Below are 576,716 nucleotides of genomic sequence, written 5' to 3'. Positions count from 1 at the left end.
CTCAATCATGTTGTTGTTGTTGTTGTTGTATATTTAGCTATCCTCTGTCTTCAGCTACACAGGGTGCAGGAACAATTTCTTCTTTCTGGGAGTCTCTGCTCTTTGTCTAAGCCAGCGGGAGCTTGGTGAATTTGTGGGCTAAGAGGAGATGGACAGAGGGTCACCAAGCAACAGGGGCTTCTATAGGTATCCTGGGAACAGCTCTGGAAACTCAACTCTAATTACTAGGCATTTTTGAAACAGCAAACTCATAAAAATAGAGGGTTTATATAATCGTAGAGTTAGACCAGACAACAGAGATCTGGTTTTAGTCCTATTTGATATATAGGGAACCTGAGGTCTATGAAAATTAGGTAACTGATAGTCAAGGTCACACACAAAGTTGATGGCAGGAAGAATATCGCAGCATAGGAAATAGATGCAAGAATGATCACCATGGATTATCTACCTAATATGGACCACACTTTCTATACAAATTATCTAATCTAGTTCACATAATGAGGTAGATTTTTACCCACTTTTTATGGATGTGGAGACTGAGGTATTGACAAGCTATTTAACTTGCCCTGGCTCATACAACTATAAAGCAACAGAGCCAGTTTTTGAACTCAGATGCATTTCAACACCAGATCTACTGTCTTCTGGTCCATTACATAATATTTACAGGTTTTACTGAGAATGTATTATGTGGTAGGTACTTTATGTGCATTTTAATAATCATCCCAGAAATTATCTGTAGCAAATAATGTATATCCATTTTTAAAATGCAGCAACTTAGAGAAAGCAGTAACTTGCTTATGTTTGCTTAGCAAGTCAGTGGTGGAGCTGAAATTTAAACACTGGTCTTTTTGACTCAAGATCTTCAACTCTTTGCCACTGACACATATGCTGGAAGACCTATACCCTGAGAGAGAACAAGACGTAGGACCACTGTGAGATCCCACAAATACTTTGTTTGCTTTGGCTTGTGATAATGACCAGAGGAGCATGGTCCTGTCATCACTCCAAGTCGCTTCCTAACTGCTGGTAGTTTCCTCTGAATGTGGACTTCTGTACTGACACTTCCCAATACAGTACACACACCTTTGCATCTCTTACAAGTTTGAAAATAGACAACAGAAGGTCACATTTGTCAAGAACAACCTCCTTGAGAGCCAGCTGGAGAAATGTCAGTTCCAATTAGGTAATTTTGAGGGGGAAATTATAGGCCTATAAACAAGAGCAGTCACAGCAATGTTTTACATGCAATCTTTATAAAGGATCCCAAGAATCATCATTAGGAACATTGTCTCACCCCTTTCTCTGGTGCTGTTAAGCTCTAAGTACTTCCGCAAAATAAACTCATGAAGTCTTCCAACATCCAATAATGTTAAAGGGAAGGAGACAGTGACTTAGCAGAAGGAAGTATAGTTAAGGTCAAGGGGGAAACTTAAGAAAATAATCTAGATCCAGTCCCAGAGCAAGGATGGTTAGATCCATTGCATAGGTGACCCAAAGGCAAAACGCCACATTCCATCTGTGACTGACCAATTTCATTTCCCTCTATTAGAAAAAAATATATTAAAAGAAGCGTTAATAAAAAAAGAAACCAGGGAAAGGAAATTTCCATCTCTACTTTTTCTTTTTTGAAAACAACAGCCTTTTCTGTCCCAGTCATTGTTTTGAAAAATTTCTTTTGCATTTTTCTTCATGTGCTTTTTAAAATATTTTTGGTCATTTATTTGTGGTCATTGTAGGTAATTCGAGTCAACTTTCTCCTTTTTCACCATTTAATTCAGGTTCCTGTTTATTTGGACTCTTTCTACCTACTCCCTCCAAATGTCTCATTCCATCTCTTCTCTATCTTTTTAATTGGAGTAGTTTCTTCAAGTTCTAAGAAAATTCACTCTCTTGTTTTTTCTTCACTCTTTCCCTTTCAGCTGCTTCCCTGAATTGCTATTGCACCAATTCTGTTTTACTGACCACAATTGGTGCAGCTGGGATGGAGAAGCAGCAACTGAAAGGGAAATGCTAATCAGACCTTTTTATAGAGTATAGTAAACACACACACACACACACACACACACACACACACACACACGGAAGGGCTCTGATTGAAGGAGAAAAATTACTTTTCTCAGGATTCCACACTTAGAGGATGGTTGAGTTTCTGAGATTCCTCCAAATTATGCTTCCTGCAGTGACCTGGGAAGACCAGGTGAGAGCACAGGGCTTATCTCCTCCACATTTCCTCTTTAACTGAGCAGTTCAGACTGAGCTCAAACATTCAGGGTGGGAAAGCGCACTGAGACTTGAAGACACATTTACCAGGTCAATGTCTGGTAGAGATTACCACTAGAAATAGAAGTGGGTGTGTTGGGGAGGCCCTCGAGGTAGAAATGGGGCAGTGAGGTCTTGTATTTCAGTTAGAGCAAGGAGAACACAGAGGAAGCTGTCAGACCTTTGCCCTAAGACCAGAGGCAACCACATCTGGTATCAGGATTTGGGGTGGTTGTTGGTTTTTGTTTTGTTTTTAGCATGGGAGGCAGGAGGAACAAGTGGCACTGATACTCTGATCCCATGGGGCCTGAAGTAAGGGGGCTTCGTTAGATTTCTTTGAGGATGTTCTTTAACCCCTAGCTAGGGAACACAGCCAAAAAAGGAGGAAAACTGAAAGAGAAAATGAGCAAACTGGACGAAGCTTGTTGGAAAAGAAAGAGCCCAGACTTGCAAACAAGATCCAGTGCTTGTAGGGTGGGACACCTCGTTTTCGCTCTGGGCTTTGGTGTTCCATCTGTAAAAGTAGGTCTAAATTGATTAATCTCAAAGTGACTTTCCAGCTCTCAATGTTCATACTATTGAATAGTAGAAATAAAATAATTCCCCTTTGTCTACTTTGTTATGGGATGATAAAAACTAGTCACAAAGTGTGACTGAATTTATTTCAGTCACTGTCTCCACTGAGCCAAAAAGAACTAACTTTGAGAAAGAGGAAAAGTCCTGTTCATTTAAAATCTAACTCAACATCAAAGCAATTCCTCATCGCCAGCCCAAGCTTACTCTTCTCCAGAGGCCCGAGTGAGGCCCCTTTAAGGTTGGGTGTGTGTGTGCGCAAGAAACAGGCAAATTCACATGTGAGCCCTGCGCTCTCTCTCCTCATCTGACATGGCAAGCGATGAGGATAGGGGCCAGGCAGGGGGAGAGGAGAGGTGGAGATGGGAATTTTCTAACGATCTTCTTTAGTTAATAGGCACAAGTTGTTAGCTTGATCTGAGAAGGCCTCTTTCCTCGTGTGCCAATTCCACCCCCTCCTTTTTGTAATGGGTTTAGTTCCCACAGCTAATGTACTGCGTAATGAGGCCGGAGGGAAGCAGAATGCTCTGGAGGAATGATACGGAGCTTCCCAGGCCCTGACAAAGGACAGAGAGAGCCTGGCTGGAAGGTCTCAATGGCAGGGTCCAGGCTAATTTCAGTTCCAGTGAGTAGAAGCCTCCTGCCAGGGCTTGTGCTCAGCAAGTGTCACTGTCCAGGCCCTGGTGTGAAACCCCAAGAGGGCCTGGTACTAGACAAATCCAGGCCAGGCCAAGCTCATTTCTTTTTCTAAGACCTGACCCAACCTTCCTTCCCCTCCTGGTCGTCCAGCCACGGGTTCAGAGGCCTCTTACTCTCAGGGTAGGGTACACTTTTCCCCATATGACCCATTTCCCGCAGGGTAAGAAAACTCCCTTGCCCCATTCTGTCCCATTTACCGGGCTGCAGGTAAGGACAGAGAGTCACACTTTTTGCAGGCAAATGCCCAGTTTGCAAAGTAGCAACATTGAGAAGGTGACTTTAATCCTCTTGGTCATTGTTGGTTGCTCATTCCTGTGTCCACAGCACTTTGCTCTAGTGCAGTGGTTCTCAACCTTCCTAATGCCGCGACCCTTTAATACAGTTCCTCATGTTGTGGTGACCCCCAACCATAAAATTATTTTCATTGCTACTTCATAACTGTAATTTTGCTACTGTTATGAATCGTAATGTAAATATCTGATATGCAGGATGTATTTTCATTGTTACAAATTGAACATAATTAAAGCATAGTGATGAATCACAAAAACAATATGTAATTATATATATGTTTTCCGATGGTCTTAGGTGACCCCTGTGAAAGGGTCGTTTGACCCCCAAAGGGGTCGAGACCCACAGGTTGGCAACCCACAGGTTGAGAACCACTGCTCTAGTGGAATGTCTGACCCCCTTTTACACGGTACCGCCATCACGTGTGCATCCATTACTCCCACCTGCCCTGTGCTCCCTGACTGCTCCTATTCACCTTCCCATTCCTTGTGGTCTCGTTACAATACACAACACACACAGGAGCCCATTCTATGTGTCCTGAGTTGAAATTATTTGAATGATAGGGAAATGGGTTCAAATATTATGGCCTGGGGGAAACCCTGTGATCATTATAAAGTATTCCCTGAAGCCATCAACCCAATGGGCTCTAGAGTTCCCCCAAGGGCAAAGGAGAAGACGAGTAAAGAAAAGATGTCAGAACCAATGGGAAAAAGATTTAGTCTTTGGACAAATCCAACGTTCACTTGTCCATAAAAAAAAAAAATGAAACTACACAGTTGGAAAAGTTCAGCAAGAGACACTGGGAATGATCAGGAGGAGGTTGGTGGGAGAAGGTTCTGGTATGCCTACACCCTCAATGTACACTTTAGAGATTACAAAGTGCATATCAGATTGACTTAGTCTTCCTAACATCTTTGACAGTGCCCTTTAGAATGCAGGAATGTAGTCTGGCACTTTCAGATGAGAACCTAACGAGAGGTTAGGTTACAAGGTGGCACTTACAGCTAGTAAATGTTAGAGTCAGTGCCCCCAGCCCAGGGCTCTTCTCACTATGTCACAGATAGATGAGAATTCATCAGTGTTAGAGGGAAGGCTGAAAACAAAGTTTGGAAAGTCACACAGGACCAGAACCAGTGAAAGGGGCTTGCTCAATGCCTCCACCAACCTATAACCTGCAGTTATTCTGGGATCTTTTTATTTATTTTTTTTTAATTAAATCTTTATTGTTCAGATTATTACATTAGTTACTCTTTTTTCCCACCATAACTCCCCTCCACCCAGTTCCAACCCCACCCTCTGCCCTCACTCCCCACCCACTGTCCTCATCCATAGGTGCACGATTGTTGTCTAATCTCTTCACTCACCCCCACACCCCTTTCTCTCCCCCCCCCCCAAGAATAGTCAGTCCATTCCCTTTCTATGTCCCTGATTCTATTACAATCACCAGTTCATCAGATTATTTATTCACTTGATTTTTAGATTCACTTGTTGATAGATGTGTATTTGTTGTTCATAATTTGTATCTTTACCTTTTTCTTCTTCTTCCTCTTCTTACAGGATACCTTTCAGCATTTCATATAATACTGGTTTGGTGGTGATGAACTCCTTTAGCTTTTTCTTATCTGTGAAGCTCTTTATCTGGCCTTCACTTCTGAATGATAGCTTTGCTGGATAAAGTAGTCTTGGTTGTAGGTTCTTGGTATTCATCACTTTGAATATTTCTTGCCATTCCCTTCTGGCCTGCAAAGTTTCTGTTGAGAAATCAGCTGACAGTCGTATGGGTACTCCCTTGTAGGTAACTGATTTTCTTTCTCTTGCTGCTTTTAGGATTCTCTCTTTGTCTTTTGCTCTTGGCATTTTAATTATGATGTGTCTTGGTGTGGTCCTCTTTGGATTCCTTTTGTTTGGGGTTCTCTGCGCTTCCTGGACTTGGAAGTCTATTCCTTTCACCAGGTAGGGGAAGTTTTCTGTCATTATTTCTTCAAATAGGTTTTCAATATCTTGCTCTCTCTCATCTTCTGGCACCCCTATAATTCGGATGTTGGTACGCTTGAAGCTGTCCCAGAGGCTCCTTACACTATCTTCATATTTTCGGATTCTTTTTTCATTTTGCTTTTCCGGTTGGGTGTTTTTTGCTTCTTCGTATTTCAAATCTTTGACTTGATCCTTGCGACCCTCTGGTCTGCTGTTGGGAGTCTGTATAATATTCTTTATTTCAGTCAGTGTATGCTTAATTTCTAGTTGGTCCTTTATCACAACATCGAGGGTCTCATTATATTTCTTGAGGATCTCACTACATTTATCGGCGGTCTTACCAGTCTTTTCGAGGGCTTCTAAACAGTTCTTTAAAGACCTTAAAAGTGTGGTTTTGAACTCTATATCCAACAGTTTGCTTTCCTCCAATTCTGTCGTTTGTGTCCTGTTTCTTTGTCTCGGCATTTTTTTATGCTTCGCTGTGTCGATAGAGTGCCTTTCTGTGCTAAGTGTCCCAATTACCTAAGGTAGACACTCTTGGTGCACCCCCTTGTGGGCTTTGTACACAGTCTTGTTGTGGTTAAGCCTTGATTGTTGTAGTTATCACTGTGAGGAATTGACCTCCAGGTCAATTGGCTGTGAGAATCAGCTGTGTCTGCGGTGGGAGAACTTCTGTGCTGGAGACACCCCTCTGGGGCTAGACTTGCTTCGATGGGGCTTTGGTGCTCACTCAATTCTGGGATCTTGATGAGATAAAATGTGGAACAAATAAAAAGGCGGATCTTTTATGAGGTGAATAGTAAACTTGTGGTGTTTATTGAATAGCGTATAGCAGGGCTCATCCAGTCTGATTATGTGTTAAGCTCTGTGCTTGTTTTCCATGGGAATTCTATGAATTAGACATGTTCCTTGCCCTTATCAGTCTACTTTAAGAGACACTGCTATTGAGAAATATAAATATCTTTAAAGGCAACTGGGAAAATCTGTATCTGATGATCTCAAATAGGTTAGTGTGGAAAGTAAGGAGTTTGGGGAGTTTTCTAGTTCTCTGAGACTGATATTGTGTTTGCACTCCCCCTCCCTGCATCAAATATGCCATAATAGGCCTTTGGCACTGGACAATAATAGAGTCCTAGACTGGTCCAGAGCCACATGGCTCTATGTTCTATCTCATTCAAGGTGCCATTTCTCATACTCTCATTCCAAGTTACAGGTTGTCTTCAGGGCCTCTTCTCTTCACTTTGAAGGTTCTAAGATGCATGGTTCCTCTGGACTCCTTCTTCATGATTAGCCTTATCCTGAGTGGCTGGAGAAGGCCTATTTAGAAGTTCTCCAGAGAAGTGACTCTATATAGTAAATCCTCCACTGTTTTTCATTCAGGCAGAAATAGAACATATATCTTCAGATAGGAACCAATACTTGCCAGATACATGGTTTCCTTGGTGGTCCACCTTAGATCTTTTCCCTCTACTTGTAATCTATCTGCCCCCACTCTCACCCCCACTGTTTCACATGATCGCTCCCCGCCCATTCAGATTCTACTCAAGTGTCACCTCCTCAGGGAGACACTCCCTCATCTAGAATAGTTATCCCTCCAATCATTCTGTATCCTCTTGCCTTGATTTACTTTTTACATAATTCTTATCACTACTTAAAAATATATCTATTTCCTTGTTTGTTTATTACATTCACTGCAATGTAATCAAGAATATTGCTTTTGCCCTAACCGGTTTGGCTCAGTGGATAGAGCGTCGGCCTGCGGACTGAAAGGTCCCAGGTTCGATTTCGGTCAAGGACATGTACCTTGGTTGCGGGCAACATCCCCAGTAGGGGATGTGCAGGAGGCAGCTGATTGATGTTTCTCTCTCATCGATGTTTCTAACTCTCTATCCCTCTCCCTTCCTCTCTGTAAAAATAAGTAAAATATATATATATTTTAAAAAAGAATATTGCTTTTGTTGACCAATATGTCTCCAGTTTCTAGGAAAGTGGCTGGCATATAGTAGGCCCACAATAACTGTCCAATGAATAAAGACCACAGAGACTTCCTATTCTTCAGCTCACTTGCAATAAAAACCAAAGCCAACTAAAAGGCTAGGTCCCAGAACTTTTTCTTTTACCTGGCCTCATTTCACCTATTAAGTCTAGAGTAGTTATTGTCATCACTGCCATTACCATCACTTTTATTATTTCCTTATTAGAATAACAGTTAAGGTTTTTACAATTATTCATTAGATTAATATGATCTTAATAATTAAGTGCCTATATCTAACAGGAGTGCACCTGGCTTATAGCAATGACTAGACAGTATAGACTCTATTAGCCAAGTAACTCATAACCATAATGGAGGAGATATGACTACTCATCAGTACTTGTTAGGCACAGTGCGTATTGTCACATATATCTTCTTACTTACTTCTTTCAAGAGCCCCAAGAGGTAGGTATTCTTATACTTCAAAGTCACAGTTAGTAACCAGGGTACTGGTATTCCAACTTAAGTCTGTTTGATTCCAAACCCCATGCTTCCCCCCCACCCAAACTCTACTGCTGTGCTAAGAATGTCCTATACTAGAAAAAGTCTTACTTAGTTAGTTACTCCTGGAGTAAGTAAGCCCTGGTTTAGTCACCTGTGAAATAAAAGGACTGGTCAAGGAGGTTTTAAGATACTTGCAATTCAAAGTTCCATGATTTTATGTCCTCTGTCTCAGTGGGAGCCGAATCATCCCATGCTCACATCATGCTCATACCATCTACCTCTATCTCTGCAAGATCTAATTCCTTTGAAAGACCCTCAGATAACCTGTCTCCTCAGTTTATACCCCTACTTGTCAGAGCCTTTCCCTTCTCGAGCATCCCCCTTCATGAAAAGCCCTCCCGCAAGGCTCTGCTCCTCTGGCATGCACCCCCTCATTAGAAACCAGTGACATCCTATTTCAGTTGGCCTCATCATGTTCCTCTTGGTTTCGCCCAGAACTGCTGCCAAGACTTCACACCTTGACTGTCTGGCAAGCATAACTCCTCTATGCGAGGGCTCATTATCAGAAATAAAATGAGACACATTTTCATTGACAACCCCTAAGTCAGTCAAGCCCAAGAGGTTGAGCCAGCTTCTTTATCACTTATCTGAGTAAGAGAATTAGGACCCGTGCCAGCCTCCAGAACCCCAAACACCAGCAGTCACTAGCAGAATGATGCTCCCACTTGGTTTGGAGAAATGTTTCTGGCATTCTAAGCTGTAAGCACTAACACACTGTGAGGACTTACTGGTTGAGAGAACAGAGGGGGTTTATGAACCGCTGAAAAAATGTGTGTAAGGAAATCAGGGATTCACCACCTGTTTCCCCTTCCACTGATATTTATGACAGCTGAGGAATCCTACTCTCCACAAAAACGTCGGCTCTGTGCCCAAACTTTCTAGCCCATTCTTTCCACTTACATGAACATTTTCATAGGAAAGCATAAATCTCACCTTGTCCTCAGAAAGGAGTTCTCCCTGGGATGAAGAGAGGAGCATTTTTCTACAGCTCTTCATAGCTCAGTTCCAACCGCTGGTTCGGAGCCTGAGATTGATGCACTGCTGTCTATGTTCTTTTCCAAATTTGGGGCCATGAAGGCTTTCAGCAATTCCTTAGGAATGGAGGTGAAGATCGGAGTGCACAGCGGGCATGCCAACAAGAGGTGGTATTGGAAGGAAAACCAATCCCTTCTGCCTCTTTTCAGTGCCTCTTACTCCTAAAGTACCACCAGCTTTCTCTTGGAAAGTGGCTGGCTCTGATGAATCTATCAATAGATACTTGAGTCCTCCTTACTCACCACCCTCTACCCCCACCTTCAAGGACCAGAGTCTGGCCAGATACTCTGGAAACACTGTAGACTAGCTTCTCCCTTCCTCTGAGGAGCTTACAATCTTTTCTGAAGGAGGCACCACTGTGATAGTAGAAAATTCAGAGCTGGAGGTACCCTTCAAGGTTATCTGATTTAAAATTCCTGCTTGAATAAACATGAAAACTAAGGCCTGGAGAAGCAACGTGAAATATGGATGGCAGACAAGGACTCAACTAGAGCTTCTATCTTCTGATCTAGTGTGCTTTTCATTATGTCATCAGAATCACTATAAAAAATAATTTATTTAGCATCTGTCTTTGGAATGAGCTGCTAAATAAAACACATTTAATAGACATGGTCTAGGCTCTTTGCCCAAAGCTTAGTGTGAGAACAGAGAACTGACCACATCAATGAAGACAGCTCTATTACAAAGGACACCATGGTAAGCGCACCTAAACTGAACCAAGGGAAAATTTAAATAAACCATGGACTTCATTGCAAAGGTTCTTGGTGGAATGACAAAGTTATAGTGAATCCTGTACGTTTTGTCAAAAACTGAAAGCTGGAAGCGCATGTGTGGATTGGTGGGAGGAGACGAAGAGCCAGGAGACAGTCTATTGAGAAAAACTGGATTAAGATGATAGTCTTAACACACCCCAACATCATCTTCTCACTCCAAACTCCTGGACATGATGTACTTTAAAAATTCACAAAATTCTGGGAAACAAGAAACCTAAGGAGAGTCTAGAAAGACTGGCCTGAGAAGGACATCCCCAGAGGCCAGCTAATCCATCCATGTGTACCTGCAGGCTTCCAAAAAGACTTGTCCACACTTTCTTAAAATCTAGAGAGAAGAGAATGCTACAGCCTCCCAGGTGACACTTTCCAATGCTGTCTCAATCCTCACAGTTAGGAGCCTAAGTTCATTGTGCTTCATACAGTGGCCACTCCCTTCTGCTGGGGAGGCAGTGGAAGTTGAAACCTAGCTGCATTTGTCATGACTGCACAATCTCTCCATTGGGTTGGACTATATTGGCTATGCCCTCTGTAACCCTCTCTGCCCTCTCTACCTATTTCTTCTGCAGATTATAAAAACACAGCTTTCCAAACTTGATGATCCTCCCCTTGCTTCACCTTCTCTAACAAGCCCAGAAACAGTTTCTAAGTTCAGCCCGGCCACCCTCTTGTAGTATACTCTGGATCTTGTGGATAGATTTTCTGATTGTCTCTGGAGTGAGGGTAATGAATTAGCCTATCTCATGGATGACCCTATGATTAAGCCAATAATTGTTAAGCATCCTACATAATAAAAGCCTAATATGCAAATTGTCCCCTCCACTGGGAGTTCAACCAGGAGTTTGACCACTTGCTATGACATGTGCTGACCACCACGGGGCGTCGTGGGACATGGCGGGTGTTGGCAGCAGGTGGCATTGGAGGCACTGGCGGCCCGATGGGCCCTGATGAGAGCGGGACTGTGGCGGGATGGTGGAATAGGTGAGCGAGAAGCGCCAGGCCAAGGCAGATGTGAGCAGGACCCAATCACCCTGCCGATTGCCCTGCAGAGAGCAACCAGCATTCACTACAGAGAAAGGGCAAATAGCAATATTAAAATATTTCTTCTAATTATGTTCCTTTCGATGTGCACGAATCCGTGCACCAGGCCATTAGTCATAATATAATAAAGTCAACAGCTCATTTTATAGGAAATCTATTTCTCAAGAGTCCAATGTACTTTCTAAGGGTTATACTGCTGCATCACCTTACTGCACCAAATGCCAAAGTGATTGTATCTAAAATCTCAGCCAAAATGTCTGCCTCGTCCTAACTTAGCTTTCTTTCCCCTTATGAGATTCCCTGACGTCCACTGAAGCCAGCACTACAGCTTCAGCCTGTAGAATCAGTGGTTCTCAACCTGTGGGTCGGGACCATCGGAAAACACATATAGCGTATCAGATATTTACATTACGATTAATAACAGTACCAAAATTACAGTTATGAAGTAGCAACGAAAATAATTTTATGGTTGGGGGTCACCACAACATGAGAAACTGTATTAAAGGGTCGCAGCATTAGGAAGGTTGAGAGCCACTGCAACTGATGGTTAATTCTCAGTCATCCACGCTTAGAATAGCTATTTTATGGGTCTTTATTTGCTGTGGGCTGTGGTGTAACATGGACTTACAGAAGACAGACCATTCCATGAAACCTGTACCGAGGAAAGCAGACTTCTACACAATTGAGAGCTCTACACAGAAACAGAATGGTAGGGCTCTGGACACTTGGCCAAACCAGGGACCAGGTAATGACTGGTCAGCATCTTGTGCACCAGGGAGAGGAAGCTCTTCTGCTCTTCTGAGAAAGCTTAGTTCTGGGTGATGATCGGCATCCCCTGTGTGCTTAGCAGGATGCTGTACATGCTTGTTGATGAACAGGCATCATTAGTTAATCCATTGCAGGCTCTAAACACCCACAAGGGATTTGAATTCCGCACTACTGAAGCAGCAGCAGAGGCAGCAGCTGTCACTCAGCACCTGCCACAGGGGAACTGGCCAGATTTCAGAAAGGGTCCTCTAAGGCCAAAGACTGTAAGGGGAGATTCGAGGGGTATTGGGGGTGACAGCTGGGGTTGGAGGGGAAAGTGCAGAGAGGAGCCCAAGGAGGAAAAAAGGGAGGATGTGCAAAAAGCAAGAAACCCTCCATAGAAATAGGAAGAAAGAGGTTAAATGGCAGAGGAGTAACCTCAGAATGGAGCAGCAATCACTAAGGGATGTTCTGGCAGGAAACCTCAAACTGCCTTTCCCAAGGACACCTTCCTGCTATTTTGGCCACCAGAGGGCTCCTCTATTCCAAAAATATTATGGAAAAGTGACAAATGTCTCCAATATTTTCCACTCTAAGCATACACCTGTGAAATTAGTAATTTTTGTTTATGTGCACAAAAAATTGTCTTTGAGAGCTGAAGATTAAATTCTGGTTTGAACAGCGTGTCCCTGAGTCAATATGGAAAGAAACTATCAACCTCGCTGAGGTTTCTCTAGCTGCAAAAATGGAGAGGCTGCCCATATCTTGCTACAAAGTCTAAGCCAGAATCAGATGGGGGAGAAGCAGAGGGAGAAAAGGGCCCTAGCAAAAGTCAGACTTGAGGTTGCAGAGATACAGACCACCTCTTCTCCATGTTCATATTTAATTAAGGATGAGGAAACCTGTATCTTGGATGTTATGTACAATCCTTGCCCTGGTGAAATTCATATATCAAAGAAAAAATAATGCACATGTCTTTGGTAAAAGGCTCAGGTTAATAGACCAGTTCTGTCAATTTCTAACTTTCTGACCTTGGCCTAAACACCTAACCTCATAAGCTATGTTTTTCTCCTCTAAAGAATAGAAAGTGTTCTTATCTCAGAGACTGGACACAGAATTGAATGAGATAATGCCTTTGAAGAGAGTTGGCAGATAGTAAAAGCTCATTATTCATTCACTTACACAGTTCGCCCTACATGTGGGATGACATCACCAAGAGTGCCAACACAATTGGAAAACTGGCACAAACTGGGCATGCTCAGCCTGAGGAAGAGAAGGCATATCTGCCTTCAAATATTTGAAGGACTGTCATATGGAAGAGGGAGTCGAAATTCTGCCGTTCTAAGGAGTAGAAATAGGACACGTATCAGGGAATCAGATCAAGCTTGCTAGAGAATATGAACTGCCTAATGTTAAAGCTTTCCAAAAATGGGGTGAGCAGTCCATGTAAAATAGCAGGTTAGCTCATTTCTGGGGGATGTCCAAGGAGAAGTTGAATGAGCAATGTAAAGGAAGTTGTAGTGCAGGTTCCCGCATCAGGTGGGAAGGCCTGGATTATGTGACCCACAGGAGCCTTTCCCACTCAGGGAATTCTGTGAGTCTTTGTTCCCAAGTAAAGGGGAAAAAGAGAAAGCATTGTTATGTCAGGCTGGCCAAGAGGATGGTCTGTTTTCCAACTTGGCAGTTGTGGACATATACACTTCCCCCATATTACATGCTCCCTACACATCTGGCCAACACTGGTCATAGCATGGCTGGTTCCCAAGCCTTGGATAATTACTTCATGCCAAGAATAGTGTTATTCACATCAAAGATGGTTGGTATACTAGTAGATCCACTCCAGTGCTTGTGGAATGACTGGTTGCTGTTTATGACACAATAGTGGGTGCCCAACAGAAGGGAGGGATGGAGGGCAAAGCTAGGAATAAGAAATGAATAAGTGATGAAGAAAGGGGTGTAAGGTGGGTATAGTGGAGCACACAGTTGGCTCATAGTTCAAGCCTCTTTGATCAAGCACTGTATAATTGGGCACTTTCCTTCCCTCTCTTCCTCTATCTGACACAGAGAACAACCCCTTTTCTTATAGCCAAGGAACTCTGTAAGAGGCAGGGGTCTGGACATACGACTTTTGGAAACAGTTCTATATGAGACCCACTACAAAACTAAATTTCATTCAGACCTTCTCTCTAAAGGGATTAAGCGGGTTTTCATGGAGTTCCTAAGATAGAATGGGATGAGAGAAGGTATTCCTAGCTCTTGTGGACCAGGGGTCAAAGCATGGGTTACAATCTAGAGAAACTTGGTTTTGAATCACAACTTGACCATTAACTAGATGTGAACATTTCATACAATATCAAAGTCTCACTTTCTTTATCTATAAAAGAGAGAATAATATCTCTTGGAATTTTGCTGAAAATATAAAGTGCCCAGTATGGGGCTTGGCACCCCATGGTTGGTGTTCAGATCATGATAGGTTGCTCTTGCTATTATGGATCAGGTATCAGTCAGGAACAAGGGACAAAGGAACTGGAAAAACCTCAGCTCAGATAGGAAGGATATACAAATGTATGGAGTCTGAAGAGAGGTGTGGGCATGTTTGCCCTGAAGGTGTAACCAAGAGGATGTGAGTCTCGAGCTATGTAAATGAACTGGTATCTGCGCCATAGCATAGGGTTGGGTTTGGGTAAGGAGAGAATGATACGGGTGTGCACAATATGTAAGGCAGTGTTGGTCACCTTAAAAAGGAACAGTTTGGATCATGTTGTATTACAGCAAGGGAGCAACATTCTCACCATGGCTAGACTCTGGAAAGTAAATGGGCTGCAGTCTTATGTAAGGATGCCTGAGGTAGGGCAAACATGGGCAAACTCTTAGAACCAATCTTGAAATAATGGGTCTGTTGTGGGGCAGAGGGTGACCATCAGCTCTGAGGCCAGCAGAAGGGGAGATGTGCATAAGTTGGGAAGTATATTGTCCCTAACAGGCTTCCCTACACTCTGTCTATTAAGACACTGGTATTACTAACCATAGGATGTTATGAAAGTCTTAAGTGCTTTAAATATATATAAGGCCATTGTTCATGTATGGGGGATGATGTCTCCCATGTTCACTGAACTGATACCTGGATACCAGTCATATGATATCAGGTAATTATTGTACACATCTGCTGGCCCCAAATACAGATGATAGTAAGTGTACAATGTTTCATTGGAAGAATAGAAAAATAGCCTGATTTGTACAGGACCATGTGGGTCTGTGGCAGAGACTGGAAGGAACCAAATTCCAACTCTTAGCCTTGTTAGTGAACAGGATACCAAATACTAGATAGCCCTCCTCCCCCCATTACTCTGCAGGGCAAATATAATCACTTTTCCTCTGTGGAGGAGGCCTTGGAAGAGATCAGTTAACTCTTTTCAAAACTTAAGCAATTTCCTTCTCAAGAACTTGAAGAAAGAAGGAATGCAAGTCACCTGTCCTGTTTGCAAAAACATCCTGTTCCCCCTCCCCTGCCAGCCCACCATCCTTGATACAGCCTGAGGGTTCTGCAAATCCAACAAATTTCAGACTTTAAAAACCAGCACCCATAGTAATAAGTACATTGTATACCATGACCCAGCACACACACACACACACACACACACACACACACACACAAATATTTCATGAAACAATATTTACTGCATGCATGGACTTTAATAGTTTCTATTCCATTCTATACTCATCCATTCCATTTTGTAATGCTGTTAATGACCTGAATTTCACTACTGATCTCTCCTACCTATTTAAAAGTCTGCCCCAGCCAGCATGGCTCAGTGGTTGAACGTCGACCTATGAACAAGGAGGTCACAGTTCAATTCTCAGTCAGGGCACATGCCCAGGTTGGGGGCCAATCAATGATTCGCTCTCATCATTGATGTTTCTATCTCTCTCTCCGTCTTCATTCCTCTCTGAAATCAATAAAAATATAAAATAAAAAATTGAAGTCTGCAATTGCTCTCCATTTTTGTGGCAAATAAAGTTAAATTCCTTAACATGACAGATAAGACCATTTAGAATGGTCTTCATCTTCCATCTTCACCCAAGCATCCTACGCTCCCAAAACCCCAGGCACCGGACCCTCCTAGGAGACCCAAGCCCACTAAGCACTCTCCCACCAATCTGTATTGTTCATGCCCTATCCTCAGCCTAGACCAGGGGTGGGCAAACTTTTTGACTCGAGGGCCACAATGGGTTCTTAAACTGGACCGGAGGGCCGGAACAAAAGCATGGATGGAGTGTTTGTGTGAACTAATATAAATTCAAAGTAAACATCATTACATAAAAGGGTACGGTCTTTTTTTTTTTTTTTTTTTAGTTTTATTCATTTCAAATGGGCCGGATCCGGCCCTCGGGGCCATAGTTTGCCCACGGCTGGCCTAGACACACTTCTCACTGCAGGAAACATTTCTCTCCATCCTTAACAAGTTTCCCAGATACCATCTCCTCTGAAGACTACCCAAACTCTCCACTAGGCTCCTAGTCTTTAGGAATTCTCCTTTTGCACAGCGTACATGATCATCAGATCCTCCTTATCATAGCTGAGATGTCCTTCTCTATTTTTGAATTGATATAAATAATTTGAAAATAAAACCAACCTTTTGTCTTTTCCTTTCCTTTATGATTGGCCATGGCCTTCTTCAACCTATTTTGACCCCACCCTCACCCCTCTATCTCCTTAAAGCTCAGAACTCCCAGGAGAATAGGCAGATCAGATTAGGAAAAAGGGACACAATCAAAATTAGTGGGGGCAGACCAACCTGGTTCTAGTTTTTCTTCCTCCAGGCTGGCAGTTCTGTTTCCAAGGGATGCAAGCTTGGCAGAGGCACAACACAATTCATCTGAATCATGGGAGGCTGAAAAACGCAAGGAGAGGTGGAGAAACCAAGGCAGAGTGAGAACCTGTGGCTGGCTCATTTTGTAAAATCAGGAGCTGACAATAGGAACAAAATTTAAAAATACTACTTCACAGGCCACAGGGAAACCCTGTTCTCAAACAAATGCCCTGCTGCAGTCTCAGACTGTAGGCAGTGAATGACCTGATTTACAACCAAAGAACTTAATGAACTCCCAGGTCACCTTTATCCACACACACTCATGCACACACACATACACACACACACCACAAAAAACACAAACCAACAAAAAACCCCACAAACAACAACAACAAAAAGACCCCCAGGGCTCTGTAGCTTTCAAAGCAATTGGGGACAGTTACTGCATTTAATTATGGAATGTCAGAGCTGGAGGAGACCTTAAGAGGTCAATTAGTCTAATCCCTCATCCTGCAGCAATTGAAAAGGAGGGTGTGAACAGGCAAGTGACTTACCCAGGGTCACACTTCTGAGATAGCAAAAGAGAGCAGTGCTCCTTTTATCAAATCACGCTTTTTGCACACAAAAGCTCTAGTGCTCCCATGTATTTCAAAGCCCCTCCAATGAAGCAGTGTGGTGCCTACCTTATTTTTAAAAGATTTCCAGGCAGACTCTACAGCCTCTCTCTAGTCAACCCTTCCTATAATTTGCTGCCACATGAGCTAATCTTATCCCTATTACCAAAAGTGCCTAAGCTATTAACTCATCAGTCACAGGTGCCAAATTGCCTCTTCTTCTGCACAAGATGTTCATTTAAAATCAAATTGCCCATAAATCCCTCCAGTCTCTGCTCATTTCCCTCAGCCCCTGGCCTTTTTTGGTCTAATTTGCTCCCAATCCTGTCTGCTGAGAGTCTCTGAAATGACATGTGGGGAGAGAAAGCTGGGCAGACTAGGGGAATACCTATGGAGTTGTGCTGTGCAAGCTGGTGAGGATGGATTACAGGGGTGGCCTGGTTGAACCACACTCAGAGAACTGGAAGGCCCCTTAAGAATTCTTCTAGAACAACTCCCTCATCTTGCAGATGTGGACACTGAGGCTGGAAGTTCTAAGAGACTTGCTTCAGCAATTAGGGAAACCAAGCTGGAACAACATCCCGTTTCCACACTTCCAGATCAGTTAGTTCACTTCCTCCGCTGTCTGCCTTTGACTTTGCCAATGAGCAAACTGAAGCTGAAAGAGAAATTCTCCAGGATTACACGGCTAAGTGTGGGGTCCAAGACCAGAATCACGTGCGATGGCAGAGAGGCAGCTAAGGGGAGAAAGGGAAGCAGCCCACCAAGCATTTCCCAGGTCAAGGCAGGGATGCTGCACAACGCCAGGGGGCACTATTCCTACTGCACTATATGCGCCCTCTGGCACTTGTGTGGCCTGCTGAAGATGGGGGAGCAGGGAAGACAGGGCAGATGCCCTGGCCCTCCTGAAACCAGCTCCGAGGGCCCTGCCAACTCGGGGGGCGCCCACCCCAGAGTTGAGGTGCTTGGTCCCCAAGCACTGCCCGCGGCCCCTTCTCCGGGGAGCCAGGGACAAGGTCCGAATGCCTTCCCCCATTCAGTGGGATTATCCCTTTTGAATTGTTAAAAAAAAAAAAAAAAAAAGAGCTGCAGCCAGCGAACCCTGCCTGACAACACCGAGGAATTTTTCCCAGGGATCGGCCGAAAGCTGACTCACATTTAAAGACTTGCCCAAAGTGGTCATGCCCCTCTGAGCAAATACCACAGGCATGTAAAACCTCGCTCCCCACGGCCTCCCGGCGGCGAGGACTCCCGGGCGGCGGCCGGCCTGGCCCCGATTGGAGGAGCGCCGCGCCGCTGGGCCGGGGCGCAGCCAATCAGAGCGCCGCCTGGCCGCGTTGCTACCCGGGCCGCGCTGGGGTCCGAAAGGGAGGCGCGGGCGGGGAGCTGTCACTGCTTGTTTCCTGTCCTGGGGGCGGGGGTGAAACGGGTGGGAGGCTGGAGCTGTTTGTTTAGGCAGGTAAGGCCTGGGAGGGAAGTAAAAAGAAAGGACTGAGCCGCCACCTACACTGCGAGCTGCCGCGCCAAATTTTCATTCCAGAATGTGAGCCGCTGCTAGCTGGCTGCGACAGAGGCTCCCCACCCGGCCTCGCAGACCGCTCTTGCTTTTGCTCTCGCTGGGCCCGGCTCGGGGGCGCATTCCTGTGAGCCCCAGGACAGTCTGTTTCAGGCTGCCTCAGAACGCCAGTCCCCATGAGTCATTTCTCATGTACCCCCAATTGCAGAAGGCAGAAAGAGCCACAGACCATCAATAGAGCAAGAGATGTTGAAGATCAGAGTTCTCATCCTGTTCACAGTTCAGTTAACGTGTGGCTACTCTCTTTACAACTGTAGTTCTTGTTTTTTTCTCATCTTTACAATGAGAAGTTTGGCCCGATCATCTGTAAAGTCCTTGGCCCTAGGATTCTGCAGCACCGAGTAACATTGAGATTTGGTTCTTGTTCCTCAGTCCCAAACAATTTTCCACCCAGCAGCCCAAGTACTTTTCTTTGCATGAGAATGGAATCATGTCATTCACCTCCTTAAGAGTAGCATCCGCCTCCTTCCCCATCCCTCCTCCTGTTATTTCCACCCTTAAATCTTTGCACTTGCTGTTCCTTTATCTACAGCCTCAGTTTCTCCCTTGGCTAAGTCCTAACTCATCTTTCAGGTCTCAGCATAAATGGCAACTTCTTAGACCAGCCGTAGGCAAACTACGGCCCGCGGACCGGATCCGGCCCATTTGAAATGAATAAAACTAAAAAAAAAAAAGACCGTGCCCTTTTATGTAATGATGTTTACTTTGAATTTATATTAGTTCACACAAACACTCCATCCATGCTTTTGTTCCGGCCCTCTGGTCCAGTTTAAGAACCCATTGTGGCCCTCGAGTCAAAAAGTTTGCCCACCAATGTCTTAGACCCTCCCTGCAGCCTGATCTGAATTGGGTCCCATTGCTAAGTTCTCTTATGACACCCGTGGTTTTCAATCATATCACATGTCCAAAACGGTAATTTATAAGTTTGTATTTATTTGCTTAATGTCTTCTCTACTAGAAAAGACAGAGGCCACTTCTGTTTGGTTTTGTACCACATCCCCAGTGCCTAGAACAGTGCCCCAAACTCAATAAATAGTAGTTTGAATTCATTCAAAAACGATCTTCAGGAGTGTAAACAGTCATTGTACCCATTTAACGGATGAGGCTGTGGAAGCTCAGACAAGTCAGATACCTTACCTACATTCAGATAGCCTACAGGTGTCAAGCCTGCCTCTGGTCTTCTGTTTCCATTAGGCAACTGTGTAAAATAATAGACCTTCCAAGAGGGAGCAAATGGATGTTAGCCCAGGTGGTGTTGGGTGCTGTGGTTTTGCTTCTGCCACCCAGGACTCCTGCTAGACCAAGGAAAATTCCATTCACTCCTCAGTCAACAGGTATTTATGGAGCACCTATTAACGAGCCCAGCAGCGTAATGGTAAACAAGAGAGTTCCCTTCCGGAGCTTACTGGTAAGCATGAACCTAAAATCACAAGCTACAGCCTTGTCTACCAACAAGAAATGTGTCCATTTAGTAAAAAAATTTGGTCATGTATTCTGATATTTTGTTGATTTCTGTTCTCATATATGGTAGGCATTCCCACACTTGGCAGAACTTTTTTTTTTTTTAAATTAGACTGCTTTTTGTTTTTTAGTTTTGTTTTTTGGATTAGCAGTGAGGTCTGGGAGGCAACCATGGTATTTCTAAAGAAGAAAAATGCTGAAGCAGGGAAGCATTACACATGGCAAGAGACTTCTCTGGATACCATTCCCTTAGCTGTGATCTAGAAGCTGGCCCTGCCATCAGCACTACCATACACAAACTACCACCACCACCACTAGGTGGCTGAGTCAAAATGACAAAAGGGAGAGGACTCAGGACCAAGCCAAGCACTCCCTTGATAGCTAAGCCATGTGATCTCAGGCAAATCACTGCCTTTCCAAGCTCCAGGATCCTCATCTGACCCAAAAGGCTCTCCAACAACGAAGCACCTATGAAATGAAGAACTATCTCCATTTCTCTATTTTATCACTCATTGAGCAAACATTTGTTAATCATCTGCTATGCACCAATCTGTCCAGCATAGGGACACAACAGGAAACAAAACTATCTGTGGTCTCTGTCCTGAGGAGCTTCCAGTCCAATGGGAGGAAGTCTGATATAACCATCAAACAACCCAATTAATCATGCATCAAACAATCACCATACACATAGAATTACCAATTGAAATGAGTGCTAAAGGGTGATCACATCAGTGTGCAAAAATTCTGGGGCAGGAAGGTTCTACACATTCAAAGAACCAGAGAAAGCCAGCATGACTTGAGGAGAGAAGAGGCAGAGGGCCAAGATCCTTTTGGGCCTTGTAGAACAAGTTAGAGATGTCAGTCTTAGTTCTAAAAGCAATGGGGAGCCACTGGAGGGTTTTAAGATGAGGATTATATGTTCCAGTTTTTACTTGTAAAATATTACCAGCTGAGGCATGGGGCATGAGTTAACGGAGGTAGGGAGGAGGGGAGGCCGAGTGGTAGTAAGAAGCCATGTTAGGAGGTGAGAGATATTGAGAACTTAGATTATGATGATGGTGGTGCAGAAGTCAGACTGGAAAGAACCCATCAATAATGATCTATTTTCAAAGCTATTTTCTCACCCCTCATTTTTATCCCAGTAAAAAGTGCATGTCAGATTGTAAAACCGAGCTCTTTTCATACGTAGTAACACTGCACCAGACTTGATTTATACTTGCTTGCACTCATTCTCATTCACTCTGGAAGGTGGACATATGATATGGAGCTTAGGGCTGTAAGTCTTGTAAGTGTATCTATATCTTATCTCACTCGCCTTTCAGTGATCATGTGTCCTCACATCCGTGGACCATCTTTTGGAGGGTGTCTTGGCCTTTCCATTGAACTGCCTTGCAGGGCAGGGACTGCTCCTAGTCCTTTGACTTCCCTTGTGGCTAACACTGGAGGTTCAGAGCCTGCAGTGTGGATTCTGAGGGCAGAGCTGATAGGCAAGGGTGTGGTGAACAGGCCAGTTTCCATTTCTATGCAAGGCCCCTTCATGTACAGACCTATTTTACTTGAGTCCTGCCAGTCTTGCCTCCTCCTGCGTATTATTCTTGTGAGCCCTAGAAATGCCCTTGGCCTGTTTCACTTTTGATTTCCTGGTACTCACACACTGCCTCGGGCTGCGGTGTTTCTACTGAAGAGGGAATGCTTCACCTGCTCCTTGTGGTTACATTCGAAATGAACCTTGTCTACATGAGAAAATGTGTGCATTTTTGAATATTTTGCAGAGCTGCCCTGCTTTACAATACCTAGCATTTTCATCGTACCCTTCCACTGACCTCTGAGGGGAGGTGTTTCCACCTGAAAAAGGCCAAGTGTTGTGTGAGTAGCTCTGGGCCACAGAACTTCTTTGGCTGGCTCTCCCCATAGGAATCTCAGAGATTCCTCAGGGTGCTGTCTCAGAAACCAGTGGGCTTCACACTAAGAACATCCCAAATCCCCAGCCTTCTGTCTCTCACAGCCCCTGGCAGTCTTTGGTCCCAAGAGAGTCCAGGTGAGAGAATGAATAACTCCTGGGCATCCAGTCATTACTCTGGGAACCTCTACCCCTGGAGTGTGTGTAGCAGGGCGGTGAGTCGTCTGCTCTGTGAAAGAGAGCACTAATGCAGAGCTCTGAGCCCCGGACAGCAGCCCCTACCACCACTCAATGTGGGCAGAGCTCAGGCCTGGTGCCAGGGAGAAAGCAAGGTGTCTGAGGGCCTATCTCTGTGCTATCTACCAGTTCATAAAACTATTAGCAGAATGGTCTGGCCCTTTCCAGTTTCCATTCATTCTTTCTTTTTTTTTTATTCATTCACCAGACTAAGAAGAGTTACGCAAGGGCAGGGATCATATGGTATTCATCAGTGTATTCCCACCTCTTAGCACAGAGCCTCTTCAGTGAATGAACCCAGTCAGAGACCATTCACAGAGTGCTGGGCAAGGCCCTGGAGGACACAAACAGGTATGGGACGTAGCTCCTTGCCTTCCAGTAACTTACACTCTAGTGGGGACACAGTTGTGCCACAGTGATTTAGTGAGCTTTAACTATGGGCCCGGGCTGGAGTAGGCACTACTGAAAAATGAGAAACAGGCCCGCAAACCAAAAACAGGACTCTATCCCTCCAAGATACACTCCCACTCCTAGCATTGATTTATTTTTCTACTATCATCAGTCAAGGGCTCAGTCCTCCTTCGTACCAGCTCCTGACTTCATAGCTTTGACCACTCCTCCACTTCTCTGGGATCTGATGGCCCACCTCGGCGTGTCGGTCTTCAGCACAAGAGGAGAAGCAGGTTATGTGGCGTAGTAGACTGGCACAGTCTGACAGGTTTGAGTTGGAGTCCAGTTTTCATCACCTCCATGCTGTCTAAAGTTGCACATGTTTTTAAGGCTTTCTGAGCCTCAGTTTCTTAATCTACAAAGTTGACAGCAAACATCCACAAGGCTTTTACGCTGTGCCAGGCATTTTTTAAAATACAGTTTTTTAAAAATTTTATTTCAGAGAGAGGAAGGGAGAGGGAGAGAGAGAGAGAGATAGAAACATCAATGATGAGAGAGAATCATTGATCGGCTTCCTCTTGCACATCCCCTACTGGGGAACAAGCCTGCAACCCTGGGGTGCCTCGACAGGAATTGAACGGTGACCTCCTAGTTCATGGGTTGGTGCTCAACCACTGAGCCACATTGGGTGGGCTGTGTTAGGCTTTTTCACTTTTTCGGTCCTCTCAGCATCAGTGATCTCCATTTTACAGATAAGAAAGTGAGGCACAGAGAGAAATCAACTGTCTACAGGGCCAAGAACAGAATTTAAACCCAGGGAAGCTGCTCTCAGGGTAGCCCCCGTAACCAAGCCAGGCTTTGGCCCATCACCTTCTCTTTTCAAGCCTTCTCATTCTCCACTTTACATGCCAGATGCACCCAAGCAGAGCATGTCTCCTGGTTTCACTGCCCTTACAGAAACACAGATCCTTCCATCTATTTCTCCAGACTTTCACCTCAAGTCCAAGCCCAGACTCCAGACACACTCTGAACCTCCACTCCCCCTGGGCTGCCACTCAGAGAAATTTCCTTGAACTCACCCTTCTCTTCCCTGGGCACACAGCCTCAGGTCAGCGGTCAGCGGGTCAGGTCCTCTGACCCGGCTCCTCCAGCACTCCCCTTTTCCCAGCCTGCCCCAGCAGGCTTTCAGCCTCAATCGACTCCTGCTGTTTTCTCATCTCCAGGCTCTCTCACACTGCTTCCTTTACCCCTTTCATCCCTGCCCCCCACTCGGCTCCCACATCCTGCCCTGGGGCCCTCTCCCCGGCCCCAAGAAGTCTGTCTCAGTATTGTTCTCCACTTCCAACATTAGCATTCTCAAAACCCACATTTGCATTTTGATGGCTCCTGTCCCAGCTAGACAGGGGTACACTTTGATGCATATATATTTTGGAGAGGAGAGCTTTCCCCTGCACAGTGTCTAATTTTCCACTTTGGTTCAAGTGCATTCTTTGGTCCTGGCCTAATTTACTCGGGGCCAAGACAGACTTTAGCCAGCACCTTCAGGCCACGCTGAGGCCTATAAGATAACGGAAAGGCTCTGCCTTGTGGGAGCTCCAGGCAACAGAAGTCTTGCTTCCCACGCCTCCCAATCCTGCTCGGAACATCAAAGCTTCTTGCAAGCGTGCATCTGCAGCTAGCGGTCTCCCCTCCCAGGCTCAAGGGCCTTGGCATTTCCTAGCACAACTGCTGGGACACCCACCTGAGATATGAACAATCTCAGGCCTTGAATCTAGGAAAAGCCCCTAGAAGTAGGCAAGGAGGATGGGCTACTCCGGAAGCCACTCCAGAGAGCCTGATTACCCTGTATTTCCCTATTTATAACCTGAAGACCCATAGGATTTTAATGAAGGGATAAAGTGACATGGGCCCAGACTGTATTCTCATCTACAGCATGAGTGTTGGAGCTGTTAGTTTTTATGTGCCTCTGGGCTGCTGGGGTTCAGCCAGAATTAGAATAGCCAAGTGCCAAGCAACAGAGAGAAAGGAATCTCCTGCCAGGTCTCCAGGGGTTTCAGGGCTACTTTTTACAGAGGTTTCGGGAACTGTGGTTTGCATGGCATGGCTTCCTAGGGTTTTATCCCCACTACAGAGTGATTTATGATTCCTCTTCCATTGAGAATCTCTCAACATTCATTTTCGCATACAGCTGAGTTCTGTCACCCAAGGACCCTACGTAACATATGTGTGGCATGGAGGTGGATAGTGAGGCATTTTGGGGTTGGGAAACAGAGGCAGACAGAAAGGGTTGGGGTTGCCATCTTGGAGGCTTCTGACTCGACGGTGACAGGGGGCTCAGCTGGACAGGGCAGCAGCAAAGGAGACAAGAGGAAATCTTGAGTCCTCCTGTGTAGTCAAGATTCAACTAACATTGCTTGAAAGAGTTCCATATTCCCAACTCTATGCTGGTGATTAAAGTTGATACAAAAACACGTACAACTTGGCTAGCCTAAATTTCAAGACATTTATGTTCTAGCGGGAAATATTAAATGTATTGTAACATTAGTTACCACTATGTAAGGTGTTTTTACATGTATTATTTTTAACTTTCACAAGGTTATACCCTGCTGCTTATTTTACAGATGGGAGAAAAAAAGGCTCATATTAAAGGGTCCAAGGTCACACTGCCAGGAAGTTACTGAGCCAGAATTCACACTTCATTTGAACTTCATGGCCCAAGCTCCTTCCCTAACACCAAAGTCCAAGGCAAAGACAAACCCAAATACCCACAGATGTGAAATAACCAAGTGCTATGGGAATTCAAGGAGGGAGAGCCCTCATCTATCTGTGAGAATCAGAACCAGCTCCATATGAAACACCTGCTCTAGCTGTTTCTTGAAGGGAGGTAGTGATGCAGGCATTCTGAGGGTCTGAGGACCTGAGGGTCCAGGATCCACTGTGGTTGCTTGGCTTCATGCAGGAAAGAATCAGATTTGAATCAGCATAGAATTTAAAGTGAAAATGAGTTATTAGTGAAACAGTGAGACAGAGAAAGAGCTACTCCACTGACAGAGCAGACCCCTTTACCAGAATTTATTTCCTTTATTAAGGTTCATTTAATTGTGGTGTGTGTGTGGCGGGGGGGGGGGGGGGGGGGGGGGCGCGCTGAGCATTCAATAAGGGGGAGGTATATTCAGGATCTTCCCGGAAAAGAGGTGGAGATTTTTCAGAGGAGCTCTGCTAGCCATTTTGTGTCCTTATATAGGCTTTCTGTTTCTGGGTGTGTCATATAGGATGCTAATGTATTACAATGAGTGTATAATGAGGCCAGGGGTTACTGTTAGGTGAAATTAGTCCTCATGTTGGATAGAGTTGGTGTCTGCCAGTTTTAAACCATAAACCCGGTTCCTTCTGCTTGACACTTCCTGTAGCTTTATCGGTTGCCACTGTCCTACCACATGCCCTCTATCTCAGGAGAGATGTCCAGGAAGGCACAGGGGGCAGATCACTGATTTGCATGGGGAAAATAGTTTATCATCCCTGGATACAGGATTTGAGAAGAAGATGGCACCAGAACACAGAGAGCTCTGTAGGCATCTAGACATATTCTATATGTGTTAGGGGACCACGGAAGAGTTTTGAGTAAGATAGTGATGTAAGAAAAGAAATATTTAGTAAAAAAATCCTAAGAAGACACAGCTAACTAGTCCTGGATTAGGAAGAGGATAAAATGACACAAGAGTTTCAGGCCATTGAAATCCAAGCAAAGGGCAAAGAGAACCTTAAAAAGGTAGCCCGAGAATGGCAAAGCGGTATTAAGTATCTGATATGGTTTGGAGATAGAATGGGGATCAGGAGCATGAAGTGAGGTGTGAGCTACAGGGTTGGAAACTGCAAGTAGAATGGTGATGATTGAAACTCCAGGAATGGATTTGAGAAACAAGGGATAACAGAAGACAAGAGAGGTAGGGATCAAATCTAGACTCAAAGGTCAGAGGGGAAAGGTAAAAAGCAAAGAAGATAGAAAAGAAGCAGTTGTGGGGCTGGGGTAAGAGGAGAAGCAACTTAGGACACCAAGTGAAGAGAAAATTAAATTCCCAGGTGGCTAATGGTGTCAAATATGTGTTCTCCTCTGTGCCTGAGTCACACCTAGCAGATGGGGGTGTGACCCCAGGCCTGCCACCTAGCCTTGCACTCTTTGAGCATCAGTGTCCTCTTTTGTAAAATGGGGATGATAGTGTGAGCCTACGCCATTGCTGTGAGAAAGAGCATATCATAGGTGCTCAATAAATGGTAGCTCTCATTGTTATAATGGTCACTTATTTAAGTTATTCTTTCCCAAGTTTAGGAACTGAGATCAGGGACCAGGTCTTTGTATTTACCCCATTCATCTGCAGGACACCTTCCAGTAACTCTTAAAATAATTGTTGACTAGCTGGGGAAATGGAACAGGTGAAGATCTGTTTGTTGCCTTCTTCGTCACTGCCCTGGCCATTAGCCCTTGTTGGCATTTTATTACTGTTAGCTATTAGTCAAGAAGAAGTGTGAGTCAAGAACAAGGACTTTTAGAGATTCTAAAAACCAGCTGTCTCCTACTCTCTGTTTCAGTTTCTCTATGTAGAATATCAACCTCCAATTTCCATTTAGGTGCAGCGGGCAAAGACATGGGGGCCAAGACAGCAGCCCAATGATTGGTTCCAGGGCTGGGTTCAGAGTGGGGACCAATGGCAGCCAACTGCATTCTTCCAAACAACAGTTGTGGGAAGGACACACTGCTTTCTAGACTTATACGATCTCAGTTGGTGAGGGATGGGTGAGAGAAGCCTGGAGAAGCAAAGGTAGCCGAGGTCACATGGGCAGCTACCTACAGTCTCTTAGTGAGGTGAAGGGTGGGAAGGCAGAGTTTGGGCAGGACCAAGCTCAGAATGGCTTAGCTGCACCTCAAACCTGAATACGAAGTGCCTTTCTCTCAGCCTTGAGATAAGGGTAGAGAAGTCCGTTCCATGGGTCTGGTCAAAGGACTTTCAGAAGAAATTATTCCCTCTCCCAGCACATCTTGGTGTGTTCTCACTGAAGCTGGCTCAAAGAGTCTGCCCTGGGAGCCATCTGCTAAAATGGCCTTTCACTAATGATAACATTTTTGCTTGTGTTTTGGGGTAAGGAGTGGGGTGGGGGGTGGGGGAGGTGTGGAAGAGTTGTAAGGGCCCAGAACTGTTTGAAAGCCCAGCCTCCCCCACTGTCTTGGCTGTCCCAGGCTTTGATAATGCCAGAGGCTGAGATAGCTACTGAACTGTCAGACCTGCCTCTCCCAGAGCTGGCGGCTCAACTTTCATCTCTGTTTGTGGCCAAGGACAGGGACATGGGAGCCAGCACCCAGGCTGGCTAATGAGTAATTGAGAGCCTTGTCTGGGCTCAATCCTGGTACATGCACTCAGGTGACCTTGAGGTTGCTGGGGCAGGCCTCATTCATCCTGAAACCTGGGCCAAGGCCAGGAGGCTATTTCCCCTTTGTCACCTCTGCTACTACCCTCCAGTGGAGTCAGGGTTGTATCCCCCCAATCCCACCCCCAACACCACCTTCACTTAAATGCCCTGGTTCGGGTTATTTATGAGTTATTCCAAAGGCGTTTCCTTGTTCATTCTCTTTTGATTACAAAGAAGAGTACTGCGGTGCAACTCTGGCTTCCATTTCAATCACCAAATTGTACTCACTCTAGTTACTTCCTTCCTCACTAACTCTGAGGATATGTACAAATTACCCTCCATAGATGGTGAAAAAAACCAGTGAGTGGTCAGAAATGCACCATTGTGAATAGATACGCCATCTTGATCTTCCTTCCTCGGGTCAGATAATTTCCTTTCTAGACAAGGGCCTTGAATGGCTGTCCAAACAGGAGACCTCTGTGCTCTTGCAGATGCTTCCAACAGACTTTCCACCCAGATGTCTTGGCTTCCTCTTTCTCTTCCTCAGTATACTCGTCACATGCCTGTTTTGTGTGAGAATTCCTTCCAATGTGTCTGTCATTTGCTTGCAGCTATGGGGCCCTGGTACAGTTACCAGAACTCTGTTTTTTCTCATCTGTACAAAGGTGCCTACAGCACCCCTCAAAGGGCTACAGGGAAATTGCTGCAAAATGGCAGGTGTCAAGTGCTAGACAATGAAAAGATAGTAATTCTCTGCACTGGAGCCATTACTAGTATCTATCCTCTCCCCCATCAGTGACTGCTCTCCCGGCCAGAGTGAACTCAGTAGCATGAAATACTTGAAATGTTTTCCAAATGAATGAATGAATAAATGAATAAATGCATTGCTAATGGCAGCAAATATATGTGGGCATCTGTTCTCAGAGAATAAATCAGTTCAATGATTATGGAATGTCACAGTGGGGTGAGGAGTTGAACCAGGCACATGCAAACCATGCCCTAAGACTATTGAATTGGGCCTTGAAAGTATCAAGATTTTCTTGTTTTATTTGGGATTAGTTTTTAGGGAAATTAATATTTAAGAAAGAGCTCTAGCCACTGATAAAACTTAATTTGATTGTAGCAGCTGTGTTATGTTAGGTGTTTGATAAAATTCTGCGGAATAAAGAAATGGATGAATGATTCAGAAAAATTAGCCATCAGCAATGGGAACAATGCCCATCTGAGCTGTTGGGGGCTTGGATGTCTTTCAGGGATCTGAGAACCAGCTTGCTGTGTGGTCTTTGCTATGCCTCTTACCTTTGCTGCCTCCATCCCCCCGTCTCTGAGCCCTAAGGCCACATGATCCCCAATCTCTGCATCTTCTTTCAGGAGTGCTAGAAGGTAAATACAACTAGGGACACAGGCCTTCAGGCAACCTCCTAGGCTGGTCTCATGAGAATATGATCACATATCTTTCTGGGGTTTTTAGAGCAAGCAGAGTTGAGGGAGGGGCAAAGGAGAGGAGAGAGGGGAAAAAATGAACTAGACAAGTCATTCCAGGGCAGTGAGGCCCAAGAAAGCCCCTTTATCTTCATTCCTGCCATGCTTCATTGACTTCATTATTGTCCTGTCTCCAGGACAGAGTCCATTCTCCCTTACTGCACAGCTAGGCTGTCTCCCAGAGGCTGGGCCTGGCAACACAGAGGAAAGGTAAGCAAAATATGAGTGGATTCACTTGCAAAGGTATTCCTCTCCCTCCGACCTCCCACCCCACTCCCCACTTTAAAGCAGATGTTCACTCAGGAAATTCTGACAGGCCCCTCAGAATCATGGCTGAGGACCACGGCTGGCAGGGCTTTGGGCTGGCTGGGTCCAAGGGTGTTGTCACTCAGCTGGGAGTCAGAACTTTGAGATGGATCCTGTAAGGAGGTCCAGGAGGGTTCAGTGTTGGCTCTGGAGCTCAGAACAGCTGCTTGGTAATGAGAGAAGCTCAGATTCTACTTCCTCCAGTAAGCCTTCTGAGATTACCCCAGCTAGATGCTCCCTTCCCAAGTCCCATAGAGTTTTCTTGTTCCTTTTGGAAGAATTAATACTCTCTCTCTCTTTTTAAAAAAAATATATTTTATTGATTTTTTACAGAGAGGAAGGAGAGGGATAGAGAGTTAGAAACTTTGATGAGAGAGAAACATCGATCAGCTGCCTCCTGCACGCCTCCTACTGGGGATGTGCCCGCAACCAAGGTACATGCCCTTGACCGGAATTGAACCTGGGACCCTTCAGTCCTCAGTCCAATGCTCTATCCACTGAGCCAAACAGGTTAGGGCAATACTCTCTCTTTTGTATTCCCATTACTGTGTATCTGGTTCCTTTCTTACTAGTCTAGGAGCTGCTGATGGGAAGGATCTTGGTCTAATTTACTTTGGTCATTTGAGTGCCTAGTTGGCCAGTCCTGCAGGGAGGTACTTATAAAATACTTAATGACTCATTGAAGAGATACGTGCCCATGTTGCACGTGCTAGTCTTCTCACCTCTTCAAGTTATTTCTTTGTGTTCCTCCTCTTTGTACCTTCTGTGTTAGAAAGGACACCAGGAGAATGGAGATAAAGGTTGAAGCACCTCAAATACCTGTTTTGGCCACGTGTGTGAGAAATCTCAGGGAGGGTGAGAGGGCAGTGCCCTAGTAGACTGAAGTCCAGGAAGTAAAATAATCAGAGGACCATTTAGCCGAGTGGAGTACACATGGTGCTAACCCTGGGGCCCCCATTTCTAGGTTTGGGGCCTGTCCTGTGTGTAAGGTCACACTGCTCTGTGAAATACTAGCTTGAATGAACCTGCTTTCTACAGCTCCATTTTGAGCTTCAAAGAGTGAGACCCTTATTACCTTCAAAGAGGCAGTTTAATAAGGTGAATAGGATAACAGGTTCTAGAACCAGACTTCTGCTATTTAGCCTGGTCACCACTAAATCAATGTGGAAATTTAAGCAAGTTACTTAATCTCTCTGTGCATATGCAAGTGAGGAAAAAGAAGCTACGTCATAGAACAGTGAGGATTAAAGGACTGAGTCCACTGAAGGCTCTTAGAACAGTCCCTGGCATTGCTCGCAGGTCCATGATGAAAGCATCTAAATCCTTGAGCTCAGAACTACAATCTTATGATCCTAAGTAACTGAGGGCTTGACTCCCATCAGCCCATGCTGATATGCCTGTTAATAGAGTAACTTTTCCTGTCTCTTCACTGATTGCAAAATGCACTGGAAATCAACCCCCTCCACTATCCCCAACCTCTGACCTTTATTTCCAGTGACCTCTGACCCTGAGTAAAAATGTACAGGCTCAGCCCAGAGAGAAGACTGGCTGTATTCAGCCCAGGTATGCCTGACCCTGGGTCAACCTAGACAAACAACTGCCTTCCGGTGAGGAAAGGTGATAACATTCCTGAGGCTTGAGTGGGCTACACTGTGTGTTGGCAGCAATCCATTCTGCTCACTGCCTAAAACCATTCATCAGCCGACCAGAGTCATTTAGCAAACTTCCCACGGCCCCTACCTTGGTTAGAAGAGCTTCAGGAACTTTAGTGTGCAAACTCTCACGCCTGTAGTTAAATCGCCTGCCTGGCTGTGTTAAATGCCAGGTCTAGTTCTAATATCTCCCTGTCAGAGAATGGGTGAAGCAAAGGGAGCTCAAAGTCTGGGGTAAGGTGAGTCAGTGGTCAGTGCCTTACACTCTTCTTTAAAAGTATGTCGTTTAGGAGCCTACGCATAGAACTATTTCCACAGGAAATCCAGTGGAGCTATTGACAAAGACGTCAAACACTAGATAGGGAGAAAACCAGCATTTATTTCATTCAGGGCACGTGTTAGGTGCTGTGCACAACCCTATGAGGTGCATTTGAGGAAACCTGAGGCTCAAAGAGGTGGAATGACGTGCCTATAATAATCATATAACTTGTAAATAGAGGAGTTTTGAACCCAAGTCTCCTGACTTCTGGCTGAGTTGACTATTCACTTCTGTTCATTCCAGAAGGGACCCTGGAGCTGATCTTGCCAAGCCTCAGCCAATTGAGTTTTTCAGAACATTAACTTCATGAGATGCCTCCCAAAATAGGGTTCTGTACAAGCCATCCCCCTAGTGGAGATTCATGATGCATGTTAAAGGCTCCGAGAAGTCTGCAGCAGAGATCCATTTAACCTAGTGTTTCTGAAACGCAGTAACTACAAGAGTGCCTTTGTTCCTGTAACAATCATTAACTACTTGAGGAACTGTTCTTTGGAACATGCCTTGGGAAATATTAATCTAGTCTGATGCATTCACTTATTGATGGGGAAATTGAAGCACAAAGTTGAGGAAGTGACTTGCTTGGGGACAGCCAGCGAGTTAGTGGTAGAGTTGAGACTGAAACCCAGTATTTCTGACTCTCAGCCAGATTTTTTTTTTCTGACTGACAATGTTCATTAACTTGGTATTGATCCAATGGGGACCCAGAGTCAGGAGAAGACATAGATTTTACCTGTGGAGAGGGCCTGAAAGGGTCTTAAGACCATTGATAGCCAACATTATCAGCAAAAACACATCTTCAACGGCAACAGGATATGCAGCTGCTGAAGAGGGGTAAGATCAAAGGAAGGGTTACAAGTAGGACTGAATGATTCTAGGAAGGATTTCTGAAAGAGGTAAGTGTGGAGAAAGATTTGAGAGGCCTAGTTACTTTTATTTTTAAAAAAATATATTTTATTGATTTTTTACAGAGAGGAAGGGAGAGGGATAGAGAGTTAGAAACATCGACCAGCTGCCTCCTGCACACCCCCCACTGGGGATGTGCCCGCAACCAAGGTACATGCCCTTGACTGGAATCAAACCTGGGACCTTTGAGTCCGCAGGCTGATGTTCTATCCACTGAGCCAAACCGGTTAAGGCGTTAAAGGAAAAATAATTAAATGTGCAAATCTTACTTGGTGCATTTAGGAAAGTGATTTTGATCCACCTCCTGATGTGTCATACAGAATGTTGAGGAGTTTTGGCTCCTATGCACTTGGGAAAGATTAGCGAATCCTCCAGATGTGCTAACTGAGTATCTTACATGGACCTCCATAAGCCACCATGACCACCATGATGTCCTTTGCTCCAGTGTGAGGCAAGAAGAATTCAGGGACAAGAGCAATCAATGCATTTGGAATGAGGAAAATTCATGTTTGAGTCCTGGCTCTTTGGTTTTGGGTCCTTCCATTTATTTATCTTTCTGGGTCTTAGTTTTCTCCATTGAAAAAGAGAGGCTTAGACCCAAATGTGGGCCCACAGACAATCAGCATCATAATCACCTGGGTTAATTAAAAGGACAGATTCCTGGGCCCTGCCCAAGAACTTACTGAAGCAGAATTTCCAGCCACCTGTGATTTTAACAAAGGCACTAAGTATTTCTGATGTGGAATGAGGCTTAGGAACTGCTGGACTAGATTATTTTTGAACCCCTTGTAGTTCTCAAATGAGATATTTAAGCTTCCCGAATGCAGTAAATAATCTTCTCATAAGGGAAAACATTAATATTCACCTCTAAGTAGTATATTTTATCAGCATATTGAGGACTTTGCAAACTCTAAAACTGCCCACAAATGCACAATATCAATATTCTGATTAAGAAACAATTTTGAGCCTTGGCTGGTTTTGCTGGTTAGAGCATTAACTTGCACATAGAAGGGTCGCAGGTTCAATTACTGGTCAAGGGCACATACCTTGGCTGCCGGTTTGATCCCCCGCCCCAGTCAGGGTATGTGCGGGAGGCAACCAATCGACGTGTCTTAGTCCATGTTTCTTTCTCTCTCTTTCCTACTTCCTTCCACTCTCTCTAAAAATCAATGGGAAAAAAATCCTCAAGTGAGGATTAACAAGAACAAAGGAACAATTTTGGTGTTTAAAATCTCGCTTCATAAGGAAAATATAGGAAGCTTACACCCAAGTCTTGGAATTTTTCTACATAGTATTACATGAAACTTTAAAATTTAGCTGGTTCCAAGCATAAAAATGAAATAGAAGAAGCTTTTACTTAATAATATTTTTTAACCTTTTGGAACTTTTCAGCTCCCTTAATCTTCCCTTACTTTTCCTAGTTACCCAGAGGAAACACTACTAAAATAGTTTACACAAAGTCACTATTTCCCAAAATATGTCCTGTGGAATACTAACACGTGTTAGGAGTAAAAATGGGGGAGGTTTCAGGATCAACTACTGTTTGGGAAATGCTGTGCTAACCAGGTTTTATTAAGAATTCTGAGAGCTTCCCTAGCCAGTTTGGCTCAGTGAATAGAAGGGCCACAGGTTTGATTCCGGTCAAGGGCATGTACCTGGATCCCCGGCCTGTGCAGGAGGCAACCAGTTAATATGTCTCTCTTACATCGATGTTTCTCTCTCTGTGTCTCTCCCCTTTCCTTCCACTCTCTAAAAATTAGTGGAAAACTATCCTCGGGTGAGGATTAACAACAACAAAAGAATTCTGAGGAACTTTACTGTGCTAATATGAACTGTGAGTCTACAAGAAGGCAAAAGTTGTGATTAGCATTGATGAGCACATGTGATCAGGAAACCCTTTTACTGAGGGCTGTCTCAGAACTAGGAAAATTTTGCATTATGATTTCAGCCATTCTGTGCTGAAGGTATCCCTCCTTTACAAATTATGACATCTGGGATGGCGAGGCTCAAGGTAAAGCAGTAGTTCTAACACCCGGCTGTGCATCACCTGGGATGCTTTTCATAAATGAGTCCCTGGGTCCTACCCAGGCATACTGCTATGCAATCAGCCCCAGGTCATCTTTGGGCTGGTTATTGGGGATCCGCCAAAGAATGAGTCACTGCAGGCATCTAAGTCGGAGGAATTCTTTTGGCTGAAGGGGGTAAAGAGGGAGAAAGGGCGGTCCTCCGGCATTCTTCACATTGCACCAGGCTGTCAGGCAGAAGCTATCTCTTGGGTGACTGAATTCTTTTCAGAGGATAGGAGGAGGCTCAGACAACCTCAAACATACCTGAAATCCAGAGACTTAGATTGTGGTTCACATTTGATCATAGCCTCCTTTGTGCGACCATGGATCAGGGAGCTGAGCAAATTGGTAGGACTTATGTATACTTTGGGCCCTTTATAGAGACATGAGGCAACACAGGAGCCGGTGGACAGGGCTTGTTTCTGACTTTTCCAAAGAGCACTGCTGGTGAGGTTATTATGATTATTGTTCTTGGTTTTACTTCTATTTCAAACCAGCATTTGACTAAGAAACACAACCATTCTCTTTTCTTCAAAGTATCTTTGAGCTACCATCATACAGTCTGCAATATATAGTGAATCAACATGTTATTTTTAAAAATATATATATTATCTAAAGAATCTGTGAAACAACTAGGTCTGCAGTGGGCAAGATGAGGCAGAGACCTGAAACAACTGTCCCAATCAGTCAGACGAGGCATTACCCGATTTGGGGTGGGGATTATCTGGAAAATTGCCTCAGCTGTCCATTTCATTTTTGGTGCTTGCTCAATGAACCATTGTTTGAAAATTTTTCAAAACCTTCTAGCCTGCCACTAGTATTGGAGGTTGTGATAGTCCACAGAGTTGGAAGTGTGGAAAGAATTCCAATTTCTTTTAAATGCATGAAGTCCACTGGATTAAACTAATTGGGGCAAGAAAATGCCTTTCTCAACAACAACAACAAGAAAAGACAAGAAAAGAAAGAAATAAAAAGGTTTAAAACTACTATTTACCAAATACCCATCATGCACCAGCTATAAACCTAGCTGCTTTTGTAGTGTTATCTCATTTAGTCCTCAGAACCACTTTGTAAGGTCAACTTAATTACTTTTTTATTTTTTAAAAAAATATATTTTATTGATTTTTTACAGAGAAGAAGGGAGAGAGATAGAGAGTTAGAAACATCAATGAGAGAGAATGGAATTGAACCTGGGACCTTTCAGTCCGCAGGCTGACGCTCTATCCACTGAGCCAAGCCGGTTTCGGCATCTTAATTACTTTAAAGTAAGAAACTGACATCTGGAGACACTAAAAAAAAAAAAAAAGGAACCTAACCAAGGACCACAGTTGATCAGTTGATAAATAGAAGAGCCAGGATTTGAAGACCATGCTCTTTCCATTGCATGTTGCTACTTTAATTCCTAGCCTTAGTCTTCCAAAATTTGAATCTTTTAAACTTAGAAATTTCAGGGAGGAATAAGATTCATTTCCCACTCGTCTTTCATATGAAGACAATGCAAAACAGGGAAAGTTTTTTTTTAATTGAAGCGTAATTGACATACAATATTAGTTTCAGGTATACTACCTAGTGTTTCAACATTTGTATACATTGTGAAATTATCAATTAATCTGGTTACCATCTGTTACCATACAGAGTTAATACACTATTATTGACTATATTCCCCATGATGTACATTACATCCCCATGACATTTTTTTTTATATCTGGAAGTTTGTACCTCTTGATCCTGTTTATCCATTTCACTACCTCCCCAGTCCACCTCACCTCCAATGGCCACCAATCTGTTTTCTGTATCTATGTCTCACTTACTTTGTTTGTTGGATTCCACATATAAGTAAAATCATACGGTATTTGTCTTTCTCTGTCTGACTTGTTTCACTTAGCATTATACCCTCAAGGCCTATCCATGTTGTCACAAATGGCAAGGTTTCATTGTTTTTTATAGCTAAGTAATATTTTATTGAACATACATACCATATCTTCTTTATTCATTTATCCACTGATGGACACTCAGGTTGTTTCTGTATCTTGGCTGTTGTAAATAATGCTGCAACGAACATAGGGGTGCATTTATCTTTTTGAATTTGTGTTTTTGTTTTTTTAGATAGATAGCCAGAAGTGGAATTCTGGATCATATAGTAGTTTTTTGAGGCACCTCCATACTGTTTTCTATAGTGGCTGCACCAATTTACATTCTCACCAACAGTGCTTAGGGTTCCCTCATCTTTGCACACTCACCAACACGTTATTTCTTGTCTTTTTGAAAATAGCCAGTCTGGCAATTGTGATGCGATATCTCATGGTTTTGATTTGCATTTCCCTGATGATTAGTGACATTGAGCATCTTTTCATGTGCCTATTGGCCATCTGTATGTCTTATTTGGAAAAATGTCTATTCAGATCCTCTGGCCACTTTTGAATTGGATTAGTTGTTTTTTGTTGTTGTTGTTGTTGCTCAGTTGTATGAGTTTGTTTTTTAAAATATATTTTGGAATTAACCCCTTATAGGATATATGATTTGCAAATATCTTCTCCCATGCAGTAGATTTCTTTTTGCTTTATTGATGGTTTCCTTCGCTATACAGAGACTTCTTATTGTGATGTAGTCCCATTTGTTTATTTTTGCTTTTGTTGCCTGGAAAGTTCTTAATGAAGGTTTAATTGTGCAAGAAGAGCGGGACCCAGTTGTCCTAATGTCAACCAATAATGGTCTTTCTATTGTATCTTGTTTTCTTAAAACCAAAAGAGAGACTCTGTCATGCCATGATCCCGAGTGGTCTGTTTCTCGGTGGAGCCTGACTGGTATCGCACTCAGGACACCCTTAGGCAGAGCTGCTTCTCTCTGTCTGATTTTGCCTGTCTGGTAAGAAAGATCATGCAGCCATCTTTCAGCCTGCTGACATCTCGGACGCAGGCTGGGAACATTCTCATGTTCTCTGGGTATTATTTTGCAGGAACTCAGGCCTGTGGTCCTCAACCATACCCTGGAGAAGGTCTCCTCTGCAGCCACTGGGCGAGTTCCCACTTACCCTCCTTGTTGGGGCGGCCTCTTCCCGAACTCCTTGGTTTTGGGTGTGAAGAAGCCTGTAAGAGAGAACAGTGGGTAAAGGTTGCACTGAACCTATTCTTGGAGGATTCTTTCAGAAGAGAAAGGAGAAGAAAAAACTGTATCTGGTGCAAAGTTGGTGCCCTCAAACCTGTTTCTTTCTCCAGGCCTGTCACTTTGTAGGGGAAAGAGGATGTTACATGCCCTGCGGGCCAGGAGGACGTGTCCCAGACTGGCAGCGCTGTTTTCTTTGGGGAGAAGAGTGAGGAGCAGGACTTGGAGGCAGGGGGGTGGGGAGGGATCAGAGGAGACTTTTGACTTATAGGTGAATATTTACTTTTTTAGAAAGGACATTTTCATGAAGAACAAGATGGAAAGGAAGGGGAGAAGGAAGAGAAAGATAACCTTGTTTGACAATAAAAAAGCTTAGCTTGCTTGGCCAGTGTGGCTCAGTGGTTGAACATCAATCCATGATCAGGAAGTCATGGTTCAATTCCCAGTCAGAGCATATACGGGTTGTGGGCTTGATCCCTAGTAGGGGATGTGCAGGAGGCAGTCAATCAATGATTCTCTCTCATCATTGATGTTTCTCTCTCCCTTCCCTCTGAAATCAATAAAAAAATAAAAATAAAAAAGCTAGCTTAACTGGCATTAAGGGTTAATTCTCCAACTCCGGGCTTTCTGAAACATAATAATAATAAGAAGGAGACTCGAACATTGCAAACCCAGCAATAGGGCTGGACTGACAGTGGCACCAGCCACCCCTTTGGAGAGGGTATATGACCTGCACAAGAATATATAGATTGAATGGCAAATTATACACCATGCTAATGGTTGGGCTTCAGTGGCCTCATGTGTGAAAGGGAAATAAGAATAACTTATTGTCTAAAGACAGGAAGTGGTCATCCCACCCATGGGAGGGAGAACACACTTCTGCAGGATGGATACCTACAGAGCGTCTATTTGCCTCATTTGAACAGGCACCACCCTGTTCTCCAGAAAGGTACCTCAGTCAGGACAGTTTCTTTCTAACCTTGTAGGTCCACTTCACTCTGAATAGAACCCAGGTACCCTTCTAGCCCAAAACAATCCCATCCTTGCCCTGTCCCAGTCTCCCCAGGATTCTACAACCCTATGTGTATAAAATGTTTCAAAGCTGGAGCCCCCCCCCCCCGCCCCCCCACTCTGTGGGATGTTCAGAGGACCCGGCACCTGGGGAGAGGAGGCAGGCAAACTGCCAGCCCAAATACTTTCTGAGGCCTGTGGAGGAGACAACACCTGTGGGAGGGCAGGTCCCTCTGAGGTAGGCAGCATCAGAGCTGGAGGGCCTGGGCCAGATTCAGGATGATAATAGGAAAGTGTGCATGTAGCTACCAGCCCAGGCAGACGCATCTGCCTGGAAACCCAGGGCCCCCACTGATGGGTGCAGCCATGTGGTTTGCCTCTTGTGGTCCCAACCTACCTGCCAAGTGGTGGGAGACTGCATGCCTCCTGAGGGGGATTGGCTGGTTCAGGTGCTACAATTCTTGCCCTGAGAGGAGGGTGGTGCATTCAGGCAAGATGGCTCCAGCAAGGCCTGCTGCAGTCCACGTGCTGTTCCTTAAATGAGCACCCTGGGACCCAATGCCACCAGGCACAGATTTCTTATCTACGTCTTCCTGAGGTTGCTCTTGGCCAAGACTCCCACACCTCTCCTGATCCTGACATTCATCAGCTGCTTCTCTATGTCTGATTTGTGCTCTGTGCGCTGACAGCCTGTGCTCCTGACTTAGACCCTACTAAGCTTCCTAAAGAGGTGATTCTTGTGGAACTGGAAGGTCAGGACCACTGTCTTGGCGTCATTAGCTGTATGTTTTGAGAAAGTCACCTGACCTGCTATGCCTTGAATTCCCCCAGCCCCATTTAAATTCCTGGTTTATGAAGAACAAAGAGACCTATAGATTCTGCCTATTCCGACCACTTAGAAATGAGAAAAGTAGCCTCTCAAGGAGGGAAAAATTAATTTTTCAGGACGGAAAGTGAAGCTGAGTCTGCTGATTGTCCCCAGTAGCTATTATCCCCTTCGTCCTTAGAAACAGAATCCTAAATGTTAGGATTTACAACCTATGTAGAAGAAAGGTGACACTTATCCACTTCCCTCGTGGCCAGCAAGATAGAGGGGAAGTGTCCTAGGAAAGTTCCAGGAACTGTCTTTAAAGGGAAGAATTGTGTTCTTCCTCGCTTGTTTCTGCTGGTGGCCAGCTGGCATGGCAGCTGGGGCTTGTAGCCATCTTGAACCATGAGATCAGAGCCAGATTCTGAGAACGGCAGACCAGAGAGAAGGATCCTGCATCACTAATGACTATAAGAAGCTCTCCTATCACCTCTGCACTACCTCTTCTGGATTCTATGAGATGGAAAAATATTTCCATCTTGTCTAAGCCAAAAATATTGTGGGTTTCTATCACTTGCAGTCAATGCTAAAACTAATTGTTAGAAGAAGACAGTATATGATGCATTTAAATATATATTTTATTGATTTTTTACAGCGAGGAAGGGAGAGGGATAGAGAGTTAGAAACATCAATGAGAGAGAAGCATCGATCAGCTGCCTCCTGCACACCCCCTACTAGGGATGTGCCTGCAACCAAGGTACATGCCCTTGACCGGAATCGAACCTGGGACCCTTCAGTCCCCAGGCTGACGCTCTATCCAGTGAGCCAAACCAACTAGGGCAATGCATTTAGAATGAATTGCCAGATCTAGAGGTGTGCTAGATTAGGGTAGATTTAATTTGTAAGGAAGACTGGATCAAGTAATCTTGGAAGAGGAGTCTCTTGACTAAAGCTTCAAGGATGGAGTCCAGAAACTTAAGCTAAGATCTCAAAAAGTGATCTCTAACTTTATTGATTGAGAAAATAAAAGAAATGTCTTTTTGGGAAAGTCCCTGCCCCAAGGAGCTGCTTAGGAGCATTAACCTTCATATACCACTTAGAAGGCAGCAGGAAAAGAGGAAGATCAAATATGAGATGGATTAATTCCATAAAAGAAGCTATAGGAATGAGACTATAGGAGCTGAGCCTGAGCAGGGACAGGACATTGGAGGACACGACATTGGAGACCTCGCTCATTCATAGAGTTGCCAAGAATCGGAGTTGACTCAACTGTAGGTAAACACAAACAGTAACTTATGCTTGGGAAGGTGGGGAGGGAGGCCTTACAGAACATAAATCAGCAGGTAGGTATGAAATAGCACCTCTCTGTGGCAGGCAGGGATAAGAGCCTTTTAAGATGTGGAAGGAGAAAGTGGATGGAAATCGTCCAGATAACGTAGTTGCAGATATCCCATGGCATGATAGTCATTTATTCCTTTAACCTAGTTTATTAAGCAGCTATTATGTTCAAGGCAAAAGAGGTTACAATGATCAGACATAGACTCTGTCCTCATGTAGTTTATAAAGTCTAGTAGGGAAGGTAAGATGTAACTGACGTGTGAATATGATATAAAATGGTACATACCTGGAGAAAGTTTAGAATAAGGTGTTGTAGGTCTACAAAGGGAGAAGAGGTTCCTGCCAGGTGTGTTTCAGGGAAGCTTTGTTTGTGGTCTTACAGGATGGGTAAGATTTGGACATGCAAGACTGGTGAGACAGAGAATGATGGTGGGTCCCTCTTTCTCCAAACCACTGTTAAGGCGTCCCCAAGAATATGGATACTATGGTTGTTTGCTAAAGGCAGTAGTGTATTCTATATGAAATGCAGGTGCTTGGAGGACTGTTGTTATGGTCCGAAACTGAAGGATGAAAGACAGAGGAAGCCCCTGGTTTCTGAGTTAGCAAACTAAGATCTGTATCTTAGCTCAGTTCCTTGAGCTCCTGCTTAGAAGGCCCATTGAGAATGTCCAGCTGGCTGTGGCCATGCTCCAGAAGCAGGACTTAGAAGTCATAGGGAGGTGGTTGTAAAGGGGACTAGGAGACGTCCTTTGAACTCCATTATTCCATTTCTAATGCTCTACAGCAGTGGTTCTCAACCTTCTGGCCCTTTAAATACAGTTCCTCATGTTGTGATCCAACCATAAAATAATTTTCGTTGCTACTTCATAACTGTAATGTTGCTACTGTTATGAATCATAATGTAAATATCTGATATGCAGGATGGTCTTAGGCGACCCCTATGAAAGGGTCATTTGACCGCCAAAGGGGTCGTGACCCACAGGTTGAGAACCACTGCTCTACAACAGTGTCATGGTATAGGAGGTGGCTTTTAAGCTTAGTGACATGGGAAACACCAGAAATAGATAAAAGTGCCTGGGGGATAGGTTATAAGAAGGCCTGTTGACCAGCAGCCTGGTGGTTGTTGGAAATTAATGATCAGGCTGTTGGGGATACTGGAGCCAAACTCTGAGAGGGCCCCTGGCACTCTGAGCTTCTTGGTAAATAGATGTGTTGACTGGTGGAGGCATGGCTTTCCACAGTTCAACTTTTTTTTCCTTTGAGGATGATTCAGTATAGACCCATGATTATTCATTATCCCATGGCTAATACCCATATGTAAATACCTAGGTGCCATGCTCAGACGTAACTATGCCAAGGGGTGCTAGAGTTCTTTCTCTGTCTAAGTTTATGGGTAAGTTGGAGGCAGAAAGATGTGTGTGTGTGTGTGTGTGTGTGTGTGTGTGTGTGTGTGTTGATCAGTAAGGAAAACAGAGATATTTTGCCTCTCTTTGCAAGAACACTGAAAGAAAAAAATTAGACCTCAATTTGTAAGGCATTTGTTGCTCTGGGGAAGAGCATGTCTGGAGAGCAGAGGAGTGAGGGAACATTTTACTGTTCTTCTTTTAAACCTTTGCCCGGAAACAGGAAGTTTGTTTGGCCCACTTTACCTGCTGGGGCCACTCGCTATCTACCTTGGGGCACAATCTGCTGTTTGTAATATCATAGTCAGTTGCCGTGGAGACTATGACGTGAACGCATCAGCCTTCTGGCTGTAGGAAGGGAACAGTCTCAGGAGATGGGCTCCGTGCACTAATAAATGCATTCCAAAGCAACAGGTGAGCCTCAGAAGAGCCAGTTCTCTGGTTTCTACTGAAATGTTTCTACCATTAAACAAACATTGGAGGAAAGGCAAACATCTGTCTAGAAGCAAAGCCTGGAGGTCATGAATTCCAGGGCTGTGCCAGGGCCCCTGCATCTGATTTCCTGTGTGGACTAAGACAATTGGCTTCACCTCTCTGTGTCTTAGGTGAACTGGCTCTCTTTTCTTCCTGGCTTCCATGCTCAGCCTTGCCTCTTGGTGGGTTTAGGAGGGCAGATGCAATTGGAAAGTAGAAGGAAGTGTCTCATTCCACAGTGACACTGGGCAGAAGTGGGCAGGAGAGATGTTTACCCTGCCAAGGCTCATAAAACCATCTCTATCAGCAAACTACCACCATGATTAACCCCTTCTCATCTCTAGTCATTTTGCTACACTAATGCAGGAGAAAGTTCAGAGACAAGGTGTCTTTTAGTATGACCTGTGTCGTAAGGGCAAAAATTCACTCTTGTTGGGAAATTTGGCATGTGAGACAGTTCATTGAGCCTATACATTTGGTTTCACTATGTTTTATGTGCCACTAAATATACAGTTTAGCTATTGTACAAGATATACTCTGTAAGCTTATGAATAGCTGGAATTAATGGGGAACTCAGCATTTTCTGCTAGCTCAAGTCACTGATAACCAGCCTACATTTCCAACCCTCTTTTTGGTGCATACAGACTGATATACCAACATATGTGGTTTGGTTTACATTGAAAGTCAAATATGCATCTGGTTTGTGCTCGCCTTTAAACCATTATTGAGCACTGCCATTGCTTTGTATATAATAGGCCTTCAATAACTACTTAATGACTTAATTAGCATTAACATTCATAATGTGGATGCAGTGTTCTCTATGTGTGTGCATGCATGTGAACACAGAGGGATATTTAATCCTAACATTTTAGAGTTAGAAGGGACCTTAGAATAATTTGCTCAAATACCATATTCTACACAGGGCAAACCTGAGACTCGGAGAGATGAAGTGACTGGCGCCAGGTGACAGCTGGAAAGCACAGTCAGGCCTGGACTCCAGGACCATGGGTTCCCGTCCACTGCTTTCCCTCTTATTTTTCTCTGTACTCCTCTACTGCCCCCAGCCTGACCATTCCTTCCCTCTTCCTAATGCTCCAATGAAGAGGGACCAAGCAAGCCAATTCATTTTCAGGAATTTCTTACATGAGAGTTGGGATACCCAGTCAACTATGGCCTAAAATGTTTCTAAAACACCTTTAGGACAGAGATAGGCAACAGCCACTTACAAATATATCGACTCCACCCACCTTTGCAGTGGCTTCCCTCCCCCCACTCACACCTCCCCTTCTAGCTCCCAGGTTACCATAAGCAGATGCTTCCAGGAATAATCCTATAGGCTCCCAATAATGACTGTTGGTAAAGACAATGTAACACCAAGGAGAGGAGAGGTATTCTTTATTATTGGGGGTAGGGGTCGGAGGGCAGTAGGTGGTACTTGTTTTGGACCCTATCCCCCTTTCCGTGGTGTCTTCCAGGCTCAGTACACAGAGGGTTGTAATTATTTGCGATGCTTGAGTAAAGTGAGCCCCACACCACAGGGCCTTTTGTCTGTTCTTCTGAAAAGCAAGACGACAGCTTCTTCCCCCTCTGTTCTCCCGCTCAGCTCTGTAGCAGCATAGGCTTACAGCTAGCGAGCACCCTCCCGCCCACAGTGTGGAGGGTGGCAGGGTGCCCTTGGGGGCCTCCCACCCCTGAAGACCTTGCCCAAATCTTCAAACTGAGCTTTCTGCCATCTCTCGTGAAACCTGGGAACCTTGTTTGTTTCCACAAGTGCTTTCTACCCATTTATTCCAGGAGAACTGGCTCTAAAATAAGCCAAGTGTATTGCCTACCCTGTATTTGCACCAATTTCATCTTTAAAATGGGGCTGACCCGCTCTAGTCTACATCATAATCCAGTCTGAGGTTGTAGTGAGGTACTGGACATGGGAGCACTTTGTAAGTAGTTACCCAAATGTAAAGGATGAGTTTTATGTAGACACTGCAGCACTTCTCCCTTTCCTTCCTGACACCTACTCATGCCCTCATTATATTCCCTACAACACTCCGACCATGAGGCCTGCCCCGACTTTACATACACCTGACTTTCTGGACTTAGTCATCTGTCTGAGTGGGTCCCCACTTGCATTCTTCCAGGTACCACGGGACTTGCCAGTGTGTTGATCTGTGCCCTTCAGACACATGACACCAAGAATTTTGGCCCTTATATTCGCACCTGGGGCCTTGCACACACTTCGTCAGGTTTGGAAATGGCAAACTGGTGAATCCAGCTTTGCCATTTATCAGACACAATAACTGAAGCCCACAAAAGCCCAGGGTTGAAGGGCTGTCCCAAGATCTGTGTGTGGAGGACACAGTTTTACTCTAGAGTAGAAAGCCTCGTTTCCCTGAGTTTGGAGGAGAGGAATGCAGGGGAAACAATCTCATCTAGTGCTGATTTGAATGCAGTAGGTTGGAAATGAGAGGCCCAAGGGAATGACAAGTCCTCATGGTAAGAACTATGCCGGCTAATTATCAGTCTGACTTGCTTCTCTCACCCCACACAAGTGCTCGGCAGCTGCTTCTTTGTACCCTGAAATATTTGAGCGGCCTACAATCGTGGCCCAGTGCTTGTTGCTGCCTGCGCCCTCCACCCGGAAAGAGCCCAGGTCTTGCAGAGGCTCCCCTCATTCCACGATTAGATATGGTGCCTGTCAGGAGATAAAGAGGGGTCAGAGGCCCTAAGGGGAAGAGGGAAGGAGGCGGTGTCTTCTTTTCCCAGAAAACAATCCCCACCGTTTCTGAATGTTATTAAGAAGGTATTAATGTGGAATTCAAGTTCATTCCAGCACCCAGTGGGTTTGCCAAGTGGAGCCAAGAGGGCTTTATGGGTCAAACACTATGACCTCTCTGTCCATCACTGAGGAATATGTATTGACAGAAGGACCTTGACAGAAGCAGCAGGAAGAAGCTAACTTTGGAAAGAAGGAATAGAGAAATATGTGTGCCACACACACACACACACACACACACACACACACACACACCTCTTATTTATTGATAAAGGCACCACTGCCCTCTACTGGCAGCTGCACCATCTCTTTCCAGTGTCAGAAACTGCCTGGAGCCTTCCTTGCTTCAGAAAATAATTTGAGTACATAGTGCAAATAATTTTTCGAACAACTTCAAATAAAATTTAGTCATAGGTTTTTAATAATTAATTAATTCACTCAACAAGCAGTAACTGAAATGGGTAGGATATATATATGTCGTTGCTCTCCGGGAAGTTATAGTACCATATTTTTAAAAGGTGAAGAGAAATGCTAATTTAATGAGAACAATTTATTTCACCTTCCCCAGTTTTAGTATCCACGTCACAAACCCCCTGAACCACAGTGTGTGGCTTCAGACCCACCTCTGCGTACCCTCGGTTGGGACTCAGCAACACAGCTCGAGAAAGAAACTTCTCACTGCCAAGGAGCGTCTAGACTGGAGTAAATATAATGGAGTCATGGGTCTGAGAGGTAAGTGAAAATTCACAGAAACCAGTGTGCGATTTCCCAGATGGAAACCATTCTAACCATTCTTACAGTCGAACATGGCCTTCAGGTGACGGAAGCCTGTTTCCTCTGCCTCTCAACTCAGGCACCATCGGCTTCTTTGGATTCTTGGGAACCATGATAAAGTGTCCCCTTCGCCGAGCCTCCTTTCCATGACTTTAAGCTCTTTGTTCGTACTGGGGTTCTTCCAGTCAACTTAAACAGGCATAATTCAATGTTCTGATCCTGCTTTTCCTTCTTGTGTTATTCTTTCATTAAATTAGGCAAACTAATACCCCCTCTTCCCCCCACAACAGTTTTTTTGGATAAGCGATGCAATTCATATGGTCCCCAAATCAAAACAATAAAAAAGCTTATGTTAAATTTCAGTTCACCATGTTACCAGTTTACCATTTTGCCCCTCTTTCTTCTCTCCTCTGTCCTTGGGGAACTTGTTATTCATTTCATGTGTATTCTTTCAGGAACGCTGCAAGCAAGTGCAAATACATGAAAACACACATGATTGTTGCCCTTGCCCTTTAGATGGAAGGGAAGCACATCTGTTCACATTTGGAGCCTTTTAAAAAAATACATGATAGTACTTATTAGGTGACTTTCCATATCGATATATTTTTAAAACTTTTTCATTATTTTACATAGCTGTTATTATTCCATTGTATGATAATCTTGTGGTTTATATAACTGGTCTCCTATTGAAGAAATGTAGGTTTGTTTAGAATAAGTACTCTTGTACTCATACTAGTAAAATACTTTTGCTTCCTTCTTCTGTCACACCTTAGCCACTATTGAATACTGTTTAAGTAGCGTCACCAACATAATGTCAATTATACCTCAATTAGAAAAAACAAGAAAATAATGTTACTGAACCATCAGAGGTTTACCTGCCTGATATATACCCCAGCGATTCCTGGAGGAATCTCTCCTGAGCCTGAGAGGCACAGTAAATACACGGTGGGTGTCCTAGAGTTGCCCAATGCAGGACTGAGCTTACTAGGGCCCCGGACAGAACGCTGCATCTTGAGACAAGATCTGATAAGACCCTGGCAGCTGACTGGTAAAGAGAGCTTTTACTCCAAAACTTCTTTGAGAAGAACAATGGGATTCTCTGAGGAGATGGATGAAGATGGCGACTATGGTGATGAGCTAAAAAGTCACTTGCAGGTCATTGAAACTGTATGGAGCTTGGATAGGCACACAAGGATTAAAGGAAACATCAGGAAGTGGGCTTAAAAGAAATGTGATAGACTCCCATGTCCTTTCCACCAAAGCTGCACCATAGCATTCCAACAGCATCCTGATCCCCTCTACACATGTCCTCACAGCTGGGTGATGCCTTCAGCATAGAGGATGGGAGCGGTTATATTGGTGGTTTGCAGCCCATGCAGCAATCAGGTGATAGACTGACTTTTTAAACAAGTTTCAATGACTCATGGACTCAGCATATCCCTATGCATTTTTTTGTAGGGAGTCCCCAGCTTGTCACCCAGACAAGAGCTAAACAAGATGACCAAAGAAGTGATGGCTTCCACGGTATTGGGCCACATGCATGGTCACAAAAGACAACGTTTCAATTCATCTATTGCTGCATAACAAACTACCCCCAAACTTTGTTGCTTAAAACAATAACAATTTATTATTTTTTATAATTCTGTGGGTCAGGAATTTAGGCAGGACACAGCAGGGCAGTTCAGTTGACCATGAGGCATCATCTGGGGTCATTCACTTGGCTGCATTCTACTGACCTCTGGGCTGGCCTAACAGTCCGAGAATATCCGAGTCAGATGCCTGGTGCCTCCAGCTCCTCCACGAGGCCTCGCCATGTGGCCACCTTGGTTATAGCTGGGAGCCTAGGCTGGCGGCACTTCTTATCTCCCTGCTGGCTTCCAGAGAGAGGAGACACAGAAGCTACCATTTCTCTGAAGACCTGGCCTTAGAAGTTCCAGAGGTTCCTTTTGCCAAATTCTATGGGTCAAAGTACGTCCAAGGACAGCCCAAATCAAGGGGCAGGAAAAGAGACTCTGTCTCCCCTCCTGATGGCAGGAACTTATGCAAGTACAGGGAGGGGAAGAATGGTTGGGGGCCAACTTTAGAGACTCACTACCACAAACAGTGGACTGAGAATTGTGGGTAAAAGATGCCCACAGAATTTGGGGACATTTTGAATAATACCCATGGGCTGTCCCTATAATTTTTGGTATTATTAATTAATTGACTAATTAAATAATATTTTTGCATAGTGAGAAGGAAATGGTTCAACAAATGTTTTCTCTCCACTGGAAAATCACTCATCTCAATGTCATGCAAAGGCTGAGCCCTGGGTACGCTTGCTGCAGACACAGCAGGAGAGGGAGGAAGCCTCCTTGGAGAAAGGAGAGACTGGCTTTGGAGAGATGGGTAGGGCTTGAGCATTAGGGATAGTATGTTCTTCTAGGGACATCTCCATTTGATTCTTTCTCTGTCAAATTCAGAGGTTGCAGCTTAAATGTTTCCATTTTCCATCACCCATGGCAGACGTCTCTCCCAGTGTCAATACTCTTCCCTTAGGACCCAGATTTGGGCTTGGAATTCTTGTTAACACAGAACCTGGGTAGACAGTGCAGATGGATCTGAATGGGCACACATAAACTAGTACAGGCTATTCATGTTAGAAGACATGAAGGAGGCCTCCTCGTCCCCTACTAAGAGATAAAGTCCAGCTGTACCTAGAACTGGGCAAAGTCAGGTCATGAACAGGCACTCAGAGCAAGAGAGAATAGAGGAGGGTGGGAGGGAGAAAGGTGAGCTTGTGACAAGTGCTTTCCTGGGTGTCACAGGGAGAACAGCCCTCTTGTGGTTTGTTGCGAACTGTGCTCAGACATCCTTGGAAGCAGAGTTGTGGGTCCAACAGGCAGAAGAGGAAGGAACACGGCTCAGGGAGCTTGAGACCTGGTTCTATTTCAGGCTTTCCCTTAACTAGTAAGAGAACAGGTCACTTAACAGGGGAAGCGGGTGAGGTGATTGGACACCCAAAGTGATACTGGGCCCAGGGTTCTCAGTTTCATTATCTGTAAAGTAATGTCATGGCGCTTGTTTTTATGATCTTATCCAGCTCTGAAGTGTTATGGTCATAGAACTAGATGACCTTTGGAGGTTTTCCCTGTGTCAAGAGATTGGTAACTTTTCAAGGCAGGTGAAGGGAATGTGATCCTAATATCCTTGCTTCAGACACGGTGAAACAGGCCAAGAGGCAAGAACACTTGACCAATTGTACCTGGGCAGCAGCTAAGGAAGCAGTATTTTAGAATCAAAGACTTCTCCAGGTGGACATGAAGGTGTAGGGATTTTTTTACAATTTGCCTTTTATGGTAAGAGTCCAAGGGAGGTCCACACTGTGGCCATTGGCGTGTATCACCAACACCAGCCAGAGGTTGGGTTCTTGACAAAGGGAGCCCCTTTCATTGGGTGGCGTTTGGGAACACCCATTACAATCCATTTCCATCCCCTCAGCTTCTTCGTCTTTCCCCCTTTTTTGAGCCTTGCACCTGGTGTCCTTGCCTTTGCCAGAGAGGCTTAAACCTTGTCGGCTTCTCGACAATGACAAATCCCACCCGCTCACTCGTTCCCCCACCCCAGTTGCCTGATTAGGCTTCAGGAAGGAGCTTCAAAATCCTCAAAGTTTTTCATCAGAACTTCCAAATCCCTAAAATAAGGGGGAAATACAAGTTGAATTGGGCTCTTGAACAAATCCAGATGGGGTGGGATCCTGCTGAATGAGCCAGACTGCAAGAGGGAGAGAGAAAAAGAGAAAGACCAGAAAAAAAGAAAAAGAAAAGGCGAGGAAAGAGATCCAGGGAGAGCTGTGCACACCTGGAGACTTGAAAGGTGAGGCTTCTCACTCTTGGGTGGCGGCCGCTGCTGAGGCCCCGGGTAGCAGGGCCATGATTAGGGGCAGAGGCAGCCTCTGCTTTCCCTGAGAATGCAGGGAGATGCGGGGCCCAGCGGCAGGGGCAGCCTCTGAGGGTTGTGGCATTGATGCTGTCTCCAAGGCCTGCTGGGGCAGGGACAGGCCTCCCCACACAGACTCCTCAGCTCGCCTCGGCAGCATGCAGCCCTGCTCCGAATTTCACACCATGTCTAATCCAATCACCGGCAGATTGCAAGCTCTCTGCCTACCTCCCAGATTGAGAATTCTTGGCTGGCTCAAGCGATAGGCCCCTTCCCAGCCCAGCCGGCTGTCCTCCTGCTCATCCATGTAAACCGTTCTGCAGCTCTCCCGCTGCCCCCACCTCCCCTTCTGGGCCCACAGAGTTAATCCTGTTTGCCTGGTCTGTCAATTTAAACAGCTTCAAATGTGCCTCACGAGGTCTGGGTGGCAGAACCCTGATGCTTAAAAACAGAGGCCTTGCATCAAAGGGGGCTGAGGTAAGAGGGGCCAAAAGGGTGTCATTCAGAGACACAAAATCAACCCCTTGTTACAAAACAAAGAAGCCATCCAAATGAGTCACACAGAGAAAATACATGGCCACCCAACAAAATGAAGTTCGCTGTATGTACTAAGTGCAAAAAGGGGTCCAAAGTGGGGTGATGTTGGGGATGAAGCCGGCAGGGCCATAGGTACGTGGATAGGAAGGGCTCCTCCTGTGTGAGCAAAGCAGATGGACCAACCACCTTCAGGAATACTGCCCGCCTCCTTCAAAGTCAAAGCGCGGGGTTGGATCGCCAGGATGATCCTGGAGCTGAGAGTGTGAGGTGTAGGAACAGATTTAGACACTTTGACATATAACACTTTGCTCTGGGTTGACATTCTTACTCCAAAGCTCACAGTGAATAATGGAGAATAAACTCCAGAACAGTGTTTTTCAAATTTTAATGTATAGTAGTCCCCCCATTAGCCCCAGGGGATATGTTCCAAGACCCCCAGGTAGTAACTGCAGGTAGTAACGAACCCTAAATATACACTGTTTTTTCCTATATATACATACATACATATGATAAAGTTTAATTCACAACTTAGGCACAGTAAGAGATAGACAACAATAACTAATAATAAAATAGAACAATTATAAAAATATGCTGTTATAAAAGTTATGTGAATGTATATTCTCTCTTTCAGCATATCTTATTCTGTACTAACCCTTCTTGTGATGATATGAGATGACATGATGCCTAAGTGATGAGCTGAAGTGAGGTGAGTGATGGAGGTTTTGATGTAGCGTTAGGCTTCTAAAAGGTTTGCTTAAACACAATTACAATATATTCTGATAACCGAGTTGGTTACTAAGTGACTAACATGTGGGAAGCATATATAGTACGAAGATGTGGGACAAAGGGATGATTCATGTCTTGGGCTGGACAGAGCAGGATGGCGTGAGATTTCATTCCACTACTCAGAGCAGCATGAAATGTAAAACTTACAAATTGTTTATTTCTGCAGTTTTCCACTTAATAGTTTCAGACTGAGCTTGACTGTGGGTAACTGAAACCACAGAAACAAAACCATAGAGAAGGAAGACAACTGTACAAATGAGTCACTTGGAGATCTTGATAAAAATACAGAAGCTGATTCAGTAGGTCTAGAGTGGGCCCGAGATTCTGCATTTTTACTGAGTTCCCAGGTAAAGCTCATGATGCTGGTCCATGGACCACACCTTGGATAGCAAGCATTTAAACAGAGCCAATGCCCTCAGTCTTGGACTCAGTTGTCTTGGCTTCAACTTCTATTCCTCCCCGTGGTCCTCCAGCTGCCTAAAGTCTTTTCTATTCCCTTCTCCAAAATGAATAAGACAAGATAAATTGGTCTTGCGATAGAGCATATGATATCTAATCCAGATCTCAAAAAGGTGTTCCCTTCCTCTCTCACGTTCATGGAATTGCCCTTTTGGAATGCCAGTGAATGGGCAGGGGCTGCTTCAGGGCAGGGCAGATAGCCAAGGCTCTGTCTGTAGAGGTGTACATAGCTGGAGGCAGGTGAATGCGTGAAATGAACCTTAAGGAGGCTTCCCAACCCAAGATTCTCTTATCATAAGTCATGAGAGGGGAAGAGCATCTATTCTCCCTCCATCCAGGCAGAGCAGTGACCCAGAATGCCAGCTAGAACCCAGTATTTGTGAAGGACTTGGGCCACAAGCAAAGCAGTGGAGGACCTTGCAAAACACAGGACAGAAAAAGGCTATTTGCTCTTAGTTTTCTAAGTTTTGTTTCAACTTCTAGAGAGAAGAGCAATCTTACGTCCCATGATTGCTAAAAAACAGAGACTTCTAAAGTTAGTGGCACCAAGCTTGCCTTTTATCATACTCCTTCCACTCACACCTTTCCCAAGCTCCACCCTGTCACCCAACATCATCATCTCAAAAAAAAAAGGACAAGGCCAGTGCAGTCCTTTTAAAATCTGATTTTCCTTTTGATTACTCTCACCTGTCCAGTTGTTGCCCCCAATACATAGTTTCAGAGGTATTAATCCTTATCTCAGGAATACATCTCTCCAGTCCAATCTGCTCAGACAGTGAAAGGCAGAGTTTGGATATGAACGGCAGAGACCATGAGTACAACATGCAATGCCAGGAAGACAAAGCAGGACAGATTCTAGGAAAGGCCAAGTGGTGGATGCTCCAGGAAGACAGGAAAGGGAGCTTCAGCAGGACAGCGTGCTGGGGGGGTGACCTCAACCACAGCCTGGCTCAAGGCAGCAGCCACACTGAGGGCTCAATAATGGTGGCCAAATGGAGGTGGATGAGTGTGGGGGAGGCTTAGAAAAAGTCAGAGAGGCTGGTGTGAGTGTAAATTTTTATCAAAGATAGAGTCCAAACCAAAACCACATAAAAAAGGAATCAAATGATAAATGGAACCCCATGCATTCAGTTAAGATATTTACCTCTTCCCCTGGAACGGCACCTCAAGCATACAAAGTTCTCCCCTGGAGGCAAGCAAAGTGCCCAGGTGCAAGATTAAAGGAGACACTTGCTTGGGAGTCATGCAGGTATGCCTCTTGCCCACCCTAGGGGCACACCTGCATGATGATGACATCTCCCCACCCTCTTGGGTCCTGAGCTGGCTTCCAGAAAGAAGAGAGACAGATGTTGACCCAGAGGGAGTGTGTCTGTTCTGAGTCGGGTGATAAATATGTTCCCTGCTACTCCATTTTGGCCAGAAGTGGAAGTCACACATTATTTCCCTAGTCTTTGATGTCTTCATCTGTAAAATAAGATTGTTGGATTAGAAGTGGTTTATAAATTTCGATTATTCTACACTTTCCCCTCCAAACTGTTAGCCATTCAATAATTAGTTCTTTGAATGTCATCAATCAGTAGAAGACTCAGAGTATGCTCTACCCTACATCTATACTTTTCTGCTAATCAAAAGGAGATTCCTCAGTAATTACTGCCTCCCTTCCCCCAAGTCTCTGTCTAGATCATGTCTGAATAAGAGGTGTGATCTGCCTGTAATCTGACAGCTGGTGAGTCAAGAGTAGCCCTCCTTGCCCCTTTCTTCTTCCCTCTCTTCCTCCTCCCCTCCCTGCCATACTCCCTTCCAGCACACATTGAGTGCCTACTCTGTGCCTACTCTGTGCCTGACACTGTGCTAGACTTGGTGATGACATCTCCCTGTCCTGGGGAAACAGCTGCATGAAATATAATTTACAACATCCCAGGAGTGACCTGAAGACCATACCTATGTGAGCGTTGGCCCACCTATCACCCACAAGCAATGAATAGAAATTCTATCTCCTTTGATCACCTTACTTAGTCTTAACCTTCCTGAGATAATTCAACTACCAAGGCAAAAGGAAAAGGGTTAACAAAAAAAAATTGCAGGGAAAGTCTAATAGTAATTTGCTAACTCTCCTTAAAAAGAATTTTGCTTTTTCATTCTCTAGAAAACTTTGATGTGAAACTTCCTATTTAGAATACATTGCCTTTATTTTTCTTCTCTAGGAAAGGTTTTTAGGTTTAGATTACTAGAACCTTTTCTTGCTAATTTTAAAATGCCTAATCCTTTGCTGACTTGGAGGCATGATGGGACTCTTACCAAGGTGTTTCCCACCTTCTCTATCTCTGCCCCAGAGTGGTGTCTGAGTCCATTGTTCATATCTTTCTGATTAGGTAGGGAAAAGGCATGCATTCTCTTGGCTAATTTCTAGCCACTCTCTTGGACATTTGTGTGTGTGAGTGTGTGTGCACATACTTTTCCCATTCTTTACGGCACCCCACCCACCTTGTGTGCAATTTTGGTGGGATTATTCCTTGTCTGCCCCTAATTAAGTGATAGTTACATGAACTAAAATAAGCCAATCAGAGTCTCTCTCTCAATTCTGATGACCTTCAGCAGAGTACTAGAAGGATTTAAAACAACAACAGCAACAACAAAGATTGGAGTAGAGTAATTCCCAGGGCAGTGGCCACAACTGGTGTCCAGAAGGTCTTTTGATGCCAGTTCAGGTCCCTCTTGTGTATCTATGCCTGTTTTGTACTTCCTATCCATTTGTGACCTCTCTTTTATCCCATCAGTAGATTAAGGGAGCCAAAATTGGTTTCCGTGGCCAGCTACCAAGAAACCCGAGGTGAAACAGTCACCTCCAGTGTGTGGTACTCACATGATGGGAATCTCTCCTCCTCCAACTCAGTGAAAGTCTGCTGTGTGTGCTGTAACAACTTCCCGAGCCCACCTTCAGGATGAAACACTCGTTCTCCCATCTGCTGGAAGTATAGATGGCGTGTCCATCTCTAGGAATTGTCTTCTGCTGAAGAGAGCCACTTACTCAAGGTCACATACTGCGGAGGAGGAAGCCTACATGTGATGACAGGTGGATGGAGGGATATACAGGCCTGGTGCTCTTTCCTCAGGGCAGGATAACTCTTCAAAACCACCTCATCCCATAACTCCCCATAAGATCATCTGAGGCTGCTGGAACTGTCCTACTTCTTTTACTTCCCCATAAATACTTTCCCCACAATCACTCCCCAATAAACTGTCTGTAATCCTGTATCCCAGGGTGTCTCCTGAAGAGCTGACCTAAGACCCCACCAAGGGCACTGATCCACAAGAAGGAGTGGTCTCTGCTGGCACTGACTCTTTTTCATATGACTTGTGGTTTTAGCAAGCCTCAGATAAACTCAAAGAGATGGCTTCTGAGGTATTAGCATCATTCATTTAGTCAACAAATTTACTGAGCAACTCCTATGTACCAAACCTTGTTCTGAGTACTTGGGTAATAGCAAGGAACACAAAGCTAAAAAATAAAAAAAATCCTTGCCCTTGTGGAGTGTACAGAATAGCATGGGGTTTAGAGGTGTTTTCAAGGGCAGGAGTACAGTACTTCTTCAAAGAGGATGGTCCTGTACTAAGCTGTCCAGCTTCACATTTCTGGAGGTAACCCTTCCCCTCAGGGATGCAGGTGCTACTTTCCAGTTTCATTGCTTTTATGAAATAGTAATTCACCTTTTAAAGTCTGATTTATCTTCGGATTACTCTTACCCTGTCCAGTTGTTGCTCCCAATACACGATTTGAGGGGTAGTAATCCTCATCTCAGAAATACATCTCTCTCTGAGGATATTTTTCTTTCCTTTGTTTCAAAACAGAGGTGTGAGCCCTGTTTGGCATGGTGCAGTGGTTAGAGCATTGACCCACACACTGAAGGATTGCAGGTTTGATCCCCAGCCTGGTCGGGAAGCAACCAATCCAGGTGTCTCTCTCACAGTGATGCTACTCTTTCTCTCTCTTCCTCCTTCATTCTCTCCCTTTCATTTTCTCTAAAAATCAATGGAAAAATATCCTCGGGTGAGGATTAACAACAGAGGTGTGCTAGGCTCCCCACATCTGAGAAGCACAGCTCCAACAGAACTGTAGTGAGAGCTCTGCACAGGCACTTCTTCAGGAGTGTCTTTTGAAAGCAACGTGATTGCAGCTGGCCCTCAGGGCTAGTCATGTCCTAGTGCATAACAAATAGCCTGACCTTCATAAAGGCAAATGAGAGCAGCAGATTTGTTGGACTGAAGTTAAGGGAGGGAGGGTGGGCAAACAGGAAGAGATGAGAACAGGAAAAGAAATGGGCATGCCAAATTGTGACTTAAAACAAATCATAAATGCCATCAGTTATATAACTAAAGGGATCCATTTATGGGTTCTCCCAGACTCATTCCTGGCCACCATACAATCAATTAATACAGAAAGCAATTCTCCCATTAGGGACTATGTCATGTTCAGCTTGGCCCATAACAGACATTAAATAGAAACAAATCCTCTTGGTTTCTTATGGGTTTCTTTCATGGAAGGAGAAAATGAAGTTGTATAATATCTGTGAATTGCCCTTGTCATTTTACCCATTCCTTCCTCCTGCACCTGCCTCTGCTATAGACCCTCAAAAGTTGACCAAATATAGTAGCAGAGATGACAAAAGTCATGCTGCCAGTTTGCAACTTAAAGGTCATGGTATCTAATAATTTAGAGGAAACCTAAAGTTCAACCAGTCGCTCCACTGTTAGATGAGAAAACTGAGGTCAGAGAGGTCCGTGGCTTGTTGAAGGTCACACAAGTGAGCTGATGAGAGAGCTGGTGTTCATGACTCCTCAACCAGCAGTCATCACCCTCTTTGTCATGCTGTGATATTCACCATCCTTCAAAAGGTTGGGGGTTACAAAGCAAGCCTTGTAGAAATGAATGAATTCTTCCTGGCATCTCTGTGAGCATGGGGATTTGCCACCTCCAAGAACACTGATGCATGCTCAGAGCTTGAGAGGACTCAAATTTTTTCTACAGGTGAAGGTAACTTTAAAAAGTAGGATTGGCTCTTCAGTGAATTTTCTATAAAAATGTTATTCTTTATTAAATTCATAACACTCATTTAAATTACTCTAATTTCTACTTGTACAACTTAGATCAACGTTCATCTATATATATAAAAGCCTAAGCAACCATCCGACCAGTAGCAGTGACGAGAAATGACCACCAGGGGCAGACGCTCAACACAGGAGCTGCAGTGACTTGGCAGTTGCGGTTCTCTGGTGACTCACCCGGAACCAGAGAGAAGGGAGTTTGGTTCCAGGGTGTGTCACCCGAGAACCACCCTCTAGCAATCTAGGACCCCTCAGGGATGTTGGAGAGCTGGTTTCGGCCTGATCCCTGCAGGCCAGGCCGAGGGACCCCCACTGGTGCACAAATTCATGCACTGGGCTTCTGGTAATAACATAATGTGCAGGAAAACATTAAGTATCTTGGTATTTAATTCTCATTCATCGAACAGCTCTGAATAAAATTTTTACTGACTGGTGGGATCCAGATTTATTTTTAACAGCTGCTAACTAGCTTTTCTATTTTGTTGTGGTTGTTTTCAGGGTTAATGAGTCCTTAACACTTTTAACCCTCTGCTCTATATTTTGCTGCCATAAGAATAATCTTTTAATGTTCAACAGAGCAATACACCCTGCTTACCTCGCTGGGCTTAGCTGTCACCTGGCCCCATCTGCGTCTACATTCTAGAAAATGAAGTTACGTCATGTCTTTGTGATGGTTTTTCTCTAAAGGCATTTCAGCTTTATTTTACAACCAGTTAAGTTCCCTTTAACTTATTGCCAAAGATTGTTTTAAAACAAGCAAGCCGATTTCATTAGAAGAGCATCGTAAACATTAGGCAGCATCGCTTGTCATTAATCACTAAACAATAGTGTGCAAGTATGTAAGCTTTAAAGAATATAAGAGTTGTGACATTTTTCACTGATAACCATGTCTAACTCATAAGAATGGGCACTCTTTTATCTTTTCATTAATATTTAGGAAAAAACCTAGTAGGCAAATATTTTCATAATCCCAATTTATAGATCATGAAACCAAGGTACAGGACAGTTAAGCAACTTGTCCAGGGTCACACTTTGTTAGTGGTGGGACTCAGATTTGAACCAGGCGGTCTAACTCTGAGTGTCACCTCCACTACCTGCTGCTTCACCCCACACTTCTCTAATCTCACTTTGGAACCTTCTTAAGGGAGCCTGAGACCTCCCCGTGTCCAAGAATATTAAAAACCCCACATAAACAGAAGAGTGGCAATTAAACCAAGTTATTAAGTAATTTTGTAATAAATAATAGAATACACACTAATACTTAGATAGCATGAAATTTTTCTTGACTTTGGAAATGATCTTATATTATTACCCTTTGTGCAAAAGCTGCTGGGACTATAACTTTCCCCCAAGGCTCAGCAAAGTTTTTTGTCAAGGGCCAGAAAGTTAATCTTTTAGGCTTTGTCAGCCATGTGGTCTCTGTTGCAACTACTCAACTCTGCCACTTCAGGGCAAAAGCAGCCATGGACTAAGTGAATGGGCAGGCCTGTGTTCCCACTACACTTTATCTATGGGCACTGAAATTTAAATTTCAGAAAATTTTCGCATTCCACAACATATAATTCCTCTTTTGATATTTAAAAAGCCAAATAAAAAGGTGAAAAATTATTGTTAGCTTACGGGCTTACAAAACCAGGCAGTGGGCCACTGGTTGGCCCTGCCAACCCCTGCTCTAGTTAGCTGATTCTTCCACCTCAGCACGAGGCCAGAGGCCATATCAGAGTCAGCTTGGCACCTTACAGGTGCTCAGTAGAAGTTGCTGGATTGAAGTAAATTGAACTTGGAAAGGAGGAGTAGAAGGGAGCATATTCAGAACCGCCATCCTGTCTCAAGCTCAGACAGGATCTAAACTCAAACGCGTGGGGGACATTCTTGCTCTCCTCACACCTCCCCTTGGATTGCACTGGTACCTGGCTTGCCCAGGTCTCCCCAGGAGCTTTATCTCTCCAACGATCTCTATCTGGCAGGATTCAGACGGCAGTGTGCAGATAGAGATCTCCAAGGAGAGAAGAAGAAGCTAACAGCCTCCTCTGCAGGGCTCCCTGCCAAGCTAGCCCCTTGGCACTGGGAGCGAGGGGGACCTTCCAGGGGATTTAGTGGTTCCTCATTTGGCTGCATAGCAAAGCAGAATGCTCTTTCTGATTTCTGCTGCTGATAGCATGGCACCCAGATCAAAGGAAGAAGTGCTCCAAATAGTACCGAAACCTTCTGCCCCCAGAGGCTCAACAACTATTTGTAAAATGTGAATCGAGGTTTGTAGCTTAGCGAAGAGGAGAGGCCACCTCACTGAGGTTCTCTGAAAATGTGTGAATTACAGACCCCTGTGATCCTGGGACTTTTTAAAATTAGGGGAAATTCCAACCATCTTGTAATAGAGACAGACTGTATGACCTCTGAAGCTTTCTCCCAGTTGGGGAACTCGGTCACTAGAAACAAAAGCCTCATCCTCATCTCCAGGAAGTGACAGGTGAGCCTGAAGTCTCTACAGCCAATCAGGTTAAGGAGGTGCAAAGCCGATTACTGGATGTTATAAGGGTTTGGGGCTTTCCAGTGGGTGTCCCTCTTCCCTGTGCCTTCCATCCCTGGAGTTTGGTTCTTGGCAGGGCAGAGTGAGAAAAATGAAAATTTTCAGTTGGGTGGGATATTTTCCAGCTGAGCGTGAGAATCCCCCCCTGCCCCCCTTATTCCCCAATAAAATCTGCTCTGAACAATGAACTCCACAAGGCAGGTTAGATAGACACTATGTTTTTCCCCTTTTCAAAGAGCTCTCTGGTTAAGGAGGGATTTTCCCGTCAGTGTTGAAATGTATTTCTCTCTTTAGAGGATGCACTTCCAGCCAGTTTCTTTGCTTTTTTCACTGAAATAATTGGCATGCTTTTTTGCTTTTCCCTCCCACTCTTACTGTATATTTTTTCAGAGCTTGTCCCTGACTCTAGAATTATGCACACACGATGTAGGGGTTTCCTACACTAGAGACCCGTAGAGACCCCAACGGTTTTCCCCAGAGTTTCCTGATATACTATGTGACCCACTTTTGGGGGTTTGACCCTTTATTTTAATTATTAAAAATCAAAACAAAAATGAACTAATAAAAACCCAACAAATAACCATGGGTATTCCTGAAAGGTTGGAGCTTAAACTTGACCTCTTAATCTCACTTTTCTACTAGGTAATAGTGGTAACCTGTCACAGAACAGTGAATATGATGGGAAAGGCCCAGGGTTCTCCCTGATATGTTACAAAGGAGGCTTCAAAGTAGATGGCGCTTAGTCTAAGGTCAAGAACACCAAAGTTCTGGGAATTTTCAGTTAAGAAAGCAACTAATGGCTTCCCACTGCACTTTGACCAAAACTCCAAACTCCTCACCACAGCCCACAAAGACCTTGTGTGATTTGGCCTCTGCCGACCGAATTTCAACCTGCATCATGCTCCCCTTTTTCATTGTTCTTCAGCCATAACATCTTTTTCTTTCCCAAACACATCAAGCTCATTCTCACTTCAAGGCCTTCACAAATGTTGTTCCCTCTGTCCAGAATGTTCTTCCTCCAGATGTTTGCATGACTACTTCCTTCTTGTCTTTCAGGTCTCCATTTAAATACCACTTCCTGGTATTCATCTTAAAGATGCCCACAGATACTCTCCATCACATTGTCTTATATAAATTTTATAGTGGTTATTACTCTGAAGCTATCTTGTTTTTTAATGTGCTTATTTCTTTTTTAAAAAATATATTTTTATTTGATTTCAGAGAGGAAGAGCGAGGGAGGGATCAAAACATCAATGATGAGAGAGAATCATTGATCATCTGCCTCCTGCAGGCTCCACACTGGGGATCAGGCCTGCAATCCAGGCATGTGCACTGACCAGTAATCAAACCATGACTTCCTGGTTCACAGGTTGACTGCTCAACCATGGAGCTATGCCGGCTGGGCTAATGTGCTTATGTCTTGTGGTTGACTTTCATTAGACTGTAAGCCTCATGGGAGAAAAAACCTTCTCACTTTATTTATTAAATAAATGAATAAAAAATGAAGTCAGATCTCCCAATAGGAACTAAAAGCAAACAGACAGGAAGTTTAAGTGGGAGTTTAAGGGCAAGTAATTGCTGTGCGTTGGAGGTCATAGACAGCAGACCAAGTCAATGCCGGGAGTGGTAGACCATGGTTGTCCTTAGGGTGGAGAGTGGGATCATCCATGTGGAGGTCTCTGAGAAGGCTCAATAAATAACACTCCTCTTTCCCATCCTGAATCAGGATTATTAGAGAACTAAGACAAAGGAGGAAGTGATAGGGGCTAAATTATCACTTTTGTTATTGGTAAATTGGAGGATGTGGCTTATATCTATGGGTAAGAGGACTAACTGATATGAAACACCCATACTGGGCAGACTACTCACTGAGTCACAGCAGCGTGGCCATGCTGCCTTCTCGGGGGGGGGGGGGGGGGGGGGGCGGGCGGTGGAGGGGCAGGCCTCATATAAACTGAGGACCCAGAGGAGCAGGGCAGAAAGCAAGCTTGTGTGGGCAGCTGGCTCCCAAGAGAAAAAGGGAGGAGGAATGGGATGTCCAGTTTTTCCTTCCAAACTTGCCAATCAAATACTCCACTCCACTTCCCTTGCGATAGAGGCATGAGGCTATTAAGAGGTCTGCGGTCAGGATGCCCAGGACAGCTCCAGGTAGAGGTGCTCTCACATGGAAGGGACATCAGAGGTGGGGAAGACTGGCTCTCAGCTGCCATCCCCAGCTCCTTTCAGAGGTGGGACTGGATACACCAGGGCAGTGGGTCACTATCAGACAGGAGAACATCTAAGGACTTTTACTACTTGACTATACCTGGCACTGGCTGAATCTCCCCCTAACCTTGGCCCTTTCACTCATTCTTTATTTATTATTTGAAAATTTGCTCCACAGACAGTGTAGAGACCATACAGGCTAGAAATGAACAGGACCTACTGCCCCCTTGGGTGGTCCCAGCCTAGTGGAGGAGACAGACCTGGCCTAGCTCTCCTACTTCTCTCTCTTCTCCCAGCTGTTCTCGCCACACTAGGGCTTTGGCTTTCTTTGGCCCCATGTGTGTAGAGCTCCCTCCTCTGTCAGCTCTGCGCTCCTGCTGTTTCCTCTGCTGGAATCTCTTCTCACTATTCTTTAGCTCTGGAGTGACTGCTCATTCTTTAGAAATCAACTCATCCATTGCTTCATCTGAGAAAACCTTCCCTGTCCCTACCAGGTGCTCTTATTGCACCATCCATCTCTCTTTCCAAATACTTGCCTTGGATGTAATTTTGTACTTAGTTGTGTGATCCTTTTATTTACTTAAAAAAACACACCCCTTTTTATGGAAAATTACAAGCATTTGCAAAAGTAGAGAGTAGTAAAAACAACTCCATATATCCGCCACCCAGTTTTAACGATGATCAACTCATGACCAATCTTATTGATTCTTTTATCGCCTATTAATTCTCTTGAACAGATTTAAGCTCCAAGAAGGCAAAAGGAGTATTTGTTTTTCTCACCCCTGTATCCTGAATGCCTAGCACAGCACCTGGATCATGTGAGGCACACAATTTTGAATGAGAAATGGATTGAACGGGTGAATGATTTATTATGTGAAAGGAGAGCCCAGGTTGCTATGAGAGCACAAAAGAGCAGCATCTAGCCTTGACTGAGGCGTTCTCACATGTCAGTCTGCTTGGCTCTGACCCTGAAGCTTTTTGAGGACAGAGGGGAGGGTGTGCAGGACGGGGAAGACAGGGGAGGGGATGGAGGAGGCAGAGGGTCCAAAAAACCCAGGAGAGGGCAACGCAGATCTGCTCAGGCATCCTGGCTAGCAGCAGGCTGGTCCACCTGTCTTGCCTGAATGGCTTATTGATCAAGCACCAGAATTGATGCTTTGTCCCTAGTGGCCTCAAAAAGAAGTTTCCAAGGAACAGTACTCTAGATTAAGCATGTCAAACTCGCGGCCCATGGGCTACATGCCTAGCTTATATGGCCCGTGTTGGCCTTTGAGTTTGACATGCTTGCTCTAGAGTGCTGCTTCGTGAAAAGGGGACTATTGGTCTAATATGGTTGGGAATGCTGCCTACTCTACCCTCTTCTTGGGTCCTGCAGTTTTGTTTTAAGTTTTAATTTTGTCTAAGTCAGCTCTTTCCAGATTTATTCATGGTGGAACCCATCACCACCACCACCACACAGCTATTAACAGCAGGGAAACCAGAGCCTGTGGAACATGTTTGGGGACCCATTATAAAGACACTTCCTTCATGATTGGCCTTTTCCAGAAACAAAAACAACGTTAAGTTGGTTCTTCTTCTTTTTTTTAAAACTTTTTATTATATAATTAACACATGGTTGATAAAGAAGAAACAGAAAGTAAAAATAAAATAAAGGAGAAATAAAAGCTTCTTATGATTCAATTACATAGAAAAAATCACCTTACTATTTTTTGATGCATCCATTTCTGGACTTTAAAAAAATGCATAATTGCTACACATATTTCTTAAAAGATGTGTTTTTTTTCAATGACCTTTGACATTAATATCCAGTGACAATGACAAAATAGTCTCAAAAGGTGAGTGCATTCCCTGACAACTTAAGTATGGGGTTCTTCCTCAGGAATGCCAATGTGCCCTTTTACCTTTTGTTCCTTTGTTTTATTGTGAGTGCATTCCAGTTGCTTTCCTCTGCCTGACATCCCCCCAGGCTGGAGTTAGTCCAATTTAACAGACAGATTGCTGGTTCAGGGCAGGTGGGACACTAGACTTTCCATCACAGTTCGGTGCAGGGAAATAAAGCAAACTACCTCACTTCTTGATATAAAATGACTTGAAAACTTCCTTAATCTTTTATAGGTGGAGGAGGGTATCTCTCCTCTACCCATTGTCAGACCTGCTCCAGATGGGACCAGGAGAGATTTGTCTTTGTGGAACTACTAAACAGGGTTTTCAATTTACATGGCCGGCTTTTCCTTGGAAGCTGTGTAACCCAGCATTTTTTTTTATTTTTTTCAATGCTTGCCATGCCCTTCCTACTCTCCTCTGAAAATATTACATGGCATATATCAAGTTGCATTTGAAATTAAAGTCATTCGGAAAATTTTGAAAAGAATATCATGCTACCCTTTGAACTGATTGGAAGCCTATTTTGAGGGTTGGAAGATGACTTGGGGGCATCTTTCTCTTACATTTTTACACCCCGGTAGGTTGATCGCTGGCCCCAGGTCTTCACACCCTGCAGTGATGCCATGACCCTCTGCCCCGGCTGTGGCCTCGTGGTGGGCAGGACATATTTGCCTGCCCTGGATTTGGAGCATGGCCATACGTCTTTCTTTGGCCAACATGTAAGAAGACATTACATGAGCAAAGACTGACATATGCTTAGATGGTTGGTCTGGTCCTCTTGGACACCTGTCTACCTGAGATGAGTTTACCCTGGGGAACCACTGGCCCAAGGAGAACGAGAGGCATGTGGAGGAGGCCCAATCAAAGTGAGCCCTGCCGAGCTCATCGAGGTCAGCAGAGCTCTAGCTGATCCACAGACATCTGCACAAGAAGCAAATGCTTATAGATGCATGCCACGGGATTTCAGGGTGTTCTTGCATAGCATATTTGCTGTAGCAAACATGCACACAGGATAGTTCAGTGCATGTGGAAAGCCTGGTAAAAGAGACGGAAGGCTTGACACGACACCAATTAATAAGCACTAGATAGCATATGCTTAGCAGGTCTAGTATTGCAGTAACATTGTCTTGAGTTTTTCTGGGAGCTGGTTGCAAATATGTGGCCCCATTTCCCTCCTGAGGGACACTCTCATCCAGGTATAAGTGGCTTGGGGAACATGGATACTATTATTCCATAATGTCTGACACTGCTGTATAGGGGACATTACAGAGGACACACAAAAGAATAAAGAATGGTTGGCAGAGATAAAAGAGCACAGACTTTGGAGTCAGAAAGATGTCATTTTTAATCACTTTTTTTTTTTGCTACTTACTAGCTATGGAACCAGTGGCAAGTCATGTAACATCTCTTAGATGCAGTACACAACACAGAAAGAACAGTATGTAGTATTTCCTGCCTTGCAGAATTTAAGAGTGTAGCAGAATGCTGATACATAGGAGGCACCCAGTGAAATAGTCACTCTAATAATTATTATTGTTAATCTAGTGTCTCAAGTGGCTTAAGGCCATCTCACCTGCAGAAGCATCTTGCAGAGCATCAGACAGGATATGGAAGGTGCCCCTGAATAGGAATGTTGGCTATAATGGAGGGATCCATGAGGAGTTAAGAGAAAGAGGACAGAAAGGTAACTGTGAGCCAAAGGGGATCATTCAAGATGCTAACGAGGATTCAGCTTCATCCCCCTCACTGCCATGGACCTCTTCCAAGACTCTGGCAAAGTCCCCTGCTGTTTTGTATTCTTTTCTTAAAGAAGACCCCACAATCTATATCAGTGATGGCGAACCTATGACACGCGTGTCAGAGGTGACACGCGAACTCACTTTTTTGTTGATTTTTCTTTGTTAAGTGGCATTTAAATATATAAAATAAATACCAAAAACATAAATCTTTGTTTTACTATGGTTGCAAATATCAAAAAATTTCTATATGTGACACGGCACCAGAGTTAAGTTAGGGTTTTTCAAAATGCTGACACGCCGAGCTCAAAAGGTTCGCCATCACTGATCTATATGTTTTAGAAACCCACCGATATACAGCTTCAGGTATGTCATACTGTCAGAGCCTCATGGACCAGGCCAAGCAGTTCAGATTTCTCCTGTAAGCCCTGGAGAGCTGTTCAATGGGGCGGAAGTGGCAATGTTTGTGCTCCTGGCTGCCCGGGTGCCTGGCATCTGGGGACTCTGCTCAGCTCCTCTCTTTTGGTAAAGAAGCCTCACAGAGCATGCCCAGATCAGTAGACTGAGAGAAAACTCTGGACTCAATCCCCCTCCCTTGGGCAAGCCAGCGCAGGCCCTTCTGTTTGTGTGGGATCTGCAGTGGCTCACCCACCACCTCTAACAATTTGGGGAATCTAAAGCATGGGCTGCTTTCCTTCAGGCTCCAAGCCGGCTGACACCACCATCCGGCTAAGGAGATTAGCCGGGCTGTATTTACAGATGCCTTCTAGTGACGGCAGCACCTACCACACCCAGGTAGAGCTGGGAAGAATGAGAGCACATTCTTTTCATGTTCACCGCTGAGTGCCAGAGCAAAGGCTACATCCGACAGAGATTGTCTGCAACGGTACTGAGGAGCCCTGGCTGCAGACTGCCCTGGCAGACTGCCAGTCAGCATCCTGGAAAGACCCACTCTGTGCAGGGTCTCGAGTGGCGAGTGCAGAGACCCGGTCTATGTCCAGGGAGGCCTGTTACACTGCATCGAGCACAGAACAGGAAAGGGACTCAATGAACACCTGCCGAATGAATGAATGAATGATTGAGAATGACAATGACCAAACCCATTGCCTCCGTGTCTTACTCTTTCCCCAGTCTTCATTTCTGAAAGAATTTTTCAAAATAATAAGCATTCTATAAACACAAGTATTAATACAAAGTTGTTATATTAATGGAATGATCTTGGGCAAGTTATTTAACCTTTCTGAGCCTCAATTGTCTTATCTGTGCACCTGGGTGGGTCCCTCAGCCCGGCCTATGCCCTCTCGAAGTCTGGGACCCCTTGGAGGATGTCCACCTTCTGGCTTAGGCTTGCTCCCTGGGGGATCGGGCCCAAGCTGGCAGTCAGACATCCCTCTGGCAGCCCGGCAGCCCTTGGGGGATGTCCACTTGCCAGCGGGAAGCAGGCCTAAGCTGCAATCGGACATCCTTAGCGCTGCTGAGGAGGTAGGAGAGGCTCCCACCACCACCGCTGTAATGGCAGCCATCAGCCTGGCTTGTGGCTGAGCAGCGCTCCCCCATGTGGGTGCTCACTGACCGCCAAAGGGCAACTCCTGCATTGAGCGTCTGCTCCCTGGTGGTCAGTGTGTGTCATAGTGACCAGTCATTCCCAGTCTTTCTGCTGTTAGGGTCAGTTTGCATATTACCCTTTTATTATATAGGATAGAGGCCTGGTGCATGGGTGGGGGCTGGCTGGTTTGCCCTGAAGGGTGTCCAGGATCAGAGTGGGGGTCCCACTGGGGTGCCTGGCCAGCCTGGGTGAGAGGCTGATGGCTGTTAGCAGGCTGGTCAAGCCGCCCCCCAGTGGGGACCCTCACCCCATGGAGGTTTGGCCAGCCTGGATGAGGGGCTGATGGCTGTTTTCAGGTTGGCCACACCCCCTTTATGGTGGGGGGTCCCCACTGGGGTGCCTGGCCAGTCTGGGTGAGGGGCTGAGGGCCATTTTCAGGCTGGCCAAGCCCCCTGGCGATGGAAGCTCCCAGCCTCTCCTTTTTTTCTTTTTCTTTTTATTCTGGGATTTATTTACCTTCTATAATTGAAACTTTGTTGCTTTGAGTGGAGCTCAGAGCCCGCCGCGGCAAGCGGGAAGCTTGGCTTCCTCCATCATTGGGGCAACCAAGCCTCCTGCTTGCTCCAGCTCCATGGTTGCCGGCCGCCATCTTGGTTGGGTTAATTTGCATATAGTCGCTCTGATTGGCTGGTGAGCGTGGCTTAAGGCATAGCAAAGGTATGGTCAATTTGCATGTTTGCCTTTTATTAGTGTAGATGGAATGATGATACCAACTTCATAGGGTTTGTTATGAAGATCAATGACCATAGTGGTATAAAGTGTCATAAGAAATGTGAAGGGTTATTGCTACCTACAGAGCAGCCTGGAATGAGATGACTGTTTTGCTTTCGCTCTCCCTGGCATTCAGTTGGAGATAGGAAAGGAACATGCATTAATTCAGACCCTGTACAGACAGGGCTTGGTAGATGATGCGGTCACTGGAAATATTGTTTTTAATGTTTTTATTTATTTCAGAGAGAGAGGACTCTGGGAGAGGGAGAGGGAGAGGGAGAGGGTGATAGAAACATCAAAGATGAGAGCAAATCACTGGTAGGCTGCCTCCTGCATACCCGCTCCTGGGGATGGAGCCCACAACCCAAGCATGTGCCCTTTCTGGAAACGAACCATGACCTCCTAGTTCATGGGTCAGCACTCAATCACTGAGCCACACTGGGTGGGCACTGGAAATATTTCTGCAGATTAAGTTGCTAAATCTTCAAGGAGAAACCAGTGAGAGGCCCGGGGAAGACTTCCTGGAGGAAGTGATTTTGAAAAACACCTGGGATGCCTGATCTCTTTGCACTTAACTCCACTTTTTAAAAGACAAATACCTCAGTTTTCTCTGACCCTTATAAAGATGCTAGTACTAAATCGTGGCTTGTGTTTCTGATTTCTACTCCAAGATCCATGTTTTCGTAGGTTTCTCCCTATCCATGTTATTTGTTGATTTTTCTACTGTAAGCTGTGTAGCCAGTAGTTCTCTTTGTGATGGTCCAGCAAAATCCTTTTTTTTTTTTTAAATATATTTTATTGATTTTTTACAGAGAGGAAGGGAGAGAGATAGAGAGTTAGAAACATCGATGAGAGAGAAACATCGATCAGCTGCCTCATGCACATCTCCTACTGGGGATGCGCCCGCAACCCAGGTACATGCCCTTGACCGGAATCGAACCTGGGACCTTTCAGTCCGCAGGCCGACGCTCTATCCACTGAGCCAAACCGGTTTCGGCAAAATCCTTTTTAGTTATTGTATTAATCAGCTTGGGTGGCTATCAGAAATGCCATCAACTGGTGGCTTAAACAACAAACATTTATTTCTCACAGTTCTAGAGGCTGGAATATTCAGTTCCTGGTGAGAGCCCTCTTCCTGGCTACAGACAGGGGTCTTCTTGCTAGGCCTTCACTGTGGTGGGGTAGGGCGCAGAGAGCATAGTCTCTTCTTCTAATAAGGACACTAAGCTTATCATGGGGCTCTTCTCTCATGACCTCATCTAAACCTAATACTTTACAAAGGCTCCATCTCTAAATGCAATCGTATTTAGGGTTAGTTCTTCAACATATGAATTTAGGGGGATGCAGTTTAGTCTATAATATTCTGCCTCTTGCTCCCCCGAATCCTGTTTTTCTTGCATACAAAATACATGCATTCCATCCTAATAGCCTCCAAAGTCTTAACTCATTTCAGTATCAACTCTAATGTCTAAAGTCCAGGTCTCACCTAAATCAGATAAGAATGAGATGATATGAACTATTATTTATCCTGAGGCAAAATTCCTCTCTAACTGTGAACATGCAAAACCAAATAAAATATGTGCTTTCAAATATGATGGTGTGAGGACAGACATTCTTATTCCAAAAGAGAGAAATAGGAAAGAAAGAAGGGGTGACAGGTCCCAAGCAAATCCAAGATCTAGGAAGGCAAATTCCAAGAGATCTTTGGGCTTGGGAATAATCCTCTTTGGCTCAATGCTTTACCCTCCAGGCTCCCTGGGGTGGCAATGTCATCCCTAAGGCTATGTGAGGAGCAGTGGCAGCACTCTAGGGTTTCGGGGTGGGGACGGGATGCCCAGATGCCCAGGATGTGGCTTTCTTTGGGGGGAAGTGGTATTGTCCTTTGAAACAGGTGGAGACAGCCTTGCCCCTCCCATTTCCCTCCAGGCCCCTGGCCTGTGCACTCTGGGCCTATTGTGAGAGAGTGGCAGCCCTGAAGATCTCTGAGTTGCTTTTGAGGCCCTTCTTCCCTTTTCTGGAAAGATGGCTCATATTTATAGCCAAGTAGCTCTATGGTCCCATCTTGTAGAATCCAAGAAGTCCTTTGTTCATTCTCTCCCACTTTCTCTGTCCCCTTTAGTTCAAACTAATGATGGTGTAATCCCATCTCTATTTCCTGACCTCTGCTGACACGGCTGGTTAAGTTTACGAGTAGCGCCCATGATCTCTCTATCATGTGGTTGCTCAGTCACACCGTTAGTGTTCTCTTTAGAACAAACGTGTTTTTTGCTATATAGGTAGGCTGAGACTTTTCCAAACCTCCAAGTTCTGGTCCATTTGGTTTAATGACTTTGACTACAATTTATCTTTCTCCTGTCACATTTTACTATAAGCAGCCAGGAGGAACCAAGCTACTCCTTCAATACTTGGCTTAAAAATCTCCTCCACTAAATATTCAATTTCATCGTTCACAAGCCCTACAAACACAAAGAGCACTAGAACACTAAACAGAACATGAACACAATTTGGCTAGGTTCTTTGTTACTCTATAACAAGGATTGCCTTTCCTCCAGTTTCCAATAACACGCTCATTTCCACCAGAGACCTCACCATAATGCCTTTACCATCCCTATTTCCACTCACACTCTGCTCATAATTATTTATGTATTTTCTAAGAAGATAGAAGCTTCCTCTTCAGCTCTCAGACTAATACAGTCATTATGATGATGAGACCCAGGGGCTTGGTCAAAACTGGGCCCAAGGACATTTTTAGGATTCCTTTTCCTTCAGCTAGCTTACCTCTGAGTTCCCAAACTTCCTTTGATTTCTAGCCATAAATCCTGCTAAACTTGACTTACTGTTTTGATCTTGAATCTCTAGTTTTCAATCCTAGTATCCAAAGGCTGTAGACCATTAGTCTTTCTTTTAAAAAAAATAATACATTTAAAAATATATATATTTTATTGATTTTCCACAGAGAAGAAGGGAGAGCGATAGAGAGTTAGAAATATTGATGAGAGAGAAACATCGATCAGCTGCCTCCTGCACACTCCCCATTGGGGATGTGCCCGCAACCAAGGTACATGCCCTTGACCGGAATCGAACCTGGGACCCTTGAGTCCGCAGGCCGATGCTCTATCCGCTGAGCCAAACCAGTTAGGGCCCATTAGTCTTTCTTATCAAAATAGAGACTTAATGTCTTGATTTGGCATTTTCTCAGTAGCTGGTAAGTCATCAGGATTATTTTATGCTGCAAAGCAGAAATAGACAATAGATCAGTGGTTCTCAACCTTCCATCCCTTTAAATACAGTCCCTCATGTTGTGACCCAATCATAAAATTATTTTCGTTGCTACTTCATAACTGTAATGTTGCTACTGTTATGAATGGTAATGTAAATATCTGATATGCAGGATGGTCTTAGGTGACCCCTGTGAAAGGGTCATTCGACCGCCAAAGGGGTCGCGACCCACAGGTTGAGAACCACTGCAATAGATGGAGGGTTTGGCCTCTCAAGAATTGGTCCAGCTCACCTGGAATATCCTTTAGAGCCTGATATATGGAAAGGGAAGAAGGCCTACATTCTAATCCTGTTTTTGCTACCAAGTAGCTATTCAACCTTGGGTGAGTTGACTCATCTTTCTGATCTTCAATTTGTTTACCTCTTAAATAAAAATTTGGTGCTAGGTACATTAATTCTTGCTCTAAAGTTCTATGCTTCACATATTTTGCAACAGTGGAGGCGGGGAATGAAGCTCCGACCTTTGAATTTCTACAAGGCCTTTTTATAGCCCAGAGAGCCGTGGTTCTATCTAATAATTAGTTTCCTGTTCATGGTCAGCAGATGGGCTCTGCTTGTGGTCATACAGGGATTCAGGCACCTTTCCACTCATGGCTCCACCTTCTCTAGGTCCTCTAAGGGAAAGATATTGGGAGTGGTACAAGGTAGGTTTCCGTGGACCAGGCTGGGAAGAAGTACACATCGATTTGCTCCCCTCTATTGGACATAATTTCATCACATGGTGACATCTCATTTTAAGGGAGGCTAGAACATGTTACCTAAGTATGTGTTCAGGAAGAGGAAGTGAACATGGCTGTGGGTGAGCAGCCCAGTGTGGAGGAATGAGGCACCGGCTTGTCTTGAGGCAGAAGCTGGTGTGGAAAGCCTCTGGGAAGTACCTGGACCTCTGTCTTTCTGCACAGAGGTTTTCACATACTGGTTTGGTCCATTGGGCTTGATTAGCTGCAAAGAAAAATAGGTGATATATTTAATAATGGCCATGCCCACTCAGTCATTTATATGTTCATTTAACAAGTAGTTATTAGCATCACATTTGGAGTAGAAACTACGAATCTACCAAAAACCCCACAACAAAACAAAAACCAAAACATGAAAAAATCAAATAATTCATAGTCCCAGACCTCAAGGATCTCACAGTATAACAGATGAACTAAGACAACTACAAAGTCCACTGTCATACACAGCAGTATGTGGTCCATGGTATAGGAGTAGTATGTTTTATAGGATACCTGGTATGGAGAAAACTCTTCCAGTTATGGAGTTTGGAAAGAAAAGGCAGAGAGTGAGCAGATGGAGTGAGGGAAGAGAGGATCAAACGGTGTGATGTTGGCTAATCACTATGCTATAAACCTGAAACAAATACAACATTAAAAAATAATGCAATAGTAGAACTGGGAAGACAGAAGTCAGCCCCAGGAAGCTCTTAAAGAGTTTGGACTGTGTTTGTTAGAAAATGGGGACACTGACAGTCTGGAACATTTGGGCCGCTTGACTTGAGGAAAAAGAGCTCCCTTGACACATACTACACTCTCCATCCGTGGCCCAGAGCCTTGCCTTGCCAATGCTGCCTGGTCACGAGGGACCAGGGAAAGAATGTAGATAATTTGGACTCCTGGAAAACAAACCCAACCCAAGTCTACCAACAGAGCAGTGTGGGGCAATATGGCTAATCCTGCTATGGACAGGCCCTCTCCTGGGGAGCCCACACTAAGGATAGTAAACATTCCACTGACCTCTAGTGGTCAAAAAGGCACCCAAACAGTCCCACAAACCCTGGTCCACAAGTCTATCCCCAATGATATCTGTTGAGGAAGAAATTGCTTAGACTAAAGTTTCTCTTCTAGCCTCTGCCTTTTTTGCCCTCCATGGTTTCCCCCCTTCATTCAACTAAATCTATCCACTACTCCTTCTCTCAGCAGTGGGGCCTGGCGGGCTGTGGAGCTTCAGGGCGGGAGGAGATGTGACACTGCTCCATGTTGGTCACAGCTGCTGAAGCTATTTTCACCTCACGAAGCCTTCGGGATGCCTGAAGGATATGCATTTACTAAAAGTCAATATCCTACTCACAGTTGAATTTTATTAGACTATGAAGTGGGGTCAAGTGTTCTAACACTAATCACTAATGCTTCAGAAGCAATCTATGTCAGATGCCCTTCTAAGCACTTTAGATATGAAAATTTATCTTTTTTATATAAATCTTCACAATCTTCACAGAGTCTTTACAAAACACCTTACAAATAGAAACTTGTTACTCCTCATTTTAAAGATGAAGAAATTGAGGCACAGAGAGGTTAAATAACTAGCTCAAGATTATGAAGCTACACAGTGATAGAGCAGATACCTGACGCAGACAGCTTAACTGCAGGACCTGTATCCACAGGATATTGCCTCCCAGCATTTCCTGGACTAGCCACATGGTATTTCTGAGGCCCAGAGGCCTCTGCTTCCTCATCTGCCATATGAGAGTATTGGACTAGAGTGGAGGTATTTAGACTTTTCTCAGAAGTGGAATGGGCAGGGCCAACAGATAAGGGAGCATTTGCTGTAGCTAAAGCAGAGGATAAAAACCCACATGCCTTTCTTCTTCTTCCTGTTCCCTTCTCAACCCAAGGGACTCTTAAACTCCTGAGAAAGATCTCAGGACTCCAGGGAACTAGAGGGCCCCAAAGAATTACTTAGCTAGTACTTATTTAGCCCTTACTGTATTAGGTGTTTTAGAAATATTGTACACTTAATCCTCACAACAACCTCTTGGGGTAGCTCTTATGCCCATTTTACAGATAGTAAAACAATTTAAATTAAATAGCCAGCCCAAGGTCATGCAGCTAGTAAGCGGCAAAATTGGAATGGAAGTCCAGTCAGGCTAACACCAAAGCCCATGCCTTTCACAGCAAACTCCACTGTCCCTTTGACCGTGAGACTGTGTCTGGGAATCTGTGAACAGGGATCAGTTTCAAGCCTACTCTTGGGTCACCATGCCGGCTAAGGAGAAGGGGAAGGAGACCCTTCCTGCAGGGCAGTGGGGAAACTGAAGGTAGAGACGAGCTTACAGGAGGAACTCAAATGACACTGGGACATCCCCAGTCCAGTTCAAGTCGCCTCCGGCAGACAGTTAGCTCCCCGGGCCACAGCCTGTTGATATGAATGGAGGCCCTCTCTGCCCCGACAGAAGGTTGAAGTCAAAGGAAACTGTTCTGATATGAGCTCCAACTCTCAGGGTCCCTGTTTAGATTCTGGCTCCCACAGTGGGAGGTAGCAAAAGCAGACACCTTTGCCACCAGCTCAGACATAAGCTGCCTCTAGGAGGAAACTGCAAACCCTGGCTGAGCAGGGCTGTGGGATCAGTCCATGTCACTCAGCCCACTTGATAGTCGCTTATTTCTCGAGTTTGCAGGTGTTGCTATAACTCCAGGGTCTGGAGATAAAAGTGATATCAAAGGGTCCTTGATTCCCTTTCCATTTAAAAAATAACCTGATTTTTAAGCAGTGCAACATAGTAGAAGAGAATCAGAAGACATGCATTCCAGCCCTAGCTCTTCTCTGACTAGCTGTATGAACTTGGGTAAAACTCATTCCCTCTGTGGCCTTAGAGAGGGGAAATAACTGACCAAGTTCAGCTAGCAAGCTAGTGACACAGTCAGGACTTAAAACTAAGTCCCTATTCACTCCTCAAGCTAAGCACACTTTGATTAAAGAGTTCATTGCATCATTAGATTCGTTTACTAACACACAATATTTATTAAGTAGTCCCGTTGTGTCAGGGACTGCGTTAGGAACCAGAAATATCGTGATGAATAGAAAGCACACTCTAAACTAAGGGGAAACAAATAATCAAGTTGTTCATTTTCCATTTAAAGATGAAGACAATGAGGCCAAAAGGGAAAAGAACAGTGACTTGCTCAAGGTCCAGAGAAAGTGACGTGGCTGAATGAGTGTAGTTCAATTTAATATATTTAAATGAATTTTGTGAATGAAGGGACAAAGGAGCTGATAAAGGATGAGAAAGAGGAAAAAGAGCCTTATATGGAAGCCAAGTCAGGCTGAGAGGTCAATGACAAATTAACCCAAGCAGGTGTTTCATTCCCCACTGTGGCTCTTTTTGTCTCTCTCGGGAAATAGTAAGAATGTCTATATTCAGAGGAGTAGCCAATATAACGTGTTATTTTTCTAAGATGAACTAAAGCTGGTCATCAAAGCAAGGAAAATAATACTGGGACAAAGTTTAGGGGAGTTGTTACCCTATAAAGTCCTTGCTCAAATATCAGCCATGTGAGAAAGAGCAAAATGCCTTTGCATGGTTTTCTGATTATCTGAACTTGGCGAATTTAGGGATGAATGTGAGAATGTTGGACAGTAAGCTTCTAGGATATACACAACCTGATGGAGTGTTAGAGCCAAGACTTTATGTGTTGTGATCTAGAGAAACATTTGGCTGGCTGATTTCTGGTGACACTCATTTCTCCTCATGAATGACCTGAGCATTCCAGGTTAAGACTGAGAGTGAGCTGACTTTACCTGAAAGGAATCACACACTGTTTTGAAGCTCACCATTTTAAAATAATCTGTTGTAAACCAAAACATCACACCCTAACTTATGTTTTCAGTAGATGTTGATTTTAATTGTCTTACACCAGCTTATTTTTAGTGTCTGAACTGTTGACGATGACCACAGTTTAAACTCGAAGACAAACCCAAAGAGACATGGAATCAAAGCTGAATTCACTCTGGTTGGGCTGTCTACATAGCAATCATCTTCACTATTTACTTAGTCACCAACAAGAGAACAAAAAAGGAATAAGAAAGGGCCCTCATCTTTGAGGAGTTCACAGTCTAGAGGAGGAAATAGATGTAATGAAGAGAATATTTCCGCACAATGCGATAGATACTCTTAGACAAGTATGCTCAAAGTGTGATAGTAAAGCCATAATTTTTAGAAAAGATGAAGCCCTTCCACTTCCCCATATATAAGCCCTTACAAAAAAAATGTATTTTATGCCAACTTATATGGTGGCAATATGAAGCACACAGCAATTATGCCCATTAGAGCAAGACTTTAGTGCTTCTGATGCCCTAGCCACCACCCCACTCACCTTCCAACAGCTCCAGCCTGGCTCCCCTGAGGAGACCTGTCCAGCTTGTGGTGCAGAAGTCCAGTGCTCCTCTATGGCTTGGGCTTCCAGGAGAGTGATGGGCCTTGGCCCAATTAACTGTGGAGATGGACACTTGCTGAACTTTCCTGACTGAGCCCCTGGAATTTTACCCAATAACTTTTTCTCCTCAGTTTTTGCCTGGGTTCCTCGTTGGAATTCTTCTCCCTTGGACACTAATGTCAGAGAACTGATGTTGGTGTCTTGAAGGGCAAGAGTGCCTGGAAAGCAAGCAGGAGTGTGGAATGAGAAAATAGGGTACCAGAATGAAATGGAGTGAAGAAAAGGGGGGGGGGGGGTCAAGCTGAGGAAGGTGATTTTACAGTTTCTGGGTTTAGTCAGATCCTATCTGATTGGGGTCCAGACCTCATCTGGCTTAAGTCCACCATGAGGGAGGAGTGTGTGTTGGCCCTGAGCATTCATGGTTGAACTGGACCACAGCTGCAGTCTCAGACTGAATCCATCTGTGGAGGTCAGTCCCAGGGTGACCTTGGCCTCTTGCAAAACCTGTTCAGTCACACCAGGCTAAAGGATGGGGTGAATGGCAGGAGGCCAGATGGCAGGAGCTAAAGTGAGGGTGGATGCTGCAGCTGATGGTTCAGGGCCCCTGGCTGGACTTCTATCCCCATCCTCACCAAAACCTCCTGCCTGTGGCTGGCAGGAGGAAGCGGATGGCTGTGGGGAATTAGTAATGAGATATGGAGTCATTCACCTCCAGGTCACTAGTTCAAAACCAGGTCAACAGTGAGTCAAAGTTCCTGACCAAGGAGGACATGATGAGGTTTCATTTGAGTGCCTTAAAGGAAGACATTTGCTCTCTTAGAAGACAACTCAGGCAGGTCAGCCTGGGCCACAGGGCAAGGAGCTCTGTCTCTGGGCACACCCTGTGCAGAACAGAGAGGCTTCCACGTGGGGTTTGTCTTTCTGGCTCCATTCTCTCCAAGACCCCATTTTGCCCCAGGCCAGGTCACATACTCATGTGTGCTCACATAGGGCATGCCGGTCAGAAAGACCCAGGTAGGCAGCATTCGGATCATCTGGTGATAGCTCTGTTTTCTTAGAAATCCTGGCTTTCTGAGGGCAGAGACCACATTGATTACATAACATCTTGATTTAATTTTGATTTTGCCTTATTATTATCTAAACTAGTTTACTTCTTGGTTTATTTGCTTATTGCCTGAACCTTACCACTATTTTCATTCAACTCTTTGAAAGCAGAGACCCATCTATGCCTGTCACTTGTCAAGTGCTTAAGACTTATTTATTGAATGAATGAATACATAAAATAAGGAATGAATCCATGATGCATCACACAGTGTCTGGTTGAGATGTGATCAATGTTATTTGCTGAATAAATGAATGAATAAATAAATGCATGGGTCACAGAATGAAAGTTTAGAGAAATATCAGCTTTTAGAACACCAATGGTGCCATTTTATTGCTAGAGAATTGGCAAGTTTTCCTCAACACCAGACAAAATCTCTAAACTCAAAGCACAGTGCTTAGCTCACAATAGATTCTTGGAAATGTTTCCTGAGTGGATGAATAAGTGGTTGGATGGATGGATGGATGGATGGATAGACAGCAGGATCAAACAAGTAAGGCCAGCAGCATGCGTGAATGAGGCAAGACTGAAAAAGTTTATGTAAATTAATTTTTCCTTTTTATCCAAAATGGCCTTTTGGTTTCCCTTTCTTTCTAACTCTAAATCCCAAACTTTCTCATTCATCCAGTCTCTTCCTAATCAATTCTTTTTCAATCATTCATCCATTCATTTGTTTAGTCAACACTCACTGAGTTTGTTCTCCATACCAGGCACACAAAAAGATAAATAAGACACAATCTAAGCCAGCCGTTGGCAAACTACTGCCCGTGGGCCGGATCCGGCCCATTTGAAATGAATAAAACTAAAAAAAAAAAAAGACCGTACCTTTTTATATAATGATGTTTACTTTGAATTTATATTAGTTCACACAAACACTCCATCCATGTTTTTGTTCCGGCCCTCCGGTCCAGTTTAAGAACCCATTGTGGCCCTCAAGTCAAAAAGTTTGCCCACCCCTGATAAGCCATACATCAAATGGTGGAATCAGACAAGATTTCTAACTTCCTTTGCATACCACTTGGTTAAAGTTTCTTTCTTCTTTCTTACTTTTTAAAAATCACATAAACTCTTGCCTATTCATTTATGTTTACTCATGTGTTTAGTGAGCACTTGTTTCGTGCCAGTCACTAAGCTATGGGGTTAAAACTATGAGTAAGAGAGTCTGGTTGTTTGTCTTTGTCTTGCAGCTATAGGGTCTGTCCTAGATTATAAGTGACTACTCATTCAGATATAGAAGTGGAATTTAGTCATGAATCAGAGCTAACATCTAATAAAAACTACAGGCAGGGGCTGGAATGAGACTGTTTGCTCTGTTTTGTGACTGACCTAGCACCACTGACGATTAGCAGCTATGTGAAGATTTTCAACAATAAGACTGCTTATAAAAAGGCATCATAATTTTAAGAATCAAGTAGTCTCATAATTCAATAAAATTGCTATAACATCTATGAGTGTCTACTATATACCAGATATTATGCTGAGTGTTGGGGATGATGGGTGAAATCTTGCTGTGGCCCTCTCCAAGATCTGAATCTAGTTAAAGACATAAAAATGCTTTGTTCGACGTGATAAGCATTATGAACAAAGTGCAAGTGAATTGGGAACACAGGAGAGAACTTTTAAAAATTGCTTGGAAGTAGGGGTGAGATTTACAGAGGAGCCAATATTTGAGCTTTGCTTTGGCCAAAGAATAGAAGTTTGTGAAATGAAAGATGGACCCTTTGGGAATGAAGTATGGCACAGCCTAAGTCTGACGGCTGTAGATGTGTGAAAGTTTATAAACATATGACTAATAGGAATTTTAGAAAAATAATATTAAGAGAATGAGTAAAGGAAATAACCATAGAAAAAAGCTGAGAATTTCCCAGAATCTATGAAAGAAATGAATCTTCAGAGGCAAGAAATGAGTCCTAAGAAAGATAAAATCTGTATCAAGTAACAACTTAGAAAAACTTTTAAACACCCAAAATAAACAGAAAATCTTAAAACAAGAGAAGCCCTGGCCAGGTACCAGAAATTACATGTTCTTTTTCTATTTTTTTTAGTGGTTTACCCAAAACTTTTGTCCAGCATGTTGGATTCCCAGTCAGGGCACATGCCCAGGTTGTGGGCTTGATCCCAGTAGGAGTATGCAGGAGGCAGCTGATCTCAATGTTTCACCTCTCACATGGTTGTATCTTTCTCTCCCTTCCCCCTTCCCCTCTCTCTCTAAAAATCAATAAAAAATCTTTAACAAATATTTTCTTAGATAGTACAAATAAATCAAATATATTAGAAAAAAATAATAAATGTAAGGGAAGTTGACTCACTAGTCAAAAGACAATTGCCAAGTTCAAGGGGAAAAAATAGAAAGAAAACTTGCTTATGCTATTCTCAACATACATACCTAAAACAGAAGGATTAAAAAAAGTTGAAAGAAAAGGATAAAAAGAGGTATAATAGGCAAATACTGCAGCTATAATGACTATAGCAGAGTAGATATCTTTAAGATAGAAAGATGGTCATCATATAATGATAAAAGCAATTATTCATCAGGAAGATATAACAAATCTAAATTTCTACTTATTTATTATAGACCACAAAATGCATAAAAGCAAAACTGACTGAATTGCAAGGAGGAACTGAAAAATCCTTATAGGAAATTAAAAATATAACTTTCTGGTAATTGATAGATCAAGTGGCATAAAAATTGGCATAAATTTGTAAGATTTAAATGACACAATGGACAAGACTGATCTAACAGACATATACAGAATCATGTGCCCAACAATTAAAGAATGTACTTTTTTTCAAACATATAAGAAATATTTACAAAAATTGACATGGTACTAAGCCACAAAACAAGTCTCAACAATTGTCAAAGATAAACATCTTTGTTTATTAGTCAACTTTCCCTGACCAAAATCTAATTAAGTTACAAATGAACATCAAAAGGTAACTGAAACAACATATGTTTAGAAACCATGATAGAAATGAACAAATACTTGGAACAAAATTTAAAATCCTACTTAATAGCACTTGAGGGATACAGTTAAGAAGTTCTGAGAGCAGTGGTTCTCCACTGGCGACATTTGGCAATACCTGGAGACATTTGTCACAACGAGGGGTAGAGACTAGCATCTAATGGGTAGAGGCTACCCTACATTGCAAAGGATAGCCGCCTATGATAAAGAGTTAGCTGACCCTAAATGTCAATAGTGTTACCTTTGAGAAACCCTGACTCAGAGGGAAAGTTATGGCCCTAAATGGTATAGAAGAAAAGAAGAATGATAACTATGTTGGTAAGGTTGAGGATAGATTAGAAAACAGAGCAGATAGCCAAGAAAGGTAGTAGGCTACTGTGATAATTAAAGTAGACAATAATGGAGACTCAGCCTAAGGCAGTGGCAACAGGAATGGAAAGAGAAAAGGGTCGCATGGTAAAATTGACAGAATTTGGAGGTAGGTGAGGGAAAGAGAGGAGTAGAAAAATAAGATGGCCCAGTAGGGACACTATAAGATAGAACCAAACTGCAAAACTTCACACATTTATTAGTCAATCATGGTAGACTACTGGGGCTGATCTGGAATGAGTATTCACAAGCATTCGGTACCAGGGAACCAGTCAAAGAATCATGACTGGAAAAGGAAATGAGGTCAAGGCCATCTCCTGGTAGGCGAGAAGACTGGAGGACCCAGGCCCAGAGAGAGGAGACGTGGGGAGAAGACATTTTTCCTGAATTATAAGTTATGGGATCACCTGCGCTGGGAGTGAAAATGGGCTGGAAGTCACTAGTCCCCAAGTTCTTTTCTTGTTCACATGGATATGATGCAAAACTACTGAAGAACGGTTTCCAATTCTACCACAGTAGACAAAGAAAGAAACACGACCACATGCACCACAGCTCAGAGTTTTAATGACCACATTTAAGGTGTGCTTCAAACAGCCATGTGCAGTGTGAGCACGCCCCAGACTCAAGTCAGAGTAAACAGAGTTATATTTACCGGCACTACGCCTAAAATAGAAACCCTGCAGCAAGCGCTTCTCTCATTAGCAGTGTCTCTTTGATACCAAAGTGGGAACCCGGAGAAGGGCTGGTGTCAACTGTTAATGCCAGAAACAGTGGCTGGTGGAAAATGCTTTCTCTTTCACATTTTATGGAGAAATTCAAACAGCACCAGACTCATAGTGTGGGACTATCTTTGGTGGAAATGCTCAGATACTTTTCTCTTTGGCTGTAGCTAGTCTCCATGGGTAGATGCTCATTATGGGAAGAGCCCCAGACAGGCCACCGAGGGAACCTATAGGCTCACTGTTTAAAATAACGCTTAAAACAGCCACAAAGTTATCTGCTCTGAGCCTCTTTGAGGGTCCCATGACGGTTCTGTATTAATGAGGGTTTTGTTTTTTTCCATCTAGATAAAAACAATCTACCCGTCAAGGTAGCTGGTATGTTTTATTCACTTGCTTCCCATTAAACTCTGTCTCTGAAGTACACACGGGTATTTATTTGGTTTGTCGGTGTGTGGGAGAGAGATATAGACACAGGGTAAGAGTCACAAAGAAAGACAAAAGTGCCTCGTCTGTTTATGCCGCCTCCTCTTTTAGTTGTCTGCCTATTGAACCGTCTGTCTCTAAAACTGAGTAAATGGTGGCCGTTTTTCTCTGCTCTTAACCAGCAGTTTCTTGGCTCTGGGTCTGTGTGTTCACAAGACACGTCAATGTCACCGAGGATGGACATACCTGGTTTTCTGGGGCTACTGATTTGGGCCCATGAGGTCTGAGGGAAGAGCAGAAGGAATAGATGCTGGCAGCTTCAGGTTCCATTCAAGTGGAGGGGGGGTTGGGGAGAAACAGGGGAGGAGAGAGACCCAGGACATCTTGTCTGATGTGACTGCCTGCCAGGCACTGGCCGGTCACTCCTGTAGTAAGCGTCAGGAAGGGAGATGGGTAGAATTTGTACAGACTGGTTGAAATTTTTGCGGGCTGAGTGGATTGTCAGATTTCGAATTCAAAATGTTAGCCCATTTGAAGTTTCAAAGATTCTTTGCCTAACAAGATGAATTTACTTAGTACCCTTCCAGGAAAAGCAAAGACATTACAGTGAAAAGTTTTCTCTTTTATTCTGTGACAGATTGTAATAGCAATAACCCCCTGCATATCATAGTACCTTATGTTTATTTACCTTCTTTTCCCAGCTGCACTCTCACTTGGTTCTGTAAGGAAGGAAGAGATAGACTGCTGTCTCCTCTTTTTGTTCCAGGACATTCCTCCTTTCTGATAGTAATTATGTGATTGATCATCTCTTATCTTTTTCTTTGGTTACCAGCAAGCTCAAACATCACTTATTCTATTTTTCTTTGGCTTTGAGTTTTGTTTGTATTTCTATTATCCCTGTTTTTTTGTTTTTTCTTTTCTGATTATATTTTGCCTTTTTAATTCTCCTTTGAGTATTGGTTAGAAGTTCATTGCATTAATTAAACAAATATTTATTATCCCCCACACTCCTCTTTCCTCTTTCCTGGTTTTATTTATCTCCCTAGCATCAACACCATCTAACATGCCAGGCATTTTATGTATTTTTGTTTACTATATACACTGAGAGGCCAGATTATTATGACCACCTGACGTTTGTAGGCAAATTAGCTATAATTTTGCGCTGAAGTTGCTAGTGGATCAGATCATTATAAACGTCTGAATAGCACAACATACCTAAGTATCATTGCTGACCAAGTTCATCCTATCATGTTGATGGCATATCCCAATGGAGATGGCTTCTTCCAACAAGACAATGTGCCATGCCACAGTGCTCGTGTTGTGCAGGAGTGGTTTCAAGAACATGAGGGAGACTTTACCTTGCTTAGGTGGCCCCCACAATCACCAGATCTCAATCTAATTGAGCATTTGTGGGACGAAGTTAAAAGAGCCATCAGGCAGCTGGTTCCACAACCATCAAATCTCACAGAACCGGACAGTGCTATTCATCAGGCATGGTGTCAGATTCCTCGCATCACCTTTCAACATCTCGTGGAGTCAATGCCAAGAAGAATCGCCGCAGTATTGAAGGCAAAAGATGGCCCAATGAAGTACTGCTGGGGTGGTCATAATAATCTGGCCGGTCATAATAATCTGGCCACTCAGTGTATATCCCCTGCCTTCCTAACACTGTCAATAGAAATTAAGCTCCCGGAGGGCAAGAGTTTTGTCACTTTTGTTCCATACTATATTTTCAGAGTCTAGAGCAGTGCCTGGCACATTGAAGGCCTTCAGTGAATGCCTATTGAGTGAAAGAATCACCGACTCATGCCACATTCTGTGTTAGGAGGTGGGAATCAGAGCTGGCTTCATGGGAATGTGGCCTCTGCAGGCTCACAGGACCCCACACTTAAACAGGCCCCACACTTGGTTTAATGCTCTGCTGTCACCATCTTGAAATTCCTAATATGTTTTGGACAAAGAGTCCCATGTTTCCATTTTATACTGAACTCTATGAATTCTGTGACCAGTCCTAATAGAATACACCAGTGTCATTACCTGCATGAAGGTTTTGATCTAATGGGATGGGGGAATCATAAAAAAGATACACGCCATAATATTTATTTTAACATAAAAGATAAATATGTATATACACATACACATCTGCATGCATCTTTTGAGGCAGGGACAATGCTTTTTCTTAAGCCTCACCCTTAATGCATCATCTATAATTTCCTGTTTTCATTTCTTTATAGTGGAGGGAGAGGATAAAGGCACACTTGAAAAGAAATTGGACTGCAGAATTCTTCTATAGTTTCATAATCCCCTCCCCTACCTTTTATAATTGTTTCACTCCCAAATAAGCAGCAAGTTTTTGTGCCTCACCTTAATCAAGTCTTTTCAAATTATTCAATTTAGTTTTCATGTGAATGAATACATTTTGTACTCCATTTCATTGGCTTATATAATGCTTAATTTAATTGTGTAAGTTACAATAGCATGTACAACCAGCATGAATCAATTTGGGAACAATATGAATGGCTCTTGATAAACAAAAACTAAACAAGAAAGAGGTAGGAATATGAAGCCCTATTAAAGAGTGGCCTGCCAGCTGCGAGCATTTGGGGTACCTCGGGTATCAATCAGTGTGACTCACAGAGAGGTGGACATGTTGGTGAATCTGGCGAGGGGCCCAGCGGGTGGAAGAGGCAGCGAGCGCAGCGAGCGCCACAGGAAGGGCACCAGGCAGGAGTCCCGCTGACTCCGGAGCTGGCCCCCGTGCAGATAAAGGTGGAGGAAGACTTTGGCTTCAAAGCGGTTGAGGCTCTGGACTCAAGTTGGGTTTCTCGGGGGCCAGACAAGCTGCTGCCCTACCCCACCCTAGCCAGCTCCCCCTTTGACTGACCCCCCAATAAACGGACCCCATGCTCTCCTCGGCAAAAAAAAGCTTATAGAGGCATGCTTATAGGATCAAATAGTATAAATATAGATGTAACAGGACAATAAAAAGAGAACCTGGCTATGATGATTACCTGAACGCTGCCTCTGTGTCATTCCTTCTTCGCCGACTCTGTCCACACCTTTGGGAACCCCTGGACCTGCTGGGCAAGGCCCCAACATTCCTCTTCTTATAAGGACTTCAGTGAAATGGGCTAAGGGTCCCACTGGAACTGCCTCAATTTAATGTAATCCCCTCTATAAAGATCTTATCTCCATATACAGGTACATTCTGAGGTTCTGGGGATTAGGATTTTAACATACATTTTGTTGATTACCCAAATCAGCCCTTAACAACCAACATGTTCCAGAAAGTATATTCCTATAGGGTTATTTACCAAACATTCAGAAGTATTTTTAAAAGAGCTAAGCCCCTCGCCCACTGCGCGGGCCCCTCCCGGTGAAGAGCGAAGGGCTGGGTTCTGGGCACTGGAGAAAAACTGGTGCCAGCAGCCAGGGGAAGGGGCCCCCAAGGGGCCCCAGATTGCGAGAGGGCACAGGCCGGGCTGAGGGACCCACCCGAGTGCACAAATTTTTGTGCACCGGGCCTCTAGTAATTAAATAAATGAAGGGTAACGGTGGCCCAGGTGAAGGGAGGGGAGCATTGCAGGCTGTAGGAAGAGCATGTGCATAGGCCTTGTGGAAGGGGGGGTGGAGGTGGGGGAAAAGGACATGGCATATTCAGAGACTTATGATAATTCAACTTACAATTTTGATTTTATGATGGTGCAAAAGTAATACTCATCCAGAAGAAACTGTGCTTTAAATTTTGATCTTTAAAGTACAGTTTCTACTGGATGAATATCTATACTAATAAAAGGGTAATATACTAATTAGACCAGGTCAACCAGACATCTTCCAGATGTCCGATTTCCTTCTGGACAGTTAGGGGGTGACCAGGCCAGCAGGGGGGCAGTTAAGGGGCATCCAGGCCATCAGGGGACCAGTTAGGGGGGCGATCAGGCCAGCAAGCAGAGGCAGTTAGGGGTGATCAGGTAGGTTGGCAGGGGAGCAGTTTGGGGCAACCAAGCTGGCAGGGGGGCAGTTAGGGAGTGACCAGGCCAGCAGGGGGGCAGTTAAGGGGTGACTAGGCCGGCAGGGGGGAAGTTAGGGGTAGCTAGGCCAGCAGGGGGGCAGTTAAGGGGCAATCAGGCCGGCAAGTAGAGGTAGTTAGGGGAAATCAGGCAGGCAGGTAGAGTGATTAGGGGAGATCAAGCAGGCAGGCGAGCAGTTAGGAGCCAGAGGTCCTGGATTGTGAGAGGGATGACTACTGGCAGTCGGATATCCCCCAAAGGGTCCCAGATTGGAGAGGGTGCAGGCTGGCCTGAGGGATCTTATGGGAAAGGGGCCACATACTAAACCTGAAAAACTCAGAGACCTAAAGAAACCACACAGGATGGTCTGAAATGAAAACTTCATGCTGCCAATGTGTGGTAGGTACTCTGTAATGATGTTGGGCAGTGGCAGTGAGCTGCAGCTCCCAGTCAGCCCTGCAGTCATGAGGGTAAACAACGTTACTTTGCAGTGTATTCATTGTGTTAGATGATTTACATTACTTTGTAGTGTATTCATTGTGTTAGATGATTTTGCCCAACTGAAAGCTAATGTAAATGTTCTGAGCCATTTAAGGTAGGCAAGACTAAACTATGATGTTCAGTAGGCTAGGTATATTAAATGCACTTTCCAACTGTGGACATTAAGAAATGTCCAAACCTGTAAGAATTTTGATGAGTTTATTTGAGCCAAACTGACAATTGCCAGGAAGCAAAATCTCAATGGATTGAAAAATGCTCTGGAAAATGGCAGTTTTACCACTGAGGTTATAGATAAGAATCAAAGATGAAGATGTAAGGGGATTATATGAAATTCATTGGTGATAGATTAGGGAGGTGGGAGAAAGCAAAGCGGAGAAACCCCTGGGATTGGATAAAAAGTAGAACGGATAGACACATATTTCTTTACATTGTGGGTGTAGGATTAACAATTGATACTTACAGAACATAGAAATGGTGTGTGGGAGAACAAGGCAACAATAAGGGTTCTGTGATCTCGAGTTCTGGTAGGAGATTATCCTCTCAGGAGCCTGGCAAAAAGGGATGTTACCGTAGATACAAAAAGACAACAGACAGACTCAGTTAAGGTCAAGACTAACCTTTGTCAAGGAAGATACTGGCCTAGGACATGACTATCTGCCATACTTGATTTTAGTTAGGAAGTTTTCATTTCAGACCATCTTGCGTGGTTACTTTAGATCTCTGAGTTTGCCAAGTTTAGTATGTGGCCCCTTTTCCATTCACATGACTTAGGATAGTTTCCATTTATGACGGTTTTAGCAGGAATTAATACCATCTTAAGTTGAGACCATCTGTATATGATTTGCTGAAAGTGGTACAGAAAACCTGTAGCCAAACTAGTGCTATAGACCAATCCTTCTGACTCATCAGAGGTAGCTGAGAACAGGGAAAGAAGGTTGGAGTTAAGAGCTCTGGCAAATCACTATTTTCTCAGAGCCTCTGTCTCGTCAGCTTTACCTCTTTCTTGTGAGGATGATATGTGATGACCGTGTAAAGAGCTCGACACAAGTAGCATTCAGAGTCAGTTTCCATGTCCTTCCTACCATCCCTCAACCCCCAGTTTCCTTTTTTCATTTTCTCCTTAATCCAAGAAGAGATGGATGACATGAGAGGAGAGAGAGCATATGGATATTTACCTTAAGAAGGGCGATGAGCTGCAAGTTGGGTTACCAGCTGGAGAGATATAGATTAGATCAGTGGTTCCCAATCTTTTTTTTTGACCATGCCCCACCTAAGCATCTCTAAAATCCTGAGCCCCTCCCCCCCATCCCGTGACATATAATTCTTATTATTCAAAAAATGAACTCCTATTCACATGGAGGAAGCCTAAAAGCCATTAACTTGGTCTAAATAAGCTTCTAAAGAACATGGCATCCATGAAAGAGAAAAATAAAAGAATGAAAGGACAGTTGAAGTACTGAGGAAGAAATCACTAAGAAAGTGTTAAAAAATAATAATATGAAGTGATATAAAAAATAAGAAATAAAGTTTCAAAACATATAATAGAGAACTGAAATGCATAAATATGTCACAATATATATTTACATACTGTATATGAGGCCCCTAGAACCATAAGAAATGCAAAAAATTCACTGTTAATAACTCGTTCTCTAATTGCCCCCCTTAAAAATCCAATAACCCCCTGCCCCGTGGGGCTTGTGCCCCAAATTGGGAACCACTGTATTAGATGAAACAAACAATTTATTGGCTGCCAGAGAACTGAGGACGCAGAGGGAAGCGCTAAGTTCTATCTTTTCCTGGACGTCTTTCAACTGAGGCAGCAATTCCTCTCTGGGTACTTCAAGCCATCTGTTTAGTGCTGTTGTCTCTGGCCTTTAGAGGGAGTGATACATTAACAAGTCTGAGAACTTTGTTAGCAATTGTGAAATCAAGTCTTCATTAGCATTTCAGAGGAACAGCTAAATGCCACCACTAAAGTGCAGGCTTCCTTAGCCCCCTCCATGCACGTGTGCAAATTCCTGTGTGTGCCAAGCCATTAAATTGAGTTTCCAAGGGTGACTGAGGGGAAATGGGGCTGCTTTTTCCCATGAGCCTCACCTCTTCATTCTTTCCGGAGAGTCCAGGTGTCTATGACCGATTAGGCGCAAAGATGTTAAACCACTTCAGATGGCTGGGTTTTTGCAGAGGCATTGTTAATTATTTTCAAGTGATTTTTCAGCCACGTTGTTATTACCCTAGTAGTGGGAGCCAGTTTAAGAAGAGCACAGTTTCTTATGGGGCTGAACCAGTCTATGTGTAGACTTACCTAAAGGTTTTGTTTGGAATGAGGGTGGATTTGCTCAGGTTCTGCCCAACATAGGGACATATGGTTTTCAACTCTGTGGATGACGTTTGGGTCCTCCTAACTAGTGAGGTTTTGTTTTACACATAAACCAGCCCCAGAAGTTACAAATGCCATTTCACAAGCTTGAAGAAACTACTTCCAAGTACGCCATTCAGGATCACAGTGACAGTGACAGTCAGTCTCCATTTCCTGCCAATTTGGGAAAGTATGGAGGAATAACACCAACTGAATATAATCAGAGTAAACATGAGAGTGGAAAAGTTGCATGGCTGATCAGACTCAGCCTGTGGAAAAGGTTAAGTAAACAACCTTCAGCTAAGACCTGAGTGAAAGAGGAAACTCAAACCTCCCGTCATATCAGAGAGGTTTCTACAGTTCATGGACTTAGCTTCTCCTCAAGGGTCCCCTCTTCATAGCTGTTTTCTCTCTAACCCACACAAACACTAGGTTCAAAGCATTCAATCCTTTTTTTTTTTTCAATACTTGGATGCTCAACCATGGCATCTCTTTCCCGGGTGAATTTTAGGCAGTCATTCAATATTTGGTTTACAATTTAAATATCACCCTTAAAAAAATCTTTAGTGTTAACAAGCAGAGGCTGTGCAGCCTCCTCTTCTCACAGCATATTAGAGTTAAAGAAGGTCTTAAAGAATCTCGGACAATTTGAGCATCGAATAAATAATAATATTAAGAGAATGTAAGTCATTAATAAGAATCCATCAGTCCCCACTGATATAAATAAATAAATGAATAAATAAATAGGGAGGAAAAGCTCTTCCTTACCATGGAAAGCCAACTAGTAAATGTAGAAGAGATAATGAGATTAGAAAGTCACCAGTTGGCAACCATCGTAATAATAATGGATTTAGGCAAGAAATGTTAATGGATGTTAAAACTAATGATAAATTTTGAGTAGTATTAGAATTTTATACAATCTCAGTGTCTTCCCATAAGACACTAATTAGAAGGAAGGAAAATAGTAATTTTGCAGTGGAGAAACATGGTAGATATCATCTTAAACAGGTCATGTAAGTTGACATCACTAGTAATGGGACAAATTGACATGTGTGTCTCCTGAAATGAAGCACCAAGGAGAACACATCACTTTTGTGGTTTTCCTGCCAAATGTGTATAATCTAACTACCAGGAGCCATTAGACAAACCCAACTTGAAGGACATTCTGCAAAAAAATCGAGCTGTACTCTTCTAAAAGGTCTATGTATGGCATGAAACACTGGGACAGAGAGAGAAACTGCTCCAGATGAAGGGAGACTAAATAGAGACATGATAGATGAGTGCAATAGGAGTCTGGATCTTCTTTTGCACTAAAAGCCATTATTAGGGCAATTGGTGCAATCTTTAAAAGATCTGTAGTTCAGCTAGTATTGTTACAATGCCAGTTTCTTGGTTTCCTTATTTTATTAGTTGTACTATGGTAATAGTGTTAGAGTGTATGACTTATTTTTAGGAAAGACATTTTGAAGTATATAGGGGAGAAGGGGCATAATGTTTGCAATTTACTCTCTCACAGTTCATTCTCACTTGCACACACAGCCAGAGAGAGTGAGACAGAAGGATAAATCAAAAATCAAACAGAAACAGGGTCCTGTTAATCTTTGAGGAATCTAGATGAAGAGCACATATGAATTTTCTGCATTATTTGCACAACTTTTCTATATATTTGAAGTTATATTTTAAAAACTTTTAAAGAAGGCCTTGGAGATCAGCTGTCAAGTCCGCTGGTTTGATGAAAGAGGTCATTCCTAAGGACATCAGAGGCGCCCGTGATGGAGTTCGGCTGGGAGCCTAACTCCGCCTCCTGCCGTACAGCCGGAGGACAGAGGCAGACCCTTTTGCCTTTCAATTCCAACCACTCTGTGGGTTCTCCTTTGAGACTTTCTGGATCCCTCTTGTTCTGGCTTATCCTTGGATAACGTAACCTATGACAAAAGAGGACACTTAGAAGACTTGCTGGGGATTGGCATTGAGAGTGGGTTTTCTCTAATGATTTCTCCCCAGAACCGTCCTTTATCCAACCATTTCTAAGTGCACCCCAGAGCAGTGAACGAATAAATCAATTGTTGAAATGAAGGATTTTTGAGTCCTTTCCCTATCATTGTTCTAGGCACATCTGTGAACTTGGGCAGGACATGGAATCGATGGTTTTCCATTTCAGCTATGCAAAAAGAGCACTTTTCTTTTTGCCCCTCTCAATTTTCCAGGAATGTCTTGATGTGACATTGCTAAGATTTAAAAATTTTTCAGGTTCTTAGAGAAGGACACCTTCTGAAGTGAATGTGGCCTTTGTATTCAATATCTTTAAAGAACTACCCACATATGGTTTTTCTCTATCCATAAAATATCCTGGTTATGTCTATATTTTATTTTCATTTGACTTTGGGTGGAAGAGCAATTGTGAGGGAAAGTGATGGAAACCCATTTTCCCGGGGGACTATGAACTCCATACACATGGCCATTTCTCCTCAGCCCCTCCCGCCTTCCATTAGCAAATCCAAGCTCCTTGACAGGGGTCCACAACCTGTTGCCAACTGTTTTCTTTTCTCAGCGGTTGTGATGAGGAACAAATGAGAATAGAAATAGCACCCTCCTCCCACCTTCTGTAGCAGCCTTTCCCACACTACCCACCGTTCCCCTTCCAATTTGCCACCTATACATTTTTGGTTAAAGTTTACTTTATCCATGGAGACTTCCCAGATTACCGTCACTTTATAATAGCAGCTTCCATCTATTGAGTTCCAACGGGTAACAGGCTTTTAGTGCATCAAATGAGAAAATGTATGCAAAGCATGAAACACTGTGCCTAGCACATAACAAGCATTTAATACATTTTAGCATTTACAGGTCCTCCATCCTTATCCAAAACCCTCAGGGCAGGATGAGTTTTAGAATTTATTTATTTGTTTTGAAGATATTGCAAATGTAATGAAGAGGCTGTATATTAGTCAAACACCCTCAGCTGTGCCTCCACACCATGCTCTAATCCAATGCATTAACATTTCTATGGTGAAATGTATAAATATGCACATTAAGTGGAATAAATAAAGGCATCATTTTACTTTGGGTCAGGCCAGGTTTTGCAACCAAATGACTTTGCACCAAACTTACAACAGAACTTATTTTCACAGCTTCTGGGACTTGGGAATTGTGGGTAAGAGACAGCAGTATATTGGTATTTCTATTTTACAGATTGGAGACTGATGTTCAGGGAGATGAAGATATTCCTACAGCTGGGAACAGGGCTGTGATAGAAACTCAGACTTTTCTGAACCTGGAGCCTCACTCGTACCGAGGAGTTACTCTCTTTCCCTCCATCTCTCTTGGTCTTCTCTCCAACTTTGTGTGTCTCTATCCCCACTCTTCTAACTCTGTAACTCTGTCCAGTGTATTACTCACCTTTCCCTTGTAGGAAGGTTATGAAGTCCTTAGACCAGTCGTTCTCAACCTTCTGGCCCTTTAAATACAGTTCCTCATGTTGTGACCCAACCATAAAATTATTTTCGTTGCTACTTCACAACTGTAATGTTGCTACTGTTATGAATCATAATGTAAACATCTGATATGCAGGATGGTCTTAGGCAACCTCTGTGAAAGGGTCATTCGACCGCCAAAGGGGTTGCAACCTACAGGTTGAGAACCACTGCCTTAGACTATGATCCAGTTCTGCCTCTAATTCTCCCACTCCTTGTCCTTGTCCCTCTCCCTCTCCCTGTCCCCCTCCATCTCCCTGTCCCTGTCCCCCTCCATCTCCCTGTCCCTGTCCCCATCCCTCTCCCTCTCCCTCTCCCTCTCCCTCTCCCTCTCCCTCTCCCTCTCCCTGTCCCTCTCCCTGTCTCTCTCCATCTCCCTGTCCCTGTCCCTGTCTCTCTCCATCTCCCTCTCCCTATCCCTGTCCCTCTATCTGTCCCTTTCCCTGTCCCTGATCCATGACACCCTTCAGGGCAAACCAGCCGGCCCATACCCTTGCACCAGGACTCTATCCTATATAGTAAAAGGGTAATATGCAAACTAACCTTAACAGCAGAACGACTGGTTACTATGACACACACTTTCCCTGTCCCTGTCCCTGTCCCTGTCCCTGTCTCTCTTGCTCTCCCTGTCCCTGTCCCTCTCCCTGTTCCTGTCCCTGTTCCTGTCCCTGTCCCTGTTCCTCTCCCTCTTCAGAATTTTCAAAATTAGTATGTATATTTCTGCAGCGAAATGAAGGGCTTAAAGGGGCTCATCTTTACAAGTTCTTTTCATTTCTTAACATTTAATTGAAAATTTAAAAATTATTAGAAATTCACAACATAATTTTAACCATTTTTAAGTGAACAATTCAGTGACATTTAGTATATTTACAATGTTATGCAGGCTAGTTCCAAAATTATATATATATATGTATTCCTTGTCTCTTGATTGTAGCATTTAATCCATTTACATTTAAGATTATTATTGATAGGTACTTGTTTGTAGCCATTTCTATTCTTTATGCTTGTGTTCCTTCCTCCCTTTCTATTTCTTCTTTTTACAGCATTCCCTTTAGCATTTCTTGCATTGCTGGCTTGGTAGTGACAAATTCCCTTAGCCATTTTTGGTCTGCGAAACTTCTGATTTCCCCTTCAATTTTGATTGATAGCATTACTGGATAGAGCATTTTTGGATTCAGTCCTTTGCTTTGCATTACTTTGTATACTTCATTCCATTCCCTTCTGGCCTGATGTGTTTCAGTTGAGAAATCATTTGATAATCTGATGGGGGATAATTTGTAGGTAACTCTCTGTCTCTCTCTTGCAGCCTTTAAGTTTCTTTCTTTGACTATATTTCCTATGCTACACTTTTATAACTGGCAATTTGTACTTAATCCCTTTACCTTATTCACCCAGTACTGCAATGCTCCTCCCATCTAGCAATCATCAGTTTGTTCTCTGTATCAGTTTGTTTCAATTTTCTTTATTTGTTTTGTTGTTTAGATTCTACATATAAGTGAAGTCATATAGTATTTGCCTTTCTCTGCCTGTCTTATTTCACTTACTATAGTACAGTGGGGCCTTGACTTACGAGTGTCCTGACTTATGAGTTTTTCGAGATACGAGACATCTCTTGGCCGATTTTTTGCTTTGAGTTGCGAGCTAAAATTCGGGTTATGAGCCAGCTTCAGATACCCCACCGCTAGTTGGCGCAGCAAACGTCACAGTGAACGAGACAACATCAGTCCAGCATCACGTGTCTCACTCGTTCACTTTATGATTTGACATACGAGTAATTTGAGTTACGAGCTCTGTCATGAAACAAATTAAACTCGTAAGTCAAGGCCCCACTGTACCTCTAGATCCATTGATGTTGTTGCAAATGGTAAGATTTCATTCTTTTTAAAAATCTTTATTGTTGAGATTATTACAGATGTCTCTCTTTTTCCCCTCCATTGCCCCATCCACGTGGTTCCTGCCCCACCCTATTGTCTGTGTCCATATGCATATAAGATCTTTGTTTAATCTCTTCCCACCCCACCCCCTTCCCTCTGAGAATTGTCAGTCTGTTCCATTTCCATGCCTCTGATTCTGTTTTATTTAGCAGTTTATTCTGTTCATTAGATTTCTTATTCATTTATTTTGATTTTTAGATTCAATTGTTTATAGGTATGTATTTGTTGCCATTTTGTTGTTCATATTTTTTATCTTTCTTTTTCTTCTTCTTCCTCTTCTTAAAGAATACTCTTCAACATTTTATATAATACTGGTTTGTTGGTGATGAACTCTTTTAGCTTTTTCTTGTCTGTGAAGCTCTTTATCTGACCTTCAATTCTAAATGATAGCTTTTCTGGCCTGAGTAATCTTGGTTGTAGGTCCTTGGCATTCATCACTTTGAATATTTCTTGCCAAGTCCTTCTGGACTGCATAAATTTCTGTTGAGATATCAACTGACAGTTATATGAGCATTCCCTTGTAGGTAACTAACTGCTTTTCTCTTGCTGCTTTTAAGATTCTCTTTTTGTCTTTAGCCCTTGGAATTTTAATTATGATGTGTCTTGGTGTGGTTCTCTTTGGGTTCCTCTTGTTTTGGACTCTCTGTGCTTCTTGGACTTGTAAGTCTATTTCTTTCACCATGTAGGAGAAGTTTTCTGTCATTATTTCTTCAAATAGGTTTTCAATATCTTGTTCTCTTTCTTCTGGCACCCCCATAATGTGAATGTTAGTATGTGTGAAGCTGTTCCAGAGGCTCCTTACACTGTCTTCATATTTTTTAATTCTTTTTTCTTTTTGATCTTCTGGTTGGGTGTTTTTTGCTTCCTCATATTTCAAATCATTAAATTGATTGTCAGAATCCTCTACTCTATTGTTGAATCCTTGTATATTATTCTTTATTTCAATCAGTGTATGCTTAATTTCTGACTGGTCCTTTTCCATTTTTTTTGGAGGTTTCTAGAAGATTCTTGAGTAACCTTATAACCATGGTTTTGAACTCTATATCCAGTAGTTTGCTTTCTTTCACTTCTGACATGTTTCTTTGTCTCTGCATTTGGCTGCTTCCCTGTGTTTATTTCTATGTATTGGGTAGAGCTGCTATGACTCCTTGAGTTGGTAGAGTGGCCTTCTGTAGTAGGTGTTCTATAGGGCCCAGTGGCTCAGCCTCCCCAGTCCCCTAGCTGGGAGCTCTAGGTGCACCCCTTTGTTGGCTGTGAGCACAGTCTTTTTTGAAGTTGAGTGTGGGGAAGCACAGGACTTGGTTGGAATGTCTGTAAAAAGTATTCTCCTAAAGGTCAGGGGCATCTGAGGAGACCTTGCCAAAGGCAGCAGCCCCTACCTTGACGTTTCCAAACAAGTCCGACCCCCTGGGGTGTTTTGCTAGAATCTCTATATTTAGTCCTTAAAGACCTGACCTTGTAGAAGCATATACTTTCTCTCAAGGATACTTACCCTGCTGATTGTATCTAGAGGTGCCGGAAGCCGGTCCATCCTTGCTGCTTGACACAGTCGCTGCAGGAAAGAAACATCTACACAGCATATGTTTCAATGGACCTGGCATATATAGCATACTGTTTTTAATATGTTTGTTTCCTTTAGCGCCATGTGTTTTAACCAAGGTCACCTCTCCGAGAAAGGTTGTTTCCCCAGGTGGGGATCTTTCCCTGAGGTTAGGGAGGGGATACAACCCCTTAATTAAGTGCCAGGCGGGTAGTTAAGCTACATGGTCTTTACTCCCTGGAATGGAGATGAGAAACACCTTAACCCTTGTAATAGAAATTGACAGGATTAAAATCGGCTGGTATAAATACGGATGTAATAAGACAATAAACGTCAGATCCTCATCAGTTCCTAACCAGAACTAAGGAGAAAAGGCTATAGCAAAAATAGAACAGGCCATCAATAAACAGCAACTACAGTATCTAGATTATTCCAAATCTTGGGCCTTAATTATTCTAGCCACTAAATATACTCCTACAGGATGTTTATGGCAGGAAGGACCATTAGAATGGATACATTTACCTGTCACTCCTAGGAAGATTGTACCATCCTATCCTTCCCTAGTGGCCACTCTCATTATCAAAGGTAGACGCCGCAGTATCGAACTCTTTGGAAGAGAAGTTACTGAGATAATAATACCTTATAAAAGAGAACAATTAGACACACTATTACAATTTGAAGAAGAGTGGCAAATAGCTATAGGTAACTTCCCAGGACAAATTTTACATCATTTGCCAAGATCACCTATATTGCAATTTCTCTCCCTACATCCATATATATTTCCTATTAAATGTTCAAAAGAGCCATTATCACCTCCTGCCTCCTTAGTATTCACAGATGGCTCCTCTAATGGTAAGGCAGTAACAATCATTGACTCAATAACCCATGTTCAACAAACCCTAGAGACGTCAGCCCAGAGAACAGAGCTTTTGGCAGTCATTTATGCCTTTGAACAATTACAACAGGTTCCCTTTAACTTGTACACTGACTCTCAATATATAGTTAAATTATTTCCTCATATTGAGACCGCCTCTCTCCCACAAGGAAGAACAGCCATTTTCTCTTTGTTAACTCAGCTACAAACTTACATTCATAAACGAGAAAAGGCTTTCTATATTGGACATATTAGAGCTCATTCCTGTCTACCAGGACCCTTAAGCGAAGGAAATTATCAGGCGGATCTACTAACTCGCCCAATAGTTTGTACAGCTCTAGAAGAAGCCCGGCGGACTCATGCCATTCATCATCAAAATGCTTCTGCTCTCCGTCTATATTATCGCATATCTAGAGAAGCTGCTCGAAGTATTGTACGTGACTGCGGCCATTGTCCTACTCATTTTCCTAGCCCTGCTACTGGAGTTAATCCAAGAGGACTTAGGCCCTGTGACTTATGGCAGATGGATATTACTCATGTCCCATCTTTTGGCAAACTTTGCTATGTGCATGTTTGTATTGATACCTTTTCTCATGTTATCCTTGCTTCTGCACGTACAGGAGAAGCCTTTAAAGATGTAAGTCAACATTTATTCCAATGTTTTTCCTACCTAGGAATACCAAGGGCACTTAAAACAGACAATGGGCCTGCCTATACCTCTAGAGCTTTTAAAAACTTATGCTCTACATTCAGCATCGCACATACTACAGAAATACCTTACAATCCTCAAGGCCAAGCAATAGTAGAAAGGGCTCACCAAACTTTAAAAACACAAATTAAAAAATTACAAGAAAATGAGTTTAAATATTCCTCTCCTCATCATGTTCTACAACATACTTTATTTGTAATTAATATACTAAATGTAGATTCTGAGGGAAATTCCCCGATGTACAGGCATTGGAACCCTGATCTAACTAAACCTAAAGTCCTCGTCAAATGGAGAGACTTGCTTACAGGAGCCTGGAAGGGACCTGATGTACTTTTAACCCGGGGGAGAGGATATGCTTGTACATTTCCACAGGACGCAGACTCACCTGTGTGGATTCCAGACCGTCTAGTCTGACCTTATGTCTCACCGCCCTCCATCTCCGCCTCAACCTAGCACACCTGACCAGTGCCCGTCTGCAGCAGATGTGCAGCCCTGAGCTGGAACCACCTGTCCATTGGAAGGATCACATGTGCCTCCTTTTTGTCTGTCCTTATGTTCCAGCTTTGCCCCACATCTCCTATCCTTTTTCTTTTTTTTCTTAATCTGACTACTTGTTTGCTGGTTCTTTGGCTTTTCTCCTTCTCTCCTGAACACAGCCTTTTCTAGAATCTCCCTACCCTACTGTTCCAGGAAGGGCACCTCCCTTTTCTGCCGTGACTAGGGGGTGTCTGGTATATGCCTCATACGTGGAGTTGTCTTGTGCCAAGAGCCTGACATCCTGGGCTGAGAAAGCCCTGTCCCGGGACTCTCCTTTGTCCTATATTGGCCCCTCTTGCCCTTGTGTCAAGAGGGACCCTCTTCTCACAATCCAATTGCCCACAGCTGTTGCCTGAGTTCTCTGTTAATGCTGAGGTCACGGTGGCTGGTACCATGGATCTGTCTCTCGCTCAATGGAGTGAGCTGGGTTCTCTCTGGAGAAGAAACCTGGGTTCCCCAAGATATGTGATCAATGCTGGGACCCCGCCAGCAGGCGAGGGGATCCAAAGGCAGTTGCTGGGCATGGAGGCCAGAGGGACATAGACTACCAAGGAGACAGAACTGAACCTCACATCACCCTGCTTGGCCCCGGAGCATGGCTGGTTAGTCAAAGACGGGTAAGATTCCTCAGGGAGGAACAACCTAAGACAGGCAGAGTCACAGAGGGGCCAGTAGGAGAGAACTTGGGGTTCAACAGAGGTGGGGCACATATCCTCACCCCCCCCCCAATGGTGCAGGGGCTTGAACACTCGCCCCTTCTGAGGAAGGTCTCCTTCCCCCATGGCTGCTTCTCGCTTCCCATGTCCAGCCCAGATAGGGACCCAGATAATGAATAGAGACTTGGCCCAGCTCAGATCGGGAACAGAAAGAGACTTGGTCCAGCTGAGATCAGTACCTAGATAAGAGACCTGGCTGACAGCAGCTTCCCTTTCACTGCAACAGGACTTGTTTCCCATTTCTACCTTGGACCACAGGGAAAGGGGCAGCTGAAAGAAAGGGCTGGAGCAGGATGCTGCCTTCTTCCCTTTCTTCTTCCTCTTTTTTCTAAACACTTCCATGCCTTGTAGTTCTTTTGCTTTCTTTTCTTTTTCTCTCTTCTACCCTCCATCCTCCATAACAGCTGACCCAGAGGACACAGCTTACTCCTCCTTGGACACCGACACCACCATCAAGCACGGCCCTGATGGACCCTTTGATGCAGCCCTTCAACTCGCTGACACGTCGGGAAGCCCGTCGCCAGTGATGCCGCCCGCTAGCCAGACCAACAAGGACAACCAAACCAACAACTTGAGGACAGCTGAAATCTCTTGACTGAAGAGGCCGGCAACCTCCTAAGGAATGGGGCTCCTTGTGCGCTTCATCCACTATGTTTATAGCTATGCTTGTTGTCATTGCTTGCCAGTCTTCTTCCGAGTCTTAAACAGCCCAATCTGAGAGGTGGCCGCTGATTTGCATGCACTATCATTTAAAAAATAAAAAAGGAGGAATTTGCCGGAAGCCGGTCCATCCTTGCTGCTTGACACAGTCGCTGCAGGAAAGAAACATCTACACAGCATATGTTTCAATGGACCTGGCATATATAGCATACTGTTTTTAATATGTTTGTTCCCTTTAGCGCCATGTGTTTTAACCAAGGTCACCTCTCCGAGAAAGGTTGTTTCCCCAGGTGGGGATCTTTCCCTGAGGTTAGGGAGGGGATACAACCCCTTAATTAAGTGCCAGGTGGGTAGTTAAGCTACATGGTCTTTACTCCCTGGAATGGAGATGAGAAACACCTTAACCCTTGTAATAGAAATTGACAGGATTAAAATCGGCTGGTATAAATACGGATGTAATAAGACAATAAACGTCAGATCCTCATCAGTTCCTAACCAGAACTCCGACCAGAACTTTGGCTGGAGATCCTGGCTATAGGTCCTGACTAGGCTGCTGACCAACTGAAGGCTGTCTTCATGTCATTCCTTCTTCGCCGACTCCGTCCACACCTTTGGGGACCCCTGGACCTGCTGGGATTGGACCCCAGCATAGAGGTTAATTTTAGTTCAAGCTATTATGACAATAAAAACCAAAGGAGGCAGGTGAATGGGGCTACTTGGTAGCAATAGCCAAGTAGTCCCTTAGCCGCTTTTTCACAGAAATGCGTGTCAAAGCAATCTGTTCATCCATCGCTCAGGTCTGCCGGTCAGCTCCAGCAAAGTGGTGCCCTGTGTGAGGAGGAACCACGAATGCAACAAAACACAACAGAACCCTCAAACTAAGAATAAGAAAATGAAAGTAACTGCACAGTAATTCATTGGAGCCTACTTGGGATTTCCAAGTTTGAGGGAATTGTTTCTCAGCTAAGGCATTCACTATCTCTGTTATGCTTCTTAAGAAGGTGAGTATGTTTTCCATTAGAAAAATAAGCCTATTTCTAAAAGTAAGGGAAAAAAAAGTTTTTCCTGTATTGTCTAGGAAGCAAAGGTTTTATATATATTATTAAAATAATTATATTATGTTAATCAGGAACTTGATTACTTTAAATGAATAGATTACTTAATACTGTTTAATAATCTATAATAATAAAAAGCATAATATGCTAATTAGACTGGATAGACGAACAACCTTCTGGACATCATTCTGGACGTCCTTCTGAATGAAGCCACAGTGGCGAGGGTCGAGGGGCGATCAGGCAAGCAGACCAGCAGTTAGGGGCAATCAGGCAGGCAGGCGAGCAGTTAGGAGCCAGCGGTCCTGGATTGCAAGAGGGATGTCTGACCACCCACAGGGATTGGACCTAAACCAGCAGTTGGACATCCCCTGAGGGGTACTGGTTTGCAAGAGGGTGCAGGCCAGGCTGAGGTGCCAGGGTTCTTGTTCCAGTATCTAGAAGGGTTCAGTAATCTAGAGAAGGGCTGTGTGTAACTTAATAAAGAGTCCAGAGACAAAATAAAATTTTGAAAGGCATTTGGGGGTCAGAGGAGCCTAGCTAAAGAAACTAAGATCTCCTTTTCTCAGGACCCTATGCTTTTTATTAACACAAATTGTCCTGAGGCGAGGTGGAGATATACACTTCACGGGGTCAGGTTTCCTATACACAGAGTCCATTGTCAGATTGGAAGAATCACCTACTGCTGTTCAGGTGTTTGGCCAGCAGGAGGCAATAATATGTAGATTAAGATGCCTTGAGCTGTCTGGCAGCAAGCAAGCATCCCTTTTCAGGTTTTGGGGAAATGCCTTTACCACTCCAGATGATTCAGCCCTTGCTGTCATGCTGGAATTTTGTGCACCTGGCCTCTAGTAATAATAATAAAATATAATAATATAATGTAATTGACTACTTTCCCAGGGTTTGACTTTTAAGATTTGCTTTCTCTCATTATAAAGGAAGTTTTATACTTAAGGTATATAGGAAGCTCTGTCAAATAAGAAAATGATAATTATATTCTGTTTATATATGCATATTAAATAGATTCTAATTGCTTTCATTTATAACTAATTAGAGGCCCAGTGCATGAATTTGTGCACAGGTGGGATCCAGGCGGCCTGGCCCCAATCGGCGGATCGGGGCCGGTCCTGTCTGGAGGAGGAGACAGCAGGAGGTTGACTAGCCAGCCTGCCCCGATTGGGCCTGATCATGGCCGAATGGGCTGGGGGAAGGGCCGGGGAATGTTGGCTGGCCAGCCCCACCCCCAATTGGTGTGTGTGTGGGGCCATCGGGGGCAAAGCTTGCTGGAGGGAGGGGCCACAGAAGGTTGGCCAGCCGGCCCCACTCCCTGATTGGTTCAGTTCACTGGCCGCAGTGGACATCATAGCGACTGGCTATTCTAGTCATTACGGCATTCTGGTCACTGGCTTTATATATATATATATATATATATATATATATATATATATTTTATAAGTTATAATAATATGGAATATTGTGTTTTGCAAAAAGGACAAGATTCCATGTCATTTGTTTTACTCTATAAAGTATTTAAATTTGTAAAAATACTAGCAAGATAAATCAGGAGAAAAAGAATTTGATTATAGGACTAAATGAACTAAAATAATTACAGTTTTGTTAATTATTATTATCATAGCAATGTGTTTGCATGAATCCAATAAGAATCTGATTTCTTCATAACAAGACATAAGTCAGTTTCCAATTGTAGCTTTATTAACCAAAAGTTTACTGGAATATTGTGTCAGAAAGAGAGGCATGCCAGGAGTCTGGATGTCACCCAAAAGCTCTAAGGAATGCAGATTAACTTTGAAGCTGATAAGCCCCTTAGATAAATATTCTGGTACCTTGCTTGTCACATGGTTCGTGGCAGTCTTTCCAGGTAAGAAACAAAGGTGGCTTTCCTGAGAGATGACATGAAAGAAACCTCAAGACATCTGTAGGGACCTCAACTTGAGGAATACACCCCAATTCTGTAGGTATTGCAGGCAAAGCCTGATGGCAACTGTGTGGCTTGGCTTCTTGACCCTGGTGGTAAACTTTCTCATAAGAGTCCAGCAAAGCATATTTTTAAAAAATAATCTATGTGATCAACTGTTATTCTTGTTGTGTTCATACAAACAATCAGACCAAATTATAACTAGGCTTAATACAGTGAGTAAATTAGTCTTTAATAAAAATGAGGGTGATTTTAGGGAGAAAAATGATTTCAACAGAAAATTATTAGAAACTGTTCTTTTTCCCAATAATACTAAATTTTATAATACAGTCACAGTATGTCTCCACCAGATTACAAGCCTTACTTACAGCTAGGGAATACCACCTCTAGGCACCATTGCCACCTCCTTCTGTGCCCAGGCCTCATTGTCCCTCTGACAGAGAGCAAGGATCTCTTGGTTCTGAGAGAAACCTTTAACCTGCCTCAGCACGAAGCAATTACAGAAGAAATCTGACGTCCCCTTTCCCTAAAAGAATTCAGAGCCAAGATCCTTGAGGGAGATATAGTAGGCAGTTAGACAGACATGAGCAGAGCAAGGACAATAGGCCAACTAGAGGAGAGATAGACTGAAACATACTTCTCACTGCTCCAACTGCTCTAAAGGTAGGAATAAAGAAACCTGTGTAGACCTAACCTTTAATCATAACTAATTAGAAAGAATTTATAGTTTTGTGTAATAGAAGGTATAGAAATAAAGAAAAAAGAAAGAAGACAAACTGAAAGGGTATGTGTAAGTTGCAGAAGGTATATGTGTAAGTTACAGATGGTATATATAAATTGCAGAAGGTATGTGTAAGTTGTAAAAGGTATGTGTAAGTTACAAAGGGTCTGTATAAGTAAAAAAAACTAAAGTTAATGAAGTAAAAATTGTGAGAAGGAATATAAAGAAAGGAATATAACAGGAAGAAAGAAAATTAGAGTAGGAATACTTTGTGAAAGTTATAAGAATGTTTATTATAAAAGTTATAAGAATGTTTATAAAGGTCATAGAAGGGTTATAAAAAGAAATCTTAAAAGGATTTAGAAGTATACTGAATAATAAATCTAATAGAGCACCTGAATTAATCTGAAAAATAATCATATTATTTTAAATCTTAGAGCACATATACTTATATGTGAATAGGGGGTTAAGTTTGTCTTCAAGTTTTATTTTCAAGGCCTATGTGAAGTAATTAGGGAAGTGACTCAGCTATGAATCCAGCAAGCAGAACCAATAAGCATGGTCAGACTGACTCACCAGGAGTCAACATCATCTCATCATCATCTCATCATCTGACAATAGCTGATGTCTACAGACCCCATGCCTACACATAGCTACATCCCTCACCCTAGCCCCTTCCCCTTTATAATTCTGTCCCCTACACCTTGCTAAACGGCAATATTTAATGCTTATAAATACCCTGTCTTCTTAATTAGACTAAACATTGCTGTCATTATAATTCTCTTTGTTTTTCTTATAGTCTACAAAATCAGAACTCTGAGCAGTGAATGCGCTTCGCAGCCCCGACCTTCCAAAGCAGAAAGTTCATTGCCTCCCTCTGTCTTCTACAGCCAGCAAAACAAAAAGGGGGGAGGGGATGTGGGGAAGCACGGGACTTGGTTGGAATGTCTGTAAGGAGGATTCTCCAAAAGGTCAGGGGCCTCTGAGGAGACCTTGCCAAAGGCGGCAGCCCCTACCTTGGCTTTTCCAAACAAGTCTGACCCCCCCCCCCCCCCCCACCGCCCCGGGGTGTTTTGCTAGAATCTCTATGTTTAGTCTTTAAAGACCCGACCTTGTAGAAGCATATAGTTTCTCTAGGATACTTACCCTGCTGATTGTACCTAGAGGTTAATTTTAGTTCAAGCTGTTATCACAATAAAAGCCAAAGGAGGCAGGCAAACAGAGCTACTTGGTGGCAATAGCCAAGTAGTGCCTTAGCCTCTCTTTCACAGAAATGTGTGTTAGAGTAATCATTCATCCGTCATTCAGGATCTGCTGGTCAGCCACAGCAGTTGAGACTTGATTACTGTTGGTGTCACTGGGAGAAATTGACCTCCAGGCCAATTGGCTGTGAGGATCAGCTGCAACTACAGTGGGAGAGCTGCTGTGTAGGAGATACCCCTATGGAGCAGGATTTGCTTCAGTGGGGCTTTGGTGCTCACTGAGTCTGCCCCTTGAGTATGTCGCTTATGGATGTGAAGAGTTGTAATCTGGTATGGTCTGACACTGACCACTGGGTACACTGGCTCTTGGATCTCCAAGGAGGTGCAAAGTCAGCCACTGCCTGGGGCCACCTAGCTGGAGCTACAGAGAGATCTGCAGATCCCTCCTCTTTGTATCAGGTTTGGAAGTGCCCAGAAGAGGCCTACCTATGAAGCAAGGCAGGCTGGTGCTGGTGCCGGTCTTCGGCCTTTTATTGATAGGTTTAGGGCTCCCTGACCCAGCTGCAGCTTGTTTGAGAGATTTTACCCTGAACAAGGAAAGGCCATTTATATGCAAAAGCCACTGCACACAGCTTGGGTGGGGTTGTAAATTGGATGAGGAGAGGTGTTAGGGAATCACCAGGCCAGAGCAAACAGAAATGGCTGCCAGTCAGCCCTGCTACCAGGGAGGTCCCAGCATAGGAACAATGACCCCTGAAAGCACCTCTGCCTGGGAGAAAACCACCCTCAAGTTCCTGCCCTGATGCCAGACAATCCAGTTCTTCCTCATATGTGTCTTGGCTTGTGCTCGCAACCTGGGCATGTGCCATGATTGGGAGTCGGGCTGTGACCTCTTGGTTCATAGGTTGACACTCAATGTGTCTATGAACATTCGCCCCCAGCCCAGCGCCCATCACAGGGCGAACAGGCCAGGCCAGGCCTCCCCACGATCACTTGCAGGGCGAACAGACCAGGCCACGCCTCCCTGCCATCGCTCCAGTGGCGAACAGGACAGGCCACGCCTCCCCACGATGGATCACACGGCGAACAGAACAGGCCAGGCCTCTCCGCGATCCCAGGCGAAGAAGCTGCTCAGCTGACCGGCCTGTGCTATGAACCTGTTCGGTGGGTGGCGCGGAGTCCGGGGCTTCTAGCCTGCAGCCACGGGAAGTCTCCCTCTCCCTATAAGAGCACCAGCCCAGGTCCAAGCAGTGGCCTGGTCCTGACAGCAGGGGTGAGTTCCTGCAGGCTGGGGTTTGATCCCTAGGCATTAGCAGTAGGAGACCAGTGCCTTTGTTATTGCTGTGTGTCCGGGTTTTAATTGGACAAATGCCCAGTGGTCCCAGGCGCCAGCTTAGCAAAATCTTTTAGGAGGAGAATTCTGTCTGGGTTTCCTCAAATTCCCTCAGCCATTACTCACCCCTCTGTAAAGGCGCAGAACAGGTGAGGCCCCTTAAATAAAAATCAGAGGTCTCTCTCATCACAGTCATTTGGACTGGATGGCATTTGAGTATTTATCTAGGCACCATGACAGGGAACACACAAGCTCAAGTCATGATCTCTGTCCTTAAATAATTCACAATCTTATTAGAGTGAGTGGATGATAAAAGCGCAGTAAATGACATCAGAATGTAAGGCAACAATACAGAGAGGAACAGAGGCAATTGCTAGGATGATTTTCCAACAATTAGTACAAAGAGGATGTGCTATGAATTAAATCAAAAATATATGTGTGGAAGTAGCTGCTTCATGAGTATGGGATCCCTTCCTATTTTAAAGGAAACTGAGTTCCATGTGAACTGTGTAATATGCTATGATATCTGAGGCACAGGACAAGGGAGGCCCTAAGTGTACTATGCTTTGATATTTGAGTCATTCTTTATTGTTCAATGTGATTTATTTCTGCCTCAGTTTTGTAATAGTTAAATTACTAGAATAATACATCTTGCTATAAAATATTATTAGAAGAGCAGCCGAAACCGGTTTGGCTCAGTGGATAGAGTGTCGGCCTGCGGACTGGGGGGTCCCAGGTTCGATTCCGGTCAAGGGCATGTACCTGGGTTGCCGGCACATCCCCAGTGGGAGGTGTGCAGGAGGCAGCTGATCGATGTTTCTCTCTCATCGATGTTTCTAACTCTCTATCTCTCTCCCTTCCTCTCTGTAAAAAAAAAAAAAAAAAAAAAATCAATAAAATATATTAAAAAAAAAAAGAAGAGCAAAAGATCAGGTGAAATTTACTGTTATTTTCTATAAAAGAACACAATCTCTGGTATGCTAAAGTGATAGGTGTTATAGAAATACTCAGATAGGGAGACCTACAAGCTTGATTACGAGTAAGGCTTACTATCACAACCCAAATTTATTGCTTAAAAAAAAGCAGGGAGCCAACTAGAAACTGAACCAAATATAAGCCCTTGAAGGGAAAATGTAAATTGGATAAGCTTTGCTATTACAAGAGCAACAAGAAATAATTCAGATGCAAGAATGAGAAGCACATTGCATCCACTCTAAGTTGCTGTTAAAGAAAAAGAATGATATACTATGAAAATACTTAATACAGATTGTAAAGAGATTTGTTCAAAGAGGATTTCCTAGAGTAGGTGGTATTTCAGTTAATTTTTTAAATGTGAAGAGGTTAGCTTGATAAGAAAAAAATGTAGGGGTCCCAAATTACAGAGGGTGCAGGCAGGGCTGAGGGACCCTCCACCCCCGTGCACAAATTTCGTGCACCGGGCCTCTAGTATATTAATATAACAAATCTCTAGTGTTGAACCATTTTTCATTCCAGAAATAAAAATTATAATCTCAGAAATTATTCTTGTATTGAACAACTGAATTTGATTTGCTAATATTTTATTAAGGTTTTTGCATCTAGATCATGTATGTGTGAGGTTGGCTGGTAATTTATTTGTCAGATTTTGTCATTAGGATTACATTACTTTTTAAATGAGTTTTATATCTTTCCATTCTTTTTCTCTTCTCTGAAAAAAATTACATATCATAAGATTATCTGCAACTTTTAGGTTAGGTAGAGTTCACCCATGGATACATCTGGGTCTAATGATTAAAAATTTTTTTGTTTTGTTAATCCGAACTGGAGGATGTTTTTTACATAATTTTTTTTAGAGAGAGTGGAAAGGATGGAGGGGGAGAAGGGGAGAGAGAGAGAGAGAGAGAGAGAGAGAGAGAGAAACATCAATATAAGAGATGTTTCCCTTATATTGATTGGTTGCCTCCCGCATATACCCCTTATGCCCTGATGGGGCCAGGAATCGCACCTGCATGCCTTTGACCATGAATCAAATCTACAACCCTTTGGTGCCTGCCGACACTCTAACCACTGAGATTCACTGGCCAGAGCCTAATGATTTAAATTTAAAAAATTATTTAATTTAGGTGTATCATACACAGAGATAAGTGCTCAGTTTATAAGTATATGGTTTGATGAATTATCCCAAAGTTAACATACTTATATGACCATCATCCAGGCCAAGAAAGAGAGCACTTATACCCAAGAGCCCCCTTTTCTGCCTCCCCCCTACTTACTACCCTCTGCTTTCCTCCCCAGATACCATCACTGCTCTGACTTAATGCCCTGACCTTCCCACACCCACAGACTTGCCATAACTGGCCCTGGGTCCCTCCTACACAAGCATTCACACTTGGAGCATTCTTCCTTCAAGGTTCCAAAGGAAAACAACAAAGGAATCTCCACCTGACCAAAGGAAGGTGACCTGGTTGAGGAAGGGACAATATCAGCCACCATCAGCTCCTCCCCCAAGGAAGAGAGGCAGCATGAAGGGAACTGAGGAGTGTCTGCCCTGTCACCGTTGTGTCTGCTAGCTTGAATTACCTGCCTGGACCCCCTCTCTCTCTCTTGGGCACTGGAATACATAGAATTGTTTTGATTTTAGAGCAAATTGACTGTGAAATGAGAAATCAGAAGTGTTCTGACATAAATATAAAAGCCCTCTGTCTACTCTAAAACACTGTATGATGTTAGCTGTTTATTTTTTCTCTCTCCCTCCTCATAAAAATAACAGCGCTCGCATGCACACACACACACACACACACACACACACACACACACACACCATTTGTTGGTATGGTCACTACTATTATTATTAAGTGTCATGTTGGCAATGACTATGTGTGTGCATGCCTGTTCTGCCTATAATCCTAGAAGAATTATTTTGCATCACTGATCATAAATCAACTGATAGGTCTGAGATGATCAAGACTTGTAGCCTCACAGAAGGAGAAGTCCATGAGGGCTATTGGAGTAGAAGAAAATAGATTCACAGGGTGGATAATTTACCTCTGTGGAGGATTTCCGCTATGGATAAAGGACCTGAGAGAGGTAGTGAGCAAAGTGGTGGACTAATAGTGTGGAGTACTTGTAAGGTAAAGGAAGGGGTTGCAACTATATGCAAATATGAGAGCTTTCAGGAAATCTAGAAGAAAGCTCCAAAAATGATCAAATGAGCAGAACACAGGATTTTGGAAGCAAGGCTCCATAAATGTCTCAGTTCAGAGAAGAGAAAGTTGAGAAGTCTTCAAGGATATGAATGAGCCTATACTCATTGAGCCATGACTGCTGTTCTGGCATCTAATATTATTTTGAGATCCCATCAACAGACATGGAGGTAAGACTTTTATGACCAGAATTGGTGCTTAGACCGTGGCCTGGACTGACCAGGCAACTAACAAGATGATTAACACCTGAGTAATAAGTCATCTTTGCTTAGAAGTAGGGATATGGAGAGGCTACTTTCATAGTAGTTGTTCTAAACTTTATTGAAATAGGATTTCCTGCAGGATGGGCTAGTGGGGAACATAGTTGTAAGAGTGCAAAGGCCCCCAGCATGCAAAGAGTTGCTGATGGTCCTGTCCACTGCCTGACAACCTCTCTCCCCCTTAAACTTTTCTGTGAATATGTATACATATATCAAAATATCAAGATGTATACCTTAATTATAAACAATTTCTGTATGCCAAAAATAGCTCAATAAAGTTTAAAAACTTTTCTGTGGATCTATTGAAGATTCTGAGTAGATAGGATATTGGACAAGTACGTTTTGATGGGTAGGGGATAGGGAAGGTTTCAAGCCAGGGCAATATTGAGGATGGCAAGCCTAGAGGGAAGGGATTCCTGAGGAGACAGGGGACACAAGAGCATTGGGGGTCCACAGTAGTCCATAAAGCTGAGAGACATATCCCAAGAGGAAGGCAGTGGAGCTCACAATACTGTGGATCATCCAAGCCACTGGGAGGAGAGCCCTTGCTGAGCTGCCACTGGGTCATAATTCCAGGGCTAAAACCTTCAGTTGTGGCCATTCAGTTGTGGCCAAAGCCACCTCTTTTATCATTCTTAACTGTCCTATTGTGGACATTTATTTACAATAAAGTCTTAAGTCAATCCTTTCTCAGTTAACAACCAGACCACTTTGCTTTATGTCCTTTGGTCACTGTATTGCTATGACAAACATTTTTGCCTGACTGCTGGGTACAAGAAGGCATGGTTATGTGAATGCATAGTTCACCGTGGGCTAGCTCTGCTCTTAGCTCTGTGTAATAAGGCCATGACACAGGTATGCATCAGGTGCTATGGAAACACAAAAATGAAAAATTGATTTTGGCCTTGAAAACTAGGAAAACATCACAAAGGATTTGGAATGAGTTTTGAAGGGTGAGTAAGAGTTTGTCTGGCAGTGAAGGAAAGAGAGGGGACAGGGTTTTAGGTACAGGACATATATGCAAAATACAGATTCTCTAAAGACCATTATTTGTATGGAGGCTAAAAGCAATTCTGTAGGGTTGTGTCAAAGGCTAATGTAAAAAATTAATAGGCACTAATATTAATTGTGCACTTACTAAGTACCAGGCACTATATAAGTGCTTTCAGTGTATTAACTAAACTAATTCTCATGACAATCATGAATTTTTATTATCCCTATTTTACAGATGAGGAAACTGAGGTACAGAAATGTTCACATGTATGGAAGGAGGGTATAAGCATGGCAGATGCAGCACAACATGAAGTTGGAAATCTTGGGGCCAGATTGTGAAGAACTTTGTGTTTCATGCTAACAAGTTTATATCTTGTCCCTCAGGCCAATGTTTCTCAAGCTCTGTTCAGTGGAGCCCAGGGTCCTTTGGAGACACCTCAGGAGCATTTACTAGTATCAAGAAGTTGGTGGATCCGGCTAAAACTTATCATATTTAATAGGTTGCTGCATATCTACACGAATAAAAGACAAACATGCAAATTAACCGTACCTTTGCTACGCCTTAAACCATGCCCACCAGCCAATCAGAGCGACTATATGCAAATTAACCCAACCAAGATGGCGGCCGGTAGCCACGGAGTTTGAGCAAGCAGGAGGCTTGATTGACCCAATGATGGAGGAAGCCAAGCTTCCTGCCTCCCACGGCCGGCTCTGAGCTCCACTCAAGGCAACAAAGTTTCAATTATAGAAGATAAATAAGCCCCAGATACCTACTTTCAGCAGGCCGTGGCCACAGAGCTGGAGTGAGCAGGAGGCTTTGGTTGCCCCTGGCGATGGAGGAAGCCAAGCTTCCCTCACACCTACCCTGGCTGGCTCTGAGCTCCACTCAAGGCTATAAAGTTTCAATTATAGAAGATAAATAAATCCCAGAATAAAAAGAAAAAGAAAAAAAGGAGAGGCTGGGAGCTTCCGTTGCCGGGGGGCTTGGCCAGCCTGAAAACAGCCCTCAGCCCCTCACTCAGGCTGGCCAGGCACCCAAGCGGGACCCCCACCCTGATCTGGGACACCCTTCAGGGCAAACCAGTCAGCCCCCACCCATGCACCAGGCCTCTATCCTATATAATAAAAGGGTAATATGCAAACTGACCTTAACAGCAGAAAGACTGGGAATGACTGGTCACTATGACACACACTGACTACCAGGGGGCAGATGCTCAATGCAGGAGCTGCCCCTGGTGGTCAGTGTGCTCCCACAGGGGGAGATCTGCTCAGTCACAAGCCAGGCTGACGGCTGCCATTACAGTGGTGGTGGTGGGAGCCTCTCCTGCCTCCTCAGCAGCACTAAGGATGTCTGACTGCAGCTTAGGCCTGCTCCCTGCTGGCAAGTGGACATCCCCCGAGGGCTGCCGGGCTGCCAGAGGGATGTCTGACTGTCAGCTTAGGCCCAATCCCCTGGGGAGCGGGCCTAAGCCAGCAGGTGGTCATCCCCCAAGAGGTCCCAGACTGCAAGAGGGCACAGGCCAGGTGAAGGACCCCCCTGAGTGCACAATATTTGTGCACTGGGCCTCCAGTTATAAATAAACTAGAGGCCCAGTGCATGAAATTCATGCATGAAGGGGGTGTCCCTCACCCTGGCCTACACCCTCTCCATTCTGGGACTCCTTGGAGGATGTTCGACTGACATCCCCCTCACAATCCAGGACTGCTGGCTCCTAACCACTTGCCTGCCTGCCTGCCTGCCTGATTGCCCCTAACTGCCTCTGCCTGTCTGCCTGGTACTCCCTTAACCACTCCCCTGCCAGCCTGATTGCTGCCTAACTGTTCCCTTGCCGGCCTGATTGCCCCCAACTGCCCTCCCCTGCCAACCTGATCACCCCCAACTGCCCTTCCTGCCGGCCTAGTCACCCCTCACTGCCCTCCCTGCCAGCCTATTTGCTCCCAACTGTCCCCCTGCCTACCTGGTCGCCCCTAACTGCCCCCCCTACCAACCTGATTGCCTCTTACTGCCCCCTGTCCCAGGCTGGTCATCCCCAACTGCCCCACTCTGCCAGCCTGGTCGGTCCCAACTTCCCCCCCTGCTGGCCTGGTTGCCCCCAATTGCCCCCCACTGCCAGCCTGGTCACCTCTCACGGCCCACCAACCTGCCTGGTCGCCCCACACAGCCTGCTTATTTAGTCGTTTGGTTGTCCCTCACAAACCCCCTTGCCGGCCTGATCATAGGCAGCCATCTTGTGAGGGCGTGAGGGTTAATTTGCATATTACCTCTTTATTATATAGGATTTTTCCTTAATAGATATAGGCCTATTCAATAGATTGCCTATTTCTTCTTTTGTGAGTTTTCAATGAATAACACATTCTGTCTTTTCAGGAATGACACATTTCATCTAGCTTGTCACGTTTGTGTGCATAAAGTTGTTTATGATATTCCTGTATTCTCTTCTTAATGTTTATAAGGCATGTAGTGATGTCTCTTTCATTTCCTATGTTAGTAATCTGAGTCATCTCTTTTTTTTTCTGAGTTCTGGCTAAAAAGATAAATTTTCTTGATCTTATCAAAGAACCAGCTTTTGGTTTTGCTGATTTTTCTCCTGATTTTCTGTTTCAATTTTATTGATTTTTGCTCTACTTTTCAAGTATTTCTTTTCTTGTTTTCTTTGGATTTAATTGGATCTAGTTTCTAGTTTCTTAAGGTGGAAGCTTAGATTATTGATTTTAGATCTTTATTTTTTTATGATATATGCATTAACTTTTAAATACACAAAAGTAGGATTGCTGGATAATATGGTAGTTCTATTTTTAATTTTAATTTTTTTGGAACTCCATTTAATTTTCCATAGCATTTTTACCATTTTACAATCTGACTAGCAGTACAAAAGGGTTCTAATTTCTCCATATCCTCTGCAACACTTGTTCTTTTCTACTTACAGTAGTTATCCTAATGGGTGTGAGGCAATAGCTATCTCATTGCAATATTTATTTGCATTTCTGTGGTGATTAATTAGTCATGTTGAATATCACTTCATATACCCACTGGCCATTTGTATGCTTTCTTTGAAGAATGCCTATTCAAGTTTTTTGCCCATTTTACTTGTTTTATTTTCACTGAGTTTTAGGAGTATTTATTTATTTATTTATACCTTATCATATATATGATTTACAAATATTTTTCCCATTTCACAGATTGCATTTTAAGTCTGTTGATTATTTCTTTTGTTGTGCAAAAGTTTTCTAGTTTGACATAGTCAAATAGTCTATTTTTGCTTTTGTGCCTGTGTTTTTGATATCATATCTACTGTCTTTTGTGTTTTTAATTGAATATTCTGTATTATTCCACTTTTTCTATTGTTTTGTAGCATATCAATAGCATTTCTTCTTTTAAACTTGTTTAGTAGTTGTCTTAGAGTTTGCAATATATATTTACAATTTATCCAAGTCCACATTCAAATAAAACTATAGTACTTCACATGTAATCCTAAGTACTCCCTCTCATTCCTTATATCATTGCTGTCATTTATTTTACTTAGATATAAGTATGTGTGAGTGTATATAAAAGCATACAAATCTAATGGATTGTTGCTATTATTATTTTAATCCTCACTGAGGATATTTTTCCATTGATTTTCAGAGAGAGTGGAAGGAAGGAAGGAAGGGGAGAGAAAGAGAGGAGAGAGAAACATTGATGTAAGAGAGACACATTGATTGGTTGCCTCCTGCAGGTGCCCCAACAGGACAGGGGATCAATCTTGCAACCCAGGTATGTGCCCTTAACTGGGAATCAAACCCATGACCCTGTGGTATGGTTGGGGGTGACACTCCAATTACTGAACCATGTCAGCCAGGGCTATTATTAGTATTTTTAATCCTCAGTGAAGAATAGATTTATTGATTTGAGAGAGAAAGAGAGAGAGAGAGAGAGAGAGAGAGAGAGATCAGTTGGCTCTCATATGCATCCAGAACCCGCAAACTAGGTATGTACCCTGACCTGGAATGGAACCCTCAGCTTTTTGGTGTTCAGGACGATGCTCCAAACAACTGAGCCACCTGGCAAGGGCTATTATTTTAAACAGTTATCTTTTAGATGAATTAAAAATAATAAAAATACAAGTTTTTATTTTACTTTCACTTACTGCTTCTCTAAAGCTATTTTTTTATTTATGTAGATCCAAGTGCCTGATCTATGTAATTTTTCTTTCTCTGAAGAACTTCTTTTAACATTTCTTCCAAGGCAAATCTACTCAAAATTAATTCCCTTCATGTTTTTCTGAAAAAGTTATTTTTTATCCTTCACTTTTGAAGGATAATCTCACAGGATACAGAATTCTAGATTGATGGGACTTTTTTTTCTGAACACTTGAAATATTTTACTCTAATCTCTTCCTGTTCACATGGTTTCTGAGAAGTTGGATATAATTCTTTGTTTCTTTATAGAGAAGATGTTTTCCCCTCTCTAGCTTCTTTTAAAAGTTTCTTCTTTATATTTGATTTCCCACAGTTTAAATGTGCTATACCTAGATGTAGTTTCTGTGGCATTCAGCCTGATTGCTATTCTATGAGTTTCCCAGACCTGTGGTTTGGTGTTTGACATCAATGTGGGAAAATTATCCGTCATTATTACTTCAAATATTTCTCTGTTCCTTTCTCCTCCTTCCGGTATTCCCATTATATACATGTCATACCTTTTGTAGCTATCCCACGGGTTTTGGATATTATCTCTCTCATTTTTTTAGTCTTTTCCCCACCTTTGGTTTTCTCTTTTAAAAGTTTCTGTTGTGATATCCTCAAGCTCAGAGATTCTTTCCTCAGTTGTGTCCAATCTACTAATGAGCCCATTAAAGGCATCATTCATTTCTGTTACTGCTTTCCTTTTTAAAAATTCTTTCTTAGAATTTTTATCTTTCTGCTTACATTGCTAATCTACTTTACTAATAGAGCCCTTAGAACATCAACTATAGTTGTTCTAAATTCCCAGTCTGATAACTATAACATCACTGCTACATCTGAGTCTGGTTCTGATGCTTGCTCCATCTCTTCAGACTTTGTTCTTTGCCTTTTGGTATGCCTTTTAATTTTTTCTTGTTAGCTGGACATGGCAGCCTGAGTAAAAGGAACTGTAGTACATAGGTCTTTGCTAATGTGGTGGTGTGTGGTGAGGTGTGGGGCAGGGGAAGCCTTCTAAGGTCCTATGATTAGGGCTCCATCTTTCAGAGAGCCTGTGCCTTTGGACTGTGAACTTCACAGGTGCCTCTCTGTCCACCACGCCCATGCCTTAGGTGGAACAGGATGTTTAGAGTGTCTGGAGTTGAGTGTTCTCTTTCTCCCGTGAGGAAGATTAGAGTGGGCTAGAGTGGGCTATGTCTGTTTCCCACATGGAAGGCCAGAGCAGGCCGTAGTTAAATACTTCCCTTCCCTTATTGATTGGTCTCTGATAAGACCCTAGTAAGTTAGACTCTGGTAAATAGTTTCCCCTAAGGGCAGGCCTTGTATGGAAAAAGAGTGCTCTGGCACATTTCAGAATGCTTCTTTTTCCAAATAAACAAACAAACAAAATAGCTATAGAAACAAACACATAGATACAGAAAACAAACTGATGGCTGCCAGATGGGAGGGGGTGGAGGCTGGGTGAAAAAGGTGAAGGAAGTCAGAAGCACAAATTGGTAGTTACAAAATAGTCACAGGGATGGGGGATCACCTCTTACTTCATATAAATGTCTAACCACTATGCTGTACACCTGAGACTAATGTAAAACAATATTAAATATCAACTGTAATTAAAAAAATAAAATTTAAAAAAGGTTTTATTTTCCTCCTCCCTCTGCCAAAAGCATGAGGGAATTTTTTTTCTGATATCACTGTGAGATCCTGGAGGTAAAACTGACAGAGGTGGGGGCACCTCCCTGATTTTTGAACTCTCAGGCTGTCTGTCCTGAGCCTCCAGCAGCTGGTCAGTTACAGTTTGGCTTTCCTACTTCGGTACTGGTTTCCACGGAGGGTTCTGCTGGTATTTCTGCTCCAGTAAGTTGTGATTTTCTGTATTTGCCTGTTTGCCTCTCCAATTTGGGGGGCAGTAGTTTGCCTTGTGACTTCGCTTCTCTTATGATCTAAGATTTGCTGAATTTTCAGTTTGTTCAGGTTTTTACTTGTTGTTAGAAGAATGAATGACTTCCAAGCTCTTTCTGTGCCAGATCAGAAACCAGAAGTCATTGATACCCTCTCCATTCTTGTTCCGCACAAAGATCTGGTTCATGGTCTCTTTTGACCCTTGTTGTGGCAACTGAGCAAAGATCTATTATTTCTGCCATAATATTAAGTAGCAGTTGAAATGAAAGGATCACATGCCCACAGTCCATGGAACTCACCAGATCACTGATCTGTTTGCCTGGAGGAAATGATCTTAGATCAGTGGTAGTTTGCAATGGAGAGAGATTTTGCCCTCCGGGAAACATTCGGAAATGTCACATTTTTGGTGTTACAACTGGAAAAGCTGCTACAGTTATCTAGTAGATAGAGGACCCTAATAACAATCCTACACTGTAGAGGACAGTCTCTCCCCAAATCCCCCAGTACATGCAACCATGAACTACCCAGTCTCAATGTCAATGGCAGAGGTTGAGAAACCCTATTTTACATTAACCTGGAGGTTCTCTTCCCCTAATCCCACCCCACCCGCATCTTCAATACAACCAGCACTGAACCAACTTGATGCCTTGAATGCTATTTTGTAATCTTAAGATTCAATTTTTCTCTTGATTACTTGTTGGTCTTGTCACCATTATTAGGCTGCTAGTCAAGATTCAGCCAGCATTTTACTGAGTATCTATGGCTCACCAGGCAGCATGCTCATTCCTTTACCTTATTATCTTGCTTCATTTATTTCCATTAAATATTAATGGAGCCCTAATAGGTACCAGGTACACTACTTCAATCTGAGGGAGAATTGCTCTCCCTGTTGTTACAGGTGAGGAAGCTGAAGCTCAGAGAGGTTAAGCAATGTATCCTAGGTCACACAGCTCGGAACTGGTTTGTTAGTCAGATACACGTGCTGAGAGAAGCCACATAGCCTTTCTTTCTCCTGGAATTCGTGGGTGCCCAGATACCCTGGCTAACCAAGGCTGGAAAGTTGGAGAAACCCCGGCAGGGTTGAGGAGGTACACACGGTCATGGCAAACAGAGGAATAGAACCCAATGTTCCAAGTCCCCACCCAGGTGCTCTGCGGGCCTCCCAGAGAGTATGAATGGGTTTTGATGGGGTTAATAGTCTCTCTCCAAATACACTCACTGTTAGCCTTTCTTATGGAGCAATTCAGCTTTCAAATGCTCAATACATTAGACCAAAGGATGGGTGTTTTGTCTTCTTTTCCCCCTGCCTTTTTCTTTTTTAGGAAAAGCAATTTGCTCCTTTCTGATTTAGAATGAGATCTGGCAAGTAAGTGCTTGTTCTCCCTCCTTCCCTTGTTCCCCCACTCCCTCCCCACCCTTCAGTTAAAAAAACACTGTGAGAGTAGTGAGGAGGGGGGGATAAGAACACAGGATCCATGCTAAGCAAAACTATTTGCATAAGCTGCACACTTGGTCCTTAGAGCTGGGGCTGATCTAACCTATGACAAATTCCTCCGTCTCGGCTACCTGCCAGCTGCGTTTTCATCGGAGCTGGCAAGACAACTGAAGTCTACATTCTGTACTAATTAACGACCTTCAGGGAGAAGACCACCAATTGCAATGCCAGCACACTTCGCTTGTTAAAGGGGACAGGGGGCCTTGTTAGACAAGGCCCCGGCTTTTTTCTTTAGCGTGGGGGGCGGGTAAGCAGGCCAGGAGGAGTGAGGGGTGGGCTGGTATGGGGGGTGTACAGTAAACATTCCAGAAAGGCAAACTCTAAGTTGTAGTAACAGTTGGGAAGACATCTGCACAGACCACAACCGCGCAGTGAGCCCTGGCTTCTGCAAAGTGACCTTGTTGCAAGTAGGAAAGGAGCCCGGGAGTGAGGGGCTCTCTTTTGGGAACGGGACTCTGGTGACCCCGAGCGTGCAGGCAGAGCCCACACTACAAAGGGCAGCCCTGGCTGAAAACATCAGGGTTGCCTTGCCCATTGGTGCCCACCAGCCACACCCACTGCGTAGACAGTCATCAGCATTGGGAGCATCACCTTTTGGTGCAAGGATCACAGATGTGGCTAGAAGCCACTCAGAGGGAAAACCTCTCCTCCCCCAGGATTCCACCAATTTCATGTTTCTTTACTGTTAGATGGGGGGGGGGGGGGGGGGGGGCGCATAATAGGGGACATTCTTAAAGAACAGTTGAGTGAGGAGAACAACTGTCTGTAATCTCAGCATCTAACCCAGCTGCTCAGTTCATGCTGTGGATGTTGCGCTGCCGTTGCCCACATTCTGTGAACTCCTGGAGCCATCCTTCTTCACCTGGATGGAGATGGCCTCCAACCACAACACGTTAGGAGGTGAGAGAACCCTAAGAGATCATTTCACTGGCCCTCCTGGATGCAAGAATTACCTTTTAGAAACTAACCCTCGTTGGGTGATGACACAGTCAGTTTTTAAGGAATAAAAGGGATCCCCCAGGTTCTGCCTTCCCCACTCATATTGTGGGCCAGTGTAGGGGAAGAGTCTCTTGGTGGGGAGGATATAGGCCATGTGCTCCTGGCTGATACTCCTCCCAGGAGCTCCCTGCCTCCTACCCAGCACAGCCTCTCCTCGAGGAAAACCTAAACCCTCTCTTCTAGCTCATCCCCTCGGCGCTCCAATCTCCAAAGGCTCTGACATGGAGCTAGTTCCATTCCTAGAGGCACATCCATATGAGCTGTGAGGTAAAAGAGGGGCCAATTGTCCTTTCCCTCAAGAAGAGCCTGGAGTAGAAAGATGGGGTGCCCCTCTGCTCACCCCTAGCCCCTGCAGGCTCTCAACACCCCCATATCACCAGCCCATGCTTCATTAAGGGAGCACAATGTGTCCCCGTGGTCGCCTGCCAGCCGGGATGTCCTGTGTGACAGCAGATGCAAAGAGAATGAACAGGCGGCTGAAAGAGCTGGGGACAAAAAAGAGCACATTGTCCAGAGCTCTGAAAGGGCTGCCTGAGAGGGGACATATGCATCTGAAAAAATACCCCAGTGGGTCTCCCCCCTGCTGGCCTCAGCCCCCCTCACCCAAACCTTCAACTGATATTGCACAATGGTGTCCCCAAGCCAAGCAAGGCTAGGCCAGCTCCAGGCTAAGAGCTGGAGGATGACTGTGGAGGTGAGGTCTCAGAGGCTGAGGTTCCCCCTGGGAAATTCTCCACCTGTGTTCCCTGTCTGTCGTGGAACCATAGAAGACTAGAGCTGAGAGAGTCTGTAGAAGTCACCTGGAATGTCCCCTCACATTATAGATAAAAAGGATTGAGTCCTGGGATACATGAGGTGCTACAGCTGGGCAGCGGAGGCAGATGCTGCCGGGGCACCCAGGTCTCCAGCCTCCTGGTCTGGCGCGCTTTGGTGCCCACAGACATCCATTCAGAGGATGACGATGGAACTTCCAAAGGGGCGATATTCTCGCTGAACCTCCCCTCTGCTGCTCTGCCAGGGTCTGGAGCCAAAACTTGGGAAGTGATTGTGTCATACCCATAAGAATCCCAGGGGCCCCCAGAAAAGGGAGAAGGAGTGAAGCTCGCTCACAAACAAGCTGCTGTTTTGTGAGAGATGACTGCACGATTTTGCAAAGGAAAAGTTCATGGTTTTACAAACCAAATACAAACGTCCACGTCCTCAGTTCTGTTTTGTGAACCTGGGCAATCCATGGTCCCTCCGTAAGCTGCAGCTTCAACCTTAGCGGCCAGGGCTGATGCCAATGGCAATGGCAATACCTCTTCATGCCAATTCTGGTGCTAACAGTGTTAGCAGTATCCACCCTGACTTCCCCGAGGGTCACCTGAAGATCGAATGCGATACCATGAGTGAAAGTTCTTTGTGGAGGAGAGAGCACCGTACGAGTTAGAATATTACTTTTACCACAAGAAAGCTTGGGCAAGGCTGCCTCGGCCCAGGACCATATTCCTTTGTAGATGGGAGTCAAGGTTCTTTTAAAAATCAATTGCAAATCAGATAATGCCTTATTTTAACCATGACAGGCAAAGCAAACTCTGCTAGTCAAGGAAGGCGGCTGCAGGATCACTCGCCCTTCAGCCTGTCTCCAGTGAATTTTCTGATGTGAAAAAGTTCCCCCTCCACCTGGGGCCACTTCCTCTTTCCTCCTCAGCTCCTCCCAAGGTGGACTTAAGTGGACCCCACAGACTCAGACTGCATCCCCCGGAGAAATGAGCTCACCGGCTGTATGCTAGCAGATGTGGGGAAGTCTGTGTGGTCTCTCACAACAGCTGTTCAGAATTCTTTCCCTGAAAGTTTCCATTCTGTATATGGGGAGGTGGGCAGGGGGGAAGGGCAAGCCGGCAGGCAAGGAAAGAATGTCAGCTCTCCACCCTGTTTTGGAACTGTTTTGCTTCTTTGAGATCTCAATGTTTCAGAGACATTGTGTATGCTGGAAGGTGTCATAAATGAGTTTGTTTTGTTCCAGATGTATGACACCAGGATCTCTGACTCGGATTATACACATTATGTTGCCATGCTAACACACACACACACACGCACGCACGCACTCACGCACGCACGCTCGTGCACACACACAGCACCCGCACACACGCATGCACTAGTATTCCAAATTGTTCAGCACTGGGGAGGAAACAAGGGGCCTAGGAGAGAACTTTTTTTCCTCTAGAAAGAATTTCCCATTGTGAAGTCAAGTAACATATTCCCGAATCAATTAGAGGCCTGGTAAATGTCACACTGCCCAGAACCCAGAAGAAGGAGAGTTCCCTTAGGAAGGGGCTGGTCAAAAGAGGTTTTGTGGTGAAGGTGTGACTTAGTTGGCTGGGAAGGGGAATATAACTTGGGCAGAAGGCAAGGGCTGGGACACTCTACACAGGGTGAAAGGGTGTGCAAGTGTGTGGAGGTGGGATGAGCTGGTTCCTCTTACCCCCATGCGTCTTACATACGTCCAGCAGTCTACTTAAAGTCTCCTGGAGCTGAGAAGGCCAGTGGAGAGCCAGGTGGTCTATCCCCATCTCCAAGCAGAATCATGATCAAATCAGCCTCTCTTGTTTGTAAACCTAACCCAAGAAAAAAAAGTCCAGAATCTCTGGTAAGATGTTCTGGAATTTTATGACCATAATTGTCGACAAATCTTTCCTCATATTTGCTTTTAATCCCGTTGGCAGCCTTGTGTTCACAACCTGAAAATAAGTCTTAAACATATAGAACACATGGCCCCAAAGGCATACTCGAGGCTAAAAGGGCCTCGCTTGACACTGCTGGACACCTGCAGTGAACCAGGCTAGACGTCAGACCGCAGGCATTCCGAGGCAAGCTAGGACTTACTTTCAATATGCTCGCAGGGAAGTAGAAAGGCTATCATACAGTGCAGGCAAAAAGAATTCACAAGAAAGTTACTAACTCTGCTTTGAGGTGGGAGGACAATAAGGGAAGCTTTGCAGAGGAGGTTACAGTTGTGTTGGACTTTGAAGGATGAATAAGGGTTTGCCAAGGGAGGAACCAGCACTCCAGGCACAGGGATCAGAAGGTGTGAATGCGTAAGGGGTGAATGAGCATCCCCGCTTCCTTCCTCCAGGATCTTACTCCCAAAGTGAATTTGGATCTGTTAAAAGAATCACTAATAAATGAGTGAATGCATAAATAGCCTAGCACTTCACAGAGTTGTCCACGGGATTTGAAAACCTTGTAAACACAAGATATCCAAAGGGTCTTTTATTAATTGGTTGGCACTGTGGACTCTGAGGACTAAGGGCTCCTGGTGACTAACCGGGCTCAAAACACCAGAGCTTAACAGCCATTTCTGCACAGGGGCCTCTCACCCAAACTGCACTCCTAGAAGAAGCCTCTTGCTAACCTACCTACTTGGGCAAGAGTGCCTGCCTGCAGGGTTTCCGCCATGGGAGCCAGCCCTTATAAAGGAGTTCCTGGAGTCCTATTTCAACCAATAGGACTGGGGCTTTCCACAGACAGGCTGTAGTACCCTTGAGCTGTTTGCACTAAATGAAGTTTCCTTCTTCACCACACCCCAAACTGAGGATTCCCATTGAGGCCTGAATTAAATTGGCACAGCGACCATCAGCGGACAGTGCCCATGGCAATGTCTGAGAAAGAGGATGAATGTGAACGTTGCTAGCAGAGTGCCCAGCATGCGGAGGGCACTTGCTCACACACTTCTTCAGGGACCGGCCTGAGGAAAAGGATGCCAGTGTGAGGTTATGAAAGTGTTAGCTAATCCACGGGAGCTGAGATAACAATAGGAGAGAGAATGGGGTCGGTGTGATAAAGGGAGGCATATTTGTCTGCTGTGTGGCCCTTCCTCTTTTCTTAACTGTTTCTGTTCCAAGTCCATTTTCCCTTCCTCATTGGGCTGGAAGAGCAATGCAATGCAGTAACAGTAATGCAATAGCATTAGTAACACTGGAAACCTACCATCAACCAGACCCTGCTCTAAGCACTTCCTATGTTAACTCACTTAGTCCTTATGATTCTGTGAGCGAAGTGCGATTATTAGCCTCCTTTTATGAAAACAACAAGAACAACAACAACAAAAAACCCTACACACAAACACTGAGAAGTAAAATCAAACAATTGGCCCAGGGTCACAAAGCTGGTGATTATAGAGCTGGAGTTGAGCCCGGGTGGAGGGGTCCCAGAGCCTGGGGTCTCGATCAGGACCCTCGTGGTCTTCTCCCAGTGACACAGTGTAAACCAGACCCTTTCCCTACCCCTCAGTGCCCATCTACTGAGCTTCAGTAATAAGAATCATTGTAGTTATTATCAGAGGTTCTTTTCTATCCTTCCATCTTTACTTTTTCCTGATCCCAGTATAGCATGGCTGTGGGGTGGGGTGGGGAAGGAGCAGCATATAGCTGGTAGAGAAAATATGACATCCGAAGGAGGATGGGGTAGTACCCTATACTGTCTGTGATTTGAAAGGAGTTCTGGGCGCCCCATCTCTTATATAGTCTTTTTCTCTTACAGGGGAGATTATAAACTCCCCTTTGACCCTCCACCTCTTCAAACTCGAAAAGAAAGATATCTCATTATGTTAGACAAGAAACTCAGGCAAGGGACAAAGTTTCATGGACCACTCATCAGACCCTGAGAACATGAGGGCATGAGAGTACAGGAACTTCTACTTTATAATCTGATCAACAGCCACACAGCTCCTGGCACCAGCCCAAGATCAGACTAGAAAGATGGCAGCCACCTGGCACGGAGGCCTCCGTTTCCCTGTCACGCTGGACAGACCTCACCAACCCACCCCGCAGTGTTTCCCACTGTTTTGGTGCTGCCTCTGAAGACTTCTTAGAGCAGTGCTTCGTGCAGTCACTGCGTCCTCATTTGATTTGACCTATGAGATAAAACCTCTTGGAACTCCCTGGACCAGTCATTAGCTGTTTGAAGACCTTATTGGGATCTTGAATTCCCTCCTAGATCTATAATCAATGTACCGTCTCCGGGGACTGGATATTTTCTCATTGCAAGGCTTTTGGGCTGACTAGTGTCTCTTCCCTCTTTTATGGGACCAGGGCAGGAGGAGTAACAATCTAATGGCCTTCCATTAGGTTCAATAAACAAACTTTTATTCTGTGCCAGACCCTATTGAACATAAGATCCAACTATCCCCCAGGCCGCTGCTTAGGACTGTGCAGGGTGTGTTTGGACTGAGATGTGAATAGCAGCCAGAGGGCTGAGCATTGCACATCCTGTAAGATGATCTGCTGAGGCCTTCATCCCTCCCTCAAGCAGCTCACAGTCTAGTCAGGAAAATGATGTCTAAACAAGCATCATTCATTCTCATCAGCACTGTCACTGAGGCACGTCCAGGAGCTCTGGAGGAAGCCAATAGCTCTCTACTTGGTAGCTGGGGACACCATCACAGCACAAGAGCCCTCAGAGTTAGGCATTGAGCAATGAATAGGAGTTTCCCAAGCAGAGCAGGAAAGAAAGAGCATTCTGGGCAGAGGGGCCACAATGTGGGACGGTGTAAGTGTGTGCAGGGAGGGGAGGAGGCAGGCCTGGTGGATGTCGCCTGGGTGCCTGCAGTCAGGTCAATCCCATCCTGAGAATCCTCTTGTCTGCCACTGGGGCTGTCTGGGAAGGAGAGGTCCTCAGAGACAAGCATGTCTAATGCAGAGAGGAGATGGAGAGATTTATTTTTTAAAGGCAAAACCCCCAAGCCTCAGCCCCACAGTACATCAGTGTGTAGAAGTGAGAGCCACAATTCATAGCCTGCTTGCACGGGCCAGAAAAGGGAGGCTTTCTGGGAGTGAGGTGAGAGCTAGGCTGTTCCCAAAGTCTCCAGTCTCTGTTTGTGCAGACAGCATGGAATCCTTTCAAGCCATGATGGTGTGGCATCCGCTGCTGGCCTCCAGGAAAATCCATGGCATGGCGAGGAATGGCCAGCTTCGTCTGCCAGAGGAGGGGCAGGCATTCTGGGGCTCTTGCCCACTGTGTGGTCAATCCACTCAAGAGACTGTAGAGGCTCAAGACCTTTTAGCTCAACCTCAAGCTGAATGTAAAGACAATCTCCAGAGTAAAGAGAGGGAAGGGAGAGCGGATTCTTAGGGACCACCCCTTTCTCAAGAAAAACACTCCAAGGACAAAGATATCCATTCCTAAGCTGGGGAAACCCACAGGCACTAGACCACAGAAGAAGGTGTCCAACATCTCTGGCTCAAGTTCTCCTTTCTCCTGCAGCTCGAGGAAAAGTGTAGCAAGGACCAGTTACCTCAAGCCACATGGCACATACCAGCTTCCCATCTGAGCCAACAGTCACATCGAATCAGATTTGGGGTGCATCTCATCACTCCAAAAGCTTCAGATGTTGCTCTTGCCTGTGAGTAGAATCCAAAGTCCTCACTGTGTCTTATTTAGATCCATCACTACCCCCTCCATCTTACTGCAGTTCACCCGCCACACTATTGGCCTCTTTTGCTCCTGGAGAGCTACTCACTATTCCCTGAGCGCCCTGTGTCCCAGTGCTGGGCCTCCAGCTGGCAAAGCCCTCCTCCTCCTTCTTGTCTATTGAAAATGAGGCTCCTGCCAGAGCTCATTCACATATGCCCATTCTAGTGATAGCTCAGTAAGCCACGATTCCTTCTCCTGTTCCTTCACAGGACTGCACTGTTCGTATCTTATCTATAATAATAAAAGTGTAATATGCTAATTAGACCAGACATCCTTCCAGATGACTTTCCAGATGAAGCCAGGGCTGTGAGGGAAGCCTGGGTCCCGGTTGCCAGAGGGAAGCCAGTGCCGGCAGCTGGGGGAGGGAAGGCCTACTCTTGCATGAATTTCGTGCATCTGGCTACTAGTTATTTTAATAAATTAAAAAAGTTTTCAATTACAGTTGACATACAATATTATATTAGTTTCAGGTGTACAACATAGTGAGTAGACATTTATATAATTTAAGGAGTGATCCCCCCAATAAGTCTAGTACCCACCTGGCACCATATATAGTTATGACAATATTATTGACTATGTTCCCTATGCTGTACTTTACATCAACATGATTTTTATAACTGGCAATTTATATAATCCCTTCACCCTTTTTACCCAGTCCCCCAACTGACCTCCCATCTGGCAACCATCAATTTGTTCTCTGTATCTGAGTTTGTTTCTGTTTTGTTTCTAACATAAAATTCAATTTATAAAATAAAGTTATGGGTATTTTTCATCAGATTTTGAACTTCTTAAGGAAAGGAACTGATCTCCCACTGTGCCTTGTATAAGTGTCTCACAGTTAGTTATCATGTGCCCGCTGGAAGAGAAGGAGGGGAGGAGGGAGAAATGAACTCGTGCATTTTTCTGAATACTACTCTGTTAATGAGGTGATTTCTTATTCTTGAAGGCAGACCTCACAAACACTGCCTTCTTGTGTGGATATCATAAAAGTCTGTCTGAAAGAGAAATCCTGTCAGCCAGATGCTTTCACAGAGGTATTTACGTGTGAGGTTGAATTCTATATTTGAATACATGAAGAATGTCAGATACTTTTAATAAAATAAATTTCTCCAGCCCCTATGCAGTGTCAGGCATTACACTGTAAAGCAGTGGTTCTCAACCTATGGGTCACAAACAATGAAAATACATCCTGCATATCAGATATTTACATTACGATTCATAACAGTAGCAAAATTACAGTTATGAAGTAGCAACAGAGGCAGAGCTGCCTCAAACTGATTGTCAAACTGCAGTGGGAAGGCCAGAGAGAGTTGGGGGGCAGGAGGGAGGGGAGTAAGAGATCAACCGAAGGACTTGTATGCATGCATATAAGCATAACTAATGGACATAAGACACTGGGGGGTAAGGGAGGGTAGGGGTTTGTCAAGGGCGGGGGGGAAAAAAGGACACTTATGTAATACCCTTTGTAATACTTTAAGCGAAAAATAAAAATAAAAAAAAATTACAAAAAAAAAAAAATAATTTTATGGTTGGGGGTCACCACAACATGCAGAACTGTATTAAAGGGTCGCGACATTATGAAGGTTGAGAACCACTGCAAAGGGACTCAAACGTGCCCTAACCGGTTTGGCTCAGTGGATAGAGTGTAGGCCTGCGGACTGAAAAGTCCCAGGTTCAATTCCGGTCAAGGGCATGTACCTTGGTTGCGGGCACATCCCCAGTAGGGAGTGTGCAGGAGGCAGCCGGTTGATGTTTCTCTCTCATCGATGTTTCTAACTCTCTATCCCTCTCCCTTCCTCTCTGTAAAAAATCAATTAAAAAAAAAATATATATATATTGACTCAAACGTGCAGCAGAAGTGGGCTCTATCTTCAAGAAGCTAAAAGTCTATCTATACACAAAGAGAAGACATGAGTGAAAGCATCACATGCAAGGTCAAAACCCTTTGGTGTGGTAAGAGATGCGAAGAGGGAGGACTCAGCCCAGTTTGTGGAGATGTGAAAGCAGTGTCTTTCTGCCTTGAAGGTCTGGGGAGGAATTGTAAATCTGTTTGTTTATTGCCGAAGAATGCTTGCCTTGGAAACTAGAGAGTGCCTCAGATTCAGTCCCGGTGATAAAGTGTCTCTAAACTGGGTCAGGGACAAAAACAAAGGGGACGACACCATAAATAAGGAACTTATGGGGCAGAAGGTGTCAGCTCAAGCATTTAGAGGCGCTCTGCCAGGGAGAGGGAACTAGAAATGTAATTATTTGGAAGACTTCAAAACCAGTAAATCAATGAGTTGTTTAGTACAGCACTTCTCGCTCTTTTGTAGCCTATTACAATTACTTCCGAACTGATTTCTCCAGCTTCCATCTCTCCCTGCCTTATTGATCTTCTATTGTATTGCAAGGTGCATCTTCCTGGGATATGGCTTTGATCACGTTACTCCCCTTCTTATACCTTTTATTTGTTCCAAAGAAAAAGAATAAAAGTAATGTTTCAATGGGCATTCGAAGCCATTTTAGCTGCAGTCTGTTTTAACAAGCCCTGATTCTGAGGCCTGAGAGGTTAGTGAATTGTCCCCATATGGCTTATGTCTTCCACCAAGAAAGTATTTTCTCCCGACAAGAGCCTTCCTAATACTATCTTGTAGTCCTCGGCTCAGAGTCTGTCACACAGCAGGCGTTCTAGAAATCGGGGAGAGGTGACCTGTATCCGCTGAGAAAAGGCTGCTTGGCAGGAGGCGTGCTGGTTGCGCTGGGGAAGACAGCAGAAGTAGACATCGCCCAGCGTTTGTTCAGAGTCTATCCGAGGAGACAAAACCAACACAAGTGGCAAATGAGAATGATAGAGCTGCTCTCCAGGCTGCAGCTCCCAGAACCGACACCAGCACAGACAAGGGGAAGAGGCCCAGCGTGGTTGAATTATATGTTTTTATATGTCCATAGAACGGCCTCAATATGGCTGAACTCTCCCTTCATGGTGCTTGGGTTATTTCTTTTCTGTCCAGGAGCAAGTGGCCAGCAAACCAGAGGATAACAATGATGATGAAGATGATGACAACAATAACACGAATGTATTCCTACTTAAGCCAATAATAACTAACATTTATTAAGGTTCCAGTATGTGTCCTGTATCTTCTTAGCATTTTATATATTAACTTATTTAATCCTCATAACAACCCAATGATAGGTATCAGAGAGAGATTAAAGTTGAGGAAATCAATTCGGAAGTTATTGCAATGTGCTAGAAAACCCACTGAGCTAGTGATTCATCAGTTTTACAGAGGTGGAAACTGAGGCACAGAGAAGTTTGGTAAGATTCTATGGATTGGAAGTGACAGAGTCAGGTCTGAATCCCTCTGTGCACTAAGGGAGTTGGGAACGGGCAGCTAGGGTCCTGGCCCCTTGGTGTGATCTGCAAAGTGCAGAATGAGATTTTAGTTCAACAGGGAAATTCTTTTTTTTTTTTTTTTTTTTTTTTTAAGGTGAAAGCAAAACTTTTAATGATGGTCTTGCAAGTCAGGTGTCTAGTATGCAGGCATAACCAGGGCAGTTACAGGAAGCAATTTATCCCTACTGAGCTAGTCCCTCCCCCGGTTCCTCATTGGCTGAGTACTATGGGTGAAGGCTTCCCCCCACCCCCCCACATCATCTAAATTTACTGTTGGGTTATTTAAAAGTGGGCTGTGGGCTTTTTAGTTGTCTCCACCTCCCTTTGTCTCTTTGTGGTGGGAAGGTCTTCCTGGGGTATGTGCTTTCTGACACATATACAGTCTTTTTTTTTTTTAAATTAAATTCTTTATTGTTTAAAGTGTTATGTAAGTCTCCTTCCCCCCCCCGCCCCCCCCCCATTGACCTCTCCCTGGCTGCCCCCACCCCCAGCACGTGCCCTCCCACCCCTCGCCCCACGCCCCGCCTGTCTGTGTCCATTGGTTATTGGCTATGCTCATATGCATGCATACAAATCCTTTGGTTGGTTTCTTACCCCCTCACCCCCCACCTTCCCTCATAGGTTGGACAGTCTGTTTGATGCTTCTATGACTCTGGTTCTATTTTGGTGCTTCAGTTTATGTTGTTCATCATATTCCACAAAAGAGTGAGATCATGTGATATTTATCTTTCTCTGACTGGCTAATTTCGCTTAGCATAAGCTCTCCAGGTCCATCCATGCTGTTGCAAGTGGTAAGAAAACAGGGAAATTCTTGATGTCTTCAGCAATATCCTCCCAGATGGCTGCCGTTCCTTGTTAAGCTTTTCGTCAGCTTTTCCGCTCAGTCATTGGCTTGCTTTCTCACCTGCATGGGAGAGCTTCTTCCTCTTTATCAATTGATTCCCTTTAACATGCTTCCACCATCCTCCTTCCCCTACAGAAATCCCAGATGCCCCTCAGAGCGGGACACGGGTATCCCAGCACCCTCTGCTCCCTCGCTCCTGGCTTGGATGGGCTCTCCTCCACCTTAGAACATTCTTTTCTTTCCCTCTTTTTCTTCATCACATAAGGAAGCGAACAACTGAGTTGACACCTATTTTTACAGATAGATTTTTAAAACAGGAGCACAGGGAGTTACAGTTCAGTGTGATCCCATGGGGACAGTGCTTCGGGGGACTCGAAACAACTAAGTTGTATGCCATCTCTGACTTACTGTGTGACCTTGGGGCCAGCCACTTGCCCTCTCTGTGTCTCAGTCCCCTGGGGTGGGATCATAATATCTACCATCAAGCAGTGCTCCGAGCAAGAATGAATTATTATCCTGAACACCCTCTGAGCTTCTGGGACAAAGGTGCTATGTTAATACACAGTATCCCTCTTCTTCTTCTTCTCATTAGTATTATTCAAACCCAGATGGCATTATTATTGTTGTTGATTGACAGCCCCGCATAGCCCCATTCATGGGTGTCAGAGAGCCAGGCGGTAGTTAACACAAGCAAAAACCATGTTTAAAACAAAGCCCAAGGAACACTCCAATAGTGTGCGGCTTGGGCTGCTATTAAAGCCAGAGCAGCTGCGGTGGCAACACGGAGGGACAGGGCAAGGAAATGCATCCCGGAGCACAAAGAGGGGAAAGTGGGTCTTGACACTGATCATATAATCGTGCTGGGCTTTTATAGACACTGGGAGGCCTCAAACAGAATAAATGCTTGAACTTTATCCACGGTTTACAGGCAGCGGCTGTAAAGGTCTTTGTTGCTGTTGCTGCCATATTAATGACCCAGCTTGGGGCGCTGCAGCCGCCGCCGCCGCCGGCAGCTTCTTCCAAAGAAAACAAATCAAAGTGAGTAACTCGATGTCCGGCAATGAGTTTTCCATTATATAAAAATAAGTATAAATCTTTCCCAGTCGGGCAGCCCCACTGCGACGTCGGAGGCTGGTGAAGGGGTCAAGGTGGCTAGACGCTTTGAACCCCTGAACTAGCGCATCAAAAAGAGGCTCCTTCTCTATGTTAATTGCAAAATAAACAGTTGAAAATAAACCGTGGTGCTCTGGCTCTGTGGACAGTGTTTGCACCAAAGGAGAGAGGATGGGAGGCTGCTGGTAGGGGAATGGTTTCCCTTGATCTGGTTCTCTCTTACCTTTCCCTACTCTGCCTAGGCCGATAAAAACCCCCTGAGTAACTGACCCTCCACAAGCAGGGACATTAATCTTCAGCTCCAGGCCATGCCTTGCAACATTAGAGAAGTCTTCATCAAAGTGGTGTCTTGCACAGATGCAATTTAGTGCCTTGGAGGTTTTAAGAAATGGTTGCCCATTCATATTCTGATTGTCTTAAACAGTGGTTCTCAACCTTCCTAATGCCGCGACCCTTTAATACAGTTCCTCATGTTGTGGTGACCCCCAATTTCATTGTTACTAGTTGAACATAATTAAAGCATAGTGATTAATCACAAAAACAATATGTAATTAATATATGTGTTTTCCGATGGTCTTAGGCGACCCTTGTGAAAGGGTCATTCGACCCCCAAAGGGGTCGCGACCCACAGGTTGAGAACCGCTGTTAAGCGTTAGGAAGCTGAAACGTGGAGGCACAGTGCCCTGGTGGGGGGCTTGGACAAATGGATGAATAATAGCCTGAGCTCCCAGGACATGGCCAAATGGATGACTTTGGGTAGTTGGGCTGGGGAGGGGTGAGCATGTGAAATAAGGTGGGTGGGTGTGAAGGAAGAAAGTGGGACACTGGAGTGGGAGAGGGAGAGCTTGTCCCTGGAAGGGGGTGTGTGTGTGATGGTTTGGGGATGTGGTGAAGGGAATAACAGGGACAGAGTTAGTGGCAAGGGAAAGACATTAGACAGCTGGAGGGGCAGGAGATGGGGCCCTGGAGGGGGAGGCAGGTGATTCCTCCTGATTATAGGGTCTGCAATCCCCATCCCATCCCATCCCCATTCTTCCTTCAGATGCAACAGAAAGAACCCAACATTCTGCTTGGATGTGAAGCTTTTTCTTCCCTAAAATAGCAGATACCCACCCAGCAAAAGTAAATGTGTTTCTTTTATCCAAACACTTTGTTTTCTTTTCTATGTTTTATCATCCTTCTCTTCATCCCCAGGCCTCTTTCCCTACCTGGGTCCTTTCTGACTATCTTTTCTTTGCCACCAGTGACCATTGATCAGTTCATTCATTCAGTCAGTCAACATGGTGGAACACCTTCCACAGTGACTTTCCAGAAACCATGCAAAGCATTCTAGATGCTACTAAGGGAGGGTCTCTGTCCTGAAGCAGTTCTCTTCCCAGCGTCTGAGACCAACTGGTGCTGAGCTAAGTACCAATACAGAAATAAGCACAGAGCCCAGGCCCGCTTCGGGTCGGGGTGAGTGAGAGATTGTGGTATGTGTGTCTGGGTGGTTAGTAAGGAAGGATTCAAGGAGAGAGTGGTTGAGCTGAAACATGAAAACTATATGGGAGTTAGGTGGAGAAGAAGGAGGAAGGACCTGGCGTAAAGAGGAAACAGCATGTTCAAAGCATGGAAGTTGCATTGATGAACGAGAAAATACTGTGAGAGCCAGAACAACAGCAAGGCTCTGGGAATGACAGGCTGCCTGGAGAGGCTGGAGCAGAGAATGGGAGAGAGGTGAGGCCGAGAGGTGGGCAGGGGCCAGATCACAAAAAGCCTGATATGCCACAATGAAGAGTTCAGACTTGATATTGAAGGTACAGGGATCTACTGAAATGTTTGAAGTGTGGGGTGGGTCGGGGACAAGATCAGATTAAAGAGAGATCACTCTGGTTGTAAGATAAATAGACTGGTGGGCAGGGGTGTGAGTAGAGAGACCAGTTAGTTAGAAGGTTATTGTTATCTCCAGGGCAAGAGACAACCTGGCCCAAGCTAAGCAGGACAGGGGCAAAGAATACAGATTATGTAAAAAGGTGAGTCAGCTAAAGAGCAAGGCCTGGGAAAAGCGAGGAGAGGATGCCTCCCAGAATTCTAGCAAGTCTAATAAATCCCTCCTCCTGTTCACTCCTTCATAGCTCCTCTCCTGGAAGGGCACTCCAAACTCCTCTCATTCAAACTCTCTCTCTCCTTGCGTCTCTGGTTTTGTTCAAGTCTCCTCCTCATACCTTCCTCTCACATACATACAGCACCATGGCTCCTGACAACTGCTCTTCTCCAATATCCTAAAGATCCTTCTCCTCCAAATCTCATTTTCACCTTCTTTATTCTTGCTTTTTTCCAATTCTATGCTTTTCCTAGCTTGCACCACAGTCGAGGATGAACTGGTTTCCAGCCTCTTGCCTTAAGGGCTGCTTGGGAGAAAGAATTGAAGGACTTACTGGGAGGCAGGTGAGGGAGATTTGGGTGAATTTAAGGCAGGAATAAAATTAAATTGGTCTGGTTTCTTCCCTGAAATAACAGCCCATTGGTAATAGATTTAATGTGCCCCCTGGACATTTTCACTGCATACTCCTAAATTTGAGATTTTTTTTTTTTTTAGAATGGAAGAGAATCTACTTTTTTGGGCACTTTTATAGTTCAGGAAAGTTTGCTCAAAATTCAATAATTAGATGACCATTTGTATGTGGTCTACGATAAATTGGCATGCCTTCATTTAGCACACACTTGATATCTCCATGCTTGACACTCTGACCTGGATGAGAGGTGATGACTATGGTTCGGTTGTCAAAAGTAGCTATTGGCTTTTGGAAGTTACACAATTCTTTAACCAGCAGTATGTCCATACTCATTAAAAGGTCTTCTCCTGGTGGAGTGAAAACAGCATGGTCCTTTTGACCTAAAACAATGATACTGTCTCCTGGCTCCAGGCTTGGTTCTTGGTCTCCTTCACCACAGAATGTTATCTTGTGGCCACTTTTCATGCCTTCGTCAATATGAACTTCTAGAATCTTCTCTCAAACTATCTTCCTTCCATTGCACCTTTTACATCTACCTTTAGGACAGATTCATTCCTCATGGCCCTGGCACTCCATGCACACAGACTGAACTGGCTGAACCATTCCAGGTCAGATCTGATGAATTCTCATTTGCATTCCAGTACCTCGGCAATTGGGATGGCACTCTACTGCTCCTTTCTTACTACCTCTGCCTTTATATTTGTCATATACCATGTTCATTGGTTCTTTGGCAGAGCTAGTTTTCTTGTTGCACTACTATGTACACCTGCTGAGATTACGGATGAACATTTTTACCCCTCCTTTCTCTCTGCATCCTCCCTTCTCCTCCCAAAGATGTCCATTGGGGGAGCCAAAGCCACCTGCTCCACCATCTTTAATTGCCTGTTTTCTTTTGTCATACAATACCCGCTTCTTTACATCAGAGAGCATTTTGTAAGCTTGAGAAACCTGTTTAAACTTCTCTCCTTCATTTAGAGTCTTATCAGGGTGGTACTTCCGGCCAGCTTCCTGTGAGCCTTTTTCAGTGCTTCCTGGATTTGACCCCCAAAACATCATAGTAAGTGGTTTCTTTCACCATTTTTGACAGGCAGTGAGCAGGCTCAGGCCCGTGTGGAGGAGCAGGAGAGAGCACATTGCTGTGGAGAACATAATTCTTAAGAGAATAAGAGAGAAGCTGCCCTTCCCCCTGCTCCTTCCCAGCCACTGCAGGGAATGGGAGCATGACTCCTGATTCAGACATTTCGGAAAGACAAGTGGAGACTTCGGAGAAAACATAAGGAGTCATTTTTGTGATTTCCATATTAACAAGTTCAAAGCAGCTTATTTATCACATGATAATGTTCTGCTTGGCAATTTCACATCCATCACATTTCCTCTAATCTCACATCAACCTTTGGCGGTAATTATAGGCCCGCTTTAGAGATGAAGAAGCCGCTGGTTACGAAACTGGCCCAGGTCTGTGTGAGTCCTCAGCCTACAGCCTTCCCCACTCTGCCATGCACTCCCTCCATTGTCAAGCTAATGCTGTTTAAAAAATAAAAGTAAAACAATAATAGGCCACATTAGCCTAACATAAATGTAACCTTACACTTTTTCCTCTGTCTCCTAAAATGTTAGAAATGGATATCACTCTCTGTATTTTGTTTGAAACAGAGAATTAAAAATGTTTCTTATAGAATTTTGATACTTTCCTCCAGGTAAAATATTTGATGTCCTGAGAAGTTTTTTGGTTTGTTTATTTATTTGTTTGCTCCCGACAATAGCATCAAATAAAATCTTTCACTAACCCCATCTTTCAGCCCTTTGCCAAGACAGCGCCTCCGGGGAGCCAATCTTGGAAGAAAATCGTTCATCCACTGTGTAATGGAGACCAGACGGGCTTGATGGGCAGTCACAGGAGATGTAAATAGACAAGGAAGTCCAAAGTGGGTGTGAAGGTGAGAGACAAGTTGGGTGCTGCTGTCACAAAACACATTCAGATATGAGAGTGGCTTTGGGACAGTAGAGGACAGAAGCTGGAAGGACCTTGAGAAGATTACTAGTAAAAATTTAAAGGGTCTCAGAGAGACTGTCAGCAGAAGCCGATGTCTTTGAGAAGGCTATCGGTCCAGGATTACAGAGAAGTGAGGAAAACGTTACTGGCAATTAGAGAGAAGAGGTTCCGTTATGCAGTGACAGAAGTTTAGCAACACTTCTGCCTGCAATAATTTGGAAAATAGAAAATGTACCCCATGCAATGGGTGATCTAGCTAAGGAGGTTCCCAGGCAGGGCGACAGGTCACCCTGGCTTGTTTTTCCCGCTGACATTGAAATGGGAAGGGAGAGCAATAAGCTCAAGAAGGAAAAAAAGTTACATATGAAGGAGAGAGAATCTGCTGAGTTTGTACATACCCTGCTTCTCCAGATGGAAAGCAATGTTGCATTAAGAATGGTTTCTGGAGAAAAGTAAAATTTAGGAAAATAAGGAAAACATGGTGTAAAGATGAAACAAATTATGATTAGAAAATTATTTGCTAAGACTGTGGAAAGGTTTAAAGTAATGTCTTAGAGAACTGTTCAGTCAAAACAAAAAAAATCCAGGTCTTTGAAGAATCCTTGGCAGCTTCTGCAGAAGCCCAAGGTAGATGGCGATTTATCATAAAGAGATTTGTAGCCCGGCCACAGTGGCTCAGCTGGTTGAGCGTTGTCATGTGCAAGGAAAGGCTGTGGGTTCATTCCTGGTCAGGGTACATAGCGGGTTGTGGATTTGATCCCCAGGCGGAGTATACAGAAGACAACTGATCAATGTTTTCTCTCTTACATTGATATTTCTCTCTCTCACCCTTCCTCTCTCTAAGCATGTCCTTGGGTGAGGATTAAGAAAAAGAAAGAGATTTATAGATGTGGCTTTTTTTCTTATGGCATGAACCACAGTATGATTCGTAGGAGGCTCTCAAAAGTTTTAAGAGAATGCCCTGGCCCGGTAGCTCAGTTGGTTAGAGCATCGTCCAGATACACCAAGCCTGTGGGTTTGATCCCCAGTCAGGGGACATACGAGAAGCAACCAGTGAATGCATAAATGAGTGGAATAACAAACCAATGATTCTCTTCACTCTCTCTAAAAATCAATTAAAAAAATTTTTAAAGTCTTTGAATTCCCAGACTTTATAGGCTGAAAATAGTCTGAAAAAAATGAACCAGTCACAAATGGCAAATTCAGATGACCTTTTATGGAAAAGGAAGAATGATACAGAGAGTAGAACCCAGAGCCTCCGTGAATAATTCCCAGGGTTTGATCTCTAATCAAAGAACTGACCACATGTGGGCTGTCAAGTTTCAGGATTGCTGTATGCTCCCTGTGATCCCCCTTTTAGAATGGGAGTGTCTATAGCAATTATCCTGTGCCTGTCCCACCATTGCATGTTCAGTGTGTGTGTGTGGTGGGTGGGGAACTAAGGGGTACAGATAGGTTGTCTCTTTAATTCCCAGGTTTTCAAATAGGGACTAACGGTACTGAAGGAATCATGTCTATCACTTTATAGGATGGAGACCCAGCACGCCTTCCTGGCACTTTATACACTCTGTTCCTTCTGCCTAGAATTGTCTTCCCTCACTTCCCTATATGGTTAATTTCTATTCACTTTCTACAATTCAGTTTAAAAATAATCTCCTCCATGACATCTCCCTAGTTGTCATCAGCTCAAGTTAGTGGCTATGTTTTCTGTTTTTCTATAGGTCTTATCATTCTGAGCAAAACAATTTACATACTTGTTTGTCTCCCGCACTGGCCCATGATTTTATCAATGGTGGGGATTATGCTTATCCAGACTCATTGCAAAATGAATACAGGTGCTCAACAAATATCTGATGATAAATAAATGTGAGGCTACAGATGGTATAAAAACCTTGATAAGGGAAAGTTAAAACCTGAATGGTATGCTCAACAACTGAGGGCTGGAGAAGTTTGATAAGGTGACGTGGGGCTGGGGTCCTGTCCTGAAGGTCAGCCTGATTTGGTGTTTAGGAAATCTGAATGCAAAGCAGGTCTTCAAATAATGTCATTTTGTTCAATATTGTTTCTTTATAACATTGATGAAAAAAATAATTAGTTCCTGGCTGGAGCCACTGTCTGCGTGGAGTTTGCACCTTCTCCCCATGTCTGGATAGGTTTTCTCTGAGGACCCTGGTTTCCTCCCACATCCCAAAGATGTGCACGTTAGGTTAACTGGGTGTCTCCATTGTCCCAGTCTGAGTGAGTGTGGGTTTGTGAGTGCCCCTGCCATGGAAAGGAGTCCTGTCCAGGGTGGTCCCTGCCTTGCTCCCTAAGCTCCTGCCACCCGTGAACCTGAACTGGAATAAGTGGGTTGGAAAAGAATTCTCTCATTTTTTTAGTTTTTAGTTCATCTTTCTTAAATGTATTATAGGTCACATTTATTTCCATATTTAATATTAAAAAGTGTTTGGGGCCTTTATTTAGAAGTTTGGTGATGTTTTTGTGACCAGAATTATGCCACGGGAACTTGTCTTATGCTATCAATCAGCCTAGGTAAAATTGGTTTTGTTACACGTGAGCTTGCTTGCAGCCACAGTTTCCAAGAACCTATGGACAATGTGGAGTGAAGACTTACTGTACTGAACAAGCAGTAAGAGAACACAGGAAAGAAATAGCTGCATTTGTGCATGTGGAGATGGGCACTTTGTTCTCCTTTATATATCGTTAGGGAACCTAACTAAACTCTTTAGCATTTAGGAACCTGAATGGGGACCAGGAATGGTGGAACTCGGAACATCAAATACCTGGGGACCACCTCAGACCTTAAACTCTTCTGTTGGGAGAAACTAGCGCGGAGACCCGAGTTAAGCTCTGTGGGACCAGAGACTGGCCAGGCCTTCCTCTGTCACTGCTGGAATGCAGCATGCACCAACGACATTTTTTAGTGGTTGATTGCTATTATCATATGGAAGGAGGAAGAAGGGAAGGGAGAAGGTTAGGGGATAGTTGGGAAGTTTCCCAATGTTGCCTAAAGCATAGGATTTAAGAAAAACAAATGGTGTGAGTTTATCGAGTGGGGGTGATATTGTAAGGCAGGTTTTGTCACCCCAGGATGGTGGTCTCCAAAGGCCACCTCCCTGAGACCTTTCTCCAGAGGCTCCCACATTTGGTTGGGACTGTTCTCCCCTAATTCTCAGTAAGGCTCACATCTGAGAGAGTATGAGACAGACGCCCACAACTTCCGCTGCCACGGAAACTCCAGCTGAATGCCCGGGAACTAGAGTCTTGAGAGGGAGGGAGGTGATCTACATTGAGCCCAAAATAAGATTTATTGACATGATTGATATTTCTTTTCTGTTTCCTTCTGTGAGGATCTCATAGTCAAGACCTAGAAATTATTACAAATACACAAATAGGCACATTCTAGTTCAACGGAACTTATCCAATGACAGTGTTAGAGGCCTCCCTGTAAGACATGTTTTCAGAGGGGCCGACAAGGCCTCTTTTTCTACCACAAGAGCCTTTCAGCACAAAGTTGCCAGTGGCTGTGACAGTGGCTTGGTGAAAATTAGAGAAGTCATTCTTTCCTTCAGGGGACACAGCTCTGTGCCAGGGAGCATAGCTTGGTGCAGAGGGTGCATAGTGGGTTGACAGTTCCGCTCAACCCCTTGGCTTCAAGCTCCAGGTCAGAAACAACCTACACAATCCAGATGAAAGTCCTCTTGAAGTCCAAAATTCTACCATTTGGATTCCATTCTTTACGATTGGATGAAAATATTGTTACTTTTCATAAAGTGCAAGCACTCCTAAATACTGAGTACACATCCAGCTCCTATCAGCCAGCATTTATGACTCTTTACCGATGAGGAGGAATTGTGACAGAGACAGGGGAGGAGCCTCCAGGCAGAGACACCTGAGCATGGAAGCCCCCAGGGAGAAGAGACTGCTTGCGGGAGGCCCTGGAACAAGCATGTCAAACTCCAAGGCTAACACAGGCCTAATAAACAAGGTTTAAGTTTATGTGGGCCGAAAAAAAAAGCTTCAATTTTCATAGAAACGTAGGTTTATTTTGATAGAGACATGCTGAATACCAAGGGCTGAAATAAATGAGTAATCGCTGACATAAAATAATAGAACATTTTAATAAAAATTATTTTTTTCTTGAATATTAATTTACCAGACACTGAATAACTGCATAAATTAATAAGTGTAATGCAAATAAACCTATTTTTCTTGTTTTCCAAAAGCGAAATATTTCCTGTTGCACACCAAACAAGTCAGTCCAAGACTAATGACGTGGCAATGGGCTGCTAAAATATTCGCTGCTAGTATTAGTGGATAGAAATGGTGTGCCTGCGCGTAAGGTGGTGTAAGGTGGTAAGGGAAATGAATGCAATACAATGAGAGCAATCAGTCATTAGCGAATGTTGTAGTTCCTTATTAATAATTATGTATATAGGATATTGTAACAATTAAGTTACGAAATTTTTATTAAAACCTTTCTTACATACTGTTATATTGACTGGGCCGAAAAAATATTCATTGTGGGCCACATGTGGCCTGTGGGTCAGCCACGAGTTTGCCATGCTTGCCCTAGAACCTCAAGGAGGCTAAGGTTCATGGGAGGGGGTGGGAATGGTGGGTGGGGTAGGAGGTCCGAGGGCCAGACCACATTCCATTCACCAATTTCTTTTTAATGGTAATGTGGCTGCTAGAAACTTTAAAATTATATATGTGGCTGCTTTATATTCTATTAGACAGCACTGCTCTAGAACTTCACACAGTATCGAGCACCTAGCAGATGCTCATAGATGTGATTTGAAATGAAATGGAGCTAAATGTACCACAATCGCGTGTCTAAGAGCAACTGATACCTTTTCTTTGTGCAGTACTTCTTTCTCTAACTGGCTATTTTTTGTTTATTTCTTCAAAAATTCACAGTTGCTTAGAATAAAAGATTAATACAATAAGCTAAAATATACTTCCAGATACTTTCTGTAAAACAAATATCCCCATGTCCCTCTCCCTTATTCCCTTCTCTGGAATGTACCACAGTCTCTCAAGTACCGTGTGATGGCTGGTCACACAGGGAGAGAAGACAATTTGTCAACTTTGGGTTCGTTCTGTAGACATTGAAATTGACTCAGAATTCTAAACTGTCTAAACTCTAAATCCTTTATGAGGGCCCACCATGGATTCAAAGTCTATATCTATAGGAAATACAGCAGAGAGCAGAGGACGTAGTTAATGACTTTCTGTTAAATGAATAAATGAAGAAAGCTTTGAGATTGAATTAGGAATATGGAGAAAGATAGAGATTTGGAGAAAAATGTTAGGCTCTTCCCCCCACCTCCCCCCCACCCTCCCGCCCTGAATCACTAGGAAGAAAATAATCTCACAGTTTTAATTCTTTTTAGTTCTCTTACCCGTGTTTTCATATGTGGCTTTTGCCCACCACATCCCCTATGTCGACAGAAGGAGCTCTAAGGTGACCATAGCTGGGTCAGGTGAGTGTGGCTGTGGGAGGAGGTCACACTGGCTTGGCTTTGGGGAGGGGTTCGGCGAGGAAGAGGGTGTAGACAGGCGCCAGAGGAGGCTGTGGTTTTAGGGGATTTTTTTGTTTGTTTGTTTAATTACTTGTTAGGATAGATTTAGTTTCTCTCCCCAGAATAGCTACAGATTTGAGATGAATTTTAGATGTTTTTAGAACAAAAATGCTGCTCAGTTGAATTTCTGTTTCGGCCATAGCCTTGTAACTGAGCTGGGGGATAGAAAGAACAAGTAACTCCCACCAGACTGAATCCCTTTTTGTTTCTTCCATGTCACAAAGCCTGCATTCTGTTCCTGAGGGAGAAATAGTGTCCTGAAGGATTCCCCAAAACTTGGACAATTAGGTAAATATTTTTGCTCAGAAAACATGCCATTTGCTTCTATTTTCCTTGATAAATTATCTTTTCCTTGTCAAAAAGAGGCCAAAAGAAGGAAGCCTTTTCTGAGATAGAATCATAATAAATAAAGAGATCTGATTGGATTTTTATAGATGTTAAAGCACTTAAACATGCTAGAGCTTGAAGTAGTTAAGTGTTTTTTCCATATTTTTAACTTTTCTGAAAAGAAAAAAATAAAGTCCATGGTAACATCTCTTCTGTTTTTAAAAGACTACAATGAAGTTGAGGAAGGAAATGAGACAGTTGTCCCTAATCATTTTGCCTTACTGGTTGTAGAAGCCACACGTTTACAAAAGGCATATTGGGCTATCTTGCTGGCTTCATGCATAGTTAGCTTAATGGCCAAGATATAAGACAAACTTCATGGATAAACTGTGCCCATTGCTTTCCCTTTATTTCTAAATGCACTGAGTAAATATAATACATTGCAGTTGCTCAGAGAAGATACTTAAACAAAAATTGACCATGGAGTCAGTAAACCATAGGTACTGTGTATCTTCTCAATATTGCACACCATATGATTCATTCACTAATCCCCTCAGTTCACATGCATTGAGTGCATTGCACAAAGAAGAAACAAATATCTTAGCCTGTAGAATCTGGAGCCAACTTCCCAACTGACATGATTTTTGATCAAGGTCTTGAAGATTAAAGGTGTGGCAGGAGGTCCAACCTGACAGAAAGAATAGCATATGTACATACACAGCTAATAAGTGATAGGCATAATTCTAAGTGTTGTGAGGGTAGAAATGGGTATAACATAGTTGTTATCTCCAAGGAACTTAAAATGTAGTTGAAGAGAAAGAATATACACATGAGACATTGATTAATAGTTCTTATTAATAGTTTCAAATAGTTATATTTGGAAAATGTATTATTATTTATAATTATGTCTGCCATATCTCCCAGGCATTCTGCAAGGTAATTTGGGTTAATATTGTTAAGGTTTAATTTACAGATGAGAAAACTGAGGTTCAGAATAACGGACATGTATTTGTAGAGCCAGGTGTCTCTATTGAGTTCAGTGCTCTTTCTAGAACCCCGTTTGTTAACCTTCATAAAAATACCAGAGTTATTATTCAGCTATTAAAAGGAATGAAGTATTGCTACATGCTTCAATGTGCATGAACCTAAAATACATCATGGTAAGTGAAAGAAGCCAGACACAAAAGGTCATGGAATATGGAATATTGTATGATTCCATGTACATGGAATATCCAGAATATGCAATTCTATAGAAACAGAAAGCAGATTGGTGGTTGCCAGGGGCTGGGGCCAAGGAGGAATGGGGAGTAACTGCTTGATGGTATGGGATTTTATTTCGGGGTGATGAAAATATTTGGAGCCTTGGCCGGGTGGTTCAGTTGGTGGAAACGTCATTCCATACACCAAAGGTTTGGAGTTTGATTCCTGGTCAGGAATACATACCTGGGTTGAGGTTGGATCCCCAGTAAGGGCATGTGGAAGGCAGCCTATTGTGTTTCTCTCTCTCTCTCTCTCTCTCTCTCTCTCTCTCTCTCTCCTATATATATATAGGAGATATATATATATCTCCTTTGGTGAGCATTTAAGATAATGACATGCACACCACTCTCCTCTCCCCAGCCCCCTCATAACTGGGTTAAGAGTCACTGTGAAGATAATGGGAAGTTAACAATTCTAAACAGGCTGGCATGATGAGAGCTGCATTTTAGAGAGAGCATTAGTAGCAAGAGGATGGGATATGAATGAAAAATAACATGTAGTCCTGCCCTAAAGGATGTAGAAAACCTAGCTGCAGAGACACTAAACACAAACAGTGTAAAGGACAAAGGGCCTTGGGTGGCAGCCCAGGGAAGAGCACATGGGACTCACACCAGGAGAGAGGCAGACTATTGTAGGAAGTGCAGGAAATGAGCCGGAGGACTGGGCTTTGTCACTTTAGCACTGTAGACCTCAATTTTCAACCTTTAAAAGTGAAAAAATGACAATATCTACTTCACAAAGCTGTTACAAGAATTAAATTATAAGGCCTATATGAAAATGTTTTGTTGACTATGTAGTTGTGAGCCAGTACCAAGCACCAAGATGTATATTGTGTCTCTGAGCTACAATTTACTCTAGCAGTAAAATTAATGACATGGACTTCTTTGCTCTTTACCTGCCGTAAATTCTTCATGTGAACAAGGTCAAAGAAGGGCAGCAAATCTTCCCGTTGGAAGGCATCTTTGAGGTTATTATTTCAATCTCCCACTCAGTGGAGGAATCCTCTTTACAAATGCCTGCCCTAGGTGGCCATCCTGTCTCAGCCTGAATGCTTCCCACGGTGGAGGTGCTACTCCCTCGTCGCGCATCTCAGCCATGGTGGACCGCAGGAATCATTATAAATAGCCCTGAAATCAGACTCCCTCCAAGTTCTTTCCATTTGTCTCAGTTCAACCTTCTGGAGGAACACAACACTAATTCACTCCCTTTCCCCTCTGACAGCTCGTCAAGGCTTTGAAAACAGCTATCAGGGCGCTCAGCTGCCTCCCTGGGATAAACAGCCCCAGTGTTTTTAACTGCCCCTCACAACATGATTTCTAAGACCCTTCACTAAACTGGCTGGCCTCCCTGGAAGGCTCACTACTTTGTCAATCTCCCTTTTAAAATCTGATGCCACCTTCCTGCCACCACTTCTAAATGGAAACAACCTAAATATCCGGGGGTCAGTCGATTGAAACAAATTAAGGCATAGCCATATGATAGTAGGTTGTGTAACTATTAAAACTGTGTTTTCAAAGAACATGTAATGAACTGGACAAATAAGTCAGAATATAATGTTGATTTTTTAAAGAGTATAAACTATATAAGCCACATTTTTAATACTTCCCTCTATATGCCTCCATCTCACACGAAAAAGACTTAAAAGAACACATACAAAAATGTAATTTTTGTTTTCTTCTTTTTATTTTGCTATACTTCTAATATTTCTACAATGAACATATTTTGTTTTTATAATTAAAAAAATACAAAGGCCCACAAAGCTTAATATGAAGGAGAAACATGGTGCCTAGAACCAACCTCAATGCCCTGATGCAGGCAGGATGATGGACCCCCACCACCCTCCGTATGACCATTGAGCTTCCCTCCATACTGTCTACCAAACATTAATGCTTTTTTTGTAGCAATGTCAGAATTTTTTACTCACATTGAGCTTTCTGTTAACTAAAAACCTTCAGACTTTTTCACATTGACTATTGTCAGTGGTTTGAATGACTGAGTTGTTTTGTAAGAATCAGAATGAAAAACTTTCACTTTCCCTCATTAAATTCCATTGTGTTTATTTTGGTTCCTTGTTCAGGCAAACCATATCCTGTTTCTGTCAGGCAGCCTATTACTCATACTTCTTCACTTTGTCTCCTGCCACATTTATGTATTGTCAAGTCTTTCATATCATTGAAAGATTTTTAACAGAACAGGTCCCCAGACAAGGACCAGTGGCTTTTTGTTCTGTGTACCTCCCTTGTGTGTCTTGGCTCAGTCATTCAATGTTTTCTGGATACAGTGCTTTTCCCAGCTGTGCCTTTACCCGGAGGTAGATCATCTAGTCCTAATCTATTCATGTTACGATGAGAAACTTTGTTAAAAGCCCTGCTGAAAGATTCCCTACCTCTGGGTCAGTCCGGTCAGTTTTGGTACCCTTTCAAAAGAGAAAAAATGTATAAAATGATGTTTGTATGACGTGGTTTGTTTTACATGAATTTGTGCTGGCTTCTTGAAATTACCACTTCCTTTATGAAGTGATTACAATCTAACTCTTCAATAACTCAAGTTAGAGATTGCTGGAGACCAAAGTTAAACTCAACAGTGCAAACATTCCAGAACCTACCTATTCCCCCTTTGACAACTCGGACAGTTGCCCATCACTAATCCTTTGGCATCACTCCTGAGATTTCTGAGAGACTGCTGACAATGGTCTGTGATTAAATCTACAAGTTCTTTTAGTCCCTAGGATGTAATTTGTCAGGGCCTGGAGACCTGAGCTTATTTAGAGGCAAGTTATTCATTTTCTAAGGAGCTTCAGAACTAGGGCTGCAATTTTCTCTTTACCTTGTTTATACTACCCTTTCCAGTTTGGAGATCCTTCCTGGAGATAGCGAAGATGGAAGCTAGGTAGGAGTTGAATAATTCTGCTTGGCATCTGTCCTCTGCTAGCATTATACCATCTGCCCCACGCACTGGCGCCGGCCCTTCCCTATTCTTCCTGCTCAGAATGTGGTTGCACAAAGCTTTTTTTGCTGTTCCTGAGCACTTGTTGCAAGTCTCAACTCATTCTCTGCCCCAGCCTTGCTAACACTATGACTACATGCCTCTGACAGTCTTTGCTTTTCTTCTCTGGTTCGGGGCCTCTCCTTCCCACTTTCGTGAAGGCTCTTTGAAAACCTGGGAGTGCTGGAGGGCTTCCTCTGCTGGCTCTGGTCTTCCCTTTGCTTCCCAGTCAGAACAGCAGGAAACTGTACTGTTAGAATTTAATTTGGGAAAGAATGTTTCTTTAATAAGCCTCTGTCCTCATATCCTTTAAAAAATAAAACAACAACAACAACAAAAACAGGACAACAAAACCTCTACAGGCATGTTTCCTGTCACAGATGCAAATAAGGTCTGACAAGTAACTGGTACTGTGCATTTAGGCTCAACTGTCCCGGTCAACTGTCCTAGAAAAACATGAGAAATGATTAAAAATGTTGCTTAATTTGTTTCAAGTAAGGATGTAGAGGAGCTGTTTCTTTCCAGTTTATTGTGCAATGAGAAAGAGAGGAGAAGGCAGAGATTAAAGGAAGAAGGGAAATTAATATTGAGTATCAACTACATTATTTCACTTAACCGTCAAGTCAATCCAGGAAACACTTTCCTGATTTTAGAGATGGAAAAAATGAAGCTTAGGTTAAGTAACTTGAAATAATTTTGTTCGTGATCCAAAAGGTAGAGAGCCCAGAGCCGGATTCAGTCAGTATGACTCTTCTCTTCATGCTTTGGTAGGTAAGCTACTCACAAGACTACTCAGCCCAGAGTTGGATTTTTTGGACCAAACAGCATTTAAAAAAATTTGGATATATTGCCAACATTTCAGTTTAGGAGATTTTATATCAAATTTCAGATTTCCAGTTTCTTAAAAAATCTCTGGACCCAACATTTCCCCCCATGGCAACCATTGGCCAAGCTGAGTAAGTGATGATCCCTTTCCATCCCTCTCTAGTTTCCATATCCCCACTTCTTCCTTCCTTTATAGTCTCTGCTTGGTCCTGCTAGCTACTGGAGTTTTCAATGCCCAAGGCCATGCTGCTGCACCATTGTTTTTCCTGGTTTTAGAGAGAACGTCCTCTGCCATATGGAAAAGAAGGGAGCATAGGTTATGAAAAGCATAGATATGTCTCTTACACTCAATTCAGCCTTATTATTCCCATAGAAATGGGGCTCCTAGAAACTCAAGAGGTTCTAAAAAGAATGTGCTTATTTTATTGAGCTTGTCTTACATTCCCGCTAATGTACTCACTTTTTGTACTATGTTTCTTAAACCACAGAGTCTAACAAGAATATAATTTCAGACCTTAAAACCTCTAAGGATGGGCAACAGTGTTTCTTCCTATGACTCTTTGAATAGGAGTCTCAGGCATGATCAAAGCCCATGCTCTCCCAGAATCCCCAGCTAAGCCAGCCATTGTGGCTGGACACTTCTGATAGATCATTAAAAATACATAAAGCTAGATTGACCATAGGCTGGGAATCAGGATACCTGTCTCTTAGTCTTGTTCTGTTACTATAAGGATACTAATGCACAGAATATTATAGTAATACAGACCTGGGGAGGTAAGTCCTAAACCAGGGCCAGTAGTAAGAATGAAGTTAGAGGAGGAATCTAAATGTCATTTTGAAGGGAGGGAGCCATTCATTGAGTCAGTCATTCGATATATACTTATTATGTGTCCACTACATGTCTGACACATTACAATGAGGATTTGAAAGTGAACAAGACAGACAAAAATCCCTGCCATCATAGAGCTTACATTTTAGAGGGGAAAGACAGATGATTAAAAGAAATAATAAGAAAGTAAAAACTTAAAAAAAAAATATATCTATAATAATAAATGCATATTATGCTAATTAGACCGGCCATCCTTCCGTATGACCTTCCGGACAAAAGCTGGGGCTGTGAGGGCCGAGGCAAGCTGCTGTAGCTGTGAGGGCTGTGCCCCTTGCACGAATTTCGTGCACTGGGCCTCTAGTATATAAATAATATAATATTATATATATATATATCTAAGTGACTGAATGACTGGTCAACTGGTCGCTATGATGTACATTGACCACCAGGGGACAGATGCTCAACACACAGGATTTGGCTCCCTCCTATCTGGATCGGGCCTGTGGGGATTGGGCCGAAACCAGCTATCTGACATCCAGAGGGGTCCCGGATTGCAAGAGGGCGCAGGCCAGCCGAGGGACCCCACCAATGCAAGGATCCATGCACTGGGCCTCTAATATATATATATATATATATATATATATATATATATATATAGAGAGAGAGAGAGAGAGAGAGAGAGAGAGAGAGATTTTGGTGGTGATAAGGCTATGGGAAAAAATGTGTCAAGCCAGGTAATCCCTGTTAGGGAGCTTTGAGACTAGAAAAGGATATTTAAATAGAGTAGTTGAAGCCTCTTCACTGGGAAGGTGATATTTACAGACCTGAAGGAAGTGAGGAAGTAAGCCATGTAGATATTTAGGTAAGAGCATTCAGGCAGAGGGAAGAGCAAGTGCAGGCCTTGAGGTGGCACCATGCTTAGCATGTCTGAGATGGAGCAAAGGCCAGCATGGCTGCAGTGGTGTAGGCAAGGGAGAGAACAATTGGAAATGGGGGTGGGACAGGCAATGGAGCCCCAGACCATGGAGGGACATGCAGGCCATTGTAAGCACTTTGATTTTTGCTCTGATTGTCATGGGAGGCAGGGAAGTGACATGATCAGACTTGCACTTAACAGGATCACCCTGAGAGCTCTGTTGAGAACAGACTATAGGCAGCAAGGGTAGAAGCAAGGAGACCAGTTAGGCGGCTATTACATGGTGGTGGACTAAGGAGGTGGCCTTGGAAATGGTGAAATGTGGTTATATTGTGTACATATTTTGAAGGTAAAGAGAACAGGATTTGCAGAAGGATCAAAATAGAGTATGAGAGGAGAGGGAAAGGTAGGACTGTAAGATTCTACCCTGAACAACCAGAAGAATACCATTAACTGAAGTTGGGAAGGCTGTGTGGGAAGAATGGGTTTTGGTATCAAGACTAGGAATTGTCTTGGATACATTCAGATGCTTATTAAACACTGTTACTATAAGGATACCAGAGATTTTGAATAGGCAATTGGTACGTACACATGTAATTATAAGTGAGGCATCATAAGTATATTGATTACACTTAAAACCATAGACTGGATGAGTCACCAAGGAAGAGAGAGTGTTTAGAAACGGGGAGAGGTGCCAGGACTGGGCCCTGGGCATCCTGACATTAAGAAGTGGGGAATAAGATAAAATCAGCAAAGGAAACTGAGAACTGTCCAGGAAGAAAGAAGGAAAATGCAAAGAAGCCAAGTGAAGGAAGTAAATTAAAGAATGAGGTGGTCCAGTCTGTCCAATGCTGCTGAGGGGCCAGTATAATGAGGACTTAGAAATGACCATAGGTTGTAATAAGGAAGAGATCTTTGGTGATCTTGATAAGAACATCTTAGCAGTAGTGGAGGGAATGGGAGGATAGGGTGCTATGAAATCCTAACTAGGGAATGTGGCAAAGAGAGATTGGAGACTGTGAGTATAAACAACTATTTAAAGGAGTTTTGCGGGGGATTCCAGTGGCGCAATCGGTTAGCGCGCGGTACTTATAAAGGAGTTTTGCTGTGTAGGAGAAGAGGAGAAATGGGATAGTAGCTGGAGGAGGAAGTGAGTTTAGAAGAGGTTCTCTCTCTCTCTTCTCTCTCTCTCTCTCTCTCTCTCTCTCTGTATGTGTGTGTATTCTTGCCTCAATAGAGAGGTTAGGATGTCTAAGTGAATTTGATTGATGGGATCTAGTGAAAATATGTAGAGACAGTGGCATTTGTAAGGAGCAGGGCCAGCTCATCCATGGTAATGGTATAAAGGTGAGGTAGGTGGCACATGGAGTGACAGAAACTTATAATTGTAGCAGATCTAATCAGCTAGCTAAAAATGGAGTGGGCAAGAAAGAGAAAATTCAGAGATATAGGTCCAAAGGCCCATAGAGAGGTTGGTAAGGGGTAGATATGGGTAGTTCTAGTAATTGAATCTGAGAGGACACCAAGTGGAGGCACCTTTTATTTTTATTTTTTATATTTTTATTTCAGAGAGGAAGGGAGAGGGAGATAGAAACATCAATGATGAGAGAGAATCATTAATCAGCTGCCTCCTGCACACCCCCTTCTGGAGAATGAGCCCAAAACCCAGGCATGTGCCCTTGACAGAATTGAACCTGGGATCCTTCAGTCTGCAGGCCCATGCTCTATCCACTGAACCAAACCAGCTAGGGCAAGGCACCTTTTAAACAATGAGACAGAGTAGACCTGAGAGCCTCAATTAGAAATAAAGCCTGTGGGAGTTGTCATCACAGCCAGTGCCAAAAAAACACAAGATTGTATTAATTCACTGAGAGAGAGAGAGAGAGAGAGAGAGAGAGAGAGAGAGAGGCAGGCACAGGTCAGGGAGTGGTTCCGCAGGACACCCTAGGAGCATGTGTGCATATGTGTTTTTGGTTGGGTTGGGGAGGAAGCAAAGACGGAAAAAGATCATTGCTTCAATTGTCAGTTCATACCTACTTTCTTGCCCAAAGAAGTAAAGACAACTGAGCATGCACTGGAGAGTATTTCCTGAAGGAAGGAACCATCAGCTAGATCACCAGCTTCATGAAGGCCAAGGGGGTGGGGGAGTGATGGCTTAGTAAAGTCGCCAGATTTAAGAAGGAGGTCACTGGCTTTCTAGGGAACAGTTACAATAGAGGAAGTTGGGCAGATGCCCAGTTGCAGGGGCTTAAGGTGTGATTAAAGAAGTGAAAAACCATATAATACCTCTAAGGACCAAGCAAAACATTTAAGGGAGTTCTAGGATGACATCAGAAGAGGGGCCATGGAGAGGGCGAGAGCCCAGAGAAGCAGGGGCTGTGGTATGGCTCACAGGATTCTCAGCAGATTTCTGCCTACGCTTCCTTGTAGCATACCTGGAAGTTCCAGGGGGCGGTGGAAGGACATTTCAAGACCTTTCACTTGTCCCATAGCCTCCTGGGCAAGATTATACACAATAAGGAAATGGAAAGTGAGATGCATGGTGTCCTAAAAATCCCCCAGATCTGTCTGGGTGGAGCTCCCAAAGCTGGGAGGAGAGAATGTGAAGCAGGACATGTAGATGCTGCTTTCCTCATCCCCTTTCTTATTTACTTTTCCACATGCCTCCAAGTCTGGATGTAAATGTGTGTCTCTGGGGAGTGTTCTAAGAAGGTTCCACTCAACATGAGAAGTCCAAGAGTTTCCTCTTGGAGGAGGAGATTCAGGGCTGGAACCTGCATGTTTGGGGGATAACAAAGCATCACACTTTGGATCCTAACCCATGCTCCTAGTGGCATCCTGCAAAGGCCTTCATGGACACTCAGAGCCCAAAACTTTAGCCACAGGTGAAGAGAATAGACTCATGCCTCCTCTCCTACTATTTGTTCCTCCTGTGCTCTTAGAAAAGGTCTCATTAAGCCTTCAGAGAGAAAGCACCAGTGAAAACTTTTACTCTGGAAAACCTTCTAGGTTTTTTTATATTACAAAGATACATGTCTTTATTAATACATTAAAATTTTATTAATCAATATATCAAAGTGCAGAAATTAAAGTTTAAAGAAACCACCTCTCCACTTAAGGCAAAGTCATTTTTAAAAAAATATATTTTATTGATTTTTTTACAGAGAGGAAGGGAGAGGGATAGAGAGTTAGAAACATCGATGAGAGAGAAACATTGATCAGCTGCCTCTTGCATGCCCCCTACTTGGGATGTGCCCACAACCAAGGTACATGCCCTTGACCGGAATCGAACCCGGGACCCTTGAGTCCGCAGGCCGATGCTCTATCCACTGAGCCAAACCAGTTAGGGCATCATTTTCATATAATAAAGCAGATATTATTGAGTACTTGAAATATGCAGGTCACTGGGCCACATGCTTGATATGTATTATCAGACTTAATCTTCAAAACAAATTGATGAGGAAAGTCTTTACTGTTCCCATTTTATAGATGCAGAAAGGGAAGCTTGAAGACATTCATGGGTCCAAGTCCAGGAGCTGGTAAAGGACAGATCCGGGGTCCCGTTCCCAATCTGCTCCACACAACACATATTTCTACCCTGTTGGAATCCTCTGACGGTATTTGATGAGTATTTTTTTCACATGCCTGCCTAACCTTGACCAACCCCATCTCCCTTCATTGTGGTAAGGGGCTTCCCAGTAGGAAGATCTTTGGGAAATCTTCCACCCCATCGCTTTTCCTCCTGGGCCAATGATGCCCCAGTACCAAGGGAACTTGGACCACCTCCTCATTCCTTAGCGCATGGAGAATCTCTGTGGGTGGAAGGAAGCAGAGATGGAAATGGAGGCCCGGCCTCTTGTGGGTGGGAGGCAGGATGTGTGGACAGCCTTAGAGGCTCACAAATAGCCCCAGGTCACACTTCCTGCTCCAGGTTTGCAGGGGCCCTTATTTGAAGTGTGACCTTGGACAAGTGACTAGACTCCCTAGGCCTCCATTTTCTCAGGTAGAAGGAGGGGGTGTTCTCTCCCTTTTCACTGAGTGTTTCAGCAGGGGAGTGGGGAGGAAAGGAGGTTCCCACCCACTCCCCCTCCCCAACCCTTCCCTCTCATCAGAGAGAGACCAGGCCTGAGGAGGGGAGAAGTTGTCCTGGCAAAGGGCTGGCTGGGAATTTACTACCGGATGAAGGCTGGGGGCAGTGAGGTTGGGGGTCAGGCATTCAGGCATGTGAAGGATAAGGTTGGCTTCACAGGCATTGGATTTCCCAAGGAAAGTACTTCCTTGACTCGAAATAACAAGGTTAGATAGTGCGCTTAGGTGGTGCAATTTCTGGATGACTGTTAGTTCAAAGGACTGGGTGCAGGAGTTTATGTTCTCACGCCAGCAATGCGTGTAGCCGGGCTGTTTCTTTACACACTTCTACTTTTGCTTTCCTGTAGGGAGTTCCAGTGTTATCATTATGCTTAACAGTTATAAACACTCCCATTTATTATGAGCTTACTAAAAGCACTGTCTTTACTTATATCTGCCTGGCAAATTTGTGCTTATCACCCCAATCAGGGCTGTGAAAGAGCTCTATAAACACTGCCTTGGACGCCTGGCAGTGATTTGCTAGTTTGCAACCTTCATAATAACAGTGTGTGATTCGGCCTCTTGGTTCACGGTTTTTTCCTGGTGATCGAAGACTACTCCAAGGCTTTGGCAGTGATCGCTGGAGAAGTTCGTGAGCCTCTTCTCACATGTGTGGGAAGTTTCAGCAGGGTTAGGGGTGAGTGTTTTCGAGGGCTGTGCAGGAACAAAGACAATCACTTCCTTCTCATTTTACTAGGCCCCTGGCCACAGTGGACACACAAATCAATGTTAGAGTACTTCTCATACCACCATTGTCATCTGTTTATTGGGTGGTCTCTCCTCCAAGACCGTGAACTTCTTGTGACCAAAGTCTATGTATCTTTTCTGTCTCCACCTCCCGAACGCCTATGCCCCGAAAAGGGTCTGGTTCACAGAGATCCTCAGTGCATGTTTGCATGCACGAATGCCTCCTTACCTGGGCTCATTTCTGGCATGCTTTGTGAGCTTACAAGTAGCTCATTTGGGGAAAGACTTTATTTTTCTTCTGTTACAAGCTCATCATAAGTCTTTTCTCACGCCTATAGTACTTTCATGGCATTGGTGTGATTCCGAACTATTCTGTTAAGATTACTCATTATAACTTATAACTTACTATGAACAAATGTTTCACAAATGTTGGGGGGAAAGGCCAACTCTCCCTTTCCACGTGCTAACATATTTATACAACCCCTGTTGGCTTGTGCATACCTGCTAGGATGCAGGACAAACATAAGTAGTTTCTCCATCACGAAGAAATGTAACTATGCCATTTATTAGGTAATATATAAACCTGGCCTCCAACCCAAAGCTTTAGGAGGTGTTGGCCAATACAGGAAAGGTTAAATTAGCATGTGATAGGCTTCGTGAGTCACACTTGATCCCGAACCAATTAGTAATGTTGTGCATTTGGCAATTTTTCTCACCTCTCAATTTTTTTTCTCTTTACAAGTCAGAAGATCAGTGTTTTGTTTCTAAAGCTCTGCTGTAATTTCTAGCAGGTGCTGATGGTCACCTGCCACACTTGCATCAGGTTGTCTATGTACCGGGCAAGGAGAGTCTGGCCATCAGCAGACCAGGCCAGAGAGGCACACGGGGGTGGCTCTGCCTTGCTCCTGGTACTGGTAACTTCTTGCTTCAATTCATCTACAATGATCTTGCCCTCTAAGTCACAGATCTTGAATCTGGGGTCTCACATCTCATATCTGTGCTGGCACAGGGAGGAAAGTGAGATAGTTTTGACTTCATTACCAATTATATTCTTGAATTTATTTGTCTTAAAATGAAATGCTTTCTATAAAAAAAAATCAATAAAAATAAATCCCCTGAAAGGGTAAATGGAAGAATGATTTTCATTAATCATAGAGCAGACTGCTATTTCATAGCCACCTTGTTACTTCTAAGGATATTTTAAAAAATAGATTCAGTCTTATTCATATAGACACTGATTTTGTTTATTAAACCATAATTAAAAAACAACAACAAATGCTTTCTAGTATTAAGCTGCCTGTGCTCATCTTTTTGTGACTCCAAAGAAGAAAAACAAACTTGCATGGATTAGACAATTACCTCAACGTTCTGAGTAGGAAAAGCTGATAATGGCTTAGAATTCATTTAACATCCGACCAGAGTTTATTGAGATCCCCTGGACAGACAGTGCTCAACAAGGGGAGGGGAAGAGGGCAGGAGGGAGGTCCCTGGAAGTGTAAATCAGTAACAATACAATGCAAGAACACACCCAATGCCACAGGGATTACTGTGATTAAGTGTCAGACGATCTGCACTGAATGCACCAGAAATTTAGAGAAAGGAGCACAAAGTGTCCGGGAGTGCAAAAGAATGGCAATCTGACTGATGGCAGCTAGGATGACATTCCACCTAGAGCAGGGACCTCAGCAAAAGGACAGAGCAAAATACACATGGGAGAGCGACTAGGTCCCTCTGAAGGGAGAGAAGGTATGTACCTGAGAGGGCCACATAGTGTTTGGATTCTAAACCAAAACATATCTTCAAAATTTTAAAAGGGTAGAACAAATTTTATTGAGAGGAAACTGAAAGCCAAGATAAATGAAAAATGTTAGTAAGAAAATGTTAGATTACTTGAAACATAGACATCGACCTTGAAAGGACCTTCAACTTCATCCGGTCCGAATGCCTTATTTCACAGAAGGGGAAATTTAAGCTAAAATAAAATAAAAACATGCTCATGCTCACTAAGATAGTAAATGGCAAAGCCAGAGCTAGAAACGAGTGTGGTGTCCTTCTCCTCCCCACCCCCCTTAATAAATTCAAATATCCAGACTTAGACAAATCACATCCCAGGTTGCGCAAAAAAGTCCCAGAACCATTGTCAATAATTTCTGAACAAGCATGGAGAATAGAAGAACTGTTGGCAGACAAGAGAAGAACAAAGTTATCCTGATTCTCATGAAGTGGGAAAGGGGCATATTATAAAAACTATAAGCCAGTCAGCTTGACAATTATCCCTGGCAGAATTCTAGAACAGAATTTTAAAAAGCTATTTACTCCACAAACATTATTATAATAATAGAAACGAAGGGGGAAATAACCCACAATTTCACCACTTTAACCCATCAACTGAACAGATTATTAAGTAGACTGTCAGTCTTTAGAAAAGCAAAGATCACTCAGAGCCAACCCGAAATCTCAGAAAACAAGTCTTTATTTATCCCTTTTCTGATAGGGATATTAGACTGGTAAAAAGAAGAGGCACCAAATCCATACTTGCTTTCAGCATGGCTTTTGACAAGACGTATCATAATCACCTCGCGGATAGGACATGAACTGGCTGAGAGCCAGTGGGTACAACCGTGGCTGGGGCAAGAGCAAGACCTACAAAGTGCTGATTAGCTGCAGAACAACTATGATGGTGAACCACGGAGAGCTCTCTTTTACCCCTCCCTAATAGTATTTTTGTTTGTGTCTTAAAGGAGAAGCTTATCAGATTTTCATTCGATGTGGAGAAGGAAGGATAATTAATATGAGGGGATATTATTACTACTAATAATAATGACAGATACTGGTTACTTGCTATGTGCCATGGATTGTGTTAAATATACTTTCCTCACAAAATTATTACATGTAAATTGTAGCTTCCTATAAGGCAGGTAGTATTATTTTCTCAATTTTAGAGATGAGGAAACGGATGTTTTAAGAGATCAAGTAATTTGCTCAAGATGACACAAGTCATAAGGGGAGGAACAAAATTCTAAATCCAGGTATGTCTGGCACCAGAGTCTGAACTAAACAATTCTAAGTAATTTTGACAGAACACAGCTATGAGCTTAAATCCACATGATATCTTAGGGCTTAACACGTGCATTTTAATTCTAAAAATTAATTATATGTACAAAGATTGGGCTGATCTGATATACCCATCCATATGAATGACCTGGGAGTTTCAGTTGACCTAAAGGCTCCAAAGGGAAAATAATGAAGAGAGTTAATAAAATTTTGGCTTTATTAATAGACTCATAGTAATGAAATCAAGATAGCTAAGTTTGCTGGCAGTGCGATCAGAACACATTTTAAGACAAATCAGAAAATGTTATCCAGATAGATCCAGAAACCATGCTATATGAAAAATAGATGAAGAAACAAATACCATTTTAGCCAGAGAAGGCCTAAACCATGACATATTTAAGGAACAGTCATATTTTTAAAAAGGCAGAATGGGGATATGTGAGTGGAAGTTATAAAGAGCTTCCACCTAAGGAAGGACTTTCTAACTATTGGAACTGCCTAGAAATATAATGAGCTGCTTCTGAGTGCTACTACAAGAGTTCAAACAGCGTGCATGAGCCCTTGTTAATGTGAAAGAAATTACCATGCTTGCTAGAAGGCAGGCAGAGGCATGTATGCTCCATTCCAAATCCAAAGATTCGAAAACTTAATTTAGATATGTATTAGCTTATCAGAACCTGGTTAATGGTTGCAGTTCAAACAGTGAATTATTCATCAAATGATATAAAATAATCCTCAAACAGATCTAAATGTGTTAAAACAAAATGGTTTGTGGGGAAGTAGGGGAGCTCCTATTTTAATTTCTAACTAATTTGAAGTTACCTGAATTTACAGCTGCATGATCTAACTAACTGGCAAAGACCCATTCTATATCAGAGTAAGATTCTAAAATGCATCACCTTCGGTTATAGTACCCAGTGAAGTCTCTTGGCCACTCATTTTTGTTTTTTGACACTACATGCTTAAAAGTTACAGTTCATTATAAATACCTTTATTCCTCAATCTTGACCATTTGGTTGATTTAGGGTAAAGGAGTATAATTAGATTATTACTACTCCAGAAAGCTATTCTGACGTGTGCTTGACAAAAACTGATCTTTCCCATCCAGAAACAAAGGAATTCTCTGGCTTATTATTAGATGGTTTGTGCTCACATCTTTTTTTTTTTTTAAATCAGAGCCATGCTTTCCTGTGTGCCAGCGCCATCTAGTGGTGAAATAGGCACATTTTTCCAGTGGGGAAGAAAAACCCAGTTGCGGACAATTAATTAGTGATCACCATTCCTTTCTGCAGGATAATTGGAAGAAACCTTTGAGGGGGAAGGAAATATTTAATATCTTTATATAATCCAACAAGGCCTTTCCCAAGATCCTATCCAGACACATTTTCAGTTGAGTTTCCAGAAAGCATTAATCCAAGAGGCTAGGGCTGAAATTTTCCTAGATTAATGAAAGGAAATCCTCCCAGAACAAATGAAAATAAGTAAATTAAATGGGAGGGATCACAGTGACTTTTCCTTTGTATTTCCTTTCAGTATCAGTTCTAACTCATGGAAGTTTATGACATACAAAGGCATGTGATTAGACACCTGTGGAGATGCTCAGAAATAGCCTTAGGGAGTGGAAATGGCTCTGAAATGAAAGGATGAGATAGAAAAATGCATGAGGGTAAGAACTTAATTTTTTTAGGGCAATGATTTTTGACAAGTCATTGCTAGGCAGATCTTGTGCAACTCCAAGCTGATAATGAGACTTGTCTTAAAATCATTCCATATTCAATCCTGGGCTATGAAGAGGAAGATATTATATGCATTCCTCTTCCAGTTTTAGGATTACTCAGGATTGGGGATAATGTTAAGGATAATAATAGAAAAATATTAGAAGCATGAGACAAGCATCCCAAAGACTAAATGCAGATGGAGGGGGGTGAATTGGATAAGATCCCATTTCTCCTCTAAGAGTTTCTTACTCTGTGATTTGAGGCCATCCACAAGGTCAATAATGACTGCCTCTGTGTCAGGGCGACCGGCCCAAAGGACCCAGGGGTTGGCAGAGTGACAGACTCTTTGTCTCTTTAGTTCCACAGGTGAGTCAAAGCCAGGTGATCTGGACCAGAGGTCTGCTCATTCATTATTCTCAGCTGCTTCCTGTCCCTTGCATTCTTCGGATGGTTTACATATTTACTTCACAATCTTGTCAAGTCTTACATGTGGCTCTCTTTTCAGTCCCCTCCAGTCAATGAAAAGTTCCTCAAAGGCAGGGAATTTATCTTTTGCCTCTTGTATCTCTGGGCATCTTGGCACTGACATATGAGCCCTGCATCTCACTTGTCTCATTATGACACCAAACCCTGGACTGTGAGATCTGGCATTGACCTTGGACATCACCTGGTTCCATTATCTCATCTTTTTGTGTGAAACTGAGGCCTCAAAATGAGATGTGACTTCCTAAATATCACTCAGCTAGTGAGAGCTTGGATCAGCCCGAGTCTCCTGACCGTCCTAGATGTTAGCATGGCATCTCAAGCTTCTCTCCCATAGGGCAGGGCACATGTGCCCCACCCAACCCCTCAGCTGGAAGAAGGCAGCCAGAAGCAAGAAACTTTCTAACAGCATGTGACTACTGCCTTCTCATGTATGTGAATTATTTCCTTCTACGCCATAATATATATATGCTTGTTTTAACATTAAAATGTTAGATTATTTTCCTATTAAGGAAAATCGGTACTAAAGGTATAGTGGGAAAAAGTCATTTATTTTCCTTGGCATAATGCTGTAAGCCTTGGAGTCAAAACAACATTGTAACTTCGGTTGGAGTGCAATGGTGAACATCTTTCTGAGCGTGGGTCTGGGCCCCTGAAGCTTCGAAGAAGGAAAGAGGTCAGAAGGAAGGTAAGCAGGGAGGTGCAAGCCAACATCCTATCTATTTAAAAAATTGTTTTGACAGCTTTGTTAAGATATAATTCACATACCACCCAATTCCTCCATTGAAAGTGCATAATTCCATGGCTTTTAGAATACAAGTCTGTGAGAGAACAGGACACAGAGGGCACAAGAAGACCTGGTGACCATCATGTTACAGACACACCTCCATATAGTGCCTTTTGGGGTAGAAGGAAAGGCAATTATCTAGTTTTAAAATTCAATTGTGCTGTGTCCTCCCTCCTAGACCGAAGCACTGCTCCATTGTCCCCCAGCTTCCCGTCCCAAACTGAACCAAGGCCCCACCCATAGACATTTACTTGGGCAGAAGCAATAGACCCCAGTGATGAACTTGCCATAAAAAGCAGTTCTTGAACTGGCGAGAGAAGGGAGCAAAGGGCCAGGAGGGTGGGGGGTCATAAGTGGTAAAGCAGTGAGCAATACTCATTTTAAAACAAAACAAAACAAAACAAAACATACATTTACCCTAGGAGAGTAATTGAATTCCAATTGCTACTTGGTTCAGAAGTGGAGGGTGGAAGCCACACTGAGATGGCATAGGGGAGTGGTTAGGAGCACCAGCTCTGAAGACAGGCACCTAGGTTTGGATCTTTGCTCTTTGGCCAAGTAGAGGGTAGGTAATAAGAGTACCTACTTTGGGGTTGTGAGAATTACATTTGTTAATATATATAGAGAGAGAGCTTGTAACATTGGAAGGCACATACTTGGTGCCATGTAAGTATTTGTTAATTGCTATATGAGTATATATACATCTGTACCCGTTCAAACTGTACATCTCCTCTGCTCCTCCCTCTCCAAACACACACACACACACACACACACACACACACACTCACACACTCACACACTCACACACACACTAAGTTTGCTCCCTTACCTCCTCCAGATTTTACTTCAAATGTTACCTTCTCAATGAGGACCATCCTGACTACTCTCAATATCCCTTGCCCTGATCTATGTTTTTTCTATAGTTCTTATTACTTAATACCATCTCTATAATGTTTGTTACATTATCTGTTTCCCCCTACTCCCAGCCCAAGGCCTTCCCACCCCCAACCCCAGCACATAAATTCCACAAGGGCAGGAATTTTTCTCTATTTTGTTCACAGATATATCCTAAGAGGCTAGAGATAGTGCCTGGAACATGGAGGGTGCTTGCTAAATATTTGTTGAGTGAAGAATGGAAGAGTAATTCATGTTAGACAATCTGCTGTAATTTCTTGACACCCCCCCTCCCCCCGCCCCGCCATGTGCTCCTAAGGAACAGGGGACAACCCCACACGTCTGGAATGACCTAAGTGCAAACAGTACATCCCCAGGCTGCTCTTTCTACCACCCTGGGCTTTTACTTGCCTCCCTCTCTAATTTTGAAAATGATTTCTTGTGGAAGTGTTTTCCTGATTTCTGCTTTTAGCCTCAAAGCTTTTCTCACTTGTTTCCAAGTCATTTCTGCTATCCTTGTCCACATCACTCCTATCAATTCCCTTTTCACAACGTGATGACCGAAACCCTAATGGGGCATTCCTAGAAGGAAAGCCTGGCCAGGAATGTCACCGCTCCAGAGCCTTTTCAGAATTCTCCATCCCCTAATTAGGATGGCCACACATCTCAGCTGCTGCTTTTGACTGCTGCTGTGAGCTGCATGTTGATGCCCATCATTGTGCCTACATAATTTCCCTGAGCAGCTACAACTAATAATCAGTGGTATTTTCAATACAGCCTTTCCATTTAGTGTGGGTGAGCACTTCATTTTTTTTTTTTTTTTTTTTTTTGGCTGAATTTAGTTCCTTGTCATGTTTCCTAATTAGGAAGATTTACAGGACTCATTTTGATTTTTTGAAAAATTCCTTCCCAGGAATGCTTATCTCGGCTTCAGCAAATGTTTCATCTGCCGATTTCAGCTCTTAATTCCTGCTGGGTTGTTAACATGTCAGACCACGGCAGCAGGGCTGCTCTGGGGCTGCCTCACTGCTGGCTCTGTTTCATACTGAGGCTGGGTCTTTATACTAAAGGCTGATGAGCACACATGGAGCTCCCCCCTTATTCCTGTACCCCATCTCTCCTTTTGCACCTTCTTCTGGTCTCTGGCTCCTCCTTCCTGTCGAATCCAGCCTGTCTTCCATACGCATTCCTAGTGCTTCATTTCTGGCAGTAAATGTGGCCTTTAAAAATCAAAATGATTATGAAAATAACATTGAAATATGTACTAGATCCTGCACCTCACCACTTACTTGGTTCTCTTTTCTCCTTCTGTTGTCTTTATGAGAGATTGCTCTCCCCACCACACAGATTTACTTTGCCATTCAACTACCTGTCTTCTGATTATTTTCATGATTTCCAGTGATCGTTCTCCTCTGCTCCTCGGCTTTCTCCTTTCCCCTGGAGCATTTCCTCCCACCCCTTCTGGCATTCAAAGAGCTCATAAACTCCACCAGGTGGGAGTGGGGTTGGGGTGAGCACGATTTAAGACACTGCCATCCAGAACACACATAGAAAACATGAAAGATAAAGTCAAATGCCTTCCTGAGAAAACCAGTGACCGTGGTCAGTATACATAGTTTCTACTCAGTGGCACTTTGCCAGAACTATGATGCAGAGGGAAGCATTCCCAGTGCCGGACTCTCTACTAGGCAACATTTTGGGCATTACATGCAGAGAGTAATCTATTGATAGACTGAGAGATTGAGACCCAGTGACTGAGCCCACCGTTGAGAAAGGTATGGGAGAGAGCAGTGAAGGTATCTTCTATAAGGATATTTTAGAAGTCCCAGATCCATTACATTTCCTCAGCAAAATAAGAGGTGGGTTATATTTAGTACAACCCCAAATATCTATAGGGCCCAGGTAGGTCATTTAAATGTGGATGAGCAATACTGGCCTGATAACTCAGATAAACCTGACAGCACATTCCCAGTCTAAACGGGTCTGTAGGGTTTGGCCACTTGTTTGGCATATGAGAATACAGTGGCTAAAGCAGTGGTTCCCAACCTTTTCTTAGCCATGCCCCACTTAAACATCTCTAAAATCCTGATGTCCCGCCTGTGACATATAATTCTTATTATTCAAAAAGTAAACTCCTATTCACTATTTTAGGAAGCCTAAAAGGCCATTAACTTGGTCTAAACAAACTTCCAAAGAACATGGCATCCATGAAAGAGAAAAATAAAAGAACGAAAGGACGGTTGAAGTACTGAGGAAGAAATCACTAAGAAATTGTTTAAAAAAATAATATGAAGTGATATAAGAAATAGCAAATAAAATTTCAAAACATATAATAGAGAAGTAAAATGCATAAATATGTCACAATATATATTTATATACTGATATGAGGCCCCTAGAACCATAAGAAATACAAAAAATTCACTGTTAACTCATTCTTGAATTGCCCCCCTTAAAAATCCAATTGCCTCCTGGTGGGGCTTGTGCCCCATGTTGGGAACCACTGGTCTAAAAGAAGCAGGAGATCCATATCATTTAATGTGAAATTTCCCAGTTGTTTTTTTTTTAATTAATACTCTGTGTGCTAAAGCTCATTAGCTAGCAGTTTGTGACCTGAGGCCTAAATGGTCATTAAGGACCTTTCCCACACCTGCTCTCTAAGTGGTTTTAAATAAAGAATAATAAGGAAAAAATTATCTAACATTTCTACAACTATTTTCAGTTTATGAAATATGTTTCCTCTATATTATTTTGGGATACAGCATCTAGCCTATCTAATAATAGACAAACATGGTAATTAATCGTACCTCCAACACGCTTCCCATTGGCTAATCAGGGCGATATGCAAATTAACTGCCAACCAAGATGGCGGCCGGCAGCCAGGAGCTGAAGCGAACAGGAGGCTTGCTTGCTCCAGTGAAGGAGGAAGCCAAGGTTCCCTTCCTGCTGCTGCTGGGCTCTGAGCTTGCAGTATAAGAAACAATGTTGCAAATATAGAAGCTAAACAATCCCCATGCTTTCAGCCAGCTGGCAGAGCTGGAGTTGCAACAGAGTTTCAATTATAGAACCCAAACAAACCAGATACCTGCTTTCAGCAGTCGAGGTCTCAGAGCTGGAGCTGAGCCTCAGAACTAAAGCTGGCTCTCAGTTCCAGTGACAGCCATAGAAGGTAAATAAATCCCAGAATAAAAAAGAAAAAAAGGAGAGGTTGGGAGCTTCAGTCACCCGCCAGCCTGAAAACGGCCCTCAGCCCCTCACCCAGACTGGCCAGGCACCCCAGTGGGGACCCCTACCCTGAAGGGGGTGTGACCAGCTGCAAACAGCCATCATCCCCTCATCCAGGCTGGCCAGGCACCCAAGCGGGACCCCTCACCCTGATCCGGGACACCCTTTAGGGCAAACCAGCCGGCCCCCACCCGTGCACCAGGCCTCTATCCTATATAGTAAAAGGGTAATATGCCTCCCAGCACCGGGATCAGCGGAGCAGCGAGGCCTCACTGCCCCTGTGTCAAGCTGAGCCGCGAGGCCTCCCAACACTGGGATCAGCGGAGCCGTGAGGCCTCCTGGCCCCTGGAGTAGCGTGACAGGGGGCAGCGCCCAAACCCCCTGATCGCCCTGCGGCTCTGTGTGTGACAGGGGGTGGGGTCACAACCTCCCTATCCACCCTGCTCTGTTCGTGACAGGGGAAGGCACCGCAACCCCCAGATCGGCCCTGCTCTGTGTGTGACAGGGTGCGGTGCCCCAACCCCCCCATGGGCCCTGCCCTGTGTGTGACGGGGTGGGGCTGCAACCTCCCCATCGGCCCTGCTCTGTATGTGACAGAGTATGGAGCTCCAACCCCCCTGATGGGCCCTGCTCTGTGTGTGACAGGGGGCAGCGCCCCAACCCCCTGATTGGCCCTGCTCTGTGCATGACAGGGGGTGGCACCGCAACCTCCCCATTGACCCTGCCTTGAGTGTGACAGGGGGCGGCCCCCAACCCCCCAATCGGCCCTACCCTGAGCGTGACTGGGGGTGGCATCGCAACCTCCCGATCCACCCTGCTCTGTGCATGACAGGGGCGGCGCCCCAACTCCCCAATCGGCCCTGCTCTGAGCCCGACCAGGGGCTGCACCTAGGGATTGGGCCTGACCTCTGCCACCTGGGAGCGGGCCTAAGCCAGCAGGTTGTTATCTCCTGAGGGGTCCCAGACTATGAGAGGGCACAAGTGGAGCTGGGGGACCCCCCTCCCCCCCGAGTGCACAAATTTTTGTGCACCGGGCCTCTAGTATATATATAAAAGCCCAGTGACAGAAGGGCGGAACAACCAGAACGACTGGTTGACCAGACACTATGACATGCACTAACCACCAGAAGACAGATGCTCAATGCAGGAGCTGCCCCCTGGTGGTCATTGTGCTCCCATAGTGGGAGCACCGCTTGGCTGACTGGGATGAGCAGCTGCTCCTGGGAGCAGCCCCTAGCAGGTGAGGCCGAGTCTCTGCACCTATCAAATACCTGAGACAATCCAGACTCTGGCCTGACCCCACCAGCGGATGCAGGCCCTCTAAGGTGTGTTCTAGAAAGAGCGCCAGGAGCTGGCATAGGCAAATGGCAAGAGGGGACGTGACTGTGCCCCCACCCCCCTGGAGAGGCTGTCCTGATGGCTGAGGATCCTGGAGCACGGCTGCGGTGAACATCCCTGATGGTGCCACTGATCTGGCATCACACATCAAGGACATTCACTGAGTGGCTTTGGGGTGCAAAGCTCTCTGCCAGGTTCCTCCAGGACACAGAACATGCCTTTACCCAAGACATTACCCTGAAATATCAGCTCAGACTAATTTCCTCATTCAGTAGCGGCTCAGAGGGTGGGTCCACAGCTACAGCGCTGACTGTGATGACTCGCGCTCCCATAGCGGGCCGATTCCCGCAGGCCACGCCCCACACCACTGCATGAATCCATGCACTGGGTCTCTAGTTATGTTATAAAAGGTTATTCACTGGCTACATATCCAAACCAGTTGTGTTCTCTCTATCCCATTCTGTGACTGCCAGTTCAGGTAACCCCAAGGCTTCATGGAAATGAAGCATAGGTCCAACCCCACAAAAAGCTGAGGAACTGGTCCTAATCTTTCTGGTTAAACTTGCTTTGTAAAAATCCACTCCACCTTTGATGAAGCGATAATTCCTAAATTACTTAAACTATTACTGTTCACTTAACAAAACTTGCTAAGACATTCACAAAGAACACCAATTTCATTCATTATAAACTTTAATCCTAAATAAAAAATTAGCCCTGGCTGAGTAGATCAGTTGGTTGGAGCATCATCCCAATATGCTGAGGTTAAGGGTTTGATCTCCAGTCAGGGCACATACAAGAATCAATCAATGAATGTATAAATAAGTGGAACAACAAACCGATGACTGACTGACTCTCTCTCTCTCTCTCTCTCTCCCTCTCTCTCCCTCTCCTCTCAAATAAAAAATAAATAAATAAGAGATTAACAAATTGAACCCAAGAGTGTATTCAAAGAATAACAAATACACAATGAAACAAAGTTTATTTCACGAATAAAAGGATGGGCTCAATATTAGGAAATCTACTAGTATATATTTCATTATATTAATAAGTCAGTAAAAAATGAATATAATAATAGAGTTTATGAGAAAGTTTATTTATCTTTTCCTGTATTCTTCAAAACTTTTCTGAGGTTTTGGCCAATGCAATAGGAAGATAGAAAACTGCATTCTTTGTAGGTGATATTGTTACTGGAAAGGGGATGGCCATGAGCAGGTCTGCCTAGGGCTGGCTGGTAGTGTGTGGGGCAGGATTACACCAGCCTTGGTGCAGGAAAGATTTCACAACACAAATCCAAGTGATTTTGAGGGTATGTTTATTAAAGCTGGGGGCAGTGAGACAAGGAAGGGCCTAGCATAGAAGAAGCAACAGGAGAGACCTAGGTGGGGCTGCTTTGGCCTCTGGAAATGTTATAGGAAAGAAATCAGCCAAAGCAGGGCTGCTCTGGCTCACTGAGAAGTTAGAGAAAAGGGGACATTGGGGACAGGTCCAGGGGGTTAGCCCAGGATGAGCTGCTGCTGTCTATTGCTGGTTGCAAGTCTCATGGGGTCCCTTAGAGTTTAGGAGATGCACACCTGTGGGGCATGAAGAAGAAGGGTGAGGGCATGATCCCTTGAGGGAGAACACATGGTGGGAGCTTTTTTTTGAGGGTTTTTAAAAGCTGGGAGTTTATGGGAAGGTCTTAGGGGAGGATCTCAATAGAATATTCATCAGTTTTATGCTGATGTGCTAAAATGAGATTTATTCCCTTAACTTCACCTGTCCTTGGGTGTGATTGGCACAAACGGCACCACTCTATCTCCCTAAGTAGGGTGATTTGAGCTATTTAACCTCTGGTTAGGGAGGAGAAATGTAAACAATTTGTACTTTAAAAAAAAAAAAAAAATATATATATATATATATATATATATAATCTACACTAATAAAAGAGAAACATGGTAATTAGCATACGACCGCTACGCTTCCCATTGGCTAATCAGCATATCCTTATGCAAATTAACTGTCAGCCAAGATGGCGGCCGGCAGCCATGCACTGAAGTGAACAGGGAGGCTTGCTTGCTCCAGTGACTGTGGACTCCAACTTTCCCCGCCTGACTTGCTGGCCTCTCAGCTGCAACTCTAAGCAACTATGTTGCAAATATAGAAGCTAAACAAAACCCTAGAAACCGGCTTTCAGTCAGCCGGGCTTTAGCCAGCCGGACCGCAACATTGTATCAAATACAGAAGGTAAACAAAAGGCCAGAAACCGGCTTTCAGCAGTGAGGCCTCAGAGCTAAAGCTGGCCCAGAATAGAAAAAAAAAAAAAAAGAAAAAAAGGAGCAGTTGGGAGCTTCAGTCACCCGCCAGCCTGAAAACGGCCCTCAGCCCCTCACCCAGACTGGCCAGGCACCCCAGTGGGGACCCCCAGCCTGATCCAGGACACCCTTCAGGGCAAACCAGCCAGCCCCCACCCATGCACCAGGCCTCTATTCTGTATAGTAAAAGGGTAATATGCCTCCCGGCACCGGGATCAGCGGAGCAGTGAGGCTCCCGGCACCAGGATCAGCGTGACAGGGGGCAGCGTCCAAACCCCCTGATCACCCTGCAGCTCTGTGAGTGACAGGGGGCGGGGCCACAACCTCCCTATCTGCCCTGCTCTGTTCGTGACAGGGGAAGGCGCCCCAACCCCCTGATCAGCCCTGCTCTGTGCCTGATAGGGGGGAGCTCCCCATTCCCCTGATCGCCCTGCGGCTCTGTGTGTGACAGGAGGAGCTCCCCAACCCCCTGATCGGCCCTGCTCTGTGAGTGACAGGGGGCAGCGCCCCAACCCCCTGATTGGCCCTGCTCTGTGAGTGACAGGGGGCAGCGCCCCAACCCCCTGATTGGCCCTGCTCTGTGCGTGACAGAGGGTGGCACCGCAACCTCCCCATAGACCCTGCCTTGAGTGTGACAGGGGCGGCCCCCCAAACCCCCAATCAGCCCTACCCTGAGCATGACTGAGGGTGGCATCACAACCTCCCGATCCGCCATGCTCTGTGCATGACAGGGGCGGCGCCCCAACTCCCCAATCGGCCCTGCTCTGAGCCTGACCAGGGGCTGCACCTAGGGACTGGGCGTGCCCTCTGCCACCCGGGAGCAGGCCTAAGCCAGCAGGTCGTTATCTCCCGAGGGGTCCCAGACTGCGAGAGGGCACAGGCCGAGCTGGGGGACCCCCCTCCCCCCCGAGTGCACAAATTTTTGTGCACGGGGCCTCTAGTATATATAAATAATTTTTTTTTAGAGAAAGAGGGAGAGGGAGAGATAAACATCTATGTGAGAGTGAAACATTGAGCAACTGCCTCCTGCACGCCTCCTACCAGGGATTGAGCTCAGGGATTGAGCATGTGGCCTGAACAGGAATCGAACTGGCAACCTTTGGGTGCATGAGATGACACCGAACCAACTGAGTTATACCAGCCAGGGCTAAACCATTTATTCTTAAGTGTCCTTGATTTAGGGAAGATAGGACTTACTAGATGGCTATAAACTGCTTGGCCATTTAAATATCTGTCTCAGTTTTCCTATTCCACTTGCCAAGGAATTTTTCTAGCTTTTTAGTATCCTGCCTCAATATGATCATTGACATAAAAATTCAGAGACATCAGCTGACAAAGCTATTAGGACTAATAAGACATTTGCACAGGTGGTAGGATACAAGATTACATAAAAACAGTAGTTTTCCTCATTCATAATAACAACAAAGACTATAAAATATCTAAAAACAAACTTCACAAGAATTGTGCAAATCTACCTAAATTTTTGTGTGTAAAGATATAAAATACCAATATACATGAGATGTGTTCCTGAATAAGAAGACTCAGGATTTTGAAAATTTTAAATAAAGAGGGGACTTGCTTTATGAGAGAGGGAATATATTACGAAGTTATAATAAGTATGGCATAGCATAGGAATTAGCATATAGCTAATAGAATAGATGAGAATGTTCAAAAATACGTACCACAAATTTAGTTTTTGATTAATGGTGGCACTTTAAAGTAGTGGAGAAAGAGTAGATTACTTAATAAGTGATATTGGGGCAACTGGTCAACCATTTGGCAAAAAGTAAAGTGAAAAGAAGCAAAGTGAAGATCCCTACCTCAATCCATTTAGAAGTATAAATTAGAGATTGCAAATTTACATACTATTTTTGAGTGTACTTTGGCAATATGTATCAAAATTTGAAATTTTCATAATTTCTTATTGAACAATTCCATTTCTTAGAACTAATTACATGGAGGTACATGGATAAATGTATAGAAATGTCAGTACAAGAATGTTTATTGCTGCATTTTTTGAAATAGTGAAAAATTGAAAACTACTTAAATGTCTGTCACAACAGATGTGTAGCACATACAAACTATGGAATGCCAGGAGCCTTTAAAATGATGATTTTAAAATGATGAAGTAGATTTACATGTATTGTAATAAAGAATATCCACATCTTATTAAGTTAAAATAATACCATGTTTTAAATCTGTAGGTATTCTTTATTTTTTTTAATGTGTGAAGGTATAGAAAAGCCCAGGATCAATAGCAAATTGTTTCTCATTTCCAATAGGTAGAGTCTACTTTTTGACTAGAAAATTCTTCCCCTCTCTTAGCTCTTTACCCAGGTAACTTCAACAGGAGTACATCCTTAAACTTCTTGTGGGGAGGGGAGTGGACACCTATCCTAGGTAAGCTTGCTCTCATAGAACCCTGTACTTGCCATGCTACCTATAAACCATACAGCACCTTCTTATTGATCTAAATTACTTATTTTTTTTTGTTTGTTTTTTTCTTTAGATTCTAATCTAAGCTCCATGAGGTCAATCTTGTTCACTCGACAGCCTTGCACAGTGTCTGGCAAACAACATTCCTTGAGCTCTTGCTGTATGTCATATACCATGCTAGGTACTTTAAATGATATCACTACGCCCTTAGGTAGATACTATTATCATCTCCATTCTGAAGATGAGGAAGCAGAGTCAGGTTGTGAAGCCTGTCCCAAATGCCACTGCTTGCATTGGGATCCATTCCCAGGCCTGTGTGGCTCTCGGCCACTACACTCAGCATACGGCGACCAATAACTATCGGAGAAAATACAACCAACCGTGGCCCGAGGATCTCTTGATGGGGATGTTGCCATGGTGATTTAGCACTAGAAGCCCTTCAAACTTCATTACAATCCAGACACTCCCCAGCTCCTCGCATTACCACCAGCTTGCCGAGCCCGGAAGGGAGAGATAGGGGCGGGGCGGCTTCCGGGGGCGGGGCGGGGTCAGCGCTCCGGGCGGAAGTCGGGAGATTCGGTGGTCCGAAGACGCTGGCTTGTGACACAGAGGGAGAGAAGGAAGGCCTGCTGGAAGGTTGCCTCTCCATCCCTTCAGTCCCGGGCACACTTGGAAAAAAGCCAACACCCGGCCCGTGGCAAGCCCCTTCCCCCAGGCTCTCTCCGCTCGATTTCGCCACCGTTATGTGGGAAGCGAATCCGGTGAGTAGCCGGGCGGGACGGGGCGGACCCAGTGGGCGGGGTTGGTGGGAGGCGGGGGTGGGGGGGTGGGAGGGGGTTTCCGGGAACTGCTCCCCCTCACCCGCTTCAGGCTGGATCTTGAGTTCCGCAGCTCGAAGATCCCGGCCCTTGCGGCTTCCCCAGCACTGCCTTTGAGGGGTGGAAATGGCCTGGTGGGTTCTCCAGCGTGGAATTGCTTTCCCGTTAGTTGCTTATTTTGCTTGCTGTGGTTTCTCCGCTTTCCTCCCTTCATCCTTTGAAACTCAGTTTTGCTTTTTAATTGGAGTCATTGGGCTTCGGACCTGTTACTCAGCCTTTGCCTTAGGTGTACTTGCCAGTCCCACTTACCTAAAGCTGGGGGATTCGACCCTCGGGTCTTCAATGGGCCTAGAAGGAACTGTCACTGCTTCCCTTCTTGGTGAACAGTCATTTAAAACTTGGGGACCGAGGATATGTTCTAAGCCTCTCGAATGCGAAGTTCTTAGATATTTCTTTTTCAGTGGACAGAAGTGATGACCTGGAATGTTTCAGCTGCAAGTTTTGTCTCCCTCGTTTGATTCTGGTATATGCATTATGCCTGCATGTATTTTGGTCTGTTTTGCTTTTATACATTTATTTAATGTGCAGCCCTCAAAGAGTGCAATCTCTTTGCCAAGAATATTCCATTAATCTCTTGTTAGAGTTGAGATTACTTAGTAACATGGCAAATGTACACTGTTTGTGCCTTATGAGTTGACTGGGAAAATGGTAGAATCACATTTCAACAAATTGTTGGACTAAATATGTGAAACTACTCCATATGCAGAGATATCTGCCTAAATTTACTTTATAACCCTGTTTCCATACTTTCAAAAACTTATTTTATGTAATTAATACTTTCCTTTCATTTCCAGAATTTATTTCTAAATAAATTGGAGAGTTTATCATTTAATTCAGTTAGATTTTTAAAAATATGTTTTTATTGATTTTAGAGAGAGGAAGGGAGAGGGGTAGAAAGATAGAAACATCGATAAGGGAGAAATATAGATTGCTGCCTCCTGCACACCCCCTACCAGGGATTGAGCCCACAACCCGGGCATGTGCCCTGACTGGGTATGGAACTAGTGACCTCTTGGCTCATGGTTGGATGCTCAACCACTGAGCCACATCAGCCAGGCTAATTTATTAATTTTTAAATTTTTATTCAACAGAAACTGGTCTGTTAGTATGCGTTTTTTGGTTGCCCACTGTGGTTCTATCCCAGTTCATCATGTAACAGTGGTCATCTGAGATTTATTTATTTATTTTTGGTTCATACTTATAGCCCTCTATTCTAGGCTACATCAGAGAAAGTAGTTGCTGGTATTTGGATTTAGAATAATTTAGAAATATAATTTAGAAAAATAATTTAGAAATACGAGAATGTGCTCTCTCTATATATTCCGTTTCCTGTCAACAATCTTCATTTTGTATCGTGTGTGTGTGTGTGTGTGTGTGTGTGTGTGTGTTCATCAGTTTGTATTGGCAGTCTTCCTTGTCTTGATTTCTCTGTAACAAACCTTTTAGTCACCCAAGTACATGCCTTGCTCAAAGTCACATGTTTTAAATCCTTCACTATATTCTAAGCTCTCTGTGGGCAGGGAGTTTTGTCTGTTTTGTTTATTATGGTATTGTCAGTCTAGAGAATGGAGCCTGGCACACTTAGTAGGCACTCAATAAATATTTGTTGAATTAATAAAGGTGTTTGTGCTAGAGAGAGTCCTTTGCTCCCACTACTCTCCCTCCTCCATCACATATACATCAGCATTTGCTATTGGGTCATTTGTATGTTTGTGAGGATTATAAAGGCATTAATGAGTGTCTCATTTATGTGGTTTGTTATATCATTATCTCATTTCTTTGTAAGAAATGCTGTGAAATCACCCTAACAATTTTGCTTGATTTCAGTAGAGTAGACTGATTTTTGTCAAAAGTACTGACTTTCTGCATGGTACCCCTTGTATGCCATCATAATATTCCTTAATGCTACCGGGTTTGCTTACTTACTGCTGCTGTTTTTCTTCCTATAACCATATGAATGCTGACAACAAAGGCAGTTTAGTTTTTAAAAATACAGTCAACATTCTGCATGTGGATTTCTCTAGTAATTCATTAGTGTCTTTTAATAGAAGAGGCATCTGGATAGTCCAGCTGTGCTTATGGGATGAAATTAATGTTACTGTAAGCCAAACAATTGGGAAGGTTTTTAAAAACACAGTGATCTTAAATGCAAATGACTTTTGCATTACCCATCAGTTTAAATCACGGTTTGTTATTTCTTTCCATTGAATGAGAGAATAAATTCTACTATATGAAGAAAGGGAATTGACTTAATTGAACACTTCTGCCTAGTTTCTCCCCGTGTGTTTTTGTTAGTATCCATGACTTTACTATGCCACCTGTCATCTGCAAATACACCTTCTGTGTGATACTGTGAGGAAATATACCCTGGGTTATGGATAGTTTCACTGTAAACATCTTCGCCTCAGGCATTTTTGTTACAGGCATTTCACAGCAAACATTTTCACCACACAACTAATTGGTAGTAAGGTAGTTTCACCATAAAAGATAAAATAGTTGACAGTTTGGTTTCATTTCTTCATTGATGAGTCATCTACCTCCAACAGACAAATATTTAAGCTAGTTGTCAGTTTGGTTTCATTTCTCCATTAACATGGTTTTTGTAGCACTCCCATTTTTGTATTATGTAGAGCTTAGCCAGATTTCATGCTATACTCCAATTACAAAGTCCTCACAATTCTTCTATTTTTATATTATATAAATCTTAGCCAAGTTGCATACTATACTAGAAAATTATAACATGTCAGTTTTTCATATTTTTCCATGAGCACAGTCATCCCTCCACCTATGAAAACCAAGTTTACCAAGCTAAGGCAAACATAAAAGAGGTGGCTACTAATTCATAGCAGTCTTTAAGAGCATCGTTAATTCTCTAGTTGGAAATTGATACCTCTCTTAAAGAAGGAAGAGATTTTAGTGATAAAAGAAGTGCAATGCTGAATGAGGAGACAGATCAACAAGCAAGCAAAGTGCACTATGAACAAAAGACTTCAAAGACAATGTATTTTCAGTTTTTGCAATAAAGTCTTTAATTTTGTTATTAATTTTTCGTTTTCATTATGTCCTTTTGTAATGTCTCTATTATATTTTGTTTTTTAAAATCTTTTCCAGTGAAATTTTCTCTGGTTAATTAGTTGTGCTGCAAAAATGCTTGTGGCATAGATGTTTACAATGAAACTACCGGCCATGTGTACACTGACCCTGGCCATAGTAATGTTCAGAGGCAGCAGCCCCTTTAGGTGGAAAGTTTCCATTATATGACTTGAGTGTGGAAAATTACCCCTGATCTTGCAGCCTTTTCATGCTTTACCTGCTGGCCACCTTTTTTGGGGGAAAACCCCCAAACAAGATAACCAAGGAGCTACAAAAGTTTTATTTAAGTACACAGTTTTATTTCTCAAGGAAGTCATGAGGTCAGTGGTGATTCTACCGAAGCCTGCCACTGACCAGGCACCTGGAGGTAAACATGGTGTCCCTGCCAAGGCAGCCCAGGTTGACAGAAGCAGCGGGCACACTCAGTTCTGGTACGAGCTCCTGGTGGTTCTCCACCCACCTGGTGAAGGTAGCCCTTGACTAATGTCTGCATTTAGGAAAATGGCAAAATCTCTAGAAAGAAGATGGAAGGGTTGCTATCTACACACCTTGACTTTATCCTGCCTTTCTCTGTCTCCTTGTCATTCGTTGTCTTACCCTCTTTGCTGGGATTGAAATAATTAGACAAGTATCACATATGGGGGAGTTTCAGCTACTCTCTGTCACACTGAGTGAAAATGAAAAACAACAAACATCTGTTCAAGATTACAAACTATCTATTACAATAATACGACCTTACTTTTATTTTTTAGTTGTTCTTATTTATTATTTTTTAAAAATCTTTATTGTTCATATTATTACAGTTGTTCCCCCTTTTTTCCCCCCATAGCTCCCCTCCACCCAGTTCCCACCCCCCCCCCCCCCACTGTCCTCATCCATAGGTGTACGCTTTTTGTCGCCAGGTCAAAGTTCATACACATGGAAAATGTAGCTATTTCCATCTGCAACGTGTCCCTGTGTTCCAAAAGGTCTCTCACTACTTGTTCATGCTCTACTCAGAAAGGGTACGGAGCCATGTAACGGCTTTTTAAAATAATGTGTCCTCTTATGTTTAACATGAGGATTTCGCTACCAAAAGTGAGGAGAAAGCAACACTACAGCTGGTTCGCGGGCCATCGACAAAGCCGTCTGGGCAGCCTGCGCTGCTCCGCCCGCTTCCCAGGGGCGGTCAGCAGGCTTGCAGGGGCCGTCGCAACTTCTCAGGGGCCATTGCAGCCTCACGCAGCCTCACAGGGGCCGTCGCAGCCTCTCAGGGGCCGTTGCAGCCTCACACAGCCTCACAGGGGCCGTCGCAGCCTCGCAGGGGGCGCCGCATCCCATGTTGGGGGTGAAGGTGCGAGACAGAAGCTCCTCTTGCTGTCTCTCCTGCTGTTCCCTTGAGTATCGCCAATGCTGTAAGTTTCTGAGAGCAGTCTGCAGGTGCTGGACATCATACTTTAACTGGTCAACACAAAGTTTGGCATTCTGTTTTTTGTTGGGAGGCTCCTTGCTAGACAAAATCTCCAGGCGTTCTAGCTGGCTGAATATCTGGTATGCTTGCTTGGATTTCGTTTTCTACTAAATGCACAGACTGCTTGTCTTCCGTCTCCTGGCGTCCCATGTGAGATTGGATCTGGTGGACCTGCTTGCGTGTTTGCTGGTACAGCGGCTCCATGTTGCCGGCCCATGGGTCCGGCTCCGGCTTCCCCGAACCTGATTCTGCTTCTTGAGTGTGTCCCTTATGGATGTGAGGAGTTGAAATCTGCAGTTTGTTGGGTTAGGCTGCAAAAGCGCAGGTGGTTCCTTTTGTGCCACTGGCACAGGGTGGGTAGGGATGTAAATTGAGTAGGGCGGGGTCTCAGAGAATCACCAGGGCGGAGCAAACAGCAATGGCATCTCGTGACTCCGTGTCTCCGCGTCCACAAGTGCCCGGCGAGCAGCTCCACGAGAAAGCCACCCTCGCTCTCCGACCCACTGCAAGGCAGTCCCGCCTCTTCCCGTAGGGGTCTGGGATCTCAGAATCCCACCCCAAACAAGCTCAGTGGATTCGAGAGCTTGTATCCCCTTCTGATTGAAAAAACCGTGCATCCAGTTGCAGCCCGCCTGGCGCGTGACTCCATACCTCTGCTCTTGGCGCCTCTGCACCTCCTACTCAGTCTCAATGCACTTTTTTCTTTGCTTCCATTTGTAGAATGTCCACTGGGCCAGCTTTCCCATGGTTCTGAATGATAGCTGTTTTGTCCTATAGTTGGTAGTTTCAATATTGTTGTGGGAGGCAGCACGCACAGGTCTATACCTTATGCCACCATTTTGGTTCTCCACGACCTTACTTTATACAAAGTGATAAGCTCTTCTAAAATCCCTTTGTACTTCTTAACTCGTACTATTAGAATAATCTGATGGGTTAGCTAAGGGAGGGGGAAATGATTTTTCCAAGAACACTCAGGTGAGTAAGCCATAGAATTCTATCAGCTCCCATGTCCTCTTTCACCCCATTTCGTTGTGTGGTGGTTGCAGTGAGGACATTGTATGCCCGAGTCATGCTTTACCTGCTGGCCACCTTTTTATCTGTTCTTTTGTATTCACAGCTGCTTCCAGACTCCCTTGGCACTATGATTCTATCTCCTTTTTCTGTTAAACTTCTTGAAAGAATAGTCTTACATTTTTTTTATCGTTCTTACTCATACCTCAGCTCCTCCAACCCTACTTCTGCTCCTTACTTGCTAGGAGGTCACCAAGTACTTTTGAATCACTACATACAGTGGCAACCTTTACGTCTTCAACCTCTTCTCTTTTTTTTCCTGTAACATTAATGCCATTAGAGGTGTTTCCCATAGCTCCTTTTTTTTTCTTTCCTGAGACTATACTCCTTTGGATTTCTTCTTTTTATGATTTATCATTGAATTATAATCTTGACTTAGCTGTACTGCCTTCTTTTACCCCTGAAATGTTCTACCTTAACCTTTTGTTGTTGTTCCTCTCAGCACATTGTTTTGTTGAGCTCCGTGGCTTCAGCTCTCACTCTGGTGAATACGCCGGCCGAATGTGCACCTATAGTCGCGACCCCTCGAACTGGGGGATGGACAGTACTGGTGGCCCCCCTGACAGTTCAAAGTTAGTATGTGTAAACCAGACTCACTCAGTCAATGATTTATTATTTCACTCAGTCAACAAATGTTTAGTAATGTATCTGGTACATAAAAAAACACCATTCTAAACACTGGGGAGGGAGGTTACAAACATGGATCAAATCAGAGCCTGCCCCTTGGGGGTCTTGTAATAAATATACTTTAGGGGGAAAGTGATACCAGAGGGTACCTGGCGGGGGAGGGGGGGAGAGAGGGGGACTAGGAAGGTTTGCATTTGAGCTAGGTGTTCACCTTATAAAAGTATTTGTATGGGAAGGTCAAAGGAAGCAAAATGACCAAAGCCCATGGAAGTGAAAGAGAATGGCAAGTACAGTTTGGACAAAATGAAGGGAAGTGGAGAAGATGTGTATCTAATGAGTAAAGGCTCAATATTGGTATCTTCAGAGAATGAGGATGGAGGGGTTGTGGGCAGTGGTAACTAGCACCTGTGTAATATCTTCTGAGTCAGCTGGTGTATTTTATAGACATACCCTTAGGCTAGGGGGAGGATATGTGTCTGGAAATGGAAGTTCTATAGAGAACTTAGTGTCTGTGCAGATGTGTTCTTAGTACCAACATACAATCAGGGGCTCACATACTAATACCTTTATCTTCTTGACATTCTTTGTAATTCTTCTAACACTGGAGTTAGTTTGGCTAAGCTGAGAGTAAGTGTGACATGCCAGTGTTTGGTGGCTGGGGGCAGTGCTAAACAAAGTATGCCCAAACTTAGGTCGTCTTACACTTCCGTGAGGTAGGAATTAATAAATTATTAGCCTCCTTTTTTAGTGACAATTCTAAGGGTCAAGTGTTGGTGAACTTTCTGGATAATGACAGAGACAGATTTTTTTTTTTTTTAAATATATTTTTTTATTGATTTTTTACAGAGAGGAAGGGAGAGAGATAGAGAGTTAGAAACATCGATGAGAGAGAAACATCGATCAGCTGCCTCCTGCACATCTCCTACTGGGGATGTGCCTGCAACCTAGGTACATGCCCTTGACCGGAATCGAACCTGGGACCTTTCGGTCCGCAGGCCGATGCTCTATCCACTGAGCCAAACCGGTTTCGGCAACAGAGACAGATTTTAAATTTAGAATTTTCTTGCTCCAAACACATACTCTTTCCAGTCCAACTTAGGATATAAGATTTAAAGTAAGTAAAAAAGGACCTGTGAGGGGAGTCACAGAGAGAGATGAAGGATTCCGAGCCAGAGAAAATCAGGATGTTTTTGTAACACCCATGTTTTTAGAACTTCTTTCTAGTGGCATAACACCTGAGCAGGAGTAGAGAAATAACGTGGCCTTCCCAGGATTGGCATGGCAGCACAGGGCCAAGGAGATAAGTCTGATAGTTTTTGGTATGAGGGAGGAGAACAGTTTGGGTTAAAGCTAGAGGCACATGTTTGCAATAGAGGTTGGAAGGAATGGGATGAGATGGTATGTTCAGTGTGACCCACTGGGCCTAAAATGCTCAAGCAGAATGGTGAGGTGCTGATGCAACTTGCTCTCTAAGAGTTACCTGCTTTTGAAATTGTGTCTGATGGCTCTCATTTGTTTATTGAGCACCTACTACATGCCAGTCACTTCTAAGTCCCAGGGCTTACAGTAGTGAACAGAACAGACTAGACCCCAGCACTCATGGGTTTTCTGTCTGGTGCAGGGAAGCAGACATTAAGTCAATAATTACACAAATAACACTTAACTACAATTGTAGAAGCTTCTAAAAGAACAAAGAGTACCATGGCAATGTATAACGAGAAGAGCTGGTGCTAGGCTGGAAGATCAGGTGAAGCCATTTTTACAGAGATCTGAAGGATTGAACTAGAGTTACCCAGGTAAAGTTTGGATGGGAGGCAAAGAGGGCTATTCCAACAGCAGAAATAGTATGCACAGAAACCCTGAGGCGGAAGGGAGTTTGGTGTTTGAGGAACAGAGAGAAGCTATGTGTGGCTGGAACACAGTGAACCAGGAGACTAGGCCAGTAGTTAGGTAGGAAGTAGGCCATGACTGGCTTTGTGGCATACATTTAGGATTATTCTTAAAGGAGTTGAAAACCATTAAAGGATTTTAAATAGGAAGTGACATGAACATGTTTGTTTTTGAAAAGACCATTCTGGTTGCTGTATAGAAAATGAGTTGTGTATTAGAGAGTGGTAGGCAGGATAATGGTCTCCCTATTCTATTCTAATCCCTGGAAATGGAAATATGTTAGGTTACACAGCAAAGGGGAATTAAGATCTCTAACTAGCTGACCTTAGGATAGGATGGGTATTTTGGACTAATATAAGTGGGCTCAATGTAATCACAAGCGTTCTTACAAGTGGAATATGGAGGCAGATGTGAGTTAGAGGGAGAAGTAACTATGGAAGAAGAGGCAAAGAGACAAGGTTGCTGGCTTTGGAGATGAAGTTGGTGGGGGCGGGGGGTGCATAAGGCAAGAAATATGGGTAGCTTCTAGTAGCTGGAAAAGCCAAGGAAATAGATTCCCCTGTACAACCTCCAGAAAGGAATTTAGCCCATTGAGTCCCATATCAGGTTTCTACAGACCTGTAAGATAATACATTTGTGTTGCTTACGTTTGTTGTCATTTGTTCCAGCAGCAATTGAAAACTTGACAGAAGTGCATCAGAGAGGCTGTTGGAAGACCACTTAAGAAGCTGTAGTATAGTCCTGGGTGGAGATGAAGGTACTTGGACTAGGTAGGTGGAAGTGGAGAGAGAGCAAAGTGAATCAGTTCAAGCTGCACTTTGGTGAGTGTTAGCTTCCTGGCACAGGCCACCAAGAAGGAAATGTTTTCATTGAGATGGGGTGATTGGAAAAAGGGGAGAGATGGTAGAGATAAAAAGCTTGGAGCCTATTATTGGTTTAATGTGCCTATGAGGCATTCAAGTAATAACGTCAGAGAGGCAATTGGATAGGTGAGTGTGGCAGCAGAGGAAGAGGCTAGGGTAGAAATGCAGTTTGGGTCTCAGCCTTTAGAGATGGCTTTTGCAATCATGAGAGTAACTGAGACCCCTAGGACAGTGTTTGTCACACTTTCTGCACTCATTCAGACCTCCGATTTAAACAGTAAAGCAGTATTTTAAAAATTAATGATGTTTGTATTATCATTGAAAAAGGTGATTTTTTTGTAGCCTCTTACAAAGTGTGCAACTAGCTTGAAATATAGATTAGACCCAGCAGTTTGATTTTTTTAACCCAATATTTCTACTAAATTAGGAGACCTCATGCTATAATCAGAGATTGTCAAGATTTGCAACTGGTATTTGCTGGATGTCAGATGTTATAGAATATCAAGATCAAATACAGACTGAGAAATTATGTGCTCTATGAGTTGCCAAATTGACACGCTTATAATATTAAATAAGGTTTCAGCCAGCCTGAATGTTTGTAAGAAAGGAGGAAAGATATTCTTAGTTATTCTTTGATTATTTTAGTCTCTGGAAAATACCTGTTCATATTTTGTTATAACAGGTGGCTGTGTTCTATATATACTTATAATGATAATAATAAAGTCAGTCTCATTCTCTGGTGAGTAAAAAAAACCATCAGATTCTGGGAAGAAATCATGCTCTAGCAGTTGAGCTGTTTGGTGACTTTGAAAAATCTGGTATCTATTAATCAGCATTAAAAATTGGGGTATTTTGACCTTGAAGTAGTAGGTTCAGGTTATTTAAGATGCTGAATATATGTCAGCGATATTTAAGCAGGCCTCTAGAAATCAAGAAAGATTTTATTGGTATTATTGGCATCATGAAGAAATGTTTTTGTCTTCTTCCTCCTTTCAGAAACTTGTCAGCACCTTTTTTCCCTTGACAACCAGTAAACTTGAGTAGGAAGAGTAATTTTGCAAACACTGCCATTTTTTCTTAGAGCTTCTGAGAGCACATACTCTGAGTGTGCTGACACTAATTTTCATTATTTCCTTCAACACACAGTTACAATTAGGAGCATATTATGTACTTCTAACTGTTCCAGGTTTGTAACATTTTTTAGTAATACAACACCTTTTTTGCTATTTGTGTAGCTTGTGCTCAGTTTTGAATGTGTTGCACCTTTTTCAGCCTGTGTCACAGCGCACAAAATATTGTCTAAATGAAAACTGTCATTCCCCACAGTGAGTTCTCACTGATAGGCAGAACAGAGCAATGTTGAGTTCTACCTCATTACATACTATATATACAGGGTGGGGCAAAAGTAAGTTTACAGTTGTTTGTATGGAAAATAATACAATAATTAATAAATAATAATACAAGAATAAACTCTGTGTTTTGCATACTCACAACTGTAAACCTGCTTTTGCTCCACTGTATTTTCTTTGGTGAAGTGTCTACTTAAAAAAAAATTGAGCCATTTATCTTAAAAAAGCAAATAGCAAGATGATAAACCTAACCATATCAATAATTATACCATAATAAATGCTCTAAACACCCCAATTAGAAGGCAGATTGTTAGACTGGATTAAAAAGCAACGCCCAACTATAAGTTGTGTCCAACAAGCACACTTTGAATATAAAGACAAAATAGGATAAAAATAAATGGAAGGAGATGTACAGTGCTAACATTAGTCAAGAGAAGGCTTCAGTGGTATATTAGTGTTAAAGTAGATTTCAGATGTAATGATTTGGGGGTAATGAACACCACTTCCTAATGATAAAGAGGCCAGTGAATTAGTAACAATCCTAAACATTTACACACCTAATAATAGAGCTTCAAAATTCATGAAGTAAAACTAATAGAATTGTAAGAAGCAATAGACTAATTTCATTATGTTGGAGATTTAAATTCTCCATAATTGATAAAATAAGTAGATAGAAATAAGCAAGGATATAGCAAACTATTACACGAATAGCAACAATATTGACCAACTTGACTGAATTGACACTTATAAACCATTACAACCCAACAACAGCTTTTTTTCAACTATGCAGAGAGTATTTAACAAGATAGGCCATATTCTGGGCCATAAAACAAGTCTCAGAAAGTTTAAAAGGGACCAAATCATAAAGTGTACTATCTGACCAAAATGGAATTAAATTAGAAATCAATAGAAGAAAGACCTGTAAAATTCCCAAGATTTGGTAAATAAATAAAACACTTTAAAATAACCCATTGGTCAAAGAAATAAAAAAGGGAAATAGTATGAAACAACATATCAAATTTGTGCTATGCTTCTAAAACAGTACTTGAAATTTATAGCTAAACTAATGCCTACATTGAAAAAGAAAAAGTGTCACAAATCAATGATTACAGCTTCCTCCTTAAGAAAGGACAAAAAGCCCTAACCGGTTTGGCTCAGTGGATAGAGCATCAGCCTGCGGGTGAAGGGTCCCAGGTTTGATTCCAAGTCAAGGGCATGTACTTTGGTTGCGGGCATATCCCCAGTAGGAGGTGTGCAAGAGGCAGCTGATCGATGTTTCTCTCTCATCGATGTTTCTAGCTCTCTATCCCTCTCCCTTCCTCTCTGTAAAAAAAATCAATAAAATATATATTTTTAAAAAGAAAGTAAAAAAAGAAGAGAAAATTAAACTCAGGCAGGAGCAAGAAAATAAAGTTTAGAGTGGAAATTATTATGAAAAATAACAGAGAAAATCAATAAAACCAAAAGCACTTTTTTGTGGGAACATCAGTACTATTGATAAACCAGAGAGATCAGGAGAAAAAGAATACAAATTACCAATATTAAGAATGAGATAGGTGACTCTGGCCAGGTAGCTCAGTTGTTTTAGAGCGTCGTCTCAATATGCCCAGTTGCGGTTTCAATGCCTGGTCAGGGCACACACAAGAAGCAACCATTGAATGCATGAATAAATGGAACAGCAAATCAGTGTTTTTCTCTCTTTTTCCCTCTTTCCCTTCCTTCCCCCTTTCCTCCCTCCCTCTCTCATTCTCTTCCTTCCTCCTTTCCTCTCTCACTCTCTTCCTCTCTCTCACAAGTCAATAAATAAAATTTATTTTTAAAAAGGAATGAGCTCGGGCTGGTGTTTCTCAGTGGTTAGAGTGTTGGCCCACTCACCGAAGGGCATGTACCTGGGTTGGGCTCAATCCACGGCCCTGGTCGGGCACATGTAGGAGACAACCATTCGATGTGTCTCACTCACATCGATGTTTCTCTCTATCTCTCTCCCCTTCCCTCCCTTCCACTCTCTCTAAAAATCAATGGAGAAAATATTCTCAGGTGAGGATTAACAAAAAAAAGCAAGGAAGGAAGGAAGGGAGGGAGGGAGGGAGGAAAAGAATGAGAGAGGTAATATCACTACATTCTATATAATAAAAGCCTAATATGCAAATTGTCCCCTTGACCGGGAGTTCGACTGCTCACTATGACATGCACAGACCACCAGGGGGCGGCACGGAACATGGGCGTCGGTGACGCGGCACTGGCAGTGGAGGTGCTGCCAGCCCCAATGGGCCCTGACGAGAGAGGGACTGCGGCAGGATGGTGGAGCAGGTGAGGGGTGGTGCCAGGTGGCCTAATGGCCCTGTCCATCACCCCGTTGATGGCGACCAGCAACGGTGGCGGGGGGAAGGGCCACTGCCTGGCTCCCAGGTGCTGAGGGAGCTGGGCGGGGGCCTGATCTCCCCACCAATTGCCCCACAGACAGCAACCAGCGACAGCAGCAGGGATCGGGGCTGCCGCCTGGTTCCCAGGCACTGAGGGAGCCGGGCAGGGGCCCAATGACGCAGGCAGAGGGGGGCGCACAGGAGCTAGGAGCCCAGGTGCTGCCCAGGGCCTAGAGGTCAGCTGGGACCTGCCCTTCCATGTCAGATGCTCACGCTTTGATCGCCAGCCAGGCCTAGGGACCGCACCCGTGAACGAATTTCGTGCACCTGACCTCTAGTATTCTATTAACATCCTATATAATAAAAGGCTAATATGAAAATCGACCGAACAGCGAAATGACCGGTCACTATGATGTACACTGACCACCAGGGGACAGACAACACAGGAGCTTTCCCCTGGTAGTCAGTGCACTTCCCCAGGGGGAGCATCACTCAGCCAGAAGCCGGGCTCATGGCTGGCGAGCGCAGTCGCAGTGGCAGGACTGTCTCCCGCCTCCGCAGCAGTGCTAAGGATGTCTGACTGCCCGCTTAGGCCTGCTCCCCGGGGGTGAGGGGCTTAAGCTGGTAGTCAGACATCCCCCAAGGGCTCCTGGACTGTGAGAGGGTGCAGACCAGGCTGAGAGACCCCCCCAACCCCGAGTGCATGAATTTCGTGCACTGTGCCTCTAGTTAAAGGATAATGGAATGTTACGAACAACAATGTCAATCTATATGACAACTTAAAGGAAATGGACATATTGTTTCTAAGACACAAACTATCAAAGCTACCTCAAGAAGAAATAAATAACATGATTATCCCAATATCTATTAAAGATCTTGAATTTGTAAAAAAAAAAAAAAAAAAAAAAAAAGCCCACACACAAAGAAAACTCCGGTTGCAGATGGTTTCACTGGTGAATTCTAACATTTAAGGAAGAAATAAAATCAATTCTGCACAAATGTTTAGAGAATTGAAGTGAAGGTAATATTTTACAACTCATTCTAAAAAGCTGTCATTACCCTGATACCAAAAGAAGTCAAAGATATTAGAGGAAAACTACAGACCAATATCTCTAATGAACATAGATGCAAAAATTCTAAACAATATTTTAGCAAATCAAGTGTAACAACAAATAAGAAGGTTGTTGCATCATTATCAAATGGTGTTTATACAAAAAAATGCAAGGTTGGTTTAATATTTGAACAGCAAATCAATGTCATTCATCATATAAACAAACTAAAATGAAAAACCATATAAGCATTGCAGTGCATGCAGAAAGAAACATTTGACAAAATCCAGGAAAAAAATCTCAAAAACCTGGGTATAGAAGAGAACTTGGTCATCCTGATAAAGGAAAGGGTTAACTCAGCAGTCCTGTGTGGCTCAAAACCTGTACAATCTCAAGAAAGGCCTGTTTCCATGACTGCTCTTTGCCTAGCACCAGGGAACTGAGCTCTTGAAATGGTTTGTCTAATGAGTGTATTTGTATGTTTGACACCTAGAGCCATGCTTTACCAGTTTATTCAGATAGTTTATACCAACAGTGTGATTTGTAGTGAACATCTGCTTTTCCTCTGGAGCTCTGGAACTTCAGCATATGCTCATGTGACTAACTCCCAATAAAAACCCTGTACATCTAGGCTCAGGTGAGCATCCCTGGTTGGCAGCACTTCACACTGGTTGTCATACATGGTTGCTGGAAGAATTAATGTGTCCTATGTGACTGTACTGGGACAAGACACCTGGAAGCTTGTACATGTTTTCCTTTGACATCAGTCCATGTGCTTGTTCCCTTTGCTTATTTCACTCTGTATACTTTCACTGTAATAAACTGAAACCATGAGTAGAACAACATCTGAGTCCTGTGAGTCCTTCTGTGAGCCTGAGGGTGACCTTGGGGACCTCTGACACAAAGGGCATCTACAAAATACCTATGTAAATTAAACTTAGTAGTGAAAGACTTTCTCCTAAGATTAGGAACAAGGAAATGATGTTCATTCTTTATTTAACATTGTACAAGAGATCATATTCAGAGCAATAAGGCCAAAAAATCCCAAAACAAACAAAAAAAAGAATTAATGGGCCATCTGTTAGAAGATATAGATAGATAGATAGATAGATAGATAGATATAGATAAATCTTCATATAGTAATGGTTTCATGTGTGTCAGAACTTACATATCTGTATCACTTATACCTATATCCTATATAATAAAAGCATAATATGCTAAGTGTCCGACCGATCAACCGGTTGACTGCTCAACCAGTCACTATGACACCACTGACCACCAGGGGGCAGACCTTCCGACCAGTAGGTTAGCTTGCCACTGGGGTCTAGCTGATCAGGACTGAGCGAGAGGGCTGGACTTGCCCTGGAGCCCTCCCGTGGTCCCTCCCCAGCCAGCTGGCCCCAATTGGGGCAGCCGGCCAACCTCCTATGGTCCCTCCCTGGCCAGCCGGCCCACATCGTCCTGATCGGGACTGGGTGAGACGGCTAGATAGGCCTGATCACTGGCCAGGCCAAGGGATACCACCCATGCATGAATTCATGGCCTCTAGTATATCTATATGTGTATAGATAAATATATGATGCCTATATAGAAAATCAGGTGGAATGTCCAAAAATGTCCTAGAACTAATAAGTGAGTTTAATAAGGTTGCTGGGTAAGGATCCATATACAAAATCAGTGCATCTCTTTATATTAACAACATTCAGTCAGAAATTGAAATTTTAAATGCAATTTTATTTATAGTATAAGAAATATGAAATACGTAGGCACCAATTTTGTATAATAGGTGTGCAAGATTTGTACACTAAAATCTGTAAAATATTACTAAAAAAAGTTAAGACCTAAATAAGCCAAGAGACATACCTCATTCATGGGTTGGAATACTCCATATTGTTGAGATGCCGATTCTCTTTAGACAGATTGCTAGGCAATCCCAATCAAAACTGTAAGGACCTAGAATAGCTAAAGCAATTCTGAAAAGGAAGGAGAAATTTGGAGTGCTAGCATTACCTGATTTAAAGATTCAGTACGAAGCTATAGTAATCAAAGTAATCAAGCTATGGCATCATGATAGAGAAAACAATTTTTAGAAGAGAATAGCCCAAAAATAGACCCACAAATATATAGTCAACTGATTTTTTTTATAAAGGTAAGATTCAGTGGAGAAATCACAGTTTCAACAAATGGTGCTGGAATAATTGAATATCCATAGGCAAAAAAAGTGAACTTCAATACATACTTGGCACCACATGTACAAGCAAATTTAAAAGTGGATCATAGACCTAAATGCAGCTATAAATTCTGTAAATTTATAGAACAAAGTGTAAGAGAAAACTACATTTCTATAAGAAAACAATAAAAATCTTAAAAAATAATAAGAAAATCTTTGTAACATTGAATGGGCAATGATTTCTTAGCTATGACTCCAGAACCATAATCCATAAAAGAAAAAACTGATAAATTTGACTCCATAAAAATTAAAAACATTTGTGCAGCATAGAAAATATAGTCAATAATTTAATAACTATGTATGGGGCCAGTTGGATACTAGAAATATCAGGGAGAATACTGATATTTAAGTATATGATTGTCTAACTACTATGATGTACTCCTGAAACTAATCCAAACTAACATTGAATGTAAATTAATTGAAAAATAAAATTTAAAATGTTTGCTGTTCAAAGCATACTGTAAAGATAATGAAAATCTAAGCCACAGACTAGAGAAAATTTTTGTAAAAGCATATATCTGAAAAAGGATTTGCATTCAGATATATTAAGAACTCTCAAAACTATAACAAGAAAATAACCCAATAAAAATGAGTTAAGGATTTGAACAGACACTGCACAAAGAAGACAAATAGGTAGAAAGTAAGTACATGAAAAGATGCGCAGCCTCATTATTCATTAGGGAAATGCAAATTAAAACCACAGTGAGGTATCACTACATTTCTATCTATTAGAATGGCTACAATTTAAAAGTCTGACTATACAAAGTCTTGGTGAGGATGTGGGGCAACTAAAACTTAACACACTGTAGATAGGAATGCAAAATGGTACATCACTTTTTAAAAGTTTAGCTATTTCTTAGAATTTTAAGCACATACCTATCATATGAGTTAGCTATTGAACTCCTAGGTATTTACCAAGAGTAAAGAAAGCATATGTTTATACAAAGACTTGTGCATAAAAGTTATAGCAGCTTTATTTGTAATAGTAAAACCTGGAAATAACCCAGGTGTTCATCAACAGATAAAGGGATAAACTGTGACATATCCATATAATGGAATACTGCTCAGCAGTACAAGGGAAGTAACTCTTGATATACACAATAGCATGGATGGATCTCAAAATAATCATGCTGCCCTAGCTGGTTTGGCTCTGGATAGAGCGTTGGCCTGCGGACTAAAGGGTCCTGGATTCGATTCCAGTCAAGGGCACATGCCTGGGTTGCAGGCTTGATCCCCAGTGGGGAGCATGCAGGAAGCAGCCGATCAATGATTCTCATCATTGATGTTTTTATCTCTCCCTTTCTAAAATCAATAAAAATATATTTTAAAAAATAATCATGCTGACTGAAAGAAGCCAGACAAAAAAAGGGTACATACAACATGACTCCATGTATATAACTTTTTAGAAAAGGCCGACTATAGTGACAGAAAGCTGGTTAGTGGATGCAGGGGAGGGGCATGAAAAAATTCTGGGGGTGATATATATGTTTATCATCTTCATATGGTAATGGTTTCATGTGTGTCAGAACTTATGAAATTGTACACCTTAAATGTAGTTTGTTGTTTGTCAATAAAGCTGTAAAAAAATATAGTATTATTTTCTAAGTCTAGAAAGTAAAGCAACACAGTGTGGTCTCAAATGGAGGCACACTGCTGGCAGAATACGAGTAGATGAGGGAGCTTATGAGACTTGACCCTTGTGTGTTCCTAGAGACTTACCTAGCTGTCATCCTGATTTTTTATAATGTATAAAGAAAAGCCTTTCAAGTAATTTATAATTTCTTATGAATTTCCCTTTTGCCCACTAAATCTGTTCAGGCTTCTAACATCTTACAGAATCTCTTGTTTTCTTCAGAATCTATTTGTTCAAAGCATCATTTTAGATTGACTATCGTTTTTAATTTGGCTATAAGAGTCCAATTCTATGTTCTTTAGCTTTTAAAAGGAATATTTTTATTTAGATGTACTTCACATACCATAAAATTCACCCACTTAAAGTGTGTAATTTAATATTTTTAGTAGATTCCCAGGGTTGTGCAACCATTACCACAATTTATTGTTAAAACATTTCATCACCCAAAACAGAAACTCCTACCCATTACCAAGTCATTCCACCTCCTTGTCAACCCTAAGTAATCACTAATGTACTTCTTGTCTTTATAGATTTGCCTACTCTGTACATTTCAGTGAAATCATCCATAATCTGGTCTTTTGCATCTTGCATCTTTCACTTAGAAAAACGTGTTTAAGGTTTGTCCATGTAGTATTTCTTAGTGCTTCATTCATTTTTAAGGCTGAATGATACTCCATTGTATTGTGAAGTTACATGTTTTTTCATTCATTCATCAGTTGATGGGAGTTGAGTTGTTTCACTTTTTGGCCATTATGAATAACTAGAGGCCCAGTGCACAAAATTCGTGCACGGAGGATCAGGAAGGCCCTCAGCCTGGACTGTGCCCTCGGGGGATGTCCGACTGTCCATTTAGGTCTGATCCCAGCAGTCAGACATCCCTCTCGCAATCTGGGATGCTGCATGCACCAGTGACCATACGTTTCATACAGGTGAAAGGCATCTTGCTGTTGTATGGGCAGCTATATTTTTTGCCCTGATTATAAAAAGTAGTACGTAACATGATCCTTCTGAGGCAGTAGTATCATTTTCCCCATCTTATGGGTGGAAAAACTGAAGCAGAGAGAAGTTAAGTAATTGGCTTTGTCACACAGTTATAAGTGTAAGAATCAGGGCTTACCACAAAACGTACAAGCCAGAGTCCACGCATGTCATCACTGCATCATCCTGCTTTTTCAGTGTTAGAGTAGCCTTGCCAGGTTTTAAATCTAAGAGATTGTTACCAATATATAGGGTAGGGTCCCTAGGCCTGGCTGGTGATCAGGGCTAATCTGTGGGACAACTGGTAGGTGGGACAATCAGGGGGTCCCCGCTGGCACCCGCCTTGGCTGGTGGCCTGGCACTGCCTGCTGGCTGGCCCCGTCTTCCCTCCCCTCCCCCCCATCACCACCATAGGTTGCCTCCCTCTCAGGGGTTGGGGGCAGATGCGCATCATAGTAATCGGTCATTCTGCAGGTCATTTCACCATTTGGTCGATTTGCATATTAGGGTTTTATTATATAGGGTTTTATTACTAGTATATAGGATTTTTCTATTAATATTTATATATTTGTATGAATGTATATTTTTGCTCTTAGGTATATACCTTAAGGTGGAATTATTGGGTTATATGTTAACTCTTATGTTTAACTTTTTGGGAACTGCAAACTTCTCCAAAGTAGTTGCACCATTTTACATTCCCACCAGTAACTATCATACAATGGAGTAAGGAACCTATGAAGGTTCCAATTTTTCCACAATCTCAACAACACTTGTTATTGCCTGTCTTTTATTTTATTTTTCAATTACAGTTTACATTCAATGTTGTTTTGTATTAGTTTCAGGTGTAGAGCATAGTGGTTAGATAATCACATCCTTTACAAAGTGTTTCCCTTCATATTTACAGCACCCACCTGGCACCATACATAGTTATCACAATATTATTGGCTAGGTTCCCTCTGCTGTACTTTACATCCCATGACTATTTTGTAACTACCAATTTGTACTTCTTAATCCCTTCACCTTTCTCACCCAGGCCCCCAACCTGCCTTCTCTCTGGCAACCATCAGACTGTAGTCTGTTGCAATTTTTTTGTTCACTTATTTTGTTCTTTAGATTCCACATATAAGTGGAATCATATGGTATTTGTTTTTCTATGACTGACTTATTTCACTTAGCATAATACCCTCTAGGTCCACCCATGCTGTTGATAATGGTAAGATTTCATTCTTTTTTTTTTTTTTAATATATTTTATTGATTTTTTACAGAGAGGAAGGGAGAGAGATAGAGAGTTAGAAACATCGATGAGAGAGAAACATCGATCAGCTGCCTCCTGCACATCTCCTACTGGGGATGTGCCTGCAACCAAGATACATGCCCTTGATCAGAATCGAACCTGGGACCTTTCAGTCCGCAGGCCGACGCTCTAGCCACTGAGCCAAACCGGTTTCGGCAGATTTCATTCTTTTCTAAGGCCAAGTAATATTCCATTTTATATATGTACCACCTATTTTTAATGACTCAGCCACTGATGGACTCTTGGGTTACTTTCATATATTGGCTGTTTTAAATAACCCTGCAATGAATATAGGAGGTACATATATTCTTTGGGCTTCTTTGGATATACACCCAGAAGTGGAATCACTGGGACTGAGGTCACTCCTAAAAAGTCTCAAGGTACACCAAGGTCAGCTGCCACCATCTGGGTGCCCATTGACATTTGTGGAAGGGTAGGGTGTCAGGGATTCCTCATGGTGAGGCCAGCAGAGTTATTGAGGCCCAAACAGACCAAGATTTGGTCATATGAAGGGAGGGCTGTGCGCAGGAATGCTAATGCTGGTTGGTTGTGCGAGCAAAATATGGCCTCATCCTAGAGCCACACAACTCAGTTTCTCCTTTACTCTCCTCTGCAGGTGGAAGCTTGGCAGGGTAGGGTCCCCAGGAGTCGGAAGAGTGGGGCTAGTGCATTCCTCCAGGCTGATTCAGAATGAAGGGGAGTGCTTGACCCAGGAGAGATGGCATCTGTGGACAGTGTGGGAGAGGGACTCAGCACAGGGACTCTGGCAGCTGTCCCTTCAGCTCTCTCACTGGAGCCATACAACCCAGTCTATCCTCACATGACTCCCGTCTGCTCTGATCCAACCTCCCTCTGTGGGAGCTAAGAGTGAGTGAACAAGATTTAGTGTGCTGGCCCTTTCAGAGGGAGTCTGGATTTCTAACAGACTCCCATCTCTCCCTGGCAAACAGAATCCCCTCTGATTTTCATAGCCAGATATTATGTAGACTGCTCTTCCTGGCTCTGGTGTTCTGGGCTGGGGAGTCCAATGTGGGCTTGAGACCCCACACTCCTCAGGGGGGATCTTTGTAGTTGAGATATCTCTACAGATTTTTAACCACCACACACGGGTGCCAGCCCAGCCCTTTTCACCTCTCAGTGCTTCCTATTAGTCTTGATGTGGTTTCTTCTGTAAATTCTTGGTTATAAGACTTGTTCAGCTCCTCTTCAGTTGGTTATTCAGGTTGATTGTTCTATCATTTAATTGTAATTCCAGTTTGGACCTCAGAGAAGATGAATGTAACTTCTACCTACTCTGTTGCCACCTTGGATCTCTATTGTCTATCTTTTTTATTTATGGACACTTTATTAATTGTGAAATGGTATCATGTCCCATTGTGGTTTTGAATGCATTCCCTGATGACTGTTGATATTGAGCATTTTCTTCATGTGCATATTGGTAATTTGTATATCTTCTTTGGAGAAATGTCTATTCAAATTCTTTGTTCTTTTTTGGATTATTTGCCCTTTTTTAAAAATCCTCACCTGAGGATATGTTTTTATTGCTTTTTAGAGAGAGAGGAAGGGGGAGAGAAAAACATTGATCAGTTGCCTCCTATATGTGCTGTGACTCGGATCGAACCTGAAACCTACATATGTGCCCTGACCAGGAATCAAACTGCAACCTTTTGGTGTACGGGATGACTCTCCAACCAACTGAGCCACACGGCCAGTGCTATTTGCCTATTTTTAATTGAGTTGTAAATGTTCTTTATGTATTCTGAATACAAGTCCTTTATCATATATGTTATTAGCAATTATTCTCTTCCTTTTTTGAGTTATCTTTTCATTTTCTTGAAGGTATCTTTTGTAGTACAAAAAATTTTAATTTTGATGTAGTACAATTTATCTGTCTTTTTTCTTTTGTTGCTTGTTCTTTTGGTGTCAAATCTAAGAAACCACTGCCTAACGATTTTTATGTGTGATGTAAGGTAGGGTCCGTCTTCATTCTTTTGCCTGGGGCTATTTAGTTGTCTCAAAACTATTTGTCAAAAACACTTTTCTTTCCTCCATTGAATTGTCTTGGCACCTTTGTTGAAAATCAATTGGCAATAGATGAAAGGGTTTATTTCTGGACTGTCAGTTTTGTTTCATTGATCTATATGTCTGTTTTCATACTAGTCCTCCACATTTTGTTTATTGTAGTTATAAAATCAGGAAGTGAAAACCCTCCAAATTTGTTTTTCTTTTTTTTAAATTCTTTATTATTTAAAGTATTAAATATATTATTACATATGTCTCCTTTTTCCCCCATTCACCTCTCCCCTGCCACCCCCACCCCCAGCATATGCCCTCACCCCCCTCGTGTCTGTGTCCATTGGTTATGCTTATATGATGCATACAAGTCCTTTGGTTGATCTCTTACACCTCCTTTGCCTTCCCTCTGAAATTTGACAGTCTGTTCGATGCTTCTCTGTCTCTGGATCTATTTTTGTTCATCAGTTTATGTTGTTCATTATATTCCACAAATGAGTGAGATCATGTGATATTTATCATTCTCTGACTGGCTTATTTTGCTTAGCATAATGCTGTTGTATATGTAAGACTTCTTTCTTTTTTACAGCAGCATAGTATTCCATTGTGTAGATGTACCACAGTTTTCTAATCCACTCATCTGCTTATGAGCACTTAGGCTGTTTCCAAATTGTAGCTATTGTAAATTGTGCTGCAATGAACATAGGAGTACATATGTCCTTTCTGATTGGTGTTTCTGTTTTCTTGGGATATATTCCTAGAAGTGGGATTACTGGATAAAGTGGGGCTTCCATTTTTAATTTTTTGAGGAAATGCCATACTGTTCTCCACAGTGGCCGCACCAGTCTGCATTCCCATCAACAGTGCATGCAGGTTCCTTTTTCTGCACATCCTCTCCAGCACTTGTCATTTTTAGATTTGTTGATGATAGCCATTCTGACACGTGTGAGATGGTGCCTCATTGTTGTTTTGATTTGCATCTCTTGGATGATTAATGACTGAGCATTAGAAAGAGAGCAACAAGAAAAGCCCAGAGTGAGCAGAAGCAAGGAAATAATAAAGATCAAAGTGAAAATAAATAACATAGAGACAAAAAAAATACAAAACATCAATAAAACCAAGAGCTGGTTCTTTGAAAGGATAAGTAAGATTGATGAACCTCTAGCCAGGCTCACTAAGAAGAAAAGAGAGAGGACCCAAATAAACAAAATCAGAAATGAAAGAGGCGAAATAACAGCAGACCCCACAGAAAGGATTGTAAAAATATACTATGAACAACTCTTTTCCAACAACCTGGTCAACTTAGAAGAAATGGACATATTCCTAGAAAAATACGACCTTCTAAAACTCAATCAGGAAGAATCAAAAAATCTGAATAGGCTGATAACTGTGGAGGAAATGAAAGCAGTAATAAAAAAACTTCCAGCAAACAAAAGCCTAGATGGCTTCACATGGGAGTTTTACCAAACATTCAAAGAAGAAATAAAACCTATCCTCCTCAGACTATTCCAAAAAATTCAAGAGAAGGAACACTTCCAAGCTCTTTCTGTGAAGCCAGCATTACCCTAACCCAAAACCAGATAAAGACACTATAAAGAAAGAGATTTACAGGCCAGTATCTCTGATGAATATACATGCTAAAATCCTCAACAAAATCCTAGCAAATCGGATCCAGCATTGCATTAGAAAGATCATAAACAATGACCAAGTGGGATTTATCCCAGGGATACAAGAATGGTACAATATCCGCAAATCAATAAACATGATACATCACATAAACAAGTTGAAAGATAAAAATCACATAATCATATCAATTGATGCAGAAAAAGCATTTGAAAATCCAACACCCTTTCTTGATAAAAACTCTCAGCAAAGTGGGAATAGAGGGATCATACCTCAAAATAATAAGAGCCTTATATATGACAAACCTACAGCCAACATCATACTCAATGGGCAAAAACTAAAACCATTTTCCCTAAGAACAGGAAAAAGACAGGAATGTCCACTCTCAACACTCCTGTTCACTATGGTACTGGACGTGCTAGCCATAGTGATCAGACAAGAAGAAGAAATAAAAGGCATCCAAATTGAAAAAGAAGAAGTAAAACTGTCATTATTCATAGATGACATGATATTGTACATAGAAAACCCTAAAGACTCCATCAAAAATACTACTAGATATTATAAATGAATTCAGCAATGTAGCAAGATACAAAATTAACACCCAGAAATCTATGGCTTTGTTTATACACCAATAATGAACTCACAGAAAACAAAACAAAACAAAACAAAAAAACAATCCCATTTACCATTGCACCAAAAAAATTAAGATACCTAGGAGGTAAAAGACCTGTACTCAGAAAACTACAGGAAATTGAAAAAAAAAAAAATAGAGGAAAACATAAACAAATGGAAGAATATACCGTGTTCATGGATTGGTAGAATCAACATCATTAAAATGTCCATAGTACCCAAAGCAATCTATAGATTTAATGCAATCCCCATTAAAATACCAGCGGCCTATTTCAGAGACCTGGAACAAACTCTCCAAAAATTCATATGGAATAAAAAAAGACCCCCAAATAGCTGTAGCAATCCTGAGAAAGAACAAAGTAGGAGGGATCACAATACCAGATATCAAGCTGTGTTACAAAGCCATGGTTCTCAAACCCTGCTTTGAACTGGCTCAAGAACAGACATATAGACCAGTGGAACAGAACAAGAATCCAGAAATTCACCCAAGCCATTATGCTCAATTAATATTGGACAAAGGAGGCAAGAGCATACAATGGAGTCAACACAGTCTCTTCAATAAATGGTGTTGGGTAAATTGGACAGATACATGCAAAAAAATGAAACTAGATCACCAACTTATACCATACACAAAAATAAACTCAAAATGGATAAAGGACTTAAATGTAAGATGGAAAAACCACAAAAATCTTAGAATAAGCCATAGGCAGCAAAATATCCGACATATGTTGTAGCAATATCTTTACTGATACGGCTCCAAAGGCAATGGAAACTAAGGAGAAAATTAACAAATGGGACTACATCAAAATAAAAAGCTTCTGCACAGCAAAAGAAACCATCAATAAAACAGCAAGAAAGCCCACTCTCTACTTCATTTTTTTCCTTTCTCCAACCTTTATTATTTCCTTTCTATTTGCTTTGTGTTTAGTTTGCTCTTCTCTTTCTAAACTGAAATGTTAGTTTTTGATTTTTCTTCTTTTTTAATTATAGGCATTTACAACTGCAAGTTTTTCTCTGAGCACTGTTCTAGCTGCATCCATAAATTTTGATAAATTGTGTTTTAATTTTCATTCTTCTCAACATATTTTTAAATTTCCTTTGTGGTTTACTTTTTGACCCATTGGTTATTTAGTAGTGTGTTGCTTAATGTCATATATTTGTGAATTTCCTGTTTTCTTGTTATTGATTTATAATTCCATTTTGGTAGGAAATCATACTTTGTATAATTTTATTCCTTTTAAATTTAGCAAAACTTGTTTTATGGCATAACATATAGAAATGTCCCATGGTTAACTATAATACCAGGAAGCTCTTGGCTATCCCTGGTTCTCTATATTAGATTTCTGCCTTCTCTGCCATTCTTGTATCAGAGCTTCAGGCCCCCGATAAATTGTTTTTATCAAGATTTCCATTTTTTTCAATAATGCTCTTAGGCATGAAGTTTTCTACTTCCTGTTTCAAATAAAGACAATCCCTTCAAGTAGAGATGTAGAGCTCTTTGTCCTTAAGGTGTGCCTTTTCCTTGCAGTAGAACCCGCATGCCACTGTACCTGGAGCTGGGGCTAAGGACCCACTTTTCCCAGGGTGACATCCCAGGCACTTGGTGGGAGGGGTGGTGGCAGCCCCTGGTCTTCTTGACCTACTCCTCCTGGCATGATGAGAAAATTGGGGTGGTAGCAATCAAGGTCCAGTATTCTTTGCCTACTGGGCCTGGAGTAGAGTTTCCACCAAATGAGTGGGGAATGGATGAAGGAATGGAAACCCAGGCTCTGGGTATCTGTCCAGAATAGACCTCTGCACCTCCCTGCTGAAGCTGATGAGAAACACCAGCAGCCTGTCCCTCCCTGGGTGAAACTAGCCCCAGACTGGGAGCTGGGAGGAAATGAAGTCCCTGCCTTCTTGGCTGCATATGCCAGAGGTAGAGCTTCTGTAACAGAGTTTGTGGAGTGGGGGTAATAGAACAGATGTTGGCTCAAATGCCACAAATTCTTGCCTCTTCTCAAATTTAGTAGATTTTCTTGAATAAATGTTTCTCTGTTTGCTATTTGCTGTTAGGACAATTTCCAGAGACTTTAAAAAACAAAACAAAACAATGTTCAGTTAAACTGCAGAGTATGTATGGCATTGTGGCTAAACTAATTCATTCAGCTGACATTTATTAATTGCCTACTCCATGACAGACAACCTTCCTTATATTGCCTATAGATGTGTTCTAACCTAGATCCATAATTACTATGATTATAGTATTTCAAAGTTATTAATTTAAACTTGACTTACCCTATGAGCCTACTTTTGCAGAATAGCCATTCGTTTGGAAGGAAAATTTGTTATAGAAAACTGTAAGATTTAGTCTTATGAAATGAGTATGGAAAGAAAGCCATAGCATCTGTGAAGCAAAGCAATCAAATGAAGCTTTGGCAACAAAAAAAAAAAAGAAGGAACGACTGACCATATGTGAAATGAGGCAGTGAGTGTTGGCAGCCCAGGAGGCCTTGGGTGTTTCTTTGGTCTTCTTTATACTGCTAACTCTAGGGTTCTAGACAAAAGAATTGTATTTCCTCTGCTTCAGGTTTTTCCCAACTTTAACTGAAAAATAATGGCTTCTCCTGCACATTGGGTTATGGAGGGAAACATTAGTGTAAAGCAATAAAGAATGTTAAAAAATTGGAAGCTGGGCACCTGTCTATAGTGCTGCCCTCTCTAAAACAGGGATAAATGTGAGCCTGTCCTAGGTCCTACCCGAAGCTATTGATGGCAGGAAGTTCCGAAAGGACTTTGTTAAAAACACTTTCACTTGTAACCTGGCTTAACGTGATCTTAGGGGCAGTGTGACGAGGCAAAGCATACATGTTGTCTATATGCTGTATACATGCAACATGCTATATTCGTTAAATTTCCTTTTCTAGTAGAGAAAAGAGAAAACTTGTAAGCCAGAGATTTGTCTTAACTATTACTTTCAAATTCATTCTTCCAAATTGTTTTTTATTATTTTCAGAAGGAAAACTGAAGTCAGGTCACGCTTTCTTTCTTTCTCTCTCACAGTAAAATGGCCAAATGACGTGAATGTTAATAGAAGAAGCAGAAGTTGTGAATTGTTAACCTATACAATTGATCCTAAATTTTAAATTACTGCCTTTATTATCTGGTTAAAATATGTAAGGTAAATAGTGGCTCCTAAACCTGAAGCTCTTGATCCTAAGGTCTTCTATTTTTTATTTCTTTTTTAAATATGTTATTTTTATTATTGATTTTAGAGGGAGAGGAAGGAAAAGGGAGAAAGAGAAAAACACCGATGAGAGAAAGAAACATCAATCGACTGCCTCCTGCATACCCCATACCTGGGATCGAGCCCCAAAACCGGGCATGTACCCTAACCAGGAGTCGAACCAGCGACTCTCAACTGCATCGGATGACGTGAACCAACTGAGCCACACCAGCTATTTTTCATTTCTTAGGAGCCAATCAACCTTAAAACATGTAGGAAAAATCCAGAAAATAAGTATAAAGCATTCCTTGGAGATTAAAAACCATGAATAAAAAGTAACAAGCCCCCTTCATAAAGTTCAGCTACTGTACTTGGTACTTTAAGGCATTGTCTCATTACTTTCTAACAACAACTCAATGAGTAAGAAGCCTTTAATCTCCATTTTGTGAAGAAGAAACTGTGGCCTAGAGAACGTAATGGAATCTCATCCTAGGTCACACAGCTTCTGGAGACAGGATGGACATTTAAAATAATGATATTAAAAACAAATATTTTCAAAATTACTCTAGTACATATTCTTTGTAAAATAATTAAATATATAGGAAATAAACATTTTAAAATAAATAATTATATGTTTCTATGTGTGCATATGATCTCATACATACATAGGGAGGGAGGGATGGAAGGAGGGAGAGACAGAGAGAGATAGGGGTTGGGGAGAGAGCTGAAAGGTAAATAGTAAGTTGATAGCATTGGTTAACCCTGGAGAAGGAAGGTGAGAAGGTGCCAGGAATGGAAGTACGGAAGTGATGGTCAGAAAAGTCTTTAGGATTATTTGGTGCAGCATGTTTTCATATATAAGTTGAATAAATTTAAACTAGTAATTTTAAAAATCCTTTTAAAAAAGGACAGAAAGCAACATTCCAGATAAAGTTTTATCATTTTTGACTAATTTATTTGCCCCTTTTCTGGTGACTTCCTCTTTTTCACAATCTCCACCCAAGAATGTTGAAAACGTTTCAAAGGTAATGTGTACATGAGTTAGTTGATATAGTTAAGATTATAAAATCATTGATGATTAAGTATAAGACAGTTTGTCATGGTGGTTAAGAACCTGGGTCCAGACCGCCTGAGTTTGAAACCTGGCTTCCTCTTTGTATGACTTCCCTGTGCCTCAGTTTTCCCATTTCTAAATTTGGGATAATAGTACCTGTCTTATAGGGTTGTTGTGAGGCCTAAAGGAGTTATTATCTGTACAGTACTTAGAGCTTGGCAAGTAGTAAGAGCCATATAAGGCTTATTAGTAGTAGTAGTATTATCCTAACACTCAGAAAAAACTAACCTAAGTTTTAACCCAAGTTTTTGTATATCCGGCCAGACTTTGTATGCATGTGTACATGTACATATACATACATGTACATACACATACATATACACTCATGTGGGTAAATATAGATGTATTTTTTATTAAAATTGGACTATACTATTTTAAAAAATTCTTTATTGTTTAAAGTATTACATAAGTCTCCTTTTTTCCCCCATTGACCTCTACCTGGTCGCCCCCACCCCCCAGCACATGCCCTCACCCCCCTACTGTCTGTGTCCATTGGTTATGCTCATATGCATGCATACAAGTCCTTTGGTTGATACCTTACCCCTCACCCCCTGCCTTCCCTAATAGCTTGGACAGTCTGATGCTTCTATGACTCTGGTTCTATTTCTGTTCATCAGTTTATGTTGTTCATTATATTCCACAAATGAGTGAGATCATGTGATATTTATCTTTCTCTGACTGGCTTATTTCGCTTAGCATAATGCTCTCCAGTTCCATCCATGCTGTTGCAAATGGTAAGAATTCCTTCTTTATTACAGCAGCGTAATATTCCATTATGTAGATGTACCACAGTTTTCTAGTCCACTCATCTGCTGATGGGCACTTAGGCTGTTTCCAAATCTTAGCTATTGTAAATTGTGCTGCTATGAACATAGGGGTGCATATATCCTTTCTGATTGGAGTTTCTGAGTCCTTGGGATATAGTCCTAGAAGTGGGATTAGTGGGTCAAATGGAGTTCCATTGGATTATACTATTTCTATTTATTGTAGCCTTCTTTGTACTGAACACTATATTACAAGCATCTTTCCATGCCATTAAATGAAATAATGAATGTTTAAAACAAAAATCAGATGTATCTGGTCTTAATTAGTTGTGATACCATGCATCCTTTTGACCAAACACAGGAATAAACATATGATCAAACAAAATTTTTGACACTACGCTGACTCTGGAATGCTTATAGATTTGATACAGCTTACTTAAATGGTTGAATGGACATTGATATATCCTACCTAAGTGATATTCAACATTTTACTAAAATGTTCATCTTCAGAGCTAATACACAGCATAGAATGCTACTTTTGAAGTGTCACTGGGGGAAAGACACTTGGAATATAGTTATTTGTAAGAAGAAAAATGACATGCAAAAAGTACATTGGTTAGTAGAAAAAACATTTATTTCTCTGGTTTCTGCCTTTTCAGGAGATGTTTCACAAAGCCGAAGAATTCCTATCCAAAACAACAGGTGGTGAGATGGACGAGATGGACACATCAGATACCCAGTGGGGCTGGTTTTACTTGGCGGAATGTGGAAAGTGGCACATGTTTCAGGTATCTCCTTCCCTTGGATGTAGCAGAATGGATTTAGATTCACTTAGCGTCATCTTGCCGATGGATAAGATGAGTATAAGCAAACCGGAAAGAAATCAAACTCTAAGGAAATCAGATAGCTTAACTGAAAGAAAAATTAGAAATTCCTCTAGTTCTTTTCCTTTTCTTCCCCCACGTTTTCACAATAATTTATTTAGAAGAAACAGTGTGTGTTTGCCGTGTGTACAGAAGGCGATTGTGACTGAGAGTTGCATGATAGCAGTACATCTGAGCAACTCCAAGTTTGATTTGGTGGACAAAGAGAAAGGGGAGAGAACAGCCCATATTAAACACCTTCTGTACACCAAGTATTATGCTAGGTGTTGTACATAGGTTTTCTCCTTAGTCCTCATAACAACGCTGAAGCAGATGTTAACACTCAGTCTTACAGGCAAAGTGAAGCTCATAAATTAATGTATTTTGTCCAGAATCACACAGCTAGTTAATGGTTAAGGTAGTGATTAAAGCTTGTAGTCTTTTTAAACTTACAAAGCCATTTAAAGAAGATTTAATTTTTGAGCCACTTAGGAAGTACAATTATTGTCATAATTTGTGAAAATTGTAATAATTTTGGATAAGGCTTAAACCAGTTTTTTAAGTTTCTTTGCTGGAAATCCTTAAACTATTTTTTAACATGCTGGCTTAGCTGTGATTTTCCCGTTGTTTAGGGGACTAGAACAGATGACGAGTTAAGTGTCCCTTGTTTCACCATTCTCTGTCTCTGTGAGCACAGTACCACCTCTGTGGCCAAGCCATTAAGGTGAACAGCTGTAATTGAAACTTTCTGGTTTGTCTTAAAGCCGGATACCAACATTCAGTGTTCAGTTAGCAGTGAAGATATCGAACAAAGCTTCAAAACAAATCCTTGTGGCTCCATTTCTTTTACTACTTCCAAATTCAGCTACAAGATAGACTTTGCAGGTATGTTGCTTTTTTTCTTAAAGTTGTGTGGTTTTAGTATACGGATATGGTAAAATCTACAGTTCTGAAGATGTATCAAGGATTAGTTGATACATTTGTGAACAGTGAAGTAAATCCTTTTTGTAATAAATACAAGTAAAAATTCAGGATTTAAAATCTTGAGCAACACTGTCTTTTTATAAAGGAGTGTTTATATGTTGAGACTAATGTAATGCTTCTCTTCTAAGGAACACAAACACTCTAAGCTATTGGTTTCCTCATGATCCTATCAGTCTTTTGAAATAGATGGGAACCTTTTATTTTAAGGACCACTCTGAGAGGTGACGTGACAAAGTCTGTGATAGTTTTAAGACTGAAGTTCAGATGAATGACCCACCTCTGGGTGTCTTTGCCAGAAAATTGTTTCTTTAGTGGACATTGCCTTCTGCCCTTTTCTGATTTCATGGGCTCTTTCACAGATTAGCCAGTAATCTGGAAGTCAGCTGCACTTGGGATTTCATTCCTGATTTATGGGCATGATTTGAGGTACTTCCCCTGAAAAACCTGTTGGGTTCAGTCCCTTCACTTTCAAACTGCTACAGTCCCAGCTCTTTGCTGCTTAGAGGCAAACAGGACCTGGTTCGGGAAGCTTCCTTAATAAAAGTGCATTTTGGTTATTTCACAGCTCAATCCTCTAACTGTTCTTCCAAGTGTCTTTATGACAATTAGTAGTGTGTTTCTGTAGGGTAGGGTGGTGAAACCTTAGATTTCCTTGGATGAGCCAAGGCCCAGAAACGGTAAAGGGGATTGTCCAGTAAGAGGTTGATGCAACCAAATCTCTAATGATTATCATCCCCCAAAGCTTTTTTATCGAGTTAAAACCATTAGATTCTTACTCTTGACTCACCATAACTTTTTTTCCACAGTTATTTTCTTTTAACTTTTTATTGATTAAGGTATTACAAATGTGTCTTTATCCCCCCATTGTCCCCTCATCCCCCCGGTCTTGCCCTCACCCTTACCCCTGTTGTCTGCGTCCATTGCTTATGCTTATATGCATGCATACAAGTATTTTTATTGATTTCAGAGAGGAAGGGAGATGGAAGGGAGAGAGAGATAGAAACATCAATGATGAGAGAGAATCAGGGATCAGCTGCCTCCTACATACCTCCATTGGGGATCAAGCCCACGACCCGAGCATGTGTCCTGAACTGGAATCAAACCCAGGACCCTTCAGCCTGCAGGCTGATGCTCTATCCACTGAACCAAACCAGCTAGGGCAACTTAACATTGGATAAATAGGCCATCTGCCTTTAAAGGGCCCTGACATTTATCTTTCTCCTGCAGTCTAGACAACAGGTGTCTGGTAGGCATTTCAGTCTGTGTACCAGGGCCAGTTCTGAAGCCATACTGAGACATAACGATACGCACAGACTCATATAGGAGATGAAGTTTGTTGAAGCAGATGATTCAGCAAGCTACATGTTTCCGGAAGAATATTTTCTAGAAAACGTATTTTTGCGAAACTTTCTCTCAGACAATACAGTTTATTAAAACTTTTTTTAATCATCTAGGAGTCACATGTTATGTTGGGTCAAGTTCCCCAACCCTCAATATAATGACACTGTTTCAGAAGTATACCTGTTAGCACTTCATATATGCCATTTACAAAATTAGTCCCTGTTCTGCCACAAGCCAATTCAAGTTCTCTCTGTAGAAATGGTAAAAAGTGAACTCAAAGGAAGACATTACAGTTTTCACTATGTGAGCTGAGATCTTGCTTTTCCCTGCACCATGGTAACGCCAGTGTGTACAGAGTCTAGGAGAATACAGACAGGGCAGAACATATTTTATATAGCATTTGCTTGATGGGTGAATCCCTTTGTTTTGGAATGGAATAATGCCAATTAGATAAGATAACTGACGAGAATCTCACATTCACATCTTTGTGGGAATGTAGAAGTGGGCTTGGTAAGTACTGCCACTGCTGAGGCATAGATGAAAGAAGAAAACAATACCTTTAATTAATTAGTCCTTTGTCACTAGAATCTGTTATGTAAGTACTAGAGGCCCAGTTCACGAAATTCATGCACTGGGGGTGGGGGGTTCTTCAGCCTGGCCTGCACCCTCTCGCAGTCAGGGAACCTTCGGGGGATGTCCGATTGACAGCTTAGGCCTGATCCCCTGGAGCCTGGCCAGGGGGAAGCTCCTGCATTAAGCATCTGCCCCCTCGTGGTCAGTGTGCGTCATAGCGACCAGTCATTCCACAGTTCAGTTGATTTACATATTAGACTTTTATTATATAGGATGTATGGAGTCTAGCTAGGTTTTCTACGTTTTGGTTTAGGTATACAATTTAAAGAGAAGGCAAGCAATGTACACATTTTTGAAATTCTGTGAATTGTACGTGTTTTATAATGGTAATGTATTTTTAAAAATCATTTCCAAATACTTTGGAAAAATCATATAGTTTCCCCTTAATAAGCATCTAGAATATTCAGTATTATAATTTCTTTCTTTTTCTAGTACTCTTAATTTTCCTAAGTTTAGAACTCTTCTAGTTCAATGTCACTTTAACCTAAGGATTGTATAGAAAAGGATAGACCCTGCCTACTGAGCCACATATGGTATTAGCATTCTTTTGTCTGAGAGTAGATCAAGCAATGAAGCCATCCTCCCTGAATAGCACTTTTATGACATGATAGATAGATAGATAGATAGATAGATAGATAGGTAGGTAGAAAGAAAGAAAGAAAGAAAGAAAGAAAGGAAGGAAGGAAGGAAGGAAGGAAGGAAGGAAGGAAGGAAGAAAGAAAGAAAGAAAGAAAGAAAGAAAGAAAGAAAGAAAGAAAGAAAGAAAGAAAAGTATCTTAATGCACTATGTTTGTCAGTGACTCCCAAAATTCTGTGATTCGTGTAGGGTGGCCATACATCTTCGTGACAATTTATAGCACACTATGTTTCTGTGACTTATCTAACATCTTTGTCTTTGTATACAGAAATGAAGCAAGTGAATCTCACTACTGGAAAACAGCGCTTAATAAAAAGAGCCCCCTTTTCTATCAGTGCTTTCAGGTACAGTAACGAGAATAGGGGTAGAAAGATTGGGCTTTTCCTCTCTCTTCTCTTTCTTAATATTTGATAGAGGAACAAATAGACTGAAAATGTTTTGGTAGGTTACTTAATGATCTTAATATTGATCCTTTCAGTACTGAATGGCACCTTACTTGATGAAAGAGCAATATTATTATTTTATGCCCATGTTTCCTTTCCTCACAGAACCATTCAGTTACTTGGGCTATAAATCCCAAGTAATTACCACTCTTCTCCACTGGGCAACTCCTGGAAGTAATTTCAGAGCTGTAGTGACTAAAGGAGACCTGAGGAAGGTGGGAGTGCAGTGGGACAGCAGCACTGCTACTTGTTCCCACTGCGAGTTGTCTTTTTCTGTCTCTGGATTATATAGCCTGAAAAGAAGCATAAATACCAGAGGAGAATAAATATTTTGTATTGCTGTGAATGGAATCGAAGGGAAAAATCTTACACTGTGTCTCCTATTTTCTGGAACAATTTCTCCAGCAAGTATTGAAATTCTTGCTGTTCAAAGAATTTATAACGAAACAGAAGAAAAAAGAGCTAGCATATGAATTTTAAGGGCTACCCATTTGCTCCTTCTGAGGAGATATTGTGAAAGAATTAGAGTAAAGAATGAAAAATTTTAAGTTTCTATCAGTTTGTTTCACAAGATTTTGGCTTATATTTTACCATCATGATTTAAAAGTTATTTAATTAATGAACGTTCTAGTACTTCTGTGGAATGTAGAGAAAACTATTTTCTTATCAACTATATCATATCCTCATTCTTAAGTATAGGAATTAATTATCTTTAAAGAGTATGTAATCTGGGAGAAAATGAAACTTAATAATGGGAAATGATATTGTAAATTGTAATTGCACATTATTGTATCTGGTATGTTTTGGTGAGGAGAAGCAGCACATGATGGGGTCCAGCACTTTGTTCTCTCACTGACTATACACACCATAGAAAAGAGACAGGAGAGGGAGACAATGCACCAGAATGGAGGATAATAAGATATTAAAAGATGAAGAACAGTTAGGTGGGATACAGAAGAGTGATGAAGGTGAGGTGAATATGTCCTGATATAGAAATGTTTGTTTATTACAGGAAATATTACATGCAAGGTGAATAGTATATATTTTCCATTGGCAAAGATTAGCAGTTAACTAAGGCTATGGGCTATAAACATAAAAACAAAACAAAACGCACACACACACACACAAAACTTTTCCATAGCTTAAAGATACGGCAAAATCTTCTTAAAAACTGGGTAAACTATTGTTACTCATTATCACAGCCTACGGATTTATCTCTGTAGTATATGAAATATTTCTATGAATCTCTAAGTAGAAGACCAACAACCTGTTAAAAAAATGAGCAAAGAATTTGAACAGTTCATACAACTTCACTCATAATAAAAGAAATACAAATTACATCAGACTATTTTTTTACTATCAGGTTGACAAAAATTCAAAAGTTTGATAACACATTTTTTTATGAGGTTGGAAAATAGACATTCTTTATTTTTCTGGTGGGAATGTCAATGAGTACAACCTTCAAGGAAGGCTTTGGTTAGTATCTGTCAAAATCATGAATAAATATATTCTTTAAGAAATTCCATTTCAAAGATGTTATCCTAAAAATTGACTAGTGGACATGTACAATGACAAATGGATGAAATAGTTCTTTGCAACATTCTTAACAGTAGCAAAAAGTTGAAAGAACTGAAGATCTTCAATAGGGGACTTGTTAATTAGATTGTGGTGTCTCCATACCATGGAATTCTGTGCATCTTTGCATGTGCCAGACCCTATGGTAGGGACTGGGAACAAGGGTACTCCCTATCTACTGATGCAGAAAGATATCTAAGAACATAGTAAGTGAAAAATAAAAGCTGCAGAAGACACATGTTTTAAGCTACCATTTGTGTGTGGGGACAGATTGGCTTGTGTTGACCTAAAGAAGTTCTAGAATAATACCCCAAAGACTGAAAACAATATTACTTGGAGTTGAGGCAAGAGGTGAGAATTGGACAGTCTAAGGACTGGAGTGGAAGGGAAACTATTCACTATTCTCTATTTACTCTTTTTATACTTACTAATTTTTAAATCATGTCATTTTATGATCTTTTCAAAGTTGAAATGAGTTTTTAAAAATTAAACTGAAGTTAGGCTTGAAATTTATTTCTTCCAGTGACCTTGAGTCACCACCGAGGGTTAATATGTCACTGTCAGCCTGTTGCCATTGAACTCCCCAAGATTGCTCTCTTTTTCTGTGTTCACATCCAGTGTCTTAAACACGGTAGATAGTTTTTAAAAAGTTGTACTGACTGACTATATTAAGTGTGTTAATGTGAACTGTGTACGAGAATAGTGGGCAATAAACAGAAAAGTTTAGATTTGAGTTAGATCTTGAAGGACATTGAATGTATGGCTGAGGGGTTGGGATTTTATTTCAGAGGGAGAATAAATATCTTAAGGAGTTATATTTTTTGTTTTAAATATATTTTATTGATTTTTTTACAGAGAGGAGGGGAGAGGGATAGAGAGTTAGAAACATCGATGAGAGAGAAACATTGATCAGCTGCCTCCAACACACTTCCTACTGGGGATGTGCCTGCAACCAAGGTACATCCCCTTGACCGGAATTGAACCTGGGACTTTCAGTCTGCAGGCCAATGCTCTATCCACTGAGCCAAACTGGCTAGGGCTTAAGGGGTTCTTTTTAAATCAAGAGTTTTATTTTCTTCTCGGAAATTTCTTTTCTTTAGCTAAAATCTTCCTTACATTTTAAAGAAATTCTGTAAAATTCAGAAAAACAAGACAAAATGAAACAACTCTTCTTGAAATTTTAATGTTATGTAGGGTTGGATGTTTTCCATTGAAGTTCTCAATTCAGCACTTAAAAAGGTAATACACAAGAAGATATTCAATAAATATTTTAAAATAAAGAAAGCAAGGATTACACTTAATTGCATTTATCACAGTATCCCAAACATGAAAATTCAGCATTGAAGAAGTCTAAATCACAGTAATTATAATCAGATTCTAATATTTTGTTTTGTCTTTTGCTACTTAAAGTTATATCTGTGAAAATGAGGCTATCCCCATGCCACCACATTGGGAGAATGTGAATACTGACGTACCCTATCAGGTAAGAGCAGAACTGACTGACTATCCTGTGCTAGAGATGGAACAGGACTTCAATAAAACTATTAAACTTTATTTTCCAGCTTATTCCTTTGCACAATCAAACACATGAATATAATGAAGTCGCTAGTCTCTTTGGGAAAACAATGGATCGCAACAGAATTAAAAGAATTCAGAGAATTCAGAACCTAGACTTGTGGGAGTTCTTTTGCAGGTGAGATAGTTTCTAATCTGAACCCTCTCCTTGGCCTCTGAGACTTTTGTAGTCTTAGAGATGATAGTGAAGCACAAACATTTAATTGTATTAATTTTCACGGCTGCTGTGTTTTCCTCTTGCTTTGTTTTGACCTGGTCTCTCAGCTCTCTTCTTCAGCCTTCTCAGGGAGTAAGAGCGATGCTTTGTAAGTAAATGCAAGGCATTCCTTACAGGGCTCGGGAACGTCCCGCCGGCCGCATAAGGCCCGAGAAATCATTTGTTCTGGCCCTGCCAAGGCATTAGGGGTAAGTTCATTAAATGTTTGACCAAATACGGCAGGCTAATTTTTAAGTTGATAAATTTGTATGGCCCCTGAATGATGTTATAAATACCCAAATGGCCCTTGGCAGAAAAAAGGTTCCCCATCCTTGGCTTACCACATTGTAATGCAGTGGTAGAGGTTAGTCTCCTTGGTACGCTCCTAGAAACTTGCCCCTTTCAAGGTTCTGAGCTTCGCATCTTGGCTTAGTCAGCATTGCAGAGGAATAGGGGAGCTATTTAGTTTTGTTGATATGACTTTGTTCGCTCAGACTTTTATGTTGAACTAGTGGCCTGGTGCACAAAATTTGTGCACCTGGGTGGGGATTGGGGGTCCTCCAGCCTGGCCTGTGCCCTGTCACAGTGAGAGAGCCCTGCGATCCATAGCCCCAAAGAGGTAAGCCCTGCCCACCCAACTGGGGCTCCTCGATGGATTGCCCCAAAGTGGTAGGCCAGAGTTGGAGAAGGCCTGCGGACCTCCAGCCAGGCCCGCGGCGGAGGGCCCTCTCCATGTGCCTGTGGATCCCCGGCGCAGGCATGCAGAGAGGCCTCTCTGCTGTGGCCCTGCCCCCGTCCCCCAACGCTGCAAGTCCCCGCCCACCCATGCCTGCTGCGCACGCAGCCTGCTGATTGGTCGTTACTGTGACGATGTCCTGACCAATTTGCATATTACCCTATTATTAGTATAGATTATAACTCTCTGAATCATTGTTGAATTTCTTTTTAAACAATTACACTATCTTGCCTATAGTCATTTGCTTATTTAGTTTGAAGGACCATTGCAAAACATACCTGGAAATTTTCTGTTTAGCCCAAAGTTTATGTTGTAGATTTAAAAATCTCAATTTATTACTCAACTTAGGTTGGAAATGACCCATAGAATTGCTCTGTGTGCACTTAACCTAAAAGTAAAGCCCACTACAAAACCGGAAGGGTATTCTCCAAATTAATCTGTTTGTTGTGCTGTTTGTTTGTTTTTATTTCTTTCTTTCTTTTTTTTTTACAAATGTATAGTAACAGAAAATACATCAGTATTAGTGAGGATAGAGGGTCAATTGAGAGAGGCAGGATGGAGGGATTACACATAGGAATAAGGAAACTGGGGAAGGTGATAGATATGTTCATTATTTTTACAACAGATTAATGGTTTTTAATTGTAAATATGTGCAGTTTATTGTATGTAATTATATCACAAATTGTGCTGAGGAATGTAAGTGTTTTTAATAACAAATAGTACCTAAAATATGTGATTTTCTGAAATAGTTATTAAATATTAGAGGCCCGATGCATGAAAATTCTTGCACTCGAGGTGGGGGGGTGTCCTTCAGCCCGGCCTGCGCCTCTCGCAGTCTGGGAGTCCTCAGGAGATGTCCGACTGATGGCTTAGGCCTGCTCCTCTGCAGGAGGCAACCAGGCAGGCCCATCAGGTGATGGTGCCAGCCGGCGAGCAACTGGCTCTGCCCACCCGCCCCCCCCCCCCGAATACACCTCCACCTCTGCTGGTTGCTGCCACCCCCAAATAGCCATCCCCTCCCTCTGCCCGCTGTCACTAGCCTTGGCTGGCCTGGCACAGCCTGCTCACTGGCCCCGCCCCCCCAGCCATTCTGCCATTCGGTCTATTTGCATATTATGCTTTTATTATATAGGATGTGTATGAGATTTAGTTTCTAATATATTTTTTTATTATTTTTATTTTATTAATTTTTATTTTATTATTTTGTTTTTTTCTTTTTTTGTTTCTAATATTTCTTAATATAAGCAGACCTTTAGTACTTATTCAGAAAATTTTCAAATAATAGAGTTTACTATAACAAACCTCTAAGTAGCCATCATACTGATTTAACATTTATCAAGATATGCCACATATTATCTATCAATGAAAGCTGCAGTCTCATTAAAGGCAGGCTGACTTTTATTTGTTATTGATACATGGAATTCTTTCATGCTCTGATGCTCATACAAGTTTATATGATAAAATAAGGAGTTTTCAGCTTTATTCTTTATAGTTTTGAGTCTTTGGACCAAGCCAACTTTTATTTCTGACAATACTGAGTTTAGAAGGTTTTATTCAGTTCTTGTTTAGGGTAATTTTTTTTTTTTAGAGGAAGATGGAAGCCTCTCTCCCTTTTATTTTATTCTCTCAGTGAATAAAGTTTTTTCTCAGATGGTCTGATGAAATCTTACTTCATTATGTTTAATCTGGCCTCTGAAGTGGAGTTCATATTAGTCTCCCTTCTAATTTGAGTCTTCAGTTAAATCCTAGTGATAAAATGTACAGTGACTCCCCAACATTTTATATGAAGATTTTATGAAATCAGTTTACTGTCAATGCCCTTTATGATTTTATGTAATGTCAGTGTCTAGAAATCTGTGATGGCAAATGAACCTGCCACCTACTGTGACAGTAGAAAATACGAAGTCTCATTATGAAGACAGCCTGTCATGTTGTCATCTCCCTGAAGAACTAATGTAACCGAGTCGATCTCATTGTCATGTAACCTATGACTCATCACTTGAGTACATCATGCATCAGTTTGCATGTTGTCCAGGCCTTTCTTACTTCCTCCCTTTTTCTAAAAATATGTTTTAACTCCTGCTTTGTGACAGGCTTTATTCTGGGCACTTGGGATATAACAGGGTATAGGACCGTAGCTTAGACAAGGGGCCAGGCTATCGAAACACAAAATGTAGGCGGGAGCACAGGGTATCTTGGAGCACAAGGTGAGGGTATCTATGCACCCTTGCTGACAAAAGTAGGATATGTATTGTGGAGTGGGGAGTATCAAGAAGCACTTCCTAAAGCAGGAATCATTTAAGCTAGACAGGTGGGAGAAGGGAAGGGCATCCCAGACTTCGGGAGCAGCATGGGCCAAAGTTGATTATGAGAGGGAACGTAGAACATTGAGAGAATTTCAAATAGAACAAAAAATAGGATGAATGTTGAAGAAGGGCCTAGAAAGGTACTCCAGAGGTAGAACATGCAGGAGTTTGTAGTAGAGCCACTGAGTGGTTGTGTGATTTTCTTTGGTAGCCTTACTTGAGTTGGACTGACACACTGTTAAGGTAGAGAATTAGCAGGGGCCAGGCCATGCGGGCCTTACAAACCAAACAAAAGGATTTGGATTATTTTCCTGGGACAGTGGAAAGCTGTTGTAGGGTTTTAAGCAAGAAAGAGATGGGTCTGATTTGCATTTTAGAAAAATAATTCATCAGTCTATATCAGGGGTCCTCAAACTTTTTACACAGGGGGCCAGTTCACTGTCCCTCAGACCGTTGGAGGGCCGGACTATAGTTAAAAAAAAACTATGAACAAATTCCTATGCACACTGCACATACCTTATTTTGAAGTAAAAAAAACAAAATGGGAACAAATACAATATTTGTATTTGCATGTGGTCCGCAGGCCATAGTTTGAGGACCCCTGGTCTATATTGTGGAATAGGGGTTTAAAGCAGTTAGGAGTGATTTTGCCCACCAGTGGGTATTGGCAATGACTGGACACATCCTTATTATCCTGCAGTGGGATGGGGATATCCTACTGACATCTACTCAGTAAAGGCCAGGGATGCTAAACATTGTACAGTGCACAAGACAGCCCCCTACAATGAACAAATATCCAGCCCCAAATGTCAGTAGTGCCGAAGCTTAGAAACTGGTTTAAATGGATCAAAGTCAGAAGCAGGGAGGCCATTGTAGGAAATTGTTTCAGTAATTAAACTGAGACAAATTGGGAGGCTTGAACCAAAGTGGATCGAAGGAGTGAAGAGGACAACTTTGAGGTATTAAGAATGTAGAATGATGTTGTTTGGTGCATCATTTAATGTGTGCAATGGGTTGGGTTAGGGAGATGGGAAAGATGACATTGAAGTTTCTGACTTGTTTTAGTTGACTAAGGAAATATGGGTAGGAACAGATTTTGGTCTTGGGAGGATGTGAAGGGAGTAGTACTTGATAAATGGATTGGGAGCTTAGCAGAGTGGTGTAGACTAGAGATAAAGGTTTTGGAGTAGTTAAGAAATGTGGGTAATTGTTGGGGTCCAGCCCCAGCAGGTCCAGGTTTGGAATGGAGATAACAAACGCCCTAATCTTTGAAATAGAATGGATAGGATTAAAATCAAATGGTATAAATACAGATGTAACAGGAAAATAAAAAGAGAACCTGGCTAGAGAACCTGGCTATGCTAATCATTTGAATGCTGTCTCCGTGTCATTCCTTCTTCACTGACTCCGTCCACACCTTTGGAACCCCTGGACCTCCTGGGGCTGGACCCCAACAGGTAATAGAAGCCATAGGAATTGATAAGATGACCAGGGACTTTATGTAGATAGAGAAAATAGGACGGCCAAGTACTGAACTCTAGAAGGGATAGACAGAGGAAGAGAAAACCTAAGGAAGAAGCTGAGAAGTAACAACCAAAAAAAGGTGGAAGAAAATGAGTGGAATGTGATCACAGAAGCCAAAGGAAGAAAGTAGTTTACATAAGTAGATGTCGTCCACGGTCACATAGTGAAGAATAACCAAGTAAGATAAATATTGACAACTAGAGGCCCAGTGCACAAAATTTGTGCACTCAGGGAGGTAGTCCCTCAGCCCAGCCCACGCCCTCTTGCAGTCCGGGAGACCTTGGGGGATGTCCGACTGCCAGCTTAGGCCCACTCCCTGCTGGCAGTCAGACATCCTTAGCGCTGCTGCAGAGGCAGGAGAGGCTTCCACCACCACCACTGCACTCACCAGCCGTGAGCCTGGCTTCTGGCTTAGCAGTGCTCCCCCTGTGGGAGCGCACTGACCATCAGGGGGCAGCTCCTGCACTGAGTGTCTGCCCCCTGGTGGTCAGTGCATGTCATAGCGACCGGTCGTTCCACTGTTTGGTCAATTTGCATATTAGCCTTTTATTATACAGGATATCCTTTGGATTTTGCAACAGAAAGGTCATTGGCACCTTTGATGAGAGCAATGTTGGTAGATGCTATACAGGGTTGGGCAGAAGTAGGCTTACAGTTTTTCAGATGGAAAAATAATACAATAATTAATAAATGATCAGGTATTCACAACTGTAAACCTACTTTTGCCCCACCGTGTATTGTATTTACAGCAAATGTTGACCAGTATTTCAAGAAGCTTGGCAGTGAAGAGAATGAGAGATCTGAGAAGATAGGTAATGTAGAGTTGGGAAGGGTGTTTCTGTTTTATGTTTTTTGAAGTAAAAGATCAGGTAGACATGAGCATGTTTACATTATAATAGGAAAGAGCCTATGGACAGGGCGAGTTTAAAGGACAGGAGAGGCAAGGGTAATTGATGGATTAAGTCTCCTGAAGAGGTGCGATGGGATAGGACGTATGTTAAGAGATAGACAAAGGTGGTCCAGTTACGTTATAAGTAAGGAGAAGTAGGAGATGAGGACAGGAATTAGGTTGGGAGCTCCATCTTGATACTTTCAGTTTCCTTTGTGAAATACGAATTGAGGTTGCCTATAGGTAATGATATTAAGGAGGTGTGGGTAAGAGGGAGAGATAGAGGAAAAGGAGCGATTTGAAATGGCCATTGTGATAATGGGGGAGAAAAAGCTAACTTGGGAACTATAGGATTTCCATCAGTGCTGAAGGCTTAGTGAGAATGTGTGAATTTGTGGAAATCAGAGGGATGTTGTTTGACTTATTTCAGCTGTTTACGAGCAGAGAGAGGTGGTGGTTTAGTTGATCCAGGAAAAGGTGGCAAGGAAAAAAGAACAATGAAAGCTGTTATCTCATTATGAACGTGGGAGAATGTGGATTGAGATCAGAGACCCTCAGCCCTGGCTGCATATCAGAATCACCTGTGGAGCTCCTTAACAAGTAGAGCTATCTATCCCCACCCCTGACTCACCACATCAGAACCTCCAAGTTCTGACATTATCTTTAAAAAGTTCTGCAAGTATCCAGCCAGAATGGAGAACCATTGGTTCAAACCTAGGCAAACATAGTTCAATCCAGAACATGAAGATATCCCTGCTGCTGCTCAGAGTGCATAGCACATCTGATTTAGTCCTTTTGGCATTCCAGTCCCTGAGAGGGTGGGCAAACTTAAAAGATCTTTGAGAGGTGGGTGCTACAATACTTTCAGTAAGTTCAGAAATGACCAACTTGCACCATACACAAAAATAAACTCAAAATGGATGAAGGACTTAAACGTAAGATGGGAAACCATAAAAATCTTAGAAGAATCCATAGGCAGCAAAATAGCAGACATTTGTTGTAGCAATATCTTTACCGATACAGCTCCTAGGGCAATGGAAACTAAGGAGAAAATTAACAAATGGGACTACATCAAAATAAAAAGCTTCTGCACAGCAAAAGAAACCATCAACAGAACAACAAGAAAGCCCACTTCATGGGAGAACATATACGCAATGTTATCTCTGATAAGGGTTTAATCTCCAAAATTTACAGGGAACTCATACAACTTAACAAAAGGAAGATAAACAATCCAATTAAAAAAAATAGGCAAAGGACCTAAATAGACACTTTATGAAAGTGGACATATAGAAGGCCAAGAGACATATGAAAACATGCTCAAAGTCACTAATCATCCGAGAGATGCAAATCAAAACGACAATGAGGTACCATCTCACACCTGTCAGAATGGCTATCAGCAACAAATCAACAAAGGACAAATGTTGGAGAGGATGCAGACAAAAAGGAACACTTGTGCACTGCTGGTGGGAATGCAGACTGGTGCAGCCACTGTGGAAAACAGTACGGCGTTTGCACAAAAAACTAAAACTACAACTCCCATTTGACCCAGTACTACCCCTTCTAGGAATGTATTCCAAGAAATCAGAAACACCAGTCAGAAAGGATATATGCACCCCTATGTTCATAGCAGCACAATTTATAATAGCTAAGATTTGGAAACAGCCTAAGTGCCCATCAGCAGATGAGTGGATTAGTAAACTACAGCTACACAATGGAAAACTACACTGCTATAAAAAAGAAGGAATTCTTACATTTGCAACAGAATGGATGTAACTGGAGAGCATTATGCTAAGCGAAATAAGCCAGTCAGAGAAAGATAAATATCACATGATCTCACTCATTTTTGTAATATAATGAACCTCATAAACTGATGAAGAAAAATAGATACAGAGACAGAGAAGCATCGATCAGACTGTCAAACTTCAGTGGAGGGTTGGGGAGTGGTAAGAGATCAACCAAAGGACTTGTGTGCATAAATATAAGCATAACCAATGGACACAGACACTAGGGAGGTGAGGGCATGTGCCAGGGCGGGGAGGTCGGGGGGAGGTCAATGGGGGAAAAGGAGACATATGTACTACTATTGGTAAGAACTTCCAGTGGCTCTCAACCTTCCTAATGCCACGACCCTTTAATACAGTTTCTCATGTTGTGGTGACCCTCAACCATAAAATTATTTGCGTTGCTACTTCATAACTGTAATTTTGCTACTGTTAAAAATCGTAATGTAAAATATCTGATATGCAGGATGTATTTTCAGGGGTTGCAACCCACAGGTTGAGAACCGCTGCACAATAAAAAAAAAGAATAAATTAACATGGGATTGGGCAAAGTTGGGCAGGATTAGTGTAGTTTGAATCCTATGATTTTCCCCAAAAGTTTAACTGAAGTCCAGGTGACCCTAGAACTCAACACTAACCTTTCTGGAACACCAAGGACATAGTATGAGAGTCTCCACATTTCACAAGTGCCCTAGCGGTAGGCACTAGAATAATCCATGCAGTGGGGATGCAAAGCTTTGACCAGCCCATTCCATTCTGCCTTCAACTGGTGACACTATATTCAATCCAGTGACCGAGCAGGTTTTAATGTCTACACACTTGACTCTTTAATCAACACTTCATTTATCTAAGAGAGACTAGAGTGAATTTTCAAATCAAAATTCATTTTAATCTGTGCCTGAAAAGTAGTGATGTTTGAATATGCTGGTTTTTAGAGTGGATTCTAATCATTATAGACCATGAAGCTTGACCTTAGAGGGATGTATATTAAACAATGTTTACTTAGAAAAAAACAGTGTAGATTTACTAATGCCCAAGTAAGAGGCTCGCCATAGTAGTAGTTGGGTGAGCCCCTCAGTGTAAGTTGATTTCCACAAAGTGGTTGAAAAAGTTCTTATGATGGAGGCAAGATAGAGAAGTGTGTGCCAGGTGAATAAATATAAAGAGAAAAATTAATACCCAGATAAAAGTCTTATGCAAAGGGGAACTTGAATGGCATGCATGCTTTCTTCTTGAGCCCTTCAACATTTTTATCAGAAATTTGGATGAAAATGTGGAAGGCTTGCTTATCATACTTTTGAAAGATTCAAAATTAGAATGGGTAGCTTATTTGCTGTCTGAATGAATCAGGAGTCAGAATGATCTTAGAAGACTGAAACAGTGAGTCAAAACAATATAATTATCTTTTTTTAAAAGAATATTTTTTTCTTAGAAAAGCAACAGATATGCATTATTTAACCCCTAGAGTGCCGGAGAGCGCCATCATGCTCCTCCTGTCTTTGGCCAAAAGTGCCGGGAGCGCTATCGTGCTCCTCCTGCAGTGTCACTATTAGATGCTAGTAGTTCACTCTTTATTGACAGATGGCACCTAAGTGCAGATTACTTATGATGCCGAATGTTTGTAGTTCTAAAATTGACCACTGGCATCTATCTGCCTAATTTTTTACAGGTACTACGATTTTATGAAGTTTACTCAGATTTTGTAGCCCTAAAGCTTCAAAATGGCATCCAGTTCTAAGTCTGCTTTTATTATTTTTTTTCTACTAGTATTTTATAATACAATCAGCAAACAATATATGTCAAAGATGAAAACAAATATACTAAAGGTTTCCTTAAGTTTTTGAATATGTAACTTTATTTACTTGTGATTCATAATTTTTTTCCTAAACTGCTGTAAAATCAGCAAAAATGCCTTGGCAATTTTAGCATAGTTCCTAGGATATTGGTTGGCACTCAAGGGGTTAAAAAGTAAGTACATAAAGTTTAAAAAAAGACATAATTTATTGTTAGTGAAAACATGCTGGCTTTTTCTGCAAAAATATTTGTTTAATGCACATCCTTCTAAGTTATGCTTAATGGTTTGAAAAGACTATCAATAGTAGATCAAAGCATAGACATTAAATTTTGATACATATTGCCAAATGACTCTTGAGAACAACCATATACATTTCCAGTTCTTTCATCATTTAAATTCAAGTATCCCCTTTTCCCCTGCATAATCACTAAGTTGCATATTTGTTTTTAAAATAAATTCTGCATTTTTAAATTGCTATCTATATATATAAAAGCCTAAGCACTGTTACTATGGAACGACTGGAATGACCAGTCGCTATGATGTGCACTGACCACCAAGGGGCAGACACTCAACGCAGGAGCTGCCCTGGGCCCCCAGGCCCCGATTACCGGATGGGGCCTGCCAGCCAACCTCTCGGTCCCTCCCCCCAGCCAGCAGGCCCCCATCGCCCAATCAGGGCCAGGCCCCGGGCTGGGTCGGGGAACTGGAGGTGGGTGGCAGCAGACACGTCCCCTTTCCCCTGGGGGGCCAAGGGCTGGGATCCCACCTTGGGGCTGGCGGCCAACTTCCTGGGTCCCTACCCCCAGCTGGCAGGCCCTGATCGCCTTATTGGGGTGGGGTCCCAGGCTGGGACAGGGAACTGGGAGTGGGTGGCGACAACCAACCTCCCGCAGTGCCTGGGTGGGGGGCTGCGACCTCTCGCTGGCTACCTGGGGGTGGGAGTGATGAGGACAGAGGGTCGGTGAGAATGTGGGCTACCTGCTGAGCTCACTCTCACACCCCCTGCTACCTCCCCTGGGGATGCCAGGTCTCGCGTGTCGGGGAAACCCCGCACTCAGATGCTGGGTGCCAGTGAGGAGCCTGCCCCCCCTCCACCCATGCAGCCTCTTCCAGGTGAGCCAGGTAGCAGCCACCAGGACCACAGGGGCTGGTCGGGCTCCCCATGGGTTCGCACAAGAGCCAGTCTACAAGGCTGGCCCGGCTTTCATGCGGCACCACTGGGCGGCCCAGAGGTCCTCACTGTGCCCCCGCCCGCAGCTCCCGGCTACGCTCACCACATCTCTGCGTGGTGACTTGGGCGTGGTGACGCAGGTGGAGGGGGGACTCAGGGCCCAGAGGTCAGCTGGGACCTGTCCTTCCACGCCAGACCTCACACTTTGGTCACCGGCCAGGCCTAGGGTCCGCACCGTGCATGAATTTAAAAATAAAGCTTAATTGAAATAAATGTAGTTCTGCATTAGGTTTGTAAATCAGTTGTACAAATACAGAAAGCTGAGGGGAGTCTAGTTTGAGAAAGTTCTGGGAGTTTTAATGGACTCAGACTTATCATCAGTGTGGTGCCCCTGCTACAAAATAAATTCAGTGTGTGCTGGTAGAGTCAGTGCTGTCTGAGATATCTGGACTCTGCTTCTAATTCCTACCAACATTATAAACTAGAAGGGATCCAGCAGATTCTCGTCAACTAAGGGCTGTCCAGGATGGAAAAAGAAAGGCTGTGCTGAGTGAGGAATAGCTGATGGGATCCTAATAATAAAGAGCTAATATGCAAATGATCACCATACCCTCACATTGTCATGCCATAACGGCTCAGACACTCAACACTGGGGGGAGAGGAATGGGGACCAGCCAGGCACAAATGAGCTCGCAACAGAGGAGTGGGGACCAGCCAGGCTGCGGCCCAGGAGAGGGACAAGCTGCACATCCCACGGTTCCGGGCGCCAGCGGCTGTGCCTGTGCTTGTGCCTGTGGCCCGGGAGAGGGACAAGCCACCCGCCCCACAGTCCCGGGCTCCTGCGGCTGCGGCCCAGGTGAAGCCACCTGCCCACGGTCCCCTGTGGCTGCGGCCAGCTTGGGTGAAGCCGGCCCAGGTCCTGGGTGTCTGCGGCCAGCCAGAGGGAGGGAAGTCTGGGTCCCGGGTGTGGGGTGAGGCAGAGGTGGTTAGGGGCAATCAGGCCAGTAGGGGAGTAGTTAGGGGCGATCAGGCAGGCAGGCAGAGGTGGTTAGGGGTGATCAGGCAGGCAGGCAGGCGAGTGGTTAGGAGCCAGCAGTCCTGGATTGTGAGAGGCAGTCAGACATCCCCCGCAGGGTCCCAGATTGGAGAGGATGCACCCCCCATGCACGAATTTTGTGTACTGGGCCTCTAGTCTATATATATAAAAGACTAATATGCAAAGTGTCCCCTTGGGAGTTCAACTGGGAGTTTGATCACTCGCTATGATGTGGGCTGACCACCAGGGAGCGACATGGAACAAAGGAAGGCCTTCGGCTGCCTGATCAACCCTGTTCACCAGCCAGGCCTAGGGACCCTACCCGTGCACGAATTTTGTTCACTGGGCCTCTAGTGGTGTCTATTTAACCCTTTGCGGTCGTTTGCTACTCTCAGCCACCAAAGCTTTTTTACCGTTCCGGTCGTATGTCTGCTCTCAGCCACCACAGCAAGGAACCGTACGAATCTTAACTCTATTCATTCATGTATCAGTTCATAATTTCTCTGAAAGCTCTTAAGTGTCTAAGCGACCTTGTCACGAACCAAAACATTGCCCCGACAAATCGGAGATATCGAAACTCAATATAAACAAACGCGGTCGTTCCACACTCGCCATGCAAAACACCGTGGCGAGTCAGTCGCCTTTTGAGAGTGAAGAAATTGACAAGCTTCGGAGATAATTCGAAGAATTTCAAATAAAGCTTTACAAATTACGTTTAACTGTAATTAGGCATTCTCGCTTGTTAAGATATTTCAAAATAATACTCCAAAATGGCAAAAAGAAAGTTACCGAAAGAAGTGTACTGCGAATCTGAAAGTAACGATGAAGAGTTTTATTTTGGCACCTTGAATACTGACTCTGACGTAGAAAGTGATAACGTTTGTAGTGATTCTACTAGTAGTGACGTCGTTCCAAAAAAGAATTAATAAATCTTGTTTATCCTTCATAATCTTGCATGTTAAGTATCACTGCTCTTTCAAATGGAAATTAATTCCCAACCAGTACGACACCCATGTCCAAATTTAATACGACCGCAAAGGGTTAACCTAGAAAAGAAAGCCGAGGTCAGTGTTCATAGTTAATTTTGGATATTTTCAGAGTGGTTTTGTATAAGAATATTTGAATTGTTCTGTGTTCAAAACAGAAAAACTAAGACAAATCAATAGAAGTAATAGGAAGGCAGATTTTGGTTCAGTATTAGGATGGACATACTTTCTAACAATTACAGCTGATTGCAGATAGGTTGTGCTGTGTTGCAAAGCTGTGAGCACTTGACCCTGGTCTGAATTGAAGCAGCTGTTAAATAGCTATTTAGAGATATAATGGGGGAGGGATTCTTTTTCATTTTTAAATGGTTTTTATGAAATGTTTTTAAAATGAAAATGCAGCAGAGAGTTTACAGACACCTGTGTACCTACCAATCAAATTTAACATTTTAATACTTGTCACATTTTCTTCTTCTTTGTAGCAGTTTTGTTTTTCTTTTTAAGATATAAAGCATTACAGATACAGGCGAAGTGTTTACCCCAACCCCATCCTGTTTTCTTTCTTCCTCGTGAGGTTGGTGCGATACCTTCTTGTCCATATCTTTATATTCTTTATTACCTATACATGTATACTTATACAACAAACAGTATTATTTTGAGTCATATGCCTTTTTTTGCAACATTCTTTTTACATTCAACATTATTTTTCAAGAGTTATTTGTTAATACATGTAAGTCTAGTTTATTACTTTTAACTTTCATGTATAAATAAGTAATTATTTACTCATTTTTCTATGAAAGATTTTTAAGCTGTTTTCAGTTTGTTTGTATGTTTTTTACTGTTACAATCAGCCCTACATTGTTAAAAGAGATTTGTCCATTGGGAAGAGGTTGAACTGGATGACTTAATTCAGTTTAATTCAACCAATATTTTCTAATCTCTGAGGATAAAAAGATTAAGGCATAGTCCCTGCTCAAGGAATTCACTGTTTAAAGACTCTGTGAACTTTGTATTATTTAATTGTTTATAGTGCCATTTTTAGGCATCTGTAAAACTTGGCTGGTTTAGGCAATCACCTTTTTAATAATGGGGCATCATCTGACATATCTATAGTTTTGAGTGTAATTTTCAACCTTAAGTCTCAATGTTAACTAATAATTTTTGATGAGATGACTTATGTGTCCAAGAGCATTTGAGATTCTTCTTCAGAGCTGCTTTGTCCATTTATGATTTATGTTAAAGAAGGTTTTCTGGTTCATGTTTTCTACCGAATTTTTCTCCTTGAAAAATTAATAACTGCCACTTATGGAATCTTTCTGTGTATTTTATGTCTGTGTGTATTGTGTTTTTAGGAAAAAGGCTCAACTAAAAAAAAAAAGCGGTGTGCCTCAGATCAATGAACAAATGCTGTTTCATGGTACCAGCAGTGAATTTGTGGAAGCAATTTGCATTCATAACTTTGATTGGAGGATAAACGGTATACATGGTGCTCTCTTTGGAAAAGGTAATTATCAGAATTCCAGGTTCGATTCAGGTCCTAGGAGCAAATCTCCTCTCTTTAGAGATAATTGACTCTTCTGTAATTCAGGGGTTTGACAGTTATTAAGTTAAAAGTTATGTACCAGGTTCCCAGCACACCCTCAGAGGTTCTGAGCTACAGAAAAGCCACCTCCTGCATGTACAAGATAGAAGTAAGACCTTCATGCCCTGCTGGGTTAGATCGCGCCCCGCTCCCATCATTCGCAGGACATCATGTCCATGTTCACTGATTTTTGCGTTATATTTAATTTTCATGGATAAGTCCTTTGCTTGGATAAAACTAAAACTTTTATGTCAGATAAAGAGAGAACTATCAAATAAATTAATGTACATTGTGCACAGGCCTAGGTACTAGTATTTTTTGTTTTTTTTAGAAAAAGATAGGTAAGAATATTAATGAGCAATAAAGAATAATAGGGGAAATCCTCACCTTTTTCCTAATGTCATGAAAGTCCAAGTTCTCCAATTTATGCCCACTACCCAAGCAAAATAAGGAGAGAAATGAGGGGGAAAGGTAAGGGATGAACATTTATTTTGCTGGTTCTTGCTTTGTACCTTACTTCCATCAAGAGAACTGACTACCATTTAGGATTAGGGTGTGCTCTATTTTTAAAAAGTAAATACATTTTTAAAATAACTACCAAAAAGTCCATTTTATTTCTTTAACTGTAAGAGGATCAGAAAAGTGTTACATAAATCCCATCAGTACTGGGTAATACGAGACATTGCAATTACTTTTCAAAAATTTTTAGAGTAAGTGTCCCCATAATGATGTCAGTCCTCCCAAGAGTCAGATGCTTTACTGAGTTTTCCCAAATAGGCAATGAACCAGTGAAATTGTTCTGTTGGGTGGTCGGATGTGAACAGCATTGCACGCTCGGGACATAGAGTTCTATTATTTCCAGACATATCATTGAATTGTTGCTCTGTATCATAGAAATGTGGTACCTGGGTTTTGAAATCATCTCTGTAGACCAGCAGTTTCCACTGTGCTCTCCAGGGCTTCAGTGGCTGCTGTATAGGGAAGCGGGAGAGGAAAGCGGTGGAAGGAAATAGAAATGGGAGGGAGTCCAAACAATTAAAACTCAGGTCCTGCCACACTTGTAATCACAGAAATAGTTTGTATCAGTCTCACATATTGGATTTCTTTGTAAGATTTTTTTTGAAAACAAGTCTGGCACTACTTTTTGGTGCGGAGTGATGGAGTTGGTGGTGGGGACCGGTCCATACTAACAAATCTATCCCTATGGCAGTCTGAATCACAGCCATCCATAACAGATAAACTTCTGTTCTTAAAGATCTACATAGGAGGAAATTTCACATCTATTTCTGTTATACAATTCCATGTGTCTATTCCCCTAAACCGTGGTTGGCAAACTGCGGCTCTCGAGCCACATACCGCTCTTTGGCTCCTTGAGTGTGGCTCTTCCTAAGCCTTAGGAGTACCCTAATTAAGTTAATAACAATGTACCTACCTATATAGTTTAAGTTTAAAAAATTTGGCTCTTAAAAGAAATTTCAATCGTTGTACTGTTGACATTTGGCTCTGTTGACTAATGAGTTTGCCGACCACTGCCCTAACAGAATGTTTTTTTCTTGTGTTTCATGTATTCTTCAGGGTAGTCTTTAATCTTGGCTTTCTTTTTTCTTGGTTCTTTTTTTTAAGGAACCTATTTTGCTAGAGATGCTGCTTACTCCAGTCGCTTCTGCAAAGATGACATAAAACATGGAAACACATTCCAAATTCATGGTGTAAGCCTGCAAAATCGGCATCTATTTAGAACGTATAAATCTATGTTTCTTGCTCGAGTGCTGATTGGAGATTATATAAATGGAGACTCCAAATACATGCGACCTCCTTCCAAAGACGGTAGCTATGTGAACTTATATGACAGCTGTGTGGACGACACCTGGAATCCAAAGATCTTTGTGGTGTTTGATGCCAACCAGATCTATCCTGAGTACTTAATAGACTTTCATTGATCCAACTGACAAATCTCAGTGGTCAAGGAAGTTTATTCTTTCTTGCAGGAAGATTTGCTCTCATGTCATCTAGCCACTAATGTTAATTATCTGACACTTTTGAAACAGATATGAGAGAAAAAGTGGACTCCCTATAAAAAGACATACTGACTTTAAGGTTGGTTTTATTGTTGTTTTGTTTCTGCTAGTTGTTCACCGTCTTGTTTGTTAAAGATGGACACCATTGCCATTTTAACACCTCGCGGTGAAAGATACCACTCAAAACTGAATCAGCGGAGGCTCAGTTAGCATGGTCATTTAGAGTTATTAAAGTTTCTGTGTGTGTTATCAGGATGAACGTTTTCAGGTGAGATAGACTGATTCCTATATATGTTCAGAAAATAAGTTACAGACATAAGCTGGTTCCTTCAGAGGAACTGAACCTTTGTAAGTTGAATTCTGATGTTACTGTCCACCAATCTACATGTTGCTTTGTTGGTCTTCTGAAACCTTGAAGCAGCCTGAGTATTCTTGAGAGAAGTAGGAAATAAGAACATTATTTGCAGTCCTGCCAAACAAGCCAGAAGGAGAAAATCAAGGTAGAGTGCCCTGCTTCTGTCCGCCCAGGATGGCAGGCTGCAGTCTCAGATTGCTCCTGTCACTCCGCTGTCTCCTGCATCTGAACTGACAAGTGCCGCAGCTGTCGTTAGCCTGCAGTTCATCCACCGAGGCTCTGGAATTCTTGTACTGAGACTTGCTGCACAAGGTGTTTATTGCAGCTTTAAAGCAAAACTTTTATTTACTATTTAAAACACATATTTTCCCTTTGTTTTGGGGTTCTGACAATGATTACTTGTAAGATATTTTTATCTGCTTCCCAACTACCACACACACACAGCTATTCAACAGTGATTTACAAAATTCACTTCCGATTTGTATTTCCCCATTTTGAATCATTGGATGCATGGAACAAATCTGGTTTATTCCTTTCAGTAGCAATTGACAATCTGCTAACTCTCTTGAAAAGTTAGACAAAATTCATTATCATGTTTAATGGAAGTTTGTTTCCCTGTTCTTTCTGTCTTGCTATCCGATTCTAGGAGAAGTAATGTTGCAACAGCTTCCTGCCCCTAAAGGTATCCTGGCAGACGCCGGACAACTTGGCAGATATGTGGTATAGGAGTTCAGGTATCAGATCAGGGATTGGCCATACAATTGTTAACAGTTTTTCCAACCTTGATTTTCAATAGTTCTACCTGGAAGAAAGAAAGAAAAAAAAGAACACTTGTATCAATCATTTTCAAGAAAACCTTCAATCTAATACTGAATTGTCTTCATTATCCTCACCCAGTTTTAGCTGAGAGTTAGTGAACACAATTTAACTTCTCAAGAAAAATCCAGTAAATGTTCATGTCTGTGTTGTTCAGTTCAGTCATTTGAATTGGGAAGGCATCTAAGCATAATAAAAATGAAGAGTATGGAGCAAGATTAGGTTGGTGATTCTTTACCTACTATCTCCGCATTTATTATAGCCCAGAACACTCGTATTTGTGAGTCGAAAGTAAGTAGTACACAGGAAATTGCGTGTACTGGTATAATACCAATTAAAAGTAAATGACAGCAAAGATTTCCTGACTCAGATATGCGGACTAGCAGCCACTTTTGATGAAGTGCTATGAATATTTAGAAAGAACATATTTTAGAAACAGTCAGAAATCATCATGGAAATAACTGAGAAAAAGCCCACAGGCTGCCTTGGGAGTGGTAGTACACCATTGCTTCAGCCCTGTTCACAAAGAACTTCTTTAGAGACATTAGGAATTTAGATTTTTGAAAATCTTTTGTGCTATTTATTTTTACACACCAAAATGTTCACATAGTCTCCAACATGGCTGTCTTTTTTTTTTTTCTGATTTAACATGATTTCCTCTCCCATCACTTGACTGGAATAACTATTATAATGTCTGGGGGTTATTTTTCATTTAGGCATGTGCAGATTTCATCTCTGGGTGACTAAGAGCCCAGAGCTGAGATGTGCAAGGCAATCTGTGTGAACTTAATTAGTTGGCTCATCTGCAGGAAGCAGAGTGCACTGCAGTAGGCATTGTAAGAAAGAACTATTTGAGAATCTACTGTTAACTCTCCTTTTACAAGAAAGAGCCAATTGAGATCATTTTTTAATGTGACAGCATTGAGTTGATTGACACTAAAATTCAGTTTCTCTGTATTGATCAGTAGATTGAGTTGAGAATCATGGTGTCAGTATGTTATACATGCTGGTCTGGACCCATCCACTTGTCACCTTTTCTTCTTGGCATCACATAGTAGGGGTGGGCGAGGGAAGAGAAGCCACTCCAGGTTAAAGAATCAGTGATTTAAAATATTCTACATTGAATGAATCCCAGCTGATAGTGACCTTTCTTTTTTACTTTGGTGATATCAGCCTCAGGGTAAAAAAAAAAAAGTGTTTATAAAGAAAGTTTCATAAATCTTGCTGTTATGAGCAGGAAGGTTTTTGTACTAGTGTGACTTTCATCTCTCCACTGTGGCGATGATGGTAAAGAATTTGGAGCCATTTTTGATATGTGAAAATATTGTTTTTACATGTGGTGATTAAAGCTCTCCATCACAGGTCTTGGTTGTCTGTGTATGCCACATATTTGTTTCTGTGATTTCTGTGTCTCATCTCCACCATTCGTTATTTAAGCCTAAATTTTCAGCTCAAATGAAAGGAGTTTATTGCTTGTACCTCTGTGTAACCCACTCGCAGATGGGTAAAGTCTCTTGTTCTCAGTTTGCATTACCTTAACCAGATAACCTGTGAGGAAAATTACTTGTTCTGTGCTGTTGAAAATTTCAAAACAGACCAAGGGCTAATGCGTGTGGCCGCACCTTTCCTCAGCGCGCTCCCTGCGCCATCATCCTGCCTCCTACCAGCCCCTCCCAGCATGTTCACAGTAACTCCTTTTGAAGTGAGTTAGGCATTTCACTTCATCTTTAAGCTTCTATTGGCAAAAAGGAAGGTATCAAAAGATATCTTAATTTTAAAGCTTAGAGAAATGAGAGACAGAATGATCAAGGCTCACCTGTGGTAACAAATCAAGTTTTACATCTAAAATCATGTCCCACTCTGTCTAAATGTTGGGTTATAATTAAGGTTCATTGTTATGAAAATTCAATTGAGCTCTGACTGATGATGTAGAAATGTGACATGTTTATAAGTTTTATTTCTAGCCATTCGGTGTTTGAGGTCCCCTCCCAGGTCACAGGAACAGCACTGGAAACCGTCTCCCGGGTCCTCAGTGTGCTTTGTCCCAGATTGTCCTCCCTCCATGGGAAGGATGTTTGTGTTGTTTTCAATAAACATATTGCTTGAAACAGAGATAGCCCATTTCTAGATGAAATTAGGGGTTTTGTTCTTGTAAAAGAGAAAATTAAAGGGAAATGAAGATTAGCCAGGAAAGGAAAAACAAGCCTTCTAAAAAATTATGTTTGGTTAGAAACTGTGGCAAAGGGATTGTACTTATTTTTAGCCCTTTGTGCTAATATACAGGAAGAGGTTTGGTGAAAAGAGCCGCCCTGCCGCACTTCCTATGAATAATTTTATGATGTTGCTTGAGGCAACGGTGATGGAAGAAATGAATGTTTCAAAGAAATATAAAGTACATGATTCTTTCAAAAAATTTTATTTATTTCAGAGAGGAAGGGAGAGGGAAAGAGAGAGAGAAACATCAATGATGAGAGAATCGTTGATCAGCTGCCTCCTGCACACCCTACAATGGGATCGAGCCCAAAACCCGGGCATGTGCCCTGACTGGGAATCGAACCGTGACCTCCTGGTTCATAGGTTGATGCTCAACCATTGAGCCACGCTGGCCAGGCCAAGTACACGATTCTCTGTGGGCTTCCTGGTTGGTGTGAGTAATAAATATAGGAGAGGTGAGCCCTAAATATTTAGGAAAGACATTCAGAGTTCATCCATTAACCTTCACTTTTTTGCAGAGGTAGTTTACTTCTCATGTTTTTAAAAAACTCCAGGCTTTGGTAGGTTGTGCAGTCTCTCTCTGCCCTGCCCCTTCCTGTACTGAACTATATTTGATAAAAAGATGACTTGTTTAGCTTTGGCTGATGTGGCTCAGTTGGTTGGGCATCATCCCGTGCACTGAAAGGTTGTCGGTTCGATTCCCGGTCAGGGCACATGCCCAGGTTGCTGCAGGCTCAGTGTTTCTCTCCCTCTCACTCTCTCTCTAAAAATCAATAGAAAGTTTAAAAAAAAAATGTCTTATTTATTTCCAGCACCCAGACAAGAACTTCCTTGCTATAACTGAGCTCAGTCTCCTGCTGTAAGACTGTAGAATGCATTTTCTCAGCTCTAATTGCTTGGCTTTCATTCTTTAGCACTGTAGGCTAAGAACCTGGCTTTGATTTGAACTTTCTCGTTGTGTGGCTGTGTATCTAAGAATTTAGCATCAGTCTTACTCATTTTTAAGTGGCTTCTCATGAGATTGGAACATAGGATTATGCCAAAGACATTGGTGTTTTCTGCAGCTGAAAAGCCTTATTGTGCCCTCTCCTGAGAGGTTATACAATATGCTGTTGCTGATTCTGGCTCATGCTAACTTCACTTTGGTAAGCCAGTTTAGGGGAGTCACAATCAGAATTTAATTCAAATTATTTTTGCAGTATCCTATATAATAAAAGCATAGTCTGCAAATTGTCCCCTCGGCCATGAGTTCATCCGGGAGTTTGACCAGGGGGCAGGTCCGGCCGGGGGAAGGGAGGGAGTACCCGGTCAGCAGCCAGCAGCTGCTAGGAACCCTACCAGTGCACGAATTTTGTGCACTGGGCCTCTAATTAATTATAAATACAGATTGCCCTTGTGTTTTCCTGTTCCTTTTTAGAAAATATCCTTTCCTGAAGGGCTCATTTCAGTTTAATGTCTCCTAGATAACATGTAGTATCTGCAGGCATTATAAGTCCACATTTGATTAACATTCTTAGAGAATCAGTATTGAAGTCCATTTCCTCTTATCCTTTTAAGAAGAGCAAGGACCATTTTGGGAGTTGCTGAATTGGAGTTTTCTGGCTTTGCTGTTTGATTTAGTGTGACCTTGGATAACTCACAGGGGGGTAAGGTTTACTTTTCAGAAGGTGAAGTTTATGAAGGACCGACAGACTATTGTTAAAAGAAAAAGACCTGAAAGATTTCTAGGTTTCAACATCTGGTCTGACTGATGACAATTTTTGAGTTTGGGTCAAGAAATACACTAGAGCAAGGATCATGATGCATTTGGAAGCAAGAGTTTGGAACAGGAAGGAAAAGAAATTGACCTGGTTCCCCCCAAATCTCTACCACCCATCAAGGTGGCAACTCTGAGTTCCTGCAGTGTGCCAGTCCAACATGGCCCTGCCCTCATGAACTTGAAGTCTCGCAGGGAGGGGCAGATGCTGAGTTGAACAAGAATGATAGGTTTAACAGTGGGGAAGTTCAGGCCAGTATGAGCGCCTGTGATGAAGGGATCAGCCTATCCTAGGGGATCAGAGAAGGCTTCCCTTGGAAGTGACACGTGGCTATGGAGACCTGAAAGATGAGTGACGGTGAAGGGTTGATTTTAGTCCCCCTGGCTACACCCAGCTAATGCCACACAGGCTTTGGGGAGATGAGAAAAACTAGGTGTGGGGTGGAGGCAGATTGGAGCATTTTTTAATCATTAAAATTAAGGTAGAATCAAAGCCGCCGAAACCGGTTTGGCTCAGTGGATAGAGCGTCGGCCTGCGGATTGAAAGGTCCCAGGTTCGATTCCGGTCAAGGGCATGTACCTGGGTTGCGGGCACATCCCCAGTAGGAGATGTGCAGGAGGCAGCTGATCGATGTTTCTCTCTCATCGATGTTTCTAACTCTCTATCTCTCTCCCTTTCTCTCTGTAAAAAAATCAATAAAAAATATTAAAAAAAAAAAAAAGAATCAAAGCCACCTAAAGAACCAGAGTGCTAACCCTCCTCCTGCACCTGGCCCTTCGGGTCAGTGTTAAGGGAACCAGGACCAGCGCTGAAGGGTATGTGGAGAGAGGAGCATGGATTATGTCGATTTTTATACAATTTACTGAGAGAATCAAGATGCTTGTTACATAGAGGTATCCATCACCCCTGCTGCCTGCCCTCAGAACACAAGCTCACAGACCTCTCACACCTTCCAAGTCCTATTTATCGGAAGCCTGGGCTTGGGAGTCAGATGACCACGTGGCATCCCCGCACCTCCACTTACCAGCTGTCTGCACTTGAGGCTCCTCTCTGTGCTTTAGCTTCTTCGTCTGTAAATGAGGATAATGATAACACCTACCTCCTGTGATGAAATACTGTCTGTGAAAACACGGAGTGAGTCTCAGTAAATGTTAGTAGTCATAAGTAAGACCACTTTTAGGAAGTGTTGTGTAACTAATACAGCCCTCACAGACCTGGGATTCTTATAGAATTCACTCTGCACTGGAGTTAAGAGCATACTCCCCCCTCCCCCCCTTAGCATTTACTTGGTCAATGCCCTTTAGCCAAAGACTACCAGAGCAGCCCTGTAGTTAAGTGGATTTTAGTGAGGGAGAGCACAGTCCGTGGGGAACTATGGAGTATGTTAATAAAGGAGTTAGAACGAACTTCCTATAGGATTTGGGTTAGGGTTAGGTCCGTGGTCAGTAAACTGTGGCTCGAGAGCCACATGCGGCTCTTTGGCCCCTTGAGTGTGGCTCTTCCTAAGCCTTAGGAGTACCCTAATTAAGTTAATAACAATATACCTATCTATATAGATTAAGTTTAAAAAATTAGGCTCTCAAAAGAAATTTCAATCGTTGTACTGTTGATATTTGGCTCTGTTGACTAATGAGTTTGCCGACCACTGGGTTAGGTGATTGGGGAGTATCTAAGGAAATGGGGTTTTGCCTTAGATTGGGAGCTGTCAAAAGCAGGGCAAGTCTCTGATTGGGCATCTCAGTCTGTAGGAAGAAGGACTACCGGAGGAGGAACTGCCCCTTGTAAAGAGGCAGCAGGCACTTGCTTAGGCTGAGCTGGGCTGCTTGGTATTCTGCGGGGGGGCATAGTGAGCTTATTTTTGTCTGTGCTTAGACAAAATTATGAAGTGACCTTGTTTTATCTCATTTTTATCACAGTCTCCAAGTATCTTTATCTGAGGTTGGTATTCTGAGAGTTTATGTTCAGTAGGAGAATAACATGGCTTAGTCTGAATGCCAGGCCAGCTTCTAAATGTCAGAATGCCTTATTTTTCTTTCTCATGGAGTAATTTTTATTTGGGCTAGTTTTCTTCCTTCATGGAAATGGTAAGTGAATATATTCATTCATTCAACAAAACATTGAGTATCTATACCTACTACATACCACCCACTATGTTAAAAATAGGATGCAATGGTAAAAACCCCATGTGCAGGGTGCTCAAAGTCTAGCATAAGAACAGATTTCAAGATTGGTTCAATCAACCATTTTTTGTGTGTCTTTTTTTAAATGCCTTCTTCAACTTTCCTGCAAAGAATTATCCCTAGGCCAGTGATGGCGAACCTATGATATGCGTGTCAGAGGTGACACGCAAACTCATTTTTTTGGTTGATTTTTCTTTGTTAAATGGCATTTAAATATATAAAATAAATATCAAAAATATGTCTTTGTTTTACTATGGTTGCAAATATCAAAAAATTTCTATATGTGACACGGCACCAGATTTAAGTTAGGGTTTTTCAAAATGCTGACATGCTGAACTCAAAAGGTTCACCATCACTGCCCTAGGCTATGCCTGCACACTCTCAGTGACAAGAAACACCTGCCCCCAATTGGCAATACCAGAGATTCAGTGTTAAAAAATCAATCCTTACCCAATCTGTAATCCCCTCCCCCCATATTCTATCACCTGGGCCTGTCTTCCATTCAAAGTGCACACAACAGGTTCTCTGCGTGTTCCCTGAAGTACCTCTGTGTAGTCAGCACATGGAAGATCTGAGTGAACTCTGATTCTCATGTCTCAAGGCTGTACTGACTACTCATATTTTCCTCAAGAGTACCGTATTTTTCTGTGTATAAGATGCCCCCCCCCCCACTGTTCCAATCCAAAATTAAGAAATCAATATTTTAAACATAAAACAGAACACATTTTTATTTAGTAATTACTGCCGGTAATGTTTACATATCAGTACTATGATATTATGCAGCATATCACTTTATTCAGCCTCTGTTGCATCGCTGCTCTCTTCTTCATCACTATTAGTTCCAGACATATCAATTTCTTCAACTTCTGTTGTATCACTGCTGTCTTCTGGGTCACTGTCTATATATGTGAGATCATCCTTGTAAACTGGTGGCATTTTCTGAGCTAACTTTGTTCGTGCTCTCATGGCCAACCCTTCTCTCCTGATGAAACTGAAGCACCATTTGCCTTTCCTATAAGATCAACAATGTTCATTTTGCTTGTAAACATTCTTGCCTGATGTTGAATAAGCTTTGTTGACACACATAAGCCACTCTGGCGCTGCTCCATAATCCAAGTCTTAAGCCTCTGCTCCAAGTTTGCCCATTTTGCTGGTTTTCCTCTTAAGGCCTCCTTCTTTTTTGTCATCTTAGGGAGTTGTTCTTCCTGTTTTCTCCACTGTCTGATCATACACTCAGTAGGAGGAGGTCCAAATGGTCTCTCTGCAGCTCTATTTCCATGTTCTTTTGCATAGCTGATTACATTCAGTTTGCATTTTGCAGAGTAAGACAATTGCTTACCAATATTTATCTTTTTATTTTTTGACACCTTTATGGGCTCAGACGGCTCTGGTCCCTTTGCATCTGCACACTCTCCACACCCCCTTCCAATGACAGCATCAGCTCACGTCAGTAACAATAAGGCTGGTGATTGGAGGAAGCCTGTTTGACAAGGTGTGGGCAGCTACGCACCCATGCAGCTCCCTCCTCGGCTGACTTCTGTGTATAAGACCCCCCTCGATTTTCAGTCTAACAATTTTAGAAGAAAATAATGTCTTATACACGGAAAAATATGGTACTCTGTTCAACAAATACCTTAATGTAAATTCTGTGTGGGTATGCCTTTGCTATTTAGGTCTGAGAGAGACCACGTTATTGGGAGGTGAGAGTAGCAAACACTAGGTGGCAGCATCTGACTTTGGAACTGGCACAGCCAGGTCTGGGAACCAAGTTCATCCTTCCCCATTTTAGAGAGCAGGGTCAGAGGACCAAATGATCCTGTCTGTTTTTGCACCAGACTGGAAATGTCCTGGTCAAAGCCACCTGGGCATTTATGTATCCTATTTGAGATCATTGCTAGGAAAAGTGAGCCCCTTCCCACTAGTTTAGAATCTTGCCTGTCTGAAAGTTCTTCCTAAACAACCCTTTCACATACTATCATTCACTATTATTTTCTTTCCTTTTCTCATATGAAGTTTTATTTAACTCAGTAAATAATTACTGGGTACTTTCTGAATCCATAAACCTTATCTTTTCAGAGACAAGCTAAAAATATGTAACCCTCTAACTTCTGTCTTGCCTTCCTCTCCAGCTCCTTATCTACCGGCGGTGCTATCTCTGTGTGCTCTGTCCTCCTCAAGTTACCAAGACCCAAAGTTCTGCCATCCTTGACACAAATAAGACACTCAGTTTCTTATAGTTGTAAAGGTAGTACTTTAGAACACAATAGGCACATTCTGTACTCTTTACAAAACATGAGTCAGAAAAGATGGACCATAAATTTAGCTTAAAATTGGAATCTGTGATGTATCAACACACGTTTCTGACGCACTTCTCTCAAAATTTGAGGAGCTAAACTTGGTCCATGACAAATGTTTTAAAGGTATAATTTCACACTGTCCCTATGAAACTGCTACCTTGCCACTCAGGAGGACAGGAAGAACTGACCCCGGAGGGTGCACTTCAGTGTGGGAGCTGGCGTGACTTCCGGACCCCAGGCGCGACTTCCAATCCAGTCAGCAATATTTTAATTTACTTTGTTGCAATGTGGCTGTAATTGCCTCATCTTAGCACTGATATCCTTCATTATAAAAATATATGTATTGTAAGATCAATGTTTTAAAAGTATATGTGTCATGAGTTTAGCATTTGGTGTTTGAAAAACAATGTGCTATAATGAAAAACCTAGGTTTTAGAGTCAGACCATCCTAGGTTACAGAACCAGCTTTGCCACTTTGGAGCATGAAGCCTTGGGGAAGTTGCCCAGCTTTTCTGAACAGCTGTTTCCTTGTCTTTAATGTTGTTGTGAGAATTACCTGAGGCTGTGTGAGTAGGAAAAGCACTTAGCACAGTGTCTGACATATGCTAGTTGCTCAACACTTAGATACAATTATTATTATTAATTGAATTGTTCCAAGAGGAGGGGATCTGTAAGGTCATGGTGAAAGGGCCAGATGGTCTAAGGCAGTGGTTCTCAACCTTCTGGCCCTTTAAATACAGTTCCTCATGTTGTGACCCAACCATAAAATTATTTTCGTTGCTACTTCATAACTGTAATGTTGCTACTGTTATGAATCGTAATGCAAATATCTGATATGCAGGATGGTCTTAGGCGACCATCACAGTGTTTTGCAATGTGAAAGGGTCGTTCGACCGCCAAAGGGGTCGCGACCCACAGGTTGAGAACCGCTGGTCTAAAGGAAGACATACTGGAATGATAGTGTGTCAGATCTCAACACAGTTCTTCACCTCTCAGGAATCATAAGAAATGGATGCAGGAGAGACAAGCCAAGGCATAGAAAAGCCAAGCAACATCAATAGAATATGATTTAGATTTGTTACCATCCATCTGCTGGCTTCCAGACAGGTTTGTATTTTGTCCATTCCAGATAGCCCTAGTGGGCTGGGGGCAGAACAGGATTGTGGATAAGGATAATATAATTTTTAATATCCCTTCTAATCTGATGACTTTGTTGAGAATTCTTTGTACATTTTTATAATAAAAAATAGCAACAATGCATACAAGAAGCAACTAAAGAATGCATAAATAAGTGGAACAACAAATCGCTGTTTCTCTCTTCTCTTCCTTCTCTCTCCCCCCCCTCTCTCTCTACTTCCTCTCTATCTCTCAAATCAACATTAAAAACATTTTATTTTATTTTTTAAAATATATTTTATTGATTTTTTACAGAGAGGAAGGGAGAGGGATGGAGAGTCAGAAACATCAATGAGAGAGAAACATCGATCAGCTGCCTCCTGAACACCCTCTACTGGGGATGTGCCCACAACCAAGGTACATGCCCTTGACTGGAATCGAACCTGGGACCCTTCAGTCTGCAGGCTGACTCTCTATCCACTGAGCCAAACCAGTTAGGACAAAAACATTTTAAAAATAGCAACAATAGCACCTAATGCACTGGCTACATCTAGATTATCATGGACTGTAGTTAAGTAACCTGCCATCATTGAGTATCAAGTCCTCAGAGCCAGGTTGAAATTTACTCTTTTCTTCTGGTAGCTCCTAGATCAGTGCCTTGAAAATTCACATTTATATTTGTTGGGTTTACAATTAATTGCATTAGCCTGAACTTAGTTTTGGCTCTTCCACCAACTGAGCAAGTAACTTCCTCCTCCTGGGCTTCAGTTCCACATCTGTAAAATGGGAGGGTGGTCGAAAGGCCTCTGCTAGCTCTCATTTTCTGAAGTACACAGCTTTTACTCCCTCAAAGCTGCCAAAAATGACAATAAGGTAAATCTCCAAAGCAATTTATGTTCATTGTTCTCCCAGCTTGGAGTAGACTTGGACCATAAAATGGATGATAGAGAACTAAATTATAAGCAAAATGCTCTAAAATACAAAAGGATAAAGCAGCAGACATTGAGGGTATTTTCAGTGTAATGAGAGATCCTTTAGAGAGAATTGACCCTCAGATGACGTTTGAGAGTTCAGTCTATTCTTTTTTTTTATTAAATATATTAGGGTGACATTGGTTAATACAATTATGTAAGTTTCAAGTGTACAATTCTATAATACATCTGTATATAGACACAAAGTTTAGTCTCCTTCCATTACTATATATTTGCCCCACTTTATCCTCTTTAATCTACCTCCAACCCCCTTCCCCTCTGGTAACCACCATACTGTTGTCTATGTCTATCAGGTTCTCTTGGTTTGTTTTGTTTGTTCATTTGTTGCTTTCTGTTTTATATCCTACATGTGAGTGAAATCATGTGGTTCTTATATACTTCCCTTTGACTTATTTTGCTTAGCATGATACTCAAGATTCATCCATGTTGTCACAAAGGCAGTATTTCATCTTTTCTTATATATATATATCACATCTTTATCCAATCCTCCATTGTGGGGCACTTAGGTCATTATCGTGTCTTGGCTACTGTGAATAATGCCGCAATGAACATAGGAATTTATATATCTTTATGAATAAAAGTTTTCAATTTTTTGAGTAAATATCCAGAAGACGGATTACTGGGTTATAAGGTAGCTCTATTCTTAATTTTTTAAATATGTTTTTATTGATTTTAGAGAGAGAGGAGAAGGAAGAGGGAGAGAGAGAAACTGATGAGAGAGAAACTGATCAGCTGCCTCCTGAATGCCCACTACTGGGGATCAAGCCTACAACCTGGTATGTGCCCTGGCTGGAAATCGAACTGACAACCACTTTGGGCATAGGGCAACATTCAACCAACTGAGCCACACCTGCCAAAACTCTATTCTTAATTTTTGAGGAATCTCCATGCTGTTTTTTATAGTTTCTGTGCCATTTAAATTCCCATCAGCAGTGTCTGACAGTTCTTTTTTCTCTATATCCTCTCCAACATTTCTTATTTCCTGTTTCTTGATATTAGGTATCCTAAGAGGTGTGAAGTGGTATCTCATTGTGTTTTTTTTTTAAATATATTTTATTGATTTTTTTCAGAGAGGAAGGGAGAGAGATAGAGAGTTAGAAACATCGATGAGAGAGAAACACCGATCAGCTGCCTCCTGCACATCTCCTACTGGGGATGTGCCCGCAACCCAGGTACATGCCCTTGACCGGAATCGAACCTGGGACCTTTCAGTCCGCAGGCCGACGCTCTATCCACTGAGCCAAACCGGTTTCGGCTCATTGTGGTTTTGACTTGAATTTTCCTATAGCTAGTGAAGTTGAGCATCTTTTCGTAAATCTGTTGTCCATTTGTATATCTTCTTGGGAAAAGTGTCTGTTCAGATTCTCTGTTCACTTTTTAATTGTTTTGTGTGTGTTTTTGTTGTCAAGATGTTTGAGTTCTTTATGTATTTGGGATGTTAACTCCTTATTGGAGATATTGTTTGCAAATTGTTTGCCTTCTCTCATTCAGTTGGTTGCTTTTTTTTTTCTGTGCAGAAACTTTTTAGTTTGACATAGTTCCATTTATTTATTTTTACTTCTACTTCCCTTGCCTTTGGGATCAAAATCATAACATCCTCTCTGAGACCAAGGTCCATAAGTTTAGTACCTATGATTTCTTCTATTTTATTGTTTCAGGTGTGAAGTGGTATCTCATTGTGTTTTTTTTTAAAATATATTTAGATCTGACCCATTTGAGTTCATTTTTGTGCATGGGTCAAATAATATTCTAGTTTCTTTCCTTTGCATCTGGCTTTTCAGTTTTCTTAGCACCATTTATTGAAGAGGCTTTCTTTTCTCCATTGTATGTTTTTGTCTCCTTTGTCAAAAGGTAGTTGCCTATATGCATGTGGGGTTTATTTCTGGGCTCTCAATTCTGTTTTATTAGTCCGTGTGTCTGTTTTTCTGTCAATACCATACTGTTTTATTATTGTAGCTTTATAGTATAATTTGAACTCAGTGATTCATTGGGATTTTGATGAAGTTTGCATTAAATCTGTATATTGCTGTGGATAATATGGCCATTTTAACTATGTTGATTCTTCCAATCCATGAACATGGGATATGTTTCCATTTCTTTGTGTCTTCTTCAATTACTTTCAGTTTATAGGTTCTTTCACATTCTTTGTTAACTTTATGTTTAGGTCTTTTCTTCTTTTCTGTTGAAATTGCAATGGAATTGTTTCTTTCATTTCTTTTTCTGAAAATTGATTGTTAATATATAGGAATGCAATGAATTTTTTAACATTGACTTTGTATCCTGCAACTTTACTGTAATTGTTTATTGTTTCTAACAGCCTTTTGGTGGAGTCTTGCAGATGCCAAAATTTCATTCTTTTTTATGGTTGAGTTTATTCCATTATATATATACCACATCTTATTTATCTATTGATGAACTCTTAGGTTGTTTTCATATCTTGACTATTATAAATAATGCTGCAATGAACATAAGGATGCGTATCTTTTCAATTTAGTGTTTTCAGATGAATAACTAGAAGTGGAATTGCTTGGTCCTATTTGTCTCTTGTTATACCCTTTTATTTGAAGTCTATTTTGTCTGTTATAATTATTGCTACCCTAGCTTCTGTTTTTCCATTTTTATGAAATATCTTTTTCCATCCTTTGCTTTCAATCTATGTGTTTCTTTTGACCTGAAGTGAGTCTCTTGTAGACAACATATATAAGGTCTTATTTTCTTATCCACTCAACCACCCTAGGTCTTTTGATTAGAGCATTTAATCCATTTGCATTTAAAGCAATTGCTGATATATATATATGTATTTATTACCATTTTATTATTCATATTTTTTCTCTCTCCTCTTCTTTTTCTTTTTCTTCTTCTTCTTCTTCTTCTTCTTCTTCTTCTTCTTCTCCTCCTCCTCCTCCTCCTCCTCCTCCTTCTTCTCCTTCTTCTCCTTCTCCTTCTCCTTCTCCTTCTCCTTCTCCTTCTCCTTCTCCTTCTCCTTCTCCTTCTCCTTCTCCTTCTCCTCCTCCTTCTCCTTCTCCTTCTCCTTCTCCTTCTCCTTCTCCTTCTCCTTCTCCTTCTCCTTCTCCTTCTCCTTCTCCTTCTCCTTCTCCTTCTCCTTCTCCTCCTCCTCCTCCTCCTCCTTCTCCTTCTCCTTCTCCTTCTCCTTCTCCTTCTCCTTCTCCTTCTCCTTCTCCTTCTCCTTCTCCTTCTTCTTCTTCCTTTTATTCTTCACCCTTGAACATTTTCTGTAATACTGGTTTGGTGGAGATGAACTCCTTTTTTGTTTGGGAGGCTCTTCATACATCCTCTGATTCTAAATGATAGCTTTGCTGGGTAGAGTAATCTTGGTTGTAGGTCCTTGCTTTTCATCACTTTGAATATTCTCTGTCAGTCCCTTCTGGCCTGCAATTTTTTTGTTGAGAAATCAGCTGACAATCTTATGGAAGCTCCTTTATAAGGAACTAACTGCTTTTCTCTTGCTGCTTCTCAGATTCTCTCTTTGTTTTCAATTATGATGTGTCTTGGTGTGGACCTCTTTTGGTTCATCTTGTTTGGGACTTTCTGTGCTTGTCTGTCTATTTCCTTCACCAGGTTAGGAAAGTTTTCCATCATTATTTTTGTCAAATAGGTTTTCTTTTTTTGTTACTCTTAACCCAAAGATATTTTTCTCCATTGCTTTACAGGGAGAGTGGGAGGGAGAGAGGGCAAGAGGGAGAGAGAGAGGAGAGAGAGAGAAACATTGATGTGAGAGAGACACATTGATTGGTTGCCTCCCATACAATGCCTGACCAGGAGCGGGGAGTGAATCCAACCCAGTTATGTACTCTTGACCAGGAATCAAACTCTTGACCCTTCAGTGTATGTGCCAACACTCACCATTGAGCAATACCAGCCAAGGCTCAAATAGGTTTCCAATTGCTTGTTCTCTCTTCTCCTTCTGGCACTCCCATGATGTAAACGTTGGTATGCTTGATGTTGTCCCAGAGGCCTCTTAAACTATTCTCATTTTTTAAAATTCTTTTTTCTTTTTGCTCTTCTGATTTAGTGTTTTTGCTTCCTTATATTCCAAATTGCTGATTCAGTTCTCTGCTTCATCTACTCTACTATTGATTCCCTATAATTTATTCTTCATTTCTGATTGGTTCTTTTTAATGTTTTTTTATCTCTACTTTCATATTTTCTATCCCTTTCTTGAAGTTTCCAGTGAGGTTATTGAGCATCCTTATAACCGGTGTTTTAAACTCTGCATCTGGTAGATTGCTTGTCTCCATTTTGTTTAGTTCTTTTTCTGGAGTTTTGTTCTGTCCTTTCACTTGGGATATGTTTCTTTGTCTCCTCATTTTGGCCACCTCCTTGTGTTTGTTTCTATGTATTAGGCAAAGCAAAACTGCTACATCTCCTGGTCTTGGTAATGTGGCCTTATATATTCAGTGTCCTATAGGGCCCAATGGCACAGCTTTCCCCGTCACCCAGTCTGGGTGCCTTAGGTACACCCCTCCCCCACCCGTGTGGGCTGTGTGCACCCTCCTGTTGTAGTTGAGTCTTGATTGCTGTTGGCAGGTCAATGGGAGGGATTGATCCCAGGCCAATCACCTTTGAGGACTGACCATGACTACAGCAGAGGAGCTGCTGTGCAGGGGATGAAACCCTGGAGCAAGATTTCCTTCAGCAGGGCTTTGGTTCTTGTAAGTCTGCCTCTTGAGGGTGTCACTGGTGGAGGTGGCTGGGTGGTACTTTGGTATGCTCTGAAGCTGTCCACAGGGTACAATGGCTCTGGAACCTCCTGGGCCACCTAGCATGAGCTACAAAGCAATCTTCAGGTGGCTGTTACTTGTGTGGGGCTTGGAGGTTCCTGGAAGAGTCCAAGCTGAACACTGAGGCTGGCTGCTGCTAGTGCCAGGCCTGGGGCCACTTAGTAAGCAGTATGGAGTAGGCCGAGCCCAAATGCTGCTTGTTTAGGGTTTGTGAGTCTTTGAAAGATTTCAGGAAAGTCTGAAACATGAGTCAAGACAGGCCATTTGTATGGAAAAGCCACTGGAAGTGGCTTGTGTGGGCCCACAAGTTGGGTGGGGCAGGCTCTCAGGGAATCACCAGGGCAGGGCAAGCAGTATAGCTAGGTTGATGGAGACTCATATGGTATCCACCTGCACCTGCAGCCCCTCCAGTCCTCATTCCAAAGCCAGACAATTCAGTTTCTCCCAAAGCCAGTTACTTCCCTATGTTCCTGGTGCCTTTTGAGCTGCTGTCCCAGTGCTAGAGCTCAGAGCAAGTAAGTCCATGTAAACACATGCACTGGCTCTTTAAGAGCACCACCTGGAACTCCAACAGCCCTTTCTCTCACTCAACCACAATCTGCACTTGTTTTCACAGCAGAAGTTATGGGGAATTCTCTTCCTGGCACTGAAATCCTGGGATGGTGAGCTGGTGTGGGGCTGGGACTCCTCACTCCTGAGCGGAGACTTCCACAGCCAACATACTCCTTTGGGCTTTTAACTACTACACGTGGGTGGGACAACCCTGTTCCTTGTCTCCATCCTTCCCACCAGCCTCAATGTGGCTTGTTCTGCGTATCCTTAGTTATAGGACTTCTGTTCAGCTAACTTTCAGGTGGTTCTCAATGATGGTTCTGTAGTTTACTTGTAATTTTTATGTAATCGTGGGACGAGGTAAGTACTGTGTTTACCTACTCTGCCATCTTGACTGGAAGCCTCAATAGCATGTTGTGTAAACATATTTGTGGCTTTTCCTGCTTTCTTTTGCCAATTTATTTCCAATTTTAACACATTGTGGCCAGAGACTATGCTTGGTACAATTTTAATATTATTAACTTTGTCAATGCTAGTTTCGTGTTCCAACATATGGTCTATCATTGAGAATGTTTCCTTTGCGCTAGAGTAGAATGCATATTCTGGCATTCTGGGATCAGAAGCTCTGTAAATATCAATTATGTCTATTTGGTCTAATGTATCATTTAAGACTGATATTTCCTTATTGATTTGCTGTTTTGATGATTTAATCACTGCATTGATCTCTAACAATATATTCTTAGAAAAATATATTCAGACTGAAAGGCTCCTAAGAGATCATCTCATTCATCTTTCCATCTTTAGACAGACTTGGGATTATACCTTTTAGGAGGATCCTGATAGCCTAGGGTTCCCATTGGTTGCCTGGAAATCAAAAGTCCTGAATTCAGTTTATGATGCAGTGTATGATTTTGACCAAAAAATGTAACCAAGACTCTTGCTTCCCCTATCTACAAATGGGATTTGCTTTACATGAAGTTCCTTATGTTTGTGTAGTCTCAGGAGACAAGATGTAATTCACACAAGGCACTATTGAATTCAGCTGCTGCAGAAGGATGGTAGGTTAGAACAAAGGCATTACACTATACTGTAGTCTATTAAGTGTGCAATAATGTTATGTCTAAAAAGTAATGTAAATACTTTAATTAAAAATACATGATTGATAAATAATGCTAACCATCACCTGAATCTTCAGCCAGATGTAATCTTTTTGTTGGAAGATCTTGCTTCGATGATGATGGCTGCTAACTGGTCAGGGTTGCTGAAGGTTGAGGTAGCTGTAGCAATTTGTTAAAATAAGAAAATAATGAAGTTTGTTACATCAATTGATTCTTCCCTTCACTAATGATTTTTCTGGAGCATGCAATGCTGTTTGACAGCATTTTACCCACAGTAGAACTTCTTTCGAAATTGGTCTGTTACCTCCTTATACATTTCCATCAGAGCTCTCAGGTGACCAGGTGCATTGTCCCAGATGGCATCTTCTTCCATTATAAGGCTATTTCATCTACATTTAAAGTCAATTGTTTAGAGTAGGTAGCCACCTTCATTAATTATCTTAGCTACATCTTCTGGGTGACTTACTGCAGCTTCTACATCAGCACTTGCTGTTTCACCTGCTACTGCTTTATCAAGTAAGTTTATGTAATATTCTAAATCCATCATTGTAATTTCTACAGTCTTCATAGCATTTTCACCAGGATGTAGATTTGATCTCAAGAAACCGCTTACTTTGGGCATCCATATGAAGCAACTCCTCATCCATTCAAGTTTTATCATGAGTTTGCAGAAATTCAGTCAATTCAGGCTCTATTTCTAATTCTAGTTCTCTTGCTGTTTCCATCACATCTGTAGTTACTTCCTCCACTGAAGTTCTGAACCCCTCAAAGTCATCTATAAGGGTTGGAATAAACTTCTCCAACTCCAATTAATGTTGACATTTTGACCTTTTCCATGAATCACGAAATGTTCTTAATGGCATCTGGAATGATGAATCCTTTCCAGAAGAGTTTCAATTTACTCTGCCCAGATCCATCAGAGGAATGGCTATCTGTGGCAGCTTTAGCCTTACAAAATTTATTTCTTAAATAATAAGACTTGAATCAGAATTACTTCTTGATCCATGGGCTGCCGAAAGGGTGTTGTATTAGCAGGCATGAAAACAACATTTATCTTCTTATACATTTCCATCAGAGCTCTCAGGTGACCAGGTGCATTGTCAATGAGCAGTAAGAGTTTGAAAGAAATCTTTTTTTTTTTTTTAGAAGTAGGTCTCAATAAAGGTTTAAAATATTCAGTGAACCATGCTGTAAACAGATGTGCTGTCATTCAGGCTTTGTTCCTTTTATAGGGCACAGGCACAGTAGATTTAGCATAATTCTTAAGGGTGCTAGGATTTTTGAAATGGTAAATGAGCATTGGTTTCAACTTAAACCCACCAACTGTATTAGCCCCTGACAAGAGAGTCTATCTGTTCTTTAAAGCTTTGAAGCGAGGCATTGACCCTTTCCTTTTTAGCCGTGAAAGTCCTAGATGGCATCTTCTTCCATTATAAGGCTATTTCATCTACATTTAAAGTCAATTGTTTAGAGTAGGTAGCCACCTTCATTAATTATCTTAGCTACATCTTCTGGGTGTAATATTCTGGGTGACTTACTGCAGCTTCTACATCAGCACTTGCTGTTTCACCTTGCACTTTTATGTAATGGAATGGCTTCTTCCTTAAACCTCAGGAACCAACTTTTGCTATTTTCAAACCTTTCTTCTGTAGCTTTCTCACCTTCCTCAGCCTTCATAGAATTGAAGAGAGGCTTTGGCTTAAGGGAATGTTGTGGCTGGGTTGATCTTCTCTCCAAACCACTAACATTTTCTCTATATCAGCAATAAGAGTGTTTCATTTTCTTAACGTTTTTGTGTTCACTGGAGTAGCACTTCCACTTTCCTTCAAGAACTTTCCAGAGGAAATTAACTTTGTTAACTGGTGCAAGAGGCCTAGCTTTGGGCCTATTTCAGCTTTAGAAGCACCTTCCTCACTAAGCTTAATCATTTCTAGATTTTAAAGTGAGAGATGTATGACTCTTCATTTCACTTGAACACTTAGAAGGACATTATAAGGTTACTAATTGGCCTAATTTTCAATATTCTTGTGTCTAGGGATTAGGGAGGCTGAGAAGAAGAAGAGAGACAGAGAGCAGTCAGTGGAGCAGTCAGAACACACACATTTATTGAGCTCACCATCTTATATGGGCAATTTGTGGTGCTCCAAAACAATTACGATAATGACATAAAAATCACTGATCAGCCCTGGCCAGTGTGGCTCAATGATTAGAGTGTCAGCCCACATATGGAAGGGTCTCAGGTTTGATTCCTCAGTCAAGGACTCATACCTGGGTTGCAGGTTCCCTTCCATCCCTAATGGGGGCACATGCAGGAGGCAACCAGTTCATGTGTCTCTCTCATATCTCTCTCTCTCTCTCTCTCTCTCTCTCTCTCTCTCTCTCTCTCTCACTCTCTCTCCCTCCCCTCCACTCTCTCTGAAAAGCAATGGGAAAAAAATCTTCATGTGTGAGGATTTTTTAAAAATTACTGATCACATATCACCACGACAAATGTAATTTTAAAAGTTTCAAATATTGCAAGAATTACCGAAATGTGACACAGAGACATGCAGTGAACAAATGTTGTTGGAAAGAATGGCACCAACTGACTTGCTCAACACAGGGTTGCCACAAACCTTCAATTTGTAAATAATACAGTATTGGCAAAGTGCAATACAGCAAAAAGCAATAAAACCAGATATGTCTGTATTTGCAAAGAACAGTATTTATTAGATTGGAAGCAGTGGGCATGATTACCCCAACAATTTAAAATTACTACCATGTGAGATACATTATTTGAGGATTAAGAAGTAATAAATGGGTGTGTCTTTTTTAAAACAACTAATAGTACATCAAATTAATTAGGATCAAACTAAAACATAATCTTGATTTCTCTCTTTACTTTTCATTTTGCTACTTGGTTCTCCTAAGAAGGTGATTGATGATCTGGATGGAGAGCAAACTTCCCTTGTCTTCTAAAACTGAGGTTTTAAAATGAACTTCTGTGGGTTGTCATAGTGATAAAATGTTTACCCAGGATGCATCATAGTCTATTTATTGTCCCTGGGAGAAGATTCCTGACCACCTTGCGGCTGCTTACCCCAGCGTGTTGTCCATGGCCAAAGGCACCTTGCACTGTCCTCTGTGTCACTAAGTTCTCACAGAAGCCTGTTTGCCAGGAACATGAAGAACAATGTCTGCATCTTGCTTTCTCTGTCAGTCCAAATGGGTAATCGCATCTAGAGCTCAAAAGGAACTTAATAATAGTCCTCAATCCCCTAAAGGGTTTCCATGCAGAAAATGGTGGCCAGCTGCTCTTTATCTTTGCTGAGAACAGGGGAGGGATCGGATTTAAACTACAGAACAAGATCTTTCAGTTAGACATTAAGAAGAATTTCCTGTTACAGTTTTAAGACACAAAGTTGGCGACCAAGGGCAGCTATGAAATTGCTTGCCTTGAAGATCTTTAACAGTAGGAAAGATAGGCAGATGGGCAAGGCAACCTGCCAGGGGAGAGGTTATATAGAGGTCACCATTCATTGATCTCCCTCCAGGCAGACATGGACTTGTCCTTAGGAAAGCTCTTTCATGAGACTTATGACAAGATGGGTCATTTCATATCTACCCTACTGGACTCTAGCAATGTTTAGGGCAATGAGAATGTTTGGCATGGTGCCTTGTGCATAGTAGATACTCAAGGAAGATTTAGTAGTGAATGAATTCAACTCAGATGAAATGTGTCTTTGGAATTCCTCAATCCCTCACCTTCTCTTCTCACCCTCTTCCTCCTTTCAGCACCCTTCCCATCTCAGGTGAATTCCCAAATCCCTTCCAGCTCAGAAGCTTTAGTAGCTGGTTCTGCTCTGTTGTTACAACACCATTGCACCTTTCTTTGGAAACACAGGTCTTATAAACCATCCCTGAATATGAATGCCTTAATAACAGAACAAAGTTTCCAACTATATATACATGTGTTAGTTTACAATTCCATGGCATTATCAACCCCATTTCACAAATAAGCAAGCTAGACCTTAGAGAGATTGCCACATATCCAAGGTCAAATAGCTAATAAGGATGTAAACTCACATCTAAAGCCCAGCACTTAAACACACAGCCATGCAAGTTCTCTTGCCCAGGAATATACAAAATTGAACTGCATAAGGAACTAAATCCCCACCACATTCAAGACCAGTCATGGTATCTGACTGCCCAAGCCTGCCTGGCCCTAGCCCAGCCACCGTTCAGTGCCTGTGAGATGTAGGCAGGGCCCGCTATCTGCTGAGATGGTGGGTATCACAGGTGCCAGAGGCTGTAGTGGGCCCTGATATTTGAGTTTACGTTACTACCTTGCAACCTGGGGACTCTAGCATTTCATCCACCTGCAGAGTGAATATTCGTCCTTCCCTTTCTGGCATCTGAACCACTGGAAATAGGATCTCTCTATCAATAGTGCAGTCTGGTCTGGCAGTTTATTTTTACTCCTTCAGTTGCTTTTTGCTCTCTTCTCGGATCATTAATCCACTCTGGGAGAACTTTTGCTCAGATTTGGATCACAGAGGACCAAGGCTCGGATGTGAGTAGCTGCTCTATCAGAAACAGCAAACACTGAAACCGTGGTGCACACTGCCCACGGCCTTGTGCTTGGAGTTCTTCCACTGAATCTCTTGCTTTTTGACCAAATATGTTGATCTGCCCAGACTCCTTTTAAAGAACGTTACAGATTTCCTCCCTGCAATTATGGTGTGATTCCCTGGGAAAGTGTGGTTTAATTTGTACATGATTTTCCTGGATTGAATACATCATCATAAAGCAATTTTCCATTGAAGCTTTGTTATTACATAGCCAGAGAAAATCATGCGGTTATCACTTAGTGTGGGGACTGGCCTGTGCCACCGTGGGAGCCTGAGCAGGGAGTACAGGCTTCGTTTCCAACAGCTGCTTAAGAAATGATAGGGCAGGAGGAGCTGTGACTTGGAGCCCCCATTTTGAAAGGATAATAAACTAGGAAGACACCCACTAGACTTAAATTTTCCGAGGACAAGGCCTGTGCTACACATTTGTAGTCACTATCCATGTCATAGTGATTAGGAATATAGACTCAGAAGCCAGGCAGCCTGGGTTCAAATTCTGCCAAGATCACCAGCAGGCTGTGTGACATCTCTGTGCTTCAGTTTCCTCGTCAGTAACACAGTACCTATCTCCCAGGGCTGTTGTGATGACTAAATGAGTTCATATACGTAAAGTGCTTAGAACACAGCCTAGAATGAAGTTAGTACAGTATAGCTAACGCAGTACCTGTGCATGATAGGCTCAATAAATGTTTGTGAGTACATAGCAGCAGCATTCCATGCCTGACCTACAATAGTCCCTGCGTGGTACATTACCACTCCATCAAAAAGAAAAATTGTGAATAGTTGGAATGACTGATCAAGGAGGAAGTGAGACATTTTTCCTTGGGGGTTTTATAACGGTATTGACTCTCCTCAGTCAGGGATCCCTGTGTATACTGCATATTTTCAAGGAGTCAAGGCCTGGAGAAAAAAGGGCACAGAGAGTTCTTCAACAAGAGAAACAATTGTTGTCTCACATTACCATATAGTAGTTCATATTGGCCACAAGCCACTGAGTTCCACTAGGGGGTGCACTGAGGTTGACATATTCTGAGCCAATAAATGCTCAAGACCTTCCCAGTGGGTCAGCGAGTGCCACCCACTCCCCGGGAGTCTTCTCACTGGATTTCTCAAGTTCTTGGTCTCTAATGTTTTCTTACATCTTGGTGCCTTACACTACCAGTTTTCCCACTTATCATCCTCCTTTGTCCTCTTTCTTGTGACCCCACCCCCAACACGGTGGTTAAGAATTATATAATTTATCAATTCACAAATTTCGATGTCATGGAAAACACAATTCTGTGATCCATTGGAGGGGAGTTGTTTGGTGATTGTCTAAGCATTATAGCTGTGGCAATTCACTTAGCTTCAGTGTGTCTCTGATATATGTCTGTATGCATGTATTCATGTACCTATATGCACATATGCATGGGATTTATCAGTAATTATACATGCATATACTTCTTATTGATTTGAGAAAGAGAGAGAGAGAGAGAGAGAGAGAGAGAGAGAGATCCATCTGTTGCTCCGTCCATACTTTCACTGGTTGATTCGTGTATTTGCCTTGATGGGGGGATCAAACCTGCAACCTTGGCATATCAGGACAACTCTCTAACCAACTGAGCTACCCGACCAGGGCTATATGCATATACTTTTAAAAATATGTTTGTACTCATATTGGCCTCACCTATAGAATACCTTGCTTCTCCTGCTGCTTGAGGCTCTTACCTTTCTGTGTTCCTTCTACCTTTCCATGATTGTATTCTCCAGAACAGTCACATGACACCACTATGAGATGTAGTTTGATGCCTGGAAGTGAAAGAAAAAAAGGAAAAGGAAAATTTTGTCCCTTCTCATACTTTGAAAGCATGAGAATGCTTTGTATTTTTCAGAAAAAAAGTAACTTTATCAGCAGGTGAATTTGTAATTCCTATAAAGCCCATTAGTTGAGTATGTTTTACACATACCTCAATTTTGACCTTTACTTAGTAGATTGTCCCTTATCTCCACATAAGCCCTGCCTGGACTCCCTATTCTTCAGACTCTGTGCTTCTCAACTTTGTATTCCTGCCTTCCCTAACAGCTCCCAAAATTAATTTGTTAAAGGAGTAGGGATGTTAATCTACTTGATTGACTGATTGTGCATCTGAGTCAATGGCTAAATGAGTTCATATATGTAAAGTGCTTAGAACACAGCCTAAATATTGTGAATTAATAAATTTTATAATTCTTAACCACCGTGTTGGGGGTGGGTCACAAGAAAGAGGACAAAGGAGGATGATAAACGTGAAAACTGGTAGTGTAAGGCACCAGTGTGTGTGTATATATATATATATATATATATAGAGAGAGAGAGAGAGAGAGAGGAGTGTTATTTGCAAGGAGCAAAAACTCACTTCTGCTATCTCAAGAGAAAAAGGGGTTTGTTGTAGGATTGCATGAGAACTGGAACTGGAAAACATATCAGGATTTCAGGAGTTTTAGGACACCTGCCCTCTTTATCTCCGTTTTAACGTCTCTCATGACAAACCTCATCTCTGTATATATGCTCTTCTTCCATTCCGTCTTCATTGGTCCATCTTCTCCATAGTCTCCAGCCTGAATTCTGACTGGCTTGGCTCATTCCCACTACTCTATTGGACAGCACGCCTTTTGCTGCCTGCCTCACCGATGGATGCCCAGTCTCCGACTGAGCTACCTTGGGTAGTCACATACTATGACCTGATCAGTGGCCACTCCCGCCAAAAAGACTGCTTTCCTCCTGCTACTTTGAAGAAGGAAAGGTGGGCTATGGCCACTGTGGCTAAATGGAACAATAAAATGAAACAGGAACATTGCAATCCACAGCAGAGTACCCCTGACTGTCCTGGTACATGTAACAAACAAACAAAAGAATAACTAACTAGTGGGTGTTGCTATGTACCAAGTCTGTTCCATGCCTTTCACACATAACCACTTTTTTGGCCTTTTATGATGTACTCTTAGGGTTGCCAGATTTAGCAAATACAAAACATAGGATGGGTGTTTATGCACTATTTGGGACATTCTTATACTAAGAAATTATGTGTTGTTTATGTTCAAATTTAACTGGGCATATTGTATTTTCTCTGGCAACCCTATTTACCTCCATTTTACAGTGAGGACACAGAGGCACAAGAGACAATTTGTTCAAAGACACACAGCTAGGAAGTGGCAAAGCCATTTTAGCCTCAGTTCCTGTGGTCCTAACCACTGTGATAAACTGTCACTTTAAACCTATAGAAATGTACACACACACACACACACACACACACACACACACACAACAGTCTTTTGTTCTTGCCATGTTTCAAAAAATAAAAATCAACACTAAACATTCTTAGCTGGCTGTCAGTCAGAGCCCAGGTAAGAGACAGAAATCAGCAGAACTTTGAACAGGGAAATTTTCATATAAAGCTTGTTAAACATTCAAGGGTTGTTAACTATTAAAAGAGGTACAAGAGAATGCTAAGGGATAGAGAGGCAAGAACCGCAGAAGGCAGCCACTACACCTAGCACTCGGGGACAGGAACAAGGAAAAGACTTAGAAACTCAGAGAAAAGGGCCCTGAACTGCTGGATTCAGACCTCTGAGAAGAGTTTCCCGTTCTCACAGGAACATGTGGCCTGCAGCACAGTGATGAGGAAACTGCCTGAGGACACCCACCGTTGAACCTCAAAGTGCAGCCTGTGGTCTATAAAACGCTGCTGTGGCACCTGCATACTGATCTGCTCCCCGCTACACTGAAACCAGAAACCAGAAACCATAAGAAGACCCCTCTCCCAGCCTTGCATTGTCCCTCCCACACTCCTATTGTCAAAACCTAACATCAAGCCAGCTGGCAAAAGAGACACACAGCCCGCGGAGTTCAGCTCCAGTATTACGAAGCAAGATAAACAAGGTGGGTTTAGAGCTGAAAGACATTAAATTAATAACTGGCACAGGTGGAGAGTACATCTTTCATCCTAAGGAAGGAAAGAAGCCCAAAACATCGTCACACAAAAGGAAGATAGATCGACTTAAGAGAGACATTTGGGCCTAAAAAGCTGACTGTCTGCATGAAAACATGTCTCAGAGTAGAGCTATAAAATGCAGTCTGCTGCCAAGGTATTGGATAACCAAGACAAGGTGTTTTCAAACCTCTTGTGGAAAAATGTGCAGAATGCAGAGTGTTTTTCAACTGAGCAAATGCCCAGTACAGAGTTATTATAGCTGAGAAATTAATTCTATAAGAAATTGAGTAAAAAAAAATCAATCATTAAAGGATAGATGACTCTTTAGGGAATCTCTATAGTTATTACTTTCAAAAGGATGGTGGTAAACATTTACTATGCAAGCTATCATTTACCTCCCGAACACTTGACATTTCTGGAGAATCTAGGACTGATGTTTGGAGAGGCAGGAGCATAGACTTGATGAACTGTGAAGACCCCATTCCTTGCCAGGAGGAAGCGCGTCTGAGGATGATGAATAGAGACCGTTCTCACAATGTGAAGCAGAGTAAGCCAGGCATTGGGTCTGTTACCTTTACTCGTGAGATAGTAACCACTCTATGCAGTCAGCAGTTACCATTTTTTATAGAACCCCGACTTTCCTGGCTCCATAGCAGCTTCTCTAATTGCAAGGTGTGCTCTCTGATTTGCTCTCCAGACAATTATGTCTGTCTTGCAAAGTGCTGACTCTCAGCCTGGCTGAGCTAATTGAACACATCGCTCTTTGAAGTGCCATGGTGCCAAGGTCAGTCCAAGGGGGCATTCTTCTATATTGGAAGCATGCTTCACCCTCCTGCCTGCACTGGCAGTGGTGTCTTAGTATTTATGGAACATCTACCCCAGCTGCACCTGGCCTGCAGTGATTGAGTCAAGGCCCAAGCCATTCTGTAGGCATGAAGATACCTCCTACTTATAGCTCATGCTTTGCATTCATCCTCTTTAAATTTGGGATCAGGGCTGCATCCTACTCTTTTTTAAAAATATATAAGTGTGCTTTAGAGATTTTTATATTCCTAATACTTTCTTGAGAAGCAATATATTATGATGCTTAAAAGCATGGGCCAGACTTCCAACCTTTACCAGGAATATTAATTTGGGTGACATTTTTAGTTCCTCTATGCCTAGTTTTCTCGCATATAGAATGAGCATAATAATAATATCCACTTCAGAGGGTTATTATGAGAATTAATGTGCGAGAGTATAAGAGACAGAGAGTATAATCAACTACCTTGGGAACTGCCTTCCTGCCCTAAAGAATTAGAAGGAATCGGACAACAGGGAGTACAGAACTCTGAAGAGAAATAAACTGTGAGCCTTATGATTGCCCCAATTTGCTGACTGGAGGCAGTTAACAGGCTGTGATGCAGATCAAGGAAATCCTGCAGTCTCACTTGACCGGAGTGCAGGGAAGCTAGAATTTATGTTGTAGAGAAGCTCCAGACAGCCGCAGAGTGCACGGGGTCTCCTCAGGTCTTTACCTAATTATATACTTTGGTGTGGGACAAAAATACACAAAGCTGAGGAAATAATCACCAGAAATATGTAGGCCAAGAAATTCCCAGAGCTCACACATTCCACTGACCAGAACCGAGAAAAATGATAATACAAAGGACATTGGCAGAGTTCTTAAAAAGGTCATCCTTTATAGTAGAGCTTTGCTTGGACCCACTTTATCAAGTTTTAAAGCAAGTCTTAAAAGAGCAAACATATCTGCTAGTAACTTAGTTACATTCCAGGACAAAAAGCCAACATTCTTGTTTTAAAAATATGTATTTGTATTAATTTCAGAGATGAAGGGAGAGAGAGAGAGAGAGTGAGAAACATCAATGATGAGGAAGAATCATTGATCAGCTGCCTCCTGCATGCCCCCCCCCCCACTGGCATTGAGCCCACAACCCTGGCATGTGCCATGACCGGGAATGGAACCATGACCTCCTAGTTCATAGGTCGATGCTCAACCATAATAGAATAAGCATCATTGCAAAGTGGAGTTTATCCAGAAATAAAATTTTGATTTAATCTTTAAAATCAAGCAATGTAATTCATCACAATAACAGCCAACAAAACCCCCATATGACCATCTTGATAGATGCATAAAAAAGGATTTGAGAAAATTTAAATCCTCAGTCATGATAAAACCTCTCAGCAAAGTAGGAATAGAATGGAATTTCCTCAAACTAATGAATGCAATCTATGAGAAATCAACAGCTAACATCTTATTTATCAGTGAACAACCGTAGCCTCCTCCTTAAGGTTGGGAAGAGACAAGGATGTCTTTTCTCTTCACTTCTAGTCAATGTTATAACCGATCTTTTTGGTAAGGCAATAAGGTAAGAAAAAGAAATAAAATGAAAGGAAGAAATCAATCAGAAAGGAAAAAACAAAATCATTATTTAGAGTTGACTTGATCTTGCATATAGAAAAAAATGAAATCTACAAAAAGTAAATAGAAGTACAAAAAAGAATCTACAAAAATGTGAATAGAACTAATTAGATTTTAGCAAGATTGCACAATACAATTGTATTTCTATAAATTAAAAATGAATCATTGGAAATTGGAATAAAGATAATACAATTTATAATAGTGCCAAACAACATGAAATACTTAACAATAAGTTTACCAAAATAGGTGTAAGACCTTTACACTGAAAACTCTATGCTTATGGATCAGAAACCTTAATATTGTTAAGGTATCAGGTGTCCTCAAATTGTTTAGATTCAACATGATATCAAGCTGATTCTTAAATTTATATGGAAATTCAAAGGTCTTAGAATGATCAAGACAATTTTGAAAAAGAAGAAAATTCGAATGGGCTTTCACTACTTGATTTTAAGACATATTAAAAGCTGCAGTAATCAAGATAGTATGATATTAGAATAAAGATAGATAAGAAGCCCTAGCTGATTTGGCCCAGTGGATAGAGCATTGGCCTGCAGACTAAAGGGTCCAGGGTTCGATTCCAGTCAAGGGCACATACTTGGGTTATGGGCTCGATCCCCCATGCAGGAAACAGGCAATCAAGTATTCTCTCTCATCATTGATGTTTCTATCTCTCCCTCTCCCTTCCTCTCAGAAATCAATAAAAAAATAAATAAAATAATAAATAATAAAAAAGATAGACAAGAAAATCCAGAAATAGACCTTTATATATATTAATTTTGTCAAAGTTAGCAATTCTATGGGAGGAATGGTAGTCTTTTTAATAAATAGCATTGGAATAATTGGATAGCCATAGGAGAAAAAATTAACTTAGACTCTTATGTCACAACATACATAAAAATCTCATAATATTATATACCTAACTGTAGCGGTAAAAATTTAAAACTTCTAGAAGAAACCATAGGAGAAAAATTTTGAACCTTGGGTAGGCATTGCTAGGACACAAAAAGCACAAACCAAAAGTACTGATGAATTAAACTTCAACAAAATTAAAAATGTTTGCTTTTGAAAAGCAGAGTCAAGAAAATAAAAAGGCAAGTCAGACTAGGTAAAATATTTGCAAAACATAAATTGATAAAGGACCTGTATCCACCCAAAAAATAATTCTTAATAATTAAATTGTAAGACGAAAACTCATTCTTTTTTTAAAAAAGAAGTGCAGCCCTGACCGGTTTGGCTCAGTGGATGGACCGTCGGCCTGCAGACTGAAGGGTCTTGGGTTCGATTCCAGTCAAGGGCATGTACCTGGGTTGCGGGCACATCCCCAGCAGGAGGCGTGCAGGAGGCAGCTGATTGATGTTTCTCTCTCATCGATGTTTCTGACTCTCTATCCCTCTCTCTTCCTCTCTGTAAAAAATCAATAAAATATATTTTTTAAAAAAAGAAGTGCAAAAGATTTAAGTAGACATTTCATAAAGAAAATACAGGGTGGGGCAAAAATAGGTTTACAGTTGTGAGTATGCAAAACAGTTTATTTTTAACATTTATTAATTATTGTATTATTTTCCATGCAAACAACTGTAAACCCATTTTGCCCCTACCCTGTATATGAATGGCAAATAAGCACATAAAAAGATGCTCAGCATTCTTTAGTCATTAGGGAAAGGCAAAGTAAAGCCACGGTGAGATATCATACCCAGATTATTATGACCACCTGACATTTGTAGGCATATTAGCTATAATTTCACGCTGAAGTTGCTAGAGGGCCAGACCATTATAAATAGGGAAGCAGGTTGTTTACCACGACAGTAGAAGTGATTTTTTTCCTGAAGATATGGGTAAGCAACGTGACTTAACAGCCTTTGAACGTGGGATATATTTGAACGTGAGTGGCCAGATTATTATGACCACCTGACGTTTGTAGGCAAATTTGTACACTGCATCGTATGGGATATGGAAGCCGAAGGCCTGTTCGAACACCTTTGCTGTCTGCCGTTACCAAGATAAACCGTCTCCAATTCGCACAGGAACACAAGGATTGGAAAGTCGAGCATTGGAAAAAAGTCATGTGGTCCGATGAATCACGTTTCCAGTTGCATCATGCAGATGGCAGAGTGAGAATTTGGCAGAAACAGCATGAAAGCATGCACCCCACATGCATGAGTACAACCTTTCAAGCTGGTGGGGGCAGTGTTATGGTTTGGAGCATGTTTTCCTGGCATGATTTGGGCCCTTTAATTCGTGTGGAACAACATCTGAATAGCACAACATACCTAAGTATCATTGCTGATCAAGTTCATCCTGTCATTGTTGATGGCATATCCCAATGGAGGTGGCTTCTTCCAACAAGACAATGTGCCATGCCATGGTGCTTGTATTACGCAGGAGTGGTTTCAAGAACATGAGGGAGACTTTACCTTGCTTAGGTGGCCCCCACAATCACCAGATCTCAATCTAATTGAGCATTTGTGGGACGAAGTTAAAAGAACCATCAGGCAGCTGGTTCCGCAACCATCAAATATCACAGAACTGGACAGTGCTATTCATCAGGCATGGTGTCAGATTCCTCGCATCACCTTTCAACATTTCGTGGAGTCAATGCCAAGAAGAATCGCCGCAGTATTGAAGGCAAAAGGTGGCCCAATGAAGTACTGATGGGGTGGTCATAATAATCTGGCCACTTAGTGTGTGTATATGTATATATATATATCCCATGTTCAAAGGCTGTTAAATCACGTTGTTTACCCATATCTTCAGAAAAAAGTCACTTCTACTGTCATGGTAAACAACCCGCTTCCCTATTTATAATGGTCTGGCCCTCTAGCAACTTCAGCACGAAATTATAGCTAATTTGCCTACAAACGTCAGGTGGTCATAATAATCTGGCCACTCAGTATATATACCCACTGGAATGGCCAAAATTAAAGAGACTGGCAATATAAAGTGTTGATAAGGATGTGGAGCAGTTGAAACTTTCATACATAGCCGGTGGAATGTGAAAATGATACAGCTGCTTTGGGAAACAGTTTGACAATTTTGTTTTATAGAGTTATATCACTCAGCAATCCCACTCTTACATATATTTGTCTAACAGAAATTAAAACCTATGTTTACAGGAAGACTTAATTGTACCTGAATTTTCTTAGCACCTTTATTCATTACTAAAGGTCTGGTGCATGAAATTCACACATGGGTAGGATCCCTAGGTCTGGCCGTCAATCAGGGCTGATCGGGGCCTTCTGGCTGCCAGCCAGGGCTTCCCTTCCCTGGCTGTCAGCTGATGGCCAGGGCCTTCCTTTGTTCCTCGCCACCCCCTGGTGGTCAGTGCACATCATAGTGAGCAATCAAACTCCCAGTCTCCCGGTCGAACTCCCAAGGGGACACTTCGCATATTAGCCTTATATATAGAGAGAGATAGCTTCAAACTGGAAACATCCCAAGTGTCCATCAGTTATTGAATAAACAAAGTGTGATATATTAATTCATTGGAAGACTACTGATACATGTAACAATGTGTTTGAAGTCAGAAACATTATAGTAAGTAAAAACAGACACAAAAGACTACACAGTGTATGATTCCATTGATATGAAATTCTAGAAAAGGCAAACACCCTATATAATCCTATATAATAAAGAGGTAGCATGCTAATTGACCATCACAACCTCACAAGATGGTGGCACACACAGCCACAAGATGGCAGCACCCAGTCTCCTCAGCCCTGCCAGCAGTGAATTTTCATGCGACCATTACCTTTTTTAAAAAATCCTTACTCAAGGATATGATTATTTCTTTTAGATCATCTGTTCTCAGGGAGCAGGCCTAAGCCAGCAGGTGGGCATCCCCCAAGGGTCCCAGACTGTGAGAGGGTTCAGGCTGGGCTGAGGGACCTCCTGTGTGCATGAATTTTCATGCACCAGGCCTCTAGTATTGTGATAAAAAGAAAAACAAGCAGTGCCTAGGGTCATGGATGTGGGAAGTCCCCAGGGGACTTCTGGGGATAATGGAAATGCTCTATTTTATTTGTGGTGATAGTTACAGGGTATATACATTGTTCAAAACTCATCAAACTACACTCTTAAAATGGAGAATCCTATATAATAAAAGCCTAATATGCTAAGTGTCTGGTTGTCTGGTCATCCATTCAACCAATCAAAGTGTAATATGATAATGATATGCTAAGCTGCTCAACCGCTTGCTATGATATGCACTGATCACCAGGGGGCAGACTCTCTGACCAGTAGGTTAGCTTGCTGCTGGGGTCCAGCTAATCAGGACTGAGTGAGATGGGCCAGACATGCCCAGGAGCTCTCCCATGGTCCCTCCCTGGCTGGCCAACTCCCGCATCCCTCCCTAGCCCTGATTGTGCACTGGTGGGGTCCCTTGGCCTGGCCTGTGCCCTCTCACAATCTGGGACCCCTCAGGTAATGTTGGAGAGCTGGTTTTGGCCCAATCCCCCAGGTCAGGCCGAGGGACCCCACTGGTGTACGAATTTGTGCACCGGGCCTCTAGTGAATAAATAATGGAATATTATTCAGTAACAAAAAGATACAAACAAGTAAAAATTTGGATAAATCTCACAGACATTATGCTGAGTGAAAGAAGCCAGATATACAAGAATACATATTATATTATTCAGTTAATTTGAAATTCTAGAATAGGCAAAAAATCATCTACAGTGAAAAACAATCAGAGATGTGGTTGCATCTGAAGCAGGGCTGGGGAGCACTTATTGGGGAGAGGCCTGAGTGACTTTTGGGGTGGTGGTAATATTCTGTGTTTTGAATGAAGTGTTGGTTACACAGGTATATACATTTGTCAAAACTCACTGAACTGAACATTAAGATCTATGGATTTCATTGTGTGTAAATTAGCCCTCAATAAAATTTTCTTAAAAATAAAAAAATGCTTTTGTGTACATTATTTCATTTGTTCTTCACAACAGCCTGAGAGAGGAATACAGTGAAAATTATCCCCTGTTTCATATTTCAGAAATCCAATGTTCAAAAGAAAAACTGCCTGAGATCATACAGCTGGGATAAAAACTCAGTCTTTTCACTCCTATTCCATTCTTCCTATTACACATGCTGTCTAGTGGTTGTAACTAAACCATGGCACACAGTGTAAGTTGGGTCTTTTATAAGTAAGCAGATGGAATATGACGCTCCACACACAAATCAAACCTGTATGTTTTCTGAAACAATAGGACTCCTAGAAACAAGAACAATAAAAATATTCTCTGCAGTGACATGCCACATGGGGACAGTACAGTGTTTAAATTGTCCTCCATGTCCATCACGTTCTCCTTCCTTTGTTAAACTGTAAAACAAAAACACTCAAATGACAACAGAGCAATTACCGGTTGACATCTTACTATTGATCAGCAGAGCTGCTGGTTGCTGCTGAGATCCACGTGCGTTTGCTGTGAAGTTCAGAGGCCTGTGAAGCTGACACATCAGTCACCAGTTACTGGGAGTGCTAGTGCCCACAGTGAGGGCCCCCCTTGGGGGTCTCCTGAGGTGCAGTCGAGGTGGGAGCAATTGATTTCCCCAGGCCGAGCAGCAGCATTTTATCACTGATGTGATATGTATGATATGAAAGGACCTAAAACCTGCTAGTAAATTCTCAAGGTCCACTGGTATGAAGTCTCAAGTATTTACGGTTTTATTGCCAAAGGGGAATAACAGCTTATACCTTGCTGAGCCCCGACATCAGATGACTCAGTGGTTTTTCGTTCTGATCTGCCCATGAAGAATTGGAGAAATACTCTTTATTGTTAACTGATTTCCAGATATCCTTACTGCTGATTGGCTTCTTTAAAGGTTGCCTAGGTGTAAGTTCCAGCTTTGCCTGGTCAGTGGTTTATATTTCCAGAAAAACTTCAGAATGGGTCTGTTCCTACATCTTTCTACCTCAAGATGGGGCTCTTTTCATTCCACTCCAGATTTCATAGTCTCCAAAAATGCCTGGGAAGATGGCCCAGACAATGTCATGTATTCTTTTTTGAAGGTTGACAAAGACTAATCCTCCCCTTTCCCTCCCTCCCTCCTCCCCCTCCCTCCCTCCCTCCCTTCCTCCCTCCCTTCCTATTTCCCTCCCTTTCTCCTTTCATTCCTGTTGTTCAACAAATATCATTGAGCACCTACTATATGGCAGGCATTGAAAATTCAGAGTTAATAATGGCATAATCCTTCTCTCAGAGTTACAGCTAGTAACAGAGACAGATGTGCACCCAGATAACCATAACACAATTTTAATGTGTTACAATAAAGGGGGGAGCGGGGCAAGGAAGATGACCCCGGAGAGGAAAGTCAGGCCTAGATTGTGAAGGAACTTGCCTATCATCTGAGGGGTTAGATTTTCTTGAAAGGGCACTAGAGGACCTCAGAGTGTTTTAAGCACAGATGAGTCACGATCAGATCTGAATATGGAGAGATCACCCTGACCTCAGTGGGAAGGATGGATGAGGGGAGTGAAGATTAGCGCCTCCTTTGCTGGCTCTCCCTTCTTTTCCTGACCTGTGGATATTGGAGGATCTCAAGGCTCAGTCCTGGGCCTTCTCTTCTCTCCCTTTCTCTTCTCTTTCCTCCTCTAACTATATCCCCCTCCACTACTGTGTCAGCTGATCTCACCTAGTCCCACTGCAATAAACAGGATCTATTCAGGGATGACTACAGCCTGCCCTCTCTCCAGACCCGCACATCCCATAATTAAAAGCCTTCTTGACCTTTACTTGCCTGTGTAAAACCTGTTCTTTCCCTCATGGTTCTCAGGATAGCAAATCATCAGCATCAAGTTAGTTACCTAAGCCACACCCCATTAGACATCCTCTTTTTCCTTTATGCCCTCACACCAATCCATCAAGTCTGGTCTATCACCAAAATATACCCCAGACCCATTCACTTCTCTCCACGTCTCCACCATCACTCCAGCCCAAGCTGCCATCTTCTCTCATTCACACCATTGCAGTTGCTTCCTAACTGAGCCCTCCACTTTTCTCATGTCCCCCTCCAATCCACTGACCACACACTAATCAGAGTAGTTTCCTATAAACACAGTCAGATTATATTATTCTCCTGCTTAAAACCTACCCATTAGTACCCATTCGCAGTTGGAAAAGTTCCCCAACCCCAATCTGTGGACAAAAAGGCTTTCCACGATTTGCTCTATCTTCCTCACCCTGAACCACTCTGTCCCTCAGTCTCTCTTACACGTCGCTTATTCCTCCTGGGAAGCTCCGGGCAAGGCTCGTTTCTTCCTCTTCCCACCTCAGCTCCCCATTTCCTCCCCTCTTCACCCTATCTGTGAGGTCTCTCTCCTCCATTACTCTTTCCCTTTCACTTCTCTCTGTTTATTTTCTTCCTAGAACTTAACATAACTTACAATCATCTTATTTAGTGGTTTTCTTGTCTGGCTCTCCCACTAGAATATAAGCTCCCTGAGCCTAGGGCCTTTCTTTTTCTCACCACAGTGTCATCTGGTCTAAAGGAGAGCCCAGGACAAAAGGCATGCCTCGAATAAATGAACGTGTTTCATGTTGGGGGCTGTGCCACCGCTCAGATGGGCAATTATGAGGCTCGAAGGAAGTCAGCAGAGGTCAGGGTGGGAAACAGGAGGTTTCAATTACTGCACCTGTGGAAGACCAGCTCCGTAGGGCTTGGTGACTGAAAGAGTTTGGGGTGAGGAAAAGGAGTCAATACATATTTCTTGGCTGGGTGGGTAATGATGCCATTAATACGGTGCAAAATCCAGGAGGAGGAGGAGCAGGAATGAGCGAGGCATTCCTGTGGAGGAGCTTAGAGGCTGGAGAGGATTAAGAAAAACAATGACTTGACCTGTAGAATTGGCTATGGCTCTAACTACCTTTACAAGTCAAATTAAACTGCAGATAGTTTCATTTGAAATCCATGCTTTTGCAGTTTAAGTATTTGTTGAGATATTATTTCTAAGTGTACTTCCCTTTTCTACTATTTCTTAAAAGGGCACTAGAGGACCTCTTCTACCTTTAGAAATGGGGTATTTGTGATACAATCAAATAAAATGCCCCAAAATAAATTTATAATGCACATGGACTATAAATCAAGTCAACTTTCTGATCAGTTTTCTGCTTTTTTTTTTTTTTTAATATAAAGGGGTTGTTTTTTTTTGGCTTCAAAATATTTAAAGTCTCCTGAACCATTTGATTTTTTTCAGATTCTTAACAGACATAGTGGGGCAAGAGTAGGTTTACAATTGTTTGTATGGAAAATAATACAGTAATCAATAAATAATAACATAAGAATAAACTGTTTTCATGCATTCACAACTGTAAACCTACCTTTGCCCACCCAGTACTTTGAGCCCAGGTAGTGAAATGGACTGAATCAGAGAGATGGAGAGCTTTGGGGGTAGATGGGATGTCATGCCATTTAATCAGCTGAAGAAAAAGATGCCAAAGTGAAATACAGCTTGTCAAGTGGCTGAGCTAGGAAAAGAACCAGGGAAGTTTAGTTAATTGAATCTACTCAGTCTGAGCTCTGCTCTGATTGCAGCAGAAGGTGTCTTCACAGTCCCGGGGGCATGCTTTGTGCTGCTTTTCCTTGTCTCTACATTAGCTCAGTTCAACTGTCACAGGCAAGCACCTAACCTCATCATTTGCCATTTCAGGGCCATTCCAGATGGTGCTGCTGGATTTGTGAGAAGTTATTGCCTTAGCCAAGTGTGTGTGTGTGTGTGTGTGTGTGTGTGTGTGTGTGTTTAATGACACTATTAACCTCCTCCCACCCTCCTCCCACCTGATCGTTTAAAATGTCTGTCTGACATCACATCTCCCACCTCTCTCTTCTTTCTGAGACACAAATCCCCTCTCTCCCTTTCCCTTCTGCTTCAATCGCAGGACTTCTGGCCTCAGCAGGTGCATTGCATTTATCGCACCAGCCAGCCCAAGTGGTCCAGACTCTAGGGAACAATAGTTGGAGTGAAAGTGAATAAAGATTTTGCACATTTGTCAGTCTTCTCAAACTCTTCTGAAAGTCTGCCTGGGCATCCCTGTTCCTGGGGTGGGGTAGGAGTGGGGGTGGGGATGGGGGTTACTTAAGGATCTTTTTCTACACAGTGGAATTAATAGTGATCAGACAGATCTGAAAGCAGCGCAGGTGCACACCCATGTTTGCCTATCATTATGTCAGCAGTGGTGACCAGCCCACCTGGTATTTGAAACACTAGGGACTGTGTTATGCAAAGGTCATCCTCATTTTCTAAGCTTCCGAAGGGACTGACTTCTGAGCAAACATGCCCTTGGCACCTCTCCAGGAGGCCCTGAGCCACGTGTAGCTCTGCTCACGCAGGGCACCAAAAGGCAGGAGTTCATTTCTGTTCATGGCCTCCCAGAGAGCACCAAGCTCGCAGTTTCAGCCCGGATGGGGCCTAAAGGTCATTTGGTACAACATCCATATTTTTGTGATCATATTGGAAAGTTCTCCAGGTGTAAGTTATGGATCTTGTCAAGTTGGAGCCTGAGTCTGTGTCTCCTTTATTTAAATGCCTTTGGAGTTAAGAGAAGGTTAACATTGCCTGTCTGGAGATGAATCAAAATCTTAACTGGTAGTCAGGGTCCACATGATTTGTCTCCAACTTTATAGACTTACCTGCTACTGCTTACTGCCCTATAATACGAATTTTGTGCTTTAGCAAAGTGATATTGTTTTTTTCCCCAATACTCGTGCTCTCCCATTTCTAAAATCCTCTTCCTCTGGGCACACATCCTTCTTTCTACTTATAATTCCCACCTTCCTTCAGCTCTGCCACTCAAAGTCATATCCAGGGCCCTGATTTCAATAGCAGGCTCTCCATTAAGACTTTCCCAATTGTTCTAGCTAAAAAGCGTCTCCCTTCCTTTGTATCTCTGTCACATGTCACCTAATAGTTCAATTATTTGTGTACACACCTTATCTACCTCTTGCTTTAATTGCATTGTAAATGATCCAGGACAGAGTCATTCATTGTTATCTCTACATCCCCCCTAGCTTGTAAGACACTTTTGCACTTAAAAGGAATTTAATAAACATATGTTGTGAAATGAATGAGAATCTAGAAATGTATAGTTAAGGAAACATGAAATGAGTAGGAATTCTGGAGCCCTGGAACACTCAGCTGCTGACTGGGTCCAGAGTGAAAGAGAAAGGCAACAACAGCAGGGAAAGTACTGTTTGATCTCTCTTTGAGGCAGCCAGCTGTAATCCCAAAGAAATGCTTTCCTTTGAAAAAAAATAAAAGCCAAAACCAGCCAACAAATTGGGAGAGGAAGTGATGATGTCACCCATTCCTTCACAGATATGTTACTCAAGTAAAACTCAAAAGCTCAGATGCTAAATTATTACATATTCACAACCCTCATCTTCCACCTAGGTTTCCTGGCGCACACACACACACACACACACACACACACACACACACTTGTTCCTGGGGGGTAAATATCAAGTATGTTTTAGAAGCTTGGTAGGTATTCCTGCTAGGGTAGAAAGTGTCATCCAGAATATGTTTATGTAAGGTACACTTCAGTTCTTTCGTAAAGGCCAAAGTTGTAGATAAGAATTTATTTTTGTTAGACTTATAATGCACATGGACTATTACTGGTTTCAGAGATATCTCCATATCATGATGCTAAAAAGTACAGAGCAGTGGCAAGCCTGGTGCACTGTCCCAGAAATCCTGGCAGTGAAATCTCAGAGTCCGCAGGGATGATGGACAGCTGAACAGTATTGGCTTTGGCTAAGGCTAGAGTGCATCCAGTCAGTGTAGGTCGGGAGGAGGGAGAGAGAATTTGTCGTAGCAGGATGTCTTTGTCTACACAAATGAGGAGCTGTTATTCTGGTCTTTGATCTTCCAGAGGCCACATCTCCCTTGCTGAATCAATACTGAGCATCAGATGTTCTTTGCTTATTTTAAAATTGATTTTTAGAAAGAGAGGAAGGGAGAAGGATGGAGAGATACAAACATCGATTGGCTGCCTCCTGCACGCCCCCTACTGGGGATTGAGCCCAAAACATGGGCCTTGTGCCCTGACTGGGAATAGAACTGGTAACTTCTTGGTTCATGGGTCAACATTTAGCCACTGAGCCATGCTGGCAGGTGAGATTTTCTTTTATAGACTTATTGAGATATAATTTACAAAGCTTAAAATTCACCCATTGCAAGTGTGCAATTTAATTATTTTTAATAAATGTATAGAGTTGCGCAGTCGTCACCACAATTCAGTCTTAGAATATGGCTATCATCCTGAAATTCTATTAAATTTATTTGCAGTCAATATCCACTCCCACCCCCCACCACAGGTAATCACTGATCTGCTTTCTGTTTTTATAATTTTCCTTTTCTGGACATTTAATATAAATGAGATGATATAATATATATAGTTTTTGCATCTGGCTTCTTTAAGGATTTTTTTTTAGGTCCAGCCATGTCGTAACATGTACAGGTATTTTGTTCCTTCTTATTGCGGAGTAGTATTCCATGCATGGATATACCACATTGGGTTTATCCATTCACCAGCTGGTAGCCATTGGATTACTTCCAATTTGGGGCTACTGTAAATAATGCTGCTATGAACATTTACCTACAAGTCTTTCGTGGGCATGTCTTACTTTCTCTTGGATAGATTCCTTAGAGTAAAATTGCTGGGTTTGGGGTAAGTTTATTTTAATTTAAAGAAACAACCAAATAGTTTTCCAAAGTAAATGTACCATTTTCATTCCTGCCAGGAATGTGTGAGGGCTCTGTTTTTCTGTATCCTCATCAATACTGTGCTTCTGAGTATAGCAGTGAGTATGCAGTGGTATCACATTATGATTTTGATTTGCATTTCCTTACGACTAAATATGTTGAGCACCTTTTCATTGTGTACTAGCTATTCATAAGTCTTCCTTGATGAAATGTTTATTTCAGCCTTTTATCCATTTTTTAATCAAGTTGTCTACCTATTATGGAGTTGGAAAAGTTCTTTTATATTCTAGATACTTTTGCCTCACATTTAAAACCCTTAATCAGATACATGTTTTGTAAATACTTTATCCCAGTCTGTGCTAGTCTTTTTATTGTGTTAATGTTGTTTCTTGAAGCACAAAGGTTTTTATTTTAATAAAGTGCAATTTTATCCATTTTTTATGGCTCCTGTTTTGAAGCCATAAAGATTTCTCAAAGATTTTTCTCCTGTTTTTGTCTAAAAGTTTCATAGTTTTAGCTGTTACACTTAGAGCAATGATCCATTTTGAGTTAATGTTTGTATATGATGTGGGAGAAGAATCTAAAGTTTATTTTATTGCATATGAATATCCCCTATCCTAGCCCCTGTTGTTGCAAAGATTATCATATCTCCATTGAATTGTTTTTTTACTTTGGTTGAAAATCAGTTGGCCATAAATATAAGGTTTTATTTCTGGACCCTCAATTCTGTTTCAATAATATATATGCCCATCTTGATGCTAATATTACATTGCTTTGAGTACTAAAGCTTTTTAGTAAGTTTTACAATCATGTAGTGTAACTCCAACCTCTATCTTCTTTTTAAAAAATTGTCTTGGATTTCCATATACATTTTAGTATCAACTTGTTATTTCTACCAAAAAGCCTGATGTAATAAGTTGATCCTATAAATCAATTTAGTGAGATTTGACATCTTAACAATAGTGAGTTTTCTAATGCATGAACATTTCATCTTTATTAATATCTCGCTTTAAAATTAATTTGTTTTTCTTTTCCTAGGTTCCTAAGGTGAAGACTTAGATTATTGATTTTAGATCTTTTTTCTTTTCTAATATATGCATTCAATGCTATAATTTTTCTCTGAGCATGGCTTTCACTGCATTCCACAAATTTTGATAAGTTGTATTTCATTTAGTTCAAAATATCTTAAAATTTCTCTTCATACTTTTTTCACCCATGTTTTATTTAGAAATGCGATGTTTAATCTGCAACTATTTGGGGATTTTCCAGCTACTGTTAATTAATTTTCCAATCTGTTATTGATTTCTACTTTAATTTCATTGTGGTAAGAACATAATTTGTATCACTTCTATTCTTTTAAATTTGTTAAGGTTTGTTTAATGGTCCAAAATGTGGTAGATCTTGCTAAATATTCCATATGAGTTTGAGAAGAATGTGTATTCTACTTTTGTAGTATTAGAGAATGCCAATTAGATCTAGTTGATTAAGTGTGCTTTTCAGTTAATTATATCCTTGTTGGTTTTCTGCCTATGAATCCATCAATTACTGAAAGAGGAGTTGTAAGTCTCTAACTATAACAGATTTGTCTATTTCTCCTTGCAGTTCTGTAAGTTTTTGCCTCACATTTAATATATATATATATATATATTGATTTCAGATAGAGGAAGGGAGAGGGAGAGACAAAAACATCAATGATGAGAGAGAATCATTGATCAGCTGCCTCCTGCACATACCTCCCCCCTGGGGATTGAGCCCACAACCCGGGCACGTGCCTTGACCAGGAATTGAACCATGACTTCCTAGTTCATGGGTTGACTCTCAATCACTGAGCCACACTGGCTAGACTGCCTCTGTTGTTCAGTTCATACAAGTTAAGGATTGTGTCTTCTTGGGGAATTGAGCCCTTTATCACTATGTAATGTCCTTCTTTATCCCTGATAATTTATCTTGTTCTGCAATCTGCTTTGTCTGAAATTAATATAGCAAAAGAACTACACTTTCTTTTGACTAGTGTTAGCATGGTATCTCTTTCTCTACCCCTTTAATTTAATCTACTGGTGTCTTTATATTTAAAGTGGAATTCTGTTGGACAGCGTATAGTTTGGTCTTGTGTTTTATCCATAGTGCCAATCTCTGTCTTTTAATATCTATATTTGCTATTAACATTTTAAGTGTTTTTATATAGTTGGATTAATACCTACTGTATTTATAAAGTCTTTTTTGTTGCATTTACTCTTTATTTTTAAAAATCTTTTCTGCCTTTTCTAATTTTTATTGAGCATTTTATATGATTCCATTTTATCTCTTAACATCAATTATACTTCTTTTAAAAATATTTTAGTAGTTATTGTAGAGTTTATAATATATACTTATAAATAATTCTAAGTCCACTTTCAAATATATCTATATTTATAATTCTCAATTCCTCCCTCCTGTTTCTTATAATATTGCTGTTATTCACTTATCTATATGCTATAATCATCCAAAACATTGTGACTATTATTACTTTGAACAAATAGTTAACTATTAGATCAATTAAGAATAAGAAAAGCAAAATATTTTACTCTACTTATTACTTCTCTGGTGTTCTTCCTTTGATTATATAGATCCAAGTTTCTCACCTATTACATTTTTAATCTCTCTAAAGAGCGTCTTTTAAAACATTTATTGATGGGCAGGCCTACTGTGATAAATTTTCCCAGGTTTTTTCTTAAAACAGTATTTATTCTTTATTTTTGAAGGAATATTTTGCTGAATGCAGAATTCTAGGTTAGTAGGTTTTTTCTTTCAAAATTTAAATATTTCACTTCACTCTCTTGCTTGCATGGTGTCTGATGATAAGTTCAATGTAATTTTTATCTTTGTTGTTCTGTAGGTAAGATGTCCTTCCTTCACCTTTCTCTAACCTTTTTCAAGAATTCCTCTGCCTTGGTTTTCTGTAGTTTTAGTATGATATGCTTATATACAGATTTTTTGGTATTCTCTGAACTTTCTGTAGTTTGGTGTCAGCCATTCTCAGATTTCTTCTGCTCCTTTTCCTCTTTCTTCTTTTTCTGGAACTCCAAGTACACATATGTTTTACCTTTTGTAATTGTTCCAAAAATTCTTGAATATTCTGTTCTTTTTCTTTGCATTTTAGTTTGGGAAGTTTCTATTGACATATCATCATTCTTGCCTACTCTTTTCTCAGCTGTGTGGATCCAGTCTACTGATGAACCCATTAAAGGCATTCTTCATTTATGCTACTGTATATTTTATTTATAGCATTCCTTTTGATTCTTTCTTAGAATGTTTATCTCTCTGCTTACATTATCTATCTGTTTTTGCATGTCTTTTTTATTAGAGCCCTTAACATATTAATTATAGTTATTTTTTAAAATATTTTTTATTGATTTCTAGAGAAAGAATAAGGGAGAGAGAAATATTGATGTGAGAGAGAAACTTCAATCAGCTACCTCTGCACACCACATACTGGGGGTCTAGTGTGAAATCCAGGCATGTGTCCTATTTGGGAATCCATCTGGCATTGGACGATGCCCAATCAACTGAGCCACATGGGCCAGGGTAGTCATAGTTATTTTTCATTCCCTATCTCAGAATTTCAAAATCTGTGTCATATCTGAGTCTGGTTCTGATGCTTGCTTTGTCTCTTCAGACTGATTTTTTCTTGCATTTTGGTATGCCTTGTACTTTCTTATTAAAGCAGGCATAATGTATTAGTTAATAAGAACTAATAAAATAGGCCTTTAGTGTGAGGTTTTATATTAATCTGGCTGGGAGTTGGGCTGTGTTGAAAATTTATTGTAGCTTAGGTGCCAGAGACTTCAATTACCTCAAGTGACCTCGTGTTTTTCAGCTCTTTCAGTTGTAACATGCTGTTATTCTGCTGGAGCCCTGTTGAGGTGGTGGTGAGGTGCTGGGAAGAGAAGCATTCTATAATCTTATGATTAAATCTCAGAGTTTTAGTGTGCCTGAGTCTCTGGGCTGTAACCTTCAGAAGTTATTTTTATTATTTGTCTCTTTTTTGCATTTAGGTGAGGCAGGAAGGCTATAGGGAGCTGGAATTGGCTAACTGCCCTTCCCCCAAGGTTGATAAGACTATGGTAAAGTTGGCCCCTTGGAGAGAAGGCTTTTGTTATGGAGAATGCTCTGAACATTTATATAAATAGTTACTTTCCCCCTCATCTCTGCCTGAAACATAAGGGAGTTGTTTTTTGTTTTTTTTAAAACATATTTTTATTGACTTCAGAGTGGAAGGGAGAGGGAGAGATATAAATATTAATGATGAGAGAGAATCATTGATTGGCTGCCTCTTGCATGCCCCACACTGGGGATCTAACATGCACCCAGGCATGTGCCCTTGACCGGAATCGAACTCTGGACCCTTCAGTCTGCAGGCCGACACTCTATCCATGGAGCCAAACCGGCTAGAGCCATGAGGGAGTTTTTGTTAGATCCTCACCTTGAGAATCAGGTGGGATTCCTGAATATAAAGCCCATGAAATTGCACCCCCAGGAGTTTCTCACTCTCAAGTTTCCCCACATTGAGCCTCCAGCAATTCATCAAAATTATCATTTAAGTGTTCCTACCATTTTATGGCAGCAGCAGCTTCCTCTCTAGCTAAACAGATAGAGGATGTGATTTCTCTGCATTCACCTGTCTCTCCAGATTTTAGGGTGGTGCTTTGCCCTAGGACATCAGTTTTCTGATGAGTCTAAGAAAAGCCACTTATTTTCAGTTTGTTCGGCTTTTATCATATGAGGATGGAAGTGACGAATGTTATAAGCTCTTTACATGTCATATCTGAAACTGGAATTCCTTCTTTTTTATTTATTTATTTTTTACTTTTAATCTCTATGTTTCTTTGAATCTAAGCTGCTTTTCTTGTCAACAGCATATAGTTTGGTCTTGCTCTTTTTTATTCAGAATGACAATCTGTGCCTTTCAATTTTTGAACAAAAAGGGGCCGCATACTAAACCTGACAAGCCCAGGGAGGCCTGCATGTCAGGGCTTACACACTCAGAGACTGAAAGTAACCACATAGGATGCTCTGAAATTAAAACTTCCTGACTGGCGCTTGAACCTGTCTCAGCTTCTCACCTTCCTCCTTGGACAACATGAGCTTTAGCACCTGCTCCAGCTTCTCCACAAACTACTGGACCCTGGGCTCCGTGCAGTCACCCAGCAGCAGCATGGCCAGCACATATGCAGGCTCTAGGGGCTTGGCCTCCAGATCTCTGAGCCCCACTGCAGCAGTGTGCAGGGCAGCTGGGAATCTGGGGGCCTGGCTGCAAGGATGGCCAGGGGTCTGGCAAGTATAGGGGCATCCAGAGTGAGAAGGAGACTATGCAATGCCTGAATGACCATCTGGCCTCCTACCTGGAGAGGGTGCGAAACCTGGAGGCTGATAATTAGGGACTGGAAAGCAAAATCCAGGAACACTTGGAGGAGAAGGGATCCAGGTCAGAGACTGGGGGTATTATTTCAAGACCATCGAGGACCAGAGGGCTCAGATCTTTGCAAGTCCTGTGGACAATACCTGCATTATTCTGCAGATTGGCAATGCCCATCTTGCTGCTGAAGGCTGGCTGAGTGGAGTATGAGACGGAGCTAGCCATGCACCAGTCTGTGGGGAGTGACACCAATGGGCTCCGAAAGGTCACTGATAACACCAATGTCACTCAGTTTCAGCTGGAGACAGAGATCGAGGCTCTCAAGGAGCAGCTGCTCTTCATGAAGAAGCACGAGGAGGAAGTAAATGGTCTGTAAATTAGACTGCCAAGTCTGGGTTGACTGTGGAGTTGGATGCCCTTGGATCTCACGACATCAGCAAGATCATGGCAGACATCTGGGCCCAGTATGATGCGCTGGCTCGGAAGGACCGAGAGGAGCTAGACAAGTAGTGGTCCCAGTGGATGGAGGAGAGCACCGCAGTGGTCACCTCACAGACCACTGAGAGGAGCTGCTGAGATGACACTCACAGAGCTGAGACATAGGGTCCTGTCCTTGGAGATCGGCCTGGACTTGATGAGAAATCTGAAGGACAGTTTGGAGAACAGTCTGAGGGAGTGGCGATGTGCTATGTCATGCAGATAGAATAGCTCAAAGGCTGGCCCAGACTCGGGCAGAGGGGAAGTGCCAGGTCCAGGAGTAAGAGGCCCTGCTGATTATTAACATCCAGCTGGAGGCTGAGATCACCACCTACCTCCGCCTGCTGGAAGAAGAGGAAGACTTCAATCTTGGCGATGCCCTCGACAACAGCCACTCCATACAATCCATCCAAAAGACCACCAACTGCAGGATTGTGGACAGCGAAGTGATGTCTGAGGTCAACTACACCAAAGTTCTGAGACATGAAGGGCAGCAGAAGTAAGGCACCCTGTTGGGGAGGGGGAGGCAGGAGGCCAATAAAAGTTCAGAGATCATTGAAAAAAACAACTTCCTAATTAAAGGCCAGTCGTGGTGGGTAGTCCTGTCGTAGGCCAGTATCTTCCTTGACAAAGACAGTCTTTACCTGAACTGAGCCTTTTGCATCTAGAATAGCATACCTTTGGAATATCAGAGTAATCCCCTTTGTCAGATCCCTCAGGGCACAGTCTCTCACTAGAACCCCTCAACGTTATCTCCTTCTCCGGCATACCATCTCTATGTGCTGTAAATGTTCATTGTTAACAATGTAAAAGAAATATGGGCCTATCCATTTTACTTTTCATCCAATCCCAGAGATTCCTCTGCTTTTCTTTCTCCCACCTCCCAAATCTATCACCAATGAATTTTATGTGATCCCTCTATGTCTTCCCCTTTGATTCTGATGTATAAAATAAGTGGTAAAACTGCCATTTTCCAGAGCATTTTTTTCAATCCATTGAGATTTTGCTTCCCAGCAATTGTCATAAGTTTGGCTCAAATAAACATAAAAATTCTCTACAGGTTTGGACATTTCTTACATTGACCAAGTGGAATGCTTAGTTACAATCCTCTACCCAATTCCAAAGTGTGGGATTTTTCTCCACATCACCAAGCAATTCTCTAACACCAACTGGGTGTCCTACAATTCAATTCAGTTATGACAATACTGTATACCCAGAGATAGCAACAGGGTAAGTGCTCCAGCCCACAAGACTGCCTTCACTTCAGATGCCAATCACAAATCTAGGTTGTTACCTGTACTTCTGACTGACTGGCTGAAAATCAGAAGTTCCCAGGACACTCTCCTTGGATTCAATTAATTTGCTAGAGCAGGTCACTGAACTCAGGAAACAAATTTACTCACTAGATGAACAGTTTATTACAAAGACTATTAGAGGATACAAATCAACAGATATGTAGGGTGAAGTCCAGAACAAAGGAACTTCTGTACTGTGGAGTTTGGGGCCTGGTGTGGTGGCATGTGGAAGTGTTCTTGTTCCCCAACCTGGAAGTTCAACATGTGGGATTTCCCCCTCTCCTTTTTTTTTTTTTTTTTTTTTGAAGCTTCACTACATAGACATGATTGATTAAAACATTTCCCATTGATGACTAATTCAATCTCCATCCCCTCCATCCTTCTCAGAAATGAGGAGATAAGACTGAAAGTTCTAAACCTCTAATCACGGTTGGTTCCCTTGGCCACCAGCTCCCCCATCTAGGGGATTTACAAAAGCCATCTCATTGACATAAACCCAGATGTGGTGGAAAGGGGATTGTTATGAATAAAGCAATTTCAAGAATGGAGGACAAAAGACCAAATTATATAGCAAAAGATGTTCCAATTGCTCTGATTGCTTAGGAAATTCCAAGGGTTTTGGGAAATGTGACTCAGGAACCCTGGACAAAGGCCAAATAAAATTTTATTATAAATCACAATATCAGAATAGTCCATTTATATTTAGTGTAGTTACTGATATGCTTGGATTTACATATGCTTTTTTGATATGTATTTTCTATGTTCCCTTTTTTAAATTCTTCTTCCCTCTTACTTCTTTTTCTTGTGTTAAATAAAAATTTCTAATGTGTCATTTAATTCCTCTGTTAATTTTGTTGTTATGTTTTTTAGTTATTTTCTTATTGATTGTTCTAGGTATTGCAAAATGCATATCAATTTATCACAGTTTAATTCAGAAAATACTAAATTAATTCTAGAAACTTGCCCAGCCTACATGGCTCAGTTGGTTGAGCATTGTCCCATACACCAGGAGGTCCCAGGTTTGATTCAACCAATTGATGTTTCTCTCTCATTGATATTTTTATCTCTCTCTCCATCTCCCTTCCTCTCTCTGAAATAAAAAAAAAATATTTTAAAAAGTAGAAACTTGGTTCCAATATATTTTCTTTTCTTCTCCCTTACTTTGTTCCATTATTATGATATCTATTTCCATATATACTATATACTCAACAATACAGTGTTACAATTTTTGCTTTATATAATTTGTCTTTTAACAAAAGAGAAAAATGAGAAAATATATTTATAGAGTCTTTTATATTTACACACATATTTGCCATTTCTGGAACTCTTCATTCTTACTCTGGACTTGTATATTATCAGGTATAATTTTCCTTTCAGCCTTAAGGACTTCCTTTAGTATTCCTTATAGGGTATGTTTTCTAGCAAAACATTGCTTTGGTCTTTGATTATCTGGGAATATCTTTAGCTTTATTTGTGAAGGATTGTTTTGCTGGATATAGAATTCTGGGTTGAAAAATCTTTTTCACTACTTTGACTATGTTGTTCCACTGCCTTAGGGCCTCCATTGTTTCGGAATTGATTCATTTGTGTAATTTCCATATTTTTTTAATAAATTTTTATTGTTCAGATTATTACAGTTGTTCCCCTTTTCTCCCCCCATAGTCCCCTCCACCCAGTTCCCACCCCACCCTATGGCCTCCCCCCCCCCCCCCCACTGTCCTCATCCATAGGTATATGCTTTTTGTTGCCGGGTCAAAGGTCATACACATGGAAAATGTAGCTATTTCCATCCGTGACGTGTCCCTGTGTTCGGAAAGGTCTCTCAAGACTTGTTCACGCTCTACTCAGAAAGGGTACGAAGACACATAACGGCTTTTTAAAACAATGTGTCCTCTTATGTTTAAAATGAGGATTTCGTTACCAAAAGTGAGGAGAAAGTACACTACAGCTGCTCTCGCCCCTCTCGCCCTTCGGGTGATAGTTGTGCTTGGGACTGTGCACTGGTTCTCGGGCCGTCGACGAAGCAGTCTGGGCGGCTAGCAAGGTTCTGCTGGCTTCCCAGGGGCCGTCACAGCCTCGCAGGGGCCGTCTCAGCCTCATAGGGACCGTCTCGGCCTCACAGGGACCGTTTCAGTCTCACAGGGACCGTCTCAGCCTCACTGGGGTAATTTCCATATTTTTATTGAGATTTTTAAATTTGTTGAATCATTGTTGTCACAATTTCCTTAAATTTTTGAGTATAGCTGTTTTTTAGTTTCTTAAACATATTTATAATAACTACTTTAAAGACTTAGTCTGATAAATCCAAAATCTTAGGGACACACAGAGATAGTTTCTATTGACTGCTTTATTATCCTTCTGGATGTTGTCATACTTTCTTGTTGCTTTGCCTATCTTATCATTTCTTTGCTGAAAACTGGATTATTTTACATAGTGAATTTTAGCAACTATATATTCTAATTTCCCCCTGAGTGTTATTGTTGTTTTGTGTGTTTTTATGTAATAATTTGCCTAGACTAAACCCATAAGCTCTACCTTCTCTGAAATGTGCATCCACAAACGTTTCTGCTGGTTTGTTTTTCTTACTTTTTGTTCTTAAGCCTTGTTTCCTATAGTCACCCCTGTGTCTGCCTAGATTAGTGTTCAGACTGGCCAGAGGTTGTGTTCATATACTTTGAGCCAGGAAGGCCTCCAGTATCTGCTGATAGATCTGTGAGTGAGTCGAAGAGCACATTCAAATGTCAAGCTTTTGTTTTTAAGTTTGCCCAGGCTTCTATTTTCCAACGAGCCCTTTGTATGTGTAGGTAGGCTCCACTGCCCAGGGATCTGTGGGTGGCTTGGGCTGCTTCTGTCTCTGCAACACATACGCACACTTTAGTCAACCCATGAAATGTGGCCAATGTGGCTCCGTTGGTTTGGTGTTGTCCCGTGTGCCAAAAGGTTGCTGGTTCAATTCCCAGTCAGGGCTCTCAATCCCCGGTAAAAAGGAGTGCAGGATGCAGCTGATCGATGTTCTGCTCTCACATTGATGTCCCCTTCTCTCTCTTTCTCACTAAAAATCAATAAAAAATATTTAAAAGAAATGTGCAGAGTGTATCCATCTTCCCACGGCTGATTCACCCCCTCAATTCCCTATTAAATTTCCAAATAGTCCAAGTTCATTGTTTGCTCTGTAATTTCAGGCTAGCAGAGCTGCTGGCCCTCTCTGTCCACTTGCTTCTGAGATCATCATTTAAACTGATGCTGCTCCAAATTAAGTCAGAACACTCTACCAGTGACAAAAGGCCACTGGCTTTTGTGCGTGTGAATGTGTTTGCTGTTGGTTTGTACAAAGTGCCCCGATTGAACTAGCAAACAGAGTGCTGGGTTGGGGACAGCTCCAGGCAAGCATGCCACATGCTGGTGCTATTTAAAAGTCAATAGTTTTCATGAACAAACACTTCTCAGTACGTTGCATGTCTCCAGCCAATTTCCAGAGTGCTGAACTGGTTGTTTTTGAAGGTTTTGACCAAGCATTATAGTTGCCTTTTGAAAAAAACAAAAACAAAAATGGTTTATCAACCTCTTAACATTCTCATGCTAGAAATTACTCTGTGAGCAACTGGTTTTTATAGTGTCCTTCTCAAGCTTGGAGAAATGATATGCAAGGTAGGTAAGAGCTCTGGGTGGAAAGCTAGTCTGGATTCTGCTACTGACTAGCTCTTGCCCTTTGCAGCTTCCTTAGCAGAAAAAAAAAAATGGCGGTTGGACAGGGTGATTTCCACAGCTCCTTCCATTTAGAAAATGCTAAGTTTCTAATAGAATTCAGAATTCAGCTAATAAATTTACACAGTAGACCTGAACAGATGAATTGCTTTTATCCTTTCTATAATCTTTATGTCAAAATAAAATTTTGTCTTCCATCTAAGATGTGTGTGTCTATCTAAGATGAGGCAATGGTCCTTTGACTCCAGTAGAATAAGAATGTATGGTTTCTCCTCATCTTCCCTCCTCTCTGCCTCTCTCTATTCTCTTCTTTTTTCCCTCCTAGCCTCTCTCCCTCTCTCTTTCTCCTCCTAACATAGTGGGCCCTGACTTAACACCAGGTACTGTACAAAGTATTTTTTTACCTGAATGATCTCATTTACTTCTCACAACAACCTCATCAGGTAGGTCCTGTCCTTAGCTGTATTTTACAGATAAGTGTGAGAAAGAAGAAAAATTCCCCTTTCCCTCCTCTGGTTCTTCTGGCCAAATAGTCAAATCAACAAGAGACAGATTGACAAGAGAAACTCAAATTCAATTTTGTGTGCACGGAAACCCCAAATATATATGAGAGAGTCAGAGACCCTGCATTCATGAGAGATTCCAAGACAGAAAGGAAAAGTGTGGTATATATGCTATTCTGAGCTTGGGATGAGATAAGGCATGTTGGGGCTTCAGAAAGTCATTGCAGGGAGAACATATGTTCAGTAATTAGTAGTTTGCCCTGCCCTATAGATAGGTCAAAAAAGGCTATCTCTGATAACCTCTTAGTATGGGCAAGGCCCCTAATTCAAATTCTTCTAGATAGTTAAAGGGGGTGGGGGGCAGAAGTTTTTCTTGAGCCTGCAGGATCTCAGTTGTTTTTAGCTCAGAATAATCTGCATATTACTAAGGCACATCTCGGGTGGCTGAGCCACTATATAAGAAAACTGAAGATCAGAGAAACTTCCTGGTTTGCTCAAAGCTAAGCAGTTAGTTGGTCTAATTCCCTTCCATTCAACAATACCAACGCCACAAATAAACTGGGTATAGGCAGCATGTGAACATGTCTCTAAGAGAAGTTGTTGGGAGTTGAAAGGAAGCAGCTCTGAGGTGTGAGTGAGGTCTTCCTGTGGAAGGCAGTATCAGAGCCAGATCTTATCCTAGACTTTGGATAGAAATGGCAGGGAGGTCCCTTCAGCCATCAAGACATTGTTGCTAGAAAGTCAATGTGGAGCTCTTTACAGCCTACTTGTGGGTGAGCAGTGAGAGGCAAACTTGGAGGTGGTTTTGGAGGCCAACCTAAGATTTTGGTTTTTATTCAGAAAACACAGAAGGGGTGTCCATGGCAGGTTTTTCTGTGTAGGGAAGGGACACAACTAGAGCCATGCTTTGCATATATCATGCCTGGCAGTAATGTGGAGGGTGCATTGGGTGGAGCGGAGACAAAAAATAGAAGGGCAAGTCAGGAGTCCAGAGAGAGGTGACAAAGCCTGAGCTAAGCTGATGTATCAGGAAAGCAGACGATGGAGGCAAGAGGCACCACAGAAAAGGCCACAGGACTTTTGAATCAGTAGCAAAATTCCAATATAATTCTGATATTTTATTTCTACTTAATTAGCTATTTTCTAGACTCTGGATTGTTTGTCCTAAAAATAATGTTAAGCAGTTGTTTCTTTGATTATTTTTGTTTTCTAATGGGCCAAGAAATGGCTGTGTATTTTTTAAATAGGTCATTTAACTTTTACCTTCTCAACCTCCAAATTGTCAGCTAGTATAATTTTTGTTGTCTAAAATCTATTATTAGTTGACAGCAAACACAAGGTTAGAAAGACCAAAAGATTTTTCCTTTACCAAAACAAAGCATCGTCCCCAAATGGTGATGTTTCTTGACCAATTTTTGATGGTGGAAGAATAAGAAAATATCGAGCCATCCTATAATGTGACAAGCAGCAGCTTGCTTTCGTCCTCACCACTCTCAGGAGCTAGTTGGGTCCCCCTAACTCAAGGCCTGAACACCTTCTTTTGGCTTATAATGCCCTCTCTTTTTTCTTCCTATGTTTCTTGTCTCCTTATTTATTATATTAATAGCCAGGTACTGTGGTTGGGTCTGTGTATATGTGATTACATGCCTGAGGAAGCAAAATTATGATGAAAATGTTTCTCAAACATTTTATAAATAGGAAAATAGTAGATATAAAACATTAATTTCATCATTCCCAGAGAAGCTAACCTCACCTCAATTTTTCTGTACTTTAGGGCAACACATTACTCATTGTAGGATCTTTACTTTTTTTAAACAAAAGTCATGATAAGGCTTCTGCTGTTCTTTAGGAGACATGTTTGATTTTATGATGCTTTTTTCTCTCTGCTCTATAAACATGGGATTCAGAGATTTGTGATCGAAAACACAATAAATATCCCATACAAGGTGGCATCTGGTACTCGGTCTCTCAGAGACCACCTGTAGAGAGGTGGGGATGGAATGAAATCTTGCATTCAAGCCAGGAGTAGTCACATCACTACACCTATCACCTTGGACTATAGTCACCTCATCTGAATATAGGGGATTGGCTCTACAACTTTCAGTCTCTTCCAACTCCATTAACTCTATGACTGCATCTGAATGATGAAGTCCATTCTTGCTGCTAGAGACAGTAGGTCATTGCTCTGCCTTGTCCTGCTTCTGAAGGACTCCAGCTTTGTGAATGCCATAGAGGAAGTACATGGTTTTCATAAATATCCTCAAGGAAGCCTTATTTTTCAATAACAGCTATGAGCCTATAATCGGCCCCTGTAATCTCATTAAAAATGCTTCCTTCCCATCCAAGCCCAGCACATTCAAGAAGGAGAAAGACAACAAGTGTGGATACAGGGCGGTCTCCCTCTGCAGTAGGCCTGCCCTGGTAGAGCGGGCAGCCCTCTAGCCTTCGGGGCTGTTTGATTTGGCCTTTGCTGGTGAGGCTCTGGGAGGTGGGGCAGAGGCTGCCATCTGGACGGAGCCTGGGAGAGTCAATATTGAAAAGCCTGTTTGTTGTTCTTTTTGGCCTCCACCTGTTGGAAACTCTGCAATGGGAGCCACTCAGAAAGGAAGAAGGGACAGCAGAGGAATTCCTGTACCGGAACAGTGAATGTTTTCATTGTTCCTCTGGGGATCACCCAAGAGAAACTGGCCTTTAATTATAGTTGAGGGCAGCATGTGGCAAGAAAACACAGTCAGAAATGGTGCCATGAAGCTTAAAGGGGACTCAGGAAGCACATCTCCTGCAAGGGTCTCTGGGCTCTCCAAGCCCACTTGCTAATTCTCCCCTATTGGGTGGTCCCCACTTCCCACCCCAAAGGAGGCAGCAACTCATGGCACGAGTGTCTAAATGCCACCCACCCCAATGGGCTACCCAGATGCTCCAGCTATTACCTATTTTCCTGTGTCACAGAGAAAACGGGGCCGGTCATCTAGGAAGCCCATCCACTTTCCTCCCTTGCTTGCTCCTCATGCTCACCCATCCGTATCCTCCTTCTCCTGTTTGGAGACTTGGGGGCTTCCTCACACCCTCTTTTGCTCTTCCGGTCCTCTTGCCTTTTATAGAACCAGAGCCTTAGACCCTACTCACTCCCATCCCTTCTCTCTTCATCAGATTCTTGACCTCAGTCTACAAACATCTTCATGGCTCCTCTGTGCTTCTCTTCTTCCTTTAGCTTCCACACTACTGCCTTCCTTCTCCAGTCAGTCTCCTTGAGAGAGGCCCTCCTTACTCCTCCATTCCTTCACTTCCCATTCACCCCTGAACCATTGTGTGGAGGCTTCCGCATTATTCCAAGACAAAAATGAAACACAACAAAATTCCCTGTTCTTGGGCCAGTGAGCTTTGAGTTGCATATTCCAGGCTTCGTCATATGCATTTACCCTTCATACTTAACTATGATGAATTAGATGCCCATTACATGTCAGGCATACAGGACAGGAGAATACAAAAAAGAAAAATCCCTAATAAAGCCCATGCCCTTTGGATGAAGAGCCCATTAGGTTGACTTTATTTACTTTTTCCCGAAGTCAGCTGGGTCTGGGCAGGTACAGGGAACCAAAGGCTAGAAGGAGTCTGGGGTGACATGTGAGGTGTGGGGAGGGGGCATGAGGAAGGCTTAGGGCTCTAATGACACTCATTTCCTGGTATTGCCAGGACCCTGCCAGGTCTTGGGGCTTGCAGCAGCTATTTGGGGCTACAGGCCTTGGTGCCTAACCAAGGCCATTGTCCCAGCACTGTGGCAAGCAGCTGGTGGCAGGGTAGGCTAACAGAGCTGGGGAAGGTGGCCCAAGTGAGCTGAATCCTGGCCATGTTTCTGTCCTGTACTCCCCAGCTACCTGCCTCTGTCACAGTAGTCATCAATTAATTCCCTGGCTGACTCCCCGGAAACCCAAGAGCTCTAGGGAAGACCTAGGTCCAGAACCAGCTGTACAACTTGCAGGGTCCAGTGCAAAATAAAAATGCAGGCCCCCCAGTTCAAAATTATTAAGAATTCAAGGAGGTGACAGCAGAGCATTACACCAAGCAGGAGGCTCTTCTAGTGTCCAACCGCATGGGTCAATGCCCGGGAAACCGGCCCTGCCTAGCTTTTTATTCATCACCTTGTGGTTGCTCAATAAGCACTCTTTAAATGAATGAGTTCGGGTTTCTCCAGCAACTCTGGAGAGGAGTCACTGGGATCCTAGGGAAAGAGGAAGTAAGATCCTCATCCTTCCTAAGCTTCAGGCCGCCACCTAGCCTGGGGCCACCAGTGAGTGCCTGCCCTGCCTCAGTGTCCTGTGTCCATACATGAGAAGAATCATCTTTGTCCGCCTCCTCTTCTCACTCTGAGAGTGAGAGAGGTGCAAGCTGGCCTTTTGGCATGTACATGCAGTGATTCTGTGATTCTGGGAAAGGAAGTGCAAATCAAAGACGTCACCATAAAACCCAAAAGATATGGTTGGTGTTTGTAGTGTGCAATGTCTAGGTGTTCTGAGAGCTTAAAGCAGCAATTTCCAACAGATGTGCCATAAGAATTTTTAAAACATGCCATACCTATTTAGTCAGGGGCACTGACCTCTTTTCCCTTAGATTGTCAGATAAAAGAATGACAACAGCCAACACAATAGCCGTGGGTGTGAATGAATAAAAATTATAGCTATTTTTTTTTGTCAGATCGGCAAAAAAATAGATTTTTGGTATGCTGCAGAACGTTAGTGATTAGCTTATGTGTGCCAGGAGACGGAAACGGTTGAGAATCACAGGCCTAAAGGACCTATGAGTTAGGTGTAGACCCAGAGCGGCGGAGCGTGTTGGGCCCACGATGGGATCCCACAGGAAGCAGGGTCCTGTCAGAGACAAAGTGCATGGAGTTCGGTGAGGAAAGAAGCCCTTTAGATGGGGCCCAGCCTTTCCAACCCTCTTTACCTCACCTGTCAAATAATACAATTAATAATAACAGAAATATCCAAGAACAGCAAACACACTTAGAATATTAGTGTACCAGCTACTGTTCTAAACCCTTTAAAGATACATACTTACTTTGATCCTTAGAGCAACCCTGTGATGCAGGGACTGTGACTATTCACATGCTGCTTAGGAAGAAAAGTTCAGTTACTTGGCAAGGTTGTCGCTGACAGCTTGGAGCACCAAGGTTCAAATCCAGGTCTTTGGCTTCCAAAGTGAGTACTTAACCACAAATATCTTAATCCCTCATGGAACTGAGGGGCAAACTAGTGCCAACATGTGGAATTGCTTTAAAAGAGAAAGGCAATCTAAACCTGGCAGATTAGTAATATTTAACAACAACAGATGGTAGAAGCCTTGGATGCCATTTGATCTCCCCAGCCTCCGTTTTTTCCTCTGTAAAATGGGAGTGGGTAGGTTTTGCAACAGATACTCTCTAAGATCTTTTCCATTTCTCAGGTTCTGATATGAAAAGTGTTCCTTTCCTGATGCAGCATGAGAGAAAGGGAAGCATCCAGTGTAGCCTGTTTTGCTCCCTAGAAAGCCCAGCCCTCAAACTTGTGTGCTTGAGCAACACCAAGGCAATCCACCCTGACCTTGGGGCCTACACAGGCAAACATACCCCAGAACTGGAACGGAAAGACCAATGCATAGGGCTGGGCACAGGTGGAAGGCTGGGGAGGTGGCCCGACATCCTCCTGAAACTCAGTGGGAAGGGGGTCTGGTGCATCCCTCCTCCCGGGGGGGTGGGGTTGGGGGAGGTAGTGGGCTTCAAGGAGAGGAAAGGACACCACAAAGATTTATGACAGCTGCTTAGTGTTTATTTCTGTCCCTCCAGGAATAGGGCCAAGTGTGGAGGGTTGGGGAGAGGAAGAGGGAGAGGAAGGCGGTCTAATATATTCACCAGCATGAGAATGACGGGCTCACCCAGAAGGGGCTGGGCTCCTCTGTGGGGGCCAGTGTCTGGGGAAGGATTCACCGAGGGGACATTTCAGTGGGGCCTGGAAGGATGAGTACTATTTCAACAGGCGGCGAAGAAAGGGGCAGGGTATTCCAGGCAAAGCAAGAACTCCCAGCAGCTGGAGTTGGGGAGCAGCCTGTGTTCCTAGAGCAGGGGTGCGTGTGTTTGGGGGACTCGGGTGAGGCTGAGGAGTTAGTTTGTGGACAGAGAGTGGGCATGGAGGGCCTTGTGCACCAGGCTGAGGGCTATCCTTCAGCCTGACCCCCTTGAGAGGCCTTTGAAGACTTGTTTAAAGCTTTATTAAACATATGTAGTGGATGCTTTTCTTTATACAGCATTCATGCCAACAGAATAACATACAGAAGAGACAGAAAAGTATAAGGACCAGATCCCCAAAGTTAACAGCTGGAGTGGACCTGGCCGCTGCAGGTTTTCAGGGAAGCGTACGCACACTTCTCTCCAGGGTCCCTGGAGGTTCCAGAAGATTCCCCTCCTTTAAAGAAATTCGGGGCTCTGCAACCTGTTACCATTCTGGAATCAGGGCAAAGGGCCTAGTGGGACTCGGGAACAGAGGGGCCCAGGCAGCCCCATCAGTCCCGCAGGCTAAGTCAGCCGCAGCCCCGCCCCCGCCACCCAGGCTCCCTGGCTCTCTGAGGTCTCCTCCTGTGGGCCGAGACCCTAACGCACCGCGCGCAGATTCTGGAGGGCGCCCAGGGGGTGGCGGCCGGCAGCGCGGGCTCCCTGGCGCCGCCTCCAGTTCTGCGCGGCAGGGGACTAGTCCAGCCCGCGCGGTTCTGGGCGGAGAGAGTCAGGGGGAGCAGCCGGCGGAGCAGGCGGCTACCTGACAGCTGTGAGCCCAGCGGTGGCGTCAGCAGCTAGGAGGGAAGCGGCGACTCCCGAGGTAGAGGTACGTGCTGACCGGTCACCAGGTGGGCGTTTCCCAGCCCCTCTGCCTGGTGCAGCCCGGGAGGAAGGTGCTTCCTGCCCGAGGGCCCCGCAGCAGCCAAGTCAGCATGTGTGTGCAGCACACGGGTTCCTGGGAGGGCTGGCTCCGAGGGAACAGCTGAGTGCCCGACCCCTGTTCCCAGGCCTAACCCTGAGGGGACTGGAGGAGGGCCGAGGAGCAGTGGGGCTGAGATCAGGAAGGAACCTCAGGGGTCCTTTTGCCACATCCAGCCTCTTCATTTGTCAGAGTGAAGTGACTGGCCCAGGGTCTCAGTTCCAGAAACCTGAAGTCGTCCTCACTTACAGGGCAGTGCTGCTAGGAGCTCCTGCCGCCTGGCTCAGGACAGCAGCACAGCTGTTGCCACGTGTAGAAACAAAGAACTGGGAGAGACAAAGTCAGAAAGTCAGAAAGAGACAGAAAGAGAGCCTCCCAGCACAAAGGAAGAAGGTCAGGAAATGGACTGCTACTGCTACTGCCACTGGGGCTGTACTTCCTCCCTGGTCGGTTGTGCTGTGGTCTGGAGTGTGACTCAGCCGGCTTGCTGACTCTGGCCCAGGTGTGTGTGAGTGTGTGTGTGTGTGTGTGTGTATGTGTGCATGCGAGTGCATGTGTGTGTGTGCATGCATGCACGGGGATGCGGTGAATCTACCTGAGCATGTGGAAACCCTCTAAAACTGTGGATAGCTGTCCACTTACAATGAACTTGTTGGGAACCAGACCTGTGTTTGGCTCTGAGGAAGATATCAGGAATCCCAAACGAATTAGCTTTGCGTTACTCCAGAGGGCAGAAAGGGCCCATGGGGGAGTCCCTAGGGGAGATCAGAGTTCAAGAGGAAGAACCTGATTCATGAGGTAGCCAGTTCCCTGTCTCTGGAAAAAACCAGCCCATACCAGAGAATTTTCTTATCAAGGAAATGGGCATGGGGATATGAAAGTAGGACAGCTTACTCCACATAGAAGCAGGATTTTAGTTTGAGGGTCCAGGGCTCATGCCCCTTTTTAGGTAACATCACCAAGCATGACCTCATTGGGTGGTGCTTCCTGTAAGAGCTACTCTCTGCGTATTTTTGAGTGACAACTGGGAGACTTCACAGGCGACCTCTGAGGCTCCGTCACCGCTCAGTACTCTACTATAAGAGTGATGAATGCCATGAGTCTAGGGGACTTTGGAGGAGGCAGGGCACTTCTGGAAGGAGTGGATCAGGATGGCATTTTGGAGGTGGCTGTGCCTCGAGGAGGAGGCTGGGTCTGGGCATTTCTGGGGCAGGGACACCTGAGCAGAATCATGGAGGTGGGGGATGTCTGGGGACAAGGGAAGATGTGGTGGGGATGTGGTGAGGAATGTTGGTTGGAGTTTTTGGAATTGTGATGAGGAATGGTGAAAGGCCTGGAGCATTAGGCTATGGAACTTGAACTTCATTCCTAGGCCTGGGGGCTTTTGATGGGAAGGGGAATGGGTTATTGGGCTGGATTCAGAAGAAGTTGGCGCTTGGCAGCAATATTTGGGAAGCACTAACAATGAAGGAAGTGGTGGGAGGAGAACTGGGAAGGAGAAGATTGCAGTGACCATGTGCGGCTGAATAGAGCTGTTGGGAATGGAGAGGATGGGGCTTAACCAGAGACATTGCTAAAAGGGATGTGTATGTGTCACGGAGAAATAGGCCAGGGCCTGTGGTAGGGCATTATCACACATGATCTTACCCAACCCTCCCAACAACCTTGTGAGAAGATTATTATGTGTAGGAATTTTGTAGAGGAGGAGATGGAGAGTCAGAGGTTAAACAACTTGTCCAAGGCCACACAGCAAATAAGTGGTGGGGCAGGGACTTGAACCCAGAGAGAGATGGAATAGACCCAATCTGGTAGCCGAGTAAGTAAATGTCAGAGGCTGAGCAGAGGAGACTTCGACGATGGAGATTGGGGTTCCAGTGCTGGGCAGGGAACCCCAGGAGTGGGTGTGAATGACCCATATCCCGCGTGGTTCAGGATTCAGGCTCTGGAAGAGGGGCCTCATGCAAATGACAGAGACGAGACAAGAAATAATAATTTGGAAATTGGGGGGCCAGGCAGGAGCCCATCCCAAGAGGAAGGACTCCACTTATGCTCAGGCCTTGCCATCCTTTTATTCAGTTTGGGATACACCTATAGCCCTTAGGCAGGCAATTTCCAGTAACAGACAATCTTATCAATAAAGATTTACATGACTATCTGGTGGGGAAGTTGCTTCAGCTTCCATTGTCTGGACTAAACAGTGGGTGCCTAGCCCTGATCTTTGCCAGGGCTTCGAGGGTCACCAGCATTCCGGGCTCCTTGTCCACACCTCACTGCCAGAGAAGACAATAGGTGGTTTCCCACAAGGGGGGTCAGGTTTGGTGGGTGATTGCAGGTATGGGAGCCTGTGATGGCAGCATGCACGGGGATGGGGCTGCAGTGTCCATCTGTTCTGCACCCCCTGACCTGAGGCTCCTTGTTGTGAATTCCCTGAGCGTGCTCTCAGAACCTATAGGCTGCTGGGATGCTGGAAGGTGCTGGGAAAAGCTGTGCTGAGGGAGGTGGTGGGGGATCCCTTGGGATCTGGCAAGTCAGTCACTGAATTCACATCACTCCCTTGCTTTTCTCCCACCCAGAACAATTGTGTGTTCTGTCTCAGTGCACAGGGGACTTGGGCATTTGCCAGGCCTCACTGGTCTAGAATTAGTTCAGGTTATCATGTTGCCCTATTCTTGGTTCCCTCCTATGTTTGACCTCTAACAACGGTTATACAGGTCCCAAAGATGTGGCTGCAGATTATTGTGGAATCCCAAAAGTGCAGCTTCGGGAGCCACATGTCATAGTACCTGGTGATCTAGGGACAAGCCTGCCCTATATTTCAGATGGGGAAACTGAGGTGTCAGAAAATCATGGCCCTTTGCCAATGGCAGAGCGAGTGGCAGAGAGGAGACCAGACCCTTGGGCTCCTGACTCTCAGGCTTTGCTCTCACCACTGCCATGTGGGGAAGCAGCTGCTTGGAGAGCAGCTTCCAGCGTCCCCCATAAAATAGCCCTTGGGGCGATTTTTAAAAATAGGCTTCAGCATTTGATGGACCATTGCAAGCTGTTATTCTCTTTTTCTCCCTTAAAAACACAAAGTCACAAAATGCCACATTATTTCCACTCATCCATCGAGGGGTCAAGTAAGTTCTTTGACATCTCAAATCGTTTCCTTTTTCTGAGAGAACTTTGGTAAGGCACGGTGTAGTTAGAGAGCCAGAAAGTGTCCCTCACGTGTGCAGGGTCAGTGCACGCAAGGTGCCTGTGCGCACTGCTGGCACCTAGGGCACTGACAGGGAAGACCAGAGAGGAGAGGATGGCTGTGGGAGAAGAGGAAGGAGGGGGAGCAGCAAAGTGAAGAGAAAAATGAAAAACTGAGTTGATGGCCCAGACACCTCAGTGGCACGGGCAGATGTCTTGGGGACATACACTTTGGGAACCTGGCTCCCCAATACTCAGACAGGCAGAAAAAAAAAAGAGCTAGTCAGCCTTAGAATTTATTGTGCAACTGTTCACAATAAATTGAGAGAGAAAGGAAGAGTGTTAATAATGATGCTGGGACAGCAGGCACAAGCCAGGATGTCCTGGGCACACTGGTCATCCTCAGGACAACCAATGTACATTAAATGCCAGACAAGAGTTTGCTTGTTTAAGCCTCACTACAACCTAAGCGCGTAAGCACTGCTATCGTTCCCATTTTATAGAAAAATTAATGGAGAAACAGAGAGGCAAATATCATACCCACTAATAAATGGAGGAAGCAGGATACCGCGTAGGCACTGCTATCATTCCCATTTTACAGAAAAATTAATAGAGAAACAGAGAAACAAATATCATGCCCACTAATAAACAGAGGAAGCAGGATTTGAACCCAGGCAGTTTGGCTCTGCCAGTGCCCATGCCTTCAGCATCACGTATGCTGGCCCTCCCCTCAGCTGCCTTCTTTTAAGACTCAACAGTGAGCTTTTGGGTCTTTGTTTCCCACTGGAAGCTGATCTCAGTGGCCAATTTAGCATGGCTGCATCTGCATAAAAGATGAGTTTGTGGTTGAGGCCGAGGTGCTGGGGTGGGCTGGGAGAAGCGCTCTGTAGGTTTTATCCTCTACAGACTGCACCTTGTTCAAACCAGCCTTGACCACAGGTCTGCTTCATTCTTTCCTTGTACCCACTCTGCCCTTTCAGACTAAGTCAATGGACCAATGGACTGGGTTGGACATAAGAAGGCCCTCCTGAAGGCCATTGCTGGGATGGGTTCTGGAAGGCCCTCATCTGCCTGGGTGACTCGAGGGGTCGCTGTCTGGTGGCCAATTTTGCATGCAGGGTCTCTCCTAGCTTGAGGAATACGGGTTTTCTTTTGTGACAGATTCTTCTGGGGACAGTGCATTCCCTTCTTCCGTTTGTTTTGGCTCCCAGCCCGGGCTTTTTCTGAGTGTCAGCAGGGCTCTTTCTTACCCGGCCTGCCTGTTGACACATCCGGGATGGGCAGGCAGAGCCTGACCCTGGGTGATGCTCCAGGCCTTTCTAGGAGATGCAGGGAGGTCGGAGCAGCCAGGCTTTAAAGGCCTCTGTCCCCACTGAACCTGCTCTGAAGATCCCTTATGCCCTTCCCAGGGCTGGGCAGAATGTGTGGCTGGGCCTGAGAACTTGTGGGAGGGTGGGAACTGTGCCGTATGCAAGAGAGCTCCCGTGGGGGGAAAAGGGGGCTGGATTGGCTCAGCACCCAGCCTTCTGCTCTCAGTGCTCCGCTGGGTTTGTGCAGCTCTGTGCTCTGCTGGGCTTAGGAAAGGTGAGAAGGGCGAGACTTTAGCACACATGCCTTGGGTGTGCTAAGACCTTCCTTAACTCCCTTTTAAACTCACAGTAGCACGGGGGAAGTAGGAAGGTGGCTACAGTGGCTCCATTAATTACCAGTTCAGACAAAAGGGATATCTCTTATTACCTGGGCGATTGGTTTATTTTCACTTTATTTACTTTAGTGATTGCTCAGTGTTGAGCTCCAGGATTTGCAACTGGTCTGAGTTTTCCTGGTAAAAGCATGCTGCTTTGCCACAGTGAATCCACATGAACACACACCTCGCCGCTGGTGTGGAAGGTCGGGTCGGCGCTGACGTGGGAGGGAGACCAACTTCCTGCAGCTCCACCCTGATCACACACGGAACCTCAGGGACTCTATTCCCATGGCACCTCGAGGCTGGTGCACAGAATGTACCAGGCACAGCTGAGAACTTGGCACAAACAAACTCAATCCTTAGTACAGCCTTGTGGGACAGGTACTGTTATTATCATTCTCCCAGCTTTGGAGATGAGGTTTCTAGGGCAGGGTCCTTGCTGAAGGTCAACCAGCTATTAAGAGCCTGAGCTGGAATTTGAACTCAGGCAGCCTGGCCCCAGGGCCAAGTCCTCAACCATTCCTCAGCCTGCCCCTCTGAATGCTGAGGTCAGGGCCCAACTCTGTAGCCGTTCATGTGTCCTCAGGATTCACCCTATAAATCTGAGTTTCTTCCTTCTTCATGGAGGTGGGAACCTGCCAGTTCACCTCAGGTGAGCACATGGGTGTGAACAGGCAGGTGTGAAGGTTTACCTGGTCTTGCCGACCTAGGTGGCTTTATCTGTGGAGAGTTTGCTCCTGAGTTCTGTAGTGTGGGGTCCAACTTTCCCTAGTTGGTCCTCGTCAGCATGTCAGTCTTGGACTGGAATTCCCCAGAGGGCCAGGCCAGAGTCTCACCTCATTGTTGCTTACTGTACAGCTCAGGTTCCCAGGGGACCTGGTTTACAAAGAGACGTGTAGTCCCTTCAGCCACCATTTACAGTCCCCTTGGAGGGATGATCTGAAAAGATAACCAATGCAGCTCGAGTTTATTGACAAGCAGAGTCAAGGGTATTTCTTGTGGCTTCACAGAGGAGGTGGGATTTGAACTGGATCCAAGGATGGGCAGACTGGACAGGCAGAGGGCAGAGTGGGAGCACTGAAGGCAGGTGTGTGACAGCACCGAGCACAGCACACAGCGTGCTGGTGGGGCAAGGGGGTCCCTGCTTGGAGGCCCCCCTAGGGGTCTGTGTCCAGCTTCCAGGGGCTCTCAATGACTGGGAAGTGAAGGGACGATCAGCTGGGAAATGCTGTTTGCTGTTGGGCTGCAGTGTGGTCATGCCCAGGCACGGACATTTGCAGCCGCAGTGCCCTGAGGCACAGGCACAGCCCTTTACTCCCTTGGCGTGGAGGTACCAGGTTGGCATGGCCTTCGGGGGACATGGATGAGTCAGAGAGGTCCTGGCGGAGGGGGTTAGAGACACTGGCAGGAGGGACTACACTTGTCTTCAGCCAGGCTTTGTTTTTCTGTGGAGGAGGAGGAGGTGGACTGTCAAAGCCACTCTCTCTATGGTTCTGTGCAGGAGTGAAAGTTAGAGGTTTTCCTCCCGAAGGCAAGGGTTTTCTCAACAGGAGAGCAGCCACCTTCTCTACCTCCTCCCCTCTCCCCCATCCCAGTGGGAACACTGAGGAGGGAGGGGACTTGGTCCTTGGAAGTTTCATCTGAATTGTGGTCAGAAATTAGTATCTGAGGTACCATCAGGAAAGACAAATTGTTCTGCATCAGGATCTCAAGGTCTTTCTCTGGTGTCCCGGTCTGTGGTGGCTTCTGGTTTTCAGGACTTCCGGGGGCTTTGATCAGATGGACGGCCTGGAGAAGGATCAGTCAGCTTGGTGCCATGAGATCTTGACTCAGAGCCTTCGGGGTGGTGTCTGGGTGCACCGACCCTGCCTTCCCTAGAGAACCCCACAGATGGAAGGTGATTCCAACTCCCCTTTACACTATTTTTACTTTAGTGTCTAAAGTGGCCTGAGAATTCAGTTTTAGGGTGTTGTTTGGTGTTTGAATTTTTTTGTAACGGTCTTTTTTCATTGGAGTAAAATATACCTAGTACATGACATAAAAATCTACCATTTCTAAGTGTGCAGTTCAGTGGCATTAAGAACATTCACAGTGTTGTGCAGCCACCACCACCGTCTCCAGAACTTCCTTTTATCCTCCCAGCTGATAGGGTTTGGTGTTCACCCTGGCTCCACGGAGGGCCACCGTCTCGCTGTCTCAGCGCCCTTAGGCACCGTGAGGCTCTCTCCACTTGGGCCATCTTCCTGCTTCTGTTTCTTGTTGCTTTTTGGTTTTTTAATCTCTGCTTCAGCCACAGGAACCTCTGTGAGGCTGCCCTCCTTTGGGCTGGGCTCTGTGCTGAGCACTTTGTCATTTCTCCCAGCAGTCCTGTAGGTGGTTATTACCATCCACCCTTTCCCCGTGAGGAAGCAGCATCAGAAATGTAACAGGCCGCAGCAATTTTAGAGCCCGGGTTGGATTCTGGACTCTCCAATCCTTCCTCCTTCATCTGGATGGGAATGTATAGAATCAAGCACAGCCAACCCTGCCTCACATTGGTGTGTGTGCTAGAAGGTTTCTAGAAACTGCATGGATTTGTGGATGTATTATATGAACCCTCTTCCATTAGGATTCTTAATTGGAACCTTTAGCCAAAAAGGATTTGCTTGAAAATAGCTTAATTACATACCATAGAAAAACAGCTAATGGAATTTGCCAAACTACTAAATTAAGCTTTTCAACTAATTACACATGTACTATAGAAGTGTGTGTTTAGCCTTGACTGTGGGTCCCTCCCCAGGCAAAGAGATGTGAAATGTTCTCTGGCCAGCAGGGGCTTGGTGACCGTGCCAGCTCTTGTTCTTGATGGTGATCACGTGTGCTTTTCTGTCCCTCTTGGAGTCTTGCTGGGGCTTGACCCTGCGTTTTCTCAGGGCAAGGCAGGTTACTCAGAGGGAGTGATTGTCCTGGCTGCAAATAACGCTAAGTGCATTTCTGTTTCTCAGCAGGCTTCTTTCTAGCGTTTATCTCCTGCAGTGTGTCTCTGGCGCATTTCCCGTTGCTCCTCCTTACCCTCTTTACGGACTGCACTAGCCCCTGCTGTGTCCTCTCTACTCAGGTTTTTGGGGTTTGCCTTGGTTTGTGGCTTGGGGTTCCAGCTTCAGTAGATGTGGTTTAACTCTGGGAGTGAATTCAGCACCCAGCAGACTCACATGGCCCCATGCATAATAAGATAATGTATTGAGTCCCACCATGTGCCAGGCAGTTTCTCATCTAGGAGTTAGTATTTCCATTTGACAGACAAGGAAACGGAGGCTCAGGGAGGGTACAGAATTGTCTGAGTTCACACATCTAGTTCTGGTATAGACACCTACATCACAGACATCTCAACATGCTGTTGATCCCGCTGCACCAGACTGGCTCCCTACAAGGGCTGACCCCTCGGGCTGTGGGGTCTGCTGGATAACAGAGCTCTGTTAACACACCTGTGAAATGGGAACAGAATCTCCTGACTCCAACTAGGCGAGCTCCCCAGGCTCAGGCCAGTCGAACGATAGGGGTGGGCCTACTATAATGTAAAAAGTCTGCTATAGAACTTTTTAAGGAATGTAGTTTTAATGCATTGAACCACAGCTTGAATCAGAAACAGATACAAGAAGGAATTGCTAAGTGAAATGAATGTTAATAAAAAATAATTACTAGGCCTTCATTATATATTCACACATTGCAAACAAAAATATTTTTTTAAACACACAAGCTCCATTTACTGGAGTTAGAAATAGAATGAAAAGCTCTACTTTGTACTGGATAGCAATCATATTATACCACATACCACATCTGAATTTCCTGATACTTTAGGGGCCTATCAATGTAGTTTTATTGAATGGTGATGCCAAACAAAGCAAAACAAAAAACCCTCATAAAACAAAATGGATCAACAGATACTTATTGAGATCACTGTTTCTTTCTCAGACTGTATCTACTATCCTATGAAGTCTATCCATACTTTGTCGTTTCAGTTATTTAATTTTTATTTCTAAAAATTCTCTTTGGCCCTGGCCGGTGTGTTTAGTGGTTGGAGCATCGGCCCTTGCACCAATGAGTCTTGGGTTCGATTACCAGTCAAGGGCAGTCACCTTGGCTGCAGGTTCACTCCCTGCCCCTGGTCAGGGCATGTGAGGCAGACAACCAGTCGATGTGTCTCTCTCACATCAATGTTTCTCTCTCTAACCTCCCTCCTTCTCTCCCTTTCACTCTCTTTGAAAAAGCAATGGAAAAAATATCCTCTGGTAAGAATTAACAAAACAAAACAAAAAAAAGAAAAAAAATCCTCTCTGGTTCATTTTTAAAAAATCTTCTTTGTTATTCTTTATGATTTTTTTGTTCCCTGCACATATTTGCAAGCTCGTCTTTTAACTTCTAATTAATATTATATTAAAGTCATTATTATAGTCAGACCTGGACATTCCATTATCTGAAGAGTCCCTGGCCAGCGAATTCCTTTCTCACCAGCTTTTTGAAACATGGTTTTTAAATATTTTATTCAAAATTTGTAGTGTTGTTCAATGGTAGGGTCAATCTAAGTGCTTAGCCTACCATACTGCTGGAAATAAAAGTCTAGCATATTTATTTAAAATTGATAAAATGATGAGAGGGAAAAGTAATGGAGGTTGGCCTTTAGGACCTAGAATTGCCGCTCTGTGCTGAAGGCATTTTATGAAGGCCCCGAACAGTGCATGAGGTGCTTTGCTGAGAAGCCACTCACAGTGCGCTTGCCCACCAGCATGGTGGGGATCCATCTACTCGGCACCCACCCCCAGAGGACGTTAGTGTCCTGCAGGATCCAGCCGTCACTCTTTTCCTCCTACACAGTCTTACTACTGTCTATGGCTTCAACCATCACATTGATGCTGGTGACCCCCAAACCTATGTATCTAGCCCTGACCCAACTCCTGAGCTCCAGGTCCCCCTTTCTCCTTCCATTTTGAAGTGTTTACATCTCTATGTCCCACAGACACCTCAGACTTCACATTTCCCAAGTAGAGCCAAGTGTCTTCCCTGCCAATCTTGTTCCTATCCTACCATTGCCAATCTGGCTAACCAGTTTCACCATGGCCCTCACCTCTGAAGTTAGAAGCCCTGGAGTCATCCCGGATACCTCTGCCAGCTCTGCGTGCCATGTCCAACTGTTACCTCACTCTGTCTCTTGACCATATGCAGGTTTCTCCTTTCTCTGCACTGTCATGCCTCGCGCAGCCCCTGCTGCTGGTCTGAACCATCATCACTCGCCTCTTCCCTGGGCTCCCTCCTTCTGGCCTCTCCCTGCTGGGGTCCAGCTCTAGCATTAACGCTAATCAGGATCTCATCCCAATCGTGCCACATGCTGCCTCACTTCCACCTTTCTCCCCAGTGCCTGTCTACGAAGCCCATCTTCCTTAGATGATATGTAAGGTTCCTCACATCTACCCCATTTGTCTCCTTTGCCCACCATTTATACTCCTCTGAATGTGCCATCTCTTCTTATTGCATGTTTATAGTGCTGAGCAGGGGTTTTCAGACATAAGTGGGCATCAGAATCATGTGCAAGCCTCGTTAGAACACAAAATACTGGACGTCACCCCAGAGGTTTAAATTGGGTAAGTCAGAAATGGGGCCCAAGATCTGAATTTGTAACAAGTCCCAGTGGTGGCTGCTTCTGGCGATGAATATGAGAACCACCAGTGTGGACTGGTAACAGGTGTGAGCCCAGGAGCACTTCACTCCCTGTATCATGTAACCTCTCCATGCCGCGGTTTACTTTTCCATGAGAGAGGATTCAATGAGTTAATAGTCAGAAAGCACTAAACACAGTGCCTGCTTCATCGTAAGTGCTCAGGAAATGTTAGCTGCCAGCATTTTCTATTATTATTTATATCATAATTCACATTCTTGGTGATGGATGTCTGCCCCCTCACTCTTTTCTGCTCACAATCTTCTCCTTTCTTTCAAGAACCAGTTTCTTTGCTGAGGTGCTAAAACACTCTTCTTTGCCACCTCATTTGGCCTCCCTGCTCTCCTCGGCCTCTTCTCCTGCTCACACACTCCAGTGTGCGCACCCTGCCCAAGGTGCTCCCCTCCTTCCCTGGAGTGATTTCCTCCACAGTGCACTCTCCCTGGCTGTCTGGTACATCACAGGGACTCCAAAATGCTAATTAAATGACTGACTGGGCTTCTATTATAGAATTGAATATTGTATTGAAAATATGGTAAAATGTGCTAAATCTGGGCAAAGAACTGAATGCTAAGAAAAGGTAAAGAGAAAAGAATTATGTGGACGTTTGGGAATGTTGTATTCAGGATAGTGGGATTATGCTTCAGGAACATGGGCTTGTCTTCTCAGGAACATCTGAGAGCACATCACTTAGTATAATCTTAACTGCAGGTAGCAACTCCCCCACACAGTGGACATAAGTGATGAGGATACTCTTTGCTGTCATAATAGGACTAGAGGCCTGGTGCACATAATTCGTGCACTGGGTTGGGGGGGATCTCCTCAGCCTGGCCTGTGCCCTCTCGCAGTCCAGGAGCCCTTGGGGGATGTCCGACTGATGGCTTAGGCCAGTGGTCGGCAAACCATGGTTCGAGAGCCACATGTGGCTCTACCCCTTGAGTGTGGCTCTTCCACAAAATACCACGTGTGGGCACACATGTACAGTGCGATTGAAACTTCGTGGCCCATGCACAGAAGTCGGTTTTTGGTCTGGACGAGTCTATTTTGAAGAAGTGGCGTTAGAAGAAGTGGGGGCTGTTGGTCGGTTGGGTTATGGGAGACGCGGTGCAGGTGGGCCGTGGGATATGCAGCGCGGAGGAGGCGCGAGAGATCCATGCACGAGTTGAGGATGAGAGAGTTGGAAGGGGTCGACCTCAGCGAACATACCTCAATCAGATTGAGGATGTTTTTAGCAAAGGCCAGCTTAGGAGTACCCTAATTAAGTTAATAACAATGTACCTACCTATATAGTTTAAGTTTAAAAAATTTGGCTCTCAAAAGAAATTTCAATCGTTGTACTGTTGATATTTGGCTCTGTTGACTGATGAGTTTGCCGACCAGTGGCTTAGCCCCACTCCTGCCACCCCCACTGCGCTTGTCAGCTGTGAGCCCAACTTCTGGCTGAGCAGTGCTCCTCCTGTGGGAGTGCAATGACCACCAGGGGGCAGCTCCTGCATTGAGCGTCTGCCCCCTGGTGGTCAGTGTGCATCATAGCATAGTGACAGGTCCTTCTGCTTTTAGGTTGATTTGTATATTAGCCTTTTATTATATAGGAGGATGCTGGAGAAAGCACAGCACCAGGGTTGTTTATCCAGTGGGTCAATGATATCATCAAAGACCCAGGTGTTTTTTTGTGTGTGTTTTTTTTAAATCTTTCTCTACTCTTTACTTATGCTCCCCTCTCATGGTCACAGTGTGGCTGCAGAAGGTCACAATATGGCTACAGAAAATCAAGTGTGGCTGAACAAGGAGAGGTTCCTGCATCTTCCTTTTTAAGAGCAAGGAAAACATTTCCAAGAAACTCCCCCTCCCCCACCAGCAGGCCCCTCTTCATGTCTCAGTGACTAGAGTTGGGTCAGAACCCACCTCTAACCTACCCCTTTGCAAAGGGCCTGCATTTGCTTTGACTGGATGAGGCCCCTGAGCTGGACATATGGTGGCACCCTGAGTGGTGAACACATTGGAATTCTGTTAGAAAGGAGGAAGGGAGAAATGGATGTTGTGGAGGTGAGCAACAGTGTCAGCCACAAAACCTGACCCACACCCCAGGGGCAAGTTTATTTGAGCAGTCACAGGAATGAAAATTAAATGACTTTAGGAGTCTTTTCTACCTTGAGAATCTAAAAGGAATTACTTGAAGTGAAAATGAGAAGACTTTTCCTCTGTCTGTCCCTGCAGGTCCTGCCCTGACCACAGCTGCCCTTCAGGACACCGGCTCTGAGCCACGGCTGGGCCATCAGGCTGCTGTCAAGGGTGGGGCTCTGGCGACTTGTGCTGTTCCTCATGAGTCCAGCCTGGCGCTCCACCTGGCATCCAGCACGGCCACGTCTCAGGTGAGAGCTACAGAAGGAACCCTGGGGCAGCCGGACCCCAGGACCTGGGGTTCAGAGGGAGAACGAGAACAGGAGAGTTCAGTTCAGGTGTGCCCCCTCCGCACCCCCAGAGGTGTAACTGGACAGGAGGCTTGTTTATGGCTCCTAGAGGCAGGTATAGTGGGAGCTGCCCCCTGCAAGAAGATTGGGCCAAATAAGCAAATATTCTGAAGGACACAGAAAACAGTTTCTCGGTAGGCATCTCTGGTTTTCTGTAGCCCTATTAAAAACTGTTAGTCAACGTACCAAAGTGGACTCCCAAACCACATGGATCGTGTGTTTTCTGCTTGTCAGGTTCGTGGAGAGCTGTGGAATAGGCTCGTTGTCCCTCCAGGGTCTGGCTGTCTGAACAGAAAAAGAAAGCTGGTAAGAAACGGATGAGAAACTTCCACCAAGGGTAGTGGGTAATGATCATGGACAGCAGTAGGTATCCACAGTGGCCAAGAAGTTTGGGTTCCATGTGAGGAGCAGTGGTGACAGCTTCTAGAAATTATGTACTAGCCTGACATTCTAAAATTTGCCCAGCTCTTCTGGACATACATCAAAGGCATTAAGGTGAAATATGTGGGAGCCTGAGTATGAGGCAGTACAGTGGGATTTAGTTATGAGTGACTTCTAGGGTGGGGCAGGAGGCGAAGTAACACTAATTTGGCCATTATATGTGTTGTTATATTTTATGTGCCCATCTTAAATCTTCAATCAAATTGTCAACTCCTTGAGGACAGTAATATTTCATTTCTCTTATATTCTTCACAAGGTCAATACTCAGTAATTATTTATTGGTTGATTTTTCGGTATATACTTAAACAATAAAACTTTATCAGTCAAGGGCCTAGAATTTTCACTCATTTGGGCAGAGTTGTCATCCATATCTATTGAGCACCTCCTGAGATGAACAGTGTCAGAGACCTTAGCCACTTGAACTGGCCGGAGTGTGTTCATTTCTGAGGGCTGTCAAAACAAAATACCACAAGCAGGGTGATTAAAAACAACTGAATGTATAGTCTCACAGATCTGGAGGAGACACGTCGCAAGTCAAGATGTTGGCAGGGCCCTTGCTCCCTCTCCAACCTGTGGGGACCCTTCCCTGTCTTCTAGCTCCTGGTGGTTTGTGCCAGTCTTTGGTGTTTCTTGGCTTGCGGCCGTGGAATACAAGCTCTGCCTTCATTGTCGCATGGCATTCTCTTTACCTGTCTCTATTTTCACATGACTGCTTCTTATAAGGACACCAGTCATATGACCTCATCTTAACTCAAGACATCTACAATGACCCTATGGATAAATAAGATTCCATTCTGAGGTACTGGAGGGTAGGACTCCAACTTGTCTTTATTTGGAGATCACATTCAACCCAGAACACGAAGTGAGCTCATTCACGGGGCCAAGACCAGAACACACAAAGGGCTAGGAGTGAACATGAGCCGTGTCCCCGGTGCTGACAGGAAGAGGCAGGGAGAAGCAGCAGCAGGGGCACTTGTCCAGTTCTCTCGTCACTGTCTGGGGAAGTGTGTTGGGTTGGGGCCCAGTGGACACACTGTGCTACTGTCTGTGCCCCAGAGGAGGAGTTCCATGCTCCTACTGCTCTGCCCTTTCATAGGACAAGTCGGGAAGAGGCCTCAGAGGCTGGGAACACACAGACCATTTGGGTTCCAGGTAACCTTAACTTTGGAGGGAAGTGGAGGAGCCCACCTCATCCTGTGGAAAGTTGCACCCTTTTGCCCTAGGAGAGGAGGAGCTACTGGGCCCAGCCAGCTCATTGCCAGGCTCTCAGAGAGAGTTCTAGATACCAGATATTGAACAACCTGCTTGTCTCTGAGCCTAGTGAAACCTGGACTTCATGCTGCAACTTTCTCCCTCCCCAGTTTGAGATCCTTTAGTGCAAAAGTTGCAAACCAGAGGCCCACAGGCCACTTGCAGCCCGTAGATGTGTTTTGGCTACAGTGGCTGGTGTTCAAAATGTTTTTATATTAGTTTTTGAATAATCAGTATATTTACATAATTCAAAAATCAAATCATTATAGAAAGCTATCTAGTGAAAGCTTATCTTGGCCTCCACCTGCCTGTCCAGCCCCCTCCCCTGTTACCACTTCTATTACTTTCTTATACATTCTTCTAGAGTTTCTTATTGCAAATACAAGTCAGTACAAACTACATTCTGCCTCCATTACTTTCTTTCTCACATAATTGTAGTCCACTACATGCTTTTTCTACCTTGCTTTTGTCACTTATCTTGGCACTCTTTCCCTACTAATATGCTGAGAGCCTTCTCACTCTTTTTTACAGGGGTGTATACATTGTGTGGATGCACAATGTATCACTTATTTAACCAAAATCCTTCTGATGGACACAGGTTGTTTTCAGTCATTCACTGTTTATTACAAGCAAAGCTGCAGTGACTAAAACTGCCACTTTGTACTATGCTTGAACATGTATAACATTTAAAAATTCTGAAATATCTTTGAATTATCAAAAGACTGGAAACACGAGGTTCTAGTAACTGTAGGTTGACCACTGTTTGGATTATTAGCTGTTTCTCAGGGTCCCTAACACTGGGTCCGGCCTGCTCCCCTTCAGCATGTTCCCCACCACCTCTTCCTCCCTCTTTGCTTTGAGGCTGAGTGTTGACTGCATTGAGCACCTCAATTGATTGTGCTCTTTTTCTTATGGTAGATTCAGAAGGAAGGGAAATCGCTCTTGTACCCATGCTCTTTCTACATTCCTTCAAGTAGAAAATGAAAGCTAGGGAGGCTGTCTTTTTCAAGAAGAAAAGGAGAAGACAGATTCCTTTGTGGATGTAATTCTGCTTCTTCTTATGTTCATCTGTGTTACTCGTTTGGGCACTTGATTGTGCAGCCCGGCCTTGTTACGTCCACGCTTTTCTCTCACCTCCGAGCAGAAGGGAAGGACTCTGCTCGCTGGTTGATTTAGCACTGCCAGAGCAGCTGCTTGGAGACCAGCAATAACAATGAACAAGACAGTCAAATGCATCATTCTAACACATGTGCTCTCTCACCAGAACCCCACAAGGATGGGGACGTAATATTCCTGTTTCCATTTCATAGACAAGGAAACAGTAATAGAGTGAAGTCGCTTGACTAAGATTCATAACTTGTACATGGCAGAACTAGTATCTTTTTTAAAAAACATTTTTATTGATTTTCAGAGAGTAAGGAAGAGGGAGAGAGAGATAGAATCAATGAATGAGAGAGAATCATTGATTGGCTGCCTCCTGCATGCCCCCTACTGGGGATCGAGCCCGCAACCCGGGCATGTGCCCTTGACCGGAATCGAACCCGGGACCCTTCAGTCGGCAGGCAGACGTTCTATTCACTGAGCAAAACCAGTTAGGGCGGAGCTAGTATCTGAAACCAAGAACTTCTGGCTCTAGAACCTGCTGTTTTAGCCAACATATTGGCTGCCTCAAACTCTTTTTTTTTCTTTTTAAGGTTGTGGCTAACAGTTATACTTCTCGCCTTTTCAGTTTGTCGTCAGTGGTGGCGTGATGATGACAGTCATGACAAAGATAAGAGGAAACTCTGAAAGTAGGCGAGAGGTGACATGCTGCAGGAAGGCAAATAATGAGAAAGCATTGTTTTTCTAACAGAAGCCAGGCTCAGCTTTACATCTGTCACACTGGATAGAGTGGAATCGGCTCCGTTGCCCCCTTTGCTCTTTCAGTGTCCGAACATTTATTGAGCAACTTCTGAATGCAAGGCACTGTGCCAGGTGGGAGATATGATGAATGGGCCACACCCTGGTCCTCAGAGCTAGGACGTGTCAGCAGACACTGCAGTGCCACCTGGTGAGTGTGGCATTGGAGTGACATGGATGTGTCAGGCTGGGTCCTGAATGTGAGAAAGGAAATAAATTCACTGTGGGGTAACAAGGTGGGTAGTTTGTAGTTGTCTCGGGTCTTCATCTCTGCTGGATGGAGGAAGGAAGCAAGGCCCGGAAGTGAGGCTGTGAGCTAAGGGGTTGAGCCATCTTTCTGCCCACAGGCCAGGGTGGAGGTGACAACGGCTGCACCTCTGGAGCTGTGGCTCTTTGGCAATGGGCTCAGTCAGGGCTGAAGGTGGGCTGAAGGAAACGGCCTCTCCCCTTTCCTGCATCCCATCTCAGCTTTTCTCATTCCTGGGCCTGGGTTTAATGTCCGAGCTGGGCTGCCTCCCGGGGGGCACTTACCCTGGGAGTTAGTATTCTGCTGGAGGGCGAACCCCTGTCCCCGGGTGAAGGACTAAATTTGCCAGGGAAGAGAGGGGGGTGGGGGGCAGGAGGACACAGTTCACAGGTCACCATATTCGACCTTTGACATCACACTTCAGCAGGAGGATCATAGGCCGGCTTCCTGTCACAGGGAGGGAGGCTCCTTGCTTGTCTTTTTATTTGCTGCCTTTCTTCTTTCTTCTCCCCCAGGTTTGCATCCACAGTATCTATCATCTCTGTGGTCATCTTAGAACAACTGGGGGTTTTGCTTTGTACTTATTCTTTCTCTGAGTGTGACACTAACCACAGCCGCCTCCAGGCAAAGGGTGTAGGGCAAGGCCAACTGCTCTTCATTCAGATGCTGTGGTCTTTGGTGCAGCTGATGCTAGTGGTGAAGTTATACAAAACAAAGGTGTTGAAACTCAGTCCAAGCGACTGTTGGGGACCTGCTGCTTGTGCTTCTAGGGATGAGTAACGGGAACTCATTTTTTTCTGGTTAAAAAGGAGAATTCAGAGTCCTGATGGAACACAGACAACAGGCATTGCAGGGCACAGCCGTGCGCTTCTCTGTGCTGGCCTCTGTGTGGACATGCAAGAGACGCACCCACACTCTGTCCTCAGGGACCTATTGACAAGAAGAGGAGAAAAATGTACATTGACCTCCCCTCTTGGGCCCGCTTCCTCATTTGAGAAATGAAAGAGGCTGGGCTTTACCAGTGTTCCTCCCGGGGTCAGAGCTGCCCCGAGGGCAGTGGTTCACGAATGCTCCGTGTGCACATGAACCACTGGGGGTCTTGTTAACATGCACATTCCAGCCCAGGAGGTCTGCCCAAGGCTTTTGATTCAGTGCGTCCAACAGACTCCAGGTACTGAGGCTGGTGCACAGAGCTTTGAGTACTGTGGCTCTGGGGGCACTTGGGAAATCTGTGGGTGGCTTAGAGTTGCCACAACAACAGGGTGAAGCCCCTGGCATTACTGGATGGGGACTAGGCATGCTAGTCATGATTCTGTGTGGGAATGTCATTAGTGAATTGTCACCCATTCTGCCAAACTCAGCCCACTGCACATATAATCGGTAATTACTTCTCATATAGTAATACTGAGAAGTTTTTAAAGAAGTTATGCCAAAAGCCCAGTAATCTAGGAGACCATTGTTCTGGGAAGAGAAGCCTAAATGGTGTAAAGACACAGCCTTGACATGACTGGATAATGTCCCCACTGTGGGCGTCCTGTCTAGATCGGAGCGTTTCCACACACGCTGAGCCGGAAAGCCTGTCCGTGCAGCATGCAGTCACTGCAGAAGCAGGGACGTCACTGCGGATTTGCAACAGGACAACACGTTGCTAAATTAGCAGAAGCACAGGAATACCACCATCTCAGTGAACTTCTGTAGAGAAGCTGTTGTTAAAATAGTTCATGTTCTAATTTATATAATATACTTATATTTGTAGTGCAATGATAAGAAATTTCTTGGAAAAAATAGATAGTACAATGACTTATTTGGGGGTTGCCTTTGTTTTTCATTCTTACTCTGGGAGTCTCCTTAGAGGTCTACCAAACAACTTCTTCCAATGCCTCCTCCTTTCCCCACTGCCTAGACAAAAAGGATATGGTTTCGAAGGCTTTTTTTTTTTAAATTGTCAACTGAGGACAGTTTTTCCATTGGTTTTCCAGGAGAGTGGAGGAGTGGGAAGAGAGAGAAACATCAATGTGAGGAGACACATTGATTGGTTGCCTCCCACATGCACCCCGACGGGACCAGGGATCGAACCCAAAACTGAGATAGCACGCCCTTGACCAGAATTAAACCCTTCGGTCCGTGGGCTGATGTTCTAACCATTGAGCAACTGGCCAGGGCTCCAAGGCTTTTTAATGCCCAAAACGGAATGTGTGCCCCTGCTCCGTGGATGGGATTTTTAGATTACACACATGTTTTCCATGAGGCTCTGTCACTGCCCTGTCCCATGTCTCTGCACAATAAATAGCTACGCCTAGCTCATACAAAAGAATGATACACTTTCTTGTTTTCTCTACTTGCACGTTTGTAATTTTATTCAACATGTTATCTCTACTTCAGGTAAGGTTATTACCTGCTTCCTGTTATCAGATCCAGACAGGAGAGTGGGTTTGCTATTTCTCATCCTAGCATTTTTATTCTGTTGTCCTCTGCTCTTTTATTTCCTTGTAGTCTTTATGAGCAGTTAAATCTAATCTTATCCATTATAAGTAGGTGTAAGCATTGACTTCTTCATTATGCATTCCTGTGCAGTCGTGCGTGAGCACTTACATATTGAAATACTTATTATTTTTATTATAAATTGCATTCCTTTTTTCTCCTTTATATTATAGTTAGAGCTAGATTTTGCATATGGGTTGACTGACTTATCTAGAAGTTTCATTTCAGGTAGTTAAAAGAACATTTCCAAATATTTGTTATAAAAAATGATGCACTGATTGAAGAGGGCAGAGCATCCCTGGATTAAGTGATGTCTTTGACATTCTTTGTGCAACATTTAAAAACAATAGATGTCGGTGTGATTTGTGACCAACTTGAGAGTAACCCTGGATGAGAAAGCAATCATTGAACGTTGGTATTACCTGTAATTTCTGCTTGGATGAGATACTATGAGTCCTCAAGGCTTAAAATAGTGGCTCTCCCTAGGTTGCACTTTAGAAACTAGGAAAGTTAAACACACATTCATGCAAGCATTTACACACACACACACACACACACACACACCTCACACCCTGATCCCAGCCAGAAGCATTTCAAACTGAACATCTGGGATGAGGCCTAGGCGTCTGGAGTCAGAAGACTCCCCAGATGACTCTGGCGCTCTGTGAGGCTGAGAATCACTGCCTGTAGTGGGGTGAATGGTAAAAAGATAGGTCCTGTCCCAACCACCAGAAGCTGTGACTGTGACCCTCTCAGAAAAAGGCTGTGTGCAGGTGATTCAGCGACAGGTCTCCAGCTGAGATCATCCTGGACTATCCCTGGCCCTAACTTCAGTCAGTGTCCTTTCAAGAGGCCCACACAGGAGAGACACGAAGAGAAGGCCAGGGGGAAACAGAGGCAGAGGCTGGAGTTCCAGAGCTACAAGCATGGAAGAAGTAAGGAATGACCTGTCCCCCAGAGCCTTCTGAGGGGGCACAGCTGCCTAAATGTGAAAGGATGCATTTCTGTTGCCTGGTTTTTGTTAATTGTTGCAGCTGTCCTAGGAAACTAATACACTGCCTTAAAGGGTGGATAAAAATGTGGTGAGATGGGAGGAATATAGGAGCTTTTCGGATGGGGAAGCAAATGAGTGAGTGAGAAGGCCTGGCTGAGGAAGAATGGGGGCAGCACACCTAGAAGAAGAAAGAGTGGCTGTACGAGGAGAGGGAGCTATTGGTTGGAGCCCATAGAGAATCCTCGTGTGGAAAGATGCCTTCCTCTGCGCTCTGTCCTGTCCTATTCAGGGAATAGCATTTGCTGCCCCTCCTTAGACCACAAAAGGCCCAAGAAGCCAGGAGAGTAGGTTGGCACTTCATTCCACAAGGGTGGGAGCCGCTGAAGGGTGTGAGGAGGAACAGCGTGGCGAGGTTGTAGGGAGGCCCGCCAGGCCTGGGTCCCGTGTCTGAACACTTGGCGTCTGCATCCTTCCTGCTCTCCACCTCTCCCCACACCCGCGGCCCCATTTTGTGTAGTGGCTTCATGAGTGTGAGCAGGCCATTTGTTTCCAGCTGGAAGTCCAGGGGAAAGTGCGGACTGGTTGGGTGGATCTGCCCCGTCTTGGGAGGTGATCCCTTCTGCAGCTCCTGCAGGAAGTGCAGAGGAGCCATCCATCCTCGCCCGGTGTGTTGGAATGAGAGCAGCCAGCCTGGAAGCACGCACAATGCCAACTGGTCTTCCTTAACAACCAGCCATTACCTGTGGAGGCCCCTCGCAGGCACTGCCTGCCTTCTGCAAGCGTAAGCAAGGGAAGCTCTCATTAACGATAATGCCCGTGGAAGCAGAATCCTCCCTGCCTTGTAGGGCTGGCACGGAGGAACTGAGAGGGTTCGAGTGCTTGTATACAGACTCACTCATCACATTACAGGCCTTGTTTGCTGGGCTCACTCAGAAAGGACTGGCAGTGTGGGAGCAGAGAGGCCACCCCGAGTCTGGTTGCCTGAGGGTGGAGAGGCAATTAGATACACCTGTAAGAACCATCTAGGGACTGCAGCCACTGAGCACTGAGCTGGGGTGGGGTGGGTCCAGACTGGATGCAGATTGTGGAGGAAACAGAGGGGAGCCCAACCCACAGTTATTCTGTTAGTTGTGTGGGGATTTAGCATTACCCATTGTCCCAGAAATGGACAAAGGGCATAGGAACGCCTTCATTTTACTTTCTGGGAGTGAGTGACCTTAAAGGAAGGAGGGCACTTCCTTCCATGGACGGCGCGTCTCACTGCCAGGTGTGTTTGAATGTTGAAGGAGATGCTGCAGGATGCGAGGTGTGGGTCAGAAGGGAGCTGTGGGCCTCAAGGAGTAATTTTGGGATCACCTAGATTGGTCGTGCTGATGGAGGTCATTCTGGGCATCCTTTTGCCTCCTGGAGCCCCAGCACCCGTCCCTGACCATTGTGGGTTGTGATGGAGGAGGGCACCTCAGGTGAGCAGTGGGCTGATGTTAGGAACAGGGATGGAGTCTCTTGAGCTGCCCCTCCCGAGACCTTAATCTCACTGGGACCCTACAGCAGGGGACAGTGACCAGGTGTCCAGTCCAGCAGTAGAGTATTCTGAATGCAAACACACAGTTTCCAGCCTCCATCTCTCCACCTACTTCCAAGAAGACCTAGGGCACTTTCTCAGGGTGGGTGGAGGGGTGGATAAATCTGACACGACCCACAAGCTGAACTGTGGGGACAAACAGTGGATTCCAGACAGCGAGTTTGGTCGCAGAAGCCCAGCCATGGTGAGAGGCCAGGCTGGCTGCTTTCCCACGTGTGGCTTCAGCCCAGAGAAAGCGTTCAGAGACCAGCCACAGATCTGCCCAGCAGACGGGCTGAGTACCGCATGGCGCACCCCAGGAAAGTGCGGGGTTCTGCTGGGAACAAGACAGACAGGCCCTGGCCCAGTGATGGCGAACCTTTTGAGCTCGGCGTGTCAGCATTTTGAAAAACCCTAACTTAACTCTGGTGCCGTGTCACATGTAGAAATTTTTTGATATTTGCAACCATAGTAAAACAAAGACTTATATTTTTGATATTTATTTTATATATTTAAATGCCATTTAACAAAGAAAAATCAACCAAAAAAATGAGTTCGCGTGTCACCTCTGACATGCGTGTCATAGGTTTGCCATCACTGCCCTGGCCTCAGGGATTGTTAACCTGTGTGCTTACTCATTCCAATGGGCATACATGCCGCAAGGGCTCCCAGGCTTTTGCCTGGACAGGCCTCCCCTGTCTCCTCACTGCCCAGTGCTACTGATCCTGCAGGGTCATGATACATGCTCCATCCTCTAGGGCAGCGATTCTCAACCTGTGGGTCGCGACCCCTTTGGGGGTCGAATGACCCTTTCACAGGGGTTGCCTAAGACCATCGGAAAACACATATATAATTACATATTGTTTTTGTGATTAATCACTATGCTTTAATTATGTTCAATTTGTAACAATGAAAATACATCCTGCATATCAGATATTTACATTACGATTCATAACAGTAGCAAAATTACCGTTATGAAGTAGCAACAAAAATAATTTTATGGTTGGGGGTCACCACAACATGAGGAACTGTATAAAGGGTTGCGGCATTAGGGAGGTTGAGAACCACTACTCTAGGGCTAGCACATCAAACTCAACAGCAAACATGGGCCAAATAAACAAGCTTTAAGTTTATCTGGGCCGCAAAAAAATAAAAGCTTCAATTTTCATAGAAACGTAGGTTTATTTTGATAGAGACATGCTGAATGCAAAGGGCTGAAATAAATGAGTAATCGTTAACATAAAATAATAGAACATTTTAATAAAAATTAATATTTTTTTCTTGAACATTAACTTACCAGACACTGAGTAACTGCACAAATTAATAAGCATAAAGCAAATAAACCTATTTTTCCTGTTCTCTGAAAGCGAAATATTTCCTGTTGCATACACAAAACAAGACAGTACAAGACTAATCACGTGGCAATCAGCTGCTAAAATATTCCCTGCTGGTATTAGTGGAGAGAAATGGTGCGCCTGCATGTAAGGCGAGTAAGGGAAATTAATGCAACACAATTATAATAATCAGTCATTAGTGAATGTTGTAGTTTGTTATTAATAGTTATGTATAACAGGATATTGTAAAAATTAAATTTTGAAATTTTTATTAAAACATTTCTTACATACAACGTTATATTGGCTGGGCCATAAAAATATTCATTGTGGGCCACATGCGGCCCAGGGGCCGCAAGTTTGACATGCTTGCTCTATCACCCAAATCATTGTCCTTAAGCATTTGTGATAAAATGTGTTTCTTGAAAACACATTTTATTGTATAAACAATATATGTTTATTGTAAAAAAAAAAAAAATCAGAGAATGTGACATACAGTAAAAAAGAGAGTAAACATGCCCTAGCCGTTTTGCTCAGTGGATAGAGCATAGGCCTGCAGACAGAAAGGTCCAGGGTTTGATTCTGGTCAAGGGCACATGCCTGGGATTCGGGCTCGATCCCCATTGGGGGGCATGCAGGAGGCAGCCGATCAGTGATTCTCTCTCATCATCGATATTTCTATCTCTCTCTCCCTCTCCCTTCCTCTGAAATCAATAATAAAAAAAAAAAAGACATTAAAAGAAGAGAATAAACAGAGATAACCATTGTTAACATTGAGGTATGTTTTCTTCTCATTCTTTTTCAATGCACATTCACACAGATGCACACACGTATACTTTTATCATCGCCTTTCCTCATTCTGCTTTACATTTTCTTTTGTCACATACACCTATCTTCTTTTTAAATTTATTTTTATTGTCAACCCCATTACAAATGTCCCCCATTCCTCCCCCCCTTTGTGCCCCTCCACTCAGACCCCACTGCACCCCAGGCCATCACTGTGAGCTGTTTGAGGGCACAGGCAATGTCTCACTACATGTTATCCCGGTTACTAATACAGCATCTTGCACTAGGAGTCTCTCTGCAAATGTTAGCCAAGGAGAGCCACTCAGCAAATCTGTTTGGCTTTGGAACTCAGCACATAATTATTTTGAGGAAGCAGAAGCAAATTTGCTGTCCTGGCCCTTGATTCTTGCTTAAAATGTGTGTGCATTCCTGAGCACCAGTGTCTGCTGGCCACTCTGCTGGGTGGCTGGGAGGGGACTGGGGATGCACAGTGATTCAACACGTGGCTGAGACACGCACAGAGGGTGACTAATTGTGCTCCGCACCCTGGAGGCGCTGCGTTGAAAAGCAGCTCCACCCTGCTATTCCACTGAGGCTCTGTTCTCACTTTAGAACAACACCGCTGATTCTGGCAAATCTTTCTTTATCCTTTCTGATTAAAAAAATAGTGTTGGCGTTTCACCCGGGGAGGAGTGGGTGAGATTTTCTTCTCTGACAAATCAGTTTAGGCTCTAAAATACTCTTCGCTTAGATTAAAATTCAAGAGGCTCTTGGACTAGGATTGGAAATGGAAATAGCACAGGCTCTTTTCCAAAAAGCTCTGTTGGAGGTTGAGACCATCAGGAGGGGCATGCTCTCAGCAGACCGCAGGTGAGAGCAGAGCGGAGCCCATGAGAGGGTGTCAGCAGAGGAAAAGCAGCAGAAGCTGTTCTCTGAGCATCAGGACTCCTCAGGCACAGGTGGAAACACGAGAGGCTGGTGCATAGATGGCAACAGACAGTACTAGGTGTACCGGTTAATAATGCGGATTTGTAATCACAGAAAACACGATAATTCCAAGAGAAACATCAAAAGTGCTATATTCAAAGTAATGCCCATCGCTAGCTACACATTTCCCCCATCTTTCAGGTAATTCGTGAATACCGTCCAATAGAACTTTTCTTGTTTTGAGGCAAACCATTCAGAGACCCAATTTTCCACTTCTTCATATGTTTTGAAGTGCTGCTCAGAAAGTGCGTGTGCCATCGATCAGAACAAGTGGTAATCTGAAGGAGCAAGGTCTGGTGAATACAGCGAGTGGGTTACCACTTCCCAGGCAAGACGTGTCTTTATCTGGTTTTGAAGTGTGTGATGGTGCATCATCATGAAGCAAAATTACTTTGCTGTGTCTTCTGGAACATTCTGGTCATTTCACGATCAAAGCGTGGTTCAAATTGATTATTTGTTGTTGGTAGCGATCAGTATTAATGGTTTTACCTGGTTTTAGAAGCTCATAATACACCACACCTTCCTGATCCCACCAAACACAGAGCATTTCTTCTTTCTGAAGCGATTTGGCCTTGCAGTCAATGTTGATGGTTGACCTGGATTAACCCATGATTTTGTACATTTGGGATTCTCAAAATAAATCCACTTTTCATCGCCAGTCACAATTCGATGCATAAAAGACTTTATTTCGTGCCATTGAAGCAACATTTTACTGATGACTTTTCAGTTTTCCATTCGTCTTTTGTTCAGTTGATGTGGCACCCATTTTCCTTCCTTTAAAATCTTTCCCATTGCTTGTAGATGATCAGAAATTGTTTACTGAGCAATGTTTAATCTTTCTGCAAGTTGTTTTTGAGTTTGAAGTACATCTTCATCCAATAATGCTTATAATTGTTGGTCTTCAAACTTTTTCAGTTGAACTGGGCTTTTTTTGTCTTTCACACTGAAATCACCACTTTTAAAGCATTTAAACCAGCGTTCACAAGTATCTTGAGATGGAGCATGTTCACCATAAGCTTTCCAAAGTGTTCAGTAGCACTTTTCTTCAAAATAAAGTAATGAATTATAACTTCCCACAAATGCTCTTTTTTTTGGCACAAAATTCGATATTTTTAAGTGGAAAAATATCTATGTTAGCACCTTCAGCAAATTTGACATATGAAGTTTTGAAGGTTGTTGTCAATACAACAAAATGGCATACATATCAAATCGCATATATACCAACATACATGTAACTCCATCTATTGAAAAAAATCCGCATTATTAACGGGTACACCTAGTAAAGGCAGATACAAGGGAGACAAGCCCGCATGCCTCCTGAGCTTTTTAGTTGACTATGATGCGATGTTTGTGATTTAGATGTCTTTCTTTCTTTAAAGAAGATGGCATGGCAGAAACTATTTCTAAAGTTAAATATCTTGGAGGGAACTTCATTACAAGATCAAGGAAAAAGCCTGCAAGATTTTGCTTTTGATGAAAAACATCTAAAACCAAGTAAAATCAAAGAGAAGCCTTAAACAAATTATTGATTTGGGTGATGCCGAGAAATCTCAGCTGGAGCCTCTTTTGGAGCCGAAGAGTGGAGAGGAGAGAGGAAGCACCCAGAGCTCAGCCTTTGACTGCCTTCTGCACACACTGGGGTTCTCTCCGTGCACACACTGGGGTTCTCTCCGTGCACTCACTGGGGTTCTCTCTGTGCACACACTGGGGTTCTCTCCGTGCACACACTGGGATTCTCTCTGTGCACACACTGGTGTTCGCTCTGTGCACACACTGGGGTTCTCTCCGTGCACACACTGGGGTTCTCTCCCTGAACACACTGGGGTTCTCTCCGTGCACACACTGGGGTTCTCTCTGTGCACACACTGGGGTTCTCTCCGTGCACACACTGGGGAAAAGAAATGAGATCCATGGGGTCTGGTGGTTTACACAGTGCAGATGAGGATGTGAGCACCTGAGGCGAGGCCAAGTGACTTTCCCCAAGCTAGGACTTCAGTGGTATTGAGGGAATGTGCTTTAAATATATGTATATATTTTTTTCTTTCTGCAACTCTGCATGCCTGTGGGAGATAACGGGTTTTAGTGGAAAGAACATAGGTTTGGGATGCACTTGATTTGAATCCTGGCTGTTTTGGAGCAAGTTTTAAATATTTTTTCCAACCTCAGTTTACTCATCTGTGCAAAATCCAGGCTGCCCCTAACTTGCCCCAGGGCTACCCCCACCTCCTCAAGCTTGACCTCCCGCTTTTGAAAGCTCTCCTCACACTCTCACTCACTGGCCCATTCGTTCACTCGGGGCCTGTTCTGGGTGCTTGGAACTCAGCAGGGAACCAAAGTGCCAAAGCCTTGGCCTCACTGAGCTCCTGGTCCAAACCAGGCTGTGCAGAAGGAGTATAATGTGAGCCACGCATGTAATTTTCAGTTTTCTAGTAGCCACATCAGAAGAAGAAAATAGGCAAAGTTAACTTTAATATTCTGTTTAACCTAATATACCCCAAATATTATCATTTCAGCATAGTCTCCATCTACAAATTTATTAAGAAGATAATTTACATTTTAAAATTGAAGTATAATTAACATATAATATTACATTAATTTCAGGTATACAACATCATGATTCAATATTTGTATATGTACTGTGAAATGATCACATTATAAGTCTAGTTAACATCTGTTTCCATACATACTTAACAGAATTTTTTTTTTCTTGTGGTGAGAACTTTTAAGATCCATTTCTTAAGCAACTTTCATATATACAGTACAGCGTCATTAACTAGAGTCATCATGCTGTACATTAAACCCCCAGGACTTACTTATTTTATAACCAGGATTTTGTACCATTAGTTTGACCACCTGTGGCAACACTAGTCTGTTGAGCTTGTTTTTGTGTTTGTTTGGATGCCACATGTGAGTGAGATCATATTTGTCTTTCACTGTCTGACTTACTTCACTGAGCACAACGCCCTCAGGACCCATCCCTGTTGTGGTCATTCCTTGTGCTGGAACTAGGTTACTCTCCTAGCAGGTCTCCGTTGGGACTGGCCACATTGTGAGGGCTCAGAGCTTGTGTGGCTGGGGCTGCAGCTGCTGTATTGGACAGTGTGGTTCTAGAGCTCAGGGGTGAGATTCTGCCATTCGCCCCAGTGAGTACAGCTGGGGGAGCGACAGGCCCTGTCGAGGGAGAGTGCTGCCTCCCTGCCAACGGGCCTCTCCCAGGGCCCCCAGTCCACCCTGCCAGAGCACGCAGATTTCACGCAGAAAGAGGGAGAATGCCACACCACAGAGTCCTAGTCTCTGGGTTGAGACAGAGAATGACGTGGAGCTGTCCTCTCTGTAATAATAACAATAATTACAACAACATAGTTAGTATGTATTGAGTGCTAGGTATGGGGGCCAGGCCCTGTGCTAAGTACTTCATTATCTTTACTGCACCTTTACAAGAGAGGTACTATTATTTTAAAGATTCCACCAAAAAACTACTAGAACTAAAAAATAAATTCAGTAAAGTAGTAGGATACAAAATAAATATTCAGAAATGAGTTGCATTTTTATACACCAATGATGAACTATCAGAAAGGGAAACTAAGAAAACAATCCCATTTACAACTGCATAAAAAAATAAAAAAATACCTAGGAATAAATTTAACCAAGGAGGAAAAAGACCTGTACTCAGAAAACTATAAGATGTTGAATAAAGAAACTGAAGATACAAATAATGGAAGCATATACTGGGTTCATGGATAGGAAGAATTAACATCATTAACTGCCCTAAGCAATCTATAGATTGAATGCAATTCCTATCAAAATACCAATGGCATTTTCACAGAATTAGAACCAATAATTCAAAATTTTATATGGAACCCCAAAAGACCTCAAACAGCCATGATAACCTTGAGAAAACAGAATGAAGTTGGAGGTATCACAGCATCTGATATCAAATGATATTACAAGGCCATAATAATCAAAACAGCGTGATACTGGCATAAAAATAGACATATAAAACAAAATAGAGAGCCCAGAAATAAACCCATGCCTATATAGTCAATTAATATTTGATAGAGGAGGCAAAACCATATAATCAGGTAAAGATGTTCTATTCAATAAATGCTGTAGGGAATATTGAACAGATACATGCAAAAAAAAAAAAAGAAAAAGAAACCAGACCACCAACTTACACCATATACAAAAATAAACTCAAAATGGATTAAAGACTTAAATGTAACACTCAAAACCATAAACTTCTAGAAGAAAACATAGATGGTAAAATCTCTGACATTTAGCAATATTTTTTCTGATATATCTTGTTGGGCAAGGGAAACAAAAATAAAAAATAAACAAATGGAACTACATCAAATTAAAGACTTTTTGCACAGCAAGGGAAACAAAATGAAAAGACAACCTACTGAATGGGAGGACATATTCACCAATGATGCATCTGATAAGGGGGTTAATATACAAAATTTATAAAGAACTCATACAATTCAACAACCCCTCTCCCCCAAAAAACACACACACAAAACACACACACACACACACACACACACACACACACACTCCAATTAAAAAGTTGGCAAAGGATCTGAATAGACACTTCTCTGAAGAGGACATACAGATGACCAATAGACATATGAAAAGTCATCAATACTAATCACAGAGAAATGCATAAAACCACAATGAGCTATCACCTCACACTTGTCAGAATGGCTACCATCAATAAATCAACAAACAACAAGTGCTGGTGAGGATGTGGAGAAAAAGGACCCTCGTGCACTGCTGGTGGGAATACAGATTGTTGCAACCACTGTGGAAAACAGTATGGAGTTTCCTCAAAAAATTTAAAATGGAACTGCCTTATAACCCAGAGATTCCACCTTTGGGTACATACCTAAAGAAACCCCAAACACTAATTTGAAAGAATATATGTATCCATATTGTTCATTGCAGCATTATTTACAATAGCCAAGATATGGAAGCAACCTAAGTTTCCATCAATAAATGAGTGAATAAAAAAAGTGGGTGTACATATATACATTGGAATATAACTTGGTCATAAAAGAGAATGAAATCTTACCATTTGTGACAACATGGGTAGACCTAGAGGGTGTTATGCTAAGTGAAATAAATCAGTCAGAGAAAAACAAATATCATCTGATTTCACATATATGTGGAATCTAAAGAACAAAATAAATGTATAAACTAAATAGAAACCTATTCATAGACACAAAGAACAGACTGACGGTTGACAGAGGGGAGAGGTGTTGGAGGACTGGGTGAAAAAGTGAAGGGATTAAGAAGTACAAATTGGTAGTTAAAAAATAGTCACCAGAATGTAAAGTACAGCATAGGGAATATAGTCAATAACATTGTAATAACTATGTATCGTGCCAGGTGGGTTCCTGAAAATATCTGGGGGGACACTTCGTAAAGTATATGATTGTCTAACCACTGTGCTGTACACCTGAAACTAATAAAAATAATATTGAGTTAAACTGTAATTGAAAAAATAAAATTTAAAAAAAGACAGGAGGAAAGTGGCTGAGAGAAATTAGATAACTTGCTGTGGATCGCATGAGTCATAAATGACAGACCTGGGACTTGAACCTAGCGCTGTCTAAACTCAAAACCTTGTGTTCTTCAAACAGAAAGAACAGAGGAGATCCAGGATGAGCACAGGTTTCCTGAGCCTATTCACAGTGCACACTGCCAAGTCAAAACGCTGTGGAGATGAAGGTGTCAGTGAGGGTGATCCATAACTGCCAGCATGTTCTTATCTATATATATATATCAATGCCAAGCAACTAGAATGACCAGAATGACTGGTTGCTATGACGTGCATGTGGCAGCCAACCAGCCTGATCAGGGGCGGGGCCAGTTGGCCAATTTCCCATGTCCCCTCCCCACTGCCAGCCCAGCCCCAGTCGACCCCGATCTGGGCGGGCTGGCCAGACCCCACCGGTGCATGAATTTATGCACTGGGCCTCTAGTTACAAATAAGATATTAACTCATAGGCATAGGTGACAAATATCTTTGTTGATTCTAAAGCACCATATGAAAGTTTGTTGTCATTATTGTATGGTTATTACTATTCAGCTGGTGGTATATCCAGGGAATTCACCGTAGCTCAGATCACTGCAGTGGTGCCTGTGATATCAAATGGCAACTGAGAACATAACCTGACTTGAAATTTCTGTTCATATTAGATCACAACACCTGAAAGTCTTTGAGCTTCGCTTATGGATTTTTTCAGTAAAACCCAATGTGTACATGCACTCATTAGCCAGGTGTTTTCATCATTTGCTAGCTGCCTGGTGCTGAAATCAGACTTTATGTTCAGCCTTGGGTGACCAACAGCCCTCCTGGCTCTTCAGAGCTTAGTTAGAGGGACACTTAGAAACCCCAACACAGACGTAACAGGACCCCAGGCCTCCTCTCTCAAGTCCCAGGCAAGAAGTCGGGAAGCCAGCCTCCTGCGTTCAGGAGAGAAAGGGCCCCGGGCTGTGCTGCAGGCTTCTTGGGCATCCTCGAGGCCGTGCTAAATGGGATTGCCTGGAAGAACATCCAAATCCCTTCACCATCTGAGGCCCGCCTCCTCCACAGAAGCCTTTTCCAGCATGGCAGCCCCTCCAGTCCTCTCCCCCATCTAAGGTCCTATTGTCTTAAATGCTTGTGCCACCCACTCAGACACTGAAGCCCGGTCTTGTGGTGTTAGCTATGCACTTTCTGTATGTCTGTGCCATTTCTTTCCTGGTGACAACCACATGTTGACTTGAGCCAACACTGATGATCGGGTTGGTCAACGTCACCTTGTTTCAGAGAGGGCTTTTAAGTGCCATGATGTCCTTGGTGGACTTCTGTTTTGGTGTTGAGTGCTGCCTCTCTCTCCAGAGTGTATGACCTTTGAGAACTGGTATCTTGTAATCTTGGACTCAACGAGAGTGTGTGCCTGACATACCCTGGGAACTCAGTGACAACGTATTGCTCAGTATCGGGCAAAGGGCTAGTGCCCCATCCAGATCAGCTCCCTCTGGTGCTAGCCATTTGCATAACACCCGTACTTCTCTTCCACTGCAGTAACCATGATTTGTATCATACATTCGTTAATTTGTGAAGACGTTTCCCCAACACTGGGAGACCTTTTTGGTTCTCCCTGTGTCCCCAGCACTCAGTACAATGCCTAGAACCAGGTAGGACCAGGTGAAGACTGGGTCAATAACTATACATCTGAACAAATCAGCTTGGTCCCTGTAGGAGAGGGCAAAGGTGGAGACAGGGGGAGTTAGCACCTGGGTGCTGGCAGTGTCTGAAGGGAGGTCAGCGTCAGGAGGCCACGCGGAATAATGGCAAACACTTTGGCTGAGAAGCCGGGCACCTGGGGGCAGGCATTTTCCTGCACCAAGGTTTATTTTTTTATGTAACCTTGAGATTATCTTGTGAGGGTTGAAGGAGTTATTTTTGTGAAATTGCTTTTGTAAGCCATAAAGTGGCATGGCAAGATGTTATTCATCATCCTAAGATCTGGTCCCTGCCTACCCATCCAAATTTATTCCTTATTAATTTGATTTATCTAGGCCAGTGTTCTCATTTTTTAAAATGTGTTTTTCCCTCATTGCAAAAGCACTACATTGTAATAATAAAACTATTAGGAAATTCAGAAGGAACTCAAAATAAATCATCTCTTAAGACTACCACCTAGAAATAACACTATTAACATCTTATGTAGAGCCAAAATATATTTTCTAAATATGTATAACCTAAGTTTCCCAGGTGTCGGCAGCTGGGGACAGTCAGGGCATCATTGCTCTCCATTCCTCCTGGCTCTGGCTCTGCTGAAGGCTGCTGCCTGGGTGGGGCTTCCACACCTTGGTTGCTTCCAGCAGCAATGCCCCTGAGGGGTAGGTACTGAGAGCTGACTTCTTCCAACACTTTTCATTTTCTGAAAATACTTACTGGGTTTATGTATGTATTGCTTGTCTCTCTCCACTGGAATCTAGGCTCCACAGGTGCAAAGCTTGCTGGATTCGCATTATTGCTGCTTCTCTGGCACCTAGAAAAGTGCCTGCACAGAGCAAACATTCACTGAATGGTTGAATGAACACCTGAGAACTGCATTACCTCATATAGAATACCAGGCACTTGCTTCAGATGAGTTGTGCATGTGAACCCTACAGAGATCAAGGTTGCTGGTAATACACATCTGGTCTGCCAGATCTAGCGATTGTTGGAGATTTGGCCTCAGCAGGGGTACAACAGAGAATCCCAGCCTCCTTTGCAGTCACTACAGCTGCCTGCAATAATTTCAGGCATGCCCTCAGACCATGTTACTTAGCATGAGGCCAAAGCATTCTGCAAAGTTTGTCCCCAGGTTCACAGTGCTAATTAACAGCACCAACTGCCCCAGATCCTGTCCCAGATCCTGTTCCAGCACTGTTTAGGTTGGTGCCCATATGGGGCCCTTAGGTTTTTCTTACTTACTCTACTACTGCAGAGCTTTCTTAGGTAGGGCAGTGATTCTGGCCACAATTCTCTTTCTCCATCTTCAAGGGAAAGCTTCCACAATGGTGCAGACAGTGTTTGTGGATCAGATGCAAAGAGCTGAAAGATCACTGCTGAGAGCTGGGGTTGCTGAAAGGGGCTGTTCAGTTAGCCCCGAGGCTACCCCCTGCTCAGGCACAAGAGTCAGCCCCTGCTGGGCCGGACCCATCTCCAGACTCAGGTTGCTATGCAGACTTCCCACTGTAATCCCTCCATCTCTCCTCATCTCCAAAACCTGGAAAAGGATGGGACGAGGCCTGTTTTCTGGGGGGCATTGCAGCCCTAGCGAGAGGGACATTTCCCCCCATTGCCATAAACCCCTTCCTCTCCGGCGCCTGGGGGAAAGACGGCGTTTTCATCTCTGTGTGTTTCCTAGGCGGGATTCAAACACGGGTCGCAAACGTGCTCTCCAGACCTGAAGCGTTACCCTTGCTCTGAGGAGCCGGGACCTGCCAGGTGAGTGAGAGATCAAAAGGTGGACAAGATACCCCACAGCCCCTGGTCCTTAGGCCTGAAATCTGTGAAGTCTGTGTGGGTGTCTTTGCTGCTGTTTTTAATATTTATGAGAATCATTAGCAGGCGCTTAGCTTCCAGAAACTGAGTTCATCAGATGGCCATTATTTTTCCCAGTCTACTTGAGGACACCGTTTTCTCCCCCCTCTCCTCCCCCTGCCCCAGCTTTATTGAAATATAATTGGCATATGACATTATATAACTTTAAGGTACACATAATGATTTGATATTTGAATATATTGTAGAATGATCACCACAATAAGTCTAGTTAACACCCATCACCACGCATAGTTACAATATTTTTTCCTGTTACAAGAACTTTTAGGATTTGCTCCCTTAGAAAATACAATATTGTTAGCTGTAGTCACCATGCTGTATGTACGTATCACCCCCAGGACATACTCACCTTGTAACTGGAAGTTTGTTCTTTTCTACCACCTTCACCCATTTCTCCCCCCTTTGGCATTGGAAGAAGATATGAGAAGTCATAGGCATATAGGAGAGACTTTATCGCAGACCAAGTAGCCATTGATAACAAGGAGCCATCAGACAAAGCAGTTCTTCAAAGTGGCCCCACAAAGCAGCCGTGTACCTGCTGGCCAGTAACACCGCTTTATACCAACTTAGACAAAAGAGACTTCTTGCCAAATACGGACATCAATATTTGGGTTATAGAGAGGTACAACTGTGCAGTGCGAGCAGTAAAACTGCTATGTCATTGCCTTTGCACATGCGTATGGCAAATTGGCCTTGAACATCCTGTTTAGGTTCCCACCCCCCCCCCCCCCCCACACTCCATCCCAGGTAGTCACCAATCTGTATTTGGTACTTATGAGTTCAGTTTGTTTTTTATTTTGTTTTGAATTCCACATGTGAGATCATATAGTATTTGTCTTTTTTGTCTGATTTATTTAATTTAGGGTAAAGCCTTTCCATCCAGGTTGTCGCAAATAGCATATTTCCTTCTTTTTCATGGCTGAATAATATTCCATTGTGAATATATGCCACCTCTTCTTTATCCATTTATCATTCATGGATACTTAGGCTGTTTTTATATCTTTGCTATTTTGAATAATGCGGCAATGATTCTGAATGCCACAGGGAAGCATGATCAGGCCTGCGTTTCAGGAAGGGCCCCTGGGCAATGCTGTCATGGCCTTGTTTAGCTGTTTTTGTTTTTTAAAGCAGTTTGGTAATATGTATTAAGAACCTTTAACATTTGCATATAAAGTGCTCTTTGGCTCAATAATATTACCCCTGGAAGTAATAAGAGTGATTTCCACCTATGTAGTGCTTATTGTACCAGATATTTTTGATAAGCTATTTTTAAATCTTTGTAACAATTATGCAGAGTGGGAATCATTGGTCATATTTTACAGATAAATAAACTGAGGTTTTAAAGAATCAGGCAAGCTTAGGATTGAGTTCACGCTCTGTCACTAATTAGCTGTCTTCCTAGGTCAATTTGTTTACCCTCTCTGAAGCTGTTTCCTGAGGTAGTACTGCTTTTTAGAAAATGTCAACCAGAATGAAATACCAGCTGCTTTTTTTGGACTCTCCACTCATTTGGAGTATCTCTGCCAGAGCTGACCTCCATTTCCTTAGGCATTTAAGATTGAGTAAACCAGCCAGAATCAAACAGTGCGGAGAGCTGTGGACAGCAGCTTTGCTTTGGGGGAAAATTCTGAGTTGTTTCTCCTACAGTTTTCCTATGTGCATGCACACGGCTCTTCTCATATCCTCTGCCCCCAGGATTTGTGTCTTATGCCCCTGCAAGATTGTAAATTCATTGAGGAAAGGGCTGGTCATAAACGTATCTTTGTATCTCTCCCAGCATCTGCTGGTTCGGTGCCTTCCATGTGCCCAGGGAAAGCTCAAAGGTTAGTTTTTTCAGAAGCAGTTGGGATATCATGATATAAAGGAAAGTAGGTACTTTGAGAGTGAAGAGCTAAGAGGTGGGGGCCTGGGAGTAGACACAGAAAAGATAAATAGGCTTGGAGACTTGGCAGTGAAGACTTGAAACCGAAGAGACCTGGGAGAATGCATTTAGTGGCAAACAAGCAAAATGTCCTCATTAGTGCTAAACCAAGAGAATTGTCTTCGGTTGGTTTCTCAGATGCAGATCCCCAGAGGGGGACCAATGTGCAAGTGATTTATTCAGGAAACGTTCCCAGGAGGACAAAGTAAAGGAGCAGGAAGCAGGGCAGGAGAGGGGAAGAAGCCAGAGTGATGTCAGGCAGGTTCCAGCCTTAGCCTGGACCCACAGATGTGCTCTAAAGTACAAATCACAAGGCAGCGTTTGTCCCTGCTGGAGGCCAGGGCACTGGGCTTTCACCCGTATGCACCAGCCATCGGGTCAGGGCTGAGAGGTGACGGGAAACTCAGGCACTTCTGGCTCCGTCCATGTGGACAGCGTGGCTCCAGCACCCAAGTGCCAGCCTTCTGAGAGTCAACAGGTGGAAGGAGTTAGAAAAGGCACGTGGAGGCTGGGTGTGGGGTTTGGAGAGGTGTACATATATCCTGGGGGTGTGGCTGGGGCGGCGAAAGGGTCGCCTTGATAACTGAACCCCTGCCCAGTGGTACCTCCTGATGTGTGCGTCCCCGCTTCCTCCTCTGCAAAGGGTGGGTAGTGTTATGTGCTCATGTTGCAGAATGATAGGGAAACAGAACGAAATGAGAGCACAGGCATAGACTCGTGCTGACAGCAAGGAGACATTATCCACGGGCAGGTGCTGTTATTGCATCCTTCCCTTCCGGGCCCAGAGGCTATATTAGCTCCGTCCTCGCCGGACAGCCTTACAGGCATCAACAGGGACCGCCTTGGAAAAGAGCCTGTCGCGTTGGAAAGAAAGCAGGCACTTTTTAAATGTTGATAAATTTTGCAGCAGTTTCTTTAATATATACCAGCCACCTTGAACTACATCTAATTAAGCACCAGACACCATGCTGTGGCTGTGTTTGGCTTTGATGTGTTCATCAGCATAGTGGAGAGCTAATCATAACAGGACTTAGCTCTTATAAAATGCCTTTTATCTTCGGAGTGGTTTACAACCACTAATTATTAGAGGAATTAGGGTGAACAGCAGCCGTCTCACAGAGACCTGCAGCCGCTATCCAGGGCCTTTGATGTATCCTATCATAGAGCCAGAGAAGTGGGAAGGGGTGTTTATTAACGGTTGTCCAGACCTGGAAGAAGTGTTTATAGGAGACAGCTGTTCTCTTTCTCCCTTGAGGCTAGAACAAGGAAATTGAGCCTAATTTGAGGGAAAAGCAGGCAAGATACAGTGGTTGCATAAGTGACAGCCGGCCACCGAGTGGTAAGGTCGCCTTTTCAAAGGCGCTTGCATACACTTGCCCCTTTGTATGGGCTGGCGGGGCACATGGCCCTCCTGGTGGCCTATGGTGGGTGACATTATACCACCAAGTCCCATGCAGCCGGGGCAGCATGGGCCTCTTCATTGTATCCCTCATATAATATTTTTTTTGTTTTGTTGCTTTTTGTTTATTAGTTTGTTAGGTTAGAATTTGATCTGGGGTGTAGGGTTTGAGTTCTACAGAAATAAGAATAGTAACAAGAGCTCACACTCCTAAGGTACCATCCCACCCTCATGTCACAGGTGAGGAAAGAGGCTCAGGGAGCTGAAGAAACCTGTTTGTGGCCACATGGCTGGTGCCCCAGGTGGTCTGGCATCTGGCCTTGGAGTCTGTGTTCTTATCCCCCAGTAAGAGGCCTATCGGAGAAGGGGTGGGATTTGCCCAAAGCCCCCCCTCCCCCACCACGTGTCAAAGAAGCACATGGCAATCTCACAGGGAACAGGGAAGGTCTGGTTTCCAGACTGGCCTGGCTCCTGTGCTGACACTTGACTCTTGAGCAGTGGGTGTGTGTGTATGTGGGTTTTAGGACCTAGCAGGGGCATGGGAGGCAGCCCCCTGAAGAAGCAGCTTGGCCACTCTGCCCTCCCTGAGAAGATCCTCACATCTGCTGCCTGGTCCCAGCAGAGGATCCACACAGAGCCATGGGGAGGGGGAGGGGCATGGGCATGAACAGCAGCTAGGCCACCTGTAGAACCCGGATGTTTGGTTAAAGCACTTTTCCCCATGTACTAAGATGGATTTAAAACAGGCCCCGCCCTGTAAGTCCAGGGTGGGGACACAGTCTACAGTGGCATCAGCTGCCATGGCCTGTGCAGACAGTGCTGGGGACACAGAAATGACCTCTCAGAACACCTGGGCAGAAACACAAGCATCACAATTTCTTCCTTGTGGAAATATGGACACCCTAGGAATATTCAGGTATGATAACCTAGGGCAGCAGTTCTCAACCAGTGGGTCACGACCCCTTTGGCGGTCGAACAACCCTTTCACAGGGGTCGCCTAAGACCATCCCGCATATCAGATATTTACATTACGATTCATAACAGTAGCAACATTACAGTTATGAAGTAGCAACGAAAATAATTTTATGGTTGGGTCACAGCATGAGGAACTGTATTTAAAGGGCCAGAAGGTTGAGAACCACTGACTTAGGGCTTTCCCCTACCCCTGCCCAGAGAATGAATGTTAAATACTGCAGTGTCTTTTTTTCCCCACAACACCATTCTGATACCAAATGTGTGTCCTTTGACTCAATTCAATTTTGACAGTAACATAAACCCCACAGATTAAGGGCTCAGTCTCACAAGACTGTCCTCACTTGGATGCCAGTCCCAGATTGTCACTCATGTGTGTGACTGACCAGCTATACACAACCCCCCCCTCAGGTTCAGTGATTCACTGGAACAACTCCCAGGACTCAGGAACGCACTTTAGTTACTTTTAGTTACTGATATCAGCTTATAAAGGATGTAACTCAGGAACAGCCAGAGGGAAGAGGTGAGCGGGGCAAGGTGTAGGGAGAGGGTGCAGAGCCTCCGTGCCTGCCCAGAGCACACCTCCAGGTACTTACCGACTGGAAGCTCCCCGAGCCCTGGGCTAGGACTTTCCTGGAGGTTTTGTCACACAGGCATGATTGATGAAATAACCGTCCCTCTCCTTCCTAGAGGTGGGAGGGTGGGGGGACCTGAAAATCCTGACCCTGTAATCACATGGGTGGCTCCTCTGGCAATCAGCCCCCACCCAGAAGCTCTCTAGGGCCTGCCTCCAGTAAGCTCATTAGCATATACTCAGGTATGGATGAAAGGGGTTCATTATACATTACAAAAGATACCCCTTTCACTCAGGGAATTCCGAGGGTTTTAGGAGCTCTGTGCTAGGAACCAATATTTTTCATTATACCACAAATAGTCACCACTCTGAGTCTTCACTCTCAATGGTCTTAATAAGAAACCAACACACATTTATTGAGCAACTGTCGTACGTGAAGTACCAGGCTGGGAACTGGTGGCGCATTTTTCATTCAAATGAGCAAATATCAATTTAATTCTTATTAAGATTTATTAAGGAGGCTTCTGCCTCGAGGAAAAAAGAAGAAATATCAGGTTGTCACCTATGTGTCTGACTGACCAGCTATACAGTCTGGGTTTGTTTCCGCCAGACCAAGCAGTATGTTCTAATGCCCGAAGCATGCAAGCGCACTCAGAGACACAGATGCCTGGGTGGTCAGGGAGGACTTCTCGGTGGAGGTGGGCTGGAAACTGGGCTCTGAAGGCACATGCAATACCGAGAGTTGGGGCAGACCTAGGGAGTGTTTTTACAGGAGGGAGAAGGATTGAGAAACTTCCCTTTGTTGAGTCCTAGAAAACAAATGTAGCCCTATTATTCACCTGGTCTCTTCTCTGACCTCTCAATGGTGTGAAGTTTGAGTCCCAGCTCAACTTGCTCATGACCCGAGACCTGTCGCTTAACCTTTTGGAGAATGAGATTCTCATTAATAAAAGTGGAAAAAGGCAGCCAGTCCTGACATCTTCACAGGATCACTATGGAAATGAGATCACAGAAGTGAAAGTTCTTTTTAAACTACGAAGTGTAATTAGCGCCATCATTGGTTTATAGTGTGTCTTTAATTATTTCATCACCTCCCAAAGAGTCATCTTACTATCAGAATTTTGAACTAAAAAGATTAATATTGAAAATGCCTTAGAAATAATCACAAGAGCTAACATTTATCACCTCCTCGCTAGGAGCCAGGCATAATTTCAAGGCCTTTTACATGCTTTATGTTGCTTAGTCCTCACATGAAGTGGATGCATTTTACAGATGGAGAAACTGAGTCCTGGAGAGGTTAACTTGCTTAAGGTCATGCAGCTAGGAGGTGGTGGGGGCAGGATTTGAACCTGGGAAATGTGGCCCTTACCGTCCCTCTGTGTTGGATTCCTCTTTTCCATGGGGAGGGAGAGAGAGACGGAGTTTTCTCTCTGCTCTGGTTGGTCCCCAGCCTTTCCCCACCTCACCCTCCACATTTTTTCCTGTTACCGGTGGAAATGAGGTTCTTGTGGTGTCGAGAGAAAAGCATTTCAGGGACCACACATGGAGGATGAGAGGTAGTGGAAAGATTTATTGAAGCTGAAGAAAACACAATGGATTGTTTCCAGGATGAGCCAGCGTCTCATCCACAGCCAGGTGGTTAAACTCCCTCCCACTGTGGAAGAAGTCCAGCCTATGCTCATCAAGCCCAGAAGGAGGTCCAGGATCCAGAAATCCTGTGTCACCAGTTCAGTCGATGCCAAAGCTTAGTCCAGCTCAGGCCCTGTCCCCGTCCAGCTAGCTTAGTCCTTGTTTCCAGGTGAGCTCCGCCTGGGGCTGCATTGCCGGACCCAGGCCGGCACGTGGAGCCCATGCTTGGGCCTGAACATGCAAGTGCGCAAACACACCAACAAACCAACGCCTGTTACCCAGAGAGACCTTCGTTAAGTTTGTATTATATTACCTCGGGCTTTCAAACTGAAAAGCCCAATCTCTTTCCCAATCTTTTGCAGACCCTTTTCCCAGGCTAGACGCCTCTCCCTTATGGTCCCCATCTTGGCTCCTACTGGGCATGCACCCAGCAGAGGAATTTTCCCTTAATTGTTACATCTCTCCCTCAGTAATCCCAGCTAATGGCCAGTAACCAATCTTTCCCAAGTGCTTCAGGAATTAGAGGATTGGGGGCAGGGGGAAGGGGGAGTGGGGGCGACTGGAATGTGCGAAGCTGTAGCTTTCAACCTCATTAAGCTCAGCCAGTATTGCTCCCTTGTTTATTAGGCTTAATGTCTGATCCATTTGCTCCCTTCCTATATTTACAACCAACTAGCTACCTAGGCAAACACTCCCTAGTGAAAAGCAGGGTTGGGGTGTCATGTGGGAGGCCCAGAACCTCTCCTCACCCTGCCTACCCCTGTGATGCTACCAGGGCCCCGCCCACATCAGGGAGCCTGACCATTTCCATGTCTTCTGGCAACTTCCAGGGGCCAGTGCTTGTCTCTTTGCCTGGGTCTTTCCTGCACCCACTCCACACATAACAAAGTGGAGTGCGGGGAATTAATGCCCCCAGGAGCAGCCCGCACCCAGTGACTGATAGGGTTGATATATAAATACCCCAGCTTCTTTGCCCCTGGGGTTGGATCATTGAGACATGTGGTGTACACCAAGCTGCAGAGTATCCTGGGATTAAGCTCAAGGATGGCACAGTGCTTTCCAAAAGTCTCCCCTTCCCTCCCCTCCCCTCCCCTCCCCTCCCCTCCCCTCCCCTTTCCTCTCCCCAGACAAACCACTTTGACTGAAATCTTTGTCTCAAGGTATTCTGTGACATTACCTGTTAAGGGTTGAATTGAACCCCCCCACAAAAAGGTATGTTTTAAATCCATCTTAGTACGTGGGGGAAAAGTGCTTTAACCAAACCTCTGGGTTCCATAGGTGGCCTGGCTGCTGTTCATGCCCTTGCCCCTCCCCGTCCCCATATCTCTGGGTGGACCCTCTGCTGGGACCAAGGCAGAGAGGCAGGTGTGAGGATCTTCTCAGGGAGGGCAGAGTGGCCAAGCTGCTTCTTCAGGGGCCTCCTCTCTCCACCCCTTCCAACCCCCCCTCCCAACTCTCCTCTCCCCCTCCACTGCTCAAGTGTCAGCACAGGAGCCAGGCCAGTCTGGAAACCAGACCTTCCCTGTTCCCTGTGAGATTGCCATGTGCTTCTTTGACACGTGGTGGTGGGGGGCTTTTGGCAAATCCCACCCTTCTCTGATAGGCCTCTTACTGGGGGATAAGAACACAGACTCCAAGGCCAGATGCCAGACCACCTGGGGCACCAGCCATGTGGCCACAAACAGGTTTCTTCAGCTCCCTGAGCCTCTTTCCTCACCTGTGACATGAGGGTGGGATGGTACCTTAGGAGTGTGAGCTCTTGTTACTATTCTTATTTCTGTAGAACTCAAACCCTACACCCCAGATCAAATTCTAACCTAACAAACTAATAAACAAAAAGCAACAAAAACAAACAAAAAAAATTATATGAGGGATACAATGAAGAAGCCCATCAATCTCCCATTGGCTGCCCCGGCTGCATGGGACTTGGTGGTATAATGTCACCCACCACAGGCCACCAGGAGGGCCATGTGCCCCGCCAGCCCATACCAAGGGGCAAGTGTATGCAAGCACCTTTGAGAGGGTGACCTTACCACTCTGTGGCCCACCAGGCACCATTCTTTGTATCTCACACTCATTCTTACTGGAGCTGCTTTTGGAACCCTTCCAGCAGCAACCCTCCTGCCCCCTCTGCATTTTGACAAGACTCACCTGTCTCTGCCTTCGTGTGACAGCCAACTCAGAGCTAATGGTAGAGACTTGGGCTGATGCTGCCTAGGGAGCATCCCTCCACGGGAGCTGGGTAATCACGGAGATCTGATGGATCCCAAAGATGCTGTGAGGCTTTTGATTTCCTAACTGTGTGCTGCGGGAGAGATGCAAGGGAGATCAGGGTGGATTAGTAGCCGCTTTCAAGTTTGCAAGGGATGTGGCATGGAGGGAGCTACCAGCTGTTCCCCATCTCTGCTGAGCCTAGAGTGAGGGGGAAATTAGCTTAGAAACCTTAGGAAGGGCTTAGGCTTGATCTTAGAATTACTTTGGAAGTCTGGGAAATGTTCCTGGAAATGGTTGAGGGCTAGATAACTTCCATCTGTGTTCAAAGACTTTTATGGACTCATTCTGGTGGGGAGAAGAGTGGTCTGCTCTGAGGGACAGGCAGATAAACAGTAGTTTCTCTGACCATACTGTTGTCTGTTTGTAGGTTTGTTTTTTTTCTTAATCCTTTCACCTTTTTCACCCAGCCTCGCTTCCCCTTTGATAGCTCTGAGTCTGTTTCTATTTTGTGTGTTAGTTTCTTTTCTTCATTAGATTCCACATGTAAGTGAAATCATATAAGGGGTGGGGAAGCAGGAGAGGATAAAGGAGGGATAAGTGGTGATGGAAAGAGACGTGACTTGGGGTGGGATAGACACGATACAGTATATGGATGATGTATTATAGAATTGTACTCCTGAAACCTGTATCATTTTATTAACCACTGTCACCCAATAAATTCAATTTTCATAAAAGCAGTTTCTCTGTCCTCGTCGTGAAAGTGATGGCCCTTTCCCTTGGCCTTGGACCACACCCCACCACTTCCCTTTTGTAGAAATGCTGTCTGCTGCTCTGACAACTCTTTGAAACAGAAAGCTGTCTCCAGCTCTGAGTCAGGACATCCTGGGCTCCATCCAAATGGGAGACCACAGAGCGTATCACTGAGCTTCCACTTTCTTTTGAGTTGAAAGGAGATCGCTTCTGTTGTTTTGTCTTCCATTCCCTTTGGAAGACCCACAGGTGCTGTGCAAAGATTGCAGGCCAAGACCAGCCAAGGAGTAAGAGGAAAGGGGCTGAACTCACCATGGAATGGGCTTCAGGAGGGGCTCTGCCTGCTCCCCTTTTTTCAGAGGAGGGACTGAGAGTTTTCACAGGGAAAATACTTAATTTTCAGTCGTTCCCTGCTTGTTAGATTGAATGTAAAAGGAGGAATCAAGCTCCTGAGATGAAGTACAATAGGCAGGGCTGGATTTGCAAGTCCTGGAGGACATAAGAAGGTTCTGGCCTGGACCTATGGTATTCTTTTTAAATACATTTATTGAGCTATTGACATAATTTGATAAATTTTGATATATATTTGTATATATGTATATATATATGTATATATATATATACACATATACACATATCTCCCACAATTAAGATTGCGAATATATTCACACCCCCCAAAAAAGTTTCCTCTTAATTCATTTGCAATCCCTCTTATTCACCCTTCTCCTTCCTTATCTCTTTTCTGTCACTATAGATTGTCTTCATTTTTTTATAATTTTATATACATTAAATCAAATAATATGTACCAGTACTAGTACTCTTTTTTGTCTGGCTTCATTCATTCACATGATTATTTTGTTGCTTGGGTCAATCAATAGTGCCTTCCCTTTCCTGGGAGTAGCATTCCATTGTATGCACACAACACAATTTGTTTCCCACTCTGCTGGTGAGCATTTCTGTTGTTTTGGTTACTATAGCTAAAGCTTTTATAAACATTCATGTGCAAGTCTTTGTATGGACATATGCTTTGATTCTCTTGGATAAAATATTTAGAAGTGGGGTGACTGGATCATTGGGTAGAAGTTTGTTTGACTTCTTAATGAAACTGATAAATGTTTTCCAAAGGGATTATACCATTCTACATTCTGCCCTGCAGTGTAAGAGAGTGCCACCCAATTGTGCCACATCCTTGCCAAGACTTGGTATGGTCAATCTTGTTCCTTTTAGCTATTCCAATAAGTGTGGTGGTATTTTGTTGCAGTTTAAGTTGTATTTCCCTTATGACTAATGATGTTGAACATTTTCATGTAGTTATTTGATATCTATATATCAAGTGCCTGTTCAAATGTTCTGCCCATTTTAAAAATTGAGTTCTTTATCTTCTTATGAGTTTTGAGAGTTCTTTATATAAACTGAATCAAAATACTCTATTAGATATGTGCTTTGCAAATGTTTTCTCCCAGTCTATAGCTTAAATGGCATCTTTTAAAGAGCAGAAATTTAAAATTTTAATAAAATCCGAATTATTGGTGTCACAAAGATATTCTTGAGGTTTTATATATTTTGATTTTACATTTAGGTCTGTGATCCATTTTGAGTCAATTTTTGTATGTGGCATAATGTACAAATTGAAATTCTTTTGCAAATAGATATCCAATTATTCTAGTACCATTTACTGAAAAGATTATGCTTTCTCTGCTGGATTGACTTTGCATGTTTGTCAAATCTGTTTTTGGATTCTCTATTCTGTATTCTATGCCATGTATCTATTTTTCTGTCTTGATGCTGATTCCACACTACCTTGATTACTATAGATTCATGTCTTGAAATCAAGCAGTGTTAGTCTTCCAGTTTTGTTATTTTTCAAAACTATTTTGGCTATTCTAAATTTATCTTTATTTGTATTTCCATACAAATTTTAGAGTGGCTTGTCAGTCTCTATCCCTGCTGGGATTTTGATTGGGATTGAGATGAATCTATACCTGAATTTAGGGAGAAATGGCATCTTAGTATGGAGTCTTCCAATTCGTGGACATGCATATATCTCCATTTACTTCTGTTTTCTTTAATTTCTCTTATCAATATTTTGTAGCTTTCAATGAATAGGTATTACACATTTTGCCATATATATCCCTAAGTATTTCATATTTTTATGCTATTGTAAGTGATATTTTCATTTCAACTTTTTATTACAGAAATATAATTGATTTTTATATAGAGCACTTGTATCCTTTGAATTTGCCAAAGTCACAGATTAGTTCCAGTAACTTTTTGTGGACTTTATCAGATTTTCCACATAAACATTAATATCTAGGAATAAAGACAATTTACTTCTTCCTTTCCAATCTAGATCTTTTGGGGGGTTTTCTTGCCCTATCCTTGCCTTGGAGGCTGGACTCTCCAACACAATGTTGAATAGAAAGTGGTAAGAGCAGACATTCTTATCCTTTTCTTGATCATAGAGGAAAGTATTTGGTTTTTCATGATGAAGTATGATGTTAGCTGTTGGTTTTTTGATAGGTGCTCCTTTTCAGGTTGGACAATCCTCCTTTACATTCCTTGTTTTCTGAGAGCTTTCACCCAGAGTGGCTGTTGGGTTTTGTCAAGCTTTTTCTGCATCTATTGAGATGATCATAATGTTTGTCTTTTTTAGGTTGTTAATTTGGTGAATGATGTTATTGATTTTCAAATGTTAAACCATTCTTGCATTACTTAGATAAAACTACCCTTGATCAGGATGTATTATTTGTTTTATATATGGTGTTGGTTTCAATCTTTTAACATTTTCTAAAGAATTTTTACATCTATATTCACGGGGGATATTGGCCTGTATTTTTCTTTGCTAGTAATGTCTTTGTCCAGTTTTGGTATCAGGATAATATTGGCCTCATAGAATATGTTAGGAACTATTTTATCTTCTTCAATTTTTTGAAAGAGTTTGCATAGAATTGGTATTCGCTTTTCTTTTAATATTTGGTAGAATTCATCATTGTAGCCATCTGAGCCTCTCAGCTTTTTGTAGAAAGATTTTTAACTGTCAGGTTAATTTTTAAAATAGATATAGTTTATTCATGTTATCTATTTCTTTCATTCATGTTATCTATTTCTTTTTTCTCTTCGTCTTTTATTTATTTATGTTTAATTTATCTTTATTGTTGATAGATGTTGATAGTATTATAGATGTCCCTCTTTTTTCCCCTATTGACCCCTCTAACTTGCATCCCTCCCTCTCAGGCATTCACCCCAATATATATGCATATAAGTTCCCCAATTAATCTCTTCCCACCCCCACCTTCCTTCTGAGCTTTGTCAGTCATTTCCATGCTTCTGTTTCTGGATCTTCTTGTTCATGAGATTCCACAAATGAGTGAGATCATGTGATACTTATCTTTTTCTGACTGACTTATTTCACTAAGCATAATACTCTCCAGGTCCCTCCATGCTGTCCCAAGTGGTAAGAGATCCTTCTTTTTTACATCTGCATAATATTCCATGATATAAATGTACCACAGTTTTTTTATCCACTCATCTACTGATGGTTACTTGGGCTATTTCCAGATCTTAGCTATTGTAAATAACGATGCTATGAACATAGGGGTACATATATTCTTTCTGACGGGTGTTCAAGTTTCTTAGGATATATTCCTAGAAGTGGGATTACTGGGTCAAATGGCAGTTCCATTTTTTTTTTTTTTTTTGAGGAAACTCCATACTTGTTTTCCATAGTGGCTGCACCAGTCGGCATTCCTACCAACAGTGTACTAGGGCTTCCTTTACTCCATATCCTTGCCAGTACTTGTCATTTGTTGATTTGTTGATGATAGCCATTCTGACAGGTATGAGATGATACCTCATTGTCACCAAATAGCCATGGCAATCTTGAGAAAGAACCAAGTTGGAGGGATCACAATACCAGATGTCAGGTTATACTACAAAGTCACTGTACTCAAAACAGCCTGATAGTGGCACAAGAACAGGTTTGTAGATCAATGGAACAGAACAGAGGACCCAGAAATTGACCTAACCCACTTTGCTCAATTAATATTTGACAAAAGAAGCAAGAGCATACAATGGAGTAAAAATAGTCTCTTCAATAAATGGTGTTGAGAAAATTGAACAGGTACATAAAAAAAAAAAAAGAAACTAGACCACCCACTTATACTATACACAAAAATATATTCAAAATGGATAAAGAACTTAAATGTAAGATGTGAAACCATAAAAATCTTGGAAGAAACCATAGGCAGCATAATCTCAGACATCTCTTGTAGCAATATGTTTGCCAATACATCTCCTAGAGCAAGGGAAACTAAAGAGAAAATAAACACATGGGACTTCATCAAAATAAAAAACTTCTGCACAGCAAAAGAAACCATCAACAAAATGAAAAGGGAGCCCACTGTGTGGGAGAATGTATTTGCCAATGTTACATCTCATAAGGAGTTAATTTCTAAAATACATAAGGAACTCATAGAACTTAACAAAAGGAAGACAAACAATCCAATTTAAAAATTGGCAAAGGACCTAAATAGGCACATTGATGACCAACAGCCATATGTAAAAATGCTCAAAGTCACTAGTCATCAGAGAGATGCAAATTAAAACGACAATGAGGTATCACCTCATTCTTGAGAGAATGGCTATCATCTATTTCTTTTTTGATATCTAATGTTTTTCAAGGAATTTGTCCATTTCCTCTAAATTGTCAAGTTTATTGTTATAAAGCTGTTCATAATATTTCCTTATTAGCCTTTCAATGTCTGTAAAATTTGTAATGCTTTTATCTTTCAAATTTCTGATATTGTAATTTGGGTCTTCTCTCTTTACTGCTTTTAAAGAACCAGATTTTAGTTTAAGTTTTCTCTGTTTTTCTTTATTGCTTTCTATTTTATTGATTTCTGCTCTGATCTTTATTATTTTCCCCCTTATTTTGGGTTTAATTTGCTCTTCTTTCTCTAGTTTCTTAGGGTATAAGCTGAGGTAATTGATTTGAGGCCTTTTGCTTTTTTCTTATATATGTGTTTAGTGCTATAAAAATTTTTTCTTGAGTACTGCTTTAGCAATATCCTACAAATTTTGATATAAAGTATTGTGCTTTCATGTTCATTTAGCTCAAAATACTTTTTAATTTTCCTTTTCATTTCTTCTTTGACCCATGGGTTAATTCAGAAGTGAGGTTCATAGTTTCCACATATTTGAGGATTTCCCAGAAGTTGTTCTATTATTGGTACTAATGTAATTCCACTAAAATCAGAGCACATACTTTTATGACTTGAATCCTTTTAAATTTATTGAAACTTGTTTTATGGACCAGAATATTCCATGTGCACTTGAAATGAAAGTGTATTCAACTGTTGTTAAGTGGAGTGTTCTATAAATGTCAATTAGTTGACAGTGTTGTTTAATTAAATCTTCTGTGTTTTTAACAGATTTCTGCCTACTTGTTTTATTAATTATTGATATAGGGGCATTGAAATATTTGAATAAAATTGTGGATTTGTGTCTTTCTCCTTGCAGTTCTATCAATCAGTTTTTACTTCATCATCTTAAAATCCAGTTGTCAGGTACATAAATGTTTAGGACTGTTACTTTCTTTTGATGAATTGACTTCTCTATCATTATGAAATGACTTTATCTTCATTAATATTCTTTGTTCTAGAACCTACATTGTCTGCCTATTAATTAATATTCAGCTTTCTCTTGACTAGTGTTAACATGGTATATATATATTTTTCCAACTTTTAACTTTTAACCTATTTGTGTCTTTATGTTTAAAGTGCATTTCTTTTAGGCAGCATACAGTTGGGTTTTCTCAACTTAGGGAGTTTCCAGGCTCTGCCTGGGTTACCCCTTCCTGTGCCATGACAGAGAAACTCTTCAGGCAACAATGGGACTTATATTGTTTGTTTTCCACCTCTCAGGAGCAGGGCTTGGCTTAGTGTGAGGTGAGTACAGCCCCTACAGTGAAAATTTTAGATGATAAACACTCTTGGATACATAGTTTGAAAGTGGATTCCTTTTTACATTTTGGATCCCCTTTAAATTTTTTACCTCAGTCTTAAGAAGATACAGAGCTGTGCAAATACAGTGGGGCCTTGACTTACGAGTTTAATTTGTTCTGAGACCGAGCTCGTTAAGGCTGGTATCTCAAAAAACTCGTTAGTTGGGACACTCGTAAGTCAAGGCCCCATTGTACAGGGCTAGCAACTGAGAATAAATGCCTCTTTTAATTTTGCACTTTAGGGCCTCATTCAATTTACCCTAGTCTCAGCACTGTCTTTCATTGCCTAATATCCAGCATGATGAAGACCATTATAAATATATATTTTGTCTGGATTTTTTATTATTTCAACTGGAAGGTTGAATACAGTTTCTGTTACTCCATCTTTTCTGGAAACAGAAGTCTGGACTTACTCTTTATGAGACTTAAGAATCCTGGATATAGAGCTACCTGACTGAAATACGAATGTTTTCAGGACTTGCAAAGAATTTAGCAAGATTGGTCTTCTGCAAACAAGCAAGTAGCACCTACTCTATGCCATATTCAGGGCTAGGATCTGGGGTTTAAATCAAATAAGACAAGGTACCTACCTACCCTTATTCATAGCTGGCTTCCTTAGAAATATTACATAGGCTCTTTTATACCATGCATCACCTATGACATGGGCCGGGGAAGGCAGAGACCCAGAGAGAGTCAGACCTGGAACTGAGAGATCATCTTTACTAATTCCTATGCCCAGGATGGTTCAGGGACTCACTTAAGTCACACAGTGGGTCAGTAGTAGATGATTGCTAGATAGTCTGTTTTGAAGGGTATGAAGGAGGGACCCAATCCAAAATACCTTCCTTCATGGCCAGTCGCCATGACTAAAATCCCACAGACACTTACTCATTAAGGTTGGAGACCATGTTTTATTCATGTTTCCATTTCTCAATGTTAGCTCAGAGCCTGCTATGCGGTAATCAATAGATATGAATGAATGAATGAATGAATGAATGAATGAAAAATATTAAAATGATGAGCATGCCCCTGGGAGGTGACTTAGGTTGTTATCAGTTGGGGATGTGTAGACTGTGATGAGCAGGCCCACAGCTGAGACCTATGATAGGAAGGCAATGTGATAAAGTACATGAGTCTCTAACTATACTAGACCTTGATCTGAGTTACTAAACCTATCCCAAAGTCAGTTTCCTCATCTGTTTGACAGGAATCCTAATCCTATGTACCTTATGGAAGGATGTCAGGTTTCAATAGGATGAAATAGGTTAAGGGCCTGGGAATGACAGGTTTTATTAGCCTTGTGTCTGGGACAGCAGGTGGGATGAGACCTTGCAGACATCAGGAAGACCACAGCTGCTTTGCTCATGCTGTGTATTTACAGAAGCTCAGATAGCACCACTATCATTATCCAAAAGCCCTCCCTGAGCTCAGCATTGCACGTAGATGTACCAGGCAGTGCACATAAATAAGCCTTGCAGACACAGCCCTGCTCTCTGGGGACTTACGTGCAAGGCAGTTCCCCCGGGAAAAGACAGAATAAAAATGTGAAATCTGCCTCTGATCAGGTGACAGCCCACGTGCACATGTAGGGATGAAGGAAAGACCATTTCCCGAGTGAGGGGCTGGTCAGAGGTGTGAAGGTGGGAGTTCCTTGCTCAACCCGAGCACAGAGAGAAGGGGAGCCTGCTCTGCCTTGTCCCGGCTCTGTTCCACGGACTCCATTCCTGGGGCCGAGGCAGTCATCCAGCTCCAGGCCCATGTCTCTGGACAAATCTCACAGATGGAAGGTGTTGACGGAAATAATAGATGACTTTGGAGTCATGCTGTAGCTGAGCCACAGGCCCAGACTCTAATAGTCAGAGAAACCCACCTGGTGATACAGTAATTTTCTGCCTTTATTCTGACCATGGTCATAGGAAATGTGGTTTAGGACTTCACTTTCTCTATTTTCCCATAAAGTGCATTACAGTGCATAGCTATATTTTTAAATTCAAATATTGTCATACATTTGAAATTTAGACCTAGTCTACTTCTCAAAAGTTCAGATGGAAAAATCCAAGGATATTGCTATTTTCTTTTATCATATTAACCCAGTTTTTCATGAAAAACATGTAATTATATTGAAATGTCAGACTTCCAGACTGTTAGAGCGAGAAAGTCCTTTAAAGACAAGCAGGCCCGGTCTTCTAATTGTACAGATGGGGAAACTGAGGCCCAGACAGGTGACTTGTTCAAGGTCTCGTAAGTCGCAGTGCAGTCCAGACTGGAAGCCAGGTTTTGTCCCAACTTCTATGACATCACATTGCACTGAACCTTCTGGAAAAAACTCCTTGAGGGGCTTTAAGAACCTCATTGAGCCCCAGCCGGTTTGGCTCAGTGGAGAGAGTATCAGCCTGCGGTCTGAAGGGTCCTGGGTTTGATTCTGGTCAAGGGCATGTACCTAGGTTGCAGGCTTGATCCCTGGCCCTGGATTGACAAACCTGGATGGTAATCAATCGATGTGTCTCTCTCACATTGATGTTTCTCTCTCTGTCTCTCTGCCTTCCTTCCACTTTCTCTAAAAATCAATGAAAACTACCCTTGGGTGAGGATTAACAAAAGTGCACACACACACACACACACACACACACACACACACCTGACTGAGGTCTGTGATTTGTGATTCTACATTGGCTGAAGACAGAATCACAAATCCCAGAAACCAGGCCTGGGAAGTCCAGTACAACAGGAAGCTCGTTGAGGACAGGGTGCACTTTCTCATCCAGCCATCATGGCCTCCATGGGTCTGTGGCAGAGCCTAAGCGCTCACCAAGAACTTGTTGGTTGTGAGTGATATAGGAGAGAGTGCATCTGAGTGAGGGGAGCCCTGCAACATTGGCTCAGGAGGAGTCAGGACAGTGTGGGATTAATAGCAAATACAAGTTAGATGACCTTGCATTTAAATCACAAATTTGTACAAACTGCTGTGTGGCCTTGGCAAGTCACTCAACCTCTCTGAGCCTCAATAAAATAGAGATGATAAGATCTATTTCAGAGAGATGAGAGAAATAAATGATGATGTATAGAGAGAGACCATTGCCTGGTGCCTGCCTACAAGTAAGCATTCAGAATCTGGTCTATCAGAATCTGTTTTGTTGTTTGTTTAAATTGGGAGAAATTATTTTCAGGCTTCCTCTACCCATTTTCTTTCAATCTGGAAGTGTCTGTTTTCTTTACCTGCTCTTCTCTTTTCTCTTTGATGGGCTGGCTGATCAATTAGTGATCATGGCACACTTTCCCTTGTCCGAGCTTCTGCTAATTAAGAGGTGGTTGCTAAGAGATGCTGGGCACATTGGTAAGCAGTTCCGTGCTTCTCTCTCGTCCCCTTTATTCTTTCTCAGCCTCACTTCATCCCCACCACACTCACCTCTCTCTCATTTTCTATTCTCAGGGTCTGAAGAGACTTGGAGTAATTGATAAACCTGGATGGCTACCCCTGACCAGAAAGTGGTTTCTAGGCCCCAGAGACCTGCCCGGGGACCGAAGGGGAATGGGGCCTGCCTGGGCCCCCTGGACAGCCTGGAGTGTATGGAGACACAGGAGATGGTGCTGGCAGAGGTAGCCATGCTGAGGAAGGCACAGGAATTCTTCCAGACCTGTGATGCCGAGGGCAAGGGCTTTATCGCCAGGAGGGATATGCAGGTAAGAGGGGCGAGGCCAGGCCTGTCCACCTGGAAAGCCAAATGGCCTGGGTCTCCCTGTCTCAGGTTACAACTTGCCCCCTTGGAGGCACCATCCTTAACTGAAAAGAGGCCATAAACTCTGCCCTGGGAGGAGGCATCGGTCCAAGCTCTCCGGGTTCCCTTATTTTTCTGGTCTTTGCTTGCTGTCATACTCGGGGGTTATTTCCCTTCCTGACTCAGTAACTCCCCAGGGTTGGGGAGAGGGTGATAGCACTATAAGGGATGTATGTCAGAGACGGTGAAGAACCTTCTGAAACAGGTGAAAAGGCACCAACTTGTTGCTTCACATTAAAGCTCTGCTGAAGTCCTTCCTGAGAGGTGCATGTGTGTTGGGGCAGCTCGCAGAGAAAGGCATTTCTGGAGCTCACCTTGTCTGTTCCTCTCTCTGAAACCCAACCACACTAACCCCTTCTGTAAGCATTTCCAGAGAGAGATAGTGCAGATCCTCAGTGCACACATCTGCTAGTGTGGGGCTCAGCAAACGGTCTGTAAAGGGCCAGAGAATATATGTTCTAGGCTCTCTGGGCAATGTGGCCTCTGTTCTGACTGCCCAGCTCTGCATGAGCCGTCATAGGCAACATGTAAATGAACGAGAGTGGCGTTGTTCCAATGAAACTTTATTTATGGACACTGAAATTTGAATTTTAAATAATTTTCATGCATCACCAAATATATTTTTTAATATTTTTTCAACCATTTAAAAATGTAAAGGCCATTCTTAGTTGACTGGTCATACAAAAGTGGGATATGTCTGATTTATAGCTAGGAAATGGTTTGCCCACCCCTGGTCTGGTTCTTCTTGGTGTCTCACTTAAGTCTCTTATGCTGCAGTCATGATTTCACCCTGATGTGAGTAAATAAAATGCAGGCTCCACTGGAGCTCTATGGAAGCATCTCTTTTCCACATCTTGTCGCCACTTGCTCTGTCAAGAGCATTTTTTGAAGGAAACCCAGCTATGCTATTAGAAGCAAGACCTGCAATGGCCAGGTTTTCTTTTTTTTAATGTCTAGGTTTTCAGAATATACTAAAGTTGGACAATGAAACGTAGACCTCATTAGTATCAATCCCATTGCTGCTCACTTGTGTGAGTCGCAAGGCGTGGAGGCTAAGATGAGCGGGTATTTCTCTTCTGTCCCAGAGGATGGTGTATTCTGGCTTCTCCCAGCACCCCTCCACCATCCAGTAGTTGCACAAATTGAGGGGAAAAGACCTGGGAAATAGAGCCAGCTAAGCCCACAGTGAGATCAGACTTGTGGGTTCAATTGCTTTCAGTAATTGACCCTCCAATAAATGTCTGTCACTGAAACTCATCCCCAAAGCCTCACTTCAGGTAGAAGGCCGGATTTCATGTATTTTGGGCAAACCAGTGACAAACCCCTGTCTGTGAACTTCATTCACAGGTCTGGCAGTGGTGCTTGGTGGTCATAGTTCCAATGGCGCCCTTAACTTCTGCTTATCCCTTCTAGAAACAAGGAAAAGGGAACTTACATTTATTGAGGGTCATTCTGGGTCACATGCACAGTGCACCTCACTGTGTAGATCCCAGTTAACCTTCACTGAAACCCACTCTTCAATGAAAGGAGGCAGAGGCGTGGGGAATCTAAGCTGCCAAGTGGAAATCGTTAAAGAAATCATTTGTGTTTGACTTGGAATGAAGTCAGAAACATCGAGTGCAGAGACACCAACTCAGCTATATCCCTCCTTAGTCTTCCTCCCTCATTCCTCACTCCTGACCCAGGCGGGGGTGGGGAGGTGGGGGATGGCATTCGCCAGCAGATGCGTGTGCATTCATGGCACTTATTTCTATCAGCTCCTTAGTTTTTTGAAATTTCTGTGTAACTCTGGACAATGAAGCATTGAACATTCTTCATATTTTCAGACTAAGAGAGTGCTATCAAGAGAGAGAACAAAGCATGTCACCTAAGCACCATCTCTCTGATGCTTCCACTGGTCACATCTGGAGAAAGACATGCTGGAAAGAGAGAAACAAAGGCAGTTGCCTCTCATAGTTGACCCCGTACTATCTGTGTAAAATCCACGTGCCCCGTGGTTCTCCTGGGCAGAACCTACAGATATCTGCCTGCTGCCTGTCACTCCCACATCATCACCCCTTTGGTTGGTGGCCAGCTCCTTGGACCTGCCCAATACCACCCTTCTCACCATCAGCTCCTAGCACAGCCTCGTGGGAGCCAGAGGGAGAAGAGTTCAAAGTGTTCACACACAGAAATTCGGCCACTAGGAAAGGCCCTTTAAAACAGAGAACGACTCTCAAGGAAGGAGAGGCTGTGGATTACGTGGGATGGAGAACGTAGGGGCTGGAGGAGGCCGTGAAGAGGCAGAGTTGGAATAAAACCACAGAGAGCTCGCTGTCCTTTTGAAAAATGAATGGGAGAGTTAAGCTCCTTCCCCAGTGCTCTTGTTCTTTCTCCTGATTAACAAAAGCCCATGTGCAGAGTGTGAGGTGGACTTCCCAGTCATCTGAGAGGTGGGGGACACGGCCACCGTGGGCGGAGCCCCAGCAGGAGGCAGTCTGCCTGCCCTGAGGCGGGAAGGAGCAGGGGCCAGGAGAAGCCTTTCTCCTTAGTGGTCCCTGGAGGGACTGAAGTAGCTGCACTGAGGGCAGGGGCTCCTTGTGAGGACATCCTGCTGCAGGCTCGAGGGGGTGGAGCCTGACCTGTGGGAACAGCTTAGGCAGCCATTGAGGGTCCTTAGCTCCACCCATCGCCCCTGAGACTCCCCTCCCCTCCACAAGGAACCTCTCTGGGCTCCAAGGGATCACTCCAGGCAGAATTGGGGTACAGATTGCTTTTCAGGGTGGGGTCTGCACAGTCCCCTAGAGAAGCAGAGGGCCCTAGAGGGCCAAGGGCCCAGGGTGAGAGCCAGTCCTGTCTCACAGGGACAGAGGGACATGAAAGGCCAAGCTGGAGAGGGCACGGAGGGACTCCTGCATCTGGGGGAGGGAGTGGTGTGCAGGGTGGGAGCAGTTCTCTCTGAAGAAACCTAGAGCCTCAAAAACCCTGTTTTCCTGATATTTTAGAGGAGTGAAATGGTTATCTACCTCCCAGCACTGCCTGGAACTCCTGGCTTAGCCAGACTGTTAAGAATCATGTAGGAATTGGCAGACCAAGCGAATCTGGCCCAGCAGCTGTTCTTGCAAGTGAAGTTGTATTGAACACAGTGTCCACAGCAGCTCTCACTCCCAAGGCAGAGCTGAGCAGTTTGTGCCAAAGACCGGAGGGCCTGCAAAGCCTAAATATGTACTACCTGGCCCTTTACAAAAAGAGTTAGCTGACGCCTGATTTAGGTTAACAAGAAGACTTTTAAAGATTTTTTTTTTTTTTTTTTTTGGTAAATTGACCTGAGTGTTAATTCTGAATCTGCAACTTACTAGCAATGTGCGTTTGTATGTCTCGTCACCCTCTGGCCATGCTTCCTCCCCTGTGAACTATTGTAGCACCTCCCAGCATTAGAAGAGAACAAGTGAGCAGGAGGGCACTGAGCCCTGAGACAGAACCTGGTGTGTTTCTGGTGCACGGTGGGAGGGAGGGGGACTTGTACCCTGTGTCTTAACCCAGACCCAGTGTCCTCCACACCCTGATTTTTAAAAATTGTGGTAAAATGTACATCACATAAAATTTACCATTTTAACAATTAAGTGTAAAGTTCAGTGGTACAGATAGTTCGATATGCCCACTTTGTTGTGCAGTGCAGCCTTCACCACCATCCGTCTCCAGAACTCTTTTCATCTTGCAAAATAGAATCTCTGTGCCCATTAAACACTGAATCCCCCTCCCCTTCCCCCCCCCCCCCCCGCCCCCCCCCTCGCCCCCGCCAGTTCCGGGTAACCACCATTCTACTTTCTGTCTATGAATTTTACTACCTCATCTAAGGGGAATTACACAGCATTTGCCCGTTTGTGACTGCTTAGTTCACTTAGCAAAATGTCTTCAAGGTTCATGCAGATTGTAGCATGTGTCAGGGTATTCTTCCTTTTAAGGCTGAATGATGTACCATGTACACACATGCTCATTTTGTTTCTCTGCTCACCGGTCAATGGACACTTGGGTTGCTTCATGTCTCTGAGTTTGAACAACAGTGCTATGAACATGGGTGTATAAATATCCTTTGAGTTCCTGCTTTAAATTATTTGGGGTACATGCCCAGAAGTACAATTACTGGATCACATAGTAATTTTTAGCTTTTTGAGGAACTGCCATACTGTTTTCCATGGTGGCTGCTCCATCAAGCTGTGATTTTAAGTGCAAGTCATCTGTCCTTCCTCAGAGAGAAACAGAGGGCTTTTCTGCTGAAGAAGGCACCTTCCATATGTATCTAGCTGGTGCTATTTTTGTTTGTGATCAGTGTGTGAGAGTGAAGGCAATTTTGCCTCTTATAGAAAATTTGGCAATATCTGCAGGCATTTTTGATTGAAACTACTGGAGAGGAAGGTGCTATTGGCATCTGCTGGGTAATGTCCAGGGATGTTGCTAAATATCCTGTAATGAACAGGACAGCTTCTCCCCCGCTGCCCCTCCTCCAACAAAGCACTCTCCACTCCAAGATGTCAATAGTGCAGAGGTTGAAAACCCCTATCTATACAAAGGAATCAGCCGAAACCAAGCACATCAAACCACAAAGCAGGAAAAAGGTGGATCCTGCCTCCAGGGCCTCACATTCTCACCCTGAAAACCTTTGGTTCTGGAAGCTCAGCTCTACCCCAGGGAAGACCTGGCTGGTGCTGGGACAGAGGTCTGGGCAGGATGCTGTGGAAGCCCCCAAAAGAGGGAGACTTTCATTCTGGCCCTAAGGATGGAGCTCCTCTGATTTTCTCTCTCATGAGTGTCCCCTGAGACATGGTTAAAGCAGCGCGAACATTTGCTTCAAGCTTCACGGGGCATGTCATGGGCTGTGACCCAGAAGGTAGAGGGGTCAGGCTGAGCGCAGCAGAAGACAGTGTTTTCCCGGGCCCTGGAGCCCGAGGCCTCGGTGCTGCTGCTGCAGGATTGCACCCGGTTGGATTCCGCAATTTATAAGAACCTACAGTAGTGCTGCTCTGGAGTCTAGACCAACGTTGTGTCAATAGGAGTTCAGGATCCCTGTGATCACTCTTAGTCACTCATTTATTCAACAAATATTTAAATATTCCATGTGTGTCAGCACGGGGCTGGATCCTGGGGTCACAGTAGCGAGGAAAAGTGAATGGGGTTCCTGTTCTCAGAGCTTCGAGTCCCCTGAAGGAGCAGACATTCATCAAGATATCACATCTACAGCATGTAAAATACAAGCCCAGGTGAGACCTGTGAATGAGAGAATGAGTTTGGGGAGTCTGTGTGTACTGGCCGAACCTGGGGCCACAGAGCTTCCTGAGCAAGAGAGGCCAGAGCTGAGAGGGAAACAGCAATTCAGAGTTTCTTAAAGGTGGTGAAGGGGGGCCAGTGTTTATAGGAGTCACAGATTCTGAGGAGCTGGTGGGGCCCTGGGCCAGGGAATAGGGTGTGCTGATGTCCTTCCATGTCTCCTCCCTGCTGCTGGCCTGCCGGGGGGTGGAGGGGTGGGGGTGGGTGGGAATGAAGCAGGGGCTCTGCAAGGCCGTGCCTGGTGGTGCTGGCCAAATAGACGGTGGTGGTCGGTGGGCAGGTGTAGGATGGTAAGCAGACAGGGAGTGAGAGAATGATTAACCAGAGGATCCTTGGACTGCAGCAGGAGCCGGGATGGGAAACTGGGTCTTCCTCCAAGTGCTGATCTCTACTGTGACCTCAAAGTCTCAGGGTTATTTACAGAGAGGAAGGAGTAATCCTGACCAGACACAGCACACTAGGTACCCAGGGAACAAGACCAGAATAAGCTGCAGGCTCTGAGAGGAAAGACAAATAAGAGAATTATAGTTACTAAGACGAAAGGATTTTTCAGGTAAAAGGGGTTATGAACTCTGGCGTGGTGCGGCTTGCGGAGAAGGCTGAAGAAGCACTCAGTGCGAATTTGTCAGGATATGAAGAGTGGGAATTACTTGGAGGATATAATATTGCTCTCCCATCTTCACTGACAGCAGGAAGAGGACACTGGGTTTGAGATGTAGACAGAGGATTGGGATTAGACAATGGGAAGGATTTGTGGCGGGAGGCTTTTCAGTGGTTCTCAACCTTCTGGCCCTTTAAATACAGTTCCTCATGTTGTGACCCAACCATAAAATTATTTTCGTTGCTACTTTATAACTGTAATTTTGCTACTGGTGTGAATAGTAATGTAAATATCTGATATGCAGGATGGTCTTAGGTGACCCCTGTGAAAGGGTCGTTCGACCGCCAAAGGGGTCGCGACCCACAGGTTGAGAACCGCTGATGCAGGACTAGTGCCTAAGGTGGGGTATAACAGCTTCTCTTGGCTCATCCTAACAAGAGAAAAGCTACCATGTGTGGGTGGTTTGGGTGAAAGCCGAGCTGAGGACCCCACCGACCTCAGCAGTTTCCTTCCAGCCCTTTTCTGGCTTCAGCTCTGTGTGTGCTGTTCCATTTCACACCAGGTCCAGCAACCCTAGGCTGACGGTGGGGAGGGAGAATGATGTTTCCAAAGAAAGGGCTGGAATCTGGATGGGCGAGGAGCTCGGGTTTTCCCCCACCTTCGGTGTGATGCCTTTTGTATCAGCGGAGCTAATAAACGTTCTGCTTGCAAAACTGATTCCTCACTCCCCATTCTCTTCCTGCGGCGTTTGGGACGGCTGGTTTATGGACTGCTGGTAAACCAGAGACTCTGCTGTATGCTAAGCAGATGCACTTCTAGAATTTTTGCACACACCCTCACTCCCCTTCCTTAAGACAAAAACTCATTCATGTTTAATTTAATTCTTCTAAATGGCTTTCACATCATTCTGTCTTCCCACTTTGTAATGCATCATAGTCTCCCTAATGCACGTACCTGCCAAATTAAACTTTATGGCATATCAGCTAGCAGATTGCCACTGGATCAAGCCAAGTATTCTTGCATGTTATGTTATGGGCTTTACACCTGCCAGGTTTTTTTTGTTGTTGTTTCTTTTTTTTTGTTTTTTGTTTTTTGTGTTTTTTTTTTTGTCTAGATGAGTATATACTCCCTCTGGCGGCCCTGTGTTCATTACATTCAGCTGTCAGCCACTTTCACAGGAATTCTGTGCAGTTGTCCTTTGGCTAACTGGGAGGGGGGATATATAATGAACTCCTTGGGGAGCCCTCATTTGGAGACTTAGATTATTAGGGTATAAGAGGACATTTGTTTCCACTATGCAAATTAGCCTTGGCTTGGGCCACTGCCCACCAGGCCACGTTGCTCGTCATCCCATCAGTTGGTCCTTTCTGTTCTGGTCTCAGCTCAGGACTCAGGTCAGCGTTTATTTATGACCTCACACACCATCTTGCCCAGGTTCCTTTAAAACACAAATGTTCTCTGGAATTGTTACCTTAAGTCCGCAGCAGTTAGCATTCTGTCAGGAATTAGTTGAGAGCCAGCAGGAGCAAGAGTGGAGCATAAACCGGCCTGAGGGGTACAGGTCACTCAGAGGGAAGAAGGGGCTAATCCAGTCCCCACTCGGAGCTGAAGGACCAATGTGTGTCCAGATGTGGTGCTGGGGCCCTGAGACATGAGTGGCCTTCATCAGGGAAAGCTCTGTGAGTGTGACCCACACCCGCATCTCAGTAGGGAGGTAGCATGGCTGAGGAAAAGGGGCTCAGGCAGAGCGGGAAAAACTGGGCACAAAACTGCTTCTGTCATTCACTCAACGAGTGGCCTTGTTTGGTCAGAATCTCTCTCTCTCTCTCTCTCTCTCTCTCTCTCTCTCTCTTTTCCTTTCTCGGCCAGGCACTGTGCCATATTCCTTACATTTGTTAGCTCATTTAACTTGACAGCCTCACATTGTGTGGGTATCACCCCACAATAGGATTCAGTCCTGTATAGTTTCTGGTATAGTCGGTCCATTACAGCTGTGAGGAGCACCAGCTTTGGAGTCAGACCTGGACCTGACACCTGGCAACGTCGTTCCGTGAGGTCTGCAAGGTTGGCGACCGCTGGTTTAAGGAAACCTTTGGAGCAGCGGTCGCCAAATGGTGGTCCGCGGACCACTGGTGGTCTGTGGGTCCAAAAGGTTGGCCACTGCTGGGCTAGGAACCATGGGACAGGTCATTTAACTTCACACCTCATCTATAAAATGGAGATAATAACACCCACCTCCGAGGGTTGTCATGAGAATTCAATGCAAAGATATATTAACATAGGAGGTATATAAATATACTGAGAAATACATACATATTTAAATACTTACTTATAACTCACTTAGCAAATTGCCTAGCACTTTGGTAGGCACCCAATAAATGGTTGACATTCTAATATTCCAAGGAGGAGAAGAATGGTAAAGTGGTTTTCAGAAGCTCACTCCGACTTTTGTAGGACAGGGCCCCGTCTGGGCCTTTTTTGGCAGGAGGTCCCAGGCCACCCTCCATGATCATGAATGTTAACCAGTGCGGTCTGGGTTGTTTTCAGAGGCTCCATAAAGAGTTGCCCCTCAGCCTGGAGGACTTGGAGGATGTGTTTGATGCCCTGGATGCTGATGGCAATGGCTTTCTGACTCCAGAGGAGTTCACCACTGGGTTTAGTAAGTTCTGATGGATGCGGGGGGCCCCATTGTTTGGGTCTCCCTAACCCTACAGAAAGTGCACCCTGCCCACCAGATCCCAGGTCCTGGGAGCACAAGCTTTTCTGCCTTCCTGACATTTTCAGGCTCTGGATTTTGTGGCTCTTTCATATGTCTTCCTTGGCTGCTCACACCACTGCTCTCTCAGTGCTTACCACACTGTCATTGCCAAGTTCCCTGCCACCAGGAATGGCAAGTGGAATCCAGAGAAGCTCTGGCAGAAGGCCTGGCATGAAAGGGGGAGCTGAGATGAGATTCCTAGCCTCTCATTTCTGCCTTGGTACTAGAGGACGATAAAGTGGGATGACTCAGACTCCAGCTGAATCTCGGGGTTTAGGAGTTGCTAGAGGGTTTGAATAGGACAATCATTCCAGGTTAACCAGGAGATCAGAGATCCATGAAGAAGACAAGAAAACCAGCTATGCCATCAAATTAGACTGATCCCATATTGATTAGAGCAGATACTGATCAGATAAATCAGCAGGTACATTTCACCGTATATCTGGCTCCTACAAGTTTGTGTGTGCAGGATGGTCTTAGGTGACCCCTAGTTTAGTTTACTGTGAAGTATCTGAGGCCTTTCCTGACCTTCAGGAGCTTGCAATGGTCTTAGGAAGATAAGACAGATTGCTGTATTACTAGACCGTATGAGAATGGGAAGAGTGCACCTGAAGCTATACAGTAATTTTCGAATGTGAAGTATAGCGATGCTGCTGGTAGGTCCAAGTAGATGATAACATGGAGCCTGGGCGGTCGGGTCATTGGGGTGTGATGGAGAGAATGGTCTTGTTGTTTAGAGAAGAAATCAATGAAGAGATGCATTCTAACCAGACTTTAAAGGACTGAGAACCACCAAGGTGCCAGAGTACCTGCCATACATTCTGCCTTTCCCAGGTTCTATTCTAGCATCTCTGGCAGAGTCTCTTGGGAGTAGGAAAGACACAAAATCCAGAATATGTTATCCTAGGATATTTGCTATAGGTGGTTTCCCTTTTTCTTCTCTCAGATGAACCTCAAATGATTCTTGGCAACTGAGAAAGGGAAGGTCTTCTTGGGTGAGCATTGCCTGATTCAGACCCTTGTACCATGCATCCCCCAGGTCATTTCTTCTTCAGCCAGAGCAAGCCAAGTCAGGGAGATGCAGGTGAACAGGTGGTCCCGCTCCAGGAGGAGAAGGTGTATCAGTCCAGAGCGGAGGAGGATCTGGGTGACCTGGATGAAGATGAGGAAGCCCAGTTCCAGATGCTGATGGACAAACTTGGAGCCCAAAATGTTTTGGAAGAGTAAGTGGTGACAGTGACTTGGGGGAGGGAATCCAGCCTAGGAGCAACCTCTGTATCTGCTTCATTCAACCATTACTGTTTGTTAAGCCCCAGAGCCAGGCCCCAGGCTCCGTGCTGCCAGCTTCAAGACTTGCCCCATACAGTCTGCCCTTGCAATGTCCTGTTTGTGTGTCATGGTGTGGGGGCTCTGTCTCTGCTTTTCCCAGTTTTTTCTCATGGGAATCAACTATCTCCCTACTCTCCCACTCTCTGCATTTCCTGCTATTCATTACCAGCATAGTCTGAGGCTCAGTGAGGAGTGCTCACACATTAGAGGGCTGTGCCAGGCCGTGTGGTTTTCTCTGCATTTTGCCTAAGGCTTCACCGTCAGCTCACCAGCATTGCCACCTTCATTGAAGCCAACCCAGGCTCTCTGGGGCTGCGGTGCATCCCGGCCACCCCCCTGTGGTATGCTCCTGGCAAAGGCACCCTATATGGAAGTGTCTGCACATTGCATCCCAAGCCACACCAAACCTGTCAGGAAGCCGAGGCAGGAAATTAACCAGGTATTACCAGCCCACCACTTGGATAATCAGTAGCTCAGCTAGAAATTGTAGATGGAACTTCAAACAAAACATAATACTCTATTTTTCTATTTTTTGCAAAAAGTGTTTTGGAAGAAAGACATAAGAATCTGAGCCCTAACATTTAACATGGAATTAAAAAATGATATAAAATAAAATAATAAAATAAAATAAAGTGATGGTATCACTAATGGAAACCATACAGTGACCTGAAAAACATAGAATACTCTGCCCCCTATTTCTGTTGCCTTTTGCCTTTTCCTTTTGGGGTCTATAGGTCTTGGGTTGGGTGTGTGTTTCATGAAGGGTGGGAGTGGCCTAATGATTGGAGCTGATGTGTCCTGAGCTTGGGAAGAGGAGACTGTGATAAAGAGGAAGCAGGAGAGAAGGAGCCTGCAACAACATGCAGGCCTGAGAAAGTGTCGGTTGCTATGTGAATTTTCTAGCAAATGACAGGCGGTGCAAATGATTTGATTGGCTGTGTCTGAGTTGAGAAAAGATGGGAAAACCTGTGCCAGGCAAGGAAAGGACAGGTGGAGGGCTAGGAGAGAGCTCTGTGGGAGGCTCTGGCCAGGAAATGAAATGACACAGTGGCAGCGGCAGCAGCTCTGCTCAGGCCTGGAGGGCTGGTGCAGGCGCAGATCTGCAGAACTGGAGTGGGCTAGGCAGGCGTGCTGGGGGCGCAGGTATGTGTGAAGCTCGTTAGTCAGACAACTGACTCATCTTCTCCAGGGACAAGAGGCCAGAGCACACTGACCACTGTCAGTGGCTACGTGAAGCATCCTCCTAGAGGAGGGGGGAGGAGAGGGCAGTGTGGCGAGCCAAGGGACTGTAATGACAGAGAGGTGCCTCTCTACCCTCCATCACTTCCGGAACAGCCACCTTCCTGGCAGGGCCCGCAAACCAGGGTTCACCAGATGTCTGACTAATGTCAGAGGCAGAACTGAGTCACATGAGATTCCTGGAGAAGAGAAGGCTCTGGGGAAGGTTTCAAGAGTGGCCTACAAAAATTGATACATAGAAGATAGTGACCAGCAATTTCCATCCTCACTGGGGTTGAACAAGAAGGAAGAGGGCTTAAGTTTCAGCAGGAGGGTTGTGACTGTGGGACTCCAGATAAGGAAATAGAGGAGGCTGTGAGGACTAAGATTTTAAGCACCAAGATGGTTTGTGTGTTGTCCTGGAAGCAGGGAGATGGACAGGTTGACTACCGACTCCCTTCTAGCTCCATACACCTATATCTTTCCAGAGGAGTACCCTGGGTGTAGAATGGACATCTGGAGTCCCACCTTTTTTTGATAGTCTGATTGGTTGAGTGATTTTGTTGCTTATGTGCCTGGCTTATTTTTTTTTTACGTAGGGTTTAAAGACTTGTCTCTTCTCTAGAAATCTAGGGGAGGTGATGTGGCCATTAATAAGCCGTTCAAGAGCTTTGGAAAAGGGTCAAATGGGTTTGCAAATCTCACTGGAGGTTCTAGCCAATTGGTGGTTCTGTCAGGCTCCATTACGAACTTGACAGATGTGAAAAGACCAACCTAGGCTAGTAAGATGGATCTTTTTATAATGCAGTTACCCATGAGGAGAGCAACCTGTCATAGTGACAAGAGGCCATTGTGGCATCACCCTGAGACCTTTTTTTTAAAAAAAAAAAACATTTTTATTGATTTTTTTACAGAGAGGAAGGGAGAGGGATAGAGAGTTAGAAACATCGATGAGAGAGAAACATCAATCAGCTGCCTCCTGCACACCTCCTACTGGGGTTGTGCCCGCAACCAAGGTACATGCCCTTGACCGGAATCGAACCTGGGACCCTTCAGTCCGCAGGCCGACACTCTATCCACTGAGCAAAATGGTTAGGGCCACCCTGAGACCTTTTAGCTCTGAAACTTTTGTGCCCCATCCATTGTGCCCAGATAATAAAGTGGATAGCCACAACATGTTCTGTGTGGAACTCATTATGGGAAATAAGGAAGCTCCTTAGCTCTCCTTCATTTGTTTCTCAGATTCCTTCATGCCATCCAGTTCAATGCTAGTTTTTCAACAGATAATAAATACTTGTTAGGTGGATGGGTGGATGGGTGGGTGGATAAATGGATGGATGGGTGGATCAATAAATTGATGGGTGGGTGGGTGGCTAAATGAGTGGGTGAGTGAGTAGATAGATGGATGGATGGGTAAATAGATGGACAGATGGGTGAGTGGACAGGTGGTCTAGATGAGTTGGTGAATGCTTGAATGAGATGGAGCAAGAGAAGGAAGGAGGGAGGGAAGGATAATTGGACAGATGATAAGATAACTAACCGGAGGTAGGTCTATTTCTCAGTTGGCCTCTTCTCATAGAGTAATATCTATATTCCAGGCACATTAGTAACATGATACTATCAAATACCAGTTCTGAGGAAATTTTCTCAAATATGGTGCTTGTGATATAAGCACAAAGGATTTTATTCATTATCATGAGGGTTTCTAGTCATAGCTACCCTCATATCATAGTGGTTGTAGAACTTAATGGAGTGCAAATCAGATTACTGTCTGGCTCAGTGGGATCATTGGCTGTAGATTACTGAGTTTCTCCAGAGAGGGGAGCAGGGTCCATGGTGTACACCACCTCCCTATTCCTCCCTGCTGGTCAGCATGACCCTAGGTGTCTCTGCTGCTGTGCATGGACATATGAATGTGCCCTATGGGCCTGTTTTTTTTGGGGGGGGGGAGCGGTTTCTGGCCATGTCCCTCTATGTCTTTGTCTCTCCGCCTGCTCTTTCCCTCCTGACTCTGTCTTTCCATGTGGTGCACACATCTTTCAGACTTGCCACTTCCCCTCCTTTCACCTGTCAGTCATTCCTGCTGCCACCAGGCCCCAGTGGGGTGTTGCCTATTCTCTTCCTTTTCCCGCAGTGACAATTGCTTCTGCCATCCATCAAATGGCATGTCTCTCCCTCTCAGCTGTGAGGACCTTCCTTCTAAGGGCGACAAGCTCTCTCCTGTAGTTCCACAGCCTTTGTCCTCACATGCACCAGACTCCTGTCCTCCTTTCTTCTTCTGGGCATCTGAGATGTGCCCAGCACGCAGCTGTGCACGCTCAGCACCACCAGCCCATAGAGAAAGACAGGGGAGTGGAAGCAGCCAGTGAGGCAGATGAGGAGGTCAACACAGGAGCCAGGCAGCCCGAGTGTGCCTCCCAGCTCCATCCTTTACCAGCTGAGTGGTCTGAGATAGCTCTTCCACCTCATCTGTCACCTCATCTCTAAATGGGTGATGGCAGCACCTGCCACAGAGGTTGCTATGAGATAAAATGAGCTAATATGCACACAGCAAGCACTCGGTAAAGGTTAGCCACTGTCGTCATTATGATGACGATGCTGTTTCTGGCTGCCTGTTTCACAGCTGGGGACTTCTGTGTTCCCTTAAAGCATTGGTTCTCAACCGTCCTAATGCCGCGACCGCGACCCTTTAATACAGTTCCTCATGTTGTGGTGACCCCCAACCATAAAATTATTTTCGTTGCTACTTCATAACTGTAATTTTGCTACTGTTATGAATCGTAATGTAAATATCTGATATGCAGGATGTATTTTCATTGTTACAAATTGAACATAATTAAAGCATAGTGATTAATCACAAAAACAATATGTAATTATATATGTGTTTTCCGATGGTCTTAGGCAACCCCTGTGAAAGGGTCGTTCGACCCCCAAAGGGCTCGCGACCCACAGGTTGAGAACTGCTGCCTTAAAGCCTCATTTCTACTCTAACATTAACGTTCCTTTCCTCTTGCAGTGAAAGTGACGTCAAGCAACTCTGGCTGCAGCTGAAGAAGGATGAGCCTCACTTACTGTCCAACTTCGAGGATTTCCTGACCAGAATCTTCTCCCAGCTCCAAGAAGCCCACGAGGAGAAGAACGAACTGGAGTGTGCCCTGAGAAAGTGGGTGCCCTCAGCTGCTCTCTGTCCATCTGTGTGAAAAACAGGAATGCAAATGGCGCTTTCTCTTATATTCTGTAAGAGTGGGAGCCAGAGTGGGAGGCCCCATTGCTGTCATAATGTGTGTGTGTTTGTATCTATATCTATATCTATATCTATATCTATATCTATATCTATATCATCTATATCTAATCTATATCTATATCTATATATCTATATCTATCTATAAGCCCTTGCTCACATTTATTAGGCCCTCACCATATGCTAGGCGCTATTCTAAATGCTTTATATACACTAGCTCATTTAGATTTATTTTATTTTACTTTTTAATTAATTTATTTTTTAATTCTCACCCAAGGATATGTGTGTGTTTTTAAAATTTATTTTAGAAAGAGAGAAGAAGAGAGAGAGAGAAAAAAAGAGAGAGAGAAGAAGAGAGAGAGAGAGAGAGAGAGAAAGAGAGAGAAACATGATTAGTTGCTGCCCATATGTGCCCCAACTGGGGAATGAACCCACAGCCTTTTGGTGCACAGGACAATGCTCTAACCAACTGAGTCACCTGCTGGGGTCCAACCCCAGCGGGTCCAGGGGTCCCCAAAGGTGTGGACGGAGTCGGCGATGAAGGAATGACATGGAGGCAGCCTTCAGTTGATCAGCAGCCTAGCCAGGAACTCTAGCCAGGATCTCCAGCCAAGCTCTGTCCAGGATCTCCAGCTAAGTTCTATTGCCAGGTTCTCTTGCTAGGTTCTGTCTCTAGGTTCTGTGTCTAGGTTCTGTCTTGGATCTCCAGCCTAGTCCTGTCTCTAGGTTTTGTCTAGGATCTCCAGCCAAGCTCTGTCCAGGTTCTGTCTTGGATCTGTCTTCTGTTGTCTTGTTACATCTGTATTTATACCAGTTGATTTTAATCCTATCAATTTCTATTCCAAAGGTTAGGGTGTTTCTTATCTCCATTCCAGGGAGTAAAGATTATGTAGCTTAAGTGTGATTGTTTGTAGTTAAAGTGATTAACTACCCGCCTGGCACTTAGTTAAGGGGTTTTATCCCCTCCCTAACTTCAGGGAAAAATCCCTACCTGGGGAAACAACCTTTCTCAGAGAGGTGACCTTGGTTAAAACACATAGCGCCAAGAAGGTGAGCAAACATATTAAGAACAGTATGCCATATATGCCAGGTCCCTTGAAACAGCAAGGATGGACCGGCTCCCGGCAGTCACCCAGTGAGGGCTCATTTGGATTTATTTTTATTCACATCACAGATGAAGAAATCAAGGGACTGAAAGGTTAAGTAACAAGCACCAGAATACACATCTTGTAAGTGGCAGAGCTGGGGTTCAGAGGGAGACAGCCTGGCCCGGAGACCAGTTGGAAAACCACTCTACCTACTCTGGACAGGAAGGATCCAGCATACTGAACCTACCCTCCCAACTCTGGACTGGCCTTTGGTTCACTGAATTCCCCTTCTGATCACACTCTGCCATCATAGCTCGTGTCTCTCCTGCTGCCCTCTTTGCCCTCAGGGCCTCTCCAGGTAACTAGCAATTTCTAGGATTCCTGGAGGAGGCAGGAATAGGCCAGTGAACACCAACACCTGAAGAGGCTGCTTAGGAGTCAAATGAAATTCAGCTAGGCACCTGTTGGCCACAGATGCAGGACCAACCTATTCACCTGTAGTAAGGGAATGAGTGTGCCATTTGGGTGCTGTGCTTGTACACAGCCATTGCATGTATATTACAGCAGTGAGCTCGTGCGCTGTGAAACATAGTGTAACTACAGATGATGCACAATCCTGAATGTGCGGCCAAAATGCATGGCTGCATTTGGGTAGCGCTCAGAAGCATGCAGAGGTGGCCCTCCCCCATTCCTTAGCCACAGACTCGTCCCCACCTGGAGACCCGCCTATATTCCATAGGAATCCTCAGTAATTCCAACACAGACCACACCCCCAGCCGTGCAGATACTTCCCCACAAGCTTCCTGGTGCCCAGCACAGCCTCCTGAGGGCAGTGTTTCAGAGTCTGTGTGGACATGGCCTTAGTGAAAGCTTGCAAGCCCCTAATTAAAAAAGAGATCACCTTGTGTCTTACTGTGCAGGTCAGCTGCCATATATTACCCGAGCTCTGTGCCACCGACCCTCACATTAGCGCTAAAGATAACTTGTCGAGGTCCACTGGTACACATAGGACCTTTAGGACCCCGAGTTATGAGAAAGTTGTGACCAACTAGTGTTGGGGGGACCTGGTTTGACTGAGCAATGTCATGAGCCTTCTGGGGAGAGGCCCCCAAGGCTCAGAGAAAGGAGCATTGAGGATACATTTCCATATAATCTGTAGCTGATTAACCCATGAGCCAGAAAGATCTGAGTTTGAACATTGGCTCTGCCACTTACTAGCTGTGTGAGTTAGGCAAGTTACTTAAACTCTCCAAATCTCAGCTTCCTTATCTATAAAGCTAGAGGCCCAGTGCACGGATTTGTGCACCAGTAGGGTCCCTTGGACTGGCCTGCGCCCTCTCGCAATCCGGGACCCCTCAGGGGATATCGGAGAGCCGGTTTTGGCCTGATAACCCCAGGCCAGGCCGAGGGACCCCACCAGTGTATGAATCTGTGCACCAGGCCTCTAGTATGCGTATAGGATCTTTGGTTAATCTCTTCCTGCCCTCCCCTCTACCCACTACTCTCTGAGATTAATCAGTCTGTTTCATGTTTCCATGCCTGTGCGTTGAGCATTTGCCCCCTGGTGGTCAGTGTGCATCATAGCTATCAGTTGAATGGTCAAACGGTCTAACAGTCACTTAGGCTTTTCTGTATATACTAGAGGGCCGGTGCACAAAAATTTGTGCACTCGGGGTGGGGGGGTCCCTCAGCCCAGCCTGTGCCCTCTCACAATCTGGGACCCCTCCGGAGATAACAACCTGCTGGCTTAGGCCTGCTCCCTGGTGGCAGAGGGCAGGCCCAATCCCTAGGTGCAGCCCCTGGTTGGGCTCAGAGCAGGGCCGATTGGGGAGTTGGGGCACCACCCCCTGTCACACTCAAGGCAGGGTCGATGGGGAGGTTGCTGCGCCACCCCCTGTCATGCACAGAGCAGGGCCGATCAGGGAGTTGGGGCGCTGCCCCCTGTCAGCCACAGAGCAGGGCTGATCAGTGGGTTGGGGAGCTCCCCCCTGTCACACTCAGGGCAGGGCCGATGGGGAGGTTGTGGCTCCACCCCGTCACACACAGAGCAGGGCCCATGGGGGGGTGGGGGCACCACCCCCTGTCACACACAGAGCAGGGCCAATCAGAAGGTTGGGGAGCTCCCCCCTATCAGGCACAGAGCAGGGCCGATCAGGGGGTTGTGGCCCCTCCCCCTGTCACACACAGAGCTGCAGGGCGATCAGGGGGTTTGGGCTCTGCCCCCTGTCACGCTGGTCCAGGGGCCAGGAGGCCTCATGGCTCCACTGATCCCAGTGCTGGGAGGCCTCGCGGCTCCGCTTGACACAGGGGCAGTGAGGCCTCGCTGCTCAGCTGATCCCGGTGCTGGGAGGCTCTGCTGATCCTGGTGCCAGGAGGCCTCGCGGCTCTGCTGATCCCGGTCCTGGGAGGCATATTACCCTTTTACTATATAGGATAGAGGCCTGGTGCATGGGTAGGGGCCGGCTGGTTTGCCCTGAAGGGTGTCCCGGATCAGGGTGGGGGTCCCCACTGGGGTGCCTGGCCAGCCTGGGTGAGGGGATGATGGCTGTTTGCCGCTGGTCACACCCCCTTCAGGGTGGGGGTCCCACTGGGGTGCCTGGCCAGCCTGGATGAGGGGATGATGGCTGTTTGCCGCTGGTCACACCCCCTTCAGGGTGGGGGTCCCCACTGGGGTGCCTGGCTAGTCTGGGTGAGGGGCTGAGGGCCGTTTTCAGGCTGGCGGGCGACTGAAGCTCCAAACCTCTCCTTTTTTTCTTTTTTTTTTTATTCTTGGATTTATTTACTTTCTATGGCTGTCCCTGGAACTGAGAGCCGGCTTTCTCTCTGAGGCTCAGCTCCAGCTCTGAGACCTCGGCTGCTGAAAGCAGGTATCTGGTTTGTTTGGGTTCTATAATAGAAACACTGTTTCAACTCCAGCTCTGAGGCCTGGCTGGCTGAAAGCAGGTTTCTGTTTTTTTTTTTTTAGCTTCTATAATTGTAACAATGTTTCTTAAACTGAAAGCTCAGAGGCCGGCAGCGGCAGGCGGGGAACGTTGGCTTCCTCCATCACTGAAGCAAACAAGCCTCCTGTTCGCTTCAAGCTGCCTGGCTGCCGGCCGCCATCTTGGTTGGCAGTTAATTTGCATATCTCGCTGATTAGCCAATGGGAAGGGTAGCGGAGTTATGGCTAATTAACATGTTTCTCTATTATTATATAGGACTAGAGGCCTGGTGCACGAAATTCGTGCATGGGAGCGGGGGGGGTGTCCCTCAGCCTGGCCTGCACCCTCTCCAATCCGGGAACCCTTGGGGCTGCTGGCTCCAAACCGCTTACCTGCCTGCCGGCCTGATCCCCCTAATGGCTCTCTCCTGCTGGCCTGATCCTCCTAACTGTTCTCCCCTGCCTGCCTGATCACCTCTAACCTCCTCTGCCTCAGCCCTGCCACCATGGCTTTGTCCAGAAGGACATCCAGAAGGTTGTCTGGAAGATGTTCAGTCTAATTAGCATAGCACCCTTGTATTAGTTAGATGCCACCTTGTCCTAAAAATGCAGGTTGTTAGCAGGTTTTCCTATCATAGAAGGGGAGCCCGCAGTAGCATCCTGGGTTCTGACCAGGGCTTATGCACTCATACTTTATCTCAGCAGATGAGATTCCTAGAAGAAGACTCTTGGATGTACCTTGAACATTTCTATCGATTTTGCCAAATCATCCTCCAAAAATGTTGAACCACTTTAAACCCCCACCAGCAACCATGCATGTGCCCTCTGTCCTACTTTGATGCCAGTATCATTGATTTCCCCCTAGAAGCTTCCCTTCTCTCAGCCAGGACTGCTTGGCACTTGAGCCAACCTCACTGTTCAGCCCGGGGCTTGATTTCCTGAGATAGAATTATAGAGGAGGAAAAATAGTTTTCCTCTACCCTTCTGAGTTCTTAGCGGAGGCCCTTGTAATGAAAGAGAGATTACCAAGAGAAAAACAAAAGTTTATTAACATGTGTACCTCATGTATATGTGGGAGATCCCAGAGAAAAATGAATAACTCCCCAAGATGGCTTAGAATCCAGATTTAAATACCTTCTTCCTAGGGAGAGGGGACAGGAAATGTAGGCCTCTTAGAGGAGAGTACATGATTTTTAGGAAGCATAAATGGGAGTGGGGGGAGATAGTTTGTAACAAAGTTTGGGTGTAATGTCAACTTCTAGTCTCCTGTCTTGTGACAGGAGTCAGTCTTCACTGGCTGATGACACTTTTCCCATCAAGGGAACCTTTTGGGGGGTCCGATTTTAGGCAGATCAGGAGACTTCAGTGAAAGCCTCTCCTTGCATTTGCTGTTTTTCAAGCATCTGCAGCTCAAGAACATCAATATAACAACACAGCATATGTTGGGGTGGCCTGTTCTCTGACCTTCAGAATAAACCCAACAAAAGCTTGTTTCCTCTTAAATGATTTGCCACAGTAGTGTTATTCCCTGGAGACAGTATTCTGACCAGACCTTCCTGGGAGTGGTCATTACATACCCTGTGCTTGTAGAAAGGTGTGGGCCATATCACTAAATAAATCAGGGTCAGTTTTCTCATCTTGTGGAAAGGGAGATAAAGTTATGATAGTTTATCTCCCTTTCCACAGTGGGGGTTTGTGTCTCTGCTGCAGCCCCAGTGGCTCTGGGGCTTGGGGCTGTTGGGTGCTGGCCCCCCTGCGGGCTTGTGTCTCTGCTCCTCTGGCCCCAGTGGCCCCAGCGCTGCCGCGGTTGCAGGGCTTGGAGCTGCTGGGTGCCAGGCCCCCTTGAAGGCTTGTGTCTCTGCTCCTCCCCCCCTGCGGCAGCGGCGACCAAGCAGGCCCAGAGGCCCTCTGGCATTCTGCCCCAGCCGCCACCATCTTTGTCAAGGAATGACAGCAATTTGCATATTCCCCTCTATTGGCTGTGGGTGCTGCCATCTTTGTCTTAGAGTGATGGGTAATTTGCATATTACTCTTTTATTAGATAGGACTAGAGGCCCAGTGCATAAAATTTGTGCACTGGGGGTGGGGGGGTCGCTCAGCCCAGCCTGACCCCTTTCACAGTCTGGGAGCCCTCAGGGGATGTCCTAGTGATGGCTTAGGCCCCGTGGGGAGTGGGTCTAAGCCTCAGTCTGGCCACGGAGGCTCAGAGCAGGCACCTTGTGTGTGTGTGTGTGTGTGTGTGTGTGTGTGTGTATCCACTGGGGGCCTGCCCCCAGCCACATTGGAGGCTCAGAGCAGATGCCCTCTGTGTTGATCTCTGAGGGTCTGGGCCATACCTGCATATTGTTCTCTCAGGTTCAGGGCCACGCTTGGCCCCTCCTCCTGAACTGGTCGTGACTGTTATGGAGTCCTGACCTCATTTGCATATTATTTCATATATATATGTACACATATATACATATTTCATATATATATATATATATATATATAGAGAGAGAGAGAGAGAGAGAGAGAGAGAGAGAGAGAGAGATTGGGATGATAATCATATCCATCTCAGAGTTCTGAGGATTAAATGTGATAATACATGTAAGCATTTAGAATAGTGCAAGTACATAAGTATTCAATGAATGTTAAAATAATAATGTTTATTGTTTTAAATGTTTGTCAGTCTTAGAGGATTTGCCAGGTTGAGGTGGAGAGTTGAAGCCTTGATATAATTGGAGGTGACATTAAGGATCCCTTTACCCTGTCATTGAACCTTGTTACTCAAAGTGTGGTCCATGGACCAACAGCATTGGCATTACCTGGAAATTTCTTAGGAATGCAGAATCCCAGGCCTTGCCCCAGTTCTATTGAATCTGCATTTTAGCAGGATGTCCAGGTGCTTTGGACATGGGTTTGAGAAGTGGGAGGCTGGGAATGAGGAGCTTGAGTTTGAGTCATGTGTGGCTCTCCAAACAGCTTGCTCTGTGACCTTGCTCAATTCTCTGGGCCTATCTGAGCCTTGGTTTTCTCACCTGTAAAATGAGGAGATTGGTTTAGTTTCTGATCGTCACTACACCCCAACTCGCCTCTGACCACAGCATTGATCACACCAGGAGTCAGATAACCCCCAACCCCCAGAGAGGATGGCACTCTTGTTCTCTAAGGAGGTGAGGGTAATCGCAGTCTGAATGGACCCAGCCCATGGCCTGGAATCCTACCTGCAGGGTATTTCTCTGCTGCCCACACTCCTGCAGAGAGAGGCCTGTGCTCCTGACCTGCTGCAGAGCCTCTTAGCCCTCACATCCATCTTAAAGTGGCCTCCAGTAGCACTTTTGCCCTGATTTAGTTATTGCTTAAGAAGTTTTAAGATGAATGTCAAGGGCAGTCATGGCTACACATGCAAAACTAGCTCAGCCAAAGGTTCTAGGCCTCTGAGCCCATCATTTGTGGATATCCCTGCCAGCTCCCCAACCTGAGGTCAGCTGATGAAGGCCCATTCCTGGCTGGGGAACTCTGGGGGTGGGGGTGGGGATTCACTGTGCTTTTTTGCCAGTCCCATTCAGGGGTGTTTTCTGGGTGCAGAACCAGAGCACTGCAACAGGACAGGAGAAACCTGAGTTCTTGCCTAGGCACTGCCACTGACCAGCTGTATGAGCTTAGGCGAGTTGCTTTACCTCTCTGTGCTTTAGTTTCCTTATTAGTAATGTGAGAGAATGTGATTGGTGTTTTTCAAACTTTGTGGTTGTAACTCTCTAGAAGGGAATGCGTTTGCTTTTGTAACTTCCATACACATGTGTTTAATGGAAACAAGTTTTGTGAAATAGTGCTCATGCTTTGACATTTTCTATTAAAGTCTCTTTTATTCTCTTCTCTTCAAGACAAAAAAAGAAAAGGTTGGTCACATCTCACTTTGGGTTATGACTGGACTAGGTGATCTATAAGGGCTGTTAGAATCCAGAAGTCAAACAGGAAACCGGTATCCCCAGTGGGATGTAGAATATTTCAGTGGGATTCTTTACAAATGGCTCAGGGTGAAGTTAAATGGTTCTGGGCAGGCTTGGGCTTGTGTGTGGGAGCAAGAGAAAGGTGCTTGTGAAGGAAGAGGAAGGAAGCGCTGAGCAATGGCCCAATTCAGGCTGGAGTTGGGGAACCCTGAGGAGTCTCAAGCACCTCCCAGGCTCCTCCACAGCTCCCTTCCAGTACAGGGAATCACATTTCAATTCCACCTGGGAAATGCGCACCTGTCCCAGAGATGGTAATGAGAGCTCAGGTCATTACCCCTGTGTGTCCAGCTCAGGGCCAGGCACCAGGGATACGATCCACGTGTCTCAGTTAGCCTACATTTAACGATCACTTATTCTGTGCCAGGCTCTGAGTTAAGCAAATAGAACACAGAGTCCCTATCTCTGAGGAGTTTACAATTACAGTGATGAGGCTGAGCTCATACCCATAAAAACTCTGCCACAGAACCAGCCAGAAAATTCCCATGCTGTTGAAACACTAGACAGCGTTGCCATTGGCAGCTGTGGCCTCTGCTTCTTCCTCCTTTTCCAAACCACACACCTCGTTTCTTTCTCCCACTGGGCCCAGAGGAGATGGGATTGACCTCGGGGGAAATCTGGCCTCAACCAGGTCAAGCAGGGCATGAACTTCCTGTCCCAACTCCCCAGGCTGGTCCATGCCCCAGGGTTAGAGTTTTGCTGCAGTGAGTGAAACAGGTCCCTCAGCTTCCTCTCCAGGCTCACCTCCAGGTGGTGGGGGGTAGGAGGATGCAGCTAAGTTGAATACCTGGGATAACTCTTAAAAGCTGATGTCAGGAGACCCAATTTCTGCAGCAGTGTCAGAAATAACCCAGGGCCCTCCTTACCTCACTGCCATGGATACTTTTTAAACCTGCATGTTGTCCTGGAAGCAGAGGTTGAGGAAATCTCAGAGTTGAGTTGGAAGCCTGGGTACAATGTTTGACTCTATTGCATGTCCACCGGGAAGTAGCCACAGTCCTGTGGGGTGAGGTGGGGGGCAAGGTCAAATGCAGGAACCTGAGGCTAAAACCCAGTTCAGCTGCTGAACTTCCAAAGTGAGGAATGTTGCGTTGGTGGTATAGTGGTGAGCATAGCTGCCTTCCAAAGTGAGGAATGCTCCATCCGTGCCTCTACTTCTCTCCAAGGGGGTGGGGTTAGATGGCCACTGTGCCACTCTCCTCTGTGTCCACAGTGCAGAGGCTCAGAGAACTTTGCATTTAGCATGAAGGATACAATTTAGGCTGAGGAAGAACATCTGGCCACCTGGGAAGAGCCTTAGCTGTGCCATTCTTGAATGCTAGTTTGCTTCACAATGACCAGAGAATCTTGATTAAAAGGTAGATTCCTAATCCCTTCCACAGAGAGTCTAAGTCAGTGTGTCTTGTGGAGGGGCTCTACAATGTGCATCTTTGTCCCCCGCCCGCGCCCCCCCCCCCCCCCGGTGTTCTGATGCAGGCAGGCCACAGACTACACTTTGAGAAATGCTGCTCTAGCTTGTCCTTCCAGAATGTAACAACCTGCAGAAGGTACACCAGGGTGCCCTTCTATCTGTAATTTTACTCTTTCTCTGAGAGTAAAGGTAAGTTCTCAGGAAGGGCTCAAGGTGATAAGGCTATGGCTTAATCAGGTGCCTGCATTTTATTGGTGTACTAGTGGCCCAGTGCACAAAATTTGTGCACAGCGGCGGGGGACGGGGGGGGGGGGGGGGTTGGTGTTCCTCAGCCCAGCCTGCACCCTCTTGCAATCTGGGACCGCTGGCTCCTAACCACTCACCTGCCTGAATGCCCCTAACCACTCTGCCTGCTGGCCTGATCGCCCCCAACTGCCCCCCTTTCTGGACTGATCACCCCTAACTCCCCCCCACCCCCGCCAAACTGCTTGCCCTCAACTGTCTCGCCCTGCCAGCCTGATTGCCCCCAACTACCCCCCCCTGCCGGTCTGCTCATCCCCAACAGTCCCCTGCCCCTGCCAGACTGCTCATCTCCAACAGTCCCCCCGCCAGACTGCTTGCCCCCAACTGTCCCCCCCCTTGCTGGCCTGATTGCCCCCAACTACCCCCCTGCTGGCCTGATTACCCCCAACTGCCCTAGACAGACAGCCTGTTCGCCCCAACAGCCCTCCCTGCCAGTCCGCTCACCCCCAACTGCCTCTCCCTGCCAGCCTGCTTGCTCCCAACTGACCCCACCTGCCAGCCTGCTTGCCCCCAACTGACCCTACCTGCCAGCCTGCTTGCCCCCAACTGCACCTCCCTGCTGGCCAGCTTGCCCCTAACTGCCACCCCCTGCTGGCCTGATTGCTCCCAACTGCCCTCCCCCTCTCCCGGTCTAATTAGCATATTACCCTTTTATTAGTATAGATTATTATCTGAGGCAGCAGCATGCTGTTAACATCGCCCTGAGAGCAAGTGGAAAGGTGAGGACTGTTTGTGCTCTGCATGCTCCATGGGCATCGTTTGTAAACCTAGCTAATGAAAAATGGTTTGCTTTATAGGATGGGATAAAGCTGTAAAGTTGGTTTATACAAGACAGCAGAATCTAATTAGGGAGAAACCATCCATCTTGAAAATTCAATTGGTAGTTTCACAGTCTTTGCAGAATTTTCTACAAATTCTTGTTTTCCTTTTATTAAGCTCTACTCTAATCATATGTGCATGTGGGTGCATGAGAGAGAGGAAGAGAGACAGACATACAATTAGAGAGTCCTAGAGAGACTATTTTCAGGAAAACAAGAAAATTGTAAATACGAATTTTCTAGTAAGAGCTTCTTCTTGCTGTGTAGAGACTGCAACTGCCTGAAGAAGGTGGCAGGGGGCAGTGGTGAGTCTGAAACCCTCACATTCTCATCTCAACCACAAAGCTGGCTGAGGCTGAACTTTGCTTCCATTTTCTTCTCTGGCAAATAGAAAACCCATTGAGACTTTTTCACTCTGGGATCAGTGCATATGTGGTGGAGGTGGGAAAGATGTGGGGAAGGGAGTCAGGCCTTGGCCATGATCTTGGCCTCCCCAGTCCTGTAGTGCAGTCAGCTGGCTCCATTCCTCACTCCAGTGTCTGCTCATTCCACACTTGACAAGCTCTAGATGGGATTTGGATCATTGACGATCCTAAATGCAAATGTAGGGATTTTTCAGTTTTAGGGAAGACAGTGTGCTGCTGGAGATGGGACATAAGGTTGGGAGTTGAGGCCTGGGTTCTCCCCTACTCTGACCCAGGGAATCTGGGGGACCACAGGTTGGTCCCGTCACTGCTTTGATCCTCATTTTCTTCGCATGCACAACAAAGGAGGTGGAATACATGAGCTTTTTAAGCTCAGAGTCTGTGATGGGGAGGGGAGGAGTTCTTTCCCCGTTGCATCTGCTTTTCACCAGACTGTACCCACCAGGAGACATTGATCAGGCCATTGCCCGCACATAGAAGCCATGAAATAAGGATGATCACTCTCCACAGCCGGTGGCCATTTCTGAAGCTCTGCCTTGAGTTCAAGCTTCTGAAATTTATCTAAAATATAGAGAAATGTCACTTGTTCTGTCCAAGATCAAAACTATACCTTCATTTAGGGAAGAGAGAAGGTACTTTTTTTTTTCCAAAATATATTTTATTGATTTTTTACAGAGAGGAAGGGAGAGGGATAGAGAGTTAGGAACATCGATGAGAGAGAAACATCGATCAGCTGCCTCCTGCACACTCCCCACTGGGATGTGCCCACAACCAAGGTACATGCCCGAGACTGGAATCGAACCTGGGACCCTTGCATCCTCAGGCTGACGCTCTATCCACTGAGCCAAACCGGTTAGGGCGAGAACCTAGAAGCTTTCTGAGACCTCTGAACTCCGAATGGATTTTGTTCCTGAATGAAGGCAAAGGAGAGAGGGAACAAGGAAAATAATATTTAACATTCTAGAGCAGGAAGGTGTTGGCCTGTGGTATGGAGTATTAATGCTTTACTCTAGTGTGGTACCTTAACTCTCAGTGTGCAAAGCACTTTGTGAAGGTTAATTAATTTTCACACAACACCTTTGGGAAGTTTGCAGCGTAAATTATTGCTAACTACCTCTCACCTTCCAGTTAGTTCCCTTTAATTTACCTTGTAAAGGCCTCGCAGAACCTAAGCCTTCATTTCATGAGAATCAGTATTTCCCCACCTCTGCCTTCTCCCCATACATCCCATCCTCCAGTCTCCACTACCACACACACACACACACACACACACACACACACACACACAGACATTTATGCTCCTCCTTTAGAGAGGGGGCACCTGCCACAGGCAGACACCTGGCTGACATTCCGTGCTCTAGGTTGGATCTGAGATTTTTGTACTGGCCTTCAGGAAGACTCATTTTTTCAGGTCTCTCCCTGCCCATATGGTGTCCTCAGTACATAATTGTTGCTCTTCCCCTCACTATGGAAAATCTCCCTTTCCTGGACTCAGCCTTCTTAACGTTTCCCCCAACAACTCTACCATCCTCCCCACCACCAGACCAGGCAGCTTCCTCCACTTCCCTCCAGTCAGGGCTCTGTGGTCAGAGTCACTGTCAGCTGGAGCCCAGCAAGGCACTGTGGGCTGGGGTCTACTTCATGGTGTGAGGCTCCTGCCTGTTTCTTTCCTCCTTGCCCCCTTAGCATTGGACTTGGTGCTTGTAGGTGCTAAATTCCTGGTGTGCAGAGGCCATTCCAGAAGTCTAAATTATATTACCCAGATTGTTGCTTTATGAAGGGCATAAGCAGTACTTTTTAATGTTCGTAGTGATATTATAGATCTCTCTTTCCACATTTACTCTGCTCTACTGAGGGACCCAGCTCGTGTCCTTCCCCATGTCTTCTGTTCCCTAATGCCTCCTCATCCTGCACATGTCTTCATACCACATACACCAACTTGCTGCATGATTCCCCTGCAGTTTCTACTTGCTCCTTGGCTGAAATCTGAAGGAATTGTAGAGGAGCATCTTAAAATGGGGTCCACAGGCTTCTGGAGAATCAGAGAATGCATTTCAATAGGAATGATTAAATACAGTCTATAGGCTACCCTTCATATTAGGTATGCATATTATTATTTTTATTGCTGACACTATTGCAAATGTCTCCCAACTCCCTCCCTCCACCTTCGCCCACCTCCACTCAGTCCCCACCGTCTCAATCCCTTGGACTTCACCACACTGTTGTTTGTGTCCATGGGCTATGCATATACTCTTTAGCTAATCCCTTCACCTTCCTTTAACTCCATCTCCCCTACCCCTCTCCCCTCTGACATTTGTTAGTCTGTTCCATGTATCCATGCCTCTGGTTCAATTTTGTTTGTGAACTTATTTTGTTCACTAGATTCCACATAGTAGTGAGATCATATGGTATTTGTCTTTCTCTGACTGGCTTATTTTGCTCAGCGTAATAATTTCCAGGTCCATGCATGCTGTTGTAAAGGGTAAGAGTTCCTTCATTTTTACAGCCATGTGGTATTCCATTGTGTAAATGTACCAGAGCATTTTTATCCACTCTTTTACTGATAGGCACTTGGGCTATTTCCAAATCTTGGCTATTGTAAATAATGCTGATATGAACATATAGCAGCATTATTTACAATATATAAGGGTGCATATATTCTTTCTGATGGGTGTTTAGGGATTCTTAGGATATATGCCTAGAAGTGGGATCACTGGATCAAATGGCAATTCCATGTTTAATTTTTTGATGAAACTCCATACTGTTTTCCATAATGGCCACCCCAGTCTGCATTCCCACCAGCAGTGTACTAGGGTTCCCTTTTCTCTATATCCTCACCAGCACTTGTTGTTTGTTGATTTATTGGTGGTAGCCATTCTGATAGGGGTGAGGTGATATCTCATTTGCATCTCTCTGATGATTAGTAATGTTGAGCATTTTTTTCATATGCCTATTGTCCATCTGTATGTCCTCTTTGGAGAAGTTACTATTCAGGTCTTTTGTCCATTTTTTAATTGGATTGTTTGTCTTCCTGGTGTTGAGTTGTACAAGTTCTTCATATATTTTGGAGATTAACCCCTTATCAGATGAATCATTGCTGAATATGTCCTCCCATACAGTGGGTTCCATTTTTGTTTTGTTGATGGTTTCTTTTGCTGTGCAGAAGCTTTTTCGCGGTCCCATTTGTTTATTTCTTCCTGTATTTTCCTTGCTCTTGGAGACATATTAGCAAAAATATTGCCTGAGATTTTACTGCCTATGCTTACTTGATGATTTTTATGGTTTTATGACTTACATTTAAGTCTTTTATCCATTTTGAGTTTATTCTTATGTATGATGTAAGTTGTGGTCTAGTTTCATTTTTTTTTTTTTTGCCTGTACCTGTCCAGTTATCCCAATACCATTTATTGAATAGATGTTTTTACTCCATTGCATGCTCTTGCCTCCTCTGTCAAATATTAATTGACCATAAAGTCATGGGTTGATTTCTGGGCTCTCTGTTTTGTTCCATTAATCTATATGCCTGTTTTTGTGCCTGTGCTAGGCTATTTTGATTACAGTGGTTTTGTAGTATAACTTTATATTCAGTATTATGATCCCTCCAAGTTTGTTCTTCTTCCTCAAGATTTCTGAGGCTATTTTGGGGTCTTTTTTGGTTCCATATAAATTTTTGAAATGTTTGTTCTAGGTTTGTGAAATATATCATTGGTATTTTAATAGGAATTGTGTTAAACCTATAGATTGCCTTGGGTAGTATGGACATTTTAATGATGTTAATTCTTCCAATCCATGAACATCGTATACTTCAACTTGTTTGCATCTGCCTCTATTTCTTTCTTCATGTCCTATAGTTTTCTGATTACTAGTCTTTTACCTCCTTGGTTAAGTTTATTCCTAGGTACTTTTTTGTTGTTGTTGCAATAGTAAATGGGATTGTTTTCTTAGTTTCTCTTTCTGAAAGTCCATTATTGGTGAATAAGCATGCCATCAAATTCTGGATATTAATTTTGTATCCTGCTACTTTGCCAAATTCAGTTATTAGATCCAGTACTTTTTTGGTGGAGTCTTTAGGGTTTTCTATGTATAATGTCATGTCATCTGTGAATAATAACAGTTTTACTTCCTCCTTTCAAATTTGGCTGCCTTTCATTTTTCTTCTTGTTTGATCACTGTGACTAGGACTTCCAGCGCTATGTTGAATGAAAGTGATGAAAACAGACATCCCTGTCTAGTTCCTGATCTTGAGGAAAATGCTTTTAGTTTTTGCCCACTGTGTATTATATTGGCTGTAGTTTTTCATATATGGCCTTTATTATGTTGAGAGATGATTCCTCTATTTGCACCTTGCTGAAAGTTTTGATCATAAATGGATGTTGGATTTTATCAAGTGCTTTTTCTGCATCTATTGGTATGGTCATATGATTTTTATTTTCCATTTTGTTTATGTGATGTACCACGTTTATTGATTTGCAGATATTGTTCCTGCCTGGCATCCCCAGAATAAGCCCGACTTGATCATGGTGTATTATCTTTTTAATGTATTGCAGGATCCAGTTTGCTAATATTTTGATGAGGATATTAGTAACTATGTTTACCAGGGATATTAGCATCTAATTTTCTTTCTTTGTAGTGTCTTTATCTGGTTTGGGAATTAGGATAATGCTGGCCTCATAAAAGTTTGGAAGACTTCCCTCCTCTTAATTGTTCTGGAACAGTTTGAGGAAGATAGGTGTTAGTTTTTCTTTAAAAGTTTGGTAAACCTGACCAGTTTGGCTCAATGGATAGAGCGTTGGCCTGCGGACTGAAAGGGTTCCGAGTTCAATTCCAGTCAAGGGCATGTACCTTGGTTGCAGGCACATCCCCAGTGGGGAGTGTGCAGGAGGCAGCTGATCAATGTTTCTCTCATCGACGTTTCTAACTCTATATCCTCTCCCTTCCTTTCTGTAAAAAATCAATAAAATATATTTTTAAAAAAGATTAAAAGTTTGGTAAAAATCTGTCTGTGAAGCCATCGGGTCCAGGACTTTTCTTTGCCAGGTGTTTTAAAATTACTGCTCAAATTCATTAGTTGTTATTGGCCTACTCAAGTTTTCTGATTCTTCCTGATTGAGTTTTGGAAGATTGTATGTTTCTAAGAATTTGTCCATTTTGCCCCCATTGTCTAATTTGTTGGCACATAATTGTCATAGTTTTTTCTTATAATCCTTGTATTTTTGTGATGTCAGCCTCTTTCATTTCTGATTTTATTTGGGTCCTCTCTTTTTCTTTCTTGGTGAGTTCTAGCTAAAGGTTCATCAATTTTTTAAATATATTTTTTATTGGTTTCAGAAAGGAAGGAAAGGGAGAGAGAGATAGAAACATTAATGATGATAGAGAATCATTGATTGGCTGCCTCCTGCACGTCCCACACGTAATCTGGGTAGGTGCCCTGACATGAGAATAGAACTGTGGCCTCCTGGTTCTTAGGTCAACACTCAACCACTGAGCCGTGCTGGCCCGGCTCATCAATCTTGTTTATCTATCAAAGAACCAACTCTTGGTTTCATTGATCTTTTGTATCACTTTTTTAGACTCTCATTATTTCCACTCTGATCTTTATTTCCTTCCTTTGTTTACCCTGGGTTTTCCTTGTTCTTTTCCTAGTTCTTTTAGGTATAGGGTTAGATTGTTTATTTGAAATTTTTCTTGATTCTTGAAGTAGGCCTATAATGCTATGAATGTCCCTCTTGGGACTGCTTTCACTGTGTGCCAGAGATTTGGGTTTGTTGTATGTTCATTTCCATTTATTTTCAAGTAATTTTAATTTTTTTCCTCAATCTCATTGGTAACCTAGTCATTGTTCAATAACATGCTACTTAGCCTCCATGTGTTTGAATGTTTTTAGTGTGTGTTTTTTATTATAGTTGATTTCTAGTTTCATGCCATTATGATCCCAGATGATGTTTGGTATGTTTTCCATGTTCTTGAATTTGTTAAGACTTATTTTGTGTCCTAACACATTAATCAGGCAAAAAGTACATTAAATATGTACAGTACTTGAAACCATCCACCAGCAGGCTTAAGTTAAGAGATGAATGTAGAGTGTGTGTCCTACAAATAAATACACATGCTTCCCATAGACTTTACATAGAATTGATAGTGTTTTTGGTTACAAAAGGAAGGTTAATTGATTTTGTAAAGTAAATACCTTACCAGTATATTCTCTTATTATAATATGGTTATAATATGATAAAACTAGAAACCAATAGTGTGTGTGTGTGTGTGTGTGTGTGTGTGTGTATATATATATATTTCAGAGAGGAAGAGAGTGGGAGAGAGAGATAGAAACATCAATGAGGAGAGAGAGGAGAGAGAATCATTGATCCACTGCTTCCTGCTCACCCCACACTGGGTATTGAGCCTGCAACCCGGGCATGTATCCTGACTAGGAATTGAACCATGACCTCCTGGTTCATAGGTCAATTCTCAACCACTGAGCCACACTGGTAGTCAATTTATATATTTTAAACAGTCTTCTAAATAACTCTAGATATAGGAAGTAATCAAAACCAACATTATAGGTTATTTAGCTTACATTATGATTGAAATCTAAAATATAACAAAACTTGGAAGGTCATTGAGTACACTGAACAAACAGTGGGAAACCATTAAGACAGTGACAGGCTGGAAAGATGGACTGAATCTAACAAACATGAAATCTAACAGAATTATATTTAAGATTTTGCCAAAAGCCAAAAAGCCAATGGCAGAAGCACAAAGTGGGAAAGGTATGATTGAGTAGCACCATCTTTAAAACACAAACCATCATGCAACCATAAAGTTTAGAGCTTTTAGTTGACAAATGGGTCATGCCAAGAAAAAGCATGTGATGTTAGGCTTCATGAATAGATATGCAGCATTGAGAACAAGAGAGGCAATAGCCCAGCTCTAATCTACACTGAATAGTCTTCATACACAGAGTGCTTGGTTTGGGGCTCCATGATTTGAGAGAGCTAAATTAGAGCCCATTTTGCAAGGCATAAAAAGAATAGTGAGCAGACTTACCAAAAAAAAAATCCATATGAGACATGATTCAAAGAAGTGGAGAGGCATGGCCTGAACCCAGGGCTATTCCTTGAAGTCTTAATGCTGTTTCAAATATATGAAAGGTTTTTATGGATAGGATGTTTATAATCATAGGAAGACACATTTCTATGAGCCAGAATATTCCAAAGATGAAAGAGTTGCTTAGAGACCCAGCAAGTCCCCTATCACTGGAGCTGTTCTAATATAGTTTGGTTAAATACTTGGTGAGGATATTGTGGTAAGAATTTTAACACTGGAAAAATAGGTGGTTGGATCAGACAAACTTCCCAACCCTGAAATTCTTCAATTCCCCTGGAATCTAGTGTTCTCCCAAGATGGTCCACGGGCTTCTGAGTTTGGTACTCAAAGTCTTAAACATTAACATTTTGAGCACAGGGCCTGTGGGTGGCATAAATGTCTGATTGTTTATAACCGAATTAAAACAGCATTAACCCATATGAAACAGTTCTTCAGGACTTAAAAATTAAATTTCAAATAAAGATGTATGTTGTCCTAAGAGTTCAGAAAATGGGGTCAGTGAGGGTTGGAATAGATGAGGAAGCCTATTGGCTCACAGAGAAGATTTCAAAGTCTATGCTTGTATGCATCAAGCAATAAGAGTGGTTTTAGAAATCGTGGGAATAAAAATGAATATAATAAGCAAACAGAATTGGTTGCCTTTTTCCTTTGGATGGAAGAATAAGGTGTGCCCATCGGAAACAACACACACTGTGCGCATAGATCTTTTCAGTGTCTCTCGCTATCATTGCTCTCACAGCTCCCTGCAGATGCAGGCTTTGGTTCTGCAGCTCCTACTTTCACACAACCTTGTCTCTAATGGATTAGTCTGACAGCGGTTTTTATTGACTAAGCTTTGTATTCTTCATCTTCCTGATTGCCTCTGACCCTTACAATCCCAACAACCCTTTTACCCTTGAAACTAAGGCCCTCTTCCCCTTGGAGGAATGCCGGTCCTTGCCCTCCATAGCCCCTGATAATAATTACCATAATAAATAATCCCTACATTGATTTAGGGCTTTGTAGTTCCAAATGTTTTCCACACCTGCTCTCTTGTTTGACATCCATCATGACAGTGCTGGGAGAAATGCAGGGCAGGTGCTATCCTGGGATCTAAGGTCACTTGTCCAAGGTCACATGGAGGAAGTGAGCTGGCTCTGGGATGGGCCCCTAGGGCTCTGACTCCTGATCTGGCTTCTCGTGTGTCTGATCCAGGCTGGTTATGAGTCAGGGCGCATCCTCAAAAGTCATTCAGGCCTGAGCAGTCTCCCAGGAGGCCAGCCAAGCCAACACATTTCCAAAGGCCTGGTTCCATGTATGAGCCTGGTTGGGCCCAGGATCACGGATGCCCACCTGGACTCCCAACGCTTCTTTGTAGTGAACTCAGCCTGTGTGAGTGAGGGCCGGGAGTGCATACCTTTCAGAGGTGACATTTGCCTTCCCTCCAATTGTTTTTTTAGCAGTTTGCAAAATTACTTCATGACTAGCAAACTGACATGTGACCACAAAAAACAAGCACAGAGTTTATTAATTTAATCAAATAAAACTTAGAGCAAAGTCAATGTAACACATTTAATGATAGTACAGAATTAATACCCTGCATGGTTTCTAGGCATAAATGGTAAACAGTCTATATGAATGACTGTAATTGTATTACTTTCACAGAGCCAAATTAATTTTTTAATTCTTCTCATCTCACTTTATTAGTTCTCCAGTATTTATATAGTTGAAATTGCTGTCTAAAGTTTTTCTTGACACCATTTGCCATCTAGCATCTGAATTTCTTCACGTACAGGCAGATAATATGTATCCCTGGGACCAAGAGAAGACCATTTTTTTTTTTTTTTATAATAATTTTTATTTCTTAAAGTATTACAAAGAGTATTACATATGTCTCCTTTTTCCCCCCCATGATATTCCCCCGGCCCCTACCCCCCGCCCCCCCGCCCCGTGTCTTGTGTCCATTGGTTAATCTTATATGCATGCATATAAGTCCTTCAGTTGGTCTCTTAATCCCCCCCCCCAACCCTCCCCAGGCTCCCCATTGTAGTTTAACATTCTGTTCAATGTTGCTCTGCTTCTGTATCTACACCTGTTCATCAGTCCATACTGGTCCCCTTTATTTGTCCCAACCTCACTGGAGTAGTCTCAACCTCACCAGGGCCGTCTGAGCCTCACCAGGGCCGTTTCAACCTCACCGGGGTCGTCCCTACCTCACGGGGGCCGTTTCAACCTGACCGGGGTTGTCCCTACCACGCCGGGGCCGTTTCGACCTGACTGGGGTCGTCCCTACCTCACGGGGGCTGTTTCAACCTCACCGGGGTCGTCCCTACCTCACGGGGGCCGTTTCAACCTGACCGGGGTTGTCCCTACCACGCCGGGGCCGTTTCGACCTGACTGGGGTTGTCCCTACCTCACGGGGGCCGTTTCAACCTCACCGGGGTTGTCCCTACCACACCGGGGCTGTTTCAACCTGACCGGAGTTGTCCCTACCTCACGGGGGCTGTTTCAACCTCACCGGGGTCGTCCCTACCTCACGGGGGCCGTTTCAACCTCACCGGGGTTGTCCCTACCACACCGGGGCCGTTTCAACCTGACCGGGGTTGTCCCTACCACGCCGGGGCCGTTTCGACCTGACTGGGGTCGTCCCTACCTCACGGGGGACCTGGGTTGTCCCTACCACGCCGGGGCCGTTTCGACCTAACTGGGGTCGTCCCTACCTCACGGGGGCCGTTTCAACCTCACCGGGGTTGTCCCTACCACACTGGGGCCGTTTCAACCTGACCGGGGTTGTCCCTACCACACCGGGGCCGTTTCGACCTGACTGGGGTCGTCCCTACCTCACGGGGGCTGTTTCAACCTCACCGGGGTCGTCCCTACCTCACGGGGGCCGTTTCAACCTCACCGGGGTTGTCCCTACCACACCGGGGCTGTTTCAACCTGACCGGGGTTGTCCCTACCACACCGGGGCCGTTTCAACCTGACCGGGGTTGTCCCTACCACGCCGGGGCCGTTTCGACCTGACTGGGGTCGTCCCTACCTCACGGGGGCTGTTTCAACCTCACCGGGGTCGTCCCTACCTCACGGGGGCCGTTTCAACCTGACTGGGGTTGTCCCTACCACGCCGGGGCCGTTTCGACCTGACTGGGGTCGTCCCTACCTCACGGGGGCTGTTTCAACCTCACCGGGGCCATCCCAGCCTTACCGGGGAAACAGGAAGTTTGGCCCTCTGTCCCCTGCCGGCGGCTCCCCACTAGACAAAATCTCCAGGCATTCCTGGTGGTTGTACATCCAGCGCTCCTGCCCTCCACCAAGTGCACAGACTGCCTGTCTGCTGTCCCGCAGCGCCCCACCAGAGACTGGGACCAGTGGGCATGTTTGTGCGCTTGCTGGTACAGCAGTTCCACAGCGCCGGCCAAGTCAGGCCCAGCCCTGGCCGGCCCCGGACCCGACTCTGCCCCCCGATTGCGTCCCTCCCAGATGCAAGGAGCTGAAATCTGCAACCTGCTGGGATGGGCTCTGTACTTGGTGCTTCAGCACATCCTACTCAGTCTCTATGCGCTTCTTTCTATGCGAGGAGTTGAAATCTGCAGTTTGTTGGGTTGGGCTCTGTACTTGGTGTCACATCCTACTCAGTCTCAATGTTCTTTCTCTCCTTCCAGTTGTAGAGCTTCCACTGGGCCAAGTTTCCCATGGTTCTGTATGATAGGTGTTTGTCTGATATTTGGTAGTTTCGATGTTGTTGTGCGAGGTAGCACGCACAGGTCTCTTCCTTATGCCGCCATCCTGGTTCTCCTGGGTCTGCTTCTTGAGTGTGTCTCTCATGGCTGCGAGCAGTTGAAGTCTGCAATTTGTTGGGATAGGCTGCAAAAGCGCAGGTGGGTCTTTTTGTGCACCTGGCACAGCTTGGATGGGGATGTAAATTGATTAAGGCTGAGACTCAGGGAGTTGCCATGGCGGAGCAAATAGCACTGGCTGAGTCTCCGCGGCCCCTTGACTCTCTGCCAGGGCTTTGTGTCTCCCAGTGCCGGCGAGCAGCTGTGCAACAGAGTCTCCCTCGCTTTCTGATGGCTGCAAGGCTGTGCTGCCTCTCCCCGTAGGGTCTGGTGCTTCATGATCCCGCCTGAACCAGCTCAGCGGATTTGAAAGTTTGCAGAAGAAAAGGCGCTTCTACTTGTGGGTCTGGCACAGCCCAGATGGGAATGTAAATTGCGTAGGGCGGGATCACAGGGAGTCGCCGGGGCGGAGACTCAGCGGCCCCTTGCCTATCCAGGACTCCAGGACTTTGCGTCCCCCAGTGCCGGCGAGCAGCTGAGCGCCAGAGCCTCCCTCGCTTCCTGACCGCTGGAAGGCCGTGCCGTCTCTCGCCTTGGGGCCTGGGGCCTCAGAGACCCGCCCGAACCAGCTCAGTGGATTTGAGAGTTTGTAAAAGCACAGTCATTCCCTCTTGTGCCTCTGGCACAGCCCTGAGGGTAGGGCGGGGTCACAGGGAGTCACCAGCATGGATGATATAGCGATGGCGGCGTCTCCGCGCCCCTCGCCTCCCCGGGACACCAGGATTTCTTGTCCCTCGGTGCCGGCGAGCAGCCGCGTATCAGAGCTTCCCTCGCTCTCCGACCACTGCAAGGCCGTGGCCGCCTCTCCCTGTGGGATCTGGGGCCTCAGAGACCCGCCCCGGGCAAGCCCAGAGGATTCGAGGGTTCGTAAAAAACCGAGAATCCATTTGCAGCCCGCGTGGCGTGTGACTGCGTACCTCTGGTTTTGGTGCCTCCGTAGCTCCCATTCAGTCTCACTGCGCTTCTTTCTTTTCCTCCAGTTGTAGATCTCCCACTGGGCCAACTTCCCCATGGTTCTGAGTGGCGGTTGTTTACTTCATAGTTGATAGTTTCAATGATGCTGTGAGAGAGCAGCACACACAGGTCCGCTCCCTCTTTTTGAAAGTTCTTTCGAACTGTATTCATTTCTGTTCCTGAAATGTTCCCATTTAACAGCAGGTGTTCTTGTTCCTTATTTCTCTGTAAGATTTTCTTGTATTGTCATGGGTTAGCTAAAAACAAAAGTAACCATCCAAAACACCTGTCATTTACCAAGAACAGATTTCTTATTCTTAGCAGAAAAGGTATTTGTTGCACCAGGATGTCAAACACAATGATAAACACAGGGCTGCAGCTCATGGAAGTCTTGGAGAGCTGTCACCTTTTACTGAGCACATCTTGGGACCATTGCTGTACTCACTCAAAGTCACTCAAAACAGCTAAGAAAGGGAACTCAGAGGCTGGTGCTCTAATGAGTGACCTTGACCATGGAGATTCACACCAGTTCCTTTTTCTGCGTCTGTTTTGTGGTTCTGTAGAATTAAAAGGATGCCAATCAAAATGGCTCCTTAGTCATTGCTCAGTCTGTGCAAGTGACAGGTAATAAGAGAGGAAGGGGCAGTGAGTGGGCTGAGGTGCAATCATAGGCAGCTGGGACAGCTGACACTGGATTAGAGTCCCAAGTGGACATAGGGAGGTAGGGGTTAAAACGATGGAGGGCTCAGGGGAATAAATACATACCCATCCTGATGTTTTCTTCAGAAATCTCCCCAGAACCTCTTAGAACTGAGACTAGGACTGTTTCCTCAATTATTAAAGTCTTTTTACTTGAATGAAGGGTAGAGGGGACTTGCTATCATTTGAGTTTAGGATGACAAGTGCCAAAATCTGCAGGATGTGTGTGTGTTACATGCTCAAAACAGACCTTGAGAGCTGTGACCTCAGCCTGTTTACGGGAGCCTGGAGTTCCTTTAATAGGAGAGAAAGAAGGCAGAGAGCAGGGGCAGAGAGGGGGCCTGTCACTGCAGGTCAGAGAAAAGGTATAGAAACACAATACCCTGGGAATGTTTGTGCACAGTGTGATAACTTCCAGTCTCAGTTCAAATGCTAATACCTGATCCTTCCTGTTTGAATGTGGGGGCATTTGAAGGAGGATCTATTACTGGGCAAAAACGAGGAACAACCCCAGGGTGACTTACAAAACCTTGTCCTCACAGCCTCTTTTGTTTTCATCTGTGTAGGAGCCCATGAGCTTCCTTCCTGTCCTGTGGGGCTCTTCTGAGTGGGGGGAGGATGATGAGAGTGGGGATGAGGACATCTCATTATAACTCCAGCCTTTGCCAGCCTCACAGTCTCATACTGTCTGCCTGTGGCCCCGTGCCTAGAGGGCATGAGCATCTGGGCAGGTGTGGCCCCTTCCTTTGCAGGGGGTGTAGTGGTGGTGGTTGTCATTATCATGCAATCTTTTGAGCTCTTATGAGAAGTATGTATCCCACAAACTTCAGCACACAATTCTAGGAGAGCCCTCTGATGGTGCAGTTCAGATGGTGCTGATGTAGCCAGTAGAGAGAATGCATCCAACGTGGGAATGACATAGACCAAGAAGCCCACACAACTTTATGCAGTCTACAAACAGGGGGTCAGTGGGCAGGAGGCAGGGTGAGTGTAGCAGAGGCCAGGGAATTGTGTTAAATAAAGCTGATAGAGCCAGGGCAGCTTCACTGAGGAGCATGTGCATGGCCGGGAGTGATGGTCTAAAGGAAGAAGAGGAGAGGGTCCTGCTGGCCTCTGTAGTCAGCTGATCCTGAGGACCTGATCCTGAAGCTCAGACTGACCTGACCTATACAGTGTCACCCCACCACCCACAGATCCAGTGGGGTTCTGGTGCCCAAGCTCTAGGACTTGCTTCTGTGGGATAAAAGAATTTCAGTGTCGGCCTCATCAGACTCTCCTTTTGCCATCTTTGCAGGAAAATTGCTGCTTATGATGAAGAAATCCAGCATCTCTATGAGGAGATGGAGCAGCAAATCAAAAGTGAGAAGGAGCGGTTTCTCTTGAAGGTAAAAGTCACTTCCGGGGCTTGGTTCTGCGGGCCAGGTTGATCTCGCCTACTCTGACTACCTCCCCCAAGTTAAGATTGCAATGCCTCACCCATGGCACTACTGATTCCCTTTTTCTCTGCTTGACTTATAATTATTTCAAGACATTTGTCACCTTCGAATATAGCATATAATGTACTTGTTTACTTTTATTGATGGTGATCTGTCTGCTCCCACTAACATGTAAGCTCCACAAGAGCAGGGATCTTTAACTTTACTACCTAACATATCCTTAGCACCTTGACCATGCCTGGAACGTAGTAGGGACTCAACAATTGTTTGTTGGTTCAATGAGTAAATGAATGAGTGAATGAATAAATGAATGAAAGGATGAAGGTGCATGCTTTACCAGTTTAAGCAGCCTAAAGACTGGGTCTGATACTTGCTCTAGACCCACATGGTAGGCCCACCCAAATGCACCAGCTCACTCCACTCCCTAAGGGGACCATCCTTGGAGCTTGTACATCCCACCCTTTCCCCTTAGACACTTAGAAAATTTAATACCCAAGACAAACGAAATCCCACCTTTCTCAGATACCATGGGAGAAAATTTAAAACTCATTTCCTATTCCTAGTCTGGCACTTAGCCTCCTACCTAGCCTTGCTATTTGTCTTGGTAGGTCAGAACTGGTAAAATCATCACCTTTTCCAGGCTAAGCTAAGCATGTCCATATTCATAAAACAAAGCTATAGGAAACTCTATTATCCATTTTTGGATTATCTACTTGGTGGGTTCTCAGTAGAAGAGTTTTGATCTTGAACAGTGACCTCCTGTCTTAGTCAGTTTGGGTTGCTGTTACAAAAATACCATAAAATGGTTGGCTTACAAACAACAAACATTTACCTTTCACTGTCTGGAGGCTGGAAGTCCAAGATCAGGGAATTCAGGTCCTGGTGAGAGCCCTATTCTGGGTCGCAGACTGCAACTACTCTTTGTCTCCTCACATGGCAGAAGGGCAAGCAATCTCTCCAGGGTCTCTTTTATAAGAGCACTAATCACCTCCCAAAGGCCCCACCTTTTAATACCATCACGTTGGGGGTTAGGTGACAGCATATAAATTTTGGGGACACACTACAGAGACCACATCATCCCTGGCCACTCAGCACTGGGGCTGTTGTCACAATGTCTTTTTCCCCTGCTAATGTGGCTGGTTTGAACCATTTTTTAGTTGTATGCAGCTTTGATCATCCATACCACATCTTCATTTATTATCACAGATGTCATTGAAATGGAGAAGGAGTCTGGATGCCTTCCAGAAAAAGCCAGTCATGTTCTTTAACTAGAGCCTTATGGAGACTTGTCAGTTTCTCCAGACCTCCTCCCTGTTCCTTTTAGAGCTTTAAAACTTTCTGGCTGCCCCCCAACCTTCAGCATAGGGAGTGGGTATATGGCAGGCAGAACTCAAACTCTCTTCACCTAGCAGACCCTGAAATAGTCCTCTGAGAACAGCAGCCTTCCCCCACCCTGCAGTAGGAGAGCCACTTCCTTTACCCAAAATGGCCCACTGCACAGAGGGGCTGAGCCCTGCGGCATTTGCCCCTCTGCCTGGGCCATGACAACAGGCCAAAGTCCTGGCTAAAGAAAGGGATGCTTCTAGAAGCAAAAGTGGGCCAACACATGGGGATTGGGAGTGGGAAGAGGTCAGAGGGAAAATTCAAGGACAAATTACTATGACAAAGGTGACCTGACCATGCTTCTGCTTCACCCACCTGCCCCCTCCTGTCCCCTGCTTCTCCCTTCTCAATAGCAAACACCTTTCAGACTCAGTGCTTAGGTTTATGGTTTCTGCATAAGCATGGAAACTATTAGAAAGTGCTATGGCATGCTACTAAGCCTTGGATACGCACGCAGGCTTTTGCCGGGCCACAGTGTGAGCGCAGTGGTGTTACAGTTGATGACAGCATGGAAAAGCAGGACCTTCTGGGGTTTGGATTCTGGCTCTATGTTTAGCAGCTTGTTTGACCAAGAGGGAAATATTAGTCACTTGCACACCCAGCTCCAGGTATTAGACTCTCAAAGCTCTGTGCTAGCGGGGCAGTAAGACACTTGCAGGCCCTGGTGGAGATGGCAGCATGGCCATGGGGATCTGTAGCTGCTCCCCTCCCAGCACTGCCCACCGGGTACCTGCCCCATGAACAGCAGACAAGCCAAATGAAGCAGGTTTCCTGTAACAGAAGTTGTGAGCAGGAACTGTCTCTTCAAATCTGCTTCTGCCATTACGTGTGGTTGAGATGAGGACAGTCACAGAGCTGTCCCTGAGCCGCAGTCACCTTCCTGAAAATGGGCAGAGGAATCAGGTAGCATCTACAAACAATGAGCCCAGGAAATACCTGAGCCCTGAACGGAGGTGTCCAAAGGCCTCTGCCCCAGAGCAGTCGTGTTTTCCGACTGTTGCACCATCACATGCAACCTGCCAGCAGGACAGGCCGCCCTCCAGTGTAGCCTCCACGGCTGTCCTCGGGAAGGCGTTGTTCCATGGGACGGGCAACCGAGGCAACCGAGGCTCCTACAGTGAGTTATATGGAGGTTATGGTGGTTTCTTCTCTTCCTGCATGGTTTGCACCTCTGTTCTGCCTTCAGGCAAGTGAAAAGCTACAAGTGGCATGGGTACTTTTGTTTCTATTCTATGAACAAAGACTCCATGATCTAGAAGAATGAGCAAGTTAGCTGGGCAAGGCCAGGCCTGGAACCCAAGTCTCTGGACGTCCAGCTCAGGGCCTTTACACCATTCCAGGCTCTGTTGAGAGTGTCAGGCATCCTGACAACCTACACACTTTCCTCTTTATCCCGCAACCAGGCCTCTTTTGCTCTTGCATCATCAGGGCCTCTGCATCCCTGAGTGGGGAAGCTCAGTTCTAGGGCGGGAGGGAAGGTACATCAGGAGGAAGGGAAAATCTCCGTCATGGTCAGAAAACAGTGAGGACCTAGACCCAAAAGAAATGATGCCCTGTGTTTCCAGAGTGAGGGTCATTTAAGGGTTCAAATAGCAGGCCCAATGTGAAACAGAATATCCACATGGAAGGATAATCCACCCCCCAACTTACAGATGAGGAGACGGCCTGAGATTTGAGGTCAGGCCTGTTCTCTTCGCCCTGCTCAGTACTCCCCCACTTATTGACACTGCCTTTATGGGGGAAGGGGTGCATCGTCACCAGTCAAGGCACACCTAGCCCTTGCACTCTCTGTATCTCACTGGGCCACACCAAGCAGCTGGCAGAGCACCAAGGCCCTGGAATGCTATGGGGAGGCCCCAGTGTCCACCAGGATGGGCAGGACCTGCTGTTGAGCAGGTTTAAGGTGGGAAAATGTCTCCATTCCAGGTGCATTTAGGCCTCACATGTCCCTCTCTCTGGCAGGACACAGAGCGCTTTCAGGCCCGCAGTCAGGAGCTGGAGCAGAAGCTGCTGTCTAAGGAGCAGGAGCTGGAGCAGCTCGCCCAGAAGCAGAAGCGGGTATGCTGTGTCCTCAGACGCCCGGCCCTCACTCCATCCTCTTCTCTGGCTCTGGCCCACTTTCCCTGCCATTCTCTCTTTTTCAATCTGAAAGAACCATTTAGTTGTACGAGAGAGCATTTGAAATCAGAGATGATCCCAAGATAAAGCCTTTGCTTCTCCAATGCCAGGTGTTTAACTCTGAGAAGTTGCTAAGAATTCTCCCTTGAGGTATCTGCAGACATTGGCGTATAATTGTGCCCAGGAGCCACCCGAATGCCAAAATGTTAATTTGTCCCCTGCATACTGTATAAGACAGGAGGGGAGTGCTGAGGTACAAGGGACACAGTCCCTGGTACTTTGGGGGCGGCTGCAGACAGTACTGTCTGCCCGCCAGGATGGCCATGGAGCCTCCAGCAGGAAGAGGCTCTTCAAAGGTCAGATTTTCCATCCCCATCTCCCCCTGGACGTGGTTCATCACCTCCTTTATGACTGTTCCATCATCCTGCAGATGGATGCAGACACAGACGCTCCTCTGATGCACCTGAGCTCCCAGCAGGCAAGCTGGGTGCTGCACTGTGTCCATCCACTATGGCTGGGAACGCCTAGCTAATGACCCCAGAAAGATTGATTACCTCGGCAAACCTCAGGCTCACTGCCTCCTCTCCAAAGCCAGGGCTCATGGAGGGGAGAGGCTAGAGTGTCACGTATCCTTTTGTTTTGTCTTGTGTTGGAAGGAATCCAGCCCTGGACAAACCCAGACACATTGCTGCAGTTTAAATAGACAGAGCTATTTTTAGCAATGCATTAGAATGTGTTTGAAGACACCCCGTGCTAAGGCTGCAGACTGCTCCACTCCTGCTGCTACCCCGTCTATGGATTTGGGTTTCTCTCCTCTGCAGCAAGATGGTTTCAACTCCAGGAACTGGCAGCTGATTTTCCTTCCCCCTTCCACAGCCTTACCTTGACTTGCTTCTCCTACTCTTTCTCCTCTTCACTATTATGCATTAAGTCCTTACCAATTAGAGTTATCCCTCACATGAATGATTGCTTACTGCATGCTTACCTGATTGCACAGGAGCCTCCTGAGAATCACACAACATCCCTCATCATTTCTTCCTCCTCCCCTTACTGGCTACATTCATTAAACTAAATTTTTTATAATCAGTTTGCCTTGGTTTGGTGCTTCCTCTAGTGAGAGGGTTGGAAGCTCTGCAAGGCGTGACCACTAGCCAAGAAAAGCTGAAGTCATTCAAATGAAGGTTTTTAGTTGCTTTAAGAACATGTTTGGTTTGACCTGTTTTAGCTATTTCTTAGGAATTTTCAGTGTTTCTGGCTACCATTCAAAGCTTCTATAGATTAAAGGAATTGGACTTACACAGCTGAGAGAAGGAAAGGTAATAGATAGATTTATCTCAGTATTCAAAATTGGGAGGGATGTTTTATGAGGATGCTCTTTACTTAGTGTCCTCCATTCCATTGATGGCCAAGGAGAAGAAACTGGCTTAAAGGACAACAAGAAGGATTTACTTTAGATCTTAAGTCCATTGATGAGATGATGATAATTATCATTGAGATAAGAGTCGAATATCCAAAGAAGCTAGAAGCACCAATCAGAAAGGATATATGCACCCCTATGTTCATAGCAGCACAATTCACCATAGCTAAGATTTGGAAACAGCCTAAGTGCCCATCAGCAGATGAATGGATTAGAAAACTGTGGTACATCTACACAATGGGATACTACGCTGCAGTCAAAAAGAAGGAATTCTGGCCATTTGCAACAGCATGGATGGAACTGGAGAGCATTATGCTAAGTGAAATAAGCCAGTCAGAGAAAGATAAATACCACGTGATATCACTCATTTGTGGGATATGATGAACAACATAGACTGATGAACAGGGACAGATCCAGAGACAGAGAAGCAGCGATCAGACTGTCAAACCTCAGAGGGAAAGTAGGGGAGGGTGGAGGTAAGGGGGAGAGATCAACCAAAAGACTTGTATGCATGCATATAAGCCCAACCAATGGACACAGACAACAGGGGGATGATAGCATGAGTGGGAGGGGGAGGGCTGGGGGCTAATGGGAGGATGAGGAGACATATGTAATACCTTAACCAATAAAGAAAAAAAAAGATTAAAAAAAAAGAGTCGAAGATGGATGTGGAATTTCCTTTTCTCGTAGTCCTATGGGCCCTATGGAGACAAGGGAGAGCTGAGATTGTTCTGGAAGCTCTGCCTGCTTCCTGAAGGGTATACGTGTGAATGGAGGAACAGGACAAAGTTTGAGGGCAGTGAGGGGTACAGTGATGGTTCCTGCCCAAGTGGAAAAAGCTAGATGAGGCTGGGGCAGGCCAGCCTGATGATGGTGCTTGCCCGCCATTCCTCTCTGTCCCCCATTCCTTTCCAGCTGGAGGGCCAGTGCACAGCCCTGCATAACGACAAGCATGAAACCAAAGCGGAAAATACCAAGCTGAAACTCACCAACCAGGAGCTGGCCCGGGAGCTGGAGCGCACCTCCCGGGAGCTGCAGGATGCCCAGCAGCAGCTGGAAAGCCTCCAGCAAGAGGCCTGCAAACTCCACCAAGAGAAGGAGATGTGAGTGTGGCCTTTAGGCACCCCTATCACTGCTCTCCAGCTCCCTCCCTGCAGTGAGCATACCATCTCCCCTCTTGGAGACCCTGTCCCTTTGCCTGTAAAATGGGGATTGGACCCCTTGCTCCCTAAGATCTCGTCTAGTTTTCTGAAACTATTAGCAGACCAATGCTGTGCTGAGCATTATCTAGGACAGTGATGGCAAACCTATGACACTCGTGTCAGAGGTGACACATGAACTCATTTTTTTGGTTGATTTTTCTTTGTTAAATGGCATTTAAATATATAAAATAAATATCAAAAATATAAGTTTTTGTTTTACTATGGTTGCAAATATCAAAAAATTTCTATATGTGACACAGCACCAGAGTTAAATTAGGGTTTTTCAAAATGCTGACACACCGAACTCAAAAGGTTCGCCATCACTGATCTAGGATATACAGCTCTGTTCTTGGAAAATTTATTATGTGATCAGGAAGATATGTTATCCAACCAACAAATATATTTCAGTCTGTGAGAAAATGCTGAGTGAGTGGGTAGACCAAACATGACCGTAGTAGTTTAGAAACCTGGGAGACCGAAGTGGACGAAAGTGAAGTCCGAACACTTCTGAGATTGACATGTAAATGGATGGGGCATGTGATGGTGCCCTGGAATCTTCACTCCAGCTCTGCCCCTTTTTCCTACAAGTATTCTGCATGGGCTGGTCGGGGAGCCCCACACCTCTCGGGACCTGGTTTGCTAGTGAAATGCTGTGGTGTCAGGACAGGGCTCAGCTTGTGAGGCAGAGGCACGCCTGAGAAGATTCCAGGTGTGGTCTGTGTGTTAAGCTGGAGAAGTTGCTGAGAATATCAGCATTTATCTTATCTCCGGAGTGTTAGGTTTTGAGACCAAATGCATCTGAGGCCCAGGGAGAGGAATCTCACCTGTTTATTTATTCATTCATTTCTCTCTATATTTATGTACTTATTTAGCAAATATTTATTGAAAACTACTCTGTGCCAGGTACTATGCTGAGCATTCAGTGTGTATCACATCAATAGTTTAACATCATCTCCTATGACCTTTACAGCATCCTGATGTAGCAGGGACGCTTATGATCAACTTTGATTTATAGATGAGGAAACTGAGGTTCAGAGGTTTTCAGCATCTGTCCAAGAAACTTAATGCTAGACACTCTTGGTTACCCTCCCAAGGAACAATGAGCCAGCTAGAAAATATTTACACAGGCATTGGACTGGCCACCATTCACTCACTTGTTTGCTCATCCACTCATTCACGTCTTCATCCAGTCATTCTGCGAAATGTTTTTGTGTGCCTGGTCCTGTGCTGGGTAGGATGAAAAGTTTGATTTTAGAGGAAAGGCAGTATTACTTACCAATGCTTGATGTTACACATATATTCACTTTCCTTGCTCAAAAGTGAAAGCCCTCACTTTCGGACTGTTGGCAAAATGTTGGTCCACCTACCTAAATCAAATTGTCCTGCTGTCTGGCTCACGTGTGGTGTCTTGTACCATGTGGGATTGATTGCCTATGGTGAGAGGGAGGTGTTTGGATTTAAAGTTTTACCCTAGTAAGATATCTGCAGGTAAATACACACACACACACACACACACACACACACGCACCAATTCTTGGGTGACCAGTGGAAAAACAGTGTATTTCATTGCAAACGAGAAAATCAGTTCCTCCTCATTGAAAGCAGGTCAACAAGGCACAGGCATTTAACTTTGCAAACAATGAAGGATTCAGGCTTTTAAAATTCAGTCAAGTTCTAAAAGCAACAAACATCTGAAGGCACAGGCATTAGAATAGCAGATGGAAATGAGCACACAGCGTGGAGTAACAGATCACAACAGGAGGATTCAAATCTTCCTGAAGCCTCATCTTAATTAACCAAGCCAGAGATAGTCTCTGGAGGTTGGGAATTAAAAAAGAGGGGAGGAGGGATAGGAGGAAGAGATAAATGATTCCCCCCTTCACGGCTTGTTTTGGAGAAGCATGCAGTGTCCTGTACAGCCAGACAGAGTGCTGGAGCCCAGGAGAGCGTTCCTGGCCTTCCAGGAAGGTCAGGAGAGAAGGCAGAAGAGCCTCGCTTGTCCTCTATAGAACAGAGTCCCAGACCACCAGGACTGATAGGACCTTAATGCTCTCCATCTCCCATTTTATAAATGACAAAACTGAGGCTCAGAGAGGTATAGTGACCAACCCAAAGCAGCACAGCTAGTTAGTTCCAGAAAATGGGACAGAGCCTGGTTCTGATGTCTTGCTGCCTGACACTGCTTCACAGCTGGGAGGGGAAAAGGGAAGGTTCAGAGATAAACAGACTGAGTCATTTATCAGCAAGAATTCTGAATGGGCAAATTGATTTTCCTGTTCTCTGAAGATGCTCAAGGAAGGAGAACTAGATTTTAAAATATGATAAAGAAAGAACAATCAAGCAGGAAAGATAATATAAAGATGAAGGTCAGCTGAAAGCACCTCTCCGTTTATTTTGTTAATTAACTTTTATTTAGGGTAGTTTATGACAAAGCACCAAATTCAAAGGGCACAAAAGGATATGCACTAAAAAGAGGTTCGCCTCTATCCCCTGCACCATCACTTCTGGCCTCCAGCCACACAGAGGCCACCAGTCATGGTTTCTTGTGGGTCCTTCCAGAGAGTTCTATGCATATGCAAGTGCGCATGCATACACACAATTTTCACTTACAAAACGGTAGCACATTATTCTGCATTTGCCTACATTTTTCACTTGACAGTGTATTTCAGAGTGTGCTCCATATCTCATCTGCCTCCTAAAAACAAACCAATAGCAGTTTCCTAATGGCAACCATACATCTCTCACCAACTACTCCTGTGAAAAAGGCAAGTTCTTCCCCTTTTAGTTCACATATTACCAATGTAAACATTTAGAATGTCTAGGTTAGGAGGACTTCCAAGGTCATTTAGTCAAACATCCAAGCACCTTTTTTCACCCAGAAATGCTTTTTTTTTTGTTAACACGAAATAATCTGAATGTTTCTATGTGTATAAATGGGTCTGAGCAGTTCAAACCCACGTTGTTCAAGAGTCAGCTGTATTTTCTATCCCTGGTTGGTGGGGTCTGTGTAAGTGGAAGGCCATCTTAACTTATGTGGATTTCCAACTGCCCAGAGGATTGGCACTTCCAACCCCCATATTGTTCAAGGGTCTGATGTCTATTTATCTATATACTAGAGGCCTGGTGCAGGAAATTCATTCACAGGTAGGATCCCTAGGCATGGCTGGCAATCAGGGCCGATCAGGGTCTTCTGGCTGCGGGCCAGGGCCTCCCTTCCCTAGCTGCTGGCTGCCAGCCAGGGCCTTCCTTCCTTCTGCGCTGCCCCCTGGTGGTCAACACATGTCATAGCGAGTGATCAAACTCCCAGTCTCCCGGTAGAAGGGGACAATTTGCATATTAGGCTTTTATATATATAAACTAGAGGCCCGGTGCACAAAAATTTGTGCACTCGGTGGGGGGGGGTTGGTCCCCTCAGCCCAGTCTGTGCCCTCTTGCAGTCTGGGACCCCTCGGGGGATGACCACCTGCTGGCTTAGGCCTGCTCCCCGGGGGATTGGGCCGAAGATGGCAATCAGACATCCCTCTGGCAGCCTGGCAGCCCTCGGGGGATGTCCACTTGCCAGCGGGGAGCAGACCTAAGCAGCAGTCAGACATCCTTAGCGCTGATGAGGAGGCAGGAGAGGCTCCCACCACCACCACTGTACTGGCAGCCATCAGCCTGGCTTGTGGCTGAACAGAGCTCCCCCATGTGGGAGCGCACTGACCACCAGAGGGCAGCTCCTGCATTGAGCGTCTGCCCCCTGGTGGTCAATGTGTGTCATAGTGACCAGTCATTCCCAGTCTTTCTGCTGTTAGGGTCAGTTTGCATATTACCCTTTTACTATATAGGATAGAGGCCTGGCGCACAGGTGTGGGCAGGCTGGTTTGCCCTGAAAGGTGTCCCGGAACAGGGTGGGGGTCCCACTTGGGTGCCTGGCCAGCCTGGGTGAGCTGCTGATGGCTATTTGCAGCTGGTTACACTCCCTTCAGGGTGGGGGTCACCACTGGGGTGCCTGGCCAGCCTGGATGAGGGGCTGATGGCTATTTTCAGGCTGGCCACACCCCCTTTAGGGTGGGGGTTTACACTGGGGTGCCTGGCCAGTCTGGGTGAGGGGCTGAGGGCCGTTTTCAGGCTGGCCGGGACTGAAGCTCCCAGCCTCTCTTTTTTTTTCTTTTTTTTTCCTGAGATTTATTTACCTTCTATAATTGAAACATTGTTGCTGTCACTGGCACTCCCAGCTCCGTGGTCACAGCTGGCTGAAATCAGGTATCTGGGGTTTGTTTAGCTTCTATAATTGAAACATTGTTGCTTCCGGAGCTCAGAGCCGGGCCGCAGCAGACGGGGAACCTTGGCTTCCTCCTTCACTGGAGCAAGCAAGCCTCATGTTCGCTTCAGCTGCGTGGCTGCCGGCCGCCATCTTTGTTGGCAGTTAATTTGCATATCGCCCTGATTAGCCAATGGGAAGCATAGCAGAGGTACAGTTAATTACCCTTTTTGTCTTTTATTAGATAGGATATCCAACTGGATTTATGTTTACTAGACAAATGGACAAATATGTCTGCATGAATATGTAATATAATATATGTGTGTATATATGTGTGTTGGTATAGCTCCAATGGTCAGCTGGTTCTGTGAGAACAAGGCCAGAGAAGACCTGCAACACCTTCTTATTTAGGAATTGGTTCCTCAGTCAAAACCCCTAGGACAGCGGTTCTCAACCTGTGGGTCACGACCCCTTTGGCAGTCGAACGACCCTTTCACAGGGGTTGCCTAAGACCATCCTGCATATCAGATATTTACATTACAATTCATAACAGTAGCAACATTACAGTTATGAAGTAGCAATGAAAATAATTTTATGATTGGGTCACAACATGAGGAACTGTATTTAAAGGGCCAGAAGGTTGAGAACCACTGCCCTAGGAGAACCCAGACCTGAGATCTGCAATGAGTGGTTTTCCAAAGCACGGGTAAGCTTTCTGCTCCCTCTGCCCCCAGAGAGAAGCAGGACCAGGTGGGGTTGCACGAAGCGGCCAGGCAAGCTTGGCTCCTGGGGCACAGAGGCAGCCAGGAGGCAGCTCTAATTGCTAATCAGAGCAGAATCCTAGACAGGGGTTTGGGAACCTGGTTCGGGTAATGGCAAATATGTTGTTTTTCCCCCAAGTTAAAATTAAATATAATTGGTAATAAAATGTTAGGAATTTGCAGCTCTGCAGGAGCCAGAGAAGTTTTGTTTCTTAATTAGGATTATCTGAGGTGAACTTAGAATTTAATTCAGTCTGTTATTGTTGTAAATTGACTTTATAGTTATTCTATAAAGGGGGGAAAGCCACCACTGATACCTCTTCAGGAACCAGGTCATTGTGAGCTTGGCAGAGTCTTATGGACCCAGCAAACTGGTTCTGTTTTCTCCAGCTCAATGACATGGATGGGTGGCCGAGGGTGACTGTCCTTGCCCAGCCCAGGGTGTGCACAATCCAGATGCCCTGACTGACAGCCTATGCAGGTTGACAATGTTATCAGGCCGTAAGATGCTCCCTTCACTAAATGCCATGCTGTGGTTTGGAGACGTGGAACTTTGGGTCCTTTGCATAAACCATGGTGCAGAGCACAGAGGAAAGGATGGAGGTGAAGTTATGAAGTCAACCACGCTTTATTTCCCAGTGTCTCCAGTTCTGCCTTTTTTCCTTTTTTCCCTGAGTGTTGTTGAGTACCTCCCCAACTCACTCCCCTTTCCTCCCTCCCTTCCTTCCTTCCTTCCTTCCTTCCTTCCTTCCTTCCTTCCTTCCTGTCTTCCTTCCTCTAGCCCTGCCTTCCTTTTTCCCCTCCCCACTCTTTCCTTCCCTCTCTCCTTTCTTCCTTCCTGCTGCTTCTTGTTGACTCTGCCTGCGTACAGGGCCCTGCAGGGAGGATATAAATGCAAGCAAACCGGACAGGACCCTGCCTCACTACGTTGCCCTCCAGCCACCCATGCAACTTTCAGCTTCTCTCTCCCTCCTCACAACTCCCTATATGGCCACCATGTTCACACTGTGATATAAAGAGCTGATTACAACTGATGCATTAAGTCTCTGCTTTACAGCTAGAGATAAGAAATCCTAAGTCAAAGAAATGAGTGATCAATGGTGGAAATCCCAGATATCTGAAAACAGATTGGAGACTTTGGGGGGTGAAGCAGGAAAGTGATTCTTTGAGAGCTCCTAGAAACAAACCTAACCAACACCCAAGGGAAAAAGAATACCAGTTCTGCTCTCACCCTCCAAGACTGGGCTGGAGAAAAATATTGATTCTAATCCCCTGAACTCTGGGGGGCAGGACCGTTTGGAGCCTGGGAAAAAGTGGTTCTCTATCATAGAGTCATGCTCAGAGGTGGCGTGCAAGTGGCTGCAGAATGAGCATGCCTGGGGCCAGGAGGCCTTGATGAGGACCCTGGGTTGTCTGTGTGAGCTGGGAGGGTTATCGAAGCTCTGCCTGTGTCTGTGAAATGGGGTGTCTGTGATGACTAACTGAGGTCATGGCTGTGAGCACTTGCACGTGGCAGGTGCTCTCTAAGGAAGGTCATGTTCCTTGAAACCCTTTAGTCCCCAGTGCGGGCACTGCCTGCTTGTTCCAGTGTGAGGGCTCCCGGGTGCCTCATACCCCATAGCTCCCCCGCTCCCCGAACAATCATTCATCACTACTGTTTGCCTCCTCCTCAGGGAAGTGTACCGCGTGACGGAGAGTCTGCAGAGGGAGAAGTCGGGACTCCTGAAGCAGCTGGATTTCCTGAGGTGGGTCAGCGCTGTGTGTGTTCTGAGAGCGCATCCCAGATGCCTCAGGTGGGGGCCAGGCTGAGTCCTCCCTGCCTATGTGCCAGAAAACATAGCCGCTGAGAGAGCGCCCTCATTTCCCTGCCCTTGACATACTGTTCAGACACCAAGTACCACCCTCTCCATTATGTTTGGTCCATCTACACACGCCCACTTCCCTCTCCAGTTTATACCCCTGTGGGCGGGCCCTCCCTCGTTCTTCTCGGGGTCTCTCACAGCATCCTGCACGGCCCTTGTCAAGTAGAAGGGGACCTGAATTTGTTGAGCATCTACACTGTGCCCGCCATACTACCCCTTTCATCCTCAACAGAACTTAGGAAAGTAGGTAGGGCAGTTGTTAATACAGGAGTTAGCTGGTGAGGAAGTTGATATTAGAGAAATGAGATAATTTACCAAAAGTGACACAGCTACTCGCTGGTGGAGCCAGAATTGAGATCCACATCGGGTCAATTCTCTTTATCCTGCCGTATTCCGTTCATGTTTGTTGAATGAGTTCAGGCACACCTTATCTTATTGTCCTTTACTTTGTTGTGCTTTGCAGATATTGCGGTTTTTTTTTTTTACAAATTGCATGTTTGGGGCCATGGTGCATCGGGCAAGTCTATTGGTGCCATATTTCCACAAGGCTCAAATGATGTGTCGCATTTTTTAGCAATAAAGTATTTTTTAATTAAGATTTGTACGTTTTTTAGACATCATACTATTGCACACTTAATAGACTACAATATAGAATAAAATTATATTTATATGTACCAGGAAACCGAAAAATTCATGACTTGCTTTATGACAATATTCCCTTTAATTGCCATGGTCAGCAATCTGCAGGGTCTGCCTGAAAATGAGTCAAAACAGCACCAAGAATGGCGTTTCCTTCGCCTGCTAAAGCCCACTGTAACTTCAAAGCTCGTTGGTCTGGAATGCGCCCAAAACCCAAAACCAAACCAAACCCCACCAAACCTGTGTGGGGAAAGGTGGCATTTTGAGTTCCGCCTCTGAGGTTTCTAAGTGCCTGCTGCCTACCAACCACCTCCTGGGGAGTGGTGACCAAGCAGAAGGACTTCGGTTCTGATTTGTAAAGGGCAAATGCTTTTAAGTCAGGTAAATGATGAAGCTTTTGTTTAGTTTTTTTGTTTGAAAGCAAGGTAAGGTCACTGTGTCTCACATCCATGATGCTACCAGATTGAAAAGTGCTTCAAATTGAATGCCCTTCAAATTTACTGCGCTTAATGCCTGGTTCCTACAGGCCCCAAAGGCCAAGTTCTCATCCACTTAAGAGAAGATGTTGATTCTTAGGAAGGCGTTGGTGAAAGGAAGAGAACAAGATGTTCAAGGCCAAGTTTTTGTGTTTTCCCCCCTTCTTTCTATTATACTTGGAAAAAAAGAAAAGGGCAGATTCAACATGAGTGAGCAGAGGGGAGTGACAAGGCCGCACTCTGCCAATGCTTGTGGGTCTTTTTAAAGGAGAGCAGCCTTTGTGCAGAATCACGTGGCTGGAGCTACTGCATGGTTACCAAGCTCAGCCTCTGCCAGCTGGTGAGAGCCCAGATGTGCCCAGTAAATGGCCATGTTACAGTGATGACAGTCAGACCACAGCTGTGACCTCCCTTTGGAGAGATCTAAATGTGTTATAATATTTCTTATACAGTATCTCATCCTCCCCTCCCCATCTAGCTACTTTGCATTTCTTTAATCACTTTCAACAAAACTTACAGAAAAATTGTTTGCCCTTATATTCACTATCTCCATTTCTTTTCCTCATATTCTCACCCTCTAGTCAGGCTGTTTCTACCACTATTCCTCTGAAAGTGGAACTAATGACCAACATGTTAATTAAAATATTGACCAATTCTCAGGCCCCACCCTCGTCCCTAGCAGTCTGTTCTTGGTACTGCGCCTATAGGGCTCCTTTGAAAACCTGGGTCAGATCAGGACACTCCTCTGCCTCTCCACACCCACCCCCACGGCTCCATCTCTCAATTGGAGGAAAAATCAAAGTTCTTACAATGGCCCACAGGCCATGAACGGCAGGTCGCCCTCCTCCTCTATCTTTTCTCTGACCTTGTCTCCTAATGCTCTTCCTCTGAGCACGCTGCTGCCTTTCGTTCTGTTCCTCATGCACAGCAGGCCTCCTCCAGCCCAGGCTGTGCCCCGGCAGTCCCTTCTGCATGCCAGGCTCTTGCCTCAAATACCCATAGTGCTCCTCTTTCCTCCTCTGAATCTCCGCTCAGATGTTGCCTTTTCAACAAGCCCCCCCCCCCCTCCCCCCCCGCCACACCTCACCACCCTATTGAAACACCACTCTATCCCTGGCACACTTTATTCCACTTTCCTGCTTTTTCTCAGAAGCGGTTATGCCTGCACTAAAATACAAATTCTCTGAGGGCAGGAACTTCTTGTTTTGTTCATTGGTGTAACCTTCATAGGCAGAACGGTGCCTGGCACATAGTAGGTGTCTAGGAGACTCTTGTTGGGAGGATGTAGGCACAAATGAGTGGTTCACAGAGGGCACAAGGCCCCAGAGCAACTCACAGGCTCAGAGTGACTCCTGGGCACCCTCGGGGGGAGGCTCCCTGGTGATGGCATAGACCCGTGCATGATCTGAAGGGCATGGGTGCCAGGAGGCCATTCTGTCTATCCCCTTCCTCTGAGCTGATTTACACAGACTACCCTCTGCCATTAACCACAACCCCTAAGGAAAGACGTTGCACCCGTGCCGGGCCTTCCACAGCACGCCTTCCTCTGTACCACCCGCTGGCGACTGCTGCTATTGGCTCAGTGGACCACAAACTCCATGTTTGAACAGATTCCCCTTTTCCATCACAGGGAAAGGAACAAGCACCTCCGGGATGAAAGGGACATATGTTTTCAGGTAAGTGCCCGGTGCCCCCTCCTCTGGGGAAAGACAAGGACTGTGGTCCAGTGGCAGCCAGAGCCTGAGCCGGGACTGGTCGGCAACGTCCTGAGGTTTGGGGTCTGCTTGCTCCTTTCTGTGTGGCAGGACCATGGCATATCCTTTTTAGAAAATAATAAAAATGCAGGGGATCTCCTGGGTAACAGTGTGTTAATTTCCCATGAAGTCACACACTTCCCTCTTGGCATAACAAGGCAAATAATTGGGAGGGTCACGCATTTCTTGGATGCAGAAATGGTAGTTCTGTCCTGAGATGACGCAGTTGAAATGTCATGATCACTTTTATTTTATTTTTTTAAAATATATTTTATTGATTTTTTACAGAGAGGAAGGGAGAGGGATAGAGAGTTAGAAACATCAATGAGAGAGAAACATCGATCAGCTGCCTCTTGCACACCCCCTACTGGGGATGTGCCTGCAACCAAGGTACATGCCCTTGACCGGAATTGAACCTGGGACCTTTTAGTCTGCAGGCCCACGCTCTATCCACTGAGCCAAACCGGTTAGGGCTGTCATGATCACTTTTACATCACAATGCTCGCAGCGTTTTTCTTCATTAAAATTTTTATCTCTTGATGAAAAATTTGCATTTTAATTCAAAATTCAAAATGTATGCTTTACAATTTACATAGTAGATTTTATGAGCAATATTTTTACCCTGTGGGGGCCCCTGCTTCTCCAGACCTGAGCACAATACTTATATATTTTCCCAAATAACACAAAATTCTATATTTATTTAAAATATTCCCTTTGGGCTGCATTAAACAAAATCTAGGATCCCACATTCCCCTACTTTCTTCCCTCTTAGCAGCTGTTGGATGCTCTCAAGGAAAGAAAAATGGTGGCAGGACTGATTGATGTGAGATTTTATTTATTAGAATGATCATATCATGAAGTTCATGTGTGTCCTTGGACAAGTCATTTGCCTCCTTGGACCATGACCCTGCCTACCTCATCAGGAAAGGGAATCCCTCTTCTTTATTTTTTTCCCCCCAAAATTGTAGGGATTTTTGAGAAAAACTTTTGGCAAGAGGAGGTCTCCCACTGGACCCTTGACTGAACAGTGGCCTAAATGCAGGCAGCAAGGGGCAGCTGGTTTGCCCTGAGTGAAGTGCACCCGGTTTAAACTGCGAATCCTGGAGGGACCTTGTTCCACCGTTTCCTTTCTATCACTGACTGGCAGCAAACACCTCTGCGCCACCTGAGTCCTACCAGAGCAAGGCTTCAGCCTACACGTGTGTTTGATGATGATAATGGTTATTATTTTAGAAGTAACTGCATTTATTTTAAAACTTCCAACCAAATGCCATCCTAATCCCTTGACCTTGCTTCCCCTCACCTGCCAAACTCATTTTGCTTTGAAAAGGGAATGGGCTTAAGAAAGAGGGATAAAATCATGTTAATTCTTTTTTTTAAATCATGTTAATTCTGGGTAATAATTAAAGATTAACTTGGAATCATTATAGTCATATTTGCAGAGGCCCTGGGAGTCCTGCCAATTCCCCTGCTCCCCCCCGCTTCCCCCCCCCCCCCCCCCCCCCCCGCCCCCTTAAGGATCATCAGGAATCATGGGGATGGCTGGTTAATGAGAGATTCCTTTAGGGACTGTTAGGGAGCATTAGCAAAGAGGGTGCAAGCCCCCACCACACCCAGGCTCTTCCTTACAGATGTGTGAGCCATTTATCCACACCCAGCCCCCGCCCACAAAAGGTTTGAAATACCCTATGCTAGCTTAGTAGCTGTGGATGGGGGCTGGGTGAACTGATCCTCTGGGCTGGTCTCTTTCTCATGTCCGAGGCTTTGGGAATACCTGGAACTGGAGCCACACAGAGAGTGTGATTTAAAGAGCCAGAGTCTTTTCTGTCCATAAGCATTCTTCCTATGCTTTCCACATCTAGCTCCTCTCACTTGTGCTCTTGCAAATTATCAATAGTCCTGTGAAGGACAATATCATGGACCCCAGGCTCTAAACTGTGTGTTGGCTCATTTGATTAGGTTATTAGACAGGAAGTGGAGGAATTCTGGTGAAAATGCCAGCAGGGAGAGCAGAACATCACTTGCTTATTCAGAGTTTTGTCTAAAGCCTGAGCTAGGAGGTGGGAAAGTTGAGCCCTTTCTGCTCAAACATTGGGACAAACTGGCAGGCATGGATCTGAGGGCCTTTTGTGTTTCTGCAGAAAGATAAGGCAGCCAAAGCAAACACAGCTGCTGCCAAGGCAAGCTGGAAACAGAGATCTGGCTCTGTGATAGGCAAATATATGGACGGCAGAGGGATCCTTAGAAGGTAAGTTGTCCTCTATTTGTTCACTTGTTATCTGTTCGCTGGTCTTGTACTTCTTGGGAGCAGGCCCCAAGCCTGTGCTATGCTGAGTGCAGACTGGCCCTTGGGAAGTGGCACTGGTGGGGAAGCCTGGGGTCAGCTGTGCTCACTCCCCTTGAATCTTGGAGGACATATTCCTTCTTGTTCTGATATCCAAGGAGGAGTCTGGTGCAGAGCGAGCCCCTAGGACAGGCCATTGTCTTTTCTGTCCTTCCCCTCCTGTCCAGTGTGTGCCTGCAGAGAGTGACCGAAGCAGTGCTATAGATGAGCAGAGGAGAGAGAACAAGAGCGGTCAGGGACAGAGATGGAGGGTGTGGCCTGACGATGCCCAGTTGTCAGTTGAGCAGAATGGATACACTTGGTTTTTCAGGCACATGACTATTTGGGCTCTAAAGGGCAATTAAAGTGCCCTATGGAATCTCTAATAGTTGAACTCCTTCACAGACAAGAATAGGGCCTGTGCTTGACTGATTCCTTTCAATGATTCATATTTAATTAACTCAAAGATGACATGTTTTGTTCCTGTTGGATAACACATAATTGCATCCCCAAAGGAGGAGTTTGTTGTTTATTCAGAGACCAGCCAATCCCCTTCTTCTTCTTGTTGGCATGTGCTCCATCCACATTGATGGCCAGAGAGAGGTAGAGGCAGCTGGATCCCTTAGTATTAGATCTGGAGACAAAGTGTGCGAACTTGCTCATCTAGGAGACACTGAGGACAGCAAGCATGCAATACCAAGTGGGCAAAGGGAGGTGGCTCTGGACTGTCAGTCAGCTGATGAGTCGAGTCTTTGGAGCTGATCATTGTGAATTTCTAAGTATCTGAACAGTGAGATACAATTTTGGAGCTAAGTTGTGCAATAATAGTTGGCCTGTTGGTTCCTCAGAACAGAATCTATTCATTGATTGATTCAGTCAATAAGCATTTACCAATTCCCTCCTCTGTAGCAGACAGTTTTTTGAATTCTGTGAAGATTCCAAAGATAAATTAGACATGAGCCCTGCCATTAATGTCTATTATCGAGTGCCTGCAATGTGCAGATACTGCGCTGTGTGCTGGGTATATATACAGTGGTAGCAAACAGGGTCTAGGGCCACTTCCCCCTGACTGACTTGCAGGGTCACTGAAAGAGAAAGGAAAAGGAAGGAGAGGCAGATCGAGATACCCTGGCTTCCTTCGACCCAAAGCCCGTGCTCTAGTGGGCAGCTGCCGCTGAGCCAGGAGACATCTGACTAGTGGGGACACACAGTTAGTTAGGGCTGGCCTTGGGACCAGAGTTGAGGCTGTCTGATCGTTAACCCAGGATGCTTTATTTATGCTCCTTTCTTCACACCCTTTTCTTCTTTACCATAGCATTTCTCACAACTTGTAAAAATGTTTAGTTGTGTCATTATTGCTCTAGCCCTTCCACTAAGCTGAGCATTCCTCAAGGACAGGGGATGTGTCCATTTGTTCATGACTGTGACATTAGCTTTATACCTGATAGATCATCATTATTACCCTCACTGTCATCACCATCATCACCTTCATCATCATCACCTTCACCATCACCTTCATCACCTTCACCATCAGGCTCTTGTATAAGTGTGTTGAGTGAATGAACTAAACAATGCTGGGTCTGGTTTTCCCTTTTCCAGAGCTCTGTGCCCCCAAGATGTGGTGCTCTTTTGTCATCTGTCAGAAAAGCGCTATGGCTTCCATACGGATACATTTTATAATTTCCTTCCCCCTCTTCCTTCTTCCCCACCCCAAACAGCCAGTCAGAGGAGGAGGAGGACGTGTTTGGCATGCTGAGGAGGAGAAGCTCCCTGGGCCTGAGTGGGTATCCCCTTCCAGAAGAGGAGCCAGGAACCAGGGAGCCAGGGGCTGAGGGTCCACGCCCCCGGGCACTCCGCAGAATCATCTCCATTGAAGAAGACCCCCTGCCCCAGCTCCTGGATGGCAGCTTTGAGCGGCCACTGAGCGAATGCCCAGAAGAGGAGGAGGTCTCCGACCAGGGGGTGGAAGGACAAAGCCAGCAGGCCCAACCTTCTCAGGGGGAACTCATGCCCACATCTCCCCGAGGGCAGCCTGTTGGGAAAGAAGCTCTGTCTAAGGTAAGGGCGCATCGCACCTTGATTTTAGAGGTCACTCCTATGCCATGTCCCAAAGGCAGCTAGAAAATTAGATGTGACTGGTCTCATGATTCAACATATTTGTGTCCTTCAAATACTACCTTTCCCTGCTTAGCTGAGTGTCTTGGGGGAGACTCAGGGGTCCTGGTAAATTCTCCTTATAAACTCTGATGTTTGTCCCACTCCCTACCCTATGCTCTTTTCTGATTCAGCGTAAGGCACCAACCCCATGTCCCACCTGAATCCCCACCAGGTCTTCCTCTAAACTCTGTGGGGAGAAGGAGGCCATATGAACCAATCTCCTCTGGCTCATAGTGATGATGTTCCACACCTTGCTTGTGACCTAAGCCTAGGAGCCTTCCTTGGGCCCTGACCTCTCCACTTGACCCTCCAAAGCAGCTTTAGAAATGTCCCGGCAGTGTGAAAGAGGCTCCCCTGCACACTAGGCCAGCCCTTTAGAATTAGCCCTTGCCCCCTAGAGCATTTCCATGGCTGTATTAGCATGTGTGACAGGAAGACTTCTCTGGCCACTGTGCAGGGACATGTGGTGTCAGTTATCACCCTTGGGTCTGGATTAAGATTCATGCCTATGTGTCACTCCTCTGAAGGGTGGAATGGTGAAGGCCCAGGCCCCAGGGAAGGTGAAGAATTGGTGGCACCCACTGGTGAGTGGGGCCCCTCCCCTTACCTGTCCTTCCACAACCCTGTCAGCGCTATACATGCAGGCATTGGGCACAGATGGGGTTTTCAGTACCCCATGCTTTCCCCCCAAATGTGAAAGAAATGTCAAGAGGCCAGCGGTAGAGGGAAAAGGCTAAGCATTGTGTGTGCTATGGCATTTGATCCTTGCAGTCATCTAATGAGGTGTCAGAGATGTGTTCTTCCTTCTGGAAGACTGGGAAGTAAAGTCCAAAGGGGTGTGGCCTGGCCCAGCCTTCTCCCTCTGCTCTCACACATTGAGGCTCCACCAGGCTGGGCTGCCTTCCAGCTGGGGACAGAAACTGCGGCAACGAGGAAATATGATCCACCAGCAACCACAGCAGCCTCAGCAGAGGCTCTGCTCCTCGGAAGGTGGCATGAGGCAGGCCCTCCGAGCCAGGCTGCTGAGCCAGAAACTGTGCAACCTTTTGGGACAGTAGATTGATAGCAGGAATCATGAACTTATAAATACCACGTCCTTTGAACCAGCACTTCTCCTTCTAGCAATCTTTTCTCAGGAAATAACCAAAGTCAGACAAAGATTTAATGCAAGAATATAAGTGTACTAGAGGCCCAATGCATGAAATTCGTGCAAGAGTTGGCCTTCCTTCCCCCTGCTGCTGGCTCCGGCTTCCCTCCAGCACCCAGGACCCCGGCTTCCCTCAAACTCCCGGCTTCATCCGGAAGGTCGTCTGGAATGATGTCTGGTCTAATTAGCACATTATGCTTTTATTATTATAGATAATAGCAAACAATTGAAAATCTAATAGGACATAAACTATAGCATATTAATTCAGTAGAATATTACACTGCTGTTAAAAATAACATTTAAAAAATAGTGAACCAGAGAAATATTTATAATTTAATAATATATGAAAATGATAAAATTATAATATCTCAAGTAATTCTCAATAAAACATATGTTCATTCATCTATATAGAAAAAAAAAGCCTGGAAGAAATGCATTTGATCATGAGTGGTGACCACTGTAGGGCAGTAGGGTAGATTATAATTATTATTTTCCTCCCTACTTTTCTGTATTTCCTAATTCTAAAAAAAAAAAAGTACATATTAGTTTTATTTTTAAAGTGGTGGGAAGGAGATTAGCAGACATTTCTCCAGTTCTCTTGCCCCAGTCCGGTTGGCTCACTGTGGATTAGCCCCAGAAGGTACACGGGTTAAGTGCGTGAACACTGGGTAGGAGTTTGCTGCACCTGGGAGGTGTGTCCTGCTGCAGCTGAACCATCAATAAATGTGTTTATCTTCTTTGGCCTGAAAAAAAAATAGTGTTCTGTCCCATGGTGGGGTGGGCACAGGGCTAACGTCAGGCACAGCCTCTGCAGCCGGGACCTGCTCCTCCTGCCCTGGGCTTCTCATATCTCTCCACCCCTGGGCCTGAGGACACAGATGCTGCACTGAGCTTTCGTCTCAAAAAATTACAGCGCGACAGAGGCTGAGCAGAGACTGGCAGAGAGCCCATACCCTTGGCATTGCAAGAGTAAAGAAAATGGGCAGGGGGCATAGTTTTTGAGTGTGGAGCATTTTTTTCTTTAAGTTTAAATTCCTGAAATTGACCTTGAATTCCTACTGAAGTGCTGCATGGAATTGATTTCTCCCCAAAAGGCTGTTAGTGGCTTTTCTCTGATACTCAAGTGCTGCTAAGATCTGCTGCCACTCCATTATAGTATTTGCTCGATGAGAGGAGCTAATTCCCCCAAATCCACTTCTAAATAGATTCCAGAGAGTTTCCTCACTTGAACCTGCAGTGCTGGGCTGGGTTTGAAGGCAGGACTGGGGGGAGTGAGCAAACAGCTCTCCCAAAGGAATGAGGGCTCAGTGGAGGGCAATGACCCTGTGCGGGCGGCAGGTCCTTACTCTGCCTCTCATTCCCTCAGTGTCTAAGCAAGTCCATTCCCTACTGGGCTTCGGCATCCCAGACGAATGGGCAGCGGGCTCAGCCCCAACCCTCCTGCTGCTGGCAGGGCAGGAGGAGCAGCAGTGCTGGGGGATTTGAACGCGCTGCCAGTGGCCTGGTGTTAGCATTTCCCCTTCTACGAGGTGGAGACTGTCTTGCCTTTGTTCCCAGGGCAAATGGGGATCCTGGATGGAAGCTGATGAGATGGGACAGAAGAGCAAAGGGCAGGGAGGCAAGAGTATCCCCGTCAGTCTAGGCCAGTGATGGCGAACCTTTTGAGCTCGGCGTGTCAGCATTTTGAAAAACCCTAACTTAACTCTGGTGCCGTGTCGCATATAGAAATTTTTTGATATTTGCAACCATAGTAAAACACTTATATTTTTGATATTTATTTTATATATTTAAATGCCATTTGACAAAGAAAAATCAACCAAAAAAATGAGTTCGCGTGTCACCTCTGACACGTGTGTCATAGGTTCGCCATCACTGGTCTAGGCTTTCAATGAAAGGGCAGAAACAAGAGCCCTACCCCAGCCTGGGCTGTCTCTGCCCCTGTGACAAAGATGTCTTTTTTCTATCTCCCCTCCTCCCTGCAAACATATCTCCTATCTCCCCTTTCACCACTCCTGCTTCTGCTTTAAGCCCAGCTCAAGGCGTCTGCGGGGTGGATCCCGGCTCTCCTCCCTGCTGCCCGAGCACTTGGAACATTGTGCTGAGATTGTCTGTTTACATGCCTGTCCCCTTCTTTCCACCGAAAGCCAGGCCTCCTCCTCATCCCTGCATCATAGTAGGCAGACAACAGGTGCTGGATGAATGAATGTCCCTCTTCCCCTTGCTGATGCCCTGAGCCCAAAGCTACCTGCCTCTGCGGCTGGGTGGTCTCCTGGTGCCAGTGTGGAGGCCAGGTCCCCACTGTCCCCTGCACACTGTAGGGATGGGAGAAGGGCAGGTGGTGGCAGGAGCAGGGCTAGCGGCCACACTGTCTGCCGTCCACAGGAGGAAGGCTCTCTCTCCACCCCAGACCGGCTCTTCAAGATTGTGTTTGTGGGCAACTCCGCCGTAGGGAAGACATCCTTCCTGAGGAGATTCTGTGATGACCGGTTCTCCCCGGGCATGACAGCCACTGTGGGTAAGTTCTCACCCCTAAACTGGGTCCCGCCACCTCTGGGAAGGGGAGGTTGTGAGAAGGGGGCTGAGGGAGGCACTTGGAGCTCAATGGGAGCAGCTGTGGGCCCTCAGGGAGGGGAGGCCAGGTCTGCTTGCTCCACAGTGAGGCTGAGGGACAGGTGCAGTCCATTCCTGCAGAGGGCTAGCTGCTAAGCTCACTCCCAGTGGACAAGACCACCGAAAGCTTCCCATGTCCAGCTTGAGTAGAACTGAAGTTGCCAAAGATGGACTTCGGCCCTTCTACCCCTCTGAGCCTTTCTCTCCTATTGTTTCTTCCCACTTTCAGCAGGGCCCTGAATCTTCATGTTCCTGCTGGGGCTTATTCCCTTCCCCCCTCCCCCCACCCCTGTCACCACAACCACAACCCCCTCCATGAGCCAATTGCTTCCGTGCCCTGCCCCTCTCAGTGTGTGTGTGTGTGTGTGTGTGTGTGTGTGAGAGAGAGAGAGAGAGAGAGAGAGAGAGAGAGAGAGAACAGGAGGGAAGGAGGGCAGAGCTCTAGATGGCTCCTTTACGCAGATGACAAGACATTACCCGTCCTGCCTCCTGGGCCTGCTGGGTGGCAGCTGGAGTTCACTGGAGAAGCCCATTAGGCGCAACCATTAATGGATGATATGGCTTAATGTGCTCCCACTCCTGTGTAATATTTTATTTAGATGGAGGACTTTCTCCCTTCTCCAAAAGTTGCTCATTGCATTGGAATATGTGGTGAGACCACAGGCATCTTGACCTTTTTAGCTGTAACCAAGTTGAATCACCCAAACAAAAAATAAGTCCACTGAGTGCCTACTGTATGCCCTTTAACCACACTGATAAGTCAACTATATTTGAAAATATATGGATATATCTGAATATTTACCATGGGCTTTTATATTCATCCTTTTCACTCTACCTTCATACAACCCTGGGAGGCAAGTGTTGTTATCAGCCCAATGGACATATTAGGAAACTGAGGCCCAGAGAGGTGAAGAGGCTTGTCCACATTCCCATCAGCTGGTTGGTGCAGATAGTGGCCTCCCCTCTGCCCCCACACCCCTTCTGTTCCATTCCACAGTGTCCCTTGTAACTTTGAGTTGTGTGTGCTCAGCACCCCATGGGTTTTGAGGACACTTCCCTGCCACGGGAAGTGGACTGATGGGTGCAGGCAGGGGAGGCTGCTCAGGTTCAGTGGGGCATTAGAAGTCCCGGCTCTTTGTCTCTGCTCTGCCACTAACCAGTTATGTGACTTCAGGGGGACACGTTCCCTCTTTGGGCCTCAGTTTTTCTCATCTGAAAAATTAGGGAAATGAACTGGGTCACACAATACTGCTTCCAGGCCTGAGCCTCTGTCCAGGCCATCTTTTACCTTGGGGTGTCTGACAGCTGGCCCCACAAGACAAACTTTTCCTGCCCCAGAGTCCTGACTGGGGAGACTCCATGTTCTTCTGCTCATCCTAAACTGGCCCTTCTTCCAGCTTTCCTCTACAGACGGGTCTCCTCCCACCTGCTTCAGGGCGCCATTCTTCAGGGTGCTGGGCCTGTTCCTATGGTGTTTCCACATCTGGAATATCCTCCTGTCCCTCCCTTTTGCTCCATTTCACCCCAAAACTGAGAGCACCTCAAGATGAAGAATTGGGACCCTGAGTCCGTGAACTCATCCCAGAAGAATCTGGCCTTGTCTGCCCTGGAGAAAAGTGGCTGGGAGTGAGCCAGGTGCACTGAGCATGGTGATACAGGCAGCAATGGCTGAGGAGGTGGACTGGAATTCCTGGGAGATCATTCAGTGGGGTGGGCCCCGACAAGCCATGGCTCAAGCACAGACCATGAGAGGCAGGAGGACAGATTCCAAGTGTTTAGGTGCCTCTCCTGTTGAAATCAGGGAATCAGGATCCGTTTACGTTTCCAACTTGTGTCCCTAAGATGGAAGTCTCTAAAAAGAGAAAACCAGACTAATTTGCACTTCCCAGGGGGCCAATTATGGAAACACCTACAAGTTAGGTGCAGGAACTGTGGCTCAAATTAGTGTCCCAGCTACACAGCAGGCCTTGCTCTGGTGCACCTATCAGTAGGCACAGTCATAGGAGCCATCTGACAAATGCTTCTGTAAAAGGACAGAAGAGCCACAGAGTCCTGGCCCTGGAGGGCCAAAGCGGTCCAACCCTAGATTGAAGCTCTAGCCAACCACCTGTCCAGGGCAGCAGCCCCTGAACCATGAGCACAGTACAAACAGGGACTCAGCAGCCGCTTAAAGCTCACCTCCATCATCAAAGGGGACTTCCTGGCTTCCCACTGCCTCAAGGGACCATGACTAGTACTCAACTCCTGGCTTGTGCATAATGTAAGTTCTACAGTACAGCAGTGTGACTTGAGCACCTGCCTGCGTCACCTTAGCACCACATGATTCCTTCACAAGCAGGTGTTTGGGCCTTGTGGGTATCAAAGGATGGTCTTTTAGAACATCAGAGCTCATTTTGTAAATGAGAAGACTGATTATTAAAGGCAAAAGCTCCCTAGAACCCAGGACTCCGAGTCCAGTGTTTTTCCACTGCCCCACATTGAGTCACTGCCCCTGCTTTTCCCAACAGAATGCACTCTGCTCTTTCTTGGCCACCAGTTGGGTTTCTATCCCCCTCCCCATATCTACAGAGAAATCCCTAGTTGTCCCCATGACAACTTGCAGTCACTCACACTCCCACATCTGTCTTGCTCTAAATGACAGCTTGGTCCTGTCTTGTCACCCTTTCCGGAGTCCATCAACCAGCTCTAACTCATTACCATCCCACAACATAACACAATTCACGGTCACAGAGGCTCCGGATTTCCAGCCATCATTCAGGAACCGGTTAGGTTGCAAGTTGGAGGTCACCTCCATGTGTTCATTGAATGTTACAGCTGAACAGATCCCGAGCACCAACTTACCCCTCCCCACCTTCCATCACACCTCAATTTACAGATGAGAACAGTGAAACTCCCCCAAAATGAGATGAAGCAATGTCATCAAGATCACATAGCTGGTCAAAGGCAGGACTAAGACAGGAACACAACATGGTTAGAACTGGTGATGGTCTTAGAAGTCAGTGTAGTTCAGGCCCTCAGGTCCCATGTTATTGTGTTGCCTCTTCTATTGGAATTGACTCCTTGTGTCTCTACCTTCCCTTGCCTCTCCCTCCCATGGACTTATCTGCTTCCTGGGCCTGCCTGTCTGAGGCTGCAGAAAGAAGCACCAGTACCTGGCAGGGACTCTCACCAAGCTCACCACAGCACAGAACCTATTTTTTCCCAGCACTCCTTGGTCTACCTCACTCTCTGCAAGATAAGCATCCTGTCCTCCAGCAAAGCAATCAGCCAATGAGGTAGAGCTCAATCATAAAGAGCTGAGACCTGTCTGCCCCTCTGCCTTCAAGCCTTTCTTTCCACCAAGAAGAAGGCTCTGTCCTTGGGCTTCCCACCCTGGGCTGGCTGGTCTCAGATCAGGCCCTGAAAGTGTGTTGACAGTGCTGGCATTCTCCTGAGTTGTTGCCAGAAAGTAGGCAGCCCCTTCAGTCTCCCAGAGTATACACTGGGGAAGCACTTCCACTTTTTGCTAAGAAGAAAGCTCACCTGGATTCAGCTCCCAGCCAGTTGTAATCCATTTGGATGGAAACACTTAGTCCTGGACTTTCCAGGTGAAATGAAGCTGCCAGGTGTTTCTGTGCCCAGGATGCTGGTGAAAAAAGAAGAATGAGCCTCAGAACTGGGTTTGCAACACACTGCAGCTGATGAGCTTGGGCGAGGCATGCCATCTCTGGATTCTTGTTTCTTTATCTCTCATTGGTGTGGTGGATGGGGTGGTGTGCATATACATATCTGTATGCATGTGTATGTATGTGCATGAGTATGTGTCACGGGGGGAGCACTGTGATGATGGAGAGATAGCATATGAAAGTTAGAAATATCAAGCATTCTACCAATGGGTGAAATCACTCTTTTCTCTACCTAGAAAATGTACTGCTCCCTCTGCCCTCATCTGCAAAGCACAGGGCCTCTAGAGTCATTCTAGGGGTGATGACTCTGCCTCCTCTCCTCCACTCACGTGTCCATAATGCACTGGCCTTTGCCTGGGGACAGTGGCTGGGATGATCTTTTCCATTGGCTGCCTCTTTGTTGTCTGTTTTGTCACTTCTATCTTTTCCATGCAAGCTGCTATTGCTGTCCTCCCTTAGTCCTCCAGGGTGAGGACCTTAGAAGCTGGGCCCTTTTGGAGGTGGTATAGGATGCCCTCTGTTTCCAAGATTTGATACCTTAAGAGGGAAAGACTTTTTGAACCTCATTAAGCATTTGTGAACATTCTTAAATGATGGCGAGAGAGGAATGTCTGTTATCAAAGAACTTCTGAGGGCTGCTGTGGGCTCAGAATGTGTGTACCTGAGCTTGCTCCCTCTCTCTGTGGTCCATGACTTCAAGTGGAATTGCAGCATCAGAGAGACCATTGCGAGTGGCCCAGTGGCTGGAATTAGGAGCTCTGATGTCACCTCAAGGGTGAATGCTGCCTTTGATTCCCTCCTTCATCCTCTTCTCTTGTAGCCCTCCCCCCACCTACCACCCCTTCCTGCCCTCCTGCTCCCCCTGTTCCTCCTCTGGCTCTGTCACATACATTTGCATTGGCTGATGGAAGTCTGAAAGTATGATCCATACCCAGGGATATTTGAACTGTATTAGGGGAACATTGAAAATGATTTTAGGGAGAAAGGAAGAGAGGGAGGGAAGGAAAAAGGAAGTAAGGAAGGAAGGAAGGAAGGAAGGAAGGAAGGAAGGGCAAAGGGAGGAAGAAATTTAAGGACAGTCTTTCCTCCTCCTCCATCTTTGTGGTAAGAGAGTAAATTCATGAATAAAACAATGTCTTTGCATTGGCATATTGCTTTTACATTTGAACCTGATTGTAGTATCCCTAAGGAGGGTATGGATTATAGTACAGGGAGGAGCCTGCAGTTCAGAGTGGTTAAGTGATTTGATAATAAGTAGCAGAGATAGAATCAGGCCCCACACCTCCCTGTCCAGTGCTCTGCCCATTTCCCCGCATCGCCTCCCAGGAGCTACACAGGAGCTGTCATCCTTGACCTGATGTGATTCCAGACATGTTGGGGCATCATGTTCTTATTTGGAAGTAACAGGCCTGTTCCACCTTGCAGGCATCGATTACCGTGTGAAGATGGTACATGTGGGTGACTCTCAGGTGGCCCTGCAGCTGTGGGACACGGCCGGGCAGGAGAGGTGAGGAGACGTCCTGATGTAACACTGCCTCCTCCATTCCCCCAGTGGGGCTGAAGGTTTGGGTTGCAAGGGAGGGCTGTGCTCCCTTGACCTGTGGCCCTTCAATGGCAGGTATCGTTGCATCACCCAGCAGTTCTTCAGAAAGGCCGATGGTGTCATCGTCATGTATGACCTCACAGCCAAACAGTCCTTCCTGTCGGTCCGGCAGTGGCTGAGCACCGTGGAGGTGAGCTGGTGACATTCCTGGGAGCACTATGTGGGCCTCTTGCTTTTCTCTCTTCTCTGCCCATCTCCTGCCTGTTCCTCTGCTCTTTCAAAACCTTCTCCAGGAACAAACCGATTCACACATTTGTTTACCCAAGTGGCCAGTACCAAGCTAGCTACTGGGGACTCTAAAGTGACCAAGACAGATACAGTCCCTGCTCCTATGGGACATAAAAAAATAGAGATTGTACCAATAATTATATCATTATGATTTCAATAAGAGCTATAAGTGAGTAGGACAGGATTAGAGGAGGAGGACAGAGTACAATGTCAAGGAAGGTGTCCCTAAGAAATGGGTGTTTAAACTGAGTTACAATTGTGCTGTTCCCCCACTCTCACCACCGCCTCCCCAAACCCCTGCATTTTCTAGCTCCAACTGGCCCAGCTGTGCCCAGCCCAAAGTGACACCACACAGTGTTTTGAGGCTTCTGTCACAACCCTTCACAGGAGGGGAGGTTGACCCACAATATGAGGGCCCCAGGTTCACCCCAAAGTCTCTCTGGGTGGGCCCACAAGCAACAGCACTCTTGTTTGAATTCTAGATTATCTCTGAGACACTACCTCTTGACTTATACTTGTGATATGTCCCTTTTAACTTCCTGACCATCTGCATGCTCTTCCTTTACCACTTAAATGCAAACTTTTCAAGGCCAATGGCAGAGTGGGCAAGCCACTTACTTCTTTTAATAGGGCCTTGCTGATTCATTTACAAAGCAATCAGGTAGGGTGTCCCGTTTTCCTTCCACCAGCAGAATTCATGCATTGTTCATTTATTTGTTCAAAACACTGCCAGCCACTCTCCTAGGATCTGGGAATTAGAGCAGCAGGTAGATGAAACAATGTCCCTGTCCTCACGAAGCTTACATTCAACCTCTACTCAAGCCCATTAGACCTTCCGTGGACCCCTTACTTATTTACCACACTGACACATTGCTGTAAAGGACATAGTTCCCAGCGTGGATCTGTGCTGCATGCACTCTGTGCCTCCTGGGAACTGAAACTGCATCTTTGTCATAGTAACAAAGTGCTTGCAGGGGGCCCCACAGAACTAGAGCTCAACCCATGTTGGATGCCTGAATGGATGCTGTATCATTGTGCAATCAGAATCCTGGAGTTGTTCATTTCTTCATCCTTTTGGCCCTAATATCTATGATTCCTCCCACCAAAATCTGTTGCTCTTATAGTTTGGACTGGCTGTGCCACTTCTTTCTCTACTCTTTTAGTTCTTTCTCCTTTCTTTTTTTTTTCTAATAGAGAAGGAAAGGGAGAGAGAGAGAGATAGAAACATCAATATGAGAGGGAGACATCGATTGACTGCCTCCTGCACACCTCTACTGGGGCTCAATTCTGCAACCTGGGTATTGTACCTTGGCCAGGAATTAAACCAGAAACCTTTTGGTGCATGGGATAATGCTCAACCAACTGAGCCTCACTGGAAAGGGCTCCTTTCTCTACTCTTAATCCCCATCCTTCTCATTTCCCCCAAAATAAAGAACAAGAATGGAAGTCAGATTCTTGGGTTTCTTAGAAATTTGCTTAACACAAATTATTTCTTAAAATCTTTGAGCCTAAAAACAGTTATAATAGAGAAAATGTACATTTTGAGATGTAGTGAATGGCTCTACACCAAGCTATTAATGGAAACAAATGGTATGGGTCATCTGGAAGTGGATCTTATTTGAACTTTGGGATTTCAGACATGACTTTTCTTTGACATCACCAGTGATTTATATTCCTCATTGAAGTTAAGCACCAGGACTTTAGTGCTTACCTGATACAGTGGTTTTCAAACTTTCTCTGGTGGAACCCTAGAAGCAGAGTAACACTCCTAGGGACAGAGGCAGGGCATGGAAAGGTATAACCATCACAGTTCTGGGCCCTCGTCCCCTCTGTCAGTCAGAGCCACTGTAGTTCTTTCAGTCAGGTATATTGGAGGTGCTGGTACAATTTTGCTAGGTAAGAAGGTTACCCTTTGAAAATCACTAGTCTAAGACAGCCATCTCATTTTCAAACTAAGATGTTGAGGATATGCCTTGGTCAGGCGGCTCAGTTAGTTAGATCATCATCTCATACAGCAAAAGGTTGTGGGTTTGGTTCCTGGTCAGGGCATATACCCAGGTTTTGGGTTCAATCCCAAGTTGGTGCGAGTATGGGAGGCAACTGATCACTATTCTCTCTCACATAGATGTTTCCCTCTCTCCCTTTCTCTCTCTCAGAATCAATAAGAAACATATCCTCAGGTGAGAATTTAAAAAAAAAGAAAGAAATTGAGGCCATAACTTTGGGGGGAGTGGGGGAAGGTCAGCCATTCTTTTTCTAGCCACAAACATTTTTTTGATATTTTAGTTTTCCAAGTACAGTTTACATACAATATTGAATTAGTTTCAGGTGTACAACATAGTGATTAGACATTTATATTCCTTAAAAAGTGATCATCCTGATAAGTCTAGTACCCACCTGTCACCACACATAGTCTGTTCTCTGTATCTATTAGTCTATTTCTGTATTGTTTGTTTGTTTATATTGTTCTTTAGATTCCACATAAAAGTGAAATCATATGGTATTTATCTTTTGCTGTCTGACTTATTTCACTTAGCATAGTAATACCCTCTAGACCAGTCGTGGGCAAACTACGGCCCGCGGGCCGGATCCAGCCTGTTTGAAATGAATAAAACTAAAAAAAAAAAAAAAAAAGACCGTACCCTTTTATGTAATGATGTTTACTTTGAATTTATATTAGTTCACACAAACACTCCATCCATGCTTTTGTTCCAGCCCTCCGGTCCAGTTTAAGAACCCATTGTGGCCCTTGAGTCAAAAAGTTTGCCCACCCCTGCTCTAGACCCATTCATGTTGTCTCAAATGACAGGATTTCATTTCTTTTTATGTCTGAGTAATATTCTATGTATATATGTATCCATTTGTCTCTTGATGGAAACTTAGGTTGCTTCCATATCTTGGCTATCCTATATAATAAAGAGGTAATATGCAAATTGACTGTCATGCCCTCACACAAGATGGCCGCCCCCGTGTCATCACAAGATGGCTGCCCCCATGTGGTCATAAGATGGCCACACCCCATGTGGTCACAAGATGGCCGCCCCATGTCATCACAAGATGGCTGCCACAAGATGGCCAGCATGGGAGGGCAGTTGTGGGCAACCAGACCAGCAGGGGAGGGCAGTTGGGAGTGACTGGGTGGGCAGGGGAGGGCAGTTGGGGGCAATCAGGCTGGCAGGGGTATAGTTAGACGTCAATCAGGCTGGCAGGGGAGTGGTTAGGGGGTGATCAGGCTGGCAGGCAGAAGCAGTTAGGGGTAATCAGGCAGACAGGCAGGTGAGTGGTTGGGAGCCAGCAGTCCTGGATTGTGAGAGGGATGTCCCTGTGGGATTGGGCCTAAACTGGCAGTCGGACATCCCCCAAGGGGTCCCAGATTGGAGAGGGTGCAGGCTGGACTGAGGGACACCCCTCCCCCAGTGCTGAATTTCATGCACCAGGCCTCTAGTTATAAATAATGCTCAATAAACATTGGGGTGCATATATTCTTTTGAGTTAGTGTTTTGAATTAGTGTTATGTACCTGAAGTTGAAACATTGGGGTCATAAGGAAGTTCCATTTTTAATTTTTTACAGACCCTCCATACTGTTTTCCACAGTGGCTGCACCAGTCTGCATTCTCACCAACAGTGCACAGGGGTTTCCTTTTCTTCACATCCTCACCAATGCTTGTTGTTTATTGATTTATTGATGATTGCCATTCTGACAGGTGTGAGGTGATAGCTCGTTGTGGTTTTAACACTTGGAGTGGGGGAAACGAGTTAAGTCGGCTCGCGTGAATTGCGCGTACTCCGCGGGAGCCGTCTTAACTCGGTTCATATAGATTTGTGGTGGAGTGCGGGAAACGTGTAAACTAGGGCCGATTGTAACTGCGTATTACCAAATATTTGTTTGTTTGCCGTTCACAAAGATACCTACCTGCGTATGCGAACCGTTTCATACCTATTGGGGTAATAGGTATCATAAAAATCCCTGATTTTGCGCGGGAAACCTAAATAATTGCCCGCGCCATCTTATATTTTGGCGGGAAATTCACCCCACACCGGAGTGTTAATTTGCATTTCCTTGATAATTAGTGACATTGAGGATCTTTGCTTTTGTGTATTGACCATCTGTGTTTCCTCTTTGGAAAAATGTCTATTCAGGTCCTCTGCCCATTTTTTTAACTGGATTGTTTGTGGTTTTTTTTGGTGTGAGGTTGTATAAGTTCCTTATAATTTTTGGATATTAGCCCCTTTTCAGATGTATCATTAGCTAATATCTTCTCCCACCCAGTAGTTTGTCTTTTTCTTTTGTTGATGGTTTCCTTTACTATATACAAACGTTTTATTTTTATGTAGTCCCATTTGTTTATTTTTTCTTTTGTTTCCCTTGCCCAAGGAGACATATCTAAAAAAAAATATTGCTGAGAGTAATGTCAAAGAGTTTATTTTCTATGTTTTCTTCTGGGCTTTTTATATTTCAGTCTTACATTTAAGTCTTCAATCCATTTTGAGTTTATTCTTATAAGAAAATGATTTTCATTTCTTTGTATGTATCTCTATCCAGTTTTCTCAACACCATTTATTGAAGAGACTGCCTTTACCCCATTGTATATTCTTATTTCTTTGTCATAGATTAATTGACAATATAGATGTGGATTTATTTCTATTTCTATTTTGTTCCATTGCTCTGTGTCTGTTTTTGTGCCCGTACCATGCTGTGTTGATTACTGTAACCTGTAGTATAATTTGAAATTAGATAGCATGATACTTCCAACTATGTTCTTCTTTCCCAAGATTGTTTTGGCTATGCAGGGTCTTTTGTGGTTCTATGTAAATTTTAGGATGATTTGTTCTAGTTCAGTGAAAAATGTCATTGGTATTTTTATAGTGATTACATTAAATCAGTAGCTTGCTTTAGGTAGTATGGACATTTTAACAATGTTAGCTCTTTCTGTTCATAAGCATGGTATATGCTTCCATTTATTTGTATCTTCTTTCATTTCTTTCTTCATTATCTCATAATTTTCTGAGTATAGGTCTTTTACCTTCCTGGTTAAATTTATTCCTAGGTATTTTATTGTATTTGATGCAATTATAAATGGGATTGTTTTCTTAATTTCTACTTCTGATCATTCATTATTTGTGTATAAAAATGAATCATTTTTGAATATTAATCTTGTATCCTGCTATTTTACTGAATTTATTTATTAGTTTTAATAGGTTTTTCTGGGTATAATCTTTAGAGTTCTCTAGGTATGGTATCATATCATCTTTAAATAATGACAACTTAACTTCTTCCTTTACAATTTGTATGCCTTTTATTTCTTTCTCTTGTCTGATTGCTGTGGCTAGGACTTCTAATACTATGTTGCATAAAAGTGGTGAAAATAGACATTCTTGTCTTGTTTCTGATCTTAAAGAGAAAAGTTTTGGCTTTTTATCATTGAGTATGATGTTATCTGTGAGTTTATCATATATATCCTAGCCACAAACATTTAATTGTCCCTAAATATCTATATTTTGATATATACTAGAGCTAGGTGGAGGAATTTTAAATAGTCTGGGATTAATACAGATAAATGGAGTCAAATTCATGGAACTTCCCTCTCTGCCATCATTAGGAAGGTGTAGTTACTAAGTCTCCTGTTTAGCACAGAGAGCCTGTGACTGAGCAGGAGTAGTAGAAGATCAGGTTGAATTTGGTGCTGATGGTAGAGGTGAAGAAATATTAGAGGGCATCATCACAGCTTGAAGCATAAGTTCAGTCATTCTTCAGAAAAACTATGCCATGTGCTGTTCCTTATGGGGTGGGGCTGAAAGCATTGTCAGCATGGGCCCATCAGGAGTCCCCATGGAGCCCCGGTGCCTCTATGGGCTCAGAAGCCAAGCTGAGATGGCAGTTCTTTATGTGGTTAATTCAGAATTATCTGTGTGTGGATGGGCCTTTTTATACAATTTGTAGTTTGAGTTCTCCTTTTTTAAAATTAGCAAAAGATATAGCTAAACTCTCAATGACTATCCCAAACCTAGATGAACATCAGGATCACCTGTGGAGCTATCAAACAAAACAGATGTCAGGGCCTTCTCTCCCAGACAGAATGACTCAGGGCCTGGAAATGTAAAAATAAATAGATAACACCTTCCCAAGTGACTCTCAGCCATCATGGTTCCCAGCCTGACAAGTGTTTCTCCAACTCTAATAGGCCTAGAAGTGTCCTGGACATCTTGTTAAGATGCGGAATCTGACTCAGCAGGTCTGGGCTGGGCCTGAGATGCTGCATTTCGAACACGTGGTCAGAGGAGGTTAATGCTGCTGGTCTAGGGACCACACTTTGAGAAGCAAGCCTCTAAATCTTATTCAAAGATGTTCATGCCCTTCAATGAGAATTTTCTGAGCTTCTCCCGCATGTCCAGCACCCACGAGGCACTCCTGAGGACTCAGTATGAGGCACCCAGCTGGGTGGCCCAGGGTTTTGAGAGCAAGTGCAGAAGGCTGTGTCAGATGGCAGACAGCGTGGTGAAGGTGTGGCGCAGTGGCATCATAAATGTGATAATTCTCAAGATTCTTGAAAAGCTAACTCATTCTGCCGTGGCAACCAGCAATCAGAGGTGTCAGGCGATAGATTAAAACTTGACACCTAATTTGATTGGAGAGGAACTGAAGATAACAAGTACTTTATATTTGTGAAGCACCTTATTTTTCCATGGAGCTCCAAGCATGCTGCCTACTCCCTCACCTGGGGAAGGGAGGGTGGAGGGGAGCTTTAATAACAGGCTGCAGGTTCTAAAGCCGTATTATTAAGTGAATGCTGGCCAGCTGTTCTCAATGCCCCTTCCTCCCACAACCTGAAAAGCAGCACAAGAATAAAGGGCTAAAATTGCCCCAGATTATACATATCAAAGACTTACTCGTGGCAGAGGTTCTGTAGTTGGAACAGACTCTCAAGGGAGGTATGGAGCTCCCTGAAAAGGAAGGCCTTACCATCCCAGCTCAGCCATTCCTGGCCATGAAACTGTGGCCAGTCACACAATGAAGGAAGGAATCAGAGTCTCTGAAAGGTCCCTCCTGGCCCCCACATTCTACAAAGTATGACACTAGACTCTCTGGGGGCCACAGGATGGGTCAGAAGTGTTTGTGCATCAGAGGGACCCTAGAGGATCCTTCCAGCCCAGAGGGAACCAAAACCCTTTGGCTCGGAGAAGCACCTTGCTTTATGAGGTGGGAGCATCCTGTCCTGTGACTGTTCTCCTCCCTCCTCACCCTCCCTCATCCTCCCCACCTGGACAGCTTAACCCTGCCCACAGGCCTTCTGCAGAAGAGGCCCAAGCCGGGCCCAGACACACTCTGTTCTGTGCTGATACTCCTGCCCTTTTACATTTCCTACACACCTTATAGGAAATCAAAGCGGTTAGTCATTCCTGCCAACTCAGCATTCCCAACCCTCCCTACCTCCTTCTCATCTCTGCTGCTGGGACTGGCTTAACCAGTCCAATCTGAACAAGAAACTGGTTGAGCTGTAAGGGCCCCACATTTAGACCATGGGACACACCAGACATCTGAAGGCTTTGGGGCTCGTATCCAACAGAGAAAGTAGCATTTAGAATGAGCTTGGTGGGCTGGTATTTCCCCAAACCCAGATTTTTGGTCCTTGTGTCTGCATGTTGAACTTTTACTTTAGATCTTTTTGTCATTCCAGAGCACTATATTGTTAGATCTCTAAGTCAAGGAAATGGAATATGACTGGTATCATTAAGCCTTTGAGCTGGAAAAAAGGGGAAATTAATCCAATGCAGCCTCTTGTTATAGAGATGAGAAATCCTGAGATCCAGAGAGGAAGTGACTTGTCCAAAGGCACCCTGGCCTGTGAGACAGCACAGCCAGAACTAAAATCTAGGGCTTTGCCACTGCGTTATACTTCTTTCTCATCACATGGCCCATGGTTGAAATCTGCTTCTGAGAAAGAGGTGTTCATTTCTTTTTCAGTCCTGCCAGCTCTGGTCTCAAAGCAGAACCATTAGTTCTTCAGCAGAAAGGGGTCAGGCCCACTTTCCTCTCCTTTTGTGGACTGTTGGCTAATTCTCATTCTGTGATCTTTGTCATTGGTGACAATGTGCAACACAGAGCAAAAAATAGCAGATTTGTTCCCCACATTCCAAGCTAAGCTTGAAGTGCTGGCAGTTTAAAGGAACTACACAAATAAATCTTGTTTTGACTCATAGTCAAGGGGGTGGATAAATATGGAAACCCCCAAGATATAATTTTACAGTCATTTTTTTCTTAGCATAACTGCAAGCTTTAATGTGCTGAGAAATTTTTGTTCTGGCTCCAGAGAGATAGCAGCACCCTCCCAGTTAAGTGCTTTTCTTGCCTCCCAGCATATAGATGTACACACACACACACACACACACACACACACACACACACTACAACCAACCAAACCCAACAGCTGCACATTCGGAGCTAAATGTCAGTCCGCTGCTTCAAATTGACAGCCTTGTTATTTAAAATCAGAGATGCATAATCTTTTGAATTCCAACTAGTCTGTCTTCCAACAAGCTCAAGTTCACAGAAAGGCAACTAAAGTGATTGGAGGTGTAGAGAGGCTTCTGTATCTAAGTCAGAAGAGGGAAACCAGCTCTAGAGGCCTATTTCACAGCTCAGAGCAGAGAGGAGCGATTGGGGTGGGCCCCATAGGACACCTGAGCCAGGTCTCCTACAGAGATTGTGTGCACGGCTAAGGGGCTTCAGTTCCTTCCGTCTGACCTGGCATGCCTATGGGACTTTACCAACATCTGTAGAAACATCAGCAGAGGTTGGGGGACCATAGATTTGTTCTCCAGAAGAGGTGAGCTTTGGACTTCATCAGGTGGATAATTATGAGCAGCTTTGTGGCAAGCGATATATAGGCTGAAAACCTAATTATGTGTACAAAAAGGGTGGAGTTTAGGCAGAGGTTAAAGTGAGAGAGGACCATGAGACACCCACCCCAGCCCCAGCCCCTCCTCGTGGGTGGCCCTGTGTCAGAGACTGACTTGGGGCTGGAGTGACGTCCACTGGCTGCCCACGGTAGCACACTCTCCAGTGTTATGTGTGGTCTCACTTATTTTTGCCACATCTTTGGAGAGAAACCAAATTCTCCTTTATCAGTGGGGGGAGTGAGTTGTGCAGAATGTCTGTGTAACAGGGACAATGCAAAGAGCAGAAGGCACGGCTCCAGATGGGGAACTTCTGCCCCTTCTAAGCTCTTCTATGTTTATATCCAGGAATTTCTTTTAAAAAGAAGACTGTCCCTTCTTTTCCCAAGGGGCACACTGCTGTGTGTGGTGCACAGGGCTCAGATGTCAGGCTTAGGACTGTTTCCTGCCTCATCAGATCCCCTCCTTCAGTACCCAGCATGTCCTTTAAAAGGGAGGAAACTGAGGCCACCATTCATACCAGATTGGGTAGGACTCCTGCTCTGGGATTTCAAGTCTGATGCTCATATTTTCAGAGTTTCCATGACAAGAAATCCCACAAGCCTTAGTCATTCCTCACACATAACTCTACAAATATCTCTCCTGTGCTCCAAGCAGCAAGCCCTTTGGCCCATCTCCTGCCTTCCTCCTCTTTTCTTCCTTTTCTGTATAAAACTCTTTGCCCAGGTTTCTGTGGCACAGCACAGTCAGAGAATGGGGGCATTCCCATTAGCGACACAGCATTCTTTATATGCCATAAGTGGGGTTTTCACTTGCAAATTATTAAATGCAATCCACTTAACACATCCACTACAGTGCACATAATTGAATCCATTTTGATGGGTCAGAAGACAATGTAAGTTCTTGTGCCTTTGAGTCACCATTACCAACATTATTTACCATCTTACCATGGATATGTGGAACACTGCTTTTAGAGAGTTCTAGTTAATGAGACACTAAATAGCAGAGAGTTTGTTGGAAATCAGAATTTAGAGGAAAACATTAGAGAATTGTGGGCCCTCATAACTCAGTGACTTTGATGTTGAATGTTCTCTTGGACTCTCTGAGCCTCAAAATTCTCATTGAATAAATTTTTTCCTGACTGAACAGCAATAAAATTGAATTTATAGTTTAAGGAATCATTGAGGCTTAATTTCAAATGTAATTGCATTTAAACTTAAAATAGGTGTACCTATTGGATGGGCTTTGGACATTTATTTGGAATGGCAATGTAAAATAGCTGAATTATTGGCGAAACTATAACTGTTAGCTTCTTCTCCCGCAGCCCCCTCTCTTTAGTACATTTAGCTACAATGAATAACTATTCTCTACCAAATTATGATCAAAAGCCCCTAATTAAATATCTCACAAGTAAAAATAACAACCTGCTTAAATGTGAACATTACCCTATGTCCTTACTAAATAGCTGTGTGGCCTAGGCCCTTTGCCCTCAGGAGAGGGACGGACGGTGCACCCACTTCACAGGGAGGACGCCGAGGCACAGGGACTCTGGGAGCACAGGCCCCTGCTGGTCTGCCGCAGCCGCAGGAGGAGTAAATAGGGTTGACCCCTTGAATAATCCTGTCACTTCTGGCCCAAGAGGGGCAGTTGCTATGGCCACACAGTTCTTCCCATGCAGGGCTTCCTTCAGACCCAGAGTACCCAATGACAAGGCTCTGCAGGCCCACGTGGTGACCTCCATGAGGCACACAACAGTCATTTTCCCAGCACCATGGACCCAATAGCATGAATCAGATTTGGACCCTCAGAGAGCTTACGTGCCCAATATGAAATGCCTGGAGATGCCACTTCTAACCCAGCAACCCCTAGAACAGCCCCAAACCACATTGCATTAATTCCTTTGGTTCATTCTTGTTAAGACTAAGTCTGGTCATGTAGGAATGGCCTCAGTGGGGTGTGAGCCCTGGAGAAGGACACATAGTTCAAATGTGCCCTCATCCTGATACCCACTCCCAGCACATCCAGGGGGTCTGCGTGTTCTGTCCAGCATCCAAGGAGAGTGGCAAGGGGGAGGTCACTGCACTGACAGGGACTGGGGGTACCCAGAGGCACCCAGAGGGGGGCCTCGGGCACCTGGCAGAAGCCTTGTAAACAAAGGCTGCCACAGAAGGTGGGTCTCAACTGTCAGGATGCCTCTGTAGTCACCTGGCCTATTGCAGCAGGAGGGCGTTCGCAGCTGGATGTGTCTTTCCATCCAGCATTCCAAGCCTGCCCCCTGGTTCTCCCTGTGGATGCTTCTCTGAGTGGGGATGTCTGTTCCGCAGGAAGCTGTCGGGGACCGTATTCCTGTACTTCTGCTGGGCAATAAAATCGACAACGAGAAAGAGCGGGAAGTTCCCAGGGGCCTTGGAGAACAGCTGGCCAAGGTAAGAGCAGGCATTCCCATCTCTATGGACCGGGTGGCACCCAAGGCAGTTGGTGGGGGAACCTTCCCTGGAAGCCCACTGGGAAGGAAGCGAGTGGGCAAGATAGGCGTCCAGCTCCTGTGCATGTGGAACTTTCCATGGGAGCCTCAGATTGTAAGTGGGAGTTGTCCAGGGATGACTAAGGTGTGGGGAATTTTCCCAAATTCTTTCCCTCAGAAGTCAGAATTAGAAATTCTTAGATAGTGAGAAGTTGGTTATTTTAGTCCCTATCTGATGCTCGAATCCCATCATCTGTGTTTCCACTTGACCGCCTCCCGGGATGGAGCACTCACTCACGGCAAGGCTGGTCCTTCTTTGGACAGCTCTGTGGAGAGTGCATCCTGTCTGTCAGACTGAGCCTCAAAGCTGTGAACTCGAGACAAACGCAGGGCACACACTGGATGGCCTGCCGTCAAACAAGCAGCGGCCCGCTTGCCCAGGCCCAGAACCAACAAGCCTGGACGGAAATCAGGCAGCAAAACACGCCGTGCTCTCCCTGGGCTGCTCCAGCCCTCAGCATAGTTTTCGGGGCACCGTGTGTCCGGAAAAATGGGGGAGCTGTTCGGCCAAGGATTCATCATCTTAGTGTGCTCAAGCTAAGCAGAGGCTCGTGGCTCAGAGGCTGGGAAAACGGGCACAGATGGTAAGATCCAAGGAAAAAGAAGGAAGAAGGGCCCGGTAGGTGTTCCTATGGAGGGTCACCAAGCAGGTTCATCCACAAACCCTCATCCTCAATTCCAAAATCCAAAAAGCTTTGAAAACAAAGAGCGGTTTTGACTTCATCTGGCAGAAGAATCTGACCAGAACTGACATGCAGCTATTTATGGTCTCTGTGTGCCACACTCTGAATGAATATTCAAATGTTTCACTGAAGAAATATTAATATGCTTGGTTACAGGATGCTGTCCAGACCCACTGAGAGTACTATTTGATATCGTGTATACATGCATTATCTTTCTGAAACTCAAAATTTCTGGATTCTAAAATACAACTGGATCCAAGGATTTTGATTAAGGAACTGCAAGACCTATATTTTTCTCATCTCGTTTTCTTTTTTTTTTTTTGTCAATGAAACAAAAACAGGCTCAGAGAAATTAAGTGATTTATTCAAAGTATCACACAGGTTCTCAGTGGTGGGGTCTGTACTTGAGGCTGGAAGACAAACTGTGTCTTCCAATTTCAGGCCCTGTGCACGTCCCCCACCTCCCCAGGAAACCTTCGTTCTTCACAGACTGGCCAGGAGTCAGGGTCTGACTGAGGCGGGAGGGGCAGGGGTGAAGAGGGTAGAGGACAGAGCTGGGTCCGTGGGGTGTGCAGCAGGAAAGCTGAATTGGAAACAAGCATTTGCAGAGCCTCTTGATCTGCAGCCACAAAAGAAGTGTCCTCACTCGACTGCCTGCATCCCCACAGGACATCAGCCTCCAGGGCTCAGTGCCATTAGCACTGTCATGAGGAAGCAGGACAGCTATAAATGGGAGTGATAAATAGAAAATGATGAGCCTTGGCCAAGGCCCCACTGTGCTGTGTGTGCAACCCAGCCTCTGCCTGGTGAAGGGATGAACAGTTGTCCATGCACCAGGGCTCACAGCCACGCTGGAGTGCTAATTAACTGTGTGAAGGAGGATTCCTATGGGAGCCCTCAGTGACATCTGCCCCTAGGCCATGGCATGCCTGTGTCCTGGGAAAAGTGTGCTGCTGGGAGCCCTGCCATTAACTCAAGACAGGGCTGAAGCAGGCAGGCCACTTATACCTTCTCTAGCCTCAGTCTTCCTGCCCATGAAGTGGGAAGAATGTTGCCTATCCTGGCCTCTGAGTCTTTGCCTGTCTGCATCACAGGCTGGTGTGAAAAGGAAATGAGTACACTCTACCAGAGAGTAATTAGAGGGAGTGTGAAGCACTAAGGCAGCTTAAGGTTTTGTTGCTTCACAGTTATTACAACTCACCTGGGAAATGGTTACAGAACTTGCCTGAGAAGACAGAAATCAACCTCTTAGAGAATGGCAAGGGGTGGAGGAATTAAAGAGGACTTGGAGAGGAAGCAGGGGTGTGGGTAGATGCAGACAGTGTGCTCTCCCCTACCCCACAGTTCCCTCCAGCTCCCCTCCTTTTATCCCCTCTGTTTTATGATTCTAGGAGAACAATCTGATCTTCTATGAATGCAGTGCCTATTCTGGTCACAACACCAAAGAGTCCCTGCTCCATTTGGCCAGGTAGAGGACAGCTCCGCGGATGGGATGGGATGGGATGGGATGGGATGATGTGACTGCTTTGTGGGTCTGACAGGGACCACTGCATCCACCACCACCACCCACGCCCCCACCTGGGACCTCACTGCATTCACCAACCCCACCTCCTATCCCAGACCTCACTGCACTCCCCATCACCCCACTCCCCAGCTGCAGCCTCATCGCACTCACCACCACTCCCACACACCCCTACTCTCAACCTCACTGCATTCACCACCCCCCACACCCCTCACCCCCAATCTCACTGCATTCACCACCACCCCCCACCTCCCACCCCCAATCTCACTGCATTCACCACCACCCCCCACCTCCCACCCCCAATCTCACTGCATTCACCATCATCCCCCACCTCCCACAGACCTCTGGTCTGTTTTCTGTGTGCCTGAGCCTCTGGGTAAATGTACTGGTGGCCTGGGCCTTTATGTGTGATTCCAGGGGTCAGGGGCAGCCTCTGAAACACAAAAAAAGCCAAGAAGGAAGCCTCCCTGCCTGTCACTGGGTCTGCAATCTTCTCTCTTAAAGGCTGCCTTTCCCCAGGATTTCTTTAGTTTTATTGCTAACACTATTATAGATGTCCTCCATTTGCATACCCCTTTTAGCCATCCCCCTACCTCCCCCTTCCCAACTCCCATCACCACACTGTTGTCTGTGTCCTCTTTTTAAATGCAAATGATCATGGGAAAGGTCATATCTTAGGTCCCACAACCCTGGCTCAAGTCTTAGCAGGGATTAGTTGCCAGCCAGCTGGGATCAAGGAGGGGTTAGGACTCCTAGGGAGGGGGAGGCGGAGGGGGAGCCCAGGAGAGAAGGGCTGTGATGGGAGACCAGAGGCAACCAAGGTGATGGCATTCCAAGGGCTGGTCCCATGGAGAGACACTTCCATAAACCTCTGCCTACATCACAATTAAGAAAACGCCACAACACACAGGGCCCTAATTTCCATACCTGAACACTCACTCCTTTATCTATTCAGGCATTGATTTCATTCCATCCATGCACCAGCTAACAAACATCTAATAGTACTCATTTGTGCTGAGCATTCATTCTGGGGCATCTGAAAATATTTTAGGTGAGTAATTAAGAGCCCAGAACAAGTTCTATGCACTGGCGAGGTTGTAGAGTGATGCAAGGCCGTGGGGAAAGTTTTAGGCTTTTCTCTGCACTGATTCTCAGAGCAAGTCACTCTGCCTCTGAGCTTTGCCCCTAACGTAGGCACATCGATCATACCTTCCCTGCCCACTTCCAGGTTGGTGTGAGAATCAAAACAGGTGCTGAAGGTGAAAGCACTTTGACAGTATGAAGAGGGATAAGATACTTAACACTGTTTTTAATCCTTCCTTTCCCACATTTAATCTGGAGTTGTAGCCACATGGGACAGCCCTTCCATAGAGTTAATAACTAAGAAATATATTTTCTGAGCCTCTATGTGTTCCGGGTACTGTGATGGGCTGCAGAAATGAAGAGACAAACAGTAGTCTCTGCTCTCAGTAGCCTGAGGGAGCGATGGGGTTTGAACAGAAGGGTCAGAGTGCTATCCTCGCACTACACCACCTGGAAGGTCCGGGGGGGGGGGGGGGGGGCTTCCTGGAGGAGGTGGGAAGGCTCACTATTGACTGAAATCTGGCTTTACACATTATACTCGTGTGCCTGTAGTCCACAGGGGGAGACTTGGAATACTCTCTCTGATGCTCTGGTGAGGTTGGGGTCCCTCAGTATTACCCAGAGGGTCTGTAACCCAAGGGCCTAGCAGCTACCCACAGTGATGCTATTCCTTCCCTCCTCCAAGGATCCTCAAGGAGCAAGAAGACACAGTGAGGGAGGACACCATCCAGGTTGCCCGCCCTGCCAAGAAAAAGTCCTGCTGTGGCTGAAAGGCACCGCCTCCGCCTCTCCCCGGGGCCTGGCTCACACAGGGCCCACCTGAATGCTGCACGTGGCTCCGGCACAGGTGCTCCTGCCAAGGCCAGCCCAGACCTCTGTCCTTGACAGGGACTTGCCTTCCCCAAAGAAAGGGGAGCACCTCATCTCAGGAGAGCACCTCTTGGAGCACCTTAGAGTCTTTCCTCTTCCTTCTTTCTCTAGATCCCAGATGCCCAATCCTTTCCCTCCCTCCCCCCACCTCCAGCTTGGCTTCCTGGGGAAAGAAACAGATGGGCTTTCCCAGAGAAGCCACCACGTGCCTTCTCCACCCCCCTTCTCCCCCCAACCCCCTTGCCTTTAAGAGCCTCAGCAATGCAGTTGCCATGGTAACTGTGCAGGGCCGACTTGCTGCTTCCTGCAGGCCACAGATACAGCACCTGGGCAATGAATGCCAGGGTGGCTGGTCTGGCTTTGGCTCCTGTTCTCTGGATGCCAATGGGACACTCTTGGCATATGGTTCATGGACCTCAAGGTGCCCGTGTGGTGTTCAGGGGAGCAAACCTGGGCACCCACATCCTATTCCCCACCCCACATGCTCCACCCCCAGGGGTCCTGCTCCTCCCTGGGCTTCAGGGCCCAGCCTCTCTCAGCAGCCACTGGCCTGTGGCATTTGCCCCACGGGTTCTCAGAAACAGTGCCTTATAATAACCCCAGCCTTTTCTCCTCACCACCCACCCATAGCCAGGACTCCCAGGTGGACTGGGGGTGATAAATGTGCACCTGGGGTTAGGGAGTGGGCTTACTTCCCGCTTCACTTTCAGAGATGAAAAGAAAACCAGGGGAAAAAAACCATCTGCTGCTAAACAGAGCGACCATTTCTGGAGGGTATAAATAAACTATAGCTATGTAAAGCCATTTTCTAAATGTTTCTCAAAATAGCTCTCTGGGAAATTGTACGTGATGATTGACAGGGTAGCTTGACATGCAGGCAGTGAGGCCCAACACCAGGTCCATCGTTACTGACTTCATTTTATTTGATTTGAGGTTTTCCAGAAGACCGTGTGTGTGTGTGTGTGTGTGTGTGTGTGTGTGTGTTAAGTGTGGCTGTGATGGTGACATTTTGCTGGTGTTTGTCAAGAGAGTGTAGCTGCTGGCCTGGGCACCGTGACTGCAACAGCTCAGGGCATTGGAATAAAGGGAAGGTCTGGGCCTGTGGTGGTCTCTGGCCTGGGTGCTGATGAGCACCCAGCCCAGGCAGCTCCAGCATCACTGGCTGGCTGGCAGCGGAGCTGGCGAGGGCACTCTTGCCCTGGGAGGGAAGTTGGATGAAATGACCATAAAGATCACTGCTGATGACCATTCTCGGGCTGTGGACCCAGGCCCGCAGGAGAGGAGGTGGTGAAGGGAGAGAGGCAGAAAGTGCCCACACGCCTCTGAGATGACTCAAGACAAATGCACACAGTCAGCCAGGCCGGGGAGAGGCCACAGTTCCCAATGCTCCTCCCTACATCCTCTCCACAGACCCCCAAAGGGGTCAGAGCCCCAAGGGTCTCCAGGGAAATGCCCACTTCTTTTTGCAGACTCCTCTCTTCTCTGTCATCCAGCCTTCGTAGGCACCAGGGAGCCCGTGCAGGGTGTGGAACAAAAACCAGCAATGAGCACTGGAAGGTGCCCCTTGACCTTGGGCAAGCCGGCTCCCTCCCTGGGCCCCCATCTCAGCAGTAAAGTGAGCAGTGGGCTATTGATGCTCCAGGCTCTTCCCCCTCAGAATGCTTTTGACAACCTGCTCATTTTCCCACTTAGGCTGCTCTGGCCCCACTCAGAGTTTGCGGGGAACTCAAAGGAGACTCCATTTCCTAGGAGAGGACACTGGTGGTGCTCTCATTCGTGGGATGCGTGGGGGACGGTCACCCCGCGGTGGCCCTCTTATCTGGTGTGTTGCTGTGTGAATGTATGTTTTATGTGTATGGAGTACAGGTGGAAGGTAGGGATCGCCAGGGAGAAAGGGAAGCAGCTGGCCTGCTTCTGATGGAAACAGGAGGGCAATTGGGATTTATGGGGCAAGCAGGCTCTCCGGGGGGGGGCCCTCAGCCACAGATGCATCTGTCCCTGAACACCTGACCCCTGGCTCGGGCTGCATTTTTTCCATTTAGGAGAAGTGGATTCAGGACTTAGAGCAGGGTGGGATGACCCTAGTGCCTGGCCTTCCAGTGTGTGGGGTAAATCCCCACGAACCCTCAAAGGTCCCAAGAGACAGAAGGGCAGAAAGTGTCTTCAGGCCTCTGCTGCTCCCTTTTCCAATCTCACTTGAAGAAGTGTGGAGCATGAGGACTTCAGAGAGACTCTGAGAAGTTCTGTGTCCCCATGTCTCAGCCTCCCCTTCTCTCCTCCCCTTCTCTCCCATTCATTTTAAGGAATTTTGTAAAATATATTTTATTGATTTTTTACAGAGAGGAAGGGAGAGGGATAGAGAGTTAGAAACATCGATGAGAGAGAAACATCGATCAGCTGCCTCCTGCACACTCTCCACTGGGGATGTGCCTGCAACCAAGGTACATGCCCTTGACTGGAATCGAACCTGGGACCCTTGAGTCCGCAGGCCGACGCTCTATCCACTGAGCCAAACCGGTTAGGGCACTCTCCCATTCCTTTTAAACCACCACGGTGATCAAAGTCACCCAGGGATGGTCAGCCTGGCCCTGAGCCAGCAGTGCTATCAGAAAAACCGCTTCTCCATCCCATTTACATTGCTGTTATGATCTTGAGCAAGTCACTTCACCAGGCTTCGTGTTAATCTGTAGATTAGAGGTTTCAACATCAACCTCTCAGGGACATTTAAACTAGTAAATAAAGCAATGTATGTGAAGTACTTAGCACAGTGCCCAGCACAAGAGGTGCTAACAAATAGGGGCTATTACTGAGAGCTGCTGCCCAGACCCTTTTCCTTGCTTCAGTTTCAGATAAGAACGAACTAACACCAAGTGTTTACTCCCAAACTGGATAAATCCCCATTCCCCAATCCAGTTACCTGGCTGATGAGCTGGTATCTGGCTTTGCCTCATGGCCTTTGGCTTCCCAGTCAATGTCTGTAGTCTACCAGTGTCTGTGGTCTGATTTCAGCCCCATAGCCCACTCTCCCTCCCTGTCTGTGGTTCTCCAGGACTCAGATAGCAGCTCAGACCCGGTGCCAGCTCCTTGGTGTTTACCTGGGAATGACCTGTGCTCGTTGCCATTCCTGGATCCTCACTTGTTGCTGTATTCTGCTTCCTTGTGCTTCTTCTGGGGTCTGCTGCTGCCCTCAGCCTTGAATTGCCAAACCATGAGTTCTGGCACCAAACCAATGCCCCGTTCACTTTCCTTTCATGGACTCTTTGGAGTTTTTTCTGTTTCTCTGTGATACCCTAGCTTTATTCCACGTCTTCCCATCCTGTACTCTTTCTCTATTCTTTTAAATGTGTATATATATATATATATATATATATATATATATATATATATATTATTGATTTCAGAGAGGAAAGGAGAGGGAAAGAGAGCTAGAAACATCAATGATGAGAGAGAGTCATTGATCGGCTACTTCAGCAACCCAGGCATGTGCCCTAACCGGGAATCAAATCATGACCTCCTGGTTCATAGGTCGGTGCTCAAAGACTGAGCCACTCTGGGCTCTTTCTCTATTCTTAATACCTCCACCTAGTCTTGGACTCTCCTCCTTCCTACTCTCCCCTGGCCTACTCCAGGCCACACCTGTGTGCTCTATCAGCCCTTTGTTTCTGTCACAAAAGATCTTAAACAAATTTCTACTAAGGTGTTAATACAAATGGTGGCTTCAGGGCTATATTTACATTTTAACAAAGAACTCTAAGGGCGACTAAAACTTTAACCCAAGGAATGAATTCTTAGTGGTAGACTATTAAGCATCATAATGGGTCATGGGCATCAAATATTTAAGACAGAGATGCCTTCTCCTAGACTGCTCTTAAAGACCTCAGTTTTCTCCATGTATTTTGGAGCTCTATTCCTAGGTTCATGTATGTTTATAGTTGTTTATTTCTTCTTTATGAAATAGCCCTTTATCATTATAAAGTATCCTTCTTTGTCTTTATAGCAATTTGTATCTAAAATCTATTATTTATGATATTAGTATAGTCACAACAGTTCTCTGTCAGTTGCTGTTTGCATGGTGTATTTTTCCATCTTTTAACTTTCAACCTATTTGTGCCTTTGAGTCTAAAATGATCCTCTTATAGACAGCATATAGTTGGATAGTGTTTTAAATCTATTCCTCCCATCTCTGCCTTTTAATTGGCAAGTTTAAACTGTTTACATTTAATGTAATTACTAAATTAAGATTTATGCCTTCCATTTTGCTATTTCTTTTTTATATTTCAACTAGAGGCCCGGTGCACAAAATTCATGTGGGGGTGGGGGGGGTCCCCTCAGCCCAGCCTGCACCCTCTTCAATCCAGCATCCCTCTCACAATCCTGGACAGCTGGCTCCTAATCGCTCACCTGCCTTCCTGCCTGGTTGCCCTAACTGCCCTCCCTGCCAGCCTGGTCACCTCTTACTGTCCCCCACTGCCGGCCCGGTCACCCTCAACTGCCCCCCTCTGCTGGCCTGGTAGCCCCTAACTGCACCCCCTGCCGACCTGGTCACCCCCAACTACGCCCCCCCCCTCCCCCGCCAGCCTGGTCACCCCATGCAGCCTGCCGGCCTGGTTGTAGGCAGCCATCTTGTGAGGGTCTAAGGGTTAATTTGTATATTACCTCTTTATTATATAGAATCTCTTTTTTTCCTCTATCCCTCCATTGCTGCCTTCTTTTGTCTTAGTTATTTTCTAGTGTGCTGTTTTAATTCCCATTTTTTTCATTTACTATATTTTTTTAAACTTATTTTCTTGGTGGTTACCTGCTGTTTTTATTAATATCTCATTTATAACAAACTAGTTTAGATAAATACCTACTTAATTTCAATGGTACACAAAACTGCTTTTGTATAGCTTTATTCCCCCTTCCTTATGTTGTTATTGTCACAAATTGCATATTTATCCATTTTGTTTCCATCAACATAAATGTACAGTTATTTTATGGAGTTGTCTTCTAAATCAAACAGGAAAAAAGGAATTAAAGCAAAAAATACATTTATACCATTTTCTATAATTAATTATGAAATTGCTTTTACCAGTGCCCCTTATTTCTTCATATATTGATTCAAGTTGCTATCTAGTGTTCTTTTATTCCAGTCATATTTATTATAGAGCAGGTTTGCTAGAGACAAACTTTCTCAGTTTTGTTTATCTAGAAATGACTGAATGGTAACTGTAGGATATAGACTTTTGGTTTATAACTCCCCCTACCACTTGCCAACCTTCCTTCCCCCCACCCTTGCACTTCCTTCCCTGTTCAGTCAGTATGTCAGTACTTTGAATATACCATTCCATTGTTTTTGGCCTCCATGGTTTCTGATGGGAAATCAGCTGTTAATCTAATTGAGGTTCTTTTGTATATGATGAATTGCTTTTTGCTGCTTTGATGTACCTAGTTATGGATCTCTTTAAGTTTATCCTACTTGGAGTTGGTTGAGCTTCTTGGATGTGTATATTAATGTGTTTCATCAAATTTGGGGAGTGTTTGGTCATTACTTTGTTAAATATTTTTTTTCTGTTCCTTTCTCCCTCTCTTTTCCTTCTAGAACTCCTATTATGCCCATGGTGGCATGCTCTATGATGTCTCAAAGGTTTTGAGGCTCTGTCCAATTTTCTTCATTCTTTTTTCTTTGTGTTCCTCATACCAGATTATCTCAATTGTCCTATCTTCAAGTTCACTGAGCCTTTCTTCTGCCTGCTCAAATATGCTATTGGGATCCTCTAGTGAATTTTTCATTTTCATTATTGTACTTTTCAACTTCAGAATGTCTCTTTGGTTCCTTTTTATAATTGTTACTTCTTTGTTGCTATTCTGCATTTGGAGAGGCATTGTTCTCATACTTTTCTGTAGTTCTTTAGACATTGTTTCCTTTAGGTCTTTGAAAATATTTTTTTAAAGCTGAATTAAAGTTTCAAAGACCTGATGTACAAATCAAGCTCTGCTTTCTATCCCTGCTTTCTTCTTTATATTCCATACCACATAGCCAGAACTCTGAGTTCATTCCTTAGCCCTATCTCTAAGCTCCTCCCCATTGTATTTCATCTCTTCTGAATTGGAGGGAGAACATGAAACTCAGAAATCCTTCAGATCTGAGAACCCTCCTCTCCATTTTTACCTTCTGGGTTCTGTGCTAGAGATGAGCAGCCCAAGGAGGTATCCAGTTCCTTGGAAGTGAAGAAGGCCAGACATCCTCAGGCAGTTTCTCCTCCTGCCAAGAATCCAGACATTCCACAAAGCTTTGGTCAAAAGGTATAAATGAAGGAAGACTGCTAATCAGAAGCTTTTTGAAAAAAGCAGATTAATGACTTCAAAATAATGAAATCACAGTACACAAACATACAAAACCTAAGACTTAAATGCCCTGTTGCTGAGTGGCCCTGTGAGTACTGTCATCTCTCCTCCTGTCATCTGAGGAATAGAAATTGGTTTATACAAATTCTAATCAGGTTCAGTCAAAATTCATAAGATTTTACATTCTTACCCTGGGATATGTAGGTTGTGGTGGGGGGTATTGATAATGGTTGACAGGATATAGGAGGTTTCTAAACTTCCCTCACTTCCTAAATCTATGAACATGCCCATTAATAAACATAATTATATCAGCAGTAGAAGTAACAAAGAACATCATAACTCTAACCTTGAACAAAGGTCAGTGGAGCCAAGTTAATTGAAGTGTCCTACTTAGGCAAAAGAACTTGCTGGAAATGCTGGAGGTTGGGAAACCACATAGCACTTGGCAGAGGACCTGGAATCAATGTGGAAACTGAGGAGCATTGGCGAGGTGTGTCATTCATCACCCTGGGGCAGGACTGAGTCAGGTCTAAGAACTGACCTATCTCAGGGCTGGGACTTGATCAGGGCTTTGGCTCTGATTCAGAAGTGGGACTTACAGTCTCTTGTCATAACACCAGGAGTTTCCTCTCCCAACAAATGAGAACTCATAGAACCAGTGTGGCCTGTGTTATCATAATGAGTTATTGCTTGATCCATCTGACCTATAAAAATAAATGCTACACATAAAAACACCACACTACTAAGCAAAAATGCCCAAAGAACATGGACAGAAAGAATTAACTTTTTTTATTTTTAAAATTGGAAACAGAAATTGAAACATGTGGACTTCAAGGGGCCTTAGAATGTTTGAGTAATGTGACTATAGAACTAGAATTCATCAAGCATGTGTAGCACTAGGTCAAGGGCAGAGTGTCAGGGGCAATTCAATATCTGACCCATGAACTTCCCAGGCTATTCTGTAATGATAGTGTGCAGTGATTATTTATACACATTGCCCCAAGGGCTCTAATGAGTAAAATGCACTGGATTGAGCTCCTGAGGCTGGAGCATTCATCTCTGTCACCTCATGTTTAGCACAGTGACTGGCAAACAATGCTTGCCTAAAGGAGCACTCGAGAGCAGAGCTTCATTTCTCAATAACAAGGCTTACCACTTGGTGAGTTTACTCCCCTGGAACCCCAGGTCTCAAAGGCTGGACCTCTGGGCCTGTGACCTGGTAGACCCATGGGGTTTGCTTCACTGCTTCAAATGAGTCAAATGTTTTAAAATGCTTCTGGCTTTTAAAACAAAGTGTTGAGGAGCATTCTAGCTGCTGCAATTTAATTGCCTTTCAGACAGTGTGATGCCCATCAGAGCATTCCAGCTCATCACCCTGCAGCCACCCCAGCTGCCACGAGCAGCAGCAATCCATTACCCACAGGCAGCTCAACAACTGAATTTGACTTGAGCTCCATGCTTCTGTGCATAAAAAGACACTTGCCTGCCCAGTTCTCCTTCTTCCTGGTGTGGAACCAGCCATCCTTACCCAGGCTGTGCTCCCCACAAATTATATGACCTTGAGCAAAACCTGGAATTGCATGATACTGTGAGCCCCAGCTTCCAAGTCTGTACAATAGTGCTCTCTGCCCAACTGCCCTCACAGGGTAGTGAAGGTCAAATGAGAACTCTGAGGAAAGGGCTTAGTCAACTGAAAGTCTGTAGACAAATGTGAGTTATTAAATTTGTGCAAGAGACCAAACAAAACAAAATAGGAAAAAGAAAGAAAAGCCCACATTTGGTAAATGGGAGAAGCTAAGGCCTCAGGTAAGAGCAGCTCCCATTTCCCTGGGCCAATAGAATAAGGAGATCTTGCATCCTTTCAAGCTAGAGACTTTTATCTAGGAAAGCTTTGTACCCTCACTCTGCTTTGACATTGGACAGGGCCAGCATCGCAGATGATAAGGTTCTCACTGGCAGGGCTCTGGTCTCATTAGTATTGTACTTACTGGGGGCCTGGTATGTAATAGACATGAGGCAGTGGATGGGTGGGTTTGCTGCCCATCAAGACTTTATATAGCACATTCCTAATTAAACCACCTTTATATTAGATTTATAAAACACTTTGGAATGATGAAAAAGTTCTGGAGTTGGAGAGTACTGATGGTTGCACACAATCTTGTGAATGTACTAATGCCACTAAGTTGTACATTTAAAAATGGTTAAAATTATAAATTTTGTTATGTATATTTTACCTCAATACATTTAAAAAAAACTACCTTCTTAAACATTTATATTCCTTGAATGAATGAAGGATGGATTCTCTTCAATGCCCAACAACTGGGTTCTAAGATGTTCAATGTTTGTCTCAAGTTATATCCAGAGGTGAGGGAGCAGGAAAGGTTCCTCTGAGTACTTGAGGAAACACCTAGAAACCTACAGTGTACATTCACATGCCACAACAATGCCATGGCTCTCCTTCGCTGAAGTCCCTCGAGCCAACCTCACCCCACACCCACTCAATGGGGGAGAGACTCTCGGTTCTCCTGGCATCTCTGTCCCTGCCCAGCACACGCTTCTCTTTAGGAGCTTGGCTCCCCCTGTATATAAGGTCCTGGACAGGACCTTCATATTCCACATGCCAACAGGAGCACCTAGTCGGACTCCAGAGTAGGGGCTCAATGAGAGTGTGTTGCATGACAACAAAAAATGAATGACAAATGTCTTTTGTTGTTCCTGGAATTTTGTTGCATTGACTACAGCTGGAAATACATTCATTAGCACCCAGAAATATTTTGGTTTTGCAAGATTTATATTGTAATAATGTATAGTAAGGAGACTGGGAACCAGCATAGAAGGATCAGTGTGGAAGAGGGACCGGCATATTGCGTTCAGGGAGGGCTGACTTTGGTGTTACACTTGTTCTGAGGGACTCAAGAGGGCTGGGAATGCAGACAGTGGGGACTTGATTTATCACAAGGAAGCTTATCCCAGTGAGCATGGTCCAGCAATGGAATGGGCTGCCTCACTCGGTAGTGAGCTCTCTGACACTGGAGATGTTCAAGCAGATGAACTCTTCTTTTCGGAATGCCAGTGAGAAACTAGATACAGTGAATTACAAGGAACCCACCTCCACTTTCTCTCCTGGTCTCCCCCTACTGTGCCGGGCCAGCACAGCCAAGGGTTTGGTGAGCCTGAGGCGGGGCAGCGAAGGATGTAGAAAAGACAGACAAAGAGAATAAGGTGGGTCTAGGTGGATCTCCTGTCCCTGGCTAAGGCCACAGAAAGGGACCCAGACAGCAAGCTGATGCTTTATTTTATAGCCAGAGGTAAACAAGGTAGTGGTCACCATAGTTACAATGTTCTTGTGAGTTTCACTTGTTTTGGCAGAACTTGCTGTACCTCCCCCAACCCATTAGCTACCCAGATAAGATCTAGGGAGCATCATAAGGTCAAGCTTAATTATTCTAAGAGGGCATCCTCTCCACCTTCCAACAACCAGCCTGTGCTCTCACATCAGGGATTGGAAAGCACCTGGCCTAAAAGTCAACCAAAGAGGTTTGGGCTTCACAGCTCATCCGTCATGGGGAGGGGTGCTGAGGCCTCACCAGTGTCCAGCCAGCTCTCTACTGTGGCAAGTGAAATTACCAGCTGCCCAGTGTGGGTCTATTTAAATCAGCCTCTCATGTCTGATGGATTTAAAAATATGCTAGAAGGCAGCATCTTAAATACAAGAAACACAAACAAGCAAATGAGGCTGCATTTTCCTTCCTCTATGTTCATCCCTCTCTCTTTCTCTTCCACCCCCTTCCCTTTCCTGCCCCCTCCCAGAGTAGTTTTTATTCATGAGGGCCATCTCCTCACTCTCCCCACCCCTTCTCTTCTCTCAGTGGCATGATGTTTGAAGCCTGAGCAATGGCTGGGAGGCCCTGGGGTCTATCCAGGTTCCCTCCTCAACTTGGTGAGAGACAAGTATGACCACCCTCATGAGTGCTGGGCAACCTTACTCCTAGCTCACTGCCTGCCTAACCACTGGTCTTCTGCATTGACTATTGTGTGCAAATGCAGAGCTAGACTGATCCCAGAGCAGGCTCACCAAGCTCCCTCGGGTCACAGATGAGGAGACTGTGCTCAGGCAGGAGAAGGGACTTGCCAGGGTTTCAGGTCAATGAGCAGCCATGCTGGCTCCTGGCTGTCTTGGCGTCACAGTTGCCTTTCCAATTCTATATGTTCTGCTTTCTGGGAAGGTCATTTGCTACCCCCAGTTCCTCTGACTCTCAATAGTCCACCTGTGAGGGTTTCACAGGCTCCCGTCACAGCAGGGTTCCCAGTCTGTCCCCTGATATTTACTGGGAACTGGTTCTGGGGCCTTGGCCCACTTTGGTTGATCTAACCTAATTTTCTCCTGCTGTGATTCAAGTCATGTTCCCTCTAGTCCCCAGCATCATCTTTTGGAGACTTGATAAGTAGGCCCCGCTGCATGCCCCCTATCTGTGGATGGCAGCCAGCTGCTAGGTTGCAGTGGTTGAAATCAGGAGAACTGCTTCACCTGAAACAGCAGCACCGCCCTGCCCCACACCACGGAGTGATGTTTGCTCCTGCACTCAACCTTTGCTGCTCATTGGAATCACTGGGGGAGAGGGGAGAATAGGGGAAGGATTTTTCTTTATTTTAACTAGTTTATTTCTTCATATTTATTCCACTTTTGTTTTATCTATTTTATTATTTTTTAAAAATCTTGCACTCCCCTCCTACCATAAATTCTGATTTAATTATAAGTTAAAAGAGTTTTAAAAAATTGTTTAATATTACCATTATTATCAACAATAATGGAATGGAATAATAGAAAGTGAAAAATCTGCTTGTGTGTGAACATTTTCTTGACCTTGGATCTGCCCTTGTGTGCCTGTATCTTTGCCATGCAGTTCCCTCTGTCTGGATTCTTTAAGGGAATTTCAATGACTTGTCTGTGGTCATACAACAGGTCTTTAGTTAAGCAGATGGCCAACAGGATTCTGAGGCCTCCCTGGTACTGTGGACCCTCTCAATTACCAGGCCGTAGATAGCAGTCACCTGATTCCCTGTACTCAGGAGGAAATGTTAGGGCTCAGGTGCTACACAACACACACACACACACACACACACACTGATGAAGCCACACATTCTACCCATTTTAATTTTATCCTTGACTCCCTCCCCAATTGTCCTACCATTTATGACTTGAAATACATTCCACAAAAGTTGCAATATATGCCATTACACTATGCCCTTGGAACATAAAAAAGAACTAAAAAAAATGAAGGAGCTCAAAGTCAGTGATGGAGCTATACTAGCAGATGGATAGAACATGAGAGACTGCAGTGTAGTATGGGAAGTGAGACTTTAGCAGGATTAAGTTGCCCCTGGACTTGGAGGGGGAAGGACAGGGAGGATGGGTAGAGGCAGCCATCTCTTAACAAAGGATTCAGTGATGGTCTGAGAAGTGAAATCAAAGAGAAGCCCTCAGGCAAAGATGGAAAGAAAGGGAGTTGCTCAACAGTCAGGAATACCAAGAGGAGAGAAGGGCCCCAGGAGAGTGAGCTGGTTTGGGGACCCACCGGTGCTGGGCTTATGGCTGTAGCAGAGTGCAGGGTGAGGAGTCTGGGGTTGGCTGAAGCTGGGCTTCGAGAATGAACTGGGGATGGAAGCAGAGAAGCCCAAAACTTGAGAGCCGCTCTCCTGCATCAGAAGAGTTTAAATGTCACCCTGTAGGTTACAAGGAGCCTTTAGGGATGTTAACAGGGCAGCGACAGGTCTTCTTTACAATTGTGCCAAAGAGAGTGGAGTGGAAGGAGGAGGCAAGACTGGAGTGCAGCAAGTGAGAGTAGCCCAGGGTGTGGGGAAGAGAAGGAAGAAGGAAGAACTCATACCAACCGATCTCAACTCTCAGTGCTTCCTGGGTTTGTCTAGGAGCCAGGCCATATTGTACCCTTGGCCTTCCCTCTCTGCCTTCCCACAGTCCAGTGAGTTTCCAAACTACCCGATGCCTCCCCACCCCATACTTTAAGTCATTACATCTCAAACACTGAGTTTTTTCCAATTAAATCCAGAGCCTTAGGAAAGGGGATTTCTCAGAATAATGTGGGGACTTAGGGATTATACATTGCAAATCTCACACCAAATAAAATTACATTTTGTATAACCCACTACTTTGAATTCTCCAGGCCATAGTTTCCTCCATGAATAATCAAAGCTCGCTGTGCTTGTGCACTGGGAGGGAGTAACAGAAAACCCACAAGTGTAGGCACGTTAGAGTTTTAGAGTCTCTTCCTCGACACCCTCTGTGAATCATTTTCTCTGTGTGGAAACTGAGGCTCTGTGAGCACGAGGACCTCCTCTAGAGCAGGGCTGGGGAGCCAGGACTTCTCTGGCCCAGGACCCTTAAGTCCGGGGCTGGAGCCACTGTGGTTAGACACAATCACGTAGTTTGCCCACAGCTTCCATCTCTCCCAGGCCCCCTGAGCCTGGATACCTGCTCAGCCCTACTCTCTCTGCTCTTCCCTCACCTTCCTCAGAAGCCCACATCTCCAAGACCCACTCATGAGAAACATTTGGGAGTGACACATGAAAGGAAGTCTAATCAGAGATAATCAATAGGCAATATTAGCGGAGCCAAATTAACTCCCTACCTGGACAAAAGTCACCCAGCCTGCAGCCAGCCCGCAGCCAGCCCGCTTAATTCCATTTCCTGACAGTTACTAAAATGATTTTCCAAGAGATAGTCCCATTTCAGCAGAGTCACAGACTGACAAAGTACAGTCAAGCGCCCCTTTCCTCTGGCTCCTCATTGGCAAAGCCTCCAGAATTCTCTGTTGTCCAGGCAGGAACTTCATTTCCTCCTCAAGCCTTTATTTCTCAGCCTGATCCCTGCCCCTCCAAAAGCCCAGCAGCCATTCTACTCTCCTCCACTGAAAAGTCAGGATCTTCTTGGAAAGTTCTGAGTTCAGGTTCATCAAATAAGAGCTATGGAGCTACAGAGTTAGAAAATCACAGATTCTTCATGCTGGCGAGGGACTGCGACCACTGTAAGCTAAGCACCGTCATTTTGTAAATGAGAGCACTGAGGCCTAGTAGGGGACAGGCCCCTCAAGGCCACACAGTAGGTCCCCAAGTAGGAGTAGCAGGCAGACCGACAACTGACAGGAGCATCATGGCAGCAAGCCATCATCTGCTCACCGGGCCAGTGTTCCCTGAACACCTACAATGGACCAGGACTGTGCTGGAACCTGAAATACAAACCCAAGTGAGACACAGAACCTTCCCTCCTGGACAGCACAGTTGGGGGGAAGATAGACACAAAAACAGATGCTGATACCATGCTTGGTAAGCGTGGGCACAGATATCCGCTCAGGGGCACAGGGAGACACCCGTGAGGCTCAGAGGTGCTAACGTGTTTCAGGTCCGGAGGAGCTCACAGCCTGGTGTGAGTCAGAGCCTCGGCCTATTGTAGTAGTAACAGCTAACACAGAATGCTGCCCTGGTCCCAGGCACGGCTCATATTTGACCCTTACCACCTTCCTCTGAGGAAGATCATATAGGATTACCCCCTATTTACAGATAAAGGAAACTGAGGCAGAGAGAGGCTAACAACTTGCTCAAGGTTACACAGCCAAGCGTGGGAGAATTGCGCTTTGAACTCACTCCTTCAGCTCCAGAGAGCACACTCCACCAAGCCCCGGCTCCTCTGCTCCAGAGTGACTGTGAGTCCTCATTACGACACCACGGGAAGCCTCCTGCCGCCTGAGCTCTGCACCACACACGCAGAGGGTGGCCTCAGGCCCTGAGTCATGTTTAATGACCTCAGGCCGCCCCAAGCCCTGGCCCTGCTCTGAGCTCCCGCAGCCTCGAATGCAGGTATCCAAGACCATCTTCAGAACCATTTCCAAGCAATAGAGGATCGCGCCTCTTCTCTTTGACTCCACGAGGCAAGCTCTCCGACCCACTGTCTCTCTCCCTCCTGGTTGAGCCCTTGAACAGTCTTGTTGGAGCCTCCGTTTCAGAACTAAAAGCTCCGTTTACATGCAGCGGTGGGACCATGCACTGCTTTCTCACCTAACACTCACAGCAACCTGGGAGAAAGGTGTTGTCATCCCTGCTGGATGGGGAAGAAGTCACACAGGAACAGGGAGCTCCAGGAACTTCATGCATGTCTCAGAGCCTTTGGCAGGAAGCACCAGGCTTGAATCCCAGGTCTGTTTATCCCCAAGGCTGGCTGGAGTTTCCAGGCATCATCTGTGACCGTGAAACTGAGCAGTGAGCCTGTGCAGTCTGTGTCTTTGGCTTCAACCATGATGTGCTATCCAATTGAGCTAACCAACCATGGCCAGAAAGCAATTGCCATAATATCAGAAACCCATTAGGCTCCATGAAGCTTCGGGAAGACTCTTCAAGAAGACATCTGTGAGCTGAAAATGATGCCAAGCACTATGAGCTCTGGAAACAGCTGCCTGGGGCCTGAAGACAGCAGAACAGTCCTGAAATGCAGACCCAGCCTCGCCCAGACCCTACCAACCACCTCCCGCCTCCCAGACAATAACATCCTCGGAGCCCAGAGGAAGCCGCCTGTGGGAAGAACAGGTTGAGGTGACACGGAAAGGGTAATCCAAATGATCTCTGAGTTGTACAGATTGCCCATTTGCAGATTCCCAAGTGGTGAATGAGGCAATCCTACAATGAAGCAGTCTGTATTCAAGCCATTTTCCACAACAGCCACCCAAGGAAGCCTCCATCTCCATCCTCCGCAGTGGCTCTTACGGGTTCTGTGGTTTTACATTTATCTTTCCTGTGACTGATTTTCTGAAGTAGGAAATGGGTTAAGTCTACTGTCATTTTCCTGGGGAAATGACTGCCAACTTGAGCTCATTAGATTGCGAGCACGTGTGGCATGCTATTCCTGTCCTGTCACTTCCCTCACCAAAAGCCGGCAGTCTTCTCACTGCCCAAGGAAAAAGTCTCCTTGATGCAATTCACAAGGCTCTTGACCGTCGTCCCTGGCTACATCTCAAGCCTCCCTCCTCGCTGCTCTCCCCAGGCCCTCACCTTTTCCTGTTCTCTGCTCTTCTCGAATTTTCAGATCAGCCACACTCTTCAGACTCCTTCGGGCTAGGCCTCAGCACATGCCATCTCTCCCTCTGAGGTACCTCCCCTCCTCTTCTGCTTTCTCAAGTTTATGTTTAAACTCATATCTTCACAGAGTGTCTCCATCTCCTACCAGTCTCTTATTTCCTCAGCCTCTGTATTTCCTCTTTCATAATATTTATCACTCTTGTTTAGGGTCTGCTCCTCCAGCACCCTGTAATTCCAGAAGGGCAGACTGGCATCTGTTTTGTCCCAGTGCCTACCACAGTGTCTGCCACACAGAAGGGCCCTGAGAAATATGAATGGATTGGAGGAAGTTGGGAGAGACAACTCACTTCTCTTGGTTCCAACTGAGACCAGAACTGGAGCCATTATGCTGAAGATGAAATCCCACTCCACGCTTAATCTGAAAGCCATGCCCAGCCTCCAGATAACAGGTGGTGAGTATATCCTCATCCTAGATATTCCGTGTTTCACGGTCACATGCTCTCCTAGACCACAGCGCTGTGGTGCAGCACAGAATTTCCACATCTCTAGGTTTGCTTCTTCCTTCCTGCACAGATGTTCTCTTGGGAGGCTCAGTCCTTGCCCTGCACACAGAAAAGGATCCCTACTGTTCTGTTCTTCTAATGCTTTCTGACTCACAATGCCATAGTGACATGTGCCTCTGTTACATTGATGACAATTTTTAATGATGGGGGACATTTGGCTGGTTATTTCTTATTTAAATGTAGCCAGACATCTCTCAAACATCTGTGGCTGCCATTGCAGTCAAGATGAGGTTCTCAGCTTGGTCCCTAACTCATCCCTCTTGCTGATCCCCAGAATGTGCTTCCAAGCCATTAACTCTGGCCATCAAAGAGATTAGGTGCTGAGAGTATACAAACCCAACATGTTATTGATCAAAACCAAATATGAAAAGGGGAAAATTCTCCTGGGAAAGACGGCATGTTTGGGATTTCAAAATAAAGTGAACTTTGGGTTACTACTGCTCATCTCCACAAGATGCAAACAGGCACTAGGCATAGACACTAGGCTCAGTCTCAAGGTCACTAGGAAGTCCTTGTGATTAGCAATGCAGGTCAACAGAGCCAGAAGGGGAGACCCTGCCCAGAGAGCCCCATGTGGAGGTATGGCATCTCAATAATTGAGGCTCTTTTAGTTCCAATGAAAAGTCATGTGCCAGGATGCTAGCCAGCTATTGCCTGCCCGAGGGCTTGGAGATAGGCTTTTTTAAAAATATATTTCATTGGTTTTTTACAGAAAGGAAGGGAGAGGGATAGAGAGTTAGAAACATCGATGAGAGAGAAACATTGATCAGCTGCCTCCTGCACACTCCCCACTGGGGATGTACCTGCAACCAAGGTACATGCCCTTGACCGGAATCTAACTTGGGACCCTTGAGTCCGCAGGCTGACGTTCTATCCACTGAGCCAAACCGGTTAGGGTTGGAGATAGGCTTTAAGAGCTCTGCAAGCCAGTTGTGAACCAGAGCCATGAAACGGGCTACCTTTGCCCAGGGCTGTCCCCAAACTCTGAGCCAAAGTCTGTGGCCCTGGGGGCTGGCCAGCTGCTGACTGAGGCTGCGATGGCCACTCCTGCTTCGCCCTCAGGCACTGGCACCCGGCGTGCTTCTCAATGATGGGAGCTAGAGTACAGGGTGGAAATTTTATTAAAATAGCTTTATAACTAGGATTTCCGTTGTACTTTATAGATTCCAAATGTGTTTTATATTTTTTTCATTTTATCTGAGATACCTCCTTTTGAGTTTCATGGATGTGGAGGACTTGCCCAAAGTCACAGAGTAAGCAGCAGAGATGGGGTTTGATTTGGTCCTTTGGCTCCAAACCTCATGTCATGAGTTGTCCAGTGACTGTCACTTGCCTTCTGAGGTAGGGACAACAAGGGGCTGGGTCTAATGAGCCAGTGTCCTGGGTGTTTTCTCTGCCCAGTTTGCTATGGCTGCCCTTGGGACTGAGGTGTTAGCTACAGCCTACTGGTTGGAAAAGGCACTTTTCACTTCTGCTGTGAGAAATAACCAGGATAAAAAGGAGTCTCAGACCTCCTTTGAAAATGGCCAGCTTGGCCCTCCTGTGGAATTTGTAGATAGTGGGCTTCTGTTTCTTAGGCTTAATGACAGAGACGCCAAAGAAGCTGCACACCTCACCTCCAACCCTGACACAGCTTATGTCGCTGAGCTGGACTAAGAAGATGGATGGCTCACTGGGTGGGACAGGTAGAGGGGAGTTGGCTAGGGATGATGGCTGTGGGTCCGAACTTCTCAGTATTTAAGCAAGAGCAGGCCAGGCATGCCCAGAAACTGACACCCAGGCAGTATGTGCTGTGAGGGCAGGGATGGTGCTGCTGTATTGCTATGTCCTGCGCAGGACCTGCAGCCCATTAAGTATCCAATAAATGCATGTTGGCTGAACTTCTGATCACTGAGCATGTTGTGTCTGAGCCTTGGCTAAATGTGGACCAGTTGCTTCCAACGGACCAAGACAGGCAGCCTAGGAGTCTCCAGACGTGTGGCCGAGCGCATAAACAGTGGTCAGACAGGCGTGAGGAGATGACCCATCCTCAGGAAATCAGGCCTTTCCTGGCAGTCACAAGACCACAAGCCCAGGGTTCAGACACAACATGGGACAGCCTGGGGATCTAAGGCAAGTTAGGGTGCATCACAGGTGGGTGGCACTCAGAAACCAAGTGTGCAGGGAGGTGCCATTCAAGACTCCAGGCAGGTAGCAAGGATCCAGAAAAATCTGTCATTAGGAAGAGGGCTCCAGAAACCAGGCTGGGGATCTTCTATGTGAGGGAGTTGGGTGGGGGTGGGGGGGGTGGGGGGGGTTGCATCACATAGGACCTGGGACTTAAAGATCGGAGATCAAGGTAGGGCAGGTACCCAATAATCAGAACTGGCCAGACATCTGGCCAGGTGACCACCCCAAGGCACAGGGATGGGCTGAGGCATTTGCTTAACTTTATCCTGTTACTGAGGTCTGGAGCCAAGCTGGGCCTGGAGATGGTGTGTCAGGTGTGGTGCCAAGAGAGAAGGTTTCAGAGACGGGAAACTAGGCAGCACCTGGCAAAGGAGTGGCTTTTATGAAAGAAAAGAAAATGTTGGCATCTCCCCGGGGCACAGACAGGAGGGACAGGAGCCAGGTGGTCTGGGACATGTTCCCCAGGAATCAAGCTGGTCAGCTCTCACCTGTGATCTCCCTCCTGCACCCCCAACTCTGTTCTGGGAAAAACACAGGCAGAAGGAGGCAGGTTCCTGCCCTTGGAACCTATGGTCTAGTGGGGAAGAGACCATGCATGCAATGAAGCTCTGAGCAAGCACAGGTACCAACAAGCCCAATTAAGACCACCGCAGAGACACCACCGCTGCAGGTCTGGGGGAAGTAGGGAACTAAAGGGAGATGTTCCCCAGGGAGGGAGAAGAGTGAAAGGGTCTAGTATAGTCTAAAAAAAAGTCAGACTGGGGAAACAAACAGGTTCCCTAAGTGAAGTCATTTTTATAGCATCTCTATCATCATGCTGAAACCTCCTCATCTGACACACTGACTTCTCTTTAGAACATGCTCCAGCAGATATTGCTTATTTCCCACCGAATCAGAGAGAAATGACCATTCCCACTGGAGCTTTCTTTCCCAGGGGCAGGACAAGGCGGGCGGGGGGGGGGGGGGGGGCGGGGGTTGTGGATGCTTCTTCATGCCTCACAGGCTTCACTCTGTACCCCAGGAGCAGAAAGAGGGGGTGGTGTGATGGGAGCCACAGACCCAGAGCCAGGGCAGGCCGTGGGGTGACCCTCTTCTCCTCTGAAGGCAGAAGATGCCCCAAAAGACTGCCAGGTCTTGTCTTCACTGACCTCCTGTCCCCCAGGAATGTCAGGGATGCCTCCAGGTCCCAACACCTGAGCTCCTGGGAGATCATCATCCTGGTTGCTCTTGGCGTAGTAGGATTTTGCCCACTGACCATGGGTGGAATTCTCCACGAAGTAGGAGAGCCTTGCTGTTTGAGGCTAGGCAGCATCCAGGGCTCCTGACTCCCACCACAGTGAAAATTCCCCGATGAGTTCCCCTCGGGGGCCCCAGCCCATGCCCTTCCTCAACCCCTCCTTCTTCTAACACAGTCACTGCTGTCTCCTTGAAGTTTCTAGACTTTTCTTGTTTAATATGTGTGGACAAAAAGCATTTCGCGGTTTTCACTGTATGTGTCTCTAGGTACAAAGAGAGGCCTCGCTGGCCGAGGTTCAGAGGACGAGCACTGTCAGGAGAGGCACGAGGAGCAGGAGCAGGCCCACTGCCCAGCTCCGCTCCTCCTCCCCAGTCTCAGTGCCTCGGCTGCAGCACGGGTGGGGAGCACTCATGCCTAAGTCCCACGGCTTTGGGGAAGCCAACAAGCGAGCAGATGCCTGAGAGCCATTGCCGCTGAAGTTCGTTATCATGTTTAAGGCCACGACCAACCCCAGGACACCCACCCTCAGGCAAGCCGAGGCCTCCTCCACACCCTCCCATCCTGGGCCCTGTCAGCTGGACCACTTCCTCTAAATGGCCCCTTTGCCTTCCCAGACCTGGAATGTCTCCCCAAGGAGAAATGCTGACACAGATGAGACTGCCCTGCCCCAAAGCTAGAGAATAACCCCAGACAAACCAAATGAAAACACTTCATCAGTTCTGGCAAAGAACATGGTACTTCATCCCCATGAGGTGTCTGATGGAAAACACAGGCTCCAAGGGGCCCGGCCTGCTGGGACCCTGCACAGAAGCCAGGCCAAGGGGCAAGTGAAACCCACCAGCTTGCCAAGCAGAGCTACGTGCTCCTCGAGAGCACCCCTCCCAGGCCCCTCTGCTGACAGAGCCTGTCCCCCTTCTGAGTGAGGATGGAGAAGATATTGTGGAGCGGATGGGGCAGGAGATAACAAAGGTGCAGGTGAGGGGAAATGTGGTTCTAGGCCAGGTAGTAGGTGCCAGCTAAGACCCAAAGGCTCTTTGGGGCTGTAGGAAGTGCTTTAGGTGAGGCTGCCCAGGTCTGCTGGGCGGGAGGGAAGGGAAGAGAGAGTCCCAGATAGCCCTGACTTTGGAGTATTAGGACTGTGAGTCACCTACATAAGTCATTTTCAAAGGGGTTTGATTTTGGTCTTGGTTTCTTTAAATTTCTTTGTTTTATTTTTATTTTTAGTAGAATTCTGCCCCCCCCCCCCCCAAAAAAAATTAAATAAATAAAAAACAGAGAAAAGAAAAATGATTCTTTCTGAAGTTGGGGGTTGCCCCTGGCACCTCCCACAAGCCCTAGAGCCCCCAGGACACGGTGTGGAAAACACTCACTTGGCCCAGCCCCCTTCTTTCAGCGGTGTTACAGCCCCAGGTGCCTGGCCCCTCAACCAGAGGCGGGCCCTCCCCTACGTGGCAATTGAATATTCAGGGCAGCTAGGCCTGGTCCCTGTCCACAGGTGATGCTCCCACCTTTTCCTCAAGTAACAGTCACAGCCCCAGGAGTCTCTCACCTGGTTCTGCCTCTCTGTGATGGACTGGAGTCTCAGAGGTGGCAGGATGAAGAAGTTGGGAGGACTGGAAATTTATCCGCCGCCCTGTGGGAGGGAGCTGTTGTAGGAAACTGCGTGGCACCTCGAGGACCACGTGTCTTGCTTGAGCTCAGTGGGAAGGCCCCATTCAAGATGGGTGGGCTCCTGCTGATGCGGAGGCTGCCAGGCCAGGCCAGATACTGGCCCAGGGGTGAGGGGCAGGGACGAGAGATCACCCACCAGCACACCCAGCAGACTCTCAGCACCCTAGACAGGGCGTGTCCCTTGCTGCCTACTGGCCTTTCCCTCAAACGTTGCCCTGTCTCTCTCCAGTCACTCAGAACCACAAGCTCAGTCACCATCCCCTGCTTTCCCTCAGCCCTCTGGGCAGCAAGCACATCCCAGCTTCCTGCTCCCGACCTTGGCTTAACTCCAGGACACATGTGGCCTCCCATTCTAGAGCATTCTCAGTCAGCTCATGTCCCCGACTCCAGCTCCAGGACCCTCCTGCCACCCCGAGAGTCTGTGGGAGGTGCCTTTCAGCCAGTCCTGACTTCACAGCTGCTTCTACCCAGCAGCCTCCCTTCCTGAAGCAGGAAGAGAGCCAGGTGCTGCCCTTTCATTTCTGCTCCAACAAGGCCTTTGCCTTGCGCTTCCCCCCCTCACACCCTCCTCCCCTCAGAGCACCAGGAACACAGCCATCCCATTGCTTCACTCTCATGTGCCTTTATTGAGCTCCCACAGAGTGTATGGTACTATGCTCCAGGGTTCGGAGCCACGGTCTAGTCAAAAGGAGACCAAAGCTAGTACAGAGAATGTTTCATAGCTGCTTACATCTGGTAAGGGGTGGGGGAGGGGAGAGCTAATCACAAAACAAAGTCCTATTCCAAAGCAACAAAATCTCCTCTGGGAGTAATAGATATTCTACGCACGCGCACGTGCACACACGCCCTGGATGGACACTTGGGTGCACCCAGTGGTTGTATATGCATGCATATACAGCGTTGTGGGTAAATAAGCGACTGTATATGCTGTCCGCGCGCAGGCACGCACACACCACCGCACAGACAGAATCCGGCTTATTCTATCAAAGACACTAGCCTCCAGGTTCTAGTGAAGCCTCTGCCCTAGATGCCTGCAGCATGCAAAACCTGGAGATCGGAGAGTCACAGTAAAGGACAATAGGTATACATGAGCACTTCTGTCCCCGGGCCCAGCCGCAGCACTGGAGGTCGCTCATGGTCAGCGACAGCAAAGACATTGTGAAGGGCTCACAGAGCAGAGCTGAGCAGCTGGAGGTCATCTGTCCAGTGTCAGGGCCACCTGAGCCCTGGCGAGTTCCCCAATCTTCAAGGCAGAATTTAAAACTCTGGTTTTCGAGTGTGTAGTCCTGCAAACGGTATTCTCATCACAGTGCCGCAGATCGAGGTGAGGGTTTTTCTCGCTCGCTCTCTGCAGCTTCCCACGTGTGCTAACGCATTTTGTAGTCATTAGATACAGATGTTTCACACAGCTGTCCCTTGAAATCCAAGTCTACTGTGAAATCGAGGTCTCGCTGCAGAGAAGGAGCAAAGGGTCGGCGCGTCAGTGCGGAGGGAAGTGCCGGCCCCACGCCCCTCCCTACAGGCAGATGGATGGGTAGCTACTCTGCTCCTAAGGGTTGCTAGCTAAGGAGTTCCCACCAACAGCCCTCGGGAATCTATTCTGGTGCCTCATTATCTTCACAGGAAGTTCTTTGATTCCTAACCTAAATTCTTCCTGTAATAATATAGACTGTTTCCTCTGATTTCATCCTGGGAGAATAGAGAGTGGGGTGGGTGAGTCTCCTGTGGCATATCCCACAAGGCATTGCCTGCAGCCAGGGTGGCTCAAACAGAGAGAATCACGCCGTCCCCAACCCACTTGGCCCACAAAAGAAATGCAAAAACTTCTGGGCTACCAGAAACTTATTTCCTGGCTCAGCTCGTCCTAACTGAGGTGAAATCCATGGCAACAGCCTCTGTTCTCAAAGCCCGCCTATGAAGAGCTAGATACTGTGCTCCGGGCTGAGAGTCCAGGTGGGGAAGGAGGGGCTAGAAAAAGTCTCAAATTCCCGAGCTTTTAGGGGCCAACCCTGGAGTCCTTCAGTAATGCCTAGTTACATCCAAGCCCAACTTCTGACTGCCTCATCTGGTAACTTCCCTGATTGTGCACAAGGCACTGAGTTGCCTGGGTGAGTGGACACTGGGACCAGCACTGTGGTCCCTTCTCTCTGACCCTTGCCCACACAGAGGCCATTTTAGCACTCACCACATTTTTGGCATTTGGCTTCATGGAGATGGACCCATAGAGCTCTTCCCCCCTCCGGACGGTGAGGCAATCTTCCAGGTAGAAGACGGTCTGCTTCCAGTGGGTGTAGGGGGCATCAGGGGCTGAGGGGCGAAGGACGGGGAGGTAGGATGGAACAGTCAGAGAAGGCGCCTCCAGAAGGGCTGAGGCTGGGACCCTGCCTACAAGTCACTGACTTTCCTCTGGGACTCTGACGCCCACACAACACCCTTGTTGGGTCACATGCCATCTCCAAGCCCACACCAGAACTCCTCCTCAGCCTCAGGGACCCCTCCTTCCATCAGATCTCCACCCCTCAGGGCTGCGGGTCTTAGCTGTGGATCATAAGAGAACAAGCTGATATTACAATTTCATACCAAGCAGTGGAGGATGAATACCCTCTCACCAACTAAACTTCCTAACACAAATGAATCTCAGAATGCCACTGTGTGCGTGTGTGTGTGTGTTTTGTTTGTATGTTTGTTTTCATTAGTTCAACAGAGTGAAGATTTTCCAACAGTGTAGGGGAGAGATTCATAGAGTAGAACATCCTGTTTCCCCTTAAATGACATCATTTATGCAAACTCCACAGCTAACCCAGTTTCCCCACTTCCACTGCCAGCCCGGTCCTACAAATAGCTTTCCCTTCCTGCCTCTCTGCCCTAGAACCAAAAGTAGTACCCTTGGCCCAGGCTCACCAGGGGTCTCAGCTGTGCTGACCAACTGGCTCAAATAGAAATGAGGGATGATTCTCTTTCCACAGCCCCAACGCTGGGCCAGAGCCCACACCTCCTGCATGATCCAAAACCACGCTGATGCTTGCACCTCCTCTGTATTTGCCATTAAGTTGCACACATCCCTCTCAGCACAATACAGATTCCATAGCTCCATGAGAGGCACAGCTAATGGGCCATCTTCCTCAGCAACAGCCATCCCTGGAACACTCTTCTCCCCTGCTCCCTGCTCACCAGGCTCTCTCTCCCTCATCCTTCAAGGTCACTTCCTCTGTGAAGCCCTGCCTGACCACTCACTTGGACTAGGGCACCCTGAGCCTGTCATGCTGCAGCACAAATGTCTTTTCTGCCCACTTGTTTGTGTCCTCCCCAAGACTGCAATCCATGAGGGCAGGGACCATGCCAGGCCTGCTCACTGTTATGTCTTCAGTGCTTACCACCTCACTTAGTAGGCCTTTAAGCACTGAACAAATGATTTATTTGATATAAAACCAGACTAGATAGACATCCCATGAAGTTTCAATGTACCCATAGATGCTCAGTTACACTGAGGGCTTTGAACCTAAGAACAATAGAAGATCCCATCTTATAGTCAGTTTCTCTTGGCCCTTCAGGCACTTATCTTCCCCACCAGGATACAGGACTCATTAATGCTGATTTCCTCTTTGCTTAGGACCAAAGTTAAAGATAAGAAGACTTGGGGGAGAACATAAGTGCCTTTTAAACAAGACAAAAAGCTGTCACATGGAAAAACTCATGTGTGACCTTGGAGGCAGAACAAAGGTTAGTCGGTGGAAATTACTAGAAGGCAGACTTCAATTCACCATAAAGAATTAGAATTGTATCACAAGCTTACAAGCTACCTGGGGTCCACTGACTTGGTATTTATCATGCACCAAGTCAGACCAGGTGGCCTCTAACATCTTTCAAGCACTATTTGAATGGTGATGAAGACTGTCTTTCTTTGCCCTTTGCAATGAACTGGCTTGATCAAATGTCAGTGGTTTGGATTCAGACTTGAGTAGCCTTCAGTGTGTGCATGTGGGAAAGCGATGCAAACTCAAGGTCCTAGAGGGGGAAGAACAGCCTGAATATTTGGAATGGCTTGAAGGAGGATCATGGGCATGCAATCTGTGACTCTCCGATCCTGGATCCCCAAACACATCCAGCCTTCCTGTCCTCTAGTCTAAGGCAGTACTATACTAGTACTGCTGTCTACAGACCAAGTGTGACTGCTCCCAGCATCTTCCCTGCCAATTACATCTAAATAAATTGTCAAAAGACAGTCTCCAGTGTGTGTGTGTGGCGAAGAGCAGTGTGACTGACAGTACTCTCGCCCCCACTGCCACCTACAGCAGCTCAGACAGGTGTCTCTCCAGTTCTTATAGACCTTCAGGCAAGAGGATTCAAGCACCTTCTTTCTTTTACCTCGTCAGATGCTTCATGAGAATCCCAGAGACTTTACTGCCTCAAATTTGCCAGTCACCAAGCCTAGGAGTCTGACTCTGATGGTAGCCCCAAAATATGCCCACGTTGGGTTGGAGGAAAGCGATCTCTCCCCCTGACATCAACATCAAAAGGTTAAGAACTTCCCCAAGGTCTCATTTCCATGATGGGTTCATTAGCTATGGACTAATTAAAACAGTCTTCTCAGTCCTGATCCTCCAACAATATGTCCAGAAGAAACTTATTAAAAGTCAACTGTTTTTACTCTACTAGGGATTTGAATTCAGTATTTCTAGGGATGAGAAGGGAGCGGGTTTGCCAAGACTTAAAAATCTCCCCCAGGTGATGCAGATGAACAGCCATGGCTGAAATCGCAGAGCAAACCTAATGGTTCACATCTGATAACACCTTTTGGATGGGTGTCAGTGGGAAGGACTGTGAAGTGGGCACAACAGACCCAGTTTCCAGCTTCCACTTTGCCACGTATTTGCACATGACCCGGGGGCTCATTTTCTACACCTCCAGACCATGGGGCTCTGTGAGGATTAGATGGGATGAGAACAGGGAAAAGATACACTAAGGATGACCAAACCTGTTGAGCACAGTTTACTTCTGTTTTCCTGGTATAATTACTACTAGCTCTCTCTCTCTCACTCTCAAAAGATTTCCTTAATTGAAAGATAAATTAGAGGAATCGAAGATGGCGGCATAGGTAAACACCGGAGACTGCTGCTGCAAAAAACCACTTTAAAAATACAACTAAAAGACAGAACGGACATCAACCAGAACCACAGGAAGGCTGGCTGAGGAGAGACTCTTCAACTAGAAGGAAAAACAACAGCATTACGAGGCTCAGAGGAGGCGCAGTGTGGAAAATTTAAAGGTACGGTGGTGCGGTGGTGCGCACGCAAAGCGGGCTGGTGGCTGAGGGCGAGGTTGTCGTTTTCAATCAGGAGGGAGTCTCAGACTCTGGGCTACAGATCCGGGCGAGTCTCTAGGGACCCAGACTCAAACGGGAGAAGCGGGACTGTCTGGCTACAGTCCCTCCGAGGTTTGCAGCGGTTGCTGGGACAGAGAGGCAGAGCCCCTGGGGACGGACTGAGAGCAGCCATAGCTGCTCCCTCCTCCCGCCCTGTTGATCCCGTGGGACCCGCCCCGCCCAAGCCCTGCGCAGAGCCATTTGCTGATCGCCTCAGGCAAAGGCTAGATTAGCACCTCCCCAGAGGACAGAAGTTTTCCACAGCTGATTCTCACAGCCAGTTGACCTGGTGGTCAAATCCCTCTAGTATTAACTACAACAATTAAGGCTTAACTAGAACAAGACTGCGCACAAAGACCACAAGGGGGTGCACCAACAAAAAAACATGACAGAAATGGAGGATATGGAGCTAAAAATCGCAATTTTGAGGGCTTGCAATAAACTTGAGCAGAGCCTCACGAAAACTAATGAGACCCTCGATGCTACGATAAAGAAATTAGAAAGTAAGCATACACGGACTGAAATAAAGAATATTATACCCAATAGCAGACCAGAGGAGCACAAGAATCAAACCAAAGATTTGAAATTCGAAGAAGCAAAAAACACCCAACTGGAAAAGCAAAATGAGAAAAGAATCCGAAAGTGTGAAGATAGTGTAAGGAGCCTCTGGGACAGCTTCAAGCAGACTAATATCAGAATTATAGGAGTGCCAGAAGATGAGAGACAGCAAGATATTGAAAACCTATTTGAAGAAATAATGGCAGAAAACTTCCCCCACCTGGTGAAAGAAATGGACTTACAGGTCCAAGAAGCACAGAGAACCCCAAACAAAAGGAATCCAAAGAGGACCACACCAAGACACATCATAATTAAAATGCCAAGAGCAAAAGACAAAGAGAGAATCTTAAAAGCAGCAAGAGAAAGAAACTCAGTTACCTACAAGGGAATACCCATACGACTGTCAGCTGATTTCTCAACAGAAACTTTGCAGGCCAGAAGGGAATGGCAAGAAATATTCAAAGTGATGAATACCAAGAACCTACAACCAAGAGTACTTTATCCAGCAAAGCTATCATTCAGAATTGAAGGTCAGATAAAGAGCTTCACAGATAAGGAAAAGCTAAAGGAGTTGATCACCACTAAACCAGTATTATATGAAATACTGAAAGGTATCCTTTAAGAAGAGGAAGAAGAAAAAGGTAAAGATACAAATTGTGAACAACAAACATGCATCTATCAACAAGTGAATCTAAGAATCAAGTGAATAAATAATCTGATGTACAGAATGAACTGGTGATTATAATGAATCAGGGACATAGAAAGGGAATGGACTGACTATTCTTGGGGGAGGAAAGGGGAATGGGAGATTCGGGAAGAGACTGGACAAAAATCGTGTACCTATGGATGAGGACAGTGGGTGGGGAGTGAGGGTGGAGGGTGGGGCGGGAACTGGAAGGAGGGGAGTTATGGGGCGGGGGAGAAAGAGGAACAAATGTAATCTGAACAATAAAAATTTAATTAAAAAAAATAAAAATAATAAAAAACAGAAAGATAAATTATATGATCACCCAACCTATAACATAGTCAGCCTATGTTAGGGTGTTACTAAGCATTAGGTGGCTATTTCATAATTATGGAAAGTGATATATCATTTTACTTATCCATAAACTATGGCTCTGAACTGCAAATGTGGGCTTCTCAATTCTAGTGATCTAGATTCTAGAGTGTCCTGGGGAAGCATCCAGGAAGTTGCGGTACACGAGGGCGGGCACTCACCACAGGGCTGTGCAGGACACCTGGACTTCCCGTCAGTGAGCAAGTCTTTTTTTCTCCTCTGCCCTCAGCTTTCCCTGTTATGAAGATGCCTTCATACTCAATATCTGGATCCCTTTTCTCCCTCCCTGAGGCCTCTCCCCTCACAGTCTCTCTGGGTTCTGGATGACAGACAGCTTGTGTTTTGTATTTTGAAGTGATTGTGACCAATAGTGCCTGCAGGATTCCAAGTATATATCCATCCATCCATCCATCCATCCATTGATTCATTCAACACACATCTATTCAAGATGCCTCTGATGTGCCAGTTATGGTCCTAAATTTGGGGAGCAGCAACCAATACAGCCTTACCCCTTTTATATCCTATCCCCTAAGTGAGAAGACAAGTCTGGCATGAGTTGTGACCACAGGGGCCATGGGAACAAACAGCAGGGGGTTCACAAGATTATTCCTGGTGCTTTTGGAAAACGAGTGGAATCCTGCTTTCTGTTTCACTTCCCAATGGTTAAGTGGAACCTAATGCTCTTTCCATCTGTAAATTTGTAATGATATGCTCTAGGGCAGTGGTTCTCAACCTTCCTAATGCCGCGACACTTAAATACAGTTCCTCATGTTGTGGTGACCCCCAATTTCATTGTTACAAATTGAACATAATTAAAGCATAGTGATTAATCACAAAAACAATATGTAATTATATATGTGTTTTCCGATGGTCTTAGGCAACTCCTGTGAAAGGGTCATTCGACCCCCAAAGGGGTCGCGACCCACAGGTTGAGAACCACTGCCCTAGAGGGTTCACAAGCTCTCTGAAGAATTAAAGACTATGCACCAAGAAGCTCCTTTGACCTGAGAAAATGACTCAGTGTCAAAGGACAGCAAAACTAAAACGGGCTGCCAGGCCACTGAGGTCCAATGGTGTGATTTCACACATAACAAACCCAAGACCCAGAGACTAACTTGCCCGAGGTCACTTTCAGCACCTGATCATCCTACTTTGCTGAATCCTGGGAATACCAGGACTCAAATCCAGGCTTGCTCATACTCAGCCTACTGTTCTCCTATCTACTACACAGCAGCCCTGGGGCCCCAGGACCATTTTCCTCCCTGTACCTGCCTAGGATGTGCCAAAGCGGTGAATGGGGCAGCTAGGCCTGTTGGCTAGCACAGCCTGGAAACCTGGGCGCCTGTGCCCATTAGGGCTCCTGCCTGGAGCTACAGAGAGGAGGTAGCAGGCCATTAACAGGGATTGTTTTCAAGCTGCACAAGACTCAATGTGTTTTGGAGTGGGCTCCCCAGTGTCAGCTGCTGCTGAGATGGAAGCACAGTTAGGGGTTAATGAAGAGGGACTACATAAGCAGGCTTCACTTTGCAAGAAGTTCAAAAATAGCTGAGACCAAACAATACGTTGTTGAGGCCTGCACACACATGTGATAAAAGTTTTCTAAAATAGAAAAGCAATAAGGAGCACAAAATTTAGGATAGTGTTCACCTAGAGGCGATATGGGTGGGGCAGGGATAGTTGAGCATCCAAGTGGATGGAAAGGTATTGATAGCATTTAAGTGAATGAGTTAGGTAGTGAGCTCACATGGATTTATTATGTGACTGTAAGTTAATTTACTTACACTTATGAATTATAACCATATTTATTAATAATGGGTTTCTGGTTAATAGTTTATATTCTAATAATTTATTTATTAGCTGATGTATTACATTCTAATAACAATAATAGTCTTATTTCTAGTTACTATTTATTTTATTCTCATTCCTGAGTTAGGTGGTGAGCTCACAGGTATTCATGATATCCTATATAATAAAAGAGAAACATGTAAATTGACCATCCCTCTGCTACATTTACCAGCCAATCAGGAAAATATGCAAATTAACCCAACAAAGATGGCGGGTTAATTTGCATATGCAGGCACCGAATGGCCTGGATCCCGGGAACATCCTTGGGACCCAGGCCACTCCTAGCCTGTAGGCCCACACCTAGGCCCTGAGCAGCCGGGGTCCCAGAACACCCCCGGCCACTCCGGGCCTACAGGCGCAGGCGCCAAGCAGATGTTCCTGCCCCATGGCCACTTGCGTGTGCGCCGGCACCAAGAGGCGGCCAGGGTCCACACCCCCCATCCCGGCGCCCATCACAGGGCAAACAGGCCAGGCCTCTCCGTGATCCCAGGTGAAGAAGCCACTCCGCTGACCAGCCTGTGCTATGAACCTGTTCGGGTGGGTGGCGCGGAGTCCGGGGCCTCTAGCCTGCAGCCACGGGAATTCTCCCTCTCCCCAGAGTTAGGAGCACCAGCCCAGGTCCACCCAGCAGCCTGGTCCTGACTGCCGGGGTGAATTCCTGCAGGCTGGGGTTTGATCCTTAGGTATTAGCAGTAGGAGACCAGTGCCTTTGTTATTGCTGTGTGTCCGGGTTTTAATTGGACAAATGCCTGGTGGTCCCTGGCACCTGCTTAGCAAAATCTTTTAGGAAGAGAATTCTGTCTGGGTTTCCTCAAATTCCCTCAGCCACTACTCACCCCTCTGTAAAGGCGCAGAACAAGTGAGGCCCCTTAAATAAAAATCAGAGGTCTCCAGCAATGGTGGGCCTCTCTCATGACAGTCATTTGGACTGGATGGCATTTGAGTATTTATCTAGGCACCATGACAGGGAACACACAAGCTCAAGTCATGATCTCTGCCCTTAAATAATTCACAATCTTATTAGAGTGAGTGGATGATAAAAGCGCAGTAATGACATCAGAATGTAAGGCAACAATACAGAGAGGAACAGAAGCAATTGCTAGGATGATTTTCCAACAATTAGTACAAAGAGCATGTGCTGTGAATTAAATAAAAAAAATGTGTGGAAGTACCTGCTTCATGAGTATGGGATCCCTTCCTATTTTAAAGGAAACTGAGTTCCATATGAACTGTGTACTATGCTATGATATTTGAGGCACAGAACAAGGGATGCCCTAAGTGTACTATGCTTTGATATTTGAGTCATTGTTTATTGTTCAATGTGATTTATTTTTGCACACCTCAGTTTTGTAATAGTTAAATTACTAGAATAATACATCTTGCTATAAAATATTATTAGAAGAGCAAATGATCAGGTGACATTGTTATTTTCTATAAATGAACACAATCTCTGGTATGCTAATGTGATAGGTATTATAGAAATATTCAGATAGGGAGACCTGCAGGTTTGATTACAAGTGAGGCTTACTATCACAACCCAAATTTATTGCTTAAATTTATTGCAGGGAGCCAACTAGAAACTGAACCAAATATAAGCCCTTGAAAGGCAAATGTAAATTGGATAAGCTTTGCTATTACAAGAGCAAGAAGAAAAAAATTCAGGTGCAAGAATGAGAAGCACATTGCATCCACTCTACGTTGCTGTTAAAGAAAAAGAATGATATACTATGAAAATACTTAATACAGATTGTAAAGAGATTTGTTCAAAGAGGATTTCCTAGAGTAGGTGGTATTTCAGTTAATTTTTTTAAATGTGAAGAGGTTAGCTAGATAAGAAAAAGGTGTAGGAGTCCCGAATTGCAGAGGGTGCAGGCGGGGCTGAGGGACCCCCCCACCCCCCATGCACTAAGTTTGTGCACTGGGCCTCTAGTTAATAAATAAGTAAGCAAAAAGTGAACCATGCATGACCCAACTATGACAGTATGTCATGAACCAAGAATTAATATTGATTCAGTTCTGTGCATCTGGGATCCTTAGAAACAGAAAGGAAATCTTCCTTGGTGTCAGAGTGCAGAGGGTCTGTGTAAAGCCCACTGCCAAGCCCTTGCTAACTGGTAAGGACATCTGCTATGTGTGGGAAGCAAAACCCCATGCTGACATCTCAGGGTGTCTGAGAAAGCAGCTAAACAATTTAATTTCCCCCGATCACTATATATGTGGAAAGGCTGCAGCAGGAGGGATCTGTCAGCCAGCAGGCATGCAGTCAGAGGCATACCACAGTCAGGAGATGGAATTGCCTTTCCAGAGGACGTCAGCACTGGTGAGGCAGGCTTGCACAAGGGCAGTGGTTTTCAACCTTGATCGTGCATCACAATCACCCGCAGAACTTAAGGCACAGATTCCAGGGCCCCACCCCAGAATTACTGACTCAGTAGGTCTAGGGGGGGGGGGGCAGAGAATTTGCATTTCTAACAAGTTCCTAGGTGATGCTGATGCTGCTGGTCCACGGGCCACACTTTGAGAGCTTCTACTCCAAGACACAGGAAAGGAGGACTACAGGAAATCCAAATGTCCTTTCAGAACCTAAGTTCCTGGGATTCTGTGCACAGGGGTGGGGACATAATGCCAGGACTGTGAAAGACAAAGAGGCATGCTCAGACTTTGAACTGGACCCAAGGTCTTTGAGCTTATAAAACATACTCATTATCCTCTTTCTCCTAGGGGCTTGTGTGGGACTATGGTGGGTATGTCCAAGAACAGGAAGGAAAGAAGCTGTGGTTGGAGACTTAGCACTTGAAATTCTCACCATTTCCCAGGCAGCCCAGGGCTGACTTCTTTGATTCTGAACTTGAATTTAATCAAGACTCCTGCTTGGTGGGGGGGGGGGGGGGGGGGCATCAGGAATGTTGTCTCTGACACCACAGAGCCAGAGAGCCATTTCCCCAGGCTGTCTGCTTGACCTCAAGGACCCTAGATAAGAACTACACGGCTGGAGCCCCGGCTTTCAAAAGCCAGAATTTTCCCAGACTGCCCCTTCCTCAGCACCTGCAGCAGGGCAGGCCATCATCCTGGTGGTGGAGGAGGCAGAGCCAGCCTCTGTGACTCCACTCCTGGCCTCCAGTCACAGCCCTGTTCCCCACACAGGCTCCTTGACCCTCTCACCGCCCCCACTCCTCACCAACATGAGGCTGAGTTTTCTCCACTTGCCAGGGTCTAGGTAAAACCTCCCTGCTCTGTCCTGGCTATCCCTACCCACCAAGAAGATGAGCTTGCAGGCTGCCCCTCGAAGAAGGGTAACCCTGTATCAACCCAGACTGGACCTCTGGTTTCGCCAGGACAGGGAGCGCCAGCACCGGCCTGGCTGATAGAGATGAGAAAACCCTGACATTGGCAGTTGGGAGACACTGGCTCTGGAAAAAGCCCTTCTGTGAGGGATTAGGTAAGTCGCTTGCTCTGACAACAGGTGAGAGAGGAGCATTGTCACCAGGTCTTCTGAAGTGAATAAATCACATCCTTGAATTCTGGTAGAACCCACCAATTCCTGCCACGTGCACACTAACCCCAACTGCATGCTCCCAGGTCCCAGGGTGACCCCACGTGAGTGGTGACTCTGAATAAATCCCCATAGAGATTTGTTTTTTCATAGAGATTTGTTTAGGATCTGCTATGATCCAAGAACTGCCATAGAAGCCAGGAGAGCAGAGACTAATGAGATGTGATCCCGACTCATGGGGAGACCAAAGATTGAAAAAAATGGGTGGAAATGTTGAGTAAATGATGGCACGCCTTACATTGAATTTCTGTGTTGTTGTTTAAAAAAAGAAAGTAGGTATCTCTGTGAGGCTATGGAAGAACCTCCAACACATACTGTTAAATAAAGGAAAGGTAGCAGAAGGCAGTGTACGGTCTGAGCCAACCTGTGTTTTTTTAAATGCTGTAGTTTGATATTGTACTCTAGTTATGTAAGATGCCACCAATGTGGGGAGCTGGGCATAGGGTTCACAGAACTTTATGTGCTATGTTTGCAACTTCCTGTGAGTCTATAATTATTTCAAATAAAAAGGATAAAAAAAGGTGTATATAGATGTGGATGTGCTTGTTGTGAGACTAAACAAATCATCTTTTCTGTCAAAGAACAGTGTAGACAGCCGCCATTTTGGACTGCATGACTTGGCAGCCACCATTTTGGCCACATGGCTTGCAGCTCCCTGGGGGCTGCTATCTTGAAACAGCAAAGGCCAACCCCCTCCCTTTGAATTAGCCAATCGGGAAAGACCGTGCGCTGAGCTCCAATCAAGAGTGAGGGACAGGTCACGTGCGTCAGGGATTATAAAGCTAAGCAGACTGCCTGCTCAGGGTGTGCACACGCTTCCAGACCATGTGTGTGTGTACCTTTCTACATAGAAGTAAAGATGTTTACCTTGCTGCCTGGCTCCTGTGTATATTTTGTGTTCTACCAGGACCTCTGACTTAGGAGGCTCGCCTTATTTCTAACATTGTGCACCATTGAAATTTTTTTGAAGGATAAAAAAGAAATCCTTAACAATATATGCCTCTGAGGTGTGAAATTGGGATGAATGGGGAAAGGACTTTTTATACCCTTTGGTTCCTCTTTGCTATTGTGTATAAGCATCACTTTAAACATGGCCATGACAGATCTAAGCCCAGGGTGTTAGGGAGCCTGAGGAGGACACCTAAGCTTGACCCAAGAGGGAAGGAGGGGATGAAGTAATACCAAGCTGAGAGATGAGACCTCTAATGGGGTGGGCCAGGTGAGAAGGTGGGGACAGGGGAGGTGTTATGGGCTAAATTGTGTCCCCCACAAATTCACATACCTAACCCCAATACCTCATAATGTGACTGTATTTGGAGCTGGGCCTGTAAAGAGGTGATTAAGTTAAAATGAGGCCCTTATGGTGGGCCCTAATCCAACCTGGCTGATGTCCTTTTAGAAGGAGATTAGAACATACACAGACACCAGGGATGTGTGCACACAGAGGACAGGCCACGTGAGGACACAGGGAGAAGGCAGCTATCTGGAGGAAAAGACATGACAAGAGCTTCTGACATAATGTAAAGACCCTCTTGCTCCCTTGGCACACTGCGGTGGACACGGAGTTGGGGTATGCGAGGCAATTCCCAGAGACTTAAGAAGCCTCACTGAGTTCAGGGAACTGCAAAGTGCTTTGTGTGAATGGAACAGAGGTGGAAGGCAAAGCTAAGAAGGGGTGAGAAATAAGGTTGGAGGAGTGGGCTAGGGCTAAGTCCCCGAACCCCCACTTACTGGGCTAAGACATTTGGGCTTATCTGCTACAGGCAGTGAGGCACCTCTGCAGGAGGGCTGGGAGGGAGAACGTGGTGGTCTTTGGGGACCACTGGCAGGGAATTAATGAGGATGGACTGGGTGGACATAGTGAAGAAAGCAGGACACATAGAGACGCCACTTGTAGTCTACTGAATCTGTAGTGAGGCATGGCAGGGGGAGAGAAACCTAATTCCACTGTTTCCTTACCCCTTCATAAAATATGCTCTAGAAATGCTGAATGAGCAAATGTGCGCTTGAAAAGGGGCCCAAACCCCTGCCTCTCCTCACTTAGTGCTCTCTCATAGCTCTGGCCATGGCAGCCACAATTTTATTTACCTTCTCCTTGGGCAGCCAAAATTTTGGTGACATGCATTTTTCTCAGATTACTCCGCAGCTGCAGAAGGCTTAAAGATGCCAGCTAAGGGCCCCTGGCTAATGCCCAGGTCCTTCCCCCAAGTTGGGGCCAGCCCTGTGTCACTCCCCACAATGCCTCAGTATGGGTGAAGGGAGGATCTGGAATGCCAACAAAAGGCTCACCTGTGGAAAACCCCATTTTCTTGTGGCACTTGGTAAATTCAATATTAAAATAGGTGACCAGGGCGTGGATGTAGTCATTGCGCTGGATCTGCAGGCAGAAGGCAGATGTGAACGATAGCTCTTCCGTCTTGACCGTGTAAATGTCCACCTCCTGCAGCCCAGAGAAGAGAGAAGGCCAGACACTTAGCACTTCCACCAGGGCAGCTGCATTCTGCAGGGGACTACCTACCGTACACTCTCCAGGGTGTCATTACTTAAGGGTGACTCCCCAGGCCCACCCCACCACCCTCCCTATGACCCCCTCCATCCTTTCTAGGGTGGAACAATGATACAAATAGATATGAGTCAGCACCCAGGGGGGGACAAAATTAAAAGGGTAAATCTGTTGGGGGTGGGGACTGTGGAGGGGGGAGGGGAGAGAAAAGAAGCTTCATTCAACAGAGCAATCCTAAACCCAACCCGAATGTCCTCAGAGTGGTCCACCTCAGCATCGTATGTTCATCTAGTGGTTCTCAAAGTGAGGTCCCAGAATGACAAGTGTGGGCATCACCTGGGAACAAATTCTGAGGGGAGGGCATCCTAGCCCTACTGAACTGGAACAGCAATCTGTGCTTTATCACGTCCTCCCAGTAATCTGGGGGAACCAGACTCTCATTTCCCAGATGTTTGATATTTAAGCGCCTGACAGTAGGAGGCATCAAGTATTATCACAAGAATGAGGACCTGAGCCTCCCCACAGTCACTGACTGAGCTAAAGGAAGTCCTGGTGGGCATTTATAACAAGTCTGGATAGTGAAAGAAAGAGAGAAAGAAAGAAAGAGAGGGAGAGAGAGAGGGAAAGGGAGGGGGAAAAACAGGGAGAGAGAAAGGGAGAGAGGAAGAAAGAGAGGAAGGGAGGGAGGGAGGGAGGGAGGGAGGGAGGGAGGGAGGGAGGGAGGGGAAAGAGAAAGGGAGAGAGAAAGGGAAAAGGGTACATAGGAAGTGAGAGATTTTCAGTGCTGGCTGGAGAATGAAGAACTAATAATTCTAACAATTTCAGCTGGGAAGTGGCTGAAAATCAATCTTGTGTGGGGAGCAAGTGTAATAAAAGTTTGTACTGTGCCGTTCTTTTCTATGTGAAGAATGTTGGCTGCTGTTTGCTGGCTCCAGTGAGACAGGGCAGACTTTTCAAGAGCCCAAAAGGCATCCAGGCAGCTTTCAGTGAGGTCTAAGGGAGGACTTCCCATGGTCGGAGTGTGTAGCAAGGATCTCTGTCCTGAGGACTGCAAGAGCCAGCCACGTGTCTGGGATGATTCCTAGAGGAACCATTGGGAATACGTGTTGGGAATGACAAAACCTGTTGGGAATCATTAGGACAGGGGTCTGAGGGTGGGAAACAAGCGCAGGCAAGAGACAAAGTAATGGTAGCAGAAATGCCCTTATCTCTACATATTTCCAGGGTAAATAGGTGAAAAGCAGATGTGGTGCACCTGGGGACCTTCAAAGAGAAGTCCTGCCTCCAGGGGACAAGGGGAGGAGGTGTGGTCAAGGGAGCCAGCCATCAGAGCCCTGTGGTGTCTGTGGTGAGCAGCTCTGACTTATTAGTTGGGAAGAGGTGGGACTACAGGTTTAAGGGAATGTGGGAGCCCCAGTAAGGTTCAGAACTAAGGGAATGATGAGCCCTGGGTCGGGCATGCAGAAGTAGAAAGCCAGTCCCCTGAATCCAATGCAAGAGCCCCTCAGAAGCATTCCCAGGAAGTGGCACCTGGTGCTTGCTTGAACACCTCAGGGATGATGCATTCACTACCTACCAGGCAACCGATTCCATTTCCTAACACCTCCAATCGGTACCAGTCTGTAATCTCCACCCACAGAATAAGCTGAATGCTTGTTCCAGCTCACACTAAAACCTTTTCTTCCTCAACTGCCTCTGTTTTTCCATTTGCTTCTCCAAAGTCATGATTTCTGACAACTTCACCAGCCTCTGACCTCAAAGAGCACACTGCTGGCTCCTCCTACATTTAGTTGGCCAATCCCCTCCCCCAACTTCATCCCTCTCACAATCCTTTGTCCTTTCTTCCTGGGGCCCAGGTGCAGGGGCCCTCCATTACATGTCATACTGTTAGTTTGGGCCATCACCCCCGTTCAGGAAGTCTGTTTAGACCCAGTGCCTGTCAGCCTTCATGTTGATCATTATCCTTCCTGGCCACATGTTGTCCACAGGTGCCCACCAGCTCAACAACTCTTAGAGCAAGCTGTGCTGACTGTATTTGCATTAATGGCATCAGCACAGTCCACCAGGCTCCCAGTGCCTGCACTCACTGACTTTTCCATCTCCTTCTTAGTCAGGGCCAGCTAGCCAGGTTCCAGGCTCTTTCCAAGGTCCGTGGCATTTTTTCTCTGTCCCTTCTGCCATGAGCCTAGCCTGGTCTTTTTATCCTACTTCTGGCTCATCCCAGCAGCCTCACCACCTTTGTCTTGCCCCTGCCATTGGACTGGAGCTCTGTACTGACAGAGGCTACACCTTACTGGTCTGTGTATCCTCGCTGTGTGACATAGCACCTGACAGGTCTCCTATGTGACAACTGTCCTCCCTTTCCCAGGTCTCTCCTTTATACCAACTGACTAATCTCTCAGATCCATTCAGACTGTGCTGCTCCCTGCATCCAAAATCTCCCATGAGTCCTCATGGCTTAGCTAAAAATACCCAAACCTATTGGCTTGAACATAAGAGGGGAGAACTGGAAAGTGGGCTCTGTGACACATCTAGACCTGGCTCTTTTTCCTTGTCACTCCCCTCACTTCACACACACACCACCCATCTATCAGGAATTCTATGGCTCTAGGGTCTTGCTCTCAACTGTCTATCAACCAAATGTCAACTATCAACAGTATTAGCTGACAGTGTTCACTAGGTCCTGCAGACATTTGCAACTTAATGGGGACCTACTAAGGAATAAAAGCCTCCAAAACAGAAATAATGGAGCTATACATTAAAATGATGCCAGTGGAGGCAGTGGGTCTCTAGGAGTGGGGGTTGGGCCATCTGTGAGAGTGGGATCAGCTGTGGCTGGGCTTCTGAGCCACGGACACCCGCTGAGCTCAGCTCCACTCTCTCAGACCCCAAGTCTACAGAATCAAACGCAGTTATCCTGGCTCCCCCCAAACCCAGACCCCTTTGCTGGAAGGTTGCTTTCTTTTCACAGCAGCAACAGCATCTCTGAGACCCCTGGGAGGCCCCATGGCTTGGCCTCAGGTGACCCCATTAAGTGGAGGGCTCCGCAGGCATCAATTACTCAGAAGAGCCCCTGGTTGCTGCTATCCCCACCACTAAATAATGTTACAAATGGTTGTCTCAGAGCAGAAGTCTGGTCAAAACAGAGTCTTAATTATAATAAAGTGTCACACTCTGCAACGTTAATAGCATGAAAATAGCAATTAAGTGTGTGAATAAGGGCAAGTGTTTTCCCAACAGGCTCAGCAAGACATTGCTTAGCACATTAGCAAGATAGCTGCTGGAGGGGTGCTCCTGGTGGAAGAAGCAACCACAGCCAGTCCCCAGCCTTCCCAGAGGTCAGGGAGGGGTACGGGGAGGGACAGGACTGCAGCTCAGAGCTCCAGCCCTGACACCTCCTCACAGCCTCTCTGCCCCTCTGTAACAAGGTGGTAAGGAGCTAGGAAAAATCCCAGACCTGGAGAAATAGGGAAAACTGAGACAAGAAAATTAAATGCCTAATAAGTTTGGACAGCTTTACAGACAATTTGCAGCAAGATCTTATCTTTCCCAGTCAAGGAGCTTGAGAACAAATGACTAATGTCTCTCCTCTCTAACCAGAGAATACATAGCTTAACTCAACCTGGAAGTGCTAAGGCAGGAGGGGGAAAAGGGAAGGAAAGAAGGGAGAGTTTATCTCACCCACCAAACAAAGAAGTCATCCATCTCAGGGAAGGAGGAATGTAGGGGAGTTTTATCTCACTCCTTAAACCAGGGGTGAGGAACCTTTTTTCTGTGAAGGGTCATTTGGATATTTATAACATCATTCAGGGGCCATTCAAAATTAGCAACTTAAAAATTAGCCTGCTCTATTTGGTCAAACATTTAATTAATTCACCCCTAATGCCTTGGCAGGGCCAGACCAAATGATTTTGTGGGCCTTATATGGCCCTCAGGCCGGATGTTCCCTACCCCTGCAAAGCCGGCAGTCTCGGGCTTGTAAAAATAAAACTGTCAAATGTTTCTTATAAATTCTAGGAAAGCCATAAACAAAGAAAAAGGGAGCCCTTGAAACTAGTCTGTACCAAGATATCCAGCAGAGGAATTTAAAAACCGGTAGACAGAAAAGCACAAAAAGCCGAACCTCTACTAGGTGGGGCTCCTCAGATTAGCTGAGGGCCATCTGTGCTTCGTAAGCCAGTGGTATTTTGATAGATTTGCTTGCCTTGAATCTTTAATAAAGTTACTTGCTTTGTTTCTTTAACTTATTCGCTTTACTACAGCACAACTGTCCAGGGTCGCTCATTTGAATTCTTTCCTATGAGACTGACAAGAACCGAGGAGGGGACAGTCCTCCTTCAACTCAGGGGGCTGTTCGATAGCACCTTTTCTGGCATTTCTGGTGCCTGTAGCACCTCCTTCACTGAGCCTGGCTGCTGTCCCCTGGCTGCACTCAGCTGCTACCAAAGGGAAGTCCCTTGCTGGGTCCTGGCTGGAATGAGGCAGAGGAAGGAACCTGGGTGCCTGGGCAGATGGGAGCAGGCCAGTCCACAGTGTGACCAGCAGATGTACAGTGTCACACTTGCAGGTCAGGGACAGAACGCCACCTGGGGCCCAAGCATACTGAGGAATTTTATCACCAAGCTCAAGGCATGCCAAACAGCTGCCTAATGGTCAAATAGAGCAGCCCCGTGTCATTTTGACGAATGTAATTGTACAGTGATTTCTATCTATTCCACAGGAGTCACAGAAAAGTTTTGCACTACGGTGAGCATGTTTCACAGTGTGCTTTCCTGGTTCTTGTTTGGGACACCTGAAGGGAGAGGTTTCAGGGACAGAGGGGCTGGTAGGAAGAAGTTAAAGGACACGTTTGACCACATCAATCCTGCCTGCACTTGGAACTGGCCGCAGAAAGTAGTGAGAACTGTGTCAGTGGAGAGTCTGAGACTCAGACCCAAAGCCAAACTTCTTAGATAGAATGTTATGAGAGGGAGACAGAGTCTGTTGAGACCTGTGTGAGGCTCATGTCGCTTTATTTGCTCCCAGAGGTTGTTCTAAATGCCACAGTGACGCTATGAACCAAGGGTTGTGGTATTAGGAAGTCCGAGTCTGGGGACAAAGCACATTTCTCATCTGCCAAATCAGCATTAGTCCTTCAGAAACTTCCTCTCGTCCCCAGTGGCCCTGGGCCCCTTCCCCTTCATGCGCTGTAAATGTCCCAGTCCTCCACACCAATATTTCCAGAAAAGAGGTGATATGTACAGGACAGAGCAGGCAAGTCTGTTTTAGCAAGATTAGGGCTGAGTCGGCTGATGAATACTTACATAAATGAATCTAGATTTTTAAATAAAAAAGTCAGCTTGAACCATATGAAATTAATGTCGTCCTAGCTATCACATATCAATAGTTTATATGACTCAACATAATATATTAACATATATGCATGCAAAGACTTAGCAAAAGGACTGGAAAGCTCAATCCAATGTGTGAATAAGTGGTCCCTCTAGGAGGAGCATGCACTTGAAAGGGAGGGGAGGTCAAGGGGAGCTTTGTGTTTTACTCTATTAAATTTGGCTTGTTTGGATATTCAATGATAATGAGAACACACTAGGGATTGATATAATAGAGATGCTGACCCATTCAGGAAGAGGTGGGACTACTGCATCTGCACTGAAGAAAGCTTTGGGGGGAAAATGTTAGATCATGTATGAACAAGAACACTCAGGTGGGTATTGCTGTCTGGACGTCCCACGTGTGCTAGGACGTGGGAGTGTAATGACAATTATACAGCAGATTTCGGTACCGGATTTCTTTTTTAAGAGGGCCATTCACCTCTGAATGGAGTAGTTTATTCAATCCTGAACAGACCCTCCAGCCTGCAGGATGTCCTCTCCTCTATTACCCCCTGCCCCCAACACCACCAAGCGACAAGTACTGACACCCTCCAATCAGCTGTGCCACTGTGGACTCCAGTTTCTCCCCATATGATTTTTTGACTGGTCATCTTGTGATGCCAAAGGCTCTGACTAAGGTGTTCTTGACACCAGGCCAGGGCCGGGCAGGAGCTGGCAATGCCTTACTCCAGGCCCACCATTCTCCAGGGTGGCACAGCTGGGTTCCCGGCATGCCCACAGGGTGGCACAGCTGGGTTCCCGGCATGCCCACAGGGTGGCACAGCTGGGTTTCCAGCATGTCTAGGCCCAAGAAGGATGAGTCTGCAGACCTTTATTAAACAGGCATTGGTCACCACTTGCTTTGGGTCCACGATGTCCACCAGGGGCTCCTTCATGGCAACGTCCCGGATACAGCTCATGTCAAAGCCATAGACATTCTCCCACCCTGAGGGAACAGAGCAACACATGAGGGCCAGCAGCAGGACCCCTAGAAGTCTCCCAGACCCTCCAGAGTACCAGAGCACGGCATGCCCAAGAGGGTGAGGGGCAGCCCGTGCTCCCCTGCATCAGAATAGCAGCAGAATGGCTCCTCTGGGTGGAGAGCTTTGCAATGTGCCAAATGCTCATTCACACTATCTTATGTGTACAGGTCCCGCTTTATGGTTAGGAAAACTAAAGCTCAGAGAGGCTGGGAAACTTCTCTAGGGTCATACAGCTAGAATGCTACAGGCCTAAGAATAGAATCCAAATTACCTGTCTTCCTACACCTACTTTCCTGTCCCCATCTCTGAGCTAGCAGAGTCTCCTCTGACTTGCTTACTGGCACCCACATTTCTATGTCAGTGCCTTTGCTCCAGCCATGCTACACACCTAGGATGGCCATCTCTCTCCCTTTTCCAGTCCCCGCTCACTGAACCTTCAATGCAGCAGAGAAACATGGGCGTGTAAAGTGAAAGAGGCTACAGTTTGAATCTCAGCACCACCACTTATTGGTTAAGCCTTGTGCAAACTCCCTAACCTCCCTGAATCTCAGCTTTCTTAACTGCAAAATGAGGGGGTGTCCATGAGAGTCTCTACCTCTCTCACATGCCATGATGCTCTCACTAAGGAGCTCTCCCATAAGAAATACCCCTCAGGTGGGGCACACACCATCCCAGCGGTGCTCAGTGGCCCCTTGGGCAGCTCATAAGATGCTTTGAAAGAAAGTTTTAGGGTTCAGGATTGGTGAGTAAATGAATGCAAGTCTGATGGCCTAAGACCATCCTTAAATGATGATAATCATTGTGATCATTGAGTGACCACCAAGCCCAGGCCAGATTCTTAACTTCAGCTCCCCGGAAACCCCATGAGGATGGATACCTGTATATGTCAGATGTGGAATTAGGGCTGGAAGAAGTTGGCATCTGGCTCACATGCAGTGTCAGGCCCAGTGTCACTCATCAGGGAGATAGTGGCACTAGGGGACAAACCCAGCTTGTCCCCTGACCGTTCAGCTGCACTGAGCCAATGTGACAGCACTGGGAATACAATTTCCCCTCCGCACAATGCAGAGGGTGGCCTGCAGAGGCCTCAGTTACTAGGCAGCTGAACTCTCCATTTACAGATGGGCTTAGAAATGCATTGAAGGAGAGATGCTTTTTCCTAAAATCTTTCAGGATTAAATTTTTTAAAATGTTCATTAAATACATGGTATCTTAGGGAGCTATGTCCCTAAGATATGTTTGGGAGAGGGGGTGTGGGGGAGGGAACAAAGAACAGCCAGTGAGAGCTGTGTTCCTTTGACTCATGCTTTTCTAAGGCACATAAAGACCTTCCACAGGGAGAAGAGGCAGAGAACATCACTGTCTCCCAGAGGGTGAGCACTTGTGAAAGTCTGGCTCGAGGATAAGATGCCAGTCATACCCCATTAAATCACCCGAGGCTGGTGCCAAATGCTCAATGGAAACCTGCGTTTGGAGAAGGAAGCTGCTCGGTCGGCAACAGGACATGCACCAGACTCCCCTCTAGAATCTGGAAATACCTACCCATCCTCTCCCCAGATGGAACTTTCTCACCAAGACACACTGCCTTTGTCTAGAATCCTTCCTTAAGAGCCTGCGCCACGCTCCTGCTCTTACTCCCTCGCGGCTGTGACATAAGTTGAATTTAGTGCAAGTGTTGGGCAAATACCTGAGAGAGTCTGTGCATGTAATAGTTAAAAGGCTTGGGCTTTGGAGTTCAAATCTGGGCTCTGCCACTTATTTGCTGTGTAACCTTCACAAGAATTTAACCTCTCAAAGAGCTGCTTTCTTCTTCTTTAAAATGGAGATGATGACTTCAGTTGTTATGAGGACTAAACGTGATAATAAACATACAGAGTGTAAGGCAGTGCCTGTAGAGAGAGGTTGACAGATGGTGGTTGTCACTATATGGTTGGAGCGTTGGCTTTGCCACCATTAGAGTTGTGTGACCATGGGCAGATCAACCTTTTCCTTGAGCTTGTTTGTAAAATGAAGAGTTTGGTTCACTATTTCTGTGTTCCAGAATCATCTGGGACACTTTTAAAAATACAGATAGCTGGGCCCAAACCAGACCTACTGACTCAGAACCTCCAGACTCAAAAGCTGTAACCTTACAAATCTATACAGGCAATTCCAACCACAGTGTGGAAACTTTGTGTTAGATAACCTTTAAAATTCCTCCCAGTCCTTCAAAGGTGAGCTTGAAGTCTCACGGCCTTTAATAAACCCTTTCCAGCCATTCCCCACCATGGGACCCTCCTGTATCCTCAGTACTTACTGTGTAGCTTCTGGCTCAATACAGATCCACATATAATGCTCTTTCATTCCCAAATATTTAGTGTCCATACTGCTTCACAATATCCTATGTTTTAGGTGTTTTGTTTTGTTTTCCCCCAGGGGTTAGTTCATGTCTTATGTCCACAGCTAGACTATACTATCTTCAGTTATTCAGGAGACGGATCAGCCAGGACATTAGATTTTTCCCTCTCCTTTCTGCTGACCATTCATTTCCCAAAACCTCCTTGAACAAAGTGGAGCAGGGATGGGAGATAATGCAAATCAAACAGATTAATTTTTATTGCAAGTCTATCTTATCTACCAAATGAGTGAATGTGGAGTAAGGTCCATTTACTACCAGAAAATATTGCTATTAATTTTCTGGTGATTTAAAAAATAACATCAGAAGGATCTGTGAACTTTTGTTTAAGGATTGAAACAAACTCTTTAAAAGAGCTGCACCAGGGTGCAATGAATATAACTGAAGCAGCAATGAAGCCCAGGCCTACCAAAACTACATACTAAGTTGACTCAAATCACCACTTTAGTAACTCAGTGGAGAAAAAGACGTATTCTTTCCTGGGAATACATATTATTCATCTATCTCTGCTATTCTTTTGGAAAATGAACAAAAAATAGATCACCCAAGATCAATGAAACAATATCTAACAACTTCTAACATATGTGTAATTGGAGTCCCTGAAGAAAAGAAAGAATCAGTCAGAAAAAAAAATATTTGTAGAGATGATAGCTGAAATTTTTCCTAAACTAATGAAGTCGTCAGCCCACAGATCCCAGAATTCCATGGAGCTCCAACTAGAATAGAAACAACTAAAAGCATACCTAGACACATCAGAGTCAAATTGATGAATATCAAAATAAAGGGAAAATCTCAAAAGCAGCTGGAGGAGAAGAAATGTGAAGTACTGGAGAACAAATTTCACATTTCATTGGCAAGAGCTGTACCTCCATCCTCCCTCCCAACTCTGGCCCAGCAATTTGAGTTTCTCTGCTGGGGCTAATGGGACCGCCTCAGAGAACAAAGCAAATGTCACCAGGTGGCACTGACAGCTTTCTCCTCTAGACAGAAGAAAAGGTGTTTACAATCGTTTTATATATTTTAGGCTCTTAGGAACAAAGTCAACTCCTTGTTTAAATTAGGCCAGAGCCAGAGGCTAGAGCTCTGGATTTTGGAGGTAAAAGTGGAGGAGAAACCATGCACAGCAACCGAGCCCTCCCAGAGGTCCTGCCCTCCACCCCTCCAGCTGCAGGCCCCACTGGCTCAACAGGAGGCCTTCCTTTTCATCCTTTTCTCATAAGCCAGGAAGCCAGTATCCATCCCGCTGACTCTCAGCAGTTTGTAGATTCGTGTATTGGTTGAGATTCATGTACTGGGTAAGAATTCAAACAGAATACTTACCACGGTTCCTTCAAAATTTGAGAGTCTATAACTCTACTTTTGCCAAATTATAGTAGAATTTTTAAAAAAAATGATTACTCCTTTCTCAAGTTTAAACAGTATGCCTTCCATATTCCTCTGTGGTTTACTTTTATGCCTTCATTTGTTTACTCATTCATTCACTCAACAAAATATGTATTGTGAGCCTAGTATAAGCTGTACTCCAGTCATTTGTCTCACTTTCTATGTTCTCTAGTAGTTGGTAAGCAAACTGAGAGCAGGTTCTGTATTTTACTCATTCTTGTGTTCCCATGTTGCATGTGGTTGAGAAAGGAGAGGAGAGGAGAGGAGAGGGGAGGAGGGGAGGAGGGGAGGAGGGGAGGAGGGGAGAGGAGAGGAGAAAGATGGGGAAGTGAGGGGAGGGGAGGGGAGGGGAGGGAAGGGAGGAGAGGAGGAGGGGAGGAGGGGAGGAGGGGAGGGGAGAGGAGAGGAGAGGAGGAGAGAGGAGGGAAGGGGAGGGGAGAAGAGAGGAGAGGAGGAGAGAGGAGGGGAGGGGAGAGGAGAGGAGAGGAGAGGAGAGGAGAGGAGAGGAGAGGAGAGGAGGGGAGAGGAGAGGAGAGGAGAGGAGGAGAGAGGAGGGGAGGGGAGAGGAGAGGAGAGGAGAAAGATGGGGAAGGGATGGGAGGGGAGCGGAGGGGAGGAGAGGGGAGGGGAGGGGAGGGGAGGGGAGGGGAGGAAAGGCAAGCTGGGGAGAGAAAAGGAGAGGAAAGGAAGCTGTTTTCCTAACAATTTATTTTCTGAAAGGACTGGGCATGTTTCACTTTCCTGCCCCACTTCAGATCTTTCTTTTTTAGCTGGTTCTTAAGCCAAATGAAATTTGCTTACAATTGTTCCCTTAGCAACCAACAGCCTTTGTGCTTTACTTTTAATTTAGAACTCAGAGTAACCAAAATCTTCATTTATTTGAAACTGATTTCTAAATGGGTTTGCCTGCTTTACTAAAAACAAAAGCATATCATTTAAAAGCACATTTAAATAGAAAACTTAACTGTATTTTAAATAGATTTTAAATGTGTGTTTAATATTTGTTTCTGTTTTTGTGTGTGTGTGTGTGTGTGTGTTGTTGTTGTTGTTGTTGTTTTCATACTCCAGAGCAAGCATTCCACAAGAGAAAATGAGGCCGAGTTTCAATTTTTTTTCTTTCCCAGAAGCTATGAAAATTGCAACAGACAGTGCAAGGCTCAATCACATGATCTCCAGTTCTGGGCTGGCACCTGGGTAGCCATAGTGCCCCTAGTACCTCGCAGGGCCAGCCCGGTCCTCTTCTGGCCCCACTTGCTCATTAAAAGATGCACATGCCAGAGGTTCCCAAACACCACCGAGGGAGGAGGAAAAGATATGTTTGCTTTTAAACCAAGTGGAAATTCCTTAAAGAGCTGTGCCCAGGGTCGGAGCTCAATAAATACTTAAGTGCACGTGAGAATGAAGACTGCCCTGGAGGTTCTCCTCAGAACACTGTTCGGTGCAGTCACCCAGCAAGAACTCCAAGAGCAGCGTTATAATACAGCTCCAGGGCAAAATGTGCCCTATTTAGACATACATTTGATCAGTATTCACTGTTGAATTGCTTCTGCAACCTACCATGAGAGCACATTTGTCCAAGATTCTGAGCCACTGGAGGCCAGAAAGCTTAGCAGTCAGCCAGAGCCAGGAGCAGAAAGGGGCTTAGTGAGCGACAGTTCAGAGACTAGACCAGTCTGGTGCCACAGAGCACCAAGAACTGCTGTGTCCTTCAATATGCATCATCTCACTTTATCCTCATGACAGGTCTACGGGATTGGTGATATTATCTCTAACTTGGGCTCAAGGATGTTAGGTAATTTGTTCAAAGCGATCCAGGGAGGATTTGAACCCAAGGCTGGCTGACCTCAAAGCATAACCATCTAACCTAGGCCACCCTACCTCTGAATCCTGTCAAATGTTAGAAATGATGCCAGACTGGCTGAAGAGAGAGGGCACAGAGCCTCAAACAACCGTCCATTTCTGTCTTCTTCTGAACCTCAACATCATGCTTTGATGTTATATTTCCAGAAGGTTGTGAACACACACATTCCATAGCACAGTCCAGCTGAGGTCTCATCAGTAGCATTAACAGCTATTAAAGGCATTTTCTGAATCAATTTGCCGAGCGATTGAGTCTCAGCCTCTCAGGGCAGGAAGCATTTACTCATCTGCTCAGTCTGTGACCCTCCACAGTCATCTTGCCAAAGAGGGCTGGACCACTGGAGGGGCAGGAACTGCTGGGTTCATCAGACTTCTGGAGTTTCTGCCTCGTGCTTTGGGCTGAATTATGTGCGTGTTACTTGTATGAGGGGTGCTTTGCTGCTTTGTCGTGTTTAGTTCTGGTTGGGGAGATGTGGCCATTTCTAACCTTACGAAAGGTTAGGAGGTTTGGTATAACCTCGTTGAGGGCCAGGATTGTGTCACTGAGAAATTTTATTCTTTAAATTAAATAGAACAAAACAGTCCTTTTTGGACCAGATAAAACAATGAAGGTATTTTTTGGCTTTTTTTTTTTTAATCTAAGAAAACAAGTTTTCAGCTGATAAAGTATTATGAACACAGATTTGGATATGAGACTCTCCCACCACACACACACACACACACACACACACACGTGCAATCTCCATCTCTTCCCACCCCCACGGCTTCCCCAAAAGAACCTCAGAGTAGAATACATATTGTACTTAATGTGAAAGAGAGTGGATATCATTTTGGTAAGTTTGAGTAGTATGACAGCAGGAGTCAGGATGATTGGCCTGGCTAGAGATCTGGCATTTCTGAGCCCTGTGGTGGACTTTGGGGATAACTAACCTTCTGACTTCCAGCCACTTGGCCTGCTATTCTGTGCAAAAGCTCAGCTTCTGTGGTTTTAACTTATTTTTCATTAACATTGCATTTATTCTCTCCCCCAGGACATTTACCTTACACTAGCCATATAGTTTATTTTCTCTCTGCAGACCTGCCACCTTTGGGACTAGAGGAAAACATTACAGAGAGAAGAATCCAGAAAAACTCAGGTGAACTCCACACACATAGCAGTATGCTTATAAACTAGCTGCTCATCTCAGGCCCCCTGATGTGCCTCCCACCCTAAACGTAGAGGGGTGGGGTGGGGGGAAGCCCAACAGAGAACGAAAGGAGACTTACAGTGGATTTTGAAGTCCTTGTACTGTCTGTCTTCAATTGCTACCACGTACAAAGCTGCCCGGTCTGGAAACATAAGCCCTCCAGGTTTCTGTTGATGAATTGTGGGGAAATGGGTCTCGTAATCTATTCACCTGACAAAGACATCACATTTTGAACTGCACATAGAGTTACCAGACAGGCAGCCCCTTGCCAACACTTCTCAGTCAGCAGACTGTCACCTTGGCCATTTAGGGCTCAGCTGGCAATGCTCACTTTTTATTTTGGAGTAAGGAGAACTGAGGGACCCAGATGGAATCAATAGAGCAAATAAAGCAGGAGAAGGTAAGTCCACTGGGGAACAGTGGAAGATGGTATGACCTTTCAGCCTGGAGAAGCCAAGGTCAGAAGCACTCTGGGCTCTCTGGCAGCCATGCAACCCTAAGTATTTGTTGACTAGAATAGACTTTTGTCTTGACAACACTGAATGGGTTTCAATTGTGGTGAAAGAAGCCAAGGTTAGACCTACAGAAGAACATTGTGACAGTTAGACATATTGGGCCCCGGGCCCATCATTCTGTCCCCTGAAGCAGACCTAGTTTAAAGAGGGGTGACTGGAAGAGGTTATCTTCAAGTCCAAGTCCTCATATTCTTCTAGGCTGTAGGTAAGGGCTAGAACAGCAAGATAGCCAGAGACCAATAAGGGGAGAGCATGCAGGACACTTACCAGCCACTTGTCCCTGGCAAAGATGACCGTGTTGAGCATGGACTCATAGAAGAGACAGTAGCCCATCCACTCGCTGATGATGATGTCTACCTTCTCCACAGGCAGCTCCACCTCTTCCACTTTACCTTTAAATATGGTGATGACTGGAAAATACGAACCCCAAGGCCACACTTTGCAGGGCTCGATCTATGGGTTTTAGCCTGGTTCTGATTCTACGTTTAGGGTGGGACATACCTCACCCTTCACCATGCTAGTTTATACTAAGGGAATTGAAAGCTACTTGCACATTTTCTCCCTAAAATGTATTGAGCAGTTACTATGTGGTGGACTAAGCCCAGGACATGCACCATATTATGTACTAGTAATCCTCCCAACAACTCTATGAAATAAACACTTTATTCTTATTTAGAACTGAGGAAATTGAGGCTTAGAGAGGTTACATGTGGCCGTGGAAATAGGGCCCAGGTCTGATATGCCATGACTCTAACACTCTTCTCATGACCCCCACCCCATGTTAGACTCCATGATGATTCAAACCCAGAGAAGGCTGGGGTGACTCCTCTATTGCTCTTGCATCTGTTCACAACCAGATTCACCGCCTCCCCCCGCCCGAGTGGGTTCATGACAGAGGCAACATAGTGTTTTGACAAGAACATGGGCTCTGCAGTCAGAAAAACCTGGGTTTACTGGTAAGTGCTGGATATTCTCATTATTAGCTGTATTACTTTCCACAAGTTACTTGACCAAACCAAACTCCAATTCCCCAAAGAACAGCCCAAAAGAACATCTACTAAGCAGGTGGTTGTACTGATGAAATGAAATAACACATGTGATGGCCAGACTCAGGGCCAGGCCCCAGCAGAAGGTAGACATTTTCTGACATTTCCCCCTTGCTGACCAGCCCGTGGAGAGGCGGAGGGGATGGGCCGCGACAAAGCCCCTGCTCTAAGTGGCTTTTGCTAATGAGTCACTTCCAAGACTTTCCAAGACTTCTGGCAGGAGAAACTTCTTAGTTGGGTTTTTGATCACTTGACATACACACACATCTATTTTTGGGGTCTCTCTTTGTATTCATTGTTATAAAGATCAAAGCAAAAGCTCTCTTAGATGCCGCTGTGAAATTGACAGGGTGATGTATCAGTTGGCTGGTTCCATCTGAACATTTCCTCTGGAAGGTTACCCATATTCATGCTCTGAAACCCTCTTTCTGCACCATCTTCTGAAAAATTACACAGTGCCTGAGCTTTGCTGTGAACATTGAACAATGACCTGTATTCGGGAGTTATAAAAACAAAATCCAGACTCACATCTGTTCTGAATCTGAGTTTCACAAAAATTAATTTGGCTTGGAGGCTTCTAGCTGGCAAAGGGCACACAGGTCACTGGTTTTATTTCCTGTCTTCTCAGTGGATAATGCAGGTGGGTGATGGAGTGCCCATTAGCAACCTCTAATGATGTTCTACTTTCCAATATCTAGTATTTAATTAAGGCCTAATCAGATAAGGCCTCCTCCATAAAGAATCAGACACCTGGCAGATGTACACTGGCCCAGGTCATTCTCAAGTGGGGCTCAGGCTCATGTGACCCTCCTGGTTACTGCTCAGAAGCCCTACCCCTAAGAAGTAAGAGCAGGAAGGGCCGGTCTTCTCCAAAAGGTTAGAAGGGGTGGAAGGAGTAGGCATTAATATTCTGCTTCTCTGGGGGCTCTGAGAGCTACGAGCAGGAACTCAGCCTAGGGCAGGGCCCAGGAAGCATCAAGAGAATTCACAAGAAGACAAAGTAAAGGGCTTTTGAAAATGCAAATAGAGTGCCTAATTTATTTCTTATTCTAAAAAACAAAAAAACAAAAAACTAACAAATATTCCTGATCCACCTGCTTAGTTATTTGTGTGCAAAGCCTCTCTGGTCTTATTTTTTAAAACATTTTTAAGGTGTTTCAATGGCCTCCCTTTCTTTTTTCTGTGCACATTTCTTGAAGGCTCTTCACTAATGTCTGCATATGTCCATGGGCACAAACATTCAAAGATTGTGAATGAATGAATGAATGAATGAATGAGTGAATGAGTGAATGCGCTAGATTATAGTCTCCCAGTGGCCCAGGAAGATTTCTGACTGTGGTGCCCCATGACCTCCACCTAGTGCAAGGTTCCCCAGGACTATTTCATGGACTAGACGCCAGCAGGACTGCTAGCAGCAGAAATAGACAAGGACTTATAGTTTAGTCCAGCTGTGGGCAAACTACGGCCCGCGGGCCGGATCCAGCCCATTTGAAATGAATAAAACTAAAAAAAAAAAAAAAAATACCGTACCCTTTTATGTAATGATGTTTACTTTGAGTTTATATTAGTTCACACAAACACTCCATCCATGCTTTTGTTCCGGCCCTCCGGTCCAGTTTAAGAACCCATTGTGGCCCTCGAGTCAAAAAGTTTGCCCACCCCTGGTTTAGTCTCACAGATAGGTATGTATGGGACATTCCTTGGGTGCTCCCAAAGTGAGTGAATGCTGCTCCTGTTCTCAGCACTAGCCCTCTTATCCATTTGCTCCTATAGATACAAAGATGCAGAAATACGAAGAGACAGTAGATCACAGAACAGCAAAAAGCACTCTGTTTCTGCTTACAAAAAAGCAGACAGAATCAATTAACCCATAAAACACTCAGCAATCTGGGCCTCTGTTCATTAAACATTGCCCTTCTGCATCCAAACATTTCTCAGAGCAGATGTGGCCCCCACTTGGCGCAGTGAGTGGATGGTCCCTTTGTGAAAGGAAAAAGACACACTTCCCTTCAGTCCAGCTGTGGACTAGATTTCACACCCCAGTTATCCCCTCACCCAGTTGCTTTTGTGCAGCGCCCAACCTGCACAACCTTATACTGAGTCCTGGAGGCAGACAATTTATGCTCTTGTTCCAGCTGACAACCTTGATTAAAGTTTCTCTTTTGGGGGGGGCCTTGATTTCCTCATTGGGTGCCTAGTGCAAGGTTCCCCAGGACTATTTCATGGACTAGACTCCATGGAATGGAGTTAATGAATGAATGGGGGTGGGGGGGTGGGAAGGAGGAAGGTTGAATCTAAAAATCCCTAAGATATTTTGCAGCTCCAAAATGCTTTGATTTTTCAAATATGTGTGGAGCATATGTAAGGTATTCGGCGAGTTTTAAACTGACATCAATAAAGAACTAGTGGCTGCAATGTCCACTTTGACTTCAATTTGCAACAATTTCAAGCCTGATTTTTTTTTAAAAAAAGAGGCCACATTGTTTCTATGGATCCAAATACAATGGCCCAGCGGTGTCATCAGGGGTAGTCTCACCCAACAGTTACTTAAACTAAGAGATTCAGTTTCCCAATCTGCAAAATGCTGCCCCTTTATGGCAATTAATTAGGAGTTATTGGCCAGTGTATGGTATGGGGTTAACTCAAAGAACTTTACATGTACACACAGCTACAGGTGTCCTGCTCCATGGCAAGCCTTTCAAAGGGGATCTTAGCCGCTGATCTTAGGGTTCTGAGCAGCAATGGGCTGCAGAGCCCCACTCCTAATCTGGATCCCACATCACAAACACTGTGTCAACTCAAGATTGTTTTGAGGTCACTCTCTAGGGCTGTGTCTTTATTCTGTAAGGATGATGAAAAGTTTGTTCTACCAGCCGTGACAGAACCCTGGCTTGTAAAGTTTAGAATGATTAATCATAATTAGATGCACAACAGGAGGCAATACACTCCAAATAGGGAGATTTCCCCCCTGCAACTCTGAGTTTACAAATTAGGCATCCAAATTTTTTTTTTTGGTTGTTTTTAGTGAGATTATTTTTTCCTTTTGTCTTGAGTGGTTATTACATAAATGTAGTCATTCTAATTCATGGTCATTGGTTTAACCGTTTAGGTTTATTTTGTTGTTGTTATTGTTTTGTGATGCTTTTGTTCTTGTTTTATAAGCCAGGCCAGCCTGATCTCATCTGGGCCTCCAGCATGTTCATGAGAGTCAGTGGATCCCCCAAGGTCCATCTGAGTGGTCTCCCCACTGTAGACTCCTTACTGTTTCCCAAAACAGATCTTGTCCCACAGAAGAGTGAGCATGAGGGTCTTGAGCGGGAGGACAGGGAGCACGTGATGAGGCAGTGGAGCCTCCCTAATGCCACTCCCATCTCAGCACAGCCACCTGCTGCCCTCCATGCCCTTGCCATGCTCCTCACACACATATGTTGGCAACAACCATACTGCCTGCCTCGCTCCTTCTGAGGGCCCGACTCACCTTTAGCCTATGGTCTCCTCTTAGTAGTATTTCAGCTTCCTATTTCCAGGATCTAGCAGAGCACTTGGCTCCTCACAAACACTCAAAGATTGTAAGTGAATGAATAAATGAATGAATGAATAAGCAACTTTGGAAAAAAAAAAAGGGTATTAAATTCAGAGACAAAAGATCTTTAAACTAGTCCTAATTATGATAGCAAAAAAATTATCAGTATTTGAATAGAACCTTACACAGTGATTTTACATGCATTGTCTCAATAATCCTCACAGGAACCTGTGAGATTGGTTTCATTGTTCCATTTGTCTAATGAGAACTGGAGTTTATAGAAATCAAAAGGTACAAGTCACCAGCCTCCCTGAGATTCCCTTCCTTCATCTGCAAATGATCAGACTATCCAACTCACCATGGGATTGTTGTGCATGCCACAAGAAATCAGAGAAGGCCAAGGACAACCCATATTTCCCCTAAAGCAGGGGTCCTCAAACTTTTTAAAAAAATATATTTTATTGATTTTTTACAGAGAAGAAGGGAGAGGGACAGAGAGTTAGAAACATCGATGAGAGAGATCCATCAGCTGCCTCCTGTACACCCCCCACTGGGGATGTGCCCGCAACCAAGGTACATGCCCTTGACCGGAATCGAACCCGGGAACCTTGAGTCCGCAGGCCGACGCTCTATCCACTGAGCCAAACCTGTTCAGCATGTCCTCAAACTTTTTAAACAGGGGGTCAGTTCACTGTCCCTCAGACCGTTGGAGGGCCGGACTATAGTTTTAAAAAAAACTATGAACAAATTCCTATGCACACTGCACATATCTTATTTTGAAGTAAAAAAACAAAACAGGAACAAATACAATATTTGTATTTGCATGTGGCCCGCGAGCCATAGTTTGAGGACCCCTGCCCTAAAGGCTGGTGGGGTTGGTTCCTAGGGTGAGGAGAGGGGGAATCATCATAGAGATAGAACCCATCAGCTTGCCTTGGCTTCCTACCCTCACCTTCTCCAGGGTCCAGATACATGGATAAACCCCTTATAAGGTCAAACCCATCCCTATTCGTAAGCCAGAGATGATGGAAGAAATAGAATACCAACATCATTACCTTCAATATCTGATGGTACTTGGGATATATCCTGCAGGAAACAGACCCCATAATGGAATGGCATCAACAAGGCCTAGGTGCTAGCTATACTCAATATATAGTAGTAGAAATTTGAATATGGTTCCCCTCTCTCTTCCCAAGTCCTCTATTCACCCAAGAACATAGGGCTTGAGCTTCTGCCTTGTCGGGTGCATAATCTGTCTGCTTCATGTCCTAGCCTGCTCTGGCTCCCTTGAGGGCTGAGAACCCAGTCGGCTTAGCCGGAGCTCTCAGCTTTGGCCAGAGCCCTTCCCTGGCCAGAGCTCCTGCTTAGCACATCTGCTCCCCTAGGCACTGGCTGTACTAACACTTGGGTAATCAAACCCACGCCAGGACTCATCCCTACCCCAAGTTATCATCGACCACTTAGAACCCCTAGCATGATACAGTGGGGCAGATCCCTAACACACTGGCCACATGCAGATGATTTTGTGGGCTGGGACAACATGGAGGAAATTAAGAAGGGAATGGAACTAGACAGAGTGGTTGAAATCAATGGGAATGTAGAAGGCAGTAAAGCTTCCCCTAGGCTCAGGGATTCAGGAAAGCATGCCAGCTTTCACTCACTAATTATACATGGGATGGGTAGAACGTGTCTCCCGCCCCAGGGAATTTGTACCATCAATCCTTCTGTGTAAATACTCTTCCCTCTACTCTTAGCATGCTGACCTCTCTTAATCTCTTGGGTCTCAGCTTCAATTCCCTACTCAGAAAAAGGTCCTCTTTCCAGTGCTGTGCTTTTCCATGTTTAACAACAGGCTCTGTGAGAGGGGAAAAGCCCTGATTTTTAGTGTTTGCTGATGTCTGTGGTGCAAATACTTCCACCATAGCTGATTTCAGCTCTCACCACAATGTCCCTCGCGGCAGGTTGGGAAGAGAGGCACAGAATCGCTCACAAGGTGGGGTGAGCGGTTCCAGTAAGCCACTGCCACCATCCAATGAAAGTGGATGCCCCATTTTTCTCAACAACTCTAACATGCTTCTTTCTAAGTGCTTTCACCATTTTAATTCTATTGTGATATTGTTTGTTCACTTGCTTTGATGTTTGCCTTCTCTGTGAGACTCTAAGTTTCATGAGGGCAAAGATCTTGTGTGTCCTATTTGTGTTAACCCCTCCTACCCCCACCCCTCGCCTGGCACAGGACCTGGAGAGTTGCACACTAGTGCCTGAAGGGATGGGTGCAGGAAACCCAGTCCTAAGACTGTGAACTGGCCTCTGGAGCAGTTTGGAAAGGAAGTCACAACTGCCAGGAGCACTAGTACAAGTTCATTAAAAACCATCACAGCTGACTCATCTCATCTTCTGTTGACAGGGTTACTGGTCAAGTTAATAAATGAAGTAATAATAACAAAACTTCACATTTATTGGCTGCTTACTGCCCTCCGGATACTGCTGTACTGTACACAGTGGTATGCTCATAGACAATTAACAACGGGCTCTCCAGGAAAGAAGCCCTGATTTTCGCATTTGCTGATTTCTTAGTGTCAATACTCCCACTGTGGCCAACTTCAAAACACCAAAGTGACTTCATCCATCCCACAAATTTAACAACACTGACAATTTAACAGCCAGCCCTTAGGAGCCTGTAGAGCCCACTCCAGTATACCACGGTTTTACATGCAGGAACTTTGTGCCCCTCACAATGACCCTATCAGGTATGTGCCACTATAATTCCCATTTCACAGATGAAGAAACAGAGACACAGAAAGTGAGTTTGACCAGATCTCACCTCCATGCTATCTTTATGGGAAAGGTGACAAATTATTGTGTGCGTTCATCACTGGCTACCTGACTGAATTCCAAGGTTCAGATTAAGAGCTGAGTGAGAACCAGCCTGAAGAAGCATCCACATCACCCCTGGGCACCTATCCAATATACAAGTAACACGAAGCAGGGAACAATGATCTTAGGAGAGTGATGCTCTGTAAGGAAGGACCAGATCTAACAACGTGATGTTTAATAGAAATAAGAGTGGGACTCAGTCTGGATTCAAAACATCCAAGGAGCAGATACAGGTTGGGAGCTACAGCACGCCAGTAGGCAAGTGTAGTTGATTCCGACTCTGTACCAGTGTGACATGGCCGCTCCCGTAACTGCTAATGGAACTGAAGCCACATTGTTCTAAGGGCAGCATCTGGGCCAGGCGCCTGGCTGTGCTTCTTAGCCTGACTGTCCAAGTGTGAGAGCGATACGGAGGCATGGGCAGAAGAAAAGGTGACTCAAACCAGCACAAAGGGTAAAGGAACTGGGGGAGGGGGTTTGCCCAGAGATATGGGAGGAAAGCAACCATGTGAAGGAGCCTCCTCACTCCATCTGGCTCCAAAGGAGCGCCGGGAAGCCCCCAGGGAGCAGAATGTCTCTCAGTGGAAGGCAGTGCTTTCTAACAATCACGGCTCTCAGAAGACGGGGTGAGGACCCCGTCTGAGGAATCATCCCCGACTGGATGACTGCAGAGCACAGAGGCCCGCTGCAGAGCAGAGAATTCAGGCAGCATCTATAAAAGCCGTGGAGCTATGTGGTCACCCAAGACCAAAGTGTAGACCATTAAGCCTGAAAGCACCTATAGTTCATTTTTGTTAGGCACCTACTCCTCATAAAGCCCCATATCTCTAATCCCTCAACACCCCTGCAAGCTGTTCATGGACATATCTCCCCTACGTGGAGCAAGCGGAGAAAGGTGAAGCGATGTGCCAACGCCCCCCTGACATTATGTAGCAGAGGCCTCTCTGTCCGTTGCCATTCTGGTCATGCTACACTCAGGCCCCTTCCATCCATGACAGGTGTGTTTTAGGACGTGCACCAGTAGAGGAAGAGAAAGAAGGGATACGCTTTCTTTCCTTAGTTTTCTGAGAAATAAAAAGGGTCTATTTATTTTGTTTCTAGAACTATAAAAATTGTATCAATCCCTGAGCTCCCAAGTCAACATTCACAAATGATTCTACCTTTTTAAGCATCGCGTTTCCTGGGCAGAGAAAGAGAGGAAATAATATTTGTCAGAGCCCAAGTCAGAGAGGAGGCTGTGGGCTTGTGTGGGGGCCACGCACGTGGAAGCAGCCGTGTGAGGGCTGCACGGCCGCTGCACAGCTTCGTAGAGGTACGTGGCTGCATGCGAAGAATCCATCCTGAGGAGCTGTGCGGAGGTGGAGAGGGAGCGAGATTGATTGATGCTGGGTGGCAGGTATTTTATGTCCTGTGTTGTTATTTATGTCTTTACACCTACACTCCAGAGACACACACAAATGCTGGCTGACACAGCATTTCAAAAGCATTTCCATGGAAGCATTTGTGCAGTTAAGCTGTCCTCTCTCTAGTTCACATGCCACGGCTGGACGAGCTGTGCAGCTGAGAGGACCCTGTGTGTGAGGGGCAGGAACACGGACGGGGCACCGGGCACAGGGCTAGCTATTCACTTGAGGACAATGGTTTGTCCTTCTTAGCCTTTGCCTCAATGACAGAATCAAGTGTGAGCCATCAACATAGGAAGCATGGAACAAGTCCATCCTAAAGCCATCACGTGGGGCTGAGCGAACCAGACCTCTGTGCTGCCCCGGGAGGGGTTGGGTATAGATGCCACAATAGTCCAGCGTGAGGTGTTGAAGCTTGAGCAGAAAGGGCAGCCAGCACAGTACCTCAGAGCCAGAGTGGGGTGAGCAGGGCACTCTGGTGTGGGAGGGGGACTGCAGGGCCCCAACTGGAGCCTGAGCAGGGAAGGGAGGGTGCCCCGTGGGCAGCTGCCTGGCACAGGGTGTTGGAGTCCAGCACTGGGTGACAGAAGCATCTGCAGGGGCAGGAGGTGCTGACAATGGGAGGTTGTTTACACACAAGGGATTGATCCAGGACATAAACACATGCAGAATAACAGGAGCCAGAGTTTTCACCCTCAGAGAAATGAGGCGCAAGCATGGGAACGGGAAGGGCAATACAAGCTGGACACTGTGGTGCTGGATTAGAAGTGGAAGTGATAGATGGACTCATACTTGACAATATGTGCAGATAGATGTAGAAATGCATGTTCGGTAAGTGTGTATGTACACACACACACACACACACACACACACACACACACTAGTTCTTTCTTCTGAGACAGCCTGGGAGCATCCGCACCCTGAAGTCAGGAAGCACACCTCGCCCCAAGTCCTCATTTCTAAATGCCACTGTCCACTAAGTGGAATCAAGGCTTGGAGAGAAGGCTGGTTCTGGAACAGAGGCGTGGAAAGTACGAGGTGAGCCTGAAACATCGGTGCCAGAAAACGAGAACGCTCATAGGAAGTGAAGGAGGCATGTCAAAGGGATTTAGAAACCAGCTTGAAGATGCTCCAGTGACCAAATCAGGGACAATCTGGGAATCAAAGTAAGTACTGACAATAGTAGATACAGCCTATTGAATAAAATGGGAAATGAATGATGAGGAATGAAATATTTACATGGTTTTGAAGTACCCGTCCCAGAAAATCTTACTGACTACAAAGGGGGAAAGAGCAACTTGACCATGAAGAAGCCTGGCAGACATCGCCTGAACCACATGGTCAAAGTCAATGCTGTCAGGAACCAGGAAACCCAAACCCCATGCTCCTGCCAGTGCACAAGGAGAACCAGCATGGGGCTGCTGCTCCCGCAGGTGCGTCGCCAAGGAAGAGCCACACACACAGCCCAACCGAGGGGCATCCACAGAACACAGCCTGTGGTCGAAGGCCACCAGATGGAGGAGAGTCTGTCCCAGCCTGGAGTAAAGAGAGACTCGCTGACAAATGCAGCGCGTGCCCAGAACTGAGTCCTTTTGCTGTGGGTGTGATGGTAACAACCGGCAGGATGTGATGAGGATCTGAGCACTGGATAATGACGAGGTATTCACGTTACCCTCTGACTTCAATGGTTGCCCTGTGTTTATATAAGAAAATGTCCTTGTTTGTAGCCATGTGCATTCATGTGTTCAGGGGTGATGGGGCACCATGTCACAACTTACTCTCAAATGGCTAAAAAACCCACAGTTGTATTTGCACCTCTTTTGTCAATTGGAATGTTTTTCAGGCTACAAGAAAGAAGAGAAAAAGGAAGGGGAGGGGAATTTTAAAAGTTATAGGAGTCTGAGGCAGGGAAGGGAGGTGGGGACCATGAAGTGTGAATCAGAAGGGGTGGTTAGGGGATGAGCAGTTCTCTTCTTGGCAAGTTTCAGAGCCAGACCGCTCTCCTCCCAAAGTTGAGGGGTCTTTCCGCTTCTGCTAGTCCCTCCCACCCCACACTCTGCTACCAACAGTGCAGGGAAGTGGCCCTCTGCCAGCCAGTGCAAGGAGGTGAGCCCAGAGGCTGCAGTTCCAGACTCCAAGAGGTGGTGGCAATAGAGACAGGTGAAGAGTAAGAGGCTGGGCAGATCCTCAAAGGGCAGGAATCCCTGTGCAAGTGAAACCTGGGCAGAGTAGGGGAATTGTTCAATGTCCTTTGAGGGTCCCTCAGAGCCCAGGGCTGAGACTCAATAACGCTGACAGGAAATCCACCTCTACATCTATTTTCATTTTCATTTTCAGAATTGGCAGGCACTCACCGAGCTTCCACATCAACTTTAGGAAAGAGTACAAGAATGAGAGCTGAAACCAAAGGCTCTGCCCCACGTCTCCAGTCCTCAGTCTCCACATCTGTCAAATGGGAAACCACCTGTCCTACTTCACAGAGCTGGGGAGAGGGAGGTCAGGTGAAAACACGCGGATGCCAGGTTGCGTCACCTTTGCAGAGAAAATTCACCATTTCCTTTTGCCATGTTTAGTAGGCCAGTAGGGTCACCTCTGTCCCTGCTACCCAGCTCAAGTACTTCCCTGAGGCGTGTACAGAAGAGATCTGGCCCCTAACTGAACCAAGACAGGTTGAATGACCAGCCCTAGGTCGGGGGTATTGAATGGCAAGCCCTAGGTCAGTTTATCTGAGCAATACTTCCTCTACTCAGGCTGGAAAGAGGCCTCTGGATGTTGGCTCTGCTCATGGCCCCATAAGTGTTGCTCACACACCACCCCTAGCCTTTTCACTAGCAGTCACCCACCTGTACCCCATTCACTTTCTCACCTCCTTGTTCACCCAGCGCAGATTTCTAGGCTCATTATTGTTGTAACTCTGGCTCCTCCCTCCCTCTGTTGTGTCCTCCCAGCAGGGCCCCCACTCAAGCAGCTGTCCCCTCCACTGCACCCAGGCTGCTGAGCACAGCAGGAACACTGAGCTCACTGCATAGCTACGTCCACACACCTCTAACAAGGCTGCCGGCCCCCAGCCATCCCCACTACCCATGGTGTTTGCTCTTCCCTCCCTCCCTCTAAAAGACCATTCTATTCCTTCTCATCTCCCAAAACACTTACACCTCCCCGCTTCTGGTCTTTTCCACCAATGACTGTCTCATTCTGCATTGAGAAAATAGAAGCAACAAAGCAAAGGTTTCCTACCATCGGCCCACTTCCAGTTGGACCCACACTCCCCCCTTTCCCTCTGTTACTGTGGTACTGTCTCTACTCCAAGAGAAAGGTCAACCCTCCATCTGTGCTTTGCATCCCAGGCCCTCTTACCTTCTCAAGGACCTTGCTCCTGAATTTACTCTTTCCTGTGTCTGCAATTTTGTTCTCCCTTTCTACTGGACCTTTGAATCATACACATGTTTTCATATATCTTGTCCTTAAAAAAACAACTCACTTCCTTGATCCCACATTTCCTTGTAGCTCCTGTTCCATTTGTCTGTTCCCCATTACAGCAAGAAGACTTATTTGTAGTCCTCACATCACAGTCTCTCCCTAACCTACTCTGAGTGGACTTCGGTCCTTATCCCTACACTTAGTCTGCTCTTGCAAGAGCACCAGTAACCTCCATGTAGCCTAATTCAGTGGCCACTTCTCTGTTCTTATCTTACTGGATCTCTTAGCATCCCCTAAGAGACAGTTGACCACTTCCTCTTTCCCTTGGTTTCATGGTACTCCTCTCTCCTGAATGTCCACCAACCTCACCTAATGTATCTTCTCTGCCTCTCTGCTGGCCCCTTCTTCTCTGCTTGATCTCCAAACGTTGAAATGCCCAAGAGAGCCTTATCTTTGGCCCATTCCTTTCCTCCTCCATCCCTAAGTGACCTCATTGTGTAGCTTTAAATAAAATCTGTTTGCTGAGGACTCCCAATCCATTCTCTATAGAGAATGCTTTTCCTTTGTTTAAAATTCTCAAAAGGCCTCATCATCCTTAGAAACTTGTTTTCCTAGTTTGTAAACCCTACATGATCTGCCCAGCTCAACATGGGGCCTGGCAACTAGATCTCCTTCTGCTGACAGATAACTGATAAAAGATACAGGACACCTTCTAATCAGGGGCATTTGGGGGCATGAGTGTGTAGAAGATGTGCTCCAGAGGGAAGGGACTGGAGAATGCTGTGATGCATGGGAAAGGAGTAGGGAAAGGAAGGAAAGGAATACACTTCTATAATCAGACTCCAGCTTGGAGAAGGTCCTGCTTCCATGGACAACCAATTGCTAAGGCAGCCCCATCAGCAGCAGGGTCTGTGGTAGTAGAAGACCACATCCACTCCACTGGATGGGTGATGGAGAGAGATGGGGGCTGGGTGTTGTAGAGAGAGAAGAGGAGAAGGAGGAATAGCTGCTATTTTTCAAAATTCAATAGACTGCCTATAGCTGGGGGCAAGCAGAGGGCATGGCAACCAAGAATTTAGCCACAGCCTGGGCTCATAAGAAGTTGAGCTGGGACAAATGTGCCTTGGCTGACATGGCAGAGATTGGGAACCTCAGAACCTCATGACCACAGCTGGGCTCCTTCTCCCCAAAGCCAAGTGCTCTGTACTCTTCTCTTATGCCACCCAAGTGAGGAAATAAAAGCCCCTGCTATCCATGGGAAAACACATGGAGGTATATCTTACTGTTGTCCAAGTGGTTGGCCTTAATGATCTTCTCTGAGTAGTCAGAAATACTGGAGCATTCAATCTAGAAAGACACAGAACAAAGGAGCAACGCATCAAAAATACAACCAGCACCAAGTTAAGGAACAGAGAAGCTGAGACCTACAGGGGTGCAGTAACGTGCCCACAGCTGTCACTGCTAATCTGTGGCAGATTAAAAACTACAATGCAGCCCTCCCAACTTGCAGGGCGCCTTCACAATGGAGGCCCGTGTCTAAGTTGGGAGATTCGGGAGGCGCTGGCAGACCTCACTCTCCTGACCAGGGAAGCATTGGATGAGGTGGCACAGCCACTGTCCTCCCGGGAGAGCATGTAGGACCGACCAGAGGTGCTGTGAGCCTCCCTCGATGTTATCTTCCCGCCACCCCCAACCCCCAGCCCTCACTGGTTAAACTTGGAACATTCCAGGATAGGGAATATCTGGAAAATGCCAAGTCAGGGCCTTGGGGCCAGTCTTAAGATCCCCCCATCTCTTTCTACCCCCCCTCCCCCCACACACACACAAGTTAACTCTCACCTCTTCTGATTCTTTTTAATCTAAAAGTCTTTCCATACTCCCAAAATCTGAGCAGAGGGCCAAGGTATTTGAGGGAATAGTTGGTAGTTGACCATCAGCTGAGAGAAGGCCATTGTGGGAATGCAGGAGATCAAACCCCAGCCTGGGGGATAGAGGCCCTGGGCATGCCAGGGAGGGTCCGGAGGTGCTGGAAACAGAGGGGCGGCTGCCAAGAGCTGTTCTCACCTCTTTAGCCGCCCCTCACAGAGACCAGACTGCTGAGTTCTGGGTCACCTCACCTTCACACGCAGGCCCCACCTCAGACTGCCCCAGGGCCTTGGGCATTTGCATAGGGCCACTGAGGGGTTGCTGACAGCCTCCTCAAAGCCTGAGGTAAGGTGAGGGCACCTCCAGGGTCAAAAGAGGGAAACTCTGGTAGAGGAGGCAGACCCTAGCCAAGCTCAGACCCCAGAGGACCGGCCTTTCCTGAGCTACCAGGCTCCGTGGCCACAGTCCTGTTGCCTACAGGACTGCTTCTCTCCTCCTTTCCCTCACCTCGCCACATTTTCATCCCGCCTGCAAGAGGGTACTGAGCTTAGCCTTGGAGAACATGGGACCTGGAACCAGACAGCCTGGATTTATATGTGGCCTCTGCCGATCTCTAGCTGTATCTTGGTTTCCTCACTAAGTCACAGGTCCTGCTCACATGGTCAAAGGGAGGATGAAACACACATGGGACGCAGGAGGCTGCACTCATATTCTTTCCACTTTTTCTTCTTCTTACCTCTACCTTTACTTTTCCCCCCTCTCTTTTCTTTAGTCTCTCTTCATTTCCCCCATTTTCATTTGTTTTCTAGTTTCTTTTCTTTCTCCTTTTTGTTAGTCCCTCTCCCAGTCCTGTAGCTTTTCTGTGAGTCTTTCCATCCTTCTCTCTCTCTCTCCATTTCTCTCACATCTGTCTCCCAGTTTCACTGTCTCCATCTGCTGTCTCTGTCAATTTCCTCTCTCCCTCCTTATTTCTCTCCCTCCCTCCCTTCCCTCTTTCCTGCCATCCCAGCTTTCCTACTGGAGAAGAGCTGTGGGTGGAAGGGGGCGCCTGGCACAGGAGAAACTGAACTGTGAAATGAGCCAGCCTGAAAGAAGCCCGGCTAACTGTGGCGGAGCTGTTTATAAAAGAGCTGTTATAACAGAAGAGCGGGAGGCAGCCAGGTTGGGACCAGTCACCACAGCTGGAGGGCGCCTGGTGGGACCTTCCTGACAGCTCCTTGGCCGGAACCCCTGCCGACTTGGAAGCCCCAGCCGACTTGGAAGGCGGTGACAGGTGGCCCTGCCTCTCCCTGTGCAGCCCTCCGCTCCCCCGTGTCTAGCAGAGACTGGGGCTGAATCGGGGCTTAACTGTCAGCACTTCAAGGAAGGCGCTCCGGGGTCAGCATGCAGTCTCACCGCTCTGCGGCGGTGTGAGCTCCTTGGCAGTGGAGTCTGCCATGGACAGGAGGCCTCCACCCTGGTGAGCGGGGCCTTGCCAAGGGAAGCCGAAAGGTGGGGAGGGCAGTACCTGTGATGACAGGACTTGACCTTGGGCATCAGATTGGCCCCATACCCTAACCACATGCCTCAGCTGAATGTATTATAGCTTTTCTGGTCCAGGTTTCCAGAAGACCCTCTACAGCTAAGGACCAAGTGCTTTCCGGGCCAGGCGTGAAGGAGGAATTCTGTTCCTGCTGAAGGGGGTTGGCCAAGGGGATTTGGAGGGTCCTACTCAACCCAGGAGCCTGGGGTTCTCCAGACAGGCTCTCATGACCCAGTGAAATGCACAGAGAATCAGGCCCCACTGAAACCTGCCCAGCTGCCCGGGAGCCTCTGCAAAGGGGCCGCCTGTGCATAGGCTGTGAGTTTTTTATTATAACTTGAATTTTGATTGAGATTAATTCCAATTTTCCACTTCTCGACCCACTGCATTTTTTCAATGTCAGCCAGCAGCATGGATCCCTCTTTTTCACAGAGGAATGCCAGGAGGTTCCCGGAGGGTCAGCCTCCACCTCTAGCCAGAGAGGCTGCAGCAGCCAGAGCAGCAGAATTTAGATCTACCAAGTTGCCCTTTAAAGGACAAAGCAGGGGGTTTTCTTGTTGTTATCTCCTAGGGCCCTATCCCGGCTATCCTAATAAACACTGAGCGTCTGTCCTATGCCGGTTCTGTTCTAAGCTCCTTACATATGTATTAAACTTTTCACGCCTCACAATGACCCCATGGGCAAGACACTATTTCCATGTCCATTTTATACATTGGGGAAACTGAGGTACAGAGAAATGAATTGCCCACGGTCACACATCTCATGAGTAGAAGAGCAGAGGTTCAGGCCAGAGCTCACACGTGTAATCATGCTGCACTGCCTCTCAAGCATTGTGAGGCGCTGATGACACTGAAATGGTTTCTGAAAAGTCAAAAACCCTCTGCAAATGTCAGCAGTAGCCAAGGCAAGGAGCGATGCCCGGGTGACGGGGAGCCATGGAGACTGTCCTGCCTCCTGAGGGGCACACTTGATTTTTCCCTTGAGTGTGTGACCTCAGCAGAGAGGTGGAGTAGGGTTTGTATTACTGGGAAGGGCCGAGGCCACCGAGAGGGGGGTGGGGGTGGCATGCTCACCCCAAACACCTTCTTGGCCCCTGCTTTGGCAGCAAACATGGAAAGGATCCCGGTACCGCTCCCGACGTCCAGCACCACTTTGTCCTTGAACACGTGCTTGTTGTGGTACATGGAGTTCCGGTAAGTGAGCGTCCGCACCTCATCCTTGAGCATTTCCTATATGGAAGGAAAGGAAAGTCAGTGTCAATGTACTCAAGGTACTTGGGAGTACGCCAGGGTCACGGGCCCCCGGACTGTCCCGCCAAATTCTTCAAGGATCTTCACTAGGCAAGCCACAGAAGAGTACTGTGGCACAGCTAGACCAATGTCTACCTGCATCATTACCAACAACTCCAGCCCTAAAACTCTGCTCAAGATAGCTTTGTACTATCAAAGAAGAAACTCATGTCCAGAAAACTCCAATTTACCAAGAAACAAAAGAAAGTACTAGTGGGATGCAGCATGAGAGACTCAAGTTACACCTGAAGCAGAACTTCCTGCCATGGTGAGAATGTCATTGAACAAGTTGTTAAAGGAGGCTTTTTGTGTGTATATTATTTTTGTTTGCTTTTAGGAAAAGAAAACATATTCATTTTTCTACCATTATTTAAGTGCTTTGTGGTAAGAAAGAAACTAGATTACCCATTACAGCTGCCTCCAGCCCAAGGAGAACATGGTTAATTTGTGTATGGTGATGAGGCAGGGGTCTTCATATATTCAAGGTACCAGCAAACACTCTAAGTCATCACCAATAGCACTGGAATTTTTTGGTATAATTTTAGTATAGTTTTTAGTATAACCTGCATACAATAAAAAGCACAGAATTCAAAAGTATAACTAAGTGTAAGAGTTTTTACAAATGAACACCATAATTAAGGTACAGAACTTTTCCATCACCCCAGAAAGTCTTTCGCGCCCGTTTGCAATTAATCCACACTCCCACTCCAGACAACCAATTATCTAATTTCCATCACCAAAGCTTCCTTCTGCCAGATTTAGAACTTCATATAAATTGAATCATACAATATGTACATTTTTGTATCTGTTTCTTTTGCTTAAAGATTTTGAGATTCATTCATTTTCTTGCGTGTATCCAAGGTTTGTTCCTTTTTTCTTGTTGCTACGGTTGTCATTCTTATTCTTGTTCTTGTTATTGACTAGTATTCCATTGTATGACCATATCCATTCACTTGTTGATGGGTATTTGGATTGTTATGAATAAAGGTGTTATATTTTCACATAAGCATTTTTGAGGATGTATGTTTCTATTTCCTTTGAGTAAATACCTAGAAGTGGGGTTTTGGGTCCTACGGTAGGTGTTTAATTATACTTAAAATTGCCTAACAGTTTTTCAAAATAGTGGTGCCATTTCATGATCCCACCAGCAATACATGAGAACTCAAGTTTCTTTACATGCTGACCAATTAGACTTATCAGTCTTTTTAATGTTAGTTATTATAGTGCAGTGATTTTCAACCTTTTTCACCTCATGGTGCACATAGAGTAATTACTAAAATTCCATGGAACACCCAAAAACATATTTTTTGTGGATCTTACAAAAAATAGGTAATTTTGATTCATTCACACTGGACAGCTATTGTTGTGTTGGCTCTTGTCACTTTTTTATTTGACAATCTAAGGGAACAGAGGTCAGATACTGCATGTTTAAAAATTCTTGTGGCAGCACACCAGTTGAAAATTGCTGTTATAGTGGATATAAACTAGTATCTCATTGTAGTTTTAATTGCATTTCCATGATGGCTATTGATGCAGATAATTTTTTTCATGTGTTTATTGATTCTTCATATATACCTTCTTTTGTGAAGTGTCTTCATTTTTTCTTGAGCTATTTGCTTTTCCTTATTGAATTATAGGAGTTTATATATTCTGGAAATGAATCCTTTATCAGATGTACATATTGTGAATGTCTTCTCCAAATCTGTGATTTGCCTTCTCATTTTCTTAATGTTGTCATTTGAAAAGCAGTTTTTAATTTTGATAAAGACCAATTTTTTTTAGTTTTTTCTTTTTTTAAATTTTGTTTTATTGCTTAAAGTATTACAAAGAGTATTACATATGTCTCCTCCCCCCCCCCCACCCCTTGACCTTTCCCTGGCCCCCTCTACCCCCCAGTGTCTTGTGTCCATTGCTTATGCTTACATGCATGCATACAAGTCCTTCGGTTGATCCCTTACCCCCCCTCCCCCAACACTCCCCGGCCTTCCCGCTGTAGTTTGGCAGTCTGTTCCATGCTGCTCTGCCTCTGTATCTATTTTTGTTCATCAGTTTATAATGGTCTTTATTATCCATAAATGAGTGAGATCATGTGGTATTTTTCTTCAGCATGTATGGAACTGGAGAGCATTCGTTTTTTCTTTTATGATTAGAATTTTCTGTGCCCTGCCTATTCTTTGTCTACCCCAAGGTCACAAAGATATTCTCTTATGCTTTCTTCCAGAAGTTTCATAGTTATGGCTTTTACTTTTAGGCTACAATTCATGTCAAACTAATTTTTATACATAGTGTAAGTTAGGGATGTGAGTTCATTTGCTTCATACAAATAGATGGCTTGAGCACCAGGCTTCATTTTCCCCACTGAATTACATGGGGGAGATCCTTTGGAACAATCCTTTCTTTGTTTCAATTATGTTGCCACCTTTGTAAAAGTCAATTGACTATATATGTGTGTCTTCTCTGATTTGTTCCATTAATATACCAGTTCAACACTCACTTGATCACCATAGGTTTATATTAACTTTGAAATAAAGTAATGTCAGTTCTCCAACTTAGGTATTGTTTGACATGATTATTTTGTTTTTTCTAGAACTTCAGCATTTTCATATACATTTCAGAAGCAGTTTGTTAATTCATACAGAATAGCTTGCTGGAGTTGGTTGGGACTGCACTGACTCCTATAGAGCAATTTGGGGAGAATTGATATCTTAGGAATATTGAGTCTTACAATCCAAGAACACAAATACAGCTCTCCATTTATTTAGGTCTTGTTTAATTTCTCTTGGCAATATTTTATAGATTTCAGTATAAAGGTCTTGTATTTTTAAACTACTAATAAATTTATTCTTAACAATTTTATGGCACTGTATACAACATATTTTAATTTTTACTTTCCAATTGTTAGTTTATATATTGGCCTTGTATTTTGCAGCTTTGCTCCTTTACATATTAATTGCAATGGGATATTTTGGTAGATTCATTAGTTTTTTTTACGTAAAAAAAAATCTTGTCACTTGTGAACAAAGACAATTTCACTTCTTTTATCCTATCAGTATGCCTTTTATTTCTTCCTTCTTTTTTTTTATCAAAATCTGTCTTTATTAAAGTGAACAAATCATCAGAGTCCTACCCAAATTCAGTGAGCGATTATGAATCTGCTCCCCTTGCCCGCCTTCAACCAGGCCAACACCAGCTCCCAGCTGGCCCAGCAGTCCACAGTAGGAAGAGTGGCTCTGCACTGTCACACAGCACAGATGTTGCACATTTCAGTGCTTTTAGTGGATTGGTGTCTTCAGTAAACATTTTCTGAGCAGCAAAGACAAGAATTGTTTTCAGAAACCTTAGAATTGGATATAAACATTGGCAATAAACACAATCAATAAATATCATACCATTTCCAAAATGAACAAGACCCCCCAGTGCGAGTTCTTTTCCTGAAGACATTCAAACATCCTGACCAGAGAGTCTGCCTCGGTCCTCCAACCACACAAAGTCTCAAATGCCCGCGTGTGGGGGTCAGGCCTTGAACAGAGGGGGGTGTGATCAGAGGCCAGAAAGCAAAGTAAATCACTTTTAATAGATACTGAAGAACTTCAAATAAAAGGAATCCTGCCACACATATCCCTCATTGGCAGCCGCAGGGACAGCGGAGACCACAGCAGCTATGCCCTGGACCCGGCGTGTGTCCCTGCATCCCCGTTCCATCTTGCCTTTTATTTCTTGTTCTTTCCCCTTGCTATATTGCACTGGCAAGGATGGCCATTCGGTAATATGCTAGGCATCCTTCCTTTGTTCTAGTGACATACAAATGTCACCATTAAGTATAATTTTAGCTGTGGCCTCTCCATAAATGTCTTTTACCAGACTGAAAGATTATCTTCTACATTTGATCTTAGCCAAAAGGCCAAGAAGCAATGACAAGTTATCTTCTATTTCTAATTTTCTGAGAGTTGTTATCATAAATTGGTGTTGAATTTTGTCACATACTTTTTCTACATTTTTTTGATATGATTACCACTTCTCTCCTTTATTGTGTTAATGTATTGAACTCCAAAGATTGGTTTCAAATGTTGCATCAACTCTTTGTCATGATGTATTACCTTCTTAAATATTGCTGGGCTTTATTTACTAATATTTTGTTGCAGATTTTTGTATCTGTATTTATGAGAGATATAGAATTATAACTTTCTCTTATCTTCTATGATTAGTATGCTCAGCTAATCATACAAGTTAGGACGTGTTATCTCTTTATACATTTTCTGAAAAGGTTTGGGTGAGATCAATGTTTCCCTTTTTTAAATGTCTGTATAATTCACCAGTGAAAACATCTGGGCCTGGAGTCTTTTTTGTAGGAAGATTTTAAATTATGAATTCAATTTATTTAATAGACAGAAGGCTATTTTCATTTTCTATGCATTCTTACATCAGTTTTGGCAGGGTGTTTTTTCCAAAGAATTTATCCATTTCTGTTAAGATGTCAAATTTATGGGTATAATCCTATATAATAAAAGCCTAATATGCAAATTTCCCCTTCAACTGTTCACTATGACGTGTGCTGACCACCAAGGGGCGGCACAGAACATGGCGAGCATTGGCGATGTGGTGCTGGCATCTGGCAGCAGTGGAGGCACTGCTGGCCCCGATGGGCCCTGACGAGAGCCTGGCGGGATGGTGGAGCAGGTGAGTGGGCAGCACCAGGCCAAGGCGGGTGGGAGTGGGGCCTGATTGCCCTGCCGATCACCCCACAGGTGGAAACTAGCAGCAGCTCTAACACTTTCATTACAGAGAAGGGGCAAATAACAATATTAAAATATTTCTTCTAATTATTTTCCTTTCAATGTGTAAAAATCCGTGCACCAGTCCACTAATATTGTTATAATAGTCTCTAATGACTGTTGGGTGTCTTTATGACCTGTAGCAATGCCCTTGCCTTCATTTATTTATAATCTGTGTTTTCTAAGATTTTTTTCTTGATCAGTCTAGTTAGGTGTTAATGATTTAATTAGTATTTTCAAAAACCAACTTTTGGCTCTGTTGATTTTCTTTAATGTTTTATTTCTACTTTATTGATTTCTGTTCTCGTCTTTATTATTTTTTTCCTTTGACTTATGTGGATTTTATTTGCTCTTCTTTCTCTACTTCATAAGGTGGAAGCTTTGATTATGGATTTTATACTTTTGCTTTCTAATAAAAGCATTTAAGCTATACATTTTCCTCTAAAGATTCCTTTAACTGCATCCCACAAGTTTTCATATGTTGTGTGTCTTAGATCAGGCTGCTATAACAAATGTCTTAGACTGGGCAGCTTAAAAAAACAAACATTTACGTCTCACATTCTGGAGGTTTGGAAATCCAAGATTAAGGTGCCTGCAGATCCGGTACCTGGTTTGCAGGTGGTTGCCTGCTCCTTGTGTCCTCACATGGCAGAGAGCAGAGTGAGACAGCAAGCCTTCATGTGTCGTCTAAGAAGGGCACTAATCCCATTCATGAGGGCTGGCCCTCATGCCCTAATTACCTCCCAGAGGCCACACCTCCTAATATCATCATACTGGGGGTTAGGATTTTGATATATGAAATCTGAGGGGACATATTCATTTCACAGCATTGTTTTCATTATCATTCCATTTGGAATATTTTCTAACTTCCTGTGATTTCTTCCTGACCCTGTTCTCAGTGCTGCTTAATTTCCAAATATTTGGAGATTTTCTAGAAAATTTATTGCTTCTGGTTTCTAATTTAATTCTATTATGAAAAAACTAGGGGCCCAGTGCACGAATTCGTGCACCTTGAAATGAACTGTGGGCCGTGAGGTTGTGGTAGGCACAGGGGCGGGTCTCGGCCCATCCTCTGTGCCTGTGCCTGGCCCCTCCCACTGTGGCCCTGGTCCCCTGTCTGCCTGCAGCCCTGTTCCTGTTGTCATCTCTCCCATGTGCTGACAGCACTGGCCCCACTCACACCCGCTGACAGATTGGGGCTGGCACCAGCAGTGGGTGCGAGCGGAGCCGGCGCCATCAGCAGGTGCAAGTGGCAGCTGCTGCCCCGATCACCCCTCAGGAGCAGGAGGAGGTAAAGAAGCCTTCAGGGGCAATTGGGGCCAGCAGCCACCACTCGCACCCACTGATGGCACCAAGCCATCAGGGTCAGCACTAGCCACTGGCAGCAGGTGCAAGCAGTGGCTCCAGCACCAGCTGCAGGTGGGAGTGGGGCTGGCGCTGGCAGCAGGTACGAGCATGGGGCAGGACTGTGGTGCATTGGAGCAAAGAAATTTCAGTAACCACTAGAGGCTCATCCCAATGACAGTGACCAGCACCCCACCTTGATCTGGCACCCCTGCTCACCTGCTCCACCATCTCGCCATGTTCTGTGCGCACCCCTGGTGCTCAACGCACGTCATAGCAACCATTTGTTCAGTTGTTCAGTTGTTCCACCGTTCAGTCTATTTGCATATTATGGTTTTATATATAGAGATATATACTGTGCATAATTTCAACCTTTTGAAATTCATTGAGATTTGTGTATAGCCCAGCATATGATCTATCTTACTAAATATTTCAATCTGCTCTTTAAAAAAATGTGTATTCTATAGATTGGTGGTGCAATGTTCTAGAAATGCCAATCAGGTTATTTTACCATGTCAGAAGATTGTTCAAATTTTCTCCAGCCTTACTGATTTTTTTGTACATTTGTTCTATCAATTACCAATAAATTAGCATCAAAATAAATCTTTACTTATGGTTGAGGATTTGTATTTTTCTCCATCTAGTTCTGTAGATTTTGCTTCATGTTTTTAAGCTCTGTGCACACATGTTCAGTGGCTTTGTAACATGTCACCTTGGCCACCTGAACTACATTTCACAGAATTCTCTTTCCATTATATTTCCAGTTAGGAGAGGTTACAAGAAATACTCTCGTGAGATTTCGGAGGCAAAACGGAGGCAGGAACCATTTTATAATGCACATATGTCATTGGCAGACGTACAATTGTTCTGCCTTCAAAATCAGCTTCTCTAACTCATGGGCCAGGTACGCATTTCCGTGGTGAAACACCCCAGGCTCTATAGGATATGCTTGTCACCAAGGTCAAAGGCAATAGAATGAATACTTGTTTCAACCTGTTGTAGGGTTCAATCTTGTGCTTATGGGTTCTAGCTGCTCCTGATTGCCCCTTATTTTATATCCAAATTTCTTTTCTAGCTACCAGTTCTGTAGACTTGAAGCTCCAACATCAGACATGGATATATATAAAAAATCCTACTGGACCTGCTTCCATTGTTGAACCCTGACTGATATAGCATTTGGTACCAAGAATAGCTCCTAAGGAACAGAACCTGAAGTTGTGTTCTCTGAATCAGTTCTGAGTTTTAAAGGCACTAATAGCTCTACTTCCATTGGTAAAGGAGGCACTCATAGTCACTGGCATGAAATGGCAAAGGAGTTACTCAAGTTTAGCTTGAGATACCTGTAATAAAGTATCTATAGAAGACAAGACTGGGTGGCCAAGCATTTGCTACTTTAGCACATTTTGGTCAAAACGAGGAATAATATAATGGAGTGGGTTAGTTGGATGATTACTACTAACTTTGCTAGAAAACTTGGAGAAAACAAATCATGAGCACAGGGATTTAAAATTTCCAGTTCAGGGTCTGAATATAGCACCTAAAAGCTTCTATAAGTTCTCAGGGCGGGGGGCGGGGGGGGGGGGGGGGCGCGGGGAGGCATTTCCTGTAGGTGCAGGGCTAAGATTTCTGCAAACCAAATCTGAAGTCTAATCCTGCAAATGCCTGAATTACAACACAAATTGAATTCCCATCCCTGCAAGGTCTCTTTTGTTAAAGTTGAGGCATCTATTGGGAAAAAATGGGATCTTGAATATTGGAATTGGAACATATGGTCAAATTCGAATGAAGCTGAACCTCAAGTCCCTAAATGACAGAGTTTTCTTTGCCAGTAGAAGCATCTTCTACCCCTGCCTGAGGGAGTGTTGTTGTTTTTTTTTTCTGAAGAATCACTTTGGCCTCCCTTGAGGTACTTGCTAGCAAGGTACTTCTGATTTCCAGGACCTACCCCCACCAACCCTATTGGCTGCTACCCCTACAATTAGATTAAACTCCAAGCAGTCCCCAAAGGGTATAAAGAGTGACTCATGGGAAGGTGTGATACACACGAAAAGAAATGCATATTTTTTTTATTTATATAGACTGAAAACTAGGGAATATATATGGAAATGTATTTTATTTTTTGTTAATCTTCAACCAAGGATATTTTTTCCATTGATTTTTAGAGAGAGTGGAAGCCCGGGAGGGAGGTGGAAAAAGAGAGAGAGAGAGAGAGAGAGAGAGAGAGAGAGAGAGAGAGAGAAACAGTGATGTGAGAGAAACATCGATTGGTTACCTCCTGCACATGCCTGACCGGGATCAGGCATTAAACCTGCAACCCAGGTTTGTGCCCTTGACCTGGAATTGAACCTGTGACCCTTTGGTGCACGGGCCAAGACTCTAACCACTAAACAAACTGGCTAGGGCTGGAAATGTATATTAAGAGTGTGGGATCAACATGAAAGGAAAATAAAGCTGGATGGGCCAAGTTTATTGATATCGGACCACTAACCAGAGATTCTGGGTTCACCATTTTAGCTTCAGGGGCTTGAAATGTTTCTAGCTATTGGTTTGGTTGGTTGACTGGAATATGGACCCAACGTTAGCCTACATTAAATAAAATTGAAATGTCAGAACTTTCTCAGTATGCCGAAGAGGGAGGTACCCAGAGGTTCAGGGAAATCAGAACGTTAGTGTGCAATTATCATGTGAGACCTATTCACCAACACCAGAGAGCACACCTTTCACCACAGCTGTGTGAAATAAACTTGTGAGAGGAGGCCAGCATCCTTGAAGAGCTCTGTGGTGGCTCTTCTCAATAAGTCGGAAATTACAGGAGAAATTTCTACCACTGAACTGAGATCCCTGAATACTATGGGAATAACATCAAACTGAGATCCTGAGGTAGTGGGGGTTAAATTGCAGCACGTAATCACCAAAGATGAGGTGGGCATGGTTACCATGAAAGACATGAGAGCCAAAGATTTTCAGAATAGCTTGAATTGCAAAGATCTCTGATGTTCACTGCTTGATTATAGTATTTCAGAAAAGAAATCATACTAAATTCTTGAATATAGTATTTCAGAAGGGAATCATACTAAAATTCTTGCTTAATATGTTTAAGCAGAAAAGTTATACTAGTAGATCTGGTGAGCAGAAGTCTGGTTTGAATCACCAGAGTCAGAGTCCCTCCATGATTCCCAAACTTGAGTTAGTTTACAGAACCCCTTGAATGAAGGAAAATCCATGTCCCCTAGGGGAAATTCTGTTGCACTGCCAAGAACTGATGCTGTTAATCATTCTCCAGCCTTCCCTAAGAAGGCTTGCAGCCATTTATTAGGGTGATAACATTGGAGAAAAACAAAGACAGATTTTTGAGGATTACTGGACACTGGCTCTGAACTGACACTAGTTCCATGAGGCCCATCAGTCCAGGAGATGAATTCCCGGAGACCCACATCCCCATTCAGTGTGCCCATTTGGTCGATGCAGAAGACAGAGATGGATCTTAGAGAATGACCAGGGATTATCATAAACATAATCAGGTGGTAATTCCAGTTGTTTCAGATGTGGCTTCATTGCTTGAGCAAACTAAGTTTTTTATCACTTTTTGAAATTTATCCTCCTATACTTTTTCCAGTATTTTTCTTTCCTATTCTTTTTCTTCTCCTCTGGAACTCACATGTTTTACCACTTGTTTCTGTCCCACAAATCACAGAGCTTGTTGTCAATTTTTTTTTTTTTACTTTTTATGGATGATTTCTACTGATCTGTCCTTAAGTTCATAGATCTTTTCTTTCTATGTATCCTATTTGCTATTAATCTCATCCAATAAATATCTGGTTTAGATCTTGTACGTTTATTGTAGAATTTCATCTATTATATACATCTTCTCTTGGAGATTTTTTAAAAATCATATTTATTATAGTTATTTTAAAGTGTTTTTCTGATCATTCCAAGGCCTTGGCTATCTATAGGTCTGTTTCTATTGATTAATTTTCCTCTTGACTATGAACCAAATTCTCCTATTTCTGCACATCTTATAATAATTATTTTATACTGTAGATAATGTGTAAGGAACACTACTAGTTGTTTTTGTTGTTGTTGTCTTTTCCAAACAGTACTGTTTTTTCCTTTGTTAGGCAGCTAGAGTGATGGGCTGCTCAGTTCAATCCAATCAGGAGTTGAGCAAGTTTGGGATGGGTTTGTGGCTCTAATCCTTCTGTTAGGGAATTTAATCACAGGGACTAAAAGATCTTGTACTATTTGCTTTTCAGCGGAGCCACTACTTCCTGTGCTGCCTCAGAGCTCATATATTTGATCATACTAGAATTTGAGTATGGAAGGGTTTTACTTAGATTGAGTTTACTTTTGGCTTTAACTTATTTGAAAGTGAGCTCAAGCCCTTCCCTCCCAGAGATGTCTGGGACCAAACACTCCAAGACTTCTAGACATCAAAACTGCAAGACCTCACAGTGAGACCACAGACTGCAGATGGTTTCCCCAGAACCAGGCACAGGGCATGGTGCATAACCCATGCTCTATAAATAGGAATACAGTAGAGTATAGTGGAGCCAGAATTCCTACATTTGAATCATAGCTCTACTGCTTTTGAGCTCTCTGATCCAGGTCATCATTCAGCCTCTGTATCTCAATTGCCCCATCTGGAATATGGGGTAATAAGAGTGCCTACTTCATACGGTTGTTGTGATGGTTAAATAAATATAGTAAGGATTATATAAGTGTTAGCTCTGGCCTTTTGTGATGATAACCCTTTTCATCCATGCAAAGAAATTGTTAGAGGTGAGCAGAGAATGGAGCAAAAATAATGGCAAATATTTCAGAAATCTTTCACTCACAGTTATGGTTAAAAGTCCTCACAGCCTTTCCTGATGGAATTAGATTGGCCCAATACCTCTGCAGATCTTATTGTTGCTGAAGCAGAGCTGCCCAAGTGCCCTCTCCCCTTTAATTCATTGCCTTGTGTCACTTCTTTGGTCCCGTCTTCCCTTCCTTAGGCTCCAGACCATAGGAGTTAGGTTCAAAGATACAAGTTCTTAGAAAAGGAAAGTTGTGACTTAGCAAATCTTCCTCCACTGGGCCTGCCCAAAGTAAAGGCTCTTCCTCCTCCACCCCTGCTTTAGTCATCCCTGGCAGAGAACGACCCAAAGAGGCCTCAAACGTTTCAGACAGAGCATGCCACTCTGGTAAGAACAATTCCCAGCTCCAACTGTGGATGACTTTGTCTCCCAGCTTTCTTGCCTGTTAAACACGTGACAGCACATTGACTAATTGCTGAGAAATGAGGTCTTGAAGAATGTTTCAAAAGAAACTGCAGCAAGCTTGTCAAAAGAACTGAGCTGGCCAGGAGTGGGACGGGCGCCCAGGGTGCAGGGGCTGGCAACACAGCCCCACTGGCAGGCAGCTGAGGCACCACGCCCAGCGCCTGTCAAAGATGCTGAGAATTCAGAGCAGGGCTGCGGGAGGTCACAGAGCTGGCCCTCTCCACTCTGAGCAAATGCCTCAGTAGGCAGACATCTGTCACTTCTGTTCCTGTTCAAGATTTCATTCTTCTCAGAGAGGCTCTGTGATGGAAGGCCACAGGGCCCTCTCCCTCATCCCACCCTCTAAAGGTTGAGTACAGAGTCCTCTCTGGATGGAGTCATGAGATGGGAGAACAGAAGTGTCCAGACCACCTCCTGCTGTGCTCTCTAGACCCCAACAGTGTCCTTCCCCAAACGCAGTGCTTCTCCTTTGTATTTGCCGACTCATCAAACCCAAGCACCATGTTTCCTAAACACTCACTGATCACTATTAATCAGCAAGCTGGCGGTGCTGCTGCCTGCCCTCTGAGCATCTTGTTAATGACGGGAGAAGACTGCCAAACGGCCAGCTCAGCTCCGGATGGTGAGATATGGGTCTTGCCCAGACTGAGGAAGCAAAGGCATCGCTGTGAGCTGTCTGCCACAGAACTGAGATCCCTGGGGTTTGATAACAAAAAATGAGCAGGCTCTCTCTCCTTGAAGAACAATGTAAAGAGTCCATCCACTCATTTCCTACCAGAGACCAAAAACAGGGTGGAGGGAAAGCTTCAACTAGGAAGAAAGGCCAACTAGCCAACCCTGCATTACAGACCTTTGTGTTTCCCTGAGGCCAGGATCTAGAGATGGACAGCAGCAGCAGGAGGAGGGACTTAAGCTAGATGATCAGAAGTACTTTCTCATGTGAAGGATTGCTAAGTATTCTAGGGTAGGTTACTAAGGAAATGGAAAGATAATGTTATCTATGACCTGCAGATCCCTTACTCCAACTTAATTAGCTCAACCTACACTACGTTTATATATGTTCATATACAAATTTGATTTTTCTATTAATACATGAAATTGAGGAGACATGCTATAATATTTATTTGATGACCCTTGGTGTCCCCTCTCAATGGAGATCGTACCCTGCTGGATGCCTGGCCGTGGTGCTGGCCAGGCATCACCTGAGTGATGAAGCTAGCAGGCATGTCAATAAACCTTGCCAATCAGATAATGTGCCAAACACTGGTTAGAGGCTGAGGAACCAAGACCTGAAGAATTACAGAGATTAACAGTAGCCCAGGAGAACACATCTTGGGTGCCAAAGTGTTGCCCAGCAAGAACTTAGCAATTCAGAGGGAGGTGTCGGAGAAGTCAATCAGAGGAGGCTCCGTGGGGGAGCGCAGCCTAAAGATGGGTGGGGAGTTGAATGCCCTTCGTGGAGGGTTGGTTTCCATTAGGAGGGATTTCGGAAAGCCCCAAGGGGAGCACATCAGGGCCCTGGGACTACAGTTTCTCCCCTGATATAGGTGCTCAGAGCTGTGGGCCTGTTAGAATTGACCACATGGAAGGCACATCCTTTAATTAGCCAAGGGACCTTGAGGAGCGAAGCTCTTGAAGGAGTCCTTTCTGCCTCTCAGAGCCTCTCACAGGCCCAGGTCAGGGCTCCACACATGCACCATCCCAATCCTGGGTCCCATGGAAAGAGGATCACAGTAGGCACAACTCACCCATCTGCCCTGAGAGGGCATTCGATCCACCAAGAGAGGCAAGCTTGACTGCCCAGGCCTCCCTGGGCCAGGCCTGCACCCCAGGCTGGAGCTTTTATGTGGAGAGGAGTTCTCAGGGGGCCAAACCTTGTGTCTCCCCAGGCTGAGACCAAGTCTAGTAGTAATGGAGGGACCCTACATCCACTCTCTACCGCAACATGGAATTGCAAAGGAGCCAGCAGGAACAATGTCAACATTTCTGGTAAGAGTGAACTGTTTTAGAAGCTGTATGGCTACATAGTTAGGAATGAAGTGCCTGAGCCCAAAATGTGAAGGTTTAATTTCTAGCTCTGCCATTTATTAGCCTATAACCTTGTGTGCAAAGGAACCAGCAAGGATGAACGAAGGTCGATCTGATGCTTAAGGTCTTATATCCTCATCTATAAAATGGAGACAGATAATAATACCAACCTCATAAGATTGACCTGAGGAATAAATGAGCCAATAATATAAAATTCCCAGAACAACAGCCAGGCTGTTGTAAGCACTCAAGAAAAATGCCGGTTATTATTACTAAACACGTGCCTGGCAATGGCAGTGCAGCCTTTTTGATACAGGAAGGGTTTACAGAAGCATCTAATTGGAAGGCGGAGCTTTGAGACATACAGTCCGTGAGGAGATAATATAAATATTTTCTTCCTAAGGTTCTTAGGAAGGATAAATGAAATGATACATATACTGTGCTTAGAACAGTAAGCACACAGTTAATATAGTCGTTTATTTGGGGTGGCTTGAAAGTGTTAAAAGGTGGTGAAGGCAGGGCCAGGGGTACAGGTATCAGGAAGTCTCTTGTCAGGAAGCTCTGTTCTATGCTGCAGCTCACAGAAGTCTTCCCTGCTATGGATGAAGACAAGCATTTACACAAAGGAATTTCCTGAGAATCAATCAGGGTGCCAGACCTGGACCAGGTTTCCATGGACACTTGCTGCATTTCTTCCCTGGAGGCACTCATTGGTCCAGGACAAACCTAAGGATTCATGTCCATCCTTCCTGAAGGCCAACACCATGACCTCCAGAAGTCCTTTGTCTATAGGACCCTAGCTGCAAAGCATCTGAGCTCCTGGAATGAGGACCAAGGATGTTCAGTCCACCTGGACCACCTGAACTGAGGACCGGGAAGAGACACAGGTGTCGGGCTGTAAAACGGAGGCCCTGAGCTCTCCTTGCTCACCAGCCAAGCAACACAGACACACACTTTCACCCACTCACCTGCGCCAGGCCTGGCCCTGACCCCCTCCCAGAGAGACTCGTGGATGGAGAGAGAATCAGGGGCCTCGGACCACTGGGAGAACTCACTTCATGACAGTGGAGAGTTGAGCACATGCTGCCTCAGAGAACAGTGATGGAACAGCAGGGCCAAGCTTGCCCCATTCGGCCACCAGCTCAGGATGGTTTACCTCGTGGATCCCAAAGTGGGCATAGGAGTCGAAGTAATAATCTCTTGAGGTCATCTCCTCTGGGTTCAGCAGCTTGGACATCTTGCCCCGTCCTGGACAGCTGGGTTGAGTGGACACATGATGGACACATTGCACAGGCTTGGATGGGACCACAGGCTGAGGGGGCTGAGAGGGGGTACTGCTCACCTGAGGGCGAAAAAAGGGAGCCTGGTGTGAACAGTGGCAGCGAGGCCCTGCCCTCTGAGATTTTTCCCCTCCTCCCTTCCTGGTCCCTGAGGCCCGCTCCAGTGATCCACACGGCCACTCCTGAGGGGTGGGTGCCAGTGATCCACACGGCCACTCCTGAGGCGTGTGGTGCCTTCCAGCTTTCTGGCAGTCACGCTGATGGCTGAGGTGCCATGCTACTCAGGAGCCAAACAGATCTGGTTTAACCCAGCTCCATCTCTTGCTAGTCAGGTGACTTGAGCCCATCCAGGCCCCAGTTCCCAACTCCATTAAATGAGGACAATACCCTTCTTCAGAGGCAAATAGTAAACATTCAATAAAGGGAAAGATGTCCGGCATGGTGGCTGGAGAGGAGATTCCAGGGCCAGTCTCCCGGAACGTGAATCCTGCTCTGCCTCGCACTAGCCGTATTACCTTGAGCAAAGTGATTAGCCTCTTGATGCCTCAGTTTCCCCACATCTAAAGTGGGAATAAAATGGTTCTCATCACCTAGAGTTGTCCTGAGGATTCGACAGGTTGGTGTCTGTAAAAGGCTTAGAAAAGGCCGGCACACTGAGTGTTTATTAAGTTTAAATGAGTCCCACCTGCCCCCTTAGGAAGATCACACCCACGGGCCTTTCTCCACCCAACAGGCAGCACTTGGCCCCCAAAATGCAGGTCTCCTGGGTTCTGGGCCTCACACCTGCTGCCTCCCACTCTGGTTTCTGATTCGTGGTTGCTCTGGACTTCAGCAATTGGTCTGAACTGTGAAGACCACACCTCGGTGACCTGCCTGGGCACCACCGGCACCGCTCTTTCTGGATTCCCAGTCCTGACACCCAGCCCAGCTGCACACCCACTGCTGCTGCCCAGCACTGACCGCCGCCACTCCCACAGACCAAGGGGAGGACGGAGAAGGAGATAGAAGCTTGGAGAACTTCTGGGCTCAGAAGTTTAAGCCTCACTACAGAGGCACAGTCTGCCAGGGGAAGAGCCTCCTCTCCCTGGAGTGGAGGAAATGCAGGTGTGCACAGCACAGCACAGGCCTCAGAGCGGAAGCATCTTTAAAAACAGAGGGAGTCCTGTGCAGTGGTTGGTTGTCCGGGGCTGAGAATCAGGGCTCCTAGATCCTACCCGGACTCTAGTAAAATGAAAGAAGGCACTGAAAGGCACACAGCACAGTGCAAGAATGCAAACCCTGGGGCCACACTGCCTGGCTTTCAAACCCTGCCCTGCTACTTGGCTGACAAATGACCTTGGGAAGTCATTTTTTCATCACTGTGCCTCCGTTTCCTCCTCTGTAAGCAGAGATCAAAATAAAAACTACCCAATGGAGTTGTCCAAAAATTTAGGTTAGTTGATATAAGTAAAGATATTAAAACACCGCCTAGCATATAACAGGTGTTTAATTATTATTATTATTATTAATATTCAGATTACATAAACATGTCCCTGTTCTCTGCCTCATTTTTCTCATCTGTGAGCTGGGTCACCTCAGACTTCCTACCTCCTTTCCTAGGACAGAGCAAGATAAAGAAAAAACTAGTGGCTTCTTCCCTTTATCGTGCTGTGGGCACAACCCCAAGACTGCCAGGGGCTGGAGGGGCGTCAGCAGGGGGATGTGATGGTCCCATTTTCCTGGTGTATCTAGGCTACAGCCTCTGGGAAATAAGCAGGCTTCCCAGTTTAGCAACATCGGATTTCAGGTCGGCGAGATGCCGGGCTGGCACAGGCAGTCGGGCTGCCTCATTAGAATGCAGCAGGTGTGCCCACCCTCAGCTTGGGATGTTGGTCACGGTCTCAGGGAGGCTAAAAATAGACTGTCAATTGCACACTCCCGTGCTGGCTGCAGAGTCACCTCTAAAGCTGAAAAAATGCTCTGTGCACGAAGCTGACCCCAATCTTGACTCTATTTAAATATATTAAGAGAAAAAGTCCTAGTTGGTCCAGGCAGCATGTGTGGTCAAGGACAAAGAGGCCTGCCTCTTGCACCCATTAATTGCCATTCAACTCATTCCAAGGTCTCCTTTTTCCGTGGGGTCCCTGAGACTCCCCAGCAGCCAATTTACAAAGCATCAACCACATGTACCCATCACATTCATGAGGGAAAGAAATGAGTAAATATGGAGGGTCATTCAGCTCAATAACTACAGGTCATGGGAACAAAATGGTAACTGTGGCCCTGTCCCTGGTGTTACAGGCTGTCAGCCTCCTGCAGAGGGGACTTGCACTCTGCCCATGAGCTCAAAGGTGTGCCGTCCCAGGATGCTGGGAGTGGGGTGGGAAAGAGCAGTGGCCCAGGATCCATGGGCATTCAGCTACGTGGGTGGTGCTTTTCATCCCACAAATCCCTAGTGAGCACCTGTTGCGGCGAGGTGCCGTGCGGGTCCTGTGGGAGAAGCAGATGTACAGGACAGTGCCCTCAAAGCACTCTGCTTTCTAGCAGGAGTCTAAGACCTTTGAGGCTCCACTGGATGATGGAATAAGGTTTGTTTTACAAGAGAAGCTCAAGTAAATTGTTCTGGGGGCTCAAAGAAGAGAGATTCATTTCCACTTAAAGAGTCAGAAAAGCCTGGGATGGCAGCAGTGAGGTGGGTGGGGAGCTTTCTGAATGAATTTTGGTAGGTGGAGGTGGTGGGGAGGACTCTGGGAGGAGGGGATGGCTTGAGCAAAGAGGTAAAGGGGAAGGAAAGCAGTGAGTTTGTTTGGGGAGCAACTTGGCAGAGATAGTGGGAGATTCGGCTGAAGGGAAATCATGGCCAGGCTGTGATGTAATTAAATAAACAGGACAGTGGGGAGCTGTTGGCTACTTTTAAGCAGGGAGGTCTATGTTCGAGCTGTACTTTAGGAAGATGAATGTGATGCAGTGTCCCACAGGGGCAAGGAGAAGAAAGGAGGAGTGGCAGCCCTGGCATCGGGGAGGCAAGGCATGAACTTATGAGACTATTTGCAAAGTTCAGTCAAAAAATAATGGGGATCTGAAGCACTGTTGTGTAAGTAGGCTGCCTGCCAGAGAAGCCACAGAAAGAAAAGCTCTGGGAGCTGGCCACTGATGGCATATCAGGAACCAGAGATGCCTCCAAAAGTTCCAGCCTGGGGGACCAGGAAAACGGTGGTGCATCAACAGAAACAAGCCAGCAGGCAGGAAGGGCAGGAAGAGCAGGGTGGCCAGGGAAATGATGAGTTTAAATCTCAATATGTGAAGTGTGCAATGCCATTGCGTCATGTAAGAGAAGATGTCTAGCAAGCAGACAGCAGTGCAGTCCCAGTCAATAAATATTACAAACCAAATTAAAAGGCAAGTGGTAAACTGAGAGTACATTTCTACCATCCCCGACAGGCAAGGTTAATATCCTTAATATGGAGAGCGCTCTTATAAACCAATGAGAGAAAGAAGAACATCCCCGATTTAACACTGGAGAAAGGAGCTTATAGCGAATTCACATGAGAATAAGCACTAATAGCAAGTTGACATCTGGCAAAAATATTTAACCTGTTTAGAAATCAGGTAACTTTAAATTAAAGCAAAAAAGTTATAATTCTTAAATACCAAATAAGCTCAGCTCCCCCCAAAACTGCTAAAACTCTATTTTTAATGGCTGCAGGAAAAAAAAATAAGTACTTTCGTACAATTCTAGTGAGAACTTTTTGGAGGGTAGTTTGATAAAATTCAGTAAAAGTGACAAAAAAGCAGAAATCTGTTAGCCCAATAATTCCTTTTTTTTTAAGTATATCCTAAGGAAAGAATCATGGATAATCATAAGCGCGTAGCTATAAGAATTTTGTGAAAACAGTATTTAATGGCAAAAAATAGGAGTCGACTTAGAGGTTCCACAAAGCACAAGTGACTACATGAACATTGACAGAGTGCAGGCTACACAGCCTTTTAAATGTTGTGGAAGAGTGTTTAATAACACAGGAATATTACCACGATAAGCTGTGGGTTGAGAAGAACACGTGGGAGTAGAACAGATAGAGCGATTGCATTTTGAAAATTAAAACCTATTCATGCTTATGTGTGATGAAGAGGGATTCGGGGACTGTCGTGGGGTGTTGGATTGTCAACAGCTCATTCTTTCCTTTCTTGTGCTTGTTTATACTTCCTAAAATTTATGCCATTAACACCTACTGCTTTTGGAAATAGCAAACGGTAATAGTGGAAAAGGAAAGGAAGTGCGATCCCAGAGCTCTGAAGGGAAGCTGAGGCTGGCACTCTGGATTTGGAAGCCATCTGCACTAGATGGCAGGGGAGGGAGGCATGAGGGGTTCACGTGGGGGAGATACCCCCAAAAAAGAAGGCATAGGGGGATGAGGAAGGTCCAGGGAGAGAAGCTGAAACATTATCCTTTGAGGACCTTGGCAGCATCAAGGGACCCAGTTCTGTGACTGTCCCTCCTCTGAGGACATGCGACCCACACAGTGAACTCCAGTGACCAGGCACTGGCACCAAACAATGACAACTGCCGTCCAGCGTTGCACATCCACATGGACGCTATGCTCCGGAAGCTGTGCGGTCATCGCTAAAGCTGAAAAAGGCTCTGTGCACGAAGCTGACCCCAATCTTGACTCTATTTAAATATATTAAGAGAAAAAGTTCCAGCTGGTCCAGGCAGCAGGTGTGGTTTAAGGTCACCCCTTATCTGCCATTCAACTCTGATTCCAAGGTCCCCTTTTCCATGGGGCTCCCTGACACTCTTTCCCCAGCAGCCAATTTATAAAGTGTCGACCATGTGCATATTCATGAGGGGGGAAATGAATAGATATGGAGGGAGATTCAGCTCAATAACTACAGGTCATGGGAACAAAATGGTAACTATGGCCCTGTCCCTGATGTCACAGGCTGTCAGCCTCCTGCAGAGGGGACTTGCAGTCTGCCCATGAGCTCAAAGCTGTGCCATCCCAGGAGGCTGGGAGTGGGGTGGGAAAGAGCAGTGGCCCAGGATCCATGGGCATTCAGCTACATGGGTGGCGCTTTTCATCTCACAAATCCCTAGTGAGCACCTGTTGCGGCGAGGTGCCGTGCGGGTCCTGTGGGAGAAGCAGATGTACAGGCCCTCTAGGTCCTCATGTAGGCATACAGGAACCCATAGGAATCCAGACATGTCTCAGGAAGCCATTTAAGATGGTTCAGCCACAGTGGAAGACCCTTGGGAGGGGCTCTGAAAACTCAGTCTTGGCCCATCTGCCTGGCCTCCTATGGCCCTGGAAAGACTCAAGACTCATATAAGGGCTGGGTCTTGAAGAATGATGGTGGGTGCATCTGTAAAGTCTGAAGTCCTGACTCCTATATAAGTCGCAGTGGACAACAGAGGCTCTGGGTGAAGGCAACCTTCAAACATCAACCAATCTCATATATGTTGGCTGAGAAGTCAGCAAACTATTAGGAATCACACAGGGGAGGAAGCCAGATATGCATCGCTCTCTTTCTTCCTCCCCACGTGTGCTTACCAGATGTGATCTAAACTGTAGTCCGTGTAGTTGATAATCACATAGAGTTAGCTCTTCAAGCACTGTCTGTCTGCCTTTAGATATGGACCTCAGCTTCACCCGAATGGGGGACAATCCAAGGGCAGAAAGTCAGGCAACAGGGAGACAAGCAAGGGCTCTGCTGGGCATTGGGACCTCTCCTATTGCCTATAAATATACTAGAGGCCCGGTGCACAAAATTTGTGCATGGGAGGGGGGTCCCTCAGCCTGGCCTGCCCCCTCTCCAATCCTAGACCCCTCAGGGGATGTCTGTCTGACTGGCAGTCAGACATCCCTTTCACAATCCAGGACGGCTGGCTCCTAACCGCTCGCCTGCCTGCCTGACTGACTGATCGCCCCTAACTGCCTCTGCGTGCCAGCCTGATGCCCCTAACCACCTCTGCCTCGACCCCGACCATTATGGCTTTGTCTGGAAGGATGTCCAGAAGATGTCCAGTCTAATTAGCATATTACCCTTTTATTAATATAGATAGCTTTCCTGTCTGCTTTGACCAAAGACAGTTCTAGTTCCATCCTCATATCTACTCTCCTGCTTTCATGTTCTAGCATCTGGACTAAAAGATGGGACCCAGCAAAGCAATACTGAAGTCAGCCTGCCCAGAAGAAAGTGCTATTCTAGAGCAGATGGCCCTAGCTCCCTGCTGCTCATCAGGGGTCGGAAGTCTGTGAGTCTGGGTGTGGGGAGAAGGGTCTAGATGCTGTTGGTCCTGCAAGGTGGTGTGGTCTGTATGCACATACCCTCCAGGGTCCCTGGCTTGTTCACTTGTCAACAGATATCCTCGCATGTCTCACTAGCATTGGCTTTTTAAAGGCACAGACACTCCAGATTCCCCTCCGGCAAGGCCAGACACGATGCATGTTACAGCGTGTCAGCTACTGTCACCCACTGAGACCTTCCTGTTTTACAGTGTCCCTGATTGTAACTGGCTACTTGGCAGAGCCCATCTCCATATGCTTTTTTATTACAATAAGTCTCAAGCCCCAACAAGGCTGTGCTCCTGGGATCCCCTTCCCTTGGGTCCTGTCACTCAGGCCCCATCCTCCCACTGGGGAACGCTGCCAGGAAGCCTGCCAGGACCGTGGCTGAGCCAGGGGCTCACAGAGGGGTCTAGGGCAATGGTTCGCAAAGTGTGAACCCCAGACCACCAGCATCAGCATCACTTGGGAATTCGTAAGAAATGCAAATTTTCCCTGGCTGTTGTAGCTCAGTTGGTTGAGCATAATCCCATACACCAAGAAGTCACCAGTTCAATTCTCAGTCAGGGCACATTCATTGATGTTTCTCTCTCTCTCCCTCTCCCTTCCTCGCTCTGTAAAAATCAATAAAAAATATCTTTTAAAAGAACAATGAAAATTTTCAGGCCTTACAGCAGCCACCCACATCACCATCTCTGGGTGGGGCCCAGCAATGTATTCCAGCAAGCTCTCCATGTGATTCTGATGCATCACAAAGTTTGAGAAACTCTGAGCTAGAGCTGCATTTTTATACATTGTATTCCACAATGGTGGATTCTATGGTGAAGTGAGTTTGGGCAAATAGCTAAACAGATATCTTTTCTTTTTTTAGCTTTATTGAGGTATGATTGACATATAATATTGTGTAAGCTTAAGTTGTACAAGGTAAAAATTTGATATATGTATATATTGCAAAATATAAAGAGATTTCTTAGTTGTAATCATTTTAAGCCTTTAATTTGCTAAAATGAATTGTGAATCTCCAAGAGGGAATTAGGGTATATAGTTTTACCAAATTTATGGCTACGACACCCTTTTCTCCTGAGAGATCTATAAACATCTCTAGAAATTAATGTTCTGAGGGAACCATCTGGGGATTTAGGACAGTGATTTAGGACAGTGTTTCTCTATGACAATCTGTGTCAATCTCCCTAAAGTGGGTCTCAGGCCCCACACCAAACCAACAAAATCAGAATCTGTGTGGGTGAGACCCCTCAGGCTGCATGTTGAACCAGCTCCCCCAGGGCTGCCTATGAAACCCTGGTCCAGACAGAGCTGGGGACAGCTACATGCCTTCTCAGTTCCTTCTGACCCCTGCTGTAGCCTTCAGAGGCTGGCCTGGCACTGCCTCAGTGCTACTGTGAATCCCAGACAATGTCCCAGCAGGGCCAAGGACACCTGGAGGGGGAGGCAGGGCCTAGGACACCAGGAGGGAGAGGCAGGGCCAAGGACACCTGGAGGGAGAGGCAGGGCCCAGGACACCTAGAAGAGTGGCAGCCACCCGTTGCAGAAAGCACCTTAGTTCTCACAACCAATGAGCTTGGATTGGGTTTAGTCTCTGCCACCTTCAGGCTGGGTGACCTTGGGCCAATCCCAAATATGCTGTCACTGCCAGGGCACCGTGCAGCTCAACACAAAGGGCATTGTGCCCCGTGCTTCCCATCAGCCCCGACTGTCTCTTTGTGGTACAACAGCAGTGTCTGCCTCAAATCAAAATGGCATTACACCCTCCCAACCCTCCCTCTGGCTCCTGGATCAGGAATTGCTAGGAAGGAATCTACCGGATTTGTTGGGCCTGACCTATTTTTTAAATAAACTGGGGCTATTTCCCAGCTATTCATCACTTTTCTCCCAAGACTCTACATATTACATTCTCTTATATCCTCAGATATTTTGGCTGCAAGAGATGTCAGGTTAATTGGATACTTGGCCCATGGTTCTTCCTCCTTAATAGGCTTAAAAGCAGACTTCCTCTCTTGTCTTCCCACTTCCCTCCCAAGTCAACTGGAGCCTCTTTCTCTCCTTTGACTTGGAGGATGTCACAGAGCACTTGGCTTCCTCTCCACCTTCCTTTCCAGCAGGTGTGCAGAAAGACCTGGCCAATCCCCACACACCTGCACTTCTCCTAGAGTCGGACAAGCTTTAGTCCCAGATTTGAGTTAAATCACTCCTGTGGGACCTGAGCTGTGCTCGAGGCGCTCCACCCCAGGCTGGGTCATCGGTAGAGTGGAGGGTGTCAGGCAGATAGAGCACCTGTGGATTCTGATCTGGGTTCCTTCTTTCCCTATTCAGGTCACTATGCAAAAGCCAACCAACCTTTCCTACCCTCAGTTTTCTCTTCTGTCCAATGACAAATGTGCACCCTGTCTCTTTCACAGGCCTCCTGTGATGACTGAAAGACACTGAGTGTGTAACTATTTGGAGAAAATTTTGAAGTGTGGTACAGGAGTATGAGACTTCTATCTCTGGAAATGGGACTCTAGGCCCTGATGCTATTTTTGGATGCTTTCTGGGCCCTTCACTGGCACTAGACACAGTGACCTTGGCTGCCCTTAGCATTTCATTCTGTTCACTGTTTGACTCTGGTCCTCACCCTCCACATCATCCACTCTCTAGGCCCTGTTCCACCCCCTTCCTCAGAGCCTTCTAAGTGTTATGCAATTAATATCTCAGGAATGTGGCCGTCATGGGAAGTCAGTCATTTTCTCTGACACCTGGTCTTTCCTGCTCCTACGGCCTCTGCAATCGGTTATAATTTGTGTTGTTTTGTTGGCAAACGCTTTCATTCTAATTGACTCACAATTGTAGGTATTCTACAATGAATAAATAAATTCTTCAGACCAGTAACTAGACCTTAGGTGTCATTGTTTTCCCCTCAACATTTGGCCCAGAGCTGGGGCTCGTAAAGATATGTTGATTAGTTTCCTTACACTTCAGCTGAATCAATGTTGCCCATCATAAATACACTATGAAAGTGAAGAGAAAGCCATGCACTCAGAGACCTTTCAATCCCCTGAGAGGGTGGGGAGGTGGTAGTCAGAAAGACAAAACTGAGAAGAATCACCACAAGAATCCTAATAATACTCAACACTGTGAAGCGTTCAATGGCACTTCAAATGTTTTTACTGAGAAGTAAAATTTCTGAAATTTCTACAAGAAGAAAATATCTTGCAAATATCAAATATATTTACTAAGCACCCATAATTCCATCCATATAAACTTCTGGGGGCTTCAAGTACAGATTCGAGGTATTTGTTAGATATTTTTCCAACAATTTCTTCACATCCAAATAAAGCAAGGCGAGAATTGCAGCTCACGAATCTATGGCTCTGAGAAGCTGACTGACTGGCTTAACCCATACAGCAAAGCTGGTCAGGACCCAAGAGCTGACCCCTCTGGCCCAGTGTCTGACCCTATCATCTGTCCATTAAGCCAATGGCTGGAGAAAAACATGCTACAAAGTCATGTTACAAGTAAGAAAGAACGTCACAAGTTGTTGGCCGAGACCAGAGCCGCACCAGCTTAATCTAGGTTCTCATCTGGTTCCCATGGACTCCTCCAGACACTTTCCTCCTAGTTCTAGCAAGTCTATTTAGTCCGATAAATAGATTTCCACCCCAGATTCTTAGCAGGAGTGACTGACTCTTTTAATCAGAGATTCTGATGTAAGTAGTCACTGAAAATACTGACACTCCAGCTAGAAAGAAATGTCAGCCACCTGGGAGTATTCAGGTCTACTCCAAAGGTGACCTCACATTAGCCAACGGCATATTCTAGGCTTGTCCAAAGCTCTCCCAGGCAATTCGGATGATCTATTTAAAAGCCCCCCCAAAAAATGCATATGAAATAACAGTGTTTGAGACATTAGACATCAGGCAACAAAAACCCGTGTCCCTGAGAGGTGACAAACAAACAAGGTGAACCCTATGAAGGCCCAGTTTATTGCCTGGTGTGAGTATCTGAGCAATGATGTAGGGAACAGGAACCTAGACAGAGCTAGGAAAATCTCTTGGTAGAGGAGACAGAGGTGGGAATTAGGATACCAAGGCAACTAGAGTTTGCAAGGCAGAGTACAGAAGCCTATACAGACAGGGGGCTTTGTAGAGAGTGAAGAGAGTGGCCTTCAAGTCTCCATCTGAGACTGACCAAATCATGCATGTGTAGAAACTACCCGAGGCCAGGAAGATTACTCCTGAAAAGACAGAGGGACTAGCCTGTGCTACCCACACACGGCCTGACAAGGTTCTTGTGCCCTCAAGCCAGAGTGGAAAACCTTATAGTTCATGAATATGCAGAAGAGGTGTTTTCTTCCTTCACTTGTGGAAATTAGCCCTAGATTAAAGACTTCTCTGACTTCACTAAACAAAGTTTAAAAGTAAGAGCTGGAAGAGTTAAACTCTCCAAATCATTTAACTGTATCCCAGAACAAAGCTTAGAAATACAAAATATCCAAAAATATCCAGCACCAACAAGGTTTGGATTCCACAATGTCTGGCATTCAGTCAAAAATTATCAGGCTTACCAAAAAAGTGGGAAAATACCACCTCTTAGGAGAAAAAAGTCACTTTACATCAACCCAGAGAAAACACAGATCATGAAATTAGTAGACAAGACAGGGTCATTAAAATTGTTATTATAATTTGATTTCAGATGTCCAAGAAACTAGAGGAAAGATTAATCATGGTAAATGGAGATATGGAAGATATAAAAATGACCCAAACTGAACTTCTAGAGAAAAAAAACTGTATGTGATGAAAGATACATTGGATTAGATTAACAGCAGGTTAGACATTACAGAAGAAAAGATCAGTGAACTTCACACAAGAAAATAAAAATCTATCCAAAATAAGACATGGGAAAAAAAGTTAAATGGAACATCAGTGAGCTGAGCAACAATTTCAAGTGGCTTAGTACACTTGTAATTGTAGTACCCAAAGGAAGGGGAAACAGAAAAATATCTAAAGAAATATTGGAATGATGGCTGAAATTTTCCAACTTGATAAAAACCATAAACTTACAGATCAAAAAAGTTCAATAAACTGAGGAAAAGAAATGAGGGGGAGAAAACTACACCACTCATGTCACAATCAAATTGCTTCAAACCTCTGATAAACAGAAAATCTTAAAAGGATTCAGAGAAGGGGTAAATACAGGCTATATGCAGAGGAACTAATATAATAATGACAGCCAACTTCTTATAAGAAACAACACAGGTCAGAAGACAGGGCAGCAACACCTTTAAAGTACTGAAAGGAAAAAAAGGAAACTGTCAACTTAGAATTCTATATACAGCATAAATATCTTCAAAATATAAGGCAAAGGAAAGATTTTTTGAGATAACAAAGCTGAGAGTTTTCCTTATCCACAGGCCCTCACTATAAGGGATGTTAAAGGTCATCCTTGGGGCAGAAGAAAATGACACCAGATGGAAATCTGGATCTATGCCACGAATGAACTCCCAAATCAAAGACTGGGGCAAGGTTGGTAAATACAACACACTAAGCATTTGTTTGTCAAATTAATCCCTTAGTGTGAACTCATTCTTCGGGCCCTTCACTCCCTTTCACTCCTGAAAGGAGGAAGAAAGTACTCCTCTCATTTTAATAATTAAATTTTAATAATAATGGGAAAGAGGGAGAAGACAAGACCCAGAGGCTGTACTCCCAGGGAATACCTATGAGTCCTGGAGCCAGAGAAAGGTCATATCTGGAAGCCCAGGAAGGCCGTGTGCCAAAGAGAGAAGTAGGAAGGCCAGAGTCCAGCTGCCATCCCCTCAGTGATCTGGGGTTCTAAACTGTTTTTCCTGACTCCTGCATCTTCTACATGCCTGCGAGGCCCTGCAACCTCTCCAACCCCCTCCTGCGATTCAGTCTCTGGCCTTGATTCTGTTCCTTGTACACCCCCAAAATTTGTTCCCACCTAGGGACTGTGCACAGCTGTTTCCCCATGTATTTGACTGGTTCACTCTTTCACCTCATTCAGTTCTTTATTCAAATGTCACCTTTGCAGAGTGGCCTCACAAGATTACTCTATCTGCAAATACCACCACCTGTACCTCTTTCTATTCCCTTACCTGCTTTAATTTTCTTTAGAACTCTTTTCGGTACCTGACACTAATTCATTTATATCTGCATATCTGTCTTACCCCTAAAATGAAAGCTCTATAAATGTAGGCAGCATCAGGCTCTACTATAATCCCAGCTTCTAGAACCTACCTGACACTGAGTGGGAGTTTAATAAAAATCTGTGGAGGGCATGAATAAATGAGCACATGAATAAATGAATGACTTCCTTAACATGGTGCCTGGGGCAACCATGCAAAGAATGGGACTGAGAAGCACAGGAAGTCAGTCCTGGAGGCCCACTCTCAGTCCCACACCAGGCAGCTCCGTCCCAGGGCGTTTCCCCAGCTCTCCACACTTGATGGTCCCCCTCTGTGCTGGCTCTAAGATGCTCACCCCACCCCCCCCCCCCCGCCAGTTCCCCCTCCCCCTCTTCCCCCCCCATCCCCGAACAACAAGTGGCCTGCCCCGCCCTGCTGTCGCTCTGGGGAGGCTGAGCACTCCAGAGTCCAGGAAAGCTGGGCTAACTTTGTCCATTTGGCCAAAGTGTAAGCTAGGGCTACCAGATTCCTTACAGATAAGGTTCAAAGTCATTTGCAAGGCTTACCATGGTCCGCTCCCCACCATGATCTGGCTCCTGCTCCTCCTCAGGTTCCTTCCTGAAAGGCTGCTCCAGTCCTGCTGCCCTTCTCTGGGTCCCCTCATTGCACTGTGCCTCCCAGCACTGGTACCTGCTGTTCTTCTGCCTAGAATCACCAGCTCCTCCCTCTCTCCTGCCACCTACCTGCCCAAGCCTACACGAGGATAACTCCAGTAAGTCTTCAGCGAGGCTCAGATGTCATTCCCTACAGCAAGTCCACTTTGATCACCTTCCTGCACCCAGTTAAATGCCCTGGTGAAGAAATCAGTCATAGAACATGCAATCTGCCCATTACAGAAAGATGGATCTCACCAGAATGACAGGACCTCAGTGCTTTGGCAGGCCCTTCTCTAAGGGCAGCCTTTTGAAGTTGCTAATCAGAGGGTCCCAAGTCTCTTACTAGGTGTCGTGGGATTCCCTTTCCATGATGAGTGTCACAGTCCCTTCCACCTGGGTGTCATGAAATTCCCCCTCTTATACATCACACTAGGCAATTCTCAGAAGAGGGCTTACATTTCATCTCAGTATAAGAGAAAGCCTGTATGTGCTAAGAAATGGAGGGATTTGAAGCACGCAACCTTCAGAAGGCCTTTGCCTCTCGTCTTCCTGCATTGCAGTTCTTAGTAAATGATGAAGTCTTATTTTAAATTATTAGTCTTGTCTTTTCCCCAACAATTCTCTTCTGTAGGTGCTTCCCTGGCACCCTCCTATTGTCTTCACAATGCCCCTGTAGCTGCTGGTGTACTCTCCACTCCCTAACAAAGCATAAGTTCCTCAAAAGTAAGGACTGTTTCTTACTCAGGCACATTCCCAGGGCTTATCCTAATACGTGGCATGGGGGTGACACATTGTACATTCTCATGCTTACTGAAGGAACGACTGAGTGAATGCATAGATGGATGCATGGACAAACAGCTCTGCAGAGGAGACTGAGACTCAAAGAGTTTAAGCAGCTTCCCCACAGGTCCCTGATGTCAGCAAATGACAGAACTCGGGGTTTCCACGCTGCCAGAGTTGGCCGTAGGCAGGATTGCCGAGAACTTGGAATGTCTCTTCAGAATCCAGTTTTCCTTCCATTCCCCAAGCATCTTCCAGATGATGGGGGCCCATATGTCATCTCAGCTTCCTTAGGGCTTAACTTTGATATGCAAACAAGGTCTACTTTTCTGAATGCATCCAGGACAGGTGAGCATCTAGCAATCCTAGTCAGCATCACAACCACAAACCAAACAACAGCACCATTTGTTGGCCAGGCCCTATGGTAAGTGCATTTTCATTATTATTTCATTTGCTCTTCATACCAATCTTTTGAAGAAAAAATACATGATTACCATTATATATATATATATATATATATATATATATATATATATATATATAAAATGAGCCTCAGAAAAGAAGTAAGTAACTGGTCCAAGGTCATAGCATTAAAAATTGGAAGAACATGAAATCAAACCTATGGGAAGCTGCCTACTATATTTTAACACAGATTCATGTTACTCCAAGGTCAAGATCCTGAGGTGTAGGTAGCCAATAATGATAGACCCCCCCCCCAAATGGTTCCCAATCAAAGTCCCCAAGGTGTAGTATTCTGGACTATCTCTTAAGTACCTCACCATTTTCACAATTAGGCACAAATATTTGTCTCTCTCCTGAATCACCCAGAACAAACTGGCGAGAGCTTTCCTTTATTTAGGCTTGTAAAAAAAAAAAAAAAAAAAAAAAAAAAAAAAAAACCTTGAAGAGGAAAGTTTCTAATTGGGCACTTTGAAAAGGCTCAGGCCTATACAGATCCTTGGCCTCAGAGCCAAGACCATGTGATGAGGAAAGACCCATACTTGGATCCCAGAGCTCTTATTTCTGGTCCCAACTTTGCTACGACCTCACTGTGTATCCTTGAGTCACCTAGGCCTTCTTTGGCTTTTGATTCCCATCTCAGAAAGAGAATGGACTGGATTCAATACCATGGATTGAACAGTCATATCTCAAGGGACCGAGCTGGTGACGTGAACTGGTGGAGTGAATGACCATAGGTGATGACAGCCACCATGGGCAGCAGGGGGACTGTGGCAGGTGGAGAACAGGCACCTGCTCTAAGCAGTGGCCAATGTCTCATGCTGTTATCTTCTGATTCGAAGATCATATGTAGAATACCAGCACACTATGAAGAGGGCCTTCAGACATCATTTGATCTACACCCCACCATGAGAGGTTGGAGTTCCCTAATCTAACTTATACTGGTGATCGCCAATGAAAGAGCTGATGGATTTGGAAAGGCTCCAAGAGTCTGGGTGAGCAACTCCTCTCCCAACCACATCTTACAGCCTGATGTGCCAGTCACATCCCAACACCAACCTGGTCACGGATTTCAGACCCAGCCAGAATTCTGACATTGAACCAACCAGGCACCAAGCTTGGAGGAAAGTGAACTGTAGGGTTTCTGTAGGGGACAAAGACAATATTGCAGGGAGCAGAAAAGACAGGCTGACTTTAGCAGAAACTGGAAAATAAACACAGCAACCTGACTCATAGGACCATAAGGGCTGAGAACCTGGCTTTGGTCTTGAAGCCAACTCTTTGATGTTGACAAAGTATCTCTCCACTGAGCTCCCCTCTCCAAAAGGCAGTTGTGATCATTCCTGCCCCCTTCCTCCATCCAGCACTTCCTTATCATTAAGGATTTAGGGCCTGGAAACAGATTCCAAGATGTGCTAGGTCACTCTGGGCTACTTGAAGGAAATCAATGTAGCAATACCTGACTTAATTGATTATTCATTATCTAAAATTGGACAGAATGAAGTACTGCAAAAGAATATACTATAAGGAATGGATTTGCTGACACAACAAATGGAACTAAAATTGTTACTATTAAACATTTTCCCAAGACTACCAACTTTTGATGCCCTCTTTACTCAGATACTGGCTCTTGTTTCCAGAGCCCTTAAAGTGACCAATACTCTGCATTTCCCTGACACTGATGAGGAAAGTAACATGGAAGAGGCAAGTTTATCATGGAAAAAGAAGATAACATGTACTCTATCACAGAGTACAATCATATTCACTAAATCCTGCAATGGGAAGAGTAGAATTAACACCTGAAAACCCAAAAGGGACCTCAATGAGTCACATGGTCCTGTCCCCTGGCTTCAGGTAAGTTGCTATTAACCAGGCCCAAAAAGTCTACAGGACTTACTGGGGGATCCCAGCCAGCTACTCAACTTAAATATAAAAACCCTGCTAAAGCTAAGATATAAGGGAAATTAAACAGGAGTTAGCTGTTCAATAGCACATACCATATTTGGTTTAGGAGTCAGAGATCTGCAAAGAGGCTTCCAGAACCCCCAAGACCAAGCCCATTGTGTCATTAGAGACAGACAAAGAAACAGGGCATGGAAGCCCACATTAGAATTTCTGAGAGGATTGGGTGATGCTGGGGGATTGAATAATGTCCCATAAGGAACTACCAGGACATCTCCTTGTGGCTAACTCTCTATCATAATCTTTGTCCTTCTTTCTCATGAAGGGTAATGCAGCTTGGTAAGTGCAGAGCAACTGAGAACCTCAAACTCCTTCATTCTTGCTTTTTCAGTGCTCTCAAGGTCAAATACAGCCTCAGAAAAGACTTGTCTCATAGTAAGCAAGTTGCAGAGTCTGGACAATCACACAGGTCTCCTGAATCCCATGAACTGTATTCTAAATGTATTTAATACTGAAGCATCTCCACTAAAGCTAATTGAGGTGGAGAATAGTGATCCCGATGTTAACTCACAATGACAACCAGCTGCAGACGATCTCCCTGCATTTCTCCTCTGAGCAAGTAATTGCTACCCACGACTCATTCATTCATTCATTCAACCAGCATCTACTGAGTCCTCCTGGAGCCCAGGCATCATGCTGCAGTCGAGAATGGACTGACAGTGCGCAAGAGCAGCTGCTGGGAAGCCAGCTTCCATGGCCCAGACAAGAGGTGATGAGGGTCTGACCTAAGGCTGTGGGGATAAGGAGAAGGCAAGGAAAGCAAATGATGCTATGAAAGTAGAATTCACAGAATTTTGATATAAATTATCTTGGATTGGAGTAGGAGAGGTGAGAGTAAGGGAGGCTTCTAGTATGATTTCTGATTTCTGCCTAGAGTGAAGGAGAGAATGGCAGTGCCCTTATTGTAGGCAGGCATACAAGGAGAGGAACAGATGAGCAAGTTTGGGTCCTGTGGAATTTGAAGTGCCTGCAGAACACTGAGGAAGAGAAATCAAGCCAGAAGTGCAAGTCTGAGTGTCAGAAGTCGTGAAGAGGATGAGATCATCCAGGAAGAGTAAGCTGGAGGCAGCATCATTCAGAGGTGGTCAAGGAAGAAGGATCCACATAAAAGCTTGAGAGAAAACAGTTATCAGAGATATGGGAGAAACAGGAGAAAGTAGGACTTAGGATCCCAAAGAGGAGAGGGTTTCAAGAAAAACGCAATGCCCAGCAGCGTCCAATGCCTTTGACTGCTCGGGTGAGATGATAATCCACCACAATGGGGAATAAGGGGTCTCCAAGGCTGATGGCCAGAGCATGTCAGAAGAGGGTCATTGCAGGGATAGTCATAGAATCACCCTTCCTCCAGTCCCCCTCCTCCACCCCCGCACCAGTGTGGAGCTAGGCTGCTGCACCTGGCATAGTACCCAATGGAATACAGCATCCTGGCATGGTCCTGTATCCTGGGAGATACATCAGGTCCCAGCACTTGAGAAAGAATGGTCCAGCATGCTCACTGGGGAAGACAAAGAAGTGTGGCTTTAAGAGATTTGAAACTCAAATCTTCCCTTTCTTTTTCCTTTATCCCTGCCTACGTTTGAAACAGGCTGGACCATAGCACCTGAGTAAGGTTATGCATCAGTGCCTGGTCAGACAGGCATTGAAGGAGTGGCTGCCGGGGATTGAATTCTCTCCAACATGCAACATCCAGGCCCACAGAGCCCAGAGCCATGATTCTGGGGCTGCCTCCCCTGGCAGCTGAATAGTAAGCTCTTCAAAGTCTTTCCTGCCTGAGAAAGAAAGAACCATGACTCTTAGTAGCACAGAAGCCCATGCCTGGGAAAGTGGGAATGAAAGGAAGAGCCTGAGCCAGCAGGGGGAGAGGGGAAAAAGGGGGGAACAGTGGCTTCTGAGGAAGAGTCTTTCCCAGATAAATACTTGCCTGTAACCTGCCTACCCTACATCCTTTGTTCAAGTCTGGGCCCTAGAAAAGGTCAGCTCCCCATGAAGCCGAAGTCCAGACTGGTGCCACCTTCCTGCTCACCCCAAACATCATTCTCTGTGCCATTCACCACCAAGGGGGAAACATCTCCCATCTTCAACAGCACAGATTCAGCACATGTGGGCGTGTCTGGATGGGAGGTCATGTGGAGGACGGCAATGAGCTCGTTTCCAACTCCACTGACAACTCATTAAGAGGAAACAGGCACAGAGTCGCTCTGTGAGGCACTTGAGACAGCGAGGGAGTGACAGCAAAATGTAAGACGCGCACATACCTCCCCATTTTTCAATCGTCCCCATGCCCGTTGACTCCAGTTATTTCAGGGCACCACCATCACCTGGGGTAGATTAGGATCACATCATCCATTTCCATACGATAACTGAGAGTCATAGAGCGCAGCTGGCAACAGAGTCAGGGCCCTGGGTTCCACCTCTCAGTTCTGTATGCTTTCTACACTGAGGAACTGGAGAGAACAATCAAGGCAACTTGAAGCAGTTCCTCCTTGGGGCTCAGCATAGAGGCCAACTGTCCTCACCAGATTGTGTGGGGCCCCCTGCAGAGGTGGGAGAATGAACCCAACGAGCTCTGAGACTCTGGTTGCTAACGCTGAAGTGGAACTGGAAAAAGGAAGAGAGGTGGGCGCAGGCTTGGCAGAGCTTCAGTTAAACCTCCAAGAAAAGCCACCAGCCCTGGCCTGCAGACAAAGTCCTAGCGCCCTGCAGCACTGGCAGCCCAAACCCTTGGTTTGGTTTTCTTCACGTCCTGAAATACGGAGCATTTTATTTTTAACCTTATGAACAGGAGAGTGGATGGCAGTGCTGAACCAAGACAACTGTGAATAAAGGAGGCCTCGGCAAAGCTGGGGGCCGAGCGCCTGGCCCACTACAGGAACCTGGGGCCCAAAGTGCCTGTGGTTCAGAGCCAGAGCCTCAGGGCTGCTCAGCCGCCTGTCTGAGGGCACCGCCCACCATGTCTCCTGCTCAGATCAGTCCATGATGATGCGTCAGGCCCAGAGGGAGAAAATATGGCAGCTGATCCAGACCCCAAAACTCCCCTGCCTCAAGCGAGGGTTTTCACAGGAGACTCCACAGTCTCGAGGCCACCTCCTGCTACTGCCAAAGTGCAGGGAACTCCGCTGCTCCAGGTAGAGCCCTGACTCCCAGCCCTTTCTAAGACTTATGTTGTGCCTGCTCAAGAGGACATTAAACGTATACTGTTGTTTATCCAAAAGTCTCCTCTTACTCAGTGTGCACGAACTATAACCATTCTCTCCGCAGTTTTGGTTTTGTCCCTTAGCAGCGACCCTCTAACTGGAACAGCCTAACTCCGTGGTCGGCAAACTGCGGCTCGCGAGCCACATGCGGCTCTTTGGCCCCTTGAGTGTGGCTCTTCCTAAGCCTTAGGAGTACCCTAATTAAGTTAATAACAATGTACCTACCTATATAGTTTAAGTTTAAAAAATTTGGCTCTCAAAAGAAATTTCAATCGTTGTACTGTTGATATTTGGCTCTGTTGACTAATGAGTTTGCCGACCACTGGCCTAACTACTTGCTTTGGGTTAGGGGGATGATGACTATGACCACAGGGATTTCTTCTCACAGTGGATCCTATGTGACTGACACAGTCTGAAGCAGTGGATTAGGAAGGAAGCAATAAATAGATATTTATTTAAACACTAGCATTCACAGGGCATTTTCATACAGGAAAGATACATGCAGTGTCACTCATTGAACAAGTGGTTTTAAACCTCTAATAAGTACCTGGCCCTGTGGTCGGTTCTGGGAGACAACATGAAGCACACAGACAGAGTCCCTGCTCTCACAAAGTTTCTGGTAGACTTACAAACAAGGAAATCAGCAAATAAAGTGCAGTGCAATACGTGATGTGGCAGAGGATGCACAGGTACTATAGGATCACATAGGAAGAACAACTAAGCCAGACTGGGATAAGGGGGTGGTATCAGGGAAAGCTTCCTGGAGAGGTGACATCTAAGCTGAGACCTGAAGGAAGGGTAGAAAATACCAGGTGGTGAGGGGAGGTAAGTAGTTGAGTATAGCTGGAGCAAATGGGAAGGACTTACAAGAAATGAGGGCGGAACAGATCGGGGTGGGTATGATTGGGCAGAGCCTTTTACGCCATAGTAAGGAGGGGGCTCTTTCTCCTAGTGATAATGGAAAAGCCACTGAAGGGTTTTAAGGAAGAGCTTAATATAACCAGATTTCCACCTTAGATGCACCTTCAAGCTGCCATAGGAATCAACCAAAGCAAGGAAAGGGAGGATGTGTGGAGAGCATCCTGGAGGGTGCTGCAGAGATCCAAGCAAGAGATGGGAGGATGTGAACTAGGACAACAAAAGTCGGACGGCAGCCCTGGCCGGCTTACTCAGTGGTTAGAGCATTGGCCTGCAGACCGAAGGGTTGCGGGGTTTGATTCCCAGTCAAGGGCACATACCTTGGTTGCAGGTTCTCCAACCCCAGGAAAGGTGCATATGGGTGGCAACCAATTGACGTGTCTCTCTCTCCCCCACCTCCTTCCTCACTTCCACTCTCTCTAGAAATCAATAGGAAAAATATCCTTGGGTGAGGATTGAAAAAAAAAGTCAGACTGCAAAGAAAAGATCAATTCAGAACAAAGGGACAAACCCTTGAGACATAGAATCATCAGGCCTCACTGTGGAGAAAGGAGAGAAAGGGCTTGTGAGTTTGGAGACGTGGTACTAAGCAAGGTGGGATGGCAAGAGAAGGGCGGATTAGGAGAAAGGATGACATTGCAGAGGAGTTTGAGGTACTTGTGAGATATCTGAGTGGCCATGTCCTGAAGGCAGTCAGACATGCGGGTCCAGGCTCAGAAGAGAGGTCTAGGGATTAGAAAGAGATTCTAACAAAAGGAGGTTGGCATAATATATGTCTGATGTACAGGCTCACTTCCTTTTATTCATTCAATAAATATTCATCAGCAGTTGAACTAATGCACATTCACAGAGAACATTCCTTAATTGGCATCCTATCTACACCTGTGATGGGCTGTGATCGCTTGTGTGGGATTCTCTGAGGGGCTCCTTAGAGAACTGCTGTCATAACTGCTCATCAGGGAGTATCGAAGGCCTTGAGTGTAACTGTCTGTGGGAACGGCAGTCTTTCATTTCCTGGCAGGCCCAGCCTCGAGAGCCCATCACTTCTCTTTACTTCAGCTAACAAGAGAGTGTCTTTCACAACAGGGCTACAGGTGGGACCCTAATTGATGATTTTGTGAATAGCCATTCTCTTTATAGTGGCATTAGCCCAATTTGGTCTTAGCTGTATTCCCCCTCCCCCCCCCCCCCCCCCCCCCCCCCCCCGCCCCAGGTCAGGCCTCACACACAGTGAATATATTCTACTGGATTTATAGCCAAGTGGACAGGGTGTTTAGCTGGGTAATTAAACATCTATTTGGCCACCTGAGCCTCTCTCTCCCTTCCCCTCAGTGGGAACATGGGAAATGGTCACCAATCAATCCAGGAACCAACAAATAGGAACTGTGCCCCTTCCAGCAGCCAGGCTTGTGAGCGGCACAGAGAAGACTGAGACCCTGGCTTTCCCTCAGGAGGTCTGCAGTCCAGCTACTCTCCACCCCCCATTTCCCTCACATTGGTAGGGACTCAATGAGGTTTCAGTTTCATTCTCTGGATGTTAAGTTCTAGATCTCAGAGCTGAATGTGAGCTGGGAGGCGGATAGGCCAGCTCACAGAGAACCCGATTCTTCCTGTACCTGGGGCACTTCACATAGGGACTAGTGGCCCCTGGGCAGGGGGTGATAAAGAGCCATCTTCAGTCTTTGTGGCTCTGGTTGGCTGACCTGAGAGTGATTAAATCAATGATTCAGTGATTCAATGACCTGCATCAAAGATGTCTCCCTTGGCTGTTCTGCTCCAGCCTCTGCCACTAACTTGATAATGTCATCAATAAAGGGCCTTTATTCATCTGCTCCCACATAAAAACACCACTTGTCAAGCCCAGATTACAAATAATAGCTAATCTTTCTTGAGCATTTACTGTGTGCCAGATGTGTGCTTCACATGAAATAGCTCATGTAATCCTGACAGTCACTCAAGGGGATAAAGTGCTGTTACCATATCCCAGATGAGGAAACCAAGGCACTGATGACTGCAGTAACTTGTGCAAGCTAGCAAGCAGCAGGCTGAGATCTGAACCCAGGCACACTCATTCCAGCAGCTGCACCCTTAACCTCCACACAAAACTTCCTCAGACTGAGAAGTCTACATGGATTAATGGTTTGGAAGGTGCCAAGAAAGTCCGTATGCTTCCTACCCTCCAAAATAGCCCTTCAAATAAGCTAGTACTGTGCTCACAATTCTGCCACTAAAATAATTCCTCTGGCAGCAACAAAGCAAATCCCCTGAGAGGCTCAGGAGATGGAGCACACGGAGCCTGTCACAGACTGACAGCTCCAATCAGCCATGAGCCCCTTCCCATGCATGGAATCTAATCGATTCCTTCCCAAATCTTCCAGCGAGTGGGAGCTGGTGTGGGGCAAAGGTGAGGTCTAGCTTGAGGTTGGGGATGTGGGGAAAGTGGGAAAGAGGCCCAAATCAACAGCAGAACACATTCCAACTATGAGAGCACCCCAGCTCCACTACTTATTAGTGCTATAATATTGGTCAAGTTAATCAACCACTGCAAATTTCCATTTCTTCAACTGCAAAACGGGAACATTAAGAATTGCTTTGCAATCTTGTGGTGTAAATTAAATCAGACAGTGCTTAGAAAGCGACTGCACACTGTGCCCCACACATAATGTGGACAGTAAGATGGCAGCTCTTATGTAATCACTACTACTGCTCAAGGAAAGAAGGCCTCATAGAGGGAAGCCAGTGGGCACGGTGGACAGCTGAGGGAGCAGTAGGAAAGGAACTTAAAAGAGAGTGACTACCTTCACTGGCTTTGCAACTATTCCAAAGCCTGTTATGTATTCATTCAGCCTTTCAGCCATTGTCTACTCAGACCTACTACATGTGGGCACTGTGTTGAATGATGTTGGGGATTGAATCAAGTTCCCCATAAAGATGTATTGAAGTCCTAACCCTTGTTACCCATAAATATGACCTCATTTAGAAATAAGGTCTTTACAGATGTAATCAAGTGAAGATGAGGTCACACTGGATAGGGTGGCCTCTACTCTAGTACGACCAGTTAAGAGGTACAGACACACACAGGGGAGAAGGTCCTATGAAGACAGAGACAGGGATTGGAGTGATGTGTGTGCAGGCCAAAGAATGCCTAGTGTAGCTGACAACCACTAGAAGCTAGGAAAGAGGCAAGCAACAAATTCTTCCTAAGAACCTTCAAAAGGAACCAACCCTGCTGACACCTCTATTTCAGACTTCTAGCTTCCAGAACTGTGAGAGAATACATTTCTGTTGTTTTAAGCCACCCAGTTTGTGGTACTTTGTTATAGAAGTCCTAGATAAAGAATACAGGTGATAAAACTACAGAGATAATTTTTTTAAAAGTTCCTATCCTGAAGCATCTGCGATTCATTTCATCCCAAGAAAGAAGCTGGATGAGAGTCCAGGCTTAATATGGATGCCCTTGGGTCTAGTTTCCAAAGAGGTGTGCTTTGTTACACAGGAGTTTCCTCCTGGCCCGCCAGCTAGAAGCCCAAGCATGGGGACAGCTTAGATGAGTAGATGGTGTGGAATGATGATCCCAGCCACAAGTTATAGCAGCTCCTTGCCACCCTCAGGGCCTAGCATTGAAAACAGTGAAAGTGGGAATGGCAAGGTAGTAGTGGAGGCAGGAAAAGAAGATTGGGAAAGGAAAGGTGGGGATGAAGGCCTATTCTTTGTTTCTTCCAAATCCACCATTCTTATTTCTCCAGTTATTTCTCCATTCTTTCTCTTCATATTTTAAGTTTCTACTCTGGCCCTTCTAACGTCTACACAGCCTAGTAGACTGGAAGATAAAAAAACACCATGAGTCTTGGTGGCTAGAAAACCAGAGTTTAAGTTCCAGCTCCATCATTACTAGGTATGGAATCTTAGGCAAGTAACACTAACTTTCTATGTTTTGGGTTTCTTCATCTGTACAATGGGGATACTATGTAACTCATAGTGTTATGTATCAATTCATGGTGTACATTATGTAACGTGTCTGTGTGCAACTATGGTGGCATGCATTAACATTATGATATATGCCAAAGCATTTTAAGTGTCATAGGAAAAGGAGAGAGCTCTCATTATGCACGATTCCTAGACCTTATACAGAGAAACACTGTATTTAGATATTACATATCTGGATATGTTAGAAAATTAGCACACACAAAACGAAAAAATAAATCAGATGCTACATTTAAAGGAGGTAGGCATGGTATTGACTTGTTTACTCAAGACTTGAAGAGCTTTGTGATATTGGGCAAGTTTTTCCATCTCTTAGTTTAAAAATGATTTGACTTTTCATCTAGCTCTAAGATTCTATGACTTTATGAAAATGTGCACATCGAGCTGTTTCCTCTTATAAAATTACATTTTGAAAAGAGATCTTCGCTCATGGGTCACCCATTACAAGTCTGGGAAAGCTGTGATGCTTGAGGGAATTCTAATAACAAGTGAAGTAGAAAAGCCAATTAATGTGTGAAATACCCCGTAGGCTGGATAACACTGGAGAGGCAAATATCAAATACTCCTCTCCCAGCTATTCCGATTAGAGGGCTACTACCAAAATCCCAGAGAAAGGGGTTGGCCTCACTTGGAACAAAAACTAGTTAAAAAAAGGTGGCACAGTCTTAATACAGCCCAAAATGCAAAGGTAACTGGCCAGGTTTTGTCTCATTTTAGAATAAGATGAACAGAGGTGACTCTGGTTGCAATAGAAGAGACATCTGAGACCTAAGGAAGAACTTCCTAACTATTGAACTTCCCGACAAGGAGTTTGGGGAAATCGCCTCTTCTGGAGCTTTTTATCAAGTTGCCAACTGCGCATCTGGGTTAATTATGTAAGTGTGCAACAGAAGCATGGCCGGTGCCCTTTTGGAGGTCCCTTCTTGCCTGTGCTCTCTCTGTTCTCCCACTGAGTCCATTCACAACACAATGTCTGCTTTTTACACAGCAACATTCCGCTTCCAGTTACCTCGGCAATTCACATATCGTCATGTTGCCCACTTTTTTCCTGTTGGCACAGTAGACTCCAAGGTGCAAGTACTGTTTTTACATATTTTTGCATGTTCCACAACTGGTATGCGTGTGATAATCACTTCACAGCGCAGTTAGCAACGAGGAGGAAATGAAACCCACTCCTGAATTGGAGACAGGAGTACTGTGTTTCAGCAGAAAACCAATTTAGGTCTTTATGAAAAGCCAAATTTCCCAAGGGAAAAAAAATTGTGTGTATCTTCTTAATTCTCCTGAGCGCATTTATGGACTGAAATCGGTGTTTGCTGGGGGAGGAAAAAAATTGATGTGGGTCATTCAGTGGAGAAACAAGAAAGTGGGAGAGTTCATCCAGTTTTCACTCTTTTGGCAAAATTTCTAAAAGCTAGCAGGATAATAATCATAAGCAGTTACTGAGCACTCACCATATTCTAAACACTTTGCATGAATTAACTCATTTAATCATCACAACAACCTTATGAGGCCTCAGGAGGTTAAGTCATGTTCAACATAACACATCTAAGCCCAGAGCTGGATTAAACCAAGCAGCTGGTGCTGGAGGACACATGGTTAGTTAGCTCCCTCTCCACCCGCCCCTTTCAAGAAAGAGACATGGATGCAGACCATCCTCAGAGAAGCAGCCCTGAGTCCTGCCTCCTCTGGCCCTCTTCCTCCTCACTCCCTGACCCTTTAGCTGAAAGGAACTCCCTGGGGAGAGCCATCCAGTAGCTAAAACCACCAGCATATGCCATGTCAGAGGTCAGCTCAGGTCTCCCCATGACTCACACAGCAGCACTTACTGGGACCCTTAATCCCTCTGTCCTAATGTAGGACTTTCCCTGCTCATAACCATTCTCTCTCCCTGGTCAGTAAGGCACTAGAACATTCAAATAACAATCCCCAAAATGACTCCTCTGCTAAAAACTGTTCTATCACCCTTTACGGCCCTCCTTTAGGTGCTAAAACCCCAATCAAGGAGTCATCACCATCAACAATGCATCAGGCTTTCTCCAAGACAGCTGCTCACAAGGCTCCATTGTCCCCCTGGTTCATAACTGGGCATTGTGACTAATCCATTTATCTGCCATTCAGAAGAACACCGCATAGTAAGAGTCAGTATTGAATAGAAACATGAATAACCAAAATGTGCCCATGCTTTCAGTTGCTGCAGCACCTTGATCCCCAGGATATTTACTCACTTTGAGTGTTAAAGATCCACAGGAATGTAAGTAGAGCAGAGGGGTGGGAGCTAGGAAGCCCGGTTTTCAGAAACCCAGAGTGCCAAAAACCAAGGAGGCTCGTGAACTCGTTCATAATTCTATGAATCAATTCAGAAGACATTTATTAACATTTATCATTTACTGTGTGTCAGGCACAGTGTTAAGAACAAGGTAATTTTTAAAAGTTCATTATCTAACTGGGGAAACAGACATATAAGAAGCCAGTGATCTCTAATAGGAAAAGTGAGAGGCAGGTGTAAAGAACAAGGAGAAGGAGCACTCGCTCTCCGTGGGAGTGGAGGATAAGTGGCAGATCTGAGAAGGCTGCCGAGAGGAAGTGACCTTTGAGTTGGGTCTCACAGGTTGAGGAAGACTTTTTTTCCCAGAGAGAAGTGGTGGAGAGCAACCCAGGCAGAAGGACCAGTAGGCACAAAAGTATTCAGGCATGATGTCAGTGGCCTATATAGAGAATTGCATGAGGCAGGTATTAAAGGGCCTATGCTAAGAAAACTGGGCTCCATCCTGTATCCTATATGCAATGGGGCTGCTACATGGTGAGCTTTAAAAGAGATGTCTGATCATGAGCACATTTGTGCTTTGGGAAGCCCATTGAGCATCAGAATGTGGCTGGATTAGGGAAGACGAGCAATAGTTGAGAGGCTACTGCCTAAGTCAGGGCAGAGGTGAGGATGACCTGTCGCGGGCACTGAGAGTGGACTGGGAAGGAGAGTCAGATAGGAGGCTTTGCAGACATTTCAGAAAACCACATCAGAAGGTTTCTGGTGATGTGTGTGGAACAGGGGAGGAGAAGAGGCTGATGAGAGTGGGCATGGTGTGTGATCCCAGCTGAGGAGGAGAAGCATATTTGAGGGAGCCAGAGGAAGCAGAAATGGAACTAACATGTGCCAGGGGCCCCGCATTTCCTTATGTCCACAAAGGGAATCAGCTCAAGTTAAAGAAACAGATGCCAAAGTGGTTCAAGAGTATACTCAGGGCCACCCAGTGCCAACCATGCCCTCTAAAACTGTGCTCTTGAAGTCCCCACTGCCACAGCTCCAGACTTTAAGAGAGGTTCAGCTCACAATATAAGTAGTCTTATTCTTCACTTTCTCCTTGCCAAATAATTAGAATATCTTTCCCTATCTTTACCTTGTGAGAGAATACCTTCTGGCCTGGCTGGTGTTGCTCCGTGGTTGGAGCATTGTCCGCACACTGATTCCCAGTCAATGGCACATACCTGGGTTGTAGGTTTGATCCCCAGCTCTGGTGGAGGCGCATTCAAGAGGCAACCAATTGATGTGTCTCTCTCAAGTCAATGTTTTCCTCATCTCTCTTTCTCTCTCTCTCTCTCTCTCTCTCTCTCTCTCTCTCTCTCTCTTTCCCTCCTTTCCACTCTCTCAAAAAATAAATGGAAAAAAATATCCTCAGGTGAGGATTGACCACAACAAAAATTTTAAAAAAGAACACCTCCCATCGTCTTTGTCTACCTCCAATATTTCATCTCTGCCTTCCAAAGTAATCCTCACTTCCCCACTCCCATTCATACATACATGGCATCTTTTTTGGAGTATGAATGTAGGGCAAAGGGCAAAGAATCAGAAGTGGGATCAAACTGTATTCCAAGACTGGCTTAGCTTGCCAGGCGACTTTCAGAAATTGCTGGACCTCTCAGCCTCAGTTTCCTCAACTGCAGAATGGGGACAAAAAAATAAATACTAACCTTTGCTTATCTCACAGGATTCTTGTGAGGATGAAGGGAGATAAGGTGCTTGCCAACAACACCAACAAAGGGCAGGAAAAGGTGATACAGGATTATCTGATGATCTGGCATCACTATCCACCAGACTGATTCCCTGGAGAACAGGGGCCTGGTGGTCTCCATCTTTAGTTCTGGGGTACCTAATTGTTCCTAATACAGAGTCAGTGCTCACAAAGACATGTCCAGTTAAGAACAAAGACCACTACCACCATCAGAGCAGCACCAACACAGAAACACCACAGAGGCATCCTTGCCTCTCTCTCCCACCATACATGCAGGCAAACCTACAATTTCCCACTTTTAGAAGTATTGCTCTAGTCCTGGCTTATTCCACAAACAGCCATTTCCTGGGAAAAAAACCAAGTGATTGTCACGTTGCCTGGATGGCTTTATTGGGCATGTTTGAACATTAAGTAGGTCTGAATTCCTCCCCTCCTCAGGAAAGTTGCTAAGAACTGAACCCCAGACTCACTCCCCTTTAAGGAGCCCCCTTTGGTCTGTCCCTCCCACTGCCACTGTGTGCAACGTTTTTGTTTTTTTTGGTTTGTTTCCTCGCCCCCCCCCACCCACCCACCCCCCCCCTGCCCAAACAGGAGCTCAGAGCCTCTACTGCTATTTTCATTGATGCTTTGAGCAGAGCTGGCATGTGCAACTGCTGAGAAGGGGGAGCACAGAACCGTGGAGGAAGCAGTAAAAATAGCCTGGCGCGTGTTGCTATGCCTGCTATGGACGCCTTTAACCCTGGCCGAGGTGGGGAGCTCAACAGAGGCTGCTGCACACTGAGGAACCCAGCAGGGGCCTGCGCCCAGACCCCAGCAAACAGCCGGGTGCGGGAGCTACAGACCCTAAAGAACTTTTTTTTTTTTTCAGGAACTGAGAGGGACGGGATGGGGGTGGGGGGGGGCGCGAGGGGGGTTGTTTCCAGCTTCCAGCGCTCCAGCCACCTGGCAGCACGGACTGCTACGTGCTGCTAGTCCAACACTTTACAGGCGCGCAGCCTTGACTCCGAGCTATTTTTGGAAAGCTCTTCCGCGGGTGGGCGATCCGAGAGAGGACAGCGAGGGTATTGGTAAGGCTAACTCTCCACTGTGAGGCTAAGAGCCTTGCACTCCACATCATTCTCAATGTCTGCTCTCTGGTGGGGAAGGGTGCGGGAGAAGGAGAGCAAGTGTCCGGGGATCGCACTCTATTGGCTTTGCCCTAACTCAGGGAGAGGGCATTAGCTACTGAATACCCCACTGTTTTCAAGCCCCAGAGCCTGTTTGTTTCCAAATCGACAGTTGCCAGATGCATGCTGCTTCTAGTCTCTCAGAGAATGGAATTGTTAAAAGCTTTGCTGCCTACGCGGTGGGGGCAGGGGTTAGCTGCAGTTCAGACCTCTCGGGAAAAAGACTGGGGAAGGGTCTCTGCACCTTTTTGCATCCCAGAACGACAGAGACAATCCTCGCGCCACACCTCCATCCCTGCCCCACGCTGCATATGGGTAACCATATGTGAACTGTACGGCAGCCCCACCAGACAGCCGGCTATTAATAGAGCCTGGAGAGTTCGCTCCCTGCCTTTCTCCTGCCACCGAGTAAGGAATGATCACACACTTACCCCACTCCGCCCCCACCTCGGCTCACCGCTCTCCAGGAAGGTAAGGGGACTGCCCACGCTGATCCCCTTCGTGACTACAGGTGCCCAGAACCTACGGACTAGTCCAGTTGTAAGGACAGCAGGGTCAGTGCGAGGCCAGAGAACACAGCGGCCGGTATTGGGGCGCAAAACCCAGCAGGGCTCTTTGCAGCTCAGGGCCAATTCGAGAGTAGAGAAAGGTCAGCTATTGGGCTGCCAAAGGCGCGGGGGGGGGGGGGAGCGGGCACGAGCGCAATTTGAGGAGCTAGAGCGACATTCAAAAGCTGATGCGGGATGAGTGACTGCAGACCCATTTGACGCTGCAGCCCGGGGGGCGCGCAACCACCACCATCACCGCGGCGCGGCGCGGGCTCTGATGCGGCAGGAGCGGGCGCTGTCCCTGGTCCTGAAGGTGCTCTCGCCCTCGCTCCCTCCCGGGTTTTCCGCCCCAGAGATGGCTCTAAGATAAGAGGATTTCAGACATCTCCAGGGCCCTAAACTGGGCCGGACGGTCTGCTGGCCGTGCCCAAGTCCCACTGCCAGCCCAGCTTTGCCCCCTACGGCTGGGAGCTCTCCGCGGTGCTGCGGGGACCGGTCGCTCAGGGACTCGAGCTTGAAGGGTAAATCTGAAGCAGCGCTGGAGATGGTCAAGGCACTGCAGGGAGCAGACCTGGCCCCAGGATTATCCCTCTCAGCTCTGCACAAAGCCGGGACTTGGAAGCCCTAAGGGAGCAGGGGAGCGCAGCTGCCCAGGATTGGGAACTGGGGAAAAGAGAAGCAAGCAGCGGGTGGTAGGACAGGAAGATGGGGTGAGGGAGACTCTTTTGCATTTTCAAAAGGAGGGACCTGAGACATGCACTGGCTCTCCCCCACCCCAACACACGCTCGCGCACACACACACACACACACACAGCCGGCGGATGGAACTGGGGAAAGTTTGGCTCTAGGTGTTGAGCGGCCGCGGCAGCGGCAGCAGCGACCGCGGCGGCTTGGCGGTCAGGTGGGCAGCCGGGGTCGCGGGGCGCCCGGCCGCTCGCCTCCTTACCTCGGCGTTCTCGGCAGCGTTCTCCGCCATTTTCCTCCTTAGGAGCAGGCAGCGGGAGGAGTGTTTCATGCCCATAAGAGCCAGCAAGGGTTTGGTGACACACAGATAGTAGAGAAAGAGAGAGCTGGTATAGCTTTAAACGGGAGAGAGAAAGCGAGAGAATGGGTGGAATAAAAAAATTTTTAAAAAGCCCAACCCAGCCCCTCTGCCGGAGCGTCAGCCGACACAATCAAGCACGGTGGAGTCTTTCCTACAGTCTCCACTTTGTTTTATTTCCTCCCTTCTCATCTGCTTCGGATTCCTTCACACAGTTTCAAGTTCTTCGTGCGCACCCGACCCCCTCCCCGCCCCTCTCCGCCCGCGCGCTGCGGCTGAGCAGGAGGGAGGCAGCCCCGAAGGCTCCGCGGTGGCGGCGGCGTCCCTCTCCCTGGCTGCTCGCAAAGTCCGCCGGCCCGAGGCAGCTACCAACTCCTCTCAACTTCTGTGGATCCGCTGGGCGAAGCAACACGCTTCCTGCGCGTCTCTCCTAGGGGCTGAGCTGGGTGAGTGGGGGCGGGGTAGGAGGTTCGGCGAAGCAGGCTGGGCGCAGACTGAGAGCCCCCGGCCGCCCCCTCCACCGGCTGCGAGGGTCTCTTGACCGCCTCCGCTCCCCGGCGTTGCGGACAGCTTGCACCCGGGGCAAGGACTGCGCGAACGCTGCAGGGCCACGCGGGAAGCTCGGAGAAAGCAGGCGCCGGAGCAGGACTCTTGCAGGTTCTTAGACCCGCGTGTGCATCCTCCCACCGAGGACAAGCTCTGGGCAAGATTGGGCCACAGTTACCTTGCCCCCACCCCAGCTCTCCCTCTCCTCTACCAATCCCTGGATCCTTCCTCGGGGAAGGGCTTGGGAAGCGAATGGGGAAGGTGTCTGGATGGAGGAGGGTCCTTAACTCTTTCAACTCTACGTACGGTATCACGATCTCGCCTCTTCTCCCACTCTCCCTACCCAGGGCACTTGGGGCTCCAAGCCTCCCTCAGACTGACAGGGTGGGGCGAAGGTTCAGCCAGAGGTGGCTGGGGAACGAGGGCGGGAGAAAGTCAAATGGAAGAGCCTGAGGTCCTGCTCCCCCTAACCTAGTTTTCCCTGACTCCCACCCCCACAAACCCATTTCTCTTCTCCCTCCTCCCCCTCCCCCACTGTCACCAGATTTTGAAGTCCCTTTTATGGAGAGAGGGAAGGAAGGTGTCATATACCCATTAGGATTCTCTTGATCCTTTTAAAAGGGAGTTTGGGCGGCAGCAGGGGGTGTGAATTTTTATACAATGCATTCCTGTCTTCGCTTTGAGAGCTTTTTTTTCCCCTCCCGTCTTGCTGGCCATCTGTCGACTGGTGGGAGACAGAATAAGGGGGGGGGGGGGACGGAGAACCCTACTCTGTCTCTCCCATTACAACAGGCCACTCAAGTGGGCTCTTTCAAAGCAGCTGCACTTTCAAGCTTTCAGCCCACAAGTCAGGAACAGGGACCTCAAAGGTGCTCTCTGAGCATCCTGACTCTTCTCACTTCATCCTGTACTTACACGGGAAGATCAGTGCTGCGTGCATGTCCTATTTGTTTTTGAACATCACCTTTGTCAGCCAGTAAATGTAAGCCTGTCCTCAACTAACCCCAGAATCCACTGAAATGGGCTGGAATCTAAGGATGCCTTCATCACCTGGTCCTAAAGAAAAGAGAGAACACATTGCAATAAGTGAAGGAGGGAGAGGAGAGGAAGGGAGGGAGAGTAAGAAAAGTGAAAAGAGAATGGAAAAGAGGCTGGAATTAATGTGTGTGTGTGTGTGTGTGTGTGTGTGTGTGTGTGTGTTGAGGAAGGAACCAAAAAAAAAAAAAACTTAACCTCCTTAACCTTTTTCTTTCTCACACCACAGACCTGTATTAGTGTTGGGAGTGTGAATGAGCAGAGTCTTTTGGCCACACTTGCTCATTCTCCTTCCCTTTCACATCTTGCCAACTTGCAGAAAGTGGTAGGGGGATAAATAAGGTAATCTAATGACTTTCAACCTAAAGAATGAACACCATTTTCTCTAAGTATCTTTCTCAGATACATCTGATCCCCTACCAAGAGTCTCAATACTTGTCCAATCAAAGAAAACCAGAAAGGGAAGTATCCTCACAGCTCTTTAGTCCAATCCTCTCATTTTACAAATACGGTCATTTGTCCCTGGTCCTTCAGCCAGCTGTGGGAATTTCCCAGCGCAGCGCTCCAGCCGCCTGACTTTCAGTCCAACACTCTCCTCTGACCCCACCCCACACTGCCTCTGCCTGCCATTCTGTGACTAACTGGGAAGGAGGGGAGCTGAGACAAGCTCCCACCAAAATAGGCTGCTGCCTGTGCATGATTATGTTGCTATGAGAACCCCTGTGGGTGTGTTTCCTCTGTTCTCTGTTGAAATCTTTTGCTTTGCTTGGCTTCTCCCCAAGCACAGACACTGCTCCCCTTGGAATGGGGAATGGAGAGGCTGAGATGGAGAGCGGTATCCTCATGGCAGGAATTTTCTATTCCAACCCATTCAACCCAGAGTCAGTCAGTGAGGAGCCTAGGCCATGGAGTGGTTCCATCATGGCTGGAGGACAAGTGAGCTGTCTTTTTTGTTGTTGTTAATCCTCACCCGAGGATATTATTTCCATTTATTTTTCATTGATTTTTTTTAGAAAGAATAGAAGGAATGAGGGAGGGAAGGAGTAAGGGAGTATGGGAGGAAGGGAAGAGCAGAGGGAGAGAAACACCCACCAATGTGAGAGAACACATGGATTGATTATCTCCTGCACACACCCCAACTGGACCGTGCCAGAGATCCAACCTGCAACCCAGGTACATGCCACTGACCAGGAATCAAACCCTTTAGTGCATGAGCCAAGGCTCTACCACTGAACCATGCCATCCAAGGCCAAGTGAACTGTCTTGGAAGAAGATCCTCCAGTCCTCTGTTGAGCCATTTTAGAGCAGAGAAGAGTTGTCTCTGCTATGCTCCCATTTAATTACAAATTCACAAGCAAAATAATTGTTACTTTATGACACTATGTTTTGGGGTGGTGTGTTACACAGCAAAAGGTTACCTGAAAACCCATCTTTCTAGGGTTTTGACAATTGTGTGATGCATGAGATGTGCCTAGCACATAGTAGATATTTTGTATTTTCTTACCATCCCCACCATTCATAGGAATTCAGTCTTCTTTGTCTCTCTTGCATAAGTATATTAGGTTAATTAATTTAGTCATTCTACAAAGAATTTACTAAGCATCACTTACATGCCTAGCTCATCTGTAGGCACTGGGCTTGGCAAGAGGCAACAAAAGATATGGAACTGACCATTGAGTAGCGCTTAATTTAGTCACCTTGAATGCCTTGAAATGTACAGGACTTTTGTAGAAGAACTTTGGAAGGGATTTTGATGGGATGCAAGAAGAAATATGAGATGACAAGGTATACAGGGAATTCACCAGGACATGAGTTAAATGGGCAGTCTGAGACAATAGGTTCTACTAAGAGGTCCGAAAGCATATTTTGCTATGTCACTTTTCTTACACTAGATCAACACAACAAAACATATTGAATAGTACCTGTGAAGTGCTAGAACAATGTGTGGCTTTTGGTAATAGCACAGATATTGTGTTAACATTTGCTAGGCCCTGTCCTAGGTTCTGACTTAAACTTCTAGAGCTTTTCTTACACAGCAGGAACTCTTCTAGTCTTAATGTGCTCTCATGCAGTCTTTCAATAGTCATTGCAGTAGGTACTGTTATTATCACTGCGTAACAGATGAGGACACAGAAATTGCCTAAGTGGTAGAGTCCAGGTTTGAATCTAAAATGCCTTATTCCAAAATATGACTTTCAAGAGGTTAACCAGTTTCTGGGAGCAAGACAATGGTTCTCAACCTTGGCTACATGGCCAACTCATCTGGGGAACTTTCAAAACACCAGTGCTTTGGTTCCACATCCAAGGAGTATGATTTAAAGGGGCCTGGGCACCAGGAATTTTTTTTTAGGTCCCTGAGTGATCTTATGAGCATTTATGGTTGATGACAATCAGATAAAGATATTTGGAGAAGATAAAAAGACCGACAGAGGACGAAGGTCCCTAAGTTATAGAAAGGGCCCAAAACTACAAGCATACCCACATTATAGAAAGGTCTATCACAAATACAAAGGTTTTTGAAAGCCACAAAATCCTTGAGTGAAGTCGTGCTGATGGTTGAGCCAGCATGCAAAGGTTGGAATGAGACTCTTGGGGAGCTCTATAATTGGAAGAGTTATCCAGATTTATGAGATGCCACAGAAAAAGTGAGTTTCTGGTCACTAGAAGGGCCAGTTAGACTACTTGGCATAGCTATTACTGCAAACCCTAGAAGGTTAGCAAAGCCCCTAGGGGTCCACCTGCCCCATGCTCTGACTGCATAATTATCTTTTTTCATCTCTGAGCCCTCCAGAAGGTGAAGACTACATGTTGTAGGCTCAACTTCAGAAGCCAACCAACACTTCCTTTGCTGCCTCCCCAAATCCAGTGACTGGGGAATCAGGGTGCAGTTTCTCTAACCTGTAGACCGCACAGTCTGGGGAAGCCAGGATCTGGCTTGTTCAAAGGCGGTTGCTGTAATACAAGTTGTGTATAAGGCATGCCATGTGGCCTCTCCCTCCTCCTCCTAGGCCAGGGCTCATGTGTGGCTGAAACACACTGCAGTGGGTCCACAGCTCAAGAATGACACTGTTATCCATCACACCTCCTGGCAGCTAACCTGGTGGTGTTCTTAGTGTCTTCTGGGCCAGATAGGAGTCAAGCCGAGGCTGCAGGCAGCCCCACACCTGCACAAAAGCCTCCACAGTCTTAAGGTTTTCTAACCCAAGACCCAGTTATTTCTTAAACTACGTTCTAAAGAACAACTTGGAAGAGCCACCAGTGTCTGCAAAGTAATTTTTGTTTTGTTTTTTTGGCCATTAAAACCAGAATGTTATTTCTTCCTTGCTCTGATAATGTTGAATCAACTCACTCTGGTGAGTTGTGCTGGATATGATATTATTTATTCTAACATGACTTGGGAGGAGTTTTCTTAGTGATTCTGTATTAACAGCTTTGTCTTTGGTGTTTTATGCCCCTAAAAAGCTGAATATTAGACTATTGTTACCTACCTTTCTCTCACAGCTTCTGAGAAGAACCTAAAAGACATTTTTTCAATGACCTGTGATGGAACCCCAAACTTCTTTGGAGAAGGGGGAAGAGGAATGCAGTAACAGAGCCCTAAAGACACTAAAATATTTGTTAAATGCTGTCACAACAGAAATTAGTTTTTCCTTCTTGGCTGCATACTTTCATACTTTACTCATTTCCTCCTTTTCATCTTTCATTAAAGGATCACTTTTTCTAGAAAATCTCACCTGCACCCCTCAAAGCCAGCTAAAAAACCAATTCCGTCTGTTTGGTGCAATAACTCAATATACATTTTCTTCAATTAGCCCTTACATAGCAACTACTATGAAACAAGCATTGTGCTGGGTGTTCTAGAGTAAAAACTGAAAAGACATATATGGATTGATTCTTATAGGTTAAATGTAGCTATACTCAATGGCCTCTAGTCAGGTAGGCTCTGTGAAAAGTACATATTGGTATGGACAGGGAGACCCTGGAGGCTGTGGTGCCTGGACAAGAAGCAAAGTAGCCTCCAATCAAGTAAGGCTGGGGACATATTCTTTATCAAGATACTAAAGTTCTAGTGCACTTCCAAAACTTTCATAAATAGTTTTGCGGCCTTGTGCCACACCCCTCCACCCCCGGATTACATACTGATGTCATATGGGGCATAACACATTGTGATCTGCCCTAGTGCAGGGCTGGTTTCTGGTGATTCAGGGGTGGCCCGGCCTGAAAATGCACAATGAGCCGAGACGGCTAAACAAAGCTGTGCTTGGTTCCATCTGCTTTCTTTCTGGACCATTTAACCATCCTGATCGCTTCTCTTCCCAGAGGGTTTGTTATTTTAATTTAAGCTTTGTTATATTTTCTCCAATTTAAAACTGTACCCCTCTAGGGTAACATTAACATTTTGCTGTGTATCCTCTTTTTCTTTGCTCATGCAAATGTGTGCATATACCTATGAGCATGTGCTCTTGGCATGTGTTGTGTAAAAGTGGAATCATATTGTACACATTATCCAGCAACTTGCTTTATTCATTAAACAGTGTATAATAGATTTCTTTTCAGGTCATTACATGCAAATCCAAGTTACTAATTTTTAGAAACTGTATAATGTCTCACTGTGTGGATAAACCAGACTTTTTAAAACCAGGACCCTACTGATGGACGTTCACATTGTGCCTAGTTTCCTCTCATTCTAAGCAATATTGCAATAAATGTTCTTCCACATATACCCTTGTGAACAGGAGCTTTTATTTCCACATGATAGTTTTTCCAAAGTGGCATCATTTTAATATATATTGCCATATCCTTACCAAAATTTGATTTATCAGACTGTAGTTTGAACCCTTGGCACAAATCCAACCTTTTTCCTCTCTTGTAATGTCAAGTGCAAAAATATCTACTAGAAAAAAAAAATTTAAGCCCTGGATCAGGCACTTGAGAAGGCAGGTCCATGAGATAAGAGATACAATCCTTGTTTTAAAGTTGTTTTTTACACCAAGAGCTTTACAATGGCTGGACAGGGTTCATGAGAGAAGCTGAGGCATGAGATAGTTCTCTGGAGTAACAGCAGATTGCTTCCAAGTGCTGGGCAACATGGCATGAATTTGATGTTACCAAGAGGTTCTGAGGTCTGAAAAACAAGGATAAAAATTGACATCAATCACCTGTCACTCAGGTGTAATGACCACAAAGGACACTCAGACCTGCGGGGTCACCCTCAGTCCTGTATCTCTGAGGAGGCTGTGCCTCAGTGATGGCAGAATGCACTGCTGCTTGCACATAGCGCCTAATAGAAACACCACCACCTGCAAAAACACTCTCTCCCCTTCCGAGAACAGTCTTGCTTGGCTCCCTTTTAAAACAATATCTGTTGTATTCAGACTTGCCCACTTAAGGCAAGGAAACCTTACCATTTAACACCTCCCATTTGAGTCTATCAGAGGGCGCTTCAAAGTGTGAGAGAGGTCCAAGGGGGAAAGAGGCGAAAGGAAACAGCCATGGGCAGAGCCTGGGAGAAGGAGCAGGGGCTTTGTGGCCTACAGACCAGTAAGTTCACTGCTTTGCTGTTTAAAATGACTTAATGAGCTTTTGTCTTTAGCAGAGGGGCTGTGAGAATCAAACAAGCCAATGAAGATGACACATCTAGCACAATTTGGGGGCAACAGTGTTTTAATAAAAGTGAGTTTTCGACCTAACCGGTTTTGCTCAGTGGATAGAGCGTCAGCCTGCAGACTAAAGAGTCCCAGGTTTGATTCCGGTCAAGGGCATGTACCTTGGTTGTGGCACATCCCCATTGGGGGGGAGGGGGTGCAGGAGGCAGCTGATCGATGGTTCTCTCTCATGGATGTTTCTAACTCTCTATCCCTCTCCCTTCCTCTCTGTAAAAAATCAATAAAAAAAAAATTTTTTTAAAAAGTGAGTTTTCTTCATTGAAGACCATGTCTATCCGCATAAGATAGACACGTAGTGTGGTGTGGGAAAAGAGTGTCACTGCAGGGGTCAGCAGGCCTGTGCCCCAGTCCCAGCTCTGCCATTAAACAGCAGGGTGGCCTTGAGAAAGTTACTCAACCTCTTTGGGCCCATTACCTCTTTTAAAAAAGAATGGGTTTGCATAAGACAAGCCCTACATGCCTGCCCTCTCTGCTTTGTCATTCTATGCATGGTGTGAATTCTGGTTCTAACCACACCCAATCACAGCAAACACCGGTCACATGCATCTCACACTGAAATTTAACAACGATGGCCAAAACAAAGGCAGGAGAGTAGAATGTCCCTCCCACTTGTAGGAGTGATGGAATGGGAAGTTTCCTGTCAGAGATTCACAAAGGAGGCCTGCACGTAATGTTGATTATAACATCCACTCCTGCACTGGGCTGTGATTAAGACTTTCCAGAGGACTTCTTTTTTTTTAAGAGTGCTGTTTGACTTCTGCAGCCTCAAAGGCAATAACCCAGCAGCCATTATAAATAGTCATCATTTGATTCCCCCATTGCTTGTCAGGGGCAGAGCTCCAATGGGGGAACCACTGAATTTCTGGATCACACAGATTACCGTGCTGTAGTCAACATAACTCCATTGCTCTCAAGGATCCATGTCGACACATGAATAGTGCAGATCAGCAGGTTATCCAAAAATCACTTCTCTTTGACTCAGATTATGTATCCAGATACTCATAGAATTTCTACCTGTCTAATGATTCTTGGTTTCAAGCATATTCACATTAATGTACTGTCCTGCAGACACAATGGTAGCCATGGATGATGATCTGGGTGGCTGGAGTAGCCAGCCAGAGCCCCCTCTTACCAAGGGCAGTCCACTCTGTGGCTTTTTCACCTTGGGGAAGCGGAAGTCCACTATCATCCCAGCACACCTCTCACGCTCTGGGATTATTCAAGTTATTCCACAGAAAAAACTACGTGAATGTTAGGTGATGTTTTAAAACTACACAGCAAGAGAAGAGTGGCTTTGATTTCTTGGACCATCCAGGTATCCATTTAATTAAAATGCAGCTGTGGCTTCCAGAGGAAAGGACTTTCCTCTCCTGGGATGGAAATGCTGCTGGCAAAGTGAAGAGCTGTCTCCTGTGGGTGTAGTTCTTCTCTCCTAGAGTCTCAGAGGGGGAGCGAGCATGGTGACCTCAAATGGTGACTGCAGGCCATGTGCCCATTCCAGGCCAAGCAATGTGCTAACTGCATTATACACATTGCCGGACTGAATCCTCACACCAATCCCAGGGGTTAGCTGCATTGCTCTCCCCGCTGTACAGGTGATGAAAGGGTGGCTCAGGGAGATTAAAGAACTCGTTCAAGTCACACCCTAGTAAGGGATTGAGCCCTACCAAAGCCCATGCCTCCCCACTCCACCAGGGGAAGTAGCACAGACCTCAGAATATACTGACCTGGTTTAAAATCCACAGTCTGATATTTTAACTCTGCGATTTAAGGCTTAATTTCTCTGAGTTCAAAATTTCTTATCTGTGGAAAGAGTTGGGTCTGGTAAAACTATTGTTCAGGGTTGCTGTAAAGTGCTTACCCCAGAACTAGGCTCATCATAGTCCTCAATAAATGGGCACAACAGCATGCGGCATATGGCTGGATGTGACCCACTTAGCTCAGCAAAACTACATCTGCTGTTAGACTGTCAGGCGCAACTACAGGTGTAGGAAGTGCACCCCCTCCAGAGGCCAAAGTAACTGTCAGCCTGGCAATGGCTCTAGACAGGCTAACCATCTAAATGGCACCTGTCACCCTGTATTATTGCTGAAGCTCTTTCTGTCCATCTGTTTAGTTACTGTTCTAAGTAGTGTCACTCTGGGTTGCATACTCTATATGCAGGTATGGAAGACATCGATATTTTTTTAACTTCCGGAAAACTCAGTTTATGCAGTGGCCAAAGCTGTCACAGAACATCAGAACCTAATATATCCAAGTGTGGGATTAATCACAGGAAGGAAGGAAAGATGCAGCAATTTGGCAGCAGGTGGTGGAGGAAGAAAGGGACAATGATATCAGAACAACTTTGCATATATGCCCTGACTTTCCCAGCCTGCAGAGTTGGCTTTTCTTTTTCAAGCAGATCTTTACCTGTGTCTTTTCCTGGAAGGTTCAAGGCATGGCTTCCAACCGGGAGGCTCTGAACAAATCTTTTCCTCTTCCTTGTGCATCACTTTATCTCAGGTTAGTTAAGACAATGATTGGGTTTCTCTCCTCTTTTTACTGATTAGAAAATGGGATCCCTGAAACTGTTCTTGCTTCTGACCTTCCCAGACTGAGTTTGGAGCAAAAGTTTGGGTGGGTAAGAAGGGCGACTGCATCTGTGAGCTACTGGACTTTCTCTAAGCAGGGCAAAGGGCTCCACTCAGGCCACTCCAGCCTGTGTCATGCTAAATAACAATTGCCCAAAGCTTCTCTTCTCAGCCCCTCTTGTGACAGAGAATCCTTTATCACCTCTCCCCCTCTAAAGGCCTTCCCAAGGATGTCTAGGAGACCTTGTAGGACCACATCATATGTACTCACATTGAGTCTTCTTTTTCATCTTTGACCCCCCTTAGTCAATGTCCAATAACCTTGAGGTTGCTTTCAGGAACTTACATTGCCCATGCTGACAATATCCTTCATAAGGATGATGATGGTTATGCCAGGGCTGCTGTCTCCAGGCATACCCAGCAACTGCCAGATATTGAACAAATAAACCCACTCCTAGTGCTCTGAGTTTCATCAAGCCTCTTGGAGAAACACCCCTTTCCATTTCTGGTCCTAATCCTTCCAGTCCTCTGTAAGGGCACAAAGCCCAGTGTCAGTGTAGAATGTAGATAACTCACCACCCCCTCTGTTATTGTTTCCTCCCCTGCCTTCCACTCAGAACTATGACAAACTCCTCCCTTCCTCACCCATAGACAAAAGTGCCCCATGCAGGTCAATTCATGCAAATGAAGCCTTGGGGAGTTGAGGGGACCTGACTCCACCAAGTCTCAATGTCCATACGTAGGAAGCATTGGGGGGACGTCCTCTGGTGGCGGGTGTGGGCAGACCCGTCTTTCCCTTTGGAGTCTGAGACATTTGCTCATGCCTTCCTTATAAAGGGAATTTTTTGCCAATATGTCTGGGTCATGTTCTGTCTTATTTAACAAGGCAGGTAGTAGTAGCATTTACAGGTTGTCCACATTAGGTTGAACCCACTCTCAACTCTTCCTTTTTCAACGAGTTCCAAAATCTCTCTGCCTTGGCTTCCCCTGCATACCCCCTCCCCCTCCACCTCCCACCGGCTATCAACTTTCTTGGAGAAATAGTTCTTGCAGTTTATCAGCTATCAGCTGTCGGTAGCCTTCCCAGAGGTACTTGCATCTCAAAAGGACACATTGGAAGCCTGCTTCACCTCCAAATTACAAAAGAATGAATCTCTAATGGTGGAAGGTCAAGCATCAGTGCCAGGCTGATGGGAGCAAGATTTGGAGGTGGAAGTTCACCCTGCACTCTTTAAAATCATGTTACACGGGTATTTCATTCCGCTTGCTGCTAAGTTGTGCCCTGACCTACAGGCTGCAGAGAAAGCATGGAGTTCTAAGGGCAGGAAACACTGAAGTGGAATCAGGAGATGCAAATTCTAGTTCCAGCTCTGCCATGAGTTGCTAAAGACCCGGGGTGGGCGGGGGGTGTCAAGACAGAGACCCATGAGAAATGGGGGTGACTATGGTCAGCCCTTGTCCTACAGTCCTTTGTATTTCATTTCCTCTGCAATGTGAGGAGATTGAAAAAGCTGAATTCATGGGTTACTTTCAACTCTTTCATTCTATTATTGTGAACTCTGTGGTTGGTATCCAGAGCTATTACCTCCAACTCTCAGAACAAACTAGGAGGAGCAGCAAAATGTATTGGGGAAGCTTGTGCTCTGATGGCTTAGGTACCCAACCCTACCTATCTTCAAGAGTACCCAACCCTACTTATCTTTAAAATTTGTTTTTCTCTAAAAAAAATAAAGCTTTAAATACTACCTCCTCCTCCTCTTGAGAAGCTCAAATGTTCATGATCTGCTGGTAGAAATCTGTCTTAAAATATTGCACTCAAGCCAGACTTGCAAAGAAGTCTCTCTAGCTGGGAACGTATGGAGAAATATCCTGGCCAGGGTTCTTCCATTATTCTTGCATATGGAAGGAATGTGCTGGTGAAATGCATCTGTGGACTAGTACTTCCCAGTAATGATTTGCAAGGTAGCCATAGACAACTGTTGTTCCTCTACCACTTTCCCCTTTATACTTCCTACCCTCTCTTGGCTGTAGTTTCCCCTAGTTCTTCTCAGGTGCTTTTAAATGGGTATAAAGTGCCTGAAGTATGACTTAGAAAATCTAAGGATTGAACCTGACACCAATGTTTACAATATAAAAACTCTGTACAGCAGGTTCAAGAACCAAGAGACCTTTTTATTCCAGGTAAAAAGGGCATGAGGCTATGTGTATTCAATGCGCTTTGAAGGGTGGGGAGAATTCTGACTATTCTTTCCCCAAGGTCAGAGGATCTGCAGAGGAGCAACTTCACCTTCCTTGGTCAAGAGCAAGTAAAATTCAGGAAAGCCTTCCCAAGAGATGCTACAGTGACTGCCTCTTGTGGGTGATTTTTTTAAGTGGAGAGAACACTAATATGAGGAAATAGAATCAGGGGGCAGGACACATAGCTTCAAGGGTCCTCTACTTGCCTGGTCAGTGTGGATCAATGGTTGAGCATTGATCCATGAACCAGGAGGTCATGGTTTAATTCCCAGTTAGGGCACATGCCCCGGTTGTGGGCTCAATCCTCACTAGGGGGCGGGCAAGAGGCAGCAGATCAATGATTGTCTCTTATCACTGATGTTTCTATCTCTCCCTCCCTCTCCTTTGCTTTCTGAAATAAAAATATATACTTTTAAAAAGGGTCCCTTACTAGATTGCACAGTCTATGAAATTACAATAAAAGGACTAAAAAATATTAGCCAAGTTGCTGGGGGTTTTCTGAAGACAGTCCATTCTGCTTGGTTGGTTTCCAGCCTCTCTCTGATCTGGAGAGCTGGGGAGAACCATGTGATGAAGGTCCATCTAGGTGAAGGGAAGATCAAGAAGCGCTCTGCTCCACACAGTGCTAGGCCTGACCTCCACAGGAGAAGCTACCAGGGAAGCACAAACTTGGGCTGGGAATATTAGCCCCTCATGGTTTTCTCAAACATGATTATGCAAAGAATAGAAATTGAGGGGGTGGGGAGGGGGGTTACTAGTACTTTAATAACATATGGATTTTTTAAAAAGCTTCCAAATCCTACCCTGACAAATGATCCATGCCACTTCCCAGCCAGAACCTGTTGTACCTCACTCAGACTCTGACCCACACCAGGAGGTTTCCTAAAGCAGCACTTTGTGGATTCCCCAGACTTTTGGTTATAGGTATAGCCGCTGTATAGGTATAGCCTCCTATGACAATTTTTGTTTCTTTCCTTCCCAAGCTGTCAGGGCCTCTTCCTAACCTGTCTTTCCCCTGTCCCAAAGGCCAGGCCATGTCTCCCTCTGCTCAGCTGGGCATATGACTGATGTTCTGATCCATCTAGGCCTGCCATTGTACTGCTTCCAATCTGAAGAAGTCAAGAGGTATGATTACTGTAATCCAGAGCATCAGTCTCAGGAGTCAGACAATTTTCCCAGCCTCATCCCCTCTGAGTACTCATGGGATGGATTTGAGAATTAAGAGATAGCAAACATTCACTGGGTGGTAGAAACCCCATCCAGATAACCAAAACTCTTTAGGCTCCAGAGACAAAGGTGTTGGGTGAGGGTTGAGAAAAGATTGTCAACACGCCATGCCCATTCCACATTTTAATACAGCGAACCCACAGGGCAGCACAAGATGAAAAGATCTTCTATATGGGCAATTGCTTCAGTTCAGCTGATCATGTTGGGGAGATGACTGATAAGTTCACTCTTTTTCAACCAAGAGCAAACTAATTTAGACTGCCTTGGTCCCACTTTTGACAGAAGTATGCGCAGTTAGCAAAAAGTAGGTTCTGCACTCCCATTTTTTTCATTTTGCTTTTTTATGACCTCTAGTAATTTTTTAAAGCGAAGCAGTGGATGGTAAACTCTTGGAATCCAAAATGACTTTTTCACCTTCACACTTGAGTGACAGTTTAACTGGGCATACAATTCCAAGTTCAATATCTTCCCTAATCCCACAGTTTCGTGAATACAGTTCCACTGCCTTTTCATATCAAATATTGCTGTGAAAGATATGTTGTCGCTCTCTTCTTTTTTAGATTATCTTTTTTCTTTTTCCCTTCTCTCTAGAATTTTTTCTTTCCTTTTCTTTATTTTTTCTTAGGCAGTTTTGTTTTATTACTAAAGATCTGATACACAAAATTCGTGCACTGGGGGCAGGGAGTGACAGCCCAGCCTGCACCCTCTCCAATCTGGGACCTCTCAGGGGATGTCCAGGGATCGGGCCTAAACCGGCAGTCAGACATCCCTCTCATAATCCGGGACTGCTGGCTTCCAACCACTCTCCTGCCTGCCTGCCTGATTGCCCCCTAACCATTCCCTGCCAGCCTGATTGATGCCTAACTCCTTCCCTGCTGGCCCGATCACCCCCAACTGCCCTCCCCTGCTGGACCAGTTGCCCCTAACTGCTAGCCTGGTCACCTCTAACTGCCTCCCCTGCCAGCCTGGTTGCCCCCAACTGCCCTCCCTTTCGGCTTGGTCACCCCTAACTGCCCTCCCTTGCAGTCCTGTTTGCCCCCAACTGCCCTCCCCTGCAGGCCTGGTCCCCCCCCAACTGCCCTCCCTTGCAGGCCTAGTCACCCCTAACTAGCGTCCCCTGCCGGCCATTTTGTGGCCATCTTGTGACCACATGGGGGCAGCCATCTTGTGCAAGGGTGTGACAGTCAATTTGCATATCACCTTGCATATCACTTCTTTATTATATAGGATTGTGATGTATCTAGTTGTAGGTCTTTTCTCTTTCATCCTATTTCACACTTGGTTATCTTATTTAATCTTGGGATTTTTGTTTTATGCTGTTTCTTGTCCATCTTCTTGCAAATTTTTGTAGTGGTTTTTTTTCTTTCTCATTTTCTTCTCTTCATTTCATCCATTCTATCCTTCTGAAACTTTCTTCTTGTAGACAGATGCTGGAATATCTGAATATGTTCTCCATGTCTCAATTTTTATTTCCATATTTCTATTGCATGATCCTTTTAAATCATATACTTAAAAGATTTCCTCAGTTTCATCTTCTAGTTCACTAATTTATTCTTCAATTATGTCCACTCTGTAGGTCCAGCCCATTTGTTTGTTTTAATATATTTGAGGGGGGGACAGGAGAGAACATTTTAAGTTTCTAAGATTTCTGGCTGATTTTTACAAATCTGAAGCCTGTAGTTATTCCAAAAGCTCCAGAAAAATCCTGTTCTTTTTACACTATTAAAATTTCCTTGGGTGTGAACTTTTGTTTACTGCAATCAGTACCTTTTTTCACAGTATTGGTTTTTCACACATTTTTGGTGAATTCTGGGTACATATTTATTTTTGTACCATAAAGTTCATGTTAATCTGGTCAACAGAGGGAAAGAGTAGATGTACTATGGGGCAGGTTTTACTTTGGCCTATCCAATGTAAGTGAGGGAAGGTGCCCTGCTGTTGGTGTACGTTTTATTTTAAAATTTTTTACATTTGAAAAATAATTGTTCCATTGACATAGTAACTGATCTCAACATGTCCTACCCCCTCCCATTTTAAGTGAATGCAGAACTTGGGATCAAATGGTAAGATCTTTGGCCCCAGTTGTATGGCCTTCCTTGCCTTCCCCTAATTTCTAAGGATTGGTAAATTGAAAAAGATCCTAATGTTTTTCATTAATAACAGATATCCACATGAGCTAATGCCTGATGGTTTCTCCTGATTTCATAATGCAACTTTGTAACCCTTTTGAAGTATTAGGAAATTTGGATTCAAGAGAAGGAGATAGTTCTCTGATAGCACAGAGGATAGGAAACCAGTGTTTTCCTACTCTGTCTTTGAAGTACACATAAAAGTTTAGTAACACTGTCTCATTTTATGTCATCAGAGTACAAGTTTCTGCCCTGCAATTCACACTCATAATCTGGGAAGAAATTGCAGCCATCAAACACATTATGGCTTCCTACAGAATGTAGAGGGGCCCCAGCCAAGATTCTGTAGAACAAATCCCTGCCTGGGCTGGCAGGGTGGTTGATGGGACATCACACATAACCTCATGAAGAGTTATGTAAATAGATCATGAAGACATTGATATCACTGGAGAATTTACCAATAATGTGGCCACTTCCCCTCAACTCACCAAGCCCTGGTACTGTCCTCAAGGTCTTGCTTTCATCTCCATAAAACCTTTCCTGGGGCCTTCCAGCCATTGGGAATGTTGTTTCATAAACTCTTACATTATAGATGGTGTCACTCACTTTGAAAGCACATCTTAGAGAGTTTTGTTCTACTTTAGACAAAAGTTACACCCAGCAACTGTGATCATGCAAACTACAGCTTAAGGGAAGGAAAACACTCTCAGAAAAGGAGAATAGTCATCAATTGTCCATACAACACTCCAACCACCAAGCTGGTTTATTACCCTTAAGTTGAATACAAAGTTAAGCTTGCTCATTAAAAACAATTCTCTTGTCCCTCCAGTTGCCCTTCAATTTGTTATGGTTATAGCCAAATAGGCTACAGTGGCAGCCATAACAGCTAGAACTTGGCATGATGAGAACTGGTTTAGAAGAAAGAAGCACCAACCACTAGAAAAGGTTGGGGGATATTCAAGGAAAGGTCAAGTTAGGACCAAACCATTCAAAAGACTGCGCTCTGTGAATTCTGTTTCCTAAGGCAGAGGAGGATATCCTTTCAAAGATCTCCATCAAAAGTATTCACATAAAATATTTTAGAACTTAAAAGGCCATAAGAATATCCACTGAAGGGAAATCTAGGCACATGGGGCACCCCATGTCCAAACCAAGATTAATAAAAAAACTCAAGTCACCTCCTTCTTTTTTGTTGCACAGGTGCTTAGCTATGTTCTGGCCAGACATCTCAATTCTCAATTGTAAGCTCATAGAGGTCTTATTATTTTGTCTTGTTTTTCTGATTAAAGTTAGCCCAGGGCTGAGCACATACAAGTTGAATGAATGAATAAATGAATGAGTGAAGGAACACATCTTACTTCTGATGCCTTTCTCTAACTTTTGTATGTTCACTGTGTTCTAGAGAAAGATTAGAAAGCAGATTTTTTTAACAGCTAGAAAGCCTTGTAAATAGGCACTGCAGCCCCACAGTTATCATTAACACCCATTCTTTAGCCTCCTCATCATTTCCAGCACTACCATAAGAAAATTAGTTCTCACCTATAGTCAGCCACACTCCAGGCTAATCTTACAAATGTAAGTTCCTGTGGTGGGGGGGTGGGAGGGTGGGAGGGATGATACAGGATGCTGATTCTCTTAAAAGTGCTGCCTGATTTCTTGAAGATCAGAGCCTGGTGGGCCCAATTCCTGAGGGGCCCTCCTCCCTCCACCACTCACCAAATGGACAGACTTGAAGCCCAGTGCCTATTTAGCTCACAATCCTGGCTGCATGCTTAGACGCTAGTGTTCAGAATGGGCAAACAGCTGCAGACCACTTAAGACACAGAAAGGAGAGAGCTCCAGGGAAGGCGTCCTGCCTTGACTATTCCAATCAGCCCAGCCAGGAAGAACTCTGCCTGAGAAGGCTTTTGTGCAGGAACTCAACCAGTGTGCCCCATCTCATGGCCTCCTTGCATAGCATTCACAAAACTCTTGCCCCAAGATAGGTGGGAGAGGAAAAGAGAGGACACAGGTACCGAGCAGACAGGGATGAGGCTCTTGTTTATATTCATCAAGCCTTGTGGACTTTCCATATAAATGCAAACCACCTCTCAGGCACTTCTCTGGTTCACTGTTCATATAGCTGCCAACAGCACAATCTTGAAAGAAATGGTCTACCTGAGACCAGCCAGCTTAGTCCCCCATCACCCAACAGGCTCATCTTTCTGTCACTCTACATAGATGACAGGAAGATCTTTGAAGACAGGAAAAGCTTCAACCTCCCTTATTCCCAAATACCCTGACTCCTAGCAAGAAGTGCTGATGTATGTTTAACCTAAACCACCCCCGCTTAAAGCTGAAACCCTCTTCAAATTGCTTGGCTCCCAATAGGGCAGAAAATGTTGCGGCCTCTGCACTGGAAACTCAGTGTTGGGAGGGAGGACAAAGGAATTTTGATTAAAGTCAATCTTAGGACCAGTTACACAAATGAGCTCTTCCCTCTATAAAGATGCCTGGCTTCTTAGTAGACAAATTACATGACTCCTAAAGCTCTGCTGAGCATCCAGCCTAACCACATTTCTTAGCAAATTATCAGAAATTCAACTTTAAAAGCTCTGACATGGAAAATGATGTTGAAAAAGAGAACTTGGGGCCCAAAATTAGTCACACTTCAGCCCCTTATTATATTGCCACATGTGCAGAAGAGAGTGAGCATAACAAACAAGAGTGTTCTGGGCTGCCAGGATCCAGGAAGATGAGTACAGTAGCAGCCAGTGCCTTGCTCTCCCTGGGAATCAGCAGTCCCGAGCCCAGCTGCTGGTCTTCCTAGTGTGGTCAGAGGAAAGAATCCCTGTGTAGGCTCTTGCAGGACAACCAATGGGGGTGGTGTGTGCAGACTGCTTGCAGTTTATCTCCCATTCTGTTAGAGATCAAGAGCAACAAATACCCCATTCTGTCTGACAATGCAGGAGATGGCAGTATTCTGCAGGGCAGAGGGCTGGCAATCCAGCTCAACCCCAGTCCTCAAGCAGAAGAAACCCTCAGGGATCCCTTTAACTAAAAACAAGAAGGTTCACCTTTGACCACATTGAAAATTCAGAGAGGCTCTGACCTGCTTGAAAACTGACTTTAAAACACAAGCTAAAACCAATTTGGCGGTTAAGCTCAGTCCTTGCCTGACAGTCCCCTGAGACAAATGCCCGAAATTCTCCCAGACAACCAGAATAAAAAACCATGCATTTCCTCCAGGACTTTGCTCTATACCTCCCCTCTCAAATTCCCTCTATCCCCTGCCCCCAGTGCTACCTCTCATTGACCACCATTGTCCCAGTACCTCAGAGACAGCTCAGGACCCTTCAGGGCCACTAGGATTGATTTACACAAAGTAAGATGAGGACCCAGTCTTCTTGCATTGAATTTTCCTTCTGTCAAGGAAGGCAGGGGATCGTCCATATGTGATGAGAGTTACCTGCATGCTAATTCCAGAGGGCACCCCTCTGCCAGGGACCTTACCCTTAGGGAGCTTTTGATCTGATAGGCCGACGGCCCCTACTTCCCAGAGAAACAGAAAAATAGATAAAAGTGTTGTAAACAAATAATGAGAGGAAGAATTTGATTATCACCTGGATAGAATTCCATGTTTAAATTTGTTCATTCAGCAAATGTTTATTGACAGCCTGGCATGCCTGAGGTTCTGAGCTAGGTCCCAGGGATAAAGATAAGACATGACCCCTACCCTTGAGGAGATGCCTTGAACAGGGAAGAACACTTGAGAGAGGAGGTAACTACAACACGGCAAGACGAAGTGAAGGCCTTGATGGGAGTGTGAAAAGACTGCTCTGAAAACATTTAGAAGCAGCAACTAGTCTCAGAGTACTCAGGAGAAACTTCCAACAGATACCTCCTAAGAACTCTCAGAAGTTATGAGGAATTAGTCAAACAAAGGAGGAAGGCACAGGGGTAGGCACAGGGATGAGCACAGGGGTGAACTTGGGCCTGCAGGAGGTGTGAACAGAGTGGTAGTAAGGAACTGTGGCATCTTCTGGAGAGGATGGCAGTTCAGGTGTGCTGGAGCAGAGGGCATGCTAAGGTGAAAGCTGACAGACAAGAGGCAGTGGGGGGTGAGCTAGGACAGGATACAGTGGGTCCCATTTGCTACGTGCCTATAATGAGCAAGGTGCTTTGCTAGCGATAAAAAGACAAATACAAAAACAAAGACATGTATAAACATTTCATTTTATATTCACAGCACCCTGTAGAAGAAGTAGGCATATTACCCTCATTCCATACACAAGAACATAGGCTCACAGAGGTTGAATAACTTACTCAAAGTTGCACAGCAAAAATGCTGTCAGGATTCAAACATAAGTCCATCCAAGTCACACTCGTCATGCTCATAGGGGCCATGGGATGTGAAAAGCTTTGGACACCCCATGTTAAGGAACTTGAACTTTATTTGAAGACATTAGGGAAGTCCTCAAGAATTTTAGGCAGAAGGATCGCCTGAGCAGATTTTCATTTGGGGAAGTTCATCCTGGTGGGTGTGTGGAGAATTCGTGGCAAGGGTCCACAGACAAGGCCAAGAGAGCAGGCAGGAGGCTGCTGCATAAGTCCCAGCATAAGATCATGGGATCTGGTGGACAGTTGTGGCAGAGGAAATGAAGAGAAGGATGTACTAACTCCACAGATAGGAGGAAGGTAGAATCGGCAGAACTCAGTGACATTTAGGGTCGGGATATAAAGGAGAATGAACCACCAAAGGTAAGTAGGAGAAGCAGTGGAAGCAACCAGTTGAATTGAGTCAGAGTTGGGTCTCATGTAATGGTTATATTAGCCAGTTGAGTGGTTGGAGACAGTATTTACCAAGATAGGGAATCAAGAATAAAGAGCAGATTGGGAGGTGAGGGAAGGAATTCAGTTTTGGGGATAGCCAAGAGGAGGTGCCCAATTGAGAGGAGGCTATGCAGATCTGGTCCCCAGAAAAGACCCCTGGCTGGGCTTCCATTCCATGGGGCAGCATTTGAACCTTGAAGAGAATCAGCTCTCCCAAGGAGAGCATGATGGTTGGCATTGCAGAAAGCAGACTTGGAACTCTGGTAAATCCCAGTCATTAAGCAGAGTGAACAGAGGAAGAGGACCTCAGGAAGGAGCTTGAAAAAGGCCAGTTAGAGAGACAGAAGGAAAACCAGGAGACAGCGCTGTCAGGTAAGTTGAGGCAGGAGAGCATCTCAGGGGAGAAGAGTCAAGGACATCCCACTGAGGATCTTTCCAAGTATGGGAGGCCTGAGAACTAGTCCATTTTGGCTTTATGATCCTGAGGTCAGCAGTGATTTCAGTTGAAGAGGATGCACAGGATGTTTGTGGAAGGACAGTCTGTGAAAGCCAGGTTGTGGGGGTCGAGACATGAATGGGAGGAGATGCCAGAGACAATAAATGAAGACAATGCTTTCAAGAACATTGTCTGTAAAGAGATGCAGTGATGAGGCCATGATTTCATAGGGACCCACGTTTGCTGCAACTTTTATTGAAAGAGCCAGGAGTATGTCTCAGTGCTAATGGTAAAAAGAAATTGCTGGTGCTGAGGCAAAGATTTAGGCAATGAGAAAAGGACCATATGTGGAATAAGCTCCCTCAGGAATGGGGAGGGTTTGTGGGAAAGAATTAGCTTTCCTCAAAAGGAAGAGTCTTTTTTTTGGGAAGGGCGCTGCCAGGAAGAGTAGGCAGGAGGAAACAGTGCATGAGAAAGATCCCCCTCATGTACTGAACTTTACTTTGACCTTGAAGTAGAAGATTGCTGGGAGATGGGTTGCAGACAGCCCAGTTGATAGGAAAGGAAGTGCTTAAGGAGGCAGGTGAGGGTTTGCCATTTGTGGGAGCAGGACATGAGGCTGGTCAGGGACCAGAGATGAACTGTGAGACAGCACCAAGGACAAAGCACAGGTTGGAAATCCTGTGCTGGCCCTAAATCCATAAGGTTGTGTAAACTTCAGCAACTCTTAAGACACCCCAAGCAGAAGCAGAGAATGTGTTCAGCCAGATTGAGTCAAGATTGACTTTTCTGATGGCCAAAATGGGCAGACAATGGGACAAAGGTACTGCAGGAGAAGTTGACAGGACCAGTCATAGAAAAGCGAGTGACGACATGAGGGCACTCATTGGGAGTCTGGGGGGATTATTATAAGGACAAGGTGTTGGTATGGAAGAGACACGAGCATACCAGCTATAAGAAGAGTGGTACTAGGTAGTGAAGAAGAAAAGGCTGGAGTGATGAAGATTCTTAATTATGGCAGCATCGTCTCCACCAACCCAGACACAACCAGCACATTCAGCAAGGTGTCATCATCAGAGCCTCTCTGGGAACCTAGTGCCTTCCCTGCCTAGAACCTCTCTTTCACACCTCCCCTCTGCACTGAACCACAGACTCTGACCATAAAAGCCTGCTTGACAACAGTGGGCACACCTTGGACTCCAGAGCTGCATCTTAAGATGGGCGAGGCACACACATGAGGGAGACGCTCCCAGCCTCTAGTGAGAGGTCACCCTCCAGCATCATGAGTCTGCTTCCTCCCTACTTGGGGCTTCCTGTTCTTAGATCTGGCTGGATTTTGGCTTTTGGCCTTTGCCTTTAAACTGACTCACACACAAATGGTCTCTGACTCTAAGCCTTCATTTACCCTATATAGATTTTGGCACTGCTGGTTGCATGACCCTTGTACTGGATCCTGGTCTTCCCCAGCTCTTTCCCAAGGCCCTGCTTCCAGGATACAGTGTGCCTGCCAGACTTGTCACTTAGCCCTGGTTAGAATTGGTACTTTAGTCCCCACATGGCAGCCTCACTAACTGATGCAGGTGAAGATGAGACAAACAGCAAGACAAATGGCCTTGCCCTTCATGTCTTCTTTTTATAATCAGAGTCAAGCAGGTATTTCCCAATGGGCCTGTGCATCCATGCCGCTTATGGTGAATGAGCTGCTTCTATTCCACGGTCCCCTTGAGCCCAATAATTACAGCTCTCAGCATTCGAGCACTCTGTGTCAAACTCTGTGCTAGGAGATAGGTGGTCACTTAAACTTCCTAAATAACTTTGAAGTGGACTTTATTCTAACCTTAAGGAAAGAGAGGCTCAGAGAAGTTAAGTAACTTGTCCAAGATGTCACACAGCTTGCAAGTGGCAGAACCAGGATTCAAAGTTAGGCCTTTCTTCTATCAAGGCACCTTGACTTTCTTCTAGCTTTCCTTGAAGGGCTAATGGAAAATTCATTCATATATTTATTTATAAATATCTCAGCACTTACTAGGCTTGAAATGCAACTTCAAAATTTAGAAATGTGAAGTTTAGCATAAAAGGGAAACAGTGGGGATGAGCTGAGGTGTCAGGTAAACAGGTACAGTGGAGCCCATGATGACAGCAATCTGCAGGTCATCTCTTGTGCCCAGAAAGAGCTCCTTTCCAGTCATCATTTCTTGTTCTCACAGAACCAATAAAAGGAAGAGAGAGAGGAGGAATGAGGCAGTACCTTCCAAGCTTACCACTCTCTGCAACCTGATAGGGAGATCTGACTCAAGAAATAATACTAAGGGCATTGGAGTGTCTTCCAGGCACACTGTAGAAGCCTTTGGAATCTTTTCAAAGGACCCCACCCCCCCACCCCCCCCACCCCCCCCACCCCGCCAAGTGCGTAATAGTTTTTATTGCTGGATTAAAAGTTCAGATAGGCCAAGTCTTAGGAGATGTGCTGTTCCCTCATTCAACACTCCCCCCGTCATACACACACACACCTTACCGCCAACACAAACAGACCCCTTCCACATAGGAAAGGAGGCTGTCATTTATTATCCTGTTATCCCAGCTACAGCTGAATGGGTCAGGGATGCACAGTGGACTTAAGTACAGCCCACTGATTGACCAGCCAGTGGCCCACGAGGTGGTCTAGCATGAAAGTGGCTAACATGGGCCATGGTGACAATGGTCTAATCAAATTCTCCCAAGAAGTTTGAATGTGAGATAAAAGGAAGCTGGCAGTGTGACCAGAAGCTAAAAGACACAGAGAGAGAAGCTACAAGTAACAAGAAGCCATGAATAACAGAAACCACATGTTAGCAGAGAACAGCAGAATCCGTAGAGGCAGCGACAAAGGAGTAGAGACCCAAGTGGTATGATTAAGGAGTCTCGTCCTGCTGCAGAGCAGAGATGGCCAGCCCTCTGGAGCTGCTGCAGAACCAGAATCCTGTTCCAAGCTCCTAGAAGCCAATCTACATTCAGTGTTCATGAAACCCTGAAGCTTTGGGGTCATATTTTCCAGATATATACTTATAGTAAGTCATCAATACTAAAGGCAACCCAAAATGGTCTTTGGGTTCTTAAAATGTCTAGGCCCTGGAGCAGGGGTGGGCAAACTTTTTGACTCGAGGGCCACAATGGGTTCTTAAACTGGACCGGAGGGCCAGAACAAAAGCATGGATGGAGTGTTTGTGTGAACTAATATAAATTCAAAGTAAACATCATTACATAAAAGGGTACAGTCTTTTTTTTTTTAGTTTTATTCATTTCAAATGGGCCAGATCTGGCCCGCGGGCCATAGTTTGCCTACGGCTGCCCTAGAGTCTAGGGCAGGGGTGGGCATCCCCTGGCACAAGTGCCAAACATGGCACGCCAGTAACTTTTGCCAGCACGCAAAACCCTCTCTTATAATCTCCCATTTACAATTTTTTTCTTAATATCAACTTTTTTGTTTTTCAGATAAATTCAGTGTAGGTGCATCTTAGATAAATAATTTTACATAACAAGTTATCTTAACACTTGGATTGCGGGAAACGAGTTAAGTCGGCTCGCGTGAATTGCGCGTACTCCGCGGGAGCCGTCTTAACTCGGTTCATATAGATTTGCGGTGGAGTGCGGGAGACGTGTAAACTCGGGCCGATCGTAACTGCGTATTACCAAATATTTGTTTGTTTGCCGTTCACAAAGATACCTACCTGCATATGCGAACCGTTTCATACCCATTGGGGTAATAGGTATCATAAAAATCCCTTGTAAGTAGAGAACACTTTATGGCGCTGGTCGAGTACAATACCGTTAGGGTACCAATGTATTGTTTTCTCATTTTATAACCGATATCCCTGGATATCTCACCATGCAAAGAGAATAGTTATTGAGAAATACTTCTTGTGTCCGGACATCTTTAGTTTTGAGTTTTGTGAATATTATTACGTGTTTAAATATTTAAATATATTGTGATAAAGACATTCATATAGAATTTTTTAACCAAATAAAATAAAATCGTTCCGCAAAGTGTTCGCATAATAATTATTTTTTTATATCAGATATCTATCGGAGTACTGCTATTTTCAGTTAGTATTATTTTTATTTGCTTTAACCTAGAATGTCGCAGCATTCAGACTATAGTGATGATGAGTTTTGTGCAGACAAGTTGTCCAATTATTCTTGTGATAGCGATCTTGAAAATGCGAGTACAAGTGATGAAGATTCTAGTGATGATGAAGTAATGGTGCGTCCCAGGACATTGAGGCGAACGAAGAATTTCGAGCTCCAGCTCTGACTCAGAGTCAGATATAGAAGGCGGGAGAGAAGAATGGTCGCATGTTGATAATCCACCGGTCTTAGGAGATTTTTTAGGGCATCAAGGATTAAACACAGATGCTGTTATAAATAATATAGAAGATGCCGTGAAATTATTTATCGGAGATGATTTTTTTGAATTTCTTGTAGAGGAGTCAAACAGGTATTATAATCAAAATAGGAATAATTTCAAACTTTCAAAAAAAAGCCTAAAGTGGAAAGATATAACCCCTCAAGAGATGAAGAAGTTTTTAGGGTTAATTGTTCTCATGGGACAGGTGCGCAAAGATAGAAGAGATGACTATTGGACCACGGAGCCATGGACGGAGACGCCATATTTTGGTAAAACGATGACGAGAGACAGGTTCCGACAGATATGGAAAGCTTGGCACTTCAATAATAATGCGGATATCGTAAATGAATCAGATAGACTTTGCAAAGTGAGACCAGTACTAGATTATTTTGTGCCTAAATTTATAAATATTTACAAACCTCATCAGCAATTATCACTAGATGAAGGGATCGTACCTTGGAGGGGAAGATTATTCTTTAGGGTATATAATGCTGGCAAGATCGTTAAATATGGAATATTGGTTCGTTTGTTGTGCGAAAGTGATACAGGATATATCTGCAACATGGAAATTTATTGCGGCGAAGGAAAGCGATTATTGGAAACGATACAAACAGTAGTGTCTCCATACACTGATTCGTGGTACCATATATATATGGACAATTATTATAATAGCGTCGCAAATTGTGAAGCACTTATGAAAAACAAATTCAGAATATGTGGAACAATCCGGAAAAATCGAGGTATACCTAAAGATTTTCAAACAATTTCTTTGAAAAAAGGTGAAACAAAATTTATAAGGAAAAATGATATATTGTTACAAGTGTGGCAATCAAAAAAGCCTGTATACCTGATTTCTTCGATTCATTCTGCGGAGATGGAAGAAAGTCAGAATATTGACAGAACATCAAAAAAGAAAATTGTCAAACCGAATGCACTCATTGACTACAATAAACATATGAAAGGTGTTGACCGGGCCGACCAATACCTTTCATATTATTCGATATTGCGGAGGACGGTCAAATGGACAAAAAGGTTGGCAATGTATATGATAAATTGCACATTATTTAATTCTTATGCAGTTTACAAATCAGTGAGGCAAAGAAAAATGGGTTTTAAAATGTTTTTGAAACAAACAGCTATCCACTGGTTGACGGATGATATTCCAGAGGACATGGACATTGTTCCAGACCTTCAACCAGTACCGTCTACTTCTGGAATGCGGGCTAAACCACCTACATCTGATCCACCATGCAGGCTATTGATAGACATGAGAAAGCATACATTACAGGCAATTGTCGGAAGTGGAAAAAAGAAAAACATTTTGAGAAGGTGTCGCGTATGTTCCGTTCATAAATTGCGCAGTGAGACACGCTACATGTGCAAATTTTGCAATATACCTCTACATAAAGGGGCGTGTTTTGAAAACTATCATACGCTAAAAAACTATTAATTTCTATTTGTTTTGATTTATTATGAAATTTTTATTTTAAACTTTAAAAATATGTGTATATTTTTAGGTAATAAGTATTTTTTGGGTTTTTCGTATTTAGTTTATATATATATCGAATTATTTATGTACTGAATAGATAAAAAAATGTCTGTGATTGAATAAATTTTCATTTTTTACACAAGAAACCGAAAATTTCATTTCAATCGAACCCATACTTCAAAAGATATAGGCATTTTAAACTAACTCTGATTTTGCGCGGGAAACCTAAATAATTGCCCGCGCCATCTTATATTTTGGCGGGAAATTCACCCGACACCGTAGTGTTAAAGACCATAGACATGGATTGACAAGAGAGGAGAAGAGCAATTTCAATAGTGTTGAAAACAAACTATTGAGGACTTGGAATGCCATTCCAGAAAATTTTTTCTGTTTAAAAAACTTTGCAGCAGCATTACTGTCCATGTTTTCATCCACATACGCTTGTGAATCTTTGTTTTCAGTGATGAATTTTGTTAAGTCTCGTAATAGGAGTTGCCTGACTGATGAAAGTAGTAGCTCGTGCATATTTCTGAAGGTCATGAAATATAAACCTGATGTAAAATCTCTGTCATCAGTGATGCAGCAGCAAAAATCCCACTGATAATATCAAACGGAGTCATAGTTTTCGTTGGACTATCAGTGTACATGTATACATCCTATCTAATAATAGACAAACATGGTAATTAACCATACCTCCGCTACGCTTCCCATTGGCTAATCAGGGCGATATGCAAATTAACTGCCAACCAAGATGGCGGCCGGCAGCCACACAGCTGAAGTGAACATGAGGCTTGCTTGCTGCAGTGATGGAGGAAGCCAAGGTTCCCCGCCTGCCACGGCCCAGCTCTGAGCTGCACTCTAAGCAACAATGTTGCAATTATAGAAGCTAAACAAACCCCAGATACCTGCTTTCAGCCAGCCAGCCTCTGAGCTGGAGCCACAACAAGGTTTCAATTACAGAAGGTAAATAAATCCCAGAATAAAAAAAAGAAAAAGAAAAAAAGGAGAAACTGGGAGCTTCAGTTGCAGGCTTGGCCAGCCTGAAAGCGACCCTCAGCCCCTCATCCAGACTGGCCAGGAACCCCAGTGGGGACCCCCACCCTAAAAGGGGTGCGGGCAGCCTGAAAACAGCCCCCAGCCCCACATCCAGGCTTGCCAGGCACCCCAGTGGTGACGCCCACCCTGAAGGGGGTGTGGCCAGCCTGAAAACAGCCATCAGCCCTTCATCCAGGCTGGCCAGGCACCCCAGTGGGGACCCCGACCCTAAAGGGGGTGCAGGCAGCCTGTAAACAGCCATCAGCCCCTCACCCAGGCTGGCCAGGCACCCAAGTGGGACCCACCCTGATCCGGGACACCATTCAGGGCAAACCAGCTGGCCCCCACCCATGCACCAGGCCTCTATCCTATGTAGTAAAAGAGTAATGTGCAAACTGACCCTAACAGCAGAAAGACTGGGAATGACTGGTCACTATGACACACACTGACCACCAGGGGGCAGACGCTCAATGCAGGAGTTTCCCTCTGGTGGTTGGTGAGCTCCTACATGGGGGAGCTCTGCTCAGCCACAAGCCAGGCTGATGGCTGCCAGTACAGAGGTGGTGGTGGGAGCCTCTCCTGCCTCCTCAGCAGCACTAAGGATGTCTGACTGCAGCTTATGTCTACTCCCTGCTGGCAAGTGGACATCCCCTGAGGGTTACCGGGCTGCCAGAGGGATGTCTGATTGCCAGCTTAGGCCCAATCCCCTCGAGAGCAGGCCTCAGCCAGCAGATTGTCATCCCCCAAGGGGTCCCAGACTGCGAGAGGGCACAGGCCGGACTGAGGGACCTTCCCCCTCCCACCCAAGTGCACAAATTTTTGTGCACCGGGCCTCTAGTTAAAAAATAAATGTATTTTTCATCATCATATACTGTGTTTTTGTTGCTCGAATGAATTTTATTATTTCTTCAATGTTCTTCACATACGTACACCTTAAGAGATATCAAGTAGGCGTAACATGTTCTTAAAACATTAAGGTTGGCACGTAGAAGAATTTTGAGTCAGAGATTTTGCTGGTTTTGGCACACACTCACAAAAAGTTTGCCCACTCCTGGTCTGTAGTAGAGCTCGGGAAGTATGTCTCAGTGCTGCAGCTGATGCAATCGTGTGAGCACACTCCACCATGGCATGCTTCCTCGGCACACCAGGAAGTAGCAATGCCCGCCTGAACTAACTCCTAGAGCCATGTGCACAGTACCCCAGCCTTTCAGCCATTGGTTGCCTATAGCAACGTGTTTCCCTCTGATTGGTCGCCTATAGCAACGTGTCTCCCTCTGATTGGTCCCCTCATGCTATATATACCCCTGTAGTTCCACAATAAAACGGATTTGCGTCACTGAACCTGGTCCCGGGAGTCATGCATGCAGACACCCTAGCGCGTTGGGGCTCCATCGTCCTCACCCCCGAGGGACCCCCTGTTTCATCTGGCACCCGAAGGTGGGGCCCCCCAGAAAGGCTGGAAGGGTGAGCGACCCTCTACAGTAAAATGGGAAACTTTCCCCCTTTGGTGAGAGCGCCACAAGCGCGCGCGCTCCACGCCTTACTGCAGAGCAGGCGAGTTAAGGTCTCTGAAAAGGAACTCCAAACTCATTGGGAGTATCTATTACAGTCCAATCTGTGGTTAATCGAGGCCCCCATTTGGGACCCCTCCACTTGGGAGAAAGTCTTGAAAAGGATTCGACCCACTGAGGTCCATGAGGAAAAACCGTTACCCCCTTCTCTGACATTCCGGCCCCGTCGCCCGGAAGCTGTGTCTCCATCCCTCCCTCCACCCTGGGCTCAGCTCCCAAACCGCCATGGTTTTGTTACTGTCGGTGGGATTTGCAAAGGGCACCAACTCCCGCATTCCACCTCCAACTGTCAACGGCTCCCTCAAAGGGCACCAACTCCTCCATGTGTCCAGGCCAATGGTCTGGCAGAGGGTGGGCAGCAGACAGGCAAGGACAATGCTGCACTTGACCCTCCCTGCAGGCCCCTGAGGGTCCCCAGCTGTTACCCTACAGGGGTGTGGTGTGGGGGAGACAGACCCCCTTAGTACCCGCTCTCTAACCCTCAAGGCCAAAGAGGTCTTAAAAGCTGTCAACCAGGCTCTAAGGGAGCTAGAGCTACACAGAATAGACTTGACCCAGCCAATTCGAGCGATAGTACTGGCCACCATTGGGACTCCTACAGGAGTACTATTTCAGGAGGGTCCTCTTTATTGGGTACACTTGGTCTACAGCCAGCTTGCTAAAATAACTCCCCCAACAGCGGCCTACGCCCTCATAGGACGGAAGCTCAGGCAGGCTTGGCTTACCCTATATGGAAAAGAACCTGACACTCTCATACTTCCTTATACGCAGGAACAAATCTCTCATCTATTAACTACAGATCTAGAAACACAGTTACTTCTCCTAAACTACCTAGGGCAGGTAGATAATCACCTACCCAATCATAGGCTCCTCCAAAAGGTACCGTTAGAGACACAAGGTCTGGTACGCCCCTCTAGTAAACCTATCCCTGGGGCACCCTGCGCCTTCACTGACACAGGGAAGCATTACTGTGCAGCAATAATAAAGTCCCCTAAAACTTCCACCAACCCCATTTATCTTAGATATACTTATCAAGGCTCAGCACAAGTAGGAGAACTCAGAGCTATAATATACGCCCTTCTCTACTGTCAAAATAGTCCAGTCAATTTATTCTTAGATAGTGCTTACGCGGTGCATACGGCAAAAAATATAGGGTATTCCACCTTAAGAGTTAAAGACACCCCGCTAGATCAGAGCCTCCAAATCCTAAAGGACATCCTAGAGGACCGTAAACAGCCCTGGTATATCCAACACTTACGGTCTCATACTGGCCTACCAGGCCCACTTCCCCAGGCAACGCAGAAGCGGACAAGCTAGTTCTTACCCTACAACCCATAGAAGAGGCCAGACTCCTACACACCAAATTTCATAGGTCAGCCTCCTCTCTCCATAAGCTCTTCCCCCATCTGCCCCTAGCTCAGAGCAAGCACCTCATACGTGCTTGCCGATCCTGCGGCCCTCTACTAACCCTCGGGCCTTTACAACCCAGAGGGGCCAATCCCCGAGGACTACAGCCCAATGCCATATGGCAAGCAGATGTCACGCATGTCCCAGCATTTGGCAAATCGAAATATGTCCACACAGTCATAGATACTTGCTCAGGAGCTACGTTCACCCAGGCCCAAAAGGGGGAAAAAGCCAAACATAGCATTGCCACCTTCAAGGCTGGCTTTCTCATTCTTGGATTCCCGTGGGAGGTAAAAACTGACAATGGACCATGCTACACCAGCACTCTATTTCAAGACTTCTTAAAATCACACATCATCAAGCATACCATGGGGATCCCCTATAACCCCCAGGTACAGGCAATTATTGAAAGACTACACAGGGAACTCAAGGCCCAACTGATTAAAGAAAAAGGGGGAGTGATAGGGAGAAATCCTCATACACTGCTAACCCAAGCCTCAACTACCCTCAATTATTTTCATTTTGATGAGCATGGATTAACGCCTATGTATAAACATTGGGGAGGACTCCGGGACATACCAACACCTCTTCCTTTGGTCCGGTGGAGAGACCCACTCACCGGAGCCTGGAAAGGCCCCAACCCACTCTTAACCCAGGGGAGAGGGTTTGCTTGTATTTTTCCAGAAGGCGACAAAAGTCCCGCGTGGATCCCTGCACGTGACGTCAAAAGCTACACCACCAGCGATGAGCCATAGATCGCCACCATCACCCCCTGTGGAGGAAATGGAGGACCTGACCATAGAAGAGAACCAGCCCTGATGGCGGAGACGACCTAGACACCAACGAGCTCACCCTGTCACCTGGGGTGACATCAAGGCTCTACAAGACCAAGCCGCACGCATGGCGCCAGTGGGGAACCCATGGGCAGGAACGTTATTAATGTGTGCTATCATCACAGCTAATAGCACGGGTGCACACAGATAAGGACTGTGGACTGTGATACCTCACCCTGGCGTTCTCATGCCGGTTGGTGTAGACAGTACCGTTTCCAGTGGCACGCGCCTCTGCTACTCCTTTTACCCATCTATAAGGCCACCCTTCTATCTCCTTCTGAGTAGTGACAACCCCTTTGCTTTGGCGCTAATTAAAAAGGAAGGGGGAGATGTAGTAGAGCTCGGGAAGTATGTCTCAGTGCTGCGGCTGATGCAATCGTGTGAGCACACTCCACCATGACATGCTTCTTCGGCACACCAGGAAGTAGCAACGCCTGCCTGAACTAACTCCTAGAGCCACGTGCACAGTACCCCAGCCTTTCAGCCATTGGTCGCCTATAGCAACGTGTCTCCCTCTGATTGGTCCCCTCATGCTATATATACCCCTGTAGTTCCACAATAAAATGGATCTGCGTCACTGAACCTGGTCCCCGGAGTCATGCATGCAGACGCCCTAGCGCGTTGGGGCTCCGTTGTCCTCACCCCCAAGGGACCCCCTGCTTCACTGGTCTAGGCATTCACAGGTAGAGGATAGAAGAGGGCAGGGGGTGTGGGTGAGTCACCATTCTCAGACTCTTTTGTATAAATTCTTCACTCCTTTATGTCTTTCTCATTCCTTCCAAAAGCACAGCAGAAAGTGGGAGCCCAGGTGGGGCCCTGAGTTGAGGATTTGGCTCTCTATCCCATCTCTAATAGTGCAAGCATTTAAATACTCCCCAGCACCTTCATCACTACCACTTGCTTCTCCATGAAGAAACCATCATTCCTTCCCTCCCCAACCCCAACTCAGCTTAGTTCTAGTCTCCCAGAGCTCAAGACACGGGTCACCATCCCTTCATTTTCAAACCCTGGACTTCACCAAAAATGGCCTCAATGGAAAGCCACTAAACAAAAACCGAGGCCTTCCCTTTATATCTTTTTCAGTAGCAGGTTTGGACTCATGTCTTTAAAAAACTCCTGTTTATTTTTATAGCGGGCCCTGTGTCCCAAACCTTGTGGCAAGTCAGAACTTAGGGTCCCTTGAGTATGGAAAAGGTGATCTCCACCGAAGGAGCTTATCCCAAATCACCAGGTTGATGTTCCACTGAAAAAGGGCTTTGGTTCTCCCCTCCTTTTAAGCCAGCCTTGGCACAGCTGTCCACCAGAGGCAGTGATTCACAACCGTGCAGTTCCTGTATGCTGAGACCGCATTCTAGGTGGGTGCTCACTTCACACCTGCCCCATAACTCCACCTAGAAAACACGTGGACACATCCATTCCAGCAGTGGTTTCCCAGCCATACCATGGAGGTGAGGCACACACAATCTCCCACTCACTGAGGAAAACAAAATGGCAAAGAGCCCAGTGAAATGGGGCAGATTGAGTCAGGCCTTCCCTGAGCTGCTCCCAAACACAAAACGTCTCCCGTGCATCCCCTTTCCTTCTACTGCAGGCTTAACGCTGTTCTTAGCCCTCTGAGCAAAAGGCACTTTGAGTGTTTTGCAGAAATAACCAGTTAGTTCAACTGGTGCCCTCACCGTGAGATCCCAGATACCCAGGAGATGGAGGATTTGAAATCCTCTTATCAGCCTCTCCCTGGGGCTACTGAGGTCTATGGGATGTTTGCCTTTCCACGGAGACCGCAGCGTCTCATTCTCTGGCTTCTCTCGAAAGGAGCCATCCCACAAACATTATCTTTCTAGCTAACTAAAATTTGACACCAGAGGTTTTAATATTTCTTTAAAAAGTTGCAATTTTGATAGAATTTTTTTTTTTTACAAATGTATTACTATGACCCACACACTCCTCTGCCTTCTTAAACTAAGCACTTGGAAAATAAAGTGACCTTTTCATGATGACTCACGTGGGGGTCGTTAGTTTGAATGCCCATTGCTGTGTTGAGGTAAAACCTCCAGAGTGCAGGGACCATGTCTTAGTGGTCTGTGCCCCTCGGCACCTAGGGCAGCAGGTGGCAGGAGGGACGCCGTGCGTGTGTGTGTGGGGGCTGCACTGGCAAAACCCACAGGTTGGCGCAAAGCCCTCCTCAACACCTGAAGCCTCTCTTGCTGTCAGGTTTTCTTTTAACATTTTTATTAACATATAGTTCACATATCCTAAAATTTACCCCTTTTAAGGTGGTTTTTATTATATTCACAACGTTGTGCAACCATCAACACTATCTAACGCTAAACATTTTCATCACGCCTTTAAAAGAAATCCCATACCCATTGTCACGCCCCATTCACCTCCCACCCCACAGCCCCTGGCAACCACCAATCTACCTTCTGTCTCTCGGGACTTGCCCATTCTGAATATGTTTAGAAATTGGATCAAATACTCTGTAGTCCTTGTTATCAGAACCACAGTGTTTCATTTAACCCAAAGTCTTCAAGGTCCATCTGTGTCTCGGGACGCATTGCTACTCTTCCTGCTCCTGCTTCTGCATCCTTTCACCGCCTCCCTTGCATTTTAAACTTCTGTGAGCATGATAACAAAATGTATTAGAAATGTGTGCAAAAGGGAGTAGATGGAACTTGGGTAAAAACGAGTTCTTGTAAAGTGTGGGGCATTTGGGGGCTTTTATTTCAGGTGCTCAAAAGTGTTGCCTGCTTGCTTCCAATTTCTTGGCTGTTTTCACAATGGCCAAGGTTTCTGGATACAAATAGGTTTCAGATAAGAAAAACATCAATATAAGAATTATTCACTTCATTTCCATTTTGCCGTGTATTTTTACAAATGTTTACATAACTATTCTCTATTTTGAGCCCTTCAGCAGTACAGAAGAATTGGTAAATATAAGAAAGAGAAGAGCAGCCCCTGACATTCAGAAACTGGCATAATGCTCAAAACTGGGCCTCAACTGTCAGGAGCTGGCTTGGGCAGTAGGTCATGGCATTCTGTTGGACATAATCTCACAGAACACCAACATCAGACACAGTCGTTCTGTGGCCACAAGGGAGACAAAAAACAAGACCATTTCATAATCAGATAAAAATAAGACCACTGTGCAAATCACAAAAATATCAAGCATCTCCCCATCCTAACTAATGCAAGTGACTGTTGCTTCTTTACTAACCACAACTTGAGCCCAATTCCATTCTTCCCGCCTTCTAAATCAGAGTGATTAAGTTGCACAATCATAGACTTACACCTGTTACTGATATTGAACACAGAGGAAATCCTTGCCTTCCTAAACAAGCTCAAATCCCTTAAGTGCTTTCTAACACTCTCGTTACTGGTGTGTGTTCTCCCTTCTTGCAATAAATTCACAAGCCCAACTTTGTTCGACTACGGGTATGTTATTTTTGGTTTTTACCTGGAGGATAGTGGCAGAAATGTTCCACTGAGAGTCAGAAGAACCCCTCTCTTCCTTGAACCAAGAGACCCTCACTTCCAATATGAAACCTTTTGAATCATTACCTGTTTGGGACACCCTGTAGCCCATTGCTAGGAGGTAAGCTCCGGATGAATTTTGCAATATTTCCTTATGGCCCTTTGGCTTTGCACTTATTCTGTTTTCCTATGAATGATGTGCTAATGGACTTCATAGTTATCTGCTTAGATATGGATTGCTCCCTAGTAATGGTTGTCTAGCCTTCTAATAACTGCTCTTCTATCTGTCTAATGTCTTAAGCACGGTCTTCAGATGAAAAAGTTGACAGGAACAGCGTACACACAGGCCCAAGAAGTCCATCCCTGAGCTGGTCTCTGGGGAGAAGGAATTCAGATTTCAGATCAGCATCCTTTGGGACAAACTTTAACCCAGGTCACCATTTCAAAACCTCATAACCACTTCTTCCCCAGCCTTGTGTTTGTGTTGTCCCAGGGAACTGCTTTGTTAAAGTTCTGTCTGCCTGGACTCTGGAGGGCTTTTAGCCAGTCAAACTGGTGGTAGTCAGCCTTTGACTTTTGACCGTGCTCCAGAGACACAACTTATACACTATTCTTGTTCCCTTGGGGTCTTCTAAATCTAAAACCATACTCTCTGGGCCAAAGATCTGCTGTTATCGTGTTAACTCATCTCCTTGTTTCTCTAACACAATTTAAGAGACAATTTGGAATTGCAATGGCCGCTTGGGGGAATTTTGACATGAACTAGATTGTTAAATTTCAGAGGTACTGTACAAAGAGTGAAGAAATCCTCACAAAAAGCTGGTCTTAACTAAAAGAGAGATCATTTCATTTAATGTAAAAGATACATTACATTCTCCTTTGTTTCCATACTCGGGGGATTAGTAAGTGCTGGCTTTTTATCATACAGCTTGATAAAACTGTCAAAAACCCAAACTATTGTCTAAAACAGTATCTTTCCAGTATATATGTCAAAATCTATTTTTCTATAACTAACCTTTTTTTTTAACCTCACTTTACAGAAGAAACGTTAACCTTATAGTGATAATTTCATACCTATTGGAAGCCAGCTCCCTCTATTTTTGCTTTTATCCATCTATTTTCCCATCTCTTAGAAAATTGCAAAGGCAACTGATCAAAAACATCATTCAATAGTTGGGTACACATTCTAGGAATATCTAGACTCAAGATAAACTCTCAAAAATGCCTGAAAAGGAAATTATTCAATTGTGTTTCTGTTTGTGAACACAAAAAGATGGTGGGTTTTTTTTAACTCCATGTCTGAGATAATAAGAAAAGGTTTTAACTCCAAGATAGAGAGTCTTGGGCTTGATTCAGAATCTCTGAATTTTATTTTACCAAAACCAAAGAATGTCAGTACAATATTTTGCTTTGATTAAGGCCATGGTTAAAGTTCTCATGATTCAAGCTTCCTAAGTTTTCTATATTGGCTTTATGATATAGGTTATGCTGTTTTCATAAAATGTTTAAAAATAAAATTATATATACACTAGAGGCCCAGTGCATGGATTCATGCACCGGTGGGGACCCTTGGCCTGGCCTGAGGGGATTGGGCTGAAACCAGCTCTCCGACATCCCCCGAGGGGTCCTGTATTGTGAGAGGGCACAGGCCAGGCTGAGGGACCTCACCAGTGCACCGACCAGGCCTCTAGTATACATATAAACATATAAGATCTTTGGTTAATCTCTTCCAGCCATCCCCCCCTCCCCATTTCCCTCTGAGATTCATCAGCCTGTTCCATGTTTCCATGCCTGTGGCTTCTACTCTGGCATTGAGCATCTGCTCCCTGGTCAGTACACATCATAGCTACCGGCCGGTCAGCTGGTCACTTAGGCTTTTATATATATAAATATATATGAAGTTATAGTCAACAAAAAGAGTCATGACAATGTTTGGTTGGGGATGTGCCCAGGGCCTCAAGATTCCACTTCATGTGCATGTCATCTGCTGCTTGTTATTGGCGGGTCTCTTTTCTCACTATAAGCTCCCTTACCTCACTCCTCTTTTGACTCCCTACAGTCTTCTACCACTTAAGAAAAAACAACCTCTTGTGTTTTCCTTCAATCTTAGCTAGTAGCTACAATTTAACTGATTATTGACAAAATAACCCTTCTTTAATATTTAAGAAGGTAGATTTCCTTCTGCAGGTCCCTCTGGTTCTTAAGTTTCCCTGACATGATTCCAAATTTGAGTCTTTAAAAATTGAACCTTGGCCTCACTTCAATAAGATGTTTCTGCTGAGGTTATTACAACCATATCAGCAAAACCTAGCCCATTGGGAATGGGAACTAATATTGGGACTCCTCTAGCTACAAGAGTTAGTATGCTCTTGCTCTGCAGGAACTATTTGATTCTACTCATAGAATCTGCCCATCTCGAGGGACAACACATTGGTTCACTCCTCTTGTGCTCAAGCACCCCACTAGAGGATTAGTTGTTATGTGGACATCAGACTTGCACCCACCTGCCAGCACACTGATTTACCCTATGTATTACCATCCCTTCACTGGATCAAGTTTCCTTGAAAAGTATACTCAGAAACCTCCACAAGATGCAAGCATAGAGCACTCCATGCATACTTGGGAAGCCCCATATGGTTCTTACAGTAGGGATTAATGCCCTGAGAAAGATAATCCAGACTTGTCTCTGGCCCTAACAGATATCACAAATGCTAGCTACTTCTGCTTTAGAAATCCAGGGGATCTGTTTACCCTTCATTAGTCAGACTTGACTAACCATGAATAATCACATAGCCCTGAATTTCTCCTTAGGTAACCAAGGAAAATTTTATATTAGAGCAAGCACGTCTTGCTGTCCTTATGTCAATACTACAGGATGAGTGGGGAATGTGTGACTAGGCAAAGAGAAAGCCATTTGGAGTGTAGGACATGTTTTCATTGAGTTTTATAATCTGAGCCCCTTGGCTTTGAGGTCTGTTACAAGAACTAATCATCCTTTCATTTTTAATGATTGCCTGTGTTGCAATTGGTTGATCTATTCTCCCCAGGGTCTTTGATGCTACTGTGCAACCATTAAGTCACAGGGGCCAACAATTCATCTCACAACAAAAGAACCTGACAAACACTGACCCTTAGTCCAACTACACACTACATTCTCTGAACACCCTCCTCATCCTGATCAGCAAAATTCAGCAAGGGCCAGGCAACATCTGGGTGTCAAAGATTAACATCCTGTAGCTCGACTCTGTCTCCTTTGGCCAAAAAGAAGAGTCTTTGACTGGAGGGCATTGACATATTAATTTATCTATTTTTCAGAAAAAGGCAACAGAGGCTCATAGAGGTTAAGTAACTTGCCCAAGCTCACACTGCTAACCAACAGCAACGTCAGAACTGGAACCTAGGTTGCAGGACCTGGCTTTGGGTCTGAACAAAAGTGCATCCTATCAAGTTGCCTCTGTCAGCACCAATGAGAGAGAAGAGGAACTTGGGGATCCTCAGAACTGCCATGCCAGAGCTCCCAGCAGCCTTGTGCAGGCCCATAAACCCACAGAATGTCCGAGCTCAGAGGAATGTTACACTCTATGCAGTCTAAACTTTCAGGTGACAGATAAGGAGACTCAAGGCCAGAGAGGAAAAGGGACTTGTTCAAGATCACACAGCAAATTAGGGGCAACATCCAGACTTGAGCTGAGATCACCAGCGCTTGGTGCACTGGCCTCCTACCCTCCCCAGGGGCAGTTGTAATCATCCCTCCTGGTCGCTACAGCATGTGACTGTGTTCTGCTTTGGGGCTCTTCCTTTTAGGAAAAGACATCTGCAGACTGGGTGGTCAGTTTCTCCCTTTCAGTCACATGAAATTTCTCTCTTGGTATTTTATTAGAAGCTTCCTCGAGATTTTTTAAGTGTATAAGGCTATATCAGCCACAGAGGTGAATTATGAAACAATTCGACTTTCCTGTGTGCATAGTTCTCCACAATAAATAGAGATGAGGAAGCAGCAAATACAACATTAGCAGGAGGGCAAGCCAAGATTACTTTTTCTTTTGAACAGGCTCAAGTGATCCTTAAATTCACCCATACAATTATCTTTTAAGTTCAGTCTCCAAACAGAAATTCCAAATTTCAGAGTCTATTTATAGTCAGATAATCATGCTATTCCCCTGCTCAAAAACTGTGATTTTTCCCTATGCCTTCAAAATAAAGTCACAAATCCTTTGCTTTTTATCCAAGGCTACCAGTGACCTGGTTTAAATCTACCTCTGGTGCTCACATGCACTCTTTCCTCCTCTTCAAGTGCTCAGGGACCTCCAGCTGATCACAGGAGAAATAGCTGCTTCTCTTCCTGAACCCCAAACATGTTACCTCTCTCTTCACAAATCATTTTCAACCCAAATACACATACTGAAGTATATGTGTCTTTTTCCCTTAGGGGCAAGCTCTCTATTTTCTTATCCTCAACTATCAGAGAGCCCAGTGCATGACAGGTCTTATTACATATTGAATACATGAATGAGAACTTGCTTGTAAAAATTACATTTATTCTCCCCCTTCATGTCTGGGTAGAATTGACTACCACTAAAGAGAAAACAGATAAAAAAAAAAACAGAAAATCTCTTGAGGTTTTCTCAACAGAATATAAACATAATATAAACATATCAACTGAGATGGCAAGTTGAAGAAAGTGTGACACTACTTTATTTTTAGGATTGTTTTCTTTAAAGAAGTACACTAAAGAATAAGAAACACATTACAAAGTTGAGGAAATGCTATTGACTATCTTGATGGTTTGTGTGTACTTTTCAACCAGGATTCATGGCTGGGGAAACAAAAGACCCCTTTTGTCTGTATAATTTTGTTCCCTACCTTTATTGCTTTAAGTAGGCAAGATGTGGTTTGCATTCCTTTCACCACTAATGTTTGCTTTTTGTCCCTGAACAAAAATAACTTGCCCTCAAAGGTTTCTCTCAAAGGTTGTTAATTTTGCTTGCAAAGATCCCCTTGCCCTTATGCATGCCACTCTCTATAAGGAAGGTCTTGAGTGTTGCTAATGGAGGTTCCCTCAGCCCCATTTATTCTGTGATAAAGCAATAATAGGTAGTGGGTCTATTTATGTTAAACACCAAGTAAGAGTGGAACTTGGGCAGTGATTCATGCTTTCCATGTCTTTTCCATTTGTACTAGTCAGGCCTAACAAATACATTCCTGTGACTTAACTGGCTTCTACTAGTTCAGCCAAAAAGTAGCAGTACTTTTTGATGTTGGTTACTGTCAGGGGACTGTTCACCCTCCCCAAGGATTTTAATTTCTTTGCATACCCTCTTCTTGGCTTCTCTCTGACCCTGCCAGCAGCTCTACATAGTCATTCATATCGTAGCACATAGTAGGACTCCTGATGAGAATAAGTGAAAGGCCTCAACTCCCTTCTCTGTTTGAAACTCAGACTGCACAAGAGAGGACTTCCTGCTCCAAGACAGGAAGGAGGTGATCTCGAAGAAAAGAGGTTCTGCCCAATGAGGTCAGGGCAGGGCTGTTGGAAGTTTCCGTTAATTCCGTTGGGGTAGGCAAGTGGCAATTGGCAGTTAGCTCTGAGGCTGAGCTGAGGACGCTGAGATGGATGGATTCTTAAATAGCCCTTATATCATAAGCCTCATTTGTGCCCAAGGAAATGAAATACCAGAGAGAAGGGATATTTGCAAACAATGCCAAAACCTTTTGTTAGTCTTTAGCTTCCATATCCTTCCCAAAAACTTTAGCCCGAGTGTTAAACAGTCCAACTTTTCACCTTTTTCCCATTTCTTCATTGCAGAGGTCCTTGCTGGCAAAGCAATCACTTTTAAGTGGGAAAGATAATGGGTTGTGAAAGTTTCCCCAGCCAATCTACAGAAAACTTCGTTGGAATTAGCTTATGGATCTCTGAATCTTAGCGAGGTTTGTTGGGTCAGGGACCTTGCTAACTTATTGGCTCAAGAACTGACAGAGAAGGTGTTTTCTAAATGCTTGTTGGCTGGATAAGCAAACAGCTAAATGAAATTTTATCTGAGCCAAAAAAAAAAAGTGCCTTTTCTAGCACAAAAGTTGAGATGCCCAACATCCTCAAGGCCACACATGCTGGAAAAATGCCAGTCTGTCAGCCTCAGGAAAAAATGGGCAGAAAGAAGGAAGTCCTAAAGAAGTCTAATGCAGGGTATTTCCCTCCTCCCTTTCCTGCCCCCACTTCCACTGTGGTGCAAAAAATCCCAGCGAGGCCAGTCATCCAAAGAGCAAAGCAGGAGATAAAAGAATCAAAGAATCATTCTTTGCTGTGGCCATTTAGAAGGCTCCTGGAAAGCTGGCTTCTCCCTACACCATTGCTCCATGAGCATGGTGGTGACAAGCTTGGGCTCTGAAATCAGTAAGCCCCCAAATCTGAGTCCTGGGTCCTCTTACTAGATATGAGATTTTGTGTAAATTACTTAACCTCTCTAAACCTCAATTTCCTCAATTTGTAAAATAGGGATAATACTGGGTAAAGTACCAAGCATAATCTCAGGAATATAGGTAGTGCTCAATAATTGTTTATCATTATTAGTAGTAGTAGTAGTAGTATTAGTAGTATTATTCCTGCACTCCATTCTGTTATTTCCTTCTTTCTCTTCCTCGCCATAGCCCCTAATTGAATCATTGCCTGCAAATAAAGACTAGAGTGATCAGAAAAACCGAGGTAGTTTTAGATAGCCAATAAGTACTGACAAGTCTGAGAGCAGACAATGCAGCCCCACCAACTGCTTGGTCTTTTGTAAAGCACAATTAGAGGCTGGTGATGTCCATAAGCCACATAGATTCCTAAGAACGACAGAGATGTGTGTGTATTCATAGAGTAACTCCTGACCCTTTAAAAGAAAGCAAATCTTTTTTGTTTCCAGGACGTCTCAAATGGCACCCAGATCACCAACAGCATGCTTGAGAGCAGCAATGCCACCTGGAGAGCTGCATGGCACCTTGAGTCTAGCTAGGCCTGTGAAGTGAGATAAGCCACTTTACACACTAGAGCAGTGGTTCTCAACCTTCTGACCCTTTAAATACAGTTCCTCATGTTGTGATCCAACCATAAAATTATTTTCGTTGCTGCTTCATAACTGTAATGTTGCTACTGTTATGAATCTTAATGTAAATATCTGATACGCAGGATGGTCTTAAGTGACCCCTGTGAAAGGGTCGTTCGACCGCCAAAGGGGTCACGACCCACAGGTTGAGAACCGCTGCACTAGAGTCTTAGTCCCCTTGTGTGTAAAACAAAGGAGTTGGATTAGACGTTCGCTAAAGTACTGTCAAATTTTAAACCTGAAGCTTTAAATGGTTTTATGATTGTCAGAGAGGATCATAGAAAAGTAAAATACACAAAGCTTAACCTCCCAGAGGGACAATAAAATGTGTTAATTTGAAGTTAACTATAAAGTAGTATAGTTTGATGTAATTAATGGCATTGGGAGGTCAGAGGGCTTGGTCCCCTCAAACTCTTTCTCAACAAATGTGGCACCTAGAACAGCCTGAGGGGAGGCCAATCGATTCCATCCTACCCCAGTTCTGAAGATGCCTTGTAGTGAGAAAGAGAAATGGAGCCCCTAACTCTCAGCCCCTTCACTGGCCACTCCCAAGCTGGAGGGAGGGGAGAAGGGAGACCCTGAGGTCTTCCATCTCTGTCACAGACACCAACCAAGTCTCTCCCTCCTCTCTTCAGCTTGGCCTTTCATCTGCGTCCCCAGCCCAGTCTACCATCAGATTATAGGTGCTGGCTGCACTTCACCTACCAAAGGTCTTTACCAATTTTTGTCACAAACTTTTGCATATTGTTTGCATACATTTGCAGGTAGGGTTTGAGGCCCTGATCCTAGTTATGCAAGAGAAAACACAATGACTAAGTTTGTGGTCAAAGAAGGCTTTCCGAGGAGCACACCTGATTTGATATGTAATGAGTGCTGTGAAAGGCATGAGAACTGTGTCAGGCTGGGAAGCCCATGCAGTAGCCCCTATACCCCCGCCCTACCCCACAACACCAGGTCCAGGAAATTGGAGCTCCATCGATGTTGGCTTGAAATCATGCCTAATGGGTAGAGAAAAGCTTTTCCCAGGCATGGGGAAAGGAGGGGAGGCAGGATAGGGTACGGGGTTCATCTATCCCAACAAAGGGGAAGCAATGAAGGACAGCTGAGAGCCTAAGTCCAGAGCTGTTTACTCCAAATTGTGAATGTTTGGTAACTCTACCCAGAAGTTCTTATATTGCTAGTCAAACCAGGCTCTGACTTTCAAAATAATGGGCTCCAGCACAGTTTAAGGAATAAAGTTATCTGACTGAAATATGAAAGTTGGAACAGTTGCTCCTGCCATCAGCTCTCAGGCCACCTTACTAAAAATAAATTGTTATGCCCACACAATTTAAGAAAAGAAAAATTCCCAACTAGAAAAGCAAGTGGATAAGTACCAACCAAATGAGGCCAATCAGGTTAGAGTGGAGACCCTCTGAGCAAGTTGGCAAATAAACCAGGCCTTGAATTTCTGCCGGGAGGCTTGGGAAAACCTCCTATGATGGCCACACATAAAGAGGGGTTCAGGTTACAACCTGGAATGGGAGTATCTACTGACCACAGGGATAAGGAGAGTGAGGCCCATAGCAAGGGAAAGTCCATAAAGACCAGCAAAGCGATCTAAAGCAGACACTGAGTTTATTATTTGCCTAAAAGGGGAGAATCTGATTTCATTAAAAAAGTCAAGAAGATTGTCTGAACTGAAGGGGAATGGGACAGAGATGGTGTGGACCAGAGGAAGTTTTGTACAAACACCTGATTGGCTAGAGAAGCAAATTATAAACTCTCTCTTGGGATTGGTTACTGTTCCGATTTTTTGTCACACAGGCACCGTCTGGACAGATCATGGAGGTACTTGTCGTCCATGGCCCTAGCAGGCTGGCACATATGTCTGATCTCATCTCAGTGAAACTTTTCTTTAGCACCTACCTTTGTTAAGAGTTAGGAGCCTTGGGGCTCCATCGGTTGCTATGTGACTTTGTACCCATTACCCAGCTTTCTTATCCTCCCTGCCTATATTGGACTGACATACCTCTCTCCTGGCTAAACAGACGAGATAACCACATGAAAGCAGTTGGATAATTTTATTAGCAGATCACTATATTTTTTCAACAGTAAAAGTGAGGCACAGACCCCCAAGCCCCAGTAAATTGAGGAATATGTTATTAAAATGCTGCTGATTGGTGTTTCTAGTTTCTTGGGATGTATTCCTAGAAATGGGATCACTGGGTCAAATGGGAGTTCCATTTTTAGTTTTCTGAGGAAACTCCATACTGTTCTCCACAGTGGCTGCACCAGTCTGCATTCCCACCAGCAATGCACAAGGGTTCCTTTTTCTCCACATCTTCTCCAGTACTTGTTTTTTGTTGATTTGTTGATGATAGCTATTCTGACAGGT

The 576,716-nt window shown here is 44.6% G+C and overlaps 3 protein-coding genes, 1 long non-coding RNA gene and 2 pseudogenes across 8 annotated transcripts; 4 read left to right on the top strand and 2 right to left on the bottom strand.

Annotated features, from left to right (window-relative positions):
* Nucleotides 1-46,539: 46,539 nt before the first annotated feature.
* Nucleotides 46,540-55,511, top strand: LOC139005275 (uncharacterized). The gene is made up of 3 exons (XR_011470655.1): nt 46,540-46,680; nt 51,809-51,883; nt 55,203-55,511. It is a non-coding gene; the product is annotated as an uncharacterized lncRNA (long non-coding RNA).
* A 77,650-nt stretch (nt 55,512-133,161) lies between these two features.
* LOC139005274 (dnaJ homolog subfamily A member 1 pseudogene) lies at nt 133,162-134,104 on the bottom strand (annotated as a pseudogene).
* Nucleotides 134,105-169,359: 35,255 nt separating this feature from the next.
* On the top strand, nt 169,360-226,589 carry PARP11 (poly(ADP-ribose) polymerase family member 11). 2 transcript variants are annotated; one of them, XM_070409546.1, is made up of 8 exons: nt 169,360-169,545; nt 199,562-199,690; nt 200,530-200,650; nt 203,629-203,704; nt 206,789-206,861; nt 206,941-207,071; nt 220,726-220,877; nt 222,579-226,589. In XM_070409546.1, exons 1-8 carry the CDS (start codon nt 169,528-169,530, stop codon nt 222,893-222,895), a joined length of 1,017 nt encoding a protein of 338 aa, XP_070265647.1. In that variant the 5' UTR covers nt 169,360-169,527; the 3' UTR covers nt 222,896-226,589. The 2 variants fall into 2 exon arrangements, with proteins under 2 accessions (XP_070265647.1, XP_070265648.1); XM_070409547.1 differs by lacking the exons at nt 169,360-169,545; nt 200,530-200,650 and having other exon boundaries at nt 199,569-199,690.
* A 42,319-nt stretch (nt 226,590-268,908) lies between these two features.
* Nucleotides 268,909-270,164, top strand: LOC139006317 (keratin, type I cytoskeletal 18 pseudogene; annotated as a pseudogene).
* An 11,783-nt stretch (nt 270,165-281,947) lies between these two features.
* Nucleotides 281,948-420,822, top strand: CRACR2A (calcium release activated channel regulator 2A). 2 transcript variants are annotated; one of them, XM_070407573.1, is made up of 21 exons: nt 281,948-282,015; nt 294,879-295,033; nt 295,367-295,438; nt 316,020-316,099; nt 335,104-335,354; nt 343,902-344,013; nt 345,152-345,335; nt 349,676-349,822; nt 374,718-374,808; nt 378,205-378,300; nt 380,693-380,880; nt 387,657-387,728; nt 390,591-390,636; nt 392,856-392,962; nt 394,756-395,095; nt 398,724-398,856; nt 404,042-404,123; nt 404,235-404,349; nt 415,668-415,769; nt 417,942-418,018; nt 419,841-420,822. In XM_070407573.1, exons 5-21 carry the CDS (start codon nt 335,139-335,141, stop codon nt 419,923-419,925), a joined length of 2,193 nt encoding a protein of 730 aa, XP_070263674.1. In that variant the 5' UTR covers nt 281,948-282,015; nt 294,879-295,033; nt 295,367-295,438; nt 316,020-316,099; nt 335,104-335,138; the 3' UTR covers nt 419,926-420,822. The 2 variants fall into 2 exon arrangements, with proteins under 2 accessions (XP_070263674.1, XP_070263675.1); XM_070407574.1 differs by lacking the exon at nt 316,020-316,099.
* A 20,865-nt stretch (nt 420,823-441,687) lies between these two features.
* PRMT8 (protein arginine methyltransferase 8) lies at nt 441,688-533,069 on the bottom strand. Of its 3 annotated transcripts, none has more exons than XM_070409544.1 (10): nt 532,310-533,069; nt 501,158-501,343; nt 486,381-486,536; nt 483,202-483,265; nt 469,917-470,041; nt 469,214-469,301; nt 462,157-462,272; nt 455,741-455,891; nt 443,262-443,383; nt 441,688-442,527 (listed from the first exon to the last, which is right to left on the bottom strand). In XM_070409544.1, exons 1-10 carry the CDS (start codon nt 532,382-532,384, stop codon nt 442,444-442,446), a joined length of 1,167 nt encoding a protein of 388 aa, XP_070265645.1. In that variant the 5' UTR covers nt 532,385-533,069; the 3' UTR covers nt 441,688-442,443. The 3 variants fall into 3 exon arrangements, with proteins under 3 accessions (XP_070265645.1, XP_070265644.1, XP_070265646.1); XM_070409543.1 differs by having other exon boundaries at nt 469,917-470,059; nt 532,310-533,067; XM_070409545.1 differs by lacking the exon at nt 501,158-501,343 and having other exon boundaries at nt 469,917-470,059; nt 532,310-533,066.
* Nucleotides 533,070-576,716: the final 43,647 nt, after the last annotated feature.

This window comes from Myotis yumanensis, unplaced genomic scaffold (genome assembly GCF_028538775.1).
Source record: "Myotis yumanensis isolate MYYU_CA2020_CCGP unplaced genomic scaffold, mMyoYum1.0.hap1 SCAF_3, whole genome shotgun sequence".
In the NCBI taxonomy this organism is placed as follows: Eukaryota; Metazoa; Chordata; class Mammalia; order Chiroptera; family Vespertilionidae; genus Myotis; species Myotis yumanensis.
Note: the sequence above shows the minus strand (reverse complement) of the source record. Positions and strands in the feature narration are given on the sequence as shown.

Coding starts and splice junctions, on each gene's coding strand:
- PARP11 (XM_070409546.1), top strand. Junction 206,862..206,940: donor ATACTGACGTACCCTATCAG/GTAAGAGCAGAA, acceptor TTTATTTTCCAG/CTTATTCCTTTGCACAATCA. Junction 207,072..220,725: donor TTGTGGGAGTTCTTTTGCAG/GTGAGATAGTTT, acceptor TTGTGTTTTTAG/GAAAAAGGCTCAACTAAAAA.
- CRACR2A (XM_070407574.1), top strand. CDS start 335,139: ATGGCTACCCCTGACCAGAAAGTGGTTTCTAGGCCCCAGAGACCTGCC. Junction 404,124..404,234: donor GACACGGCCGGGCAGGAGAG/GTGAGGAGACGT, acceptor CTTCAATGGCAG/GTATCGTTGCATCACCCAGC. Junction 418,019..419,840: donor TCCCTGCTCCATTTGGCCAG/GTAGAGGACAGC, acceptor CCCTCCTCCAAG/GATCCTCAAGGAGCAAGAAG.
- PRMT8 (XM_070409543.1), bottom strand. CDS start 532,384: ATGGGCATGAAACACTCCTCCCGCTGCCTGCTCCTAAGGAGGAAAATG. Junction 470,060..483,201: donor GGCCAACCACTTGGACAACA/GTAAGATATACC, acceptor CGTATTTTCCAG/TCATCACCATATTTAAAGGT. Junction 443,384..455,740: donor GAAAATGGGGTTTTCCACAG/GTGAGCCTTTTG, acceptor TTCGCCCCTCAG/CCCCTGATGCCCCCTACACC.